The sequence below is a fragment of the Hemitrygon akajei genome, chromosome 16 (assembly GCF_048418815.1).
Source record: "Hemitrygon akajei chromosome 16, sHemAka1.3, whole genome shotgun sequence".
Classification (NCBI taxonomy): domain Eukaryota; kingdom Metazoa; phylum Chordata; class Chondrichthyes; order Myliobatiformes; family Dasyatidae; genus Hemitrygon; species Hemitrygon akajei.
The window spans coordinates 32,117,861-32,694,576 of record NC_133139.1 but is presented as its reverse complement, the minus strand read 5'-3'; the positions used below and the strand labels follow the sequence as shown (position 1 = coordinate 32,694,576).

The window sequence follows — 576,716 nt, the reverse complement described above, 5'->3', positions numbered from 1 at the left end:
AGTTATCCCCTCTGGATCAGGAGCCTGATTATTGAGGGGTAATAACCATTCCTGAATCTGATGACAAGGCTCCTGTACCTCTTTCCTGATGGCAACAGTGAGAAGAGAGCACAATGAGGATCCTTGATAATAGATACTGCTTTCTTGGTGACAGTACTCCTTGTCGATGTGCTCAGTGGTGGGGAGAGCTATCCTGTGATGGATTAGCCTGTGTCCACTCCCTTTTGTAGGCGTTTCAGTTCATAGACATTGGTGTTTCCATTACCGGCTATAATGCAAATTTAATTCTTTCAACATGGAATGTACACTCCACCCTCCATCAATAGAAGTTGGTCAAAGTTTTAGATGACATGTCTTACCTCTGCAAACTTCTAAGAAAGTTAAGGCACCTCCATGCCTTCTTTGTAATGGCACTATGTGCTAGACCCAGGATGTATCCTGTGAAATGATAATGCCGAGGAGTTTAAAGTCACCGATCCTCTCCACCTCTTATCCCTGATGAGAATTGGTTCATGGACTTCTGGTTTCCTCCTCTTGTAGTCTATATTAATTACCCTGGTCTTGCTGATGTTGACTGAGAGGTGGTTGTGGCACCATTCAGCCAGACTTTCAATCTCCCTCCTATATGCTGATTTGTACCACCTTTGTTTCAGCCAACAACAGTGATGTCGTCCGCAAACTTAAATATGGTATTGGAACTGTCCTTAACCTCCAGTCATAATTATAAAGCAGGAAGAGCAGGGGGCTAAGCACACAGTCTGTGGTGCACCTGTGTTGATGGAGATTGTGGAGATGTTGTTGCCAATCCAAAGTGTCTGAGGTCTGCATGTGAGGAAATGAAGAATCCAGTTGCACAAGGAGGTATTGAGGCCCAGGTCTTGGAGCTTATTGATGAGTTTTGAGGGGATGATGGAGTTGAATGTTGAGCTGTAGTCACTGAAGAGCATTCTGATGTGTGTACCTTCACTATCCAATGTTCCAGGGCTGAGTGAAGAGCTAAAGCAACGGCTTCTGCTGTTGTGACGGTAGGCAAACTGGAGCAGATCCAAGTTGTTCCTTAGGCAGGAGTTGATACGTTTCAATGCCAAGCTCTCAAAGCACTTGATCACAGTAGACGTAAGTGCTACTGGACAATAGTTATTGAGGCAGGTTACCATGTGCTTAGGCACTGGTATGATTGAACTTCAGACTGCAGAAGTGAGAGATTAAAGGTATCAGTAAACACTCCAAGAAGAAGGCACCAGAAAACAACGTAACGTGACGTCCTGCGGACAGTTCACGAAACTACTTCTTTCACGTCTCCTTTCCAATATGATTGTACCACTCAGCTGCAGGTGGATGGAACGTGTGACTCACATTTCGATGATGTGCTTTGGGGCCGACTGAGTGATCTTGCTCTGAGGGAGTTCGGTAAGGTTTGGAGCGGAGCGTGTGGCCTGGAGACGGGGGCGAGCCTATGATTGACTGCATTGCTTCTCTCTGATTGAGGCATCGAGCAAGTTTGAAGTTAGTGAGGACGGGTGATTGTTTGGCACTCTCTGCCTGCGTTTGACTGGTCTTCCCCTCCCTCCCGCTAGCAGCTGTTGGAGGAAAGTGCAAGAGTCTTGGGATCCATGTTACTAGGAGTGATTGGCAAGGCTATGGACTTGTTTTGGAGGACTTTGAGATTAATGTTGCATGTTTCCCTGGATTCTGGTTACTCTTCTTTTTGCTGCTTTTGAGTGGTTCGATCAGGGCGATCGCTGCGGACTGAGGTGCTTTGGTGAAGAATGAGCCTGCGGCCTGCATTGACCAGAGGTGTGGCGCTGAACTGAAATAAACTGAATACGACTGGTTTACTGTTTGATATTTTATGTGCTGTCCACTCGCTTTTTGCCATTTAGGCAACTTTTTTATCGTGTTTTGGGTGATTGATGTTTCCTTGAACGGGTCCCGCGGTGTTACTTTGTTTCGTGGCCGCTTGCAGGAGGACAAGTCTCAGAGTTGTATTTGGTGTACCTACTTTGATGATAAATTTATCCTGAATCTTTGAACGGGTTGATTAACAGAGGCCTTCAGTACTCGGCCAGGTACACTACCTGGGCCAGATGCCTTCTGTGGGTTCACCCTCCTGAAGGATGCGCTCACACCGGCCTCAGAGACTGAAATCACAGGGTCATTGGGGCCTGTGGGGGTTTGTGGAGTGCCTCCGTGTTTTGTTGGTCAAGGTGAACATAAAAGGCGTTGAGCTCTTCTGGGAGCGAAACCTGTCGTCACCCATGTTGCTTGGTTTACTTTGTAGGAGGTGATAGCATTCAAGCCCTGCCACAGCTGTCGAGCATCCATTAGTGACTCAAATTTGGTCCAGAATTGCCACCTCGCATGTGAGGTGGCCTTCCAGAGGCCATACCTGGACGTCTTGTACATACCTTGGTCGCCGGACCTGAATGTACCCAGTGTAGCCCTCAGCTGATTGTGGATCCTTTGGTTCATCCAGGGCTTCTGGTTGTGGAACACTCTGAACACACTATTTCACAACTGCCTTTATAAAGTCTGTGGTATTCACGTGCCTATCTAAACATCTCTTAATAGTCTCTAATATATCTGCCTCTGCCACTACCAATGGCAGAGTAGTCCAGGCACCCCTACTCTCTGCGTAAAAATCTTGTCTCACACAACATTCCTCCTCTCATTTTAAATGCAAGCTCTCTGGGAAGAAGATACTGTCTGTCTACTCTATCTAGACATAATCTGTTAAACCTCTATCAGAGTCCCCTCAGCCTCTGCCAGTCCAGAGGAAATAACCCAAGTTTGTCCAACCTTACGTTATAGCACATGCCCTCTGATCCAGGCAGCATCCTGGTAAACCTCTCCTGCACCCTCTCCAAAGATCCTTCTAATTTAGGGGCAACTAAAACTGTATGCAAAATCTAGTTGTAACCTAACTAGAGTTTTATAAATCTGCAACATGAATTCCTGACTTTTGAATTCAAGGCAAGCATGCCATATGCCTTCTTAACCGCCCTATCAACCTGTGTAGCTACGTTCATATTTCCAGATGATCTATATCGACTCTATTCTTTGCCCTTCAACGTTATCCACAACACCACCTTTGTATCATCTGCAAATTTACTAATCCATCCATCTACATTTTCATCCACGTCATTTACATTGCTGAGAAACAGCAGAAGTCCCAGTGCAGATCCCTGTGGAACACCACTAACCATAGACCTCCAGCTGGAGCAAGTCCTCTTGATCATTCTCCTCTATCTTCTCTGGGCAAGCCAGTTCTGAATCCAATTGGCCAATTAACCATGGATCCCATGCATCTTAATCTTCTGAATGAGCCTCGCAAGAAGAACTTTGTCAAGCGCCTCACTAAAATCCATGAAAGCAAAGCCCGTAGCTCTACCTTCATCAATCACCTTCATCATCTTGTCAAAAACTCCATTACGTTAGTAGGACATGACTTGCCCCACACAAAGCCATGCTGGTTCTCTCTAATTAAGCCATGGACTCCAAATGCTCATAAATCCTATCCCTAAGAATTCTCTCCGGTAACTTTCCTACCACTGATGTGAGACTCACCAGTCTTTAGTTTCCAGGATTATCTCAGATTACCATCAGGCCCTGGGGATTTACCCACATTAATGCTCTTTAAGAGGCATGACACTCTCTCTTCCTTTACCTAAAAATGCTGTAGCATTTTAATACATTCAGCACTGATCTCCCAATCCTCCATGTCTCTCTCCTTGGTAATTACTGATGTAAAGTACTTATTAAGGACCTCACCCACATTCTCCACATTCAAGCAAACGTTCCCACCTTTATCCTTCAGTTGTTCTACCCTCTCCCTTCTTATTCTCTTGCTCTTGATGTATGTATAGAATGCCTTGGGATTCTCTGTAACCCTACTTTCCAAGGACTTTACATAGCCTCTCCTGGTTTTCCTAATTCCCTTCTTGAGCTCTTATAAGAACATAACACAAAGGGGCAGAAGTCGGCCAGTCGGCCCATCAAGTCTGCTCTGCCATTTTATCATGAGCTGATCTATTCTCCCATTTAGTCCCACTCCCCCGCCTTCTCACCATAACCTTTGATGCCCTGGCTACTCAGATACCTATCAATCTCTGCCTTAAATACACCCAATGACTTGACCTCCACTGCCGCCCATGGCAACAAATTCCACAGATTCACCACCCTCTGGTTAAAAAATTTCTTCGCATCTCTGTTCTGAATGGGCGCCCTTCAATCCTTAAGTCATGCCTTCTCGTACTAGATTCCTCCACCATGGGAAACAACTTTGCCACATCCACTCTGTCCATGCCTTTCAATATTCGAAATGTTTCTATGAGGTCCTCCCTCATTCTTCTAAACTCCAAGGAGTACAGTCCAAGAGTGGTCAAACGTTCCTCATATGTTAACCCTCTCATTCCTGGAATCATTCTAGTGAATCTTCTCTGAACCCTCTCCAACGTCAGCACATCCTTTCTTAAATAAGGAGCCCAAAACTGCACACAGTATTCCAAGTGAGGTCTTACCAGTGCCTTATAGAGCCTCAACATCACATCCCTGCTCCTATACTCTATTCTTCTAGAAATGAATGCCAGTATTGCATTCACCTTCTTCACCACTGAATCAACCTGGAGGTTAACCTTAAGGGTACCCTGCACGAGGACTCCCAAGTCCTGTTGCATCCCAGAACTTTGTATTCTCTCCCCATTTAAATAACAGTCTGCCCGTTTATTTCTTCTACCGAAGTTCATGACCATACACTTTCCAACATTGTATTTAATTTGCCAATTCTTTGTCCATTCTCCCAATCTATCCAAGTCTCTCTGCAGACTCTCTGTTTCCTCAGCATTACTGGCCCCTCCACCTATCTTTGTATCCTCAGCAAACTTAGCCACAAAGCCATCTATTCCATAATCCAAATCGTTGATATGCAACGTAAAAAGAAGCAGCCCCAACACGGACCCCTGTGGAACACCACTGGTAACCGGCAGTCAACCAGAATGGGATCCCTTTATTCCCACTCTCTGTTTCCTGCCAATCAGCCAACGCTCTATCCACGTATGTAACTTTCCCCTAATTCCATGGGCTCTTATCTTGTTTAGCAGCCTCATGTGCGGCACCTTGTTAAAGGCCTTCTGAAAATCCAAATACACAACATCCACTGACTCTCCCTTGTCTAGCCTAACTTGTAATTTCCTCAAAAAATTGCAATATGTTTGTCAGGCAGGATTTTCCTTTAAGGAAACCATGCTGAGTTCTGCCTATCTTGTCATATGCCTCCAGGTACTCTGTAACCTCATCCTTGACAATCGACTCCAACAACTTCCCAACCACCAATGTCAAGCTAACAGGTCTATAATTTCCTTTTTGCTTCCTTGCCCCCTTCTTAAATAGCGGAGTGACATTTACAATCTTCCAGTCCTCCGGAACCATGCCAGAATATATTGACTTCTGAAAGATCATTGCTAATGCCTCCGCAATCTCCACAGCTACTTCCTTCAGAACACGAGGGAATCTGGTCCTCAAGGGCTCTGTTTGATTCTAGCTTCCTAAGTTTTACATACTTTTTGATTTTCTTCACCTCTCACACCATCTAAGGTTCTCTTACCTTACCACCCTTGTCCTTCCTTTTGACCTGAACTCTCTGCAGTTGGTCTTTAAACATACTCCACGTGTTGGATGTGGACTTGCCCAAAAATAGCTGATCCTAATTAACTCTCCCTAGTTCCTGTCTAATGCTCTCGAAATTTGCCCTGCTCCAATTTAATACTCTCCCAAACGGTCCATTCTTATCTTTATAGAGCCATAGAAAAGGGCAGCACAGAAACAGGACCTTCAGCCCATCTAGTCCATGACAAAACCATTTAAATTGCCTTCTCCCATTGACCTGCACTGGGACCACAGCCCTCCATACCCCTACCAGCCATGTACCTATCCAAACTTCTCTTAAAACGTTGAAATTGAATTTTAATGCACCACTTGTGCTGGCAGCTTGTTCCACACTCTCACAACCTTCTGAGTGAAGAAGTTTCCCTTCATGTTCCTCTTAAACCTTTTGCCTTTCACCCTTAACCCATGACCTCTAGTTGTAGTTCCACCCAACTTTAGTGGAAAAAAGCCTGCTTGCATTTATCCTATCTATACCCCACATAATTTTGTATACCTCTATCAAATCTCCTCTCAATCTTACATGTTCTAAGAAACAAAGTCCTAACTTATTCAATCTTTCCTTATAACTCAGATGTTCCAGTCCTGGCAACATCCTTGTAAATTTTCTTTGTACTCTTTCAACCTTACTCACATCTTTCCTGCAGGTGGGTGAGCAAAGCTGCACACAATACTCCAAATTAGACCACATCAATGTCTTATACAACTTCAACATAAGATCCCATCCCCCGTACTCAATATGATTTATGAAGGCCAATGTGACAGAAGCTTTCTTTACTACCCTAATGTATCTGTGATGCCGCTTTCAATGGATTATGTACTTGTATTCCTAGATCCCTTTGTTCTACAGTGCTCCTCAGTGCCCTACTGCTCACTGTGTAAGATCTACCCTGGTTGGTCCTACCGAAGTGTAACCCATCACACTTGTCTGCAATAAGTTCCATCTGCCATTTTTCAGCCAATTTTTCCAGCTGGTCAAGATCATTTACTGCCATTTCTGGTTTCTCCCACAGAGCCAGTGTCTAATCCAGTTTACTACCTCATCTTGAATGCTGAATGGCTGGACCTTCTTAACCAACGTCTCATGTGGGACTTTGTCAAATGCTTTGCTAAAGTCCATGTAGACAACATCCACTGCCTTGCCTTCATCAACTTTCCTGGTAACTTCCTCAAAAACTCCATAAGACTGGTTAGTCATGACCTGTCATGCACAAAGCCATGCTGATTATCCCTAGTCAATCCACATCTAGCCAAATACTCATATACGTGATTCCTTGGAATACCTTCCAATAACTTTACCACAACTGATGTCAGGTTTAGCAGCCTATAATTTCCTGGTTTATCTTTAGAGCCTTTCTCATTCCACACTTGCCAGATCCTTTCTGATACCATGAAAATTGGCCTTCTCTAATTTAGAATCTCAACCCAAGAGCCTATCTTTTTCCATATTTACTTTGAAACTAATAGCTATCTTAAAACTTAAGGAGTTGTGGTCACTGCTCACCGACTGAAAGGTCAGTCAGCTGGCTGGGCTCATTATCCAACACCAGGCCCAATATAGCCCTCCTCTTGTTGGACTATTTACATTTTGAATTAAGAAACCCTCTGGGATGCACCAAACAAGTTCTGCCCCATCTAAATCTTTCGCGTTAAAAAGTTCCCTGTTTACTTTAGGGAAGTTGAAGTCCCCCATGCCAACGACCCTATTGTTATTACACCTTTCCTTAATCCAGTTGCAAATCTACTCCTTTGAACCCTTCCAGGTTTTGAGTTCTATCCATATAGAGTCAGTGGACAAGCCTTTCATTCTGTCCCCTCTGAGTGCAGTTATGGTATTGTCCCTGATTAGTAGTGCAACTCCTCCCCCTCTTTTATCTCTCTCTATCTTTTCTAAAAGATTGAAATCATTGGACATTGAGTTCCCATTCCTGTCCCTGTCTTCAACCAAGTCTCTGTAACAGTCACAATATCATAGTTCCATGTACTGATCCACGCTCTAAGTTCATCACCTTTACCCATAATACTTCTAGCATTAAAACACACACGCTTCAAACTATCTGTCTCGTCGTATCTATTACTTTGCTCCTGCCTGTTCCTACTGGCTGTGATATCTACCTTCCTCTCCATCCCTCTGCTTTCTGACCTGATCCTCTCGTTTCTATTCCCCGCCAAACTAGTTTAAATCTTCCCAAGTAGAACCAGTGAACCTCTCCGCCAGGATATTGGTTTCCTTGATTGATGTCCAGTTAGTTCTGTGTTCTTAAACTCTGAAATCTGCCAAATGTCTTTATTGTACTTTTGGAGTAAAAATTATTATATACAGTACTGTGCAAATGTCTTAGGTATATATATATATATATATATATTTATCAGGTTATATATATTTATATTTATTAGGTATATATATATAGCCTAGGGAGCATAAGATGCCTGCACAATATTGTAGTAATTTTATGTATTGCACTGTACTGCTGCCACAGCAAAACAAGTAAGAAATTTTGTGACGTATGTGAGTGATGATAAACCTGATTCTGATATGGGTCTCTACTGTAGGCAGAGAGTGAGAAAGGGGCAGGGAGAGGGAAATCATGGTTGGGAAAAGGAGAAGGGAGAGGGGAGGGAGTGAGAGACATTCTCTAATGATCAATAAACCAATTGTTAGGAATCAAGCAACCTTGCCTGGTATTTCAGGACTAGGTGTGTCTGCACCTGGTCAAACCCTCCCCATCCCTGGTACTCCTTCTCTGCCACCTGTCACACACCCCTACCGCAGGGCTCCACCCTTACCATTCCCAACCTCCTTTGCTCCTGCCAGATTTACAAACGTGCTCTCTGCTTCACGTTGATAAATACAGTACTGCGACAGACGTAGAGTGAAAGTATCAGGACGTTGGAATCGTTGGCACCACAGTAGCCATCGACAGGATTCATTACATTCAGCACTGACAGCTGTACTCAAGGTAAAATGTTTAAGTGTTCTACAACCTGGGTTTTAATGTTCACAGGCAAGAGCCACTGATCTATTCCCTTCAGATGAATAAATATATGAAAGCCAGCACTTAGCAAGGTATGACAGCATGTTTTACAAACAGTGGACGAGAGGTTTAATGTCAAGCCCCTGTGGACTGGGAGCGTGCAGCAAAGAGTTTGCAATGCTTGCAGAAAGAACAGCATATCTTTGGCTAAGTTCAGGGGTGCATCCAGAACACGGGCAGAGAACAGGGCAAGTGTGCTCAGACTGCATTCAGAGGGTACGCGCAGTTTGATAACAGCAGGGGCAGAACGATGGCAGGCGGGGAAGAGGAAAGTTTAGAGATTTCAGGTCTGTAATCATTTGGAGTTTAGAAGAATGAGCAATAATTGTGCTGAAACATAAGATTGTTCACAGGTCTGCCAAAGAGGATGCTTCCCCTCTTTGAAGGGTGTAGATCTAGAGGGCACAGTCTCACAATGAGGAGGCACCCATTAAAGACGGAGATGAGGGAGAATTAATTCATCCTAATGGCTTATGAGTCTTTGGAATTCTTTGTCCCAGAAAACTGTGGAGACTGAATCTCCGACATCTGTCAGGAAATCCAGGGTGATAGGAAGGAGGGTGGGGGAAGAGAATGAGGAAAGCTGGATCTGCCATGCTTTATTAAACGGTGGGGCAGCTTCAGGGCCTCTTCTCCTAATTCTTATCGTCCTCTGATCGGAGCCCAGACTGGGACAGCACACAGGCCGAGTGTATTCAGGCAGTGTGTTCACTGTGTGCAGTGGGGGGGGGGGGGGGCGGGGGTGCGTTCAGAGCACAAGCGTGTGCGTTTAGCATACTGGTGCATTGCTCACCATTACGGCTGGCTTTAGGACAGCTGGAAGACTCACCTGACTACCTGGATGGTTTTGTGCTGCTGTCTGGGAAGCAAACTAAAGTACTGAATAATTATTTTCTGATTTATTTCTGCTCGTCAGTTTAATTTTTAATTCGGCTTAATTAACCCAATCTGATATTTGATTGCATATTAATCAGCAATTATTCGTCTCTTTCAATTATTAATAAATGACTCATTAAGGTATTGCAACATTCAGTGGGAAGATACTTAACTCATCATACAATCCTCCAGATTGTCCAAGCCGCTCAGCTTCTCTGACTGTAGCGGTTAATTTCGTCTCGTCAGTGTCTATCCTATTGTTTGTTTATTTTCAGTATATTCAAAGGAACTGTGCACCTGCTGTCGTGTGGTCTTCGCAAGATAAGAGCGAGCTGTTGTTCAGTCTGTGTCTGTGACCGGCAGGGCTGGGTCTTTCCAATTAACAACTTAAGGTCTGGCTGCGAGTTGTCCGTGTTGAATAGCCAGGGTCGAAACTGACACTGCAGCAGATAGCAAGCAACTTTTACATCTAAATATTTGGGATGGCAAATTTGAATTCTGTCCCACTTCCTGCCCTGCAGGAGCTCTGTGTTGCTAGGATACAGAAGTATTTCTTTGCATCTTTAATTAAGTACACTAAAATGATAATGTACTTAGGAACTTAGTGAAGAGGTGTAACCATAGGTTCAGGGTGGACTGATGACAAACATATTTTAATTAGCATTCTCTGATTTAATTAACATAATATGATTCATGATGCATAAATCAATGCAAGGACTGAGACCATTAAATGAATGTTGGCAATGATTTAATGTTTAAAAGAAAGGACTTTACGTTTTTGCACCTGGGATTCAGTTCACAAACCTCTAAACCAATTAATAGAGAAAATAAGATTTGGATCACTTTCCCAAAACGCACCATTAAATATAAATTGTAGACAGAAGCTAATGTTTGAGTTAACTCAATGAGCAGCTGTTTCTAGAGCTTTTTCATGCTGTTTTTCTCCAAAACTGTGTTGAAGATGAGTTAATATAGGCTTGTTTAAAACAGCTGGAGGAGGTCTAGTTTCCAAGGTTGTTCCTTTAAGGTTTTTCTCTCAGGCCCTGTACATTCTGCTGCTCGACTTTGGTGGGATGGGAGATAATCAGGATTAGCAGACATGTCGGTTAATAGAGTCACGGAGTTGCGCAGTACAGAAATGGGCCCTTCAGACCCTCGTCCAAAGTTCAAAGTACACATGCCATCATATACAACCGTGAGGTACATTTTCTTTTGGGCATACTCAATGAATCCATAACAAAATTACTACCACAATAGAATCAGTGAAAGACCACACTGACTGGGTGCGCAAAGGGCAACAAACTGCAAATACAAAAAAAAATTATTAAATAAGTAATAAATGTTGAAACCGTGAGATGAAGAGTCCTTGAAAGTGAGTCCATAGGTTGTGGGAATTTTTCAGTGATGGGGTAAGTAAAGTTCCATGAAGTTACCCCCTTTGGTTCAAGAGCCTGATGGCTGGGGGTAATAGCTTTCCTGAACTTGCTGCTGTGAGTCCTGAGGCTTCTGTAGCTTCTTCCTGATGGCAGCAGTGAGGAGAGAGCTTGGCCCAAATGGTGGGTGCTGCTTTCCTGCGACAACGCTCCATGTAGATGTGCTCAACGGTGGGGAGGTCTTTACCCGTGATGGACTGGACCATGTCCACTACTTTTTGTAGGATGTTCTGTTAAGGGCATTGGCGTTTCCATATTAGGTTGTGACGCAGCCAGTCAATATACTCTCCACAGCACATCTATAGAAATTTGTCAAAGTTTCAGACATCATGCCAAATCTTTGCAAACTTCTAAGGAAGTAGAGATGCTGCCATGCTTTCTTTACATCACACATGTGCTGGGCCCAGGACAGATCCTCTGAAGTGATAACACTGAGGAATTTAAAGTTGCTGACCCTCTCTATCTCTGTTCCCCCCGTGAGGATGGGCTGATTGTTCTCTGGTTTATTTCTCCTGAAGCCAGTAATCAGCTCCCTGGTCTTGCTGACGTTGAGTAAGAGGTTGTTGTTGTGGCACCACTTGGCCAGATTAACAGGACTCTCACTTGTTCCTCAATCACACTTTATATTCTGTGCACAAAGAGAGCAGCCCGGACCCTGTCGCCAAACTATTCTGAAGCTTGAACAAAGAAGTGCCATTTTTGTGCAGAAATCGACTTGATGGGTACAAATATTGATCCAGTAGAAACTCTGTGCACTTCTGAATTCCAGAATTTCAATCATACTATATATTACAAATATTAATAACCAATTAAATCTACTTGTTAAAGGCCAATAATACTTGAGAGTTAGTGACAATAACTGTCCAATAGTACTGTTGCTCCAGAATCCTTGTTTGCACCTTTATGTTGTCCTGGTATGCTTGGAGCCGTTGATTAAACAGAAAGGATGTACAAAGAGGAATTAGATTTCCAAGGGCCGTGATCAGCTAGATGACTGCACTGTTTCTGAACACCACCTCTGTCAACTTATCACCTTGACTCTTGTTTTTATTGAACTTGCACGCATAGTAAAGGCTATACAAAGTGTCTGCACTCCGTTCTACCAGCGCACCATTTGAGCCCTTGCCTTGCTGTAACTTCCACGCCCCCTCATGGACCCATAATGACTACTTTGTCCATTTACACTAATCTCATTTGTCTACAATAGGACTATATCCTCCAGTACAGTGTTTATTGAAGCATCTGAACAAATGCCTCTTAAACTTGATTGTATCTGAGTTAATCACCTCCCCGGTTCCAGATATCAACCTGAGCTCTCAGATCCTCTTTAAAATTCCAGCCCCTTCAACATGAAACATTGACTATTCATTTCCCTCCGGTGATGTCCTCTGATCTGTTGTGTTCCTCCAGATCTTGCTTCTTGCTCCAGAGTCTGGCACCTGCAGTTTTTGTGTCTCCATTTAATATTTCTTTCTTTTGTTTTTTGATAGCCATAACATTGTAAACAGATTTGGACTATCTACCCCATTTGTGCCTCTCATAATCGTATCTATTTCCATCAGGTATGTTCTCCTGCTCGGTGATCCTCGAAGCTTCTTCGCTGATAGCGCAGTAGAATGGGGGGAGTCAGCTGGAAGTTTTCCCCGCAGTGAATTAGGGAAGATCAGGCACAACTCCTGTGGCCAAAAGGTAACCCTGTCGATTGGGTTGTGGGTGGCAGAGTGGTGTGATTAGTAACCTGGCTTTAGGCATCAACTCTGGTGCTGAGTCTGTGAAGTTCCCTCTCACATCCCAAAGGTGAGTGGGCTGGTTGATTAACTTTTCCACTGTAAATTGCCCCTAATGTGTTGGTGCGTGGGCAGAATCTGGGGAAGTTGATGAGAATTTAAAAAATTGAGTCATTGTAGGATTAATGCAATTGGGTATGGACTCTAGGCTGAATAGTCCATGCACATTGGCAAGAACTATTGAACACAACAGTGAATCCCTTCACGGCTAAGTACCATGACAAGACACTATGGTCTTGAAATTCAATCACAATGTCGTGATGCCTCTGATGCTGTTTGCAAGGATTTACCTGTGGCCAATTCTGGCAAAGATTCTTATGTTTAAATAGTACCAAATGTACTCTTCCCTGCCTCCCCCTTACTTCAGGCCAAATGCGAATAGTCCCTGGAGTCAGGTGTCAGGCGTGCTAATTCACGTTGATCCTGTGCCTCGTGAAGTGGCTTACCATAGCCAGTGCTGGAAGCCGTTGTATGTCTGGTGAGGGTTGGGGCGCTGGTTTGGGAAACCCCAGCGGCTTTAGTTGCTGAACCAATGGGAGAAGGTAAACTTATGGCATGTTGCCTCCAGGACTTGGAAACTTACGGGACCTTTGGTCAGGAAATGTGGAAGAGACTGGACTCAAAAGCAGAGGAGCGGAGATTTAACAGTAAATCAACAGTTCAAAGCTTCATTTCATTATCAAAGTATGTACGCAGAGATTGCGTATGTAAAGCAGAGATTGACATGGTATCAAAGGTTATGGGGAGAAGGCCAGGGAGTGGGGCTGAGGAGGGGGGAAAAGGATCAGCCATGATTGAATGGTGGAGCAGACTCGATGGGCCAAATGTCCTAATTCTGCTCCTGTGACTTTTAGTCTTATGGAAATAGATTTCAAAAATACTCGAGGAGCAAAAACTGAGCTCTCATCCAACTGTCTCTCCAATATACTTGTAAGTAATTGATGGTGACTTTAAATAGCTCAGGTGCAGGGCTCTGCCTGCTGTTCACATTTGATCTCTTGTGTGTGCAACATGCTGTGGTAATTGCATACGTGAGAATCAGCCTGACAGGAGAGGCTTCAAACGCGCATTGCATGACGATCGATATCACCTCTGCTCTGGGGTTGTACGCCAGGCTCGGCCAAATCTTCCAGTGTGCTTAAGATGTGAGAATCAAACCTGAGGGCCACAGGGTGTGGTTAAGTATCCTTGAAAATATACCCCAGGAGTAAGGGAGTGAATATTGAAGGGTAATCAGTCTACATAGAAGGTGAAGAGAGGAACAAGGAGATGGAATAGAGGCAATGAGGAGTAGTAACAGAGATCAGGGATCAGGAATTATGAAGGTGGGTTGGGATGGGAAGTGATCTATTGTAGAGTAGTGGTGTATGGAGAGTTAAAATGAGTTGGGAGGTTTCAGAGGAAGAGAGTGTGAGGAGCAGTTTGTAAAGAGGGGTGTACTGTGTGATTACATAGAAAACATAGAAAATAGGTGCAGGAGTAGGCCATTCGGCCCTTCGAGCCTGCACCACCATTCAGTATGATCATGGCTGATCATCCAATTCAGAACCCTGTACCTGCTTTCTCTCCATACCCCCGATCCCTTTAGCCACAAGGGCCATATCTAACTTCCTCTTAAATATAGCCAATGATTTGCATTCCCTTTGTTGGTTATAGCATTCCTCTGTTTCCTGTGGCAGAGAATTCCACAGATTCACCACTCTCTGTGTGAAGAAGTATTTCCTCATCTCGGTCCTAAAAGGCTTCCCCTTTATCCTTAAACTGTGACCCCTCATTCTGGACTTCCCCAACATCGGAAACAATCTTCAAGTATCTAGCCTGTCCAATCCCTTTAGAATTTTATATGTTTCAATAAGATCCCCCCCCCCAATCTTCTAAATTCTAGTGAGTATAAGCCTAGTCGATCCAGTCTTTCTTCATATGAAAGTCCTGCCATCCCAGGAATCAACCTGGTGAACCTTCTTTGTACTCCCTCTATGGCAAGAATGTCTTTCCTCAGATTAGGGGACCAAAACTGCACACAATACTCTAGGTGCGGTCTCACCAAGGCCTTGTACAACTGCAGTAGAACCTCCCTGCTCCTGTACTCAAATTCTTTTGCTATGAATGCCAACATACCATTTGCCTTTTTCACCACCTGCTGTACCTGCATGCCCACCTTCAATGACTGGTGTACAATGACATCCAGGTCTCATTGCACCTCCCCTTTTCCTAATTGTCCACTATTCAGATAATAATCTGTTTTCCTGTTCTTGCAACCAAAGTGGATAACCTCACATTTATCCACATTAAATTGCATCTGCCATGAATTTGCCCACTCACCTAACCTATCCAAGTCACCCTGCATCCTCTTAGCATCCTCCTCACAGCTAACACCGCCACCCAGCTTCGTGTCATCCGCAAACTTGGAGATGCTGCATTTAATTCCCTCGTCTAAATCATTAATATATATTGTAAACAACTGGGGTCCCAGCACTGAGCCTTGCGGTACCCCACTAGTCACTGCCTGCCATTCTGAAAAGGTCCCGTTTACTCCCACTCTTTGCTTCCTGTCTGCCAACCAATTCTCTATCCACATCAATACCATACCCCCAATACCGTGTGCTTTAAGTTTGCACACTAATCTCCTGTGTGGGACCTTGTCAAAAGCCTTTTGAAAATCTAAATATACCACATCCACTGGCTCTCCCCTATCCACTCTACTAGTTACATCTTCAAAAAATTCTATAAGGTTCATCAGACATGATTTTCCTTTCACAAATCCATGCTGACTTTGTCTGATGATTTCACCTCTTTCCAAATGTGCTGTTATCACATCTTTGATAACCGACTCTAGCATTTTCCCCACCACCGATGTCAGACTCACCTGTCTATAATTCCCCGGTTTTTCTCTCCCTCCTTTTTTAAAAAGTGGGATTACATTAGCCGCCCTCCAATCCTCAGGAACTAATCCAGAATCTAAGGGGTTTTGAAAAATTATCACTAATGCATCCACTATTTCTTGGGCTACTTCCTTAAGCACTCTGGGATGCAGACCATCTGGCCCTGGGGATTTATCTGCCTTTAATCCCTTCAATTTACCTAACACCACTTCCCTACTAACATGTATTTCCCTCAGTTCCTCCATCTCACTAGACCCTTGGTCCCTTACTATTTCCGGAAGATTATTTATGTCCTCCTTAGTGAAGACAGAACCAAAGAAGGAGATGGCTTTTTGTGGGAGTGAAGGTCTCAGAGTGGGTCAATGTGGGGGGTAGAGGCTCAGTGTGGGAGAGAGGGTCTCAGTGTTGAAGTGAGGGATTGGGTGTGGGAGTGAGGGGGATGGACATGGAAGTGAGGAATTGGCTGTGTGATTGAGGGGGATGGATGAGGGAGTGAGGGATGGCTATGGGAGTAAGGGATCGGGCATGGGAGTGAGAGGGATGTATGTGGGAGTGTGTGAGGGATTGGGTTTGGGAGTGAAGAGGATGTGTGTGGGTGTGTGTGAGGGTATGAGTGGTGTGGTGCGTGGCCAAGCGGATAAGGCGTCGGTCTAGTGATCTGAAGGTCGCTAGTTCGAGTCTTGGCTGAGGCTACGTGTGTGTCCTTGAGCAAGTCACTTAACCACACATTGTCCTGCGATGACACCGGTGCCAAGCTGTATGGGTCCTAATGCCCTTCCCTTGGACAACATCGATGGCGTGGAGAGGGGAAACTTGCAGCTTGGGCAACTACCGGTCTTCAATAAACCTCTCCCAGGCCTCAGTCATCACTGAAAATCGATGGACAGTCGAAGAAGAAGAAGAAGAAGAAGAGAGGGTATGAGTGTGGGAGTGAGGGATTGGGTGTGGGAATGAGGAATAGCTGTGGGAGTAAGGAAGGGTTTGGAGTTGGGAGTGAGGGAACTTGGTGTGGGAATGAGGGATTGTGAGTGAGAATGAGGGATTGGGTATGAGAGTGAGGAATTGAGTGGGAGTGATGGAATCGGGTGTGAGGGATTGGTTGTGGGAGTGAGGGATTGGGTGTGGGAGTGAGAGATTGGATATGGGAGTGAAGAGGATAGGTGTGGGAGTGAATGGGATGGGTGAGGGAGAGTGGGATTGGGTGTGGGAGTGAGAGATTGGGTGTGGGACTGAGGGGATTGGGTGTGGGAGTCAGGGTCTGGGTGCGGGAGAGAGGGATTGGGCGTGGGAGAGAGGGATTGTGTGTGGGAGAGAGGGATTGGGTGTGGGGGAAAGAGGGGTTGGGTGTGGGAGTGAGAGATTGGGTGTGGGACTGAGGGGATTGGGTGTGGGAGTCAGGGTCTGGGTGCGGGAGAGAGGGATTGGGCGTGGGAGAGAGGGATTGTGTGTGGGAGAGAGGGATTGGGTGTGGGGGAAAGAGGGGTTGGGTGTGGGAGTGAGGGGTTGGGTGTGGGAGAGAAGGATTTTGTGTGGGTGTGAAGGATTGAGTGGTGGGGTGAGGCCGTTGGGTTGGGAGTGAGGGGTTGGGTCTTGGGTGAGGGTTTGGAATTGGGTGTGGGAGCTGAACTGACCCTAAGTTCCCGTCATTGGTGTGGGCTTGTGGAGGTTGGAGCCAGCCAGACTGATGTTGGTGGTGGTCTGGGGTTTTGTGTTTCTGGACTTTGATAGACTCCTTCAGATATTCACCTGCTGAAAATAAAATAAGCCTTGTGGCTGAGCTGCATGTTTGCTCCGTTTTAATTGGTTCAGCCTGCTTCACTCCCCAGAAGGCTGTGTCAGCCTGGTTCCTGTTGTGGAGTCTGTTTGTTGTATCCTGTGTGGCAGCGACAGATGGTGACACTCTGCCTTAAACTTTTTGCTCCCAGCAAGGATACCCCTTCTTAATCAGCTCCGGCATGCTGTTGGAATTTAAAAAATTCTCTGACACCATCTGGTCAGAAGGAAAACATGTTTTCCCAGCAGAAGTCCATTTTGACAATGCGTGCGTGTGTAGAGATGCCATGAGGGCTAATTTCTGCTGTTGGCCTCCTGCTGTTGAGGAAACAAGGTCCTGCAGCACACATTGCAGGGTTATGCATTTCAACTCTGTCAGCTCCTGACAGTGCTTACTGCTCTCTCCTGAGTTACTTCAGGCTCTTCTTTCTCTCAGCATCAACTTATCGCTCTCCCCATTAGGACAATCATGTCCCTCTCTCCTCGGACAGTCCTTTGTGGACACTGTGATGCACCATCAATAACTCTCCGCGACGTGAGGAGAGATATAGGTTTTTATTGGCTGGAAGAAAGAACAAGCAGCAAGTGACCACCACACTGCATCCTGGAGACTGAGACCGGGGCGGTGTCCCCAATCGCCTTTATACCGGGGTCCGTGGGAGGAGCCACAGGAGCAGTCAGCGGTGGGGGGGGGGGGGGGGGCTCGTGTCCAGACAGGTATATGTGGTTCACCACACACTGTTTTGAGGATTCCTGTCTGGTTTCTTACACCTCAATGCTGTCTTCCATGGACGGGCTGATGTCTGGTAAATGGATACTAGGTGGACAGATCAGAGATCTGTGCCCTTCAGAGCATAGGGGTAGAGAGCTATGACAAGGCACAAAGCTGAGAATATGAGTCATTATGTAGTCACTAGGAGTATGGAATTGTTATTGCTATGTGATGGAGTGGTCAGTGTGTGTCATACTGGTCAGTATATATCATCGTGGTCAGTGTGTCATAGTGATCAGTGTGTGTCATAGTGGTCAGTGTGACATAGTGGTCAGTGTGTGTCATCGTGGTCAGTGTGTGACATACTGGTCAGTATATATCATAGTGGTCAGTGTGTGACATAGTGGTCAGTGTGTCATAGTGATCAGTGTGTGTCATAGTGGTCAGTGTGACATAGTGGTCAGTGTGTGTCATAGTGGTCAGTATATATCATAGTGGTCAGTGTGTGACATACTGGTCAGTATATATCATAGTGGTCAGTGTGTGTCACAGTGGTCAGTGTGTGTCGTAGTGGTCAGTATATATCATAGTGGTCAGTGTGTGACATAGTGGTCAGTGTGTGACATAGTGGTCAGTGTGTGACATAGTGGTCAGTGTGTCATAGTGATCAGTGTGTGTCATAGTGGTCAGTGTGACATAGTGGTCAGTGTGTGTCATCATGGTCAGTGTGTGTCATACTGGTCAGTATATATCATAGTGGTCAGTGTGTCACAGTGGTCAGTGTGTGTCACAGTGGTCAGTGTGTGTCATAGTGGTCAGTATATATCATAGTGGTCAGTGTGTGTCACAGTGGTCAGTGTGTGTCGTAGTGGTCAGTATATATCATAGTGGTCAGTGTGTGACATACTGGTCAGTATATATCACAGTGGTCAGTGTGTGTCACAGTGGTCAGTGTGTGTCACAGTGGTCAGTGTGTCATAGTGGTCAGTGTGTGACATAGTGGTCAGTGTGTGTCATAGTGGTCAGTGTGTCATAGTGGTCAGTGTGTGACATAGTGGTCAGTGTGTCATAGTGATCAGTGTGTGTCATAGTGGTCAGTGTGTGTCATAGTGGTCAGTGTGTCACAGTGGTCAGTGTGTCACAGTGGTCAGTGTGTGACATAGGAATCACAGGGGTCTCCCTACCATCCATTGGAGACATTTATCAGGAGTGCTGCATACGCAGGACCTTGAGTGTTATCCAGCATCCTCTGATTCTCTCCCATCAGGAAGGTGACTCCGATGCATAAAAATAAGAACAGTCAGGATGAGAAAACAAGCTTCTTCCCTCAGGCCACTATGCTTCTGAACTCCCAGCTGCATCACGTTTAAAGTGTAACCCGATAAACTGTACTGTACCCTACAATATTTAATTTATTCACTTTAATTTTATTTATCTCTGCGTAATTCATTTGTAGATTTAATTCTTGCTTTCCTAAGTTATTGTGTGTTATGTGTACTACTGCGCTCTATGCCCTGGGTGGAGAAACGTCTCATTTGGCAGTATATATGTACATAGTTAAATAGCAATAAACTTGACTTGACTAGTGATCAGTGTGTGACGTAGTGATTGGTGGGTGATGTCGTGATCAGTATAACCCTCTGAATCAGAAACTTACACCACAGATGGATGTGACTTGGCTCATTCAAGTGTGCACCAGCAAAAACCTATCCAGCCAAAAGTAGTTTTCCCTCTCTTGCTTTCTGTCTTTGCTGCTTACAGCCCTCCAGACTCACATCTAAATGCTTATTAGCTGGGAGAAATGTTATTGTCTGCACTTTAAGACACTAAGTTCCAGTTTCTCACTAGCCTCTGGGAGAAAACGGTTCTCCTTAATTCCCCATTAATCATTCTACTAATTATTTTAAATTTATGTCTCTAGTCATTGACCCCTTTGCCAAGGAGAATAGCTTCTTCCAATCCACTCTATCTATTCCCTTTCTAATGCACACCAAATTTACAGTCTTACTCCATCTACCCTCTCCTCATTGTACATTTCCTGAATAGTGACAGCACCTTCTGAAATCTGCCATGTGCTCTTTATTAGTCACATCACATCCTCTCTGTAGTGTGGTGACCAGAATGATACACAGTTTTAGCCATGGCCTGACCATATACTTTGTAGGATTCTTGCATGATTTCCCCATTAGAGAGAGAGTGCCCATTGAGCCTGTGCCTACCATCTAACACCAGCTCTACATTAATCCTATCAATCCCACTTTTTGTTCTTTCAACATCATACAACAGCTTCCCCTCACTCTTACCTGCACATTAAATGACAATTTATGGCGATCAATTAACCTAATGACCTGCATGTTTGTGGGATGTAGGAAGAGACTGGAGCTTCCAGAGAAAAGACTCACATGGCCATGGGTCTAAACTCCACATGGACATCACCCAAGGTCAGGACTGAACTTAGGCCTCTTGTTCTGTGTGGCAGTGGCAATGCCAGCTGCAACTCTCGACCTTGTCCAAAAAAGGCAAGTAATTCAAAAGTCTTCTGGTACATTTTACCAATTTGTTCTGCACCCTTAAGGCTTCTGGGGATAGATGGTGCAAATCAGCCATGACAAAATGGTGGAAAGACTCAATGGGCCAAATGGCCTATTTCTGCTCCTGTATCTTATGGTCTTGTGGTCTTTGTTCTATGCTTGTTAGACTTGCTGTGTATTCTGTTGCCTTTTATCCCATCCCACACTTTTCCACTAATCCCACTAATTTCTGAATTGAAACCCATTGGCCACTTTTCTGTACACCTCACCTATCTATGTGCTCATAGAGTCTACAGCTTTCTTCCTCACTGTACTGTATAGCCTACAGTATATTAAGGGACTATCTTATGTTTTAGTAACACGTCGTTGAATGCGCTATTAGGCGCGTATTGATCTGTACATGCGTGCTAAAGTTTGGATTCTGCCAGTAAATAACTATGAAACTTAGCTCCCATCTCCAGCATTTTTATTAATAATATAGTTGTGTAAACAGGCCACATACACAACAAATTGATGACGAGGTTAATGAACCTACATCGTATTGGAACGTCGTGCTTTAATTGATAATGACACTCAGAGGAGGAGCACAAGGATTGAGCCAAGGAGCAGGAGAAGGAGGCAGAGCGAGACTACGAGTTTGAAAGGAAGCGAGAATGCAGCCAAGGTTGGGAACATCCGGAGACCAAGAGACACAGTTGGAGCTGCAGCACGTCCAGGCGAGACCACAGCTGGTGCTGACCCCCAGGGATGAGGGTCTGCCTGCCCCAGAAGAGAGATAAAAAGGAGCGACACGCACATCTAGACGGAGTGTGCTCGTGACGCTAGCAAAAAGGTCACATGAATCAAAAAGAAAACGAGGGGGAAATGGGGCCAAATTAACATAACAAAGATGGTGATGATTGGAACCATTACAGCATTTGATAGTGGCATTAAAGACTGGGCAACTTATATTGAGAGAGTGGAGTTATATTGTGATGCTAATGGTGTTATGATGAAAGGAAAGCCAGCGTCTCACTCAGTGTTATAGCAGCAAAAACATACGGGCTGCTACGGAGCTTGTTAACCCCTGAAAGGCCAGCTGACAAAACATTCAAGCAAATAGTAGACACCTTCCAACAGCATTTAAATCCCAAACCACTGGTCATTGCTGAAAGATTTAAATTTCACAAACAGAGTCAGAGCTAAAATGAAAGCATTTCTGAATATTGTGCTGAATTGCGCTAATTATCAGAGCATTGTCAATTTGGAGCTGGTCTATCGGACGCATTGAGGGACAGGTTAGTGTGTGGCATGCACTGTGAAACCACACAGAAGAAGCTCCTGGGTGAAATGACCTTACATCAGAGAAGGCACAGAACATTGCAATATCAACATTGCAAAACAACAGCACGGGGTGCTTCAGAGATACAACAAAAATCTCTGAGATATGCTACAAATAAAATGTTCCTGAGCAGAAATGAAGGAAAGAAATGTTACCGTTGTAGGAACATGTCACATGACCCTGATGACTGTTGGTTTAAAGGCAAAGAATGCAGAAACTGTGGCAAACAGGGTCACATTGGCAAAGTATGCAAAGCTAGTCAACAGCAGAAAAAGACAAAATACAGGGAAACAAGAAACCCCAGAAAGGAAAACACAACAATGTACACAAAATGGAAGAAAGCAGTTCTGATGAAAACGACTCAGATGAAAGTGAATTGTCTTGTCTGCAACTTCACAGTGTGAAAGAGACAGATGATCAAAGAGTAATATGGATCACTCCACAAATGGCTGGCGTGAGACTGAAAATGGAGTTGGACACAGGCTCAGCATTAACAGTGATCTCTGTACACGATTACAAACGACTGTTTTCTCACATACCTCCGAAATGAACTAAACTACTGCTAAAGATTTACACAAGACAGAAAGTACATCCCAAAGGTAAAATTAAAGTGACAGTGACCTACGGAGGCAAAACACAGCAGCTGAACCTCTATGTACTGAAAAATGGAGGACCACCGTTGCTGGGACGTGAATGGCTCAGGAAAATCCAGTTGGATTGGCACACTATCAAGGCACAAGATGTGTCAACAAAGGAGGGCAGCTCGGCAGGGAAGATGCCCGCAGCTCTCCTCTCACCCATTGTTGACTATTACAATGAGGAGGAGGAGCTAGACAGCATCGATGATGAGGACAAACACATTATCCGTGGCTGCGACTTGGATGAAGATACAGAGGATGCAAGGGAGACAGATATTGCCAATAAGCAGGATGACGAAGACTACCTGGAAGTAAAAGAGCAGATGTACCAGGAGAAATTGACATCTCTCAAGACAGCTACAGCAGTTACAGGAAGGCACTCTGCAGGAGTATCAGAAAAGGATGATGAAACTAGATCAACAATGCAAGGAAGGAATATGAAATACAGAGCTTGTTCTGCAACTGGAGACAGAACAAGTGGAAAGGAATTATATTAAATAGAAGAAAGCAGAAGTGAAGGAATTTGAAGATAAAAAGATTGAGTTAGAAGAAAAGAAAAGTATGATTGAGAATGAGAGGCTAACAATGGAACTCACAGGAGATTCTATGGAGGTAAAGCCAATAATGACTAGGAAACTAAGGAGGAGACCTAATGACCCTGTTCCAATTACAGACAAAAGATGAAAACCTGCACCTGTGCAGTTAAATTACTTGTTAACAGATGAACAGATAATGGAAGATCTGTGAACTCTCAATAAGCTCAAATCTCCAAAAAGACCAGCATCTCTGTCTTCTCCTGAGCATCTTCCCAGCACTCCTGCTGAATCGCCGGCACAAAGATATGAAGCACGAGTGGAAGATGGAAAGTTATATGACGATAAGAGATGGCATCATAAAGGTCAGGCTATCTATTTGGAATCTAAGGAGAATACGAAGATTGACTGTGAAATTAGCTCAGTTGGATCAAATGAGATATGGGTAAGGAAGACAAGTGATAGCTCAAAGATGTGTATATATCTAGGACAGTTGCACAGAGGAATCTTCATTATACGGAGGTGATCTGCTGCCTAGAACTCTTAGCAAGTTGGAGGCGCACATCTTCTTTACTCCTTATGCTCAGAGGTCAACTTTTCATAACTTTTATATGGAAATCTGTATTAAAACAAACAAGTTATTGACAGATGATACCCGGAGAGGCAGAGATGAACTCCCCCCCCCCCCCCAGACTTGAGTTATAAATTGGTCTTAGACCAAAAGTAAAAAAAAGAAGGGCTTGTTATAATTTGATATTGTTACGTTACTCTAGTAAACAAATGGTAGGTGTTTGTATGTTAAGGGTAAACATATTTGTTCAGCATAGTACCCCAGTAAAAAAACAGTTGATGCACTATTAAATTAAAAGGGGAGGAGTGTACCGTATGGCCTACAGTATAATAAGGGACTACCTTATGTTTTAGTAACACATCGTTGAATGCGCTATTAGGCGCATATTGAGCATGTGTATTAGGCGCGTAGTGATCTGTATGTGTGTGTTAAAGTTCGGATTCTGCTAGTAAAGAACCATGAAACTTAATTTCCGTCTCCAGCGTTGTTATTAATAATATAGTTGTGCAAGCAGACCACATACACAACACTCACAATCAGCCATACCACCTACCATCTACAGATAAGTCATAAGGAAGGTACATGTAGGCTTTCCATTTCTTGGTTTACTACGTTAGACTTTAGATTTAAGTTCCTTTAATATCTGAGCATGTACACAGTATGCAACGTGGAACTCGTACTCTTCACAGACATCCACAAAGCAAGAGACCCCATGGAACGAACGATAGAACATTGAAGCCCTGAAATCTCACTTCCCACCCTTCACAGAAGCATCAGCCCCCTTGTGCTAGTAAAAGCACTAACATGCCCCCCCGCCCACCATGCAAGCCACAGCAAAAGCCCCCAAAGAGATCTTGATCCAGAATCCATCAAAGCCACAGTCCATGACCAAGCACTTCAGTATCTCCATTGAGGGAGAGAGAGAGAGCGCTCTTTCAATAATGAGAACAGAGACCAACATCCCTGTTCCGATGTTACAATCCTCTGTGTCACTTCTGTTAAGTCTGTCATGAAAGATCCCACTTTGTCCTGTTATTCCCACAGCTTTTGTAATAAAAAACTTCAGTGTTATCTGTTGTGAATTCTGCCTCATTCATGCCTTTGCAATTCTTTCCACCTTTCCCAGTGTCTGAAATCCTTCATCTTGTTTCATATTACCCACCACTCCTGGTGTTGACAAAGGTTGCATCACTGCCAACGTCTGGTTGCAGAGAAATGGAGCGCATTCTCTCAGGATAAGGGATTGGGGATTCGGTACAGAATTGAGGAGAAACTTCTTGATGCACAGGCTGTGAATCGTTAAGATTATTACCTTGGGGGGGGGGGAGTCAGGAATATCAGCTGCAAGAACACAATGTGGGAGGAATTCAGCAGCTTTTACAGATGCTGCCTGGCCTACTGAGTTCCTGTCAGCTCCAGGCCACGGCTATTGACTCTTCTGTCTCCAGGATGACCAGCTATTGAATATGTTTTTGGCCAAGCAATTTGGGGATTAAGTGGGAGATAGATGTAGGGTTTGCTATGACCTTATTAAATGTCAGGGCAGGCTTGAGGAACAATTTAAAAGCATAAGGTGCTTGAAATACTCAGCAGGTGAGGTATCATCTGTGGAAAGAGAAACAGTTAACATTTCAGGCCGAACAAGGAGAAAACAAGTTGGTTTTAGGTTGCAGAGAGGGTGGGGAAGGAATAGACAGAACAAGGAGAATGCATCTACCACTCCCCCACAGTCTCTGCATGTTGCCCCCATTTTAATCATTCTACAACCAGCAGATACTGAATATTTTCAGTTAAAAACACTTTACACATTCTCCTTTCTGAGAATGCCCTTTGAAGCCTCCCACTTTATCCAGACTTTTGAATATCTGGCTGAATTTCCCCACATGTGGCTCAGTGGCGTGTTCTGCCTGATATTGATCTTTAAAGCATTATGGGATGTTTTTATTTTGTTAAATCTTCTGTGTGTCATTGGGGGTTGTATTTATTTTTATTGAGATGGTAATGCTTTCTTCCAATAGAACCTTTCATCGAGGGGTTCATATTCATAATAGTATCTAACAAGTCAGCCTCCAATATGTAAGGAAAGATTTAAGTATTTAATATTTATTTAAGTAAATATTTATTTTTGTAAAAGTTGTCTAACTTGAAGATATTGTAAAAAGTGTGAATATGAGAGAGAATACTTATTGACTAATTGTTCAAAAGACATCAATCTGCCTTCTTTAAATAAATCCAAAAAAGCATTAATACCTTTATTTTTTCAAAGTAAAAAAATTGGATCACTCCAAGAAGGTTTAAAAAAGTAGTTATGATAAATTATACTACAAAGTTTACATTTTTTAAGATTAAAAAAATTGTGGAACTGGAGCCAAATTTGTAAAGAGTGCTTAACCACAGGATATAGGTTTATATTAGCAACTTTAGCTAATTGTATAGGTAGAGCAACTCCTAATAACAAAGTTAAATAAAACTGTTTCACAGCTCTCAGCTCCAGGTCTACCCAGATTGGCCGATCATTCCTATCACCCCAATATAACCAAAAGGACATATATCGCAAATTAATAGCCCAATAATACATTCTTAGATTAGGCAAAGCGAGACCTCTGTCCTTTTTCAACTTTTGCAAATGACATTTACCAATTCTTGGTCTTTTATTATCCCAAATAAAAGATAGAATAATAGAATCGATCCGATCAAAAAACTTCTTAGTCAAAAAAACAGGAATATTCTGAAATAAATATAAAAATTTTGGTAAAATCATCATTTTAACTACATGAATACAACCAACAAGTGAAAATGTAAGTGAGCTCCACCTACTAAATAAATACTTCATAGAGTCCACTAAAGGAGGATAATTGGCTTTATAAAGATCCTTATATCTGTTAGTAATTATAACACCTAAATATCTAAAAGAATCCATAACTTTAAAAAGAATATTATCATATATACAGACAGCTTCATTTAAAGGAAATAATTTACTAAAATTTATTTTATACCCTGAAAAGTCTCCAAATTTGTCAAATAATTTTAGCAAAGCAGGAATAGATTCTTCAGGCTTAGATATATATACCAATAAATCATCAGCGTAAAGAGAGATCTTGTGCATGGTCTCATTCACAAATATCCCATGGATATTTTTGGCTTCACGAAGAGCAATAGCAAGAGGTTCTAATATTGTTAAATAACAAAGGACTTAATGGACAGCCTTGTCCTGTCCCTGAAAAAAGGAGACCTACAGTTATTAGTGACAACAGTAGCAATAGGAGCTTTATGTATCATTTTAATCCAATTATTAAAATTAATACCAAAACGTATTAAATGTTCTAAAATGTTCTAAAATGTTCGACTCTATCAAATGCTTTTTCAGCATCCAAAGATACAACGCGTTGTGGAGTTTTAAAAGAGGGCGAATATATAATGTTAAATAATCTCCGAACATTTGAAAAAGAGTAATGGCCCTTTATCAAGTCAAGTCAAGTCAAATCAACTTTTATTGTCATTTTGACCATAACTGCTGGTACAGTGCATAGTAAAAATGAGACAACGTTTTTCAGGACCATGGTGTTACATGACACAGTACAAAAAACTAGACTGAACTACGTAATAAAAAAAACACAGAGAAAGCTACACTAGAGTACAGACCTACACTGGACTACATAAAGTGCACAAAAACAGTGCAGGCATTACAATAAATAATAAACAGGACAGTAGGGCAAGGTGTCAGTCCAGGATTTGGGTATTGAGGAGTCTGAGAGCTTGGGGGAAGAAACTGTTACATAGTCTGGTTGTGAGAGCCTGAATGCTTCGGAGCCTTTTTCCAGATGGCAGGAGGGAGAAGAGATTGTATGAGGGGTGCATGGGGTCCTTCATAATGCTGTTTCCTTTGCGGATGCAGCGTGTAGTGTAAATGTCCGTGATGGCAGGAAGAGAGACCCCAATGATCTTCTCAGCTGACCTCACTATCCGCTGTAGGGTCTTGTGATCTGAGATGGTGCAATTTCCGAACCAGGCAGTGATGCAGTTACTCAGGATGCTCTCAATACAACCCCTGTAGAATGTGATGAGGATGGGGGGTGGGAGATGGACTTTCCTCAGCCTTCACAAAAAGTAGAGACGCTGCTGGGCTTTCTTTGCTATGGAGCTGGTGATGAGGGACCAGGTGAGATTCTCCATCAGGTGAACACCAAGAAATTTCATACTCTTTATGATCTCTACTGAGGAGCCATCGATGTTCAGCGGGGAGTGGTCGCTCCGTGCCCTCCTGAAGTCAATAACCATCTCTTTTATTTTGTTCACATTCAGAGACAGGCTGTTGGCTCTGCACCAGTTCGTTAGCCGCTGCGCCTCCACTCTGTAAGCTGACTCGTCGTTCTTGCTGATGAGACCCACCATGGTTGTGTCATCGGCGAACTTGATAATATGGTTCGTGCTGTGTGTTGCAGCACAGTCGTGGGTCAGCAGAGTGAACAGCAGCGGACTGAGCACACAACCCTGGGGAGCCCCCATGCTCAGTGTGATAAGGTCTGTTTGATGTTTAAAAATGATTTTACCCAAAGTACTCTCCAACCGATTGGCCGTTATCTTTGAGAGAATCTTAGCATCAACATTCAATAATAAAATAGGTCTGTATGAGGCACAATCAGTAGGATCTTTATCCTTTTTGAGAATTAAAGAAATAGAAGCCTCATAAAAAGTAGAAGGTAAATCACTTTTCACAAAAGAATCTTCAAATTTATTATTTATTATTACAATGGGATAAGCATCCTTTACTTAAGATTAAACAGGATTGGGAGAAGGAACTTAATTTGACTTTTATAGGGGAGGATTGGACATGGATTCTGAAGCTGGTTAACTCTTCTTCGATCTGTGCTAGCCACTCACTGATTCAATTTAAAATTGTACACCATTGCCAATTGTCTAAAATATTTCCCAATGTTGACAAGTATTGTGATAGATGTAAAACTGAGATAGCTACACTGACACATATGTTCTGGTCATGTTCTATATTTAAACAGTTTGGAAGTCAGTCTTTTCGACAATTTCTAAAGCACTCAGAATCAACTTACAACCTAATAAGTTGACTCTGCTTTTTGGAATAATTCCTCAAAATATCCATGGTATTTCTGTGTCTGACCAACATGTTATTGCGTTTGTTACATTGATAGCTAGGAGGGTCATCTTGTTGAAATGGAAGGATATATCTGCTCCTACTTTGTCACAATGGTTCTCTCAAGTGATGCTGTGTCTTAGCTTGGAGAAAATTAGAAGTTGAACCTTTGAACCTTTATTTGATTTTGAGAAGAGATGGGGCTCATTGCTTGTTATTCTCATTTCAGTTAACTGATAGATATCCTCCATGATCTAAATGTAAATTTTTTTTGATATATCTTTCTTTCTTGTTGGCGGTTTGACGTTTATTTTTAGAAGCTCTCTGTATGACGCATGGCTCCGGGGTTGTACCTCCAATGGGTTTCTTTTTTTTCTCACTTTTCTTGCTTAGTAGGGTTTTTTTTATTCACAAAAATTTTCAATCTTTAAGATAATTTCTTCCTTTTTGAGGCATTGTAAATGTTGTTACTTTGATGTACTTGTGCTATTTTTGAATAATTATAATAATAATAAAAAGATTTGAAAAGAAAGAGATGGTGATGCATGCATAAAACAGTGAATATTTCATAACACAACTAGTATTTCTAAAAGTTTTGGATAACTTACTGAAGCCTCCCCTTAAATCTGTCCTACAGTGGTGAGGATGCAGGACTGGGCAGATGATTTGATTCATGTACTGCAGATGAGGTATGCATGTGTGTGTGAGTGATTGAACATGAGTGTATGTGATGGCAAGTGTGCGTGTGTGTGAGAGAGAGGTTGCACTAATGTCTGTGTGTTTGAGGCATAAGTCATACCTGTTAGTGAGCAGCATGAGTATCTGTGTATGTGAGGTACTTTGTGTGTGAGATCCATCTGTGTATGAGGTCTTGTGCCTTGTGTGTGAAGTGTGTGTAAAGTATGTCCATGTGAGTGCGTGCGTGAAGTTCTGTGTCTGTGTGAGGTGTGTATGAATGTATGTCAGGTGTCTATGTGTGTTTGTATGTGAGGTGTGAACTTCTGTGTGTATGTATGATGTAGTATGTACCTGTGGATTAGAGTTTGCCTGTGATGCTCTGTGTGCAGTGTGTCTCTGCGAGAGGGTGGTGAGGTAGAGAGAGAGAGAGAGAGAGAGAGAGAGTGTGTGTGTGTGTGTGTGTGTGTGTGTGTGTGTGTGTGTGTGTGTGTGTGTGTGTGTGTGTGTGTGTGTGTGTGTGTGTGTGTGTGTGTGTGTGTGTGTGTGTGTGTGTAGATGCAATTTAGAAATGAGTGAACAGTGAAAAAAGAAGAAAATAGGAACTGCACCTGAAACAAGGGAAAACCGAAGCATCTGAGTTGCGAGGTTGGAGTCTGAGGCTGAGAAGCCAGAATTCCAGGGCCAGTGAGCAGAGAGGGAGGCAGTAGATTGTGCTACAAAGGGAGCTTAAACTGAGAAAATACAATCTTGTTTATTTTCCATGTTGTCCTTTCTCCTATGCAGACTGTATTGAATAAGGAGAGCTTGTAATCTGTCTGCTGGTGGGAGGAACAGAGAGCATGGGGGCCCTTTCATCTCCAAACCTCCAGTACCTGCTGCTGAGCCAACACTGCAGCTGTTTCAAGCCTTACTGAGTTTTGAGATCCACTAACCTTATGCAACCACAATAGCTTGCAATTATGTAGCATCTGTGCTGTGGTTACACCTCCCTGGGAAGATTCTTGGGAGCAAAAATTAACACTATCCAAGGGAGGTATGGAGTATTCCACAGTTGTCTGCTTGGTGTGCTGACTGTAATCAGGAGCCACTCCAATAGGACCATGTGACAGTGGAGTAGAATTAGGTCATTTGGCCTATCAAGTCTGCTCCACCGTTTGATCATGGCTGATCCATTTCCCTCTCAACCACATTCTCCTGCCTTCTCCCACTAAGCTTTCACGTACTGACTTATCAAGAATCTATCATCCTCTGCTTTAAATGTACTCAATAACTTGGCTTCCACAGCTGCTTGTGGCAACAAATTCCATAGACTCACCACCCTCTGGTCAAAGAAATTCCTCCTCCTCTCTGTACTAAATGGACATCCCTCGATTCTGAGGTTGCGTCCTCTGGTCTAGACTCCTCCACTATAAGAAACATCCTCTCCACATCCACTTTATCGAGGCCTTTCAACTTTCGATAGAATTCAATGAGATTCCCTCTCATTCTTCTAAATTCCAGCGAGTGCAGGCCCAGAGACATCAAACACTCCTCATATAAGCCTTTCAATCCCTGAATCATTGTTGTGAACCTCCTTCTCAACTTTCTCCAATATCAGCACATCTTTCTTAGAATAGGGGCCCAAAACTGCTCACAATACTCCAAGTGAAACCTCACCAGTGCCTTATAAAGCCTCAGCTTTACATCCTTGTTTTTATATTCTAGTCCTCTCAAAATGAATGCGAACATTGCATTTGCCTTCCTCATCGCCGACTCAACCTAGCAATAATAGATAGGTACATGGAGTTTAGTAAAATAGAGCACTATAGGTAAGACTAGTAACTTCTAAGGTAGGGACATGTTCGGCACAACTTTGTGGGCTGAAGGGCCTGTATCGTGCTGTATATTTTCTATGTTTCTAATAATTGTAACTAAGATTCACTCTAGTTAACTGTAACCAGTTACCGCACACTGAAATTTACTCCAGTTAACTGTAACTGAGGCTCACTCCAGCTAACTGTGACGGAAATCCACTCCTGTATATTCATTGCAGATAATTGTGGAATTTAGTACCACAGGCATCTGTGGAGGCCAGGTCGTTGGGTATATTTAAGACAGAGATTGAGAGGCTCTTGATTGGACACGACATCAAAGGTTCCGGGGAGAAGGCCGGGAGATGGGGCTGAGGAGGGGATAAAAGGATCAGCTATGATTGAATGGCAGAGCAGACTCAATGGATCAAATGGCCTAATTCTGCTCCTATGTCTTATGGTCCTATAATGTGACTGGGGCAACGCACAATACACTGGATGGTCAGGCGATGTCTATGGAGGGAAATGAACCGTTGACATTTCCAGTTGAGACCCTTCATCTGGATTGAAAGATAGAGGAAAGATAGGCAGTGTATAAAGTTAGAGAGAGGGGATGGAGCCAGAACTGGTAGGAGATACATGGAGCTCATGATCAAGGAGGAAGGGAGGGGGGGCAGCAGTGAACACTGAGGGGGAGTAATGAGAGCGGGCTTTCTCAGAAATCCCATTGAAGAGAGAAGAACTTCTTCAAAGACAGCAGACACTGAAGAGACGTCACAGTGGAGCATCCAACTGGAGACTGCAGATGTTGGAACCTGGGTCCATTAGACTATGAATGACTGACTGGAACAGGGTGGAGGTTATTTCCTTGTCAGCAACTCACTGAAGCAACCCCGGCCCAGCCTTGAGCACTTGGTTCTTTATCTCAGTCTATTGGCCCTGAGTTCCTTGGGTCTGAACTTAACTCGCCTGTCGAAAGCCTCTACCTCTGGCTGCACATTGGAAATGTTGGACACTGCATCCCCAAAGGAGCCCAAATTTGGAAATGTCTTCAACAGCAGGACCTGCTCTTCGTTGTTCCTTCCTCGATTGTCTCTTCAAGCCTGCTTTCCTTTGAAAGTGTGAGGAGTTTGACCAGAAATGGGATTAATGTAAGATTAGAATAAGTAGGTGGTTGAAGGTTGGATGGACTGAAGGAGCTCTCTCTGTGACTATTACCCAAAACTTCCGCCCATTTCCAGTCTCACAAACACCGGCAAGTTCCAGGTACTCAGATGATAGTACAAAGCAGGCGAGGTTGAATAAGGGACTTGTTATCCATCTCTCTCAAAGGAACCTTCAGGAGAGATAGCAGAGAGGTCTACTATACATTCAGAGAAAATCTGCAGATGCTGGAATCCCCGAGGGGTCTCAGCCCGAAACGTTGACTGTACTCTTTTCCATTGATGCTGCCGGATCTGCTGAGATGCTCCAGCATTTTGTTGATGAACTGAGTTGCTTTCTATTTTAGTCTCTCAAGCAAATATATGGCACAGTCCTCTGAGTTTACTCTGATCATGAGCCACCATTTGCACTAATTCTATGTTAATTCAAGAGATAAACTAGACAGGAAACACATTTGAATTGAAGAAAATGTACTTCCTTCTCCTCAGTCCTATTGATTTTTGTAGATTGGTCCTTTCTGGATGGAACACAAAAAGATGTGATGGATGGGGAGGAGTACACCGGCCGATTCTTCCACGTGCTTTCAGAGATGCATCCAAATAGCCTGATAACCTCTTGTCACTTTGTTGGCACAGAATCTCCTGTCTGTAACATTCTTAGCGTACTGGTTAGTATGCTGATTTCAAATGTGCTTCACTTGAGAAACATTGCTAACCTGCAGAGGTGTTAATGGCATCGGAAGATTGGCACGTCCAGGAACACATTAACAAGTGTGCTTGAAATAGAGCAGAGAAGGGGAAGAACATCATGGACAGCACAACATCGATGAAACAGTTAGAAAGTGAGGCAGAACTGTCCTTCCCTTCTGTTTATACCCAATGTTTGCATATAATAAATACAATAATTTATATGGTGGGAGAGTCTAAGACCAGGAGACACAGCCTCAGAATAGAGGGGCATCCTTTTAGAATGGAGAGGAGAAGGAATTTCTTTAGCCAGAGAGTGGTGAATCTGTGAAATTCTTTTCCACAGGCAGCTGAGAAGGCCAAGTCTTTATGTATATCTAAGGCAGAGGTTGTTAGATTCTTTATTGTCCAGGGCATGAAGGGAAACAGGGAGAAGGCAGGAAACTGGGTCTGAGAGGAAAGTGGCCTAATGGCCTAATTCTGCTCCTATACCTTATGATGCTATGACCTTATAATTTTGGTTCAATTTATAAATATACGTGGTAAATGACATGGAATGCTACTGGAATGGCAGGTCCGTCCTACAAGAAGGGATTGAATAGACCAGGCCTCTATCTTTTAAGAGTTAAGAAGAATGAAGTGATCTTGTTGAAATGTAGAGGTGTGACAGGCAGGTGCAGGGAGAATGTTTCCCCAGATGTTCACGTACAAGTTGTGTGTCAAAATAAGAGTAGACCAACCCAGGACTGGAATGAGCAGACACCTCTTCAGTTAACAAATGCGAACCTTTGAAATCCTCTTTTCCAGGGACTAGGCCAATGAACGCGTTCGAACGGACATTGAGGCTCTTTGTTGGTTGGAGTCAACCATGTATATTGTGTCCCAGATGTCTACATGCTATGCAAGCCAGAGCAGTACGATATGGAGAGCAAGCTGTTGACCGTGCGGTAGGCTCCCCCTCTCCATGCAGCTGATAAATCTGCGAGACCGATGCAGCTTGGTACCAGCGGCGTCACAGTCGCTACCAGTCAATGCTGAACTCAATGTGGGACTGCCTTAAGGACTCCAGCTCTGTAGAATCTCTCCTTGGAATTTACCCCCGAAACCTTCCTCATGAGTGGGCAAAGCCACAAGATAGTGGGGGTTTGAGATCGGAGATTTCCTTCTCCTAGATGAGCTGCCAACTGCTATTAATAGATATTAGTAGAAGCAGGCATTATGGAGATCGGGCGGGGAAATTTTGCTTGAGGTGCCGTGAAATTGCTGAATGGAGCTGCAGCCCCGAGGGGTCAGAAAACCTTCTCCTGGTCTCAATTTCACACCCAGAACTTTACACAGCACGTTGACTATAAATGGCAAGACTCGAGAGCTGTTTAATTGTTCAATAAATGCTTTCCTGTCTGAGTGATACTTTTTTTATTCCTCTGCTCTATTTTAAGCACACTTGTTAACACGTCCTTGTTAACACATCCAGTTCTTGGAAGTGCTAATCTACTGATGTCAAAGACCAGAGAAGAGGTATGATGATATCTTTAATAATAAAACAATTAACATGCTGATGAGTCAACAGGTAGCCTGCTTTATCGCTACCCTGCAGGAAACTGCTTCATTGTACGTTTGCTGGTTCCCGAGGGCTGGGCTGAAGGGTGACCCCGTCAGAGGGTCTGCTTCTGTATGGCTCAAGGACTCTAATTCTCCCCCAGTACATTAAACAAAGAAGCAATACGCACACAATGCTGGAGGAACTCAGCAGACCAGGCAGCACCTATGGAACAAACGCCGACTGTAATTTCCTCCATAGACGCTGCCTGGCCTGATGAGCTCCTCCAGCATTGTGTGTGTGTGTGTCGCTCGGATTTCCGGTGTCTGGAGGTTTTCTCTTGCTTGCGGCGTTAAAAAAGAGACTGTGGTGTCAGGGGCCTGCTGCTGTAACCCTGGGCGTTGGGAACCTGTCATGAACTCCTGGCAGCCCGGCGGGCAGAGGCTGCCTGTGAGGCCTGGTGGCGGTTAGGTGGGCAGCCAGTCACTGTTGCCATGTAAGGCTCAGTGCCATACCCCGGCGGGCATGTTGAACATGTGTGTGCCTTTGCTGGGATTCTTCAGATAAGTTGGAGTTTTCTGTACTACTCCCAGCCCAGAGATTTCACCATTGTAACAAACCCAGTGGGGGTGCCGCAGGGAAGTCTCTGAGGTGAAGACAGCCACACAGCTAAATACTGAGGAGAGAGGTGATGAGAGAGACCGTAGTGTCTGGCTGGCAGATTGGCACAGCTGGTAGAGCCCCTGTCCCACTACTCCAACGACCTGGGTTCGATCGTGACCTCCATTGCTGCCGGTGTGGGGTTGGCATGTTCTCACCGTGGCTGTGGGTGCCCCAGCTTCCGTCCACATCCCAAAGATGCGCTGGTCGGTAGGTGGATTGGTCACAGTGGGCTGCCCCTGGCTTGGGGATGTGCGGTAGAGCGGGACAGGTGGGAGGGGGTGGAGGCAGGAATTGGTGGGATGGGGAGCAGAGGAATACAATGGGTCAGTGGAGGAATAGTACCAGCAGGCGCTGGATGGTGAGCAGGAACCCAATGGGCCGAAGGGCCTGTGTGCGTGGAGCCGGTCCTGCAATGGTACACCCACTGATAGCACCACCAGGCTGTAGCCCTGACCTCGGCATCACAGTGCTAAATCTCGGCCCACCCAACCACAGGCAACCCCTCCACACAGGCACAGTAGCACTTCCAGTAGGCGACTCGTTGCATGTTATGTTTTAAGACCCATGATTCTGTTTGTGCTCCTGTCCTGTGGGAGGGTGACAAAGTCACTGCTTGCTGTTTAGAGTTTGCTTTGCATTCACAGGAGGCTGCAGGAGGTTGGACCTGGAGCAGCAAAGAAGATGCGTGAGGAACACAGCATGCCAGGCAGCATCCGTGGCAGAAGAATGCAGCATGGACGTTTCGGGTCAGGACTCCTTCCGTCACCTGCGCACTCCTTCCGCTCTTTCCCCTCCCCTCACGGTTTCCACCTCCCTCACTCGGTTCCGTGCTCCGTCTTCCTATCCTTTCGGATTCCATCATCCGCAGCCCTTTGCGGCTTCTGCCCCATTTCCACGTTCCCTTTCTCCATCGGCCTCTCACCCCTCCGCGCCTGGGTCACCCCATCACACGCCAGCTCTTGCTCCGCCTCTTAATCTCATCTCTTTTAAAAAATATATATTAATTTATTAAATTTTAGAAAATTACAAAGAATAAATGTGATAATAAAATAGTAAGAAAAATAATATTGACCCTCCCCCCTCCCCTTAACCCTCCCCCCCTTAACCCTTATCTAAAGAAAAAAAAAGAGAGAAAGATTACCTGGATATCGGAGGATCCCCACGTGCTCCATGGAGTTCAAAATAATTCAAATATTTATTTTTACTTTCCCCACTTACTTTATAATTTTATCTTCAAAGGACCTATGTATTTAATCCTATCTTTTGAAAGTATGGGAGCCAAATTTTCAAAAATATATTATATTCATTTAATCTCATCTCTTTACAATAGCTGTCTCCCCTGTATCACTCAGCCCGGATGAAGGTTCTCAACCTGAAACGTGGGGGGGCTTGTTTCCCTCCAGAGAAGCTGTCTGACCCACTGGGCCCAAATGGTCGACTGTTTATTCATTTCCATCGACGCTGCCTGACCTGCTGAGTTCCTCCAGCATTTTTGTCTGTGTTTTCGTGTTTGTTGTGTTTGCAGAGGCTGGCTGTGAATTGAAGTATCACCCAGACTTTCTTTCCCTCCCTTTACTCACAGACGTTCTTCATCTGGAAACAATCAAGGAATTCAGTAAAGCGAAGCACAATAACAAGCTGGTTAAACTCCAAGGGACGGGGGCAGAGAAGCGAGGGGTTGGTTCATGAGCTGAATTCACTTGGTTTTACTGCCCCGCTTACAGTTAAAAGAATGGAAGTAATATCAACCACGACATCATTAAAGTCAAAACAGAAAATATTGTGACATATGTGTCTGGATGGGAAAGGTCATGGGAGTCTGAGAAAGTTCCAGACCTTATTAGCACTTAATTTATAAAAGGATAAATAATATAACAGATGCAAGATGGAACTCTGCTGGGTGAGGTGATAGGTGGTCAGTGTTTTCGGTTGCTAGGCAGCCTAATAAGAAATCTGCTCTTTGCATGTCTACCACAAGTGTTGTCAGTCCTCAGAAGCAAGCAAGCCACATGGGACCTGGAGGCTAAAGACAGACCCGTCTGTGTTTTTTTAATGAATAGATTAACAGGGAGAAAAATATTTTCAGTATGCTTTGCATGGTCAGCAGGATAGAGTCATCTTATTGTTAGCCTCTCAAAATATTGCAATGTGAGGGAATCCACTTAATTTATCGTCGTATGCAAAGCATTCTGACAGCCGTTTCCCCTTCTGCAATAGAGAATATACAGTAAAAGTTTTAAAATTTCTTCCCATGTACATTATGATATTTTACAGGTACTCTATGTTACTATTATTGTGAAATAATGTAATATGTATGTGATAATCTGGATTGATGGGTTTAGTCCTATAGATATGTGGATATTATCGCTGTCATTCTGTGTAATATTTATATGTAAAATGTACAGGACAGCAGGGGATGATGGTTGCTCTGCGCACCACTTTTCTTTGTAGTGTTTAAAAGAGAATGTGCAGATAATTGTACTTTTATACAGTACATGCTGTGGGTGAAACTTGCAAAGTTTGGGACTGTATTATCATTATGCTCAATGACTGACAGTGGGTGGAAATCCACTAATGCGATTATGCTACCCCTCTCTGTGCCTTGTGGTGCACCAGGTGGCAACCTTGTCATTTTGTTAGCATTTTGTCTGTTTTATACGAGGCCAAGCCAAGGAAAGTTGTGCAAGGAGCCGGCTGGATTCGAACCCAGGACCACTCGCCTCGAAGTCCAGTGCTGATGCCGCTACTCCACCGGCTGGCTATAATGGGATTATTTATCCAACAATATGTATACATCTGATACCCATGTTTATTTACTAATAATGTTGATCCAAGTGATCAATTCGTTAAGATATTCTGATACCTAACGTCTCTCACCCCTGTATAAGCATTAACAGCTTCCTTCTTCACAGTCCCAGAATTAATGTTCTCCATCCCATCCTAGCACTAACATTCCAATCTCACCATACTCAGCCCAATACTTCCCAAACTTAAGGTAAAATTAAACTGACTGTGTAGAGCCACTTTACTTTTCCATTCTTCTTAAAATTTATAATGAAAATAAAGTCAAGCTCAACTGCATGTGACTGGGTACCTGTGGGTTGGAAATCTATAGCAACAGTTGGATCAAAGAGTGATGAGGAGCACCAGCTGGTGTAAACAAATTGATTGTCTCACTGGGTATCTCCCTGTTTAGCTAATCGAAGCAGTGGGACTCACTTTTAATTGGAGTATCACACACCACAGTAAGCAAGGCACTTGCAGAATGTTACACAATTAGAGCTGTCTGCTGTGAGCTGGTAACACTCTCAACTCTGTGTCACGAGATTGTGCGTTCAGCCTGCACTCCAATGTCTGAACTCAGGACTGACAGCACAGGAACGCTGCCTTGTTGCTATCTTTCAAAAGGACTTGAAATTATTTGATAATTGGTTTATTAGTGTCACATGTACTGAGCTACAATGAAACGTTTCGTTTGTATGCTATCCAAATTAATCATTCAATACACAAGTACCTTGAGGAAGTACGAAAAGAAAAAACAATACCAAAATGCAGACTATTCACTCGGTGGCCACTTTATTATGCACAGGAGTGGAACCTGGTGGTCTTCTGTTGCTGTAGGCCATCCAATTCAAAGGTTGAGGTGTTGTGCATACAGAGATGCTCTTTTGCACACCACTGTTGGAACACATGGTTATCTGAGTTACTGTTGCCTTCCTGTCAGCTTGGCCATTCTCCTCTGACCTCACTCATTAATGAGGTGTCTTCACCCACGGAACTGCTGCGCACTGGGTGTTTTTTCGTTTTTCTCACCGTTCTCTGTAAACTGTTGCGTGAAAATCCCCGGAGATCAGCAGTTTCTGAGATGTTTAAACCATTCCATCTTGCACCAACGTTCATTCCATGGTCAAGGTCACTTTGATCACATTTCTTCCCCATTCTGATGTTTGGTCTGAACAACAGCTGAACCTCTTGACCGTGGAGATTTACAAGGATGTTGTATGGATCGGAGGCATGCTTTATGAGAATAGGTTGAGTGAACTTGGTCTTTTCTCCTTGAAACGACGGAGGATAAGAGGTGACCTGATAGAGATGTATAAGATGTTGAGAGGCATTGATCGTGTGGATAGTCAGAGGATTTTCCCAGGGCTGAGATGGCTAGCACGAGAGGGCACAGTTTTAAGGTGCTTGAAAGTAGGTACAGAGGAGATGCCAGGGGTTAGTTTTTTACGCAGAGAGTGGTGAGTGTGTGAAATGGGCTGCTGGCGATGGTGGTAGAGGTGGATATGATAGGGTCTTTTAAGAAACTCCTGGATAGTTCCATGGAGCTTAGAAAAATAGAGGGCTATGGGTAACTCCGGGTAATTTCTAAGGTAAGGACATGAATGGCACAGCTTTGTGGGCTGAAGGGCGTGTACTGCGCTGTAAGTTTTCTATGTTTCTATGTCTGCATGCTTTTATGCATTGAGTTGCTGCCACACGATTGGCTGATTAGATACATGTATTAACAAGCAGGAGCTCAGGTGTATCAAATAAAGTGGCCACAGAGTGTAGTGTTATGGCTACCGGTAGCGTAGCTGTTAGCATGACACTATTACAGCTCGATGCATCAGAGTTTGGAGTTCAATCCTGATGTCATCCTGTAAGGAGTTTGTACGTTCCTCCCTGTGAACTGTGTGGGTTTCCTCCAGGTGCTCGGTTTCCTCTCACGTTCCAAAAACGTACCAGTCAGTAGGTTAATTGGTCATTGTAAATTTTCTTGTGATTAGGATAGGGTTAAATAAGTGGGTTGCTGGGCCGGAAGGTTCTATTCCACACTGTATCTTGAAGTGGCCAAGTGGTTAAGGCGTCGGTCTAGTGATCTGAAGGTCGCTAGTTCGAGCCCTAGCTGAGGCTACGTGTGTGATGCGCTATCAATAACTCTAGGAGACTGGAAGTAGAGTACAAAATGATAGGCTTTTATTAACAGCAAAAACAGGCACGACCATGTTGAAGACTGTGGGAGGAGCAGTGCCCCAATCACCTTTATACCGGGGTCTGTGGGAGGAGCCACAGGAGCAGTCAGCAGAGGGGCATGTCCAGACAGGTATACATGATTTACCACATTCACCCCTCCTTTTTTTTAAAAAGAGAATCCTCGGGGGCGAAGTTCCCGACATGTATATTTACAGGTCAAGCCTATCAGATGGTCGAGTCTGTCGCTGCGTAGTCTACGTAGCACCGGTGGTGATTGCACCGGTGACGGTGGTTGTGCTGGCTCCGGCCTGAGTTGAGGTGCCAGCCTGTTAGGCATTAGTAACCCCTCATGCGTGTGCGTGTGCGTATGCATGGTGCCCGGTACGGGAGTGTCGTGAGGTGTCCGTGTAGGGCTTGGAGTGCATGGTGTTACGTGGGTATATACATCGGTGGGTATGGGGTTCATACACTGACCGGACTCCAGTCACAAAAGCGTCTCGGACCAAGAGTTCCGTATGCTGTTCCGCTGTGAGCGCTTGGCAGTCACAAGTCCGCACGAGTGCCTGTAGAGCTCGGAGAAATTCAGCAGTCGACTCCGTAGGCCGCTGTTTTCGTGTTGCCAAGCGGTGCCGGGCATAAACTGCGTTTACCGGCCGCAGGTACTGTCTTTTGAGGGTGGCAAGCGCCCCCTCGTAGGTGGAGAGGTCCCTGATGAATGAATAAACTTTTGGGGCGACCCTCGAGAGGAGAAGTCTGAGCCGAACAGCTGAGTCGGTGGCACGAACCTCCTCCAAGTATGATTGGAAGCATACAAGCCAGTGTTCAAAGGCAAGAGCTGCTTCAGGGTCTTGGGGGTCCAAATCTAAGCGTTCTGGGCGTAAAACGGTTTCCATGTTGTAACTTCCAGTCAATAAAATTGCTGTTAATAAAATTGATGCGCTATCAATAACTCTAGGAGACTGGAAGTAGAGTACAAAATGATAGGCTTTTATTAACAGCAAAAATGGGCACGACCATGTTGAAGACTGTGGGAGGAGCAGTGCCCCAATCACCTTTATACCGGGGTCTGTGGGAGGAGCCACAGGAGCAGTCAGCAGAGGGGCATGTCCAGACAGGTATACATGATTTACCACAGCGTGTGTCCTTGAGCAAGGCACTTAACCACATATTGCTCAGCGACGATACCGGTGCCAAACTGTATGGGTCCTAATGCTGTTCCCTTGGACAACATCGGTGGTGTGGAGAGGGGAGACTTGCAGCTTGGGCAACTGCTGGTCTCCCATACAACCCTGCCCAGGCCTCAGTCATCATCAAAAGTCGATGGACAGCCAAAGAATGTATCTCAAAGTAAATAAATAAGTGTGATGCAGGCAGGCAAATAAAATGCAAGAACCGTGATGAGGTAGACCGAAAGAACACAAGTTCACCTTTTAGGAAGCCATGCTGACTTTGGTCTATTTTATCATGCCTCCACCTACCCTGAAATCTCATCCTTAATAATGGACTTTAAAACCTTACCTACTACTGGAGTCAGGTTAACTGGCCTACAATTTCCTGTCTCTTTTTCCTTTTTAAAGAGTGGAGTGCTTAAATAATGGAGACCATGGCCTTGTGGGGCATCAGAGTTGAGCATGGTCATGATGTTACTGCCTAAACTTACTGATTGCAATCTGTTGGTCGGGAAGTCAATGATCCACTGACAAAGGGAGGTGCTGGGGTATGCCCGTTAGTGTAACTTGCCAAGACATTATTTCCAAGCGAGAAAAAGACCCCCTTCCATTTTGGACAATATTTATTCCTCACCTTACAGCAATAAACATAGATGTCGGGATGTGGGGAAGTTGACAGTAGGATCGGTTTTGTGGTCATTAAAATAAATTTTCAGAAAATTGTCAGATTCTTCCTGTGTTGTTTGTGGGAGCTTACTCTGATCATTTTGTGTTTGTGAAAAATAGTATTCAAAAATTCTTATCTTCTCCTTTATCAGTCAGCTTCTGGCTGCAATCTGCTCAAATGTGTTTTCACTTTCTATTTTTAGCCGATGATGATTTCCACTGTATTTCCGAAAGCAAGGCCCGAGCTTGTGAGCAGGGCAAATATTTGCTCTACACCAATGACTGCACCTCCTCCAACCCCTATGTGAAGCTTTTGAAGTTTGCAGACGACACTACCGTCATCGGACTCATCCAGAATAGTGATGAGTCTGCATATCGACAGCAGGTGGACCAACTGGCGCTCTGGTGCAGTCGGAACAATCTGGAGCTGAACACGCTCAAGACAAAGGAGATGATAGTGGATTTCAGGAGACATCCCCCCGCTATGTCTCCCCTCACAGTCCTCAGCAGCCCTGTGTCCACCGTGGAGAACTTCAGGTTCCTGGGAACCACCATCTCTCAGGATCTGAAGTGGGAGCAGGACATCAGCTCCATCCTGAAGAAAGCCCAGCAGCGGATGTATTTCCTGCGTCTCTTGAGGAAATACGGTCTGCCTCAGGAATTGCTGCTGCAGTTCTACACTGCAGTCATTGAGTCTGTCCTGTGCACCTCCATCATTGTGTGGTTTGGAGCCGCCACCAAGCAGGATAGAACCAGACTACAGCGCACAGTGAGGACTGCCGAGCGCATTATTGGAGCCTCCCTGTCCTCTATTGTGGACCTGTACTCTTCCAGGTTGAAGAAGAGGGCGGGGAACATCATAAAGGACTCCTCCCATCCTGCACATGGACTGTTTGATCTGCTTCCGTCTGGTAGGCGCTTCAGATCCCTCCAGACTAAGACTAATAGGCACTGGAGAAGTTTTTTCCCTACTGCGGTCACTTTGCTGAACAGTTAACTGCCGGTTAACTGTCGGCTAACTATTACTTGGATTGCACTACCTGTATGTATAATCTATATTTTCATTTATATTTATCATTATTATTGTTATGAGCAGAGAGACAACATCTGCCGGAAGTAAATTCCTTGTATGTGCATAGGTACTTGGCGATTAAAGTCTGATTTTGATTCTGATTCTGATTAGTGGAGTGTGCATGAAATTCTTCTGGTGTCTAACGGTCCAGTTCGGCAACTGATGGGATTCAGCAGAACAGTAAATTTATCCCGAGAAACCCACAATAAATGCTGGAGGAACTCAGCAGGCCAGGCAGCATCTAAATAGGCATCTGTTAGTCTCGAGAGACCATGGATTTGCGCCTTGGAAAGTTTCCAGGGCGCAGGCCTGGGCAGGGTTGCCCAAGCTGCAAGTCTCCCCTCTCCACACCACCGATGTTGTCCAAGGGAAGGGCAAGGGCTGATACAGCTTGGCACCGGTGTCGTCACAGAGCAATGTGTGGTTAAGTGCCTTGCTCAAGGACACAACACGCAGCCTTAGCTGAACTAGTGACCTTCAGATCACTAAACCAACACCTTAACCACTTGGCCATGCACCAACACAGCAGCATCTATGGAAATGAATAAACAGTCTACATTTTGGACCAAGATCCTTCTCCAGTACCAGAAGGGAAGGGGGAAGAAGTCCCTCATTCCTCATTCGTCACACGTTCATTGAGTATCCAAACCAAGGAAATGACTGCCTCTAACAGAAATATTTTAGGCTTCATGATAGGGTGAATGAAGGTGAGTTAAATCACAGTCAATTTCACTTGGCAGCTATTGAATTTGTGCCCAAGCTAATGAAGGTTTTCAGCCCACTGTCAAGTTGCATCTGGATCTGCCTTCTACCATTTTATTTACTCCAGTCCTTCAAACGGGGAGTTAACCAACCTGGGGCGGGTTGATGACATCAACTAAAGGAATGTAGGAGTTCTTAAATGCTTCAGGTCGTTGAAGATCAGTGCGCTGCCCAGTGGTGGAGCTGGCTTCTCATGCTGGGCCAGAGGCGTGGGAGGACAAATCTTATTCTAGTGTCCCAGTTTTATAAAAGCATCTTTAGAAATTGCTCAGTTGTGAGGAGCTTACCAAGCTTAAATTCAGCACTAGCCATTCAAGATTCAAGCACATTTATTACCAAAGAGCGTATAAATTATACAACCTTGAGATTTGCTTGCTCACAGGTAGCCACAAAGCAAGAAACCCGAAAGAACCCAATTAAAAAAAAAGAATAAAATAAAAATAAAAGACTGACACTCGATGTGCAGGAGAAAACAAAATACAAGTCATGCAATCAATTGAAGTGAACAACAGCATTCCGAATCAAAGCTGAGTCCTCAGACCCGAACCCTCGAGCAAGTTCATCATGTTATCAGGCACGAAGCACAGCAGCCGGGGCAGACTTCATAGCATCAGGGCCATGGAGATGACAATCGCGGAGAATGAGCAAAATCAGCTCTCGTCCCAAACCTGTCTTTTCAGTCTATCTGTTTGGGAGAAAAGGCAGATTGTTTCCATGAGCAAAGAGTTACGAATAAAGGGGTATGGCTACAAAATAAGGGGCTGGTCATCTAAAAGTGAGGTGAGTGAAAATTTCTTCACCCGGAGGATGATGAATCTCTCGAATTCTCAGCCTCTGGGTTGGGTGGAAGTCAGGCCATTTGATATATTTTGAAAGATCAAGGAATTTAGGGCCTTGGGGAACCAGTACTGAAGAGAGATGAGACCAGCACAGATCACATTGAATGGTGGGGCAGGCTTGAGAGACCTGGAGGCCTTCTCCACTCCTATTTTCTGGTGTTCTTGTGATTTCTCCCTCCCTTTTAACCCTGCTCATGTAGCTATCTGATAAAGGCTCTTGTGTAAATGCAACAAGGATTTATTGTGAATTATTTACATTTTGTGAGGATTTTTTAATTGTGTTGCTATGCTTATTGTGTTTTTTTACGCTGCATCAGATCCGGAGTAACAATCATTTTGTTCTCCATTACACTCGTACTGATGAATAACAATAAGTAATCTTGAATCTTGAATTGGCATGCTCAATTCAGCAAATCTTGGTACAAAGATCACCGAGTCTAACAGCCTGATGAGGGATATATAGGCTAACTCCAACTAGCTCAGATCATTGCTGAGCTGGGGACAGCCTTCCTGAACCTGATGACCACCAAGAAGAATATAGGGAGTTCCGAAAGAAGCTGAGAAGCAGGACCTCAAGGGCCTGTGCCAAGCGAAAGAGAGGATAGGAATAGAATGAGGTGGCAGATAAATGTGTGGCTGAAGAATTGGAGCAGGGGGCAGGGATTCAGATTTCTGGATAATTGGGATCACTTCTGGGGCAGGTGGGACCTGTAGCAAAGGGATGGGTGGCACTTCAATCCGAGGGGGCCCAATATTCTTGCACAGATTTACTAGAGCTGTTGGGAGTGGTTTATTGTGTCAGGGGGATGGGAACCAAGATGATGGAGCTGAGGATGTGGCAGCAGGTTTACAAGTAGATGATGGGTGTAACATGAATGTAAGGAAGGACAAGCCAATGACTGGGTACAAATGCAGACAGAGCAAAGAGTTAAATTTTACCATAGAGGCAAAATTCAAAAGGGCAAAGAATGCAGGACTGAAGGTGCTGTATTTAAATGCGTGTAGCATTTGGACTAAGGTGGACAAAGTCATGGCGCAATTAGAGTATGACAGGTAGCAAAAAATGAATGGGAAGTTGGATTATTGGGAAACTTTTAAAATCCAACAAAAGGCAGCTAAAAAAGTTATAAGAAGGGAAAAGATGAAATATGAGGGCAAACTAGCCAATAACATAAAGCAGGATACTAAAAGTTTTTTCAGTTATATAAAGAGTAAAAGGGAGGTGAGAGTTGATATTGGACCACTGGAAAATAATGCTGGTGAGGTAGTAATGGAGGACAAAGAAATGGCAAATGAACTTAATGGGTACTTTGCATCAGTCTTCACTGTGGAAGACAGTAGCAGAATGCCAGAGGTCCATGAGTGTCAGGAAGCAGGAGTGAGTGTCATTACTATTACAAAGGAAAAAGTGCTGGGCAAACTCAAAGGTCTGAAGGTGGGTTGGGCCCATGTTAAAGTCAGCTGGGCCGGATGGACTTCATCCAGAGTTCTGAGAGAGGTTGCTGAAGAGAAAACGAATGCTTTGGTCATGATCTTTCAAGAATCACTATATTCTGGCATGGTCCCGGAGGACTGGAAATTGCAAATGTCATTCCATTCTATAAGAAGGGAGGAAGGCAAAAGAAAGGAAATTATAGGCCAGTTAGCCTAACCTCAGTGGCTGGGAAAGTGTTGGAGTCTATTATTAAGGATGAGGTTTTGGGGTACTTGGAGACTAATGATAAAATAAGTCAAAGTCAGCATAGTTTCTGTAAGGGGTTTCTGACAAATCTGTTAGAGTTCTTTGATGAAGTAACGAGCTGGGTGAACAAAGGAGAGGCAATGGTTGTCATTTACTTGGATTTTCAGAAGATGTTTGATAAGGTGCCACACATGAGGCTGCTTACCAAAATAAAATCCTATGACATTACAGGAAAGATACTGGCATGGATAGTGGAATGGCTGACAGGCAGGAGGCAGTGAGTGGGAATAAAAGGGGCCTTTTAATAAAAGGTTGGCTGCCATTGATTTGTGGTGTTCCTCAGAGGTCAGTATCGGGACTGCTGCTTTTTGCATTGTTTGTTAAAGAGTTAGATAATGGAATTGATGGCTTTGTGGCAAAGTTTGCGAATGATACGAAGATAGGTGGAGGAGTAGGTAGTGCTGAGGAAGCAATGCGATTGCAGCAGGCCTTAGACAAATTGGAAGAATGGGCAAATAAGTGGCAGATGGAATAGAGTGTTGGGAAATGTATGAAAATGCATTTCGGTGAAAGGAACATTAGTGTGGACTATTATCTGAATGGGGGGAAGGTGCAGACATCAGAAGTGTAGAGGGACTTAGGAATCCTTGTGCAAGACTCCCAGAAGGTTAATTTACAGGTTAAGTTTGTGGTAAAGAAGGCAAATGCAATGTTGGCATTTATTTCAAGGGGAATAGAATATAAAAGCAAGGAAATAATGTTGAACCCTTATAAGACACTAGTCAGGCCACACTTGGAGTATTGTCAACAGTTTTGGGCTCCATATCTCAGAATGGATGTGTTGTCATTGGAGAGAGTCCAGAGGAGGTTCACAAGGATGATTCTGGGAATAAAGGGGTTAACATATGAGCATTTAGTAGCTTTGGGTCTGTAAGGAGTAAGGAGGCATGGGATCCAAGGGGACATTGCTTTGTGGATCCAGAACTGGCTTGCCCACAGAAGGCAAAGAGTGGTTGTAGATGGGTCATATTCTGCATGGAGATCAGTGACCAGTGGAGTGCCTCAGGGATCTGTTCAAGGACCCCTACTCTTGGTGATTTTTATAAATGACCTGAATGAGGAAGTGGAGGGATGGATTAGTAAGTTTGCTGATGCCACAAAGGTTGGAGGTGTTGTGGATAGTGTGGAGAGCTGTCAGAGGTTACAGCGAGACATTGATAGGATGCAAAACTGGGCTAAGAAGTGGCAGATGGCGTTCAATCCAGATAAGTGTGAAGTGGTTCATTTTGGTAGGTCAAATATGATGGCAGAATATAGTATTAATGGTAAGACTCTTGGCAGTGTGGAGGATCAGAGGGATCTTGGGGTCTGAGTCCATAGGACGCTCAAAGCAGCTGCGCAGGTTGACTGTGGTTAAGAAGGCATATGATGCATTGGCCTTCATTAATTGTGGAATTACATTTAGGAGCTGAGAGATAATGTTGCAGCCATATAGGACCCTGGTCAGACCCCACTTGGATTCTGGTCGCCTCACTACAGGAAGGATGTGGAAACCATAAAAAGGGTGCAGAGGAGATTTACAAGGATGTTGTCTGGATTGGGGAGCATGCCTTATGAGAATGGATTGAGTGAACTCAGCCTTTTCTCCTTGGAGCAATGAAGAATGAGAGGTGACCTGATAGAGGTGTATAAGATGATGAGAGACATTGATCGTGTGGATAGTCAGAGGCTTTTTCCCGGGGCTGAAATGGTTGCCACAAGAGGACACAGGTTTAAGGTGCTGGGAAGTAGGTGCAAAGGTGATGTCAGGGCTAAGTTTTTTACTCAGAGAGTGGTGAGTGCGTGGAATGGGCTGCTGGCAATGGTGGTGGAGGCGGATATGATAGGGTCTTTTAAGAGACTTCTGGATAGGTACATGAGCTTAGAAAAATAGAGGGCTATGGGGAAGTCCAGTAATTTCTGAGGTAGGGACATGTTTGGCACAACTTTGTGGGCCGAAGGGCCTGTATTGCGCTGTAGGTTTTCTATGTTTCTATGTATTCACTGGAATTTAGAAGAATGCATGGGGATCTCATTGAAACCTACCACATGTGGAAAGGACTAGATAGGTGGATATGGAAAGGATGCTTCCTCTGGTGGGGGTATCCAGAACTAGAGGGCACAGCCTCAAAATTGAGGAGCGACCCTTTAGATCAGATGTAAGAAGGAATTTTTTTTAGCCAAAGAGTGGTGAATTTGTAGAATGCTGTGCCACAGAGTGCGGTGGAAGCCACGTCTGTGCGTATATTTAAGGCAGAAGTTGATGGTTTCCTGATCGGTCAGGGCATCAACGGATATGGCAAGAAGGCAAGAGCATGGGCTTGAGCAGGGTCTGGGATCAGTCATGATGGAATGGCAGAGCAGACTCGATGGGCTGAATGGCTTAATTCTGCCCCTATGTCTTCTGGTCTTATGGTCTTAACATGAAATAATTCAAATTTACTCTTTGGAGCATATTTGTAGGAATACTTCAGACACAGCTGTGATGTTGACTTCCCAGTGAATTAACACTCCAAATGTCTTTTACACCCGGAGTGATTACTGCATCACAGCTCAATGTCAGAATGGTTCTTTGTTCTCAATTCCCCATCCAGCAAAGAGTATTTGAGGAACCTGTTGCTTTAAATTCAGGAATTGTACTTGCATTCAAAATGATAACTAAACCCAAATAGATAAGGTTTGGGTCTGCTTGGAATGTTTCAGATATCAGACGGCTTGTGCTTTCATATAAATGTCAACCTTTGTTAAGAGGGAAGGTATTCTTGATGAATAAGACTCTGAATAGTGTCTACTAAATGAAAAATATAGCAGCCAGAGCAGGTAATTTGACACTGCTTCAAAGATAGGTGACTTCTTTCAAATCAAACTTTAGTCGAGTTTATTGTCATAAGCACAAGTAGATAGTTGCGGCACCTAGCATCGTATACGCAGTATTCACAAGAAAAACATAAACATTGCTTATGTACAATTTTTTACAAGAAAAAGCACAATTAGATAAAAAGTCAATTTTAGTGTTAATTAGTAATCTAATACTATTGATCATATTCATATATATCATATTCCTGATGAAGGGTCTCGGCCCGAAACGTTGGCTACTCTTTTCTCACGGATGCTGCCTGACCTGCTGAGTTCTTCCAGCATTGTGTACGTATTCTTTGATCCACAGCATCTGCAGTTGTATTTTTGTATTTTTGTGTTTTAATACTATTGATCTATTGGAGAAATGGAGATGGAATGTACTGAGGTGACTAGTGCACATCTGATTAGAAAGGGGTGTCCTTATTTGTGAATGATGCTTATTCAATCCCTGGTGAAGTACTGAGATATATTGGAGGAGGATATATGACTATCTTATCTGCTGGGTGCTCATTCAATCCACTAAACGAAAGCTTGCAAGAAAGAGGAAGTAGGTAGAACAGGCAAAACCAGGTAAACCCCCCACTAGCTAAATGATGAAAGAGTTGGACATCCTGACAGGGAGGGTGGAGGATTTTCTTTGGATGAGGAGAGATGTGTTGCTGGGCCTCCATCAACCATGTGCACCCTGTTGCTGATTTGTGTGGCATGTTTGGTAGATTAATCCAGGAACACAGATCTGAATCCTCTGCCAATCATACAATCCACCAGTCATTCAGCTCAAAGATAAAGATCTCATGCAATGTATGAAAAACACACAGAACAGTGAAATTGTTCAAAATAAGCTAATATCTGCAACCATTCCTAAGTATCAGTCACCCACCTCAAAAATTATATGCTGTCTATATATTTCAGGTATTATAAAATGCGCCATCTTATCACAACCCTCAGGTACATGGCAAAACACATTTCTTACAATGCATCAATGAAGTGCAGAAATAGATGACTAGGAATTGGAGAGGGTTCAGAAAAGGTCAACTAGACTGGCTCTAAGAGTACAGGATTATGATAATGTGGACAGGTTACAGCAGCTGGAGTTAAGGTTATAAAGTGGTAAATGATAAGACGAGGTTTTGTAGTACCTTTCACAATTGTGAAGGGCTTAGCTGGAGTAAAATAAAAAGAAGCTTCTTCCAGTGGCTGATGATTTGAATAATCAGAGGACAAAGGCTGAAGATGACTGAAAACAGAAGCAGAATGACATGAGGAAAACCTCCTTATGCAAGAAGCAGTTAGGACTCCAAGGGCACTGCTTAATTGGCTGGGAGCTATTGATTCAATGGTAGACTTCTCTGAAGAACTGCATAATTACATGATGGTTAAAAGTAACATAGGGAGATGTGAAAAGAACAGGGGCAGCGGGATCCACAAGATTAACCATTGAAAGCATCATTAACAGGACAAATGGCTTCTTTTTGTGGTAAACATTTATTTAACTCTCCAACTAATGTTATCTAGCCAAATTTATCTTTTTAACCCTATAACATTCCAATGTCTCCTACACACCTTGCACTATTCATCTTGTTTTGGTTACCTAAACTGATAAAAGTTTGGCAGTAGTTGATTGAAAATGTTCCTGTGAAGCACTTCGCAACATTTTACCATTTTTGAAGTTTCTGCACAACTAAAGCTTATTTTTGTTCCTGTCAAGCATCCCGTTTCCAGAGGGTTTGTGCTAATATTGTGTGAAAGTTAAAGTCGGAGAGCAAGAAATCCCTGCAGAAATTGAATACTGCTTCTATTTATACTGTTATATGTCACTTTGAGCGTCACAGTTCATATAATATTGTCAAGATCTGTTGTCTGATATTGACTTATTTTTAATAATGTGCATTCATGCCGCCTTGCATTGTGTAATATTCAATCAGTCCAAAAGATTGTGATCTGAGGAGTACCTTACAATAAGTCTGGCCTATAATTCAATATTTCTCTATTGATTTGGGTCAAGAATGTTGTATTTTTCAAGCAAGTACAGACCTTACATTTATAATTTAGGATTAAGAGAACAGGATGACAGTTGGATTCAAAAATGACTGATTGCATATCTACCTGGGCTGATCCACTTGTATTTAACCTAGGTTACACTCCAATGTGGTGCTGTGGGAATGTTGTACTGTTTGAAATGTTTCTTCCAACTAACTGCCACCTTGTTTGCTCTCTCTGATAACGTGGCACCTTGAAGTGTAGGTATCATGGCCAATATTTATCCTTTTGTCAGTAGCACCAAAATCAATCACTTAGCTATTATTAACTTACTGTGCATGGACACTTGCTATATCCCAATTGGCTGCTGATTTTCCTGCATGACCACAGTGGCTTATTACAATGTTGCCTCCACTCCAGAATCAAGGTCACCCAATCTTAATACTTGAACTTCAGAATGCAGAATACACTTGCATAAGACCACATTAATGGTGGAGATCCAAGATACTGTTCATTTGATGAGCCTCATTGGACATCCACAAAACAGAGGTCTTCTCCCAAGCTGCCTCCTATATACAACTCCATCCAATAAAAATCCATGAGTAGACCCTGGAGAACATGGACCGGACTGAAGGGCCGCTTCTCAGTCAAGGCAGGGATTGATGTCAAAATCCACTATAACCTCTAATGCACATGCAGAGTCTGTGGAAAAAGGAGGTTTGAAGATCTCAAATGCAGGATAAAGCTTGTGGTCTACTGAGTAACAGCGATCTCCTCCGCCCTATGCACTTCTGAGACATTGACTACCTACGGAAGGCATCTCAAACATTGGTGAGATACCATTGATGCTACCTTGACAACATCCTTCAAATTCACAGGCAGGATACATAAACTATGATCAGTATCCTCTCCCAGACGAATATCCTTAGCTCTGAGGCTCATTCAACTCTGATGGGCAAATCACATTGCTTGCATTCCCAACACCAGACTCTGGAAACACAGATTTGGAAACAAGATGCCTTTGATGCAAAGGGGCTGCTGTTGAAAAAGAGAAGGTAATTGTGACTACGCTTCAAAAGTTCTTCCTGGTCTCTAAAAATTTTGTAAAGTATTGATAGGTACTTGAAAGCTGCTACAGAAATGTGTGCATTTCTGTTGATCTACTGCAACATTATGAGCCCCATTTCCCCAATGTGCCACAATGCTTAAGACGAGATGTCAACTGTTTCTCAAGCAAGAACAGCACTGGGAAAAATGCCAGACTCTGCATAGAAGAACGTGGGCTTTGGCAATCACCATGGATACACTGGGGACTACGGATGCTGGAATCCGGAAAAGTAAAAGGGACCCAGTGCAGCATTTCAACACAAAACATCATTGATCTATGGAAGGGGTGGAGCAGTATTCTGGGCACACAAATTATTATTAAGCTCATCAGTAGCATCAAGGAATCTACAGCAGGGTCAGTTGTGCTGTGAGGATTACATTCCTTGACTTCTCTAGTGCCTTTAACACCATCCAGCCCAAGATCTTAAGGCACAAACTAACGGAGATGGGAGTAGACTCTCACATGGTGGATTGGATAGTGGACTACTTGACAGATAGACCTCAGTATGTGCGGTTGGGAGACTGTAGGTCTGACACGGTGGTCAGCAGCACAGGGGCGCCGCAGGGAACCGTACTCTCTCCGGTCCTGTTCACCCTGTACACATCAGACTTCCAATATAACTCGGAGTCCTGCCATGTGCAGAAGTTCGCTGATGACACGGCCATAGTGGGGTGTGTCAGGAATGGACAGGAGGAGGAATATAGGAAACTGATACAGGACTTTGTGATATGGTGCAACTCAAACTACCTGCGTCTCAAGCCAAGACCAAGGAGATGGTGGTGGACTTTAGGAGATCTAGGCCTCATATGGAGCCAGTGATCATTAATGGACAATGTGTGGAGCAGGTTAAGACCTACAAGTATCTGGGAGTACAGTTAGACGAGAAGCTAGACTGGACTGCCAACACAGATGCCTTGTGCAGGAAGGCGTGTTGGGGAGGAAGCATTAAGAAGAGGGACGCCTCACGTCTTAATAAGCTGGTAAGGAAGGCGGGCTCTGTCGTGGGCAAAGTACTGGAGAGTTTAACATCGGTAGCTGAGCGAAGGGTGCTGAGTAGGCTACAGTCAATTATGGATAACTCTGAACATCCTCTACATAGCACCATCCAGAGACAGAGAAGCAGTTTCAGCGACAGGTTACTATCGATGCAATGCTCCTCAGACAGGATGAAGAGGTCAATACTCCCCAATGCCATTAGGCTTTACAATTCTACCGCCAGGACTTAAGAACTTTTTAAAAGCTATTATTAATGCTTTTTGAGATAGTGATTTAGATGCATATCATATTTTTTACTGAGTTAAGTATTGTATGTAATTAGTTTTGCTACAACAAGTGTATGGGACATTGGAAAAAAGTTGAATTTCCCCATGGGGATGAATAAAGTATCTATCTATCTATCTATCTATCTATCTATCTATCTATCTATCTATCTATCTATCTATCTATCTATCTATCTATCTATCTATCTATCTATCTATCTATCTATCTATCTATCTATCTATCTATTTATCTATCAATGTTGAGGAAATGGTATTGATCAAACATGATTCACTTGAGTGGCTGGAGAAGCTGATCAATTCTTCAGTTTCTTTGAGGTGCAGGAAGGTAAGACACAGTATGATACTTCATCCCATGCCTCCACCTCCCAAATCTGGTGAAAATCTGAAGAGCTGCTGGGAAGTCCTGCCACCGATATAGGGACCTGTGGGCAGCTGGGTGATGTAATGGCTGGTGGTATGACGTGGCAGTATTACCACGCGGTAAATGCTAAATATCCACCCCTGTTAGTGTGCAGGTCAAATCTGATGAAATCTCAAGGCAAAAACTTGAGATTGTACTTGGTTTCCATCCATGAATGTCGTTCACACATTTCTCCAAAACATCAGAGAAAAGCTTAACATCCCACCCATCCATCGAGCAAGCTCTTTGACTCTTTGCCATCCGGCTGGAGACTTGGATGCATAAGGACAAGAGCGGTCAGGGTGGGGAGCAGTTTCTTTGCTCAGGCCATCAGGCTTCTGAACTCCCTGCCGCATCACATTCGAAGTGTCACTGGTTAACCTGTTCCGTACCTTACAGTGTTTAATTTATGCGGTCCAATTTGTTATTTATGTGCGGTTCATCTGTAGATTTTATTCTTACCTTCATAAGTTACCGTGTGCTATGAACACTACTGTGTTTTACGTTCTGGTTCCGAGAAACGTTGACTCGTTTCTATATCCATTTTCTATATGGTTATATACATTATATACACGTACATAGCTAAATGACAGTAAACTTGACTTGATGAAACATTATGGATATTGAAGTCTGAACATTACTTCCCCTCCACGGCTGCTGATTGACCTGCTGACTATTTTAACGCGAGAATAACTAACCGATTGTGGATAGTGTTTGCTGGCTAGATAATTGCTTAATGATCAATGACTTTCAATGCATTTTAGCACTTTATCTAACTGTGGCGTAAAGAAACTGACATCATTCAATGAGTAATAAACAATTCACAATTAATCCTTTGAACGCTATTTTTTCCCGATAAATAACTTCACTGTTCTTAGCAATCCGTTGTGTGAATATGTAACCGGGGTGCAAGTGTATTTTCCGTTCTTCGTTCCACAGCATCGAGACATTGTGATGCAAAAACTGACATGTTGGTAGGCTCGCCAGCCATCTCTCTTTGGTTGTCATGGTTCGCCCGCTTTCCCGGCACGGCGGTCCAATTTGGTTCGGATAGAGCGGAACCGGGACGTGGAGTGAAAGGCACAAAGAGGCCGGCGCAGGCGGACCGTGAGTGGAAGCGGCGCCGGACACAGAACCTGTAGAGTTCGCTCGGATGTGCGGGCGCTGCCGCTCCGGCTGCCGGAGCTGCCAACGCTTTGCGGATCTCCGTGTGTAAAAGCACGGAGCCGGAGCCGCGGGAATCAACAGTTCCCAGCATGGAACTACCAGGAACAAGCTGCCGGAATCCCATGCAATGACCGGGTTAAAACCAACAGCCTCGGGATCCGGCGGGACTGGAGTGTGGATGTAATCGCCTGTTTTTAAAAAAAAATGTATCTAGAACTGACTGGAGCTGTATTCGCTCAGGCTGTTGGTAGGCGGTGTCCTGTCTTCACACTGTTACCATCTGGTGATTCCTGGATTTCTCTTCTCATCAAACTTAGTGGCGAAGTATAAAGACGATTAAGGTGAGATTTTCATATCTAACTTCCTTTATGCGGATTATTTTCTAGTTCAGGAACAAACAATCCACGTTACCTTATACTTTAAACCTCTGCGAGAACGGTGACAGTCTCCAATCACCTAGCCTTTGTACAAAATCACTGTGGGGTTGGGTTCAGATGGGAACTGAGTAGGTTTGCTAATAGTAACCCGCTTCCCTACCAGGGAACTGCCAGATCTTTGCTGGGGCTGGTAGCTGAGTGAATACAGTTATTGAACTAATAGACCAGTGGGTGCTGGGGGTAGAATGGTGAATGTCACTCAGGAGTGTAATTGGCATCATAAGTGGTCAGTCTGAAGTCTGAGTGGGTGATCATTGTGGTCTGATGCCCAGGATTACTGCTTTCTCATCAGTGTCGTGTATCTGGTGTGTGTGTGTGTTTTTCTGAACACTACGCCTGAATTTATCAAACCTTTTTGCCCATACTGAGTGCCACAGTACAGACTGGGCAAGGCTCTGCTCACTGCCACTGAAGAAATAACGGCTGCGTTAAAACCAGGTGGGTTTAGGGAATAATACTCCCCGGTCCTTTATCATATTATCTTTCTTCATCGGCTTTAAGTGTAGAAAGCTTCAATCTGGATACTTCCAGCTCATAGGTTTTTATAATTTTAATTTGGGGGTAAAATCTTCTAATTTTCTGAAATGTGTTTACGTGAAAAGTGTGGGGGAAATTTAACCCCAATATCGTTCGGAGTGAATCCGGGAAAATAAGTGGCATCAGAATGATGTTTGCTGATTAAAAATAGTTCTGTGAACGGAATGTGTGCTTGCTTTGTGACCAGGAACTCAGGCAGTATCCGCTTGGCTCAAAATCTCAGGTGGGTTGATTTGCAGTCAACGGGTACTAACCTTCTGGCTGTTTCGTGCTCATTTTAAATCTGAAACAAAGTCCTGTGTTGTTAGCTAGAACCCATTTACTCATCGCATTGAATCTGCCTTTACAACTGGAATTAACCTCTTTATCGATAAGCAGCCGATGTCTAAAGAAAGTGGCAGACAATGTGGGCCAGCGAGGCTGGTCAGAGGGTGGGAGTAATTATCTACAAATTTAGGTGTCTTTGGTATTTTTGTAGGCATATTTCCTCCCACATCGAGAAGCCATTTGGTTGCCGTGATGTGTTGCTATAACACAGGAGTCGTTGTTTCTTATCTCCGTAAGTGGATGGTCCGATTGGAATGGTGTTGTTTAACCCTTGACCTCGCTATTACAGCTTGAATTTGAACTTGGTTGATATAAGCAAGTGGGGTGAGGTGTGGAGCATCATGATGGGCTTTTGTACATGAAAAGTCAGGGAGCTTGGGTCTAACTCACTGATTTTCCAAACTCAAACCTGTCGAATGACAGCTTTGTCAGAGGTACCCTTTGATGGTACCCCCAGAATATATTGAGTTAGCTAGTTCCTAGCAGAGCACTTGGGAATGACTTGATGGAAGGACTCTTGCTTCTGATTGCTACCCACCAGTGTGTTCCTGTGGAGCTCAACTGAGAAAAAGTGGTGGCTCTTCATGGCCAAATACCTTGAATATATTTACTGTTCAGATTCACATAGAGGAATGGATGCAGCACGGCAAGAAATAATTATAATAATTAACCTAAAAAGTACAAAAATACAAATGAAAGCAAACTCGCAGATGCGGGGAAATCTGGAATAAAATTATTCAGAGCTGGAAGATCTTCTGTGGAATGAGAAACTCTCTCAGATCTGAAATGTTAACTCTGTTTCTCTTTCCAGAGATGTTGCCGAGCCTGCTGAGTGTTTGCCACATTTCCTTTTTTTAAATCAGTAAAAATGTTGGGTAATAGCATTTTGGGCTTCTTAAAAATATGGAATGTTGACAAACTGAATCTGAAAGATACTTGGCTTGTGGGCCAGAATATCATGGTGTCCCTTACATTATTAATACTTAGCAAAATGATTCGCTCCCCCTCTTTTGACTTCAGATGGTATTTGTAGAGCTTATTCGTCATATGGGAAAAGTGCCGATATTTAATATCATTTTAAAGCTGGCAGGTCTGCTGAGATCAGCACAGCACATACTGTACCTGTGACTGCTGGCTGAGGTTATCCTTCTACTCGGTACTCTGAGATTTAAACATCTTGGAGTGATTGAAGATCCTGGACTTCCATTGCAGTGGGAGTGGACAGTGACGCTTAAATAAATGGCTTGGTCCAATAAAACCAATTACAAAAGCCAGCCTTCAAATGCCATCTGTTGCATCAACACATTGAGCAGTGATTTAATCTCCAGGTTTGATGCATGGGATTGTTAACTCTAATGTCAGTTGAGATAGGTGGAGAAGAATGTATTTACCATGGTGCTAACTCTGCTTGTAATTACAGATATAGTGTAATACAAAATTTTTCTATCAATTAGGCAGCATTGAATGAATATTGCAATATGTTTTCAAATCCTTTATCAGTGTTAGAATCAATTAAGTGCTTTGTAGGATTAGACCAGTTTTGAACTCATGTTAATAACTTTGTTATTTATACCATCTTCCACAAGGCTTCATCGTCCTCTCAAGTCCTGCCTGTGCTGTTGCATCCAGAAGCCCTGGGAGCTGGGCAGCGTGCGGTCTATTTCAGCAAGTTGTGGTGGTACCTACACTCCGCAGGCAAGTACCCAGATCTTGTACAGACTGAAACGCGAGATAAGTGGGTAGATTTGCAACCAATTACAAGTGAGTGACGTGCATACGCTGCTGTTCCAAACAAAATCTAGCACTTTCTGTTTTGGAGAGCATGTAGATTTTCTTTTTGTTTTGCTAGTAGCCTCTTGTCTCCAATTATGCAGTATTTGGTGAGAGGGTTGGCACTTCACCAAAGCTGCCTTGCAGTTGGCAAAGCAAAGTCATTATACAGTCTAAAAGACCAGTCTGATTTTAATGGGAAACACGGCACAACTTCATTCGGCAGATGAGGGTTTCGAACGAGTGCTCTTGTTCCGAAGCCAGCTGTTGACTCTAGAGAGCTGGAGTGCACACATAAAACTTCCAGGTGCAAGGTAGATGACCATATTAATAGAGAAATGTTTGGAATGCAGAACGCAGAGGTTAAGATGAAAAAGTAATTGGAAAGTTATGAAAAGTCACATGCGTGGGGACCTTCGACACTTTGATTTTGGCTCACTGAGTTAAGATATGAGGGAACAGTGTTGAAATTGACTGCTAATTCCAAATATGGGTGAAACTTTGTCATAAATTTTATTTTAAAATAAACTGAGGAGGCATTGACGGGCCAGCAAGTGACAGGTACAATTGTGATATGGTGGAATGAAATGACAAATAGTGTGCAAAAGTAGCTGTAATTGGAGACACAAGAGATTCTGCAGAAGCTCTTCTTTATCTACTGTAGCGTCCTCCAACCTGACAGGCCTTTGAGATATCCTTGCTCCTCCAAATTTGGCACCTTGTGCATTGCAGATTTTAATTGCTCCATCAGTTTTGCTGTATTTTCAGTGGCCCTGACTCTCTGCAATTTTCCCTGAACTTTTCAGCTCCTTTACTTCTCCTTCCGAATTGATAAAGCTTTGGTTACCACTTCTGATGTCACCTTCTGTGGCTTGATGTCAAATTCTGATCGATGAAACTCTTTAGAAATGGGCAGTTCTGCTATGGTAATGATGCTTTATAAGTACAATTTGTTTTCATATGTATAAATGGTGATGACTTCGGGATTAGAAGAAGGTTAATGAAATTTACTGCTCACTCCAAATTGAGGAGTTCAGCAGTTTTCAGAGGATTAAGAGGAAAACAAATACAATAGGGGCTGCATAGTGATGTAGCTGTTAAGCTGCTGCCTCATAGCTCCAGTGCCCAAGTAACCTGCGTTCGATCCTCCAATACTGTCCGTATGTGTGTGTGGAGTTTGCATATTCTCCCTGTGGCCGTGTAGATTGTCCTTAGAACTCCAGATTCCTCTTAAATCCCAGAAGGAATACAAATCGGTGGACTTGTAGCCTCTGTAAATTAGCCCTAGTATTCAGGTGTGAATCTAGAGGCAGATGGGAGCGTGTGGAAAACAAAGTGTGATTAGCGTAGGATCAGTGAAAATGGGCGTGTGAGGGTTGCCATGGTTACGCTCAGCCAGAGAACCTGTTTGAGTGCTGAATTACTCTAAGGCTCTATAAATGAAAATATTTTAAAATGGAGTGAAGGAGCACTGGGCTCGTGTTTTCTAGGTTCAGTGGCCAGTAGGGGATCATCCCAAGGAGATGGGGCCATTAAAGGCAAATTAAAAATTTGGTTTCAAGAAGGCAAATTGGAATTCCACTTGTGAATGTGGCAAAGTATTTGAGGAGCTTACAGTAATAAAACTTAAGAGGTGGTCAGCATCAAAGGAACTGGATGAAAATTGTATGGTCATTTATTTAGACAGATAGATACTTCATTGATTCCAAAGGAAATCACGGTGTCACGGTAGCATTACAAGTGCACAGATATACAAATATTAGAAGAGAAGTAAGAAAGAATAAAAACAAGTTACCTTAAAAATAAGGTGTACAAGATTTACAAGTCAAAGATTACAAGATCACTTCCTGGCAATAGGTTGACTCATTAAAGAGTCTGACAGCCAAGGGTAGGAATAACCTCATACAGTGTTCTTTGGAGCAGCGCAGTTGTCTTAGTCTATTACTGAACGTGCTCCTCTGTTCAGCCAAGGTGGCATGCAGAGGGTGAGGACCATTGTCCAGAACTGCCAGGATTTTCCAGAGGGTCCTTTGATTGATTTATTTATCAACTTGCCTTCAGTTTATATACATACAACTGAAATCCGTCCATTGGAAAACAAAACCAAACCTATTTTAAAGCTGAAAATGAAGTATTCTCTACTTAGCCCACACTGGGACAGGCCCACTTCCCAAACTGAAATAATTGCAGCCATTTGAGTTGCGCTGTCCTCATAGCTAGCTCCTTTTAATGCTGGCCTTCACAATAATTTATGAATTTAAATGCATTGGTCTGAAAATAATTATTCTAGCCTCCAAATGACTTTGTGGCTTTTTAAAAATGCTTTTTTTAAAGGTTAACTTTGTTTATCACATGTACATTGAAACATCAAAACATATAGTGAAATGTGTCAATTAGGTGAAATCAAATCAGCAGGGATTGTGTTGGGCAGCCCGCAAGGATCACTAGACTTCTGGCAGCAAACATAGCATGCCCACAACTCACTAAACCTAACTGTATGTCTTTGGAAAGTGGGAGGAAACCGGAGCGCCAGGAGGAAACCCACACCGTCACGGGGAGAACGTATAAGCTCCTTACAGATAGTGGCGGGAATCAAGCAGGCTCTGTAAAGCAATTGCGCTATCTGCTACGCTGCCCTCAGCATTTGACTTTCTGCATGAGGCACGGAAGAATATTTAACTTCAAAGGCGCCTTCTTTTTAGGCAGACCCTTGGGATTCACTCCAGTGGGCGTGAATACTTTCAATACGAGCCCTCCATCTCTCCATTGCTCTCCATCTAGCTCACAGAGACACCACACTGAACATGACTGCATATCACCTCACTCACATATACTTTCTGCAGGGAGTGACCAGCAGCTGGACATCTTGCTCAGCCAAGATGTTGAGGATAATTGTCAACTAAGCTCACCAAACTTAACACAAACTCCACCCTGAGCCAGACCTTCCACATATTGTTCTGGGCCACCGCTCTGCAAAGCTCTATTCTGCATTCCAAACTAAGGCGTTCTCCCTCCTCTATTTTCTTAATTCTCATTTCAGCAACTCCTCATTTTCAAACGACTTGTATTCTTGAAGCTCTTTTCCTGGGATTTGATCACAGTCTAGTTCCCATTCAATTTCATCCTTGATGGGAACTCCCTGAGCAGTGTTCAAGGATATCACTGGGCGTTCGAGTCTCAGGCAAGATCATCGCATGAAAGCATTTATAGAAGTGATCATCACACAGTTCTTGTGGAGAACAAAGTCCCGAGTTCACACCTAACACACGCTCCATTATGCAGTATGTCACCACCAGCTAGGCGTCAAGGTCAAAGTCAAAGTAAATTTGTAATCAATGTACCTATATGTTACTATAGGCTACTTTGAGATTCATTTGCTTGCAGGCATTTACCGGAAAATAAAGAATGCAATGGAATTTATGAAAACTATGCCTAAGTAAAGACTGACATACAACCAATGTGCAAAAGAACTCTGGCAGCTTGCAACAGAGATACTGTAGGACGTCAGCAGAAATGTACACCAGTGCAAACTGTCAGGTCATGGTCAGGCATATAGATCATTGTATCATTTCTGTCAAGCTAGGGAACCAACCTGGTTCAACGAGGAGTGCCTAAGGACTTGCCAGCCATACCCAGCATACGTTGTTGGACTACAGGATTACATCATGCTAAACAGCATGTATTAGTCAGAGCTAAGTAACACAACTAACACATCAGGGCAAAGCTCTGCAGTCCTGCCGCATCTTGTCGTGAAGGAGAATGAAACGGATTCCAAGAGCATTCCCCTCCTCAAAGGTGGGTGTGCCCAGCACGTGAGTCCTGAACGTTCCCAACTATGTTTAGTCAGAAGTCCGAAGCAGATGCAGCACCTCGGGTTCTTCCTGAGAACTTCACCATCACGCAACCTTTGGACAGTTCAGTCCATGTGATATCAAAACAGTCGATGAAAGCTGTGCATGAAGCAAGGCAACAAGAGAGCCCATGTTCCAGAATTTACTGTGTCTCTAAATGAGCTTTTTCAGTGCAATTATTACACTGGCATCCACCCAGCAATGTGGAAAAATGCCCAGGTGTTCACTGAAAAAAATTCTCAAGTGATAGAAGGTGAAAAAGGACCCAGAAGATGAATGGGTGCCTCCCGTTCCTGGACATACTACGGAAATGGGATGGTAGCCTTGTGCATGGTGTCCATCGGAAGCCCACTCACACTGACTTGTATCTCAACAACACCATTCACAAAGCCATAAGGAAGCACAAGTCATAGTTTATGTGGGTCAAAGATGACCTGGGACTCAGGACAGCTGGCATTTACAGGATTCCTTGTGAATGTGTAGCAGCATATGTTGTTTTTTTGTGACTAACTGTGCCACTTCTGATGTTGGTGATATTGTTGGTATTGTGTTTGGTGCTGGTGTTGATGTGAATGCATTTGGTGTTAGTGTTGGCACTGCTGCCCATTTGTGTTGGGGCTTTTGTTGGTGCAGAAGCTGGTATCTTTGCTGGTACTGGCAATGATTTCATTAGCCTCCCTAGTTACTTGCTGAATCTGCATGCTAACATTCTGTATTTCATGTACCTAGACTTCCAAATCCTTTTGTATCATAACATTTTGTACTTGGTTTAAATAATAATCTTCTCTTTCATTTGTTCTTTCTCAGAAAATAATCACATATTGTTCCCCATTATATTCTATTCAGCAGCTCACTGACTGCTCACTTGGTGATGGTGCTGGCACTGGTGAAGGTGTTGGTAGTGGTGTTGCTGGTGAAGGAGTTGGCATTGGTGTTGCTGGTGAAGGAGTTGGTGAAGGTGTTACTGATGAAGGTGTTAGTGCTTGTGAAGGTATGTGGCTGGTAGAGGTATTGGTTCTGGTGAAGGTGCTGGCACTAGTGCAAGTGTTAATATTGGTAAAGCTTGATCTGGTGTTGGTATGTGTTGACATTGGAGTTGGTGTTGGTGTTTCTGTGGGTGCTGGTATTGAGATTGGTACAGGTAATTTTTCAAGTGTTGCTGAATGTGTGAATGCCATTGTCTTGGTGCTGGTTTTGGTACAGGTGTAGGTGTTGCCACTGGTTTGAAAACAAAACGCAGTACAGTAAACACTCAGCGTGTCAAGCTGCATCTGTACAGGAGGAACAGAGTCACTGGAAATTCTACAGATGCTGGAAATCCAAAGCGGCATGCACAAAATGCTGGAGGAACACAGCAGGTTAAGCAGCATCCATGGAAATGAATGAACAGTTGACATTTGGGGCTGAGACTGTTCTTCAGGACTGCAAGGGAAAGCGGAAGATGCCAGAATAAAAAGGTGCAGGGAGGGGAGGAAGGAGAGGTGGAAGGTGATAGGAGAAGCCAGGTTTGTGGGAAAGGTAAAGGGCTGGAGATGAAGGAATCTGATAGGAGAGGAGAGTAGACCATAGGAGAAAGGAATGGAAAAGGGAAACTAGGGGGAGGTGATAGGCAGGTGAGAAGAAGTAAAGGGCCAGAGTGGGAAATAGAAGAAGAGGGGAAAGGGAGAGAAAATCTTCTTTACTGGAAGGAAAAATCGATATTCATGCTATCAGGTTGGAGAAGACCCAGACAGAGTATAAGGTGTTGCTTCTCCCCTCTGACTGGGACCTCATTGTGGCACACGAGGAAGCTCTGGACTGACATGTCGGAATGGGAATGGGAATTAAAATGTTGGCCAACCGGGTACTTCTGCTTTTGGCGGATGGAGCAGAGGTGCACGACGAATCGGTCTCCCAATTTACAACGGGTCAATATTTCCAGTTTGTGACCCTTCGTCAGAACTGGGAAAGAGAAAACACAAGTTAGTTGTTCCAGCCACACCCTAGCCCCACCAGCTACTGAAAACCAACTTTCTTCATCTCTTTCCTAGTTCTAATGAAGTATCTCAGACCGGAAATGTTAATTGTTTGTCTTTCTGCATTTGCTGCCTGACCTGCTGAGTGTTCTCGACATTTTCTTTAGTTTCTATTTCAGATTTCCAATATCTGCAGTGTACTTTTATTCTCATCTTGTGTTGATGCTGTGCTGAGTAAACAGATAATGATGAAAACTTGCTGCCTGAATTTGTAATATCTTTTTTTTAGTTACAGATACACCTGCTGTGCAGATCCTGCATTTGCATAAATTGCTTTATATGAAAAAAGACATTATAAGTTCCTGAGACAGAAACATTTTTGTTCAGGTTTGCCGGAAATCCCACGCCCATTCTGTTAACTGCAATGAGGAGATGAATGCGCACTTCCCTTACCAGCAATTTTGTCGTCAGAACCCCAACTCTAGTCACTCTGTGAGCTTAAGGCTCCATCAATAGTGTATGACACAGGCACGCAGTCTGCGGAGCTTTGGTGTGATTGCTGAAGCAGTATTCTTCTCTTGACATCAGTGTCTCAGTTACGCAGCATCACCACACCATGATAATGCATTTGACAGCTTGGTGTGGTTCTTGGCAAACAGCTGAAGGACAGACATGCATCCCTTGACCTCTTCCCAATGATGAAACCCCGTGGCTGGATTGTGAGTTTGGACCCTTTTCTCAACATTCCGTTTTATTTCTGTGATGATTCAGTTACTTCTCACATCTGTAATGGAATTAAAGTGTTCTCTTCCCCAGGTGCCCATCAACCATGCCAGGCCTTGGAAAGCTGTATGAATATTGCCAAATGGCAGCACTTACCCTATGCCCAGTACCCCTGCTGCCAGTGTGAATGGGGGAAACTAAGTCGAAAGGAATTAAGAACAAAAGATTGGCACCTCAGGGCTAAGCCAGCATTCTGTATGGTCATTGCTGATCTTCGATCTCGAGGTCAACTTCCTACCCTAATCCTTGATTCCTTAAAATCTATTCAACTTCTAGATGTCTAGCTGGTAAAATTCAGAACGGGAATCTGCCAGCAATGTGGCTATGATGTCCCTGGTCCTGTAGCAGCATCTGGCCAGAAGGAAGAGTGAGAAAGACAAGGAAGATGTTGACTGAGATCAGTAGCACAGCACAGCACTGTGGGAAGACTGGCTGAAGAGGAGAAAGCTCATAAGAACACAATGGTGCAGTTAAAAGATGTCTAACTTTACTCACGTCTTGTTCACAGGCAAAACACGTACAGTTTATCCAGTGCCAGCCTTTCAAAGGGTTATGCATCTATAATACAAATTCCTTCTCTCAGGGTGGAATTCTCTGTCCCAGAAGGCTGTGGGAGCTAAATAAATTCAAGTCAGTTACAGATTTTGTTTTAGCCTTAAGAGCAGTCAAAGATTATAGTGATGAGTTACTGTAGCTCATGATGCTGAAGCCTAGATCAACAGCGATTGTATTGATCGGCAGAGTAAGCTTAGTTCAAAGTTCAAAGTAAATTTTATTATCAAAGTACAAATATATGGCCATATACAACCCGGAGATTCATTTTACTGTGGGTTTACTCAGCAAATATAAAGAGTAGTAATGATAACAGGATCAATGAAAGATCAACCACAGTGCAGAAGACAACAAACTGTGCAGATGTAAAAATAAATAAGTAGCAATAAATAGCAAGAACACGAGATAATGAGATTAAAAAAATACTTGAAGTACGATTATTGGTTGTGGGAACATCTCAACAATGGGGGCAAGTGAGTGTAGTTATCCCCTTTTATTCAAGAGCTTGGTGGTTGAGGGGTAGTAACCGTTCTTGTTCGTTGTGGTGCGAGTCCTGGAGGTCTTGTACCTTCCTCCTGATAGCAGTCACAAGAAGAGGGTATGAGCTGGGTGGTGGGGACCTCTGATGATGAAGATAGGATAAGATAAAACTTTATTTAGCCCAAAGGAAATTGTTGCAAGGTTGTTCAGTAAGAAATATATACTTTAAAATGCAAAATGTAAGCATTGAGGTATGAAACAAAATGCAAAATGTGCATTAAAAAGTAATAGTGCAAAATACAGACGTGCAATGAAGCCATATACTTATGGAGGAGGAGTTGTAGAGTCTTATAGCCACAGAGAGAAAGGACGTCCTGTGGTGTTCAGTGGTACACCTCAGTGGCATCAGTCTGTTACTCTATTTATCCAGGGGGTGAGAGGGATTGTCTATAATGCAGCACCCTCCTCTCCGACACAACCACTAAGGAATCCAGTTCCACCCCCAGAATCGAATCAGCCTTCCTAACAAGCTTATCAATCTTCTTGGCGTCAGCTGCTCGCGCCCTGAGTGCTGCTTTCCTGCAACAACGTTTCATGTAGATGTGCTCAGTGGTGGGGAGGACTTTACCTGTGATGGACTGGGCCATATCCACTGCCTTTTGTAGGATTTTCCGTTCAAGGGCATTGGTGTTTCCATACCAGGCCGTGATGTAGCCAGCCAGTACACTCTTCACAACACATCTATACAAGTCTGTCAAAGTTCTCGATGTCCTGCCGAATCTCCGCAGACTACTAAGGAAGTAGAGGCACTTCCGTGCTTTCTTCACAATTGCATTTAGGTGCTGGGCTCCGGACAGATCCTCTGAAATAGTAACACCCAGGAATTTAAAGTTGCTGACCCTCTCCACCTCTGATCCTCCAGTGAGGACTGGCTCGTGGACCTCTGGCTTCCCTCTTTTGAAGTCTACAATCGGTTCTTTGGTCTTGCTGACATTGAGGGAGATGTTGTTATTATGACACCACTCAGCCAAATTTTCAATATCCCTGCTGTACGCTGATTCATCATCACCTTTGATTCTGCCCACGACGGTGGTGTCATCAGCAAACTTGATTATGGCATTGGAGCTGTGCTTAGCCACACTGTCGCAGGTGTGTCACACTTCTGCTGCTTTATCCTGTGATCTATATTCTCTGGCCTGCTGTCGATGGTCGTCACGGCTGCTTGTTCCCAATAGCTGACTGACACCCAGTCTGGGCTTTGCCAGGACCACTCTCTTGCAGAGTTCATCACAGCCTTGCTCCAACTATAAACATTGTGCTGCATTCTAGGGTGGCCTTTGACATCAAGTCAATAGTTCACCTGGCAAACCTGAACTTGTGGAAATTAGGAGAAATCTCGCCACTGTCACGTGGTACACCGAACAGGTTTGTGTGGAGGGAAGTCATCAGACAGCAAAAGGTAGATCATTTGGAAATCTGGACAGAGAAACAGCAGGTGGAGTTTAATCTGGACAAAGGTGAGGTGTTGCATTTTGAGAGCTCAGACATAAGAGGGAGGTATAAAGTAAGTGACAGGAACCCTAGGAAATTGATGTATAGAGGGACCTTGGGTCGCAAGTTCATAGCTCCCAAAAACAGGCTACACAAATTGATGAAGGTGTATGGCATAAATGTCAAAATCAGCTGGAGCATCAAATATAAAATATTGCAGCAGATTCCAACGTCTGCAGTCTCTTGTATCTTTTAGTCAAAATTTGGTTAGGCCATGTTAGGAACATAGCATGCATTTCTGGTCACCACAAGGTTGTAGAGGCTGTGGGGATGTTGTTGAAAAGGTTCAGCTTGGATCAGACAGTATTAGTATTAAGGAGAGACTGGAGAAACTTGGATTGTTTCATCTGGAGTGGGCAGAGATGAATGGGCAAGCTGATAGAAATATATTAAATTATCGGAGGCATTGATAGTGTAGATTGTCAGTCTTTTTCCAAGGGTGGGAGTGTCAAATACTGCAGAGCATAACTTTGAGGTGAAAGGGAGAATGTTTAAAGGTGGTCTGTGAGGCTGTTTTTTTTTAAACACAGACAGTGATAAGTGCCTGGAAGGTGATGCCAAGGGAGGTGGCAGATCCTGATGTGACAGCGACATTTAAGAGGCATTTAATAACCCGTGAGCAGATAGGAAATGGAGGATAGGGACCATGTGTAGGCGAATGAGATTGGTTTAGATCAGGGCTGGCACAGCCTTTGAGGGCTGAATGGCCTTTTCCTGTGCTGTTCTGTTCTGCGTTCTGTATTCTGTGTCACTTACAGAGCACAATGTGCAAGCCTGTCAGTGGAGCCGCTGATCATTTATGGAATGATCAGACTCACTGATGCACCTTTCTTTTCCCAATGCCCATTCCTTGCAGTTTGTCTGAACTTTATGTTAGGCTGTGATCTTGGCTTCCATGCAACATCTCCCTGTGGGTGCAGCTGCACTGACCTTGGCTGCAGATTTCACTTTACTTCAGCACACTGACTCAGAGAAGGCAATAAAGTACCACTTCACAAAACAAGCTAACTCTGGCATTTCCTCGTCTGTAAATCAGTTAGTTTTAAACATGAATGCAACTTTACTTTTATTATACCTCTTTTCTTCTCCATTTCTGAAAGTGAAAGAGCTGCGTGATTAAAAGTGATTTCCTAATTGACAATAATAAACAAAATCTACTTTTATGTTGTCTCAATAAGGTAGCAAAGTGCTGTCTCAAACTCATGCCACTAGAGTAGGAAATGGGTTTGGGATATATTTTTCTTTTAAGGTTGTTTTGTTAACTTGATTAACTTATTAACTTGTGGTAGGAAGTAACTGCAAATAACCTCATTTATGTCAATCGTGGAAAACCATGACGTGGCCTATATAGAATAATCAAGAGGGACTGATGGATTGAAGCTCTCTGTGAGTTTGGATTGCTTATTGACAGGTTGTTGAATACTGCCTGCTACAGTGTTTGAGAATGAATACAACACATTTTAAGTTTACCAATGACTAAATGTCAGAAGTGGAACTGGAAGATTTGTAAAAAGGGTTTAGTGTTTGCTCTTAACAACTTCATTGCTCAGTCAACTCTCTGTAATGTACAAACCAAAAATAAAATGTTGCGGATCCTGGAAGTCTGGAATAAAATAGCACGATGGATATCTGCAGCGGGTTAGACAGCATCTGCACAAAGAGAAACAGGTCTATAATGTTTTTAGATCTGTGACTTTTCATCAAAATGGTTGAACGTAGATAATTAAAGTATGAGTGTGGTTAGGCATGATAATTAAGAAGATGTGTGTTACCTGAAGTTGGAAAATTCACGGTTCATACTATTGCATTGTAAGCTGTCCAAGCAGAACATGAGATGTTGTTCTCCCAATTTGTGTTTGGCTTTGCCATGGCAACGGAATTTCAGTGCACTCCTCCCCCGCACCTAACCTGTTACCTAGCTTTCTTCTCCCTTTGTTCATTCCTCCTATCCACTCCGCATCTGACTCCACTTATCACCTTCCCGCCTCCCCAGCCTCTGTATCACCAACCCCCACCCCTCCACCCAAAGACATTCGACTCCTCCCTTTTTCCTTTCCAAGCTTCTCCAATCCATAGTCATCTACGCTCTGGCAGCTCCCCTGATTTGAAAGGGTTTTACCCCTTGCTCCAACCTGAAATGTGGAAGTTAGGAACAGCAGAGGCTGCTTGTCTCCTTGCATCTGCTCTGCCCTTCAGTCAGATCAAGCCTTACCTTTTACCTCTGCGCCACTTTCCTGTACCTGACCCATGTAACCTGATCCTCTTAATGTCAAAAAATGTAGTCATCACTGACCAAAGCAGCAATTACTTCCACTGTGAATGTGACCTTGCTAAGCTATTCCTCCTACCCCTCTCAATCAATCTTCAACCTTCCATCCACCCAAAGCTCCTTTTCCATCACCTAGCTGTGTCAGTCTGCCTTCACCGAATTCAATTCCATCACTCACAGCCAATCAATCACTCGACATATTTTCTCATTCTGTTTGTGTATGTCTCCTACTGGAATTTCCTCATCCTCCCTCTCTTATGCTAGTTCCTTATGTTATCTGAACACCCACCTAACCTCATCCAGCATCTCTCCTCAAACCTCCCTCCTCGTATTCCATCCTCAATCCAATGGCACAAACATTGAATTCTCTAATTTCAGATAACCTGCACCCCCACTGTCCCTTTCTCTCTCCTCCTGGTCTACTCAGTTCCTTCCATACACACACCACTGGCATCCGGCCACCATCTTCATTTCCCCTCTTCCACCTACTTCATCAGCACCACATATACACACTGCCCACTGGGTCTCCTCCCCACCACCCAGTGTAGCTATCTGCCCACTCCATGCCCCAGTCTTTGTTATTAGAATCTTTTGCTGCCCTTTGTTGCTTCTACATATCTCCTGTCGCTTTCCCCTCACCTATTTATATTGGTTATCTTCCCTCCTCTCCTTCAGTTAAGAAGAAGAATCTCACCTGGAACATTGACTGTCTGTATCCCTCTGCGGATGCTGCCTGATCTGCTGAATTCTTGAAGCATTTTGTTTTTGTTTGTTCTTTTCAGTGCATTGTGTTGCTTTTCCAGCATCCAGAACTGAATGAAAAGAACTTTCATCCAACAAAGTGTGAGGAAGGTCGGACGTAATTGTCCTTAGCCAGCAGCATCACCTCCATTGTCCATCTGCTGACTTCATCTCTCTTCCTGCCCATGGACCATAACTGAAACAGACCGCTCACAGTTTCATCCCAACCCATTTAACCATGAACTAGGTGATAGGGAATCAATGCAGTCAAAGAGAAAGGAAATATGTCCTTTAGCCTACAGAATCCAGGTCAACCATTAAGCCCCCATTTATCTATTCATGAGTAGCTATGAACCATTTAACCAATTACCATTACGGACCCCCATTACTCAGGACATGCTCTCTTCTTATTACTAGCATCAGGGAGGAGGTATGGGAGCTTGAAGACACACGCTCAAGGTTTTAGGAGCATTTCCTTCCTCTCTGCCATCAGACTTCTCAATGGACAATGAACCAACCCATGAACACCACCTCACTATTCAATCAATGCACACACAATGCTGGAGGAACTCAGCAGGTCAGGCAGCATCCATGGAAAAGAGTAAACAGTCAACATTTCGGGTCAAGAATTGAATTGACTTTATTACTTACATCCTTCATATAAATGAGGAGTAAAAATCTTTGTTACGTCTGTCAAAATTTGCAATGTACAATTTATAGTAAATGATAATTAATAGTATGTACAACAGAACAGTCAACATAACAGAGAAATACAATTGCGTCATCATGAATTAATCAGTCTGATGGCCTGATGGAATAAGCTGTCCCGGAGCCTGTTGGTCCTGACTTTTATGCTGTGGTACCGTTTCCCGGATGGTAGCAGCTGTAACAGTTTGTGGTTGGGGTGACTTGGGTCCCCAATGATCCTTTGGGCCCTTTCTACACACCTGTCTTTGTAAATGTCCTGAATAGTGCAGAGTTCACAACTACAGATATGCTGGGCTGTCCACACCACTCTCTGCAGAGTCCTGTGATTGAGGGAAGTACAGTCCCCGTACCAGGCAGTGATGCAGCCAGTCAGGATGCTCTCAATTGTGCCCCTGTTGTGCCTTTTTCAGCACACAGCTGATGTGTACAGACCATGTGAGGTCCTTGGTGATTTGTATGTCAAGGATCTTAAAGCTGTTCACCTTCTCAACCCTAGATCCATTGATGTCAATAGGGGTGAGCCATTCCTCTTGTAGTCCACAACCAGCTCCTTTGTTTTTGTGACATTGAGGGAGAGGTTGTTTCCTTGACACCACTGTGTCAAGACCCTTCATTCATGAGTCTTGAAGGGTCTCGGCCCGAAACATCGACTGTTTACCTGTTTCCATAGATGCTGCCTGGCCTGCTCAGTTCCTCCAGCATCTTGTGTGTCATGCTTGGATTTCCAGCATCTCCAGGTTTTCTCTTGTTTGTGCTACCCCTCTATTTCTGCACCACTTATTTAATTTAATTTTTGATTTTTTTTTGTAATGTAAAGCGCATTTTTTATGTATTGCACTGTGCTCTGCTACAAAACGACAAATCTCAGGACCTGTGTCAGTGATAATAAACCCAATTCTGATTGCGGTCTATTCCCACGCTAATTTCTGTTTATTCTCCCTACATTCTAATTAACTTCCCCCAGATTCTAGCAGTTAGCTACACATTCATGGCAATTTACAGTTGCCAATGAACTCATCTACCATGTTTCGGGTCCTATATTTGCTGTTATCAAAGCTAATATTTCCAGTTCTGCTCTGCTCCCTGACTACTGGTCATAGAGTTATAACACACGGCAACAGTCCTTTCAACTCAACTCACCCATGCTGACTAAGGTGCCATTTGCCTGAATTTGGCCCACATCACTTTAAACCTTTCCTATCCATGAACCTTTACACTTAGTAATTGTAACTGTCTCTACCTCTTCCTTTAGCAGCTCTCTCTACTTACCCACCACTCTTTATGTGAAAAACATCCCTCCCCCTCTTCCCCAGGTCCCCATTAAATCTTTCCCCTCAAAACCTGTGCCCTCTAATTTTAGACTCCCCTACCCTGAGAAAAAGACTGACCATCTACCTTCTATTTGCTGCTTTTACAAACCTCAGTAAGGACATCCCTCCCTGCTTACCTCATCGATGGCACACTGTGGATGCGTCTCTACCAAAGGAGCTGTAAGGCACTCCTTCCCTCCGCTAACCTGCAGCTCACCCTTGGGCAAGGTGTAGTCACAGGAAGTCACGAGAGCAGGCGGTGGGTGGGTGTATGAGCAGTTGGTGCATATCACAAATCCTGGTTATGTGACCGCTGATGCTAGACAGACCATCTCTGAAGAGTATTGATAATGGACGGGGTCACTCATCTTGTAAAGACTCTGCCCAGAATGGTAGACCACTTCTGTAGAAAAATTTGCCAAGATCATGGAAAGACCATGATTGCTATGTATGACACGGCACATAGTGAATGAAGGAACAATGACCCCCTCATTCATGTAATGTTAAATATAATTCCTGTGGTCATTGTTCAGTCTCCTGTATTCCACATTTCATATATTGGAATTTGCACTACACTTTGCTTTTCTGATACTAATGATGTTCACTTACAATCCCTGTGCTCACTGGTCAACGTCAATTGCCACACAATTTGCCTACTTCCAGCCATTCAGTAATGTGATGGAAGAAATTATTGCCAGTGCTAAGAGGTACCATTACCAGTAATGTACTCACCGATGGCCACTTTGGGATCTGCCAGCACCATTTTGTTCCAGCCTTGCTCCAACATTGGCGAAAGGACGAAGTTCTATAGATGAGGCTGACAATTAGATAGCCTGTAAATCTCTATTTTTTGATATACTGATCATTATGTTCAAGTCACCCCAGAGCTTAAAATATTCAAACTCTTCCTAAATTATCTCCCCAGTCTTAAACAATTCTTTTGGGTTATCATTCGCTTTAACAAAAAGTTTGAAAAGTTTCTCATTAAATCTCTCTGCTATCCATCCCTTTAAAATGTCCCTCTTCAGCTATGCTTTAGCACATCTCCCATTTTCTTTTTATGTGACAGGATGTCAGATTCTGCTTGTTAACATTCCTGTGAACATCTTGCTTTATTATATTAAAAGTGCTACTGTGACAACAGAAAGTTGGCTACAATATGCTTTGGGAGGTTTTTCGTTTTTAAAACATGTCATGTAAATTAAACTCTTTAAAAAAAAAATAATTAGATGCCTTGCTGCTTTGGTTTATTTATATTCAAGAGCTATAAATATCCCTTTAAATAAAAGGGGCCTGCAACAGCTAGAATAGAAAATTGCCTGACAAATAGAAGGCAGAGTGTAGTGGTGAAGGTTATTGGAAGTGTAGTCTGGAGTTCTCCAGGGGTTGATACTCGAACCATTGCCTTTCCTGATGCATATTAATGATTTGGACCTCGCCGTAGAGAACATAGTTTCAAAATTTTAACTTAATACAGAGCCTGGAGTCATAGTGAACTATGAAAAGGATAGTAACAGTCTTTAGGGCAGATATAGACAGGCTAGTGGAACCAGTGGATATATGTTGATATTTGGAAGATGAAGCTTAATAGTGAGTGATGTGAAGTGTTAGCTTTTTAAAGAAATACAAGAAGAGGCAATTTAAACTAGAGAGCAGAATTCTAAGAGGAGTACAGAAATAGAGATATCTTGAATTAAGTGTCACTAAAACTATCAAAGTAATTTGTGAAAGTGGCTAAAATGAATTGAGAACCTTGGGCTTCGTAAATAGAGTACAAAAGCAAAGAAGTTATAATGAACACAAGAGATCTGCAGATGCTGGAGATGCTGGAGGAAGTAGTAGCAGGAGATGGAAGTTATGGATGAACCTATCTAAATCACTGGTTCAATGACACCTTGTGCCCAGCTCTCAATACCATCCATTAAGAAAGATGGGAAGGCTTTGGAGAAGGTGCCACTACGTGGATATACTGGAGAAACCGGAGCTGTTCTTGGGACAGAGAAGTTTGCAAGGGGATCTGACAGAGACACGTAAAATCATGACAGATGTAGCATCTGCTGAGGTGAGACTGTTCCCATCGGAGGGATGATCAGGAACAACGGGAAAGAGAATGGAGGTGATTGGCAAAAGAAACAATTCCAAAATGCGAGTGTCTGAATTGCACAGCTTGGTGCAGTACAAGGCGATTCAGTAGGAGTGATGAAAAGGCGCTGGTAAGTGTCTGAAAGGAGTGAGTGTGTAGGTTGTGGTGGAAAGCAATAGCTGAATGACTTTACATAGAGCTACGAGGGGTGATTGATAAGTTCATGGCCTAAGGTAGAAGGAGATGAGTTATTAACTTTAAACGCTCTGCATAATCACTCAAAGAATTGACCTGCACGTGCATGTAGCGAGAGCTGTATAACATCTCCTTCTACCTTAGGCCACAAACTTATCAATCACCCCTGCTGTGAACACTTTCTGGAGGTCCAAGATCCGTATGCTCCACGACCGCTGGACTAAGTGTGTAAATGTAGGAGGGGACTATGTTGAAAAATAAATGTGCTAGGTTTTCTAAAACTGACTCCTTCTACCTTAGACCATGAACTTATCAATCACCCCTCGTTCCATGGACATGATGGGCCAAATGGACTTCTACCATGAAGGAAACAATCTGTGGTCCTTCAGTTCAGGTCGATACTGTTTTCCTTTCAGGACACAACAGTTTACCAATTTTTACAAGTAATTTCCAAAATATCCAGTTCAGTTCGGTAAAGGCAATATCCACAGCTTAGCAGTTCCCGCCATTGCCACATGCACACATGTTCTGTGTGCTCGGCATGAGATAACAGGAAGATCCCGGTGAAGGGGGGGCAGCTAACATTCGAACCTGGTCTCATTAGTGGCCCTCCTGCTGGGTTCCGGACGGACTGTATCACGGAGAGTGCTCCTCCAAGTGATCCCGTTTGTCTCATCCGTCCCAGTTTGATCCTGAAATCCCTGCCCCTGTCTCCCTTTATTCCTTGCTCTGGGAAACCAAGTGTATTACTTTGACGAAGGTCAGTTAATGTAGGCAGGCAGGCAATTAATGCGCTGTTTGATATATTGGTCTAGGTTCAGTTAATTGCTTTCCCCAAAGATTCCTTAGGAGGATTGGCAAGCTACACTGTGTCTTCTCATTCTTGGTAACAGTCGCCTCTGAGGGCGTTTTCCTGGCACGTAACCAATAAAGAAGCAACAGTGTGAATACAGATACAGTATATGGAACATACAACTGTCTCATACCATACAGGTCCTTTAGCCCACAATGTTGTGCCGACCTTTTAACCTACTCTAAGATTAACCAAGCCCTTTAATTCCCACCGCATAGCCATCCATTCTTCTTTCATGTGCCTATTTAAGAGTCTTAAATGCCCCTAATGTATCTTGCCTCTACCACCACCCCTGGCTGTGCATTCCATGCACCCATTAATCTATGTGTAAAACAAAACCTGCCTCTGACATCCCTGCTATACTTTTCTCCAGTCACCTTCAATTAAATGTAATTAATGAACTTTGACGGCACATTTTTTTCCCTTACACCTACCTGTTCCTGGCAAAGCTGAGCCCCACTGTTGGTCGGGGTCAACCATGAAAGCTGCATCCCAGCTGTCTACATGATACGCAAGCCAGGGCAGTACGATACGGAGGGCAGGCTGTTGCCCATGTAGCAGGCTCCTTCTCTCCATGCAGCTGATGAATCCAAAGGAACGGCAAAGACCGATACAGTTTGTGCACCAGCGGTGTCGCAGGAGTTCCTAGTCTGTGTTGAACTCAATACCTGACTGCTTTCAGGACTCCAGCTCTGGCTTTTTCCTTGGGTTTACTCCCAAAGCCTTCTCCATGAAAGGGTATAGCCGCAAGGCAGTGGAAGTTCGAGATCAGAATTTTCCTTCTCTGAGTTTGCGGGGCAGACTTGTTGGGCCGAATGGCGTACCTCTGCTCCTATATCTTATATCTTCTAGATGATCTGCCAACCATGGCTGACGAGCTCCATCTGCCTGAAGCAGCTGGTTTTAAGGCACCAATAACCCACCTTTGCCCCTTCTCCTGTCCATAGAACCAATTCCACCAGGCTTAATAGCTAAGGCACATGTGACGGCCGGGAGCTGGACTTAGTTGTCAGGAGTTATTTTAAGGCATACCTTTGGGAGTACTTAATAGGTAGTGGGAGCTTGTCCCCAATACCTCCCCTGGTTCTAACAACCTTAAGGAACCTGTAGTAACACTTTGACCACTTTAACCATGGTAGTCTTTGTTTTGTTCAAATTGTACTCATGATTCATCCCTAGCCTAATCATTGGGGCAATCTGCGATGATCAATTAACTCACCCGGTATGTCTTTGGACTGTGGGAGGAAACCGGAGCACCGGAGAAGACCCATGCACTCCATGGGGAGGATGTACAGAGACTCTTTACAGAGGGCACTGGGATTGTACTCCAAACTCTGTTGCCCCTAGCTGCAATAGTGTTCCGCTAACCACTATGGCACCTTGCGACTTATAATGAATATTGGATGGTATATACAGTAAATGTAGCTGCAATACAGACTAGACTATCCAGTCCATTGTGTTAGAAAGAAGAAAGTTTGTCAGATGACATTGACTAGAATTTTTTAAAAAAGTAATTTTAAAAATGGGATCAAAGTATCTTAGCTAGCCATTTGCAAACAGGATGAGTTGGGCTAAACTCCAGCTCTGAATCATGAATCAGGAAAAATTCCTTGACCCTTAATGCAAACTATACCCTTATGTTAGATTAAACAACATCCTGAGCATGTTTTTTTTAAACAAAAGTGACACCACATTCTTAGAATTTATCTACATTATTGACATTTATTAACTTTCCTACTAAGTAGTAAGAGTAGTAATTTAAATTCTTTCTTACTTGGCTCCCTCAAAGACAACTAATATTTAAAGGCTTTCATGTGCTGTTTGCACTGAGCAGCTGTCCTCACTCTAGCAAGAGTGATCATAACTTGATGAAATTAAAAATAAAACAAAGAAGGCTTCTACATATTTCCTTACAATCAGTGGCTGGAATCCTTCACTGTATTGCAAGACAAGAACATCACTGTAAGATATTGATCTTGTGATCACTTGCTTGATCAGAGAAATAGAGGATGATCATTCAATTGCTTTTCCCTTCAATCATGCCTAATTCGAGTACACAGTCTCAGTACTGTTAGTGCTTCAGAAAAGCGCAAGGGTGCAAATTTCCGCTCTGGACTGGCCAGGATGAAATGCGATGGCGCCCACATTCGAAGGTTGCTTGGTATCGTCTGGGTTCTTGACGGCGCTGTCGACATGTTTTTCAGCGTCAGTGCGCCAGCACCACGAAAGGAAAAGTATCTAAGAATGAAAGTCGATAGAATGAGTGTAGGCCTGCAGATAATTAAGAAGCAAGGTCATGTGCCAGAACTTAAAGTTGATGGCTTTTGATGGGCCTCTTGCATAGTCCTTAACATTATAGGGTGAAGGCATGTGTAAGTAGCAGGAAGTTATTGTGCTGACTTTGGAGGGGTTTCAAAGGAAGATGATTCCGGGATTGAAGGTCTTATCATAAGAGGAGTGTTTGATGGCTCTGGGCCTCAACTTACTGGAAGTCAGATGAATGAGTGGAGACCTGATTAAAAGCTATCGAAAGTTGAAAAGCTTCGACAGAGTGGCGTGCAGAGGATTGGAGAGGATGTTTCCAATGGTGGGGGAGTGTAACACCAGAGGACACAGCCTCTGAATAGAGGGGCATCCTTTTAGAACAGAGGTGAGGAGGAACTTCTTTAGCCAGAGAGTGGAGGATCTGTGGGATTCTTTGCCACAGGCAGCTGTGGAGGCCAAGTCATTGGGTATATTTAAGGCAGAGGTTAATAGATTCTTGATTAGTCAGGGCATGAAGGGATGCAGAGAGAAGGCAGGAAACTGGGGCGGAGAGAAAAAATGGATCAGCCATGATTAAATGGCAGAGCACAGTCGATGGGCCAAATGGCCTAATTCAGCAACTGTATCAAAATTCAAAATTCAAAGTAAAATTTATTACCAGAGTACATACAAACCACCACCTGCAACCCTGAGATTCTTTTTCCTGTGGGCACACTCAGCAGATCTATAGAACAGTAACTATAAACAGGATTGATGAAAGAGCAAATCGTGCATAAAAGACACCAATCTAATATAAATAACAAGAGCATGAAATAGCAAGCTGAAGAGTCCTTAAAGTGAGATCATTGGTTGTGGGAGCATCTCAATAGATGAGTGTAGTTGCCCTGTTTTGTTCAAGAGCTTGATGGTTGAGGGGGTATCTTATGGTCTTATAGTATATGCTTCTGTTTGCCCCACCATGCACACATTGACCTTGATCTTAGTAACAGAAGTTAATTTTATTTGACTGTGTTGCTACTTTCCTTTAACAGGAAGACTCATGGTTATAGGTGACAGTTTTTTTTGTAGTGCTCCATAATCTGATAATTTAGTGTCCGACTGTAAACTGCAAGTTAATTCAAAGCTTTCTTTGTCACAGGCACCGCAGCAAACCTGCGGTTGTTGCGTTTGAGTTAACTGTTTTGTTTGTTGTTTTGCAGAGGGTGTAACATCTTGATCGCTGGCGCGACCTTGGCAGTGTGATGAAAAGAACAGGATCTCCTCTTAACGTTTTGAAGAGCTAATTAGTAATCCAGCACCAAAAGACCAGGCGATGAATAATGCTGCCACAATGAATGACATGTCTACAGTAGATGATGAACTGTTGGCTTCTACATCCATGTACCTCAGTGGGGACTCCACTTACTCGGTTCCAATGGGGGCGGAACAAAAAACCGTATTTGCATTTGTAATTTTCTTATTGGTTTTCCTGATAATCCTGGTGGTCCGATGTTTTCGGATATTATTGGACCCCTATAGTAGGATGCCTGCTTCGTCGTGGTCTGATGGTAAAGATGGGCTGGAGAGGGGACAGTTTGACTATGCCCTGGTGTGAAGTCAAATGCCGCAAACTTTGCTCTGCTCTGCCGCTGATCTTCTTTTGTGTTTTATTTTAACGAATAACTTCCCTCCTTGTAATTTTAAGGGGTACCCTTCTAGGACGTACAGTCTCTGAGCTTGCTAACGGTGTCCAAAAACACTGTAGATGTGCTGCCTGCTATTCAGTGAGTTACATTGTTATATCAGCTTGTGACTTAACGGCGGAGTCACTGTCTCCCAGTTCCTAGTTGCGGAGCAAGGACTCCCGTGACCCCTTAATTAGCTGTAGTCCAAAATCTTGTCATTGTTTCCATTGCTCACGTCAGTCTCGATCGACTCTCCTGATCACAGCGGAGACTTGCGTGGACAAGGAGCAGGGCACAGCGTGTGGCAACTGAAAAGCCGGAATGGTGTTTCTGATTGTCAAAGGAACAGAGAGACAGAGAGGTACACTGGAAAGTGAGAGCGTGCAAGGGAGAGAGAGGGAGCCAGAAAGCGGCTTCATGTCAGGACCCAGCTCCAAGATCTGGACAATTATGGCAAGTTCCTTAAACACATGGGTGGTCTAAAAGGTTTACAAGAGCACCACTGGATTTCACAGTTAATGCAATTAGTGTTACTTGAACAGGCTGCTGCTTTTCCACCTTTTAAAAGCTCTTTTCATTTCTCAGTTGTGGCACATATTGGTTTCTCTATGTGCTACAAAACATGAACAGACTATCCTAGAATTTCCAGCCGGAGGGATTGAATTTCTATGGTTACCCAATCTTCCTGAGAAAATCTTGGTTGTTAATTGGGGACATTTCTAGTTAAACTGGCAAAAAACCTAGGATTAATATATGTACATACAACTAATCTTACTTAATTATACCCTTATGATTCTCAGTACTGACTTGAAGTATATTGCCCTTGTGTGAGCTGGGATGAATCACAAAGGCTTGTATAGGTCACCCGTTATAATAAAGCCTCAGAGACCAAAAGCAAACTACATCATGAGTGTATGCAACCTCTTTTAAAAAATAACTTGAATTTCATCAGATATTTTATTTACATCCCGAGCTTTAAAGAACAGAAATCAAATAAATTTTAAAAATTCACCAAGGCCATAACAAGGATCAATCACTCAGGCAAACCACGGCTTCCTTCAGATAGCCTTGAAGGGAATGTTTAAATGAACAAAATGAGTACTTGTGGCTGGAACGATTGTTCCTTACATGCTATTTGCAGTATGTTTGGTGCTAATTGATCCCAACATGATCTCCAATGTGTGGGTGAAGGTTTGTGATCTAAGAAACATCAAACGGGTCCAATTATCACAAAAGACAGCATATAAATGCATTTCTTTTGGTTGGCTGAGACTAAGTCTATAATTATGACACAAAATCCTCCACAATCCAATCTTTCTGAAGAATAGTTAGTCCCAATTCCAGATGTGAGACTAATCCCCTTGCTAAAGAGTAGGGTTTCTGTTCTTGATGCTGGGATACAGTCATTTAGTTATATAGCAAGGCCCTCAACCTAACTTGTCCTTGCTGACTAAGGTGCCTTCCTGAGCTAGTTTCATTTGCCTGCATTTGGCCCTTATTCCTTGAAACTTTTCTTATCTATGTACCTGGCCACCTCTGCTACTTCCTCCGGCAGTTTCTGGATCATGATATCAGTTAGAATGCAGTGTTGATCTGCAGGATCTTTCTTAAGCTGGGCTACAGCAAATCTCTGATACTCCAGCAGCCCCGGGACTTCGGCAGTGCCAGGCCACTAGATTTCTTATTAATACCCAAACACACTTTCCTTTCTCTTTTTTTTCAGAGGTTACGTGTAGTACGATATAATAAATTTCCCACTGAACCGTGGGAGAGGGCAGTATACAAACACTCCGGATGTAGCTCCCTACCTTCCCACCCCTGGTGTTCTAGACATTAGTCCTAGATCAGGCCCACATACCCCACTCCTGGCTCTCACCCCATACCCTGCTTGTACCCTGGAAACCCCAGCCCACGTGCCAGCTGAATTACTGATTCAGATGCGGGGCCTTCGGGAATTCCATAAACCTTAGCTGGAGAAGTGTTCAGCAGCGAGAATGTGCCACGTGTAATGTCAATCTATGGACAATAAATGTTGCTTTAATGCTGTTAGGCCTTTAAGGACCGTCTGGTGTAACTGATTGGTGTTTTGGTGTTGCTACAGTGTTAGTGTAGAAAGTTTTAGCAGCAGTCTGTTTCGAAGAAGGCCGACTGGCAATATATACATGCTGTCCAGCAATGATCGCTCCTTCGTTAATAAACGTACCTTCTTTGATATTTTAAATTGTTAACTGTTTGCATTGTCTCAGGGACTGAATAAGGGAGATACTGAGACATGGTACAGGAAGGGCTGGCTGGTAGAACTATGAGATTTATATGTGTGTTCAAATCGGAATATTGGATGAGCAGTATGTGCTTATATTGACCCCTCCCAGTTGAGATAGTGTTGGCACATACTGAAAGACAAAGTTGTATCACCAAATTGAGCTCTCTGAACCTCTGGATGAACAGGCATGTAATTTGTCTCAACGATGGAGATTGAAAGGAAGTGTTTACATCTATTGAATTGGCTGCAGTAAATAAACCAGGACTGACAAGAGCTGTTGTTGTTACTCAATGGTCATGTGCGGAGAAAATTGCACTGTATCATGAAGTCCACAGAATGCATTAGGAATGCTACAAGCACATTGCAAATTGCCTAGAAATGAAACTGTTGACTGTTACGAGATTTTGCATCCAGGAGCAGGGAGAAAGGTTTGGCATTTTCAACACGGAGGAAAGATAAATAGCAGATAATTGCTATTTTGCAGATTGGAAGGACTTGCTCTCAAGAGATAAGGTTATTTATGGAATCCAGGATTCATCCTTGAGGGAACAGCTGTTATATGCGATAGAGTTCACTTCGGAAAAGTATATGCAGATATCCAAAAGGGAGGCTAGAAATGCTGTTTGGGCAACAGCAGGGCATATACACAATTAATGGAGAGATGAAATCTGGAGGCACACCGTTGACTCAAGCCAAAAGCCTTGATATTGAGGTGCAGGGAAGAAACTAAATTTGAAAAGGCAAAAGTTGAGTTCATGATGGAAGAAGTCTTTTACTTAATGGATTATTTGTTCACCAGAGATGGTCTGAGGTTAGATCCAGCAAAAAGACAAGTGAAGGAGATGCTGAGCTCAACATATGGCTTTCTGAACAGGTTACCTCTGAGTAGATGTTAGAACCAAAAACAACCATCTTTTAATCATGGGTACAATCATGGGTAAATGATTGTAAATGATTTATATGGGTAAATCTACAATCTAATGGATACAATCAGAGGATATAACATGATATAGATCAGCTGGAAACTTGGATGGAGAAATAGCAGACACAGTTTAATCCAGTCAAGTGTAGATGATGCCTCTGGGGAGGGCAAATGCAAGAGAAAAGCCTACAGTAATGGTAGTACCATTAGAGGCATTGATGTCATCTTGGGGTGCAAGTCCATAACTCCCTGAAAAGGCAACATAGGGGTATGGCATGCTTGCTTTCAACAGTTGGGGCATTGGGTATAAAAGTTGGGAAATCATATTACAGCTCTATAAAACTTCAGTTATGTCACATTTGGAGTGTTGTGTGCTAATTTGGTTGCCGAATATAGAATGAGGAGGCTTTTGAGAGGGTTCCAAAGAAGTTTACCAGAGTGTTGCCTGGATTAGAGAGTGTTAAGCAGAGGTTAGCAAACTTGGATTGTACTTTCTGGAGCATCGGAGGCTGAGGGGTGACCTGATTGATGGAGGCATATAAAATTATGAGAGGCATAGGTAGGATAAGTAGTCAGAATCTTCTTTTTCCCTAAATATAAAATACTAAAGATGAGAGGGAGAAAGTTTAAAAGGGATGTTCTGGCAATTTTATTTTACACAGAGAATGTTCTGTGGAACACACTGGTGGAAGCAGGTACCACAGCAATGTTTAATACAAGTTTAGACAGATGCACGAACTGGCAGGAATAAAGGGATACAGATCATGTGACGGCAGCTGAGATTAGATAGACTGGCATTGTGACCAGCACAGACGTGATGGGTCGAAGAGCCCGTTCTTGTGTTGTTCTGTTCTATGATGCCCACATCAGACCAACTACAGATGCAGCAGAAAGCACGGTGACTTGACACCTGGTTCATATTACATCATAAAGGAGTTACCAAGTCTCCTACTGGGGAACAAGTGCCATCTTAAAGAGACCACGGAAGAAGTTTGTTGGACTAAAGCAGATAGGGAGACACAAGGATGCTCAGAGAGAGAACAGTAGCACAACCAGTTTGGACAGAAGTAGGTAGGATGCAGAACACCCATGCACTGCGGTAATGTCAGTTAGATGTCTTGATTCTTTTCCCTTTCTGTTGTTAAAGGAAGGGTGTAAACTATGTGAAATATGTGTAGTATGGTGCATGGAGTAAAAATGTAGCATTAATGCTGTCACCTTTTTAAGGATTATATCATGTGACCTGTTGCTCTGATGGTCCAGTAGTGTTCGGTGTAGAACGTTCCAGAGGTAGTATGTTAGATCATGTTGGATTTTCATTTATAAAGTACCTCTGTTCATGTTTTAAATGACCATTTTCCTGTATCTGAGAGACTGAGGGAAAAACAGAAGCAGGAGAAGCTCCACCGATCCTGACCCAGCCATCATAAACCACTTGCAGTTTGCTGTAATTCTGCAAGCGTTGGCTGCTTCCTGGAGTCTGTAAAGTTGTCAGTGTCTGCAGGACATGCCGATCAGTGAGGTAAAATTCTTTGCCAGCTCTGTGGGTACAGGTAGGCAGTCCCATTGGAGATGGCATGGCTGGGAGAATGAGGCGAGCAGGGCAAACAGCTGGGAAAGGCTGAAGGAACCTCCACTTCCCAGGGTGTTCAGGGAACAGTCCCAATAACCGATCCTCAATGAGGATTAGCATGCAAGATATCTTCACTGAAATCTTCCCCTGTTCCAGTCACAATTCCAATCTCAAATCTGGGCAAGGACTGTGGCTAGTACATTGACTATAATCCTTATGTTTGCAGGCTGGAACTGGAGCCATGAGACATAGGAGCAGAATTAGACCATTCGCCCATCGAGTCTGCTCTGCCATTCAATCATGGCTGATTTATTATCCCTCTCAACTCCATTCTCCTGCCTTCTCCCCTTAACTTTTGAAACCCTAGTTAATCAAGAACCTTTCAACCTTTGCCTTAAATATACCCAATATCTTGGCCATCTGAGGCAATGAATTCTACAGATTTACCACCATCTGGCTAAAGAAGTTTTTCCTCATCTCTGTTCTAAATGAACTTCCCTCTATTCTGAGGCTGTGGCCTTTGGTCATAGACTTTCCCACCAGAGGAAACATCCTCTCCACAGCCTCTCTGTCTAGGTCTTTCAACATTCGATAGGTTTCAATGAGATCTTCCCCCCACCCCAATGTACTCCAGCGAGTACATCATGTACTTCTCATATATTAACCCTTTCATTCCCAGAATAATTCTTGTGAACCTCCTCTGGTCCCTTGAATGCCAGCACATCTTTTCTGAGATAAAGGACCCAAACTGCTCCCAATACTCCAAGTGCAGTCTGACCAATGCCTAATAAAAGCCTCAGCATAACATCCTTGCTTTTGTATTCTAGTCCTCTTGAAATGAATGCTAACGTTGCATTGGCCTTCCTCACCACTGACTCAACCTGCAAGTTAACCTTTAGGGAACCCTGCATGAGGACATCTAAGCCATGGGCCAGGCCTCGCAGTTTGCTGTTGTCTGTCTCACAGGAAGGTCACCTATGCTCATTAGAGAAACATTCTTCTTCCTTTCCAGTGACCTGATACCTGTGTAGATTGTGGATTTCCCAGGTGCAGAAAGCATGGAGGTTGGTAAGCAAGGCCACCTGGCTGATGTTTGACCACAGAGATTAATCTTGGATGCCATTGCCCGTCATTGCCTTCAAATCCAACACTGGCCACTATAGCAACAACCTTCCATAACTACCTTTTTTTGTTCTTTAACATGACTTTCTTAATCCTGTGTTCTTTAATTTCATCATCAAGTTTCCTGTGGGGTAGGGAGATGGACTGAAAATGCTTCTGGGGGTGATGTTATGTGGAACAGAGGCAGGTTCCTCACTCTAGATCAATGTGGTCCATTGTTCAAAACACACAATTGCATGGAGAAAAATGACAGCAAGAACCTATTGATCTCTTTGGAATATCCCACATATTTGAGATCCCTTGAACATATCCTCCCTTCCAACTTGGAGTCACTGGGGAAGAGAACAGCTGGAAAAACAGCCAATGTCACTTTGGGGGAATATATCAGACATTTCGCTCATTGAAGAAGGATCTAGTGTTTTCCTGAAGTATATGACGATTAAACTCTTCTCGGGCTTCTAGCCGAGTCCAGGTACAGGTGCCCTCCCCTTTACAAAGGTAGAGCGTTCCTGCGAAACCTTTCTTAAGCCGAAATGGCGTAAAGCAAAGAACCATTAATTTATATGGGAAAATTTTCCGTAAAAGCAAAAATCCTATTTGTAATGCGAAAACAGGTTACTAATGTAGGTCTTTTGTAAAAGCGAAGTTGCGAAAGTGAACATTTGTAAAGCGGGGGACACCTGTATCGATTGTAACCGATGTTTCGATGACAAACTCTGCCATCTTCATCATGTCTAGTCCGGTGGTATTTATGCCCCTGTATTCCGTCCCTCCTGATTGGTTAGTCCTCATCCAATTAGGTTACCGCTGTCCCACCTTGTTTTATAATCGAATTCCAGTTCTTCGTTAGAGTGAGATCTTCATCTTTGTTAAAATTCTTTTTCTCTAGTTTTATTTCAATGGCTGCCTTCACCAGGCCGTCCCAAAAGCCAATGGCGTGGCACAGCAGTTTTGTGCTATCAAAGTCAATCACATGGCCATTGCAAGTGCAATGCTCTGCTACTCACGATTTCTCTGGGCAACCCAAACAGATACCCCACCTGTGCTCCTTGATGTGGGTTTCCATTGTGTATCCCGTTTGGCTGATATACGCTGCTCCGCATTCACAAGCAATCCTGTAAGCGCCAGCCATCCTGAGACCCAGGTCATTTCTGAATTTTAACAAAGATGAAGGCCTCACTCTAAGTAAGAACTGGAATTTGATTGTAAACAAGGGGGGGGGGGGGGAACAGCGGAACCCATGTTGGATGAGGACTAAACAACCAGGAGGGACAGAATACAGGGGTCTTAATATCACCGGACTGGACATGCACAGGCTTCATCCCTGATGAAGATGGCAGAGTTTGTCATCGAAACATCGGTAAAAATCGATATCTGCACCTGGCTGGAAGCCCTAGAATAGCTTATTCATCATTTTGCTCCTTGTTCCTCAGGCTGAATTCAGATTAGAATTCAGATTCCTCAGATTAGAATTAGGCTATTCAGCTCATTGAGTCTGCTCTGCCATTCTATCATGGCTGATAAATAATCCCATTCTCCTGCCTTCTCTCTGTAGCCTTTGACACCCGGACTAATCAAGAACCTATCAACCTCTACTTTACCCAATTTACTTGGCCTCCACAGCAGTCATGTCAATGAAGTCCATAGATTCACCACCCTCTGGCTAAAGAACTTCCTCCTCTTCTCTTTTGTAAAGGGACAACTTTCTGTTCTGAGACTATGCCTTCCAGTCCGAGACTCCCCCACTGCAGGAAACATCTTATCCTTATCCACATCCATTAACTGATAATCTCAGTGCCACTCGTTCTGTAAAGCTAAGATTCCAATGATCTCTAGGCTGGACTTGAGGATTGAGAACAGTATTAACTTAATGCGCAGTGTTGAATTGCTTCAGTCTACACTGGAACGTGCCTTGTAGCCATTAGTAAATGATTGAGCTTTCAAATTCATTTCTGGATTGAGTAGATTTATTAAAATACTGCTTGGGATCTGTTCTAGGCAGTTACTGTGCATTAATGTCTGTTTCTGGGCAATTGGATTCCTTGATTTGAATTTATTGATTTCATTTTGTACACCAAAGCAATTGAGATGCATGAGATCAATAAACATTAGGTGCTTCTGAAAAGGGAGATTGTTCACGTAGTTAAGCTAATTGAGAGCAGAAAGGAGAGTGTCCAGTTTCCCTTCCTCACAGGAAAATCCGTTCTGCAGGTGTGGTGGCAATGACGGGATTGTCAGCAAGGCTCAGGGATACTCTCTGATAATAGAGTCTGAGATTGACATGGGTCCCAGCTGAGACCTGACAGGATTCTTATCCAAGGTGCAATTTGCTCAAATCCCTTTTGCCTCATTAACATTGCTTGCAGACTGCCCTTTAAAGTTTTATGGGTTACGTTGGGCCACACTAAGCCTGCTTCAGGGCCTGCATCCAGCTCACAGCTTTGGTCCTCACTGCTGATTTTTGTGATCTGAAAGTTGAAGCTATTCATTGGATGCACGATTTGAAGAGCGGTGTGCATGGGCTCCCGTTCCATGCTATGTGCTGTATGTAGTGTACAGATGATGCAAGATGGCACAGGAAGAGCATACGTGTCCTTAGGCAGGGCAGTGGAGGTCTGGTGGAGGAGGCCCAGAAGAGCGGGAATATATTTCACCAACATTGGGGACTCTCTCCTCCTCCTCCTCTTGTCCATCTCTCTTCAAACAGTTGCTGTTGATCTGTATATCCTCATGCGCTTCATGGAGGAACTCAAGATGCTGATGATCTAGCATACCCATTTCTCCCAGTGACCAATAAGATGATGCAACACAATGCTTTCTGTTTTAGGGGAGTTCTCAGAGAATATTGCTTCAAGTATTGATGAGATGGCCAAGAAGGTCACCCAGTGAGTTTCATCTTCCCCTTCTGAACTTGTGAATGTGAAATGAGGAACATTAGGTCAATGATTAGGTTCCAAAACACTGTGTGTCCTTCTTAATGAATATTTTTGCAGATAATTTGAATGAGTCTCTTAGTGAGCCTTTGGGTTGCTCTTCCTTGTACATTATTCAATTGATTTCCCTTCTTGGGGTCTTGAGTTAAGTGTGGGATAAGCCAATTTGATGATTTGTTGATGTTCAGGCATCAACAGCCTTTTGATGCCTGAGCACACTGCCAAGTTGTCTGCTTGATATACGTTGCTGGAACAATCTACTAATCGTAAGCACGGATCGTTCAGAAAATGAATAATGCCATGGTAGTGCATGATGTTTGGTAAGAATAAAAGGTTATCGGTCAGAGACAATGTTAATTTGGTATTTAGCTGATGTAATAAATTTCTTCATCTTTAAAAGCCTGTGATTTGAAAGTGAACTTTCTTCTATAAAACCCCATACATAATACAACACCAACCCTACCATTAATTCTAATTCCAGCAACAGCCTAAGCTTTAGTCATAACCAAACTGTATGCTTGATCTCATGGCTGGCAGTAATGAAAACCTCATTGATAATCCCAACCACACACACACACACACACACACACACACACACACACACACACACACACACACACACACACACACACACACACACACACACACACACACACACACACACACACACACACACACACACACACACACACACACACACACTTTTGTTGCTTGGATTTCCAGCATCTACAGATTTTCTCATTTCTTGATCATTCCAATCGTGTTTCCAGTCTAACCTTATCTGTAGCGCAGCTCATATTCTCTCTCACCCTTTTAGCTTGCCTCAGCCTGAATGCAAACTTGATCTACATTTTTAACCTAAGTCCCAGGACCAAGACCAACTCTATGTTTAACTCTTCTAGACCTAATCCTGGCACTTACTCTTATCCTAATTCACCTGTTCATCAATATGCTTTGGTCAGCTGAACCTGTTTTGGCTTAAGCAAGTGCAAGGGCAGGTTCTAAATGAGATGTTGGGGCATCTATAGATACGCATTTGGATACTCTATGTTACAGTGTTGACAACTTATATTGAAGGCTGCATGGTTAAAATGAGTATGCTCTGCTCATGGTGGGAGATGATAAGACAATTTGAGATTTTTGCAGGTTAGAAAGAAGACGAGTTGGGTTTCTTCACCTGGCAAACTCCACATTCCTCTTCTTATCCTTCCTACCCACCGATCCACCAGTTTGAACTCTCTAAGCCTACCAGAACAAATCTCTCTCACTCACTGGCACCTGGACTTTGATTTTTGATGTTTTTTTTTGGTGCATTCATGTGTTAGGGAGTGCTGACCATGATAATCAAAACATCTGGCTCCTAGGAACAGTATGGCCTAGAAATGGCTTGTTAAATTCTAATTGTGTGTCTGGAATAAGCTGTTCCTGTTTGTAACGCCCATTATGATCTTGGAATTCCAAGTACCATGTTGTCCACTCTGCCTGGCTTTTTTCAAATACTGATACTGCAGCATAACATATCGTCTTGCCTCTAATGGTGCCTAAGGGATATGCTTATCTGACATGATGCAGACTTTGCCAGAGTCTATAATACATGTGAAATCTAGTAACAGGCTTTGGCAAGTAGTATAGCTGTACCCAATGTTTTCTTTATCTGCCGTGTGCGTTAGAGTAAGAAAGACAACATTGTATATTCCTCACACAGAGAACAAAATACATGTTTAAAATGAGCAGAGTATTGAATCGCATTTCCACCATTGGGTTAGATGTGTTAGATGTGCTAATGGAAAGCCCAACCTATCAGATATCTGAACCTACCCAGGTGGAACAGAAAAACGGGCTCGAGCAGGCCAGCGGCTGATTTCGATCTGTCTCATTATTTGGTGGATCAGAGGATGACCATCAAGTCTACTAATGCTGTGCTCCTTTATTCTGACAGGAGAAACTGAAGTGTGTATGAAATATTCCACATATTATTCCCAAACGGGTAACTGGGAAAGAATATAAATGCACATTTTGATCTCCAGCCTTGATATCATATTGAAGAGAATGGGTCAATACTTCCACAAAACTGAAAGAGAAATGTCACATTGTTAAATTCAAGGTCAACACACAATTGTACTATCTGTACAGTCCTGATTTTAAAAATCTGTGGCAAATGTAAACAGTGAAATTTAAGCTGAATGAATTCAACTGGAGATCACAATCTCATGTTATGAATACCAGACTCAGAAGAGAGAGTGACTTATATGAACTTAGTTTAATAAATATTGGACTCGTTGTGGAACATGTATAAGGTTTTCATTAATAACTTGGTAGTTTAGACAGTATCTAGCATTATATTCAGGTATTTAATAGCAAAGAGCTTCACAAGTTCTGCACATCATATTAGGGGAAAAGTTATTTTTCACTCTCCTCAAAACCAGGTAAAGCTTACTTTAAAATAAGCTGTAGGAATGGGTTTTCCCAAAAAATGACAAAGTTTCATTTTGAATTTATTGAATCTCCAGTTTGTATTTGATGTTCTGGGAGCTGCCTTTCAAGGTTCCTGTGATGGTGCTGCATGTGATATTTAATCATTTAGAGTGTCCCATTAAAAGTTCTTAAAATATCCTTATATCTTTCTAAATATTAGTCAGGGCAGTTCAACAAGGTATCCACTGGTATTTCAACAATAATATTTTTACAGAAGTGGCTGATTATAGGAAAGGTACATTATTTTTCTATTGTAAATGTTTTGTTATTGAACTGATGGAATAAAATTTCTTTATATTAACCAGATGTAGCCCAAGCCAGGGACTTTGCTTGGCTTGAATGAACTGTGAGCTCTGTTGTTACAGTGATTTCAATTTGAAATAAAAACAGAACATTCTTGAAAAACCCAGCATCAGCTGTCTGACATGCTGAGTTTTCCCAACATTTTCTGTTTTCATTTCAGATATCCAGCATCTGCAGTTTTATTGATTTTCAATGACCAATTGTACACGCCCATCTTCAAGCCATGTTGGAGAGAACTTGTTGCACACCACAGTGTGGCAGGGACACAGCGAGACACTCAGTGCAATCTCAGTCAGCAGAAGTCATCATCTCCTTCAGTCTTGGCTTCGTCCCACCAGTTACAAAGCTTAGCACCATCTAATTTCCACCTTTTGATTTGACGTGTCCTCTCTGCAAGCTCTTCCTGTCGATCACAATATTGTCAGATTAAAATGACAAATAATGCACATTTGCTAATTACATTTGCAAGTCTGAAGAGGGTCATTCAGGATAAGGAGCAAAATCGGGACAGGATGTGCGCGTCTGGTGGTCAGCCTCAGCCCGGCATAGTAGATATTTATCTAATCTCAGACACAACGCACCCAAGGTCAGACTCAGCCCATACACATGACACCTGGAAATCAGCTGGAGACCAGATACATCCCCAGCAACTGCATGCATCCAGTCTTAAATGAGCTGAATTATTTTGTCAATTAATTTGAGACGGTGATGCCATCTCACGCGTGGCAACAAGCAGCCTTGCTTAAGTTACTGTTGGTGATCCTATTTGTGATTTAATTCACTGAATAAATAACATCGGCTGAACCTAAATGACACTTATTGCAGTGTCTGTGTTGGGATCACAGCAGGAGAAGTAGTCAATATCCCAGAAATACCAGAGCGTTAATTTTTCCACACGTGCTGCATCAGCAATGGGCTGTTGTTATTTTTACAGGGAATGGAAGCGCAGTTCGAGAAGCGTTCACATGGCAACCCAAGCAGAAATAATTTAGAGTGTGGGTGGTTTGAAGTGGGCACGCATATAAAGAGATGATGTGTCTTAATGAACAATGAAATTAAAAGGTTCTCACTCCCATGTAGTCACCCCTGTGAAATCTCGGTAAAGTGGAGGATTCGTTACATATTGCTTTCTGATTCAAGGCCTCAGCAGTGTAACGCTGCGTTCTTCGCAAAGTTTCTGATATTGTGACATCAGAAGGTCATTGATGTTTAGCACTGGATGATCTTGTGATAATTATATGGTTAATAACCAATATGGTGAAAGTGAAAATGTGAATGTAAGTGTTGTATAGAGTTAAGTGTTTTTTACCTGGTTGATGTATGTGTGCACATGGGAAATGGTTGCTGTGTTGTATTTCTTAACCAAACATTAAATAAAGTTGTATATATTTAAATAAATATGTAACTGTTCATTAATGACATTTTACATGATTAATTAAATAAAATTGTCATTGTCAATTATGATAGGTGTTAATATAATATGATATATTATAATATAATTAATAATATAATCTGATATAATTAATATCAGAGAATGGGGGAATGCTGGCATGTTATTCCTGATCACACGGTTGATACTTATTCTTTAATCAGCATCATTAAAACAAATTATCTGATCATTACCATAACACAAAATGCTGGAGGAACTCAGCAGGCCAGGCAGCATCTATTGTAAAAAGTAGTCAACGTTTCGGGCTGAAACCTTTCAGCATGACTGGAGAAAAAAATACTGAAGGGTAGATTTAAAAGGTGTCTACTCCTCAGTTTATTTTTCTCCCGTCCTGCCAAAGGGATTTGTCCCAAAACATCAACTGTACTTTCTTCCATAGACGCTGCCTGGCCTGCTGAGTCCTCCAGCATTTTGTGTGTGTTGCTTGGACTTCCAGCATCTGCAGATTTCCTCTTGTTGGTCATTATCATTTTGCTTTTTTGTAGATTTTTGCCTGTTAACTTTTCTACATCATAGCAGTGTCAAAAATACTAAGCTTTAAAGTGTTTTGTTATGTCTCAAGGTCATAGAGTCATAGAAAAGTACAGCACAGAAACAGGCCCTTTGGCCCATCCAGTCCATGCCAAAGCCATTTAAACTGCCTACACTCATTGACCTGTTCTGGGACCATAGCCATCTATAACCCTACCATCCAAGTACCTATCCAAACTTCTCTTAGATGTTGAAATCAAGCTTGCATGCATCACTTGTGCTAGCAGCTCATTTCACACATGTAAAGCTTTTCTGGGACAGCCCTTCCCAAACCTGGACCTCATCTAGTGGATGGAAACACCAGGACTTACTGGTCACCAGCTTCCCTTCCCAATCACAAAATACTCATGTGAAAATATATAGCTCGTTTTTTTTGCTGTCAGGTCCAAATCCTGGCACTCTTTGTCCAATTGCACTTGGAAATACCTTCATCTGAAGGATTGCTGAGGCTCACCGCCTTTTCCTGAGGGCAATTAGACAATAGACAATAGACAATAGGTGCAGAAGTAGACCATTCGGCCCTTCGAGCCTGCACCGCCATTTTGAGATCATGGCTAATCAATTACTATCAATACTCGGTTCCTGCCTTGTCCCCATATCCCTTGATTCCCCTATCCATAAGATACCTATCTAGCTCCTTCTTGAAAGCATCCAGAGAATTGGCCTCCACTACCTTCCGAGGCAGTGCATTCCAGACCCCCACAACTCTCTGGGAGAAGAAGTTTTTCCTTAACTCTGTCCTAAATGACCTACCCCTTATTCTCAAACCATGCCCTCTGGTACTGGACTCTCTCAGCATCTGGAACATATTTCCTGCCTCTATCTTGTCCAATCCCTTAATAATCTTATATGTTTCAATCAGATCCCCTCTCAATCTCCTTAATTCCAGTGTGTACAAGCCCAGTCTCTCTAACCTCTCTACGTAAGACAGTCCAGACATCCCAGGAATTAACCTCGTGAATCTACGCTGCACTTCCTCTACAGCCAGGATGACCTTCCTTAACCCTGGAGACCAAAACTGTACACAATATTCCAGGTGTGGTCTCACCAGGGCTCTGTACAAATGCAAGAGGATTAGGGAAGGAAAATAAATGCTGGCTTTGTCAGCGATGTCCACTCCCTGAAAAAAAAATGACTAAAAAGAGTTTGCTTTAATGCTGATGTGTTATTGAGGCCGTACCTGGAGATGCGAAACTTAAGTGGGAATTGGAAAACAAATCTGGTAACACTGAAAATATAAAAATTTCTGCTGCAAGGAACAGCAGGAGGGTGCTGAGTGAAGCAAGGCAAAATGCTCATTCACACCTAAAGCACTTTTGAAATGTGATCTCTTATAATAAAAATATATGAAACGGGAGCTGGAGTATTTTCTGCCTTTCAACGAGATCATCACCAAGACACCCAACACAAATATGCAATTTTCAGTCAGCAATCCTCCTACAAAGAACTGTGATATGAAGATCAGTTGATTTGGTGATTTGAGCTTATGAATTTGAAGATATTTTCAATTACACTTTAAAATAAGAATTCTTTGCATGTTTACTTCAGGAAGGATGACAGGCAGAAGAACAATGAGGAGAAGGTGAGACAGAAGACCAAAGACTGAAAGAGAGAGACAGACAGCCTTAATCTCCACTACTGTAGCTATAGAGGCCTTTTATATCCCAGTTGATGGGATACAATTTGCAATGCATAGTGTTCATACTCCACCGCTCCCTCCAGGTAATGGCATCTCTTATGCTTCCAAAGCCTAGTACTGACAAACCTGGGTATCTCCCTTGGTTTATCACTGGAAAATAAATTATCCTCCAATTGACGTCAGGTTTGCCGGAAATTTGAAAACGACAGGAACGCCTTTGTTAATTTCAGTTTAGGGCCACTAGATGGCAGAGAGAACCAACATTTTGTGCAATTGTGTTTAAACCACTGTAATCTGAAAACACCATAAGAAAGCAATCAACGGAAGATCCTCATGTAAGGGAGTTTACTGGAGAGTGATTTACAACAAAATAGGAAATTGCTGGCTTGGTAGGTGTGTCAGGTGTGCTACACTTCTCCATTCCACGGAAGCATCAGCTTTGCCCGTGAGCAGCCTCATCCCACCTTTATATCAAATAGACTGGATTACTGCAATGCATTTTTTACTGGCCTGCCAAAGAGATATAATGACAGACTTTAGCTCATTTAGAGCACCGATGCTAGAAACAGAAGTACAATGAGGGAACATATCACCCTTTTCCTAGCTACTCGGCATTTGCTTCCTCTATCTTTTAGAATTGATTTTAAAGTTCTCTTACTTGTTTTTAAAGCTCTTAATGGTCTGGGATTGGAATACATCATAGAATAGTTTCCTTGTTATCATCCTTCCCAAGCTCTCAGGTCTTCTTCCCCCAGTCTCTTAAATTTAAACAATATCCCTGAAAAGATAATTGGCAGATCAGCTTTTTTGAACTACACTCCTATACTGTAGCTTTCAATACCTAAGACTATAAAGAACACAGACTCAGTTGACACTTGAACACCAGCTCAAAATTTATTTATTTAACCTTGTTTTTACCGTGAATCATTTTGTCTTTTATTTTCATGTTTTTTTTAAATTTTATTTTCATGCTTGTACTATCATTGTAAAGCACTTTGAACAACATCATCTGTATGAAAAGTGCTTTATAAATAAAGCTATTATTGCTATCCCTTACTTCAAAACCTCACCATCACCATTCCCCTCACAATCTCACCTACTACTTCCTTCCTTCCTACCTATGTGCTACAAAATGGTTACACCTCAGAAAGAGGGTGCTCAGTCCATGAGGTGCAGAATTGGGCCATTCTACCCATCACATCTGATCTGTCTCTTTCCCAGAACAATTCTTCAGCTCCACCCTCTGGCCCTTTCTCAGAAGCCTTGTTCATTCTTTTTCACCGATCATTCAGTGGAGCTTGCCTCATGTGCAGGCAAAATACTGCTGACTCCAACAGTGCTGCAGAAAAAAATCCTCAAGTCACGTACTTTTTTCCTCTTTTCTTCATACCTATAATCTCTTGTCCTCATCTCCAACAGGAGCACCATCGCATTATGCATTCTGTCCAGAGCCCTTTTCATTTCCTATCAAATCTCCCCTTAGCCTTCTATTGAAAGAAGACGTTCCCAATCTTCCTCATCTTCTCTTTAATCTGTAATCCCTTATCTCAGGAACCATTTTTATATATTTTTTCTGGACCTTGTCCAATGCCTTCACACTCTTCCACGGTTCAAAGTAAATTTATTATCAAAGTATCTATCTGTCACCACATAAGATTCATTTTCTTGCAGACATCCACAGTAAAAACAAAGAAACCCAGCAGAATCAATGAAAAACTCCACACAACAAAAACAGACTAACAGAAAACAGAAAAGAAAAATAAAACACAAAATCATAATCTGGACAGCATGGTAGCGCAGTGTGACGGTTTACAGCACCAGCGAACAGCGTTCGATTCCCATTGCTGTCTGGAAGGGGTTTGTATGTTCTCCCTGTGGCCACTTGGGTTTCCTTCAGATGATCTGGTTTCCTCCCAAATTTGAAAGACGTACGAGTTAGTAGGTTAATTGGTCACATGGTATGATTGGGCGGTGCAGACTCGTTTGACTGGAGAGGCCTGTTACCGTGCTGTATCTCTAAAGAAATAAGCAATAAATAAGTAAGTAATAAATGCTGAGAACGTGAGTTGTAGAGTTATTGAAAGTGAGTCCATAGGTTGTGGAATCAGTTCGGTGTCGAGGTGAGTGAAGTTACCCACTCTGGCTCAGGAGCCTGATGGTTGAAGGGTAATAACTGATTCTGAACCTGTTGGTGTGGGGCATGAGGCTCCTGCATCTCTTTCCTGATGGCAACAGCAAGCAGAGAGCACGGCCTGGATGGTGGTGGTCCTTGATAATGGATGCTGCTTTCCTGTGACAGCACGACTTGTGATGGAGTGGACTGGCTGAGTCCACTACTTCTTGTATGAGTTTTCATTCAATAGCATGTTTCCGTACAAAGCCATGATGCAAGCAGATAGTGTTGCTCCACCACATGTCTATAGATGCTTGTCAATGTTTCCTATCAGATGGCAACCAGAATTGAACATGGGGGGGTGGTTTTATGATGGGTAAGCATGACTTTCCTTTTATTCCTTGTCCCCCTATTGATTAAGCCCAAAATTGTGTATATATTATAACATAGTATTAACAACTTTCACAACTTGTCCCACCACTTTCAATAATTTGCCCCTCTGCTCCTGTGCTCTTTGTAAAACAGTATCCTTCTCTCCATTCTTCCTACGAGAATGCATCACCTCATATATTTCTGCATAAATCTTCATCTACCACGCACCTGCCCATTCCACCAGCCGGTTTATATGCTGCTGCAAGCTATCAATATCTGCTTCACAGTTTCATAATACTTTCATTTACAAATTTAGAAACTGTGGCTTGCATCATTACTGTATGTTATTAAAGTAAGTCAAAAAGGATTGGCCCTAACTCCAATTCTGGGCAATGTCTGTTCTTTCTTTTTCAATCTTTTTATTATTATTATTAATATCAACAAAATAAAATTGATACATAGATAATGGGATTACAAACATACACATTTCAACTGAACATGAAAAAATACATAAGCAATGATTACAGTATAAATGAGTATTCCCAAATCATGGACGATACAATTTACAAATAAACAAGGCAAACCTAAGTATATCATAATATATATTTAAAAAAACAGAAAAAAGAAAAAGACAAAAAATGCAAAAAAGCTAATCTAATAATCTAATAACTAATAAGGAAAAAAAAAACAAAAAAAAGAAAAAAGAGAAAAAAAAAATGGGGAAAAAAGGGCTGTTTATAATATCTCACAAAAATACAAAATCATCAGTGTCGTCAACTCCGATCCTCACAACATATATAAAATTGAAACTGGAAAAACAAATAGGCTTGGAACAGGGTCATATTACATCATATGAAAATATTGAATAAATGGTCTCCATATCTTTTCAAATTTAATAGAAGTATCAAATACAACACTTCTAATTTTTTTCTAAATTTAGACATAACATAGTTTGAGAAAACCAATGAAATACGGTAGGAGGATTAATTTCTTTCCAATTCAACAAAATAGATCTTCTAGCCATTAATGTAAGAAATGCAATCATTCGACAAGCAGAAGAGGATAAATGGAGTGAGTCCATCATTGGTAAACCAAAAATTGCAGTAATAGGATGAGGTTGTAAATCAATGTTCAATACCACAGAAATAATATCAAAAATGTCTTTCCAATATTTTTTCAAAAGCGGACACGACCAGAACATATGAGTTAAAGACGCTATCTCAGAGTGACATCTGTCACAAATAGGATTTATATAGGAATAAAAATGAGCCAATTTATCCTTGGACATATGAGCCCTATGCACAACCTTAAACTGTATTAATGAATGTTTAGCACATATAGATGATGTATTAACTAATTGAAGAATTTTATCCCAATTCTCAATAGGGATAGTAAGGTTAAGTTCTCTTTCCCAATCATTTTTAATCTTATAGAAGGGCTCTGAACGTATCTTCATAATTATATTGTAAAGTTTTGATATTAGCCCTTTCTGAGAAGGATTTAGTTCAAACAAATTCTCCAAAATACCTGAAGACACAAAATTTGGAAAAGTAGGAAGTACAGTATTTAAGAAATTCCTAATCTGTAAATATCTAAAAAAATGAAATCTAGGCAAATTATATTTATTAGATAATTGCTCAAAAGACATAAAACAATTATCCAAAAATAAATCAGAAAATCGTAGTAATCCCTTAGTCTTCCAAGCTGAATAAGCTTGGTCTATAATAGAAGGATAAAAAAAGCAATTGGATACAATAGGAATATTTAAAACAAACTGAGTCAACCCAAAAAATTTCCGAAATTGAAACCATATACATAAAGTATGTTTAACTATCGGGTTGTCAATTCGTTTCGGCAATTTAGAAAGAGCAAAGGGAAGAGAAGTCCCTAAAGTAGAACCCAATGCAAATCCTTGTACAGATTTAATTTCCAGGTTCACCCAATGTAAAGATGGCCTCCGCAGCCACCTGTGGCAATGAATTCCACAGATTCACCAGTCTCTGGATAAAGAAATGCCTTCTCATCTCCGTTTTAAAAGGATGCTCCTCTATTCTGGGGCTGTGTCCTTTGGTTCTAGACTCTTCCACTAAAGGAAACATTTATTCTTGATATACAGTATACTAGAACTTCTCTGTGCTTAATATTATTACTATCCTTCAAAATAACTACCCCACGGTTTTTAATATATTTTGCTCCAATCTTTCTCCATTTCTGATGCTTTATATTCTCTCATTCAATGGTTACATACAGAACACACCCAGTAGTGTAACGTTCCCTTTACTGTCCCTTGGTTTAAAATGAATTGATTCTTTGACTGCCACCCCGCCATTCAATAATGTAATGTTCATTTCTATCAATAATGCTACCTTTCCTCCTTTATTTCCTTCCTGAACATTTTTTTATACAGGAATATTTAGTGCCCAGTCCTATTATCACCACCACATCAAATTCCTGACTCTGCCCACCGTTCACCAACCTTTTCCCACACTCTGCACATTCACATAGACGGACGGTAAAATACAGTCACTTACTTTATTTCCATGTTCACTCATCTCAGTAAAGATTAAAGGTGAACATAATTTGTTGCATATACATCAATACATTCAGTGAAATGCATTGTTTTTTGCCAACGACTAACGCAGTCTGGAGATGTGCCGGGGCAGTCCACATGTGTCACCGGTTTAGCGTGCTCACAACCTACTACCTCTAAACTGTACATCTTTGGAATCTGGGAGGAAACCAGAGCACCTGGAGGAAACCCATACGGTCACAGGGAAAACAAACAAACTCCTTTCAGATAGCGGAGGGAATTGTAAACTAAACCGATTTTACAGTTGGTGCTGTAAAGTGTTGTGCTACCAGCTATGCTATAGTGTCACCAGCAAAATCCATATGCTGAGCTGAACAATGGTGAACTGTTTATTTTTTCTGGCTTGCTGTTAATCTTATATTTTTATTTTTCCTTACTCTGACTTTATTTGCTGGTGCACTTTTAATTCTGCATGCTCTGCTGCTTTCCGGTGCACACTGGCTATCTTTACCCCTGAAATCGCCTTTCTCCTTGCTTTTTCCTTTCCTAAATACCCTAACTTTCTATTTCCAGTTTGGCTTTCGCCCTTCCAATTTTTCCTTCAGGGTTCACCCTCTGCCCCACCTTGATTAACTCCTCCCCAACAGCAGTATTGCACCCTCTTGTCACAATGTTGGTCAAATCCCTGTTGAGGCGCAGTCCGCTTTGCTTTCTCCCCCAGAAATGGCTGGACTTGCTCATCTAACTACAACCCCACACCCTGCACCATCTTACGGGCACACAGTCATCTGTCTTTGCTTCCTATTTCTGTACTCGCTGGCAAGTGGGACTGTTAATAATCTGGAGATCGGCCTCTTATGAGGTTCTGCTATTTCATCTCTTTCCCAATCCTCCAAGCACTTCCTGCAGGAGTTCATCTATTGTTTACTCCTGTCATTGGTACCACTATTGCCTTTGACGTCTATTGGTTTACTCTACCCTATCAAGTCTCTGCAGCTGATCAGAAACATCCTTGATCTGTGCATCAGAGAGGCAACAAATCATCCTGAAGTCACTTCCTACACCCAGAGAAATACTGGACTGAACTCTTAACTACTGAATGCCACCGTCACTATTGCCCTCTCATTTTCCTTCCCTCTCTCCTGTGCAGCAGAGCCACTCACGAGTGCCACATTCCCGGCTCTGATGCACTCCCTTGGGAAATGTCAGCAATACCAGTACCGAAAAGGGAAAATCTGTTTCAGAGGGACATGGATTTACTGATCTCCTGCAACAACTCAATGGGCCAGGCAGCATCCATTGAGGGAAATGGACAGTCATGTTTTGAGTTGAGACCCAGGGTCATGCACTGACTGTGTCTCTCTGAGAACTGGGCATGGAAATTGTTTCCTGAACGCCCTGGCTGGGTGTTGCCTTCTGCTGAACTGGTAGTCCTCTCCAGCATTCCCTTTTCCCCGCCTCTTCCCTCCTCCATTACTTCTCATCCCTCTTTCTTTGCTCCCCTCTCCTCTTTTCCCCTCTCCCTCTCTCCCCCCCATTCCCCTCTCTTCCTTCTCCTTCCCCCTCTTCTTCGTCCCTTTTCCCTCTCCACCTGCCCTGCTCCTGCATGCTCTGCTGCCCCCACCCACTCCCTCGGTCTGTGACACTATGAGGCATTTACTCATGCCTCTTTAACTGGGAGAACTGATTTGTGCTGAATTCTTGAAGTTAGGTCCAAGTCCTTTAAGTGCATTTCTGTGGATTTAGTATCACAGAAGCAGATAGTTCAACTCATCCACAAAGACAATCAGGTAGCAATCTCCACTAATGCCATTTACTGGTACTTGGTCTGTACAAGGTTCAAAGTTTAAAATGCCTTTTATTATTAAAGTACATATGCAGTATGTCACCAGATACAACCCTGAGATTCATTTTCCCATGGGCATACTCAGCAAATCTATAGAATAGTAACAATCCTGTACAATGTTTCTAACCCTCTGCGTGCGAGCTTGGCTGAAGAGAGGAGCACTTTTAGTAACAGTCTAAGACAACGGCACTGCTCTAATGAGGTCATTCTTACCCTCGGCCATTAGGCTCTGTAACGTCACCTATAGCCACGGAGGTGATGACCCCTCCTGTTAGACTGGTTGAGATAACTTACTTTTTTTTTATTCTTTCTTACTTCTCTTCTAATATTTGTAAATTTGTATATCTGTGCACCCTACAATGCTACTCAGACACTGCAATTTCCTTTGGGATCAATAAAGTAACTGTCTATAACAGGATCAATAAAAGATGAACTCGAATGTCTAAGACAACAAACCGTGCAAATGCAAATATAAATAAATAGTAATAAATAAAGAGGACATGAGATAACAAGATAAAGAGTCCTTAAAGTGAGATAATTGGTTGTGGGAACATCTCAATGGATGGGCAAGTTATCCCCTTTGTTCAGGAGCCTGATGGTTAGAAACATAGAAAACCTACAGCACAAAACAGGCCCTTCGGCCCACAAAGTTGTGCTGAGCATGTCCCTACCTCAGAAATTACTAGGCTTACCTATAGCCCTCTATATTACTAAGCTCCATGTACCTATCTAAAAGCCTCTTAAAAGACCTTATCGTATCCGCCTCCACCACCGTTGCCGGCAGCCCATTCCACGCACTCACCACTCTCTGAGTAAAAAACTTACCCCTGACATCTCCTCTGTACCTACTCCCCAGCACCTTAAACCTGTGTCCTCTTGTGGCAACCCTTTCAGGGTTGTGGGGTGGCAACTATTCTTGAACCTGGTGGTGCCTAGTCTACCTTGGTAATTCAAATGCTCAGCTAATTACCTACTAAATGTTGGGAGAGTACAACTTTCACCACCTTCCCAGGCAGCATGTTACACATTGCTACTGCTCTCTTAGTGAGAAATATAATTTCTCAGATCCCCTTTAACCTTCTCACCTTAAATCTATGCCCTCGGGCTTTCGACGTCTCGTGTGTGGGAAAAACTTTTCTCACCACCCACCCTATCCATGAGCCTCATAATTTTGAATACTTTTGCCAGGTCACCCTCAGCTTCTCTGTTTCAAGCTGTTAAATAAACAGCTATGCACATGCTGGGCTGGAATTTAAATGAAACAACATTGTCATTGGCATATCACAGCAGTAATCTGCCCTGTGGGAGATTAGGGGCTGGTCATCTCCCAAGTTTAATGCAATCTCTTTACGCAATAAGATCAAGTGTGGAGGATTTGACCTGCAATTAGCTACGTACCCTGTCACTTAATACCAACTAACCAACAAGAATTTGGTTTGAGATTTATCCACTCCCTTTAGAACTAATTGAACCCATCTGGCGTTTAAGAACAGAAGAGATGGAGAGAGGAATTGTGTTAATGGTTTGTTTGAAATGCCATTCCGCAGGGAGCTTCGAAACCCTGCTGGTGCAGCTTGACATTAGTTACTGTGCACGGGTTGAGATCCATGGCGGAGACAGCAGGGAGGCCGGGCAGCTGAAACTCTGCGAGATGGAAACGGATCCCTTTGCTGGGGGCTTTTGATGCAGCGTGAGAGACTGGCTGATGTGTAAATTGGAGCAGAGATCAGTGGGAAAATGCTGAGCAGGTTCCAGGTAGACATGGTGAAGGAAACCGCTCTCTCCCAGGACTATCCTAATGCCTTCCCGAATGTGGGATCTAAGGATAGGTTTGGTGCAAATTTCCTGAGTTCGTGTGACCAGGGTCAGGATGGCATCTGGCCAAACAGAGACACCCTGCACAGTGATGGGAGCTTAGGGCACCTCAATACCCACTCCAGCACCTGCTACAGCAGGACCTTTGGTCACAACACTATCGACGTGGTGCCGAGGATAGACTTCTACTGCAATACGGTTACCGGCGTCGGCGAGAAGCTGCTTAGACCCAGCCTGGCCCAACTGCACGATGAACTGGAGAAGGTAAGCAGTTAGATTCACAAAAGAGATTTAGCACAGAAACAGGCCCTTAGAACCTCTGGCTCTACATCAATTATCAACAACACCTCTGAACTAATCCTGTGCTAATCCCACGTTTCATTCTCGCATATTCCCATCAACATTTCCAAGTTCTTCCACTCACCTGCATGCCAAGGTTAATTTATGGTAGCCAATTGATCTACCAGTCTCTGGGATGTGGGAGGAAATTGCAGCACCTGGAAGAAAACCCATGCAGTTACAGGAAGAATGTACAGACTTCACCCAGACATCCCCTGTGCTCAGGACTGAACCCGGGTCTCTGGCACTGTGAGCAGGAAACCAGTGCAGAGCAAGCTCCCACAGGCTGGGGCTTAGGGACTTGGCCTTCGACAGTCCTTTAGATCGGAGTCCGTCTTCCTTTGTTATATTGTCCTGCCCCAGCTCCTCATAGTCACCACTTGAGGAGCAATCGGTGTGAACTTTTCATACAAATGTGGTGCTCTGTGTTTGCTGAACACAAGCGAGCTGCTTAGCCTGTTTGAATGGAGGTGGCCAGTCGTACAAGTGTTCCAAACAGGAGGAGGAGATCAATTGTAATCCAAAGGACAACAGGTCTGGGGGGGGGGGTGGTGGGGGAGGAGAGGGAGGGAAAAAGGCATGGAGTCATACAGCACAGAAACAGGCCCTTTGGCCTAACTGGTCCATGCAAACCAAGGTGCCCATCCAAGCGAATCCAATTTGCCTGCATCTGGCCCATAACCTTCTGAACCTTTCGAACCCATGTATCTGTGGACTGTTTTCTGAAACTTGTTATTATACTTGCCTCAATCAGTTCTTCTGGCAGCTCATTCCACATAGATATCCCATTTGTGTTTTTAAAAAGACGTTGTCCCTTGACTAGAGCATTCTCCATTCTCCTCTCACCTGACGGAAAGAGAGCTAATTGAGCCACACAGGAGCCTAATCCCTGGTTTCACCACTGACCTTCATTGATTTGGTGATCTCGGCCAGAACACTTTAATTAGCTTCGTTTCTACTGGGTGGGAATAGGATGTTTTCACTCCTGGTCTCTTTGCAAGGATTCCTTGTGGGAGGTGTGTTGGTGTGGATAGGGAGAAGCTTAAGTGCGGGGTCCTGCTGTCCCCCTCCAGCCCCTTTCCCTTGTCAACCCCAGGGCAAGGGTGGTGAGATCAGGCAGGCACCTCGTCTGCATCACACCCTATCCCGGTGAAAGTCAACATCTGTAAAAGAAGAGAAAGTGTATTGGAATGGGGAGCTAGTCCTGCAAGGAAAAGTTAAATAGGCTGGGATCTAGGAGTTTAGAAGAATGAAGTAATCTCATTGAAACAGTTTTTATTGTTGTTGGCATCCGTCTTTCTCAAAGGATAATGGGTGATGATGACCATCATCACAAGCCTGATCGGAAGGTACAGAGATCCTGAGATGCCCCAGTCGTCAAGATCCCCCTCTCTGCCTCACCAGTACAGTTGAAAGGAAAGCTTATGAAGCAATATGTTTGGCATCAGTTTGGCTGAAGGTGCTGTCGGAAGGTTGTTCAATGATGTCCAGCCGCCTTAAGGGCTCCACGCCGGATTTGCTGTCTGGGTTTTACTCCCATAGCCTTCATCTTTCCTGAGGCTGCTTCAGGCAGTGTGGCTAGTTACCCATAGCTGGGGACCTGGTTCATGAGCACCAGGGCTTGTCCACACGCTGGTGGGCCTGTATGCAATGTGTGCAGGGGCCAGACCTCCTCCCCATCCTCTGTAGTTTGGCCTGATTCCAAGAAGAGTTCAGTTCCCATGTGGCGCCTTTGAGGAGGCAGTACATGAGGCTTGCTGTTGGAGAGGCTATGCACTGGCAAGGAGAGACTTGCACATTCAGCTCTCCCTTTCATAAGACTGCTAGCCAGCGGTGGGAGCTGAAAGTGAGAGTGACAAGCACTACCACAGTGGACGTGTCACAACAACCATTTTGACATCATTGAAACAATATATGTTCCCAAACTGTATGACTATGGAATTCTTGGTGGTTATTTTTTATGAATGACCCACAAATGGACACACTAAATCCCTACAGAATTTACAAACTCTTTTGGGTCTCCTTTCTTCATTGTGAGAGTTGGCCAACCAAGAACCAAGTCACAGATGTGGAGTGGAGTGGAAGACAAATTTGAGGAAAATAATTTTTACTTGGGGGCATTGAATCCTCTGTAGAAAGGATGGAAATAGAATCAATCAGCATCGTGGAAGGGGAAGTAGATGAGCACCCTCCTTCCTGAATATATTTCAGCCAAATGTGAGCAAATGGGACTAGATTAGTGAGCGGCACGGGTAACTTGGCCCGGTTCAGAATCAGGTTTATGATCACTGACGTATGTTGTGAAATTTGTTGTTCTGTGGCAGCAGTGTGGTGCAAGAGATCCAAAGTTACAATAAGCTACAATTAACAAGGGAGTAAATACTGCAAAAGAGAAATAGCGAGGGAGTGTTAGTGGACCGTTCAGACATTTGTTGCTGGTGAAGAATAAGCTTTTCCTTAAACATTGACTGTGGGCTTTCAGGCTCCAGTACCTCCTCCCTGATGGATTAGTGACAACAGAGAATGCCATGGATGCTGATGAACCTTCATAATGGATGCTGCCTTCTTGAGCATTGCCTCTTGAAGATGTTGTCAATGGTGATGGAACTGGCTAGGTCTACAAAAGGAGACCCTGCAGCCTCTTACAATCTGCTGTATTAGTCTATGACCTGGTGGGGTAGACACGGGAATATGTTTTATCTGGCTGGGGTACTTGGAACCATAAAGCACAATTTAAAAATAAGTCTTTGCCTATTCTGGGCAGAATGAGAAGGGCTTTTCACCCTATAGGCAGTGAATGTGTGGAGTTCTAGACCTGAGGGTGCTTTGAAGACCCAATTGGCCCTATATTCAAGACAGAAATTGGCAGATTTTTGGTTAACTTTATTTAATGGGAGAACAGGTATGATGGGCTGATGCACCATCAATAACTCACTCTGAGACGTAAGAAGCGAGATATCGGCTTTTATTGACCGGAAGAATGAACAACACTACATCCTGGAGAATGAGGCTGGGCTCAGGCCTCAATCGCCTTTATACAGGGGTCTGTGGGAGGAGCCACAGGAGCAGTCAGCAGGGGTCTGTGAGCAGTCCAGACAGGTATATGTAGTTCACCACATGGGCTGACTAGTCTAGTCCTTTTTTATGTTTTAAGAGCACTGGTCTACAATCTGAATTGAAACGTCACTGGCAAAGCCAGCATCTGTTGCCCATCCCCTGAGAAAGGGGAGAGCTTTCTTAAACTCGTTCTCATGAAGATGCTCCCACAGTGCTGTTGAGCGTGAAGCTTCAGGATTTACATCCACAGATGTTGAAAGAACACCTCTCTAAACATTCACTCTCTCTACCTCTAGCAGTTACAATGTGAAACCTACTGCAGCTATTCACCTGGGCCATTCTGACAGCACATCCCAAGCTCACAACCTCAAACATCAGGAACGCTGAGGAATCCGAGCATGGGAATGTGGCCATCTTCGGCCTCCCTCCAAATTGCCTACTATCTTGCGAATATTTCCCTGTTCCTCCATTGGCCTGTGTCTAAATTGTGGAACTCCTTTCCCAATAGCATTACGGGTGTACTGTCAGCTGGAGGACAGCCTTGATTCAAGAAAGCCAAAGTCATGTCAAATTTATTGTTATATGCACAAGTGCATGTCTGCACAGACACAACGTAAAATGTATGTTTATACCTGCAACAGCATCATAGACAGGGATGTAGCATCAGGCACATAATATTCACAACAAAACAACCATGTACAATTCTTACAAGAAAGAAAACGATTAGAACAGAATATAAACAAAGTCCACTGTAGTTCACAGTGGTCATAGAGCTGCTCTGCTGAGATAGTGATTAGAGTTGTGGAAGTTGGTTTTAGAATCGAATAGCTGAAATGAAGTAATTGTTCTTGAACCTGCTGGTGTCTGACTTGAGGTTTCTGTACCTCCTGCTCAATGGTAGCTGAGAGAAGATGCTATGCCCCAAATGGTGGGGAACTTTGATGGATATTGATGCCTAGGTGCAGCGCCTCATGTAGATACTTCTGATGGTGGAGAGGGATATGTCCGTGATGTACTGGGCTGAGTCTTCTACTTCTCACAGCTTCTTGCATTCCTGTGGTTCCAGATTTCCATACCACACCATGATGCAACCGTTCAATGGTACATCAAAGTAGTTAGTGTTCAGTGACATGACGGACCTCTTTAACCTTTTAGGAAAGTAAAGAGACTAGTGCCCTGTCCTTGTAATTGCATTTATGTGCAAGGTCCAGTTCAGGTCCTCACTACCTTCTTGAAGGGAGATAGAGATGGAGAGGACAAGTTTCAGGTGGTGATGTTCCTATGAGCCTGTTACTTTTGTCCTTGGTGGCATTCATGGGTTTTGTGGATGCTACCAGAGCATTCCATGGTAGTAACTGCAGTGTATGTAGTATGCTGGTAGTGGAGAGAATGAATGCTTAATCTGGTTGATGGGGGTATCAATTAAGTGAGCTTTGTTGTCCTGAATTATGTTAAACATCTCTTGTTATTCAAATTGCACATATCCAGAAAAATGTCGGCTCTTTTATTACATTTCTGACATGTGTCATGTAGATAGTGGCTAGGGAAGAACATGGTATTTACTGTATGTCAGTGATAATCTGATGGATATTGTTGGCAGAAACCTTGACAGTGATGATGCTGAGACCTTTTTGAATGCCAAGGCATGAGGTTAGATTCCTTCTCACTGGAGATAATAGTTGCTTGGCACATTTGATCTAAGAATGTTTCTGTAATGTTGAACCCGTGCTTCCCACGTTTAATGGAGCTGTATTCAGGCAAAGGCTGCTTGAAGTTAATTTCACCAGGACTCCTGGAAATCTCACTCCATCAAATTCTGGAATTCTACTCCTTTGTCCACATTTGGATCAAGAGTGAGATGAAATCTGGAGATGAGTGGCCTTAATGAAACTCGAATTGCTACACCAGTGCAGTTTGATATTACTGATGACGATGATGATGATGATGCTGATGCTGCTGATGATGATGGTGATGATGCTGATGCTGCTGCTGCTGATGATGATGATGATGCTGATGTTGATGCCTTCCATCACTTTGCTGATAGATAAGGTTAGACTGAGATGGGTGGTAATTATCCATAAAGGATGCATTCCTGCTTTATGTGACAAGGACATACATGGACAATTTTTCTTCTTTGTCAGTTAGATCCCACTGTTGTACCGTACAAGAACTGATTGCCAAAGCCTTGGCTGGTTGTGAAGAACATATCAATTGGAAGCACCAGAGCTGGGATGTAGCTGGGTCCTGTAGACTTTGCTGCATCTATTTCTTGTTTTGATATATTGCAGAGTGAATCAAAGTAATTGAATCCAGGTCTCTATGATGGCGAGTAACTCAGTAGCCAAACGAGAGTGATGACTGATTTGTCATAAATGGGAAATAGTTACAAGTCTTTCATCTTATTCTTTAGCATTCAAAGATCTGCTCAACACTAACCATGAGGGATGGGCTTGTTGTTAGAGCTGCATCTTCCTCTTAAATTATTCACAGTTGGATGAAAAGGATTGCAGAGCTTTGATCTAATCCATTGGTAGTGGGCTATAAAGAACACAAGAGATAGAAGTAGGTCTTGTGGTCCTCAAGTTTGCTCCACTACTCAGTAAGATAGTTGGTCTCAATTCCACATTTTTCATAGTTCTCATGACCTTTGATCCCTTCTCCCTCTGAACTGAATTTGTCTATTTTAGCTTTGAATCTATTCAATGGCTTATCCGCCACAGCTTTCAAGCTTCCATTATGATTTTCTCAACATTCTGCTAGTTCCCCTAGGGAACTTTGGGTGATCATAAGCAATGCATCCGTTATCCACGCAACCACTTCTTTTACGATCATAGAAAGTTGGCCTTTACTCCCATTAGTTTGCCTTGTACTGTTTAGATTCTTCAATTCTTCCTCTCCCCGTGGTTAGGATGCTCTTTGTGTTTTCTACTATGAAGGCAAATACAAAGTACTTGTTCAGACCTTCTTCCATTTCTCATTATTATTCCCTCCATTCCCTTTCTCCTAGAGCAGGGGTTTCTATCCTGGGTCCATGGACCCTTTGCTGAATGGTATTTGTCCATGGCATAAAAAATGTTGGGAACCCCTGCCCGAGAGACTATTGCTTGCTTTGGTTTCACTTTTTATATCTACTTGCTGAAGCTTTAAGGATCTGACTTGTATTTGTTGCTTGTTTCTATTGCCACAGTCTATCTTCCCTTTTTAAGTTCCCTTTTGTTGCCCATGTTTTAAATCTTCAGGATACGTAGATGATAAAACAAGAGATTCTGAAACTTTGGAGGTTGTGGATGATAAAGAATAAAAGAGGAGGAGGTTAATGAGAGAACAAATGGCGTGGATGTTATGGATCAATGGTTTAATCAGATGAGGATGGTCAGGAGGGTCTGAAAGAATTGGGGAGAGGTGATGGAGATAATGATGTGTGGGGGGGTTGGGGGGCTATAGAAAGTTTTAGCCCCAGATGCTTCAAGACTTTGCTATGCTTGTGAATAACATTACACTCCTTGCCACTGGATCAGAAGTTGGAATGTGTAGTGCCAAAGGAACTGTGGAAGAGGAATCGAAGAACTGACATAAGTAAGAAATAAAAGATCAGAATGTGAAACTATGGGTGTTGGGGCCTTAACACACATGTGCAAATGTGGCAAGGTCTGAAAGAGAAGAACAGCAAAGGCAGAGATGGAAGGGGGCTGTTCTGAATCTCTCTGGATCTTCAGAGTGCTGTAAATCTTTAGATTTTACTGTCATCTTGGTATCAGGTTTACTCTGACTGATATATGTCATGGAATTTGTTGTTTTTGTGTCATAGAGACCTACAACACCGAAAAGGCTATTTAGCCCATCTAGTCTGTGCCAAACCATTCTGCTTAGTCTGGACCATAGCCTTCCCTGCCCCTGCCCCTGGCATCAATGTGCTTTGCCAAGCTTCTCTCATCACGCATCCAGCGCTTCTGCTGGCATCTCATTCCACACTCATGCCACCCTCTGAGTGAAGAAGTTCTCCCTCAGGTTCCTCTGAACGCTTAACTTATAACCTCTAGTTTTAGTTTAACTCAACCTCAGTGGGAAAAGCCTGCTTGCATTTAGCCTATCTATATCCCTCATAATTTTGTATCCCTTCATCAAAACTCCCCTCATTTTTCTACACTCCAGGGAATGAAGTCCTAACCTACTCAACTTTTCTCTGTAGCTCAGTCCTCAAGTCCCAGCAATACCCTTGTAAATTTTCTCTGTGCTTTTTCAATCTTATTGATATCCTTCCTGCGGGTGAGTGACCAGAAATGCACACAGTATTCCACATTTGGCCTCACCAACATCTTGTACAAGCTCAACATATCATTCCAACTCCTGTATTCAATTCTTTGATTTATGAAGGCCAATGTGCCAAAAGCTGTCTATCTACCTGTGATGCTATCTTCATGAAATTATGGGTCAGTATTCCCAGATGTTCACTGTGTATGTCTTACCCTAGTTTGTCCTCCCAAAGTGTACACCTCACACTTGTCTGCATTAAATTCCATCTGCTAATTTCAGCCCATCTTTCCAGTGTCCAGATCATGTTGCAAGCTTTGATAGCCTTCCAGCAGTATAGCACAATGCATAAAATACACTATAAATTACAATTATATGTATACAAAAGAGAGTGCTAAAGAGAGAGAAAAAAATGAGGTAGTGTTCATGGACTGTTCAGAAATCTGATGGCGAAGGGAAAGAAGCTGTACTTAAAATGCTGTCTGTGCGTCTTTGGGCTTCTGTCCCTCCTCTTTGATGTGGTAATGAGAAGAGGGCATGTTCTGGGTGGTGAGGTCTTCAGTAATGCCCTCACTGCTGGAGAGGCTAGTATCCATGATGGAACTGGTTGAGCTTACAACCCTCTGTAGCTTTTTCCAGTCTTGTGCAGATGGTGATGCGACCAATTAGAATGCACTCCACAGTACATCTAGAGAAATTTGCAAGAGAAACCTCCTCAAACTCCTAATGAGATATAGCCACTGGCATGCCTTCTTCATAATTCCATCAGCACGTTGGGCCTAGGATAGATCTTCTGAGATGTTGACACTCAGGAACTCGAAACTGTTCACCATTTCTGCTGCTAACACCTTGATGAGCACTGGTGTGTGTTCCCTCGACTTCCCCCTTCCTGAAGTCTACAATCAATTCCTTAGTCTTACTGGCATCGAGTGCAAGGTATCGCACTCCACTGAGATCATTCATGGGCTGTTCTTCTCCAGTTCCAGTAGTAATCTGATATTCAATGTCCAGACTGTGTGTTAATCTTGTCACTCCTTGGTGATGAAGTTGGTAAAGAAAGTTGATTCTGTGCAAGGTAAGATTCACATAATAATTCTGACTCTAACTAAAACTAATTTCTTTCTTATAAAATTGCTCAGCAAAACCCTGATGTATTGCACAATGCAGGAAGAATGATCTGTGCACTTCCATGAATTCCTTCCTGTTTCCAGCCCATTCCTAATGCTGATCTCCACAAAAAGCTGGAAGCCAGTTTAAATGGAAGTTGTTGATGTGATTACCTTCTCCCTTGACGTTTGTTCATGTTATGAGCTGCAAGTTGTCCCATTCCCTCCCCCATCCCTCTTCATGGACTGTGCAGTCTCCAAGGCTGGTTTAATTCAGATGGATGGTTCCCTCGTTCCTCACTGATTAGCACGAAGCAGGATTAGTGCAGCATAAACGAAGTGCCTGCAGGTAATTAGATGCACTGGCACCACCAGCTGCTTTGGTCTAAATGTTTTAAGAAGAAAAATACATCTGAATATTAGGGCTGTCGAACACCAGGGCCCAGTGCCACTCACTACTACCAAGACTGTGATGCCAGTGAATGGGGATCTTCAATCTAAATTCAGAATCCATTTTGGAGAATTCTGATGACTTCACATTTACTGTTCTAAGAGGGAGAAACAAACCCTTATGAAGCATTTTGAAAATGAGAGGACTGTGTTTCAGGCAGATGGAGAATGATCCATTCTAGGACTGGAACAGTGAGTCAGGCACTTGCATTTGCAGGGGAATGTGCAGTGGGAGTGAGGAGCAGGAGGTATACTGGCTTGCTCAATAAGCATTGAACATGTATGTGTATAAAGTGCTTAATGTGTCCCTTCCAACAGTCAAGGTTTATCTTCTGTGCACACCTCTAAAAAAACGTTCAAAAGGTTCACTTATTATGATAGAATGTATGCAGTATACAACTCTGAGATCTGTCTTCTCCAGATAGCCATGAACAAAGGAAACCATCGAAGTTCAGAGAAAAAAGATCACCCTCTCATGCACAAAGAAGCACTTACAAATCAGCCCAATTGATGTCACACAACAAGAGCACCAACCACCACCCACCCCCCGCATGCAGAAAAACAAATTGGGTGAACTGTGAGACACCAAATTCCAACCCAAATCATGCCAAATTTAAACCTGCTCCTAAACTTCCCTTTAATTTGCTCTGTAGGAGGGGTGGTTGGCAAGCCTGATAAACATTTCAATGTCTGAGTTTAAACATTAAAAATGACTCGTAAAACCCCAATTCAGCTCCAGGACATTAAGACTGACTCTGAAACTATAGTTCATCACCAGGTTCATGTGGAATTTTAAAATCAACACATGTATGCACAAAATGATGCTTTTCTTGTGCTTCACAGGAACGGTTCAATGAAGGAGCTGCCAACAGAGGAGAAGGCGAAGGAAGTCCATCCACAGGGGAGCCAATTATTCCAGCAGCAGACGGCAGTGGGGCAGTGAAGTTTGACTGGATAAAGGGAGTCCTGGTAGGTGGCATAATAGAGAGTCTTCTGACAGCTGGGCCTGAACACAGTGATGTGTAACTGAGGGAGAAACATATGGGTAGTGGTGTTCCCCATATACTGAAAAAATATCTTTGTAATGTTGAATCAGGTTCATGGGTTCAGCAAGTGAGACAGGAAATGCACTGATTTCGAAAAGGTATATTAATCATTTACTTACAAGCAGTAAACATTCGACCAAACATTCATGTTCTCTGAAGTACAGACACTACAAAGCTGAATATTCAACAAATATATGTACCTTCAACAAACATACTTAGTTAAAAGTGTGTGCAGAGCATACCTTCCCAGTGGTATGTGCACCCTTGCCTTAAACAAAGGAAGAGTGGCAGAACCTCCCATGTGTGTTTCCAACATACCCAGGATATTTGAAACTGGACAGCAGGCAGCTCTCCAATGGAAAAAGCAGCTGCAGTTTCTAAACTAACCAATCAGAACAGAAAAGACTACCGACAATCAGAATAAGACATGCCTTCCACAGGACAATCTTGCTGTTAGATTTTCTTTGCTACTTTGCCCTCATAATTAATTTTCTCCTTTTTAATATATTTTCTGCTGGATTCTGAGATTGTCCCAATATTTGGGTCCACCACTAAGTTTGGTGGCGTAGTGGCATTAGCGCTGGACTTTGGGGCGAGAGGTCCCGAGTTTGAATCCAGCCGGCTCCCATGCACGCTCTGCATCCGTGCCCCGGTTGAGTGTCAAGCTAGCAACTCGACCTCATTTTAAAAAAACCTGGAGAGGGACGGGCTCCGCCAGGTTTCAGATGCCCAAGGCACGCCGTACGATGAGCAATCACCAAAAAGATCGGTGCAAAAAGCTTGTCATGATGGCGCCTCGACAACTCTACCAGGAGTTAAGGGCGCGCGTGCACGTGCGCGCACACACACACACACACACACACACACACACACACACACACACACACACACACACACACACACACACACACACACACACATTTAGCTACCTATGTATAGGTCACTTTCAACATAATGCCCTCTTTGACCTTCTTGGTTCAATATGATTGGTTCCATGCATTTCCACTTTTCCACAGAGTCTGTCTTCCTTATTGGAGTATGTTTTCACTGGGAGTTATGAATTATATCCCTAAGTGTTAGTCACTACTGGTCTATTATTTTAACCTCCAATCTAATTGCCTCGCCAAAGTTGTTGCAGATCCAAGGATTTTATTTTCACGTTGAATGATAAATGCTGCAATACTGTGACCTCTTCTGCTGAAGGCCTAGTTTTTCTCTGAGTTGGCACAACTCTAGGAAATCAAATTCAATTCGTTCTTGTGTCCACCATTCCCACTCTGGTTTATAGAAATATTAATGTCACATGTTGCCCTTCCCTTGGACAACATCGGTGTTGTGGAGAGGGGAGACTTGCTGCTTGGGCAACTGCCGGTCTTCCATACAACCCTGCCCAGGCCTACGCCCTGGAAACCATTCCAGGCACAGATCCATGGTCTCGTGAGACTAACGGATGTCACCAATGTCACACATAACAAATGGCTTGTTCCCCTTACATGAACCAGTGATGGCATGGAGCTGAGATGCCCAACTTCCAACAACAACGGCATGTTATTGTGCTAATAATGATTTCAGCCAATGGGGAATTTTCTCCTTCATCGTATGTCCCGCCTACCCTGTTGAGACCACGTGATTCACCATATCAGACTCCTCAAGCTCCTCAGAGCCCTCGAAACTAGAGTAGAAGCAGGATATCCACGGCATAAGGGAGATCCTGTGAAGGAAAACCATCCGCAGCATTGATGCTGTGGCTCACACTGAATGCAGAAGATAGGTCAGAGTCTCCTTGTTCACCTTGTTGTCAAATGAAAATTAATCTGGATGAAGAAAAACATCATTCAGTACATACAGTAACTGCCACTCTTTCTCATGGTTGCCCAGCAGTTGACCTTCTCCCACAGGCTGTGCGCTCTCAAACTCTCCTTCCACAATCCAGGCAGTGGCCAATTAACTGTTTACCACATCCCATCCCTTCATTCCCCGATTTAATCTCTTCCCCAGGCTATGCACATTCCAATCCTTTCAGTTAAATTCCTCCCCAATACTCGTGGTCTCTAACCCACCCATTTAACTTCTTTCCACAGCCTATGCACACTGTGAATTTTCCTTTAATTTGCTAATCAAGAATGAGATTAGAATGGAGCCTGTCAGAGGCTCCTGTCAGAGGCTCCCTATTGAACATGACTGATGCAGAGATAATGTGCATTTGTACAAACAGCTTAAATGGGGTGCATGTAAAGGTAGAAGGTGTACACTGAATTCAAGTGAACAGATGTGGGAGGACAATGCCCAAATGGGTATAGACAGTACCTGATGAAACAGAGTGTAAGTGTTGGGTTGGGTGTATGATCAGATGAGAGCTTGGCCCATGCTAGTCTGGCTTGCTACTATATTCTAGCCACTATGATTTTCTAAGTATTACCATTTGTATTTTCTGTTTTTGAACAATATTTGGTGTTTGTTATGCCAATAAAAATGCCGAGATACCCAAAAGGTGAGCGAGAACCAGCAAGTTAAACCCAAGCTGGGTCCACAGAAAGCCAGTCACCACTAAACTCGGTGATAGGGTGGAGTGATACTGAATCTCCAGTAAACACTGTCAATTTAACCCCTGCAATCCCAGGCATATAGATGCCAGGTAATGAGGTTTATAATATCATTACCCTCAGAATTACATGCCTCTCATTATCTTGGTCCATGGGATAAACACAAGCTGGGCCTGATCAACGCTGGCTGGGTCGCCTCGGAGAAGATACTTAATGATTAAAGGCCGGAAAGGTTGCCTTACTGATGATGTGTCCCAGTGCACACCCGGTTCATTAAGCCAAGTGGTGTCGGACCATGATAATGAAAGGCCTGGGCAGATTAAAGTTGCTCCATTATGCTACCCAATGTGCCATAGCACCTCATACCTCACCGCACAACCATATCTCTCCCAGGCCCACATATGCATCCACCAGTCCTACCGTCAAACCTAATCCTAAGGTCCAAGGGGGCACACACTCCTGCTAAGCCAAGGCACATCCTGATTAACCCTGGACACATCCCCACAAACCTGCAGCCACTGCACTACCCTATCCACCAGAGCCCCACATCCTCACCACACAAAACTCCACAACCTTAACTCTCCCAACCCCACACATACATCCACAGGCCCTACTCTCAAAGTCCAAGGGGGCACACCCACCCCCACTAACCCTAGGTACACCCCATTTAACCTGATGACTTGTGCAAGGATGAGCAAGATCCAATAAAGGCAAGTGTTGGAGCTGGTTAATGAAGACGTGGGTCAGGTCAAAGTGGCAGGGTTGCGTGACACTGAATCCCAAGTGACAAGATCAACAAGCACAAGAGGGATGATTCCTCCGCTGGCTGGAATCGCTTAGCACTTCAGTGCAAGGGTGTTTATTAGGTGTGTCAAAAATCAAACCTACAAAATTTAGCAAAAGTAATGGAAAGCAAACTGCCAATATTTACATTCAGCGCAATGACAGCAGTTTGTGTGTGTGTAAGGAGTTGCATCTCCAAGTGCTCTCTGTCACAGTGTTCTAAAGATCAATTGCAGGTTAATCATTGGCTTACTCTAATGGGTATGGAAGATATTGTTAGTGCTGGGCCTGGCTGGGTTCAAGTCTGATTATGTATTCAAGTAGGCACAAGCTCAGGGGCCTATGTCCATGTTTTCATGTCCATTTTTCCCCACATCATCTTGTTCTTTATCTCATGTGCAAGGTGTCTTTTATTCATTCAAAGCAATCCATTGGTCTGAGGACCATTCTACATTTATTCTAATTGATTTTCAAATAAAATTGTAATTAATTGCTCTATTTCATTCTGCGTACACCCATTGCCATCTCAATTTCACCAAGACAGTAACCAGCATTCCCAGATCCACAAGGTGGCGAGACAGCATAAGACTGAGGAGCAGGATTAGGTCATTTGGCCCATAGGGTCTGTTCCACCATTCAATCATGGCTGATCCTTTTTTTCCCCTCCTCAGCCCCACTCCCTGGCCTTCTCCTCATAACCTTTGATGTTGTGTCCAATCAAGAACCTGCCAATCTCTGCCTTAAATACACCCAATGACCTGGCCTCCACAGCTGCCTGAGGTAACAAATTCCTCAAGTTCACCACAGTCTGACTAAAGAAATTTCTCCGCAACTCTATTTTATATGGACGCCCTTCTATCCTGTGGCTGTGCCCTCTTGTCCTAGACTACCCCACCATGGGAAACATCCTTTCCACATCTATTCTATCTAGGCTGTTCAACATTTGAAAGGTTTCAATGAGATCCCCCATCATCCTTCTAAATTCTAGCGCATACAGACCCAGAGCCATCAAACGTTCCTCGTATGATAACTCTTACATTCCTTAAATCATCCTTGTGAACCACCTCTGGACTTTCTCCAATGCCAGCACATCTTTTCTTAGATGAGGAGCCCAAAACTGCTCACACTACTCAAGGTGAGACCTCACTAGTACCTTACAAAGCCTCAGCATCACAACCCTGTTCTTGTATTCAAGACCTCTTGAAATGAATGTTAACATTGCATTTGCCTCCCTCACCACTGACTCAACCTCCAAGTTAACCTTTAGGGTGATCTGCACAAGGACTCCCAAGTACCTTTGCATCTCAGAACTTTGGATTTTCTTTCCCCTTAGAAAATCTTCTGCACATTTATTTCTACTACCAAGGTGCATGGCCATGTATTTTCCAGCATTGTATTTTATTTGCCACTTTCTTGCCCATTCTTCTAATCTGTCTAAGCCCTTCTGCAGCCAGCCGGTTTCCTCAATACTACCTTCCTCTCCACCAATCTTTGTATCATCTGCAAACTTGGCAACAAAGCCATCTATTCCATCATCTAAATCATTGATAAACAGTATAAAAAGAAGCCGTCCAACACTGACCCCTGCGAAACACCACTGGTCGTTGGCAGCCAACCAGACAAGTATCCTTTTACTCCCACTCATTGCCTCCCACCAATCAGCCAGTGTTTTAACAACGTTAGTAACTTTCCTGCAATACCATGGGCTCTTAACTTGGTAAGCAGCCTCATGTGTGGCACCTTGTCAAATACCTTCTGAAAGTCCAAATATAAAACATCCACTACATCTCCTTTATCCATCCTACTTATAATCTCCTCAAAGAATTCCAACAGGTTTGTCAAGCAAGATTTACCCTTAAGGAAACCATGCTGACTTTGTCCTATCTTATCCTGTGTCATCAAGTACTCCATAGCCTCATCCTTAACAATTGACTCCAATATCTTCCCAACCACTGAGGTCAGGCTAACTGGTCTATAATTTCCTTTCTGCTACCTTCCCCCTTTCTTAAAGAGTGGAGTGACGTTTGCATGATAAAAATGATGAGAGCATGATGAAAAGCCATTTGGGCCATTGAGTTCATACTATCCGCCTGTAAGAGCAATTCATCTTGAACCATTTCCTTGTTCTATTCCCATCAACCAAGTTCTTTTTTTTCCCTTTCGGATGCTATAAGCTCCCTTCTGAACACAATTGGGCCTGCCTTGACAACAACCAGCATTAAGTTCTAGACTGCATGGAAGAGTTCTCTTCATCTTACTTTTGATTATTTTGCCATTTGGGACCTTGAATCTATGACCTCAATTCTTAACTGTTTTGCCAGTGGGAGTAGTTTCTCTCAGGACACTCTTGATAAAATTCATGATCTTAAATACCTTCACATCCCGTTGAAACCTTTACCAAAACATTCGATTAAATATAAAGAGGCAATTAATTATTTCAGGTTTCTCAATATGCAGAATAAAATAACATTCTCTCAACAGTCATTCAGGAAAATTCATTAATAACTGGTCTTGTTGACAACAGTACAGCCTATTCTTTGTTTCCCACAGGTCCGATGTCTCCTCAATATTTGGGGTGTGATGCTGTTCATGCGAATTACCTGGATAGTCGGACAAGCTGGCATAGGTGATGCGTCCTGGGGCTGCGGGGGTTCTGGACTGGCCTGTGTGTGGATCATCTGAATGAGGACTGCATCATGCGGTGGGATGTTAGTGACAGGGACTTAAAGTGATCCGCAGGGTGTTGCTATTAGGAGGTATCGTGGCTGACCTGCTGTGGAAGACAGTGGGCTTGTGATGTCTGATGCATGAAAAGAGAGGTATTGAAACTGGGCTTGGTGGAAAGTGGGGGAGTCCACACAAAACAAGCAGACACGCCGTGAACCGCACACGTTTGCAGTGCTGTGCGATCATCATCACAAGTGAGCCTACTCCTCTCCATTCATGAAAGAACAGTGGTCAAGGGTGGGGATTCTGGGCTGATTTTGTTCCTCTCCTGTCAGAAAACTCATCTACCACATGGACTAAGATCTTCTGTTTCAGGCTATGCACATACCTTCCTCTTGGTTAAATCCTCCCCCAGTACACGTGGTCCCTAACCCACATGTTTAACTTCTTTCCACAACCTATGAACAGTTTGATTAATGAAAGAATGGGATTAGAATAGAGAATAGGAGGACTGTTCTATTGAGTGGAAGCTTTCCTGGTTATGATTCCCATTTGAGCATGCTGAATTATTACACACATTTACCCTGTACATGCATTTGTGTATGAAGGTGTGTCTGTGTACTGGTTGCGTTTGCCTGTGTGGGCAGACAAATTCTCATCAGTAAATAAAGCTTATTGATCATCAACCAGATTGTCAGTTGTTAAACAGCTTTGGTGCTATTTTTTACCAATCTGATCAGAAATTCTAAGTTAAGATACTGAGGAGAATGTCTTTACTGATCTGACCATGCAGCAAATAGATTAATGAAGATTAAGAACAGTGTGCCTGATAGTGGGATGGCGATGTTTTTGAGGATAAGATGTAAGTTTTCTTTTGTAGCTGTGTGTGTGTGAATCTTGCGTCAAAGCTGGATGGAAAACATGACCTGGATTCTCACAATTTTGGAGGAGGATTTGTTTGCCCGTGGTGTTTCCACAATTAGCTTGCTGAGAAGTGGGCTGCTGAACGGCTGAGCACACACTCTAGAGTCTGCAGTAGAGGAAAGGGTGTGCGGTGGGGAGAGAAAATGCAAAGAGGGGATTAAAGAAGAGCGAGCATTTTAAGTTCCTGGGTGTCAAAGTCTCTGAGAACCTAACCTGGTCCCAACATATCGATGCAGTTATAAAGAAGGTAAGACAGCAACTATACTTCATTAGGATTTTAAAGGGATTTGGTATACAACAAAAACACTCAGAACTTCTAAAGATGTACTGTGGAGAGCATTCTGATAGGCGGCATCACTGTCTGGTATGGTGGGGCTACTGTACAGGACTGAAAGAAGCTGCAAAGGGTTGTAAATTTAGTCAGCTCCATCTTGGGTACAAGCTTACAAAGTATCTAGGACATCTTCAGGGAGCGGTGTCTCAGAAAGGCAGTGTCCATTATTAAGGATCTCCAGCACCCAGGGCATGCCCTTTTCTCACTGTTACCGCCAGGTAGGAGGTACAGAAGCCTGAAGGCACACACTCAGTGATTCAGGAACAGCTTATTCCTCTCTGCCATTCGGTTCCTAAATGGACATTGAACCCATGAACACTACCACACCTTCTTAATATATATTATTTCTGCTTTTTGCATGATTTTTAATCTATTCAATGTACGTATACTGTAATTGATACACTTATTTATTTATTTTCTTCTTCTATATTACGTATTGCTGCTGCTAAGTTAACAAGTTTCATGACACATGCCAGTGTCATGAAACCTGATTCTGACAACATACTGTCCCCATGTATTCTGGAAACAAGGTTGTATTGAAATTCAGACATGTTTAGTCCTATAGCCCCACAGCTTCAGGATGGCCCTCACCACATGGGACATGACAGTGGTTGGTTCCTAGTTTAACGTGTGTGCTTCTGTGCATTTCCCCAGGCCTGACCACACTAATTATCCTCATGGCCACTGTGGTGACCTTTGTTACTGCGTTATCCACATCTGCCATAGCAACCAATGGGTTTGTGCGAGGAGGTAAGCAAAATACAATTTAATGAGAATAATGTTTTTGAATTCTTTTTGTGTCAGAACTGTCGTGCATAATACTTTTCTGCTCTGTATACACCCATCATGATTTTAAACATCTTTATCAGAACTTCTGATAACCCCCTCTGTTCCATAGTGAACAGCCCTACTCTATTCAAACTATCCACTTAGCAAAAGCTCAACATCCCTGGAATCATTTTATTAAACTTCCCTTTATTACATCCCTAAAATATGACACTTTGATCTGGACATAATGACCCAATAGTGACAAAATCAGTGATTAACACTCAGTGGCCACTTTATTATGTACACTGAGTGTATGGTCCTGGTCTTCTGCTGCTGTACTTCAAGGTTTGTTGTGCTGTAACACATGATTAGTTGAATTACTGTCGTCTTCCTGACAGCTTGAACCATTGACCTCTGACCTCTCTCATTAACAAGGCATTTTCGCTCACAGAACTGCCACCCACTTGATTTTTTTTAATCACACCATTCTTTGTAAACTCTCGAGACTGCTGTGCTTAAAATTCCCAGGAGAGAAGCAGTTCCTGAGATACTCAAATCACACCATCTGACACCAACAATTGTTCCATGGTCAGGCCATTTAAATTATATTTCATTGCCATTCTGATGTTTAGTCTGAACAGCAACTGAATCACTTGACCATGTCTGCATACTTTTATGCATTGAGTTACTGCCACATGATTGACTGATTAAACATCTAAGAGATAAGTGCTGGAAATGGGATTAAATGCCATTATGATAAAATCACTGGAGTGCATCTACTTCCTCAGGAGTTTGCAAAGATTTGGCATGACATCTAAAACTTAGAAAACTTCTATTGAAGTGCGGTGGAGAGTACATTGACTGGTTGCATCATATCCTGGAATAGAAACTTTAATGCCCTTGAAAGGAAAATCATACAAAAACTTGTGGATATGGCCCAGTCCATCACATGTGAAACCCTCCCCACCATTAAACACATCTACATGAAGTGTTATCATAGGAAAGTTGTGTCCATTATCAAGAAACCTCACAACCCAGGCCATGCTCTCTTCTTGCTGCTGCCATCAGGGAGAAGGTACAGGAGCCTCAGGACCCACACCACCAGGTTCAGGAACCCTTCAAACATCAGGCTCTTGAACCAAAGGGAATAACTTTACTCACCCCATCCCTGAATAGTTCCCACAATCTATAGACTCACTTTGAAGGACTCTTCATCTTACGTTCTCAATATTTATTGTTCATTTATTTATTTATTCATTTTTGTATTTGCATAGTTTGTTCCCTTTGTACATTGGTTGTTTGTCCATCCTGTTGGATGTGGTCTTTTATTGATTCTATTGTGTTCTTGTATTTATTGTATTTGCCCGCAAGAAAATGAATCTCAGGGTTGTATATGGTGACATATATGTACTTTGATAATATGTTTACTTTGAACTTTTGAACTTTGTTTAGATATTTGCATTAATGTGCATGTGTACAGGTTTAGCTAATAAAGTGGCCACTGAAGGTATGAAGATTTGTTGTGACTTATTCCTCTTGTATACAATGATCCCATTATAAAATAATTTAGCCACTTTCTTAACCTCTTATACAACTTTCAATGAACTCCGCACTTATCCATGTAGCTCTCTCTACTTTTATACCCCACCTAGTTTAAAATGCCTCTTCTCGGTTTTTCCTATCCTAATGTGCCATAGAATCAATCATTCAGCGTAGAAACAGGCCATCTGGCCCATCATGTCTACAGTGAGCAGTGGGCACCCATCTCTATAAATCCCATATTCCAGCACTTGTCCCATCGCCTTCCAAACTTTGGCTAGACACTTCTTAAATGCTGTCGGTGAATCTGCCTCTAGCACACTCTCCGGCATTGTATTCCAGGTATTTGCAAGTCTCTGGGTGAAAAAGATTCCTTATCAAAGGTATTTTATCTGCCTCTGATGTGGGGAGAAGTTTCCTCCAGTCTACCCATTTGCACTCTTTGCATGCCTCAATCAGGACTCCTTGCAACTTCTGGTGCTGCAGGGAGTACAGTCCTGGCCGCTACAGTCACTCAGAACTGAAACACTCCATCCAGGCAGCACCCCAGTCCATCTTTTCTGCATCCTGTCCAGCACGACCACATCATTCCTATAGTGTAGTGACCAACTGACATCTGACCAATGTTTTATGAAATTGAAGCATAACCTCCCTGCTCATGTTTTCAATGCCCTACCTAATGAAGGGTGGTCTCTCATATGTCCTGCTAGCCAGATTATTGATGTATTTGACCTGTTCATCAAAGGTACCTCTGTTCCTCAAGAATACCTTGAACCCTACTTTTTGTTGTTTATGTCCTATTCTCAGTGAGTGAGTGAGGGTCTCCATCGGTCAGGGTTGACCATGGGTATTGCATCCTAGCTGTCTAGATACGCAGGCCTGGGCAGTACGTTATGGAGAGCAAGCTACTGTCCATGCAGCAAGCTCCCCCTCTCCACGCACCTGATAAACCCAAAGGAACGGCAGAGGCCGATACAGTTTGGCACCAGCTGCATCACAGGAGTTGCCAGTCAGCGTTGATCTCAATGTAGGACTGCCTTAGTGACTCCAGCTCCAGATTTTTCCCTCTGAGTTTACTCCCAACGCCTTCCTCATGAGTGGGTATAGCTGCAAGGCAGCGGAGATTTTCTTCTCCTAGATGAGCTGCCAACCATGGCTGAAGAGTCCCATCCACCTAAAGCAGCTGGTGTTAAGATGCCAGTAACCAGCCTTTGCCCTTTCTCTTGTCTGTAGAAACGGTTCCGCCAAGGTTAGTTGCTAAGCCACACGTGAAGGCCAGGAGCTGGACTTGGTTATCATAGGGTATTTGAGTCACATACCATTGGGAGCATTTAATAGATAGTGGGGACTTGTCCCTGTTACCACCCTGGGATATAACAACCTTAAGGAACTGTGAATTCTCAGTAGTATTCACAAAAATCCATCACCTCACATTTATAGGATTAAACCATCTCTCCTCTTTATTTCACCACCTCTGATGGCCCTGAATGATCCGATAGTCCAAGTCTCCCCTCCACACTTAGCACGATGCTTTTACAGCTTGGGGTGTCAGAGTTCAGAGTTCAATTCCCGTAAAGTGTTTGTATGTTCTCCCCATGACTGTGTGGGCTTCCTCTGGGCGCTCTGGTTTCCTCCCACAGTCCAAAGATGTACTGGTTAGTAGGTTAATTGTCGTGTGATTAGGCTAGGGTTTAATAGCTGGGTTGCTGCACTGAGCAGCTGGTTGGGCCGGAAGGGCCTGTTTCTCACTGTATTTCTAAATAAATAGAGAATCAATCCCATCAATTTATGTATCATCTGTGAACTTACTGACCATTCCTCATATAGCCACACCCAAATCATTCACATCTATTACAAAGAACAAGGTTCCCACCACCAATCCTTGTCGAACAAAACTAACCACAGGCACCAAACCACAAAAACAAATCCCTATCTTCACCCTCTGTCAAGCCAATTCTGGACCCAGTTTATAAACTTTCTCTGAGTCTTATCCTTTTGGACCAGTCTCCCCCATGGAATCTTGTCTAAGACCTTACTGAAGTCTTTGTAGACCACACCTATTGCTTGGACCTCATCAATAGACCTTGCTACATCTTCAGAAAGGATCTGGTGTTGTTAAATCATCTAATGATCGTTGATTAGGCCTTGCCTATCCACGTAGTCCTTATTATTGTCACTCAGAATATTTTCCAAAGTTAGGCTCACAGGTTTGTAATTACCAGACTTTTCCCTTCTGCTCCTTTTAACCACATAGCACTTCACCTGCCCCCTATGTCCCAGTTCCACAAGCCTCTGTGAAATGTATCGCCATTCTCCCCACACTTAACCATGCCTCCAAGTTTTGTGCCATCTGTAGATATGGCTTATACATCCAAGACAAAGTCATAGTAAGCAAAGTAATGGTTGTGGACTGATCCTAGGAAGATTTTGCTCTTTACCTCTTATTTGTCTGCTCTCTACCACTTCAAATACTCATGTCTAACTATGGTCTATCTATTTTATTGTGAGTTCTAAGTGATTTTGTATTTGGTATCTGAAATCTCTGCCAGATTAGTTCCATGTACTTCGTGTGTTTTCACCCTGTCTCACTTGTCCTGTAGGCGGTGCTTACTACTTGATCTCCCGCAGTTTAGGACCAGAGTTTGGTGGCTCCATTGGCCTCATCTTTGCATTTGCCAATGCAGTGGCAGTGGCGATGTACGTGGTGGGCTTTGCTGAAGCTCTTGAAGATCTGCTGTCAGTGAGTTTCAGCTTGCCATCTCCGTTTCTCCAATAGGAATGAACAACTACTGATCTCTTCAGTCGCTTTTATACATCGTGTTAAGGAAGCTTTACAGAATGGTGGGAGGGTACTGTAGTCTGCCTGGTCACTTGAAGTGGGAATGAAAGCATAAGCCAAAGACTACCTGCTCCTAGCCCCTTTCCAAGTTGTGTGTGAGTGCAGCTCAAGGCACATCAACTGTTGGAATGAAACCATCGTTGGCAGAAAGACCTGCTCGTACACACTTGGGTAGATTTGCAATTGGTTATTTGTGGAACCTAGATATTAATTAGTTTAAGACCATAAGACATAGGAGTAGAATTAGACCATTTGGCCCATCAAGTCTGATCCACCATTGGCTGATCCTTTTTTCCCTTCCTCAACCCCACTCCCCAGCCTTCTCCCCATAACCTTTGATGCCATGTCCAATCAAGAACCTATCAAGCTCTGCCTTAAATACACCCAACTGCCTGGCCTCCACAGCTGCCTGTGGTAACAATTTCCACAAATTTACTACCCTTTGGCTAAAGAAATTTCTCCACATCTCTATTTTAAATGGATACCCTTCTATTCTGAGGCTGTGCCCTCTTGACCTAGACTTCTCCCACCATGGGAAACATCCTTTCCACATCTACTCTGTCTAGGCCTTTCAACATTTGAAAGGTTTCAATGAGATCCCCCCTCATCCTTCCAAATTCCAGTGAGTACAGACCCAGAGCCTTCAGAAGTTCCTGTTTTGATTTCTACAGGTAGCAGTGGCTGCCTTTGTGCTGAGGGTTGGTAAAGCTCCCAGTACTGGGCTCTGTTAAAGGGCAAAGGGATTGGTGCTGAATTCCCATTGGCATTTCCTGTTTGCCAATATGATGGAAGTTCAGAGGAATGTTGGGGACGGGGGTGTAGAGAGTTGGCAACAAGCACAATAATTTAAGAAATATGAAAGGTTTGGTGAAGAAAAATTACTTTTATTGACATAAAGATTGATAACTAAATGATAAAGACTCAGATAATTGCTAAGTATTCTAATTTGATAGGGGAGAATTATTTTTATGCACCTATGCACAGATTGAAGGAACAGAGTGAGTAGGTTAGTTAATTACTTTGAAAAAGAATTATCTGTATATTTGTAAGGGTTAGATATGTAGGGTTATGAGGACAGAGCAGAGGAGATGGGACAGCCCTTTTAGGACCAGTGGACGGAATGGTCTCCCTGAATGTGGTTGATTCTATGATGTAATGTGTTCCTTCTGATTTGATCACTTCTGAAAGGAGCACGGAATAATCATGGTCGATAAAATTAACAATGTTCGCATTATCGGCACCATTACCGTGACCCTTCTCCTGGGGATTTCGGCAGCTGGAATGGAATGGGAGGCAAAGGTAAGTTTTTCAAAGGCAGCACTGCTTAATGTTAATGATCTGCTTCCTTTCCTGCTTCAGGCAGCCTCGCTGTCCTCATTCTTCAACACCCGGAGGGAGCTTGTTTATCTTTAAACACCTCAAACTTTTCTCTATTATATGTCCTATTATTTTTGATCAGTTCCACAAAGTTAAAGCAGCATATTCAGGCTTTTAAGCCAAATTATAATTTTAAATATTATCAGATAATTCATTAGGAAACGGCTGGCAAGTTTTTGACCTGGACAGGAGCTTATGATAGGATCCACTGCCAGAGTTTAGAGTCTCTGTTAGAAGGCATTTGATATTCCAGTAATGTGGATGTAATCATTTATTCAATGGAGTATCTGCTATCAATAGATGGTTATTGATATTCTCCTCACCAGTTCCTATCCTTTGGGTCAATGTTGAGCTCTTTGTTGGGGACACAGTCCTATCCAAACCCTTCCATAAGACCTCACTACTAAATATTGGTGGGTTAGTGGTGTGGACGCTGCTTTCAGGAGCTTCTTTATTAACGTCAAGGTTGCATTGGGTTGAGGGTTTTGTGTCTGTAGAGGTTTTTACACAAACACATGCCTTTATTTGGTCTGTTGGAGGTCACCACAGATCTAAGAGATGCAATGGACCACATTCATGTTTCAGCAGCTGCTAAGCAGTGTCGCTGATGCCCCCTCTAACCTCTTTGTGCCCTTTGCTGATTTGCTGCTGTATTCTCGTCCATCTGCAATCTCCTTATTCTCAGTAAACTGTGGAGTGTCCTTTCTTTTAGTCTTTTCTCTTCAGTTACCCTGTGATTATTGAAGAGTTGAATCCAAGCCTCAGACTGCTGTTTAAAGCCATGAAAATGTATGTAATCTGTTGCTTGCCTTCTGAATTTAGACCCAAGTTGTTCTTCTTGCAATCTTACTTGTTGCTATTGGCAACTTCGTTATTGGTACTTTCCTGCCAAGTGACCAGGAGAAAAACTCAAAAGGATTCTTCAATTACCGAGGTTGGTATATGTTGTAATTATCTCTATTTGTTAGATATGTGACTGTAGGTAAGGTGGAAGCGAGTTCACACTTTGGAACTTGATTGTATTTTGATGCTATGTACAAATACTCTTCCCTAAAACAAGCTCTGGGAATTGTATAGCCATTAAAATGCAGTAATCCAAATTGTTCCTGTATTACATTCACATATCTGGAGCTGGTGTAAAAACACAACATGTAAAGATATCCATTCAATATGCAGGACAGTCCTAAAATATTTTGGGAGTAAATTAAGGGCAAACTTATGTTCTGAGATCTTTCAGTAGGGTAGAACTAGAATACTTTGCAATTCACAGTTAGGACAGCTAACTCTAGTTGGATTTATTCCTGGAGGTTTCATTTATGAATGAATGTCCTGGCTTGCAATCTTCCCTCTGATGTCCATTGTTACAATGCTGTGCTTTCATACACCAGCTGGAAGACGATTAGGTTCTTTCATTGCCCAGTCAGATGATTATGCACTGTTGAACATCTTTATATAATCTTTTCTTTATAACCAATTAGTAAACTACTTCATTAGAAAAGGTCGCTAATTGCTCCTCAATCCTTTCCCCCGAATTACTCTTGGGAGATTAAACTCAAAGCTACGGAAATACCAAGAAAATATAAGGTCCACACAAAATACAATCAACCTAACAAAAGCACTGTAGATTTTACAAATACACTAAAACAGAAGCTTGGTGCATACAAACCCAGACCAAATAAATACATGAAATGTGCATGAGAACAGAATTATCGGTTCAGGAACAATGAAAAAGGTTTATACAGGACATTGAAACTAAGTTTGACACACTAAAATATTATCAACCCTAGCACAGAATTAGCAGCAAACACAGGGATAATGAACTTCTGGTTTAATATCTGGTTAAACAGGGCAACACACAATCAGGAAGCAAGCTGGATTAGGGAGGCAAATGAATGCACTCTCACAATTGAAGTTTTGCAAACACCTGAAGTTACAATGGATATGATCAAAGCAGTTATAAAAAAAACCCCACAAGTGGAAAAATACTGGCAGTGATAATATTCCAGAGCAACTCTCCTTTGGTTTTGTCTAGCTTTAAACCCACTCTCTACTGAATGGATTGAAAATAGGGCATCAAATCAGAAACAACCAAATGAATTATTCCTTGGCACACCTTCTATACATGGACAATTTGAAATTATATGCTCCTTCATCAGTAAAGCTAATGCAATTAATTCAAATAGTAGAACTATTTTCTAAAGCTATAAGCATGAACTAGATAAGTGCAGAACATTAAACATAAGGAAAGGTGCAGTAGAGCCAGTAGAACATAAACCAGAGCAGCAGGACACAATACAACCGATGGACGAATATGCAACATGTAACTATCTGAGATATCAACAAGGAAAGAAAATAGATGATGGTGTGATAAAGCAAAAACTTTCAACAGAATTTACTTCAAGGTTTAAGAATATCTGCCAAACAGAGCTCAATTATAAAAATATAACAAAGGCAATAAACACTTTCACTATACCCATATAAATGTGTTATTTTGACATAATATCTTGGTCTAAAACCAATTTGAAAAACTTAAAAAGAAAAATAAGTACTGAGATGAAAAATTTTGTGACAACATTATGTACACTTGAATGCTCTCAGATTAACACTACTTAGATAGGCAGTCATCGGTCCCAGAGGATCATGGGTTTGTGCCTCAGGTAGACTGTGTCCTCTCCAGGGCACAAGCCTGGGCAGGAAGACTTGAAGAACCGGCTGTTGCCCATGAAGCAGGATCCCCCTCCCAACATCACCAATGTAGTCCAAGGGAAGGGCAAGTGCCAATACAGCTTGGCACTCGTGTCGTCGTAGAGGTTGCCTGAGTGAAGTTGTAAACAACATCAAACTGCCTTGGGGACACTGGCTCTGGATTTCTTCCTTTGGGGTTTACTCCTGAAGCCTTTCCCATGGGTGGGTATGGCCACAGGGCAGCGGAGGTTTAAAATCAGAGTTTTCCTTCTCCAAGGCAGCCGAGCCCCACCTGCCCAAAACAACTGGTTTTGAGGTACCAGTTGCCCGCCTTTGCCTCTTCTCTTGTAAGTAGAAATAGTTCTGTAGCTAAGCCACACATGAAGGCCAAGAGCTGGTCTTGGTTGTCAGAGGCTGTTAGAGACACATGCCATTTGGAGCACTTTATAGGTAGTGGGAGCTTATCCCCACAACCACCCCCGGCTACGACAACCTTAGGAACCAAACTACCTAGGACAGAGGGAGGAAGAGGAATAACAGATGTAAAAACAATTGCACAACAGTCAGGTAAAACTTATAAAGATATATTTTCATCAAGGAAAATAGGACTCTGTACTCCATGCAAGCATGTGCAATTCTGATAAGGGGTACACACTACTAAACTTGAAAAATGAAGAAATTATCACTACAGAAGGAAAAGTTAACCAATGGAAGAGCATGACTCTCCATAGAAGACATCCCCACCATCTGAGCAGACTAGATGTTAACAAGGAAGCATCGAACTCCTGGCTCAGAGTTGGAGGACCCTTCCCAGAAACAGAGGGGTTCCTTGTGGCAATACAACACAAAAAGTTATCAAAAGTACATAGTAAAAGACCAACAAATTCAAGACGATAAATGCAGAAAATGCCACGAGTAACCAGAAACAATCCAACACATTACAGGGTCCTGTAGCAGTTTAACTCAATCTGATTACTTACACTGGCGCAATCAGTTGGCAAACATCATTCACCAAAATCTTGCTTTAAAATACAAGCTCATACAAGATACCATAACTTACTATAAATGCAGCCTAACTCAGTTTTAGAGTCAGAGTTCTTTAGATTATATTACGACTGATTGATTATTACTGATAGGACAATCCATAATAACTGTGCAGATATAACAGGATAAACAGGGCAAAACATTTTATCTAACAGAAATAACCATTCCAAACACATAATATACAGAAATCGATAGGTGAAAAACACCAGAAATATGCTGAATTAAAAGAGGAAATTGAAAGACTGTGCTGTCACGGGACGGCAACCAGCCAGGTTGCTCTCTGTTTTTGCAGGTTTTCTGAGCAACCTTGCAAAAATAATTTCCTTCGGGATAAATAAAGTTTTGTCTTATCTTATGAACAGTGTATACATCATCCTGATAGTAATATCTACAACTGGTACCATCCCAAAGTCACTACAAAATAGCATTAAACAGTTAGGCCTACACAGCAATATTTTTGTAACTCTGCAGAAAGCCACAATACTAAACACTAGAATGGTCCGAAAGTTCCTAGCAACTGACAAGTGAGCACGCTTGTCTATGTCTGTACCTCAGGACTTACCAGCTTGAGATGAGAAAAAAAAATAAAAGTAATACATAAATAAATCATTTAATATTGACATCATGAGTCGTGGAGTCCTTGAAAGGTGGTCAGTCCGTAGGTTGTGTGCAAAGTTGTGGTGAGTGAAATTTGTCCACGCTGGTTCAGGAATCTGATGGTCGTAGGGTAATAATTGTTCCTGAACCTGGTGGTATAGGATCTAAGTCTCCTGTGTCTCCTACCCAGAGGAGGCAGTGAGAAGAAAGCATGGCCTGGATGGTGGGGTTCCTTGTGATCTGGTTGCATCACAGACTGGTATGGAAACACCAATGTCCTAAAATGGACAAGCCTACAAAAAGTAGTGGATATGGCTCAGTCCATAATGGGTAAAGCCCTCCCCACTATTGAGCACATCTACATGGAGTGCTGTTGTAGGGAGGCAGCATCCATCCTCAAGGACCCCCCCACCCCACCCCACCACCTTGGCCGTGCTCTCTTCTCACCGCTGCTATCAGGAAGAAGGGCCTTAACCTATGGACACACTTTCAAAGGCTCTACAACTCATCTTCTTAGTATTTATTTCTTATTTTTATTATAATTGTATTTTTCCTGTTTTGTATTTGTGCAGTTTGTTGTCTTTTATGCACTGTTTGTCCATGCTGTGGGGGACACAGTCTGTCACTGATTACATCATGCTTTTTGGATTTATTGTGAATGCCCACAAGAAAATGAATCTCAGGGCTGTGTATGGTGACATACACTGTACGTACTTTAGTAATAAATTTAGTTTGAACTTTGATGACGATTGCTGCTTTCTCATTGCAATGCTCTTTGTAGATGTGCTCAGTGGCAGGGAGAGCTTTTCCTGTGATGAACTGGGCTGCATCCGCCAGTTTTTGTAGGATTTTCCAGACTTGGGAATTGGTGTTTCCATACCAGACCATGATGCAACCAGTCAGGGTACCCTCCACTGTGCAACTATAGAAGTTTGTCAAAGTTTTAGAAGGGCATGCCGAACCTGTACAAACTTCTAAGAAAGCAAAGGAGCTGCTGAGCTTTTTTTGAAACGGCCTTGCATGCTGGTCCCAGGACAGATCCTCTGATATATTAACGCCAAGGAATTTAAAGTCACTAACTCTCTCCACCTCTGATCCCCTAATGAGTCCGCCAATGTGTAGCCTAGTTTCAGGTCCTTCTTGGGGTGCAGTGACCATTACCATCTATCTTCAGTCCTAGTTTTGAAAAAAAAATTACAATTTCAAAAAGACTTCATATTGAATGGGTGTGACACCATGTCAGACCCTGAATCCAAAGTCTAAGAAAGCCCCCGTTTCCTCCTCTGTATTTGCTGAGTTGGCAGATCACTACAATTAGTTTTGATGTTACTGAACTAGAGAGGAAGATCGGTCTGTGATGACATATCATCTCCAGAATAAACTGACGATAGATCGGATTAGTTTATTGTCAAATATACCAGAGTGTAGCAAAATTCATTCCTTGCATCAAGATCACAGTACACTGCACATGGTAATAATAAATACAATAAATATATAACAATAAATACAAAGATTGTAGTACAATTTGAGTATTGCAAAAAGGCCAAAGGGACCATGGAATAACCAAGAGAACTAAGGTGCATCATCACTGGGAAGGAGCTAGGAAAGAGCTGATTGATTAGACTAGCTACAAATAAGCTACTGCCCAGAGTCATAAAGGGAGGGGAAAAAGCAACTAGGTTATTACAATATTCAATCACTCTTGGACTAGTGTTTGTTGCTTGTTCATTTCACTTCTGCGTCACTAAAACTTCTCCATTGTTTTTATATAGCTGAGATTTTTCTGGAGAACTTACGACCCAGTTTCCAGGCTGAGGAGAATTTCTTCTCCATTTTTTCCATCTTCTTCCCCGCAGCGACTGGTATCCTCGCAGGAGTCAACATTTCTGGAGATTTACAAGTAGGCATTTAATGAATGGAATGAGCTGACATAATTGGGATTTGTAAATGCAGGGAACTGTGAGATGAAACTCCCGCTCAATGCACTGGCACATCAACAGAGCCAACAGCCAGGAAGCTAGGAGAACAATTGAAATGGCTCTGGGGTCAGGAACCCTTCCAGCCTACACAGAAATGTTAAAGGTTTCCACGCTGTTGACTCTCCTCTCCTGTCTGACTGACTGGCAGGTGGTAGGGTTAATGGCCTGAGTCAAATCAGTCTTACCATTGTGGTAGGCGGGTTCCTCTTTGGGGGAAATTACTAATCCCTGAACTCTGGTTGGGATGTGTATCGAGAGGCTTCCTCCGCAGTTGTAGCTCTTTGTTGCCTGGGCACTGTATACAAGGGCAGAGAGATCCTACCAGAAATGGGGAAAACACTAGTTAGGCCACAGCAGGACTACTACCTACAGTTATGATCACCACGTTACAAGGAGGAGATGAAGGCATCAGGGAGGGTGTAGAGGAGATTTGCCAGGACTGGAGAATATTGATTGTGATGACACATTGGTTGGGATTTTAATCAATATGTATAAAATTATGAGAAGCTGAGGGTGAAACTGAAGGATTTATTTCCTTTACCAGCCAGCGAGATCTGTAAGTCAAGTCAAGTCAAGTCACTTTTTTTTGTCATTTCGACCATAACTGCTGGTATAGTACAAGTAAAACTGTTACATAGTCTGGTCGTGAGAGCCCGAATGCTTCAGTGCCTTTTCCCAGAAGGCAGGAGGGAGAAGTTATGGAAGAAGAGGCTAAGTGATGAAGAAAGTTTTTATTTCACTCAGAATAATGAGCAGACTCTCCCATCACTGTACTCACCACACTGGGTATTGGTGTGTAGAGTTCCTGTCTCTGTACTCACCACACTGGGTATTGGTGTGTAGAGTTCCTGTCTCTGTACTCACCACACTGGGTATTGGTGTGTAGAGTTCCTGTCTCTGTACACACCACACTGGGTATTGGTGTGTAGAGTTCCTGTCTCTGTACTCACCACACTGGGTATTGGTGTGTAGAGTTCCTGTCTCTGTACTCACCACACTGGGTATTGGTGTGTAGAGTTCCTGTCTCTGTACTCACCACACTGGGTATTGGTGTGTAGAGTTCCTGTCTCTGTACTCACCACACTGGGTATTGGTGTGTAGAGTTCCTGTCTCTGTACTCACCACACTGGGTATTGGTGTGTAGAGTTCCTGTCTCTGTACTCACCACACTGGGTATTGGTGTGTAGAGTTCCTGTCTCTGTACTCACCACACTGGGTATTGGTGTGTAGAGTTCCTGTCTCTGTACTCACCACACTGGGTATTGGTGTGTAGAGTTCCTGTCTCTGTACACACCACACTGGGTATTGGTGTGTAGAGTTCCTGTCTCTGTACTCACCACACTGGGTATTGGTGTGTAGAGTTCCTGTCTCTGTACTCACCACACTGGGTATTGGTGTGTAGAGTTCCTGTCTCTGTACTCACCACACTGGGTATTGGTGTGTAGAGTTCCTGTCTCTGTACACACCACACTGGGTATTGGTGTGTAGAGTTCCTGTCTCTGTACACACCACACTGGGTATTGGTGTGTAGAGTTCCTGTCTCTGTACACACCACACTGGGTATTGGTGTGTAGAGTTCCTGTCTCTGTACTCACCACACTGGGTATTGGTGTGTAGAGTTCCCGTCTCTGTACTCACCACACTGGGTATTGGTGTGTAGAGTTCCCGTCTCTGTACTCACCACACTGGGTATTGGTGTGTAGAGTTCCTGTCTCTGTACACACCACACTGGGTATTGGTGTGTAGAGTTCCTGTCTCTGTACTCACCACACTGGGTATTGGTGTGTAGAGTTCCCGTCTCTGTACTCACCACACTGGGTATTGGTGTGTAGAGTTCCTGTCTCTGTACACACCACACTGGGTATTGGTGTGTAGAGTTCCCGTCTCTGTACACACCACACTGGGTATTGGTGTGTAGAGTTCTTGTCTCTGTACACACCACACTGGGTATTGGTGTGTAGAGTTCCTGTCTCTGTACTCACCACACTGGGTATTGGTGTGTAGAGTTCCTGTCTCTGTACACACCACACTGGGTATTGGTGTGTAGAGTTCCTGTCTCTGTACTCACCACACTGGGTATTGGTGTGTAGAGTTCCTGTCTCTGTACTCACCACACTGGGTATTGGTGTGTAGAGTTCCTGTCTCTGTACACACCACACTGGGTATTTGTGTGTACAGTTTGCTCCCCCTATCTGAATTGAGGAGACTTTTATTACAATGTCGGTGTTGATCAGTGTTATGTTTTAAAAAGTTGCTGAAATGCAGTATGACTGAGAATAGCTGCCCCACGGGAACACTGCAGTTTCTTACAGGCTGGAGGGGAAGACAAGGCAGCTGGTGTCGAAATTGCCACGGCCAGTCATGGTGAACCTTCTGTCTGTCCTGATGCCAGGTGATACAGCTGCTGCAAAAGGATGTAATTTTACCACAGAATTCCAACAGGAATAAGTGCCTGATCAACTATAAGCAGTGCTCTGTACTGGCTTTCATCCCATTTTCTTTCCTTCTGCTCTTTGCTTCTAGGATCCACAAGATGCTATTCCGAAGGGGACGATCCTGGCAATTCTGATTACATCTTCTACGTACCTGGGAGTGGCCATTTCTGCAGGTGTGTTTTCCGTGCCCAACTCACCTACCCGTTTCTCCAACCCCTCTCGTAAGGACCTTCTGTGTGACTGTATCTTGCACCCCGTGTTTTACTGAGCATCACACACAATGCTGGAGGAACTCAGCAGGCCAGGCAACATCTGTGGAAAAGAGTAAACAGTCGACGTTTCAGGCCGAGACCCTTCATCAGGAGTGGGGGAGAAAAACAAGAGAAGTCAGTGCAAGAAGGTGTGGGGAGAGGAGGATGAGCATAAGGTGGTCGATGATTCTGGGAGAGGGGGAGAGGTGAAGAGCTGGGAAGTCGATTGGTGGAAAAGATAAAGGGCTGGAGAAGGGGGAATCTGTTAGGAGAGGGCAGAAGACCATGAGAGAAAGGAAGGAGGGAGGTGTTGGTGGCTGAGGGGATAAGGTGAGAGCAGGAAACAGGAATGGGGAATGGTGAAGGGGGAGGCATTACCAGAAGTTTGAGAAATCGATGTTCATGACATCAGGTTGGAGGCTACCCAGATGGAATATAAGGTGTTACTCCTCCAACCTGAGTGTGGCTTCATCATGGCGGTAGAGGAGGCCATGGACTGACATGATGGAATGGGAAAGGGAATTAAAATGGGTGGCCACCGGGAGATCCCGCATTTTATGGCAGACGGAATGTAGGTGCTTGGTGAAGCAGTCTCCCAATCTATGTTGGGTATCACTGACATACAGGAGGTCACACTGGCATCACCAGATACAGACCCTACCACTTACACTAGTCAACAGACCCACAGATGAAATGTCCCTTCACCTGGAAGGACTGTCTGGGGCCCTGAATGGCAGTGAAAAAGAGGAGGGGTAGGGGCAGGTGTGGCACTTGTTCCATTTGCAAGGATAAGTACCAGGAGGGAGATTACTGGGGAGGGATGAATAGACAAAGGAGTCGGCGTAGGGAGTGATCACTGCAGAAAGCAGAAAAGTAATGCCCCCCCTTCACTATTCCCCCACTTCTCTTACCTTATCTCCTTTCCACCCCATCACCTCACTGTGCTGCTCATCCCTTTCCCTTTCTTCCATGGCCCTCTACCCTCTCTTATCAGATTTCCCCTTCACTTTATCACTTTATCACTTTATCAGCCCTTTATCACTTTCACCAATCGACTTCACAGTTCTTGACTTCACCCCTCCCTCTCTCCTGGTTTCAACTATCACCTCCCACCTTATGCTTCTTCCTCCTCTCCCCCCACCTTCTATAACTTCTCATCTTTTTCTCCCCAGTCCTGATGAAGGGTCTCGGGCCGAAACGTCGACCGTTTACTCTTTTCCATAGACCCTGCCTGGCCTGCGGACTTCCTCCAGCATCTTGTGTGCGTTGCTTTGGATTTCCAGCACACGCAGTTTTTCTCAGCTGTGTTCTTTACCTAATTGAGTAGAATCTCAGGTGACAGAATTCACAAGAACCTTTGGTGGTGTCAGACCTGATGAACAGAAGAACCTGGGGTTTGCAGTGACTGGAGGACAAAACTCACCATCACTGACTTTCCAGTTAGTTGTAACTTCCCTTGGAACAAGAAAATGAACCATTGGAATCTTTCCTACAAAGTTAAGTAAAATCTGCCTCTAAGAAGCTTTCCTCACCACGTCTCTCTCACTCTTACACAGAAGACAAAGAATATGTTGGCCTTTATTGAAAGAGGATTTCAATATTAGAGCAGAGATGCACTGTTCCAATTAAATAGGGTCTTGATAGAATGTTAAATATCAGCCATTCAGAATGAATTGAGGAAAAACAGAAGGTAGAGGATTTCTGGAATTTTCTTCTTGAGGAAATGAAGGCCCAGTATTCAAAACAGAGATCAAAACTGATTGGTTCATAGAGGATCCAGGAATATGGGATTACTGCAGGAAAGGGGCTGTGAAGTGAAAGATTGACCACAGCCTCACTGAAAAGCAGAACAGGCAGAGGAGCTGATGGGCAGCTCCTGCTTCTAATTCATTTGTTATATTTATTTATTATTTACTCTTCTCTTTCACTTCTTGTTTTTTTTTTAAAACCAGCTTCCTGCATTGTACGCTTTGCTACAGGGAACTTGACTGACATGCTGACACGTGATGCAGTGACTAACTGTTCTACCACAGCCTGTACCCTGGGGTTTAACTTCTCTTCCTGCACAGAGAGGAGGTGTGAATATGGTCTGATGAACAACTTTCAGGTGAGTAAACAGACATTGCATCCTTTAAAAGATTAGAGGTGCCTGTATGTTTATGTGCCTGCAAAGGACCTGGGAGTTTGCAGTGACTGTTGGACACAACTCATCACCATTGACTTTCAAGTTAGTTCAAAACTTTTCTTGGAACAAGAATCTGAACCGCTGGACTCTTTTTCTACAAAGTTGTGTCTGTTTCCTAATTAATCTATGTGCCTCCCAAGCATTATAGACGATCTCTGTGCAACGAACAACCAATTGACAAGAAGGGCAAAGAAATAAGAACAACAAAAGCAAAAATTGTCAAGAATCCCACCTTATTCATACTTACCATCAATGATCCTATCTACACTCAGTGGCCCCTTTGTGGGGTGCCTCCTGTTTTTAATAACGTGGATGCAGGGTGTATGTTTGGGGTCTTCTGCTGGTAGCTCACCTACTTCTAGGCTTGATATTGTGCATTCAGAGATGCTCTTCTGCACACCACTGTTGTAACACATGGCTATTTGAGTTACTGTTGCCTTCCTGTCAGCTCATTCTCCTCTGACCTCTCATTAACAAGGCATTTTCCCCCACAGAACTGCTGCACCATTCTCTGCACCGAACCGTTGAGCTTGAAAATCCCAGGAGATCCGCAACTTCTGTGATACTCAAACCACCCTGTCTGGCACCAACAACCATTCCACAGTCAAAGTCACTAAGATCACATTTCTTCCCCATTCTGATGAACAACAATTAATCCTCTTGACCATGTCTGCATGCTTTTATGCAGAGTTGCTGCCGTTTGATTGGCTGATTAAATATTTGCATTAACAAGCAGGTGTATCTAATAAAGTGGCCACTGAGTGTATATTAATCCCATTTTCCAGCTCTTGGTCTGTAGCCTTAGTGTATTATCTATTCAAGTGTGTACCTAACTACTGCTTAAATGTTGTACTTGACCTCCCTCCCCCCTCAGTCATTCAGGCAGTGTTCCAGATTCCAGTCACCCTCTTGGTGGAATTTCATTTCACCTAACTTCATCTGAACTTCACGTGCCTTACCCTGTACCTAGATCCTCTATATCAGGTTACCTCTGCTATAGGTGGAAGTTTCCAACCATCTACACTATCTGTGCCCCTCATAAAATTGTATGGCTATCACTTTATCCCCCTCCTCCTCCTGTGTTCCCAGGAATATAAATCCGTTTTTTCCTTGTAACAGAAATGCTCCATCCCAAGCAACATCCTGGAAAATCTCCACTACTCACTCTTCAGTGCTTTCGTAACCTTTCTGGAGCGTGATGACCAGAACAGTACAGAGAATTCTTGCTGTGTCCTAATCAATGTTTATATAGTTTAGTATAACTTATCTGGTTTATATACTAGGTGCTCTTTTTCACCAACTTTATCCACTTGTACATTTGCCCTCAGGGATCATTGGGCTTGCATTCCAAGGTCTCTCTGTTCCCCACTACTCCTTGGTGACCTACCATTCATTGTGCTTACCCCACCCTTATTGGTCCTCCAAATGTGTATCACCTCAAACTCATCAGGGTTAAAGTTCATCTGCTATTGCCCTGCCTACCTTACCAACTGATCAACATCACCCAACAGCCTATAGTTATCCTATAACTATAAAATGTTGTACCTTTGGTAAATTTACTAATCATAGCCCCACCATTCATGTTCAAATTAGTCATGTGTATAACATACAGCAAGGGTCCAATATTGCTCCCTGTGGTATCACTGGTCACAAGCTTCCAATCACAAAACATCTCTGCACCTTTACCCTTTGTCTTCTACTACCCAAGACATTTTTGGACCCCATTGGCCCATTGGCCCTAGCCCTTCAGATCAATTTCCCATGAGGAATCTTTTTAAAAGTCTTAATGAAGTCTCTGTAGATTATATTAACCACACTTCCCTCAGTAATGCATTTTTGTACTTTTGAAAAGTTCATTCACATCATTCACCTAATTAAGTCAAGTTGATTATCTTCGATTAGTTCCTGTCTTTCCAAGTATGATTAATCCTATCTCAGAATTTTATTCCATTAATGTCCCTACCATCAACATCATAGCTGCAGGATTGTAACTGGTTTATTCCCGCTGCCCTTGAATAAAGTGACTGTATTTGCTGTCTTTTAGTAATCTGGTACTTTCCCTGTGCCCAGTGAGATTTTAAAATCTGTCAGGACCTCGATAATCTTATTCCTTATCTTTCATAGCAGCTTGAGAAATATCTCATCAATCAGCTTTAACTTTGATCAAACATCCAACATTCAAAGTATATTTATTATCAAACTACGTGTGTGTCACCAAATACTACCCTGAGATTCAATTCCTTGCAGGCATTCAGAGTAGAATAAAGGAGTACAATAGAATCAATTAAAAACTACACACAAAAGACTGTCAGATTGTGCAAATAGAAAATGAAGCAAGTTGTAATAGTAATAATAATAATAATACCATACTTGACTAAATACAAGCGTGATCTAGTTTTAGAGTCCAAATCCTACAAATTATATTATGACTGATCTATTATTACAGATAGGACAATCCATAATAATCATCCAAATACAATATTACAGGATAAACAAGTAAGAAAAACTTATTTAATAGATATAGCCATTCCAAACACATATAGCACAGAAATCAATAAGCGAAAAACACCAGTAATATGCTGAATTAAAAGAGGAAATTGAATATCTATGGAACATGAACAGGTTATATATTGTCCCTATACTAATATCTACAGACTGGTATCATCCCAAAATCACTACTCCATAGCATTAAACAATTAGCCCTACAATGCGATGTTTATGTAAACCTCCAGAAAGACACGATACTAAACACCATGAGAATAGTCTTTAAGTTCCTAACAATTGAGAAATGAGCGTGCTTGGCTATGCCCATACCTCAGGTTTTCCCAGCTTGAGCTGAGAAAAAATAAAAACAAAACAATAATAATAATAATAAATATGTAAATAAATAAAACTGAGAACTTGAGTTGTAGAGTCCTTGAAAATGAGTCCAAAGATTGTGTTCAATGATTAGTTTGGTGTTGTGGTGAGTGAAGATGTCCGAGCTGGTTAAGGAACATGACGGTTGAAGGGTAATAACTGTTCCTGAACCTGCAGATATGGGACCTAAGGCTCCTGATGGTAGCAGTGAGAAGAGAGCCTGGATGGTGGAGGTCCTTGATGGATGTTGGTTGCTTGTGACGATGAAGTGGGCGTATCCACCATTAGTTTTGGACTTCTCCATTCTTGGGTGTTAGTTTTTCCATACCACACTGTGATGCTAACAGTCAGGATACTTTTCATTGTGCCTCTATAGAAGATTGTCAGAGTTTTCGATGACATGTGTTATGAACGCCGTAACTGGGTTACTTACCAGCAAAGATAGAGACGTCCGTTGGAGTCTGATGATACTATTTTTAACAGTATTTATTAGTAAAAATATACAAAAATAATATCAATGCAAATATACAGATAATATACGTCGTCAATACTAAACCTAAAAGTGCGGGTATAGTAATAATCAATAAGAAATAAGCTCTATCGTTGTCTAGGGGATAATGAATTGTCCGATGGAAATCTAAAGTTCATTTCAGTTCATACAGGCTGCAGCCGTTTATTCGTCGCTGTGTTGCAATTGTTGGAGAGAGAGAGAAAAAAATAGAAGAATAACTTGCCGACTTTCCTTGGTACGGTCTTGATCCGTATCCGTCCTTTAGCTAGACCGTTCCGTGGAGGACTTGCCACCCAGGCAAGGATGGACACACACACAAGCCCCCCACCGGTCTCGTACGTTTCTCCTGGTGTGTCTGGGGGGTGTTCCCTAGACCCGTCTTTTATCCTCACTCACGGGGTCTCAGATGTCAATCAGGTTGGGATGATGCAATCCCTTAACCAGACCACTCTGGTTGTCCCCTGAGGGGTTTCAATGAATAGTACAGTACTCAATACACAATTCCTTCTCCAAGAGACAATAGCAGTAATCAGTGGTTCCGTTCCGCTTGTGTCAGGAGACATTCCAAACCTTGTGTATTCTGCGGTGTCTATAATATCTGCCTTTGCTGTTCCCGTGTCTCTCTCATTACTGACATGCGGTGTATCTCTCTCATTTCCTGGGTCTCAGACCCGAAATAATAGCGATCTTGTGATTCTCAAAAAGGAGGGGGCGACTTTGCACCCTTTGGCCCCTCAGAGTTGCTCCACATTCGTAACACATGCTAATCAGAAGGAACTTCTATGAGGGGCACTGGCGTGCTTTCTTTGAAATGGCATTTACATAACGATCCCACGACAGATCCTCTGACATGATAATGCCCAATAATTTAAAATTATTGACACTCCCTGCCCCTGATCCCATAATGAGCACTGGCTCATGTACCCCCAATTTCTTTGTCTTGTAGTCAATAATCAGTTCTTTGGTTTTGCTGACATTGAGTGAGAGCTTGTTGTTGTGGGCACCACTCAACCAAATTTTAAATCTCCCTCCTGTTTGTCAATTCGTCACCACCTTTGATTCAGCTAACAGTAGTGGGTTGTCAGTGAACTTGAACATGGCATTGAAGGTGTACTTAACTTCACAGACTTAAGTATAAAGCGAGTAGAGCAGGGGGCTAAGCACAGTTTTGTGGTGCACTTGTGCTGATGGTGATGTGGGGGAGATGTTGCTGCCAATCTGAACTGAGTGAGGTCTGCAAGTATTCAGTTGCATGAGGAGGTATTGAGGCCTAGGTCTTGGAGCTCATTGATTAGTTTTGTGGAGATGATGGTGTTGAATGACGAGCTGTAGTCAGTGAAGAGCGCTCTGATGTGTGTATGTTGGCTTTCCAGATATTCCACGGCTGAGTGAAAAGCCAATGAAATGGCATCTGCTGTTGACCTTTTGTGACGGTAGACAAATTGGAGTGGATCCAAGTTGCTCCTCAAGTGGGAGTCAATATGTTTCATCACCAACCTCTCAAAGCACTTCATCACAGTGGATGTCAGTGCTACTGAACGATAGTCATTGAGGCAGGTTACCATGTTCTGGGTACCAATATGATTGAAGCTTGAAGCAAGTGGTACTTTAGACTGCTGAACAGAAAGGTTAAACATGTCAGTGAACACTCCAGCCAGCTCATCAACACAGGTCTTTAGTACTTGGCTAGGTACGCTGTCTGAGTCAGATACTTTCTGTGCGTTCACCCTACTGAAGGATGGTCTTGTATCAACCTCAGAGACTGAAATCACAGTGTGACTGGGGACTTTGCAAGTTTGTGAAGGTACGTCCATGTTTTGTTGCTCAAAGTGAGCATAAAAGGCATTGAGTTTATCTGGGAGGGAAACCTTATGGTCACTTATGGGAAACCTTATGGTTTTGCTTTGTAGAAGGTGATGGCATTCAAGCCCAGCCACAGCTGTCAAGCATTGTTCTGAGTTTCAAGTTTGCATGTGAGATGGTGTCTCTGGAGATCATACCTGGAATTCTTGTACTTTCCTGGATCACCAGATTTGGATAACACTGTATAAGATCCTCAGCAGCTTGCAGATCTCTTGGTTCATTCAAGAACTTCTGGTTGGGGAAGACTCTGGGTGACTCTGGATGGTATGTTGGCATTCATAGCAAAAGGATTTGAGTACAGGAGCAGGGAGGTTCTACTGCAGTTGTACAAGGCCTTAGTGAGACCGCACCTAGAGTATTGTGTGCAGTTTTGGTCCCCTGATCTGAGGAAAGACATTCTTGCCATAGAGGGAGTACAAAGAAGGTTCTCCAGATTGATTCCTGGGATGGCAGGACTTTCATATGAAGAAAGACTGGATCGACTAGGCTTATACTCGCTGGAATTTAGACGATTGAAGGGAGATCTTATTGAAACGTATAAAATTCTAAAGGGATTGGACAGGCTAGATGCAGGAAGATTGTTTCCGATGTTGGGAAGTCCAGAACAAGGGGTCACAGTTTAAGGATAAAGGGGAAGCCTTTTAGGACTGAGATGAGGAAAAACTTCTTCACACAGAGAGTGGTGAATCTGTGGAATTCTCTGCCAAAGGAAACAGTTGAGGCTGTTTCATTGGCTATATTTAAGAGGAAGTTAGATATGACCCTTGTGGCTAAAGGGATCGGGGGGTATGCAGCGAAAGCAGGTACAAGGTTCTGAGTTGGATGATCAGCCATGATCATACTGAATGGTGGTGCAGGCTCGAAGGGCCGAATGGCCTACTCCTGCACCTATTTTCTATGTTTCTATGACTCTGTGGGTTCACAACTCATCAATAAATGCCTTGATGAAGTCCGTGATAACCATGAAGATGCTCCCAGACATCTGGTATCTCCTTTCTACCAAGCACATGCTCTAGAACTTCATGGAACCCTTGCCCGAATTCTCCAATTACAATTCACTTAAGACCTTTTTACATTCGTTAGCTCCATGCTGACTCTTTCCTTACCTCCACCCTCCTTGGTTACTTATAAAAAGCACTTATAAAATGCTTTGGGGATATGCCATACAAATGTTTCGATCTTCTGATTTCTAATAATGTGGTCAGGAAACCTCCATGCTGATTCTCCACAGGTTGAAGAAGTGAAGTTAACCAACTCATGTCTTCCTTGCCCAGTTCTTCTGGATCAAAGATGACTTATTGCATCATGAATTGAGTGTACTCAGGGGTATTGGATGATGAAATGAATTGTGCGGTGACATGCCATTTAGAAACAACTTCAAATTCAGGTCTGCCTGAAAGACCGAGTACAGTGCCAATGATATGGATCTACTGATGCAGAAGGGCTGCTGTGGGAAATCACAGCCAATGTTCTGATTATGGAGGGATGTCCTAGTCTCAGTTTAGAGCTAAGGCACACTGGGTAGAGTAGAGGCAGGTGTACATGGTAGCTTTCCCATGTTACATCTAATCTGGGACAATGTAAAAGGAGCTTTACTCTGCAACTATTGTATTTTATTTGATGTAGTATGTTCGACGTGAGTATTCTGTAGTACACGTAGCTTTCATCTGAGTGAGCATCAAATTCAGCAACAAAAAAAAAGATTGAAATCCCTCAGTTAAGTTGCTGCTGTGTTGTATCCTGAAGTTTTGTGCATGCATTTAATTAATATGTCAAATGTTGCTGTGGTTTGTGTTTCAGTTTTGACACAATCTTGGTGGACAGCGACAACTTCAGGTGCTGACATGTCACATACTCAAATTTTGTTTTCTCCCTTTTGTTCCACTTGAGGTTATGACCATGTTTTCAGCGTTTGGGCCCCTCATTACCGCAGGGATTTTCTCAGCCACCCTTTCATCGGCACTGGCCTCTCTTGTTAGTGCACCAAAGATTTTTCAGGTGAGCAAAATAGATGCTGGCTGATGGCTTTTTGCCAAATGTGCAGTGGCAGCACATAATAACATTCTTACAACCAACGATGTGCTCAGATTGAAGGAGATGGTCACAATGAATGCCAAGATGGTTTGCATTGGCAAATTGACTTGTGTTGCATGTCAAAAATGCAGATATTTTTATGAAGAAATATGTAATTTGATCTTTTTTTGAAACTATGGAAAGTAAACCATTCTTTTCAATTCACACTGCACTAAATCATTTAGTATCCATTGGGGTTGTACTCATGGGTAGCCTTTGTTGTCTTTCATCAAACAAAGTTAGAGAATACTGCCCTTCTCTCTGAAATTTCAGAAGGATTGATTGACAGTAGAAATTCACAAATGATTGTGGCCACTGAACCGTTGAGTGATCTCATATATGGCTATTGAAATGTAGAACTCAAGTAGATCTTGGGAAGTAAAACATTCATTAGGAGGCAAATCACTCTCCTCCACTGATTAAGACTCCTAAATGCAAGAAACTATCTAAGAGGGTAAGGAGCCCATTGTAGGTTGGTTGGTTCAGAAGGGAGCACACTAATAAATGTTTTTGAATGTTTGAAGGGCATTGTTTAAACTAGTACCTTCTTCTCCTAGGCGCTGTGTAAGGACAAGATTTACCCTGGACTCCACTTCTTTTCAGTTGGTTATGGGAAGAATAAGGAGCCTTTGAGAGGCTATATTCTAACATACTTTATTGCATTGGCATTCATCCTGATTGGTTAGTCAGCCTACATTTTTTATATTAATTGGACCTTACTACTGTGGGCACAAGGAGTTACCATGAATGTTAAATGGGTGTTGTACTGGAAGTGATATTACCTCTAATCCCATTCCTCCACTAGTTGTTGATAACAAACTGTTTTGGACAAGCTTCAGATTGATAATTTAGGGATGAGTCTATTTTAAAAAAAGGAGCAACATTAAGCTTCAGATCCATTTCTGGTTGACTCGATTTCTCAAAATATCTGATCAGGACCCTGGTGTCACAGGATTGTGATGATTAGATAATTTGGTTAGCCTAGAGATAATCCATGCCTACCAAAGTAATAAGAGGTGAATTCTACATTTCAGGGTCTGGGAGTATGGGGAACAAGTGATATGGAACAGATTTTGGAGAGAGAAGGAAAATACATGTTACATCATTTCCTGAAGCAAATTATAATCTACCTATAGTTTAGATTGCATGAAGAAAATTAATTGGTACAACAGGCTTGGATTGCTCATTAACTGATCATTCATTAACCTTTATCCGGTTTTTAATTACCACTGTGTTCTATGGGAGATTTGATCCTGCTTACTGACAAAAGGCGCTAACCATTTCTTTCCTTTGTTTTCAGCTGAACTGAACACAATCGCTCCCATAATTTCCAACTTTTTCCTGGCATCTTATGCTCTGATTAACTTCTCCTGTTTTCACGAGTCATTGGCTAAATCTCCAGGTATGGAATAGAGGATAAAGGTGTAGTAATTACTGTTTCTGCAGTTTGTCTACTTCTTGTGGATTCAGTAATAATGCATGATCATTGTAAAAAGTTCTTGGCAGACTTTTAGATACTTGTCCAGATTTATCCACGCTTGGGACAAGAGAGGGCAGGTCACCCGCAATCTATGTGTAAGGAGTGTATTGTACTCCATCTACTATGCAGAGGAGAGGTAATCATTGGGAGCCCCATCAGTCAAAGCTAGCTGGAATTGATTGAAAAATGCCCAGTTAAAGCCTTTATCAGCTTTTCCTTTATCAGCATCATGCCAATTCTGTGATTTATCTTGATGAAGCTTTTCCAGTTGAAGTGAGTATATTCTCTCGATGGCTCAGGGTTCTTCCTGTGCTGTGTCACGAGGTTTTGTGTTCAAATCTCAGGAGACAAATTAAAATTGAGAAGGTTAAGAGTGCAGAAGAACATCTGTCAAAAAGAACAAAATCTGAAACGAGGTGCCATCTATCAGTGTTGAGCCAGGCAGAAGAAGTGGTTTGAGATACAGTCAGTGCTTTGAGAGTAGAGTTTAAGGTACATGGTGCGAAGAATGCTTGATGGATCAGGAGTGAGGATATCAGCCTGTGATATCCAGCCAGCCTTCTCCTGCAGGTTATTCTAACTCTTCTTTGTGTTCTCATCTTTCCAGCATTCCAACTATCCCCTTGAAGAGCACCATCACCTCCCCAACCTTATATAACAGCCCACTTTAACAATGACATTTAAAAGACATTTCTGTGATTTCTTATGCTCCCTCTTTCCATACTAAACTGTGCAGTCTCCTTCATGTTGTTAATGCTGGACAGGGTCTATTTGATGTGTAGAATTTGCAGAATCTATGTTTATTCAGATTATGTGATTCAATACTGACATACTTTGCCTCACAAAACCCTCCTTCACCTCCTCCTGTTAAGCTCTTACCAGAATATCTTTCTACGTATCAATACATGCTTCATTAAAGAAACTGGTGCCCAGACCTATGGAACTTTACCAAAGCTGTTCACTATAATTAGGTGGTTATTTTGTCTCTTCGCTCTATTATACAGGCTGGCGCCCCGCGTTTAAATATTACAATCTGTGGGTATCCCTCTTTGGAGCGGGGCTGTGCTGTGGAGTGATGTTCCTCATTAACTGGCAGGCTGCACTGCTCACCTGCGGCCTCACCCTGAGCCTTTACATTTACGTCACCTACAAGAAGCCAGGTAAGAGGCTGTAAGGCAAGGCACACCAGAGGCATAGTATGTCCGGTATTTCTAAAGCTCTCCACTTGCTCAAAGGGGAGCCGCAGAAATACCACTGAAATAGAATCATAAATAGCATCCTCCTGGTTAAAGAGGAGAGTCCAATGAGTTGAATAACTTGGCTATAGTGTGCAACGCCCTCAGTAAATTACCTATACTCTGTCTCACTCCCTGTGTTTTCCTATTTCTCTGATGTTTAGAATCCCTGTTTGATGAATTTAATGAACTATCTATAGCTGATGCATTGTGTGCATAAGGCTTAACAATCTGTCTGTTACTGTTGAATGAACTTTTTCCTCAGTTGCATTATGGCAGCCCTGAGACTCATATCAGATCAACAGAATAATGGGGTCAATTAAGCCACCTCTCCACACCTTACCGCATTTCCACCAGTGTCCTAACTCTCCCACTGAAGGGTTTGTCACACTCTGGATCCCTCCTGGACTGCAAAGTTATCCCAAGTATATATTGGCCTGTCATTTAAATGAGCCATTTCACCGGATTGTTAGCTGTGATAACACTTCCCGTGTGATCTGTCTGAATGTATACTGTTACGATATGGATTTAGAGTGCAGAGCAGGTGAGAAAAATATTTGAGGTAAGGGAGGCTTGGGACTAGAGCTGGGAGGAATTACAAGTAACAAGATTTCAGAGCAGTCATTGGAAATTGATGTATGGGCAAGCACCAGAGGATAAACCTGTTCTTAACAAACTTGGTCACTGCATTTTAAAAAAAAGTAGTTCATTTAGCAAGCTACCCTTTGGAATAATTCTGAAAGCTGTGAGGAGCTGGAGCAACACGCACAACACGCTGGAGGAACTCAGCAGGTCGGGCAGCATCCGTGGAAACGAGCAGTCAATGTTTTGGGCCGAGACCCTTCGTCAGAACTGAAGAGGGAGGGGACAGGGGCCCTATAAAGAAGGTGGCGGGAGGGTGGGAAGGAGAAGGCTGGTAGGTGCCAGGTGAAAAACCAGTAAGGGGAACGATCAAGGGGTGGGTGAGGGGAAGCAGGGAGGGGATAGGCAGGAAAGGTGAAGAAGGAATGTAAGGGGAAAGCACTATGGGTAGTAGAAGGAGGTGGAACCATGAGGTAGGTGATAGGCAACTGGAGAAGGAGGCAGAGTGAAAGTGGAATGGGGGAAGGGAAGGGAGGGAATTACCGGAAGTTGGAGAATTCAATGTTCATACCAAGGGGCTGGAGACTACCCAGACGGTATATGAGGTGTTGTTCCTCCAACCTGAGTTTGGCCTCATCATGGCAGTAGAGGAGGCCATGTATGGACATACCTGAATGGGAAAGTGAAGCAGAGTTGAAGTGGGTGGCAACCGGGAGATCCTGTCGTGGCGGATGGAGTGGAGGTGCTCGATGAAGCGTTCCCCCAATCTGCGTCGGGTCTTACTGATGTAGAGGAGGCCGCACAGGGAGCACCGGATGCAATAGATTATCCCAACAGACTCACAACTGTAGTGTTGCCTCACCTGGAAGGACTGTTGGGGGCCCTGAATGGTGGTAAGAGAGGAGGTGTAGGGACAGGTGTAGCACTTACGCTTGCAGGGATAAGTGCCAGGTGGGAGATCTGTGGGGAGGGTGTTGTGCGTGTTGCTTTGACCCCAGCATCTGCAGAGTATTTTGTGTTTGAGAAGGTGCGAGAGATATGACGCTCCTCAAGTTCTCCACTGGAGTGTGCCTTCCATTTTGATTTGCTTTCTGTTGGTTTATTATTGTCACATATACCAAGGTACAGTGGAACATTTGCCTCGCATACTGTCTATACAGATCAAATCATTACACGGTGCTTTGAGCTAGAATAATGTAAAACAATAAGAATATAGAATAACGTGTCAAAGCCGGCACAGAAGTGCAGTGCAGGTAAATGAGAAAGTGTAAGATCATAATGAGGTAGATTGAGGCTAAGAGTCCATCTTATCATACGGGAGGTTCACTCAGGTGTGATAGAGGCTATTCTTGAGCCTGGTGGTATAGGCTTTCAGGCTTTTTGTATCTCCTGCCCAATGGGAGAGGGCAGAAGAGAGAATGTCTGGGGTGGGTGGGGTCTCTGTCTCTCCTTGTTGCTGTTTCATTAAAGCAACCAGCATAATCAGCGTCCATGGAGGGGAGGTTGGTTCCTGTGATGTGTTGAGCTGATCCCACAACTCTCTGCAGCTTCTTGTGGTCACGTGCAGAGCCGTGATGCATCCAGACTATACGCGTTTTGTGGTGCATCGATTAAAATCAGTACGGGTGGACGGGGAGAGGCCCAATGTCTTTATTTTTCTGAGGAAGCTGAGGGTTTGTGGGCCTTCTTGGCTCTGACCAGGTGGACTGGGAAAGGCTGTTGATGATGTTCACTCCTGGGAACTTGAAACTCTCAACCTCAGCACCTTTGATGTAGCCAGGAGCACGTCCGCTGCCCGTCACCTTTCTGAAGTCGATGACTGGCTCTTTTGATGATATTTAGGGAAAGGTTGTTGTCATGACACCATGACATTAAGCTCTCTATCTCCTTCCTGCACTCTGACTCACCGTTATTTGAGATACAGTCCTCTACAGCAGTATCATCTGCAAAGTTTTGGGTGGAATTAGAGCAGAATCCGGCCATGCGGTCACATGAGTGGGGCTGCGGACACAACCTTGAGGAGCATCATGGTGGAGGTGTTGCTGTCCATTCTTATTGAGTGCCATCTGTTGGTCAGAAGGTCAAGGATCCAGTTACAGAGCGAGGCATTGACTCCCAGGGTCTGGAGTTGGTGATGAGTTTGCTTGGAATAATAATATTGAAGGCAGAACTGCAGTCAATAAGCCATACTGCCGTATGATGTTCCAAATGCTCCAGAGCTGAGTGTAAGGCCAGGAAGATGGTGCCTGCCACAGTTCTGTTTCAGTGTGGATGAATTGCAGGGGTTGAGTTTGTCTGGAAAGCTGGAGTTGATGCGTGCTATGACCAGCCTCTGGAAGCACTTCCTGATGGTAGATTTTATAGCCATTGGGTGGGAGTCATTAAGGCATTCTATCTTATTTTCCTTGTGTACTGGGATGTTAGTTTCTAAAAGTTGGGGTGGGGGACCCACAGCCTGAATCAGGTAGATGTTAAAAATGGGACATAAGATAAAGGAGCAGAATTAAGCCATTCAGAGCATTGAGTCTGTTCCACAATTTGATAACTTATTTATCTTACCTCTCAATGCAGTTCTCATACCTTCTCCCGTAACCTTTGAGACCCTTATTAAACAAGTTTGGTGTCCTTGCTAATAAAACATGTCTGCAAATAGCCCCACCACAGGAACTAAGGACATGACAAGGGACACCATCCAGCCCAATGATTTCCAAAGGTTCACACTCCAAAAAGCTGATCCGATGTCCACAACAATAACTGTAGATTCTGGTGCACTTGGGACTGCCCAGGTGGGTGGTGACATCCCCGTTCCTTTCTGCTCAAACGTGCATAGAACGTGTCCAGCTCCTCGGGAAGGGGTATGCAGTTGTGGGTGATATTGCCTGGTGCTGTTTTGTGAACTGCTATGGTATGTAAGCCCTGCCACAGCTGTTGTCTGGATGGCTTGTTAAAACATACTGACTCCACACGTTCTCAGTCAGCTGCGTGTACCCGCACACATTAATTTCATAGACACACTGCATTGTATTGGCACAGCTATCAGGGCTGCTGTCTCGCAATGCCAGGGTCCCTGGTTCAGTCCGATCCTCCAGTACACTCTCCCCGTGACTGCTGAGTTTGCCCTGGGTTCTTTGTTTTCCTCCCCGATCCCAAAGACATGTAGGTGGGTAGTTTAGTTGGCCACTGTAAATTGCTCTTGTTGTGTGGTTGTGGGGGGGGGGGGGTGGAAGAATCTGGACGGTCTAGATGGGAATGTGTGGAGAATATAAAACAAAAGTGGGATTTGTGTAAATGGTTGGTGCTGACTGCGTGGCCCAAGGGCCTGTCTCCATGGTGTCTCTCTATGACCTGTACTCCGTCAGTCCAGCTGCGCTTTCTTGCAGTCAGTGGGGCACATCCTATACACCCCACTTCTCATATGAGAGTTGTGGGTCAGCAGGAGGTGGGTTGAGTGTTGGAATGATCGTTTCCGCAGTCAATTTTCCTGAAGATTTGAAGTTCGTTCAGTTCTGACACTCTGAGGAGGATCTCATACTGACTCTCTGATATATACAGATGTGAACTGGGGCTCATCCACACAGGCCATGACTTACCTGAAAGCCTTGCAGCACGCCCTGACCCTGTATGGAGTTGAAGATCACATAAAGAACTTCAGGTAAGCACATTTATTACGGGAGCATTCGGAATGCAATGAGCTCAGGTAATACCTTGTCACTGTGCTCATCGAAGTGCAGAATCGCCGGGGCTGCTGAACTTGGCCCCTCCTGCTTCCACTCTGCTTTAAATCTGGTTATAGTTCATCATTGAACTCACACAACTTTATGTTGCGCAGCCAGTGGAGCTGCTGCCTCACATCTCCAGGTTCATCCGGACCTCCAGTGATGCCGCTGTGAGTTTAGTCATTTCTACCCGTGATGTGCGTTTCCCCATGGTGCTCGTTTCCTCTCATATCCCAAAGATATGGTGCTGGGTCAGTTAATTTGATGCTGTAACTTACCGCTGGTGAGTACGTGAGTAGTAGAATCTGTTCATGTAAGACATGGGCTCCTGATGCTCAGCACAGACTCAATGGGCTGGAGGGCCCATTTTCATGCTGTCTAAAATAGAATAGCACCATTGGATATAATGTTAAGCAGGACTGCAAGAACTTACAGCCATGTTGTCTGTCAACTTTTACTGAGCTCTGCTTTCTTCCTGTAGATTTTGTACCTTTCCTCTTCAGGTCCTTTCCAGCTTTCCTTTGGTCTTGGCCTCATTCATCACATGGAAGGACCTTGCTTCCTCCAGTGTCCTGAAATTGCAAGAGGTCATTCCTCCTTCTCACAGTAAACCCCTACCACTGACTGCCCACCCAGAGAAAATTGTGTTTACTCTTCATCGAAGGTCTATCACCTTTTTTTCTTTTTTGCTCTGATGGGGATGGCATCTGCAGCTCAAATTTCTCCTTTGAAATGCAGTTTCCAACCCCGACGTTAGTCTGGGGAATCTCCTTTGGACACTCACTGGATTCCGCACTCCTTTCTAAAACAGGGCTTGAAATTGCAGACTAATTGCTGCAACTTCACTTTAACATACCATTCTCCTGTTCACTGAAGCAAACTTATTCACCTTCTGTGGTTTCATCTACCTTCACTTTATGTCCATGGAAAATATTTGAACCTTTAGGTCTCTGTTCGTCAACATCGTTTGTAATCCCTACATAATGCAATTACTAAAATAATTGTCTGTGTATGAAATGACCATGTGACCAACTCCATGAATATTTTACTTTTATGCAAAATATCTCTTTTTATTAAATTTATTCTCATCAATTTAAATTTGATTCTTTTCACCCACAAAATCAGTTGCTCCTTGTTGATAAGGTGCAGGCTGGTGAGTCATGAAGGCCATTCACCTCTCTGCAGGATTTCCTCTGCTTCCCTCCCCATAGATGCTGTCTGACCTGCTGAGGATTTAAAAACAAATTCCCCCTTCTTTTTTAAAACCATGCTTCCCACTCTTGAAGTATTGTGGAGAATTTTGGTTTTCTTTGCTAAGAAAGAATATATTTACCAGAGATGGGAATCAGCAAGGACACTACAGACTAATTCCTGGGATCGTGAAACTTGGAAGTTTGAGAGGGGTGTCTAATTGAAGCTCATAAAGTTCTGGCTGTGCTGAACAAACTAGAAGATGTTGACCTTGAGCAGATAAGGTACAGTGAGGTTAAAAAAGTTGATGATACAGGAGTGCTTCTTGGATGCTGTTTTCTGCCCCCACCTGGTTTCAGAGTATAGTAGACGTAGAATCTAAAGTTAAATGAATTGCTCTGAGATGGACATCTCCATGCCTTTTGCCAACCCAGGCCACAGTGTCTTGTCCTGAGCGGACCACCATCGTCACGGCCAGCCCTGGTGGACATCACGCACACTTTCACACGAAATGTTGGCCTCATGATCTGTGGACATGTTCATATGGTATGTGTAAACTTTCCTACCCCTCATTTACCCACAACACCCATTGAAAAGTTATGGCGTGCTGAAGCAAGGATTTGATACAGTTCTTTCACCCAGTAGGAATCCCAGAGGCAGGCACTGAAGGAAATACCTGGGAATCAGGTGAAATACCAGAGATGGTTGGCACAATACAAGAAGAAGGGATTTTATTCAGCAATCTATGCTGAAGACCTTCGGCGGGGTGCAAGGTGTCTACTCCAGGTAACCAACCTCTCCAACTCTTCATAAATAAAAGCAGAAAACGCTGGGATCTTCCAACTGCTCAAGAAGTATCTGAAAAGGGATCTTTGATCTGAAACTCTAATTCTGTACCTGCCTGCCCTTTTAAATATTTCAAGCATTTTCTTTTTATTTCAGATTTTTGCATTTAAAGTATTTTTGATTTTGGCACTTCCACTTTTCCATGTTAATATCCTCAGATGTTTTAGCTCCTTATTATGACTCTTACATCCTGCTTAAAACTTTCTACTCCCACCCTCAGCCATATTGCATACCTTTGTACGCAAACCTAACACACAATACCATCTCAAATTCTCCACTCTCCGCTCCTCACTGTAGATTTCCTACAAACCCCATTTCCAGGAAAGTTGGGATATTTTCCAAAATGCAATAAAAACAAAAATCTGTGCTATGTCAATTCACGTGAACCTTTATTTAACTGACAAAAGTACAAAGAAAAGATTTTCAATAGTTTTACTGACCAACTTAATTGTATTTTGTAAATATACACAAATTTAGAATTTGATGGCTGCAACACACTCAACAAAAGTTGGGACAGAGGCATGTTTACCATTGTGTTACATCACTTTTCCTTTTAATAACACTTATTAATAATTTTGGAACTGAGGATACTAATTGTAGTAGATTTGCAATAGGAAATTTTGTCCATTCTTGCTTGATATAAGACTTCAGCTGCTCAACAGTCCGTGGTCCCCGTTGTCTGATTCTCCTCTTCATGATGCACCATACATTTTCAATAGGAGATAGATCTGGACTGGCAGCAGGCCAGTCAAGCACATGCACTCTGTGTCTACAAAGCCACGCTGTTGTAGCCCGTGCAGAATGTGGTCTGGCATTGTCCTGCTGAAATAAGCATGGACGTCCCGGGAAGAGACGTCACCTTGATGACAACATATGTCTTTCTAAAATCCTAATATACGCCTCAGAGTCAATGGTACCTTCACATACATGCAACTCACCCATGCCGTGGGCACTGATGCACCCCCATACCATCACAGATGCTGGCTTTTGCACCTTTCGCTGATAACAATCAGGATGGTCGTTTTCATCTTTGGCACGGAGAACTCGACGCCCGTTTTTTCCGAAAACTAGCTGAAATGTAGACTCATCTGACCACAGCACACGGTTCCACAGTCTTTCAGTTCATCTGAGATGAGCTCGGGCCCAGAGAACTTGCCGGTGTTTCTGCATAGAGTTGATGTATGGCTTCCTCTTTGCGTAATACAGTTTCAAGTTGCATTTCTGGATGCAGTGACAGACTATGTTAAGTGACAATGGTTTTCCGAAGTACTCCCGAGCCCAGGTGGCTATAATTGTCACAGTAGCATGACGGTTTCTTAGGCAGTGCTGCCTGAGGGCTCAAAGATCACGCACATTCAACAGTGGTTTCCGACCTTGCCCTTTATGCACTGAGATGTCTCTGAATTCTCTGAATCTTTTCACAATATTATGTACTGTAGATGTTGAAAGACTTAAATTCTCTGCAATCTTGCGTTGGGAAATGTTCCTTTTGAACTGACTAACAATTTTCTCACAAATTTTGGCACAGAGGGATGAGCCACAACCCATCCTTGCTTGCAAAGACTGAGCCTTTGATGGACGCTACTTTTATACCCAGTCATGATATCTCACCTGCTACCAATTAGCCTGCTTAATGTGGAGTCTTCCAACCGGTGTTACTTGAATATTCTGTGCACTTTTCAATCTTATTTTAACTCTGTCCCAACTTTTGTTGAGTGTGTTGCAGCCATCAAATTCTAAATTTGTGTATATTTACAAAATACAATTAAGTTGGTCAGTAAAACTACTGAAAATCTTTTCTGTGTACTTTTATCAGTTAAATAAAGGTTCACGTGAATGAACATATCACAGATTTTTGTTTTTATTGCATTTTGGAAAATATCCCAACCTTTCTGGAAATGGGGTTTGTACTTTGAAGTGTAGGTTTCCTGAGAGCTTGCTGACCTTGGGCACGTCAACTTTGTATGTGCCCTGAGAATAGGCACTGGTAAGATGTACAACAGTAAAAGACATTACAGAAAGCCTGCTTCTGTCTTTCAGCAATCTTGTATGTCCCAAGGACACTTTCTAATAGCAGTCACTGGAAAACTGCATGATTTCCTGATACAAAGATACAGATGCTAATCACTAAAGTCCTTCCATAGTCTTGCTGTATCAAGAATGGACCGAACATGCTTTCTGGCTTAGCATTGGACTATGCGGAATTGTTTATCTGTAGAAGGTTGGGGCGCCCATGATAATTGTGTCTTCCATAGTTGGCAGTTGCAATGATTATGGGGACTGGAAGACAGGGACAAAATGACGTGGTTGTATCTCCCTGAAGCATCTGAGCTGGATCTATTCTCTGTTCCACAGGCCGTGGGCCTTGGCAGGATGAGACCTAATACTCTGGTCCTAGGCTTCAAGACAAATTGGACCTTGACCAGCATTGAAGAAGTGGACTGTTACATCAACATTATCCAGTGAGTACCGTCAGTCACTGAGTTTAATCTAAAATATTTGTCTCCTGTAACCCTTCCCAACAGAGAGATCCTAACAGAATATCAAACAGCTGCCCATTCAGTGAGTCTGATGAGTGAATGCAGAGTCGGCCAGTGAAACTGATGGATCACAGGGATGGGAAAATGCAAGAAGAGCAAATTAGAGTAACTTGTGTTCAGTGAGAAACCAATCAATGTTGGCAAACAGGTCTTCCTGGAGACCGGGTTCATTAGTCACAGAGAGGAAACGTGCAGCCACGGGGTGATGTTCACCAATTCCTGCTTTGAATTCTGAGTCATGCAGATTCTATAAACACAAGGAGATGGAGATTTGCACCCGGTTTGTCAGCCAACCGCCCAACTGCACACATGCATTTAATGCACTACACTGCCTTCTCACTTTTTAAAAAAAGAATAATTTACAACCAGACATTATTTTCAGATTTAACTATTCACAAATTCTGAGTCACTTCCATCTTCTTAGAAGAACTTCTGTCATTGGTGTTGTGAGCACCCCTTGACCTGCAGGTGATTAAAATCAACGACTCAGTTCAAAAGTGTTGTTGTGTTGTGTTGTTTCTGTAAATAAATTTTATGATAAAATGATTTCATTGAAATGGGGGAAGTGCTTTTATTTACCGTGTGGTACTGCTTGTAGTTTTAAGTGACATTATTCTCTTCCTCAGTGACGCCTTTGACTTTCAGTATGGAGTGGTGATTGTTAGGCTTCCAGGGGGACTGGACATCTCTCAGTCTCTGGAGCAAGGTAACATCAAAATACTGGATGCCGTGGGTGAACAATGTAGTCTTTGGGGTAACTGCAAGTCTGTGTCTTTGCTATGGCTTTGCTCACAATTGAGTGCAGGTAGCGGGTGCGCTTTATTTTTGCTGGTGGGGGGAGGGGGGATTGTTGCTCGCCGCCACTTACATGCGGGAGGGAGGGGCTGGGGTGAGACTTTGGGGTTCTAACGTTTAACTGTCGTTCATTCTTTCGGGGCGCTCCTCTGTTTTCGTGGATGTTTGCAAAGAAAAAGCATTTCAGGATGTATATTGTATACATTTCTCTGACATTAAATTGTACCTTTGAAGGTGGTGGTTCTTGTGAGCCAGAACAACAGGTACCCAGGGGCCAAAAGTCATACTGAAAATCTAGGGGAATAGAAAACCAGATGAGTAAGAAAGAGCGACAAAATGCAGGCAGAGGTAATCAGACAGACAGACATACTTTATTGATCCCGAGGGAAATTGGGTTTCGTTACAGCTGCACCAACCAAGAATAGTGTAGAAATATAGCAATATAAAACCATAAATAATTAAATAATAATAAGTTAATCATGCCAAGTGGAAAGAAGTCCAGGACCAGCCTATTGGCTCAGGGTGTCTGACATTCCGAGGGAGGAGTTGTAAAGTTTGATGGCCACAGGCAGGAATTACTTCCTATGACGCTCAGTGTTGCATCTCAGTGGAATGAGTCTCTGGCTGAATGTACTCCTGTGCCTAACCAGTACATTATGGAGTGGATGGGAGTCATTGTCCAAGATGGCATGCAACTTGGACAGCATCCTCTTTTCAGACACCACTGTCAGAGAGTCCAGTTCCACCCCCACATCATCACTGGCCTTACGAATGAGTTTGTTGATTCTGTTGGTGTCTGCTACCCTCAGCCTGCTGCCCCAGCACACAACAGGAAACATGATAGCACTGGCCATCACAGACTCGTAGAACATCCTCAGCATCATCCAGCAGATGTTAAAGGACCTCAGTCTCCTCAGGAAATAGAGATGGCTCTGACCCTTCTTGTAGACAGCCTCAGTGTTCTTTGACCAGTCCTGTTTATTGTAAATTCGTATCCCCATGTATTTGTAATCCTCCACCATGTGCACACTGACCCCTTGGATGGAAACAAGGGTCACTGGTGCCTTAGCCCTCCTCAGGTCCACCACCAGCTCCTTAGTCTTTTTTCACATTAAGCTGCAGATGATTCTGCTCACACCATGTGACAAAGTTTCCCACCGTAGCCCTGTACTCAGCCTCATCTCCCTTGCTGATGCATCCAACTATGGCAGAGTCATCAGAAAACTTCTGAAGATGGCAAGACTCTGTGCAGTAGTTGAAGTCTGAGGTGTAGATGGTGAAGAGAAAGGGAGACAGGACAGTCCCCTGTGGAGCCCCAGTGCTGCTCACCACTCTGTCTGACACACAGTGTTGCAAGCGCACGTACTGCGGTCTGCCAGTCAGGTAATCAATAATCCATGACACCAGGGAACCATCCACCTGCATCACTGTCAGCTCTTCACCCAGCAGAGCAGGGCGGATGGTGTTGAACACACTGGAGAAGTCAAAAAACATGACCCTCACAGTGCTCGCTGGCTTGTCCAGGTGGGCATAGACATGGATCAGCAGGTAGACGATGACATCCTCAACTCCTAGTTGGGGCTGATAGGTGAACTGGAGAGGGTCTAAGTGTGGCCTAACCATAGGCTGGAGCTGCTCTAGAACAAGTCTCTCCAGGGTCTTCATGATGTGGGAGGTCAATGCCACCGGTCTGTAGTCATTGGCGCCACTGGGGCGCGGTGTCTTCGGTACAGGGACGAGGCAGGACGTCTTCCACAGCACAGGAACCCTCTGGAGATTCAGGCTCAGATTGAAGACATGGTGAAGTACTCCACATAGCTGGGGGGCACAGGCTCTGAGCACCCTCAAGTTACATCCTGTTATATCCTAATCGCAGGATGTAACAGGATCTGTGACTGTTGTGCCAGGGTATTTGTGCCCGAGGCTCATGTGTATCATTGTAGAGAGGCATTTGTGGAGGAGTATTGATGGCACTTATTGTATGGGGGTATTTATGGGTGATGACTAGGCAGCTAGTCATAATGAAGACTTGGGAGCCAGAACAACTCATTATGTAGGGGTATTTGTGGGGGGTGCATATCTTCCTCTCATTCTTGGGGCCGGAGTGTGAGAAAGGTGAGGCGGAACAACTGATAAGGAGGACACATGTACAGAGAGATGGTCTGACGGAACATGGAGTTAAATGTGTTGAAAGAATAAGTAAATTTAGGAAGGACAACAAAATTCTAGGGGCATATAGCCCGATGGGAGTTCGGGGAGCTGGGTTAAGCACAATAGGCAGCGATTCAAACAGAGGAGAAATGGGCTAAAAATTCTATATCTGAATGCACGAAGTGTCAGAAATAAGGCGGATGAGCTTGAAGCCCAGGTGTGAATCGGTAACTATGATGTTGTTGGGATAACGGAGACATGGCTGCAGGGAGATCAGACCTGGGAAATGAATGTACAAGGGTATACGTGCTATCGTAGAGACAGAAATGTGGGCAGAGGGGGTGGGATGGCCCTGTTGGTGAGGAATGAGATTCAGTCCTTTGCAAGGGGGGACATAGGGTCAGGAGAAGTAGAGTCTGTGTGGATAGAACTGAGGAACAGTAAGGGCAAAAGGACCCAAATGGGTGTTGTCTACAGGCCACCAAATGGTAGCATGGATATTGGGTGCAAGTTGAATAGGGAGTTAACATTGGCATGTGGCAAAGGTAATGTCGCAGTAGTTATGGGGAATTTCAACATGCAGGTGAACTGGGAGAATCAGGTTGGTGCTGGACCACAGGATAGGGAGTTTGTGGAGTGCCTACGGGATGCATTCTTGGAACAGCTTGTACGAGAGCCGACCAGGGACAAGACTATTCTGGATTTAGTGTTATGTAATGAACAGGATTTGATAAGCGATCTTGCAGTAAAGGAGCCATTAGGAGGTAGTGATCATAATATGATAAGTTTTTATCTGCAATTTGAGAAGGATAAGGGCAGCTCGGAGGTGTCAGTGTTGCAGTTGAACAGGGGAAACTATGGAGCCATGAGCTGGCCAAAGTTGACTGGACGGATAGCCTAGCAGAAAAGACAGTGAAACAGCAATGACAGGTATTCTTGGGAATAATGCACAAGGTGCAAAATCAGTTCATCCCCCAGAGAAGGAAGGATTCAAAGGGGGGAAAGGGGCCACAGTGGTTGACAAAGGAAATCAAAGATTGCATAGCATTAAAAAAAAAAGGAAGTATGACAGAGCTAAGGTGAGTGTGAGGACAGATGATTGGGAAGTTTTTAAGGAACAACAGAACTTAACTAAAAAGGCAATACGGGGAGAAAAAATGAGGTACGAACGCAAGCTAGCCAGGAATATAAAGGAAGTGAGACAGAGAGAGAAGAGCACCCCTGTGGCCGTTTCCATCAAAAATAAGTATACCGTTTTGGATACTGTTGGTGGGGATGGCCTACCAGGAACAAGCTGCAGTGGTCCTGTCTCTGGCACTGAAGTTGTACCCTTGACTAGGAAGGGGAGGAGGGAAGAGAAGAGAGCGGTATTGATAGGGGATTCTATAGTCAGGGGGGCGGATAGGAGATTTTGTGGGGAAGATCGGGAGTCTCGGATGGTATGTTGCTTCCCTGGTGCCGGGGTCCGAGACATCTCAGATCGGGTGCAGGTTATTCTCGAGAGGGAGGGCAAGAATCCAGATGTTGTGGTCCATGTAGGGACCAATGACATGGGTAGGACGAGTGAGGGGGTCCTGCGTAGGGAGTTCAGGGAGTTAGGTGCGAAGCTGAAGAGCAGGACCTCCAGGGTAACAATCTCAGGATTGCTACCTGTGCCACATGCGAGTGAGGCAAGGAACAGAAAGATTATAAAGATTAATACGTGGCTGAGAGGATGGTGCAGGAGGGAGGGTTTCAGCTTTGTAGATAATTGGGCTTTGTTCCAGGGAAGGTGGGATCTGTTCCAAAGGGACGGTTTACACCTGAACTGGAGCGGTACTAGCAGGGAAGTTTGCTAGTGCTTCTTGGGGGGGGGGGGTTTAAACTAAATTTGCAGGGGGCGGGGATCCAGAATGTGAGAGAGGATAGCGAGTGGAAGAATAAAGGACAGGTGAGTGACTACATATTAGGAAGGAAACGGTGATGAGAAGACTGATGGGACTGAAGGCTGACAAATCCCCAGGTCCAGATGGTCTGCATCCTAGGGTACTAAAGGAGGTGGCCCTGGAAATTGCGGATGCATTGGTAATCATTTTCCAATGTTCCTTAGATTCAGGATCAGTTCCTGAGGATTGGAGAATGGCTAATGTTATCCCACTTTTTAAGAAAGGAGGGAGGGAGAAAACAGAGAACTATCGACCTGTCAGCCTGACATCGGTGGTGGGGAAGATGCTAGAGTCCATTATTAAGGATGAAATAGTGGCATATCTAGATAGCAGTGATAGGATTGGGCCGAGCCAGCATGGATTTACCAAGGGTAAATCATGCTTGACTAATCTGTTGGAGTTTTTCGAGAATGCAACCAGGAAGTTAGACGGGGGAGATCCAGTGGATGTAGTGTACCTCGATTTTCAGAAGGCATTTGATAAGGTCCCACATAGGAGATTGGTGGGTAAAATCAAAGGTCAGGGTATCGGGGGGAAGACATTGACATGGATAGAAAACTGGTTGGCAGATAGAAAGCAAAGGGTAGCGGTGAATGGGTGTTTCTCGGAATGGCAGGTGGTGACTAGTGGGGTGCCACAGGGCTCGGTATTGGGACCACAGCTGTTTACAATTTATGTCAACGATTTAGATGAAGGCATTGAGAATAACATCAGCAAATTTGCTGATGATACTAAGCTGGGTGGCAGTATGACATGTGATGAGGATGTTAGGAGAATTCAGGGTGACTTGGATAGGCTGGGTGAGTGGGCAGATACTTGGCAGATGACGTTTAATGTGAATAAGTGTGAGGTTATCCACTTTGGGAGTAAGAACAGGAAGACAGATTATTATCTGAACGGTGTAGAGTTAGGTAAGGGAGAAATACAAAGAGATCTAGGAGTCCTTGTTCATCAATCACTGAAGGTGAATGAGCAAGTGCAGCAGGCAGTGAAGAAGGCTAATGGAATGCTGGCCTTTATTACAAAGGGAATTGAGTACAAGAGCAAGGAAATCCTCTTGCATTTGTACAGAGCCCTGGTGAGACCACACCTGGAGTATTGTGTACAGTTTTGGTCTCCAGGGTTATGAAGGACATCCTGGCTGTAGAGGAAGTGCAGCGTAGATTCACGAGGTTAATTCCTTGGATGTCTGGAATGTCTTACGCAGACAGGTTAGAGAGACTGGGCTTGTACACACTGGAATTAAGGAGATTGAGAGGGGATCTGATTGAAACATATAAGATTATTAAGGGATTGGACAAAATAGAGGCAGGAAATATGTTCCAGATGCTGGGAGAGTCCAGTACCAGAGAGCATGGTTTGAGAATAAGGGGTAGGTCATTTAGGACAGAGTTAAGGAAAAACTTCTTCTCCCAGAGAGTTGTGGGGGTCTGGAATGCACTGCCTCGGAAGGTAGTGGAGGCCAATTCTCTGGATGCTTTCAAGAAGGAGCTAGATAGGTATCTTATGGATAGGGGAATCAAGGGATATGGGGACAAGGCAGGAACCAGGTATTGATAGTAGATGATCAGCCATGATCTCAAAATGGCGGTGCAGGCTCAAAGGGCCGAATGGTCTACTTATACACCTGTTGTCTATTGTCTGTTTGTGGGGGCAGGAGGGGGGTGAAGTGTTCTCTGTTGAGAGGTGTATTGGTGGAGACAGACTCTGTTCCTTTACTGAGCTGCACATTTGCTGAGTTAATCTCCATGTCGGATACAAGCAGAGGTTGGAACCCCCTAAAAACATTATCAGTGACATGATGAGTAAGTTCAGTTTATAACTGGAAGCTTCTTAACAAAGTATCAATGGATTTAAGATGAAGTAACCTTAGCAGCACACATTAAATGACAGAGGAACTCAGCAGGCCAGGCAACATTAATGAAAAGAGTAAGAAGTTGACATTTCAGTCTGAGACCTTTCACCAGGACTGGAGAGGAGGGGGAAATACTCCTTTCCAGTCCTGACAAGGGGACACGACCCAAAAATGTTGACTGTTTACTTTTTCCAGTAGATGCTGTCTAGCCTGCTGAGTTCCTCCAGCATTTGTGCGCATTGCTTTGGATTTCCAGCATCTGCAGATTTGTGAAACAACCTTAAGTTCTTTGTCTTTGGAGACATTTGTGTCTTTTGAGAAGGTGTTAATAAAAATAAACTTGGGTTTATTAAAAGAGCCACTAATTCCTCTATACCACATGTGGAAATTGGGTTTCAGACCTCCCTGTGTGGTAAAGGGAATTTCATGGTAGATCTAAATTTTTTTTCTCTTTCCATAGATGCTGTTTTCCCAGTGTTTTCTTTCATTCTCATACTCCTCAACTGCCCCTCTGTAAGATGGGGTTGGAGTGAAAGGAGGAATACGGTTAATTAAAGAGGAGACACTTTAAGTCCACATTTGCAATTCCAACACTAATTTTGCAATTACAGCGAATGAAATTGCAATACCTTACTATTTATTTTATGCTTGAGAGTGGGTTGTAAACTGTTAACATGAACTTTGCTACACGTTATCGTTTTGTTTTTCATTCTTAGAAAATCAGAAGGAAGCTGAATCTATGAATAGACCTCAGGCACAGTCACTCTTCAGCCCAGGTACCAAAGATCAAAAAATGATTTCCTGAAGTCATGTTGATATTCACAAATTCTTTCAACATATGTGAGTTAAGAGAAAATATAAGTAGTTTTAAAAGTTTATAAACCTAATAAGTGATGAGAAAACACTTCACTTTCTAATCGGAAAGGATTTCTGTTGGCTTTAACTGTCTCTTCCTGCTTCCTCTCCTGGGTATCATCACCATTGCTTTCTCATTCTCTTTAATCACTGTATCGAGAAGATATTGTGCTGTGTGTGCACCTTCAGGTACAAGCTGTATCTGGGAAATTTTCACTGTGAGTAGTGGCACGTGTTTAGAGTTTAAAGAAAGCCTCTGCCCTTGGAGAAAGGGTAGAGGTAGTCCACCATCAAGCCTGTTCATGCCTTTATGAAGATAATGATTAGTCCAGCATCTCCCTAATAGTTCCATGATTAGAAATGGACCAGGGAATGGGCGAGCTCATGGTGATTTAACTTGGACTTTATTTGATCTGGGGCTTGTTGATAGGGTAACTCAGCTTCTATTGAACCTTGGCTTCACTTGCATGAGGAAAATCTGCAGATGCTGTAAATTCCAAGGCAACACACACAAAAAGCTGGAAGAGCTCAGCAGGCTGGGCAGCATCTGTGGAAAAGAGTAAACAGTTGATGTTTCTGGCCGAGACCCTTCATCGGGACTAATGATGGATCTTGCCTGAAACATCAACTGTTTACTCTTTTCCATAGATGCTGCCTGGCCTGCTGAGTTCCTCCAGCATTTTGTGCGTGTTGCTTAGGCTTCACATGACCTGGGGAAACTTCCACTGGCTCTGATAATAGCAGTTCTCCCAAACAGCACTAAAGTGATTTCATCCAATTTAATTTTTCATTCTGTTTCAACCATTTTCAAAGCCAGATTTGAAAAAAAAAGATCAACCGTGTTTTAAAACAAATATTTTTGTGTATTTAACTTTCACACTCTCAACTCATTGAGATTGCTGTAGGATAGATTATTATATTAAACTAAACTCCAGGTTGACTGTACACATCGTTAGATTATGCCGAGTGTCAAATTGGCAGCAAGTAGGGAACTCACTGCAGGAAGCTGGGGGTTTGCTTGACTGCCTTTAGCTTAGCCGTGTATGTCAGTGTGAGTTGGCAGGACATTGGAAGTATGGTGTAATCTTTAGGGTAACCTTTACCTTCTCATGACAGAAACTGAATATCAGTACTTCAAAAGTCACCCTCAAACTTTACCAGGGATTGAATCAATATTTCAAAAGAAACAGGGCAAAGGAATCATTGACGTTTGGTGGCTTTTTGATGACGGAGGTAAGTTTAATGTTCACGTGATATCTTTTGATAAGTCCCTCTTAAATTCAATTTTTTTTTGCATGGATTTAGAAGGTTGTCACTTGTACAATGAAGCACGCAGTGAAACGCATTGTTTTGCGTCAGTGACCAATGCAGTCCAAGGACTGGGCTGGGTGGAGGCAGCCTGCAAGTGTCGCCACACTTTCAGCTCCAATATAGCATGCCCTTGACTCACTAACCCTAACCGTACATCTTTGGAATGTGGGAGAAAACCAGAGTACCCGCAGGAAGCCCACGCAGTCATGGGGAGAACATACAAACTCCTTACCGACAGCAGTGGGAAGAGACGCCGTAGATTGATTGCACTAGCCACTAGGCTACCGTGCCACGGTGCTGTGGTTTGGAGCTGACTGAAGCTCCTAGTGCAAAAAAGCCAAAATGGAGGGCACCGTTTAAGGGACTAAAACATAAGATGCTGGAGGAACTCAACACGTCAAGCAGCAGCAGTTGGAGAGGAATGGACAGTCAACTTTTTGGGTGGAAACCAGTGTGATTTGAGTTTAAAGAAAGGAGATGAACTGGGAGGATGGATATAGAGGTAATCCAGCACTAAACCTGTTGGCGCCAGTCCAGGGGAAGGGTCTTGACCAAAACAATGGCTGTCTATTTCCTTCCGCAGATGCTGCCTGACCTGCAGAGCTCCTCCAGCATCTTGCATGTTATTCCAGATTCTGCACTGTCTTGCTGTATGAGACTGATGGGGAGTTTTATTTTTTACTAGGTGAGAAGGAAAAAAAAACACTTAATAGTTATTCCAAGTAGTTTATTCATGTTAAAATCTCCTCACCACCATTGCTATTCCTATTCACACTTCAGAACTTCCCACACAATGGCCAAAATGAAATGCTGTTTCCATCATCACCATCTCTACTGACACGTGACACAGTCTCTGACTACTGGGTCTCCAGTCAGTTGACTCAGTACCTTCACTCTCAGAATATCAGGTCCTTCTCCACATGTGAGCCTGGGCAATTTGACCTTGGATGTACTGGAGAAATGGCCTGGGACTGCGATGGAAATGCTGAGGAAATGTTCGCGTGTACTTTGAGGCTTTGGTTCTTTTGTTAATATTGTTAACTTTATCACTAGGTCTGACCCTGCTTATCCCATACCTCATGAATATGAAGAAACAGTGGAACGACTGTAGAATCAGGGTACTTACAGCTGGCAATATCCACACCATTGATGATGACAAGAGAAGGTTAGAATCTGTGTGTAGTGCCTTTGCATTGTTTATTGGCTTCCCTCATAAACTGACTATTTTACAATTGACACCAATGTGTCAAATGGATGTAGCATGGAACTTTCAACTAAAAGACATAGAAGCAGAATTAGGACATTTGGCCCATCAGATCTGCTCCATCATGGCTGATTTATTTTCCCCCTCAACCCCATTCTCCTGCCTTTTCTCTGTAACCTTTGACACCCTTATTGATCAGGAAGCTATCAACCTCCACATTAAATATATCCAGTGGCTTAGCTTCCATAACTGTCTATGGCAATGAATTTCACAGATTCACCACCCTCTGGTTAAAGAAATTCCACCTCATTTCTGTTCTAAACGGTTGTCCTATTCTGAGGCTGTGCCCTTTGATTCTAGGCTCCCCCATTATCGGAAACATCCTTTCCACATCCACTCATGCCTTTCAATATTCACTAGGTTTCAATGATGTGCATCCTCATTCTTCTAAACTCCAGCGAGTACATTTAGAAAGTAACCTTAGCCTTTATTCCTTCAATGAACGTGCATGACCATACTCTTCCCTACACAATATTCCAGCTACCGCTTCCTTGCCCGTTCTCCTAATCTGTCGAAGTCCTTCTGTAGACTCACTGCTTTCTCAACACTACCTGCCCCTCCACCTGTAATTGTAGTATTCACAAGCTTAGCCAAAAGGTCTTCAATTATGCCATCCAGATCCTTACAATAGAACATGAAAATTAGTGACCCTGCAAACAGCACTAGCTACTGGCAGCCAATGACAAAAGCCCCTTTATTCCCACTCTTTGCCTTCTGGCAGTCAGCTAATCTTCTGTTCATGCTAACACACACAAAATGCTGGAGGAACTTAGTAAGTCATGCTTCCAAACTCTTTAGCTACCTCCGTCAGACCCTGTTATGTAGTCTCTGGGCCAGGTGAGTTATCTACCTTTGGTCCTTTCAGCTTTCCAAGCACTTTCTCCTTAGAAATAGCAACTGAACACATTGCTGCCCACTGATACGCTTGAATTTCTAGCCTGCTGCTGGAGTCTTTCACAGTGAGGACTGAGGCAAGACACTTAATGAATCTATTTGCTCCCATTGCTCTCTCTGCATTGTCATTTTGGTAGGAAGGATTGCATTCTGAGAACCAAGAGCAAAAGAAAGGTTAGGTAACCCCTGCTGGATTTGGAGTTAGATATACAATCATTACATCTTACACAGGTGTACAAAGGGTTAACATATGAGGAGCGTTGAATGACTCTGGACCTGACTTTGCTGGAGTTTAGAAGAATGAGGTGGGGCCGGGGGGAGGATCTCACTGAAACTTATCAAATATTGAAAGGCCCAGTGGATGTCTCCTACAGTGGGTGAGTCAGACCAGAGGGCACAGCCACAGAATAGAGGGATGTCCATTTAGAACAGAGGTGAAGAAGAATATTTTTTAAGAATGGTGAGTCTGTGGAATTCTATTACCTAGACTGCCGTGAAGTACAAGTCACTGAGTACAGTATATTTAAAGTGGAGGTTGAATAGTTCTAGATTAGTCAGACATCAAAGGTTATGGGGAGAAGGTAGGAGAATGGAGTTGAGAGGGATAATAAATGAGATCCAATGGGCAGAGTAGCCTAATTAAACATAAAATGTAAAGTAGTATAGCACAGGAACAGGCCCATTCCACCCACAACTTTGTGTTGAACCAGCTAAAAAGAGAAAATCAGAACGCCCAAACACTAATCCCTCCCACCTACACCATGTCTATATCCCTTCATCTTCCTTGCATCCCTGTGCCTATCCAAACATCTCTTAAAAGCCTCCAATGTATTTGCCACTACCACCATACCAGGCAGTGCATTCCAGGCATCCACAACTCTCTGAGTAAAAAACTCACGCCTCACATCCCACTTGAACCTACCCCCCTCACCTTCAATGCATACCCTCTGGTATTAGACATTTCAATCCTGAGAAACAGATACTCCTTGTCTACTCTATCTATGCCTCTCATAATCTAATAAACCTCTATCAGATCTCCCCTCAGCTCCCGGCGCTTCAGAGAAATCCACCCAAGTTTATCCAGACTGTCATGATAGCACATGTCCTCTAAACCAGGCAGCATCCTGGTAAACCTCTTCCGCACCCTCTCCAAAGCCTCAACACCCTTCATATAATGGGTGATCAGAACTCTATGCAATAATCCAGATGTGGCCTAACCAGAGTTTTATAAAGTTGCAACATAGCCTCCTGACTTTTGAATTCAATGCCTCGACTAACAAAAACAAGCATTCCGTAAGCCTTCTTAATCACTTTATCAATGTGTGTAGCCTCTTCCTGCTCCTACATCTTAGGGTCCTATCATTCCTCCAGATTTACCAGTCTGTGCCCCACCCAGGCAATGTTGGTCAAAGTTCAGTTATTATCAAAGTATCTATACTATATACAACCTTGAGATCAGTTGACACAAAACAAAGAAATGCAATTAGAACCCATTAAAAAAGAAAACCGTCTAACACCCAATGTGCAGAAAAAAACCCGAATCGTGCAAACAATAAAAGCAAGCAGATATATTCAGAACTTTTGCTTTACCAGCTTGATTGAGTTTTTTGACAAAGTGACAGGAGGGATTGATGAGGGTAGGGCAGTGGATGTTGACTACGTGGATTTTAGGAAGGTATTTGACAAGGTCCATCATGGGAGGCCAATCCAGAAGATTAAGATGTATGGGATCTGTGGCAAATGGCTGTTTGGATTCTGAACTGGCTTGTGCATAGAAGACAGAGGGCAGTGGTTGAAGGGACATATTCCTGCTGGACATGTGTAATTAGTGGAGTTCTGCAGGGATATGTGTTGGGACCTCTGCTGTTTGTAATGTATATAACTGACCTGGATGAAAATGCAGTTGGGTGGGTTAGTAAATATGAGGATGATACCAAGATTGATGGAGTTGTGGATGGTGTGGAAGACTGGCAAAGAATAGAGCATGATATAAATCAGTTGCCGCTGCGACCATTAGACATGGGAGCAGAATTAGGCCATCTGTCTACTCTGCCATTTCATCATGGCTGATCCATTTTCCTTTCAGCCCCAGTCTCCTGCCTTCTCCCTGTATTCCTTCATGCCCCTGACCAATTGAGAATCTATCAAACTCTGCCTTCAATATATGTAAAGGCTTGGCCTCCATAGCTGTCTGAGGCAACGAATTCCACAGATTTGCCACTCTCTGGCAAAAGAAATTCCTCCTCATCTCCATTCTTAAAAGGACACCCCTCTATTCTGAGGCTGTGTCCTCTGGTCTTAGACTCTCCCACCATAGGAAACATCCTCTCCACATCCACTCTATCAAGGTCTTTCACCATTTGATAGGTTTCAATAAGATCACCCCTCATTTTTGTGAACCTCCTTTGAATCCTCTCTAGTTTCAACACATCCTTTCTAAGGGACCCAAATCTGCCCACAATCCTTCAGGTGAGGTCTCACCATTAAAGTCTCAACCTTACATCCTTGCTTTTATATTCTAGTCTTCTTGAAATGAATGCCAACATTGCATTTGGCTTCCTCACCACAGACTCAACCTGCAAATTAACCTTTAGGGAATCCTACACAAGGACTTCCAGTCCCTTTGCACCTCAGTTTTTTTTGTATTTTTTCTCCATTTCAAAAATAGTCAACCTGTTCATTTCTTCCACTGAAGTGCATGACCATACACTTCCCAACACTGTATTCTATCTGCCACTTCTTTGCCCATTTTCCTAATCTGTCTTTTTGTAGCTTCTCTAGTTCCTCAAAACTACCTGCCCCTACTCCTATTTTGTATCTTCTGCAAAATTTGCAACAAAGCCATCAATTCCATCATTCAAATCATTAGCATATAATATAAACAGAATTGGTCCCAACATAGACCCTTGTACAACAACACTAGTCACCAGCAGCCAACCAGAAAAGGCTCCCTTTATTCTCACTCTTTGCCTCCTGCTTTATCCATGCTAGAATCTTCCCTATACCATAGACTCATGTCTTGTTAAACAGTCTCACATGTGGCACCTTGTCAAAGGCCTTCTGAGAGTCCAAATACACAACTTCAACAGATTCTCTTTTGTCTATCCTGCTTGTTATTTCTTCGAAGAATTCCAACAGATTTGTCAGGCAAGATTTTCCCTTCGAAGACACCTTGCTGACTGTGGCCTATTTTATCATGTGTCTCCAAGTACCCCAAAACTATATCCTTATCAATCGACTCTATCATCCTCCCAACCACTGAGGTTAGACTAACTGGCCTATAATTTCCTTTCTTCTGCCTCTCTCCCTTCTTAAAGAGTGCAGTGACATCTGTGATTTTCCAGTCTTGCGGAACCATTCCAGAATCTAGTGATTCTTGAAAAATCATTACTAATGCCTCCACAATCCTTTCAGCTACCTCTTTCAGAACCTTGGGGTGGGGTGGAATACACCAACTGGTCCAGGTGACTTATCTACCTTCAGACCTTTCAGTTTCCATGAATCTTTTCCTAGTAATGGTAACTTCACACACTTCATGACCCCTGACACCAGGAGCTTCCACCATTTCCTTGTGCCTCATTAATACCTCTCCAACATTGTTTTCCAGCAGTCTGATATCCACTCTCCCTTCTCTTTTGCACTTTATGTATCTGAAGAAACTTTTGGTATCCCCTTTAATATTATTGGCTAGTTTACTTTCATATTTCATCTTTACCTTCTCAATGACTGTTTTAGTTGCCTTCTGCTGGTTTCTGAAAGGTTTCCAATCCTCTAACTTCCCACTAATTTTTGCTCTATTGTACGCCCTCCCTTTGGCTTTGACTTCTTTTGTTAGCTACAGTTGTGTCATCTTACCTTTAGAATACTTCTTCCTCTTTGGACTGTATACGTATATCCTTTGCCTTCTGAATTGCTTTTAGAAATTTCAGCCATTGCTGTTTTATCATCATCCCTGCCAGAGATGTTTTCCAATCGATTCTGGCCAACCCCTCTGTCATTCCCTTTACTCCACTGATACATCTGACTTCAGCTTCTCCTTCTCTAAATTCAGGGTGAATTCACTCATTACTATGATCATTTTCCCCTAAAGGTTCTTTTACCTCAAGTTCTCTAATCATTCCGGTTCATTTTACAACACCCGATCCAGAATAGCTGATCGCTTAGTAAGCTCAGCCAAGAACTGCTCTCAAAAGCCATCTCATAGGCACTCTAGAAATCCGCCTCTTGGAATCCAGCACCAACTTGATTTTCCCCAATGTACTTGCATATTGATAGCCCCCATGACTATGCTAACATTGCCCTTTGGGAATGCATTTTCTATCTCCCATTGTAATTTATAAACCACATCCTTACCGCTGGTCGGGGGTCTGAAGATCCCTTCAGGATCTTTTTACTCTTGCAGTTCCTTAGCTCTATCCACAATGATTCAACACCTTCTGACCCTATGTCACCTCTTTCTAATGATTTGAATTCATATCATATGGACAGAGAAATGGCAAATGGAGTTCAAACCAGATAAATATGAGTACCCCAGTAGGGCAAGTGCAAAGGCAAGGTCCTTAACAGTGTTACTGAGCAGAGAGATCTTGGGATCAAAGTTCAGGGCTCCTTGAAAATGGCTATTAGGTCGATAAGGTGGTTAAGAAGGCTTATGGAATGCTTGCTTTTATTAGTTGAGGCATCGAGTTCAAAAGTCAGGAGGTTATGTTGCAACTTTATAAAATACCTGGAGTATTGCATACAATTCAGGTCACTACACTATAGAAAGGATGTTATGGCTTTGGAGAGGGTGTAGACGAGGTTTATCAGGGTGCTGCCTGGTTTAGAGGACATGTGCTATCACGACAAGCTCGATAAATTTGGCTTTTTTTTCCTTTGGAGTGTCAGAGGCTGAAAGGAAGTCTGATAGAGGTTTACAAGATTATGAGAGGCAAGGATAGGACAGGGAGTATCTGTTTCCCAGGGATGAAATGACTAGTACCAGAGGGCATGCATTGAAGCAGAGAGGGGGAGGTTCAAGTGAGATGTGAGTGATAAGTTTTTTTACTCAGTCGTGGATGCCTGGAATGCGTTGCCTAGTCTGATGGTAGTGGCAAATACATTAGAGGCTTTTAAGAGGCATTTAGATAGGCACATGAATGTGAAGAAGATGGAGGGATATGGAGATGGTGTAGGTAGGAGGGATTAGTGTTTGGGTGTATTTGATCTTTTTAGCTGATTCGACACGATGTTGTGGGCAGAATGACCTGTTCCTGTGCTGCACTCTTCAATGTTCACAAAAGTGAGTCCACAGCCATGAAGCCAGTCATCACTACAGCTGGCCCAGAAGCCTGTGAGTTGCAGGCCACAGCCGTGAGGTAAGCCTCATTCATTTCAATTGCTCCATTTTGAAAGAGCTAATGCTTTTTTAAAATGTGGGCATGTTTCTTTGATAATCCAACTTTGAGCTTGGACAATACATAATGTTTCAACATTCCTTGGTTTGGTCATCATTTGCAGATTTTGGGGTTCCATGGGCTTGGAATGATCTTCCCTTAGTGTGGTAACTGCATCCTGAAATTCAAACACCCCAGGATGTATTTATAACTTCAGATACATGAAGAATAAGGAAACTGAGAATGGAACTGTTTCCCCTGGGATGCAATGTTCTGATTATGTAACATTAACACGTACATGTGTTGCACTCTCTGCTCCTCACGTGCAATTCTGTATTTTTCCCAGTGTAGAATAGCAGATGTATACCACTCTTTCGTTTGTGATCTTTTGGGGAATTTCTAACTCTTTGTTTTAACATGCACTCAAAAAGCCATGATGGTGCCACTGACCTACAGAAACACTCAACCTGGAGGCAAATTCATTGACAAGGTCACTGCACCATTGAAACTCCTCACTGATTGTGGGTTGATCTCTCTAAATACCGTGGCAAGCAGAATTGGATTTTATACGTAACCCATAATAACACGTTATGGTGGCACTGTCTGAGTCTTTTTGTCAATGCCTGGAGATATTTGAGAGATGTGTCTTGAGCTACCTCTGATCAGCACTTTGTTACAGGATGGCAACGTTACTGAACAAATTCCGCATTGGCTTTTCGGACATTGTGATTGTTGCAAATATAAACAGTAAACCTGGTGCAGGGAGGTAAGTGAGCTGTGTGGTCAGGAGAGGGTAAGGGTTTGGGATAAAGGTCTGTGGAGGGAGGTAAAGGAATTGTGCAGTGGGAAGGTAATAAAGGGCAGATGGGCAATGGAAGGGTGAGTTATAAGTACTGCCAAAATGGGGGAGGGCAGTTGGGGTCAGGAAAGGTCAGTGGAGGGAGGCAAAGGTGTGTGAGGGAGTGAGGGGGAGAGAAGGGTGTGGTGCAGTATGGGTGGAGAATGGGGTGGTGCAGTGAGAAAGGGGCAGATTGCATGGAGTAAAGAATGTTGGTGGGGTTAGAGGGGATGCATATGTGTTAGGGAGGGACTCGATCTTCTCTGGCTTCCCTTTTGTTGGCCACTGCTCCCTTTCTCAGTCTCAAAGCCTTCGATGAGCTGATCAAGCCATACAGACTCCGTAATGAAGACTTGAAAGGGGAGACGGCAAGAAAGACAGGTGTGGCGTGGAAAATATTGGACCAGGACCTGGAAATGTTCATGGAGAAGGTCTGAGCTCTGATTGTCATGTGATGATTTATAATTTTTAAATGCTTCCTTTCTCCCAATCACGACCCCACTGCTGATTTTTGAATTCCAGACGCAGCGTCAGATACGACTGAATGAACTGCTGCAGGAACATTCCAGCTCTGCCAACCTCATAGTGATGTAAGTCCTGGGACCTCAGCTCCCTCACTCCTTTGACAAAATAGGAGAAAAGTGCTCTCTTTGAGAGAAGGTTTGAGGGGCCAGGTGCAGCTGAGATGTTATTCATACACAATTCATTTTCCTTCCCCGGTTCTGTGCAGCTGAGATTTTGTTTCTTGTACAAATTTTGTACCTGGGATGAAATGACTGAATGAGTGGGCAAATCAGCAGCTTTAGTGGTTAAAGGCAGGAACAAACTGGAGACTGGTCAGTCTAACATCAATGGTGGAGAATATGCCACTAGCTATTATCAAAGGTGAGATAACAGGATACTCGGAGAATATGGGATTAGATTAACATGGATTTCTAGAAAGAAATCATTTAGACAAGAAATACTTGATTTTCTTGCAACACACACAAAATGCTGGAAGAACTCATCAGGTTAGGCAACATCTATGGCAAGGAATAAAAAGTCAATGTTTTAGGCTGGTACTCTACATCAGGACTGATGTAGCATCTCAGCCTTCAGCATCGTCGCTTAGGGCCGATTGAAATTGGAAAGGTGGCAGGTTAGATTGACGGTTAGGCCTCGTTCATTGATTATTTGGGTGTAATATTTTGAAGTTTACCAATAACAATATAGTAGATGATTTCATGAGGAGGATGAAAACAGACTTGACTGGTGCTGACTGAGAGAATGTGTAAAAACATGGCATATGTACTATAACACGGATAGATGACAAGTTATCTTTTTGGTAGGAGTAGGCTACATGCTAATTAAATGGTGTTAGATGGGGAAGTATTGATGTAGAAAAACAAACCTGCAGATGCGAAAACAGTTAATACAGCAAATGGTATGTTGGTTGTCAGGCTAAGATTTGAATACACGATCTCAGCCCAAAGGTACAGGGTTCTAATGACACTACACTTGGAACATTGTGTGCAGTATTTTTCTTTGTTTATGGAAGTATACACTTGCTTTAGAACAAGTGTGTTTTCCATATGAGGGGAGATTAAGACAATTAGCTTTAATATTCATTTCAGTTTAGAAAAATGAGGAAGAATCTAATTGAAACAGGGATATTTGGAAGATGAATTTCTCTGGCTGGGATATCTAGAGTAAGCCGTCACAGCTTCAGGCTGCTTAAATTTGGGCCTGAGGTGAGGAAAAATGTTTCCATTCAAACAGCTGCAATCCTAAGGAACTTATCCCAAAGGCCAGTAAGATGATGTTTCTGAATGGTAAAGGTAGCAAGGGGTTTGAGGAAACCATGGTAGTACTAGATGGCAGCAACCATTAAAGGCCTGCTCCTTATCCTAATGTCTATGTCTCCTGCTTGTTATTAAAGTATGTACCTCATTAGGTTCAATACCACCCTGAACATCTTTCTCTTTTCCTCAGGAGCTTGCCCATTGCACGTAAAGGGTTGGTGTCCAATGCACTCTACATGGCCTGGCTCGAAATCCTTTCTCGGAATTTGCCCCCAGTGCTTCTCATCCGTGGTAACCACCAAAGTGTCCTCACCTTCTACTCCTAACGTGGTCTTGGCAGGGGCCTTTCTAGAGAGCCTGAATATCTTAGATAGCTCTGGCACAAGGCAATGCGATAGGAAAACCTCATGTAACAAAGGAGAACCAAATTACCACAGGAGCTTTGTAATCTAGCATGTCAGTACTGGGGTAGTGGAAATTTGCTGTGCTTGGTCGTTTGATGTTGTAGATTTATATTGATTCTTGTCTAGAGTATGAAAACCTATGCTATTGTTGTGAGAAAGGATGAAAAGATCCTGTTCTGATACTACTAAGGATGATGAAGACTGACTCAACTAGACTCATCAGAATAAGCCCAGCCTTCACACATTAGTACTTCATTATTAACTGTTTCTAGTTACTCTTCAAAAGTACTACCTGGTTTGAGGAGTATTCCACACACTCCATGGAAGGGCCAGTGTGATCTCTGAGTCTACACTGGTGACTTTTTGTTAGGTTGATGATACCTGTAATGGTCTTGTGAAGAGTTGTAACTGTCATTTAGAAACAAACAGGTTAATCAAAGCAAATCAGTGTGGATTTATAAGAGAAGTTGTGCCTGAAATTTTTCAGGAGATAACAAGTAAGTTCATAGAAGGTATCCACTGGATGTAATCTACATGGATTTCAGCAAAGCATTTGACAAAGTTCCACATGGCAGATGTGGTCAGAAAGATAAAAGCCCAAGGGATTCTTGATTCTTGAGAAAGACAAGTTGGAGTTAAAATTGATTCATTGGCAAAAAGCAAAGGGTAATTGTTGATGGTTGCTTTGATGATTGGCAGCCACCAACCAAATTGTGGCCCAGCTTCATCCACATGACCCAGTGCTCAGTCACCATCAAGTTGACCAGCCAAATGATCCAGTGCTACGTATCTTGTTTTGGGAATCTTGCATTTAATTATATATTGGGCTTTACTGAATGGCCAAGTTTAGATGATACAGAAATGACTGTATGCTTAACAGTAATGTACAAAAATAGATTGCAGGGAGATGATAACAAACTGGCCTGTTGGGACAGAGAGTGGAAAATACAATTCATTCTAGGTTGCATTAAAATATTTAAATAAGTAGTAGATATTAGAAACAAAGGAAATTGAGTGCATGGTTGTAGGTTCATGGAGATAACTGAATAGATGAAGGTAGATATAAAATGTAAGACATCACATCATGCCAGTTCCCTATAAAGCAATAGTTAGGCTCAAGCTGGAGTTCTATATACAGTTCAGGCCACCATATGACAGAAGGGCATAGGCAAGAGTTACAATATGAAAGACTTCAGTCAAGAACAATGATTCATTCAATTGGGATTGCTTTCTTTGGAATGGAGTGAATGGAAAAGAGTGAGTGGACTTTTGTCTGGCATGATCAGAAGAAGGAAATTAGCCTCCATTGTGCCTTAAATTTTCTGATTCTGTGATAAAATTAGAGGTGATTCCTATTATAAAACTATTTGCCCCTTAAGTGTGGAATGATTTTGTAAGTTTGACTGAACGGGAAAAAGTTATGCATAAACTCTCATCACTTTAAGAAAAACACTTGATGAATGAGTCTAGATGAATACAGGGATCTAGATCAAAAACTTTGCCGTGTCCTTGCACTAGAAATCGCTACTTCAGCTGCCATGGACCTGCTGTGTCATTAACCTCTGCTCTTTAATTGGCTTCAGTGCTTTGCAAAATCAGGCTAATCCAACATGACTTTTGTTACATCCACAAGCTGTGAGCCACATAAAACTTTCAGGACCTGGATGAATTAATTTTTCATTAATGGACGGACTGAGTGGCTGTTGATTCTCTTCAATTTGTTCCCTAATTTCTAGCTTCAGTTCAATGGTTCTTGGTCCGTGGCCATTTTGCAAGGAGATGAACAAACAACTTAGAAGACCTCCTCGTTACTTAGGAGAAAGTGGCCATTAGGGTCAGGTACAATGTTTTGGGAGTGATTACTCCACTCTCTTTCCCATGGCTGCGAACACACTTGGGGATTCCTAGATGGGAAGCCTAGGGGCCCACTTGAAGTTTTCTGTGACTAAGTTCAGTTTGGATTGGTATGATGTGCAAAATAACACATTGACTTATCCCACGAATAATTTAGGATTATTGTTGGTGAACTGTTAGAATTTACATGGGTAAATTGTATTCCACAACCCAACCTCCAAGGTTAAGCTGGTGAAACAAATCGTTTTTAAATTCTGTCTGCTCCCTGTGCTTTTATTTTAATTGAATATCTGTCTCAGCAGAAAAGAAACTTAAATTGATTCCAGAGGTGTTTGCACACCTCCTGCACCTGATGTGCTCCATTGTCTTCAGATTTTATTCACTTGCAGCTGATTTAAGGCAAACTTTCTGACAAATGGCTCCTAATTTTTGAAAATAAATGCTGACTGCAATTAATTCCTGTCAGCAATATTGGGAAATGCTTAACATGAGGCTCTTCCTATTTTAACCAGGAGGCACTAAATCTTAACAACAATTAGTGTTGGGTTTGAGGTACCGCAGATCATGATTGCTGTAGCATTGAATATTTTATTGCCTATATTATGCCCTAATTTTCACTAGATGAGCTTTATGACGAGCAAGTAAGCTCCTGTTATCATTTCTGATACTGGCTTTTAATTCCAAAAAAAAAGTAAGTCCTGGAGCTGAAGGAAAGATGTACCAGATGTTGATTCTTCTTCTAGTTGTGTTTCTTGCTGTACATTTATTCTATGATGACGAGCATAGTGAAGATGTTGACTTCAATAGAGAATAAAATTTGTATTCGATGATATTTGGCTGCTCCTTATTTTCTGAATGAGAGAGGGGTCTGGTGGAAGCTAAGTAAAATGCTGAAGTGGTTTGTGGTTTTCCACACAATCTCAATGTGCTTTATTCGTCCCTGCGCCCATAAGAAACTTGGTGTCAATAGCTTTCTGGTAATGGCATTAAAATTAGCTCAATGCCTCCAGCCTGGTCTGAGCTATCATTCTGATCATTATCCAATGATCCCCATGGATTATGTCTACTGAGTGAGGAAACAATCAGACTTAACTATTGAGGCCAAAAATTGTGCTGTAGAGGTTCAAAGAATATCATTCACTTGTGGAATAAAAAGTCATCAGTTTCCATAGGAAGGGAGAAAACTTGTTAAGTTTTTTGCAAAATCCTTCACTAGAAGTTGCAACACCACACGTTACAGTTACACAAATTAATTAAGTTGGCTGCCTTTGTTCAATCTCAGGTTAAACCTTTTAGCAGAATGGTGGAATAATTTAACCATCTTTTAAATATAAAGGAAAGGTCATATAAACCCTGCATTTAGATCTTTTGGTTTTTAAGATGTGGACCTGCTGTTATTTAATGCTCATCCATGAATTACCTGCCAACCAAGGTTTTCCAAGCTATTTCAAATGCAGTTACTCAATGGTAGTTAGCTAGGAAGGGTCTGATCCTGAGGAACCCATCACTAAAAGATAATCAGCTCCAGCTTCCTTGGACAAACTACCCATTTTCAATTTTGAATAGTATCTTTACATGTCTTAGATCTGGGGCAAATCACAGTAGAGGCAGAAAATGTAACCTAAAATAATCCATTTTATTGTTGAGCATGTTTCTTGATACAAATCTAATACCCCAGGTAGATTTGTTCTGCTCTGCTTGCTCCACAACCCTCCCTCCATCACTCCCCCAACCCCCAAAAGCACCCCTGTGCACCAAATGATGACACCAGAACACATAGAGGCTGACTTGGGCCTGTAGTGTAACAGTACTTCATTATTTGGCAGTCCAAGCTTCACATCGTTAATACAAAGTTCAGAATGGTCAACAGATGGCGAGGGTCCAGTGTTTAGGCAGAATTACTATATTCATAACCCTCTTTGCAGTAGAAAAATCTGTATACAGTATTACAAGTTTACAATAAAAATGTTGTTTTTCAAGTTTGTCACTAGATGATTACAGTATAAACACGTCCTCTATTTTACATGAAGTGGCTGTTTACAAAAAAAAGCTACAAGATATGAGCTCACAAAAAATATTTTGACAAACAGTACAAAATGTCGGTTATACATAAATATAAAATGGGATGGATAGTGCAGGAACCCTGAATTTCGATACTAGCACCATTGTAAGGTCAATTGCACTACTGAACAACAGGACTTCAGGTAGTCTGAGGTTGAATGTGTAATTCCTTAACATTAGCACCTTAATGAAACAGTAACTTGCCTGCACTGTGCCATATCCAAGTGGAGTCATTTAAAGAGTTTAAGATTAATTTGACTATTTAATCTCTATGAATGAGAAAGTGAAATGTTGTGGGGCTGGGGGTGGGTAGGGGTGAAGGATGAGTGGGTGATTTTCTGTCCACCATGTCAAAATGCTGCAAGTTTGAGGATGTCCTATACTTTAAACAGGAATACGTTCAAAATTATAAGTCATTTTCAAATCTGCGACCAGAAGAGTTACTCCTTTATAATCTAGCTGAACTCAAAATGAGAGGTGGAAGTTCAAGAAGCATAGTCCTTGTTGTGATTGCTGAATGACAGAGCTGGCTCAGGCACAGTGAGCTGGGGGACCAGCATCTGTGCTGTTAGATCATAGTAAAGCTGCCATATTTCAAACACAAAAGAACTATGTTACCAGTTACCTGAAATACCTTTGAGATATTTACTCCCAGATAGTGTCAATTTGGGTCACTGAAATGATACTACCTAGGAGTTTGCGTAAAGCACCCTACATAAACAAGCAGCCACGAAACAAGGCTGCAAGGACAATATCCACTGAGATTTGTATAGGCATCTATGAAGAAGAACTTTCAATTCCAGTACTCAATATTTTTGGTTTTGCTTACTGCTGTTTAGAAGCACAGGTGATAAAAGACTGTCTTGGACCCTGATTCTCTTCAGTGGAATGGTGGCTGTTGGTGAATTCCCCTTAGAAAGAACAAATCTGGAGTTGATGGATCATTTTCTCTGTTGCATGATGCCATCACAAAATTCCACAATCTCAGCCTTGCACTGTTTTACGTGAGAACTGACACACATTTTGTTCTCCTTCTGCTCCATGGCCAGGACAAAATTCCAAAGATGACAAGGCAGGGATAGTACTTTGGGGGAGTAGGCCAAGGCCACATCCATCACTGCTGGGAGGTAAAATAAAGAGACTAAACTTCCCATTGTAGGGCAATAGGAAAAGGAGGACACAAGAAGTCGAAGCATGAGTAGAAACAATGCCTCACATATCAGCTCTGGGATTTGAATAAGGTTATGACTGATCCTATGCCTCATTTGCTTTGCTGCACATCTCCCACGTCAGCCAGTCCTCTCTCCATTGGGCGACGAGATTAAGGGCCGATCCCTGAGGTGACAGGGGTTCAGCCTGATTGTGGTTGGGCAGAGAGAAGGTGCTCGTTTGATAGCCAGTCTTGCTAAAATCAACATCACACACATAATTTTAAATATATAAAGGAACCTCTTTCTCTCATGAATCCCCTAGAGCCGAAGTCTAAACATCTACAAAGAAGGTAAAATGGGAGCATTACACACTGGAATAAAAGGCCTTCTATTAGGGTCATGTCCAAGATTTTGCTGTAATAAAGACACTTCAATAGGGCAGGTAGAATGTCTGACAACCTGCTAGACACACCAGTCAAAGTTTCAAAATGTATAATGGATCAAAGTACCGAGGGATTCTCAGCTTTCTGACTTTTGGAATAATCACAGACCCACCAGAAGATAAAGTCATTGAGACATGCTAATCCTGAATCCATTGATTGTTAAGAAAATTAATTTTCTTTTTAATACTGATGCTGCTGCTGCGGTTGGTGGGATATGGTGCCATGCTTACTCAACAATGCTTCTGTGTTCCAGGCATTTGGATAAACTCCTGTGACAATGCACGTGATCACTCTTAATGTAAATTTTAGTTAATTCCAACTCTGTGAAGCATAATAAACACCCCGGCGGCCTTTACAAGGGGCCTGCAATTAATGAGCACATAACTTCGGAGAATAATAAACTTAAAGAAGATGATGCCTTTCATTGTGTTTTGTTTTAAAGTTACACAACATTCAGATGGAAATATTTCACCTCTTTCTGGTTCTCTGACTTCACTGGCTTGTTGTGCTCTGTAACTAGTGGGCTGACGGTTTATTCAAAAATTTTCCTGATGAACTGACAGCCTGTCCTCTGCTTCCTGTGGTCAACATTTTTGTAAATAATTTGCTATGGTCAGAGCTTTCTGGGTTAGATGTACAATCCCCAAAATGTGTTTGCCAAATTATATGAAATGGATTTGTCTACAGTTCTCATACTAAAACAGAGGCAGGGAGTTGCTGAGAATAGAACAGGCCAGAGGCTGGAGTAGAAAATATATATATTCCCTCTTTAGAAAATTATTTTCTCAAGGCAATCATAATGACATTAAATTGTATTACATTTTAGTAACATATTTATTGCTCTCTAAATAAAGAGCAAATCTCTAACTCCGACTCAATAGCACCTATTCTCCCAAATTTCATGACGTCTGATCTCCAATCGTCTTGTGTTTATTTTACTTCAATATAGTTGAATCCATCATTAAATACTCTCTAATTTAGATCACTATATTTCAAAACAAAAACTGGCTGAGCACAGGGATACTCCCAACCTTAACCTTAAATATTTATTGGCCCTTTTTGAAGAGAGTCCCATAATCCATGGCATGTATGAAATTGCGACAGTGCAGTTGTTGTTTAGGCTTGGTATGTTGGTATGAAGTATATGGTGTAGACTTTGTTGAGCTGACACAGCCCACTATCCCATCATAAAGTATCATGTTGACAGATTGGTGCTGAGGTGCTACTTAAAATGGGTTTTTACCCCCACCTAGAGACAAAATAAGAACATCAAAGAAGATGAATTTGAAGCTTCATTCGAAGGGCCTCACCAATATCACCCACGAGGTAGTCAATGTCATTCTCATCTTCTAGCTTCAGGAGTTCTTTCTTCCTGTAGAGAGGCATACTGGACACCTCCAATGTATACTTGCCTCGGATAGCCTTTTTGCGGCTTAGGTGCAGGTAACTGAGACCATTTTTCTGGTGGATTCGGAAGAAGCTGGCTTCGTTCCCTCCGGTAATGAAGTAACGCACGTGGTTTTCCAAGGGTTCGATGGCAGGCAGGAATTCCATGATGTGATCATGGACTCCCATTTCTGAGATATTCACATTCAATGGGATTGGCACATCGATGTCCAAGCTTGCGAGACTGATCTTGTGCTTCTGCTTTTTAAAAAGAAACCTTAATTAACCTGCTTTTATTGGATAGCTTTTGGAATTTACAGTAAATAATTAAGTAGAAGCAGTCAGGCCAGTGCAGCCTCTCACATTGTAACGTTATGTTCTGTAACAGCACCAACCATCCACCAATTTTACCACTTGCTCTACAGATTTTATCATCAAAAGGATAGCTGAGCATTTGTTGTTCCTATAGATATTGACTAGATCAATACTTTATCAATCTTCTATAAGTTTATTCCATTGCCTAATGACTATTTAAAATGCCTTGATTATTCTTACTCCATATTGTCTTGTTTAGAAGCTGGAATCCCAGGAATTTTAACTTTTCATGGCAGCCAGCCATAAATATTGTAAATTATATATCATATTGAAAACTTTCATTAAAGCATCTGGACATTTCCTTCTCAAATAAGAATGACTTCCTGTGTCCTTATTCTAATTATAGTCTCTGATATCCAAAATAATTGTGTCAATCGGCAGTAGTTTATCGATTCAGAAGACTCTTCATCTGGGAGTTTACACTACATTGAATGGGCCCACAAATCCGCCAGGATGCAAGTTAACATAAGGACCAGTCTGCAAATTCATGCCACTGGCTCCATTGAAGTAAAGTAGTTCTGCTGCCCAACCTACATTCCTTCTTCAAACCATGCCACCACAGACTTCATTCATGAGCCATTCACTTCTTCTGCCTTATGATCTACAATGCACAAAATGGCTCATACGCCTATAGCTGTAATTCACCGATGTACTGCCAAATACTTCTGGGATAAAGTACATAAACAACCACTACCATTCTCATGCTGTATATTTCTATAAATTACCTCAGGGGATTCAGTGCCGTTCGTGCTCCTCCGGTGCCTCCCTCTTTTGGGATAGCCATTGATCTTGCACTCATAACAGGTCTCAGGGGACAGCATGTTCTCTTCTGCCACCTCCTCCTCGTCCACAGGCAGATAGTGACCATTCCCGAATCCCATTCCAGATATACAATGTCTGAACAGGCAATTCAAAGACAGCACGCAAATAAAACACTGTAAGTACACATTCTCAACATACTAATTACAATTAAGCATATTTTAAACTTCCCTCCTAGAAATACTGACTGGGGTACCCTTCTTTACACAGATCACCGCTCATACATCAACCCTTACACTAAAACTCATTTCACTGAAAATGAGCATTCATTCACATCCTCACATTGAAACAGCTTTCTCCCGTACTGGAAATCTAACACTGAGGCCCATCCCTCTATTTCTATTGAAGGTCATCTCTGTAGTGCACACAGTCTACCATGATAAAATCAGGAGTTAAAATTGACACCCTCTGAATCTGTTAGAAATATTCTAGATTTTCCATCCATAAAGTCACAGTGGGGACTTCACTAATAACTGAAGAAAGAATTTCACAATATTTTGAGGTCATGTTATAAGCCAGATGGGTTCCTATGACAGGAGGTTGCATGCAAAGGAAGTTTGCCTTGCTCCCCAACAATGCCCAGCTCTTTGTGGCTCTGTGGTGAATCTATTTTGCAAATATCACTTTGGTATCTCCTATTACTAATACAATAGATGCTTCTGTGCGAGGAAGTGTTAGGTATATGCAAGAATGTGAAAGGCTGCTTCTGTAGCAAGTGTTAACTGTCCAAAGTATCCAACAGCTGTGGTTAATTTATTTTCAGTTTTTGAAAATCTTGTTCGTCTGTCTAATCTCCCCCACCCTCTCCAAATTTCTTCAAGCTTCAGGTTCAGAGGAAGGTCATTAGCTTGCTACTTACCCTTGGCCCACCCTGAAGTAGCCTCCTGGGCAACCACAGAGGTAGCCACCTTCTGTGTTGGAGCAGCCATAAGAGCAGGGGTTTCCTGAAGATGAGCATTCATTCACATCCTGACATCCCCCAACGTACTGGTCAAAATCAAACCCAGAAGGGCAGAGGCATTTGTAGCTGCCCAGTGTGTTGTAACAGGAGGCTGCACCACAGGCACTGGGATTACTGCATTCATTCTCATCTGAAAAATAAATTGAGATCACTGAGAAGCATCCACTTTGCTCCTCTCTGACACATGATGGGGTACGGTCCCACGAGTACCAAAACTAGAGGGGACAGACACAAAAGGGGAGAGGTAACCTTACACAGAGGGTAGTGGGTACCTGGAATGAGCTGCCAAAGGAAGAAGTTGAGGTGGGTAGAATTACAACATTTAATAGGCACTTGGACAAATACCTGGATAGGAGGGGTTTGGAGAGTCATGGGCCAAATTTGGGCAACTAAAACTAGCAGGGCAGGGAGGACTTTGTGGTTAGCATAGACCAGTTGGGCTGAAAAAACCATTTTCCTGCTGTATTACTCTACAGACAACAGCTGGGACTAGCCCTGTCATCCAGTTTCTAATAATGCCCTAATTCAGCTTGGAGATTATGACTCAAAATCAATTGTGCAATGTCCAGTCATATGAATTGTCAAGTAAGGGTTTTTTTTAAGACAGGAGAGAGCAGGAGTCATAGCAGAGCAGAAGTAGAGTGCCTCTATAACTGCCTCAGCTAAGGCCAGAGACAAGGGACTGATCAGAACTACAAGGGCAATTGGTCTTTACAGAAGCTAGAGACACCATCCTAGTCCTGGTTCAAAGGGTGAAAACTTGAACTTAATTCTAAATGATTTATTTTCAAATTACTTGCCTTCCCACCTCTCTTCTGACTCTGCCGTACAGCCCTCTGAGACTGAAGAGGTAAGAATATTTTTATTTCTGCTAACTGTTACTCACCTTGACTGATGACTCACTGTCTAGGCACCAGTGGAAATTAATCACAAAGTATCATTGTTTCTCAATGCTGTTTATCAATTGACACTTGGATTAAATCTACCTCTGCCAGATTTCCTGAGTTTATGGCAGGTTAAGATGAAGGGTCCCACTTCCCCAGTTTCAATCGCAATTGAGTCTTGAACACTTCAAACCAGAGAGTTTCAATACTTGCCCACACATTGGTTCCACTGGTAGTGCTGCATGTAACCTTGAGGGCAGCTGCATCTGTACCCACCCAACATGTTCTGGCAGCCGTGCTGGCAGCGGTGGTTTCCATCACATTCATCAACATCTGTGGGTCGGAGAGGAAGGGGTTTGTGAGATATCATGGAGAATGAAGCAGATCTGATCCGAATTGATGGTGGGAGGTGGGGGCTGACCAAAAATACAATCTGAAAACCATTAGAGGCTTAAATACAGGAGGACTTTAAGGACCTCCCATCAACATTCGTTGTGTCATTTGGACACCATTTTGTGAAAACCTGTAATTGTCATTGTTACTGTTTCAATAATCTCTTAAACAATAATATTTGAACATTTTGAAGTTCTGAACATCTTGCCACTAGAAAACTATGAGCAACTTTTGGGCTGTTTTTGTTTTGCAAGGACAAATAAGAGAGAAATTTGGAGGGGAAGCTTTTAATCACCAGGTTTCCACCTCCTACATGTGGTGAGTGGAAGAGTGGTGAAGCTGGCCTGCCTGGTGGGATGACACAGAAATGGGAATAGACTTCAGATGAGGATCGATCGATGGGAGTCCATGCAGAGGTTGCAATTCCAGGATTTTCAAGCCAATAATAAAAGTGAAGGCATAAGATCAGAAAAGATGCATTTTGGGAAATTCTCTATAAGTATGCTAGTTACCTTTAACCAACAAAAATGTTAGAAATATTCTACACAAGCAAAGCAGAGGTAGTTATTAAAAATGAAAATGTTTGACATCCAAAGGCGACTGTACACTGCATGGGTAATAATGATTCACTCCATTTACATATGGTTTTCATGGCTGAAATCAAGGCTATCAGGAAAATGGCCTGGGACCATTGTGTGAGGTTCATCTTAGCCGAGTAACATTTACCCAGTGTCAGCCACATGCCTATTGATGTCACGAGTTGCACGGAACACATTTCCTCCTCTGCCAGCAGATATCTTTGCCTCACATCCATGACACTCTTTTCCTTTACTGCCACAGGGCGAGTTTGTAAGTGTTGATTTATTTCCCAGCAGTCAAGTGTAGCAATGACACTGTGGCTTCAGATGGGAAATACACTGGTCCTTACCCCCCCCCCCCCCCGTCAACCTGTGCCAATCTATCACAAAGCATTTTTAACCAATTTTTGCCCATCTATGTGAACTTCTTCAGAGAGATCTGAGCAGGAACCAGCTCTGTAGGCAGCACGCGGTTAGCACACCAGAACAAAATTACACACATCCATACCTTCACAGTTTAAACCAGTTTCATCCAGTAAGAATCCTTTCTGGCAATCACAGCTGAAACTTCCGGGTGTATTCTGGCAAGTGCCCTTGGAACCACAGACCGGGGACTGAGACATGCATTCATTATTGTCTGACAACAAGAAAACAAGTTAATTGCCAGAATGTCTTGCTAGTTAACTAGTAAATCCTACATGGTGGGGTGGGGGTGGGGAATTGTGAGCTTTAAAGCCATAACTCATTCTGTCTGAACCATTGTTCAAACATACATTTGCACAACCTGTAACACTCAGTAAAGTGTGATATCGAGAAGACAGCAATGAGGCTAATTGTAGCCTTTCACTTTCTCCAGTTTGGGTCAATTAATTCAGTATCGTTCCTGATCTAGGTCTGCCTGTACCACACTGGTCAGCACAACGCCACCCAAACCACGCTAAACCGGGTATTCGTCAACCCATCCCTCACTGCTGGCAGGACATTTACCCATCTAATCCATACTGTACAGAGCATTTGTCCACTTAACATTCCCAGGTGGCAGAGAAAGTATTACTTACCAAATGAAGCTTCACTGTATTTATGAGATAGTTCATATTCCATATTGGAATTCCTCTGGATTAGAGAACATGTCTTATGAAGAAAGATTGCTCAGGCTAGGGTTTCCAATTTGGAGCGAAGGAGGATGAGACATGATAAAGATATATAAGATTACAAGTGGCATAGATAGAGTGGACAGCCTTTTTCACAGGGTGGCAATGGCCAATACCAAAGGGTATTATTTTAAGGTGAGTGGAAGAACATTTAGGGGAGATGTCAGAAATAAGCCTCTCTCTCTCTTTTTTTATACAGGGAGTGGTGGAGTGCACTGCCAGGGGTGGTGGTGGAAGCTAATCCAATAGGAACATTTAAGAAACCCTAATTTTTCTGCCTATGTAGAAGGGAAGGGCAATATTGATCACAGAATAGGTTTATATACTGTAAGTCAGTCTAACGTCATGGCTGATGGCTGTATATCTTTATGCTCTGTGATGTCATTTGCTAATTGGCACCAGTTTCCCATGCATTAATTAAGACCTGATCCATCTTAGCTAGTTCAAACGTACATTGATCCAGGTTGGGAAGTAACTCAGGAAATCTGACTGAAACCGTCGACGCGAGAAAATCTGCAGATACTGGAAATCCAAAGCAACACACACAAAATGCTGGGGGATCTTAGCAGGCCAGGCAGCAGCTACAGGAAAGAGTAAACAGTTGATGCTTCAGGCCAAGACCCTTCACCAGTCCTTTTGTGTTGTGTGTTGCTTTGAAATTGCTGAATTTTACTCACCAATGCATGAAGTGTGGTGCTGTGTGAAACCTGGTGGGCACTTGCACGTGAAGGATCCAATTGTGTTAACACACAGGAACTGACAATTATGCTGCTTGGTGGAACATTCATCAAGGTCTATGGAGGAAACAAGAAATAAATTTGGAATAATTCCAAGAGATATTAACTAGAATGTGCAGTGGGACAGAGGAGTACATAAGGCTAGGACATATTTTCTCAACTTCTTTTATGTAGGAAACGATTCCATCCATCAAATCCAGGCTGACTCTGACATTCCCCCAGTTGTCTTATGGTCATATGGTCTTGTTTCCCTGTAACTTATTCTCTATCAACTCTCTGCGATTCTCCTATGATCCATCAACATTAGGGTTAATTTATAGTTGCCAACTACCAACCAGCTTACCTGCCTTGACCTCATTTTATAAAGGAAAAGGCTTGAGGGGCCAATTGGCCTGCTCCAATTCCCATGTCCCCATAGTCATAACCACTTTAAAGGATTTTGCCAGAAATCTGATGAGAAACTGTTGTAATTCAGAGACATGTTAACAGTGGCATTTGGGTATTTTAGCTGGCAGCTTGAAGAACGTAATTGCAATTTCCCATAATTGAGGAGTACTTGGCAAGACCTGGGGAGAGTTTATAATGGGTAAAATTGTTTTAACATTGTAGCAATTCAAAACCCTAGTAAACATGCCTTAAAATGGCGTGTATGGCAGGAAGGGAAGGGAGGCAGGTGGCAGGAACATTCTGGTGCCTGACTATGTGGTTTATACACACATATCTCACCGAAAGACTTGAGCAATGTGCAAAGGAAAGGTGCAAACTACCTTCAGCAGTTCTGCAGAGCAATGAAACCAACTGCTCACTGATGTCACAGATGTACGCCAAATGGGAAGGAGGTAACACTAAACTCAGCCCCGACTTAGAGTCAGTGCTCAGTACGAGAAGCAATGGAAAGCAAGAGAACAGCAAAGAGCTGGGAGTTGGAGCCTGGTCCAGTTGCTGACCTGGATATACTAGTCAATGGTGGCCAGGGGTCTAGGAAGCGAACAAGAGGGAAAATGATGTGTTGGTTGGAGGAAAGACTGACTAAGGTGGGGTTGTTTTACTTTGGAACAAAGGAGTAAGAGAAGATTTAATCGAGGTGTATAAATTTATAATAGGCAGGAACAGGATGAATAAAAAGGAGTTTCCTCTATGAGAGGTCAATAACCAAGTGGTATTGTGTAATATAAATTAGTGGAAGCATTACCAGGTGTGATGAGGAGTCTACCTAAAGAGAAATGGGGCTTGGAACTCACTTGTTAAAAGGGTGGGGAGGCAGAAATCCACATCCTAATTAACAGAAACCTGAATGAGCTTCTCTAATGACTGATAACTGGGAGGTCTGAGTAATTAAATAGCTTCATTTTGGCTGAAATGGATATGATTAGCTGAATAGTCCTGTACGTGAATCTATGAATCGAGCAATCATTATGTGGCACGTGCACTTGAAGGATGCTAGAGGTTGAAATTTTACGTCGCCATTAAATCTGTAATGCCTTAAAACGGTAGTGTAGTGGTTAGTACAACTCTTTACAGTACAGGTGACCCGGGTTCAATTTCTGCTGCTGCCTGTAAGGAGTTTGTATGTTCTCACCATGCTCACGTGTGTTTGCTCTGGGTGCTCTGGTTTCCTCCCATGGTCCAAAGACATACCAGTTGGTAGGTTAATTGGTCGTTGTAAATTGTCCTGTGATTAGACTTGGGTTAAATTGGGGGTTGCTGGGTGGTGCAGCTCGAAGGGCTGGGAGGGCCTATTCCGTGCTGTATCTCCAAAATAAAAACAAGTGCCATGCCACTGAATTTCTAGGCCTGGGCCTCAGGATGGAGTAGGACTGGGATAGGATTCAGAGTTTGACATAAAATCAAGTCCATGGCTTGGAATGGAGGAGGGCCCAGTTCTAGGCATAACTTGGGGTGCAGTAGGATCTAGAATTGAGGAGGCAGAAGAGTCCAAAGCTTGGGTGCTATCTTGGGTCCTAAGCACCATTGTAACATAGGAGACACGGCAATCAATTGACGAGCATTGAAGTGCACCATGGTAATTTGATACAGATTCTGGGTTGAGGAGTAAACACTAGCTAGGATATCAAGGAGAGATCCCCCACTCCTCTTTGAAATAGTTTCATGGACCAATTATGTCCATTCCAGAGCAATCAAGGACTTAGGTTAACTGTATATCTACATGACAATACCTCTCTTGGTGTAGTACTCCCTCTGCAGTGCTGGAATGTCAACACGGATTCAGTGTTCAAGTGTCCAGCTGGGTCTTGAGCCCATTACAGTCTGATTCTGAAGTGCCGTCCAGGAAGCCGTAACTACATTTGCTGCTGTTGCAGTGGGTGCAGTGCCTCTGTCTCTTACCTCTACATGTCTTGCCATTTTCTTGCAGGATGTAGCCTCTTGGGCAGGAGCATTGGTAGCTGCCTTCTGTGTTCTTGCAGATGAAGTTGCATGGTTTGGGTGATTGGGCGCACTCATCGTGATCTGAAGGCAACAATGAGAAAGAAGACATTAAGTTTTGAAATACACCTGGAGTTCCCATGTACCTGGGTTTGCAGAGTCAGCATGGACATGGGGCACTAACCCAGCCCAGGTTCAATGCCAGTTCTGAAGGAATAAGAGTTCAGAGAACACTGATGAGATGAATGAAATGACTTTCCATTCATGATCTTTTTCCATTGAAAATATCAAAGAGGACATGTGTACCACTGATGGACCAACACCGAAACAGTGAGTGGTGGCAGGCAGTTTAACTCTGTGGGCATTAGAGCTGAGCTTGATCCTGCCTTGTGATGTCCAGGTGGGAAAGTCACTGGAGAACTATCCTCCTCTCCCCTCTACATGGGATACCAAGGCCAACTGCTCCTATAGTAAGGATTCATTAATACAGAATAGGTTGGCATGGTCCCAGGATCTTGTTACTAATGTCTGTTACATGCCAGGCAGTGCCCTTACCCACTGAGTAGGCACGTAGTGCTGAAGTTACGCTGCAGGATCACCAACTTACCTACTGAACATTGAAAAGCCTGGAATAGAGTGAATGTGGAGAGGATGCTTCCAATAATGGGGGTCTAGGATCAGTGAGCACAGACTCAGAATAAAAAGACGTCTGTTTAGAACCGAGATGAGGAGGGATTTCTTTAGTCAGAGGGTGGTAAATCTGTGAAATCCACTGCCACAGATGGTTGCTGAGGCCAAGTCATTGGGTATATTTTAAGCAAAGGTTGATTGGTTCTTGATTAGTAAGGTTAGGTGGAGAAGGCAGGAGAACATGATTGAGAAGGAAAAATGAATCAGCTATAATCAAGTGGGAGAGCAAACTCATGGGCTGAATGTCCTAATTTTGCTCCTAAGTCTATGGTTTAACTTGAAGAGCTCTCACGTCCAATTACAGCAACCTATTCTAACACAAACATAGAAAATAATGACTGGAAATGTCAGTCTCAGCCTGGCCAGTATGTTCCATGTGACCAACTAGTTTAATCTTAGGGTACAGCAATTTCAGTATTTGTTTTTTTTTTGGGAACATTGCTGTTTTAATTTCTACAGCTCCCTGTGTCTCTGTCTGCTGACACTTTAACAAACAAATCCCTGCTCATCCCCTGAGAGCTTGTTTCACTGAATGCCATTAACTCCACACGCTAGCTCCATTAAGATTTAGGCTTGAGTACTTCCTTAATCAAAGATGCTATGATTTTCTGCAGCAATTTTTAATCCTCAGTGGGAACCATCTCTCAGACATGGAAAATCTTCCAAAATCTTCGAAGTACACAAGAAAAGGTTTCTCATAAAATGGGAGACTTCATTAACATCTTTCTTTTTATCAGTTCTTCTCTTGATTTTATTGACACTATCCTAGTCAGTGTTTCTCAGAATTTCCACCTTTCAATTCTAAACTCTATCCCACTGCTCTCTTTCTCCATAATATATCCTTGTTCTGTGGAAATCAACACGTAAATGTCTATCTGTTCTATCCTAGCACTTGAAAGTTTTCAGTATTCCCTCCCCTCCTCACCCCCGAAGTCTGGGCTACCTGATCCCCGTTTCCTGACAAAGCCTTGATGATCATACCATATTTTCAACATTAGTCCAGGGTTTCGATTCTTGCCTCTTCACCTGATACATACTTTTCGCTAAACAGTAATATTCAGATATCCAGAGTGTAAGGCTAAGCCTGTAAGGCTGCTGAGCATCACTTGTTCTCTTAAAGGGATGATTTAAAAGTTTCTTACCAATGCAGGAGGTGGCTGTTAAATCAGTGGTGTATCCCTTAGTACAGAAACAGCGGAAGGAACCCATAGTATTTATGCACTGTCCATTTTTACACAAGTTCGGCATCACTCTGCATTCATCGATATCTGTAAAATATATCAGAAAGGTTTGTTTTGTATTCATAGGATGTGGGTGTCACTGGCAAGACCATTATGTACTGCCAGTTCCAAATGCCATCGTATTGGGTGGCATTTTGGGACATTTCAGAGAGCAGTTCAGAACCAACTAATGACATCTAAAAATAATAGTGAATTAAATGAGATCTTATGATAATCCGGCAGCTTTATCATCATCATTGCTAATGAACTATTCTGCCCTCTTCTACTTCTGATATTCAGTTCCATTTAAGTGGCAGAACAGCATCATTACATCCACTAGTGTGTTAAAGGGTCATTGAATTTCTACCACTGTCCTGATGCAGGGTCTTTACCCAAAGTATCGACAATCCCATTCCATCCTCCACAGATGCAGCTCGATCCACTGGCTTTCTCCAGCAGTTTTTTTTGCTCCAGTATTCAGCATCTGTAGTTGCTTGCATCTTTGAATTTATACCCCAGTGAATGTGATCACCAGTGGAATTCCTGACGAGATGTTCCAGAACACTTTATTATTACTAGTCCGACGAGGGTTCGACTAATACAAAATGTTGTTCAGTTTTTGACTGTACATCTGATCAGTTGGAGGTGAGGAGCTAAAGATGGTGCCAGAGGTTTCTGCGGACCTGGGTGACTTCTTCCAGTTCATCTGCAGAACAGTTTAATTTCTTCTTTACTTGGGTCTCTGTTTTCCTTTACAAGGTGGCTGGGGTCCTGTCGGAACCTGTGATCTACAACCGCACTCAAACTATGGTTGGTAGGTTCTCATCTAGGAACTGGCTGAGCTGGCATTTCAATATCTCCAGGTGTGGCCTGGATGATGTAGGCAACAAGGTTCCTCGCCAATGTCACTGACTGAAGCATAGCGGGAGGTTGAAAAATAGAGACACCAGCATACTCTGCTGTTGAAAGAAGGCTCCTGCACTTGAGCAATCTTTCCTCGATGGTGAGAGTCTGCTGGTCCTCAAATCAGAGGGAACTCAAATAAGCAATGCCGCAGATTGTAATGTCGAAACAGTGAGCTGTTGGTCTCTCCTCTTGTTTGTTATGGGAGTGATAGCTCTCTCTCCCTTGCTAGTGAGAGAGAACCTATCTGAGAGGTTGTAGTGTGGGGATGAACAGTAGTTTTTGATAGACTAGATCATAGTCTCTGGGGGCTTTGCTATTGCTTGCCTGGTGGGTGGTGGGCTTGATGCTTTTGCTGGAGCGAGAGAGGGGAGGGCGAGGGGTGATGCTTTTGCTGCTGCTTGTGCGTGGTACCATTGAAATACCAAAAATCTATCTTGGAAATTCTGCCATTAAATGGAATTTAATCACATTACATTTTGCAATTCCCAGTGTACCAGTCTTTCTTGTTCGATTGACACAAGAGGTACTGCAGATGCCAGAAATCTGGAGAAATACAGACAATGTACTGGAGGAGCTCAGCAGGTCAGCCCTGATGAAGGGTCTCGGCTCGAAACGTTGATTGTTTATTCCCATCCTGCCTGACCTGCCGAGCTCGTCCAGCACATTGTGCAATACTTGTTGGGTAAATACCCTAGGGACCCAATTATGACTAAATGAATCGATGTTTGCCATACCTCTACCATCTGTAGCATAGCCAGGTCCGTGTGGGCACATTTTCTTATACTGGGCTGTCCCTGGCAGGGGGCACAGCTCACACTGATTTCCCCAACCCCTGCCTCCATTACAGCAGCATTCAGACTTGGTGACTAGGTTACGGTTGGTGGATGACATCTGGCACATTGTCTGTAAAACTTCGATGAAACAGAAGCCCTGGCGATTATCTGAGATTAGAAGGATATGGTATAGAGTTAACAGGAGACATCAGTTCAGGTTTAAAGCAAGAAATGATTCATAATTGCAGAAACTAAGAAATGCGTGGACAAAAGATCCTTCCATTATCATTTATTTCATTTACCTGTTGGTTTATTTCTTTCTTTCATTAGCTGTTAAGTGCTTGGGGATGTCCTAACCTTAGAGACACATTTTATAAAAATAATCCTTTCTTTCTCTCTTCATCTTTCATTTACATTTTAATTTGTGCTCTAATGAGAATGTAAACACACTGTTTAGTGAGGGAGGGGAGGGGGGGGGGGAGAGAGGGGGAGAGAAAATGGCCAACTGAGTTACAGAATGAAGAATGTACTGAATTATACTAAAAGTATAAACTGCCTGATCTGGGACTGTGTTGTGTAACGGTATAATCTTTTTCCAAAAAGTTATAAAGAGGGCTGTCTGTACTGCGTGGTGTAGAATTAAACCATCATTGTGGGACCAGGAGATCTCCAGGCCACTTTATATATCTACAGTAAACTAGTAAATTAAGGGCCTGTGATACATAGAATCAATGGCCTCCATCACTGAGATGGGACAGGCACCTTCCGACCAACTGTTAGTACGATGGAAGGAATCGGTGCCCTGTGGTTCCATAGGCTAATGAAACCTGCTCAGTTCAGCACTAACCTCCGACTCAGCATTTAACCTAGCTGGGTAATATAATCGTGGTCATTTGACAGAGGATTAACAATCAAATGATTCAACCGCTGCACATTGTTGTCCTATTTGGAATGCTTCACTCTTACATCGAATGCTGGAATTGAACAGCATCAGACTGCAGAATAATCCAGATTACACTGAGTTTCTCTAGATACCGATTGTGAAACCTCTGCTAACTCTGGCAGCCAGAATGCTCATCACACAATAATTAATTTTACAGTTTTCTCACTATTATCAGTGTTGCCCTGTAATTCAAGACCTCCTGATATCTCATTGAATGTCATAAGTATTTCAGCAGATCCTGTGGACATGTTTAAATTTTCTACTCACCAAGGCACTCTGTCGCTGATGGATTTTCCAAGAACCCTTCATTACAGTCACACTGGTAGCTGCCCACCGTGTTGATACATCGTCCATTCTTACATATTCCTGGTTTAGTGCGGCACTCATTTTCATCTGGAAATATTCCAGTAGAATATTAACTTGCATGTCGAAATAAAGTCTTGGATTTATAAACAATGCTTTATCCTATCTCTCATTATTGTTTTACATAAAGATGAAAGAATTTAAATTTGTAGTTAGGTTATTTTCTACTCAACAGACAAGAACTGTCTAAATCTGTACTAAGACAAACCTTTGGCAATATTGTGCTCCATTTCAATGAGACTGAAGAGTCAGACTAGATTAAATGCTCAACTTGGGGGCAAAGGTTGAGCCCACGATGCTCTTACTCATACAGGAGAACTGGAATTGAGTAAAACTGACATCCAAAATTGTAAATACTATGCTTTTAACATTTTACCTGGCTGCAACTTTGCTCCATGATGAATTTAAGTGAAATAAACATAAGTAATTATTCTTTCAAACTTGGTCACTCAAAACTGCACTTGATCAAGTTTTTGGAAAAGTAAGTGGATACCAGAACTTGCTTTGTAAGAGGTGTTATTAACCCCAGGTTCACTGTTTTGTGAATGTCAAGGTACTTCAGAACCAAACACTAACTTCATTGATCAGTATCTCTTAATAAAGCTTATTACATCAGGAACAGACTCAATATTTATAATGCAATGGATGTTCACTGTCCAGGGCCCACGGGGTCTTTTTGCCAAACTCAGCTTTCTAACACAGCAGCTGACTCTTTCAGGGGTCAAAGAGTTGTTTTTGAGCAATTTAAACACCCAACCATTATTCCTTGTTCAGCTTCTTGTTATAAACAAGAACCAATCCTCAGTTCCTCATGTAAATTGCATTCAGTAATCAATCTGAAGTTAAAATGACAGCTCTGCAATCCAGCAGCCCCATCTATAATGTTAATTGGCCTTGCAACAAACCATACAACACTGTCTAAGTTATTTAGATAGATAGATAGATACTTTATTCATCCCCATGGGGAAATTCAACTTTTTTCCAATGTCCCATATACTTGTTGTAGCAAAACTAATTACATACAATACTTAACTCAGTAAAAAATATGATATGCATCTAAATCACTATCTCAAAAAGCATTAATAATAGCTTTTAAAAAGTTCTTAAGTCCTGGCGGTTGAATTGTAAAGCCTAATGGCATTGGGGAGTATTGACCTCTTCATCCTGTCTGAGGAGCATTGCATCGATAGTAACCTGTCGCTGAAACTGCTTCTCTGTCTCTGGATGGTGCTATGTAGAGGATGTTCAGAGTTTTCCATAATTGACCGTAGCCTACTCAGCACCCTTCGCTCAGCTACCGATGTTAAACTCTCCAGTACTTTGCCCACGACAGAGCCCGCCTTCCTTACCAGCTTATTAAGACGTGAGGCGTCCCTCTTCTTAATGCTTCCTCCCCAACACGCCACCACAAAGAAGAGGGCGCTCTCCACAACTGACCTATAGAACATCTTCAGCATCTCACTACAGACATTGAATGACGCCAACCTTCTAAGGAAGTACAGTCGACTCTGTGCCTTCCTGCACAAGGCATCTGTGTTGGCAGTCCAGTCTAGCTTCTCGTCTAACTGTACTCCCAGATACTTGTAGGTCTTAACCTGCTCCACACATTCTCCATTAATGATCACTGGCTCCATATGAGGCCTAGATCTCCTAAAGTCCACCACCATCTCCTTAGTCTTGGTGATATTGAGACGCAGGTAGTTTGAGTTGCACCATATCACAAAGTCCTGTATCAGTTTCCTATACTCCTCCTCCTGTCCATTCCTGACACACCCCACTATGGCCGTGTCATCAGCGAACTTCTGCACATGGCAGGACTCCGAGTTATATTGGAAGTCTGATGTGTACAGGGTGAACAGGACCGGAGAGAGTATGGTTCCCTGCGGCGCTCCTGTGCTGCTGACCACTGTGTCAGACCTACAGTCTCCCAACCGCACATACTGAGGTCTATCTGTCAAGTAGTCCACTATCCAATCCACCATGTGAGAGTCTACTCCCAACTCCGTTAGTTTGTGCCTTAAGATCTTGGGCTGGATGGTGTTAAAGGCACTAGAGAAGTCAAGGAATGTAATCCTCACAGCACAACTGACCCCATCTAGGTGAGAGAGTGATTTGTGCAGCAAATTAGTTCAAGAAAGCTTGCAGACCAGACCGATACTATCACTTAGCACATCAAATAGCTGATCTACTGATAGTTGGCAGATAACTGTACTCAAGAGGGTCAGTCCCCACAGCTTTAATTTTGGGTGTTTGGGATCTCCATTCCCAGAAGCTGCTAAGGCTGTCTGTGGGAATTTCTAAGCAAAGGTATCTGAAAAAAATATCACATCTTGTGAAGTTGCCAAGTACCAAAAAAAAAAGAATAAACGTAAGAGATCAGTCAGGTTTGTTGAGAATAGTCATAGAATGACAAGAAGAAAGATCTGTGATCTACTAAAATCTATGATGGATGACCTGTTCATCTGCAACTTGTTGGTACAGTGGCATGCAAAAGTTTGGGCACCCCTGGTCAAAACTTCTATTACTGTGAATAGTTAAGTGAGTAGAAGATTAACTGATCTCCAAAAGTCATAAAGTTAAAGATGAAACATTCTTTTCAACATTTTAAGCAAGATTAGTGTATTATTGTTGTTTTGTACGATTTTAGAGTGGAAAAAAAGAAAAGGAGCACCATGCAAAAGTTTGGGCACCCCAAGAGATTTGAGTTCTCAGATAACTTTTACCAAGGTCTCAGACCTTAATTAGCTTGTCAGGGCTATGGTTTGTTCACAGTCATCATTAGGAAAGGCCAGGTGAATCAAATTTCAAAGCTTTATAAATACTCTGACTCCTCAAACCTTGTCCCAACAATCAGCAGCCATGAGCTCCTCTAAGCAGCTGTCTAGCACTCTGAAAATTAAAATAAATGATGCCCTCAAAGCAGGAGAAGGATATAAGATAGCAAAGTGTTTTCAGGTAGTTGTTTCCTCAGTTCGTAATGTAATTAAGAAATGGCAGTTAACAGAAACATTGGAGGTCAAGTTGAGATCTGGAAGACCAAGAAAACTTTCTGAGAGAACTGCTTGTAGGATTGTTAGAAAGACAAATCAAAATCCCTGTTTGACTGCAAAAGACTTTCAGGAAGATTTAGCAGACTCTGGAGTGGTTGTGCACTGTTCTACTCTGCAGCAACACCTGCACAAATATGACCTTCATGGAAGAGTCATCAGAAGAAAATCTTTCCTGCATCCTCACCACAAAATTCAGCAACAGAAGTTTATAAAGGAACATCTAAACAAGCCTGATGCATTTTGGAAACAAGTCCTGTGGACTGATGAAGATAAAATAGAACTTCTTGGCCGCAACAAGCAAAGGTATGTTTGGAGGAAAAAGGATGAAGAATTTCATGAAAGTAACACCTCTCCAACTGTTAAGCATGGGGCGGGGGGAGGGGGGGGGAATTGATCATGCTTTGGGCTTGTGTTGCAGTCAGTGGCACGGGGAACATTTCACTGGTAGAGGGAAGAATGAATTCAATTAAATACCAGCAAATTCTGGAAGCAAACATCACACTGTCTGTAAAAAAGCTGAAGGTGAAAAGAGGTTTCTACAACAGGATAACGATCCTAAACACACCTCAAAATCCACAATGGGCTACCTCAAGAGGCGCAAGCTGAAGGTTTTGCCATGGCCCTCACAGTCCCCCAACCTAAACATCATCGAAAATCTGTGGATAGACTTCAAAAGAGCAGTGCATGCAAGACAGCCCAAGAATCTCACAGAACTAGAAGCCTTTTGCAAGGAAGAATGGGCAAAAATCCCCCAAGCAAGAATTGAAAGACTCTTAGCTGGCTACAGAAAGTGTTTACAAGCTGTGATACTTGCCAAAGGGGGTGTTACTAAGTACTGACCATGCAGGGTGCCCAAACTTTTGCTTCGGGCCCTTTTTTCCTTTTTTGTTATTTTGGTTTTTTTAAAAAAAAACACTTTATTGAACAAACACATATCTACAAACAAGCATTGGCTATCAGTTCACAGTTGACTACACAATGGTAAATACCTATATTAACAATACCAGGGGCAGAAGAGAGTTGGAGCAAGGGAAAAAAGAAACAAAGAGCACATACATACAATTACATACAAACACAAACATACACATGATCCACCTACTTTACATCACCCCTCAATGTAGATTTACATTTATTTTAAATAAAATCACAGTCCTCAGTAAGTCAACTCAAGTCCTACATTTTACCAGGTCCCTGTGTGGGCTTTTCACTGTGCCAGGTGCACTATAACACAGCTCCATCTTTCCAAGTAAGAGTCCATTTTCAGTTGTAAACTTGCAGTGATATTTTCCATATAGTTCATTTCTTTCAGTCTCTGTATCCATTGTTCCAAAGTGGGTGGGTGAGATTTAAACCAGTTGACAGTTATCATTTTACAAGCAATCAGAATCAAGACTCTTAACATGTATTGTTTATTCTTCTCTTAATGCAGATTGTGGGAGGTTGCCCAAAATTAAATGACTAGGTTCGAAGGGTATACTTATATCTAAAATCTTTCTTATTTCCTCAGTGACCTTGTAACAAAATTCCCTTAATTTGGGACAGTCCCAGAATATAAGTGCAATATCTCCCACTAGGACACAGCCTCTCCAGTAAAGTCTGCTGTTTTTTTCTGCATATAATGATATTACTAACGGGGTTTTAAAGTACCTCGTCCTTATTTTCCAAGCAAATTCCCTCCAATTGGGACTATTCAAGCATTTATGCCACAACTCCCAAGACCTCTCCCACTCTTCCTCTTCTATTACGGTATTTACCTCCAATTCTCACTTATGTTTAACATGTAACATGTTATCCATTGTATCCAGGGGTATTTTTTTTATACATACAAGATACAACTTTCTGGGATTGCGTCCTACCCACGATGATCTCTATCCAAAATTTTTCCAAGTTATTTGGCTGTATTTTAAGATTGCTCTATTCTTTGTGTGATGTAAGGTAATGTCTAATTTGGAGGAACCTATAAAAGTCATTTGATACAAGGTTGAACAACACACACAAAATGCTGGTGAAACAAAGCAGGACAGGCAGCATCTATAAGGAGAAGTACTGTCGATGTTTCGGGCCGAGACCCTTTGTCAGGACTAACTGAAAGGAAAGATAGTAAGAGATTTGAAAGTAGTGGGGGGAGGGGGAAATGCGAAATGATAGAAGACCGGAGGGGGTGGGATGAAGCCAAGAGCTGGAAAGGTGATTGGATAAAGGGATACAGAGCTGGAGAAGGGAAAGGATCATGGGACGGGAGGCCTCAGGAGAAAGAAAGGTGGGGGAAGCACCATAGGGAGATGGAGAACAGGCAGAGTGATGGGCAGAGAGAGAGAGAAAAAAACAACTAAGTATGTCAGGGATGCGGTAAGAAGGGGAGGAGGGGCATTAATGGAAGTTAGAGAAGTCAATGCTCATGCCATCAGGTTGGAGGCTACCCAGCTGGTATATAAGGTGTTGTTCCTCCAACCTGAGTTTGGATTCATTTTGACAGTAGAGGAGGCCATGGATAGACATATCAGAATGGGAATGGGATGTGGAATACAAGGTTGAATTCAATTTGGAGTTTGGAGAAAGATTTGAGCGCCTCCCCATCAAACCTATGGTCCACAAGAACCAGGCCTCTTTGCGCTCACCTGTTAAAACCAGAATCCAGTCTTGCTGGAATAAAATCTGAAATGAATGCAGTTCTGGTTGCCCTTGTTATAGTCCTTGGAAGAACTAATTTTTTCCTAACTCTATCCCATACTTTCAATGTATAGTTAACCCATTCATTCTGAGTCTCAACATTCTTCCACACGTTTGGATTTAAAAAGGGAAGAGCTGCTAAAGATAACTCGCCAATTGGATTTTGCTCTACGTGAACCCATCTTGAATCCACGTCTTCTCTGATCCATAACACAATTGCTCTTAACTGGGCAGCCCAAATGAGGTAAAGCTAAACCTCCCTGTTGTTTATTTGAGTGTAAAACTTCTAGTCTCACCCTGGGCCTCTTTCTCTGCCATATAAACCTACTGATGAGTCTATCCAACAATTTAAAAGTAGATGTAGGAACTATTATGGGTAGAGCACTGAAAAGAAAAAGAAACCTGGGCAAAATATTCATCCTTATCACGTCTACTCTACCTATCAGTGATAAAGGAAGCATCTCCCAATGTTCAAAATCTCTCCTCACTTGATTAATAAGTTTAACATAATTGGCTGCAAAGAGCTGGAAGGAACTATGAGTTAAACAAACCCCCAAATATCTAAAGCCCTGTTTTGGCCAACAAAAAGTCACTTCATCATCCAGCTGGCTTGGCCAGGTCCCTGTAATCATCATAGCTTCAGATTTCACTTTGTTAACTTTGTATCCAGAGACCTCTCCATAGCTTCTCAAACATTGCATAAGCGGGGGGAACCGATGAAAGAGGATTCTTTATAAAGAGAAGAATGTCATCTGCAAATAAAGCTATTTTATGGGTTATACCTCCTTTACCTGTTATACCCTCAATTTGTTCATTTTGTCTTATTAACTCAGCTGGTGGTTCAATGCTTGAGGCAAATAATATCAGGGATAGGGGACTCCCCTGTCAGGTTCCCCTTTTAAGCCTGAAGAAATAGGAACAGTATCCATTTACTCTAACCCTGGAAATTGGATCTTTATTCAGTGTCTTCATCCAACTTCAAAATGTTGCATTAAAACCCATTTTTTCCAAAGTATACTCTAAGTATATCCAATCCACCCTATCAAATGCCTTCTCAGCATCTAAGCTAAGAAACATTTTTGTTATTTTGAAACTGTAAAAGATGTAAATAAAAAAGTAATCTTGCTTAAAATATTAAAGAAATATGTCATCTTTAACTTTATGCCTTTGGAAATCAGGTAATCTTTTACTCACTTAGTTATTCCCAGTAACAGAAATTTTGACCAGGGGTGCCCAAACTTCTGCATGCCACTGTATGTCTTTTTAACTTATCAGAATTGAACATGTGTTTTGGAAATCCTTTGTGTTTTAGACATTACTTGTAATTTGGTAACTTTTAAAGTTAGAAATCCACTGAGTCTTAAATGTATTTTAAGAATTGTATCTAAACATAAACATGTATCACTAAAAATAAATGAACTGTATTCAAACTACTTTGTTAGCTGTAAGTATCCCCCTCCTTGATAGGGAGGGGGGACCTATGCTCAAATAGTAGGTACTGGCAGCTAAACTCGCCATGGAGGATAAACAGAAAAAATAATCTAGCCTTTGAAGAGTAGTGGCAACAGTACAATCTTCCTTTACTGACCATACCTGTAGCTATCTATATTGGATAAAGCTTAAGATCCTCATCTGAGTTCAGAACTTTGTGGACAGCAAACTCAATACCATCACAACCAACTGGGATGCATGCTAGATCACATATCTAAAATAATCAAATTCTGAATCCTTCGCCTGAATTCATCTACATTAAATCATCATAAAATAGAAGGCACAACATGAACACATCCTCAGCCAATAGTGCTATAGTGCTTTTGATGCCAGATAAATTACAGAGGGCAGATAAGATTGCACAGGACATCAGAGGAGAGGTAAAACAGCACAGAACACCTGTTTCCATTCCTGCTGACAGGGATAATCTCCCAAATCTAGAGATACAAGAAGAGGGGTAGCAATGGTCCTTTGGATATTGAACAAGGGCCCTGTAGTTTGTTATTTGGGGGGTGGACAGTGACTTCCTTCCTCTGTTTTAATCTGTGGAAGACATGGAGGCAAATCAATAAAAATACAGAGATTTTTGCTGCATTTTCAACTCCAACTCCATCTTCTGGTAGCGCTGTGTGTTTTCTCATCAGTAGTGATGAGCTCAAAACCTGGAGGAGACCCCAGCTTTATCACCCTCCTGAAGGAGGAGTAATGTCACTGATTAAGACGTGATTATAAACTTCTTGAGCCCATGTGGACTGACCATTGAAGATGTCAGCCAGAGAGACAAACAAACAGACAGACGTACCCATGCAGCCCTCTCCATCTGGTCTTCGCATCATTCCCGGCGGGCAGATACACATGAAGGTGCCAATCAGGTTCTTGCACATCATCCCTTGGGACTCACAGTCATGTAATCCTTCCAAGCATTCATCCAAATCTGCAATCAGGGATAAGCAGCAGTCAGCAATGCGAAGACAGTGCACTGCTATCTGCTTCTCTTCAAGCCACTTACCCACTGACGGTAGTACATACCACTGTGCATCTTTCTAGCATTTTATCAAAAATATAGGGGCAAATCTTACTCTAAGTATTAGCATACTTTGAAAGTGGAAATTCTTGTGTAGTCCCTTGTGTGAAGTTAAGGATTAAAGTTCAGTCATTGATGTAGCATCCACAGGCTAACAGGAATTCACCTTTCCTTTCATTCTGGCTCTCCATGTTTTACTTTATTTGATAACACTCCAATGAAGTATCTTGATATGTTTCTGAAGTTTATAAAATACTTCATAAATCGAGGTTCCTGTTATTAGGAGAACCTCATTATCCAGCTGTCACTTCTTTCACCTGGGTGTGTGATACGTTGTCAGGACTTAGACCAGCTTGTGGAATAGCTGATTTTTCTCTTTGGTTATTCGCGGCTGAATATGGATATGCCGCAGCAAATTCTGGTCATACTGCAGTTGTATTGTGTTCATTACATAGTAGGATCTGGTTACATTATAAATTGACCATATAGTTAGTCATTCACAAAGTGGAATTCATAACCTCATGTATGGAATTGGTAAAACAGCCATAGTTGGTATCCACCCAACCACTAACTGTTGCTTCGCATCTGAAACGTGAATTATTATTTGGTTCTGACATTAGTAATCACTAAAGGTGACTTAGCTGACTTTGCTGACACCCCATCTGGTTTGGGTATTTCCTCCTGTTTTCTTGGTTAATACTAATGCAACAGCTGAGAGGGGCATTTTGATTTAGTTGTTACAATACACAATCTATTAAGTCCCGAATCGATTAAAATAACCATCCATGTTTAAATGCAAGCTTTAATTATTGATTTTCTGGTGAATCTGCTAAATTGATAATATTATACTCTCATCATATATTTTTAATCAAATTATAAAGGTAATTCACAGAAAGCATCTGATTGGTTCTGCGTCACTCCAGGGCTCGGTGTAAATACTGCCATTCATTCATTACCTCTACACATCTTGCGGTCATCCCTCAGAGTATAACCTCCAGGACAGGTGCATTCATAGGAACCATAGGTGTTGATGCAGCGGAATGCACACAGCAGAGGATTGAGAGAACATTCGTTGATATCTGTAAAAAAAAATAAACAAAATGCTTGTTAGATAATTCCTCAGAAGCTTTCAATGATAGTTGATTAAACATTATTGTTGCTCACTCCAAGATACCCATTGGCAATCTTACCATGACAGATGTCCTGTTAAATTTGTAAAGTGGCTACCCTACCTTCACAAGTGGCCATTGGTCCAGGTTCAAATCCATCATCACATTCGCACTCAAACGCCCCAATGACATTAATGCAGGTACCATTACCACAGGGGTTACCGATGCTGCATTCGACAATATCTGGACACAAGCACAGACACCAGAATTAGTCTTGAGTAATATAGAGTAGCCAGCAGAGTGAGAAGTCTTGGAGGGAGATGAGAGCACGGGATCATTGGAGTAGCAATAAAATGAGAAAGAAGGGAAAGATCAGTAGAATGGGGAATCTGGGAGATGTCTGCAGCATGAAGGGAGAGACCCAATTATCCACATGAAAAAGTAAATGGCACCAATGTTCCCAACATCTCTGCTGCTATTCAAAATGGTGGAAGATTACACTATGCTTAAGGTACCAATAATCTGGCACCCTCAGGACCATGGTGGCATCACACTAGTAGATATTCTGGTCTATTGGACGTTATTCCAATTCCCCAATACACACTTACTTCAAGTTTTTAAACATGTTACACTGTATGATAATACATTTCCTAGTGAACCCATTAAATTTGAAGAGTGTGGTAAATAAAATGGTGAGTTTTAGCTTGTCAAAAGAAGTTAAAACTTATAAACTCTCAGGATGCCATCACCCATGTTCCTGACTCTGGCTGTATGCCTGGTTCCCTTCTCTAGACTAATGAGTGAGCGTCAAGCTGAACCAGTATTCCTGAATGATCGGACACTAGACAGTTGGAGTTTACTGATCTTCCACACGAAATGTTTGGGAGGGACGTTTTGCCCCATCTCTACTTTCCAAGGGAAAAATGAGTCTCAATGGGCTTTGAATTCCCAGGCTCTTTTCGTCAACTGTCTCACTCTCTCAAACTTTCTAGTCACTGCATACAGATCCCAAGCACATATACAATGGTCTTTCCCTACTTAACCCAGGGCCTAAAGGTCAACTGAAATATTGCATCTACTTCTCTAAATGTGTTTGGTGATTTGGAGCAACGTACGTAGAGCAATAGCTGGTCTATCGTACCCTTAAGCGACAGGAAACTGAAATCCTGTGTTTGAAATTAATACTAAGGTTAAGTAAAAGTTTCATTTTCTGCTTTTCAATTTCCCTGGGAGGATGCCTCCTCTGTTAATTTCCACAAGAAACTAAGACTGCAGACTCAATGTGACAGGTGATATTATCTGAGAGATTTCATTACCCCACACACCAGACTGTTACTTAGCAACCTCCTCAGGAGCTGATGGATAATAGACTCAAAGCATCAGACGGCCAGCTGTAATGGGCAGGCTGGGGATATTTTTGACACCCCTTGTGACCAGATGCTTCCAACAATTTCACTGCTGTTCAAGGCAGCGCGGTGTGTCATTATCTAAGAATCCTGACATTATTATTTATCACAGCATCATGCCAATTTCAGCACAGCAGAAGCCCATTATATCTGTGCCAAAGTTAGCTCCACATCAGAGATATCTACTCCCAGCCTATTTCATTGCTGCTTTCTCAGAGCCTTTAATATTTTCCTTCTTCAAGTGATTTTTTTCTCTTAAATTGTGTGATTGTCTTGGCTTCAGCAAGACGCTGTGGTAAGATTTTGTAATTTAATGATCTATTCAATGAAAAAAATTCTTTCAATATCACTCAAGATTTGAACTTGTGCTTCAAATCTCAACTCATGCTCCCTACTGATAAGTGATAGGATCACAGCAAAACTCAGAGGAGACACACTGGAGGGCTTATCCATAGAGGACATTTGGATGGAGAAAACCATTGAGAGGTGGAGGAGTAGATATATAGGCAAATTATGGAAAGATGCAGAAACAACAGGGCTGTCAGAGTCAGGGATTTTAACTTCCCCCAGTATTGATTAGAACGTCCTTAACACGTGAGGTTTAGATGGGGTGGGATTTCTTTAGTACATCCAAGAGGAGTTGCTGAAACAGTATGTAGGGAGACTTAATAGAGAAGAAAACGTAATGGGCCCAGTTTAGGGAAATGAACCAGGCTAGGTGGCAGACCTGTTAGTGGGTGAACATGTTGGGCATAGTGACCCCAGCTCATTATGTTTTAAGGTTAGAAGATGAGCTTTATTTGTCACATGTACATCAAAACACAGTGAAATTTGTCATATGCATCAAATCAAATCAGTGAGAATTGTACTGGGCAGCCCACAAGTGTTGCGATGCTTCCGGGGCCAACATAGCATGCCATTTCTCACTAATTCTAACTGTATGCCTTTGGAATCACTGAAAGTGGCTACGCAAGTGGGTGAGGTGGCAAAGAAGGCGTGGATGTCATGCTTGCCTCCATTGGTAGGGGTGTTGAATAGAAGAGTTAGAAAGTTATGCTGCAGATATAAAATCTTTAGTTGTACCACACGGGTATTGTGTGCAGTTCTAGTTGCCCCTCTACAGGGAAGGTATGATGACAGTGGAGAGGGTGCAGGAAAGGTTTACCGGGAAGCTGCCTGGATTAGAAGGTATGAGCTATAAAGTCGGACAAACTTGGGTTGGAGGTAGAGAGGAGACTGGGTAGAGGATTTTTTTAAAATTATGAGAGGCATAGGTAGGGTACACAATCAGAATCTTTTCCCCAGGGTAGAAATGTCGACCACCAGAGGACACACTTTTATGGCTTGAGGGGTGGGGGGGGGGGGGAGTTTAACGCAGAGAGTGGTAGGTGTCTGGAATATGCCACCAAGAGTGTGAGTGGAAGTATGCAGTTTGGTGGAGTTTAAGAGGCTTTTAGATAGATGTTATGAATGGAAGGGAGGGATATGGATGATACACAGGAGGAGGATAAGTAGTTTAACTTGGTATCAAGGTCAGCACAGTGTGGGCGAAACAACCTGACTAGTGTTGTACTGTACTATGTTCTTATCCAATTTTTATTCAAATAAAACACTTCAAATCAAGTAACTTACCAACACAGTTCACTCCGGTGAAATCCAGGTTATATCCTAGGGGACACTCACATCGGAAGGAACCATCGGTGTTTATACAATGTCCATTCACGCAGATACCAGGATTCTCTACACACTCATTCACATCTTAAAGAGATGATGAAAATGATTAGGCAGAACCCATGTTAAAACAGTCTGTGAGATACTGCATTCATTTCAGAGTGCCTAAAGAAATACTTTCCAGCTTTGGGAATTAACAATTCTAAGGATCACTGTAAACTAGATCACTGCAACTAATTTCTCCTTGCAAATACAGATGGAAGAACTAGGACAACTGGAGCCATGTGGGGCTGTGGTGGTATCAATGGAAGAGGTTCACAATCTCAAGAAAAATCTGACAAGCACTGTAAAAGGTCATTACAATAATGTGAAGGGCAGGAGGTGACCACTTATCCAGTTAGTCTAATTTTCCAACCCCTGTCTCATGTGTTTCCTTATTCTGGACTAAAATGCCCTGAAGTAGATTATCTAAGAGTTCTTGTTTCAGTTTACAATAAAAACCCTTAGTTTGTGGAGAGAGAGTTGGAGGAAATTGGCAGTGACATCCGGAAAGCAATTAACACTGAAATGCTGAAGATGCAGCCTGTGATTACTTGTTCCTCCAAAGGGTATACCGAATAACATTTAAAAAAAAATCAATTTATAGAAAGTTCAGCCACAGAATTTACAAACTATTTTAACTATGAAAATCCTGAAAGCCTACAATTTGCTACTTAAAGTATACAATCTTTTTAATGATTACTTTTTAGCCACTCTGACTCTGAAAAATTTAAATGTATGAAGAGTCAATCTTAATTATTTCAAAATTTTATACATTTTAATTTACTTATTGCAAGTTTTATTTAAAGTATTTCTTCTTCTACAATCTCATGCTTTTGTCCTTTTTCACCCTGCAGGAGTGTTAGAGCTTTTAACTTCCTAGTTTGTTTGTCTGTGAACATTCTTTAATATGACTGGCTCCTTAGCCTGCTACTTTGAACTTTGCTTGCCAATTTCACTGCCGCAGGGTAAGGGAGATACTCAGAAGCTGATGCCACAGGGATCAAGATCAGGACAGATAACATTTTAAGCTGCAGAGATTATTCAATTTTTGGGTTTACTGTTCTCTGAAATCAGTGACATGCACTAGTGACATTAAAATCCAAATATGACAGACTCCAATCAATTACCAGTTTCCATGTATTGAACTTGAAAAAAAATCAAAGACTGACGTAAATTTTTTAATATACTAAAAACACCAGAAAGAAAAATAAGATTCAATTTCAATTATTGATGTAATCTAATCTATATGAGAGTTTTTTGTAGAATTTACATTAAAGCAGATGTCTTTGTTTTAATAAATCCACTCTGAGTCATTTTACTGTTCTATAATTCTGCACAAAGTTACTGAACGTAGCCCAACCTTCGCGGGTATCCCCAATGCCTGGGATGGCACCATGACCATATGGGCACAGCTCCTGAAAAGCAACTGGAATAGAAAAGCAAAATTATTAAAAGCAGCAGACAGCAGCCTATCCTTACATTAACAGTAACAACATTAATCTGTTCAAAATGACTCATAAGGCATATCAAAATGTAACGGACCCACAAAGTACAGTTGTCGGTTAACAAGTTCTACAATCACCAAATGTGAATGGAAGAACAAGCAGGTTACTCTGTGGGATATTGAATCTCCATTATCCTCTTGATGTGTCTCTACTGAAAACTAATTCCTGCACACTAATGCAAATAGGCCTCTCTCCTCCAATAAATTAATCAAAAATTCTAAAATCTCTCTGTCAGCAATGAACTGATTATATAGACTTTTTTTCCCCATCTTTTCTTTCTTTTGTTTTAATAGTTATCCTGTGGCACTTCTGTTCAAAGGATACAGACTGGTATGCCTTCTTGATGTTTAGATTGTGGGTCCCAGAACTTCCTAGAGCTACATTCACTGAACTGGATTACTGTGGTGAGCCTGCAAGGCCAGAGGATCTTTGAGGAAATTCCTAGTTTGGGTTTTACATTTGAGATTCAAAATAATTCCTTCTATACATTAGGAATTGTATACATTGAGATTCAATATATATTCTTTCAATAAAATTAAGGCTTGCTTTGCATTTATCAAACCTCAAATGTCACTAACAATGTAATGAATGGAACAATTGTGACCCACCTTCTTCTTCCTGAGGACAAAGTTCACACGGGTCACCCCAGCCCTCTCCTGGCATCTTACTGCAGCAGCAGCGGGCTTTGGTCGTGTTGAATGCCTTGGGAACCGAACACTTGCCGTTATCAAACCTGGTGAAGCAGAAGCTCTGTCTGGTATCTAAAAAATATCAATAAGTACAAAGTTCAACAAGGTGTTAACTGTTTACAAGTTCCACTGAATGTATTACATTGTTGGGAGGTGGACTGAGTTTTACTTTAAATCTGCTCCTTAGAAAAGGTAATGCTGATTAAACTGGATGCATTTTCACATCACAGGGAAAAAGGAATATAGCTCAAAGAATCACTGCAAATGGTTGTTAAAATTAGCTATAGCTTTTAACACTTCCAGCTATCTACAACTGATGAAAAGAACTTCATAGCATAGCGTTTCTTTATGTTTCCATCAAATTGGTTCAGTGGAGAAGGATAAAGAAAATAAATAGAGCTAAAAAAAACTGCAATGTCTGAGAAAGTATATATTGTGGCACTGTTTCAGTTCCCTGTGAGGTCAAGCAATCTGTGCAGTAGGATAGACCTTGCATGTGAAACTGAAGCAAAGGCACTTCATCCACAATCTACCATCATCTTGGACACTGGAAATTGTGGAATGGGATCAGGAATGATGAATAGGAACAGAAGAATGGGAGAAAAGTTTGTACATGGAGTGGGTCAAACAAATACAGTATAAAGAGGTAAGAGCTGATTGTGTGGAGGGAAGGTAAAAAGGAGAGGTCACATTGAAGAGACAGAGGATAAGAGGATAATTAATGGTGAAACAGGAAGAGACAGGAGATTGGAGGGAGAGGATGGTGAAGAGAGGAGTTTGGAGAATGAAGATAGGGAAAGACAGGAGAGTGGAGGGAGGTGATTAAGGGAGATAGGGTGAAGATTAGGATGAGAGAAGAGTGTGGACAGTGAGGATCAGGGTGGAGAGAGAGTATGGAGGAAGATTATTTGGGAGAAAGGTGTATTCATGGAGAGGACTGAGGGAGAAGGAGCAGCATCAGAGTAAAGCCCGACTTCCTAACCCTAGACTGTTGGGGCCCATCCACATTTGTTGGGTTGAGGAGGGGTCTGGTGAAAAATTCAGGTTTGGGTCAGGTAAAGAAAACACTACAAGTTCTCGGATGCAGGTTAGGTTCAGCTCGGCTGTGTCATCTTAGGCTTTACTTTCATACCGAGTAGACCGCTACATCAGAGGTACTCTTGCAAATAAGGCATACGTTTCCGGGCAGCATTCAAAAGTAACCTGATGGAATAACCTGTGTTCTGATACATACACAATACGAGGAAACACAAAGCTGATGAGTGCTCTCTCCACCTGAATTGCATTCTGCCTGAAGAGGTACAATGAAGTATGGAGCTCCAGGTCTCCTGCACACTTACCAAAGCACCTCCTTCCATTCTCGGAGAGGACAAATCCATTTGCGCAGTTACACTGGAAGCTTCCAGGTGTATTGGTGCAGAAACCAAACAGGCAGATGTTGGGGTCCTCCTCACACTCGTTAATATCTGTGAGTGAGTAGTCAGAGGTCAGAAAGGGTCCATCTACACACCCTGAGAGATTTTCACAGCTTTTATTCTGAGTGAGAACTGCCTCAGAGGACCTGATAGAATGAAGCAGCCTAACAATTAACTCAGAGGGTCCTCATGAACACACAAAACATGCAACGTTTGGATCACAGGACAACAGTGAACCTAATCAATTAGCGTCACTTCTTGTAGTAAATAGTTCCTTCAGTAACTCTGCCATAAATCAGCACTCTATTCCAGAGAGGCCCCATGAACCCCATTTCACACTCAGACAGTGGGCCCCACATTAAAGAAAGGATTGGCTCTCAGTGAACGTGGTTCAGTGAAAGTCAGCATCCGGTGAACTGGGCTGTCAACATTCAGGTGAGAAATAGTACACAGGAACTGAAAAATCTTTAAAGTAAAATAATTTATTTTAATCTTTATTCATGAAGGTGGCTGGCTAATTTAAATATCACCATCTGTCTTTCAGATATCTTCCACTACAACCCACTGGAGATGAATGTGAAAGGTTTGCATTGATTAGCCTTGTCTTCTTTAATAAGAAGCTAGCTTAATATTTCTGAATGAACTGCATCACCAGCTGTCAAAGGAAGTAACAAGAAGGAGAATGGCTTTAGAAACATAGAAAATAGGTGCAGGAGTAGGCCCTTCGGCCCTTCGAGCCTGCACCGCCATTCAGTATGATCATGGCTGATCATCCAACTCAGAACCTTGTACCTGCTTTCTCTCCATACCCCCCCCGATCCCTTTAGCCACAAGGGCCATATCTAACTTCCTCTTAAATATAGCCAATGAACCGGCCTCAACTGTTTCCTGTGGCAGAGAATTTCACAGATTCACCACTCTGTGTGAAGAAGTTTTTCCTCATCTCGGTCCTAAAAGGCTTCCCCTTTATCCTTAAACTGTGACCCCTCGTTCTGAATTTCTCCAACATCGGAAACAATCTTCCTGCATCTAGCCTGTCCAATCCCTTTAGAATTTTATACGTTTCAATAAGATCCCCCCTCAATCTTCTAAATTCTAGTGAGTATAAGCCTAGTCGATCCAGTCTTTCTTCATATGAAAGTCCTGCCATCCCAGGAATCAATCTGGTGAACCTTCTTTGTACTCCCTCTATGGCAAGAAAGTCTTTCCTCAGATTAGGGGACCAAAACTGCACACAAAACTCTAGGTGTGGTCTCACCAAGGCCTTGTACAACTGCAGTAGAACCTACCTGCTCCTGTACTCAAATCCTTTTGCTATGAATGCCAACATACCATTTGCCTTTTTCACTGCCTGCTGTACCTGCATGCCCACCTTCAATGACTGGTGTACAATGACACCCAGGTCTTGTTGCACCTCCCCTTTTCCTAATCGGCCACCATTCAGATAATAATCTGTTTTCCTGTTCTTGCAACCAAAGTGGATAACCTCACATTTATCCACATTAGGATCTGCTGCTTTTTAAACTTAGTTTTCCATATTTGTCCAGTATACAAAGAGCTGGACAGTGCAGTAACTGCATGCCAGTGGACTTCAATGTCGTTCCATTTACCAATGCAGTGGTCATTCTGTACTTCATATCCAGGTGGGCAGATACACCGGAAGGAACCATCTAAATTCTGGCAGGTCCCAGGAGCACAGGTGCCGGGGTAACTGATACATTCATTGATATCTAAGTGAGATGAGACAAGAGTTAAAGAAAGTAAATGTGCAGCATTTCCGATTTTTGTCACATAAAATCAATACAAAGCAATTAAATTGTTTCATTGCCTATGATAATATTAGACTTCCTTTGCCGGACAAATAACGTTTCCATTACTTTCCCATCTTCACTATTTTATCTTGAATAATATTTTATATATTTATAACTGATGTTGCAATGCCTTAGCAGGACCAATAATCAGGGCCATTGAACAAAAACTTGATACAGCCCAGTTCTAAATTACCAAGGCTGAATATAACTGTGCAATTGCATTGGAATACTAGATAAACTCACAAAAGGACACTCAGTCTTCAAAGACCACTTCACCCATAACTACACCATTAATCAAGTTTAATTCATCTTTACTCCCCCCATACCTTTCATTAAATTTAATGTGTCTGCCACCTACACTGTTTCTCTGACTTAACAGCCCACAAATGGATACTTCATCAAAATTAATCACATTACAGTCAGGGCCTTCACCTACTGCGATTCGAAACAGAAGTTATCAGGCTTCATTCTTCTATTACTGATATTCTTTGTTAAAATTTATCCAGTAGGTACCCCAATTTCTATTGGAATATATTCTGTTGGTAGCCTCCCAGGAGAGTAAGTGCAGTGTCAGAGGGCAGCAGCAGCAGGGACTGATAGTTGGAACACACAAAATGGCATGAATGTACAAGATACATTCATTTACAGTGCTTTCTGAAGACATCATATCTGAATTCCTTTATACACCCTTGTTGCTTCCACTATACTGTTTAACCAGCACCTTATTACATTGAATAAGCTGATTAGTTTCACCATCACTTGTCAGTTAAACATATTTTTAGAGGGGTAAATATTAAAATATACAAATGATCAAAAGTAACAAGCGACCAAGTGTTATTTTACATGACACCCAGACAAGGAAATCCAGCCTGAAGCAGCAGGAATGATCAGTGGCAACTGTCCCCTGAACTGAGACCTCAGGCTGTGGTCACCTCTGGCCACATTAGACTTGCTCACGAGCAGCTCTGTGTGACCCAGCTATGGAATGGCTGAGGCAGTTCACAGTAAATTGTGCCTACCCTTCCTTCGGGAACCTTCCTGCATCTCCCTCACAGCCCACACTGTCACCCCACTTTGCATCGTCAGTTGATAGCCACATGCATATCTGCCAAATATAAACCTTGACTGAGGGCAAGGGCAAATTAAACCTTACTCACTCACCAACGCAATTCTTCCCATCGGGTGGCAGGTCATAGCCATCCTGACACAAGCACTGGAACGATCCAATGCTGTTTATGCACTGTCCATTTCTACAGACCTGGCCAATCAGAGTTGAGCACTCATCAATATCTAAACAGAGGAAATGCAATGTTATTAAAATAAATGAACAGAGAATATGATTAAAATGACATTTGAAAATAACTACATTTCACACGCTATTTGGGTCTGAAGCCCGTCTTCCCGCCTCTCACTCTTGCTGGCAACCTGAGATCCTATAGGTGACTAGGCCTTTCAGAGTGTAACTGGGTGTCACGACATCAGCAAGTTGCATAGCAAACAGAGGTGGGCAGATATTTATAACTTGCATCTGCTTCAAGTGCTTCTTCAAAGTGATTGCATTCAAGTTCACATTTTATGTAAGGAAAATCAAGTTCAAATATAACCTTCAGGTGATTAAGCAGGAATGGCTGGATGTATATTTAAATTTTCAGAAGGAATTCACTAATCTGCCATTCAAGAGATTGATGTACAAGATTAGCACTTATAAGGCTATGAGTCACTGCACTTATATAGGCTAGAAGGCATGAAACCTATGCCAGTGTTTATGCTCCATACGTACTCTTTTTGTCTGAATAACCCTCTATTCCTTTCTCCTTGCTTTCACTTATTAACTCCATGTGTATCATGGCTATTCACATCAACCGCTATTGTGGTAGATTTATCTGGAACTCATAGGATTTATTTGTAAATATCATATATTTATAACCACCAAATTTAGCAACCTCCATACATGTACTCTCATGTCTAGAGAGTGAGAGGGTATGAAAAACACAGGAAATTGTGGATCCATTAATTATAGTGGAGAGTGCAGCGGTTTGATTGAAATGGCACTAATTATACTAAAGAATCTGGCAGTAATTACAGAGTGTGGGATTCCTGATCTGAACTGAGAAGATTTGCTGTGTAAAGTTTTGCTTTATTGTTCCTCGATTATTGAATTTACAGCCCACAGCTAATTTCAATGTATGGTTATTTACATTTTAATATTAATTTTAAACTAAATAGCAAATTCACAGTACAAGGCATATTTAATATGTTTAGGCATTATCTTGATGGTGTTTTCCTTACCCATACAGTCATTGTTGTGAGTGAGGTCAAATCCAGGGAAGCAGAGGCAGTTGTAGGATCCAACTGTGTTCTTGCAGGTTCCATTTCCACAGGGCTGCCGATCACACTCGTCAATATCTATGCCACAACACATAATTAGGTCAGTCTGATCAATATTCGCAACATACTCACAATACATACAATTAGCACAGTCAGCCTCTATCTTTACGATACTTAGAATGTAAGTTACTCGGTATTTTGCACTTGGTCGATGTATCCATATGGCTCTATTGGAGAGTGGTGGAGTGTTGGGAGATTTCTTACCCATGCACATTGTCTGGTCAGCTGTTGCTTTGAAACCATTGTGGCAAAGACACCGATAACTTCCTTCAGTATCGATGCATTCTCCGTGGCTGCAGACATTTGGGATCTCCTGGCATTCATTACGATCTGTTGGTAAAAGATCATGGAGATGAAACTTGCAGTCCTATCCATAGGATACTGAATCATGTTTGCACCTTCTATATTGGCTATGGCTTTTCTGTAGACCATTGGGAGTCCTGCACCACACCCCGCCTCCCCAATGAGACGGGCTTATATTCACATCACCAGTAGGAAAGGGGCTCCTGCACACAGCCCTCAATCGACAAAGGTCCTACATACACTACTCTCATAGAACAGACCGCCCTGCATGCATTACCCGTTGCACAGGAGGGTGCTTAATTCCCATGTGACGGGTTCTGCATAGAGCACCCAATGGATGTGGTCCTACGTATACCACCTACTAAGTGGGCAGGGAGTGATGTATTGATATGGAATCTTTTCAAAGTACAACATAAGAATTAACATTTTTGATCTTGTCTGTGTCTCACCAATAAATCAGAGGTCAAATTTATAACCATAAGTCCTCCAAAGTTTTGTTCTGTCTCAGTAAAATTCCATGAGAAATGTTTCAGAACTTTAATTGCATTTCATCAGCTCTTGCTAGCATACATGGCTAATTTATATGATCGATTAACAGGAATTTTAATTTGATCTGATTTAGTTTCTCAGTTACCAACGTCTCCAGTCTGTAAACACTGATGCTCTATTGTCAGCAGTAACCATGGAGATAGATTTAAAACTGAATAATAAATGAATAAGAGTGCAACCTATTTCGATGCGTTTTTATCTGCTGAAAAATCTGCTTGTTAATCTTGAAATTTGGTGACATTCTGTATAAGAAACAAGCTTAGGGTTATGAAATAGGGGTTTCAGACCGGGAGAGGAGTCATCCTGAAGGGATACCATCAAATTTCAACTTGACATCCAATTCAGTTTATTATTCAAAGTACTAACTTGCGTTCAGAAATTCATTACAAAGTGATTTAGTTTGAAGATGATTCAATCCGAAAAGGGGTGGAATCATTATCAGTAGCACAAGTACAAAATTAATTAGATAAAATATCTGGACAGAACACACGATTTAATATGGAAATAGAAAGCCACAGGGTTAAATTATTAGATTAGCTTTCCTTAAACAGAGAAGGTTAAAGGACAATGTAACTGAGGAGTTTAAAAATAATTAATGGATTTGTTGGAGTTGTTCTTCAACAGTTGTAGTACTCCAGAATATGTAAGTAAAATCTTCAAATTAGTATTAGACAGCACAGGAGTGATATTGGAAGGCACTTCTTCACACAAACACTTTGGAAACATGGAATTGCCAAGCTCAGAATAACTGGTGATCAATTGCATAGGTAGATTAATGAATTTTTGCTGGCAGGAGTCTAAAGGTAATTGAGGTGAACAGCCGAGGACTGGTAAGGTCTTGCTGAGTGACTGAAAAAGTCATAGGGATGAGAAGCACCCTTGCTGTGTGAATATATCCAAACATAGAGGGAGCCCCAGGTAGAGCACAGGTAACCAAAACCTTGCACCAATTACAAAGGAAATTGTCTGCAGAATTTGCACTGGGTAAGTATGATAAAATGGGTTGAATGATAGTCCTTGCTCTCATGATTACATTGTGGCTTGCAATCAGCTGCTTGCTGTTTCTATAGTGATGCAATGTTCTTCTTCACCTTCTCTTTTAACTCACAACTTCAGACTAAATGACCAACGCATCCCGACTCTACTCACCCACACAGGCTCCACTAAGCGACAACTTAAAGCCTGGGGAGCATTCGCAGCGGTAACTGCCTGGGATGTTGATGCAGTCTGCATTCCTCTGGCATAGGTTATCCCCATTGGTGCACTCATCGATATCTACCCCAAAACAACAAGCAAAGAGGATTTTTATTGTTCATCATGAAAACGCCATGTCAAGATGCGACAGACAAAGGCTGCAGTGAGGTGACTGGTTACCTTCACAGATCAGGAACACGTTGTTGTAGCTAAATCCCATTGGGCACTCACAGCGGAAGTTTCCAATCTGGTTAATACAGACACCATTTGCACAAATGCCTGGTATTTCCCGACACTCATCAATATCTGCACATGGAAGAGAAACCGGGATTATTGTTGAAATTCATTTCCAGCATTGTTCAGTACACCTGCAATAATGTTACCCCAGACCCACATAGAGTCATACAGCATTGTTCTTTGTTTGGCCAATATCCTTTGGAATATTTACTGTCCAAAAGTCTTCTAGATGTTTTTGTTATCATTCTATATATTTACCACCTTCTGTAAGATAAAAGTTGCCTCTCAAGTTCCTATTAAATTCTTTTCACCCTTTCACCTTAAATGTATGCCCTCTAATTCTTGATTCCCCCAATTCTGGGAAAGTGCCTATCTCTGCACCTAATGATTTTATACACCTCATCGTACAAAAAGCCAGGAGACTGTATGTGCTTCAGTCCCAGCTGCATTGCTATTAAAGTTCCTGAAAAATTAATCAACATTAAAACAATTTATTTAAGAAAGCAGTTTTACATGATCATTTATCTGTTCAATTTTATGCTTAAATGTGGATTTAACAGTAAATAATTTGAGAGGTTTGCTAAGATCCTTCAGGGTTTAAGGAGAACATGGCAGGGTGATTGAAGTTTATTTTTGCTCAGGTCTATCTCTGTATTAAGATTTCACACTCAATATTCAGAAATTTTTTGTTGACTTTACTTGAGTTGGTTGGTTCAACGTTTTAGCTTCTTCCGTTACACCATTAAATTTCTGAACGGTCCATGAATGTTACTTTGTTCTTCCTATTTTGCTCCATTTATTTAATTTGTGACTTACAGTAATTTTTGTGTCTTGCACATCCTACTGCCACAAAACAACAAATTTCACAACATATGTTAGTGATAATATACCTGTTTCTGAATCTGAAGGATAATTTAAAGTTACTTTCAAAGGTAATTTCATCAGTACATGAATTAACCTAGACACTGAAGACTGAAGTACTCCCAACCAGCTTTAGAAAATAAATCCAGGGCAAAGCAACTTCATAAATATCTAACTAACACTGTCTTTCTACCACAGACATTGGTACAGGTCCCTAAACTGATGTCTGCATTTTCTGCATGCACTCTCCCTGCTCTGCAAACTATATGGTATAACAAGGCAGGGTTGCAATGTCTCTTTACATGCCAGAATTAGAATAAATGGTTTGGTTGTGCTTTAAACTGCTTAGATTGAACTGCACTGACCAGCCAATAAATAAAAATTCTCTTTAAACTTTTAGCACAGTTCCTTCAAGCTTCATGATGTGGTGCCAATTTAGGAATAGCTTTACTCTGAATTTTTCATGACCACCCAGCTGCAGTCATTGTAGAGAGTTGCCGGCACTCACCAACTGGCTTGCCGGTGTGAATGTCAATGATGAAACCTGGAGCCTGATTCCCACAAAGGAGCTGGTATTGAGCTGCAAGAGAAGATCAATTACTTCACCTCAGATGTGTTAACACTCACAGTCACCAATGCGTTGCTGATCCAATCCGCCAACAGTCATAATACTGGCACAACACTATCACCACCCATACATCGTCCATTACCACCCACATGCTGACCATCAGATTTCGCACATGTCCATCACCATCATCATCCAAGCCACTGACCACAAGTACGTACACTGTCCTTAGTACTGATCACCTGAATTCACACCACTGTCCAGAAGCATGCTCAGCATTATCCAAAACACTGTTGAAGCTTTTTTTTGGAGATATTTAATACATGCACTTCTTTTGCCCTCCCCATGACCCATATCTGACCCCCGACTCACATGTGGCTGGGGTGGGACAGGGTTCACAAGGTTTGTTCCAGCCTTTGCCCACATTGTAGGAACAGCAGCACATCTTCTTGGTCATGTTGAATGAGAGCTCGTTCTCACATGTGTCATTGAAGTTGCGGTAGCAGACACTCTTCCTCATATCTGGTACAATTCAGAACAGAAATGTAGTTACACCAGCCCAGGGAAAATGACACCCAGTTCTCAATCTGTAGCTGAGATTCTAAGGTTTATTTCACCTTAGAAATAAACCACAATACATAGCATACCCTGGTTTGTTACTTGGGTACCAGGACTAAGAAGGTGGCTATATTGATTTTCCCATAAATCATATGGAAGGCCTAAATCTCCTTGCCCCTCCAACACTGTTCTCTCCTTTAGAATCTGTAAAACAGACCCCAGATCTTTGGCTTGTTGCCAAACTTTGTCAGGTGATGTGCCTGAAAAACATTTGGTGCTGTTTGTGCTTTAATTGCATTGTTTCCCTCAACTCTCCATTCACTTTCTGAGGCCACACTGTGGTGGCAAAAGGTTGAGGTGGGAGCAGGTCTTGCACTATTTGCTGTCATGGAGTTATAGATTCACTGTGATAGAGAAGCAGGCTTTTCAAGTCCAACAAATCAAACTATCAAAAAACAGTTTACACTAATCCTATGCAAATCTTTTTTTATTCTCCCTACACACTCCCATCAACACCTTTCAGATGCTAACTCTCACTATACACTCCAGAAGCGATTTACAGTGGCTAATTAGCCAATCAAGCCTCATGGACTTGGGTGTGGGGGGAGAAAGTAGAGCAGTAAGAGGAAACTCACAGGAAGAATGTGCAAACTCACATAGATGTACAGGTTAGGATTGAACCAGAGTCAGTGGAACTGTGGGGGGGGGGGGGGGGTGGGCAGGGGTAGCAGCTAGACCTGATGCACCACTGTGTAGCAAAGTGCAGGCTGGTGCTCAAGCTTTGTTCCATTAAGTGGGGGAAGGAACTTTTATATGTTAAATCTCCTACCCTTACTGGAGTATTATGTACAATTTTAGGGAGATTTCGTATGGCAGGAATCTATTCTTGACTTGAGAAGAACGGGAAGTGACCTCATTGAAACACACAAAATCCTTTAGATGTCCTGGCATGGTAAATACTAGGAGGATATTCTTCCTGTTAAAGAGTCTAGAGCTAGGAGTCACAGTTTCAGAATAAGGGTGGGCATTTAGGACAGAAATAAGGAGAGTGTTGATTCTTTGCAGCTCTCCACTTGTGAAGGTTGTTATTGATTGTGTTGAAAAGGGACTGATGTATTTTTGGATATGAAAGGAATCAAAAGTTTTGGCTAAATGGTGCAGAAGCCCAGCTATGATCTTGTTGAATGGTGGAGGTGACTCCAGGGATAGTGTGGACCCTCTCGAATTTCTTATGTACCCTTGTACCATTTCATAACAATATTGTTAACAGAAAATTCTGGCTTAGCCATCCTCGCTTAAGTACAAAGGACGAGAATTAAGGCTTCTGACTTTTTGTGTCAGTTTATAATGTGTTTCCTTGTTGTGAGGGAGAACCCCTCACCAATATCTCAAATTTAGCAGCAGGTGAATTTCTGCTTGATATATGGGCTAAAATCATAGGACCATAAGACATAGGAACATCGAGTCTGCTCCGCCATTCAATCATGGCTGATACTTTTTTCCGCTCCTCAATCCCATTCCCTGGTCTTCCCCCCGGTAACCTCTGATGCCATGCCCAATCAAGAACCTATTCATCTCTGCCTTAAATACACCCAACAACCTGGCCTCCACAGCTGCCTGTGGTAATAAATTCCACAAATTCACTATCCTCTGTCTAAAGAAATTTCTCTGCATCTCTGTTTTAAATGGACACCTCTCTATCCCAAGGCTGTGCCCTCTTGTCCTAGACTACCCCCACCATGGGAAACACCCCTTCCACATCTACTCTGTCTAGCCCTTTCAACATTCGAAAATCCATCTACAACTGGTTAGAAAGAAATAAAGTTCTGACTTAGAATGTACTTTTGGCAAAAACTCACTATGCTATAAGCGGATGCAAACTAAAAAAAAGTTAGTACTGTTTTGACTTGATACTCTAGGTGAATGACAGACTACCATAGAGAAATCTTACTAATTGCTCATATCTTTCATATGTCCATCAACAGCTGAGCATTCATTTTTCACTTATCTACACTATGGATGATTTACAGAGGTTAATCAGCTTACTGGCATGTTAGGAATGTAGAAAAAAAAATCAGAGCACCTGCAAGAAACTCCATGGTCATGGAAACTACATAGAAACTCCACACAGACAGCACTGAAAGTCAAGATTGAACCCGGGACACTAGAGTTTTGAGTTCGCAGCTCTAACTGCTCAGCTACTATGCTTTCTGTTAATATCTGGATTTTAGTGATGGGTTTAAATGTGTGAGCAATATTTATAGCAACCCAACAAATATGAATCGCATCATACTAGTCTGAAGGATTATGTATGCGAATACTATGTTATCATGGCCTCTATAGAGCAGTGGAAGATATATGAATGAATACTATCATCAGATTCTACAATGGCATGCTATGATGCATTGAGAAGTATGGATGAGTGAAAACTATCATGAAAATACTCTCTACATAAAATTGAACTGTACAGGAGTGAGTACTACATACAAGTGAACTCTATACGCTATAAGTAAGTTAGAACAATAATAACAACATCTAGGTGGAAGCTAGATGGGAGTTTCAGCTATATACAAGTGATGGCTATGCAGTAAAGTATTCGTTACTCACAAATTATCTTTACCCAGCAAGTTAAAGTGTTCATCAAACACAAGGCCATGTCCAGTACAGGTATGTGTTACCTGTGGAAAATTACAGGCTGTCCTTTTTCTATTGATTTTCAGTAGATGCTAATTGTAAATAGTAGACTGATTTCTCTAGGGTAAAGAGAGATGGTCAGCTTATGTTTACAGTCTATAGCTGCTTTCATTGATCTGTTACATTTTAGAGGCTTCTGAAAATATTACAAAGATCTCTCATGAATTATGGAGATATTAATTTTACTATAAAATTTTAGGATGATATTCTTAACTGCATCGCTATTTCAAATTAAATTCTTAATGGACCATTAGTCCTGCAAATAAAACTGACTCCGGTTTTGATCAATGCTTGCCTTTGCGAATTTTTCTGAAAACATAGTCTTACCCATACAGTTATTTCCTCCATTGACCTGCATGTACTCTGGAGGGCAGACGCAGGTATAGTTGCCCAAGGTATTGTAGCATGTTCCAGGCCCACAGATCCCAATGTGGGTGGTGCACTCATCAATATCTAAATAACAATAACCCAGTTACAATTAATAATGTTCTGTTGACAAAAGGTCAAAGAGAGGATTAGAGGGTTGAGGAGGATGAGGGATATATGGATTTTTAAAGGGTATTTGACAGGATGCAACATAACAGAAGGGTAGTGGCCCAGTTGGATATGAGTTGATAGAGGGGCAGAAATTTTGTTGAACAAGTAGATTGCTACAGCTTATATAAAATGATTAGTTATTAGAGGTTGAAGTTCTAGGCATCATTGAAGTGTGCTTATTATAAAACATAACAGATGGCTGAATATTGCAAACATTTTTATTGAAAAAGATTGTAGGGGAATAGGTAAACTGACAATTTACTCATGAAGCAGCAAAGACTTCAGAAAATTTTAGTATCAAAAGAAGATGTCTGAAATGTCTCAAAATTTTAAATGGAGATCTGGAGGATAGGGTCCTTGATCTGCAGATACACAAGATGGTGGGGATGGGCAATAAAGGCTGGCCTTGTCAGTAATGCTCAGTTTCCAAAAATTAGCAACTAAAAAATATAATAAACAGCTAAAGGCATGATAACTGTAGCCCTCAGAATGTAAAATCAAGGTGTTTTGAACGTTGGAGCCTTTATTAGGATATAGTAGATAATCAAGATTCAGGATTGCTTATTGTCAATGGTCTGTACACAAGTGTAAAGGAGAATGAAATGATTGTCACTCCAGATCCAATGCAGCATTAAAAACACACACTGAGCATAAAGAACACAATAAATATAAATACCTAAGGTTAGCTTATACACATAGCCTGATTCAATGTCCATAATAAAAACAATGGGAAGAGTGCATGTGTTATTGGATTAATTTTCATCAGTATTGAGAAGGTTAAGAGCATTAGAAAGCTCTGACAAGATCATGAGTGACAGATTATTTCCACTGGTCATGAATACAATTAAGGTAAGCAAATAATATTAAGAAATATTAAACAAATCTTCATACAGAGCATGATTTCTTTACCATTTTAAAAAAAAAAATTAGATATACATTCATAAAGGAGAAATAAACCTGGCTTTAATTTGACAGACATAAAGGCTAATGAATAAGAACATCTGGGAATATTCAGCAACCTGGGCAGCATCTGTGAACAGGGAACGAAGTTAAACTTTAGGTTAATGTGCTATTACATTAGGTGACTCATATAGAGCAATTGGACAGGCCAAATGGTCTATTCCTGCTATAATTTCTACTGTACTATGAAAAAGAGAACTCGAGTTTCAAATTATACTGAAAAACAAACTAAGATAGAGATATTTGAAAATAAAGTAGATGGGAATGGGAAGAGAGAATCAGTCTAGAAAGGAAGGTGTGAGAAAGGTGTGAGGAATAGGACTCAGAAGTAGTAGGAAATGGGACTGGAATTGAAGTTTTGGGGATAAGGCAGGTAGGTGGAGCTGAGTCCACAGCCAGTTCAGCCATGATCTTAATGAACGGCAGAGTAAGCATAATGGGTCAATTGTTGCTCCTATTTCTAATGAATTAAAGTGCATAAAGTTTAGGCTTTGGTTAAATAGTGTATTTAATATTACAAACAAACGGAAAACAGACCAATCAGTCCCAGGAGTCAGAATTGCTGCTACTAATGAATTAATGTTATAGGCAGTTAAAACTACATTACAAAAAAAAGAGAGATTTTTATAATAATGCTGCCTTTTTCCTGATTCACGAATTGTGAAGTAGCAGTCCATTCTCACCTTCACAAATACGGGTATCCTCGTTCAGGTAGTAACCAGCTGGGCACTCACACTGGAAGCTTCCAAATGTGTTGACACAATTTCCACCTTGGCACAGGCCTGGTAGTTCCTGACACTCATCAATATCTGTAGAGAAAATCCAGTAATCATACTACAATCTACATCATGCCATTTTGTTAACAATGGAATTGCAATTAAAATGGCTGATTTACCCTCTAGGATGACAGTGATGGGGTTTGGTCTGAAACCTTCTCCGCCCGGACAGAGCGTCTTGTACTCAGCTGCAATAGAATATTTGTGATAAATATTTGTCCGAAATAAGTATGTCCATTAATAAGTTTAAATTCATATTTAATTATCATTCAGCCATGCATGAACATAGCCAAACAAAACTGTTTCAATCATACATGAATATAGCCAAACTAAAAAGCATACCTGCAAAACACATTACAAATAGCACGTAGCATGTAGCACAAATAGCACTTATGGTTATGGATTCTGGAAAACATGCAGTCACAAAGAACAAAAATGTAACCCAAGCCCCTGAACGACATGACTATAGATTTATTGTAGGTTATCCTGGTCCAGTTTGTTCTTCCACCGAACAAACACCAGTGGGGTTAGCCCCCAGCCACTTGGGATTCCAGTGCACCCCACAGAAGCTCTCCTGCACTGGCTTGGCATCTCCTCTCCTGGGTGGCTGCAACAGGCGACCCCACAGCCTTGGCCTAGGCCTCACCACAACGCAGTTCCCCCATCTTCGGTCTCGCCAGTGAACCAGTGAACTGGACTTGCAGTGTTTTACATTCCCCCAATGTCCAACAGGGTTGTGCGATCCCGATAAAAATGTTCAAGGTAATCACTTGCACCAGTTGTTGGACTGCGTACCTTCTCGGCACAGCGGCATGCAACTAGGTGACAACATAACAGCGGTACGCAAAGAAGTCCAGCTCCATCACTATGGAGCAACTCGCTGATGGGATAATCCTGCAGTATTCGATGTTCTGAGTATCCAGCTGTTACTTGCGATCATAAAACAGACATACAGAACGAACAAGTATACCTTTGATTGGACCCGGAGTGGCCACTACATCTGAGCGCACCACCATTTTACCAGGAAGCTATTAGGTGGCAGATTCCCCCTCATCTCTAATACTCAGTTTGCAATTTGTATGTCTATCACATATCTAACTTTCTACAGTATATTTCTTTCAGCTTTCATGTTCATTCCCCTGTTAATCTTTGATAATTCAATTGTATTGTTTCTTTGATCCTCACTCAGTTTTGAAATAGTGATCACAGTTTCATTTGAATAGCAATAAAATGGGTTCAGCCATTACACCAATGCTTTGTACTGCTTGTATCAGCAATTCACTCTAAAAGAACTGAGGTTCAAGAGGATGATTCTGCTCACCAGATGAAGCGTCATGCTGGTTACTGGCTGGTGAAGTACTGCGCAGTATATATTCAACTAAGTCTCTGGGATATTGAGGTTGGTTTTGCTCCACCTTATAGCAATCACTAACTCAGCAAGAGTCAAACATTATCTGACCAGATGGGAGGTTGTTGCTGCTTGATTTCACTCTAAAAATTTCTGCAATAACCATGGCTGACTGGAACACACAAAGGTAGTTAGTTTGTGCAGCACGTGGTAGTGATTACATCCCACTGTTCTTCCATGAAACACAAGACCATAAGACACAAGAGCAGCCCACCTACTTCCTCAGCACTACCTGCCCCTCCATCAATCTTCGTATCATCTGCAGACTTGGCAACAAAGCCATCTACTCCATCATCTAAATCATTGATATACAGCGCAAAAAGAAGCAGTCCCAACAAAGACCCCTGCGGAACACCATTAGTCACTGGCAGCCAACCAGACAAGGATCCTTTTATCCCCACATCTAGCAGGAGTCATTTGATATCAACTATCTAACGTCTCTGAGCTGGACTCACTAGGATGAAGTACCTGAAAGGTACTAGCTGCACTTACTCGAGTTGACAGGAGGGCAGAATTCACAGGGGTTTCCCCAAGCTCTTCCCAAGGAACAGCAACACGAGGCCCGAGTGACGCCAACACCAATCTCTGCACTGCATGAAATGCCACCGTCTCCCCTTGCCAATGTCTCCAGGAAGCAATTACCAACTCGCGTGTCTGAAATAAAGAAAAACACAGGCAGTAAATATGGCCTGTGGCCATTATATATACGGAAGAGACCTATGAATCACTGATTGCTCAGAATGCAGACATTCCCAAAAAGAATGAGATTCACCCAATATTTCTTGCAAGACAGCATCTGCAGTGTTTCACACTGTTGTCAGTGTGGTTCTCACTGTTCTAAGTAATAAATGAAGGAACCCTTCACATTCTAGCCTTCTAACTGCTCGCTTCTGATGAGGGATCTTTGAACTGAAATGTAAACTGTTTCCTTCTCCAGGGTTATCAACCTCATAAAAGAAACCGAGCCACCTGTTCCCACACTACCATTTCAATGCAGTGAAGGATTTTTGTTTATTTGAAACACCCTCTTATAAAGGGGAGCACTGGGGAACAGAAATCCTCAAACACCACTGTGTGATCTCAAACTTTGGCTGGGGAGAAGAACCTGACATGTGTGCAAGAAAAGCGGCTCAGGCATAAAGTGCTTCAATTAAAGTATTGTAGAACAATAAGGCTGGTTGTTACTAAGGCAAGACTTTACTCTCACAGATCGGACAATTACCAATGGACGTGAGGAGGTCAGAAATGAAACGTAGAGAAGCAGGGATGAGTGAATAGTAGGATATTTATTCACCAAGCATCGTTTGGCTGTTTTCCCTCAGAAGATTATAGTTGGACAGAGATGGTCAGAGGAACAGCACTAAAATGAGTAGGGTTGACTTCATGGTTCAATATTGTACTTGGTGAAGATGAAGTATTGTGCACCCCAGAAAGTAGGGGGTGAGTTCTGAATTGTGTCTGGTACCTTTTTATTTTTGAGATAGGTTATAAGGTTTAATACCCCCTCTCATCAAGCAGGAATAATATGTGGAGTAAGTTCCTAAGGTGCACAGTCTGAAAAATCAAGTGTGATTCAATCTAGGGACTACCGCGTTGCAGAATATTGACATGCTGTTCCTAAGGAAACTATGAATATAGTGGTTGGGTATCCCTAAGGACCCTCCTGAACACTCAGAGCTGCTGATTTCCTTGGGTCCTTTCCAGATTCTATAATTCGTGCCTTTGTTTTCATGGAACCTTCGAATGTTAAATAACCCAAAAGCTAAAGGGCTACTTACCCACACAACCAACCCCTGTGGGGTTCAGCTCGAAATCTGTGGGGCAGTTACACAGGTAGCCGCCGGGGGTGTTCACACAAAGGCCATTGATACAGTTGACTGGATCGGCACATTCATTGATATCTGTCAATGTAATCCAAACAAGCATCAATCAATGATTTATCCAGCTCATTAAATTATCAATAAACATTGATTTTTTTTATCCATCTATGTTCTAAAACACAACCCAACCTTTTAATGCATAGTCCCTTGTATGATTACTTAATCTCTGGATCATAGTACTGACCTGACAGATTATTTGACTTTTTTTATTATTCACTACAAAGTTCAGACAACATACAATCGGGTAACTTCATTAAGAAAATATGAGAACACACAAGTTTACAAGAAAGCTCATGAGACAGAACAATTCACCAGTTTTGGTTTAAAATGTATAGGATAGGACCAGCATGCTGCTAATACTACATTTGCTGAAAGAGATTATTGCTTAGTTCCAGTAATTAAACTTTGCCAGAACTACAGTTTGTCTTACAATTGCTCACTGGTTAATTGAAGGCCCGTGTTGCATTTTATTTGTTTACCTGCACTGAACTTTTTCTGCAGCTGCAGCACTTTTCTACATTCTTTTTTACTACCTTAACGTGCTTATGCACACCATGATTTGCCTGGAAGGCATGCAAGCAGTAGTTTTTCAGTGTCTTGGTATACATGACAATAGTAAATTCCTGCTCCTAAGCTTCAAGTTCCAGAATGTCAACATCCTTAGAGATCTATCCTAGGCCCAACATATTGAGGCAATTGCAAAGAAGGCATGCCAGTGGCTATATGTCATTAGGAGTTTGAAATGTACTATGTCACCAAAGACTCTAGCAAATTCTACAGGCGTATCATGGGGTTACATCACCATTTGGTGTGGAAGGACAAATGCACAGGATCGGAAAAAGCTGCAGAGGGTTGTAAGATCAGCCAACTCCATCATGGGTACTAGCCTCCACACCACCAAGGACATCCTCAATAGGCAATGCCTCAAGAAGGTAGCATCTATCATTAAGGACCCTCACCATCCAGGACATGCCTTTTTCTCATCGTCTGACACACTTAATGTTTTAGGAACAGCTTCATTCCCCCTGCCATTAGGTTTCTGAATGCACCATGAACACCACCTTAATCTTTGATCTCTTTTTGCACTACTTATTTATTATTTTATATTTTGTATTCTAACTTCCCTTTTTATGTATTGCACTGTACTGCTGCTGCAAAACAAAATATTTTAAAGTTCAAAGTAAATTTATTATCCAAGTACATATATGTCACCATATACAACCCTGAGATTCATTTTCTTGCGGGCATTCACAGGAAATAAAAGAAACACAATAAAATCATTAAAAACCTGCACCCAACAGGATGGACAACAACCAAGGTGCAAAAAAAAAACACAATTAACTGTGCAAATATAAAAGGAAAGAGAAAAAAAATAAAATTATAGTAAGTAATAAGCAATAAATACTGAAAACATGAGACGAAGAATCCTTGAAAGAGTGTCCATGGGTTATGGGAACAGTTCAGTGATGGGGCAAGTGAAGTTATCTGCTTTGATTCAATAACCCAATGGTTGTAGGGTAATAACTGTTTCTGAACCTGGTGGTGTGGGTTTTAAGGCTCCTGTACCTTCTTTCTAATGGCAGCAGTGAAAAGAGAGCATGGCTTGGATGATGGATGCTGCTTTCCTGCGATAGTGCTCCATGTGGGTGTGCTCAGTGGTGGGGAGAGGTTTACCCGTGATGGACTAGGCCGTATCCACTACTTTTAGTGAGCTTTTCTGTACAAGGGCAGTGGTGTATCCACAGCAGGCTGTGTCACAACATGTCAGTAATAAACCTGATTCTGATTCTAATAAACCAACAATAATAACCAATAAACCAATAACAAGGTTGAATGTCACATGTCTCCATTGTAAATATGAACTCACCTGTGCAATTGCCACCACTTCTGTCCAGCTCGTAGCCATCATCACAAACACAACGGAACATTCCAGGTAGGTTCTGGCAAGTGCCAAAAACACAAATGTTCTGAAAGGTGCATTCATCAATATCTGTAAACACATGGTAACATTAATGGAAATGTGAAAGATAAAATTCTGATAGACTCGCAGTCATTTCTGTGCTGTTGTATCAGAGATTAAAGGATTAATACTATCACTAATTCTATGGATCTTCAAGTAGATTGATATGATATTGCTATCCATTTGATTTAACTCCTCCAATCAGAGAATGGACAAAAGGAAGCCTACACTCGGGGAGGGAGTGGAGGGAGTGAAGGTGAGGTGGAAGATCCTGGATATCGGCAGGATGTGCTTCTCTATATTTATGCATCTATGCCTGTCAGACTGCAGCTATTCTTTAAACAATGTGACAGAACATTCAATGGAATGTGCCTGCCTTGGTACCTCAAGGTGAATCCTTTCTTCCAGCCTTACCTTGACAAGCCTTGCTGTCTTCTGTTGGCGTGAATCCCATTTCACATTCACAGCGGTATCCCCCAGGAGCATTCAGACATTGGCCGTTCTCGCATAGATTCACGTTTTCTGCACACTCGTCAACATCTACATAGAAACATAGTAATAGTGTGTACCATTTACTGGTGCAAAACATACTCTTGGAGATTTGTGTAGATAATGCCCCGATACAAGGATTCTTTGCATATATAGGCTACATCGTGCTTAGGGAAATTAAAAACAATATTCTGAACAGTATGCAGCAGATCAGGCAGCACCTAGAGAGAGAGAGAGAAACAGCCAACAGTTTAGGTCTGTTACATTTTGTCAGAACTGGGAAAGAGTGGTGAGATTTCCAGCATCTGAAGTTCTTTTGAATTTTTTGTGCATAGAGGAACCCTTGCATATATGGGATAATATCCAGAAATTACATTTAAGTCTCACCTGCCCTGCTTTCTGATAGTAATCTGATACACTCACTTGCTCATGCCCCCTAGCATGGTGGTACTAATAAGAAGTACCGGTATTTCCTTTTGTGGCCTGGAAGAAGCATTGATCAGCTTGAACATGGCATCAGAAGAATCTTCGAATGAATAAATTTAAAATTCTACACGTTTTAACTATTGGAAGCTTCAAATAAAAGTATGACACTGACTGCTGCCACACCACCAGCTTTAAAAATCATTGCCAATAGTCTATGACCTTATACCTTTAATACCAATAATAACTTTACCTGAAAAAACACTTAGGGAGTGACAGGACCTGGCACACTGTCAAGCTGTCACATGGCTGGAATCAAAACTCATCCCATCAATTGATTTTATGCCACACAGATGTAAATTGTTATCCTTGCATGTAAATGAGGAAGACTTCACACCATTGGAAGCCTGCTTGAATTCTTTCTCCCAAAAAATAAGTGATCCCTTAACATACACAAAATGCTGGTGGAACACAGCAGACCAGGCATTCTCCCTATAGATGCTACCTGGCCTGCTGTGTTCCACCAGCATTTTGTGTGTTGTTGTTGTTTGAATTTCCAGCATCTGCAGATTTCCTCGTGAGTGATCCTATAACCTGTCTTTCTTTAATTGGCACGTCTTATTTCAACTTTTAAAAACAATCCCCTGACTACCATGTGGAGAGGAAATCTTCACTGATAGCTTCCCAGAATCTATCGTGCTAGATTTCTGATGCCTTCTTTCATGTTTACAACCTATTCAAACAGAAGTTCATCCATTTAGTACTTCGGGGGTTCCAGTGATGGGGAAATCTTCACCATTTATATGCAAATTTAGAAGATATTGTTCAATTTCACGTGGTTTATTGGGGAAACAACTACAATTAGTTCCAAGTGTTGAAGGTCCTTCCCAATTATATGGCACGCCTGTATTGGGGAAACATTTATTTATGTTTGAAAATCTGATCCACTTATATGGCAGGGATCCCGGAAATGGGGATTTTCCCTATTTCAAGTGGTGGATGACCCCACTACCTTTATCCCCAGCTGTGAGGGAAACTTGGCTATTTATCTACTGTATTCCAGTGTTGGAAAATCTTCCCATTTATCCTTCCTGTGCATGACAGTGTCATAAAATCCAACCATTTATGTCCTACTGTTGAGAAATCCACCTCATTTTTACTGTAGTATATTTAAGTATAAAAATGCTCTGTGTTGCTGCTGTAGTGCTCAGTATTGGAGGAAACAGAAAACTATGTCTGAGGATATAAATTATTTCATTTTGACTGGACTGATTAGCTGTATATGAAGAATGGTACAGAAACCTGAGTAAAAGATGTTTAATTGCTTCCTGTAAATAAAGGTTTCCTCATTGTATTTTCCTGAATGACTCATTCCTTTTGGGATTTATGGCTGTGAGAAGCATTAAATGAGAATATTATCTGTTGAAACAATGGTACAGCCTAATCAGGAATGACTTAAATTGTATGAGATTTGTGTCTACATGCAGCTCTCTCTGAATGTAATGTGGTACTTAACTGCTCTTTGTCAAAGTGACTCAATTTTTCAGACTGATTTTGTTGGATAGAGTCTTTGGATACATCTGATGTTTACAGTAAAACTCTGCCCCTTAGGTAAACTACAAGCTGGGATGTAACCGTTAAGAAACGTTGAGATATACTCCTTTCCAAATCACTGATTGCACATCTGTAAAGAAGGCCAGCAGTATCTGAGCATTTCGTGGGATTGAGTTTAAGAGCCGAGAGGTAATGTTGCAGCTATGTAGGGCCCTGGTCAGACCCCACTTGGAATACTGTGCTCAATTCTGGTCTCCTCACTACAGGAAGGACATAGAAAGGGTGCAGAGGAGATTTACAAGGATGTTGCTTGGATTGGGGAGCATGCCTTATGAGAATAGGTTGAGTGAACTCAGCCTTTTCTCCTTGGAGTGACAGAGGATGAGAGGTGATCTGATAGAGGTGTACAAGATGATGAGAGGCATAATCATGTGGATAGTCAGAGGTTTTTTCCCAGGGCCGAAATGGCTAGCATGAGAGGGCATAGTTTTAAGGTGCTTGGAAGTAGGGACAGAGGAGATGTCAGGGGTAAGTTTTTTTTTCTCCAACAGAGAGAGTGGTGAGTGCATGGAATGGACTGCTGGCGGCGGCGGTGGTGGAGGTGGAAACGATAGGGTCTTTTAAGAGACTCCTGGATAGATACATGGAGCTTAGAAAAATAGAGGGCTATGGGTAAGCCTAGGTAATTTCTAAGGTAAGGTAAGGGCCTGTAATGTGCTGTCGGTTTTCTATGTTTCTATTTCTCATCAATTACATCCCAGCATGGAACATCAATGTGTTTTAATCCACGTTTTAAGTTAAAATGAAAAAAATTCATCTTGCTACAGAATAGAAAAATCTTGCAGCACATCTCGCCGCCATGAATGGGGATATTGAATGTAATGTTGGGAGGTGGGCATCATGAGAATCTGTTGATTCTGGAGACAGCACAGTACACTGCTGTGAGATTAGGGGTCACAAGGCTCTCAAGAAAGCAGAGACTCATCTCACCAGTCTAGAACCAGTCATATTCTCAGACGATGATGCAACAGCCCAATGATCTCTCTTTTCCCCCCTCTCTCCCTCTCTTTCTATCTACAGTACTGTGCAAAAGACTTACACGCATGTATTTAGCTAGGGTGCATACGACGTTTGCACAGTAATTGCACTGTACTGCTACCACAACAACAAAAAACAAATTTAATTACGTATGTGAGTGATGATAAACCTGATTCTGATATGGGTCTCTATTGTGAACTGAAGAGTGGGACGGGGGCAGGGAGAGGTTGGGAAAAGGGGAAGTGAGAGGGGAGTGAGCAGGAAGTACCAGAGAGACATTCTGTAATGATCAATAAACCAGATGTTTGGAATCAAGCGACTTTGCCTGGTGTCTCAGCAATGGGTGTGTCTGTATCTGCGCCACCCTCCACCTCTGGCACCCTTTCTTTGCCACCTGTCCCACACCACCCTCATGGCACTCCACTCTTGTCATTTCCAACATTCTTTGCTCCTGCTGGACTTACAAATTTGCTCTCCGCTCTACATTGACAAACACAGTACTGTGTGAAAGCCTTAGGCATCCTAGTTATAAATATGTGCCTAAGACTTTTCTCTCTCTCATATTTTCTCATCAGGATCTCATTACCTGAGCAGCTGAAGCCATCCCCACTGAAGCCATCTTTGCAGGCACAGCGGTATGAGCCTGGCGTGTTCATGCAGTTGGCGCTGGGGTTGCATTGGTGCTCTTCGGTCGCACACTCATCCAAATCTGCAACACAACAATCAAAGGTCACCAGCAGTCAAAACTCACAGTAAATACTTCACTGTGTTAGGCAGGGTTAGAATCTCCTTGACCTTCAGTACTTGACCGCAGCACAGTCTTAAACAGTGCCCAAGTTCCTGTCATGTCTTTCGATAACCCAACAACACTAAGGTACGGCAACTCAGCATTTTCCAGGTTATATTGTTACTATTTATACCTCGCTGTGAAATATATTGACAGGACACCTCTCTGGCTCAGGGGCAAATTGCCCAGCTTGTTAACTTGGCACAGAGATGGATTTTAACTGCAGGATGCCAGACTGCACCTGGTAGCAGGGAGGAATACATGGTGTGAAAAACCTGGGTTGTTAAGTGCAAGTTTCCAAGAGTAAGCATGAAAAACTCATCATGAGTCGGTGGGAGGTAGGTGAGTGGACAGAAAAGTTGTGATGGCTTTATTATCTCATCACCTTAAATAAGCAAATTGTGAAGTCTTGAATGCCCAAATGCTATTCAAGTTTTCTCTTTATTATTGCATATAAAGTGGATTTGCTAAATATAACTGAACAGAAACAAAATGCCAATCACTAACATACTCACCGATGCACTCAAGACCATCTCCGATCCATCCATCACGACATTTGCACTTGAAGCTCCCTGGCACGTTCACACAGGAGGCGTGCATGTCGCAGTTGTGAGCTCCAATTTCACATTCGTCAATATCTACGAAAAAGTTAGAAGGATCATGAGTTGCTCAAGAGCTTCTGAAATAACACAGCTACAAAATTACACAACATAGCAAATTTAGGTTAAAATTAGGACCAAGGAACCATACTTTGTGACATTTAATTTGATGAAATATATAGTATTCTAGAAATTCATTAGAATGTTGGAAGGAGTTCTGGATTGGTGGTATTAAGACAATATCTGGGTGATATCCTAATTCATTCCCTCTTCTGTTTTAAGTGATGGCTTCATCCTACCATTCCATAACTTCACTGAGCCATTAATGTTATCACAAGTTCTCAATATACTGCAAGTTAGTAGAGACAATGGCTGGAGATCTGAAGACAGTCCATAGTCGTGAAGTCTTCTGTTCGTCGGGGTTGACGATGGATGTTGCGTCCCTGCTGTCTGTGTGATATGCAAGCCAGGACAGTACAATATGGAGAGCAAGCCGTTGCACATCTAGCAGCTCCTGCTCTCCATGCAGCTGATGAATCCAAAGGAACAGCAGAGACCAATACAGATTGCAACTAGTGGCATCTCAGGAGTTGCCAGTCAGTGTTGAACTCAACATAGGACTGCCTTAGGGACTCCAGCTCTGAATTTTTCTTCAGGGTTTACGCAAAAGCCATGATTGGATATAGTGCAAGGTAGTGCAGGTTTGAGATCAGAGTTTCTTCTCCAAGATGAGCTGCCAATCACAGCTGATGAGCCCGATCTGCCCAAAGCAACTGGTTTTAAGGCACCAGTAACCTGCCTTTGTCTCTTCTTCTTTTAGTAGAAATGGTTCCAATAGGCTTAGTAGCTAAGCCACATGTGAAGGCCAGGAGCTGAACTTAGTTGTCAGAGGCCATTTGAGATGCACACTATTGGGAGCATTTAATAAGTAGTGGAAGCTGATCACCCCCAGCTATAACAACCTAAAAGAACCCAGACAGTAGTCCACAGAGGAGTTCAGGTGTATTAGTAGTTTAGAACAATAGAATTTTCTTGGCTTCCTAAGCCCTTAACCACAGCAATTCAATCTTTCTAATACCATAGTTCAACTTTATCCCTCCAGTTCTGCAGCTCCCTTGATTTCAATTAAACAAGGGATAGTCTCAGCCTTAAATAACCCTGGTGCCAAAGCACCATACTCCTAATACATCCAAAATATGGATATTTTTCTAATTACCTACTTAACAATTTAAACTTGATAAACCTGTTATTGGAATTAGTAACCAGAGGTAGTAGTAGTAGTATTTTGATAATAGAGCCATAAAACAGGAGAAGAATTAGGCCAATTGGCCCACTGAGTCTGTTCTGCCATTTCATCATGGCTGATCTATTTCCCTCTCAACCTCATTTGCCTGTCTTCTCTCTAACTTTTCACACCCTGACTAATCAAGAATATATCAACCTCCACTTTAAATGCACCCAGTGACTTGGTCTCCACAGCTGCCTTGTGGCAACACAGATTCACCACCCTTTGGCTAAAGAAATTCTTCCTAATCTCTATTCCAAATGGACATCCCTCTACTTTGAGGCTGTGGCCCCTGATCCTAGACTCCCCAAGCAAAGGAAATATCCTCTTCACATCCACTCCATCTAGGCCTTACAACATTTGATAAGTTTCAATGAGATCTTTCCCTCATTCTTCTAAATTCCAGTGAGTGCAGTCCCAGAGCCTTCAATCGCTGTTCATACGATAAGCCTTTCAATCCCAGAATCATTCTCGTGAACCTCCTCTGAACCCTCTCAATGTCAGCACATTCTTTCTTAAAAAGGGGTTCAAAACTGCTCACAATACTCTAAGCGAGGCCTGTACCAGTGCCTTATACAGCTTCAGCAATACTCACCATCCATTTATTATTTTTGAAACCACTGAGTCATAGAGGATGAAGGCAGCCCCTTCAGCCAACCATCAAGCACGCAATTTACACTAAGCCGACACAAATTCTATTATTAATTCTCTCCACACTCTCTTCAACTCCCTCAGATTTTTTCACTCACCTATTATTTATAATGATCAATTAACCTACTTGACCGGCACATCTTCAGGATATGGGAGGAAACCGGAGAACTCATAGGAAACCCACAGTCATAGGGAGATAGACCCAGTAGCTCAGAATGGTTGGTTTCAAGCTGCAGGCTCATTTTCAGGGATTTACATTGCTTAAGTATCACAGGTTTCAAAACTTTTCTATTTTGAGGGATTGGAAGGCAAAGGAAGAGGAAGGGGAGGATTGGTCTTGCAGTTAGAACCATAGGATATCCAACAGCTAAAGAGTAACCAAATGTCATTACTGTTGTGATGTAGGAAACACAGGCAGGGTTGGAGAAAGTAAGGCAACAGACTAGGAACAAGCTGACTCATTTGGCTGCTGATACCAGGCTGGCAACTTAAGAACTTTATTGTTTGAGTGATCTCTCTCTCTCCCTTTCGATGCTGTCAGCAGATGGTGCTGGGGCAAGGTTTAATCAATGCGGATTGGAGATTTGGACTCTAATTCAGGTTTATGGTCTGTTCTAGTTATAGTTCTGGTTGTTCTTTATTGTTACTATTTTTGGGCCATTTTGAATTGGGGTGGCCTGCAGATAATCAATACTGAGCTGAACTGTACTGATTTTGTCTTTTATATTCTGTTTTCACCTGTTTTGTTTTGTTGCATGACTTTTTTTTCCCCCCTGGGGGAGGGAAGGAGTTTGATGTTTTTGTTTGATTCCATGGTTCTCATTTGTTTCATGGCTGTTTGTGGGGAAGACAAACATCAGGGCTATATACTGCACACGTAATTTGATAGTAAATGTACTTTGAATCTCCGAAAAATCCAGAGCAACATGTTTGGATGTGGATTTGACTGAATATTTCCCAGGCAGAGCACAGAAGGATCTCTCCCTCAGTCCTCAACCCAACCTTTTAAGAGGTTTTGCCATAACTGATGTGGGAAATGGAAAATGTCACATTTTATCTTCTGAGCTGGGGACAGAGGGATATTGCCAAGGCATAAGCAAGTACATGGAAGCATCTGTAGAAAGAGTGTGGACTGCAGGATAAGGGAAGGAAAAGGGAAAAGGAAAAGGTCCAGGCTTCTGAGGCTGTGACGAAATGAAGTCAAGTAAGAGACGACAAGATATAAACATATAAACACAGTGAGGATGCCAGAAGGTGCAAGGCTATGTAAACCAGGACATCAGCAGCTTAAACACAAAATAAACTAGAAATACAGTATTTGTAATACTTGTTCAAGTTCTGATTTGATTTCAGTGTAGATTTTAATTTTTCACTTTAATGGGACAATTTAGATGAACAAAAACAAACCACTCAAAATGCTGGCGGAACTCAGCAGGTCAGGCAGCATCTATAGAGGGGAATAAACAGTCGACGTTTCGGGCCGAGGTGCTTCATTGAGACTGGAAACAAGTACAGCTCTGCTTCTAACCTGTGCATCCTGTAGTTCCTTTCTTCACAAAGTATCCCAGCTGGCAATGGCAGATGAAAGAGCCTTTGGTGTTCTCACAGTCACCATGGAGACAGATATTTGGATTCAGCTCACACTCATTAACATCTGGAAAGGAAGTTCAAAATGACAGATTTGTTTTCCCCCATATCATAGAATGGAATTAAACATCGCACAAATTGAAGTCACTGGTGCACAGGTCGAACCAGCACCCTGTTGTATTAAACTGAGGGTTCTGCAGCTTAAGTTGAAAGACTGTGCTGTGGAATTCCTTTGGTTGCAGATGAGAATCAGCACTGGCTTACAACCTGTTATGTGATAACAGAACAGCAAAACTCATTGATTATCCCTCCCACCACTCTAATCACAAACAACCTCCCACCTACCGCTGGATTTTTCCCTCTGGCAACAACTTCTCCAACTTAGTCACCACTTGGTTCCTTTCATCCTCCACACCTCACATACCTCTGGGCTCTTCCTCCCACCAACCCAACCTTCTTCACACAATCCATACACTTTGGACACTTCCCCTCACCCAACCTCAGCTCACCTGCTACCCGCTGACCACAGGGTCTTTGTCTCCCTCAACTCATTCACTACTGGGCCCCTTCCCTCTATACCCCACCCATACACTATTAGATTCTTCCTTTCAGCCGGACCCCTCCTCTTAATGCCTACTGCCCACTGCGTCCAGCCCTCGTAGTTGCACTTACCATCATCCACCCTCCTCTGAAGGATTATAGTTCATGTCCATCTCTCCAAGAGAAGGTAGGGACACTAAATATCATGAGTCAAAGCATACTATTGTAACAATACAATATATGTGAAAAAAAATCTTTGTTTCCCCTGCCCTCAGGGAAAATACAGGAAAAATAAAATTTGTTCTCCACACATACTATGTGACTTGTCCAGGAGTGGTGACACCAGGGAATTGAGCCTGAATCACAAATCCTGACATCCACATTAAACTCAGCGAATGGTATTTGAAAAGCGGTCAACTAGTTCAGAGTACTCTATCCCAAGAGTGATGAAATTAATTTACACGTGAAGTCTCCTTACACTATGAATAACATTTACAGGCTTTCGTACTTACCCAGACAAGTCCTCATGTCCATGGAAGCCATGAATCCGTCATAGCAGAGGCAGCGATATTCTCCAGGGATGTTGGTACATTGCCCACCTTCACAAATATCAGGATTCTCCTCACATTCATCAATATCTGAATAAATCAAAATCAGAATCATGTTTGATTTCACACCAATTTCACATACTAATTTTCTGCAGATTCCTCTGTTGCTGTGCACCCTCCATCCAGTTGGTAAGGATGAGTGTGCTGGAAGCAACAGATCATATCTCCTCCATAGTGTTCACCTCAGGATACACTATTAACGGGAGCAACCAAATTCCACCATAGCCAACTATAATAACTTGATGATGGCATGATGGCATTTAACACTTTAAACTTCTTTTACCATTGATAAAACCATGGTTAATATGTAGCCTAACTCGTTGCCCACATTCCTGAATAGCTTTAGTTCCCAATTGTAAGAAGGTTCAAAAGGACCAGTTGAATTCTTCAGAAACAACTGTAAAGTTTCATCCTTCAAGAGTAAGGACCAAGTCCATATTGTTTCAATGTGAATCTAAATCCTCAGTATATCAAGTTAATCGCATCAGTCTGACATAAATAGAAGTAACAGTCTACAGGGGATCATCTCCAACACGCAACATTGGTTGAAATTAGTCTGATGGTTGATAGGATATGGTCAGTGCTGTATGTGCTGTGCTGCTTACCTGCACACGTTCTCTTATCAGGCATCAGAGCGTAACCTTCGCTACAGCTGCACTCATAGCTTCCTTCTGAGTTTGTGCAATGTGTATCACATCCTCCGTTCATAATGGTGCATTCATCAATATCTGAAACAGGAAGAAGACATCCGATAGCTGATTCTCAGTATGACACAAACACATCTTCTGGTGACCAGAGGAATCATTTCAAACAAAATGCAGTTCCACCTCAGCACATGAATGTTATCAAACAAGGCTGTAAAGGATCTCAAAAGATTTAATGAAAGACAACCAAATTAATATGCAGCTTAAAGGGGTAATCTTCTGAGGAAAGAATCAGAAAGTTGGGACTGGTTTAGTTTGGAAAGGAAAGGATTTTATTTAGTCTTCTAATGTAAGAAATGGAGTGAATGTAAGAAATTTCATTAAGACATGTGGCTCAAAGGCTAGGGAACATCATACAAAAACACAAGATATTCTTTAGATGCTAGAAATCCGGAACAATACACACAAAATATTGGAGAAACTTGGCAGGTTGGGCTGCATCTATGGACAGAAATAAACAGTTGATGTTTTGGGCTGAGATAGGTTCTTGATCCTGAAACACCATACTTGGCTTAAAATGTCAACCATTTAATCCTCTCTATTGATGCTGGCTGACCTGCTGAGTTCCTCCAGCATTTTGTGAATATCATACGAAACTTAGAAGAGCAGTTGAGGAAGCTTGTTTCTTCAAAGTACAATTAGACTGTGGAGTAATTTACCATAGTCATCTCTTTGGACAAGTAGTTCATTGGAATAAGGTGACAATTTGAAATGTTCCTGGAATAAGAATGGAGTGTTGAATAAGCTAAACAGGTGGATGTAATGGTTGGTGACATTGGTGGGAGAGAAGAAGAAACTCATGGAAATGATGATAAGGAGGGTGTGTGGCTGTAGTAGAGTAGTACTGCACAACTGTAAATCTTCTTTCACCAAGTCTAACCTCAGACGTATTAGTGTTCCTGTGTGGCAAAGGCTGCATAGGCATCTAGTCGTTTAAATGGTATTTGTGGAAAATTAACATTTTCAAGGTTAGTCACTAGTTTGCACTTTACTTTATTGACTAAGGTTCGCCCACTCCACAGCTACAAGGGAGTTCATGCACTGCGAGTCTGACTATATGGAAAGTTTCTTACCCACACAGCCCTGTCTGTCACTGGTGGACTGATAACCTGAGTCACAGGCACATTGGTAGGTCCCAATCATGTTCACACAGCGCCCATTCTTGCACAGGTTGTCACTCAGAGAGCATTCATCGATATCTGTAATGTGGAATAGAGTGGTGAGTGTAAGATATTCACAGTACATTCCTCACAGAAAATAACAGTCAAAAAAGACACTCAGCCGGGATTATTTCTGAAGCCTTTGGGATCAACAATTGGTGGGATGGGAGGGGGTGGGGATAAGGAGTATTTACGTCAAGGGGCAAGCCTGCAGACACTGTCAGGTGGTAACCCTGAAGTCTGCAGGTTAGTACGAGGGATCAGATGACAAGACCTCCAACCTGAGTTGCCAATTCTTGGTTTGTCATGCTCCGGTGATAGGAAGCTAAGCCTTCCTTCCATAGGCGTAACTTCTCATAAGTGGCTTCAGGGTTCAAATATAAGCATCCATCAAATGTATTTTCAGGTAAATTTGTGAAGATGCTCACCCACACAGCCATCACCCTCAGAGGTCAACTCATGACCTGGGGGGCAGATGCATTCATAGCTGCCATCTGTGTTCACACAAGTTCCGCCCCGACACAGCAAAGGGTCTCTCTCACACTCGTCGATGTCTGTACCAAGAAACAGAAGAGTGGTATCAGCTTTGCAAATGGAAACTATACCCCGTCCCCCAACTCAACCTTACTGAGGTCATGGAATGACAATATGGTTTTACGATCCTTGACTGAAACGCACACATAGCAGACCCTCAGTGACCTAATTGTTCTTCATTCTGCAAATACATGGACAGAGTTTAATAAATCTAAATAATATGCAAAATAGTGTTTAAGAAAGTGACAAAGTATTCAAGCTTGAAAATAACTCCTCAATGCTGACAGTGTTTAGGAATGATTATAACGAGGAGGGTCTGTACAAGAGGATTGAGGAGAAGGGTTTGTATGGAGCGTGAGGAGGAAGGTTTAAACAGGGAATTATGAGGTGGAGGGTTTTTTGTGAGCTGGTATCAAGTGGAAGGGCCAGAGAATGGGTAGGATCATGTTGGTAAAGGTGCAAGTCGGGGAATGTTGGTGCAGGCATGCATACAAGTTACGCAATTGACTTGCAGGTCTCTTTATTTACAGAAAACTTAGCATCTAGAACAGCATTTGAATCACCAAGGCATAGTTGGCTAAGGACTGAGCTGGTACGTGGGATCAGTATGGAGAGGAATTTAAGGTCAGCAAAGACCTGTTGGGTTGGAGAGCCTGTTCCCATTGCTGCCAGCTCCTTTCCCTTCAGTTAACAACTTAAAACATCGTACAGTGTGGATTCAGTGGACCTGGAGCAGTATGTTTCTGCGCAGTGGGAGGAACTGAAGCTAGTGGTACATTTCTTCCACACTACTAATTGTGGATCTAACAATATAGCTTGGGAAACGTACTTTGACTCTCATTGTGTCCACAGCGTGGCATTTATTAAGTGTTCTACAGATTCTCCTAACTGCACAGATTGGCAAGTTCCAGCTCTTTTTTTTTGGCAGTTTCTCTCCCAAACCCATTCACAGTGACATGTGGAAACCATTTAGAGAGGCCACCAAGATGGGTGTCTGTGGCTGTCCAAGAGTGAGTGCTGGGCTTCAGTGTATTTCCAGTTCTGGCACCAGCTGTGGAAATACAAGGCCAGAAGTATATGAAGAAGTCTCTGCAGGGCTGGCATTCCCCATTTAGTCTGTGTCATGATGTGGTGCCAAGCCTGCTAAGGCATAGCATGTGTCCCATGGGCTTCAAGTTGTTCCAATCATCGGAACACAGGAATCTCTGGACACCACTGGGAACATCAGGAGGCAGTTAATATGTTCTGGGAACTGATGGGATCTAGAAGAGGTAAATTTGGCCAGTGGGAGTAATTGAAAACAGTGAAAGAAATAGGAGATGGTGTGGAAGTTAATGGGATCAAAGAGAGACCATGCAGACTATTGGGGATCATGGGAGATGTTGGGAGAAAATTCAGGGAGGCTGCCTCCACATAAAAGGATGAAAACATAACACAGTTCAGAAACTCTTACTTAAGTGACATGGAAAAAAATTACAATTCTTAACTACATTGCTTGAGAAACTATTTCTAACCCATTAAGTTTAAAAGGCATCTACAAAAATTTTAATTTGGTATATTAAAAGCCCACATAAGCACTTGCAGACATGTCATTAATGAGATATTGGTATAGGAGGGGTAGGGGCCATATCCCTGTTCCCTACTTGTTCCTGCCTCTGCACTCTCCCAAAAGGGTCTTGGTTGTTGGAAAATCAAAGATTCACATTAGACCTTAGTGGATGGCCAATGGGAGAATACTGGAAATACAGGTGAGAAAAGGTCAGGTACTCAGCCTGCACTGCTACTCATTGAGATTATAGTTGTTTCATGGTCTCAAGTTCCTTTTTCAGCTTGAACTCCATATCATCAGGTTCAAAATTCTCTCAGTCAGAACCTTGGATATATTTAATGTCTGAATACTGCAGCCTTTTAAAGCAGAGAGTTACAAAGCTTTACAACTCTCCATGTAATAAAATTTGTACTCTTCCCTACAAGGTCAGCCACTTGGCCTCAGTCTATGCCCTTAATTCTAGACTCCATAATTGGAGGAACCAATCTCTTGGCCATTCTGTCAGTGCTGGACAATTACAATTTACTTTTATTTGCTGTGAAACACGGCTGGCCAAGCAATAATTGGCCGGTGGTTGCCACTTACCCATACAGGTTTTCATCATCATAAAACCACTTTCATATCCATCAAAACACTCGCATTCGAAACTGCCTGGTGTGTTCACACAGGTACCATGCCCACAGAGATCTGGTGAAATGCGACATTCGTTGATATCTGCAGATAAAGTAAAAAAGACATAATGGGTGACAGAAAGAAAGAGACGAACTGGAAACGAGTAGAAGACTGAGATTCAAAAAAAGAGAGAGAGAAAAGAAACAAACAAAGGAAGATAAAACATAACTAAACGCCACAGGCAGATGAAGAAGAATGTAGCAGAATATATTCATCTCTTAAATATGAACTGTAGTTTGCCTTTCCTAATAATATCCCACCTGTACAATTCCTCTCCTCCATGTTTAGGGCAAAGCCATTCTCACAGCGACACTTAAAGCTGCCAATTGTGTTACGACATGTTCCATATGTGCACAGGCTGGAGAATACCTTACATTCGTTGATATCTGAAAAAAAAATAAGACATTTAATGTAGCCAGTGAATAACTTTGGACATCCTGTGAGGGGAGGACAGGTTTCTAGAGGATTTTCAGTCTCAAACTGTTTATTCCAGAAACATTCCCTGTAATAAAACAGGACAATCAATCTGAGTACAAGTCAAACTGAAAAAGTCAGACTGACCTACTTCCATTCATAGACCTCAAGAGATTAAATACAATTTAAATTGTGTCCACACTTTAGGGAAGATGGAGAAATTGGCCCTGTGACCATAGCTGGAAATGCAGATTGACTAGATTTAAACTGCGTTTACTTTCACAATAATCCCAGGGAACTGCAGTTTAGATTATCGAACTGTCAGAAACTAGCTGGCTGATCCCTAGCACTCCACACCAGGAGGCCAATTACTGGTGCTCACTCTGAAATCTACTCAGAAGCTTGCCTCTGAATTTGAGCCAAATTAAGAGATTGCCTGAAGTTGAGCCAAATCTGTATCCTGGAATTTTATATAAATGTTTTATCTTGGGATTTTCCTTCCTCTTTGCTGATAAAATCTTCTTCATATCTATGTCCCTCTTTCTTTTCTATTCCCTTAGTCTACTAGCTTGGAATGCAAATGAGTCATGAAAACAACTGAATCAGGTTTATTGAGCAGTTACCTTTATAGAATGGCCTCCCTGTCAAAACATCACCCCTGTTGGCAAAACCTGGTCCCCTAGGGCAAATGGCCTCATATTCCGGTGTGCCAGGCTGTGGGCACTCCTCACAGTCTGCTCCCCACGCATGGCCGATCGAGCAGCAGCAAGCATCAATGCGGAAGCGGCCACCCACTGGCTCTGTGCATTCGTCCTCTTCCCACTTCAGGTAGCAATGCTCCAAGCGAACATCTAGCAGAGGAAGACAGCACGAAAGGAATACATTAGCATTGCTCAGCCTGGGTAAACACAACATCAGCAAAACAAATTGACCAACTGCTCCTGACTCAGAATTGAATCCTGCAAGCATAAAACCAGAAGTTTCAGAAGCAGAATTAGGCCATTCAGTCCATCAAGTCTGCTCCACCATCAATCATGGCCAATTTATTTCCCCTCTTAACCCCATTCTCCTGCCTTCTCCCCATAATCAAGAACCTACCAACCTCCCCTTTAAATATACCCAATGACTTGTTCTCCACAGCTGTCTGTGATAATGAATTCCACAGATTCACCACATTCTGGCTGAAGTTGTTCCAGGGCTCTCCTGCAATTATGAGTCTGTGCCCTTTGGTCCTAGACTCTCCCACTGCTGGAAACAAAGTTTCCACATCCACTCTGTCTGGGCTTTAACAACTGCAAGCAACTTGATTCTTCTGACTGTATCAATCATCCATCTGTGATACTGGCTCAGCTCGTCTGTTGTTTTGCTCCTCTGGGAATGGGGGACCCTGCTCAGCCTGACCTGCTGGGTTTGTTCTCCACCTCTGCATTTTGTAACTTCTACACCCTCCTTCACCCTCTAACTGTTCCCATTCATTAATTGGCCAGATAACCTTGTTTATCGCTTATCCCCCAAGACCACTCTGATTTTACCCTATCAGAGCTATGTGGAAAGACCAAAGTAGTCCAAGAAACCAACTCATCACCTCCTTCGTAAGGGTGAATAGGGTTGGACAAAAATTGGTGGCATTGTGGAAATGCAGAAGGTCACCAAAGGATACAGCTGGATATAAATCAGTGGCTGTGATGGCAGATGAAATTTAATCAGGCCAAGTGCAAGATGATGCACTTTGGGAAATCAAATATAAAGGAACAATATACTGTTAATCACAAGACCCTTAACAATCTTGATGTACAGAGGGATCTAGTTATCCAAGTCCATTCTGCCTGAAAAGGGCTGCACAGGTTGAGAAATTCGTTGCACAGTTCATTGATCCTGTTTATAGTTACTGTACTATAGATTTGCTGAGAATGCCTGAAATGAAAAAGAATCTCAGGGTTGTATGTGGTGACATGCATGTACTCTGATAATAAATTTCACTTTGAACTTTGGGATGGTAAAGAGAGCATACGGCATGCTTGCCTTTCTTAGTCGAGACAGAAAGGTACATTGCAGTTTTTTTAAAGAATTGTTTGGTCACATTTGGAGTACTGCATTCAATTCTGGTTGCTCCATTACAGAAAATATGTGGTTACAAGGATGCTGCCTGGATTGAAGAGTATATACTAAAAAGAGAGGTTGGACAAACTTGGGTGGCTAAGGGAAGACCTGCTAGAACTTCATAAGATTATAAGAGGCATAAAGAGAGAAGTCAACTGGTATCTTCCCCACAGCTGGGATGCCTAATACTAGAGAGCAAGCATTTAAAGTGAGTGGGGCAAGTTCAAAGCAGATGTGCGGGGCAAGTTTTTTTAAAAAAACACTGTGGTGGGTGTCTGGAATACACTGCCAGGGGTGGGAGTGGATGCAAATTTGACATAGGTATTTAAGAGACACTTGAGATGGGCACAAGAATATGCAGAGTGGAGAAATATGGCCATTGTGTATGCAGAAGAGACTAGCTTAGGGATTTAATTAGTTTGGTACAATATTGTGGGCCAAAGGGCTTGTTCCTCTGATACACTATGCTCTACGTTTGACAATAAATATTGCCCTTGCCAGCAACCTCCCCACTCTAGCTGCAGCTTAACAAGCTTCTTTTGTTCCCTTTGCAGTTCTGGTGAAGGGACTTTGACCTGAAACATTAATTTTGGTTTTTCTTCCCACAAATGTACCATGACCTGCTGAGTAACAACCCCGTATATTATTTTTTGAAAAGCAGAGGGGTGAAAGATGCTAAAAAAAAAAAGTAAGTACATGTCTGGCTAAAAAATGAAATAGCAGCTCACTGGTTCCACTTCAGGTTAGCGTACTCCATCCTGAATACCTGGATATTCATGAGAGTTCAAAGCTGTCTGAAAGGACAGTTTCTGTCTTGGTTATTAGATTCTAACTGCAAGATTGAACAATCTCCACTTTAGTAGTTATCAAGTAGTTGGAGTTAACCTGAGTGGAGAGCCTGCTCTCTCCCCCTTCAGTGGGTGTGCTATATTCTTCATGCAGTATTAAGCTCACTCAGAGCAGATATCCACAGACGCCAAAAAGAATGGCTGGTAACAACTGAGGATCTTAGAATGATCAACTCTTACAGAACAGAACAGAGACGTGCAGATTGTTGGTTCGATGCCAGGTCTTGACACAAACTGTTCAGTTTAATCCTGCACTAAACCTTCTCCATAATCTTAAAGTACTTGTCCAATTATCTTCTGGAAGTTACTATGGAATCTATTTCTGCAGATCTTTCCTGCAGTATGTTCCAGATCTAACACTCCAAGTGAAAAATCTTTTCTTGCTCCCCATCTGGAAATCCGGATAACTATTTTAAACATTGAACTCTCATTACAAATCCTCTTCCCAGTGGAAAGGTTCTCCGTGTGGCTTTGGCAATACATTTCATGATTTTGAATACTTCTATTAGCTCAACATTGCTTCAGGAAGTATAACCCCAGCCACCCCGACTGTTTAATCATTTACTTTATGGGATTTGACCACTGCTGACAAGGCCAGCATTTATTGCCCATCCCTATTATTCTTTCTGAAGGCTGTTGGTGAGCTGCCTTCTTGGACTGCTTTGGTCTCCCAATATAATCAAATTCATCAGTCCTGGTATCAAATTGGTGAACCTTTTCTGTACTCTTTCCAGGGATATTCCTTCCTGAAGTGGGTAGAATTGTATCCAACTCTTCTGCGGAAATCTAAGTCGATTTATACAGATTTAGCTTGAGTATTTTTTGTGGTCACTACTTCACAAAACCAAGTACTCCATTAAGTTCTTTCACTGCCTTATCAATTTGTCCTGCCACTTTCAGGGATTGGTGATACCAGGATATTCTACTGCTGCTCTGTGTTACTTCTCCAGAGGTCGCACTACTTCACTCTTGTTAGTTCTTCAGTTCCTTTCTGTACCCCTTCAGTGGGGTGGATCCACTAAACAATTTCTTCTTCTTCTTCCTGCTCCTCCGTGACCCGTACTTACCGACACATGTTCTCCCAGTTCCATCTAGAGTCAGCCCTTCGGAACATTCACACTTGAAGGAGCCCTGTGTGTTTACACAACGTCCATTTGTGCAAACGCCAGGGAACACGTCACACTCGTTCACATCTGGTGAGAAAGAAACATGAGAAATCATCCATTCCCTTATTAATTGAAGCAAAACAGACCAATGTCATGGATCTGGGGTTATGCTGAAATGAAAGTTCTAAGAGAACTTTAAATTAAGATCATAATTTTGGTGGAGAAAGGAACTGGATAAGTTTGTCAATCCATCTTTGAATTCACCAAACTGGATGGATTCCATAGCTAGCTTACACTTGGCACCTACACAATAGTCTGCAAAGAAACATGTGAAATCGCATTAGGTATGTCTTTGTCTGTAACTTGTTTCCTGAAAAAGTTCTGGACAGCAGCCCACTAGATGTGGCAAAAATATCAGAAGTCACATTGAAACGTTTCTGCTAATTTGTAAGTCATCTGATCCAATGACATCTAATTCACACCTTTTCCTCCCTTGTGGAGGTTTCCCTAAACCTAGACTATCCTGCTTTAAGTTGATAAAACCACAAATATGCATCCCTATGGGATGCCTGGTTCCTCAGTCCTCTTCTGGACTGGAACCTACATCTCCCATTAGTGGACGAAGTGAGATGGTAATATAAAGAGCAGCTGGTCTGTTGTCACCCAATTTACACTAAATACCTCCTAATATGAAGAATTTTTTGACAACCACCCTAAATAAATGTTTGAACCAGTCTCCCCTTACTCTTGCCCAACCGTTTAAAGTAATACTTTATGGAGCAGATCAAGACATCAATGGGAATAAAAATGTAAACAATGTAAAACAAGAAAGCTGGCTCACTATCAGTCAAAACCATGTGTGATTATCCTTTGTCTGAGTCTGGCTGGATGATTTAATCTGTGCTATGGCTGGAGTAGTTGAATAGTCTGAACTCACCTTCACAAGTAACACCCTTCACTCTTGCATAGCCTCTGGGACAAGATGGATCTACAAAAGAAAAACAGTTGACTAAGATATCTAGTCTTGCCAAAGATCGATCCAAAAGAACATAATAAAAGACAGGGTAGTCCAGAGGATTTAAGCTTGCCTCACTGTTCCATAAGATCACAGCAGATGTGATTTGGCCTCAGCTACACTTGCTCCTTATTCCCAATTACCTGTGATTCCCCCTACAGACCAAAACTCTCCCTGTCTCATCCTTAAATATTCTCTGGGGTAGAAAATTCCAATGGTTCACTACCTTAGAGTCATAGAGAAGTAGAGCACAAAAATGGGCCCTTCAGCCCATCTAGTCCATGCCAAAACCATTTAAACTGCCTACTCTTATCGACATCTTTAGCTCTCCGTACTCCTACCATCCAATGTACCTATCTGAAGTTCTCCCTAAATATTGAAATTGAGCTCACATGCACCACTTGTGCTGGCAGCTTGTTCCACACTCCTATGATCCTCTGAGTGAAGAAAGTTCCCCTTAAATTTATCACCATTCACCCTAACGCATGACCTACGGTTGTAGAACCCCCAATCTCAGTGGAAAAAGCCTGCTTAATTTACCCTATCTATACCCCTTTTAATTTTGTATACCTCTATCAAATCTCCTCTCAATCTTCTACATTCTAAAGAATATAGACCTAGTCTATTCAATCTTTCCTTACAATGCAGGCCCTCCAGATCCGTTAAAATCCTTGTAAATTTTCTCTGTACTCTTTCTATCTTGTTTACATCTTTCCTGTAGGTAGGTGACCAAAACTGTACACAATTCTCTAAATCAGGCTTCACCAACGTCTTTTACAATTTCAACATAACATCCCATCTCCTGGACTCAGTACCTTGATTTATGAAGGCCAATGTGCCAAAAGCTTTCTTTACGACCTTATCTCCCTGTGATGCCACTTTCAATGAATTATGGACCTGTAGTCCCAGATCCCTTTGCTCTTCCACACTCCCCAGGGCCCTACTGTTCACCGTGTAAGAGCTACCCTGGTTGGTCCAACCGAAGTGAAAAACCTCACACTTGTCCGCATTAAGTTCCATTGCCCTTTTTTCCAGCTGATGCAGATCCCTCTGCAAATCATTATAGCCTTCCTTGCTGTCCTTCAGAGAGAAAAAACTCCTCCTCATTTCCAGCTGTTCCCTTAGTCACAGGATTGTTCATAACAAGGTCATCTTCAAGGCTTTAGTTAAGATGTTATTGGATCCAGTAACTGAGAACTCTGCATCATCTCATTTGAGGTGCTAAATTAAAATAAATAAAAAACAAACGACTGGTGTTGCAAATCTAAAATAGGAAATGTTGGAGATACTTCATAACTCAAGTGGCATCTATAGAGAGAGAAATATTATCATTTCAGGTCAATGATCTGATGAAAATTCAGTCAGCTATAACATCTACCTCATTTTTCTTTCCAGAGATGCTACCTGCCTTATTTTTAACATTTTCTGTTTGTTATCCAGAATCAACTAAACAGGTTAGTGCTGAAAATGCAAATTTCATTGGGTTATAATACGTGAGCAGTAATTTACCGAATTCACAATGGGTACACCAGCTTCGCCTCCCAAAACTGTACACTGTGAGTTGGTGTGCCTACCCTTACCATGTTACACTCATTAAAACTAGTGGCTCCACTGCTGTATTGGCTGCTCCTGTTTTTCACAATATCAGGTTTCCTTTAACCTTCATGGCTTTGCCTGTTGCTTTGTGACCATCTCTCAGCCCCCTGTGTATTGTTGGTAAGCTGATGTTAAATATGAGGCTTCTCCCAGCTCTGTAAACAGGACCAAAGCCTTTACATTCATTCCACTCGGAGAGAAGGTACCTCCACTTTTCACGTCTCAAAAAACCGAGTCGCAGACTGATCCATCTTCCTAAACCTGTAAGAATACTGAGTGAATGCTTAACCAGCACCTCATAAAGTTCTTTGCTTAATAGAGCTAAAGCCACATTATAAAACAGAGACTTTGATTGAGATGAGTGACCGTATATTCGCCTGTCATAAGGCTCTTGTACGAACCTCCTCTACGATAAGCTCTTGATCACTCAATCTTCCTTGTCGTAGCCCTTGCACCTTATTTGTCTAGCTGCCCTTCGTAGCTGCAACATTACATTCTGCATTCTATTACAGTTTTCCCTTTTGCACTACTTCGATGCCATGATGTTTGCAATGATCTGTCTGGATGGCTGCAAGACCACTGTATCTCAGTACACGTGAAGGTAATAAATCAAATAAATAAATGAACTGTTTGAAAGGCAGGCTCAGATAGAGCAGCATCGCGTCCACAGCCTCATCACCAGAACTCCCCCCACCGCCCCACTAGTTCCTCAGGCAGGGTTACCCAGCTCGCAGTGTTCACAGGGGCTGCCCCAGGCAGCTCCCAAGGTGGCACAGCACTGCGACTTCAGCGTGGCTCCGTTGATGTTCACTTCGCAGCGACCGCCCTGAATGTTCAGCCAACACGTCCCCTTCATGCTGTCTGTTAGGGGAGAAGCAGAGGACTTGTCAGGCAGGTTGCCGCTCCGCCCATCTCTCACTCACACGTGCGCGCGCACCCACACATACCCCCCCTCCCCCACCAACAGGCTGCCTCTCACCCCCCACAGACAGGTGTGAACCCATTCACTCTGATTAGACTACAGTACGTTGGGGAAGAAAGCAGTTGAGACTGGAGCTGTTCAGGGAACCCAAAGGGCATAACACACCAAACTAAATTCCAGCTCCCTTGAAGACCAACAGCAGCCCAGAAGAACTGAGAAGTTGCCAGCACAGTGTGGTTGTGCTCTGCACCACCAGCCAGTAGCAAGAAGTAGAGCTGGGAGGTCAGGCTCCTGGTCTGAGCTGTGTTGGAAGGGGGGGGGGGGTCAGCTCTCTGCTGTCTTTTGCAGTCAGTTTCGAGGGACAAAGAAGCTAAATGACAGAGAATTACACCAGAGTCAGTGATGAGTAGACCAGAGCTTAGCTTTTTAGCACAAATGGTTCCTTCCTCCTTAGCAGAGAATGGGATGTTCTCAAGCTGCCTCTTCCTCCCCAAGGCCTGGGAAAACTGACAAGGATGGTTTCCATAGAAGTTCTCAGGCTCTATGAGACTCACCAATACAGATGGTTCTGGTTGGGTCCAGTTTGCTGCCAAGTGAACATTCACAGATGAATGAGCCGGCCATGTTCCTGCAGTAACCATTCACACATGGGCTGGATTCACATTCGTTCACATCTGGAATACAAAGGAACACTCACTGAAACTGGAGGTACAGATGAAATGTTATTCTACCTGGGGTAATGAGCCACCCGCTGAACTCTCACATCAGTCTGACAGCTGTGACTGCTCATGACACCTTCTGAATTCAATGTGGGTTAGTTGACTTCGTGTCAACCCCAAAGGAGAATCTGAAGGAGACTTCCTGTGGTTATGGCAAGAGTGATTACTTTGTGGGGTGTCTACTTCCAGGATGACTGGCAAAACTCCCTTTTTGCTTCTCCAATGGGATTCAGCACAGTATTAGATCAGAAACGGAAGGAAATCTGCAGATGCTGGAGTACGTGGACACACACACACACACACACACACACACACACACACACACACACACACACAGAGTGCTGGAGGAACTCAGCAGGTCAGGCAGCATCAACAGAAAAGAGCAAACAGGTGACGTTTCAGGCCGAGACCCTTCATTGGAATTGGAAAGAAAGATGAAAAATCAGTAAGAAGGTGGGGAGAGGGAGGGAAGTACAAGCTGGTAAGTGATAGGTGAAACCAGGAGAGATGAAGGGGATGAAGTAAAGAGCTGGGAAGTTGATTAGTGGAAGAGCTTAAGGATTGGATGAAGGGAAATCTGGCAGAAGCCCATAGAAGGGGAGAGGGAGGAGCACCAGAAGGAGGTGATGGGCAAGTAAGGAGGTAAGATGAGAGAGGGAAACAGGAATGGGAATGGTGAAATGGGGGGCAATTACTGGAAGTTCGAGAAATTGATGTTCATGCCATCGAGTTGCAGGCTATCCAGACAGAATATAAGGTGTTGCTCCTCCAACCAGAGCGTGGCTTCATTGCGGCATGGGAATGGGAAGTAGAATTGAAATGGCTGGCCACGATGTGATTCTGGATTCTCACCTTCACAGGTTTCAGTATCAGGTTTAAAGATGTAACCAGTAGGGCAGGTGCACGTGTAACTGCCTGGAGTGTTACGGCACAGTCCATTGTCACACAGCAGCATGTTGACAGAACATTCATCAATGTCTGCAGAAAGGGAAAGATCATTTCAGGCAACATCGAGAACTACACAGCTCACGTTAATCAAACAATTAACCCAGCCATCATCTGCTCTAAATGACACATCTTACAGCAATTCCAAGATTCAAAGATTCCAGCACCCCCTCCATCTTCTCTAATTCACCTCATTCACCCTTTGTCCTCACCCTGTGCATATATTCAATCCTGTGTTTTCTTTTCCTTCTCAGCTTTCCAGCCTGTTGAGAAATTACATGACGTGATTCTGGCATTGTGTGAAGGAAGAGCTTCCTGGCCCAAAGAACTATTCAGGGAGCATACAGGAGGTGGGTGCTCTGCCAATGTTCATATTTTGATAGGGAGAGGCAGTGTTTAACATGATAGTCACACAGGAGAAAGAATTGAAATGTGCTTGACTTATTTCGGTGTTTTTCTGCTGGACATTTTCCTGAATTCAGCATTATTCTCTAAGAGTAAACCTCATGAACCTTATGATCCAGAATGCATCCTATTCTACTAAATAATAATGATGCACAGGAAATAATAATGAAACACAGGAACTGCAAGACTGAACACTTACTCTGTACTCCAGAATGTAATATATCCCTCTGTCTGATTCTATCCACTTGCACAATTGTACTGAAATATATATACTTTTTCCTCTAAAACTTCAGGCTTTAAAGCACATGACTAATTTAACTTGATTTATTTTGTGAAAGATAAATGAAGAGCATAAAAAAAAGAAAGGACATGTATAGAAATCACTGGATTCATAAAATAAATTTGCAGCCTTCCTTTCACAGACCAGTGTTTAACTTATGCAAAAAGACATTCAGAGAGGATTGGGATGTCTCTTGCTCATCCACACCAGAAAACATTTTTAATCAGACACTGCTTTCAGTCTGTAATTAAATGAATTCACACTCACCAACACAGTTCTTGCCACTGACGTCTGACTGATACCCGATATTACAAATACAGCGGTAACTGCCGCGCAGGTTCTCACAAATCCCATTGGCACAGATATCAGGATCAAGAGCACACTCATTGATATCTGGGGAAGAAACACAAATAATTATAACTAATCCTCAACTGGCTCCACTCTTCAATTTGTAAATCACGAAACATAGATGGCTGACTTACAGCAAGTCAGACAGACAAATTCCATCCATCAATGGAGAGGATTACAGATTATTCCTAAACTAGGCTTTTTCAGCACCAAATCTCTAAATCAGCTGGTTTATATATAAAAAAAAGTTTTCTTTTTACTTGGATCTTTTTTACAGTGTCTGCAGATGGTTAAAGAGATCATTACTTTCAAGTAATACATGCAAGTTTTGCATTATTCAAGTTAAATCTAGCTTTCACACATGCCCCACAAATAAAATCTGCTTCTGATGAGATTTTGTGAATGGTAAAATTAAATTTTATTATCTTAATAAGCGCACAGAGAAGTTTGAGCCCCTAGTTTAGTCCATAACATGTTGGTTGCTTTCCCTACCTCGTCCATCCGCTGTGATCCCAATGCCACTGCTACAAAGAGCCTGGAATTCAGCTGTGAAAACAACAGGAAGAACAAAGCAAATCAGATGTTAGGCACTTTGAACAATTGCCATCTGCCTCAAAAAATAATAAAAGGGGTTGGCTTGTTCAGCATGGCCAACAAGGAATGCTGCTTGCAAGGAATGCTGGTCAGTGGATTATGATCAGTAATCTCATATTTTTACACCTATTAATTTAAATGGATATGAAGGACATGGATGTTGGCCCAATGATGTTCCAGTTAATGCTACTTGCAAATAATCCATTGCAATGCCAATGAAAAAGTTTTTGAAGTGTGGTGAAAGAATTCTGCTGCCAATTTGAACATAAGAACATCTGATAGCCTAGTGGTAACATGTTTTACTGAGCGATCTGGGAAATATTTTGTGTCTGGCAAGCTACAGGGCATTAACTACATAGAAGGATTAACAATTCAAGATCTGACTTTGCTTGAAATTTTTTAATGTGCAAGCACTTATCGAAATAATCAAAATACTTGACATGCTTAATGTATTATAAGCATTAATTCCAAAATTGCCAAGTGGTTACTGCAAAGAGGTTATTGTATCCTATAGTTAAAACTGTAAGATTATTTTCCACTTAGAGAGTAAATCAATGTTCCCATTATTTTATATTCAAGTCTTTTAATTGTGTTGTCTAATAAGCTTTGTTGAATGAATTAAGAAATTCAGAAAAAGTTGACTCTAACATCCTTTTTGGGGTGATGAAAGTTCAAGTTTGAGTGTTATTCATCCATACAGGAATATCCATGAATACACCTAAATGAAACACCGTTCCTTCAAGGCCAGGGTGCAAAACATAGCATCAACAGTCAAACACAGCACAAAGCAAATATAAGATAGCAGTAAACATGCAGTCACACACAAAAAAATAATATAGTCCAAGTCCCTGAGTGTCCTGTCCTGTATAATGATGATGCATAGATGTTGTTGGCAAGAATAATCCCCCAGCAGCCCGCAGAAAAATGCTATGCAGCTTGTCTTCCACCAAGCAAACACTGAAGGGCAGCACTGATGGGAGGGGTGAGCATACAATCCAGCATGGATGCCATGCCACACTACGTCCAGCGTCTCTTCTCCTGGACAGTTGGTACCACACAGTCCCCGGTGTCTCCTCTCCTGGATGACTTCAACAGGCGTGAGGTCTAGACTGTGCTACAACTGAAGTCACGCAGCCCCCCCATTACCAGTCTCGCCAACAAACCAGTGAACTGGACTTGCGGTATTCTACATTACCAATGTCCAAAAGAGTCTTACGATGACAAGAGAAATGTCCAAGGCCATCGCTTGCTGTTAGCCTGCACACTGCCTTTGCTCACCGACTCAGAGGCCTTTCTGCAGAAGGCAGCCACACGGTCTGCACTGTCCAGCTCATCTGCTAACAAGCAACTCTCTGATGGGGTAGACCTGCAGTACTTTAAGTTCTCTATGTCCAGCTTTGTCTTGTGATTGTAAAAAAGATGTTGTAAAAAAAGACAATAGCACCTTTGGTTGGCCCTGTAGAGGCTGCTGTGTCTGAGTGAGCTGCCACCTTAATCAAATGAATCTCAGATAAATGAATCCGTGATTCATTTTCACAGCTGTCTACTCAGATATGAAAGCATTACAAAAGATCATCTGGAAACCATTCTTCATGCAAGTGGCACAAATCCACAGGGTTTGTCACTCAGTTGAATCACTTTTTCCGCATCGTGGCTGAAGACAATTTGCATCATCGGCCATCAGGGGGAGCCCACATCCTGCACTGCAGCCCCACACTCAGCTGGTTCTGTTTCCAGTTCCAGAGTGAATTAAAATCTGCATGGAGAATTTCCTTAAGAAGAAATTTCTCCACTTCAAACTATTGCTTAGATGTAACAAACAGTAAAACATTCTTTCAAAGGAAGAAGATAAATAAAGGCGACTGTTGTTTATTTGGAAGATACTGCTGCGTTTGGTCAATTTTCTGTCACGGTAATTAACGTTTAGTATAAACCTGATGAACCTACCAGAGGTCCTGGCTGGACAGGGCTGACAGGGCTCTCCAAAACCATGGTCTGGGCTGGCACAACAGCATTCCGATTTGGTAACAGCTCCAGGAAAGGGTCGGGCACAGGTTCCCTTCTTGATGGCTCCATAGCAAGTGCTGCGCATGTGAGTATCTGAAATGAATGTACTGGGGTCACTGTTGGCTGTGGAGCAACTTGGAGAAAATCCCATACCAATAGCACATTATACAACACATCAGAAAACATCCCAAAGTAAATCATAGTGGATCAAAAGAAAAATGTCCAAATTTCATGTTCAAAGAGGTGGTTTTCATTTTACTGATTAGTACTGTAACATACCCTTCTGGCTCAATGAGTCCATGCTGCCCAGTTATACCTATGTAACTACTTAACCTACAAACTCATATGTCCTTGGGAGATGGGGAAACTGGAGCACCCAGAAGAAACCCACATGGGGAGAACGTACAAACTTCTTACAGACAGCAGCAGAACCGAACACGGGGTGCTGACGCTTTAAACACTGCTGCACCAATTTTTTCTTGCGGGGATCTGGAAAGGAGAGGGCATGGTGGGTCAATGGTTGGGGAGAACATTGGGGGCTGGGAGCAGTAGGCATAACTTCTATGCAATGCTCATGGGGGAAACTGCACACGACAGGTCACAATCAGAGCAGCAGTGCCGGTTCAGGTAGTTTAAGGACAGCAGAACCCTGCAAGGACAGGAAAGGCCAAGTTCATGGAAGAATTTATACACAATAACTGAAGTTTAACAGCATACAAAGTAGAAGCAGTAGGAGGCCATTTGGCCCCACATTCCTGCTCCATCATTCTGTAATGTCATGGCTATCTTTACCAAACTCCTACACTGTTCTCCTATTTTGATTCCAAAAATCCAAGTCTGTGTTTGACATACTCAATAACTGAGCCTCTGCAGCCCTCTTGGGCAAAGAATTCCACCCAATGGACCTTCTGAAAGTCCTGATACATTCAATCCATTCTGCTAGCAACAACTTCAATCCATTGGTTCCTTTTTAATCTATTCTGCTAGCAACAACTTCAAAGACCTTTATCATATGTCACATTTTTCCTTTCGTAAATCCATGTTGACATTGCCCAATTCTGTTATTATTTCTAAGATTCTTGTTATGACTTCCTTAATAATAGATTGCAGCATTTTCCCAACTAATCTTGGCTGACTGGTCTATTATTCTCTCCACCTTTTAATGCAATGTCTTTGTCTACCACTGCCAAATCACTTCATACTTTTGTCATTTACATTGTTTAGATTTAACCTACTGGTTTCAAATTCAACTAAATAATTTTCAGTCATTTTAAAGAATTCATCATATCATGATTACTCTTCCCTAAAGGCCCTTTTGATTTATCCTTCCTCTTTGCAGAATACTAGATCTGAAATTCCCATTTTCTCTGTCAGTTCCACAACACAAGATATAGAAAGCCACCTCCTTAAACTCTATGAATTTGCTCTCCACGGTTCTTCTGGTGAACTGGTTTGCTCAGCCCATATGTATAGTGCAGTCCTCGTGATATTATACGCCCTAGTTACATGTGTTTCTAATTTCCTGATTTATGCAATGCCCTGCATTAACACTGCTTTTGGGGATCTATAGGCAACTCCCATCAATGTCTAATGTAAATCCTTTAATATCAAAGAATGCCTGACCCTCACAGAGTCATCATTTCAGTAAAATGAACAAAAGGAGATATGAAGCCAAACATCTGCTTAAAATTTGAAAGGCAGAGTGGGATCTACAGGGATTCTGATACTTAGGAAGAGTGACAGAAGACACAGCTGCCAAACATGGGGCAAAGTGGAGGTTGCACAAAGGTCTAACAGAGAAGCGAAGAATTTCCGCAAGAGAGGATTTGTTGCATCAGAAGGGATCACAGAAATGGAGAGCCGTGAGGCCAAATGTCAATAGTAGAATGGTACTTGGAAATTTGATATAGTTATATAACTACTCCAAAATTCTGAGTTGACATGCCATTTGGAGTTATATCTAAAGTATACACTATGGTTGAACATGGTGAGATGAAGCATTAAAACTGAAAGCAAAGAATAATATAAACCAAGCAAGATACAAAGGCAGTATAGTACCAACAGTCATAGACCTTGCTCTAGCAAGCATTTCACGGTCATTACTGAACATTAGCTTAGTTACTGGTTAAATTAACCTACCAACGCACACACGTCCATCCACTCCAATGGCTAAACCTGGAGGACATTCGCACCTGAATGAACCTTCTGAATTAATACAGCGCCCATTCATGCAGATACCAGGTGTCTGACATTCATCAATATCTGGGAATAATAAAGAGAACTATTAGTCAGTAAAGTACAGCCAGTGAAACACAGAACACAGAAACCAATTCAGATCTTGTGAAGATTTACAAATCCTCCTTGCTGATACAGACGCGCTCCAGAAGATCCTGTAATTCTCTAGTCTCCATGTCCCTCTCGCAGCTGAGTACCAATGAGAGTATTCAAGGTGTTGCTTATATTCTCTGGCTCCAGCGATAGATTGTCCATTTGGCACTTGAGGGGGCCTATTCCACCCTTAGTTTTTAATAGAGTTTTAGGGTTCTCCTTAATCCTACTTGTCAAGGTGATTTCATTGTCCCTTTTTGCCCACCTAAATTCTTTCCTTAAGTTTTCTCCTATTTTCCCTAACAACCTCAAGATAAATGTTTTCTATACCTGACATACACATCCTTCTTTACCCTGATCAAACCTCCACTATACTTTGTTAACTAGGGTTCCCTAAACTTAGCATTTTTGCCTGCCCTGCTCCATTTTGCCACGACTGCAAAAATATCACAATCTCATGCGTTGATCCATGATTTCAGCTCATCTGGCTTCCTGCGAGGCTCCTTGCTTTAAAGTTAGGTTAAAGTGAAGTTAAGCCTACAGACCTTCTGAAGCTTCCCTTCCTGTCTCTGCTTACTCTTCCCACAAAACTCGCCTGTTCTACTTTCTACAGCGTCAGCCTCTCTACCAGCTGCACTGTCATTTTGAGTCCAATTTTTCCTGAGATGACCTGGATCAGAAGGACCCATACAGCATTAAACTCTAATGGGCTCATGAAAGAGGAAAGAAAAATTCACTCAGAGATCCTGTGCCCAACCAGCGAGTCTATGATAAAGTCCCCGTGGAATGTGTGTGAGGAGAATCGGGCTTGGTTGTGATAACCTCTGTGGTTCAATGTTTGTCCCGAGATTCTACATGCACTACATGCTGTATCTATTAATCTGTGTAAAGCACACAAATCTATTTTTGTTGTTTCTGTATGTACAATGTATATTTTCGTCTCAGATGAACACGTGAACAATACCTTGCCCTGCATCTACAAATGTGCAGCAACACACACAGAATGCTGGACTCCATTTTGTCGGTTGAAGTGCCCATTAATCGCCGATTAAAACTTTGAGGAAGACTGAGAAATTGAGGTGAATGCAGAAGGTGAGCAAGAGTTCAGCGCCGACTACCTGCCTTTTGTATGCTGCTGGAGAAGGAATCTGTGAGCGGCCGATCACCGTGTGGCTCACTTTGGCAGGTGGGTAGGAGTCGGCATTGAGTGGTAACCCTCTCTTTCAATGATATTGTAGGATGGTATTGTGGTTGATTTTGCATTTATGGATTGGACTATTGAGTTATGGACTGTGAGCTTTTTCAGACTTATGGTTTTTTTTTAATTGCCTATTCCTTTTCTAATTTGTTGTGTGAGCGGAGTGTGTATGGGGTTTAATGTTCTGTTGTGATCTGTTAGCTTTTTTTGTGTGGTGGAGGGGTTGTCTTTTGGGGGTTGATGTCCCTGTTCCATTTTGTGTGAGGTGGAGTGTTTTGGGGTTGATGATTGGAATGCTGTTCTTTTTTGTGCGGGGGGTGGGGTTTGATGTTTCCCTCTGAACGACTTTCATGTTCTTTCTTGTTTTGTGACTATCCGGAGAAGACAAATTTCAGAGTTGTATATGGATGCATGCTTTGATAATAAATGAACCTTTTCAACTCAGAAGGTCAGGCATCATCTATGGATGGAAATAAACAGTTGATATTTCAGACTAAGATCTTTCATTTAGACTTGTCATTGATGTACACTCCATCCTGAGTCCAGATGAAGGGTCTCAGCCTGAAACATCAACTATTTATTTCCCTCCAGAGATGCTGCCTGACCTGCTGAGTTCCTCTAGCATTTTGTGTGTGTTGTTCTGGATTTCCAGCATCTGCAGAATCTCTCTTGTCTTTGTAAATGTGCAATATATTTTGTCTTGTTCACCCACACCCAACATCATTTTACACACATGCAGTTTATTTCTTTGTCCTTTGTTTCCACACCTGCAATATATTTTGTCCTACACCTACACATGTGCAATGTATTTCTGTCCTATGTTTGAACATTTGCTGCTTATTTTCAACAACGTTTGTTCATGTGCAGTAGATTATTATAGCGTGACAATGTATGTTTTCACATTGTAGATGTGAACTGTTGAATTTATACTTCACTGCAAGCTAATCATAACTTTAACAAACAAATTGGTGGTCCTGTACTAACAAGGGAAAAGCAGTACTGAAACAATTAGGACTTTGTCAGCTGGGACAAATGTGGGCAGGAAGTGGAAAATAGCTAACAACAAATACATCACCTTACACTTATCAGGTTGACTACCTATCTTTGTTAAGAGGTACTTATTATCTTTGCTATCCAACACCATTAGTTATATATAGTAATATAAGCATCTCTTTTGTTATTTGTGTTATCTTTTTAAGTGCAGCATTTTCTTACATGAAATTAGCCATACTCCTTGAAATAATTCTCAGACTCTTCAGGATGTTCTTAAATATGTTTAAGGTATTTAATCAATACAGAGCTAGTAATTTTATTTGTCCAAAGTAAATTAGGTGCAAATGCTTACCTACAGAGTAGTACCCATTAAAGAGTCTGCACAAAAGCATTACCGTAGATTCCGGATTTTAAGCCGCTACTTTTTTCCCACATTTTGAACAGCTTTGAACTTTGCGGCCAATAATCCGAAGCGGCTAATGCAAGGTTTTTTTTCATGCCGCCTCGTAAACATTTTGCCTCGTAACAGTAGACCAATAAAATTGATGAGTAGTTCACAGAGGTCCAATGAAATTGTACGATAAATCAAGCGCACTTTCACAATTAAATTATTGTAAATCAGTCATTTGTACTCACCCTCATCAACATGGAAAACACTCGAAGAAAAGCATTGTGCTGACTACTTAGTTTAAACTATATTTGTTTTCTGTACTACATCGCGGGATGCTATGACGTCACACCCGGTTTCGCCGCGTCTTGTGGGAAAATGCCGTTTGCGATGAAACGGAAAGGAGGGGGGAGCGCATTACGCGAGCGGCTTTGGATCCGAGCGAACGCTGCTTTTAAATGCCGTTTGCGATGAAACGGAAAGGAGGGGGGAGCGCATTACGCGAGCGGCTTTGGATCCGAGCGAACTCTGCTTTTAAGTTAAAGGTATCAATAACTTTTCCTGGTAGGCTGCAATATATATATTTTTTTACCAGTCGTTAGGAGATATTGGAATGTTGTTCAGTAAAGAAGTATACGCAACGTATATTTAAAAGTAGCCGCGTACGGGCACGGTTCGAAAAAAAGCATTTGCAATATGTATTTGTTTTTGTTACCATATGGATTTAATTAAAAGTTAAAAAAATCCTCACGTGTAATATCTTTCTGTGTAAATATCTCATATTACAACGTGGGACACCTGCGGCCGAAAATCCGGTGCGGCCTAAAATCCGGTGCGGCCTTTACAATTAAAAAAATGATTTTATTTCTAAAATTAGAGCCAGCGGCTAAAAATCAGGTGCGCTCTGTAGTCCGGAATCTACGGTAATTAATTTGAAAGTCCTTACCCACACAGTAACGCCCATTTGGAGCTAAGACAAAGCCATTCTTGCAGATACACTTGAAGCTACCATCTTCGTTGATACACATTCCATTCAGACACATGTTGGTAGTGGCACATTCATCGTGATCTGGGGATAAATTTGTTTTTTTTGTCAGCCTTGAGTTCTAACAGTTTACAAAACAGATACACAATCCTTGGACATCAGACATCAATATATTACAGAAGGGTCTTTGAAGAGCATAGCTTCCACTTGCATGGTAAATACTGCAACTATCTGGCAGACAGAGACAAGATGAGGATGTAATCAAAGGATGCAAGGGACACACGACAACTAAGGGACAATTACTTTAACTTCAAAGTGTCGTCGATTGTGAGCTTGTAGTTTCTATTGACTTTTAACCCGTGTTGTGAATGGCAATTGACCTTGCAAATAGGGAACTTGAACATACACAAGGTTACCAACTGGTCAAACTCATAACTGCAAGTCAATTCTGTATTAAAATGGTATTCCTGTTCACACTTCAGAACAGTGTGGGTTTCAAGGGGCCATGCTGTTCTCCTTGTGCATAAGTAAAACAAGTGTGAAACATAGAAAACCTACAGCACAATACAAGCCGTTCGGCCCACAATGCTGTGCCGAACATGTACTTACTTAGAAATTATCGAAGGTTACCCATAGCCCTCTATTTTTCTAAGCTCCATGTACCCATCTAGGAGTCTCTTAAAAGACCCTATTGTATCTGCCTCCACCACCATCGCTGGCATCCCATTCCACACACTCACCACTCTGTGTAAAAAAACTTACCCCTGACATCTCCTCTGTATCTACTTCCAAGCACCTTAAAACTGTGCCCTCTCATGTTAGCCATTTCAGCACTGGGGAAAAAGCCTCTGACTATCCACATGATTAATGCCTCTCATCATCTTATACACCTCTATCAGGTCACCTGTCATCCTCTGCCGCTCCAAGGAGAAAAAGGCTGAGTTCACTCAACCTATTCTCATAAGGCATGCTCCCCAATCCAGGCAACATCCTTGTAAATCTCCTCTGCACCCTTTTTATAGTTTCCACTTCCTTCCTGTAGTGAGGTGTCCAGAACTGAGCACAGGTGTGATTGAGGAAAGAATAAGAGTTTACAGAGTCCAGTTTATCGGTGATGACAAAAGCACCCTAGGGATTCCATTCAATCTCGCTCCTCCAGCATTCTCTAAAAGCAGTAACACTTTGGGTTTGATATCACAATACTATGGAATGAAAATGAAGATGCTAGAAAGTGCTCCACATGTCCAGCAGCATCTGTTACCACCACTTAAAATGATGTTTCATCATTTATGATACTGGATTTTGTACCACAGTCACACAGAGTACAACATGACAGTAGTATACTTTGTCATTGTTACCCCTTAATAGGATCCCAATAAGGGAACTACATTATATTCGTAGATTTTCTCATGTTCCCTTGTAGATAATCCATCGTACATCTGGTTTCTATTTAATTAATCAGACACAAAAAAGAGGCTATTCAGCCCATTGGGTACATGCCAGTTCCCAGTATAGCAATCCTGATCACTTTCCCTCATTCCTTACTTCTTTGGAATTTATCCTCCCCCCACATGTCCACTAATTCACCTCTGATTCTTTTGCTGCCTTACTTCGCATAAGGAACAATTTACAGCGGTTATTTAACACACCAGCACATCTTTGGGATGTGCGAGGAAAACACAATACCCAGCAGAATCCACATGGTTGCAGGGAGGATGTGAAGATTCTACACAGACAACCCCTGAGGTTAGGGTTTAACTCAGGTCACTAGAGCCACACCAGAATCCTGCCCCCTAGTTAATGAATGCAGAAGATTTTGGTATTATTAGTTGAAATGTGTGATTATTACCATTGCAATTTCATTCCCCCCTGTTCACTTCGAACTTCCCCTTTACTGTCACGGATGGGACATAGTGCTAACTTGGCTATGTCTTTCTTTCCTTAACTTCACATATAGACACCTTGTTATTTCCGTCAATCCATACTTTGGATGCTTTGGCAAAAAGAATAGTCGGGAAGGTTTGCAAACTGTGACATCAAATCAAAGAGTGGTGGTAAATAAAGATGTAATTAGACACTTCCATCTCCCTAGGGATGCGGAACCTATCAAAGACTAAACCGACACACAAAATGCTGGAAGAACTCAGTAGTTCAGGCAGCATCTAAGGAAGGAAATGGACAATCGACTCTTCAGGTTGAGACCCTTGATCTGGACTAACTGGACAGCACTGGATCTCAAATATCAATTGTCTTTTTCCCTCCACAGATGCTGCCTGACCCGATATTTCCTCCAGAGTCTTGTGTGTTGTTCCAGATTCAAACACCTGCAGCCTCTTGTGTCTCCAAAGACTGGACTGACATCCCCTCCTTTCCATCTACAAAGTAGTAAAGTAGATTGTAAAGGCTATGACCTTATTTGCTTGCTTGAGTCTTTGTACCTGAAGACTTCAGAAACAGTCTCTAGTTGGGTGAATTATACTTACCCATACAGTTCTTTCCATCTTCGGTGAGTTCAAACCCAGCATTGCAGATACATTGGAAACTTCCATCAGTGTTAACACATCGGGCGTTCCGACACAGAACTCCATTTTGGATACACTCGTCTATATCTAGGGAGCGAAGAAAAAGTTGGATGACACTCACTTTGACAGTGCACTTCAGTCACATGAACAGCTGGGGTGTGTGCTGCCTTTGCCCCCACTCTTCTGCACCTCTTTTTATGGCAAAGGAATACAGCAACAAAATATTGCTACAAATACAAACATTAAAACAAAGGTCTTAGATAATGAAGCCAGATGGCAGTTTTCTAGAGAAATCTGATGTGAATTGATTTGAGTTTCCTTTGAAACTGTATTCTGGTTAGGTATAATGTACAGGAAAGTTTGAACTTTGTGCTCAATAAAATACTTGAATAGGTCCATTTAATATCAGAGAATTGTGTGCACTATACATCCTGAAATCAGAATCAGGTTTATTATCACTGGCATGTGACGTGAAATTTGTAACTTAGCAGCAGCTGTTCAATGCAATAAATAATATAGAAGAAAAAACCAATAATAATAATAAACTAAATCAATTACAGTATACATATATTGAATAGATTAAAAATTGTGCAAAAACAGAAATACTATATATTTAAAAAGTGAGGTAGTGTCCAAGGGTTCAATGTGTATTTAGGAATCGGATGGCACAGGGGAAGAAGCTGTTCCTGAATCACTGAGTGTGTGCCTTCAGGCTTCTGTATCTCCTACCTGATGGTTACAGTGAGAAAAGGGCATGCCCTGGGTGCTGGAGGTCCTTAATAATGGATGCTGCCTTTCTGAGACACCGCTCCTTGAAGATGTCCGGGGTACTTTGTAGGCTAGTACCCAAGAGGGAGCCAACTAAATTTACAATCCTCTGCAGCTTCTTTTGGTCCTGTGCAGTAGCACCCCGTCCCCCCCATACCAGACAGTGATGCAGCCTGTCAGAATGCTCTCCATGGTTCATCTATAGAAGTTTTTGAGTGTATTTGTTGACATACGAAATCTCTTCAAATTCCTAATATAGTCGTTGACTTGCCTACTTTATGACTACGTCGATATGTTGGGACCAGGTTAGATCCTCAGAGATCTTGACACCCAGGAACTTGAAACTGCTCACTCTCTCCACTTCTGATCCCTCTACGAGGATTGGTATGTGTTTTTTGCGGAAGTCCACAATCAGCTCTTTCACCTTACTGACTGAGTGCCAGGTTGTTGCTGCGACACCACTCCACTAGTTGGCATATCTCACTCCTGTACACCCTCTTGTCACCACCTGAGATTCTACCAACAATGGTTGTATCATCAGAAAATTTATAGATGGTATTTGCCTAGCCACACAGTCATAGATATATAGAGAGTACAGCAGTGGGCTGAGGTGCACCAGTGTTGATCATCAGCGAGGAGGAGATGTTATCACCAATCCACACAGATTGTGGTCTTCTGGTTAGGAAGTCGAGGATCCAGTTGCAGAGGGAGGTACAGAGACCCAGGTTCTCCAACTTCTCAATCAGGATTGTGGGAATGATGGTATTAAATGCTGAGCTATAGTTGATGAACAGGATCCTGACCTAGGGTGTTTGTGTTGTCCAGATGGTCTACAGTGCAAGAAGAGCCATTGAGATTGCACCTGCGGTTGTGGCAATAGGCAATTGCAATGGGTCCAGGCTCTTCACAGACATCCACAAAAACAGACGAGTGCCCCAAAGAATGAGTGACAGTTAAAACCTTAAGACTCCAATGCCCTCCTACTCTGCCCTCCTACACACAAGCAGCAGCAAAACAATGACCCTCCCCTGCCTCAACCACTTCCACAAAAAAGCATCAACACCCTCCACCCACCAAGCAAGCAATAGCAAAGCCCCCATTAAAGCCCATTACCTGCAGTACAACAAAAACTCATTGTTCACCCAACAATTTGACACACCACAGGCTCGTTCTCTCCCTAATAAAGGGAAAAAGAGTTGGCCCCTTTCACAGCGAGAGGGGAGACATAACAAAACAACTTGCTGATTTAAAAATCTGTCGTGCCACTTTTTTCTGAGTTCTCAGCCCGGAGAACTGGTAACAGTCTTTCCTCCACCCATGAGAGAGAGAGAGAATGTAATTCAGCGAGTCCAGAGCCTCAAACAGCTGATCCGCTGTCCCCGGTATTCCATTTTCTCCCACGACGCTTCAGTCAGTATCACTGGCTTAGAATCAGATTCTATAATCTCTCCTTGCCTCAGAAGAAGGCACATCGTTCTTCACAAGTGTGCACTGTATCAAAATGTTAGATTTGTGATACCAAGGATCTGAAAGGCTGGGATTAACAGAGTTGTTGTTAAGGTCAAGAAAAGATGGTGAATCTGGCTGGTGTCTTATCTATTTACTGAACTTCCACGTTTGTGGCCATTTTGTGCTAGTACATAATGTTACTGTGCCAGCTGCCTTACCATGCCCTGTTATGGTGCTGGGCTTCAGTTCTTGCACTCCAGTTTCTGCTGGTTAATTCCTGGCTGATATTCACATGTAATTGACTCTCAGGATGTCTGTGAAAATATCATGGCTGACCGAAGGTTAGCCTGAGGTAAGTTTAAGGTGGACTTTTTAAAAAAAGTGAAATCTTTCAAAAAGTGGAGACTTCTTAATGTTCAAGTGGAATAAGGTAGAATGAAGTAATTATTGAGGGGTTGTGTTAATGGAAAACTGTCTACATCGAAATTTTCTGTAACATAAACCACATTTTCCCATTCAATTGCATGTTATAAGTGGAGATATGTTTCTAAGTTTCTCTGAAACTTAGCTTGTTTTTCGATGATAACAAGATGATCCAGCACTTTTAAATAACAGCTGAAGCTAACTTTAGACTTGGGCAATGGACAAAACTCATGTGAAAGAAACAATAAATTCTGACAACTTGAACTCTTAGACACTCAATACTGTGGTGCAATAAGATTTGATATGACACCAACACATCAATTAGGTTGGCAGTTACAGCCGAGTCACTCCTTTGGTACTCCTTCTCTTGTCTGAGGACATGTGATCATACGTCTCCAAGTGCAATGCTCCTACACTCTTTGTCTGCAAGGCCTTTTCTCTGACATGCAATGCTTATAGTTTTGGAACAGGGAAAAGGATCGGATTTGAGGATTCAGATTCATGGTGGTGTAGAATGAGTTTGGGAGATAATGAACTAAAATGTGGTGCAGTAAAATTCAAAGTTCGAAGTAGATTTATTATCAAAGAATGTATATGTTACCAAATACTACCTTGAGATTCATTTTCATGCAGGCATTACAGGAAAAAGGAAATACAATAGAATTTACATAAAACTATAAACAACAAAGATTCACAAAAAACCAATGTGTAAAAGAAGACAAATCATGCAAAAAGTAAATAAATAAAACTAAGTTGTAGTGCCCTTGAAAATGAGTCTTTAAGTTGTGGATTACCAAAGGCAAGGATTACTTTAATGAGGTGGCCTTGGGTATAGCAGCTGTCCTAAACAGTGTGTCAGAGAAAATGCAGTGACATCATATGCAAATCTTATTGCCCCATGGTATTGAGTGACTAAAAATACAAAGTGACAAAATTTATTGGTTTTTTTTGCATTTTTGTGTTGATTTATTTATATTTTTCTCTCCATCAATTCCATAAGAATTTTATTCTGTATCTCAAATCTTTGAGCAGCGATTTGTGAAGTGTGAACTTCCATTATCTGAACGGCTGTAATGTGGAGGTCACCTGTCCTAGCTTTTCTGGTTTAACAAGAGATATTGCTTTCAGAAATATTTACGCACGATGTTCAGTTTGCATGTCAATATCCATTCTTAAAATTACAGATTGGAAAAAGAACACTTTGTTTTCAGAATAAACAGGCTTTGATGACATTACTTCAGGCATGGTACTGTGATGTTATATATGCTCATTGTTAAATGGTGTCACAGCAGAGGAACATCCCCATGGGGGGACATTGGTAATGATCTTTTGACCCATCTCCAAGGTACACAAGATAACTTTTGTTTTCTGAGGGGTGACTGGAATGGACATAAAGATGCCAACAAGAAGACTCAGACTCCTCAAGGAAACTTCAGGATGGCCTGTTGTGATTTTACACTAAAACTGTGTGCCGAGAGAGTTTCCTACTGGAGCTGTCAGAGGCAGCATAAAGGACCTATAAAACTTACAATCCAACAGAGCCTTGAAACTAAGACCTGTGCTTCGGCATAATCTGACGGGAAGTGTGGGCAGCAGCAACGCTCACCAGTGGTGACTGTGTAACTCACAAAGCTCCAGAGCTTCCTATTATGCTAGAATTCTTTAGAGGACTCTTATTGGCAGCCAAGTTTCCATCTCAATCAAACCATAAAGGGAATAGTGAGGCTCCTATGGCATATGACAGAGTGCATTTAGGGAACTCTGTAGGCAACAGTGAAACTTGAATGGATATCGTGTCAGAGCTCTCCATTTTGCCTCCAGTCACTGGTAGCCTAGTTCAGGCAGATACTACAGACATTGCAGGCCAACCATCTGTTTAGATTTCTAACTCAAATGGAACAGCATTCGTGAAATTTATCTTCATGTAGGCAACACACACTGCAGTGGCAAGAAACTCAAAATGGTGAGAATCCTGAGCGAGTTTGCCACAATTAATATTTGATACATTGAATATCCTCTCTGAGCCAATTGGGAGGAGTCTGTTTAATTATTGGGCATCAATACAGGGTAGTTACAGTGAGCCTGTATTTTCTGTGCCTGCGTGATGAATGTCTGGCCATTCAGTCCTGCACTCTGGGATTTCATCCTAAACCTCTTCTGCTCTTTGTAAGTTATTCCTTTAATGCTAGTTTCTCTGACCAAGCTCTTATTTGCTGTCTAGATAGCTCCTTGTTTGGCTTGGTGTTGGATTTTCGTCTGATAACACTGCTGCAAAACGGAGAAAGGATTCCTGTTATGTAAACACAAGTTGTAAGTGAAATGGGACGCTCATTTTGTATGTGGCAGCAGAGATGTAGCCCAAAAAGTAATTTTAAAATTGTTCTGAGAATTATTATTGCTGAATAGTAAGGTATATTACTTTTCAGTTAATACCAAGACAGATAAGGAGTGACTGAGTAACAAGGGCAAACAGAATGCATTACTCAGTGGATTTACAGAGCAGGCAAAGAGGTTAAGATTCTGTCCTCCAGGGATACACTCACCAATGCAGGACTGCTTTGTAGCAGTACTCTGGAAACCCTCATGACACTTGCAGTGGTAGCCACCAGGAGTATTAAAACAGTCACTATTCACACACGGACTGCTGAAGCATTCATCGACATCTGAGGAGGAGGAAACACAAAATACTCAAATGTTGAAACTATCTGGTTGCCCCAGATGAGGGAACACAACGGAAAGAAAACCCAAGACTCTCTAATTCCTGAGACCAACTACACAATAATTAAGACAAGTTTCTGTACGGTGGTGACCCAGTTGATTAGAGGCTGAACAGACAATTCCCTCAGAGCTGGAGCCTCATGTGGTGAGCCACATATTGCTGTGGTTACAGTGCAACTTCTAACCATTATTCAGCCATTTTATCTAATTAGCTCAGAGTTCTCCACTTTCAGGTATGTGATCTGCAACATAATTATGCTGATTCCTTATTAACAAGCAGGGCTACTTCAATTGAAGTTTAGCAGTATAGATCATTTGGTTTAATGCTTTCACAATTCATACTGTTCACCTGCCTATTTTCTATCCCCTTAATTTAGGGGTCTTTAAGTTTGATTATAATACCGGGATGAGTGATCTCAGTGTTCTGATTAAGTACAAATCTACTTTTGGAAGAAGGAAAGAAGAAAGGGAAATGGGCAATAATCTTATTCTTCATTTTGTCCATATAATCGGCCCTTCTTATCCGGGAGGGATTGGTTCCGGGACCCCTCGTGGATCCCAAAATTTGCGGATGCTCAAGTCCTTCATTCAACCAGTCTCAATGCAGTGGACCTTAGGACTCAGCGGAACCCAAGACCTTATTTAACCTGTTTCAGTGCTGTGGACATTAGGGCCCAGCAGCAGAGATCTGAATCCGCAGTGTTTCTGTTCACGAAAATAATCACAATAACGATTGAAAATAAAGTGGAAATAATAAAGCGATCGGAAAGAGGTGAAATGCTATCGGTCATTGGAAAAGCATTAGGCTACCTCGGTCAATGATTGGAACAATTTTAAAGGATAAAGTGAGAAAGGCTCTGCCCTGATGAAAGCTACAATTATTACTAAGCAATGCAGTGGTTTAACTAAAAACACAAAATGCTGGCAGAACTCAGCAGGCCAGACAGCATCTATGGGAGGAGGTAGTGACAACGTTTCGGGCCAAAACCCTTCATCAGGAGTCCCGAAACGTCATCACTACCTTCTCCCACAGATGCTGTCTGGCCTGCCGAGTTCTGCCAGCATTTTGTGTTTTTAGTTATCTCCAGCATCTGCAGATTCACTCGTGTTGCAGTGGCTTAATTATTGGGTTTTGGATTTTTGATCCTCCACATCAATCCAGCACGGTGGAGAGCGCACTCGATAGCGATCTGTCACTAGATCGAACTCGGGAACTTCCGTTCCTGAGCCCGGTGCTGAAACATACGTTCTTAAGTGCTTTATATGCATAGAAAGGTAAAATATATACTATATAATAAGACAAACGTTTGACTAACTGACGCTAAATTATACCGGATGTACCTGTTCCGACTTACTTAGTAAGAGAACTTCCGATTTTTTTCGATCCCGATCCACGATAACCCATGCACATCCTCCCGTATACTTTAAATCATCTCCAGATTACTTATAATATCTAATACAATGTAAATGCTATGTAAAATAGTTGTTATATTGCATTGTTTAGGGAATAAAGACAAGAAAAAAAGTCTGTACATGCTCGAACATCAAGTACTGGAAGAGCACTTCTGGGTTTTCGCGATTGGTTGAATTCGCGGATGCGGAATTCGCAGATAAGGAGGGCCGACTACATATTGCCTCTCCTACCTTAGGTTCCACGACCGACAAATAATCTCGTCCACAGTCTATACAAGATGTCCTTTATCATATTCTCTAGTTTACTGCCTGTTTCTTCCTACTTTATGCACTCTACCAAATTGTGGATCCAAGTTCACCAACAGAATTATCTCCCAGAGATCTTAAGAACATAAGTAGCAATAACCTATCATCTCCAGGTGAGCTCAGTGCTGTCTTTACACTCTTTGACTGGGAGAACTATAACACACACTAAGCACCCACATCTCAGGATGACCCTATAATTTCAGTCTCAAGGCAAACTTCAAGAAGGTGGATACATGATCCAGACAGCCTATCTAGTCAAGTGCTAAAGATATGCATTGACCAACTGGCTGAAGTATTTACAGATATATTCAGCCTCTTACTTCTGCATCTAGGATTTACACCTGTTACAAAAGAGCACCTATTATAACAGTGCCCAAAGACAGCATGGTGAACTGCCTCACTGACTACTGTCAGGTGCACCTATATCGACCATAACAAAGTATTTCGAGAGATTGGCTGTGGTGTGAATCAAGCTTCAAGACCTGGGCCTCTGTACCTGCCTTTGCAACTGAATCATTGGCAGACCTCAGCCAGCGAGGAATGTTAACACCATCTTCTCCTTGTTGAACATCAACACAGGTGCACCTCAAGGCTCTGTGCTTAGTCCCCTCCTCTACTCCTTATAAACACATGATTGTGCCACACTCCAAAGCCATTACAATTTCTCCAATGAAGCCACTGTTTGACAAATCATAGGGTTGTAAGCATACAGGAGCGAGATGAGATGCCTGGTTGAGTAGCACTGCAACAGCAACCAATTGGTCAAGTTTAGTAAAACTGAAGAACTGATGGTTGAATTTCAAGAAGGGGAAGGAGGCTGGATCAATATGAAGAGAGTCAGTAGTTATTATTCCTGGATGTTAACCTGTCCTGGGCTCAGCATATTGATACAACCATAAGGAAAGCCTCCAATGTCTTTACTTTCTTAGCAGGTTAAGGAGGTTCAGCTTGTCATCAAGCACCCAACAAACTTCTGCAGATGAACTGTTTGAAGTATCCTGACTGGTTGCATCTTGGTCTGCTGGTAATTCAAATGCACAAGAACACAAGAAACTGCAGAGACTAGTAGTTCATCAGAGGCACATTGCTCCCTACCAGTGGTAGGACTTACAGGAGGCACTACCATCCATCAAAGATCCGCACCAGCCTAGCCATGCCATTTCTTTTTGCTCTACCATCAGGCAGGAGGTACAGAGGCCTGGAGTCCCAGACTACAAGGTATAAGAACAGCTAGTTCCCATTCAACAGGATGCTGGTGAGGCTACACTTTGAGCATTTTGCTCAGTTTTTGTCACCCTGCTATAGGAAAGATGTTATAAACTGGACAGAGTGTAGAGAAAATTTACAAGGATGCTGCTAGGACTTGTACAGTTGGACAGACAAAGACTTTATTCCTTAGAGCATATGAGACTAAGAGGTAAACACAAAGTACACTGCAGATGCTGTGTCCTAATGAAGGGTCTCAAGCCCAAAACATTGACTGCTTGTTTCCTCGGATGCTGCCCGACCTGCTGAGTTCCTCCATGTTTTTACATGTTGATGAGTATAGAAGTGTATAAAATCACTATGAAGGCCACAGATGGGTTAAATGCATTCAGCCTTTTCCCCAGAGGGAATAGGTTTAAAGTGAGAGGGAAAGATTTAAGAAGAACCTTAGGGCAACTTTTACTTTTACACAAAGGGTGATATCTGCTGTATGTCAAATCAGCTACCAGAGGATGTGGTTGAAGCAGGTACAGTAACAACTTTTGAAAGACAGTTGTACAGGTACCTGGACTGGAAAATCTTAGAAGGTTATGGGACAAACAGTGGTAAATGGGACTAATTCAAATGGGACATATTGGTTGCCATGGACCAGTCTGTCTGGCACTTCTTTGTCCACCAGTACTACCTCCCTGGAGTCATTCCATGCTGTATGACTATGACTAGCTATTCAGTTGTTGAACCAACCGGCAAACCCCTAATCACTACGGTTTAACAACACCATGAACACTTTAACCCCTCTGCACTACAATGGTATTTCTTTTTTTGTTCTAAGTGTGTTTTTATTGCAAAGATTCTGTATAATTTATATTTAATGTTTCCTTGTGAACTCTGCTTATATATTGCTAATGTGCCTGTGATGCTACTGTAAGTTTTGCAACTGTGAGCATAGGTACCTGTTTTTATGACAATAGACTGCTCTTTGACTTAATATGCTTTATGCCAATTCAACCTGGCTTCTAGCCTCATAGAGCAAGTATACTCTTCCCTATTACAGACTGCACCTCATCCAATTAGTTTCCTTATGCAATCTACAATCAATCCCAATTACCCAAATGTCTTATTTTCCACCAATGGCTTTTTGTTAAGTTCAGAACTTAGTCTATCACAGATTTCAACATCCTTGCTCCAGTGGAAGGTCTAGAAGGGGGGAAAAGTACTCACAGGGAGTAAAAGCAGAGAGAAATTACAGTCACTTGAAAAGTTTACCAGACAAACTGAATCTCTGGAGAGATAGTTCAACTTAAAGCTTTCTGCCCCTCGAAGGAATTCACACCATTCTCACATTTCTGGCAATCTGATATCTAGATAATATTGCTTTGTGAATGTTTTTGAATAGCTATATCTTACAGAAAACTTAGGGAGGAATTTATGTGTGTTGGTAAAATTTATAAACAGAGAACATGAGGGCTTCACAGTTTCCAGCCCCATTATGCATGCAATCCCCACACACTACACAGGCATGTCCATGAGCACACACACATTCTACAGTTCCCACAAACTCTTGGTGCATGTTACAGCCTCACACACATTGGCATCTATACATGTAATGGAGGCATGCAACCCCAGACTGAACATTATATCACTGCACTATCACTCACAGACGTGCCCTGCACAAGCATACCCTGACATATATAGGGAGAGGACCCAGTGGGAGGAACGTGTGGAATCAAATAAGGGAAGTGAGGTGGGCAGATTGGAACAGCAGGAGGGCCCCCTATTGTTTCCACCTACCTACCACTTCACCTCCCCTGGCAAAACACACAAAATACTGGAGGAACTCAGCAAGTCAGGCAGCACCTATGGAAATGAATAAACAGTCAACGTTTCGGGCCGAGACTCTGAGTTTGTGACCCCCATCTCCCTTATTTGGTTCCACGCACCACCTTCCTTTCCTATCAGATACCATCATCTACAGCCACTGGTTGCTTCTACCCATCTCCTGCCAAAATCTGTCACTATTTTCACATTTCCCTCCTCAATCTACAAATGACCCCTCCTCACTTGAATTGACCTTTCACTTGCCAACTCCTGCTCCACCTTTGCTCTCATTCCTCAATACGAACTGTCTGTCCGAAGTGTTGACTGTCCATTTCCCTCCACAGATGCTGCCTGACCCACTGAGTTCCTCCAGCAGTTTTTCCTTTTTGCTACAGATTCCAACAACTGCAGTCTTGTCTCCACTTATTTTTGCTATGATGTTTATAAGGGAGATTTAAAAGGATTATTTAATGCAGGTCCGATAGGATTCCTGGCTCACATTTGCACTATGCAAGCGCAGAACTTCTATAGTTTCATTTTTTAATTCACCATGTTTTCTCTATAAACCTTTTTGACTACAATCTGGCATAGCCAAAATAACAATCCACTCAGGGTAACAATCAACATAGGGAATGTTTAGCCCATTGTGACATTGCAGGTTCTTTGGCAAACTATTAAATCAACCCCAAGTCCTGCACTTTTCCAATAAGTCTGCAATTTTATCCTTTTCTGACTTGACCATTATCCTCAAGGGATCCTGCAGCCTAAAAACGTAGGTGGCTAGATCATTCTCAATGTTCACATTTGCAAAGTGGGCAGCCAATTATATTAATTATATAGCAATTAAAATCATTGGAAGTCAGATGGAACTTATAAAAATGTTTAAGTAAAAAAGATCTGAGTTCCTTTTGTTCATTGAAGAGTACAATCTCTATGCCATGCTCTTGACTACAGAACAGGAAATTCCAATCAGGCTGGTTTTGATTACGACTGTTGTCTGAAAGGATGAACAGATTAGCACGTGTTCTGGGGTTGGTAATTTAATATCACCCAGAATATGAACAGGATCAAGCTCGTCAGCAGTATAAACCCTGGGAGATTTCAACATCCTGGCCAGGCTAAGGCTAGCCTCTAAGGAAAGAAAGAATAAACAAAGAGAACAAAGTGAATTGAAATTACAGCCACTTCAGAGGTCCTAACAGACAGAGAGCATATTGCTGTGTGTTTGCACAATTGCCAAATGAGGTCATTATTCTGCATTTTCTTTGTGGCCTGTATTAGACACCACACTATAGATGGACATGACTTGTCCACAGATGAAGCATAGGCAACTGTACCCCGGCCAAGTCAGCATCAGGAACACTCCTCACCATCTTAAACCAATACTCGACCCCAAACACAGTCAAGACGGAGGATACTGTACCCTAATATCAGTCAATAGATGGGGTACTGTGTGCGAACAGACAGAGATAAGAAAATCTGTAGATGCTGGAAATCTAAGCAACACACACAAAATGCTGTAAGAACTCAGCAGGTCAGGCAGCATCTATGGAAAAGAGTAAACTGTCAACATTTCTGGCCAAGACCTTTCAGCAGGGCTGTTTTCTCAAACAATCAAACATGTCTTAGTTTGTGGAAACAGTGATAGTTTACTCTACCAACTACCACTCCTCTCATTGCACTTCCCCATGCAACCGCAGGAGATGCAATATTTGCCACTTTACCTCTTCCCTTCTTCTTGATCTGAAACATGACTGTTACAGATGCTGCCCAATTCTCTGGCTTCCTCTAACATCTTGCTTATTGCTCGAAACTCCAGCATCTGCAGTCACCTGTGCCCTCAAACATTCCTTCTAGGCGAAGCAACAACTCACTCCTACTTCCTCCAGTTTGGTATACTGCATTCAGTGCTTAACCCCAATGTTAACTCACTCTCTCTGCAGATGCTACCTGACACTGAGTTTCTTTTATTTCTGATTTTTAGTACTTGCATTTTTTTTTTGCCTTTGGCTCAGGACATTACATCCCAATTATAATTAATGGTTTAGATACCGAACCCCCAACTATCGTCAGAGCCTTGGATGCTGAATTCCAGCCATAGTCAGTTCCCCCAGATACTGAATTCCAGCTATAGTGACTTGAATACTGCATCCAACTCATGGTCTAAACTTCAGGTACTGAACCCCAGCCATAATCAGATTCTCAGATAATGAATCCCAGCCACAGTCCGAACCCTGGATATTGAATTCTTGCCATAGTCAGGGAGCTGTGCAGAATAATTAGAACCAAGTATCTTCATCTCCTTAGGAACATGTGAAAGAAATGGAGATGAAATAAAACACCACACTGCAAAACACCCTTCTCTAATATTGTGTTAATTAAGCAAATAGTGTCCAAACTCACCAATACACTCCCCACGTACATCCTGCTTGAAACCCATGTTACATTCGCAGCGGTAACTGGATGGAGTTGGAATACAACGTCCATTCAGGCACAGGTTGGTGTAGTGTTTACAGACATCAGTGGTCTGATTCAAGGTGGCCGTACCTGAAAAGAATAAAAACAGAATTTAAATTTTTGAGAGTTTGTTTGCATATTTCTACAAAATGGCCTTAAAGCTCCAATGACTAGGTAACAATGGAAATATTTAATATTCCCTGACAGTCCAAAAATTTAAACACATATAACCTTTCCAGGGGCCCAAGACTACCATGTACTATTTGGAGTCTTTACGCTATGTACACTGTTCTGGAGCCAATGTGATGTGACACATGGATGCACACTTCCAAAAATCATTTCAAATTCAACATTAGTCAAAGCTTAAATAAGAGTTCAGCTATCCTTGACTGTGGTTGAAGAACTATGTCCCATAAATAACTACATAAAAAAACTGAAGTTTTCATGCCAGTGGAAGCTGTCCATCACCATACAATACAATTAACATTGCCAACTTGGACTGCTTCATTGCTTAACCTCTCATATATGCACTGAGCGACTGGAAAGAAATCCATCAATGATATTTACAAAGGTCATCACTATGTACAGATTATTTACAAAGTTATTTCTACTGGCTGTAGGAGTCATTCTTCAAGTGTTTTCCTTTGCTGTTTAAAGCTGCAAAAGCCAACAGCTTTTGGTGTGGTAAAACTGACTATTTCAAGTCCACTGTGTATCATTACCAGTCATTGCCTTCATGGAGAAGATTCAAGATTGTCTAATTTTTTTCAAGATTTTTTTTTAAACATAGTACAGAGCATAGAACATAGAATAGTACAGCACATTACAGGCCCTTCGGCCCACAATGTTGTGCCAACCCTCAAAGCCTGCCTCCCATATAACCCCCCACCTTAAATTCCTCCATATACCTGTCTAGCAGTCTCTTAAACTTCACTAGTGTATCTGCCTCCACTACTAACTCACGCAGAGCATTCCATGCACCAACCACTCTGAGTAAAAACCTTCCTCTAATATCCCCCTTGAACTTCCCTCCCCTTACCTTAAATCCATGTCCTCTTGTACTGAGCAGTGGTGCCCTGGGGAAGAGGCACTGGCTGTCCACTCTATCTATTCCTCTTAATATCTTGTACACCTCTATCATGTCTCCTCTCATCCTCCTTCTCTCCAAAGAGTAAAGCCCTAGCTCCCTTAATCTCTGATCATAATCCATACTCTCTAAACCAGGCAGCATCCTGGTAAATCTCCTCTGTACCCTTTCCAATGCTTCCACATCCTTCCTATAGTGAGGAAACTAGAACTGGACACAGTACTCCAAGTGTGGCCTAACCAGAGTTTAATAGAGCTGCATCATTACATCGCGACTCTTAAACTCTATCCTTAGACTTATGAAAGCTAACACCCCATAAGGTTTCTTAACTACCCTATCTACCTGTGAGGCAACTTTCAGGGATCTGTGGACATATTCCCCTAGATCCCTGCTCCTCCACACTACCAAGTATCCTGCCATTTACTTTGTACTCTGCCTTGGAGTTTGTCCTTCCAAAGTGTACCACCTCACACTTCTCCGGGTTGAACTCTATCTGCCACTTTTCAGCCCACTTCTGCATCTTATCAATGTCTCTCTGCAATCTTCGACAATCCTCTACACTATCTACAACACCACCAACCTTTGTGTCATCTGCAAACTTGCCAAACCACCCTTCTACCCCCACATCCAGGTCATTAATAAAAATCATGAAAAGTAGAAGTCCCAGAACAGATCCTTGTGGGACACCACTAGTCACAACCCTTCAATCTGAATGTACTCCCTCCACCACAACCCTCTGCCTTCTGCAGGCAAGCCAATTCTGAATCCATCTGGCCAAACTTCCCTAGATCCCATGCGTTCTGACTTTCTGAATAAGACTACCGTATGGAACCTTGTCAAATGCCTTACTAAAATCCATGTAGATCACATCCACCACAATACCCTCATCTATATGCCTGGTCACCTCCTCAAAGAACTCTATCAGGCTTGTTAGACACGATCTGCCCTTCACAAAGCCATGCCGACTGTCCCTGATCAGACCATGATTTTCTAAATGCCCATAGATCCTATCTCTAAGAATCTTTTCCAACAGCTTTCCCACCACAGACGCAAGGCTCACTGGTCTATAATTACCTGGACTATCCTTACTACCTTTTTTGAACAAGGGGACAACATTTGCCTCCCTCCAATCCTCCGGTACCATTCCTGTGGACAACGAGGAAACGAGGATTCAAGAATGAGCAAAGGAGACAGGAGCTAGGGCAGCTACAAATAGGAAGAGCAGAGTATGAATTCTCAGAAGAAGACCTAATTATCCATGTTGCTCAGGAAGAAATTCTCCTACTTAACTTAAACTCTCAACTAGGAACAACAAGTGAGAAGTCAGTGATTCAATAGGGATGTCTTCACTAAAATCCAAAATTTGGTACAGAAACAAAGTTCCCTCAGAGCAGGGCAAGAATAACATTACTAGAGGATGGGGTTGGAGGTATTTGTAATATGTTAGGGTTCACCATCCTCTGTTACATATAAAGGTCACTAACTCCTACTGATTAAACAAAACCATATGCTTATCATAGACTCTCTATGGTATCTGCCTCCACCAACACCCTGGGAGCATATTCCAGACATCCAGCACATGTGTCCTGCATGGCTCCTTTGAACTTCCCACCTTTTTCCTAGCATACACTCGACATTTTGATCTGCATATATAAAATACCATTTTGTATACTCGATTTATGCCTCATATCTTTTATAAGCTTCTTTCAGGTCTCCTCTCAGCCCCTGCTGCTCCAGAGAAGACAACCCAAGTTTGTCCAACTTCACCTTATAGAACATGCCCTGTAATCCAGGCAGCGTCCTGGTAAACCTCTTCTGTAACCTCTCAAAAGCCTCCACATCCTTCCTATAATAGGTGGCCTGAACTGAAGACAAAACTCTGGATGCGGTCTATCCAGAACTTTATGAAGTCTGGCTTATGTATGACCTACATACATATAGGTAACATGCACACAATCTAAGACAGGTTATCACACTTCTACATGCTGGTAGTCTGGTCAGTTACACAAGAAGTAATGTTCCCTCTTCCTAGACCACTCCCTAGAAGCCTGATGGTACTTAACACAGAGACGGTCAAGTTTTAGTGGTAGACTACTGTCTACTGCATAGCCTCAGCTTCGTGAGGGGCAGTGCTTGTTACCTGCTGAGAAAAATGAAGAGAAGGAGGAAGAAAGCAATCTATACAATCCTTTCTAATTCTGGAATACCCATGAAGAACTACCTTAAGTATGATGCAGGTAACAAGTAAGGTCACTGTTACTCACCACAACCCAAAAATTAAAACAAACAAAATAAGCATTTTTATTAAGTTTGGGTGCAATAAAGTAGGAGGTTACTTTATTGGACTTGCAATTCTTCGGCCTGAATTTAATATTCTTGAGTCATACATTCTATTCCACAATTCTGGCTGGGGATTTAAATTACCGTAGATGTTGGATTATAAGCCGCTACTTTTTTCCCACATTTTGAACAGCTTTGAACTCTGCGGCCTTTAATACGGTGCGGCTAATGCATTATTTTTTTCATGCCGCCAAAAACATTTTGCCTCGTAACAGTAGACCAATAAAATTGATGAGTAGTTCACAGAGGTCCAATGAAATTGTACGATAAATCAAGCGCACTTTCACAATTAAATTATTGTAAATCAGTCATTTGTACTCACCCTCATCAACATGGAAAACACTCGAAGAAAAGCATTGTGCTGCCTTTATGGCAGTTATTTAGTTTATAATATTTTCGCTTAGTAATTCATTTGTTAGTTAAAGTTAGAAGTGTTTTAACTATATTTGTTTTCTGTACTACATCGCGGGATGCTATGACGTCACACCCGGTTTCGCCGTGTCTTGTGGGAAAAATGCCGGTTTGCGATAAATGGGACGGCGGGGGGGGAGCGGCATTACGCGAGCGGCTTTGGATCTGAGCGAACGCTGCTTTTAAGTTAAAGGCGATCAATAACTTTTCCTGGTAGGCTGCAGTATATATATTTTTTACCAGTCGTTAGGAGATATTGGAATGTTGTTCAGTAAAAAAGTATACGCAACGTATATTTAAAAGTAGCCGCGTTACAGGCACGGTTCGAAAAAAAGCATTTGCAATATGTATTTGTTTATGTTACCATATGGATTTAATTAAAAGTAAAAAAATCCTCACGTGTAATATCTTTCTGTGTAAATATCTCATATTACAACGTGGGACACCTGCGGCCGAAAATCCGGTGCGGCCTAAAATCCGGTGCGGCCTGTACAAGTAAAAAATTGATTTTCTTTCTAAAATTAGAGCCAGCGGCTTTTAATCAGGTGCGCTCTGTAGTCCGGAATCTACGGTATATGATTTGATTAAATTTTAAATTTGAAAATAAAAATCACTGGTATCAAAATGATTACTTTGAAAGACAGAACTGCAGCAAAAGCCCATCTGGTTAAATACTGTGCAAAAATGAAGGAAATCTCTGATCTTTATCTGATCTGACCTTCATATAACTGCTATTCAATTGTATGAAATCACCACATAAAAGTTTAAGAGTGAAACCACACAGACCACATAGGAGCAACCTCAAGCAGCAAGTGTCATCCAGCCCAAATGATTCTGCGATCTCCTTTTTGCTGAAGTCTGAAAAAGCTGCCAGAAGTAGGAGAGCTGAGCCACAGCCTTATGAAGTCAGACTTGTTAGCCAAGACCTAGAAGTCTATTTCATTATCACTTGGTTTGACCTTTCCTGTAGAACAGACTCAATGAGAGTAATGTATGTTCATGGCTAATTACTCCTTAGAAAGCTCAACATTGGTTATGAAATTTCCTGATCCACCTCTACAACTGCCTTCCATTTCAAGCGTCATTTCCACTGAGGCTGCTTCAACGTTCATCGTCTAGACTGCTGCATGATGATTAAGTTGAGCAAGTCTGAAGGAAAGTGCTGCAAGACCGTACCTGTGCCAAGTGAAAGAACCAACACGGGGAAAAAATCTACTCGACTTCTGCCTCACCAAAATATCTGGTGCTGATGTATCTGTCTGTGGTTTAACTGGCCAGAATGACTATTGCACAATCCCTGTGGAACCAAAATCATTTTCTTGCCCTTCCATCATGCGCTTGTTGGTTGAGGTCAATCCTATGTGGTCTGTGTGATTTCACTCTTAAACTGCGCTAAATGAAAAATTTCAGAACAGACATGGCAGTTCAAAACTGGACATACATGAGACTTGAGGAGTAGCCACAGAGCTGGTTTTCACCTCCTGGCCTGGCATATTCATTATTCTATCATCACCGTTAAACCAGAGGACTAACCCTTGCCTAATGAGTTGTGCAAAGAACAACAGACAGTGCAAAGGCTAGCAAAAAGTAAATAAATACCAGTGGATTTGGTGCATGCTTAGCTGTGGAAGCTTCTCACATCTCATGGGTTAGATTAAAACACTGCATTCTTGAATAATAGATGGAGCAGACTCCCTCAACGTGCCCATTCTTATTGAATATGAAAGAGAAGCCTAAAGCATTTGCAATCATCTTCAGCAAGAAATGATGAATAGATTATCCATATTGATTTCCACTTGAGGTCCCCAAATGTTTTTTCAATTTAATTCACTCCATGTGTTATCAAGAAATGAATGACAGCATGATACAGCAAAAGGTATAGGAACAGACAGCATCCCAGATGTGGTGCTGAAAACTTTGTCTCCAGAACTTGTAGGAGCTCTGTCCAAGCCATTCCAGTACAGCTACAGCAAAGGCACATACCTGCTAATGCCCATAAGAAGGCATTTCCAGTTGAATTGATTGCTATATCAGCAAACTACTATCACTCTTTAACAAAGTAATGAAGGGAGTCACTGGCATTGCTATTAAGGACTATGTATAACGTGCTCTGTTAAGATTATTTGCCTTCAGAACTAAGTGTAGTCTTGGTAACTGGTTCTACTACCCTTGAACCAGAATGGCATTAAAGAGCCTCAGTAAAAGTAAAACTAATGGAATCGCACTCTCCACTGGCTGAAGTCATGCTTGGTATCAAAATAGTTGTAGTTAGTGGAAACCCGTCGCCTTAAATCCAGGTTATTGCTGAGATTCTTCAAACTAGTGTCCAGCCTAGTCATATTCTGATTCTTGAGCAATGGCCATCATTCCGTCACTGTGATAAAATATTCTCAAACTGCGTTAAAAATACTGCCCGAAAATATTGGAGAAACTTTATAGCCTCCAGGAAAAGCTGGCACTTGATGAGCTGGCACTTTTATGAATGAGTTGGCACTTCTCACTGGCTTGCTGCTTGCAGGCACGATCACCTTCACTAACTGAAGATTTGTGAATGAAAGTGAAAGTTGTGCAGTCATCAGCAGGCAGTGCTATTTCTATCCTGCGATAAATAGAGGGTCATTGATGAAAGAGCTAAATATAGCGGGGTTTAAGACGCTATTCTGAGAAACTCCTGCAGTCATATCCTGGGGCTAGGATGAAAGATCTTCAACAATCACAGCCATTTCCCCTTGCTTGAGGTATGATTCCAGCCAACGGAGTGTTATCTGATTGTAGTCCACGTTAGCAAACTTGCCAAGGCTTCCTCTGCAGCACCTCCCAAATCATGAATCTCTCTAAAGGACAACTCACGATAGATTCAATGGAACACCACAATCTTCAAGTTCCCCAAAGATTACACACTGACACTCCCTTACTGACAGCACTCTGGAAGTACCTTCATCAGTGCTCTATGGCCAATAATGGACACTGAATATTGGCCTTTCTAGTGATGCTCACTTCCCATGCATTAGAAAAAAATGCACGGATTTTGAATGAGATCATGCTTTAATTCATAAAAAATGTAAATCAATCGCTGTTTTACTTCCCTATAACTAATGTTTTCCATGTGCCTTTGTCTCTCCAGTCCTCCAAATCAGTGCACACCCAGTGTTTGTAGCAATGGTTGTTGGAAGATTGTTGACTTTCACAGGAGGTGATGTCAGATTTCCTCAGAGGCCATCTCCACTGCTCTGGATTAAAGGCTACAGGGTGCACAACCTCAGTATTAGAAGCAGAACTTTGTGTTGGTTGGCTGAAAAGAGGGAACACACATGCAGTGACCCAAGGGAAAAGAAGTTTCTTGCATCCTGGATCCACCGCCTCTCCACATGCAGTGCTTCAGCACTTTCAGTAATCTAGTAAAGGACTGAAGGCTAGACAGCTGTATCAGCCTCTAAGCCCCTTTGTGCACTAAAATCTGCAGCTGTGACAGAGCAAGTTGGACTTCACATGCACCACTGAGCACTGACTGGGTCCACTCATGTACCAATACTGACAGTCGCCACAGGTTTTCTGCCTGTTCATTTTGTTGAGAATGCTCATCAGCTTTTCTTAAAGGCCTCATTTGAGTCCTCAGGCCAGGAGCCTGAATACCACCTCAACCTCCACTGATGAGCAGCTACTGTCATTACCCCAGTTGTTGGTTAATCCCTCTCAGTGATTCATCACGCCAAACGTGGGCAACCAGGTCCAGCAGAGAGAATGCTGTAGTTGGCATGGGCCAGTGGGCCATGGATCTGTTCCAAGCTGTATTACTCCATGATCATGTGCTGACCACAACTGCTATCCTCTAATTCACACCGTGTTAGGATCCAATCTGGCAGATGCATGTGAAATAATCTGACCACAGGCCTCCTTGCTCTTTCTTCTTTGCCAGAACAGGACCTAGTCTGGACTGCTCTGGTATTAGAGGATCAGAATCAGATTTATCAGGGTTCACAGGATTAAAGCAGTGCCAAGGGGAAGGGCAGGGAAAGTAAGAGGCGCATGCCTTGCAGCTTGTAAATCAGATGACCCGGATGCAATGTGGAGAACGTAGGATGTGGAAAAGGCAAGACAGCATTTGATCGAATGTAGCATTAAGGCATCCTGGTACAACTGAAGTTGACAGTCATGAATCAGATATCAATTCAGTGGCTAGAATTACACCACAGGGAAGGAAAAATGGTTGTGGTTGTTGAAGATCAGTCATCCTAGTCCGAGGATATCTTTGCTGGTGTTCCTCGGAATAATGTCTTAAGTCTAACAACCTTAAGCTGTTTCATTCACCACGGGAGAGATATAGGATTACTTACTGATGATTGCACTATGTTCGACTTTATTCACAAATCCTCAGCAAGTGATTCTATCTGCAAGCAATAGTAACCTAGGTAATATTCAGGCACTGGCTGACAAGTGACAGGTTGTACTCATGCCATGAGTGACCGAATGAGAATCTCCAGTGACAGAGTCCAACTACCTAGCCTTGACATCCACTGCTATTATCATCACCAAATTCTCCACTATCAACACCCTAAGGACTATTGACCAGATACTCTACAGGATTAGTCATAAATACTCTGGCTACAAGAGCAGGTCAGAGGCTGTTATCCTATTAATGTGCCAAGATCTTTATGTCAGCTACAGCTTGCAAATCAGAGGTATGATAGAATATTCCACTTGCCTGGATGAGTGCAGCTCCAACAACCTGAACACTATTAAGGATGAAGCAGCCCACATAACTAGTACCTATTTAGAACATAGACATCTACAGCACATTATAGGCCCTTTGGCCCACAATGTTGTGCCAACTACGTGACCTACTCCAGAAACTGCTCAGAATTTCCCTACTGCATAGCCTTCTATTTTTCTAAGCTTCAAGTACCTAAGAATCTCTTAAAAGGCCCTGTTGCATCCGCTTCCACCACCATCACTGACAGTGCATTCCACACACCCACCACTCTCTGTGTGAAAAATTTACCCCTGACATCCCCTCTGTACCTGCTTCCAAGCACCTTAAAACTATGCCCCCTCGTGTTAGCCATTTCAGCCCTGAGAAAAGGCCTTTGGCTATCCACACAATCAATGGTTCTCATCTTATCCACTTCTATCAGGTCACCTCTCATCCTCCGTCACTCCAAGGAGAAAAGGCCAAGTTCACTCAACCTATCCTCGTAAGGCACACTCTCCAATCCAGGCAACATTCTTGTAGATCTCCTCTGCACCCTTTCTATACTATCCACATCCTTCCTGTAGTGAGGTGACCAGAACAGAACGCAGTACTCCAAGTGGGGTCTGTCCAAGGTCTTATATAACTATAACATTACCTCATGGCTCTTGAACTCAATCCCATGTTTGATGAATGCCAACACACCACATGCCTTCTTAACCACACAGTCAACCTGCGCAGCAGCTTCGAGTGCCCTATTGACATGGATCCCAAGATCTCTCTAATCCTCCACACTGCCATTTATATTACCATTTATATGTACCTATTATGTCTTACCATTTATATTATATTCTGCCTATTTACTACCTTAATCATTCACTTCTACCATACCAGTGCACACCAGTTGCTTTGAGAGCCACGTACAAGATGCAGTGGTTTCTCACGTACTACCCCTCTTCAGAACCTCTGACCTCAATCACCAAGGAGGACAAGTACCTCACATATCAGGAAATAAACCCTTCTGCATGTTCTCTTCCAAGTCACACATCCTTGTGACCGGTCCTCCTTTGTAAATGGGTCTAAAATGTGCAACTCCCTCCTCAACAGCACCATTTGGAGTGCTGCAGTTCAATTATGTGACTCAGGAATGACAATAAATACCAGGTTTGTTGGTGATGCCAACATCCTGAGAAACTGGCGGGGGGGGGGGGGGGGCGGAATCAGCGGTGCAGCTTAACTCTAAGCAGGACAGGCAGTTTTAACTGGTGCTGGCAAGTTATGATCCTGTGCTCCCTGCTAAGTATGTAGCCTGTGAAGAGCATTACACAAAGGAATCATTATAGTGAGCAGGCAGCATGATGTTGCTCAGTCAGTTCACCTCCTGTGGAACCCCTAGTGCACTCAGCCCTCTCATGCTTACATAATTCCCAAGTTTACAAAAACTGCCTAATTACATTCCTTATTTCACCTTTGCTTTTCATCTCAAACTTGATGTCAGCTTTCATTTCTCCATCTGACTTGTCACTCCACCTTGTGACCTGCTGGATTTTGACTCTCATGGCCAAACCTTACCTCAACTTGAGTGTGTTACTAAATAACCCACAGGAATTGTGCTTGAGAAGATATTGACCATCTACCCTTCTGTTACTAAAACATTCAACTATTAATATACTTAAGTTATTGGATACCATATGAAAATGGTATGATAAATACAGAAACCCCACACCCCTGAATTATAGTCTCACTGTTCAACACGGGCTGAGATGGACCTGTAATTCTATTGCAATAATACTCCAGATGAGAGAGTAGCATTGCAGAATAAACCTCCTCCCTTCTTTGGCAACAACTATTTCCAAAAGTATTGTTTATTTTATCTTCTAAACTCTCATTGAAGTACCAGTGCTTGCAGCCTGTGAACCTGAACATTGCCAATAGGTCTATTTCCCCACAAACATGAAACTGTCTCAGGAAAAGGCAAACCATGCAGTAAATGGGCTCCTGATGTACATTTCCCAATACTGTGATACAAACTTTTCCACTCTTTGACCTTTGATTAAAATGTAATTTAAAAAAAACTAAGTCAAAACTCACCAATCGCTGGTCCAGTTCCAGGAAGGCCTGAAAAAGCTGGTCCAATTCCAATTGGCCCCATTCCACCAGGCCTGACCACACCAGGTCTAATTCCACCAGGATCGACTCCACCAGGGCCAAATACACCAGGGCCAATTCCACCAGGCCCGCTCACACCTGGTCCAACTGCAGCAGGAAAGCCTGGATATCCTAAGCCAGGGTAAGCAGGTCCGAAGGGAAGGCCTTCAATGCAGAGTCTCCGATACTCATCTGAAAGACATTTTGTTAGGTGAAAAGTGACTCATGCTGTGGGAAGCAGAGGAAGTTAACAAAATGTAAGTTATAACACAAAGCTTTTCATAGGAATCAATTCCTCTGGCCCCAAAACCCCTCCAGTCATTGAATTCCCAATGAGGGCTCCTGTTGCAAAGTTCTATGCGGGGTAGGGTTCTGAAAAACCTTGGCTGCGATGCACTCACTGAGATAGCTGCAAATTAATCATGTTGATTGTGCTGAATCAGTGATAGTTCTAGAGTAGGCAATGGTGAGCAAGGAAAGCAGATCAGGACTCAGTGCAGGGAATCTGGTGTTGCTTGTGGATGGGCAATTTACCTTAAATGAGCTAATACAATGATTGATAATTGCACTCCTCATTTCCCCTCATTAGCATCAGAACAGAGCAAGCCTTTGAGAGAGCTCCAACAACAGCAAATGCCTGAAATGGGAAGTAATGGAAGGTTTGGCTGAACCACCGGATTCTGTAACACGAGAAAATCTTAAAATGCTGGAAATCCAAAGCAACACACACAAAGTGCTGGAGGTACTCAGCAGGCCAGGCAGCATCCATGGAAAAGAGTAAACAGTCGACGGTTTGGGCCAAGACACTTCAGCAGGACTCCTGAAGAAGGGTCTCAGTCCAAAATGTCGACTGTTTACTCTTTTTCATTGGATTCTGTGCATTTTACCAAATACTGAGAACCTGATGTCACTAATTATGTAACTAAGTTCAAAGGAGATGTGTGGAGCCAATTTTTTTTAACACAGAGTGGTGGGTGCCTGGAATGTGCTAGGAAAATACATTGAAGGTGTTTAAAAGGCTCTTACATAGGTGCATGACTAGTGTGTTAGCTAAGGGATTAGGTTCATTAGGTGCTTAATTACTAGATTAATTAAAGCAGCACAACATTTTAGGTCAAAAGGCTTGTTCCAAGCAGTACTGTTCTACATTGTATGTAATTAATAACAATGGCTTTGGGGAAAGCCACAGCAACTAGGTCTCTGGCATTGAGTATAGCTCTGTGGCCAAGAAGGGAGGGGGGAGAAGAGCAGTGGTGATAGGGGATTCAATAGCTCATCTACATGAGAGGGTCTGTGGATATGACAGACTCCTGCATGGTATGTTGCCTCTTAGATACCACGAGCAGAAATGTCCACAGCATTCTAAAGAGGGAGGGTGACCAAAGTTCAAAGTGAATTTATTATCTAAGTACATATATGTCACCCTATACAGCCCTGAGGTTCATTTTCTTGTGGACATACACAATAAATCCATAATAGAATTAATGAAAGACTGCACCAACTTGGGTGTTCAACCAGCATGCAAAAGAGAACAAACTGAGCAAATACAAAAAGAAAGAAATAATAATAATAAACAAATAAGAAATAAATATCAAAAACATGAGATGAAGAGTCCTTGGAAGTGAGTCCATTGGTTGTGGGAGCAGTGCAATGCTGAGGCAAGTGAAGTTGAGTGATGTTATTGCCTGATGGTTGAGGGGTAATAATTGTGCCTGAACCCGAGTCCTGAGACTCCGTACCTTCTTCCCGATGGTAGCAGCGAGAAGAGAACATGTCCTGGGTGGTGGGGGTCTCTGATGATGGATGCTGTTTTCCTGCGACAAAGCTCTATGTGCTAAATGATGAGGAGGGCTTTACCTGTGATGGACTGGGCCGCATCCATTACTTCTCGTAGGATTTTCTGTTCAAGGGCATTGGTGTTTCCATAATAAACTGTGATGCAGCCAGTCAATATATTCTCCGCTACACATCTATAGAAGTATGTCCAAGTTTTAGATGTCATGCCAATCTTTGCAAACTCCCAAGGAAGTAGAGGCGCTATCGTACTTTCTTCATAATTGCCCTCACAAGCTGGTCCCAGGACAGGTCCTCCGAAATAATAACACAGAGGAATTTAAAGTTGCTGACTCTCGCCACCTCTGGTCCCCTGATGAGGACTGGCTCATGGACCTCTGGTTTCCTCCTCCTGAGGTCAATAATCAGTTCCTTGGTCCTGCTGACATTAAGTAAGAGGTTGTTGCCTTGGCACACTCAGCAAGATTTTCAATCTCCATCCTATATGCTGATTCGTCACCACCTTTGATTCAGCCAATGGCAGTGGTGTTATCAACAAACTTAAATATGGCATTGGAGCTGTGACAGCCATAAGTGTAAATCAAGTAGAGCAGGGGGCTATGCATACAGGCTTGTAGTGCACCTGTGCTGATGGAGATTGTGGAGACGTTGCTGCCAATCTGAACTGATTGGGGTCTGCAAGTGAGGAAATTGAGGATCCAATTACACAAGGAGGTAGTGAGGCCAAGTTCTTAGAGTTTATTGAGGGGATGATGGTATTGAATGCTGAGCTGTAGTCGAGAGAGAGCATCGTGATTTAGGTATACATCTTTGCTGTCCAGATGTTCCAGAGTTGAGTGAAGAGTCAATGAGATGGCATCTGTCATGGACCTGTTGCTCCTGTGGGCAAACTGGAGCAGATGCAAATTGCTTCTCATACAGGAGTTGATACGTTTCATCAGCAATCTCTCAAAACATTTCATTACTGTGAATGTAAGTGTTACTGGATGATAAGTCATTGAGACAGGTTACCACATTCTTCATAGGCACTGGTATAATTGAAGCCTGCCTGAAGCAGGTGGGTACTCCAGATACCCAGACTGCCGAAGCGAAAGGTTATAGAGAAGATTAGGACCCGTCAGAAATCGTGATACAATTTGGTATAAACAGCGTTGATAGGAAAAATGATGAGGTCCTGAAGAGTGAATGTAGGGTGCAAAGTGGGAAACTAAAAAGGAGGACTAGTAATATCTGGATAGCTGCCTCTGCCTGTGCCATGCACCAGTGAGGATTAGGGTAGGATGATATGGCAGTTAAATATGTGGCTGAAGAAATGTTCAGGAGGCAGTGTTTAATATATCTGTATCACTGGAATCTCTTTTGGGGAAGGTATAACACAGACAAAAGGGTTGTGAGGAGGACTGATATCCACGCAGGCTGCTTTGCTAGAGCTGTTGGAGACGGTTTAAAATAGGTCAGCAGGGGTTGGAAACCAGAGAGGTAGATCAGAGGATAGAGCATCTGGTGTACAGGTAGATGCAGCATGTAGAGAGACTGTGAGGAAGGACATAATTGCAGTCAGTTGGATGGGTTGACATCTATTTTAAGGCAAGATAAATCAGGAGCAAGGGAGATGAACTTAGAGCATGGATCAGTACATGAACTAATACGTTGTTGCCATTACAACAAGGGCAGGAATGGCTAGTGGATGTTCTGGGGTTTAAATGTTTCAAAAGGGACAGAGCGGGAAGGTAAAAAAGGTGGGGGACTGCACGACAGTTAGGGATATTATCGCAGCTGCAGAAAGGGAGGACAGCATGGAAGGATCGTCTAATAAGTCAGTATGGGCGGAGGTCAGAAACAGGAAGGGAGCAGTCACTATTGGGACTATTCTACAAACCCATCCCCAATGGCAACAGAGACCATAAGGAGCAGATCAGGAGACACATTTTGTAAAGGTACAGGCCTGTTCTCATGGGTGACTTCAACTTCCCTAATATTGACTGGCACCTCTTTAGTGCAAAATGTACGGATGAAGTAGAATTTGTTAAGTGTGTCCAGGAAGGATTCCTGATACAATATGTACACAGGCCAACTAGAGGAGAGTCCATATTGGATCTAGTACTACGCAGTGAACCTGATCAGGTGTCAGATCTCTCAGAGGATGAACATTTTAGGAGATAATGACCACAACTGTCATTTTATCTTTAAATAAATAAATTAACTCCCTGACCTTTACCATAGCCTTGGACAGGGAGAGGAGCAAACGGTATGGAAAAGTATTTAATTAGGGGAAGGTGAATTGTTTTCCTATTAAGCAGGAACTTGACAGTGAAAATTGCCATATGTACTCAAGGAAATGCACAACAGCAATGTGGGAGATTGTTTAGGGTGGACTTACATGTAATTCTGGATAGGTTTGTTCTATGACACAGGTAAAGAAATGTAGGGTGAAGGAACAATGGTTGACAAGAGACGCAAAGCATCTAGTCAAGAGGAAGGATAAAAGACATACTTAAGGATTGGCAAGCAAGAATCAGACAGGGCTCAATCAGGTAGCCAGGAAGAGGCTTAAGAAGGAATTTAGGAGAGCTGGAAGGGGACATGAGAAGATCTTGGTGAGCAGGGTTATGGAAAATCCAAGGCATTCTACATGTACATGAAGAACAGAATGATGACTAGAGTGAGGGTAGGACCGATCAGGGATAACAGGAAAGCGTGTGCCTGGAGTCAGAGGAAGTTCTTAATGAATACTTTGCTTCATTCAGTATTCACTAGTGAGAGGACAGCACAACTAATGTGCTGGAACATGTCAATGTTAAGAAAAAAATGTTAAAAAAAATAAAAAAAATGTGCTGGAATCTTTGAAGAATGTTAGGAAAGATAATTCCCAGCCTGAACGGGATATACCCCAAGTTACTATGGGAAGCAAGAGTAGACTGGCCACAGGTGGTTGCAGGAGGCAGAGGTGTGGCTAGAAATCAACCTCCTACCTCCTTACAGGCAGAGACCATAGAGCAAGGCTCCAGAAATAAGGATACTGAAGAGGCGGTTGAGAGAGGTAGAGGTGCAGCTACTGGGCCATGTTCAAGGACTTGTCTGTGGAGTTGATCTGAATGAATACACCACAGTTGTCACAGACCTTATAAAAAGAGTTGTAGATGAGCCTTCCTCAACCAGAGGCCTTGGATGAACCATGAGATCTGAGGTCTGCCGATGGCTAGATCAGTCGCATTAACAGATGTGGTGACCAAGTAAAATACAAGAAGTCCAGGTACAATCTCCGGAAAGCCATCTCACATGCCAAGTGGCAATTCTGGGCCAAACGCAAGTCACTGAAGGATGTCCGACAGTTGTGGCAGGGCTTGAATACTATCACCTCCTACAAAGTAAAACTAAGTGACATGGGTGACAACAAGGTTTCGCACCCGGTTGAGCTCAATTTGACTGTTATACATGGAGGCACCTTCACAAACTCCCACAGTCTCAGATGACCCTGTGATTTCAGTCTCTGAGGCCGATGTGAGAGCATCCTTCAGGAAGGTGAACCCACAGAAAGCATCTGGCCCAGATGAGTTACCAGGCTGAGTACTAAAGACCTGTGCTGATCAACTGCAATATCTTTAACTTCTTGTCTCGGCAGTCTGAGGTACCCACCTACTTCAAGCAGGCTTCAATTATATCAGTGCCTAAGAAGAATGTAGTAACTTGCCTATGGTCCAGTAGCACTTACATCCACTGTGATGAAGTACTTTGAGAGGTTGGTGATGAAACATATCAACTCCTGTTTCAGAAGTGACTTGGATCGGCTCCAATTTGTCTACCGTAATACCACGTCAACAGCAGATACCATTTCATTGTATCTTCAGCCCTGAAACATCTGGACAATGAAGATGAATCTTCGTTGATTATGTTCAATACTATCATCCCCTCAAAACTAATCAATAAACTTTAAGACCTGGGCTTCAATACCTCCTTCTACAACTGTATCCTCAATTTCCACACTTTCAAACCCTGGTCAGTTTGGATTGACAACGACATCTCCTCCACAATCACCATCAGCACAAGTGTACCACAAGGCTGTGTGCTTAGCCCCCTGTGTAATTATGACTATGAGGCTCAGCACAGCTCCAATGTCATATTTAAGTTTACTGATGACACTACTGTCGTCGGCCAAATCAGCATATAGGAGTAAGATTTAAAATCTGGCTGAATGGTGCCACAACAACAACCTCTCACTCAATGTCAGCAAATCCAAAGAGCTGATTATTCTGAGTCAGTCCTCATCGGGGGATTTGAGGTGGGAATGGTCAGTAACTTCAAATTCCTTGAGAGGGTTTGTCCTGGGTCCAGCGCATAAGTGCCGTAACCTCTACTTCCTTAGATGTTTGTGAAGATTTGTCGTGTCACCTAAAACTTTGACAAACTTCTATAGATGCGTGGTGGAGAGTATATTAACTGGACGCAGCATCATCATCAAGGACCCCCAGCACCAGGCCATGCTCTCTTCTTGCCGCTGCTATCAGGAAGATTGTATAGGAGCCTTAAGACCCACACTACCAGGTTCAGGAACAGTTATTACCCCTCAACCTTGAACCAAAGGAGATAACTTCACTCAACTTCACTCACCCCATTTTGCGAACTGTTCCCACAACCTATGGGTCACTTTTAAGGACTCTTCATCTCATGTACTTGATATTTAGTGCTTGCTTGTTTGTTTGTTTATTATTATTCTTTCTTTCTTTTTATATTTGCACAATTTGTTTACTTTGAACTTTTGAGTTTATGTAATAAATCCATTCCTGAACACTTCTAATGAGGAAGTTACAGGAAGGATAGAGAAAGAACTAGTTTTGCAACAAAATTACTTTGAACTGAAGCTGAGGTTCAAAAAATCACATCAAGACTTGGTTGCAGCAAGAAATCTCTGAACGCTATCCTGCACTTTGTAAAAAAGGTCAAGATACCCCTTACTGACGTTCCAACATCATATTTAGTTCAGCACAGTTTTCATGCAGTTGCTCAACTTTTTTCAAAGCAACGAAACAGACTGCAAACGTGGGGATCTGAGCCTCCTTCTTCTGAGCGACATTCAGCTCAGTGTTGAGAAGCTGATGTCACTGTACCAAGTCCATCTATCTCATTGAAAGGTGTAAAAGCAATTATTTGTCACTGCTTTGAATTTGCAGTTCCCATTTACTTTCACTGTTTATTGTAAATCAAAATTTTTATAGCTTTTATGCAATAATCGGAAAGGGAGAGGGGTTGCTGGGGATGTGGTCTGGAAGCCAAGGTGGGGGGGGGGGCGGTAACCCAAAAAGTTCGGGAACTACAGATCTATCCAATCAAAATTCCATATCTGCTTATCCCTCTTTTCTATAAAGTTCTCCAGCTTTGCAGTATTTCCAGATATGCACAGTCCCTTAGTCCTTTGCTCCTGAACCTCATGTAAATAAAACTGATGAATAACAGAAATTGCTGAAATGTCAAAAGATGAAGTTCTGAAATCGTAATATATAATTTCATTCTTTAGATTTCTTTCAATACCAGCAACTCCAGGCAACTCACCAGTGATACTGGACACGATGAGAGCAACCTACATTTGAGGCATACACAAAATAGGTTCCATGGTACCATAGCAGCTAGTGAGATGCTAATACAACTCGCGGCGTCAGAGTTTGGAGTTCAATTCTGACATCATCTGCAACAAGTTTGCATATTCTCTCCATGGAATGCATAAGTTTTCTCTGGGTGCTCCGGTATCCTCCCACAGTCCAAAGATGTACCAGTTGGTAGGTTAATTGTTTTTTGTAAATTGTCCCGTGATTAAGCTATGGTTGAATTTTGTGGGAGGGTTACTGGGACAGCACAGCTCGAAGGGCCAGAAGGGCCTACCTACTCTGTGCTGTATCTCTAAATAAACACCGATTGCAGGCCAGGGTTTTGGACACTGTTCTTTTCACATCAATAATATCATGACTGGGACCTCAGCACCGATTTAAAAATGAATGCAACTCCACTGTCCCTCGGAGCAGTGACAGTTAACTATTCATCCACCCACCCCAACCACTCCACACCCACCCTCAGCTGCTTAGTATAGGCAATTATACACGGGCTATTGAGAGCCTTCAGTAATTATTTTTATCTAATTGCTTGCTCTGTCACTCGATATAATATTGGAGCCAGTCCACATCCTAAACATTCTTCGTTAATTGTGATTTGAACTAAGAGGATAGGCAGAACAATATCCAGATGCTTGTACTTCCACAGTGCTGTTAACAGCAAGCAATTTTTGCTTTGATGCTACTTGTAAAAAATTCCTTTGCAGATACAAGGACTATGAGTAACATGAACCATTTAACACAGATGGAGGCCTTAACTGTACAGAACAAGCTGTTTCTATGTCTGCTAAAGTTAACTAGACATACCTAGTTGATAATAAGACCATAAGACATAGGAGCAGAATTATCCAATTTGGCCCATCGAGTTTGCTCCACATTGCAATCAAGGCCGATCCTTTTTTACCCTCCTCAGCTCCAATCCCCGGCCTTCTTCCTGTAACCTTTGAGGCTGTGTCCAATTATGAACCTATCAAGCTCTGCCTTAAATACACCCAATAACCTGGCCTCCTCAGCTGCCTGTGGTAATAAATTCCACAAATTCATCACTCACTGGCTGAAGCAATTCCTCCACTTCTCCGTTTTAAATGGATGCCACTCTATCCTGAGGCTGTGCCCTCTTGTCCTAGACTCCCCCACCATGGGAAGCATCCTTTCCACATCTACTCTGTCTAGACCTTTCAACATTCGAAAGGTTTCAATGAAATCTCCCTTCATCCTTCTAAATTCCAGCAAGTACAGACCCAGAGCTATCAAACATTCCTCATATGATAACCCTTTTATTCCTGGACTCATCCTTGCAAACTTCCTCAGAACCCTCTCCAATGCCAGCACATTTTCTAAGGTGGGGAGCCCAAAACTGTTCACAATTCTCAAGGTGAAGCCACACCAGTGCCTTAAAAAGTCTCAGCATCACATCCCTGCTCTTGAATGCATGACCTTGCAATGAATGCTAACATTGCATTTGCCTTTCTCACCACTGACTCTACCTACAAGTAAACCTTTAGGGCACAATGACACCCAAGTTCTGTTGCATCTACAGATTTTTGAATTTTCTCCCTATTTAGAAAATAATCTGCACATTTATTTCTTCTACCAAAGTGCATGACCATGCATTTTCCAACTTTGTATTTCATTTGCTACTTTCTTGCCCATTCTCCCAATCTGCCTAAGTCCTTCTGCAGCCTATCTGTTTCCTCAACACTATCTGTCCCCCTACCAATCTTCGTATCATCTACAAACTTGGCAACAAAGCCATCTATTTCATCATCTAAATCATTGATATACAGCATAAAAAGAAGCAGTCCCAACACCAACCCCTGAGGAATACTGGCAGCCAACCAGAGGAGGAACATCTTATTCCCACTTGCTGTCTCCTACCAATCAGCCAATGCTCTAACCATGGTAGTAATTGTTCTGTAATATCATGGGCTCTTAACTTGGTAAGCAGCCTCATGTGAGGCACCTTGTCAAAAGCTTTCTGAAAATCCAAATATACAATATCCACTGCATCTCCTTTATCTATCCTACTTGTAATCTCTTCAAATAATTCCAACAAGTTTGTCAGGCAGAATTTTCCCTTAAGGAAACCATGTTGAATCTATCATATCTGGTCCCGTGTCACCAAGTACTCCATAACCTCATCCTTACCAATTGACTTCAACATCTTCCCAACCACTGAGGCTAACTGGTCTATAATATCCTTTCTGCTGCCTTACTCCTTTCTTAAAGAGTCGTGACATTTGAAATTTTCCAGTCCTCCAGAACCATGCCAGAGTCCAATGATTTTTGAAACATCATTACAATGACTCCACAATCTCTACCACTACCTCTTTTAGAACCCTAGGGTGCAAATGATCTGGTCCGGGTTACTTATGTACTTTTACATTTTTCAGCTTTTTGAGCACCTTCTCCTGTGTAATAGTAACTGCACTCACTTCTCTTTGCTCACACTCTTCAACACCTGGCACACTGCTAGTGTCTTCCACAGTGAAGGTTGATGCAAAGTAGTCATTTAGTTCATCTGCCATCTCCTTGTCCCCTGTTATTATTTCTCTGGCCTCATTTTCTAGCTGTCCTATATCCACTCTCTTTTATGTTTTACATACTATCCACTTTGATATCGTTTGCTAGCATGCTTTCATATTTCATCTTTTCCCTCCTAATTAGGGTTTTGAGGCATCAATCTTCTGTCAGATGGGTCTCCTTCAAGAGGATTGCATACTGTTTTCACCATCCTCATTGCCAATGTTGTTTGGACCTAGAGTGGTATTTCTATCCACTCCCTTCATCACAACTGATTGAGTGCACTTCCATCTACTTCCCACCCTTGATGCCTAGTCACTACACTGACACCCTACAAATCGTCAAACCATGTCTAATTTTCAATGACATGTCTAATAATATCTCTAAGTACCGCAAACATGAGAAAATCTGCAGTTCCTGGAAATCCAGTTTCTACTCAATATAGAGTTACATAGATAGGTTTTATTTAACTGCTTCAATAAATGGTTGTTTCTAAATTTTAGTGAGCTTTTTGTTTATAAAATCATAGAATGATACAGCATAGTGGGATGCTAGACAGCCTATCATGGCTGTACCAATGTTTTGGAACAGATATTCAATCAGTCCTAGCAACACATAGGAAATGCTGGAGGAACTGCGCAGGCCAGGCAGCATCTATAGAAAAGAGTAAATCCTGATGAAGGGACTCAGCTGAAATGTCGACTGTTTACTCTTTTCCATAGCTGAATTCCTAGAGCATTTTGTGTTTATTGCTTCAAGCACTGCAACCCTGATTCCAGGCAGTCTCCAGACCAACTGACCCCCCCATCCCCCACAGGAATTTTAAATGTGATGGAACTGTGGCATATAGTTTAAGTCACTATTTTAGATACTGAAGGAAATCCAGATCTGCATGTTTTGCTTAGCAACAATTAATTATGATTTGTTTTTTTTTTGTATGTGAAAGAGGAGTCTGAGCCAATAATGATGTTATTGATTCCAAAGTTATTTCCAAGCCCTGTGGACCTATTGTGTTCTCCACAAAAAAAAAAACCAGACTAAAAACATTGAATGTAATACTTCATCAACCATCAGATTAGAGCATGCTTATGATCTACTCCAGGATATACTTCAAGTCAGTTAACAAAGATCTGACATTCAGAAAGGGCAAAATCTGACTCTTGCTTTGGTGCTCCCTGTCATGTCTTCAGCATGAGACTGACCGGTTGCCGAGTGTTTACTTACCAGAGCCCCTGACAGGACACATCTCTGGAGTGTGGCCTGCTGCCCAGCATCGCCCTGAGTCACAGCAGCACTGCATCTTGGTATAATGTCCGTGAAGTTCTCCTGCGCATCGACCACCCAGCAGGCTGTTGAAGCAGGTGCCAGATCTCTGGTCTGGAAAAGAATGAGGAGGGTTACAATAGGAGTGCATCTACAAGCTCCTTGTTGATTCAGAGGCTGCATTTTTCTGATGGATTATCATAAAACACCTCAAATTGTTGGAAAATACTGCTCACCAACACATTGCTCTGGATAAAGCACAGCTGTTCCTCGCCATGTCTGCTTAACCTCATTATCTATCTACAAACCATCACACAACTCAATCCTTGGAAATGACCCTGCATGTTGGGGTCCTGAGTTCAACTGATCCTGACAAATGACCCATTGTAAACTGTCTGGAAATAATTTACTCCAGATGGGAAAACAGGAAAATGCATCAATACTTGTGCTGCAATGTTTCACACATTTGATTGCCTCGGCAATATTCCCAAAGCCTGTCGAGCTTTCCTAACCCTAAGAACTTCCAGTAATATTCACAATTTACTTCATTCTTTATGGTCCTTTGAGGTCTCAACTAGCCTTTTTAATTCATAAATTATTAAGGATGGAATGGTGCCACTTTGAACTGGTGCCACTTTGAACTGGTGCCACTCCAGTTTGCAAACAAATAAGGGTATACAGTAAGAATTGGCAGGCCATCCATTGCTGCATCATCTCCTCAGCAAAGTGAAACACTGAGAGCATGAAGCAGGCTCAGGTTTCTCAGATTCCTTGAGATCGGATATGTTGATTCTAAAACTTCTGATAAAGGTCTAACTATATACTTGCTATAAAAAGTACTGTGAACTTAGAAACATGTTCAGGTGAAGTGTTGAAGATCCTAAGCTGACAAAAAAAAATATTCAGTGGGTCTTAATGGTCATCACTTAGTGTTATCAATGGATGCAGCTTACTGGAAGCAAAAACAGGCTCATAAAATTAAAGCTGAACATGAAAGGTGTGTTCAAAATCATGCTTGTGCATGTCAAGTTTGCCCAATAAAGCCTGTATAAATGTATAATATCTATGTACATGCTGACATGTACAGTGCAGTTAGACAACTAAGTAATCTCTTTTACCTGCATTAGGCCCATATCCTTCTAGACCTTTGCCCATTTGTGCCTTTCTAAAGGTCTTTTAATCATCATGATTGTATCTGATTCCACCTCCTCTGGCAGTACATTCCAGACATTGAAACGCTTTGCGTAAAAAATCTGTGCCCTCTGGATTGTGCTGCCCCTCCCATGGAAAAAGGGTATCATCTACCCTATCAGTGCTTCTCAGAATACACCTCCAATAAGTGATCAGTCAACCTGGAAAGGCAAGTCCAGAATATCTGATGTTTTCCCATAACTAAAATTCCTCCAAAACATTCGGGTGAAATTCCTCTGCATTCTCTCCAACACAATCATTTTTGTTCCCATAGTGAGGCATAGCACACAATACTCCAAGTTCAGCTACTGTTTTGCAAAGTTGTAACATAACGTCTGAATTTCTATGTTCTGCGCCCCAACTTACGAATGCCATTAGCCTTTTAAGGAATAGGGATTTGAACCCCAAGACCCCTCTACTCAATAACATACCACAGTACTCCATTGTTTACCCTACTCTGTACGCCCTGTCTGACTTCCCAAAATGTGTCATCTCACATTTATCAATCACGCCTGCATTGAAGCAATGGTATATTGGAGTGCCAAAAAGCTATTCTTTTGAAATGTATTCCAGAAAGTAGAGCTCTTCAATAAATCTTTTAAAGCCAAGAGCATTTTAAAAAAGTTTACAAAATCTTTTTAATCCTACACAATCAGGGGTTGTGGGAGACTACAAAATTTAGAATTGGAGGTCAGGAGAGCTTGGTCCCTGTAATTTCTCTTTGGGAGCTGTGCTTTTGAACGATCTGAACGACCTGGCGTTTTAGTGGTATCCTGAAGGATTTGGCAAACTGGACTCTCAAGAATGCAGGTACAACCATGACCATTGCTGGTGCAGATTGATGCTTTAGACTGGATTTAAGTGGTGATGCCCAGGCCTGAGAGTGTAAAACAAACCGATTTAAAGATTAAAAAGATTAAGGCATTGAGGGTGAGGGCTCACTACTCTGTGCCTTACTCAGCTCAGCACTGAACTGACTCTACAGCTGTAGCCTGCAGCCATCGGGGTCCCGGACTGGTTGCACTCACCTCAGCGCTGAACTGGCTCGGTGGTTGTGGACTCATTTTTGGTGACTCTGTGGTTCATGTTCTGTGTGTTATTTATTTACTTTTTAAATTGTTTGCATGATTTGTTCTTTTTTCCCACACATTGGGTGTTCAAATGTCTTTGTTGTGTGGGTTCTTTTCTGGAGTTTATTGTGTTTCTTTGTTTTGTGGCTGCCTGCAAGAAGACAAATCTTAAGGTTGTAATCAGTATACATACTTTGATAATAAAAGTACTTTGAACTTTGTTGACAATTATGATGTTGGCAGGGCCCATCTTGACTTTTCAACTTTGGTCTGTATACTAAGCACTAGGAAATATTTGTTTCTATTTTAATGAATGAATTTATTCAAAATTAATAAAGCCAAAGAATTCCACATTTGAAGGTGGTGCGAAATTGCAATCTGTGGAGGTAGACAAAGATAGCTCGAATGCAAAATAACTTCAAAAATGCTTCAAAAGCACACTTGAAAAGTAGGCAAAAACATACAAGGGTACCTACAGCGGCACTTCAGTCATATTGCTTATATCTGCAGGCAGATGCAAAGCTAATCAACCTATCTCATGTAGCCCCCTGGTAAGTCTCAGGCTCGCTCAGTTCGCTTCCGTCTAGGGGGAGCAGCCTTCGGCCCCGCCAAACTGGGTAGTCAGCTTGTGTGGATGCTTTGTGGTGTCCCCAACATGCCAAATAACAGACAGTACACCATTAGCGAGTTAAATGATTTCACTTTATAGATCTTCCTGGAACTATGTACTTAATAGAGATACAATATAAAAGGAAAAGTAAAGGTGCCAAACTTATCAAAGTCCAACCACTTTGTGCACAACCGTTGGAGCTCAGTTAACGAAGTCTTCTTGCCACCATTTGATCCCCTGCGACCTCCTCGACCCGCTGCCTGGGACCAACCACGGTGATTGACCAGACTCTCCACACAAATCTGTCCTCATCTCCTCTCCTTCTGAAAATCCTGGGTCTCGGACCCCCACTCTGGGTCCATTCCGTCGCCCAGCTTACAACATCGCGTCTTCTCCCTCTAACCCCCTCGTGCTGTCTCCCCAAAAGTTCGCACAACACTAGCTTACAGACCCACAAGAAAGAATAACATCTATCCCAATTGGTTAACAAATGAATACAATTCTCATTATCAGTAATTATAACCCAAACAAGCTGCGAGAGAAAGCACTCTCTCACCAGTTAACATAACAAAGAAGCATTTTTACTTTTAACATAACAAAGAAACCATTTTATTAGCCTTAGCAGTAACATAAAAGAAGAAACCCCTTACACTCATATGCACTGAATAACTTGGTGGAGGAGTAGATAATTAGATTAGAGTGGAGTAGAGTTCTGTCCAGTACAGGCAAAGCAGAGTGACTGGGCAGCAATTATATTAGTGGCTGAAGTGGGCAAGATTGTTCGACTTTTGATGTTTACAAGTAGCACTGCCTACAGGATTTGTATGGAGAGTAGGTAGGTGCCATTTTTTAACAATCCAGAACTATCACATCCACATGTTCAAGTGAATACAGATAATGCAAATCAGCAATAATTGATGATTAATATGCATAAGGCTTTTTATTTGTACACCAGTCTATTGTTTGTGGTAACACTATAAACAAAGATCTTCTAGCAGACATGAATCTACAAGTTACAGATCACTGTCTATGCAGTCAAGACAAAGTACGAAGAGCATACTGAATATCTTTAAATTATTTAATTAGTGTTCAGTGGAGTATAAGAGCACAAAGAAAAACTCAAAAGAATCAAGTGTGTATTCATACACAGAGAAGCAGTTAATCTTGGTCTGAAAGAAGATGCAAAAGAAATGTAAAACTATCAAAGAAAACAGTAAATAATGGTGACATAAAAATGTCACTCGAATAAATATTTAAAAATCTTCAAAAGGTTAGACGGAATCAGACAAATATCCAGACAGAGACATGAGATGGAACTATAATTGATGATATGAATTGTTAATTAGGTTATGTTAAATAAGGACATGGGAGTTGTTATACTAAATATATTGCAAAGACAAATTTTAGAACAGCTTTGCACTGAGCGTTCTGGTATTTTGAGCATGAGAACAATAGCCAACAGTTTCATTTTTTTGGCCAGGATTATAAAGATCTTGAACAGCCAATTGGTAATGTATTATCACTCAGGATTGCAGAGTCAAGCCAGCTAAAATACTTTCACAGAGTTGGAAAAATACAACACGATTCTCTCAAAGAATATACACTGAATATGAAAAAGAGATTGAAACAGTTTAGTGCCTACAGTCGTTTGAAATCAATCGAGGTGAAAGATGTTGGGATCAGCAAAGCAGACTTTTGAATAATTATGATCCATTTTCTCATATCAATAAATCTCAGATTACTGTCCATATTTCGTACTTAATTTCCATACGATAACTTTATGAAATAAAGTGGTGTTAAAGCAAACACTTACTTTACCATATCTTACAATTTCAAATGGGGCAGCTGAAAGATCAGTGAGAATTGACAATTATTTATTATCAGTGGTCAAGTTGAGCAACAATACACTGATTAGCAAAATTTTTACTGATGGCACATTTCATAACGTTCTATATACCAGAAGATGCAATTGAAATTAGTCAGACTTTGGGTGGAGTTTGGAAGGGAGGCAGTTGAGACTGAGAAATACAGTGAATGACTCATGTTAGAGAAGCAATCCAAAGTTTGTTAGTGAGAGCATACTAATACCACCTAATAAGACTGGCATATGGAAATGCAATGTTGAAGTATGTGTAACAAAGATATGCCTTGTAAAAAAGTAAATAAAATTGCAAGTGTATATCCTAGATTCATATATGCAATAAAATACTCAAGAGACATGTCATTATGAGTACGTATATTACAAGATTTGTCCCAAGAGACTGTGGAAGACCAAGTATAAGATCTTCACATAACTGACTCATGACTTGACACCATCTTCAATTAAGAAATGGATTCGACATGAAAGATGCAAATTCCTTTGGGAATATATATCTATATATATATATATAATTTTCAAAAACAGAAGAGCAGTATAATGTATTTAAGTGAATGATATATATGTATATAAACATATATATCACTTTGCTCTACTGCCAAAGAAGAGGCTGGAGAGCAAAGTGTTGGCCCGTGGAGGTTGGGTGTCGTGGCTTTGCAGGCCAGTCGCTCTGCAAAGTATACACTGCACTTGGAATCACGGGAGAGAGAAGGAGAGCCATTTCTAACATCACAGATGCAGCAGAGAAAGCGTCAAGATGGCTCTGGATAAAGAGGGCGGATCCGTGGGTTGCTGCTAGGGCACAGGCTGGGATCTGATCAACCCTGGTTGGGTCGCCTGGGTGAGGGTGTATGATGTTGAGAGACCCGAAACACCTGACGACCTCAGGTAACATCACTGATGATGTGCCCTAGCTTAGCATCATGCAGAAAAAAAAATTGGATGGGTATATGGACAGGAAAGGAATGGAGGGTTATGGGCTGAATGCGGGTCAGTGGGTCTTGGTGAGAGTAAGCGTTCAGCACGGACTAGAAGGGCCGAGATGGCCTGTTTCCGTGCTGTAATTGTTATATGGTTATATGTTTCTGTAAGAAGAAGAAGAAAATATATAAACAGGCACACACTACAGGGTAACTAGTTGTTGAAATGTGCCCATTCTAGCAGTTCTCTGTGTATCCCATACACTCTGCATTGTTGAGGTTCAAAGCAAGAAACACATGCACACACACATACGCAGATCAGATATACATGCACACTTAGCTACAAGTGCACAAAGTGGGAGTTACAGACACACTCCTACACGTGCAATACCACTTGAATGACACTTTACTCTGTTGTAGTAAAAGACTGCAGACTGAATTTCTCATGAAGTGGAATATTGTGCCCATTCTACCAAGTATGTAAGACCTGTGAGAACATCGAAGCAAGTTTTATTATTAGTTAAAGGACACAGAGTGATCGGGCAAATGTGAGACAGTTGGATGTACGAATGTTGCTCTACAGTTCTATCTTCTTTGACTTACCATTGTTAGATAATGTTTCCAGTCCCCTCAATGTCTCTACTGTTGCTATTCTGTTGCCACCAAGTTCACTGCTAACCCGTTCTCCAACTATTCATCCTAATCATCTCCCTCACACTCCATCAGACAGTCTGGCCCCACCCAACACTACTACTTCTTCTTGTAAAGTTTAACGGTGGTTGGGAGACCAACATAAGGTGCATTATCGCCACCTACTGAGTTGGAGTGTGGAGCAAAGAGACAGGAAGTATACCCACTAAATTCCCCACCAAAACAAAATTCAAATAATATTAAAAAGGCTAATGTTTGTGGCGCAGTGACATCAGCGCCGGACTCCAGAGCTAAGGTTCCTGAGTTTGAATCCAGTCGGGCCGCTCCCGGACATGCTTTCCATCCGTCCCGGGTTGAGTGTCAATCTTGCAACTCAGCCTCGTAAAAAAAAAACCACTGCACTGTGAGAAGGACGTGGGGGACCACTCACAGAATCTTTCCTCCAAGACAACCACTTGAAAAAAATAAGTGGTTGCCGAGGCTCTGGCAGAGTATGGCACACAAAAAAAATGCTTTCCAGAAAGTCAAATACTTATATACATTAAGATAGCAGTGATATTCTAACAAACTTTCCATGTTAAACTCTGTCTGTCCCAAAGATCTCAATTTAGTAATTAGATGTTTTCTTTGCACCTCATAGGAATTGTATTCAAACAATATATACTGCACCATTTCTTGATAAGTGCACTCCCTACAATTGCCCATATCATGCATATCAATTGCAAACAGGAACTTTTTCAACCTTTTATGTCTAATATGTAAACATGAAAGTATTACCTCTCTCCTTTGATACATATCTACCATGAGTTCCCATCATCCTCTGAATTTTATATAAATGTCATCCTTTCTTTTCCTTATCCAGACTTTGTTGCCTCAGTGATTGAATATATTTTTTAATTATGCCTTTCATCTGCCCCTTATGGAAAGACACCACTACATTTACTGTATGTCCTTAATTTTAAATGACTGCTTAGCAGGAATGTCTGCTACCTTGTTTCCTTCAGCTCTGACATAGGCAGGAACACATATGAAATGTACACATAGGCCTAGATCCTGCAGCCTCAGCAAATGTTGTCCAATCTCAAGAAGAATTTCTGGCCTACAATTTGAAGTACTTGTTTTAATAGTTGTCAAGACCAGGAACGAATCAGCACAGAAGTACATAATCAAGGCATATTTCTTCAACACAGTCCAAGGCTAAAATGATAGCAACCATCTCAGATCTGAATATTGATACCTTGTCTGATAATCTTTTCTTAATAGTCACCTAAAACTTTGGAACACAAAAACCTGTACGACCTGTAACTGATTCTTTTGAACCATCTGTGTAGATATGCAAAACTCTAATAACTGTCTTGTATATATTTCTGAACTTCCTGTACCACTGATAAACTATCACTCGTCATCTTGATCTTTCCCTGAAGGCTCAGATCAACCACAAGCAAACAGAAGAAAATGTGGAGAAGTGACAGAAAGGGGCACACTGGGGCCATAATCCACATTAAACAACCCAAGACTTTGTGTCCATTCATTTCCCATTCACCCAAAGCTGAAGACCTTACAAAAACAGTGCTCCCAACACTCTACTAATATTGCCAATATTGGATAACCAACTTTATGTCATCTTACATACACCCAATAAACCATTGCTAACTGTGACCTGTGTAGATGTAAAAGTACTTCACCCATTTCTACCAGTAGTCCTGAAATTGAGGATGATTTAATAGCATCACAACATAATCTCAATGCTTGAGCTTGAACTTTATCTAGGGGCTTTAAGACTTATGGTGAGGCTGACCTATATGCAACACATCCATAAACAAAGACAGATCTGATTAAAGCAATATACATTTGTTTAAGTGACATCTTACTTGCACCCCAATCACACACAACTAAGCACCTAAGCACATTAAGGGCATTTTCACACTTCTCTACCATTTTATTCACCTGCACCTTCCACGTTAGCCTTGCGTCCATCCACATACCTAGAAACTTTTCCACTGATTCTTGTTGAAGGGATTTACTGTATAACTTGAGATCAATAGTGGGTGTAATGTTCCTTTCAGAAAAACAAATCATTTGAGTCTTTGCAACAGAAAACTTAAAACCCCACCAACATCCCCATTCCTCTGCTTCATTAGTAGCTGCCTGAATTTTGCTAACCATATAGTTTATATTTCTGCCTCTCTTCTATGCTTTACTATCATCAGCATGTAATGATGTGGAAATGTCTGAGTTAACATTTAAGCAAATATCATTTATCATAATACTGAAAAGGAGTGGGTTACACATACTCCCCTGCGGAGTACCATTCTTTACCTCACACTCCTTAAAGAATGTTGTTCCCACTGTAACTTACCTTTCTATCACATAAAAAATCTTGAATCCAATTGAATATTCTACCAGCTATTCACATCTTTTCCAGTTTAAGCAGCAATCCTTGTGTCCATAACATATCATAAGCTTTCTCTACATCAAAGAAAACTGCTACCACTCATTCTTTATTAACTTGGGCCTTATAAATACCAGATTCCAAACTTAACACTGAGTCCATGGTCATTCTCCCTTTATGAAATCCAGATTGGTGTACAGCTACGTTTCCACTATTTTCCACAAATAAGATAGCCTTGCTATAACCATTCATTCCATTATCTTACATACATGTGAAGTTAGCAAAATAGTCTATAACTGGAAGGATCTTACGGATAACAAGCACTAATTTCCAGGAAGCAGGAAGTCACTCTTCAACTTATATTGCATTAAAGAATTTCAAAACCAACATCAGACTGTCAGGAAGGGTAGGTTGATGATTGGACAAAATTGCAACTAGCAGGGTGAGTATCAGTGCATTAGGGATCCAGAATCGAAGAGGGTAGCAAATACTGTATTCAAAGAGTTATATCTCAACGCATGGAGTATAAGAAATATACACTTGTTACACTTTTACAAATATCAGTTATGATGTTATAGCCATCAATGAATCATAGCTGAATGTCCAAGGTTACACATTCTATCAGAGGGATAGGAAGGCAGGCAGGCAGGGTGGCATGGCACTGCTACTAAAGACTGGCATCAAATCATTAGAAAGATGTGACATAGGATCTGAAGATGTTGAATCCTTGTGGGTCGAGTTAAAAAACTGCCAGCGTAAAAGGACCCTGAAGGCAGTATATACAGGCCTCCAAACAATAGCTGGGATGTGGACAACAGATTACAATAGAAAATGGTAAAGGCATGTCAAAAGGGCAATGTTATAATAGACATGGGAGATTTTAACATGCAAGTAGATTGGAAAATCAGGTTGGTAATGGAACTCAAGAGAGTGAAGTTGTTGAATGCCTATGAAATAGCTTTTTTAGAGCAGTTTGTCATTGAGCCTACTAGGGGATCAGCTATACTGGATTGGGTTTTATGTAATGAACTGAATAGCGAGTTTAAGGTAAAGGAAACTTTAGGAGACAGTTATCACAATATGATTGAATTCAACTTGAAACTTGATAGAGAGAAAGTAAAGTCTCATGTAGCAGTACTTCAGTGGAGTAAAGGAAATTACAGTGGTACAAGAGAAGAGATGGCCAAAGTAAATTGGAAAGAGATACTGGCAGGAATGACAGCAGAGCAGAAATGGCCTGAATTTCTGGGAGAAAAATGAGGAAAGTGCAGGATAGATGTATTCCAAAGACAAAGGAATACTCAAATGGCAAACAGTACAACTGTGGCTCACAAGGGAAGTCAAAGTAAATGTAAAAGCAAAAGAGAGGGCATATAACAAAGCAAAAGGTAGTGGGAAGATAAAGGATTGGTATGCTTTTTAAAACCTACAGAATACAATTAAAAGAATTATCAGAAGGAAAAAAATAAAGTATTAAAGCAAGCTAGCAAACAATATCAAAGTGGATAATAAAAGCTTTTTCAAGTTTATAAAAAGAGTTAAGAATGGATATAGGACCGCTAGAAAACGATGTCAGAAAAATAATAATGGAGGACAAAGAGATGGCAAATGAACTAAATGACTATTTTGCATCAATCTTCACTGTGGAACACACCAGCAGTGTTCCAGGTTTTTAAGGGTAGATGATGCACCCTAGGGTTCTGAAAGAGGTAACAGTAGAGACTGTGGAGGCATTAGTAATGATCTTTCAAGAATCATTGGATTCTGGCATGGCTCCAGAGGACTGGAAAATTGCAAATGTCACTCCACTCTTTGAGAAAAGAGGAAGACAGCAGAAAGGAAATTATAGGCCAGTTAGGCTGAATTCAGTGGTTGGGAAGATGTTGGAGTAATTGCTAAGGATGAGGCTATGAAGTACTTGGTGACACAGGACAAGATATGACAAAGTCAGCATAGTTTCCTTAAGGGAAAATCCTGCCTGACAAATTTGTTGGAATTCTTTGAGGAGATTACAAGTAGGATAGATAAAGGGGATGTAGTGGATGTTGTATATTTAGACTTTCAGAAAGCCTTTGACTAGGTGCCACACATGAGGCTGCTTACCAAGTTATGAGCCCATGTTATTACAGGAAAGTTAGTGGCATGGGAATAAATGGATCCTTGTCTGGCTGGCTGCCAGTGACTAGTGGTGTTCTACAGCGGTTGGTGTTGGGACCGCTTTTTTTAATGCTGTATATCAATGATTTAGATGATAGAAAAGATGGCTTTGTTGTCAAGTTTGTTGATAATATGAAGATTGGAGGAGGGGAAGGTAGTGTTGAGGAAACAGAAAGGCTGCAGAAGGACTTAGACAGACTGGGAGAATGGACAACAAAGTGGCAAATGAAATACAAAGTTGGAAAATGTATGGTCATGCTCTTTGGTAGTAGAAATAATTGTGCAGACTAAATGGGGAGAAAATCCAAAAATCTGAGATGCAAAGGGACTTGGGGGTCCTTGTGCAGAACAACCTAAAGGTTAACTTGCAGGTAGGGTCAGTGGTGAGGAAGTCAAATGCGATGTTAGCATTCATTTCAAGAGCAATACAAGAGCAAGGATGTGATGCCAAGGCTTTATAAGGCACTGGTGAGGTCTCAGCTTGAGTATTGTCAACAGTTTTGGGCTCCTTATCTAAGAAAAGGTGTGCTGGCATTGGAGGGGGTTCAGAGGAGGTTTGCAAGGATGATTCCGGGAATGAAAGGATTATCATACGAGGAACATTTGATGGCTCTGGGCCTGTACTCGCCAGAATTTAGAAGGATGAAGGGAGATCTCATTGAAACCTTCTGAATGTTGCAAGAAAGGTTTAGACAGAATAGATGTGGAAAAGATGCTTCCCATGGTGGGGGAGTCGAGGACAAGCGGGCACAGCCTCAGGTTAGAGTGGTGTCCATTTAAAACAGAGTTGCGGAGAAATTTCTTTAACCAGAGGGTGGTGAATTTGTGGAATTTGTTACCACAAGCAGCTGTGGAGGCCAGGTCGTTAGATGTACTTAAGGCGGTGATTGATAGGTTCTTTGGTGGCCACACCATCAAAGGTTATGAGAAGAAGGCTGGGGAGTGGAGGAGAGGAGGGGGGAAAAGAAAGGATCAGCCATGATTGAATGGTGGAACAGACTCAATGGGCTAAATAGCTTAATTCTGCTCCTATGTCTTATAAGTTTTGACATTGAAAACCAGGTAAACAAAATATAACAAATATCATTTTTCCCAGGTGATGAATAACCAGCATTAATGATAGTCCTTTTAAGTTCAAACAATGTAAATTTGACATCCAAGCAGGAACTGGAACATTTTTTCTCAGCAATCTGAGGATTGCTTGCCAAAACTGTTTCTCTGTAAGACCTCTTTTCTTTACTTAAATTGGCCGAACTATGTGCTCTGACATATGTTTTTGCTAATAACTCTGCTTTTTCAGAGTCAGTAACTGCAGCCTTCTCCCTATCATAAAAAACAGGTAATGCATCAAGTTTTCTAACTCCCCCAACCCCCCGTTTTCTGTATCACATCCCAAACTTCCCCTACCTGGATCTCTTTCCCAAAGCTATCACAATACGTTCTCCAATTTATTTTCTTTGCCCTTCTCACTACTTTTCTAACTATAGCTTGAGCTCTTTTATATTGTATGAAAGATGAATAGGAGTAACACTGCCTAACTTTCCTAAAGCTTTATTCACTCTTTCAAAGCTCTTCTACATTCATCTGCCCACCAGGAAACAGCTTTCGTTTTATTATCACCCAACAATCTGGGAATTGATCCCTGAGCTATTGAGTGAGTACAGAGCACAAGGTATTATTACACAACTCGATATCTTCCAAAACCATATGATCGGGAAATCTACTTTCACATAAATCATCAAATACGTCCCAATTTGCTGCTTTAAAATTCCATCTGGGGATATGAGATCTTTTCCTCTGATACACATCTATTTCTATTATACAGATAGTGGGGAAATGATCACTCCCCACTGTCGTATCATTATACACTTCCTAGTTACACACACTTGCTATATCCTCAGATACCAGTTTAAGATCTATCGCAGTCATAGTGTTGGTAAATAGATTTATCCTTGTACTATCACCATTCAACCACACCAAACACTTTTCTTCCACAAAGTTGTCTACCACTAAAGGCCGATTTATACTTGAGCATCACATCTATGCCATTGGTATCACGTACCCTACGCCGTACCTACGCTGCAGAGTGACGTGCACCTCCCCAAAAAACTCATTCACGCGTCGCGGTGATGCAGACCGTAACAACTGTGATTGGTCCGCTTGGTAGCATCACATTTCCGGTTGCTTCTTCTCCGCCATGTCTGTACACTGATGCAAAATAGATGAATCAAATCATCAAGTCTACCTGCCAACATGCGAAAATGTTTGAAATGTGTTTCCTTGTCCATATCTCACGAAGAAACTCAACACAGTGGCATAGAAACCTCACCGCCAACTAGCATTTTGGAGCACACCAATGCATGCACGCTACAGTGTAGAGCGGCGCAGAAGTGAAAATCAGGGCTACGGCGTAGGCTGTGGTGTAGCCCGTACACACAAATATAAATCAGCCTTAACCCATTCATATTTGTGTTACTGCAACCTCACATTATACTATGAGCATTAAAATACACACACCATACTGTATAACCTTACTTTTCCCATTTCAAAATATCATAAGACCATAAGATATAGGAGCAGAAGTAGGCCAATTGGCCCATCGAATCTGCTCCACCATTCAATAATGGGCCGATCCAATTCTTCCAGTCATCCCCACTCCACTGCTTTCACCCCATACCCTTTGATGCCCTGGCTAATCAAGAACCTATCTATCTCTGCATTAAATACACCCAATGACTTGGCCTCCACAGCTGCTCATGGCAACAAGTTCCATAGATTTACCACCCTCTGACTAAAGTAATTTCTCCACATCTCAGCTCTAAAAGGACGTCCTTCAATCCTGAAGTCGTGCCCTCTTGTTCTAGAATCCCCTATCATGGGAAATAACTTTGCCATATCTAATCTGTTCAGGCCTTTTAACATTCTGAATGTTTCTATGAGATCCCCCTTCATTCTCCTGAACTCCAGGGAATACAGCCCAAGAGCTGCCAGACGTTCCTCATAGGGTAACCCTTTCATTCCTGGAATCATTCTCGTGAATCTTCTCTGAACCCGTAACAGTATTAAAATGTACAAAAGAGACTTCAAAATTAATAAAAATAGACACTCCTCTATTTTTTGATATTGATGAAGAGTGATATTGAGAACCCTTCCAAAATTTAAAAAAACGATTTTCAACTTCCCTACAGATGTGGGTCTCTTGCGCAAAAATAATATTGGCTTGAAATGTTCTCAATTTCTTAAAGACCTTTCTACACTTAATAGGTTGATTCAAGCCATTCAAGTTCCAGGAAATTATATTAATTTTATTAACATCCATACTGAAGCTTTAATTTAGGGATTTATAAAATGAATTAGTGCGCCAAAACAAACCAAACCTGCAGGGAGGAACAGAATGGATTCGATCAGAAAGAAAAAAAACATGATTGACAAGTAAACCTCTCAGGACTGCCCAAACGAAAAAACCTAAACTAATAGCCCCACTCCCTGCCCCCAAAGCCAGAAAAAAAAACATCCAATAGACGGATAGCATGCTAAACTACACACCCTAATCCCTATGTCTCTAAAAGGCAGACTCTTTTTTTAAAAGAAGTTATATACTAACACCACTGACTCAAGACACAACATCAGATATGTAGGAAAAAAACTGAAAAATTCCAAATATTATAATATTATGTCTAGCAGAGGTTAAAACATAGTTAACAACGGCCATCTTAAATTCATTTAATAAACATTGATTATATATTCAAAAAAGAAAATTCTAACCAAGTAATAAGATACGACTGATATTAAACTCTTACAGAACCTAAAAGAAAGCAGAAGGAAAAAATAAAACCGCCAGATGATGTCTGGACCAACAAAAAACGTAAATTGGAAGATACTTAATTGTTACTGGTTTGTTATGTGGTCGAAAGGTGGCTTTGGTGTGTGTTTATGCACCTAATGTAGATAGCTCTGAATTTTATAAGAGTTTTCTGCACTGCCAAATTTAAATGAATATAAGTTAATTACGGGCGGTGATTTTAATTGCTGTCTCAATCCCTTGATTGATAGGTCATCAACTAATCTGTGCCTTCCTAAAAAGGCTACGTCCCGCATTAACTCCTTTTTACTAGAATACGGTGTGTTAGACATTTGGAGATTTTTCCATCCTAAAGATAAAGATTTTTCTTTTTTTTCACATGTACATCATAAATATTCAAGAATTGATTATTTTTTGTTAGAAACGTGATTGGTATCCTTTGTTGCTGATTGTGCGTATGACATTATTGCGCTGGTCCACACATGCTAGTAACTCCCCTGTAATTCCATGGGCTCTTATCTTGCTAAGCAGCCTCATGTGTGGCACCTTGTCAAAGGCCTTCTGCAAATCCAGGTACACCACGTCTACTACATCTCCTCTGTCTACCCTGCTTGTAATTTCCTCAAAAAATTGCAATAGGTTTGTCAGACAGTATTTTCCTTTCAGGAAACCATGCTGGCTTTAGCCTGTGCCTCCAGGTACTCCATAACCTCATCCCTAACAATCCATTCCAACAACTTCTCAACTACTGATGTCAGGCTAACAGGCCTATAGTTTCCTTTCTGCTGCCTCCCACCCTTCTTAAATAGCAGAGTAACATATGCAATTTTCCAGTCATCCAGTACAATGCCAGAAGCTATCGATTCTTGAAAGATCACCGTTAATGCCTCCACAATCACTCCAGCTACTTCCTTCAGAACCCGAGGGTGCATTCCATCAGGTTCAGGAGATTTATCCACCCTTAGAGCATTAAGCTTCCTGAGCACCTTCTCAGTCATTATTTTCACTGCACATACTTCACCTCCCTGAAACTCTTGAATGTCCGGTATACTTCAGACACCTTCCACTGGTGTTAACCTTTAACAAGGGTTATAAAATTATTATCTGCACTTCACTATTCTTTCTCCAAATTTCAATATATTTGTCTCATAAACAACCCTAATCTCCAAAACTCTGTGTGCTATCCCATTTTTTTGTCAAAGGTAACCATTCCTTTTCCATTGTCCATTTTCCAATTGCGTCTTATATGAATGTAACTTTGTATCTCAACACTTACTCAGGTTTCCTGTTCACATATAACATCAGGTTTATTTGGTAAATCTTCAATAAATTTCTAAACTCCTGACCATTAGCATTCCATTGTAAGATAAGCTAAACCATTAACAACCCTCCTTTGAAGTCTGAACATTATTTACTTCTCCTTGTAAGGCATCACTAGTAACTTCTTGAGTTAAGTCTTTTATCTCTAGATGTTCTTCTGCAGCTTTTAATATTATTTTACTTTCTTCTGTCCTGCTTTTAGTTTGTGCTGTTCAATTTACCACATCTGCCATGAAAGTGACAAACTTTAGTTTATCAACAATCAGAAAATCATTTGTTATACAATCATGCACTTTACACATTGTATTTAAACTGCCTGTATTCCTGATATTAATAGGTGTCATTGACACTGTATCCTGTATTTTCTGCAGAGCTTCTGCATATGTCCATTTTCACCCAAATATGCTGCACTTCCACAGCTTTCTTATGCACAGGGTACAATGCATAAGCAGAGCTATGTTCTCCCTCCATACTTGCTACAATTTAGTCTTATACCTTCACTACAATTGCCATAACCATGTTCTCTGCCACACCAACCACACCGATTTTTACCCTTACACAGCTGCTGCATGACCAAATTCTGGTATTGAAAACATATCAGCGGTTGTGGCACATAGACTCAAACCATATAACTCATATGATCTAAAGTAACCCTTTCCAGCAACTTTTTTCCAACAAATTTAATAAACACCGATAAGCTATCTGTTCTAACTCCACCATAAAACCCTTTTAAACGTTTAGTGTCACACAACTTTTCCCCCCGACTAATTTATTTTTAACTTGGCCCATGGATACATCTAAAGTAGGGGTTCCCAACCTTCTTTATCTATGGGCTCCTACCATTAACTGAGGGGTCCATGAACCCAAGGTTGAGAATTGATGATCTAGAGACACTCCAGAGATTACTTCCCAAAGCCACTGTCATTCAATGTATTTCTTGGTGCTACTTTAATTCCTCCTACAGCTTTTAACCCCAAAGCTTTCTCACGTTGCTTACTATCTTTACAAAATACTAAGAGTGCTCCATCTCTTAAGGGTTTTGCGCCCACAATATCTCCTAATGATTTTTTTTGAATCCTTAGTTAGTCTAATTGGATTGATAGCAGAAACAGGACCTCATTTAAAACTCAACAAAACCTTAAACTGTTCCTTGCTTCTTTTATTTATACCCTGTCTACTGCTTTCATCACTGGACACTAAGGTACTACAATCCTCAATTGGCCACTTATATTTTAATTTCCTGGAAACCTGCCACTTGCCTTCCTCCATACAACTCCTATCACCCAATACCACCTCATATTCACTAACACCATCTTCTCCATTGCTTCCTGCCACCTCTAACCCCCTTCCTCCCTGAGAGAAAACTCCCAACGGCATGCTCAGTCCTTTGCTCTAACCCCAATCAGTTTTGAGGAGACGAGGTAGGACTTGGGACTTGTGTATTTCCATCCCACTCCACAGCTCATAATGAGGATAAATTAACTACTACTGACCTTCTCAATTCTCCTATCCACTGACTTTGTGTGTGGTGCAATTCCTGATTCTCCTTGTCATGCATGCAAAAGAATCAGTGGCTAAGCTAAGAATCTCAAGGGGCTAACTTGATGAGGTATTCTTAGCATTCATATTGTAGATGAACACACCTATACGAGAACATTTTTGCAATGCCTGTGTGGAGGTTGTGGCAAAGCAAGGGTTAAAAGAATGCCCAGGCAAAAATAGTGTATGGATAGTGTGCAGTCAACACAGGCAAGAAGGATCCTTGAGAGATTAGCTTTCCTTTGCACAGCATGGGGCCGGAGCCATTCAGCATGCCAAGACAAGATAAGGTCAAACAAAGAATTCTAGAGTAACATTTACTATTAGCAATTCTGAGGAGTTATTGTCCTTTAACACTCAACTCCTATTGGTTATTAACACATATATTAGCATAGTCTGTTTGGTGATTGCTTATTCAGATAAGGAATTTGACCACACACAAGATAATCAGTTGGGCAATGATGATATCCAGCTCATCCATTTCTGTATAAAAATCTTGTTTATTTGTACTTTTGCTCAAACTTTAGAACAGTTTGGTGATGGGGCCAGGTTACTCTGCTTGAGCACAAGTAAATATAGTGTGATTGCAGAATGAGTGCAAGTTTTCAGGGTCCAGTTAATCAGCGATGACACCTGTACAGATGATGTTGCTGGGTATATACTTGTGAATGTATGTTTGCCACAGCTCTGTTTCTTATTAAGACTTATTACTGTGATTTACATCATTAATTTACAAACTACCGGTTCAGTAAGTACAAATAATTTGCATGACTTTAACAATATAGAATCCTATTAATTCTGTCAGCAAAATGACAGTGTTGTATACATCTCCCTGAAATAAAAGAAATGTTGGGTTTACAACCCCTGTGGTATTTTGCTTCTAAATAAAGATCTCATATATGTAATGTATCTGTGGCTATTTACCTGCCTATACACATATCTATACCTGGGAGTCCACATTTCGTACAACATGGTCTGAGAACACATCCAAGAGCACTCTCCAAGGCCTCTACTTTCTGAGGAGACTGAAGAGACCATAAGATATAGGAGCAGAATTAGGCCATTTGGCCCATTGAGACTGCTCTGCCACTTCATCATGGCTGATCCATTATTTTTCACAGCTCCAATCTCCTGCTTTCTCACCATATCCTTTCATACCAATCTAGAAAAGCTTGTACTGCAGCCTACCAGGGAGAAGGCAATTCTAGATTTAGTGTTGTGCAATGAACCGGATTTGATCAGGGACCTCGAGGTAAAGGAGCCATTAGGAGGTAGTGACCATAATATGATATGTTTTAACCTACAATTTGAGAAGGAGAAGGGAAAATCGGATGTGTCAGTATTACAGTTGAACAAAGGGAACTATGGAGCTATGAGGGAGGAGCTGGCCAAAGTTCAATGGAACAATACCCTAGCAGGGAAGACAGTGGAACAACAATGGCAGGTATTTCTGGGAATAATGCAGAAGGTGCAGGATCGGTTCATTCCAAAGAGGAAGAAAGATCCTAAGGGGAGTAAAGGGTGGCCGTGGCTGACGAGGGAAGTAAAGGGCAGTATAAAATTAAAAGAGAAGAAGTGTAACATAGCAAAGATGAGCGGGAAACTGGAGGACTGGGAAGCTTTTAAAGAGCAACAGAAGATAACAAAAAAGGCAATACGCCAAGAAAAAATGAGGTACGAAGGTAAACTAGCCAAGAATACAAAGGAGGATAGTAAAAGCTTCTTTAGGTATGTGAAAAGCAAAAAAATAGTTAAGACAAAAATTGGGCCATTGAAGACAGAAACGGGTGACTTTATTATGAGGAACAAGGAAATGGCAGATGAGTTGAACAGGTACTTTGGGTCTGTCTTCACTAGCGAAGACACAAACAATCTCCCAGATGTAATAGTGGCCAAAGGAACTAAGGTAATAGATGAACTGAAGGAAATTTATATTAGGCAAGAAACAGTGTTGGATAGACACGCTGATGACACGGCCATAGTGGGGTGTGTCAGGAATGGACAGGAGGAGGAGTATAGGAAACTGATACAGGACTTTGTGATATGGTGCAACTGAAACTACCTGCGTCTCAATGTCACCAAGACCAAGGAGATGGTGGTGGACTTTAGGAGATCTAGGCCTCATATGGAGCCAGTGATCATTAATGGAGAATGTGTGGAGCAGGTTAAGACCTACAAGTATCTGGGAGTACAGTTGGACGAGAAGCTAGACTGGACTGCCAACACAGATGCCTTGTGCAGGAAGGCACAGAGTCGACTGTACTTCCTTAGAAGGTTGGCGTCATTCAATGTCTGCAGTGAGATGCTGAAGATGTTCTATAGGTCAGTTGTTGAGAGCGCCCTCTTCTTTGTGGTGGCGTGTTGGGGAGGAAGCATTAAGAAGAAGGACGCCTCACGTCTTAATAAGCTGATAAGGAAGGCGGGCTCTGTCGTGGGCAAAGTACTGGAGAGTTTAACATCGGTAGCTGAGCGAAGGGCGCTGAGGAGGCTACGGTCAATTATGGAAAACCCTGAACATCCTCTACATAGCACCATCCAGAGACAGAGAAGCAGTTTCAGCGACAGGTTACTGTCGATGCAATGCTCCTCAGACAGGATGAAGAGGTCAATACTCCCCAATGCCATTAGGCTTTACAATTCAACTGCCAGGACTTAAGAACTTTTTTAAAGCTATTATTAATGCTTTTTGAGTTAGTGATTTAGATGCATATCATATTATTACTGAGTTAAGTATTGTATGTAATGAGTTTTTGCTACAACAAGTGTATGGGACATTGGAAAAAATGTTGAATTTCCCCATGGGGATGAATAAAGTATCTATCTATCTATCTAGACTGTTGGGTCTGAAGGCTGATAAGTCCCCGGGACCTGATGGTCTGCATCTCAGGGTACTTAAGGAGGTGGCTCTAGAAATCGTGGATGCATTGGTAATCATTTTCCAATGTTCTATAGATTTAGGATCAGTTCCTGCAGATTGGAGGGTGGCTAATGTTGTCCCACTTTTCGAGAAAGGAGGGAGAAGGAAAACAGGGAATTATAGCCTGACGTCAGTAGTGGGAAAGACGATGGAGTCAATTATAAAAGAGGAAATTACGACACATTTGGATAGCAGTAGAAGGATCAGTCCGAGCCAGCATGAATTTACGAACGGAAAATCATGCTTGACTAATCTTCTGGAGTTTTTTGAGGATGTCTGGAGTTTTTTGAGGATGTAACTATGAAAATGGACAAGGGAGAGCCAGTGGACATGGTGTACCTGGACATGCAGAAGGCTTTTGATAAAGTCCCACATAGGAGATTAGTGGGCAAAATTAGGGCACATGGTATTGGGGGCAGAGTACTGACATGGATTGAAAATTGGCTGGCTGACAGGAAACAAAGAGTAGCGATTAATGGGCCCCTTTCGGAATGGCAGACTGTGACTGGTAGGGTACGGCAAGGTTCTGTGCTGGGACCGCAGCTGTTTACAATATACATTAATGATTTAGATGAAGGGATTAAAAGTAACATTAGCAAATTTGCCGATGACACAAAGCTGGGTGGTAGTGTGAAATGTCAGGTGGATGTTATGAGAATGCAGAGTGACTTGGACAGGCTAGATGAGTGGGCAAATGTATGGCAGATGCAGTTTAATATGGATAAATGTGAGGTTATCCACTTTGGTGGCAAGAACAGGAAGGCAGATTACTATCTAAATGGAGTCAAGTTAGGAAAAAGGGAAGTACAACGAGATCTAGGAGTTCTTGTACATCAGTCAATGAAAGCAAGCAGCAGGCAGTGAAGAAAGCTAATGGCACGCTGGCCTTTATAACAAGAGGAATTGAGTATAGGAGTAAAGAGGTCCTTCTGCAGCTGTACAGGGCCCTGGTGAGACCCCACCTGGAGTATTGTGTGCAGGTTTGGTCTCCAAATTTGAGAAAGGACATTCTTACTATTGAGGGAGTGCAGCGTAGGTTCACAAGGTTAATTCCTGGAATGGCGGGACTGTCGTATGTTGAAAGATTGGAGTGACTGGGCTTGTATACACTGGAATTTAGAAGGATGAGAGGGGATCTGATTGAAACATATAAGATTATTAAGGGATTGGACATGCTGGAGGCAGGAAGCATGTTCCCGCTGATGTGTGAGTCCAGAACTAGAGGCCACAGTTTAAGAATAAGGGGTAGGCCATTTAGAACAGAGTTGAAAAAAGACTTTTTCACCCAGAGAGTGGTGGATATGTGGAATGCTCTGCCCCAGAAGGCAGTGGAGGCCAAGTCTCTGGATGCTTTCAAAAGAGAGTTAGATAGAGCTCTTATAGATAGCGGGGTCAAGGGATATGGGGAGAGGGCAGGAACGGGGTACTGACTGTCTATGATCAGCCATGATCACAGTGAATGGCGGTGCTGGCTAGAAGGGCCAAATGGCCTACTCCTGCATCTATTGTCCATTGTCTATTAGAAACTATCAACCTCTGCCTTAAATATACATAAAGACTTGGCCTCCACAGCAGCCTGTAGCAACGAATTCCACAGATACACCCCCTCTGGCTAATTTCTCCATATCTTCATTTTATAAGGACACCACTCTAGTCTAAAGCTGTGTCCTCTGGTCCTAGACTATCCCACCATAGAAAACATCCTCACCACATCCACTCTATCAAGGCCTTTCACCATTCGATTGGTTTCAATTAGGCTACCCCCTCATTCTTCTTAATTCTATTGAGTATAGGCCCAGAGCCATCAAACTCTTGTTATATGACAAGCCATTCAATCCAGGAATCATTTCCATGAACCTCCTTTGAACCATCTCCAGAGTCAGCACAACTTTCCTAAGATAAGGGGCCCAAAACTGCTCACAAAACTCCAAGTGAAGCCTCACCAGTGCTTTATAAAGCCTCAACATTACATCCTTACTTTTATATTCTGGTCCTCTTGAAATGGATACTAACATTGCATTTGCCTTCCTCACCACAGACTCAACCTGTAAATTAACCATTAGGGAACCCTGCACAAAGACTCCAAATCCTGTTGCACCTCAGATTTTGGAATTTTCTTTCCATTTAGTAGTTTACCCTTTTACTTCTTCTACAGAAATGTATAAGCATACTCTTCCCAATAATGTATTCCACCTGCCACTTTTTTGCCCATTCTCCTAATCTGTCTAAGCCCTTCTGTAGCTTCTCTACTTCGTCAAAACTACCTGCCCGCCCGCCTGCCTTCATATTGTCTGTAAACTTTTCAACAAAGCCATCAATTCTATCATCCAAGTCATTGACATATAATGTAAAAGGAAGCAGTCCCAACTCAGACACCTGTAGTCACCAGCAGCCAGTCAGGAAAGGCTCCCTTTATTCCCACTCTTTACCTCCTGCCAATCAGCCACTACTTTATCCATGCTAATATCTTTTCTGTAATTCCATGGGCTGTTAACTTGTTAAGCAGCTGCATGTGTGGCACCTTGTCAAAAGCTTATCAAAACCCAAGTATCTGGTAAATACTCACTATCTTCTATAGATGTGCAGTGGAGAGCATCCAAGTAAGCGGCATCCCTAGCTACAAGATCAGGTCAGACACTGAGTTTTCTGTGATGAGCTTACAACCCAAAGACACCAAGGCAAGGCAGGAACACTTTATTTACCTGAATAATCCCAATTCCAATGATACTCAAGTAATTTAACTTCTCCAAGGAATACCAACCACTCTATATCTATCCAGCATCTTGAACAATCGTTCCCTTTATCACTGGTGTGCCATTGCTGTGGTAAGCATTTCCTATAAAATGCATTTGTTTACTGGCTGGGGTATCCCTACTGTTCCTTCCAAAGCTACAATCTCAACATTACCCAGAACATGAGCAGCAGGTGCAGGGAAGGTCACCATCAGTGAGTTCACATCCAAGTCACACATCATCCTGACTTGAAAATTCTGTACACCACCGTTCCTTCACTTCTCAAGGCTAATTAGGCATGGCAAATAAACACTGATCCAACAAGCCAAAAATAAGTAAGATCTCTACCACTGAAAATGAAAAAAAAATTGCTCCAGCAAATTGTGACTGAAGTCACATTTTTAAACCTGCCCATTCTTAACATGTTGTTATGCTTGGGAAGATGGGCCTTCAGTACTGAATGTTATGCTTCGTATGTTAACTAAGCTTTTGGTAAAGAGTTTATTAAAGGTAACAAACAGTGCTTGCGTGTGGTGGGAAGAGAATGGATCGCTGGAGTCCCCAGCCACTTACATCACTTGTCCTTTACTGCCAAGATGTTTGTGGAAGTCAGGCTCAGCTCCAAACTTCCATTCCAATAGTGGGAAAATATTTGGAACAAGAACTTTGCAGCATTATCCAAACTCAAACCTGCAAAGCATTTGATTTTTGGCTAAGTTAGCATAAATGATGTCGGAAAGTTTCAAAACTTTCAATGGGCCAGTGTGGTTCTTCAGTGATGTTAGCAGTCACAGACTGAATTACCTAGAGCAGACTGAGAACACACTTTGGTCTCTACAGCCTATAGGGGTTAGCTTACAACTGTTGAACCTCATATTTAAGCTAGTGTAGGTTGTAAACAAATGGCACAGTGGGAAGATTGACAATTTCTCTGCGGTGATGCTCTCTTCACAGGTGGTGGGTTCCTTCTAGTGGTGCTCCTCATAGTTTCAAGCTCTGCATGTGGAACAGTTTACTTGCAAAGACGAACTCCTTGTAGTGATGGTCTCAATACAGATGACAAAGCTCTCACTGTGATGTTGTGATGATTTTTTTCAGTTGATGGGCTCCATACAGTTGATGTGCTCCTTACAATGACACTTCAGGTAACGGGATATCTACAGGTGATAGGGTCCTTCCAGTCAAGATGGCATTGAGCTGCGACATCTGTTGATGTCGTGGCTCCGTTATTCTTATTTAGATTCATAGGGAAGGTAATGGGGTAGCATGTGGAGTTAGGAATTAGGTTAGGGTTTAGGGACAGGGAGGAGAGAGAGTTAGAGGTCAGTGTCCAGAGTCCAGGTTAGAGCATGCCGCAGTTGAAGCCAGGGATCCTGGAGGTCGGGAGTTCAGGCACCGAGGAGACCATCAATCCCTAGGTCAGCGAGTCCCAGGTCGAAGGTCCACATGTGCAAGAGGCACAAAGACTAATGACCACCCAGATCACTGATTTCTGGGGTCAGAGATCACGAGGGCCAGTGATCCCGCCAGGTCATCTGGGTCAAAGGTCCGCACAAATCCAGAAGTTACACCCATGATTGACAAGTCCTGGGTTTGAGGCCAGAAGGTCAAATCTGTGATAGATGAGACCTGGGGTACATACCCAGAGGTCAGTGAAGTTCTGAGGTCAAAGTCCAGAGTTCAGCAAGTCCGAAGGTCAAAAGCTGAAGTTGATGAGTAGACAGCTAAAGTTGGAAGCCCAATGTCTGAGAGTTTGAGCTCAGTGACTGTTGGCTTGTCCTGGGCTTGCAGGTGTGTGTGTAGGTGGGAAAGGGGTTTGATTTGCTGTTGTACGTCTGCTTGAGTTGCTCTGTTGAACACTGTGGGAATGCCATGTTGGTGCCGGAAAGGGTGACAACATTAGTGGTCTGGCCTCAGCACATCCTAGGGTTGTTAACACAAATAATGCATTTCATTGTATGTTTCTATGTACATGCAATGAATAAATCTGATCTGAAAACTGGTAGTGCGTTCTCTGCATACAAAAGGATCTTTATGGTGAAGGGCTTTTATGGAGACAGTCTTTCTACAGGGGACAGGATCCGAACAGTGCAAGTTGCCCTAAACACAATGGCTCCTTACGCTGACAATCCTCCAACAGATGACAGGTTCCTTACAGTTTCTATCTACCTACAAGTGACTGGATCCTCAGAGAAACTGTCTCCATTTTACAGAACGATCTGTCAGACTTACCAATACACCTGGAGCCATCCAGGCTTGTGATAAATCCACGTGGGCAGTTACAGACGTAGCTCCCAACAGTATTTGAGCATTCACCGCCATCACACACTCCAGAAATTGTGCTGCATTCATCAATATCTGGAAAGAGAAAGAAACATGTATTTTTTAACAAAAATATAAAAATTCATCAGTTGAGGCCAATGTTAGAAAACATACATTAAGGACCATAAGACCTTAATATATAGGAGCAGAAGTAGGCCATTTGGCCCATCTAGTCTGCTCTGCACCATTGAACACTACTATGGAATTGCAGGTTATATCACACTTGTTGGTGTTTGTTTAAAATAAAGTCCAGAGCAAATGCTAAATTTCTGGTTATTGATGGATTACAGGTAAAAAGAGGAGAGCTGAAATCTGGCATTCACACCAACAGAAATCAGAAACTAAGTATCGCAGTGGCACAGCTAATAGAACTGCTGTCTAACAGAGCCAGTGAGCCAGAATTAATCTTAGGCGCTGATATTGTTTCTGTGTAGCTTATGCAACCATATGGGCATTCCTGTACGCTCCTGTTACCTCCTAATCACATAGATGCATTGGTTGGTAGGATAATTGGCCACTTTACGTTACACATAGTGTGTACTTGAATGGTAGAGTCTGGAAGCAGGTTGATGGGAATAGGGGGAGAATAGATTACATGAAAAATTGGGAATGAATTTGACAGGTCAAACTTGATGGACAGAATGGCTTGCTTCCATGCTGTAAAAAATACAGAAAAGTCTGTAATTAGGGCGTAATAATGTAAGATGGACAATTCTCCATTGGGATAGCAAGACCATGGACCAGCTTCTGTGATTGAGAGTCGCTTGCCACAAAATAACAGTAGCATAAATCCCTGAAGAGATGCTGTTTTGGCAAAGTATTCTCCAATGACAGGCAATGGTGGAAATAGAAAGCAAAGGTATTTTGAACTTTAAACAGGCAAACTATTTATAAACTCCCAGGACAGCATGACATCGTCAAGTGTTTAATGAAAGACATTTATCATAGAGTAACTCTTGAAGTTCAGATCACTTTTGTTGCTTGCAGGGATCATACCATCGCACTCCTAGAGCACTCACACTCAGTGCTCCCCCTCGCACTTATTCTAACATGCTTCCTCTCATTAAAACACTTAAATATATCGCTCTCAGTTTGACTCTGCCAGCGCACATTCACTCACTTGCCCACATCACCCTCATAAATACTACATGAAAGCCATTCCTGCAAAAAGGAATGTTTAAGACATCAAGGCTATATTGTACAGTTGAGGGGATAATATCTTTGTGAAGGATATTTAAACTTAATGTCAATTATCCTAATCATCATGTTTTGCGGTTTGCAAGGTCATTCATCAGTCATCAACAGAAAATCTATACTAAATGAATACCAAAAGCTGAATTGCAGATTGATTTCTCTTTTAAAAAAGTCCATAAAAACAAATCACCATCTAAAGCCAAAACACCACACACGAAATACTGGAAGAACTCAATATCTATGAAAAAGCGTAAACAGTTATCAATTTGGGCCAAGATCCTTCTTCAGGACTCCCCCTGCAACCTAGTTGATTGACGTTAGACATTTGTGGATTTATAGAAAATTTTGTCAGCTCAACAAACAGCTAGAAAGCACACTTACTATAGCTGATATGCTTGTAATTTGCTGGAACTATCTCAATCAGCAAGAAATGTTAACCCAAATATTCTGGTGGGTGCAGCCACTTCTGGACACCTTATCCAGTTGGTACTAAAACCTTAAGCTCGAATGGGGATGCTGAAGAGACCAGAACCAGAATCATAGTCAGATTTATTATAAGACCATCAGATATAGGAGCAGAAGTAAGCCATTTGGCCCATCGAGTCAGCTCCACCATTCAATCATGAGCTGATCCTATTCTTCCAGTCATCCCCACTCCCCCCCTGCCTTTACCCCATACCTTTGATGCCCTGGCTAATCAAGACTTAGCTATCTCTGCCTTAAATACACCCAGTGACTTGGCCTTCACAGCCGCTCGTGGCAACAAATTCCACTTGCTGACTAAAGTAATTTCTCCGTATCTCTGTTCTAAATGGACGTCCTTCAATCCTGAAGTTGTGCCCTCTTGTCCTAGAATCCCCTACCATGGGAAGTAACTTTGCCATGTCTAATCTGTTCAGGCCTTTTAACATTCAGAATGTTACTATGAGATTCTCCTGAACTGCAGGGAATACAGCCCAAGAGCAGCCAGATGTTCCTCATATGGTAAGCCTTTCATTCCTGGAATCATTCTTGTGAATCTTCTCTGAACCCTCTCCAATGTCAATATATCCTTTCTAAAATAAGGAGCCCAAAACTGCACACAATACTCCAAGTGTGGTCTCACGAGTGCCTTATAGAACCTCAACATCACATCCCTGCTCTTATGTTCTATACCTGTAGAAATGAATGCCAACATTGCAACCGCCTTCTTCATAACTGACTCAACCTGGAGGTTAACCTTTAGGGTATCCTGCACAAGAACTCCCAAGTCCCTTTGCATCTCTGCATTTTGAATTCTCTCCCTATCTAAATAATACTCTGCCCATCTATTTCTTCCACCAAAGTGCATCACCATACACTTTCCAAAATTGTATTTCATTTGCCACTTCTTTGCCCATTCCCCTAAACTATCTAAGTCTCTCTGCAGGCTCTCCGTTTCCTAAAAATGACCTGCTCATCTCCTGCCTATTTTTTCTATAATCTCTGTTGCATTCTATCTTTGATTTATTTCTGTTTTCCCCTTCCTCAACCCTATCACTCCGGTTCCCATTCCCCTACCAAATTAAATTAAACCCTCACTAACAGCTCTATTAAATGTGCCCACTAGGATATTGGACCCTTCTGGGTTCAGGTGTAACCCGTCCTTTTTGTACAGGTCGTACCTCCCCCAGAAGAGGCCCCAATGATCCAGCAATCTGAAGCCCTGCCCCTACACCAGTCTCTCGGCCATACATTAATACGCCTGATCATGCTATTCTTGCACTCGCCAGAACGTGGCACAGGCAGCAATCCTAAGGTTACTACCCTAGTGGTCCTGCTTTTCAGCTTCCTACCTCACTCCCTGAATTCTCTCTTCAGGACCTGACATACATTGCAAAAATTATCACTGACAAACATTGCAAAATTTGCTATTTTGTAGCAGTAGTACAGTGCAAGGTGTAGAAATTACTGTATATTACAAAATAAATTAATAGTGCAAAATGCGAGCAACAAGTAGAGTTCATGGGTTCACAGACTATTCAGAAATCTGATGACAGAGGGGAAGAAGCTGTCTCTGAACTATTGAGTTTGGGTATACACTTCCCTGATGGTAGTAATGTGAAGATGGACTGCTTTAATGAGTTGGTCCTAGGTTAGACCCTAAGATGTTGACACCCAGAAACTTGAAGCTGCTCACCCTTTCCACCCTGACCCTTCAATGAGTACTAGTGTGTTTTCCTAATTTATTCTCCCCAAAGTCTACAATCAATTCCTTGTCTTGCTGTTGTTGAGTGTGAGGTTATTGTTGTGACACCACTCAACCAATTGTTCTATCTCTCTTCTGTACACCTCCATATTGATATTTTGCCAAAAATAGTGGTGTCATCATCAGTGAATTTGTAGCTGGTATATGAGCTGTGCCTACCTTCAGTCATGAGTGCAGAGTCTGGACCTTTGGCATTTGGCATGTCATCTAAAACTCTGACAAACTTCTACAGATGCACGGTGGCGAGTATCCTGACTGATTGTACCATGTGTGGCCTGGTAAAGAAACACCACAGCCAAAGAAAGGAAAAGCCTACAAGAAGTGGAGGATGCAGCCAAATTCATCACAGGAAAAGCCCTCCCCACCATTGAGCATATCTACAAAGAGTACTGCCACGAGAAAGCAGCATCAACCATCAAGAACCCCCACCATCTAGGCCATGCTCTTTTCTTACTGCTACCATCAGGAATGAGGTAGATCCCACATTACTGGGTTCAGGAATAGTTACTACCCTTCAACCATCAGCCTCCTGAACCAGCATGGGCATCTTCATTCACCATGACACTGAAAAAAGTCATTGAACACAACCTATGGACTCACTTTCAAAGACTCTACATCTCATGTGCTCAGTATTATTTATGTATATCTGTAATTTTTTTTGTATTTACAGTTTGTCTTCTTTTGCGAATTGGTAGCTGTCAGTCTGTATGCACAGCTTGCTTTTCAGTGATTCTATTGTACTTCTGTGAATGCCTGCAAGAAACTGAATCCCAGGGTAGTATTTGGTGACATGTATGGACATCGGTAATATATTTACTTTGAACTTTAACCCATATCATCAAGATAAATTTCATGGTAGTCTCTCTGACAGGTTGGTGCTCCAACTTTCAGATAACATTGGTTTGAAAGGAGGTGGCTCTTGATGTCCATGATAAGATAGGAAGACTGAAAGCCTCATGAATGTTAACAATTCCAGTATTTTGAGGAATATATTGGGTCAGTCTTGAGGTGAGAGCCAAGAATGAAGGGAGAGAAATGGGAAATGGTGGTGTTTATAGTTAAATTACTTCCTTTAGTCTTTAGAGCTCAGTTCTCCTCGACACAATTGGCACAGGTACTGGTTACCTCAGCGCAAACCAGAGATATAACAAGGATCAAAAGCTGTTATCAAGTCCTGCTAATATCAGCTTCAGTCTTAACTTATAATGGATTTAGCAGAGGCTCCTTGAGCTCATTCCCAGATTGAGCAAGGTTATTTGATCCTATACAGCATCCACATTGTGTTCCCCATATCACCTGAATCTCCACACTCCTTTGATCTTGGTTTTGAATACATCTAATGACTGAGCACTCAGTGCATTCTAAGGTAGAGAGTTCCAAAGATATTCATCCCCTGTGTAATTTATCTTTCCCTCATTCATATGTAGAAAACATTTTATCCTGAGACTATCCAAAATTCACACCTCAAGGAGCAGCCTTCTCAATACTTCCCTGATAATCTCTCTCAGAATCTTGTATGTCTCAATGAGATTGCCTCTCGCTCTACTAAACATCGGGTGCTTTAGCTAATCTATTTGATCTTTGCTCACAGTACACTCTCGTTCCAGGAATCAGTCACAGGAATCTGCATTGCACACTAATGGAAGATGCAGCATTTGCTTTTTGCCAAGATAAGAATCAGCATGATTCACAGTAGATGTATGTGTTTGTACATTGGATACCTGTGACTAATGGATGGTACTGTTGTTAATTATTTGCCCTGGGTACAAATTCCAATGCTATAAAAGTGACTGGCATAATTCCTAAACTCATCTTGGTACCAAAAGACCTGGTGAGCCTGCATCTAGAACATTAGATACAGGGCTGGTCTCCCTACTAAAATAGAAACATTTAGGATGGAGGAAGTACTTTGAAACTTGATCAGGTTAACTCCTGGGAGGCTGAGATGGGTAATGATCTTGTTGGAAGAATGTGAACAAAGCTGCAATGTTCTTTACACATACTCTGAAGACTGAGAGGAGATCAGATTTAAGCATAATAAGTTCTTATGGGGCCTGTCTGGATAAATACTGTACAAGAATGATATCTCCATGGATGGAGTGATTTCAAGTGGGCCCAATCAAATCGAGAAAGGAGCTATACACAGGCCGGAGTGAGCAATTTAAAAAGGAGCGTTTGTAAGCTTTCAGATTTTTCCAGCAGCCCAATCATGATTCATTAGCAAGGGCAAATAAAAGTAAGGTAGGGACAAGTGGAGTGGCCATTGTTGGACTTACCATGGTGTGAGTGGGCCAGTGTTATAGTGGGGAGGCTTTGGCTAAAGAGGCTTGGGCAAGGTAAGTTTCTTCTTCTACATTCTTCATCAGTTAGTGCAGTGAGAATGGTTCCAGGGACTATGTTGTGTTCCTTGTGTGAGATGTGGGAATCCAGCCTCCTGGATAAACACATCTACACCAGATGTACTGAACTGCAGCTCCTCAGTGAACAGATTAAGAAACTGGAGCTGCAGCTCCATGATGCTTGGCTCATACAGGAAACTGAAGAGATCATAGGTAGGAGCTACAGGGAGCGAGTCACCCTTAAATTGCAGGAGGCAGGTAACTGAGTGATTGTCAGGAGAGGGAAAGGAAATGGGCAGCCAGGACTGAGTACCTCTGTGGCCTTTCCTCTCAATAATAAGTATATCGCTTTGGATACTGTTGAGGGGGATGACCTACCGGGGGGGGGGGGTAGACAACGCAACCGGTCTGGCTTGTCTGGCACTATGGCTCAGAAGGGAAGTGGGTCAAAGAGGAATGCAGTAGTAATAGGGCATTCCACAGTTAGGAGTAGACATAAGATTCTATGGATACGAAAGAGACACCCGGATGGTATATTGCCTCCTAGGTGCCAGGGTAAAGGACATTTTGGATTCTAAAGGGTGGAGGGGGGTGAACAGCCGGAAGTCTTGGTACATATTGGCATCAATGACATAGATAGAAAAGGGGAGGAGGTCCTGAAGAGAGAATACAGGGAGCTAGTTAGAAAGCTGAAAAGCAGGACCTCCAGGGTAATAATCTCTGGATTGCTGCCTGTGCCACATGTCAGAGAGAGTAAGAAAAGATGGATGTGTGGCTACGGAACTGGTGCAAGGAGCAGTGATTTAGATTTGCTGTAATTTGAGCTTCTTTACGGGTTTGTGGATGGTATTAATCCAGTATTTCTTCAGGATCCTAGCCACCCTTCCAGAAACTGTGGAAATATACCATCCACAAACCTATAAGGAAGTTCAAATTACAGCTTATGTGGGTCAAAAATGACCTGGGATTCAGGACGACTGGTGTTTACGGGATTTGTTGTGAATGAGTAGCAGCATATATATCGGCCAGATACGATGCAGAGTGGAAACCAGCATCAAAAGAGCACAGGAGGTTACCCAGAGAAAACAGCAGTAGCAGAACACTGTACAGTCGGCCCTCCTTATCCACGGAGGATTGGTTCCGGTACCCCATGCGGATACCAAAAAACGCTGATGTTCAATCGGTGGACTTTAGGACCCAGTGGAGCACCGGAGCTTATTTAACCTGTCTCAGTGCGGTGGACTTTAGGACCCAGCGGAGCACTGGAGCTTATTTAATCTGTCTCAGGGTGGTGGACCCGATGGAGTTTGGGACCCGCTGCCCGCAGTGCTTCTGTTTCAGAAAACAATCACAATTGAAAATGAAGTGGAAATAATAAAGCAATTGGAAACAGGTGAAACGCCATCGGTCATTGGAAAAGCGTTAGGCTACAATTGGTCAACAATCGGAACAATTTTAAAGGATAAAGTGAGGATAATGGAGCATGTGAAGGTCCTGCCCCGATGGAAGCTACAATTATTACTAAGCAACGCAGTGATTTAATTATTGAAATACATACATTTCTTAAGTGTTTTATATGCATAGAAAGGTAAAATATATACTATATACTAAGAAAAACGTTTCACTGACGCTAAATAGTACCAGATGTACCTGTTCCGACTTAGAGAACTTCCGTTATTTTTTCGATTCCCAATGTGATAACCTATGCACATCCTCCCATATACTTTAAATCATCTCTAGATTACATATAATACCCAATACAATGTAAATGCTATGTAAATAGTTGTTATACTGTATTGTTTAGGGAATAATGACAAGAAAAAAAAGTCTGTACATGCTCAAACAACAAGTGCTAAAGAGAGAACTTCCGGGTTTTCCTGATCCATAGTTGGTTGAATCTGCGCATGCGGAACTTGCGGATAAGGACGGCTGACTGTATTCACAAAGGCCGTAGGAATGACTTTGACGACACAAAAATACTGTGCCATGATAATGGCTTTTGGGACTGCCTGGTGAAGGAGGTCATTGAAATAAAACTAGAGAGAAAGAACTTTAACAAAGAAAAAGGTCTCACTCTAAGTAAGAACTGCAATTCAATTGTCAACAAGGTGAGAGAGTGGAAACCTGACTGGATGAGGACTAACCAATCAGGAGGAATGGACAACAGGGGCATAAATGCTACTGGACTAGACATGCCCAGGGATCATCCTTGATGAAGATGACAGAGTTTGTCATCGAAACATCAGTTAATATCAATACCTCTACCCGGCTAGACACCCGAGAAGAGTTTACCTGTATTGGTAATGATCTTTCAAGAATCACTATGTTGTGGCCTAGTTCTGGAGGACTGGAAAATTGCAAATGTTACTCCTTTCTTCAAGAAGGAAGGAAGGTAGAAGAGAGGAAATTACAGGCCAGTTAGCCTGACTTCAGTGCTTGGGAAGATGTTGCAAGTTGATAGTTAAGGATGAGGTCTCAGGGTATTTGGAAGCACATGAAAAAAATAGACCAAAGTCAGCATAGTTTCCTTAAGGGAAAATTTTGCCTGACAAATCTGTTGGAATTATTTGAGGAAATAACAAGCAGGATAGACAAAGGGGAATCGGTGGATGTTGTTTACTTGGATTTTCAGAAGGCCTTTGACAACATGAGGCTGCTTAACAAGCTATGAGCCCATGGTACTACAGGAAATATACAGTACTAACATGGCTAATGGAATGGCTGATTGGCAAGTGACAAAGTGTGGGAATAAAGGGAGCCTTTTTTGGTTGGCTGCTGGTGACTAGGGCTGTTCTACAGTTGTCGGTGTTGGGACCGATTCTTTTTGTTATATGTCTGGAGTGGGAGGAGCTAAAGATGACACCAGATGTTCCTGTGCAGCTGAGTGACTTCTTCCAGTTCATCCAAGAAACAGTTAAATTTCTTGTCTTTTTTTTGCTTTTTCAAGATGGTTGGGGTTCTGTCAGAGTCAGTGATCTACAGCTGCATTCAAACTGTGATTCTTCACGGTGCTGGGTTTTTGCTTTTGGAACTCGCCAAGTGGTCTACATTTCAGGATCTCCTGGTGTGGCTTGGATGACGTGTGGCTTTGGGGTGTGGCCCTGTCGACATCCCAATTCCTCGCCAGTGTCACCAACTGTAGCATCATGGGAGATTGTAACATTGAGACAGCAGTGTATGTGGCTATCAAAAGAAGGCACTCAAGGCAGGGGAACTTGAATAAGTGATGCTGCATATTGTAATACCTGAAATAGTAAGCTGTTGGTCTCCCTCTCATTTGTTGCAAGAGCAACACCTCTCTCTCCTTCGTTAGTGAGAGAACCTTTTTGATCTTCAACCAAGAGATATAGTTCAGTATAAATTTCAGCCATACAGGACTAAACTGAGGAGAAGTCATTTACTCATTAGCCAACTGAAACTTCCTTTCACCTTTCACCCATGTTTCCCTTGGCTATTTTGTGGCTGCTCCCTGCTCAGTGCTACCATTGCACGTCATGTTATCACGGTTTTTCCCAGGACTGCAGAATGCTGGGCACCATTTTACTTGTGTGCCTAATTCTTACTTGACTATCTCTCGCCCTTGCCCAAATATCAAGTCCATTTAATACTTTCACCTCCTACTCTCTGATGCCAATTCCTCTCAAATACAATACTAACGTCCTCTCTCTATCAACTTCCACTTTCTAGTCACATGTTATACTTCCTTTATCATTCCACCCACTCCTAATCAAAGAGCCTCAGCATTTAACACTTTTTAAACTGCTGGAGAAAACACAAGGGAAAGTGATTTTTTTCATTGTATTTCCTGACATGATCATATCTCTATTCCAATCCCATTTTCTGTCTTTTTGAGAGTTGTTTCAATTGATTGCTGAATTGCAAAGGATGGCAGCCAATTCTGACTGTTCAAGAGAAGCCTCAACCTGTATCACTGATGGAAGTCCTTGGATTGCCAAATGATCAGTGCATGACAAGTAAGGGAGGGTAAGTAAACTTGAGGTATATTCTTGTTAATAAAATAGTTGGGTCAACAGAATTAAAATACATGATACCTCACTGATCATGACATTACATTTAGTTGGAGATCCTACTTTCAATTTGTGAATGATGATTACCAGTTTTTGAGACAGTGTTGCATCCATGAGGTGGTGTCACAGACTCCTTTGTCAGGGCACAACCTGAATGGTTGTAAAAAAAATTAAATCCACTCTATCATATTTCCTAAAACTAAAAACTCAAGATTCACACCAATGGGCAAGGCAACAGGCTGAACAGCACTTCTGGCAATTGAGTAAAGAGAGGGTTAGGAGTTTTTCCTTTAGTATAACTCACTGGAACTTCTACATCCTCTTGAGAATACGATAAACCAGGGATTCCCAACCAGAGGTCCACAGACCCCTTGGTTAATGGTAGGGGTCCATGGAATTAAAATGGTTGGGAACCCCTGCTTTAAACCCTTCCCCACTGAAATTATAAAGGGACATATTCAACATATTAAAGGGGATAGAAATAAAAGTCAGTTATTTTCCCTCATGATCCTGTTCCATTTCTAGATCCTGGCTAGTGTGTACCACAAGTATATTTACCCTCCCCTTACTTCTCGAGCCATGCCTCATTACTTAAAAATCTACTCATCTTAGGTTTAAAGATTTTTATTTGATCAAGAGTCTGCAGCTTTTTGGGGATATAGTTCTTGGTTTGCACTGCTTTGGGAGGAAAAGGTCCTTCTTAAATTGACTACTAATTAGCATGGCTCTGAAATGAATACTGTTTTCCCTTGTACACTATTCCCCAGTGAAGGAAATTGGTCCTCCATATCTGCTCCATCAAATGCTTTTATAATTTTAAACATGTCGATTATATCACCTCTGAACCATCTAAACTTCAGGGAATACAAGTCAGAATCAGAATCAGATTTAATACAACTGGCATATGTCATGAAATTTGTTTTGCAGCAGCGATACATTGCAATACATAGTAATATAAACTATAAGTTACAATAATTATGGTATATATGAAAAAATATTAAATAAGTAGTGCAAAAAAAATTAGGGAAAATTACTGAGTAAGTGTTCATGGGTTCACTGTCCATTCGTAGCATCTGATGGCAGAGGGAAAGAAGCTGTTCCTGAAATATTGAGTGTGTGTCTTCAGGCTCCTGTACCTCCTCCGTGATGGAAGCAATGGGAAGAGGGCATATCCTGGAAGATGGGGGTCCTTAATGATGGATGCCTTTTTGAGGCATCGCCTTTTGAAAGTGCCCTGGATGCTGGGGAGGCTAGTGTCCATGATGGAGCCAGTTAAGTTTACAACTTTCTGCAGCTTCAGCGATTCAGGAACAGCTTCTTTCCCTCTGCCTTCCGATTCCTAAATGGGACATTGAACCCTTGAACACTACCTCACTTTTTTAAAATATGTATTATTTCTGTTTTTTGCACGATTTTTATCTATATACTGTAATCGATTTACTTATTTATTATTATATTTTATTTTCTTCCATATTATGTATTGCATTGAACTGCTGCTGCTAAATTAACAAATTTCACGACACATGCCGGTGATAATAAACCTGATTCTGATTCTGAGCCTTTCCCACCCTGTGCAGTGGCTCCTCCATACCAGATGGTGATGAAACCCATGAGAATGCTCTCCGTGGTACATGAGTAAAAATTTGCCAGTGTCTTTGGTGACAGACCAATTCTCCTCAAACTCCTAATGAAATATAGCCACTGTTGTGCCTTCTTTGTAAAGTATCAATATGTTGGGTACAGGATAAATCCTGAGATGTTGACACCCAGGAACTTGAAACTGCTCACCCTTCCAATTCTGATCCCTCTGTGAGGGCTGTGTTCTCTCAAATTACCCTTCTTGAAGTCCACAATCAATTCTTTAGCCTTACTGATGTTGTTGGTGTGACACTACTCAACCAGCTGATCGACCTCACTCCTGTACGTCTCCTTGTCACCATCTGAAATTCTGCTAACAATAGTTGTGTAGTCGGCAAATTTATAGATGGTGTTTGAACTGTGCCTAGCCACAGAGTTGTGGGTGTAGAGGAAGTAGAGCAGTGGGCTAAGCACACATCCTTAAGGTGTGCCAGTGTTCTCAGCGAAGAGGAGACGTTGTCTGCACAGACTGTGGTCTCCCAATGAGGTGGTCAAGGATCCAGTTGTAGAGGGAGGTATAGAGATGCACGTTTTGCAACTTTTTGCTTAGAACTGAGAGTTGAAAGCTGAATTGGATTCAATAAACAGCAACCTGACTTAAGTATTGCTATTGTCCAGGTGATCCAAGGCCGAGTGGAGAGCCAGATTGCATCCGCGGCAGACCTATTATGGAGACAGGCAAATTGCAATAGGTCCAAGTACTTGCTTAGGCAGGAGTTGATCTTGGGCACGACCAACTTCTCAAAGCACGTCAGCACAGTAAATGTGAATGCCACAGGACGATAGTCATTGAGGCAGCTCACCCTGCTCTTCTTGGCCACTGGCATGATTGTCACCCTTGTGAAGCAGGTGGGAACCTCCAACTGTAGCAGTGAGAGTTTAAAGATGTCCTCGAACTATCCCACCAATTGGTTGGCACAAGTTTTCGAAGCCCTACCAGCTACACTATCAGATCCTGGCGCCTTTCGAGGGTTCACCCTCTTGAGAGAAGTTCTGATGTTGGTCTCCAAGGCAGAGATCAGAGGGTCACCGGATACTGCATGGATTCACGTAGATGAAGTTTTATTCTTCATTTCAAAGGCATTGAGCTCATCTGGGAGTGAAGCATCACTGTTGTTCATGACATTAGGCTTTGCTTTGTAGGAAGTAACAAGTCAAAACGTCATTAGAAGTTAACCTTTCAAACCCTGGAATCATGCCGACTCGTCTGTTCAGTACCTCCTCCATGGCCAATATATCTTTTCAGATGTTTGGCATTAGAACTGATTACAACACACCAGATAGGTCTGACCACGACTCTTTATTTCTACAATTCTATTTATTTTAACATTCAGCTTTCCCATGAAAACATTTTACTCTTCATGCCTTTGACACAAAGACTTGAGGTGAACATGTAATGATGCAACTGTACCAAAGTTGCTTCTATATGTGTTTTAAGTGTTTGTGCATTTGAACATATTTTGAATATTGCTTTAACCTTGGAAAGAACAGTTGTGAATCATTCAAATCCAACTCTAAATGGTGAACACTAGATATAATTTGTAAAATTATACATATTTATTCCTCACAGTAATTGTGTTTCAATCAAGCATTTGCAATACAAACATTTCTGATCAGAGCTTTAAAAATATTTTGTTTCTCACAGTATGGCATGCCTGATTCATCTGTTCTTGGTTTTGACGTAATTCTTGATCAAATGCCAAAAATGCACAATTATTTTCCCTGATCATTTAGCTTCATTGGAACTGATTTCAATTATCTCTTTGCTTGCTTGCCAGAGCCTGGTCTATACAGATATCATCACTAATCCCAGCCAACACAAATATTATCACATTCCATCTATTGTCCCCTAACAGAATTTACTTAATGTGAAACCCCCCCCATCCTTTTCCATCCCCCACTCAACCAACATTATCCCTCACATTTTAAAAGCTGTTGGAAATTCTCAGCACTTTGGCTCCAGTCTATCAGCTTTAGTGGATGCTGTTTCTCACCCAGATTCATTTTTCACGTGTTAATCTGCTATTAATAATATTCATAAATAGCCCCATTTAACAGCTTGCTTTGTTTGTGCTCACACTGTCATGCTGAACTGAGCTGGGTTTCCCACATGCTGCTACTTGAAGTGACCTTGAGAAATATTCAAAGGACAGATTCATTTTGATCTAGTTTCAGAAACTACACAAGCTATCTGGTAAACTTCTCTGCTCTTGTCTAGCTTATGCCTTACCAACAACCAGTTGATAATTCACAACTGCTCTTTTGACTATGGAAACCAAATGAGAGAAATATATCATGCCTCAAAGTATTTCATACATAATAAATTATTATTGATGTGCTGGCAACATTACCTGAAGAAATGTGTCAGAACCGATCTGTGCACATCAAGGCATCTCGAACTTCATTGAGATGAATGGCCACATCAATGCAGCATAAAGGAGGGATCTTGGCCATGGCATGGTCTGAATTATGTGCTCGGCTCAGATAGGTGTTCAGCTTAATGTTCTGCAGAGATGTTACCAACTGAGCCATTCTCACATGTAACACGTGAAAGTTAAGTATGTGTGAATCATCGGTCCTGAAAATAACTGTTGCCACAATAAAGAAGTTGGCCATTCACTTGGCCAGGTGATTACATAATTTCTCCTAGTATTTTGGCACTGCTGTGATATTCACCAGAAAGCTAGTTACACACTTTCCTTTCTAATGGAACATGCCGATACAAAGAGAAAGAGAAACAGAACTCATATGCTGCAACAGATTTGTCAATAATACACATTCACAAAGCTTCATGTGCAATTAATCACTTTAAAACACATGGCAATGCATCACAGATGGACTGTAGTGATAAGTATAACAATAAACATACTGAAGGTATGTAAACTATCTTCTCAGCCTAGTTAGCGAACTAGATCTCCTTGAAGCTTAAGCCGAAACTGGATGGAACTAGGTGATTTTCTTTATTATTATGGACAAAATAATAATAGTTCAGGGCTCAGCCAAAAACTAAAATCACATTCAAATAGTATTAATATTCCCCTTAATGTTTGATCATTCTCCAGCAATGTCAACCCCTTCAAGCAAGCATCAAAAAGAGCAGGAGCAGCTGAGCTGTCAGTGTTAGTATGTAATACAATATTTGCCCTGGTCATTACTTTAGACACAAACAAAAGTGATATCTCTCTCCCATGCTCATTCACAATGTCTGTATCCTTACTGCACACATACAAGTAAAATCTCTGTACCTACAGCCTACAGAGAGGTTAACACCTTGACACAGTGGTGCCAAGATAACAACCTCTCCCTCAATGTCCAAAAAACAAAAGAACTGATTATGTTCAGGAGGAGTAGAGACAGGCTCACCCCAATCAACATCAGTGGGACTGCAGTGAGAGGGTGAGTAACATAGAAACATAGAAAACCTACAGCACAATACAGGCCCTTTGGTCCACAAAGTTGTGCCGAACATGTCCCTACCTTAGAAATTACTAGGTTTACCTACAGCCCTCTAATTTACTAAGCTCCATGTACCTACCTAAAAGCTTCTTAGAAGACCCTATCATACCTGCCTCCATCACCGTTGCCAGCAGCCCATTCCACGCACTCACCACTCTCTGAGTAAAAAAACTTACCCCTGACATCTCCTCCGTACCTACTCCCCAGCACCTTAAACCTGTGTCCTCTTGTGACAACCATTTCAGCCCTGGAAAAAAGCCTCTGGCTATCCACACGAGTAGTTTCAAGTTCCTCTGTATACACATCATCGAAGATTTCATCTGGGCTGTACACACTAACTTTGTGGCAAAAAAAAGTGCAACAGCATCTCTTCCACCTTAGGTGACTGAATACGTTCGGTGTGAGTCCCTAAATCCTCAAGATCTTCTACAGAGGCACCTGACTGGCTGTATCACTGCCTGGTATGGGAACTGTTTCATCAACTGGTAACCCTAGGTACTTTCTAAGGTAAGGACAGGTTCGGCACAGCTTCGCGGGCCGAAGGGCCTGTATTGTGCTGTAGGTTTTCTGTGTTTCTAACTGCACCAACTTTGATCGCTAGGCAATGCAGGTAGTGGTACGGACAGCCCAGCGCATCTGTGGATGTGAACTTCCCTCCACTGAAGACATTTACAGAAGCAGCAGCAGGTGTGTAAAGAAGGCCTGGAAGATCATCGGGGACACCAGTCACCCCCACCATTAACTGTTTCAGCTGCTGCCGTCTGGCAAACCCAATGATTTGGCCTCCATGGTCATCTGTGGCAATGAATGCCACAGATTCACCACATTCTGGCTACAGAAAATACACCTCATCTTCGTCTAAACGGGGCATCCTTGTACTCTGAGGCTGTGTCCTCTGGTCCTAGATTCCCCCACTACAGGAAACATCCTCTCCACGACAACACTATCTAGGACTTTCAGTATTCAATAGGTTTCAATGCAATCCTCCTTCATTCTTCTAAACTCAGCCCCAAAGCCTTCAAATGCTCCTCATACATTAACCCTTTCATTCTCATGAACCTCCTCTGGACCCTCTCCAATGCCAGCACATCCTCTCCTAGAGAGGGGTCCAAAATTGCTCACAATTCTCTGTGCAGCCTAACCAATGCCTTATCAAGCCCCAGCATTACATCCTTGCTTTTATATTCTTGTCCTCTCAAAATGAATGCTCACACTTGAATTTGCCTTCTTTACCATACGCAATGATTTGTCTGAGGAAGGTGAACTGAATGGGATTGATTGTGAGAATGCAAGTGTGTATGTCACCTTGTGTTGGTGGTGGTGGGGGGGGGGGGGGTAGAATTACTACAGAATCATGGGACATTGTTATGCAGCTGGAGTGGAGGGGGAATTACTGCACAAATGCCCTGTAACAATATGCAGCCGGGGTGGTGGTGGTGGGGGGATTACTGCACAAATGCCCCATAACAATATGCAGCCACCCTGTAAGCTCAGTTCACAACAGCGATTTGTGAATGGCTGAAAGTTGGGTGGAGGGCTGGCAGGCCAACTGGCCTCTAGTGGCCTCTTCACTTGAGCCAAAAGCTGCCCTCCTTGCCCTCTGGTTGTCCAGGACACATCGGCCAGTTGACAGTTACAAAACATTTCATCGTTGTTCTCAGTTTACCTCACCTATTCCCTTCCCCTCCTCTTCACTTGCGTAGGGGGAGGGAGGGATGAACCGTATCGGAGTGCTGGCAAGAATGTGGCATGCGGCTGTTTGATAGTGCGGTGAATCGACTGGGCCCCCTACGCCCATGTGGCAGTCTCTAGTTTAGTGGATTTCTGAGTGTGCAGGTTTTCTTTTGTCTCAGGTGGGTCCGGTTCAACACTCCTGCACTGCAAGTTGCTCAGTGTGTACCGTGATTAATAGTCCATTGTCATTCTTGTTCTGCACATATGTCACAAAGGCTAGAGGCAGGTTCAATAACAACATTTAAAAGATGCAGGAGAGGGACATGGGCCAAATGGTACTAGCTTAGATGAGCACCGTGGTCAGCATAAACCAGTTGGGCCAAAGGGCCTTTTCCATCCCGTATGGCTCTCTTGCTCTGTGCTACGATCAGAATTCTTTCATCACTGTTTTTTATGCTGCCTTTCAAGTCCTTTGCCAGAAACCAATATCTTAAGGGAATTCATTTTTAAAAGATGGTATTCTTGCTCTTTCTCCTTTCTCCCCCCATTTCCAAGACACATACAATTTTGTATTCTAACATGTGGTCCATTATTATTATTATTATCTCCAGGAATCTTCCCTTATTCTATTTAATTTTTAGTTTCCTGTACTGAGTGTCCAAAATGATGCTTTTTTTTGGGTTCTTCTCTCCTCCCCAACCGGTGGCCCTCCTTTCCCCAAATACAAATTTCCCGGCAGCCTACCATGCCCCTGAAGTTCCACAAATTTTTCCCTGGGTCTTAGATTTTTCACCCATCCCTCTTTGAAAGTGAATGCCAGTGAACCTGTGCAGGGTCAGACACTGGCAGTAAAGGTCTGAAATAGCAATGGGAGCCCAGGGACAGGGTGACAATGATGGTGGGCTTGTGAGGGATGAGCCAGCTTCAATAAGTGGTTTAAAAGGGCAAGCAGACGTCTACCTTTGCATGCTTTCACAGTGAAGGAGCTCACTGACATCAAATACAGACCTTTAATTTCAGTTAAAAAAAATCAAGTCAAGGACACCATCATTATGCTTGGTATGGGTATTAAAGTGGGTGGGATGCAAGCTATGCATCCTACCTCTTCCAGCTTGATAGCAATTAGCATCTAGTGTCTATCAGAATCTATTAAAGTCACATGGTTAAAATGGAGACCAATTGTTGTTTATCCTCTCTGTGCCTTGTGGCGTATGAGCAGCCTTGCTGATTCTTGTTTTTTCACAAGCGCATCACTCAACTCAGCATGGATGGAAAGCACACAAGGAGCTGGCTGGATTCAAACCCAGAGCTATTTGCCTTGAAGTGTCCAGAGCTGATGCACTACACCTCTGGCCAGCACAGTAATGGAGACCAAATAAAGAACATTATGTTCCTCATAATGAAGAGGAGCCAACGAGCCTCTGCCTCAGACCACCTTATTTATATCAATTGGGGATTCCTTGCCTTTGTAAAACTAACTAGACAAGACTATGTGTAAAATAAATCAACAATTCTTAAGCTCGATAAAAACATTGTTTTTCTAGCAACTTAAAAAATGCTGGGCCAGTAGCTGGAAGCCAGTTGTCGGCTGAACAGTTTGGAATTCAAACGTGATTCAAAGCTTTTTTTGTTACTGCAACCAAATTAAACCAGTTAAAAAGGGGAAAAAAATACAAGCGTGTTTCTCAATCATAAGCAGATGATAGACTATTTGTTCTGCTGTTCAGTCCCCAAAGAAAGGATTTAATTTCAGTTGAATAACGCAACCAATTTGAATAAATGTCTGTTGGCAGATTTTAGCCAGCAGTCAAGATTCTAGTCCACGTAATTATCCATTTAAATTATAAAGAGATACTAGATAATAATTGCTATCTAGCTGGAAGTGGTAGGAAGACAAATTAATATGTAAGGAGGGTATAACTTTAATCAACTGTCATTATGTCAGAGCCTTGGTTAAGTAACATTTTAAAGGCAATAATAATCAACATGGACCATGGATCCTGCATTGAATGACCAGGTCTGGAATCCCAAATTGACTGGACTAATAATAATTCTAATTCATAAAGTCACTATAAAAAGCCAATAATTATACACTTTATGAATCCCTTTGCAAATAAGCCAATAAATTCTTCATTAAATGACTAGATTCTTGTTTAGTTAGCACATCAAATGGAATAGTTCAGACATTGCATATGCACACAGCATACGTGAGTACATTTTTCCCTTGGTAAATGATCCTGAGGGGCATTTTCCCTTCATCATAAAGTAGGAGGGTGTGGGTGTTTCAATCAGGAACAGCAGGGTAAGGAAAATGCTCACTTATATTCCGAAATCCAATTGATGAGATACCCAAATGGATCCACAAACAAACTGCAAGTTGGTGGGAGGGAGGTGGGTAGCGGGTGGGGGAAAAGCCTCATTAAAAGCTGTCCTGTCTGTATAATTTAGCCAATTTCCATTCTCAATTGTGTTTCAATCTGACCCCAAGGGAATAAGAATTATCTTGCTGACATCTTTGGTTAGGTGAGTAACAAATTTTCATTGATGCATCACCAGTTCAGAGAAGAGGTCAGAGGTGGGGATGAAGACATTGACCAGATTGAGGGTGTAGATCAGTGAAGTGGGGCTGGAGAAGTTTTGGTGACAAAATCAGGGTCAAGTTATCCAAAAGGTGTGTGAAGACTGGGACCCCCACCACCCCCCCATCATGGGCCTTGGCTGATTGAAGAATAGGGATGGTAGGGATTGAGAGCTTTGGCTGATAAGAGTTCAGGAAGATTCAAGTGTCATGCAGAGGGAGATCAGAGTTCTGGGGTAAGATAGCAAATACAATCTATTTCTATGAGGAATAAAGGGAAAATATGGGACTTAATTTTAGAGGGTCCCAATGCAGCATTGTGCTGTGAAGACAAATTGTCTTGGGCTTGCTTGGTAACAGTTGCTGCCAAGATGCTGGGGCAAAGATAGTCTCCCCTGCATAATTAATAAAGAAGTTGTTCCACCGCACACAGGGGAATGAGGATTGGAGTCAAATTTCTGTAGTGGACCAAATCACCATGGAAATAGTCAAAAATCACATTCTACTCTGGAAGTAATCAAGAATAAAATGATTCTTGTAGGAGATAAAAGCTTTTGTTACAAGTTGGTGCCCTTAAAATGCTGTATCACACACCTTTCACATGCAGATAAGAAATGAAAAATATTCTAAACCAAAAATAAGTAGTAAAGAACCAAAATCTCAGGCACACATTTACAACTCACACAGTAAATGGTTATCACTTCTGCCAAAGAAAACAGTTCGGCTTCATGTCATTGTTCAAGCAGAAGAATGTCTGGGCTTCCCTTGCTGAACAAAAGCTGGAGAATTTCTAGATGTCAGTCATCTTTTCTCCACACTGATTTATAATTAATCTGTGTATACTGGCACTGTAATCACACTGCCTCTGATTGCAGATTTGTTCACACTTCTGAATGGAACTTCAATCCAAATACTCTTGTTTTCAAAACGGCTTTGTAACTTGACTAAGCCTGCATTAAGACTAGAGTATAAATGAATGGATAACACAAAAAATTTCTGATATAATGTGGTAGGGAATGGGAGCACCAAACAGATGTATGTCTTAACCACGTGTATCAGGGACAGGAATAATATCTGCATGGTGCTACTACAGACTGAAACGGCAGAAAGAACAGGTCTTATACAACATGTTTACCTTCACATTTCTGGTTGTTCTCATTCTGTTTGTGTCCAGCAGGACATTTGCATTCATAGGATCCCACCGTGTTGATGCAGTTTCCTCCCTGGCAGAGACCTGGGATTGCCTGACATTCATCCACATCTGCCAAAGAAAACATCAGTTTCATACCATTGCTCAACCAGAAGAACGCATGGGCTTCCCTTGCTGAATACAACCCGCAGACTCGCTGGATGATAGTCATTTTTCCCCATTTACTCTCATACACTAGCTTTGTATTCACTCTGCCTGTGGATCAAGCTGTAGAAAAGTTTCTGCCGGCATTAATTACATCAGTTAATTGGCTTGGCACCAGGCACTTAACCAAGGGAGACAGGGATGACACTGAAGAGGATAAGTGAGTTCACGCAAAGGCGGGATTGATGATAATCTGGGAGTTGGAAATTAAGTGCCACTGAGAGTAGACTGATGGATCATCAATGGATATGGATAATAGGCTTGAGCAGGAGGTTACTGAAGAGACTAGGAACTGAAGGGAGAATGGGATCTGGCTGCACAGAATTATAATTAAACTGTGGAACTCCATGGGAAATGAGAAACCAACATTTATAACACCCTTTAAGGACATTATCATTTGCTCTGAGACCACTAAGGATGAGGTAAGGGTCAAAATGACAGTCCCAACCCATAATCCTATACCCACTGCTATCTCCCATTGATATTTCAATAGGGAGGCAGGTAGCCAGTGGAGGAGTCAGTAGTGGATTAGTGTGGGGACAGTAAAGAGACAGACAGTGGGGGCAGAGGTTATAGGATCCATCATTCGCCCTGCTTCATCCTGAATACACCAACCCTCTTCAGTATGATCCCTGTATTCCTTGAGTATATCTGTGCTACAGCAGAAACTTTCCGTTTGCCTAACACATAGGGGCCCTTCAACACCAACACCTGGTCCCTGGCCATTTTGTATATTGAAGATCTGTTGACACCTAGCCAGCTTTAAACATCCTCACCAGAATGGTTTGAGAAAGAGACATTATATTTGCAGAAGTACAGTAGAAATTACTAGAACTTATGTGTGGCGTCACCTCAATCTTTCACAGCAAGAATCTCTGCATTGACAAGGCCTCTGTGTCATGAAACAATCACATGAGTGTGGCCAAAACATGTTTTCTCTACAAAAAATGACATAAGCATGTGTAGCATCTTATCATTTTGAAAAGGTGGCCTTCCTAGATCTTCTCAAGAACTGTATTGGTAATTTCAATAACTATTGCAACCACTCACCTTGACAGGCACCACTTCGAATATTGGGGATGAAACCACGGCGACAGGGATGAGGCTGTGCAGGGCACATCTCACAAGGATGGCCCCAAGCTCGACCAATGGTGGCACAGCAGAGAGTCTTGGTGCAGACAATGCCACTTAGCTGTCCTTGGCACATTTGGTTATTGACCTGTGTGAAGCATGGTCCAGTTCGGTAATCTGTGGAGAAGAACAAAACCAATGGAAATGCTGCCAAGTTTCAGACATGGGACACTGAACAGTGTGACAAGGCACTGACTCAGTCACTCATGGGTCCCCACCATGTTTATAACTCTCCTGTATAATACTGTGGCACTCATCTTGTAGGTTGTCATTAACCTTAACTTTAACATCCTCCACATCCATCAGGAAGTCATAAGTGTCCATTATGGACTTGCCTATTACAATGGCATATCATGATTTCCTGACATGCACAACTAGAGATGAAGCACCCGATAGAAATGTAGTCCTGATGAAGGGTCTCTGCCCTAAACGTCTCCATTGATGCTGCCTGATTTGCTGAGTTACAATATAAACTGATGTAATATAAGCTCAATAGGCTCTTCAAACTGCACCTTTCAAATATTCTGTACTGAGTGAGGCCTCTTTAATCAAGATCTGTGCTGGTAACGAGAATGACTTACTTCTCCCCATGCCGGCTGAGGAGTAAGAGGACGGGTGGAGCCAATACTTACATAGATTGTTAATGTGTTACAGAGACCCATAAATATGCCCTAATAACAGGACATCTTATGACAGAGAAACTTACAGACATTAAAAAACGAAATGCCCTGTGGCGGCCATCTGTATCTCTTCCCCTTGTACTGGAATGTTAGGATTAGGATAGTTTCAGCACTAACCACAAGCTGTCAGAGGAAGGATACAAACCTTCAAATTGGAGTTACCAGATGTAGATGGTCTCTGTGGCTTCTACAAACTGAGAGTAATATCAGAATACTAAGGCAAAAAGAAAGTTGCTTGCTCTACAAGAGCCAGAATCAGCTGATGATACAAGGACATATTTTATGACTTTCTCAAGAAGCTTAAACCCTGTAGAATAGCCTAAACAGACAGTTCTGTGATACCAGCAACTGAATGTTTGGCACATTTGCAGTGTACTAATCCATGTTAAAATATTAACATGACAGATATGATCAGTGTAACATTGGACAGTCACTTTTGGGTTCTAGCTCTGTTAATATCAAAAATATATTGGCATACTGACAGGGAAAATTGAATAAGTGTTACGAAGTGGTCTTGTTTCGCATTCTGATTGCTTCACAGACTCCATACCTGGAGAATATTTATCATAAAGGTTAGGTTCTAAATTGTTAATGTACCTCAGTGGAAATTTTATATATGAATGCGACATGGCAAACTCATCACTTACTTCAGGTGAGCTCTATAACCCAGACAGATCCACAATGAATTAACTGAACAAAACATTTCTTTGAGTATTCCCAGATAATCCCCTATACCTCATTGAAAGGTAATAACTGGGGGACAAAGCCTTGAACATGTCAATAGAAAGCACACAGAGGCAAACTCGGCATGCACACTCGGAGGCGCGTAGACCACCTTACTTTCTCACACCAGCACATTTTCACGTGCACTAAAAAATGTTACACATGCACAAACACATAATTGCATATACACATGTCTTGCACACACATGCTCACAGATACACAAACTTTGAAATCAGCGTTGCTTTCATTCAAACATATAGTTAACAGCAGGATGCCTGGACCTTCTTGTTTAATGGTCTGCTTTATAAAGCATTATCACCTCGTAAATAGAACAGAATCTCCACTTGCTGGATCTTGTTCTGCCTTTAGACAGGAGGATTATTTTCCTCAATAAAGTGCTCGAATCCTGTTTATACCCAGCTGACTTCACAGCCTCTGTACCAATTGACAGATGTCTGCACCTGAGCTGTAGTTTGACAGCCACAAATCTGTACTTCAGCTTCTGATTTAAAAAAAGGCAAACTTAGATTTTAGATTGACGAATGAAATCTACACTGCAGACCGCCAGAGAACAAAACTATCAGATACTGGCCGGGCTGCTGGAGCTGTGTTTACACAGAATTCCCTCCAGCCACCTAGTGAATGTGAATCTGGGATATGCTTCTTAGGCACTTGTGGAGCTGGACCCAACACACTTGGAACAGGGCTTGGGCACATGTGGAGCAGTCAGGTGTCAGTGCCAGACAGCGGATTGATGCTCTTGGGTTTGAGAAAGCAAGATCAAAACCAGCAGCCAGCTGATTCAACAGTGTCACCGCAGGGGAGCTGCTTATGTTGGAATTAGAAGTAGGTGAGGATGCAGCCACAAAGCTGGAGCACAGGAGGTGAATGAATAGAGTGGTCAGCCACTTCAAGAAGGTGTGGAATATGAACCCTAAGTGTGATCAGAGTTGAGGGTCTAATGGATATGAACACACTACATATGAAAGATGAGAATGCCTAATTGAAGAGGATAGGGAGGCAGGTTACTAGGGGATGTAAATCCTGGAATGAGGATTCAAAGTTATAGGGGATGAGGACACAACTGCGTTGGGATGAGGCCAAAGGTGGAGTTGAAATCTATCCTGCATTAACAAGATCTCTTTCACTGCATAATGATAGGGAATTGGGGAACTCTTTTGTACACCAACCTCCCCTCCCCACTTATGGTGAACTTCACACTTAGGAACCAAGCAGGAGAAAAGCCATATTAACACCTGTCAACAATTGAAAACTCCTTATTTGGAAAATTTCGGTCTTGGAATGCAATTCCCTGAAGTCTTGCTGCGCCTCTGTGTGGGATGTGGGACATCTGGAATGCATCAATAGTCTGGAATCCTAGAAGTTTGCTCCCCAGAGCTAGGGGCTACAACACACACAGATGTCTTACTCTTTCTCAGGAACAGCCACCTTGGACTGCAGATATTTATTTATTTTGCTTAAAGGGATCCTGACTCAAATTCCTACAGTGATTGAAAGAATTGGGGCACCAAATTTTATTAAAGCACATATGGGTTCTCTGCTTACCAAATGTCTTAAAACAACACAAATGTAGTAATCAGTGCTGATATGCTGACAGATTCTATTTCTGTTCTACCATTCACTTGTAGTTAAAAATGCCAAAACGAAGCAACAGTAACATCATCTGTATCTTTTTTGAGAATGGAGAATAGTTTTCCCAGTATCTGTCACATTTGTATACCTTTCCCACTAGCATATAACTTTGTACATAAATTCTCATCTCAATTTTCAATGTACAACATCCAAGCTCTCAAATTCTTTTCCCTGAGCCTCTCCCCTATTTCTCCCTTTTAAGTTACTCCTTGAAACCTATATGTTAGACAGATCTATTTGCCACCTTTACCAATATCTCTTTAACATACCCAGCATGAGACACAGACACTAAATAAATTTAACTTGTTATTGCTATGCTGTTGTGTAATTATAACTCCATGCCTCAAAGTTGATGTGACATCTAGCAGATTAGAACTAGCTGTTTTTGGTTAAGGATTCAGAGCAGTTTCGATGCTATTGTTCAGTTTCCACCCATACAGAGTGGAGTGATAGTCATGCATGATGAACAGTGCAGGTTTTGCTGAGCCCCTGAGCTCAAGCTTATCGGATGACAAGTCACATCATAAGCTCAAAGAAGTGTCAGTGCCCGAATGGAGACTCCATTTTATTAAACCTATAACATTAGATAGATCCTGACGAAGAAATCACAATGAAATCACGACATGAATACACTATTCAGCCTCTCATAAAGCAACGCATAAATTGTTTCTTCCAAACAAATCCATCCCACCCATACCCCTCCCTCCACCTCAATTCCTTTCTCTTCTATCAGATCCCATCATTTTCAGTGCTATCATCTTGAGTTCTCACTTCCCAGCTTTTGACATTATTCCCACTCTCTCGTCACCCTGTCAATTAAACTGCCATTGTTGGCATGGCGTACTTGACAACTGCAAAGAACACTCTGTTACTTTCATCTTCCAAAGTACTTCCAGTACAAACCATAGTAAAACTCTCATCTTTCACTGGCAGGAATAAGAGCATAAGACATAAGAGCAGAATTAGGCAATTTGGCCCATTGAGTCTGGTCCTTCATTCCATCATGCCTGATTTATTATTCTCCTGCCATCTCCCCATAATCTTTGACATCCTCACTAATTAAGAACCCATGAACCTCTGTTTTAAATATACCCTATGCCTTGGCCTCCACAGTCCTCTGTGGCAATGAATTCCACAGATTCACCACCCTTTAGCTAAAGAACTTCCTCCTCATCTCTGTCCTAAAAAGATATCTTTCTATACTAAGGCTGTGCTCTCTGGCCCTAAACTCCTCAAATATAGGAAACAATCTATCCACGTCCACTCTATCTAGGCCTTTCAATATTCAATAATTTCCCTCATACTTCCAAACTCCAGTGACTGCGTCTGTGCCTTTATTTCTTCTACCAAAGTGTATGATCATACATTTTCCTACACTATATTCTAGCTGACACTTTGCCCATTCTTCTAGAATACAGGTGCAAGTCTTAGGCGCATATATATAGCTAGGGTACCGAAGACTTTTGCATGGTACTGCAATTGTCAAAGTGGAGCAGAGAGTGAGTTTGTAAATCAGGCTTTTAGCAAAGGATATCAGGAATGGCAAGGGTGGAGCACCAGGGGGAGGGGTGTGGAATAAGTGGCAGAGGAGAGCCAGCAGCAGGGTTGGCACGCGTGCAGACAAACCCAGCCCTGAGACAGCAGGCAAGGCCATTTGGTTCCAAACAATTTGTTTATTGATCATTACAGAATTTCTCTCTGGTGCTTCCACTCCCTCGCTCTGCCTTCCCTTTTTACCAACCATAACTCTCCTCTCCCTGCCCCTTTCTCACTCTCAGTCTGCAACAGAGACCCATATCAGAATTAGGTTTAGCATCACTCATGTATGTCATGAAATTTGTGCTTTACTTTGTTGTGGTAGCAATACAGAGCCATACATAGAATGACTACAGTACTGTACAAAAGCCTTAGGCACCATAATTGTGTGTGTGTGTGTCTAAGGCTTTTGCACTGTAATCTAAGTCCTTCTGCAAATTCCTTGCTTTCTCAACACTATCTGCCCCTCCACCTATCTTTGTATCATCTGCAAACTTGGCCGCAAAGCTATCAATTCCATCATCCAAATCATTGACATATAAAATGAAAAGAAGTGTCCCAACACTGCCCTCTGCGAAACACCACTCGTCACTGGCAGCCAACCAGAAAAGGCCCCCTTTATTCTCACTCTTTGTCTCCTGCCAATCAGCTTCTATCCATGCTTTTCTGTAATATCATGGACTCATGCGTAGCACCTTGTCAAAGACCTTCTGAAAACCCAAATAAACAACATCCACTGACTCTATTTATTTATCCCACAAAGAATTCCAACAGATTTGTCAGGCAAGATTTCCTCTTAAGGAAACTATACTATCTTTGGCCTATTTTATCGTGTGCTTCTAAGTACTCCAAAACCTCATGCTTAATAATGGACTCCAACATCTTCCCCACTACTGAAGTCAGCCGAACTGGCTAATAATTTCCTGTCATTTTCCTCTTTCCCTTCTTAAAGAATGGAATTTCATTTGCAATTTGCCAGTACTCCAGAACCACGTGTGTCTTGAATGATCACTACCAATGCTTCCATAATCTCTTCAGCTATCTCTTTCAGAACCATGGGACATAGCTCATCTGGTCTCAGTACTTATCTACCTTCAGACCTTTCAACTTCCCAAGCACCTTCTCCTTTGTAATAGCAACTACACTCACTTCTGCCCCTAGACACTCTGATTTTCTGGCATACTGCTGGCATCTTCCACAGTGAAGGCCAACGCAAAATATTAAGTTTGTCTGTCATTTCTTCGTTCTCCAATTTACTACCACTCGAGCATCATTTTCCAGTGATCCAATATCCATTCTTGCCTAGTTTTTACTCTTTATATATCTGGGAAAACTTTTATTATCCTTTATATTATTGGCTATCTTACCTTCACATTTCATCTTTGTTCTCCTTAACGCTTTTTTCAGTTTTCTTCTCTCGATTTTTAGAAGTTTTTCAATCCTCTAGCTTCCTACTAATGTTGCTATATGGTGTGCCCTCTCTTTTGCTTTTATTGAAGATGTGGTAGCTATTGTCCTTTAGTTGATTATAACATTATTTAATTCTGACCTGATATTCATATGCAGGTATTTTGTCATAGGTAATCTTTGGATTAGGACTTGGAAACTTTGTCAGATCAGAAAGGATCAACATTGAGTCAAACACATTTAACTTTGTGATGCAAATCGGCACCAGTTTTAAGTACTTATTTCAGACCCCAGCGTTCACATGGTCACAGATTCATTTCAAGATTATTTCCAGTACATTGTAAATTGCAAAAGGCTCAGTTTAATTACACACAATTTTTCAACAATTTGTAATATATTTTTCACTAGTCTGAATTAACATCAGGACAGAGAGTTTGGAGTTCTGTAGATCAAAGATGATTTGACAATATTTGCAATAAACTGCAGTGTATCTGTCACCAGTTTCTACTCAATGCAGAGTTGCATAGATGGCTTTTATTTAACTGCTTCAATAAATGGCTATTTCTAAACTTTAGTGAGCTTTTTGCTTATGAAATCATAGAATGGTATATAGCACAGTGGGATGCTAGTAGCCTACCATGGCTGTACCAGCATTTTGGTTCAGATATTTAATCAGTCCTAGCAACACACATGAAATGCTGGAAGAACTCCAGATAGCATCTATGGAAAAGAGTACAGTTGATGTTTTGTGCCCAAACCCTTCAGTGGGACTGGAGATAAAAGGATATGGAGCAGGGTTAAAAGGTGGGGGGTGGGGGGAGAGGGAGATCTCAAGGTGATAGGTGAAACCAGGAGGGGGAGTGGTGCAGTAAAGAGCTGGGAAGCTGATTGGTGAAAGAGATACAAGGCTGGAGAAGGGGGAATCTGATAGGAGAGGACAGAAGGCCATGGAAGAAAGAAAAGGGGGAGGAGCACCAGAGGGAGGTGATGGGCAGGGAAGGAGATATGGTGAGAAAGGGAAAAGGGGATGAGGAATAGTGAAGCTGGGGCAGGGAGCATTACCAGAAGTTCGAGAAATTGATGTTCATGCCATCAGGTTGGAGGCTACCCAGATGGAATATAAGGAGTTGTTCCTCCAAACTGAGTATAGTCTCATTACGACAGTACAAGAGGCCATGGATAGACATATCAGAATGGGAATAGGACACATACTTACAAAATTTCCCCTTCATGCTTTTATGTCATGTAAGTTCTATTGAATTGGCCTTCCCCAACCTTTCAAGAAATGTTTTTAAAAACAGGACAGCCTGAACAAAAATGCATTTTGTCATTGTCATATGGTCCCACTGCTGATCACCTTAAACCTGAGTCCTCTGGTTATTGAACCTTCTGCCAGTGATTCTCCTTTGTTGATAAGAACACTTCAGGACATCAAATCTCCTTTGAACCTTATCTGCACTAAGGAAAATCCTAGTTTTTCTAATCTTTCCATCTAACTGGGGAACTGTATCCTGAGTCCCATTTCAATCATTGACTGCGAACCCTTGATATCCTGTCAGAAATGCACTGTTCTCCAACTGGAGCCTAACTAATGATTCATAAAAGTCTACCACAACTTGTTTGCTTATGTCTCTGATTATCTGGGAGCACAATTGGAGACGACTATTTGGTGAACACAAAAATATCCCTCAGCTGTGTCTGCTGATGGCTCTTTGCCAATTATAATGCTAATCTAAGAAGACAGATACAAGGTCGTTGGTTTCCTATGGTTGCTATTTTCCTGTGATGTACATTTAATCTGATCTGACAATAAATAATTACCCATTTTTGTTTTTGGTTAACAAAATATTGACTGAATAATAACCAACACCATTGACAGCCTGCTTTAATAACCTATAACTTATCTATTCTAACACTAACATTTACTTAATTGTATAAACGTTCATTTCTACCCTGTTCGATTCTCTTGTTCCGTTAGATGTTAGTTGGCTTAGTCTATTGACCCACGGTTACCTTGTTCATTGACCAATGGCCTAGTCTATTAATCTATGTTTGCATTTGTCTTACTCAGCACAGTTGTTCTGTTGCAGTGACCCATAATTACAGTTGCACATTGACCTTTGGTTAACTCTTTTTATACTTCTTTTACCAATGATTACTGACCCGTGGTATATTCAGTAATTATCTATTAATAACCACTTTATAAATCACTCACTCATTTGACAAGGTTAGTCTCTTGGAGTGAACTACAAAAACATATTCTAATACCTCACTTTGTAGTTCAGTTGTTTCATAAATGAATGAAAAGCAGTCATTAAAATATTACAGTAAGAAAAATCAGTCTTGCCATCTCCATATAAATGAAAAAGCAGACCAAAAATTGTTCCATAATATCATTTGATATAGCATACAAAATGAGGAATAAAAACAAAAAAAAGTTGAAATTGCTGATATGAAGAGAATAACAGAGTTAATATTTCAAGTCAATGGTCTCATTGGAATTGTGAAGGAAGATTCCATTCAGATGAATGGTTAAGAGATGGATAAATGAGGTACAAAATCCATTAAGAAAAATTGGATCAAACATTTGCTTCATGTTATGAAATATCTTTTTGTGATTCCCCATTTATTGCTAGCTTCATCCTAGCGTAACTGAGTAATCTAGGATTGTTCTGTATCCCACCTCCCTGTCAGGCATCTACTTTGTGCAAAGGAACAGCAGTCTTAGAAAAGCTGAGACTTAATGTATGGCCTCTTTGTTACTGTAAACATCAACCACCATCAGATGTTAGGAAGCAAATAGTACCCAACCTATTAACAAAGAAAGACAACCTTCAATATCCAAGATGAAGAGAATAAACAGTATTAGATGAAAATGGACAGTGTGCCAAACAGGCATTAGAAATTGCTAGCTAATTTCTGATCAACAGATATAAAGTGTTATAAATGTCACTCACTTGATCCATGCACAGTTTAACTTTTCTTTAGAGAGCAAAAGTTTTAGATTGATAACCTGGCATCAAAGCCTTTCATCCTCGCTCTGATGAAAGGACAAGGAAATATCTAACCTGCTGAGTATTTGCAACATTCGCTGTTTTCATTTCAGATTTTCAGCTTTTGTATTTTTTTCACCTTTTCTAGAAGAGGAGTAGTAGATAAATATTTTTGATATTTGTGCAATTTACTCTCCTGACTATTTTGAAAAGTTGTAAGTAACTCAAGTGAAAGTGTCAGATGTTGAATCATAAAAACACAGACAATATTCAGTGGAGTTACAAGGGATTGCAAATGCTGGAATCCGGAACAACCATCAACCTGTTGGAGGAACTCAGCAGGTCAAGCATGATCTGTGGGAGGAAGAAGAGCTGTCAACATTTTGATTCAAATCCCTGTATTCTGTGAAAACAGGAGTGGTCATGCCAATCGATTAAACTAAATGAGTGACAATATTGATCCAGTAGTTCAAAGCAAACACAGTGAATAACAAACTCTGCTTTTTACTATTATTATATCACCAAAATAAGTTACATATATACTCAATGGCCATGTTATTAGGTACACCTGCACACCTGCTCATTATTGCAAATATCTATTCAGCCAATCATGTGGCTGAACTCAATGCATAAAAGCATATAGACATGGTCAAGAATTGTAGTTGTTGTTCAGACCAAACATCATAAGGGGAAGAAATGTGATCTGAGTGACTTTGACTGTGGAATAATTGTTGGTGCCAGAAGGGGTGATTTGAGTATCTGAGAATCTGCTGATCTCCTGGGATTTTCATGTACGACAATCTCCAGAATTTAGAGAATGTTGTGAAAAACCAAAAAAAGATTCAGTGAGTGGTAGTTCTGTGAGTAAAAGTTAATGAGAGCGGTCAGAGGAGAAAGGCCAGACTGGTTCAAGCTGACAGGAAGGCAACAGTAATGCAGATAACACAACGGTGGTGTGTAGAAGAGAATCTCTGAATGCACAACATATTGAACCTTGAAGTGGATGGGCTACAGCAGCAGAAGACCATGAACATATGCTCAGTGGCCTCTTTATTAGACACAGTTGGTCACTGAGTGTAACTACCTGTGAATTCAAAATGTGATCATTTTCTGGTTATTTGCCACAGAACTGTCTTATGATAGATCTTAAACTGATTGTTCTACGTGTGTGTGTAATACTGTCATTAGCAGCGTCTGTTATGAGCTATAATAATACTTGCTTATTGTGCGACATCTGTTAGGAAACACCTGCCAATTCCTCATTTGTGCTACCGAGATGAACCTGCACAGACCACGTTAAAGCTGCATTGTAATCGATTGGGATTCAGGCTCTGAGAAATATTTCATGAACTGGGTAGCTCAGACTTGCCAAATGTCTGCACAGCCTGTTGACATCTTTCAGCTGTTTCTCATTAGATAATTTGTACATAGTTCAGCAAAGTATTAAATATCACATTTACACATCTTTTACTTCAGCATTGTGAAACAATTCACTTTTCTGTTTTTTTTTGTTGTTGGGAGGAGGCAAATAGTGCTGGAAAAGTACTTATCTGCTCCATCCTGACTTTCTCAGCACCATGCAGCTGAAGGAGTTTCCAAGCTTTGGGAAATACAATCCAGAGGCACTAAATCTAACTTCTGGTAATATTTTAGGCAAGCATTCCTTTAAAGTATCTAAAATATTCATGGACCTGTTTTATTAGCAAGCCAAATATTTGTCTGAAGTTGGAGGAATGTTTGGGTTGGGCTACGATTTTTGAAACTAACCAGCCTCAGCTCCCTCGTGTTCTCCCACCCATTCTGGTAATAAAATCATTGTGACGGATTGAATAATCTAACTTTTTAACGTGACCTAAAAATCTATTCAGAAAAACTTAGTTCAGAGAAAGTCACAGTAAAGGTAAGATTTTTTTTAATGCTTTAAATGAAATATTTAAAAGCAAAGTAAGGTAAAGTGTGAGTAAGCACAGAAAATCCACAGACATCTTTGTGGCACCAGCAACACATGGCGTACATGTCAAGATATACAAACCATAACCAATTACATTCCTATCCTGCGTGTCAACCACAGCGCCACCTCCCTTCCTGATAGGCATGAATGATGTGACATTGAGGAAAGCTCCATCTCTTCTTGAGGAACAGGCTCCTTGTCTGGTCGCAGCTGAGGTGATGAGGACCCTAGCCAGGGTAAACTTGTGCAAAGCTGCAGGACTGCAGGACTGGTCAGGTGCCAAGGGACTCTGGGGCCCAGCTAACAGAGGTCTTAACAGATAACTTTAAGGTACCAGCGTAGATCAGAGTTCAATTCCGGTATAAGGAGTCTCTCTATGTTATCCCCATGGAATGTGTGGACTTTCTCCAGGTCCTACAGTTTCCTCCCACAGTCCAAAGACATAGATTAATTGCTCATTGTAAGTTGTCCCGTGATTATGTTAGGGTTAATCGAGTGTTGTTGGTCCACTGTCCCTGCAGGCTTCAAAGCAGCCACCATCATTCTAGTGCCCAAGAGAGCGATGGTAACGGGCCTAAATGATTACCACCCAGTGGCACTGACTTCAACAGTCATGAAGCGCTTTGAGTGGCTGGTAATGGACCGTATAAGATTCCACTTTTCCAGCTACAATAGACCTTTTCCAGCTCGCCCATCGCTTAATCAGGTCCACCGATGATGCCATACCCTTGGCCCTCTACTCCATCCTTTCCCAATTAGAAAATAATGCCTCGTACATCAGGATGTTGTTCATCGATTTCAGTCTGGCATTTAACACAATCATCCCTCAGAGGCTGGTGAGTAAACTGTCCTCATTGGGACTCAGCAACCCTCCCTGTAAGTGGGTCTTGACAGAATGACCCCTGTCAGTCCAAATTGGTAGCAACATTTCAAGCTCCATCACACTCAGCATTGGTGCCCCCTCCTCCAAGGTTGTCTGCTCAATCCGCTGCTGTTCACATTGCACGGCCAGATACAGCGCAAACCACATCAGCAAGTACAGTGGCTGACCTCATCAGCAACAGTGATGAGTCAGCATAGTCAGGTACAGAGTTTCAACATGGACACGACAGGAGAGCAAATTATGGGCTTCAGGAAGGCACAGGTTGACCACTCTCCATTGTACACCAATGGCTCTGCTGTAGAGAGAGTGAAGAGCACGAAGTTCCTTGGTGTGCACATTACAGACCATCTAACCTAGACCCTCACATCTCCTCACTAGTCAAGAAGGCACAGTAGTGTGACTAAAAAAAACGTAGAAACATAGAACACCTACAGCACAATACAGGCCCTTAAGCCCAGAAAGCTGTGCCGACCATGTCCTTACCTTAGAAATTACCTAGGGTTATCCACAGCCCTCTATACTTTCTGAGGAGATTGAGGTGGGCATGGCTCCCCACCCCATTCTAACAAACTTTCTAGAGAAGCACCATCGAGATTGTCCTGCACCGCTGTACGGTATGGAGGATACAAGGCATTGGACTGCAAGATCGTACAGAGGATAGTAAAGACTGCTGAGAGGATCACTGGGTCTCCCTCTCCCCATTTGTGACATTTACCTGGAGCATTGCAGATCAAGGGCACAAAGCATTGTTGAGGATCCCTACCACCCATCCCACAGCCTCTTTGGAGGCACAGAAGCATCACGACTAGGACTGCCAGACTGGGTAACAGCTTCTTCCCTCAGGCTATGAGACTAATGAACACCCTGCCACTACCGAGGTCTCATCAGTACGACTGAGAGCTGTTTACTGTACTATTTACCTGTGCTGCACTTTGCTACAAGCATTTTGAATTATATGTTATTAACTTATTTATAGTATAATAGTTTAGTTTATGTGCTATTTGTGATATATGTTGTATGAATGCAATGTGGTCTGGAGGAACTTTGTTTTGTTTGTCTGTGTATATGATCAGTCAGATGGCAATAAACTTGAACTTAGCAAAGGAAAAGGGGGGATGGGGCCTACATTCTCTTAGAGATTATTTTGCAGCACAGTTGAGAGCTGTGATATGTTGGTGCAACCCATCATATGACGCTCAATGGAAAAACATTGAGGAGCGGGTACTTCCCATCCCCATACAAGCAATTTTGGCTGATAACAACCTGCAAAGGTACATAAATACTATTGATAACCCATGGGTGAAATTGACTCTTAAAATATGGAAAACTACTATAAAAGAATATAATCTAGAGGGAGATATTGCAATTCTTAAATGGTGTGCATATGATTCAGATTTTACACCAAATAAATTGGATGCTAAATTTAAGGACTGGACAGCTAAAGGAATAACAGTTCTTTGCAACATAATGAAAGAAGGAACACTGTTCAGTTTTGAAATGCTTAAAGAAAAACACCTATTAGAAGAACAAGATTTTTATCGATATTTACAGATGCGACAATATGTTAATAAGACGCTTAAAAACGTAACCAAGGCAAGTACATGCTTGATAGAGCTCTTTAGAAAAGCATATCATTCAGATAATGGTAGTAGAATCATTTCAAGCATGTATAAGGGGTTGTCAAATATTAAAACACATTCGACTTCATACATTAAAACAAAATGGGAGAAGGAAGGAGGGATAATTATATCTGAGGAAGAATGGACAACAATATGGAGGTATCAATGGAAGTGTACCAGTTCACAGAAATGGAGGGAGTTTGGATGGAAAAACTTGATAAGATATTTTATTACACCCTCTCAGAAATCCCATTATGATAGTAACCTCCCTGTTCGCTGGAGAAATTGTGGAAATCAAAATGCAAATCATTATCATATTTTTTAGGACTGCCCTGTTATCAAAAACTATTGGAGGGGGATACACAATGCCCTACAAGACATCTTTAAATGTGAAATACCCTTAGAGAGTAAGACCATATATTTTGGATATATACCTCAAGAATGGTTGAAAAGAGATAAATATTTATTGAATATACTGTTGGTGGCTGGTGAAAAGACTCTTACTAGGAAATGGTTATCACAGGAGAGCCCAAATTTAAATATATGGATGGAAATTACAATGGACATTTACAAAATGGAGAAGATAACAGCATCTGTTAATCATAAGCTGGAACAATTTGATTCATACTGGGAAAAATGGTTTAACTACATAATGCCTCATAGGCCTGATTTTATTCTCACAAATCAATGAACCTGTTGTAAAAAAAGATCACTCCCTACTTGTACATAGTTCTTTCCTTTTGCTTGTTTTTTCTTTCCACTCTTTTCTATAAGTGTATACCTCAGATAAATACTTTGTGGAGATTTATGATATATATGTACAATGTCTGAAATACATCTTATGGAAATGTTTGTTTGATGATGAACTTCAATAAAAAAATAAATTACAAAAAAACTTGATATTACAAAAGAAATATCATATTAGCTGCACTTGAAAATCTGGTAAAAATATGGAGATGCTTCCTAAGAATAGCAGTAGGGATTTAGAATTAAGGTGGGATTAGTCTGTTAGGAGATTTTATCAAAAGGCAAAATTGATCTGTAAGATTGGGGAAATATGGAGCATTTTAAATTTAGATGCATTTCTCACATCTGAAATTCTAAAGCCTCTAAGATACATAATTACCTTGGCTTCAGATTCTACATGCACACTTTCCAAATAATTTTGTACCACCTTCTTTGAATGCATTAATTCCTAATAAAGTCAGCAAAGGATTACATTCTTTGACTTCTCTAGTGCCTTTAACACCATCCAGCCCAAGATCTTAAGGCACAAACTAACGGAGATGGGAGTAGACTCTCACATGGTGGATTGGATAGTGGACTACTTGACAGATAGACCTCAGTATGTGCGGTTGGGAGACTGTAGGTCTGACACGGTGGTCAGCAGCACAGGAGCGCCGCAGGGAACCGTACTCTCTCCGGTCCTGTTCACCCTGTACACATCAGACTTCCAATATAACTCGGAGTCCTGCCATGTGCAGAAGTTCGCTGATGACACGGCCATAGTGGGGTGTGTCAGAAATGGGCAGGAGGAGGAGTATAGGAAACTGATACAGGACTTTGTGATATGGTGCGACTCAAACTACCTGCGTCTCAATATCACCAAGACTAAGGAGATGGTGGTGGACTTTAGGAGATCTAGGCCTCATATGGAGCCAGTGATCATTAATGGAGAATGTGTGGAGCAGGTTAAGACCTACAAGTATCTGGGAGTACAGTTAGACGAGAAGCTAGACTGGACTGCCAACACAGATGCCTTGTGCAGGAAGGCACAGAGTCGACTGTACTTCCTTAGAAGGTTGGCGTCATTCAATGTCTGTAGTGAGATGCTGAAGATGTTCTATAGGTCAGTTGTGGAGAGCGCCCTCTTCTTTGTGGTGGCGTGTTGGGGAGGAAGCATTAAGAAGAGGGACGCCTCACGTCTTAATAAGCTGGTAAGGAAGGCGGGCTCTGTCGTGGGCAAAGTACTGGAGAGTTTAACATCGGTAGCTGAGCGAAGGGCGCTGAGTAGGCTACGGTCAATTATGGAAAACTCTGAACATCCTCTACATAGCACAATCCAGAGGCAGAGAAGCAGTTTCAGCGACAGGTTACTATCGATGCAATGCTCCTCAGACAGGATGAAGCGGTCAATACTCCCCAATGCCATTAGGCTTTACAATTCAACCGCCAGGACTTAAGAACTTTTTAAAAGCTATTATAAATGCTTTTTGAGATATTGATTTAGATGCATATCATATTGTATGTAATTAGTTTTGCTACAACAAGTGTATGGGACATTGGAAAAAAAGTTGAATTTCCCCATGGGGATGAATAAAGTATCTATCTATCTATCTATCAAAGGCTCACTGAAGGTCCCTATATATCTCATCTATTCAATTTCCTCCATCCATCATATCTATTATCACTTCAAAAAGCTCTGTCAGTATCATAAAACATTAACTCCCTTTGTGAATGATGCTACACATTGTGGAGTGATATATTTGCTGCTATCAGAAGATTTGGTGAAGTCAATAATAATATCCAAACAAATTGAATTAAGTAATTGAAGAAAAACAAAACTCGTGGAAGGGACTGAAATCTGATGTAGAGACACCCTCTAAGATAGAAAAATATTCAGGTTAGTTCACAATCCAGAAATCTAACCAGATTGTGAGTTACAATACAGACCTCAAAACTTGATTCCTGGCTACTCTACTGTGGAATCTGCTGGAATTTAATAGTGATGCTTAATGCTTACAAATTAATTCTTTTTTCATTTTCCCTTTTGTCTTTCTTTCTTATTTGCATTGCAGGTTATGGTGAGACAAGTGGCTTTTAGAAGTTTGTAAAAATTCAGCACATCATCTAAAACTTTAACAAACTTCTATAGATGTGTGGTGGTGAGTACATTGATTGGTTGCATCATGGCCTGGTATGGAAATATTGATACACCCTTAAATGGAAAAATCCTATAAAAAGTAGTAGATATAACCTGTTGTAATGTGAACAAAGTCACTGGAAAGACTCTGAAGCTAATGGATAAAGAAGTATTTTATTCAGCAAAAATAAGCGGCAGGCATCATATTGAGACACTCTTGTAAGAAGATGCTCCCAACCTTAATATCACATGACAATTTTATATGCTAAAGATCAAAGGTAACAGCAGGACAATTCTATAGTTACAATGTATTTACAATGCTTCCTTTGAATTACATACTATAGTTTTTACACATCTCCTTCGCACCTACACTCCAGAAACCCAAAATGAATGTTAATGTCCACTGATTCTAGGCCGCATTAATGCATATGCAGGCGCCTGAGGTCTCATTGCTCTGAGCTGTGTTTTAGATTCAATTTGCAATCAACATTCAAATCTGAGGATTGGTTGCTAGTAAAATTAACATTCGCTATACAGGTTTCCCCTGCTATCTGAAGGTAGAGCATTCCTATGAAACGGTTTGTAAGCCAGAATGTTGTAAAGTGAATAAGCAATTACTATTTACTTATATGGGAAAAATTTGAGAGCATTCCCAGACCCAAAAGATAACCTACAAAATCATGGCAAATAGCACATAAAACCTAAAATAACAGTAACATATAGTAAAAGCAGGAATGATATGATAAATACACAGCCTATATAAAGTAGAAATACTCTGCAATCATTGCAGCACTGTCTAGTGTAGCGAAAATCTCACTAAGTAGCGTATAATCTCACTACGTAGTGCTACTAGTGTAGCGGAAGCAGTCTCTCCAGTAACCTTTAAACTATGAAGCTGCCAAATCATACCAAATAACACATAAAAATACACAGCCTATATAAAGTAGAAATAATATTATGTACAGTGTAGTTTCACTTACCGGAATCGAGACGACAGCAAGCACACTGATGATGGTGTGTTAAGCTGAGTCGTCAGAGGCTGGGGTGCTCGGCAACTTTTTCTAATAAATTGCAGTTTTCTCTCTCCAGTAAACGTTAAACTATGAAGCTGCCGAAAAGTTCCCAGCAGACTAAAAGAGACCACTTTGCTATGAGCAGAACCAATAGTCACATCGGCAGCTTTCAAGATTCCTTCTCTCTGCGTGTAAAAAGTGCGAATGGTTGTCGCAGGCAAATTCAATGCGTGGACAATGTCCTTACTTCGTTGACCACGATTGAAACACTTAATTACATCCAGTTTTACACTAAGCGTAACACTCTTACGAGCTCTCTTAGGCTTTTCCAATACCTTAGGACACATCTTGCTAACGGATGCACAAAATAAATCAAGATAAAGCACAGATGCTCACAGACATGTGTTTATGCTATTGTGGCTTTATGCTGAATGCAGTTCCGGGGGAGGAGCATGGCTGCTCGGGGTGCGCGCTGCCTTTTTTTATAGTAACGAAAACTCTGGTTAGCGAAAGCAGGTAACTAATGTAGGTCGTTCGTAAAAGCAAGGAGTCATAAAGCAAACGTTTGGAAAACGGGGGCCACTTGTATAGCCTAACTCCAGAATACACACTAACATAGCCCAGTCAATCATGGGTAAAGACCTCCCCTCATTGAACATATCTATACAGACCATTGTCACAGGAAAGCAGCACAATTCCACCACCCAGTCCATGCTCCCTTCTCGCTGCTGCCATTAGGAAGAGGGTACAGGAGCCTCAGGACTCACACCACCAGTTTCAGGAACAGTTATTACCCCTCAGCCATTTGGCTCTTGAACCAGAGGAGATCATTTCACTCAACTTCACTCACCCCATCACTGAACTGTTCCCCCAACTTATGTAATCACTTCCAATCATCCCATGTTCTCAATATTTATTGCTTATTTATTTATGTATTTTTCTTTTCATATTTGTACAGTTTGTTTTCTTGTGCACATTGGTTTCTTGCATTTACCATGAATGCCCACAAAAAATGAATCTCAGGGTTGTATAGGTGACACATATGTATTTTGATAATAAATTCACTTTGAACTTTCAACCTTTAAATTAGGTAATGCGCATAATCTTCGATGATCAAATCCTATTGAGATTGTCCAGAAAGACTGCCAAACTTTATCATGCTAGCTGCCAAAGCCATTAAGTCTTTTCCCGGTCATTTTATTAGTTAATATGAAAATTGTGTGGGAAAATAGAAAAATAATTTTCTTTTTGCACTGTAAGATGCCTATATATGAAGTCACTGGTAATTGAACAGCTGGGAAAATCCTGGAGGAGACTTATTGTTCCCATGTCAATGATTTGAGCAAATATTTTTGTTTTTCAAGGAGTGATTTTCCAGGTTGGGGTTAATGGGTTTGCTACAATGGATCAGCATTCCTGTTAGTCAGCACCATTCATGGTCAAATGCAATAATTATTTGAGAAAATATGGAACCCTTATGGATTAAAAGCCCAGAAGTTAGCAACTCTGTAAAGGAGTTGAGGATTGAGCAGTTGGGTGCATAGAAGGTGAAGCTACCTCATTAGGTGTTGAGGAGATTTAGTATATCCCAAAGAGACTCTTGCAAATTTCTATAGATATATTGCGGAAAACAATCTGATTGGTTGCATCATAGCACTGCAGAAGGTTACAGAGGGTTGTAGATTTGGTTAGCTCTATCACAGGCATCAAACCTGCCCACCATCAAAAAAGTTAGAAAGGAAGTACATTTTATTATCAGAGCACATATACGTCATCCTGAGGTTCTTTTTCCTGCAGGCATACTCAGCAAATCTATAGAATAATAACTGTAAACAGGATCAAGTGGAGCATAGAAGACAATAAACTGTACAAATGCAAATACTGTATAAATAGACAACAACAGATAACGAGAGCATGAAATAACAAGATAAAGTGCCCTTAAAGTGAGATCATTTGTTGTCGGAACATCTTCAATACATGAGTGTAGTTATCCTCTTTTGTTCAGGAGCCTGATGGCTGAGAGGTAGTAACTGTTCTTTAACCTGGTGGTGCAAGTCCTGAGGCTCTTGTACCATCTACCTGATTGCAGCAGTGAGGAAAGAACATGGCCTGGGTGGTGAGACTCTTCGATAATTTTTTAAAAATTTCTGTACAGTCCATGAACACTACCTCATTATTACTTTGTTTTGCACTGTTTATTTCATAATTTATATTATCTTGCCCTGGTATGGAAACGCAAATATCTTTGAATGGAAAATCCTACAAAAAGTAGTGGATATAACAATCTCTCACAGGTTATGCCCTCCCTACCATAGTGAACATTTATAAGGAGTACTGTTGCAGGAAAGCAGCATCCATCATCCTTAAACTCCACCATCCAGGCCATTCTCTCTTCTCACTGCTGCCATCAGGAAGGAGACACAGCAACCTTGGGTCCTACACTACCAGGTTCAAGAATAACTTCACTCACCTCAACACTGAATTGATTCCACAACCTATGAACTCACTTTCAAGGACTCTAAAACTCATGTTCTCAATACTTATTGTCTATTTATTTATTATTATTCTGTTTTTTTAACATTTGCACAATTTGTTGTCTTTTGGACACTGGTGTTTGTCTTTGTTGTGTGCAGTTTTTTTATTGATTCTATTGCATTTCCTTGTATTTATTGTGAATGGCCACAAGAAAATGAATTCTCAGGGTAGTATATGGTGATATATATGTACTTTGATAATAAATTTGCATTGAACTTCACATTTTTGCTCTGTACTGATGACACAAAACAACACATTTCACTTATAATAAAACCTGATTCTGATTCTAATTTGGAAAACCTAAAAGAACAAATTTGCTGGATGTCCAACAGAATTTAACTGCTGTTTTCCTGAATTTTGTCGGGTGATCCTGCCCAGAGGATACTGTGCAGGAATGGGAACCTGTCAGTGGGGAGAAATCTGCTGGGGACTGGACTAGTTTGTAGTTTATTGACTGTAGAAAGGACTTTTGTTCCTCATGATTCACATAAAGACTATAAAGTCTTTTCCCCATGGAACTGACCCATTTTGCTTCCTGCACAAAAATTGTGCTGTCTAATTCTTGAAATAAAGTTTCAAATTAAAGCAGACTAAATGCCCAGCCTAATTTGCATGAAGTGATTCATTGCTTCTCCACTATTTAACTGGGAAGAGAGCATGTTTGAGTTGGTTTTACTGTCAGTGGTAATCTTTTTGCATTTGAACCTCTGACAGTCCCCAACCGCCTGAAGTTTGGGAAGTTTAGATCTCCAAGCAGATATTTATGTGCTTTTGGACGTTTTCACAAGGAAAGTAAAGTTACACTTCCTATTCAGAAAGGGCTATGTTTTTCTTTGGCTGTCGCTCTTTTAGGGAGAAAAGGCTGCTCTTGTGGTTACTTGAGTATGCTTAAAAGTCAAATGAGCCAACGTCAACTATTGAACATATTTTCTCAGACCAAAAGGGAGAGTGTGAGTGTAAGAGAATTAGAAAGTAGGCAGTTATGTGGTGGATCTGAGGTGCCTGTAAGGCACTTATTTTCATCTGGGGTCTCTAATAATAATTGTATACAATACTATAATTCTAAATAATATGTAGTCTGTGATTGCTACATCAACTTCCAAGTTATTTTAATTGCTGCTAATTAATAACTTTAGGGGTCAGTAATTACACAAAATGCTGGAGGAACTCAGCAGGTCAGACAGCATCTATGGAAAAGAACAAACAGCTGAAACCCTTCTTCAGGAAATTAATTATATATTATTTCTCCATCCAATGCACCACACAGGTTGTCAAGTTACTCGGAAATCACTTAACCCTAAATAAAAACCTATTTGCCCACCATCTCTCCCTGCATCTCAGATCTCAGTTGAGAAAAAAATGGTATTAAATTTTCTGAGGGCTCAAACTTCAAATCTGCAATGGGCAGACTTTGGTGAATCTGCTTGCTTGCTAGCAAGCATATTAAATGATAGGCAAGCGGAACAGAAGTGTTATGTGTCACCAAGAGCGCTTCTGCGGTATATTTTCTTGCACCTTCATCTACTATGTTCTTGCATTACAATTGCATTCAAGTACTATTATTTCAGAGAGAGAAAAATGTTGGATAAACAGAAGCTTCTGTCATGCAGAGTCAGTACTCCATCTAGCTTGTGTTCTCTTTGGATCTCAGCTCTGACACTGAAGCACTACCTACATAGCTTCTTTCTTAAAATGTCATACGAGTGGATGTGTTCACTGTGCGAATGACCATTGCATTCATGAAAACCTCATGTCCCGTGGGTGTGAGCCTTCCTTCATTTATTCTAAACAGACATTATCAGAAAGAAAATAATCACTGATGGATAAGGGATAAATCTGTTTGATGTCATAATGCAGATTAGTATCCTTGGCTCTCATTCCCCATCAAGTTCAGCAAAAACATACTCTCTTACATAAAAAAAACATTTGAGGGAGTCTAACCAAGCTACACTGGGACCTTTTGATCAGGGATGGGGTGAAGAAACTCAGTGTGTGTGCACAAAATAACTCTAACATATTTTTGCACAGTGTGTAGAAATTCATGCCCCAGTAGCCTGGAAAGTTTGGCCACATTTTGAAACAATTACTTCTGATTACCAGCCCTCAATTTAAACCACATCTGCATCATTCTTCACTTAGTTTACCAGTTTAAATACAGCTACACATCAAAGTTTTTTCAGCGAAGTTGGAAATGTGAGGTGGGCTCCTGTACCTTGAAGGCATTCAATGCACTTTCAACATCCTTTCACTTCCTGCAGTACTGCCCAAGTACATACAGGGAAATGCAGTAGTACTTCAATCCTACATCACATTGCCTGATCTCTACACAAAAGATTTCTTTCTTTAAGAGTTCTACAATTTAAAGTTGGAAAGTGGCTAAGACACCCACCCTCACTGCGGTATGAGTTAGTGCTTTTGTGCTTAGTTCCCACCCTGTGAATTAACAGGTACCAGCCTGGACCATTCCTTAAATTTGAGGAGAGAAAAGGGAATGAGTTTCAATTTGATAATTATTCAGTGACTCTCATTGAAACTTTGGTGATGGTACAGCAATAATTCTCCAGGAAATTAAATCCCCTGCCCATCATTTACTATTCAGATCATACAATGAATTGCTGCTCTGTCCAGCCAGTGCTGTCTAAATAGCTAAAGCTCAGAAAGAGACCATGCCTAAAAGAAGTTGTATCCAAAAGTTTCACCTAGGCAACTGCACTATTAAAATAGCAACGGCTGTGAGAATTAAACTTTAATGTGGGCCAACACCAAGATACCTGTCCCAACACAAGTAATGGGTAGAGACCTGTTTCCACTCTTCAAGAAGGGAGAAAGGCAGAAGAAAGGAAACTATAGGCCAGTTGGAGTTGATTATTAAGGATGAGGACTCAGGGTTACTTGGAGGCACATGACAAAATAGGATGCAGTCAACAAGGTTTCTTCAAGGGAAAATCTTGCCTGACAAACCTGTTGGAATTCTTTGAAGAAGTAACAAGCAGAATAGGCAAAGGAGAATTGGTTGATGTCGCATACTTGGATATTCAGAAGGTCTTTGACAAGGTGCCACACATGAGGCTGCTTAACAAGCTATGAGCCCATGGTATTACAGGAAAGATTCTAGCATGGATAAAGCAGTGGCTGATTAGCAGGAGGCAAAGATTAGGAATAAAGGGAACCTTTTCTGACTGGTTGCAGGAGACTGCTGGTGTTCCGCAGGATTCTGTGTTGGGACTGATTCTTTTTGCGCTATATGTCAGTGATTTGGATGACGAAGGGGTAGATAATTTTGAGGAAGTAGAGAGTCTACAGAAGGACTTAAACAGATTAGGAGAATCGTTAAAGAAATGGCAAATTGAATACAGTGTCAGGAAGTGTATGGTCATGCACTTTGGTAGAAGAAATGAAAGGATTGACTATTTTCTAGATGGAGAGAAAATACTAAAAACTGAGACATAAAAGGACTGAGTCCTTGTGTAGGATTCCTCAAGAGTTAATTTGCAGGTTGAGTCTGTGGTGAGGAAGGCAAATGCAATGTTAGCATTAATTTCAAGAGGAGTAGAATATAAAACCAGGGATGGAATGTTGAAACTTCATAAAGCACTGGTGAGGCCTCACTTGTAGTATTGTGAGCTGGTTTGGGCTCATCTTAGAAAGGATGTGCTGAAACTGGAGAAGGTTCAAAGGAAGGTCACAAAAATGATTCCAGGATTGAATGGCTTGTCATATGAATTCACTAGAATTCAGAAGAATGATGAGTGACCTCATTGAAACCTATTGAATAGTGAAAGACCTTGATAGAGTGGGTACAGAGAGGATGTTTCCTATGCTAGGAGAGTCTAAGACCAAAGGACACGGCCTCAGATTAGAGGTGTGTCCTTCTAGAATGGAGATGAGGAGGAACTTCTTTAGCCAAAGGGTGGTGAATCTGAAGAATTCTTTGCTCCAGTTAGTGGTGGAGGCCAGGTTTTTATGTATATTTAAGGCAGAGGTTGATAGATTCTTGATTGGCCAGGGTACGAAGAGATATGGGAAGAACACAGGAGATTGGGGCTGAAAGGAAAATTGGAACAGCCACGGTGAAATGGTGGAGCACGCTCAGTGGGCCAAATGGCTTAATTCTGCTCATATACTTTATGGTCTTATGCTTGTTTCTCACTTAGATGTAGTACCTCAATAAGGATATACTTAATGATGTTCAATGCCTAGCGAACAGTACCCTAGAGCATACAAGCCTAGCCAACAGTATTCAAGTAAGAGTTGGTGCAGTGAGCTTCAGTACCTAAAGCACAGTATCTGGACAGCGAAGGTCAACACATGGACTGCAATTCCAAATAAGGGTCAGTATATGGGAGGAGTAATACTCCAATGAGGATCAGTGCATGGGTCAGCATTTACCTTAGTGAGGTTCAGCACATAGGGAACAGTACTCCAGTGATCAGTAACATCTTGGAGACCATCAACACCCAGGATGTGTGAAAATAACTTTTTTAGGAGAGTTGGGAAGAGCATAACTTAAGAAGTGGAAAGATAAATTAAAAGAAATTTATGGGAGTTACTTCTGTCAATAGCACCTAATTGAATAAGAACATTTGCAAGTTCCAACTAAACATCAGTTATTGCCCTGATGGTCAAATATAGCAGAAGCCCACAGTGAAGTTGTCACTTTTTTGAATATTTTCCATATTATTACATTCCAATCATTATCAAAGTAATCACAGAAAAATTACAGCACAACAGATGACCACTCAGACCTTTATGTTTGAGTCAGATAGATTAAGCTACCCAACTTTATCCTTAATTTGAGCACTAGATCTGTAGCTCCACAGTTCTCAAATCCATGAGATGAGGGTTGCTGTTTACAGACAGTGAGTTCCAAACTCCTATTCTGGCTCCCTTCCAATCTTGCTAACAATTATCTTAAACCTATGTCCTTTGCTTTCACCTCCTCTGCAAAGGGGAATAGGTTCTTCTTACCTATCCTGGTTCTTCACAACTCAACTTATCCTACCATATAATCCTGTCTTTTTACAGTGCTTATAAAATGTTTCACCCTCCCCCCCACCCCCCCGGATGTTTTCCTGTTTTATTTTTCACAACATTGAATCACAGTGGATTTACTTTGGCTTTTTTGACACTACTCAATAGAAAAAGACTCTTTCACGTCAAAGTGAAAACAGATCTCTACAAAGTAATCTAAATTAATTACAAATATAATACACAAAATAATTAATTGTAAAAATATTCACCTTCCTCCAAGTCAGTATTTAGTAGATGCATCTTTGGCAGCAATTAGACTTGAGTCCGTGTGGATAGGTCTCTATCAGTTTTGCACATTTGGACACTGTAATTTTTCCCCATCTTTCTTTACAAAACTGCTCAAGCTCTGTAAGATTGCATGGGTATCATGAGTGAATAGCCCCTTTCAATTCCAGCTATAAATTCTCAATTGGATTGAGGTCTAGATTCTGACTTACCCTCTCCAGGACATTAACTTTGTTGTTTATATGCTATTCCTGTATAGCTTTGGCTTTAAGCTTCTGGTCATTATCTTGCTGGAAAACAAATTTTCTCCCAATTCACAGTTTTCTTGCAGACTGCATCAGGTTTTCCTCAGGATTTCCCTGTATTTTGTTGCATTCATTTTGCCTTCTACCTTTACAAGCCTTCCAGGGTCTGCTGCAGTGAAGCATACCACAGCACGATGCAGCCACCACTATACTTCATGGTAGGGATGGTATATTTTTGATGATGTGCAGAGTTTGGCTTACGCCAAACATAATGTTTATTCCAATGGCCAGAAAGCTCAATTTTCATTTCATCAGAGCACAGAAACTTTTTCCAGCATCCGAGTCTCCCACAAGTCTTTTGGCAAACTCTAGCCGAGATTTCAAGTGAGTTTTTTTCAATAGTGGCTTTCTCTTTGCCATTCTCCCATAAAACTATGACTGGTAAAGCACCAGAGCAACAGTTGTTGTATGTGCAGTCTCTCTCATCTCAGGTACTGAAGTTCGTACTCCTCCTGAGTTGTCATAGGATAGGTCTCTTGGTGGCCTCCCTTACTAGTCCCCTATTGGCACAGTCACTCAGATCTTGAGGACTGCCTGTGCTCCATAGCTTTACAGCTGTGCCATATTCTTTCCATTTCTTGACAATTAATTTAACTGTACTCCAAGGTATATTCAATGACTTGGAAATTTCCTTGTATCCATCTCCTGACTTGTGCTTTTCAAAAACCTTTTGTGGAGTTGCTTGGAGTGTTCTTTAGTCTTCATGGTGTAGTTTTTGCCGGGATACTTACCACCAGCAGCTGGACCTTCCAGATACAGGTGTATTTTTACTACAATCAATTGAATGCCTTGACTGCACATGGTGACCTCCATTTAACTAATTATGTGACTTCTAAAACTTATTGGCTGCATCAGTGATGATTTGGTGTGTCATATTAAAGAGGGTGAATGCTTATGCAATCAATTATTTTGTGTTTTATATTTGTAATTAATTTAGATCACTTTGTAGAGATCTGTTTTCACTTTGACACGAAAATGTTTTTTTCTGTTGATTAGTGTCAAAAAAGCCAAATTAAATCCACTGTGGTTCAATATTGTAAAACAACAAATCATGAAAACTTCCAGGTGGGTGAATACTTTTTGTAGGCACTTTTTATGCTATAACTTTCCATTCTTGGCATCATCCTTGCAAATTTCCTTTCCACTCTCTCCAGTGAAAACACTTCTTTCCTATAATATAGTGACAAAAATGTATACAGTTCTCAAGCTGTGGATGTATCAAAACCTGTGGAAGGAATTGCATGCCCAATAGGCTTCTTCCTCCAAGTATCCAAAACAAATCCCAGTAAAATAAACTGGGATACTGAAAGGCAAGCCTTCAGAAACTGTAAGCAATGGGTTACTTAAGTGCACATACCATATGCATGTACTCAAATGTACACAAAGTTCAGTATTTTATTTAGTATGCATTTTATTCAGATTTTAAAACTGTTAGATAATTTAATACTTTTCAATAAGGTTTTATTCTTGTAGTTACACCAATTCCACAGGCTTAAGAGAAAGTTACTTTTTACTAGGTGTTAGAACAAAAATGTTGAACCACGGATACTTAGTGTGTTCTTCCTCAACAAGGCCTCTGGATCTGTAGTTTCAATCTATAATGACTTTATTATTTAAAGTAAGAGTTCGTTTTACCATTGTGTCAATCTGTGTCAATTGAGTAATGCAATTTTCAAATTACTTAAAATGAATTTTGGAAAATACACACATACCTGCTCTTTGCACTGAACATCTAATTTCTTTGGGTATTATAATAATAAATTACATTCAAAAAATTAAAGAAGGAAAATTAGCATCAAGTTTTAATATGTATTAATTTGATTTGTGGCCATAGAAGGGGGGGGGGGGGGGCGACTTCCAGAATAATAGGTTTTAAGACTGGTACAAAGCAAAACTACAGAAACTTGATCTATAGTTAACATAATCAATGCTTAAACTCATCCAGCTTTTTGTTGCTATTACCTCAATTTAAGATAAGGAGTTGAAGGAAACCAGTACTACCTAGTGGAAATTCAACCCTGCTGTTGCTTCTGACATCACATAGAAATAGCTTAACGTCTAATTAGATAAGCTGTACTCAGAAAGCTGGCTCATAGACAACAGGGTCTCTCTCCGACGATCTCCGACAAGGGGATATTTCTGTGTTTTTTGGCATAAAGCATCACAGTGCACAGAACTATCTTGTGTTTTGTCTGTCCCATGCAGAGATTAGTCAAAGAACAAAACAATGATGAAAAGGAAATGTCTTTTTCTGAAATGTTTGAAAAGAGTGCATGATGATTTTTAATAAACAGCTTTATTGGACACTTAATGGGTCAAAACTATCCTGCAATACAAATTTTCCATGATTCATCTTCCAGCTGGTTAATACTGTAGTACTCATGAGAACTGTTGCAACTTCAGTATAACTTACATTTTAATACATTTGATCCACAGTATATATTCCAACAGCCAAGGGAAGCAATTGCTGTGTGATTATTATTATTTTAATAGTTTTCATTAAATTATTTTAATGACCTCAAAAAAATGTGATTTGCTATGTCTTATATTGTATCCTATTTGTTTACCAAATCTTCTTTGCTAAATGGCACACATTTAATAATTATTAAATAATTTTTAATAAATTGCACTATTTCAATAATCTTTATTAAGTCACATGTAATAAATAAGGATGGACAATAAATGCTGGTCTCACCAGCAATGCCCACAACCTGAAAAATTAATTTCAAATTGTTCATCAATTCCATAAATAGATTCACTGTGTTATGCAATAAATTAGCTTCATTAAGTGGCATCTGCCACTGTCTCTTTTATTCCATGATTTTTGTGCTACTTTATGGAGTTTGAACCTTGGCTTCTAGTTGCTCTCAAACTGCACTTCCACTGGACCTCTCTGTATCTATCTCCTTAACTCCACTATATGACTCTTTTCTCTCTCCAATGGTGCCAGACCTGATGAGAACTTCTGGCACTTTCTGTCTTTATTTCTGATTTTGAACATCTTTCATTGTTGTAATTTCAATTTCAGCAAGTCTGTATTGACTCTTGCCAATTTTTATTAACGTTCCATAGAATGCATTCTGTCTGACTACATGATGGCTTGGTATGGCAACCGCTCTGCATTTGACCACAAGAAACTGGATAGAGTTGTGTACACAGCTCAGCTCATCAAAGGAACCAGCCTTCCCACTATGGACTCTGTCTTTACTTCTCACTGCCTCAGTAAAGCAGCCAGCATAATCATCAAAGCCCCATCAAACGAAGATACAAAAGCCTGAAAGCACATATCACCAGTTTGAGGGACAACTTCTATCCAACTGTTACCAGTCTTGGACCTCTTGCACAATGAGCTTTTACGCTTTATTCTGCAGTGTTATTGTTTTACATTATTCTAGCTCAACATACCATGTAATGATTTGATCTGTATAGACAGTATGCAAAGCAAATTTTTCACTGTATCTTGGTATATGTGACAATAGTAAACTAAACCAATTACTAGTCGTCACTGACACTTCTATGAATGCTCACTTTGACAAAACTCTGCACCTCTCTGTAATGGGTTTCTATTTGACACTTTTACCCCAAGAGGCTTCACTTTTTACTTTTGCATATGCAAAACACTACCTACAAAATCCTCATTGTTTCTCTCTGCTACTACATCCAAAAACTTAATCAAGTTAGTCAAACATATTTTTATACAAATCTTTGCTAATTATTCTTTATTATTCCATATTTGTCTAGTTGACTTATCACTGATCATGTTTTTTCAGCTTCCTGCTAATTGTGGTTTATGAGTTTATCTTTCCAATCATTTTTTGATGAAGTGTTGAATTTTCTGATACCACAGCAGAATACTGGAAACACATAACCAGTGCCAATTAATAAATGTCTACAAAAGTATTGCATTAAGGAGATTTCTGGGGAAACTGAATTGGTGCTGGGGAAACTGAACTGAAGAATTATCAGAACAAACAGTTCAGGTCTCACACCAACAACCTTGGTCCAAATATCATCACAAGGAAGTCTTTAAGTACTGTTGGGGTGAGCTTGATGGGCAAATGGGAACCTGAGCTTACAGTCAGAAGGAAGTGGGGCAAAGATGGAAATGAAAGGTAGGAGATTAGCAAACATGTTGGAAAGTAGAGGAAACAAAAATGTTGGGAAATAGACAATAAAGGAGCTTGGGAGTACTTTATTTATGGTATTTGCTTAAATGCAAGGAACATAGTGAATAAGACAGATGAGCTGAGGAAATGGTTGGACTGGAAAAGATATGATTTGCTAGCTATTAATAACAGGGCTTAACAGAAGACAGGAATGCCAGCTCAATGTTACTGATTTCAGATCATTCAGACAGGACAGAGGAAAATATAAAAGGTTGAGGAGGTAGGTGGGGGGATTTGTAACACTGGTTACAGAAACTATTATAGAAGAAAATTTTTAGTTGAAAGGGGATAATATGCTATCTAGACCTTCGAAATGAGCCAAGTGGGGTAAAGTCAAACACATTAAAAACAGAAACAGATTGCTGGGAGCAAATGACAGATCACCAATCAGAGTGAGATAAACGTGTTATCCAATCTCTGCAAAGCTCAAAAGCAGTACCGTAGTAATAGTAGGAATGTCAATGTTCCTAATCTCATCAGGGATAGGTATGAAAGGAATAGATGGCACAGTACTCTTAACTGCATTTTTCAACCAGTCTGTAGCAAGCCTAAGAAAAGAGGTGGCTGCTCCAGACTTCGCCTTCGTGAATGAAGGTGGGCAGAGGGAAGGTGTATCAGTGGGTGAGCATTTTGATTGCAATGATTTTTCAACCTCTTTATCATTTAAGAGATCCATTCAAGGGACAGATAACAGCAGCACAGAAGCTGTCCTTATGCACAGTGGTACATAATTTCAGGCTCTTGTATCCTCTGCCTGATGGAAGATTGGAGAAGAGAGAATGTTCGGTGTAGGTGGGCTGTTTGATTATGTTGGCTGCTTTCCCAAGACAAAAGAAAATGTAGACAGAATCAATGAAGGGGCGGCTGTTTTTCATTATGGACTGAGTTTTGTCCATAACTCTTTGCAATTTATTGCAATCTTGAGCAGAGCAGTTGCCATACCAAGCTGTGATGCATCTGGAATGGATGCTTTCTATGGGTTTCAGAAAGTGGAGTAATGAAATTAAAAAGGAAATTAGGAAGGGTAAGTTAAAAAAATGAAAATTGTCTAGTAAAATCAAGGAAAACAAATGTATTTTATAAATACATAAAGCGAAGAAGTATATGGGAGACCATAAAAGTAATTTCTATGTGAAGGACAAGACATCAGTATGGTTCTAAGTAAATAGTTTGCACTTGACATTATGAAAGAGTGGAATTATGCAAACTTTGTAGTTAAGGAGGAGGTGTATGAATTCTTCAATGTCCTAAAATTAGGGAGAGAAAAAATATGAGGAGTTTTAGATTTCTTAAAAGTACGTAAATCACCACTTCTGGTTGAAATACAGCCCCAGTTAAGGGAAACAAGGTTGGATATATTGGGAAGCTTAGACTTTAATTTTCCAATGTATAGTCCATCAGATTATATTGGAAATACTCAGCTGGTCAGACAACATCTTTGCAGCAAAATAATGCTTTAGATCGAGAACTATTTGACTATTTCCTGATAAGATAGCGGCAGCTTAAATGGGGTTTACCAAAGGTGTTATTATCTTTTTAAAACTTAGTTCTTACCATTGCAAGAGCCTTCTGGACATGAAGAACTTGAAGTATTGCAGGTCTATCCAATCAGTAAGTTACTTGTTGGTGAAGAAACAGAAGGAGCTGGGCTTGATGTGGACCATGATCATACATCCCACCTCTTCCGGAAGTTCCGGGAATCTCCCGCATATTGATAGCGGCTCCCTGACACCCACAAATTATATACAATATCCCAGAAATCTATGTGGTGTGGGATCTATGCTAGAGGCGGTACTGCTCCCCAAGTGTTCACTTGGCAGAAGCCAAGCTGTATTTTGTTCAATTGCAGACTGTTGCAACATTCATGGACTCAGGGACCTGAACTACATATAATTTTTGTATGATTGTACCTTACTGCTATCTTATATATGCTATGTGTGCATTGTGCTGTGTATGACTGTTGATACTGTCTTTTGTACCTTGGCCTGTAATCATGGTTTCACTTGGCTGTAATTGTGGTTATTCATGTATGGATAAATGGCAATTAAACTTGAACTTTAACTTTAGCCTGACCTGCTGAAAATTTCCAGCATTTTGTTTTTAAGATTTATAACATCTACCTTGTTCGGCTTTTGTATTGCTTGCTGATCCTTTCTTTACTGTTGACATGGTATCAGAGGAATGGAAAAACTCTAATCTGGTATTGCCGTTTTAAAAAAGGGGGATAAAGGTATGATTACATATGTCACACATTAGAAACAAGCAATATCAGTATTGGTTTGTTAATCCAAATAACTTGACAAAATGTCTTGATGAGTAAGAAGGAGGGTCAATGCGACAGTGTATTCCATGAACTTTAACTAGGCTTTTGATGAAGTCATATTAATCATAAACATAAAAGAACTTGAGTTCCAAGTGAAAGTAGCAAGTTGGATTCAAAATCGGGACTGTTGCAGAAAACTAAGAGTGATAATCGATAACTGCTTTGGTGATTGATCCATTTATTGAAGGACTCCTTAGAGTTTAGTTCTGTTTCTTGTACATTAAGAATTGAGACATATATACGGTGTAAAACTAAGTATTATTGCAAGTAATGGAAAAGTTGGCAGTGTGGTTTAATGCCAAGGAAGAAAGCAGATTTCAGAAAGTTATCAGTGGTCTTGGGCCAACATACAGAAAAAGGGAAAATGAATTCTATCTAGAGATGTGTGAGGTTATATGTTTGAGAAATGGGGATGAGCAGAATGAGCATGCCCACTGATCCCTGTTCAGGCAGGTGATGCAGTTAACATGCAGACAAATGTAGTGAGAGCAAGAATAAATCACTCCAACCCTCAAGCCTACTCCACTGCTGAATAATATGACTGATCTCAGTGTAATATTAACTTCACATTCCAATCTGCCCATAGTAATATTCCCTTCTGTCCTGCCCCCACTCATCAATAATTGATCTATCTCTACCTTAAACATGTTGCTTCCACTAATTTTGGCAAAAGAGATTTCCAAAGACAAAAAAAGTGTCACCTAATGAACATTTTAAAGGAGTAAACTCTTAGTTTTAAACAGTGATCCTTAGTTCCAGTTTTTCCCACAGCAGGAAACATCATATAACCATGCTCATTTGATTTAAGTAATGAACATTAAAGATAACATTAAATTGTGTTCAATACATTCTCATTCAAGAAATAATACCCACTGAATGGGGTCCATTATTCAATCTTTATTTAAATCTGATCATTAGATAACTTCTGATAAATTACCTGCAGTTAATAATATTTATTTGATAGCATCGTTAATCTTCCAATAGATGGCAATTTAAAAGATTTTATTCTGTAGCTTTCCCTCATTAAATTCAGATAATTAAATGACCTTTGATAAAGTGTGCATTAAGATGTTAAGTGGCTTTCTTTAAATCCTATTCACCAAATTCTATTAATTTTATAGGCATTATTGGATTTTATTAATCAAAATAAATGTCATTTGTTGGATAGGGCTCACAAAATCGCATTTATTATGTCAGTTCATGAGTATCTTTACATCATGTTCATGAAATGATAATCAGGAATATTGTTTGTTACAGCACTAATAATAATATCACATTAAATTGCATGTACAGTTGCATTTATGAAGAGCTATTCAATAATAGATGTATATTATTTTATATTGGAAGAAATTATTATAAAATGACGAAGATTGTTTTGAATCATTCATAGACAAATTTATTTAAAGTAATTCAATCAGTTACTGTTTCTGAAGTGTTGATGCTGTCAATTTGCAAACAGGATGCCTCAGAAGACAAGTGAGACCTATGTAAAACATTTAATGTGCTTTGGATCTTTTTAACAATAATGTTAATTGAAAGATAAATATTAGCTCCTCTACATAAATCATTGTTAAAGTGATAGAAGACATCATCAACAGTGCCATCAGGCATTAATTAAGCTGTGGTAATATGCTTACTGATGTCCAGTTTGATTTCACTCAGATCATTTGGTTCCAAACCTCATTCTATGCAAAAATGGACCTAAGAGTTGAATTCCAAGGGGTGAGGAAGAGCATGGCAGTATTTGATTGAGAATGGTATCAAGGAACGTTGGGCCAAAATTACCATCAAGCTTCAGGACCAAGCCTCTGTACCTCCCTTTGCAACTGGATTATCAACTTCCTCATTGGCAGACTTCAGTCAGTGAGGATTGGCATTAAGATCTCCTCCTTATTAACCATCATCACAGTGCAGCTCAAGGCTGTGTGCTTAGCCCCCGGTTATATTCCCTGTACACACATGACTGCATGGCTAAGCACAGCTCCAATGCCATGAAAAAATTTGCTAACAACACGACTGTTGTTGGTCAAATCACAGGTGACGAGTTAGCACACAGGAGCGAGATGGGACACCTGGCTGAGTGGTGCTAGAACAACAATCGCTCACTCATTCATCATCACTAAAACTAAAGAACTGATTCTTAATAGCAGGAAGGGACGAAGGCAAACATGCAGAAGTCTAAACTGGTGGATTAGTGGTAAAGAGGGTCAGTAGGTTTAAATTCCTGAGCACTAATATATCAGTCATGGGTTCAATCAAATCATTCAAAATGCTGGACAAACTCAGCAGGCAGGCGAGGCAGCATCTATGGAAAAAAGTACAGTCGATGTTTCAGGCTGAGACCCTTCATGGGTTTAATGTCCATTTAGAAATCAGATGGCAGAAGGGAAGAAGCTGTTCATGAACCATTGAGTGTATGTTTTCGGGCTTATGTACCTCCTTCTTGATGGTAACAATGAGAAGAGGGCATGTCCTCAGTGGTGGGGGTCCCTGATGATGGAAACCGCTTTTCTGGGGCACCACTCCTTGAAGCTATCTTGGATACCACGGAGGCTAGTAGCTCCCCCCCACCCCCCGCCGCATACCGGACAGTGATGCAGAATGGGTTGCATCATGATCAGGTTCTGACAATTCGAGTACACATGAACACAAGTAGATGTGAAGATGAATGGATTCAGTGCAATATATCACGGGCTCATCACTCCACATGAGCAAAAGTATCAACCTGAGGCACTGCCTCAGGAAGGCAATATCAAAGATCCCCACCATCTGGGTAATGCCATCTTCTAGTTGCTACCATCAGGCAGGCGGTTCAGAGGACTAAAGTCCCACATCACCAGACTCAAGGACAGCTTCTTCTGTTCTTGAACCAACCAGAACCACCCTAATAACTACCTTAGTACAGCAACACCATGACTACTTTGCATTACAATGAACTGGGTTTTCTTTTTCATTCCAATGGTGCTCTTTCTTGTACAACTTTGTATAATTTAAGTTTAGTATGTTTTTTAATGTTGTGTTTCTAATTCTATGTGCCTGTGATGCTGCTGCAAGAGAATTTTTCATTGTACCTGTGCATACATCCACTCGAATTTGAAAACTAAAGGTAAAACACTCAAATAATTGATTCATACATACCTCACATAATTGAAGATGGGTAAATTATGTTAGAAGTCAAACATCCAGGCCTTGCAATATCATTGCAGGTATATCTCAGGCCATCTTCAGCAGGTTTGTCAATAACCTGCCTTCCATCAGAGGTAGATGATGGTTGCTCAGTATTCAAATCAATTCCATTTGCAGATCCTTAGCAAATGAACTAGTCTACGTCTGTCTCTAGCAGGGTCCAGGCAACATTCAGACAAGAGGCATATAACATCTGCACCGCAAAAGTGCCAGACCATGTCTGTGTCCACTAGAAGAGATTCTAACCACCAAATCTTGACATCCAATGTCATTGCTATCATTAAAGTTCCCACTTTCAATTCCCTAGGGGTCACCATTAACCATATACTGATTTGGACTATCCATATAAAAACTAGGACTATGAGACCATGACAGCAGGTATCCTGTGGAGAATGACTCACCTTATGACACCCCAACATTTTTCCACCATTTTCATAGTAAATGGAATCTTTTCAGTTTCCTGACTGAGTGCAAGTCCAAGAAGTTTGACAGCACCTGGATTGAAGCAGCCCACTTCACTGGCAACCCTTTGACCACACAGTCATATTTTAAACCATTATCTTCTGTAAATTCCCATTTGCAAAACATGCTGCAATTACTTACTTGTTTGTGCTACTCTGAGAGCATCTTCCCATGTCATTTTATCAAGAAGTACAAGGCCAGCAGGGTCAGTCGAACACTAAAACTTCCAAGTTCCCTACCAAGTCACAAACCATTCTGATTTGGAATTATATTGTTGGTCCTTCATCATCATTGGATTTAAATCCTGGAACACCCTGTTCAATATCACTGCCATTAGAAGGACTGAAATGCTCACCACCGCATTTTCAAAGCTAATAAGTGTCAGGCAACAAATACTGGTGTTACCAGAAACATTCTGGCCCCAGGAAATGAATAAATGACTCAAAACAAACTGATATGAACTCCTCCTTCTCAAACAGAAAATAGAGTCCTGCAATTTTTATTACTACCTGAGAGGAGCAGGTAAATCCTCAGCTAAGAGAAAGCTCTGCTAATAGTGAAATGTTATCAGCTAGCAAAAGTTCAGGTGTCAATAGGGAGGCATTAACCATGCCCTCATACTCAGATACAATAATTATCAATTTTTAGCAATAAAATAAATTTAATCATCAAATTCTAACCAACAACAGCATGAAGACAAATGGTTTTCTATATGGCTCTTTATCACATCTAAGGAATGTTCCAAAGAATTGCATGTCCAAGGAGATGTGGTATATGGATTCTTGTTTTCTGAGTGCTCAAAGACATTATCAATGCTCCAACTGTGATGGCTATGATTCAGAGCTTGTAGATGTGATGTAAGCTGTTCTATGTAAAGTCTGTAAGTTTCATGGCCTCATACCAAAGGTCCCTTGCAGCTCTGAGCAGGATCTGCTATTTCTGCAGCATTAGCTCCTGCAGACACAGATGGTGCTCATTGCTTTTTGCATCTATTCAATTCAGGGAATTTACTAGGAGTTTTACACAAAATCTTATGCATATAGCATTAACTTTTCTAACTCCAGAAACACTTTGAATATAAAACCATGGTAGGTTTGAATTTCTTATGATAATTTTAAAAAATGAAAGTCTGCTTTTGTGTGAAAAGGGATGCCAATGTCCCTGTACCTTTACAAATCCTTTTACTGACATCTCAACCAGCATCACAAAATTTAGACCATTTGCAGTTCTGAATTGCTGTTTCTTACATTCAGAACTCTTAACAGTACTGCTGTTAACTGATTAAAAAACAATATCCAGTCAGGTGAAAACTTTGTTAAAACAATAGCTGGAGAAATGCCACATGAAAAACCTCAAGTATAAACAGAAATTGAAGAGCTCCCTTGTGTGTGAATATGACCACCCAGAACAAACCATGGAACTTATATTACGTATCTCTGAAGATGGTGAGGCCAAACATGTCAACCTTAAGTATAACACGCTGTAAGGTTTCACTGCTAACGTAATGGCTTCTCTGCAATGTTCCACTGCTGAGGTAATGGTTTCTCTGTAGTAGCAATGTTTGGATTATGACTAGAGATAACGGGGAGTGCTAGCCAATGAGCGGGATGTTGTTCTTTCTTTTGTGTCTGGGAGCTGGGAATTCACGGTTTTTTGCCGGGGAGAGATGAGGAATGGAGAGAGTTGGTAGACCTCGGATGAAGTGGACTTGGAGCGAGAATCCAAAGGTCGGTGACGATCGGAGGAGATCAATGGTGGACTAACGGCCTTATCAGTGAGCTCCAACATTGCACATTAAGCTGTTTCATGAGAATGGGCCCTTTTTCTTTTTTTGTTTTCTTTACTAACCATATAGTCAAATTAAGAATTATAAGGCTCAAACATTTAATCACATGTTGTGTACTGTTTGTTATTTTGTGGTACTGATTTGTAACAGGGAACACATCGCGCAGTATCCACCCAAACAAGATTTCTTAAGATTGGCCAGGTCAGGGGGCTATCATCCCCTATATTATCTGATAGTCGAAGCGAGCATTACATAAGAAAAGGCATTAGTATTCACAAAGACATTCAGTCAGGAATGCTGAATAAATAATCTCCACATCGTAGAAGCAAGTCTCCGGCCAATTCATTTCATCATATGTACTGTATAATCAAGAAACAGCTGAGAACACAGGATGAAGCAAAGCCTATGGGACCAGACAATACTTGGTAATACTATTACACACCTGTGCTCCAAAACTAGCTGTGCTTCTAGTCAAGCCATCTACAGTACACTGTGGAAAACTTTCAAGGTACATCCTGTTCACAAAAAGCATGACCAATCAAACCAGATAATTACTGTCCAAACTGTCTTCATTCAGTAGAGTGTTGGAAGATGGAATGATGTTCACAACTTTCATCCAGTACCATCCAGGACCAAGCAGCCAACTAGACAGGAACCCTATAATAGCCAACGTTCACTCCACCACTAGCACATTACACTGTGTGCCATCTGCAATATGCCATTCAATTGATTACCTACACTAATACAACAGAACCCTTCAACAATTCAGGAACAGCTTCTTCCCATCTGCCCTCAAATTGCTGAGCAGTCCATGAAGCCCATGAATAATAACTCTTTATTCATTTTTTGCACAATTATCTTTGTAATTTTCACAACATACAAGTGAGTGATAATAAATCTGATTCTGAAATTCACAAGATCTACTACCAAAGCCACACAACAATAGTCAACTCAAGGAAGTGTCACCTTTTCCAGTTCCTTGCCAAATCACACACCATCCTAATATGGAAATATATCACCCACTCTTCACCAATTCAGGATCTAAATCTTGGAATTCTCTATGTAACAGGACTGTAGATGTGCTTTCATCAGAAGGACCCAGCAATTCAAGGGGATGGCTCATTACCACCTTGTCGAGGGCAAATAGGGATAGAATATTAATGCTGAGCTTGTCAGTGATGCCCACATCATGAAGAATTGATAAATAATACACAAATAAGAAGGCATCAAAATGATACACTCCACAATCCAAAGACAACTATCTGATTTAGCAACCAGACTATGGCTACAGGAATCAGAGTGCATAAGTATAATTGTCACTCAAATTAACTTTTGGAACAACCTGAGGCCATAAATCACAATCGGTATAATCAGATCTCAAGCAGCATATAGGAACACATTTTCTGTCCTATCTTTAGCATCCAGCTTTCAATCTGATTTCAGCAACAGTACAGGTTGTTCTTTGCAGCCTACTGGGGGCACGTGAACTCTGTCAGTTGGCTTGACGTGAGATTAGATAGAGCCTGGTTCTATCACACTGACTGGCAGACTGCCAGAGATTGTGCTGCAAGTTCTCAGCCTGAAGCTGCAAGAGCTCTTTATCTGGCCAGACTCCACATTCCCAACATTTTTTTGGCATTACGAGTTAATCCTATTCTTTTGTTATCAGCATCTTCACTTCTGGATAACAGCCAATTGTTCAGGTACAATGAATGAAACCCCACTACCATCTCAATCATTGTCTCTGTGTAGCTCTGATTTATGAACATCTTGATAATGTCATAGAATCAGACAGCCTGGAGACAGGCCCTTCGGCCCAACTGGTCCATGCTGGCCAAGGTTCTCATCTAAGTTTGTACCATTTACCCGCATGTGGCCCATAGATTCTGAACTTTTCCTATCCATACACCTAACCAAGCATCTTTTAAATTTTGTTAATGTACCTGCCTCAAACACTTTCTTAGGCAGCTCAGTCCATATACTGACCACTTTCTGGATGCAAAAAATTACCCCTCAGGCTCCTATTAAATCTTTCACCTCTTACCTTTAACCTACATTCTCTAATTCTTGATCCTCAACGCTGGGAAACAGACTATGCTTATTCACCCAAGGTCCCTCAATAATTTTTGCACTGTTATAAATTCAGCCCTCATTCTTCTATTCCCTAATGAAAATATCTCCACCACCAACTTTCTTCATTACTCAGTCCCTTGAGTCCCAGTAACATCAATATCAATGGCTCCCGATGTGGCCATTTATACATTGGGAAGACCCGCCGCAGACTGGGAGACCATTTCGTCTAACCGGCGCTCAGTCCTCCAGCAGTGGCGGGATCTCCCTGTGGCCACACACTTCAATTCCACAGACCACTCCCACTCCGATATGTCTGTCCATGGCCTCCTCTACCGTCAAGATGAGGCCACATGCAGGTCAATGGAGCAATACCTTATCTCCCGCCTAGGTAGCCTCCTACCTGCAGGCATGAACATTCAACTCACTGACCTCCGTTGATATCCCTTACCCCATCCCTATCTATAATTTTAGTCTTGTTCTCTTTCTCTTCTCCACCTTCCCCCTAGCCCATTTCCCTCCAGCCTATCACTTCCCAGCTCTCTACTTCATCCCTCCCCCCACTTCTTATCCCCCCTCGACCATCCCATGTTACTTCACTCCTGATGAAGGATTTCGGCCCGAAACGTCGTCACTACCTCCTCCCGTAGATGCTGTCTGGCCTGCTGAGTTCTGCCAGCTTTTTGTGTTTTTATTTATTTCCAGCATCTGCAGATTCACTCGTGTTAACATCAATGTAAGTCTCATCTGCACTCTTTCCAGCATAATGGCATATTTCCCGTAGCGGGGTAACTAAAACTAATACAATATTCCAAATGCAGCCTCTCCAATGTCTTAAACAACTGCAAGATAATATCCTAACTTCTCTACTCAGTGCCCTGGCTGATGAAAGCCTTCTTCACCACCCTGTCTACCACCAACATCGCTTTCATGGAGCCATGTGTTTGTACTCCTACGTCCCTCTTTTCTACAGCACTCTCAAAGGCCCTACCATTCACTGTGAACACCTTACCCTGATTTTAGGATATCATCTGCAAAGCTACTTATCATGACCTGTACATTCTCATCCAAATTATTAATTTATATGGCAAATAGCAATTGGGCTGGTAGAGAGTCCCAGAGAACAGCACTAGTCACAGACTTCCAGTCTGAAAAGCAGCCTTCCGTGAACTCTCTCTGCTTCCTGCCATCAAGCCGATTCTGATCCAGTTAGCTTGCTCTCTCTGGATCCCATGCAATCTAACTTTCCATACCAGGCTGGAATATCTACTGCTCTTTCTTCATTGACTTCCAGGTTACTTCCTCAAAAAACTCAATCAAACTCATGAAGCACATAAACTTTATTCCAAACCTGTAGTTTAAAGTTAAGAATGCAATAATGTGACATGCTGGTGAATGGAAGCTGGGATCTGGCTCATTAAAACACTGATGACCACAAGCAAACAACTATACTAACTCCTCAGAAAACTTTGCTCTAACACATGTCCAGGCATTCTAACTTACAAAATATACCATTATATACCTTGTGTGCAGATCTGGAAACTTTTCTGCTGTTGGCTAAAACTTCCATTCTTGGTGCAATAAAGTGAGTAATGGCACTTCTCGGAAATTATTTATGCATCATACTTAATTTAATGTAGATAAATTGACTGGATCAGTGCCAGAAAATTAATTACATTGATATCCTGATTTCTTCAGTCCCTAAAGTAAAGGCCCTTGTATTAAGCCAAACCATAAACATAACAATTGAAATGAACTGCACAGGAGTGAGGTTGACAGGACCTGGAATGAAGCCCGGTGTATTACCTGGACCGAGATCCTGAAGGGAAAGGTAGGGAAATAAACCCTTTTGAGACCCAGACCCTAGAAGGAGACCAGGCTGACAGATCCTGGAGTGAAGCCTGTGATGCTGATTGAAAGATTCTGGAGTGAGGCTTAACATACTACACTCAGGAATGAGCTCCAGATTAGTGAACACTGGAATGGAAATAGTGGTAAACATTAGGGTAATAGATCCTAGAGTCAGGGTGAGATTAATAGATCCCTAGTGAATCCTAGGAGAGAGAACGAAAGTAACTGTAAGGTAAAAGCCAATGGTCCTTGAGTAATAGACTCTGGATTGAGCCTCGCTAACTACTGTACCACAAATTTACCCTACTGGAAAAGATTGAGAGAAATAAACAATGAAGTGAGATGCAGAACACTGCAGTAAAGCTTGGATAATCCACCATCACTCTATTCCAAAACCCCAATGCTTTGGTATCTAGTTCATGAGTGAAGATTCTAACCAACCCTTCCCCAAAACCAGCTAAATCTTAGTTAGTGTACACAATTTGAATTTACTGGGTTCACTGCAAAAATGTATTAAAATAATGTATAGTATCTAAAAAGTAAGTGCCTATAAAGTGTGTTGGGAAATCAATGGGGATAATATTCAATTGTGCTGAAAACCTATACATCTGGAACCACTAAAGTACTGAGCATAACAAATAACAGGTATCCCCCGCTTTACGAAAGTTCGCTTTACGCCACTTCACTTTTACGGAAGATCTACATTAGTACCTGTTTTCACTAACCGAAAGAAATCCGAAGAGGACTTTCGCTTTTACAGAAAATGGCGAAAAGCGAAAATAGCGTTCAGTGTTTGTTTTACTCTCAACAAAACAAACACTCAGCACCTCAGCATCAAGCCGCCATAGCTTTGAACTGTGTGAGATTTTCGCTACGATTGACGGTGCTGTAATGATTGCAGAAAAGTATGACTTTAATTTTGAAAGGGCACCCAGGTTTAGTGCAGGTTTGCAAGATGTTTTGACTGCTTACAAAGAAGTGTATGATAGAAAAATGCGTGAACCTCCCAGTGTGCTCACTGTCTTCCCAAGTCTGGTAAGTGAAGCTACACTGTACATACATTATTTCTACTTTATATAGGCTGTGTATTTATCATATCATTCCTCCTTTTACTATATGTTAGTGTTATTTTAGGTTTTATGTGCTATTTGGTATGATTTGGTAGGTTATTTTTTGGGTTTGAGAACACTCAAAAATTTTTCCCATATAAATTAATGGTAATTGCTTCTTCGCTTTACGCCATTTTAGCTTACAAAAGGTTTCATAGGAACGCTCTACTTTCGGATAGTGGGGGAAACCTGTACCAGAATTTTACTGCATATGGAATGGACAAAAGCAGGCGTTAACAAAATGAAGGTTAAAAAAAAGTCCCAGCATCTTGTTATTCTTTCTCATTAGTGGCATACTCTTCAATACTTTAAACCATTGGGCAGTTCAGCCATAACTGAGCATGGGATTTCTGTGTGGGATGAAATGCTGATGTCTCCCCCCACCAGCACATTGTGTTTCCAACCAATATATTAGCTAGCAGGCAGCTAATTCATTAAATAAAGATGAAATCAGCAGCCAATTACTCCAATGAATTTCCTTGCAGAATGTTAAATAGTAATGGGAATTACATTAAATGTTCTGAAACATAGTAACTAAATAACAGGAGTGAATTAATGTTAAGTCTCACCAGAATAATAATGGCAGAGTTGGTCTGAAGGGACAACATAAACAAGAACGATTTAAACAATTGCATCATTGCATTGTGCAGCTGTATTACTTGGTGGTAGAAGACATTACATACAACTGGACTGCAGAAACATACACATGAAATAAAAGATATGAAACTATTAAAATAATTATGCAGCAGACAAGAGTGGGCCATTTTAAAACAACTGAAAAAGCAGACAGAATGGACTGAGTTAACAGAAATATTTTTTAACTATACATTCTGCAGATGCCTAAGGGGATGGGAAGTGAGTATTTTTTACTTTTTGAATATTGCAAGCTGCAGCAGGAACAGAGATGTTTGTAAAAATTTTTCTTTATTCAAAGCAACATAGGGCAAACGGGCACATATGGGGATTTATATGGGGATTGTGCCCTGGGAGAGAAAATGAGATGGGAGATAACAGCCCAGGAGAGAGCTTGACCAGAAACACAGGAGTGGGGTTGAGCTCAGGGACTCAGCTGGTAAGCAGAGTCCAAGGAAAGGATTACAGGAAAGGTTACTGGATAAGAGAATTTAGGTCATGGCATCCAGCAAAAAACTACAACAACTAAAGCAAAACTCTGCTCCAAACTCTTCTTCTGTCTCTGCAGTCATTGGCTCACACTGATACTTACGTATCCTAATATTTCAGTAATATTTGAGTAATATTGTAAATATATTGTTTGATTAAGCATTTTTTGTTGTTTACATTATTCATTACAGGTTATTCGTAAAAGAATGTAAATAGCATATATCATTACCGCACCGCGTTATAAATGTGCGCCTCACATACGTTATCCCTGAGCTCCCGCATTTTTGGAGTTAGTTTTCAAATGAACCTGAGACAACTAACTACCTGTTGAAGTGCAGTGAGATGTTTGAGTTTTAAAAATGTGCATTACATTTTCTTCGCAAGAGGAGAGTAATGGCCAAGTGAACAAAAAAAGTGCAGCGTGTGGTTTCTTTGGAAAAGAAGAGAGTCGGTCGAGTTTTAAAAAAAAGCAAAAAATGAACGAAATTTACAGGTTCATGAACAGTGAGTATCAGGAGGTAATCCTGATACTCACTTTAAAAAATTTTAAAAAGCAGAAATGATTGACTACATTAGAAAGATAGGCATATTTGATTGCACAAGAGATAACTGGATATAGTATACTGAATGAATTGAGCAGTATTTTGAAGCAACTGAAATGGCCAGTGCACAGTGAATGTCAGTGTTACTGAGTATAATAGCTGGAAAGGCATACAGTTTGCTTAGAAGTTTGACTGCTCCAACCAATCCAGCCAAAATGAGCTGCACTGGTATTGTGAAAGTATTGCAGGAACATTTAGAACTGAAACCATTGTTGAATGCAGAACACTTTAGGTATCATAAGCAGAATCAAAAGGAAGGGGAGCCCATTTCAGTGTTTGTAACTGAATTGAAAAGATGGTCTGAGCATTGTCAGTCCGGTAATGGGTTTAATGATGCACTCATTTTGTGGAATCATACAAGAAAGCATTCAGAAACAGCTAACTGAAGCACAACTCATATTTAAAAGAGCAGTTGAAATCACTGTATCAATAGAAACAGCAGACGGAGACGCATTTGAGTTGTAGTCAGGAACGAAAGTGAACGTGAACAAAATTGCAACATTTAAACAGAAACTGGACTGGCCAAACAAATCGTGTTACTGTTGTGGCAGGAGTTCTCATATACCTGACCAATGCAGCTTTAAAGGTGAAACTTGCAGAAAATGCAACAAAGTAGGACACATGCCAAGAGCATGTCAGGCAGGGAAAAATAAATGGACATCTGGGAAGAGGAAAAGATAGAAAGTCAAGTTGCAGTTTCAGAAAGAACACTAATCTGAATCTGTTAATGAAAAATTTGATAATGATTAGAGTGACACAGGTCTGGGTAGCCATGAAATTTTCCATGTGAAAACTAACAGGACACAAGCAATACGGCTTACAGTAGAAGTGAGCAGCAAATTAATTAAAATGGAACCGAGTACTGGCTCAGCTGTTTCATTCATTCCACAAAATGAGTTTGAATGACATTTCAAAGATACTGAACTGAAACCAGCAAGTATCCAATTAAGAAACTACACTGGATAAAAGATAACTCCTGTGAGAATGACATTTGTAACAGTGAAATACAACAACTGACAAGCCAAATTGGGCTTGTATGTAGTAAAAACAGGAGGATCAGCAATGTAGTGATGTGACTGGCTGAGACAACTACATCTTGATTGGAGATCCATCCACTATTTGCATGACACATCCCTGCAATAAAGACAACTGAAAGTGAATTAAGAAAGGTACTGAATGATAACACAGCAGTATTCAAGGATGGCACTGAAAAACTCAAACATATCAAAGGTAGTGTTAAATGAAAATGCCACACCCACATTTTACAAAGCCTGCCTAGTTCATTATACCACCCATGATAAAGTAGTTAGTGAACTGGATCGCACGGAGGCTGAAGCAATTTTTCCCAAGGTTGATGGAACCCATGGCCAATGCCTGTGGTCCTAGTAGCCAAGAAGGATGGGTCTGTCAGGACCTGTGGTGATTTTAAAGTCACTTTCAACCCAGCACTGAAAGTAGATCAATACCCTCTGCCCACAATAGGGGATAGCTTTTCAAATATTTCTAGAAGGAAAGCACTTCGGGAAATGGGACTAGGCTGAGGCCTACCTACAGATGGTGGTGGATGAGCACAAAGTGTTTCTCACCATAAACACTCACAAAGGGCTTTATTGCAATTATGGATTTATTTATGGAATAGCATCTGCACCTGCACTCTGGCAGAAAATTATGGCACTGCAAGGCTGCACAGGCACTCAGTGTTACCGGGATAACGTCATTGTTACCAGTAAGGATGACAAGGAACACCTCCAAAATCTCAGGACATTGTGAAAAAGATTAGAAGATTATGGGCCAAGAGCACAATGCAAGAAGTGTAAATTCTTTAAACCAAGCATCACTTACTGTGGTTGCAACATTGATGCACAAGATGTACACAAGTGAGCTGAGGAAATTCAAGCAGTGGTAGATGATCCAAGACCAAGGGATAGGCCTCCGTAAAAGTAAAGCAAAGTACACACACGTTCTCTGCGAGCACCCATGTTTTTCTTTCGTTTAATTTTCAGAGTTATAAAACATATCAAAGCTAATCAGTTGTAACATAATGTTCTCTTCACCTCTCACGTGAGCTTCTTGTTCTATATGATCTATAGTTTAATTTTGCTGCTTAAACTTTCAACTATGTCTCTGTCCTTACGCTGGACTATTACGTTACTTTCTTTTTCTGAGTCAGTGGGAATAAATCAGGACTGAAGCAGCCATTTACTTTGCACCCTATTCAATTTTACTTTTAATCTCATCCTGAAGGCTTTTCACTACAATTCCTATTCTAAACCTTGCTCTGTCCTTCTAAATTCCACCTTAATTTACAAATTAATCCATTCATTTATTGAGATACAGTGCAGAAAAGGCCCTTCCTGTCCTTCAAGCCACAACCACCCAGCAATTCCCCAACATAATCCTAGCCTAATCACGGGACAATTTCCAACGACCAATTAACCTACCAACCAGTACGTTTTTGGACTGTGGGGGGGGGGGGGGGGGGGAACTGTAGCACCCAGAAGAAACCCATGTGGTCACAGGGAGAACTTACAAGCAGCAGCAGGAATTGAACCCAGGTCGCTGGTACTGCAAAATGGTGTGCTAACCACTACACTACCATACCATTCCAGTATGGTAGTATAGTATCTTATTTAGCACTATGCTTTATTCATATGATAATATCCAGTATCATTCAACTCTCAACACATCCATTCTGCTTGACAATGATCTCTTGATTTCTCCAGTTTAAACTTCATATTCATCCATTAGATTTCTCCATACCCTCAGCTACTCAAACTCCTTCAGTGCTACAAGCCTCAAATCCTTCTGATCCTGGCCTCTGATGCATTTCCTCAGCACTTCAACCCTCGAATGCTGGGCTTGCCTTCAATAGTGACGCTGTAGAAGTTAACCCATCTGCTTCTCCACCTCTCAGTTACGCTCTCTTGCCTAGCAATTAGAGGCATTTGCACAGAAAGGGTGCAGCAACAAACACTTCTGGTCACTGGACACCTATTAGAAGATCGGCATAGGTACTTCCATGTGGAACTGATTAGCCTGGTGGTTGGCCAGCATCAGTAGTTTAGATGATATTGTCATAAGACACGTAGTGCATGCTTTCTCCACTGCGTCAGAAATTGGAGACTTTGAAGGAACACCTTGCTCTGCATATGCAGAAACTAGGAGCATCTACAAGCTTCAGAGATGAATTGAGAATTAATGGCGCATTGCTTTGTTGATATTTTGCACGGAGCACATCTCAACTTCAGTTTCCAATAGTCGGTGCAATGGAGAGTTAACTAGTGAGACACCTTTCACTGACTAGTGCTCATGTAAAAGCATTAACTGTGAGATGTATGGTGGCACGGACATATGACCTCACAGTAGCTTGAGCCTGGTACCAGTTGCATGGTACCCAGATACAAAGGAGATCCTCTCTACCATTTTGCATCTACCAAAATGCATCTGGATGCATTGTCTCTCATCTCCATGGCAGTCTTTTGTACCACCAGGAAAAACTCCATCAGCTTGACCCTCCTCCTGCCAGCTTGGCATGCAGCTTTTAATGGGAACCAGAACAGTTCTGTTTTAGCCCATGATTCTGTATGCTAAATGCTATTTCACTGTTCTTAATATGCTTATGCTAGAGTGTGCAGGAGATCAAGCAAAGTGTTAAGAGCATAAGATTATTGCATCAAAAGAAGTGACTGGAACCAACTATTTGACCTCAGTCACTCATCCTACCATAATGTTCTTTGCCTTGTAACCCAATAAAGGAAAACAATAATTATCAATACAATTCCTAATGATGCCAGTTGCAGAGCACAGTGCAACATTTGAACATAAAGGCACTGCAGTTGTTATCCACTTCACCTTCAATCTCCCCAAACAATACAGATATTGAGTTTTTTTATAATACAGAAACTCCAACACTGCGTACTGTCAAGTGCAGCAACTGCTTCTTGTCAAGAAACTGTATGTATTTTGATTGTCACTAATACCGCTCCTGGCATAAACAAACATTAGCAAACTTTCCCACATAATGATGTGTGTCACTGACTCCATCCTTTATGATGCTGACCCAGCTCCTTCAGAGGACTGGCATCAGTCACTCATATAAGCCACAGTCCTTGTAATCAATTACCTGTTGTTCGTAATCCAGCCACTCTGGTATTTTAAAATTAATTTACTGCTCTCCAGCCTTGGCTGCTGTTAATGCAACTCTATCACAATGTTGATCTCAGTAATCCTTTTCAGCCAGCATTGAATTATTGACTTGATCTGAACTGATACTCCTGAGCTCAGTAACTTCTCTGGATTGATGCCTAGACTACATACAAACTCATACTATCAACACACACAAAAGGCTGGAGGAATTCAGCAGGCAGCATCTACAGAGGGAAATGAACAGTTGATGTCTTGGGCCGAGATCACTTCAGTAACTATGGCAGTCACTGGGTTTGTAAGGCAAATGTGGGAGTCTGTGAAAACTGTGGGATCAAGTCATACTAATTGCAGTATAGACCAAAGATACTTCTGCCAAATTGTAAAGCAGCGTTCACACCATCTTTTATGAAAGGAGATTTAATTCATTTCCCAGTTCTATGAAACAAAATGGCACTGGTATAATCAGTTGACAAATGACTGGCTTTCCCTACTTCAAAGAGTCCCTGACCAATTTAGCCTGCATAAGTCACAAAGCTATGTCATAATGGCTACACCTAAAGGCTTGTTTACATTGAGGTCACACCTTCCAATTTGTTGCAATTTAACAGTAAACTCCCAGAAAGCAATCAAAGTCTTAGGTGCAAAGGGAGTTACTGTGTTTACAGAAGCTGAAAACAGCCCCTCTGGAACTGCAGCTGGTCTGTGCTATAAATCAAAAGATTCCCATTTAGCCAACATATGCAATGGATGATGAATGTGAAAAAAAATCACATCGCTGTCATTGAAGTGCTTAAATTATTTAAATAAACCTAAGCCAGTGAGAAACCAATGGAACAGAGCCCAAGCTTCAACATTCAGAGGGAGAGGGGGGTACTGTCTGGGCTTCAATACACTGAACAAGGCTGGAGAACAGAGTCCAGACTTTAACATACAGAGAGAGCCTGAGGACAATGTGGCCTGGGGAACAGAGGCTAGGTTTCAACATATAGAATGAGCCTGCAGAACAATATGTAGAACTCAACATACAGCCAGAACCTGGGGAACACTTCGAGCTTTAAACCATTGAACTAGCCTGAGGAACAGATTCTGAGCCCCACATATGGGGTGAGAATGGGGGACAGTTTGTACTTCAGCACTCAGAGGGAGGTTAGAGAACAGAGGCTGTGTTTCAACACAAAAAGACTGCCTGGGAGCAGAGGCTGGTCTCAAGCTTAGTCTGGGAAACAGAGTTTGGACTTCAAAACCACAGCAGAAGGACACAGGCAACAATTCTGGGCTTGAACATACAGAGAAGGCTCGGCAAAGTGCCTGGAAAAGGGTTTCAGCACAGGGAGAAAACTGAGGAAACAGAACCCCAGAGTCAAGGCTTTAATATTCAGAGCCTGAATTACAGATTAAGACTGCAACACTGAGACAAAGTTCAAAGTTAATGTATTATCAAAAAATTTATGTTACCGTATACGCCGTATATGCAGCAATTTACAAGAAAAAGAAAATACAACAGAATTTACCAAAAAAACTGCACATAAACAAACACAATGAACGAATGGCAAAAGAAGGCTAACTGCAAATAAAAAACAACACTGAGAACATGAGTTGTAAAGAGTCCTTGAAAATGAATTGGCAGGTCATAGAATCCGTTCAGAGTAGTGGGATTGAAGTTATCCACAAAGATATTGGAGATCAGCTCCAACATGGGGGTGGGGGGGGGGGGGGAGTCAAACTGGGAAACAAGATTCCAGGTACGGAGCTGAGCTTAGACAGGGTCCCAAGAAAGGAGCCAATCTGTAAGTCCAGATCCCAGGAGAGAGGCTGAAATATTTAAATGCAATCAGAAGAAAGGAGTCAAGCTGGTTGATAGAATCAAGGAAAGCTTAGTGGGGAGGCAGGGATACAGAGGATGGGCTGAGAGACAGCAATACTGAGACCGGATATCCACACATCGTGATAATAAGGAAACCACATGGTCTATTCTTCAATGTAGTTTCCAATTGTGGTTGGACAGCTGGAGATGTTTTATACTTTATGTCAATAGGATTACTTTTGCTTTCATTCTGTTTTCTTTGCTTTATTACAGTGATGACTACACTTCCAAATTGGTTATCCAGAGCCTCAATACTGCAAATGCTTGTATGTGAGGACACTGACATTGGTTGGCTTGTCTTTCCAGTGAATTTGGAGGATATTATGAAGACAACATTGTAGTATGTTTCCTGTGTCTTTAGGTGGCAGGTCTCATAAGCATGTAAGAGGGCATGAATGCAGCCTGGTAGACCATGAGTTTTAAGCCAATTATGAGGTCTTGATCTTCGGATACTGCTTCCATTAAACATCCAAAGGCTGCATTAAAGGTGATGGTGAATTTCATCATTAATACAAGAGATTCTGTAGATACTGGAAATCCAGGGTAACATACACAAAATGCTGGAGCAACTCAACAGGCCAGGTAGCATCTATGGAGAGGAATAAAGAGTCGACACTTCAGGCCAAGACCCTTCATCAGAACACACACAAAATGCTAGTAGAATGCAGCAGGCCAGGCAGCATCTGTAGGAAGAAGTACTGACAAAGGGTCTCGGCCCGAAACATCAACTGTACTTCTTCCTAGAGATGCTGCCTGGCCTGCTGTATTTCACCAGCATTTTGTGTGTGTTGCTTGAATTTCCAGCATCTGCAGATTTCCTCATGTTTGCCCTTCATCAGAACACAGCTGCTGTCTAACCTGCTGAGTTCCTCCGACATTTTCTGTGTTTCAACAGTAATGTTTGCCTTTAGTGCCTCTGCTACACAGAGCATGCCTGTGGTTAGCTGCATGGTACCAGACTGCTAAACGACACTCTGTTCTGAGCTTTGTCAAGGAAAAGATTGAGCAGATAGATAGAGAAACAGATTCAAGAACGTGCTCAAAACTTCCTTGAGCAAATGCAACATCCCCACTGATTCCTAGGAACTTGATTAATTAGAGGAAAATATTCTGAGTGGCAATGGAATGACATGCGTCAGTAGACTGAGGCTCTGTGTAATTGTGGAAGGAATGCAACACCTCACAAAGTATCCTCCTGTCCACTCATAAGCTATCTTCCAATCCATCTGTCCCACATCAGCCTCAACAGCAACTTAACTCACAAAACCAGAGTGTAAGTAAGTCACCCTCAGGCACAAAGTACTTAATTGCCTTCATAGACTTTGGGTAGTCTTGCGATTATTCTGTAAATGTACATTCACACTTTTTTCTGCTGGCTTTACTTACATAATGTCAATCATGCTCACATTCTTACAACTTACACATCTGTGCATCACATTCATGCCTTGGCAGTAAATCTGAGCTCTGTCTTGCAAAGTCACCAGATGGACAGAAGAAAAAAAGGTTTCAGATGTGCTTAAAGCTTCCTTGAAGAAATGTAACCTCCCCACTGACTCTATGAACTTCTGTCTCGGGTCTGCTCCAAATGGAGAAGGAGTATTCAGGATGGTACTAAGAAGCTTGGGTCCATTTATCAGGAGCAAGTAGAAGTCCTGCTTAAGTGGTTGAGAAGTAAACTACCTCACTTAATTAAATCTCAGCATTAACTTCACAACCAAGTGGTAGCACTGATTTCTGGAAAAGAAAATTGCCATGAGAACTTAACAGTCCCTCAAAAGCACAAAGAGGCATGCCTACCTCGTTCACACTGTGGTCCAGTGAACCCATACACACACGCACAGCGACTTGGTCCAATGCAACGTCCTCCATTCTGGCAGCCATTTTTGCACACAGCTAATAGAGAAATGGGATAACATCCGTTAACAATATATTGTTTGAACAAAGCTGCCAAGCATGTGTGTTTCTTGCACCCATTTCAAAAACATTAAATAAGTTTTAGGTAAGTTTTAGTGGAAGTAATCATACATTTCTATAGTTTGTAGAAACACCAATCAATGTGAAGTTGTCTGAAACTTCAAGCAGTGCAAACTGGCTTCATGTGTAGATCATTACTTCCTGGAAAACAGGAAGCTTTCCAGCTGTTCTTTGAAGGATATGCCAACAGTGATGGATGTTGGTTGTCAGAAAAGTATCTTCATCAGAAATATATTGTTAAGTAACTGCCTAAATGGTTAGATTAATGCAAAGTGTAATAGGTCTGTCATGATGCATACTATTGTTACTATGTAAATGTTCCACTTATGTCTTTATTTTATCTTCTTGCCCTATTTTATGCTTGAAGTTACCAGTGAGTTCTGTGCACATTTCCTGCTGCAGTGAGACTGCCCCAGTGTCATAGTTCTCCAACTGGATCCTGGACAGCTAGAAACGATCTTCAGGTGCAGCAATGGGCAAGGATAGGCTTGACAAATTTCACTTCACACTATGTCTCCCCGCCAATAAGTCTTGGCTGCATTTGTGTTTGAGCAGAATCCTTTGCCAGTATGATTTGGCTATCGTCTTGTGTATGAATAAATGCTTCTTGCCACTAAAATTCTACTGTTTGCTTTATAAGTTGAGTTGATTCAGCTGCTTGGCACCCAGGATGGATTCAATATCCAATACCAGTGAGCACAAATGGTAATCTTATAACTACAATGTTTGTACATTTTGCAGAAAGTTTACTTGATTTTTAGCTGATGGCAATTTTTTCTAAAGCAGTTAGTGTGCCTGCTAAACATTAAAACAAATATTAAGTTTTAATATTAACTTTTTCTTTAATATAAAGGCAAATGGACTCCATGACTATCACTATGCCAGTAGGACACTGGGACAAAGCAAGTATTTGATGTAGGAAATGCACTGTAACTGCAGTCAGCCTCATTTTTTAATGATGAGGTTGATTGCAGGTTAGTTCTCATCTCACGATGCGGTGCAGATAACTTCTATTTTCTATCCAGGTTACTAATAAATAACAATTGAAATGATTTGCAGCTCTCCAGTTTCCATTTGCCCAGAAATTGATCTTCACGCTTCCCTCTGCCCTATGCATTTGGATCTCTTTACTGAAGTGCTCTGTTGATACTCACGCTGACCACAATGCGTTCCAGTATATCCTTTCTGGCAAACACAGCTGTCGTCTGAGCAAGAGCCACCATTCATGCACCTGACATTGCATTGCTGAACTGCAAAGAGAACAGAAGGAGTCAGATGTCTCCACACCTGCAGAATGATAAAAATCAACTTGGGTTTCTTCACATGTGGAATTTGTTAGTCGCATTCAAATACAATTCAATGGCTACAGCATCAATGAATTCAGTAAGGGCGAAAATTGCATTCACTTTATTGCTGGCTTTTCCAATTTAGGAAACAGGATTAACCAGCAGCTCAGCTCTCACGTCTGCTGTTACATTTCTATTATCTCACTGGACTCTGACTGCGTCTATCCAGACAATCTCATTATTCCTAATTGTTTCATTGTTTCTGACTTGCCTACTTATGCCCAACATCCTGACTGACTGTCTGGTTTGCTTCTAAACATTTCATTACTCGTCTCACTTGTGACAGACTATTTCATTTAAGCTTGACATCATGATATTTCACAATGTATCCACTTGTGTCCCTAAGTGATTGTCTTCTTAGTTTATTTTTCACTGTCTTCCTGCAGGACACTGTGGCTTGACTGTTTCCCAATGTCGCGCTTGTGCCTGACTTCGTCAGAACTCTCAACTTGTCCTGAGCATATCAATTGTCTTCTTCACATCTGCCTGGCAGTGCAACTGTCTCATAACTCTGTTCCTTGTATGTGATGTTGTGTCTGATGTTTTGCCTAATTCCCTCACATCTGCCTGTCTTCATGTCTCACCCTTTCACCTACGCCTGACTATGTGTCTGGTTTTCTTGCTTGTGTCTATGTGCCTTGCTCTTTCACTAATGCATGCTTCTCTTATTGCACCTGATTCTTCTTGTGTCAGACTAGCTTGCTTATGCCCGGTTGCACTCTTGCACCTGAACAAAATATCAAGGAAAAGCTGCATTTTTGAAAATCTGAAATAAAAACAGGAAATGCTAGAAGTGTTATGTTTTGTAACCTCAAAACATTGAACTAATTCAAAGGAAAACATGAGAATCTAGGAATACACTTCTAGTTTATCTTTACTTTAAGCAAAGTCCATACATATTGCATGGTAGCATGATGATGTATATACAATTAATGTATTTTTACATATAACCCATAATTAATTATTTAAACAGACAAGAATGCTTAATCAAACAATATATATACAAGATTACTCAAATGTAAGAACATAAGAAATAGAAACAGGAGTAGGCCATCTGGCCCATCAAGCCTGCTCCGCCATTCAATTAGGATGGCAATGGACTCATCTCCACCTACCTGCCTTTTCCCCGTAACCCTCAACTCCCCTATTATGCAAAAATCTATCCAACCTTGTCTTAAATATATTTACTGAGGTTGCCTCTACTGCTTCATTGGGCAGAGAATTCCAGATTCACAGCCCTTTGGGAAAAGCAGTTCCTCCTCATCTCCGTCGTAAATCTGCTGCCCTGAATATTGAGTCTATGTCCCCTAGTTCTAGCCTCCCCTATCAGTGGAAACAACTTTCCTGCCTGTATCCTATCCCTTTCATAATTTCATGTTTCTATAAGATATCCTCTCTTTCTTCTAAAATAACTGTAATATTTAATACACAACAAGAAGAACTCAGTAAGTCAGGCAGTATCTGTGGAAATTAATAAATAAACTTTGACTTTGAAACTGATTTTCTCATTTCTAGGAGATTAAAACCTCTGCCTAGTTCTTTCACTGTTCCTCATAGCATAAATGCATTCCTTAAGATTTCAATGTTTTCCCAAATCTGATGTGGTGTTACTGTCGAGTGCAATGTAATTTATAAGGACACAGATAGCGCCTAACAGCGACTCCTTTGCTTGCATCTTCGGAAACAGCTCTATTTCTATCTTTGATATCTTTTTTTCCCCTTTCAAGGTTCTTTTGAAGACCCTGATCTGGAGTTAAACGCTGACTTTGGTCCTTTGCGCAAATGGGACCTGCTCTAAGGGCCTCACAACCAGCCGTGATACGGCTTTTTGATATGTCAAGGACACAGCCTGGAAGACTAGTGTGCCTAAAGGGTGCCGGATTGTTGTGGCTCTAGAGACGGGTTGATTCAAGGCCAGTGCTGCCACCTGATGTGTCATGGGAGTACACGGAAGATCGAAAGCAGTGAGCTGGTTGCTGGCTGTGTGCCCAGGGACACGAGTTCTTTGGGCACAAAGCTCGGAAAAAGCGATGCAACAGACTTTTAACACCATAAACCAACAAGTTGTTTTGTTATGTCTCCCTTGTTTTGTTTGTTGTGTTTTGTTATGTTGCTGTGAAACGGGGACACCTCTTTTTCTCTTATTAGGGACAGAGAGAGCCTGCGGTATGTTGAATTGTTGAGTGAACAAGTAGTCTTTGAGATACTGCAAGTCTGTGTCTTTATTGAAGCTTTGCTGCATGCTTGAGTGCTCGGTGGAGGGTGTAGATGCTTTTTTGCTGGTGGGAGAGGCAGGGGGGTTGTTGCTTCGTTGCCGCTTATGCATGGGGGGCTTTGGGGTTCTAACAGTTAATTATCATTCATTCTTTGGGGCACTCCTCTGTTTTTGTGGATGTTTGCAAAGACAAAGAATTTCAGGATGTATATTGTATACATTTCTCTGACATTAAATGTACCTATTGAATAAATATGATTTAATACATATTTGCTGTTGGTCAAAATGTTGTATACATTGATATTAACTTCATAGAAATATTGTATGTGCTGACATTAAGACTGCTTGAGAATGTCAATGTGCCATTTTCAGTGACTCTGAAATGCACTTTCCACTCAGCACTCTCTTCAACATTTATTCAGCTTCTGGGTGGGACTGCATGCCGGTGACCAGAGGGGCTGATTCTTCCCTCTGTCCCTTGTGAGTGAACAAGATCAGAGAGACCATCCAGTTATATCACCATTTTTATTGCTGCTGAACCAACCATAAGGTTTATGGATCAGCTTAACTCTTGACAACATTTGTCCTCTAGATTAGAAAGCAGTGGAATAAACTTGCAATTTTACTGCCTGGAAAGAGTGCAGAGCAGAATAGGGAGCTTGGGGTAAGATTCTGTCTTCGCCAGTTGAACAAGACTCATTTCTCTTGGTGGAATGAATACAAGGAAAATTCCTTTTTTTTTGTCCTTAGCCATGTGTCAATGTATTATTGAAATTAGCAGAATAAAACTTAATCGATCTACTCCCTGAACAATTAAGAGCCAAGAAATGCAAATAATAAAAAAAAGGCAATGAAGATGTGATTCTAAGGCTGAGGTCTCTAGTAGATGACCCTGGGTTGAGCTAGAGGAAATGTCTAGCTGTGGGGATAGCCCCTCCTACCTGTGAGTTTAGGGCCCCCATTGTAGTATCTATAAAAGTGAGTGAACAAATCTATATCCATTACACAGAAAAGATTTCCCTGTTTATTCCTCCCATATATATATATTCTCATTTAGGTGGGGAAAAAGGAGTGAATGTAAGAATAAAAAAAGAATGATTGAGCAATATAAAATCCACATTATAAGAAGTATATCACCGTCTATTTTTGCTTCCGTTCAGCTTCTCAACACTTTTAAAAGTTAGCCGAACCTTATAGCTCTTCTGGAGGGGGTGAGGGCTGTCTTCGGAAAACTCACAATCTCTTCCTAATATATTTCTCTCACCACAAGGGCTGTGCAATCTATATTAATTTGCTAACTATCTATCTGTCTGTTGATTGATTGCGATACAACGTGAAACAGGCCCTTCCAGCCCTTTGAGCCTTGCTGCCTAGCAATCACAAACAAGAGAGAATCTGCAGATGCTGGAGATCCGAGCAACACACACAAAACGCTGGAAGAGCAGCATCTATGGAAAAAAAGTGAGTTGACAGAGTCTCGGCCAGAAACCCGGATACAACATGCTACTGCCTAGCACTCCCCAGATTTCATCCTAGCCTAATCACAGGGCAATTTACAATGACCTACCAACCATTATGTCTATGGGCTGTGGAAGGGGATTCTCATGGGGAGAACATACAAACTCATTACAGGCAGTAGCAACAATTGAACCCCCTTCATTGGTACTATAGCATCGTGCTAAACACTACACTCTTGTGCCAGATTTCAACCGTTGGAGGTTTAGTGTACATGCATAAAGAGAGATGCTCCCACTAATGCGTCCTCCAATACATGAGGGGAAATTGAAAGAAAGAAATGGTGTCATATAGAGTTGATGGCTTTGATTTGAATGTCCATGTGAAGTGACCATTTGATGGCAGTCACTAGTCTCTGTCCCGGCCACATTTTTGCATTTTTATCCAGCTTGGTAAATTGTGATTATTTAAACTAAAGATTAAAGTGGAGTTGTGAATGCCAGTGGCTTAGATGGGTGGGGAGCTGGAGGCCAGCAGATCAGGGAAACACTTAAATGCTTATAAAAACAGAGTGGTTTAACACAAGCTGTTATAACAGAAGATCAACTCCAGTAATTGACTTGCATACAACAAAGGAGTGAGGCAGTCCCCACCCATTCACATACAACTGAGAAGAGAATCAGTCTCTGATCACACATACGCAATATAGAGGAAAACAGTCAATGACCGCTCACACACAACAGATGAAACAGCATGTGCATACTCACATGAAACAGAATGTTGAGCCGCCACTAGTCGCTCAAATATAACAAAGGTGAACAGCAACCCATCATTACACACATACAACTGGGGAGAGAGGCTGTCTCTTGGCTGAGTCAGGCTACACACAAGAAGAAACAAGCAGCCTTATTCACTCAGAGAGCTGCAGCATCTGGCTTCATGCATACAACTTGGGACAAAACATGTCCTTTAAATATGACAATGGTAATAAACAGTCCGGAGATCCTCACAAAGGCAAGAAGCTAGTCCTAGTCACCTATGTACACCAAAGACAAAAACAGGTACAAGCAAGAGAGTAGAGACTGCCCCATTTTATACACAGGCAACACAAGAAGGAGGCAAAATGAACACTGACATACAACATGGAAGAGAACACTTTGGTCACCAAGATAAAATACAGAGAAACAGCTCCACATCATTAATATATAATAGGAAAGAATTTGTGTGCACATATATAACAGAGGATAAAACTTCCCTCATTTCTAATGCTGAGTAGAGCAGAGAAGGACCCTGTGAGAGAGAGAGAGAGAGAGAGAGAGAGAGAGAGAGACACACACACACACACACACACACACACACACACACACACACACACACACACACACACACACACACACACACACACACACACACACACACACACACACACACACACAGAGTCAAGTAGCCTGCCCTTACTCAGATACAACATGAAAAGCTGTCCCTAGTTACTCACATACACATAAAAGAGAAATAACACAAGATACAGAAAAAAAAATGCCCTTACACATTTCAGGAACAGAAAGAGTATGTGTTAAAGATTCAGAGTAATGCTCCTCAATATTACCCCACCATGCATTCTCAGATAAAAAGAAATAAAAAGCATGCTAGATACTGAATAAAGTTCACTCAGCACTTTCCTGTCAAACATTTCCAGGGCAGGGACAGCATGCATCCTGAATGCTGAGAACAATATTTGAAGTTTTAGAGTTTAGGGATTTAATAAAGTTATTTTTTTAAAAAAAGACATGTTGGATACAGAGCAAAGCTCTCACCACACTGCCTCATCAAGCATTCTCAGCCAGGAACAGCATTCCAACAAGTCGTGTGTGTCTTGGACCAGACAACATTCTAATTGAATTATTTTGTTTTAATCAAATAGAAAAGTGGGCTATGTACCCCCACCATCCCTTAGTCATTCACAACCAAGAAAGGGGAGAAATAGCCCCTGGTCCCACACATATAACAGAGGCAAGTCACTTAGATACTGTGAGGGTGGGAATCAGCCTATGTTCACATGGATGACAAAATAGAAAAACTTTTCCCTGCAACACACACAAAATGCTGGAGGAACTCAGCAGGCCAGGCAGCATCTATGAAAAAAAATACATAGATGCTGCCTGGCCTGCTGAGTTCCTCCAGCATTTTGTGTCAGTTGCTCAGATTTCCACCATCTGCATACTTTCTCTTGTTTAAGACTTTTCCCTGTTCACATACATTGAACAAAAGCATGAAGTGGTACAAAGCAAAAGTGAGATAATCCCTTGTCACTCCTAGTCAGTCAGGAGAGAATCAGACAAACACACATATAAAATACGAGGGTCGCGGCTCCAGATCATTTGCTCACAGTTGAAAGTGGAGGGAAGTATCCCATGACAACACACTTAAAGGGCCAAAAGAGACCCTAGTCACTCTCTGATACTAATGGATGGCCATTGCTGGTCACCTAGATATACCTTAGGGCAGGGGTGTCAAACTCATTTTAGGTCACGGGCCGGATTGAGCAAAATGCAGCTTCATGCGGGCCGGATCAGTCGGACGCGTGCGAATGCAGCTTTCGTTGCCTCCGTTTTTTCAGCCTGCTCTCATGTGTCTCAGTCTCTGCTATAACTACAAAGTGTTTCACTTTACAAATTCCGTTTCTTATGAAGAAGACTGCCGAGCAAGACTGCCGAATAAACACTAAAAACCCTGAAAACCTGGTACCTGAATAAACTCAGCATTAGCCATATCATACGCCATAGGCGCTTCGATTACTGGGGCCAGCTTTAATAATAATTAGATATTATCTCGCGGGCCAAAGATAATTCCACCACGGGCCTTGAGTTTGACATATAGGCCTTAGGGGAACTGCTCGTTCACTCATATAAAGTGGTGACAAACATCCAGAGGGAGCTCATATACAATGGAACAAAAGGTACCCATTGTTACATACATACAATAGAAAAGCAGCCTCCAGTTATTCACATTACTTGAGCAGACTGGCAGCTACAATAATGTTTACATATCAATATCAGTAATATTGACATTGCTCATCCCTCTACATTGCACATGGCTGTTGAGATTGGTACTGTTCCATCCTTTCTTCTTAAGCTCTCACTCCATTGAAACCTGAAGAGCGGTTGAGGAACTCGAGTTTGCTTCTTTAAGTTAAAGGACCAAATATCTGTCAGCTATCCTCACTAACCAAAATAGAACCATCTGGAGGGATTTCTCAATAGCAGTCTAGTTTCTAAATAGAGCTACAGTTGAAATTATCAGGAAATTATATAAATTGCTTGTGATTTCTCTAGTTTTCCCCAATCTTCTTTGGTAATTTATACTGAAATTCTGCCTCACAATATCTTATTTCCATATGTCTGTTTTAATAATATCTTTAAATGTTTGCATAGTTGATTTCAGAAATAATCACAAATGATTGCATCTTAATGACAAATGGTTATGTCTTAATGATCATCATCAAGAGCTGGCTATGCAACTCAGTAGTGAGCTTTCAAATCACTGATTCCTAAACCAGGTCAATGTATCTTAACCATGTCTTATTGCAGTCTCCACATTCACTGAGATTATCCTACTGGAGGCTGGTTACAGTCAGCACGTACTCATGAGACAATCAGAGCCTGTACCTGACTAGTGATTTTATGTAGGATGTAATCATTTTGAAACAGCTATCCTATATATGGCAAATTTACGTTTCCAGGAGGATCAGTTGGCTCAGTGGGCATCAGTCCCAAGAAAGTTCATAATACCCTTTGGAACATGAGAGATTCTGCAGATGCTAGAGATCTTGAGTAACACACCCAAAAGGCTGGAGGAACTCAGCAAGCCAAGCATCACCTATGGAGGGGAATATAGTCGATGTTTCAGAGACCTTTCATAAGTGTTACTCCAGAGTTTTGTAACTCCAGAAACTAATAGAAAGAAAAACACGGAGCCAGGGATAAACGTATTTACTTGGTTTTTACTTTAGTGAATACTACACTTATGACATGGTGTAATGACATATGCCATTCACTTACTTTTACATATAACCTGTAATGAATTATTTTAAAAAAGAATGCTTAATCAAACAATATATTTACAATATTACTCAAATATTAAAGACACAACACTCCTCCCTGTTTAGCTAAAAACTTCAATTCAATATAGAATGTACCTCAACTACACATACAGTATACTATATAGACATCCACAGCATAGTAAGTTTTAAATTATCCCATTCGGGCCTAAAGGTTTAATCACTGTAAAGAATTTCTTACTCCTATGGGATAATGTCTTTCCTGACCAGGGAGGTCACTCTGCTTGGCAGGTGAGACTTGTGGCTGTGAAACAGTCTCAGGCCCTGGGACTTTCTCCATGGTGGTTGTAAGAGTTGACTCCTGGACTGCTTGAAGTGGTTCTAACAGCTCAGGGCATCTTTCTTCACTAACAACTGACTCTGCTCTCCTCTACTGATTGAGGTGTCGTCTCCAGATGACATCAGATGCAATCTCCACTGTGTAGGAGAGTTCTCCATTTCTGCCCTTAATCCTTCCAAGTACCCACTTTTGATCACTTCTGTAGACACTCGCCAAGACTGCTTGTCCAAGAGTGAAACATCGAACCTCCTTGTTTAAGGAACCCTCAATTTGTCTCACCTGTTTGTACTGCATACTCTTTCTGACATTGGGTTTGAGGAGATCCAAGCGTGAGGACAAAGGACAACTCAAGAACAGCAAAGCTTTTGAGTTGTTGGTTGTGGAGTGTGCTCAATTGCAAAATGCAAGGAGGAAATTGGTGAGCTTCTGGTTCGGTGTCAGTGTAGTGTGTTTGGCTGACATTGAACACAGTGCGTTCTTTAAACTCTGGACAAACCTTTCCTTCAAGCCACTTGTAGTTAGGTGGTACAGCACAGATGTAATATGTCTTATTCCATTCTTTTTCGGGAATGACTGAAACTGTTCTATAACAAGCTATGGTCCATTGTCACTGACTAAATGTTCTAGAACACACGTCCTTAAGAAGAGGTGTATCAACACATCAGCAGTGTGCGAGGCTGTACTGGAGGTTATTGAGAACACTTCTGGCCACGTTGTAGCTGCATCCACTACTATCAAGAAATTTGTGCCCATAAATGGTCTGGCAAAATCTACATGAATCCTTTGCCAGGACAATGCAGGCCATTCCCAGGTAAGGACAGGCACTGCTCTTGGCATCTTCTGGATGTGTTGGCATCTTGAACAGTGCATGGCAAGCTGCTTGATCTGCTGATCTAACCAAGACCACCAGACAAAACATTCAGCCAACACTTCCATTGTGATCATGCCTAGATAACCAGCATGTAGCTCCTCCAATACTTTAGAGTTAACTCTCTCCCATTAAAGTATGATGTGGATCATAATGTGTGAATACAGTGTCTAACATTACCATTTCCTTCACCTTTTGGAAAGCCATCTCACAATGCTTTGTCCATTGCCACTTCTTCCTGCTCTGAAGTAATGAGTTCAATGGTTGGAGCAGAGTAGCCAAGATTGGCAGCAACCTGTAATAGTAATTGACAAATCCTAAAAAGGACTGCAGCCTTTGGCTTTGGGGCACCATCACTGCTTGAATTTTCTCAGCACACTTGTGTAATCCTTGTACATCAACAGTATGAACACAGTTAGTGATATTTGGTTTTAAAGAATTGTTGCATCTGGCTCTGCACCCATGATCTTTTAATCTTTGTAACACTGTCTTGAGATTTTGAAGATGTTCCTTGTCTTTCTTACCGGTAACAATGATGTCATCCAGGTAACACCAAGTGCCTGGCCGTCCTTGCAGCACCTGGTCCATAACTTACGGCCAAAGTGTAGGTACAGATGCTACTCCAAAAATAAGCTTATTATAGCTATAAAGCCTTTTGTGAGTGTTCATGGTGAGAAACACTTTGGACTCTTCCTTTATCTCCTTCTATAGGTAGGCTTCAACTGTCCATTTTGGTTTCCCTCCAGAAAGATTTACAAAGATATCCTCTATCCTGGGCAGAGGATATTGATCTACTTTCAGTACTGGGTTGATAGTGATCTTAAAATCATCACAGATCCTGACAGACCTATCCATCTTGGCTACTGGGACAACTGGCTTTGTCCATGGGCTCCACCAAACCTTGGAAAGAATTCTTTCAACCTCCATGTAATCTAGCTCACAGGCTACTTTGTCACAGATGGCATAATAAACCAAACGTGCTTTGTAAAACATGGATGTGGCAATTTCATTTAACTCTATTTTACCTTTGATATGTTTGAATTTTCTAATGCCATCATTGAAGACAGTCGTGGCATTATTTAATTCCTTTCTTAATTCACTTTCAGTTGTCTTTATTACAAGGGATGTGGCATGCAACTGGTGGATGGAACTCCAAACAAGATTTAGTTTTCTCTGTCACTCACGACCACCCCTCCCCCTAATGCTGGCCCTCCTGTTTTTAACCACATGCAAGTCCAATGTGGCTTGTTGGTTGTTGTATTTCACTATTATGAATGTCATTCCCATAGAAGTTATCTTTTCTCCAGTATAAGTTCTTAGTTGGATATCCGCAGGCTTCAGTTCAGTATCGTTGAAATGACATTCAAATTCATTTTGTGGAACAACTGAAACAGTCGAGCCAGTATCCAATTCCATTTTAATTAATTTGCCGTTCACTTCTGGTGTAAGCTATATTGCTTGTCTATTGTTAGTATTCACACTTTAAATCTCAAGGTTACCCATTCCTGTGTCACTCTCATCATTATCTGTCTTTTCATTAAAAGCACACTGATTAGTGCTCTTGTTGAAGCTGCAGCTCGACTTTTTCTCTTCCCTAAGCAGTCCATTTATTTTTGCCTGTTTGATATGCTCTGTCTGTGTCCTACATTGTTGCATCTTCTGCAAGATCTGCCTCTAAGTTTGCATTGGTCTCATGTATGTGAGCCCCTGCCACAATAGTGAAACAATTTATTTGGCCAGGACGATTTTTGTTCAGACGTTGCAACCTTGTTTATGCTCACCTTCATTACTGACTGCAAATCAATTGCGCCTCTGTCTGCTGTTTCCATTGTTCTTTTAAATGTAAGCTGTGCTTCAGTTAGGAGCTGTTTTTGAATGTTTTCTTGTAAGATTCCACAAACGTAATGATCTCTCAGGGCATAATTGAACTGGCAATACTCACACCATTTCTTCAATTTAGTGATATATGCTGAAATTGACTTCCCTGCTTTTTGAATCTGCTTATGAAATCTAAAACATTGGGCAAACAACAATAATTTTGGTTCTAAATGTTTCTTCATTACTTTCATGATATCAGCAAAGCTTATTTTGGCTGGTTTGGTTAGAGCAGTTAAACTTCTAAATAAACTGTATGCCTTTTCACCCAATGCACTTAGCAAAAATGGCACACACTTTTCATTGGCTATTTCATTTGCTTTAAAATACTGCTCAATTTGCTCAGTACACAATATTCAGTTATACCTTGTGCAATTGAATGCACATACCTTTCTCATGTAGGCAGCCATTTCTGCTTTTTTATAACTATTATTACCTGATACTCTTTATTTATGAACCCGTGAATTTCCTCCATCCTCTGCCTTTGTTTTTAACTTGAACGTCTTGCTGCATTTCCAAAGAAAAAAATGTTCTGTGCTTTTTTCTAACTCAAATGTGTGTGTCTCTCTCTCTCTCTCCCCATTTGCTAAGAAATAATGTGCAATGCTTCAACAGGTAGGTACCGGTAGTCATCTCAGGTTCGTTTAAAAACTTACTTGTTACTTTTATGTTTTGAAACTACAAAAACTAAACAAGCGTGAAACATGGATCCAGGGATAAACGTTTTTACTTTGGTTTTACTTTAGTGAGTTGTGCACTTATGTGGTGTAATGATGTATGCCAGTCACATATAACCCGTAATGAATTAATTAAACAAAGAATGGTTAACCAGACAATATATCTTATTCAAATATTACTGAAATATTAAATACACAACAATCAGGACCAGAAAGGAAGGGGGCAGAAGCCAGAATAAGGAGGTGAGGGGCAGAGAAGTAGTGCAAGCTGGTAGGTGATAGGTGAGACCAGATGAGGGGGAAGGTAGGTGATTGGGGAGGGTGATGAATTAAGAAGCTGGGAGGGGATACCTTGAAGAGGTAAAAGGCTGAAGAAGGAGGAATCTGATAGGAGAGAATAGTGGAATATGGAAAAAAGGGACTGTTCTTTCCAATTACATTCCTCCTTCTTCAGTCCTGATGAAGGATCTTGGCCAAGAATGTTGACTGTTTATTTTTCCTCTATAGATGCTGCCTAACTTGCTGATTTCCTCCAGCACTTTGTGTCTGTTGCTTAATACTCATTGTAGACTTGAATACAAAGTTCTAGACTAACATTCATCAATGCACTGAGTGCATGCCAACACTTACTTCGAAAATTGAATTCTGAGCGAAACTCAAGGATTACCAAACTTGCATGCATGAGTACTTTTCTTCAGAGGGTAACTAACAAACGGTACTAACTTCATTCATCATCGCCCTGTAGGTGAAATTTTTAAGTGCAGAGAAGGGCTAAACATAACTTCAGAATAAAAATTATAAATGGTTACTCAGTATGATTCTTATAAGTATTTTCCAGTGAGAACAAGTGACTACCAAACAAAAAAATCAGTGACCAAGGCTCTGGCAGCCAGTGATATGATAATGCCCTGCATAACTCTCTTGAGTACAGTTAGAATTTGATCTAGTTCCTGGGAGGATGAAACTGGAATATTCCAATGTTTTATAGCAATTGGATAATTGATGCATATGTCAGTCTCCCAGCTATTCATGTCCATGTATATTCTTCACCAACACTGCCCACAATTTCATATCCAGGAAAGGTTAATTATAACAGCCTATCCATCAGTGGCAGCATGGCACTCCAATGACAGTAGTATCTCAAGAGGCTGATAATTAGAGCTCAAAGAGTGACAGAGTCTATTGTCAGCTACATGCCTAAAATCAGTGTGCCTAGACTATTTTTCATCTTCCTTATTAGTCCATGGTTTAGGTATAGTGATTACACATTAATCACTAGATTTCAACTGAGCTCAGTATTGAAGGACGTGTTTTCCCTATCTGTTAGATGCAGTGACCCAATGCAGTGAACTTCAATTCTCTGTAAGTGAGCTTTACTCTGCATCCATTCCTGTTGTACCCAAGTAGGGAAAGCCCAATGGGACAATATAGTGAGCTCTTCTCCCTTAAAATAATTTGTACTGCATCTGATTTGACCATGATTAATGTGACTGTACAGAGTAAAATCTTTTTACAGATCAGGCCATTAATTTGATTGAATGAAGGGCGCTGGTGTCTGTACGTTGTCATATTCTCTGTAGCAAAGGCAATGTCACTTACCAGAGCCAGATCCACACCCTGGAGAGAGCTGCCCGTTGGAGCAAGTGCACATATTTGGTCTGGAGCAGAAACCATCACCGCAAGTGTTGCGACAAATGGCTGGTCAAAAGCAAAAGGATAAACACTTCAGAAAGTGGCAGTAGAGTGCAAAGCAATCAAAGAAATAATTAGCTGTTCTTTGGCTGCCTTTAACTCAGCTAAAGCCATTTTTTTTTCCAATTTATGGTAACTCTCACACTTAGTGATGTTACACCTATAGAGAAAGAATAGTTAAGTTGATCCTGAGGTTAGATTTACACTGACATTATGGTGTTATAAATTATACCAAGCAGTCACATGATGATTGACACATTTTATTTTTAACACAATTTTTCTGTTATCAAAGAGTGACTTGCTGTGTGTGGCCCTGCTGGACGGTGGCTATCTACCTTTGATCTTTTCACTGGCTTGTAATACTCATAGTTTTCTTGGACTGTTTCGGCTAATTAAAGTTGTGGATTGAATGAATGGGAGGTAGAGGAGATTCAGTTGGTTGGATAAGCAAGGGAACAAATTTTAATGGTGGAATGAAAGAATAGTGCTAGAGGGAAGAAAAAAAAATTAATCCCTAAATTTGAGAAGTTAAAAACAGGAATATTTACAATCTGAAATTCTAGCAAAAAATATACTTGAAACATATTGGCCTTTGGAGTATTTGGAGCTGGAGCCAACGGGGTTGCCCTCACAGCTGCGGGACGTTGTATCAGAGCGTCAAAGGTAATGTTAGAGGTTGGCAACTCTGACAGACTAGGCTAAGCGCCGATGTGTGCACACACACAAACTTAACACAATTTGGAAATTGTTAGGCTATCTTCAGAACTGGATGGCGGTGTGGAGATACGTCTCTACCAAATGAAGTGTAAGGCGCTCACTCCCTCCACTAGCCTGCAGGTTACCCTGGGCAAGGTGTAGCACCTGCTTAGCCCCCAGATCAGGGTCACATGAAGCCGTGGGAGCAGGTGGTGGATGGTCCTATGAGCAACTGGCGTGTATCACAAATCCTGGTTATGCAATGACTGACAGCAGACAGACAATCACTGAAGAGTATTGAAAATGACTGGGGTCATCCATCTTGTAAAGACACCACCCAGAAGAAGGCAAATCACTTCTGTAAAGTTTGCCAAGAACAATCATGGTCATGGAGACCATGATTATCCACGTCATACGACATGGCACATAATGATGATGATGGGCTTCAGGACTAAGAAGATGATCTTCAGAATATAAAATAAAGAGGCTCACTATTTCCACTAAATTGGCAATACTTACGCACAATACATTGGTTACCACCAGGTAATGTTTTCCATCCAGGACAGCAATAGGAGTGAAATCGAGATCCGCATACATTAGGTCTGAAAGAGAAGTAAATACAAAGATTACATGGACTTCTCTAATACCATTTCACCTTTGATCATAGCTGCTTGTTATGGTAGGGTGTAGGGTGGGACAGAGCTACAGCTTAACTCCTTCCTGTCACTGCCCGTGCCGTATTTGTAAAGGGAAGAGATAGGTTTACCTATGTAGTTTCCAATGCAGCTTTACTTTGCATGTCCTTCTTAAAAGTTCAATCTTTGTTTTGTTTCAAAGATGTGGAATATTGCTTGTCATAAGCAACTACAGGAAATGTTAAAAGTGTGCAATGGTACAATCTTCTCTAAATTTGCTTTCAGAGCAACTACATTAACCCCATAAGCAAAAACACAAAATGCTGGCAGAACTCAGCAGGCCAGACAGCATCTATGGGAGGAGGTAGTGATGACGTTTCAGGCTGAAACCCTTCATCAGATGGGTCCTGATGAAGGGTTTTGGCCCGAAATGTCGTTACTACCTCCTTCCATAGATGCTGTCTGGCCTGCTGAGTTCTGCCAGCATTTTGTGTTTTTATTTATTTCCAGCATCTGCAGATTCACTCGTGTAACCCCATAAACAAGGTAACTTTAGTTTTTATCCCTAAGTATGCATGCAGCTCACTTCCAGAACACACAGAGTCGTAATCACATTGAACTCAATCCCATTCCTTGACTTGTACAATAGGATGTGCCCTGAGCAATTCATCAGCATTCAACTCTCCTTCCAATACTTCAGCGTTTGCATACAAGATAACGTAACTACTTGGCATTATATTGAACGGGAGGAATTGTTCTCAGTGTTAATAGGTGTATTACTGTTCCTTCACTTGGTGGCACTTAAGTGCATCTGTCGACATTAAAAATAGAATTTTGTAGCTCTCACTTATCAGAATTCCCTTCTCAGGCAGAAGGTAAAATTGAAATGTTTCCTTATTGGGGCCCTGATCACATTAGCACTATGGTCATGTGAGAATGCAAGGAAGACTGCCATCTCACCTCCCCCCACCCCCTAGTTCACTCTCCTGCTGGTAAAAGAATGGAGAACATTCCTATAATGTCAGTAATTCCAGGCAATGTGATGGGTCATAAGGATTCCCAGGTTCAGTGAGCATTAGGGTGCACCGCTGAATCAGCCTTTCATTTGACAAAGCCCAGCTGTCCATACTACTTACCTGGCTTGAGTAAGCCAAATAAATGCTGAATTACTACAGCTCATTTCAACCAAGTATCAACATCACATAATTTATTACAATAAAACATTATGGTAGCACTTAATGATGTTGGAATGACCCAGGTGATTTCACGAAGGAATAGCAGAAAGTTAAACTGACTGCATGGAAAATGAAAGAGACATATTTAGACTGTGATGTTCAGGGAAATCTGGCATGCATTCCTCTCCAGCAAGGAACTGGCAAGTATTCCTCTTCTAGGAAATGATAGATAATTAGTTTAAAATATTTGTTGTATTAATTGGAAACTACACACTGGGAGAAATACCTAGAGGAAACATTCAAAGATCAAAATAAATTTATTATTCAAAGTACATATATGTTACCAAATACTATCCTGAAATTCATTTTCTTGCAGGCATTTACAGGAAAATAAAGAAATACAATAGGATTTCTGAAAAACTATACATAAAGGCTGACAAAACAACCAAATGCACAAAAGAAGACAAATTGAGAAAATGAAGAAAAAATATTAATACAGAGAGCTTGAGTTGTAAAGAGAACTTAAAAGTCCATCTTTAGGTTGTAGAATCAGTTCAGAGGTGTGGCGAGTGAAGTTATCCACGCCGGTTCAGGAGTCTGACGGTTGTAGGATAACAATTGTTTCTAAACCTGGTGGTGTGGACCTAAGGCTTCTGTACCTCCTGCCTGACGTTAGTAGTGAGAATAGAGCACAGCCCGGACGGACATTCTTAGATAATGCATACTGCTTACTTGGGGCAATGCTCCATGCAAATATGCTCAATGGTGGCGAGGGTTTTACCTGTAATGGACCAGGCAGTATCTGTAATTTGCAGAAGGTACCCAGCTGCAAATTGTCCAAAGATTCAAGAAGGCCTAATTTAGTATATATGTTAGGCATGAATCCAGCAGTTACAGGAACAATTGTTCCACTGTAACATCGCAGCTGTGCTTTGAGCTGGTAAAATATATTATTTTGGTAAATCCTGAAAGATTATGGCTTTGTAACATGAGTTTGCTGAGGTGCCAATTGCTTTTAGGTCTGTGGTTCTGGAATTCTTTTTGTTTTCCTATACCTCACCACTAGTGACCTTAAAGCCCACAAATTTATTCAAGGTTTGGGTCTTCTTTCCTAGAATCTTCCCATGCAGCTTGGCATTACTGCTATGATACTGTTTGAAACACTTTGCCAGATGCTATGGAAATTATTGCTGCTTCAAATTTTCCATTTCCAGCTTACATCAAATATATAACCAGTCAACTCAAGAGGAATAGGTAATTGATTGCTTATTGTTGTATGATAGTTTTCCAAGCATAATTCTTAATTACAAGTTTTAGATCTAAACATACTATGTTCTTTTTTTAATTGTAATCTTTAGTAGAAGTCTCTTGCTTTAAATCCACACATCTAGACATCAGGACAGTACTGTATCAAACAATCTTATAACTTTCTAGTTATATTTAACTTGAATTACTATATGGATGTCTTACATTGTATGAAATCAATTCATGATCAATAATCTGCAAAGAACAAAAGCAAGAACTAAAGGACAGCTTTCACCTTACATCAAAGATGGAATGAAAGGATGAGGTAAACCATTCTGTACTGATTCAAGTTTGGGGTTTAATAGCATCTTTTATTGCAGGGAGAAAGAAAAATATGAAAACAACAGCATTGAGATAGTTGATGTAAAGATATTTGGAATAGAAGGTAATCTGAATTTTGATCTCAAAAATATGAAACTACAGCAAAGCTAAGAAGCAATATCTTGCAGTACTATAAGTAAAAATGCATGAAGAACATAAGCAATGGTTAGCAGATCTCCTAGTGTATCATGAAATATAAAATCAGCTTGTATAATCATTGGTTCACACCAGAAAATTAAAGTAGGATCAGGAAAGAGCAGAAACTGGTGTCCCGTATTTGTTATTTCGAAAGTAATTCTAAATTAGATTTATGACTTATGCCTCGTATAAAATAAGCTATTTTAGCAAGAGCTCATAAATATTGGCAACCAAGTAGAACTATTATCAAGCAAAAAATAAACTGCTGGAAGAACTCAGCAGGTCAAGAAATGAGTGTTTGATGGCTCTGGGCTGTACTCAGTGGAGTTTAGAAGAATGAGGGAGGGAGGGATCTCATTGAATATTGAATTGCCTTGGTAAATTGGATGCTAAGAGAATGTCTCCAACAGCGGGGGAGTTTAGGACCAGAGGGCACAGTCTCAGAATACAAGGATATCCCTTTGGAACTGAGATGAGGAGAAATTTCTTTAGCTGGAGGCTGCTGAACCTGTGGAATTCATTGCTACAGACGGCTGTGCAGGCCATTAGGTATATTTAAAGGGGAGGATGCAAAGTTCTTGATTAGTAAGGGCATCAAAGGTTACAGGGAGAAGACGAGAGAATTAAGTTGAGAGGGGTAATAAATCAGCCATGATGGAATGGTCAAGCAGACTAGATAGGCCAAATGACCTAATTCTGTTCCTATATCTTATGTCAGTCTTACAGTCCTAAGGGTCATATGAGGAGACAAAGGGACCAATGCAAGAGACAAACAGACCAATATACATGACACACTAAGCTCTTTCAGCAGTTTATATTTTTGCTCCAGATTCCAGCATTTGTGGTTTCTTGCAGAACCATTGTCAAACCAAGTTTCTCTTAGCTTGGATTCAGTTCCAACATTATTAAAATATTTTAAATGTTGACATATATTGGCTTTATCTCTAAAGTAAACTTAGTGCTAATTTTCATCTCGATATTTTCACTAGTGGCATATTAAATTGAGTTATTGCCATGGGCTTTGTTTTGCAGGAACTCGTGTGAGTAGTTCTGATGTTTTATTGATCCATTGTAAGGTACGGATTGACCCCATTGTAACTCAGACTTTGAGTCTTTGGAGGACTCAAAATCTGAGGAACAGAAACATAAACACAAGAGATTCTGCAGATGCTGGAAATCCAGAGTAACAGACACACAATGCTGGAGGAACTCAGCAAGTCGGGCAGCATCTATGGAAATGAATAAACAGTCGATGTTTTGGGCCTGGACCTTTAATCAGCACTGGAAAGTAAGGAGGAAGATGCCAGAATAAAAAGCTGGGGGAAGGGGAAGAGGACAAGCCAGATGGCTAGAAACATAAATAGAGCATCATTGAAATGCAAACACCTGAGTATTTTATATCAGCAGAGTGTTGATAATTACAATTAGCCTCAAAGCAATGAATTAGGGAGTGCATTCATTGAACTAATGAACCTTTTTACCTGATCACTATCTAGTAATTCTGCTTGAAAGTGCATGCATTGGGTTTAGGATCAGATTCAATGACATAATCTCCAGCATGGAAGAACATATTAAGGATCAGAATACCTGATTCTTTTCCAGAAAGGGAATGTGTGCATGGTAGCAACCATTACTTTTTTAAAAACATTTAGCAGGAAAACCATGCCAGGGAATAGATGACTGAGACTCCTGAGGCTGAGACACCTCGCCGTTTCCCCAAGATTGTGTACCTTCATAATTATAGCAAAGCAAGCTTCTACCATTTGCATTTAAAAGTCAAAAGCATAGTTGCACTGTACAATAGAATCTCTAGCTCATACTTTTGTCAAGACAAATGATATAGTCTGGGCCAATGTGATTTTCAAAAACCTATGTACAGTTGGCCCTCCTTATCTGCAGGGGACTCGTTCCGGGACCCCCCGCGGATACCAAACCCAGATACTCAATCGGTGGACTTTAGGACCCGATGGAGCTCCGGACTTTATTTAACCTGTCTCAGTGCAGTGGACTTTAGGACCCAGCAGAGCTCCAGATCTGGCGCCCCCAGTGTTTCTGTTCCAGAAAACAGTCACGATTGAAAATAAAGTAGAAATAATAAAGCGATCGGAAAGAGGTGAAACGCCATCAGTCATTGGAAAAGTGTTAGGCTACAGTCGGTCAACGATCGGAACAATTTTAAAGGATAACAGATAAAGTGAGAATAATGGAGCATGTGAAAGCCCTGCCCCGATGAAAGCTACAATTATTACTAAGAAACGCAGAGATTTAATTATGGAAATACATACATTTCTTAAGTGTTTTATATACATAGAAAGATAAAATATATACTATATACTAAGAAAAACATTTGACTAACTGACACTAAATAATACTGGATGTACCTGTTCCGACTTAGAGAACTTCCGGTTTTTTTAAATTCCCAATCTGCAGTAACCTATGCACATCCTCCCGTATACTTTAAGTCATCTCTAGATTACTTATAATACCTAATACAATGTAAATGCCATGTAAATAGTTATACTGTATTCTTTAGGGAATAATGACAAGAAAAAAAGTCGGTACATGCTCAAGCAACAAGTGCTGGAGAGAGAACTTCTGGGTTTTCACGATCCACGGTTGGTTGACTTCGCACATGCAGAACCCGTGAATAAGGAGGGCTGACTGTATTTATAAACTGCAGCTCTCCAAGAGCTTCAGGTGACTGTGTTAGCAATACTGTTAGGAAGCGTGGGAAAGGTTTACTGGACTAATAACTACAAAGGTTGGGTCGCCTTTAAAGAAAAGTTTGGATCAGCTTTGGCTTTTATCTGCTGGAGTTTGGGAAAGTGAGAGGTAACATAGAAGATCCTGAGGGATCTTGACAGGATACATGTGATGTGGATATTTCTTGTTGAGAATCTAGCAGTCATCATTTAAAAATAAGGGATTGCCCATTTAACACAAAGGTGTAAGAAAATTGTTCTTCTAAGTGGTTATAATTTTGTTACCATGTATATTTCGACCCTTAAGTTACTGTTAAGCTTCCCTGTGAGTTACGTACTGAGCGTAATGTAAGAGAGGATTCTGTATAGATGACTTACAAGCCAACTAAACAACTGCATATTTGTTCCTCACTTCTCCGTCTCTCTCGTGTGTTATTATTGGTCATCCAGTGTCCCAGTACCACAAACATAACAAATGGCGACAAGGTGACAACTCCTCATGTCATATTTACTGTTTTGCTCCATTCTGCAAGAAAAGTCCATGTGCAACACTGACAGTGTACCACTGCATAGTGTGGGTGTGCATAAAGAAGGTATGGCATGCTGCAGGAAGTGTGGTGAGTGAAGATCCTGAGCAGAGAGAATGAGAACAGGACGATTAAATTAAACAAATAAGAGAGGGAGAGAGAGAGTGCGATAAGACTAGTTAACTTTTCTGGAATGAGATTGTGTTTGAAAATGGTGGCAATGTATGGAAGTACGGGCTATATGATGAAACAACAGAGCAATGGAGTTGATATACTGAAATATTTGAGTAGTTTGCACTGGAAAATCAAATTTCAGATGATATTTGTGTTCCAACCTTTCTAACTGTGATGGGTGCAAAAGCTTTAATTTACACAGTCTAATGCAACCTGCTAAGCCTGATGATAAGCTTCATGAGAACATAGCTAGTGTTAAAGGACCACTATTCACCTAAACCTTTGATTATTGTTGAGAGGTTTAGATTTCATAAAAGGAATCACGAGGAAGGTGAGTCTATTTCACAGTTTGTGGCGGTGCTGTAGCAACAATCTGAACACTATGATTTTGGGCAGCCACTGAATGACACGCTACGTGATAGACTCAGATGAGGTCTGCGTAATGAGGCAATTCAGAAACATTTGCTTACATAAGACTAACTAACATTACAGAAGGCAACTGAGATTAGTACATCTATGGAGATGGCAGCTAAAGAAGCACATCTTCCCAAGTTCATAAATTTTCTACTGACTTTTAAGAATAAGACACCTATTGGCAATCAATGTTACTGTTGTGGCAAAAATAATTATTTAGCAAAAGAATGTTGGAATAAGGATTTAGATTGCTGAAGCTGTGACAAAAAGGAACATATTGAGCCCACACACCTGTAAAAATAAAAAGACACAGTCAACCAAAAACACTGTAATAAAGAAAAATTACTTTTGGGAAAACAAAAAAGAAACATACAAACAAAATGGAACATACTGAGGACAGAGTGAATGTCCTTTATGTGTTTTATCTGTTTCAGGACACAAAGGTGGCTATTGGGTGACCCCACAGATGGATGGGATCACAGTGAGGATGAAGGTGTACACAGGTGCTGGTGTCAGAGATAGTTTACAAGGAGAAATTGCAGCATCTCACCCCAGAAGGGGCAAGGTTTACTTTAAAGATTGACATTGGTGAGGTTGTCTCAGTGAGGGGAGTAGTACATGTTACAGTGGAGATCAATGAACAGAGAAAGAAACTTCCACTGTACATTTTTAAAGGTAATTCTCCAGCATGTCTGGGCTGCTCGTGTCTGGAGCAGTTCAAATTCAACTGGCACAAAGTCTGCTTGATTGGTGGGAGCACTGGTCTACCAGAAGTAGTGAAGAAACATGCAGAAGTATTCAATGGAGAACTGGGCAGAAGGAAAGGAATCACTGTCAAATTGGCCATTAAGCCAGATGCGACACCCAGTGAAGGTTATACCTGTTCCATACATCCTCAAGTCAAAGGCAGAGGCTGAACTGGAAAAACTGATCAAGAGTAAGGTATTGGAACCAGTGTATGTAAGTAAATGGGCAATTCTACTGGTTCTGTCCTAAAAAAGGATGGGTCTTTAAGACTTTGCGAAGACTTCAAGGTAAAAATTAACCCAGTTCTTACGGCTGAGTAATACCCTCTTCCCCTCATTGATGACATTTTTGCAGGATTAGCTGGAGGACAGACTCGTGTCAGGTGTACTTGCAGATGCATGTGGAGTCAGAGTCTCAGGAACTGTTGAACATAGTGACTCAAAAAGAACGTTCAGGTACCAAAGACTTCCGTTTGCCATCACATCAGCTCCTGCATTTTTTTGGCCAGCAATGGACCAGATCCTGAGTGGATTGACAGGGGTGCAATACTATTTGGATGACTTACTTGTTACTGGGGAAAATTAGTGTGAGCACCTACAAAATTTGGAAGCTACACGACAAAGACTCAAGGAATATGGACTAAGGATCTGGAAGGACAAGTGTGAATTCTTTTGACCTTCGATTGAATATTTGGGCCATGTGATAGACAACTCAAGGCTTCACAAGGCACCAAGAGTTGAAGACAATCATTGAGGCTCCATCGCCACTGCATGTAAGACAATTAAGATCTTGCTTAGGACTTCAAACGTACTACGCAAAGTTTATTCCTAAACTAGCTAACATGCTGAAACCATTTCATGAGCTTTTAAATAAATTAACACACTGGCAGTGGACAATTCACTGTGAGGAGGCTTTTAAAAAGGCTAAAACAGATTTGTTACAATTTGAAGCACTCAGGCACTTCACCCTGTCATTGCCCATACAGTTGACCTGTGACACATCACACTAAGGTGTGGGGTCAATTATCTCACACATCATGCCATCAGGTGAAAAGAGTCAAACTGTTTTCGCATCAAGGGCACAAAGCAAGGTAGAAACCCAGTATGCTCAGATTGAGTGGGAAGCACATGCAATTGTCTTTGGAGTTAAGAAATTTCACCAATTCCTCTTAGGTCGACGATTTACAGTACTGACAGGTCATTGTCCCTTGATGTCAATTTTTGGTACAGATGCTGGCATTAGGGTCCTTCTCTGGCTGCTAGTCAAATACAATGTTTGGCTCTGTTACCATCTGCACGCCAGTACAGTATAAAGTACAGGAAGTCCAAGCAGCATCCGAACGCTGATGGACTACCCAGACTTTCCTTAGCTGTCACAGCTCCAGAGCCATCCCCGAAAGAGATCTTTTATGTCAAGGAAGTACCTACAGCTCTGATAACTGCAGAGAAGGTCTCAAAGCACACATGTACTGACCCTGTTTTATCTAAAGTGCTGGACAGGGTAACTCATGAATGGAAGGGAGAGCCAACCGTAGAATTGAAACCTTACCAGGCTCCATGGAAGGAGCTCACAGTCCAAGCAGAATGGTTACTATAGGCTACCATGTAAAAAAGCAAGTGCTTGACAAGCTACATGCAGTACTCTTCAACATAGTGCATATTAAAGACACCGCACACAGTTACTTCTGGTGGCCAGGATTCATATAGAAACATAAAAAATAGGTGCAGGAGTAGGCCATTCGGCCCTTCGAGCCTGCACTGCCATTCAGTATGATCATGGCTGATCATCCAACTCAGAACCCTGTACCTGCTTTCTCTCCATACCCCCTGATCTCTTTAGCCACAAGGGCCATATCTAACTTCCTCTTAAATATAGCCAATGAACCGGCCTCAACTGTTTCCTGTGGCAGAGAATTCCACAGATTCACCACTCTCTGTGTGAAGGAGTTTTTCCTCATCTCAGTCCTAAAAGGCTTCCCCTTTATCCTTAAACTGTGACCCCTCATTCTGGACTTCCCCAACATTGGAAACAATCTTCCTGCATCTAGCCTGTCCAATCCCTTTAGAATTTTATACGTTTCAATAAGATCCCCCCTCAATCTTCTAAATTCCAGTGAGTATAAGCCTAGTCGATCCAGTCTTTCTTCATATGAAAGTCCTGCCATCCCAGGAATCAATCTGGTGAACCTTCTCTGTACTCCCTCTATGGCAAGAATGTCTTTCCTCAGATTAGGGGACCAAAACTGCACACAATATTCTAGGTGCGGTCTCACCAAGGCCTTGTACAACTGCAGTAGAACCTCCCTGCTCCTGTACTCAAATATAACCATTGAAGAGAAGGTGAAAACATGCCCACATTGTCAGTGAGTAAGAAATGTTCCTCAACTTGCTCCTTTGCATCTGTGGGATTGGCCTGAAGAACCATGGCAGAGGATTCACATAGATTTTGCAGGACCTGCAGAAAGCCACATGCTCTTGGTTGTAGAGAATGCACACAGCAAATGGCCTGAGGTTGCCATCACAAAGAGCACTACATTTGAAAATTACATTGAGGAGTACGTGCCATCTTTAGCTGCTCTGGACTTACTCAACAGCTTGTAAGTGACAATGGCCCGCAACTCCTCTCTGAAGATTTTCAGGCACTTATTGAAGCTAACACAAGGAAATCTGCAGATGCTGGAAATTCAAGCAACACACACAAAATGCTGGCGGAACACAGCAGGCCAGGCAGCATCTTTAGGGAGAAGCGCTGTCGATGTTTTGGGCCGATACTCTTCGTCAGGATTTATTGAAGCAAACGGTATTCACCACATCAAGTCAGCATCATATCATCCAGCCACTAATATCTTACTGAATAACTCGTGTAAACAATGAAGCAAGCCCTCAAGACTTCAGTGGGAAGTGGATCCTTCAACTAGCATCTTAGCAGTTCTTGCTGACATACCATATCACAGGTCTTGCCACCACCAAAAAGGCTCTAGCCATTGCACTGATGAAAACACAGCTTCATACCAGTTAAGACCTGCTTAGACCGCCAAACACTAAACAGATTGTGCTAAATGAACAGAAAACCCAAGCAGGGAGATGTGCTAAAGCAAAGTACTGAAGTTTCACAGCAGGACAGAGAGTACTTGCCTAGAACTACATCCCTGGAACAAAGTGGATACCTGTGACAATGGTGGCACAATTTGGTCCTGTGTCATCCAGTGTGGAAACTAGTAACCACAACATCTGGAGAAGGCGTGTTGATCAATGGTTGTCCACTCTGAGGCTACTGACAACCAACACAAACTGACCAATCAGATCCAGTTGTAGAAATGGGACAGGATTCTGAGACAACCAGAGAACCTCCGTTAAGTTAAAATTACACAGCTAGTGCTCTCCCATCAGTGTTTCTAAGGTGACCCTTACTGACAATGTAGTACCCAAGCCAAGATCTATAGATACAGTCCATCACCAAGAGATAAAATGATGTTGGCATCAACCCCAGATCATTGGTACCCTCACAGGAACAGACGGCCTCCAGACGGATTGAATCTCTGGTTTAGTGACTAACCCTCAGCACATGAGGCAGAGTAATCCCCAGGGTTATGTCTGGGAATAGAGGCAGTCTACCTTCTTTCTCTAGTTTAGAAAAAAAAGTTTTTTGTTGCTGGTTGAATTTGATGATTATTCTATTGAACGCTAATAGTTCAGTAGCGAGTCTGTATATGGGAAGGGGGAGATACCTTTAAAATAAGGGGGGAGGGTTATGTTAGATATTCATGTGTATTTTGACCCTTACGGGTTGCTGTTAAGCTTCCCTGTGTGTTACGTACTGAACGGAATGTGAGGGCACATTCTGGGTAAATGATTTACAAGCAAAATAAACTGCATTGAGGTGACTCACCTCTCAGTCCCTTGTGTGTGTTATTCATGGACACCTGGCTTCCCTATACCACAGACACAATAAGTATTTTGAATTAGTCTTTTCATAGGCAGAGGATTCCAGTTAGTAGGGCCATTGGTTAATAGTGGCAGCCTCTTATTTGGGACAACTCTTAAAGAGCAAAAACTAATCAAGAAAGTAAATGGGATTCCTTCATTTACTTGGGACACTATACCACTTAACTGGGACAGGAGACTGTTAACAGTTTCTAGCTAGTATCAGTGATGTGTGTTAGCATGATTTTAGACTCTACAGCATGTACAGTTTTTAAGTAGCGTCGGTTGTGTGTGTTTGTGTTCAAAAAGCAGTGATTTTGCCACTGATAATTGGTGAAAAATAAGCAGCAATACAAAATAAATATATGAACTGTTTTAAGCAACACACACAAAATGTTGGTGTGGCCACTGGGAGATCCTGCATTCTCTGGCAGTCAGATCGTAGGTGTTCAGCAAAACAGTCTCCAAGTCTGCATCGGGTCTCACCAATATATAAAAGGCCGCACCAGAAGCACCAGGCGCAGTATACCACACCAGCCAACTCACAGGTGAAGTGTCACCTCACCTGGAAGGACTGTCTGGAGCCCTGAATGGTGGTGAGGGAGGAAGTGTAAGGGCAGGTGTAGCACTTGTTCCGCTTACAAGGATAAGTGCCAGGAGGGACTTTTTAATTCCACGTCATCTCCCAGTGACCACCCATTCCCATTCTGATATGTCTATCCATGGCCTCCTCTACTGTCAAGATGAAGCCACCCTCAGGTTGGAGGAACAACTCCGTCTGGGTAGCCTCCAACCTGATGGCATGAACATTGATTTCTCTAACTTCAGTTAATGCCTCCCCTTCTTACCCCATCCCTGATTTATTTATTTTCCCCCTCCTTTTCTTCTCTCTCTGCTCATCACTCTGCCTGTTCTCCATCTCCCTCTGGTGCTCCCCCCCACCTTTCTTTCTCACTAGGCCTCCCATCCCATGATCCTTTCCCTACTCCAGCAGTGTATCCCTTTTGCCAATCACCTTTCCAGCTCTCAGCTTCACCCCACCCTCTCCTGTCTTCTCCTGTCAATTGGGATTTCCCTTTCCCCTCCTACTTTCAAACTTCTTACTATCTTTTCTTTCAGTTAGTCCTGACGAAGGGTCTCGGTCCAAAACATCGACAGTGCTTCTTCCTATAGAAGCTGCCTGGCCTGCTGCGTTCCACCAGCATTTTGTGTGTGTTGCTTGAATTTCCAGCATCTGCAGATTTCCTCATGTTTGCGATATGAACTGTTTTGCTCACTGTGATTTTAAGCATTCTGGTTTGGAGATGCCAGAAACAGCTGGGAGTGAAAATGAAACAATTTCACTACGTCAAGTAGCTTGCAGTTTCTGGAGTAGGTTACATGGTTGGCACAACATTGTGGGCCAAAACACCTGTATGTGCTGTACATTTCTATGTTCAACAAGATATAAACTATATAAAAATTCCTTTTATGATGTATGACCTATCTTTAAATTTTTGATTACAAAGTGATATACCTTTATGTGTTATGCTATAACATTTGATCAATTTTATTACAATATATGAATGTACACAAGTTATGTTGAGATGTATCTATGTGTTGCACTCTGTAAATCTTGTTTTTTTCTTCTGAATAAAAATATTATAAAAAGAAAGAACAAGATATAAACTACGAATAATTTGAAGGTATTGACAATCATCTGGAGTGTTAAAATGAAAATGAAAATTTGAAGGATGCAACCATCAGAAGTTTTGTTAGAAGGCAATCCTTTGGAGTTTGTTCTGTTTTGTTCACTGACAGTCAATCAAAAGAACACAGCAGCATACACTGGATTAATTTCTTTGTTGATAACTATTAGGAACTAATACACAGTTTTATAGTACAGTAGTAGTGTCGGTAATGTTCTAATTTGACTCAGTTAAATTTGTTACTCAGTTAAACAGTAGTTTTTTTTAATACCTTATTAACTATTTCCATGAAACATCAGCTAATTGGGGCAGTTGCTTAATTAGGCCAAAGTGCACTAGTCTCAATGTGTGCCAATTAACTGGAATCCACTGTATTTAGGAAGGTAAATTCCAGATAAGCATGTAGGTGAAAGATATCCAGGGGTATAGGATTAGATAGGAATGTAAAATTGAAGTTACAATCAGATCAGATATGATCTTATTAAATAAAGTGTTGGCTTTGGGGAAATAACCTATCCATTCTTCTGGTTCATACCTATGTTAGTATGTATATAAGTATCCTAGGAAGTTGATTCCAGGAGGTGGACAGTGCATCATGGAAACTTTAGATCACTAAGACCAGGTAAAACTTCTGGCTGAGCTACTACTCCACAGGGAATGGATCTTGCAGAACTACAGTGTCCTAAATGAAGGCAGGGCTAGGCTGAATGCTGCAGATGAAGACACTGCTTGGCTGAAGTTCTCCAAGAGAGGGTCTGGCTAGACCACAAAGTCCCAGATGAGGACTCTGGCTGGTCTAAGTGACCCAAGTTTCTGATAGGTAGTTCTATGGAAGTGGCATTAGGTATTTTTGAATCCACTCACCCTTAACCCCAGCCCCACCGGCCTGGTATCTTTCAGATACAAACTTGGAAAATAGGTTTTAATATGAAGAACTCAACTGCAAGCAAGGCTTTAATAACTAGGCACAGACAGCCTCTGATCCACAAAGATCAACATTAATAGGCAAATATCTTCTGGACTGGGAACCCTGTTTGATTTGTCATTCATAATCCATGCTCAATTTAACTTCTCACCCAATTCTGCCTCATCAGTTACAGTCAGATCAGGAACTTCGGACCCTATCTGACCCAGATAAATCTACAAACAGCTTAATAGCTTTTACATATTATAGAATGGATGCAACACAGACTAGCTATTTGGCCCTTTTTGGAAATATTGGCTCGTTGCACTGAAAGACTATTTGGGCGATCACACCCAAACCATTTCTATGTGCTTTTTGGCCCATCGAATCTGTACTGGTTTTAGTAAGAACATTCTGGCTGCTCCCATCCCTCCTCCTGCTCCTCACTCCCTGCAAATTCTTTCTTTTCAGATACTTATGCAGTTGCTTCTTAAATAGTATAATTGAATCTACCTCCAAAACTAGCCTGGCAGTGCAGTTACCTTTGGTTTTTGAATGTCATAAAACATTCTAAGGCAGGGCTATCTGTCCCTCAAACACACTCTGAATTCAGTAACATCAGGTCAGATATTTTATCTCGCTAGCATATTCTTGCTCTCTCTACAAATCACCGATACATTTTGTGTCTAGAAATCCATCTGTCTTCTTCTTAAATATATTCAACAGCCCGGCCTCCACTATTTCCTGTGGGAGATAAATCTGCAGACTTATCATCGCAGTCCTAAATGTTTTATATTGTATCCTGAGAAGGAGACCACCAGTTCTTGTCCCACCGTCCCTCCTCCCTACCCCCAAACCACATCTAAGATAAACAGACTGCAAACAGACTGTCATCAGAATTGTGAACCTTTCTAAACTCAAGTAAATGAAGGCTTAGTACAGTCAAACTTTCTTTGTAAGAAAAATTCTACCATTCCAGAAATAATGGAGATAAAAGAGATACTGGAATCTGGAGCAGAGAAGCAAACATCCTGCTGGAGAAATTCAGCTGATTGAATCTGCTTGGGGAAGTGGGGGGGGGGGGGGGATGTGGAAGAAAATGTCAATGTTTTAGTTTGGGACTCAAGCTATTTTCCCTCTTCAATTGCAGTCCTGATGCAGGATCTTGTCAATAACCTCTTCTGGTCCAAAGAGCACAAACTCGGCTTCTCCAATCTACCCATCTCATTTAAGTCCCCCTTCTTACAATAATTTCGTAGTGTCATGGAATGGAAACAGGCCCTTTTAACCACTGAATCCATACTAATCATTCATTTACAGCTGAGTACCTAGAGGAAGCATGACGCAGGTTTAACGATCACATTGAAGGAAGGCAGATCCTCTCTTCTGATCTACAAATCCCTGTATGTTTAACAGTTCTGAAACATTGACATGCAACAAAACTAGACACAATGTTGAAACTACAGTACATAACCAATTAGAGCTACAGGAAGAGAATGTTCAAATCGAAGGACGACTGGGCACCCTCTCACATCCTGCCCGCATTCAGGATTTGACCTTTGCTATGTTGGAGGTAGTTCACCCCCAGGACATGATCTTTGTACTTGGTGGTATGTCGGGCGGGATCTTAATGAGGAGAAGAGCAGCCTGGAAATTTCTAAAAGGCAATTGGGAAGAACAATACAATTGCTATCAAGGAGGCTTTTTAATATCACGACTAATTGAGCTAACAGTGGAAGCTGATGTTAAGAGCTTCTTCGAGGAACTAATTTTATTTTTCTGCTTGGGTTAGAGGGCGTGTGCTATAACAAGAGGTTGGACAAACTTGGGTTGTTTTCTCTAGAGTGGTGGAGGCTGAGGGGAGACCTGACTGAGGCTTATAAGATTATGAGAGGGATAGATAGAGTCGACAGATAGTATCTTTTCCCAAGGGGTGAAATGTCTAATAACAGAGGGCATGCATTTAAGGTGAGAGGAGGTAATTTCAAAGGAGATATGACGGACAAGTTTTTTTACAAAGAGAGCAGTGGGTGTCTGGAGTGTGCTGACTGGAGTGGTGGTAGGGGCAGATATATTAGGGATTTTTAAGAGACGTTTAGATAGTCACATTAATGCGGGGAAAATGGAAGGATTTGGACATTGTGTAGGCAGTAGAGATTAATTTAGCTGCCCATTTGATTTCTAATTTAATTGGTTCAGCACAGCATTATGGGCCGAAGGGCCTGTTTCTATGCTGTACTGTTCTATGTTCTGTGTTCTTCAGTAATCCTCCTCAAATCCCATTTTATTCTCAAAAGTATTTCAAAGTTCAAAGTAAATTTATTATCAAAGTACATAGGCGTCACCATGTACAACCCTAAGATCCATTTTCTTATAGGCATACTCAATATATCCAAAGTAGAATAATAGATATAACAGAATCATAGAATCATCTACCCACAAACTACCACTCATCCACACACTAAGGACAATTTACAGTTGCCAGTTAACCTATCAATGCACACATCTTTGACGTGGGAGGAAACTGGAACACCCGGACAAAACCCGTGCATTCACAGGGAAACAGCACCAACTCTACAGCACAAAAATCACTGCGCTGTTCTTCTCATCAATCCTTATTGATACTTTTCAAAAGCTTGTTCTTCTTTCCTAATGTAAAGGCACCCAGATTCAGACATAACATTCCACGTGGCCACATCAGCATTTTATAAAGGTTCACTGTAACTTCCTTGCTCCTGTACTCTGTTTACACTTATCAAATCCAGGTTACTGTGTCCTTCCCTAACCACCTTCAAACTGCATAGTAACTTTCAATGCACATGTTATTACATATCTCCCTGCTCTTGTACCCATTTTAGAATTGTGCCTATAGCTTATATTGCCTCTTCACATTCTTCCTCCTAAATGTGACACATGGCATTTCTCAGCATTAAGCTGCGCCTACCACCTATTCACCCAGACAATTCATACTACCTGCAATACAATCCAGTTTTTGTGTCATCTGTAAATTTGGAACTTGTGCCTTGCACATTCAAATCTATATTAAGAAAAGCATGGTCACTGTACCCACCTTGGAGAAATACACTCTGCAAATCCCTCCAGTCCCCCAAACAACTATTACACCATTTCTTATTACTTTCTCTATCTTCTATTCGTGCTGCAGAACTGTAACTTTCAATCCTGATGTTAAGTGGATGAAGCAGAACTTCATCAAACACCTTTTGAACATCAATAAACACATGTCAATTGCATATCCCTCATCAAACTTTTCTGTTACCTTATCAAAAAGTGCACTGGACATGAATTGTTTTTAACAAATCCTTGCTGACTTTTTCCACGTAATCCACACATCCAAGTGGCTCTATCCCTGGTTATTATTTATCGAACTTCCTTATTACCGAGATGAAACTGACAGGTCTATTGTTGTTGCAATTTTCCTGACACAGTTTTCTAAACATGAGGTGCTACAATCTTTCGGTCCCAAGGCTCTACTCTAAATCATACAAGTTTGGAAGATTATAGCCAGTGCCTCTGCAATTTCCTCCTCTACTTTCCTCAGCATATTAGGATGCTTCACATCAAACAGTTAACCTTTCTGGTAACTTCATTATTAATTTTTAACCAAGCCAAGACTTCAACACCTTGATCTGCTGGGATTCCATCCCATTCTTCTTGGGTGAGACTGATAATGAGGAACTTATTTAGTGTCTCAGCCATTCCCTCTGCCTCCATGAATAAATTTCATTTTCAATTTATGATCAATCCTACTCTTTTAGTCCTTTTCCTGTTCACACACTCAAGCTGTACATCTTTTCTCATAGGTCTTTTTTCCTTGATCATTTTTCACTGCCTCTCCAAATAACGAGCCATCAGCCTGGCTCCTGCTTACAACCTGGCATCTGTTATATGCTTCCCCCACCTCAATCTGTTTTACTTTCTACCTATTTTGTCAGCCACAGAGCTCCACCTTTAATTTCTCTACCAGCTGCCCTTGTAAGAAAGCATTCAGTCTGAAGCTGAAACACATCCGCCTTAAAGTTTCACATTGTTCATTATGATTTTGCCTGCCAAACTTTTGAATCCTTTTAACCTGAACCAGGGATGGTCTCATCATTGGGGAACTTCCTCTTCTCCCATTAACCACTTTTATCTTGAATCTATGACTTTTATCACCTTTTTCATAGTTTGATTGCTGTTTCAAAAATGCTCCTACTTCATTTTTCCACTCAGAAGGTGGTGAGTGCTTGGAACAAGTTGTCAGCACAAGAAATAGATGTGAGCTCAATTTCAAAGTCCGAGAAAAGTTTAGTTAGGTGCACGGATGATACGGGTATGGTCCAGGTGAGGGTCGATGACAGTCGGCAGTTTAAATGGTTTGGCGTGGACTAGATGGGCTGAAGGCCCTGTTTCTGTGCTGTACTTTTCTATGACTCTATTTAGCCTGGCTCCATTTCCCAGAACTATGCTGCCTTTCTCCTTCGACTGGAAACATACAACAAACAAACAGCTCACATTAACAGTTCAGAAACTCCTCTAGCTTGATATGGTATTGTTATCAAAGATCCAATTAACTCTCCTCTGTGACTTCTGTGCAAATTTATTCAACATCGTTCCATGTGCTTGTGGCCTACAGAATAATCTGAGTGGTGGAAATATAACTGTATTGTTTCTTAATTCCATACAGATAGTTTCCTTCCTCAATCTGTCAGGAGATCTTTCTCTGGAACTGTAACATTCTTCCTAATTAGTATTCCTGCTTCCCTCCTTTTTTCCATTCAAAACCTTTCCTGAAACACCACACATTCTGTAATATTTATAGCCCTGTCCTTTTTTATAGCCAGGGATCAGTCACTGCCACACTGTAATCTGATGAGGTTAATAGCATCTGCAGTTCACCAACCTTGCTGAATACACTTCATGCATTCATGTGCATACATGCCTTAGATCTTTTTATCCTCCCTTCCTACTTTAAAAATATCAATTTTGTAGTGTCGTGTTATTTACCTCTCCCAATCCTTTTCTGTATCATTATTTTCCTTTTCAATGGTACCTTTCTTCTACAAGAAACCTCAGTGTAGCAATAAGTTAAATACGATTGGTGTTAGAGGATTCATGATCAGAAACACTTCCAGCTGCACAAAAATAATTTATGGAGCTAATTATAGTTTAAAATACCAATGCTTAATTTTGTTTCTTTCCACAGGATTCAGTTGAAAATCAGAATTGATACACAAAACAATGACAATACATTTCCTCAAAACGAGAGGCAAAATTTCAGTTGCAGATGGTAAACACCAGCAGCATCTGTTGTAAATGTACCTGGTATTTTAAAGATGGAGTTACTGCTTCAACTACACAGAATGATGGCAATAACTGTGCTACAAATCAAACAGTATGAACCCAGGGCACATTCAACACTTCAGCCTAACATATGTGAGCATCATGTTATATATCCAAAGAGGTAATGGGCTGTAAATGCTGGCCTCCCAATAACCCAAATTCTGCCCAACTCCAGATGGTCAAAATTTTAAATAAGACAAGGAATTAAAATGGTCTGAATTTATTTTAATTTAAACTGAGCAAACCCAGACATAATTCTACCCCAACAAATTAAACCATCCAGCCTTTGACTCATCTTGGAGATCAGACTAGCAATTAATCTGCCTCATTTTGTTGGTGTTGGTGGATGCCACTTTATCTGAGCATTGTGATCCAATAATGCTGAAAGCTGAGTGAAGAGATTGAGATAGAGAAAGAGAAAAATTTCCTCTTAGTTCTATGTGATAACATTGGCTTTGGACAGAAGTCCCAATGGAGGAAATGAAAGCAAAGTCCACGGAAAATTAAATTGCAGAAGGATTGCATAGGGAGTGGATCACTGGGTTGACTTTGAACTTACTTTGAACCTTGAAATTCACAGTGAATTTTGAATGTCTTTTGTACATAGCTATCTTTCTTCTATTATGGTAATTATATACAAAACAAATTAACTATATTTGTTTTTGCATTTGATTCTTGTATTCTGTTTATTGATTACAGCTCAGTGTTCAATTCCATTAATTACCAATCTCCAAAACCTGAGTCTCTGTATCTCCCTCTGCTACTGGATCCTTGACTTCCTCATTGGGAGACCATAGTCAGTGCGAATTGAAAATAACATCTCCTTCTCTCTGACAGTCAACACTAGCACACCTCAAGAAAGAAGCCCACTACTCTACTTTCTCAACACCAGAGTGTTCACCACCTTTTTTATGCCATGGACCCCTACCAATAGCTGAGGGGTCTATGGACTCCAGGTTGGGAACCCCTGCTCTACATCCTAACTGTGTAACCAGGCACAGCTCAAATGCCATCTATAAATTTGCTGATGACACAACTATTGTTGGCAGATTTTCCAATCATGATGAAGAGGCATATAGGAGTGAGACAGCTCAGCTGACAGATCAGTTGTGTCGCAACAACCACCTCCCACTCAACATCTGTAAGACCAAGGAATTGATCATGGGCTTCAGGAAAGGGAAGTCGAGGAGACACATACCAGTCCTCCTTGAGGGATCAGCAGTGGAAAGGGTGAGCAGTTTCAAGTTACAGGGTGTCAACATCTCTAAAGAATTATCCTTGGCCTAACATATTGATGCAACAACGAAGAAAGTACTACAGCAGCTATAATTCATTAGGAGTTTGAGCAGATTTGGTATGTCACAATAGATTCTAGTAAATACTAGAATTCTACTGTGTGCAGTTTTGGGCTCCTTATTTAAGAAAGGATGTGCTGACTTTGGAGAGGGTTCAGAGAAGATTCACTAGAATGATTCCGGGAATGAGAGAGTTAACATATGAGGAATGTTTGACCGCTCCTGGACTGTACTCCTTGGAGCTTAGAAAAATGAGGGGGGACCTCATACAAACATTTCGAATGTTGAAAGGCATGGACAGAGTGGATGTGGCAAGGTTGTTTCCCATGGTAGGGGAAGTCTAGTACGAGAAGGCATGACTTAAGGATTGAAGGGCGCCCATTCAGAACAGAGATGCGAAGAAATTTTTTTAGCCAGAAGGTGGTGAATCTGTGGAATTTGTTGCCATGGGCAGCAGTGGAGGTCAAGTCATTGGGTGTATTTAAGGCAGAGATTGATAGGTATCTGAGTAGCCAGGGCATCAAAGATTATGGTGAGAAGGTGGGGGAGGAGAGAATGGATCAGCTCATGATAAAATGGCGGAGCAGACTCGATGGGCCAAATGGCTGATTTCTGCTCCTTTGTCTTATGGTCTTATGGTCTAAATGCACAGATGTACCACAAAGAGCATTCAAGCTGGTTGCATCCCCATCTAGTTTGGAAGAGCCACTGCATAGGATCAGGCAAGGCTGCAGAAAATTGCAAACTAAGACTCACCCAGTTCCATCATGGGCAATAGTCTCCCCAGTATCAAGGGCATCTTCAAAAGGCAATGCCTCAAAGTGGTGACATCCATCATTAAGGACTTCCATCATCCACAACATGCCCGCTTCTCATTGGTACCAGCAACGAGGAGGCCAAGAAGTGTGATGACCCACACTCAGCATTTTAAGAACAGCTCCTTCCCCTCTGACATCAGATTTCTGAATGGACAATGAACCCATGTACACAATCTCCCTAATAGTTTCCCTCTCTTTTTGCACTACTTTGCTAATTTGGATTCCGGTTAATAGGACACATTGGGACCAGTATACTTTGGCCCAATTAGCCTAAGTTTCATGGAAATAATTAAAAGGTGTAAAAAAGACAAACTACCATTTAACTGAGTAGTGCTTTTTGTGTTGAAATGAAATGGAGAACAAATTAGAACACAACCAATACCTCTACAGTATTATGAAACTGTGTATTAATTCCTAAGAGCTATCATTAGGAATTCATTTACCATGTTCTTTGGATTGACTGTAAATGAACAACGTAAGTGCAGGCACTGAGTGCAAATAATGGACTGCCTTCATGCAATGCTTTTGGTGATTTCATCCATCTAATCTTCATTTTTATTGTAACGCTTAAGATGAATGTCAATACCTTAGAAATTGTTTGTAATTCCTAACTCACTAAAGTAGTGAAATCACTCCGGGCTGTTTCTAACATCTCTGAGCCTGAATGCATAGAACAGTTCTGAATTGTCTAACTGTAATTTATCGATTTTTCTATTATGTATTGCAGTGTACTGCTGCCACAAAACAACAAATTTCATGACATATGCCAGTGATATTAAACTTGATTCTGATTCTGAAGAAAAATTCAACAACATAGCTTTCTCATACAGCTGTTTATTATCAAAGTTTCCACCCCTCTTAAGCCATAGCTCTTGGACTACCTATATTCTTGAGTGTTAAAAATATTTGACTGTGACACATTACAGTTAATCTTAACTATGGCTTCTGATAGCTGGTTTACACACATGCACACAAAGCAGACCCCAGTCTACACCAGGTCGCACTGCGAACACTGGATACAATGAATGAATGAGTGATCTTTATTGTCATTATACATAGGTACAATGAAACTCTGTTTGGCTTCCTCTCAGGCAATCAAACAAAGCAGTAGATAAAAACAAGACAGTAATAGAAAAATAGTATTAAATAGATAAGTAGCAGAAAATAAGTTGCAGCAGCACCAGAATATCACAGTAATGCACAAAGTGCCGTTAGTGCATGTATTTGAGTCCTCTTGTGTGCATGTGTGTGCTCACAATTTCAGTCATTGTTCTGTGGGAGTGGTGTGATGGAGGCCACAGCTCTGGGGTAGAAGCTGTTCCTCAGTCTATTTGTTCTGGCTTTTAGTGTCCTGAACCTTTTGCTGGACGGCAGTGGGTCAAACAGGGAGTGGCCAGGGTGTCTCTGGTTATGCTGATTGCTTTCCTCCTGAGTCTGCTGGAATAGATGGTGTCCAGGGTCATCTACAATAGATGACCCTACCTGTCTTGTCCCTCCCTACTCATCTCCCTCCAAGCACTTTTCCCTGAAAGCATGACAAGTGCTCCACCTGCCCCTACAACTCCTCCCTTGCCACCATTTAGGGCCCCAAACAGTCCTTCCAGCTGAGGCGACACTTCATCTGCAAGTCTGTCAGGGCTATCTGTTGTATCTGTGCTCCCAGTGCAGCCTCCTCTACATCGGTGAGACCTGATGTCGTTTGGAAGACCATTTTGTCAAGCAATTTTGATCTGCCCGCCATAAAAGGCAGGATTTTCCATTGGCCACCAATTTCAATTTGACTTTCTATTCCCAGAGATGTTAGCCCATGTCCTCCTCTACTGCAATGATGAAGTCATTCTCAGATTGGAGGAGCAATACCTCACATTCTGTCTGGGTAGCTTCTAACCTGATAGCATGAAAATCAATTTCAAACTTTCAGTAATTTGTCCACTCTCCCTCTTCCCTATTTTTCCATTACCCATTCTGGTTCCACTCTCATACCTTCTCTTCTCCTATCTGTCACCTTCCTCAGGTACCCCTGATCTTTCCCTTTCTTCCATTGTCCACTCTCCTCCCCTATCAGATTCCTTCTTCTTCAACTCTTTTTCTCTTCCACCTATCATCACCACTCAGCTTCTTATCTCAATCCTCTCCCCTACCTCACCCACACACCTGGTTTCACCAATCACCTGCCAGCTTGTACTCCTTCCCTTCCCCTCCCCCCCCCACCTTCTTATTCTGGCTTCTGCCCCCTTTCTTTCCAGTCCTGATGAAGTGTCTCAGCCCAAAATCTAAACTGTTTAATTCCCTCCATAGATACTGCCTGACTTGCCGAGCTCCTCCTCCCTTTTGCACATGTTGAGTAATATTGAACATTTTGCTTCCTTGCTTCACTTTTCAAGCACAACCTACACCCAGGCAAAATAACTGAGCTAACTCCTGGTGATGCTTTTGGAGCTCTGAGTAAATGCAAAGGAAGTGTAATTGTGGGAGTGGCAACATTGGTGTCTCTCTGCAGGTCAGCATTTTACCTATTCCAAAAACTTCCTAACTCAGAGAAAATCTACCCTAAACAAATTGCTCAAGGGAAAGACCATATGACATAGAAGCCTTCGGCTAAAGAAATTTCTCCACATCTGTTTTGAAAGAGTGCCCTTCTATCCTGAGGCTGTACCCTCTTGTCCTAGATTCTCCCACCATGGGAAACATCCTTTCCACAACTACTCTGTCTAGGCCTTTCAACATTCGAAAGGTTTCAATGAGATCCCCCCCCCCCCCCCACCCTTCCGAATTCCAGTGAGTAACAGAAAATAGGATATGGATCTTTCTTCTCATGAGAGGAAGGATTCAGATTCCTGGGACCAGTTCTGTGGAAGGTGCCAATATGACAAATTGCACCTATCTATTTTACTTATAGAATAAATGAACCCTTTGACTAGGTCCCGCATGAAAGGTTGGGCAAGAAGATTCAGTTGCTTGCCATTCAGCGTGAAGTAGTAAATTGGATTAGACATTGGCTTCGCAGGAGAAGCCAACTGTGTTAGTAGATGGTTGACTCTGATTGGAGACCTGTGTGCAGCAGGGATCAGTGCTGGGCCTGCTTTTGTTTGCCATCTATATCAATGATCTGGATGATAATGTGGTAAATTGGATCAGCAAATTTGCAGATGACACCAAGACTGGGGATGTGTAAACAGCGAGGAAGGCTATCTAGGCTTACAGCAGAATCTGGACCAGCTGGAAAATGGATTGAAAAATGGCAGATGGCATTTAATGTAGACAAGCATGAGGTGTTACACTTTGGGAGGGTAGAACTTACATAGTGAGCTGTAGTATGGCACTGCCAAGTGCAGTTAGAACAGAGGGATCTGAGAATACAGGTCCATAATTACTTGAAAGTGGTGTCACAGGTAGATGTGATGACACACCAATGTTCCCTCTAAGGTGTGCACATGCACACATCTTTTGTTACTAGTGCACAAAGGAATTTAAACTGGGCACAAAAGGTGATCACCTCTGGCATGTTAAGTATTATTTCATGATTGTACACAATCACATTTCCTTTTTTGGTTTCTGATGTGGAGTTTGTGATGATTTGTCAGCAGTTTTTAGAATCGGCTTATTTATACTCTTCTTATTGAAGAAATTATTCAGTGCACACAAATTGTTGTCACTGGGCGAAAAAGTTGGAGAGCATGAGATTTTTGTGCAAACTGGTCATTACAAATTAGAGAGAACACTGCACCACACCAGGGTTGTAAAGAGAGCTTTAGGCACTTTGACCTTCATAAATCAGAGTACAGAGTACAGGAGTTGGGATGTTATGTTGAAGTTGCATAAGACATTGGTGAGGCCTAATTTGGAGTATTGTATGCAGTTCTAGTCACCTACCTACAGGAAAGATGTAAATAAGAGTGAAAAAGTACAGAATAAATTTACAAGGATGTTGCCAGTACTTGAGGACCTGAATAATATGGTAAGGTTGAACAGTTTAGGCTTTATTTCCTAGGGGAGATTTGAAAGAGGTATACAAAATTATGAGGGGTAAAGTTAGGGTAAATGCAAGTAAGCTTTTTCCACTGAGACAGAGTAGGACTAAAACTAAGGTCATAGGTTAAGGGTGAAGGTGAAATACAGTGCAATTAAGGGGAACCTGAGGGGAACTTCTTCTCAGAGGATGGTGCAAGTGTGCAACAATCTACCAACTCAACTAGCGAATGCAGGTTGGATTACAACGTTTAAGAGAAATTTGGATTGGTACATAGATGGGAGGGGTATAGAGGGCTATGGTCTGAGTGCAGGTCAATGGGACTAGGCAGAATAATAGTTCAGCATAGACAAGATGGGCCAAAGGGCCTGTTTCTGTGCCCTCATGTCCTATGATTCTATAACTCCACATTTGGGAATGACTGGTATGAGGTTCCTTGAAGAGATATTTAATATAGCAATCTGGAAGGATTTAAACTCCCAGGTTAGCAGAGATTGGAACTTCAGTGGGTAAACAGAGATGGGCATAAGAAGGAGTGAAATGGATGACAGAAAAGGAAGAAGCAAAAATAGAAGGTGGAGAAAATAAGAGGCAACTTGAGACATAGTGCAAAAGTTAAGCTAAAGGAGCTAGTTATGCTAAAAGAGACAAAATGAAAGTCATTGTCTTCATCATGCAGAACATTTAGCAATGAGGTACATGAATTAACACACAGCAGATAAAAGTTATACTATTGCCCTCACTGAGACATGGCTATAGGATAACCAAAGATTAAAACTGAACATCCAGAAGGTATTCAATATTTAAGGGGAAATAGAGAAAGACAGCAAATGTTAAAGGAGGAAAACAATGCGATGTTTAAATTGGGCATTTGCCTGGGAAGTTTTTTATTCTTTTATTTTATAGATACAGCTTGGTAATAGGCTCTTATGGCACGAGTCTGCACCACCCAATTATACCCATGTAACCAATTAACCTATTAACCCATACATCTTTGGAAAGTGGGTGGAAACCAGAGCGCCTGGAAGAAACCCATGCATCATGGGGAGAAGCGGCAGAATTGAACTTGGGTCACTGGCGTTCTAATAGTATTGCACTAAATGCTACACTACCACGCTGCCCCAGGTAATGAAGTAGAATCTGAATGGATGGATCTGAGAAACACCAATGGCAAAAAGTACCGGTGGGACTTCTCTATTGTCCTGCCCCCACCTCCACCTAAACAGCAGTAGCGATATCGGGGATGGATTTAAATGTGAATTAACAACACATGCAAGCAGAATATGACTGCAATCATGAGTAACTTAACATATATATTGTAGAAACCAAATTAGCAAAACATCAATTTTTAGAACAAAATGTTGAGGAACTGACAGATGACCCGATACCTCATGATGAAAAAGGAATGGGTAATAACCTTCCTGTGTTTGGTCTGTTAGAAAAGCACAACTATATCATGAAATAGAAGTCACTGAATCAAAAGAAATTAGGTGAGGTGAACTGGCAATGAAAGAGCAGGGACTTTTATAAATAGATTGACTGTAGAGAAGCTATGGTAATAACTAAAGGCATAAATTATTATTTTTATTCATTATTCATTCTCTTCAAACATAAAACTAAATCTAGGAAGAGGGTTCAACCCTGGTTTTAAAGGAAAGTAGGAATAGAAAGAGTCATAGAGTTGTATAGCACAGAAATGGGCTCTTCAGCCCAACTCACTCATGCCAATGTGATGCCCATTTAAACTACCGGTAATCCCTTTTACCCACAGTAGGGCTATCTCCCTCCTCTCTTTTCTTGTGCATGTACCTGTCCAAATTCCTTTTAAACATTGCAACTGTATCTGTCTGTACCACTTGCTCTGAATCGGAAGAGAAGGCATATAAAATTAACAGCAAAGACAGCTGGCCTGAGATTAGAAGCAATTTAGAAAAGAACAAAAAGATTGAAGTGAGTTAAATAGGGCATGAGAGCAAAATTCCTGTGAAAGCTTCAATACTATGGAAAAAAAGCTTAGTGAAAAAATGCATCTTCCATGCAGTCAAAAATTATGACCAGAAATAAAGAATTGGCAGAAGAACTAAACATATACTTTGGGTCTGTCTTTACAAAGAAGACAAAGAACTTCTCAGATATGTTGGGACGCCAAAGTTTTAGAGAGTGGGAGGAACGAAATGAGATCAGTAATAGTAAAGAAATAGTGCTACAAAAATTAATGGGGCTAAAGGCAGACAAATCCTCTGGGCATGATAATCTAAGGAAATGGCTCTGGAAACAGTAAATGCATTGGTGGTCAACTTCCAAAATTCTTTAGTCTCTGGTACACTTCCCACAGTTTGAAGGCTGGCAAATATAATTTCACTGTTCAAAAAAAGGAGGAAGGAAAACACTGGGAAATTACAGTATGCTTAATGTCAGCAGTAGGAAAACTGCTAGAATCTATTATACTGTAATAGATGATAGAATTATTTGGAATGAATTAAAGGAATTGGACAGGGTTAACATCGGTTTATAAAATGATTATGCAAATTAATTTACTGAAGCTTTGTGAATGTAATTCAAAGTGAGAACCAATGGATATGATTGATATTCTTCAACTTTCAAAGGCTTTTGATGTAAATCCCACCTAAAAGATTAGCATGCAAAGTTAAAGCAATGGGATTGAGAATTGTTTAATAAACAAGAAACAAGGGGAGGGTCTTTTTCTGGGTGGCAGACAATGACTAGTAAATTGCTGCATGGATCTCAGCTTCCACTCCAGCCAGTCACCATATGTATGCAAATGATTTAGATGAGAGAACCGAATTCAACAACTATTAAGTCTGTATATGACACAAAGGTAGAGTTGGGCTTACTAGACTTTATTCCTGAAATGTGAAGGACAATATTTACTGGAGTACCAGAAGAATGAAAGGGGATCTCATTGAAGCCTATGAAGTTCTTACATGACTGGGCAGATTAGGATCAAGAAGGGTGTTCACTGTGGATGGAGAGTCCAGAAACAAATGGCAGAACCTCAGAAAACTGAGAATAGAAATTAAAACCAAGACAAGAGAAATTTCTTCACCCAGAGGGTGGTGAACATGTGAAATCCTCTGCCACTGAAGGGAGTGGAGCTAAGTTATTAAATCTGATAAAGAATGATGTATGTTTCTTAATGCCAAAGGGATCAAGGGATGCAGAGACTTCAGGAACATAGTTCTTCTGAAGTTGGGTGATCAGTCTGATCACAAAGAATGGTGGAGCAGGGCCAAGGAGCAGAATGATATAACCCTACTCCTATATTTTACGTTTTGACTTTTCTAACTTCCCCATCCATATTGTGCACTAAAATAAGCCTACTCATTCAAAGGATTATTCTCCATAATGTCCACAGTTCCAATGCAATAGCATCACCAGACATGCTTTTCTCATTCACTTTTAGCATTTCAAAGAGACCAATGCCTCATTCATCTCCACCATCTTTCCTTCTCACAGCATTTTCCCATGCAGCTAGAGGAGATGAAACACCTATGCTTTATCCTCTGTACTCCCATCATCTAGAGGCCCAAACACATTTTCTACATCAAGCATTGATTTACTTCTGCTTTCTTGTATTTAATATACAGTTTTGCAGTCCAAAATATGGTTGCCTATACATCACAAAGACCAAATACAGACTGGGGAGTGCATTGCAGAACACCACCATCCAGTCCACAAGTAAGCCAAGTATCTCTGCCCCCTCTCTGAGATGTCTCTTTTTTTAATCTCTTACACTGTTCCAAAAGAGCTCAATGTAAACTTAAAGTCAATCAATCATCTTCTCATTTGGCACACTAGTCTTCTGCATTCAACAATGAGTTCAACTATTTCAGATAATCAGCATTCTTGGCATTTGAATTTTAGATTTCCATTATTTGTACCATATTCCCTCTGGCGACTTCAAATAATTATTCTGTATTTACATTTCATGCTCTATCTTTCACCTTGAAGCATCGCACTTTTGTTATTTAATTTCTTCTGCCTTCCACCTTCTACAGAAATATCCTTTTGTTTTCTCCTCCCCTCCCTTGTCTTTCTGTGCATCTTAAACTTGCTCCAGTTCTACCTATTCTCAGCTCTTAAAAGGTTATCAATTGAAAATGTTAATTCTGTTTTTCTCTCTACCAGTGTTATCTGAGTATTGCTAGCATTTTTTTTGTTTTTTATTTTGGATTTCCATCATCCCCAATATTTCTCTTTGCGGGAACAGAAAGCTTAAAGCATTGAATTTCTTCCCATTTATCAATCTGCATCTTCACTAACTCCCATTATCAATGATTACCTAAATCTGTGATGAATCATCACTTTGTGATGTACTGAACTCTGTAGTATTAGAAATGAAATAAAGTTGTAAGAAACAAGTTTCTCCCAGATATATTTTTGCTCATACCTTTGAACCATGAAGTAAGTACCTTTAAACTCCAACTACTTGTTTTCATTGCAATTATTACAATACAAGTTTGGAAACAGATTCAGCCCCAAATGGAGCAGAAACAGTACTTGACACCTCTAAGCACGATGGTTCCTCACCCTTTATGTTTGTAAGTGCATAGAATATAGTGCCATTGTGCCTTAGACTAGATTTTAAGTCTGCCTGAGTGGGATCAGATGGAGACAATTTCCACATAAGTATGTAAACTTTGACTGCATAAAGGTCTCCCCAGTGTGGGAAATTTGGATCTGAATTGGACAGTAATCAGTTGAGTCAAATAAGGTTCAAAAGATGTTTTGTCCTGGATTTAATTCATATATGAAGTACCACTCGAAACATAAAATAACTTAGCATTTCAAAAGCTGATTAAAATAATTATAATATACTATCAGAAAAACTCAAGTCGCTTTGCTTGGGTTAATTGATGACTTTTAGACACATTCACTACTATAATATTACAATAATGCATTCACACAGGGAATGACTGAACTGCAACAGCTCATTTCATGCCACACCTTAATTATTAAATCCAAAGAAAGTTTTTATTGGAAGAAACACTGGAAGAAATATTCAAAGAAAGCAATTCAAGTGATGGCTGAGAATTGTCGATCAAACGATAGACCTTCATAAGGTTTTCCTTTACAGATTAAATATAACTAGCACTTCCACTATTCCCATGGACTAATATCAATTATCCATTTAAAGTGCTGAATTTTTAAAATATTTAGTAATTTTGCAATAGCTATGCTTTAAATATTACAACTGAGAGTTTCCCCCAATGTCTGAAGGTTTCATATCAACCCATCAGTTACATTGTATAGACTTGCAAAGGGAAGAGAAGTTAGTCAAAACACCAAATATATAAATAAAATTAATGGTTATTGCATTAATTATCTCAAGAGAAATCAAATAAAAATGCTTAAGATCTACATACCAATCCCACTCTCACAGTGACTACTGAGCGTTAAAAAAACTGACAAACTTCTACAGAAGCACAGCATGGTCTTCAGGCTTCATCAAATATGTGACAATAATTGTGAGCTAGTTGTGAATGCACAGTACGTTACCGTTTTTAAAAACTCATAAAACGTTCCAAACTTTTGAAACTCTGTGAAAATTATGATTCCCCTGTATGCACTTTTGGTAAGACTCTCACTTCTTTTACAATGCTTTACTCTTGCATCAGACTGTAAATTACACTGCACGTGTAGCATTCAAAAGAACCCTGGGTTCAACTATTAAGCAGAAGAATGAATGGAGCTTTAATCTGAATTAAAGGTCTCAGTGACATATGCATTTCAACCCAACCGACACTTAAAGTTCATTGTAACTGAATTACAAAATGTTCATGGAAAATCAACTTGAAAAGCCACAGCAGGCTGGCCACCAGCAATACACCATGCTAATTGTTCCGTCACAGTCTAGTTTTGCAGCCTCTCCACTCTGCCAATGATAGCTAAAAACATAATGTCTCCATCCTTTAAAGTGAAAGACTTATGCAGCCAACTTAAATCCCGATCTCTGTGAAATCTGCACGTTAATTCAAATTGTACATATTTTCTGAAGTGACTGACTTAAAACTCATAATAACGAATAAGAAACCTTGGCTCAATTTAAATTGACTATTTATTTAGCAATAAACTAAAAAAAAAATAACATTACCAATAGTATCTAATCACTTTCACTGTCTTGGCCCTACTTAGACCCCATTTAACCCCGTTTGTAGTCAGCTCGTTTTATAGCGTTTCTCCCGGTTAAAACCCCACGGACTTGCAGTGGTCGCGCAGAACGTTCATTAATTAGACCTGTGCTTTGACAAACCACAGCCGTGGTTTTCATGGTAAAAATGATTAAACCACAGAAAGTGATCCAAAAACAATGATAAAAATCCTGAAGTGCCATGTAATATAAAATGGAATTTGACTTATTCAGTTACAATTAACCATCCGCCCCTCCCCCTTCTCCCTGGGTTTGAATGAATTTCCAGAGGGGTGTTCTGGCTACGTTTCATGTGCTGTCTTACTATTTGAGTATCTGAGTTCAACAAGGCTGCTAGTACATGGACGCAAATTCACACATATACTATGAAGTTCAAATCCATGTTCTTTTAAATACAGATGCTACAAGTGGGTCCTAAATCCCTTCGAGGAAGTTTTGAAAGTTTTCCTAAACCATAGTCTCTAAAATCTCCTCAAACCCCCACCCCCCACTCCCCAAGTCACATTCCAATCAAGACAAAAGAAGTGGACATCTTTCAAGTGTAAGCCCATAAACTCAGCCCGGCACGAATTAAAATCCTCCCCGTACTTGTGGTTATGCCGCCCTCCCGTTAAAACACTTGGCGCCCCCTTGCCCCATCCATCCGTTCGCAGCAAGCCAACCGCTGGCTCCTACTTTTGACTGCATTCCCTACACAAAAGCACCAAGTCTGAAGCAAACGGGAGCGAGTGGGGGTCGAGTTTGGGTGGAACTGATTGTGGATAGAGGCCAAACAGTGGAGAGGATCACAAATTACACAATGAATCCTTCCAATTTTCTCTTTATTAGACGGGGTCATTTCAAAGAGATCAAACTCCAGATGCCAAGCAAAGTTGCCGAGTAGCATTTGTTTTATGCAAATATATATATATATATATATATAAAATATAATGATTTGGGAACGCTGATTCGCTGTTGTGATGGGGGGGGTCGCACTTAGTACAAAATGAGTTGTGGACCCCATATCGATTAGATATTTGACTGTAATTTGTTCGGATATTTGTAATTGACTGAACTTTACCCTCTTAGGTTGTCTTGACCTCGTCTCCTGACCCGGGATTGTGAGTCTCTGTCCCCGGCTCCAGCGAATCTTGCCGCTCTAAAGTCGCCGCTTCGTTGGATCCGCGCCTCTTCCGTGGAGAGAGAGATGAGAACCGTACATCCCAGCACAAACTTGGCTATCCACCGTACCCTCATCCTACACAGCCTCCTGGAGAAAGCTTCAAACTGCTGCAGACTCTCAACCCCCCGAGCTGGAGCAGAGACAGAGAGAGAGAGAGAGAGAGAATTAGTGTTGTCTCAAACTCCCACTCCCCTCACATGAATTCTGACACAGCAGCAGACGACTCTCAGCAAAGAAGGGGTAAGCTCTGAGCACACAAGAGTTTTAAACAAAGCCAAAAGTTTACCATCAATGGGAGCGCACAGCGTAGCAGCGGGGAAACATCTGCTTTTAATCAATACCCAGCGAATTCCTTCAGGGTCGGGAGATTCTGATCAGCCTAGAGCTCTTTGTTTGGTGGGGGATCTGGGCCAGGGAGGGAATAAAATCCTAACCTGAGCAGGGCATGGAAGAGAGGGGGGGGCAAAAAGGAAGGGGTGGGGGGAGGTGGGATTGACAGCTGTAGCCAAACTGGGCAAGGAGGCGGTCCTTCGCCGACAGCAGCGAGAGGCTAATGGACAAACCAGCACATTCCTGAGACGGACCTTCCTCAACCTTTGCGGCTCTGAAATGAACAGGATTGATTGCACATTTTCAGTTATAAGATATTTTACCAAGGAACCCTCTTCAGACTCTCCCAACAAGATCAGAATTCTTAAGAAATCGGTCCCGGATACATATTCTTAAAGGAGAAATCAGTTAACTTTAGCGGACAACAGAAATGAGGAGAGTAAATGAAATCCACCTCAGAATCACGCCAAATTTACCTGGAGTGGAAGTCCATTGCCTGACACCGGCGCTTGAAACCAGATGCACATTTAACTTACCAACGCTAATAAAGCTCCTGATGGAAAGCGATAGATAATTCGGCAATTTCTTCATCTAATTTGTATGCTGCTCTTGCCTCTTATACATAATATAAAAATAGTACATTGTCCCATGGGTTGAAAAGCCAAACCCTACTTTTGACTTTATTTGAAAACTTCCGTTTCTAAATGATTTCTTCTGACTGGCTTTGTAATTAGTGGTTAGAAAATCTGTCAAAGATTGGTGAGTAACAAATTTAGGGTGAATCCTTGAGAAGTTCACTCTTCCAGAGATACTCAGATATGTAATGTTACCCGTCACCTGCCTCAGGCATATCCAAACAGATGTGCCACACAACACAGCTTGGCTCTGTTCTTTTCATTACATCTTCATCACCTCAACTATCTTCCCACCAACAGCCCCAACTTCACTCACGGAGATTCAACAAGACACATGTCCATGTGGCATCTTTGCTTCTGTGAAGACGGGCTTCAAGTTAACATCCTTCTGCCAACCTGCACCAGGTGTACAACATCACCCCCCAACAATAAAGGACCACAAGACCTTGGATAGGAATGGCAACATCAGCAACTATCTCTCAAAAGAGATCAACTCTATCAGGGTGGAAATAATCAGCCTTAACTCCAAGGGTCTGTCCGAAAGAAGAAAACAGTACCTTTTTTTTTTACATGCATCAGATCAGAAATAGTTTTAATGAGAATTCAGAGATTCAGAATGAGAAGCCAAATCAAAGAGAATATACTTGCATGAAGGATAATCCAAGGATGTAAGAATATTCAAGTGGCCAAGTGGAGATCAAGGTGTAGTGAGGTAAACTTTTGAGCAAAGAAGGAATTGAATGCTATGGTGAGAAGTTGGCCAGTGGATCTAGGGGTATATTCATCAAGAGGTGTGATTTTTCATTTCCAGAGTTAAGGGTGAAAATGAAAGGACTACTTCAATCTCAGGACTTTATTTGTGGTTAACTTTCTCTGTTCCAACTTTAATGTGGCCATTCGGCTTTACAATTCAACCGCCAGGAGTAAGATATGTTAAAGTGCCGGGGTTAGGACTCAATGTATTTAAGTAAACTACTTAAGAACTTTTTAAAAGCTATTATTAATGCTTTTTGAGAGGGTGATTTTAGATGCATATCATATTTTTACTGAGTTAAGTATTGTATGTAATTAGTTTTGCTACAATAAGTGTATGGGACATTGGAAAAAATGTTGAATTTCCCCATGGGGATGAATAAAGTATCTATCTATCTATCTATCTATCTATCTAAATGTTTTAAACTAACATACACAAAATGCTGAGCGAGCTCAGCAGGTCAGGCAGCATCTATGGAGTTTAATAAAAAGTTGTGGTTTAGGCTGAGACCCTTCATCAGGACTCATCAGTTGTTTTGGACAACTGGAGGAATGAAAGTTGCAGTACAGAAGAGCTGAGTTAAGTAGTCCATCAGCCCCTCCAGCAAAATTCCCTAAGAATCAAACCAGCATCCACCCACCTCAGTCATCATCAGCCAGAATCATTTCTGGATTCCCTATCAACATACCATTCTACTGATTTTTCTACTCAAAAAACCATACAGACCTTTTACCCCATTCCCACAATTCTTTCCTAGTATTATTGATTGTAATACAGTATATCCATAAAATCCCAACTATAGGGAGTAACTGGTATGTCCCCAAAACACTATTAATGGGAGAGCACTAAGTAATATGAATTCCATGTGACAATTAAGTACTGGAGAATACATCAGAGAAATAGACCCTTCAGCCCATCGTCCACTTTGACCTACAACCACACATTTTACGCTAATCCTAAATTAAACTTACTTTTTAAATTCTCATATTCTCTCTCACTCCTCCCAGGTTCTCCCACTTACTTACACACTATAGTGGCAATTTAGAGTGGCCAATCAACCAGTGGACTTTTGGGATTTGGGAGGAAACTTGAGTAATCAAGTCAAGTCAGGTCACTTTTATTGTCATTTTGACCATAACTGCTGGTACAGTACACAGTAAAAAGGAGACAATGTTTTTTTCAGGACTATGGTGTTACATGACACAGTACAAAAACTAGTCTGAACTACATAAAAAACACAGAAAAAAACTACGCTAGACTACAGACCTACCCAGGACTGCATAAAGTGCACAAAACAGTGCCGACATTACAATAAATAATAAACAAGACAATAGGGCAGTAAGATGTCAGTCCAGGCTCTGGGTATTGAGGAGTCTGATAGCTTGGGGGAAGAACTGTTACATAGTTTGGTCGTGAGAGCCCGAATGCTTTTGTGCCTTTTCCCACACAGCAGGAGTGAAAAGAGTTTGTATGAGGGGTGTGTGGGGTCCTTCATAATGCTGTTTGCTTCGCGGATGCAGCGTATAGTGTAAGTGTCTGTAACGGCGGGAAGACAGACCCCGATGATCTTCTCAGCTTACCTCACTATCCACTGCAGGGTCTATCACAGGGGAAGCATGCAAACTCCACACGGACAGCACCTGAGGTCAGCATTGAACACTGCTCACTGGTGCTGTGAATCAGTGGCTTTACTAGCTACATCAGGGTGCTGCCCCAATTAACATATTTATATCTTTCAGTCAGATTATTTACAAAGTTCAAATTAAAACATTTACCATTGTTATCCAGCATGCACTCCAGCCTGAGATGCCCACTGGTCATGGAAGGCCTTCAGAGAGCCAGATGATGCTGCATACTCCACCTCCAGAGACACCCTGGCCCAGACACATCCTCAGAAGAGATGGGCAGTCCACTCTGATGGCCCACTGCTAAGCCAAGAGCAGCCCAACAATGTCCCTGCCTAACTTTCCTCTTCAATTCCAGGTGTCCAAAGATCAGACGAGACATGCTGAAGCATAACTAAAACTTAATGAGCAGTTTCTTCAAATACTGAAAGAGGGGCTGTAACCTCTCACATTCTGTATATTCATGAAACATAGAAATGGCAGGTGGCCCCTGGAATTCATGAACAGTGTAAGAATCTGTTGCACTATACTGTTAGGTATAAAGTTCTCCAACCCTGGTCTTTGATGTCAAGGGGAAGGACTTCTCCATAGAGGGGCCTCCAGAGGGGACCCCCTTCATTGTCTCCTGAATCCCCGTTACAAAGGGTTTTGAGAGGGCTGACCTACACTCAGTCTGAACTGCTCACCGGACCAATATCCAAAATGTTTGTGATCTGGTGCCAGAGAATATCAGCTGTCCTCATCCAGAAGACAGGAGAGAACTGGGAAGTGAAAGGTGTGCAAGAGCAGCCCACACATGAAGCACCACTGCGTGGCATGGAGCAGCAGAGACAGCATTTGCAAGAGATGTTGTGTAGGACAGGATCCTCAGGGTTTTGGGGCCTGGGTCAGACAAGTGATTCAGACCTAGCAGAGGACAGCTTCGTCGGGACTGGGATGGAATTTCTGGAGGCTTTGGCCATTAACCCAGTTAGGGTGAAGTTCATCACTGTCCTTGTTCTGGCAGCCTGAGCACCTCCTTCAGCTAGGGAGCACTCCGACTGATTGCAACACAGTCTGGTACGGAAACACCATTGTCCTTGCATGAAAAATCCTACAAAAAATAATGGATACGGCCTGGCCCAGACCATCATGGGTAAAGGCCTCCCCACCATTGAGCACATCTACATGAAATTTTGCTGCAGAAGGCAACATCCATCATCAAGGACCCTCATCACTTAGGTATGTTCTGTTCTTGCTGCTGCCACCAGGAAGGCAGTACAGGAGCATAAGGACTCACACCACCAAGTTCAGGAACAGTTATACCCCTCAACCATCAAGGTCTTGAACCAAAGGGGATAATTTTACTCAACTTCACTTGCCCCACCACTGAAATGTTCCCACAACCTATGGACTCACTTTCAAGAACTCTTCATCTCATGTTCTCCATATTTATTGCTTATTTATTTATTATTATTATTTCTTTCTTCTTGTATTTGCACAGTTTGTTGTCTTTTGCACACTGATTGCAAGTTGTGGAGGTCTTTCATTGATTCCATCATGGTTATTATTCTATTATGCATTCTTTGAGTATGCCGCCAGAAAATGAATCTCAGAGTTGCATATGATGACATATACGTACTTTGATAATAACTGTGCTTCGAACTTTGACTGGAAGTTACTACACTCCAGACTCTGAAAGTGTCCCAGTAAAAGTGAGGGAATTTCCACAAAGCAACATGGCTGATGCTTGCCATGTGAAGACAGTGTTCCAGGTGGAAGAATTTTGCCAGCTACACGGGCTATCTGACACGATGCTCCATGTGAACGTCCTTATTTTGTTTTGTTACATATAATCAAATGGCATTAACAAGTGGGTGCAACTTTAGAAACTGTTTCTTGATAAAATGTCTACAATATTGTTTAAGGTAACATGATACCCTGGTCAGGTTCAGTTACTGCTTTTCAAGTTCTATAGATCAGACTGATCAGCAGCACAGATAGCAAACTCTAATTCTCTCTGGTTTTCTAGGCTCTCCATTTCTTCCCAGTCCATCTATTTCCTTTATACCTAAATAGATCTTCACATAAATAGATCTTTTTTGTCTCATTCTATTCTTCTTTCCCTCTGCCTATGTCACTTTCTCCATTTCTTATTCATCCTTGCTCTGCTTTCACATACTGTCCCCACTTACAGTCAACCCATTTTCTATCAGTATTTCTCCACTTGGTTCTCTCATATGGCTTTTTGCATCTCTCCACATGCTTCCGTTCTTTCACTTCCTTTTCTTTCTCTTCACCGTCTTTTTTGTTTCTCTATGCATTTACCTTATCTTGAGTCTCCCGTGCTACATGTAAAATAAGTAACATAAACCAGAATCTCGTAGAATATCTATACCAACTTATACAGTGATTTGGCGCTGCAAGGATTTTTTTTTAGCCCTTTTCTTCGGCTCAGACACAAAGAATGCAGCTGGTTCTCTGGAGTTACCTTGTGTAATTTTTCACAGATTGGAACTGCATTCCTACAAGTCACTAGACTAAAGAGGAAGTGAGCGCAGACCTATGGAGAAGGTGCAATTCTTACTGAGCTGTCAGCAAATGTTAAGTCAATGATCCCAGGCTGTTCCTGGAATCTCACAGAACAGATGATGTATTGCACTCACTTTCTGTTACACTCCTGCAGCAGCAAGGATGACTGTGCAACCTTGACTTCTGTCGCTCCTGACTTCTCAGAGTTCTACTCCGGCACCAAACAGCTGAGCGGCAGGGCCACCACAGGTCTGTGGGGCCTCACGACCCTTCTGCAGTTCCAGACCTTGAATATGCTGCTGCATTTCGAATTGAAAATAAAACACAGAATCTGAAGCATTGGGCGGACCGGTGACCAAACGCCCTGTAAATAACGAGTTAAACGATCGCACTGTGTGGGTGTTAGGTTACAGTGAGTACTGACTCACACCCAGCGAGACCGAGCGCGCGTCCCCACGAGAACCAGCCAGCACGTGCTTCCTTCCCGGTCCCGTCGGCCACGTGACCGGCTCTCAGCCGGGCTCCGCGCTCGTTCGTCAGTCCAAAGAAGCGCGCTCTCCCTGACCGGTGCCGATCACGTGCTCTGTACTCAGTCCGAATCACATGCTGAGTGTCTCGCCGGAGTCCCGCGGTCGGCCAGGTCACGTGCCTCACAACCCCGCCCCCGACCTGCTCTTTGCTCTTTTCTGGGTCTGTTCTTATGCTCCGTACCGCAGGCTGACCTTTGTGATCCATTGTTGGTCTGACCTTGTGCTCCATTCGCAGTCTGTGCATATCCTCCATTCACACGCTGATCAGTTCTTGGCGTAATCATATGTTCTCAGTCATGTGGAGAGCAGTCTAACTGGTTGCATCGGGTCTATTATGGAGGGGTTATTGCACTAGATTGGGAAAAGCTGCGGAGGGTAGTAAACTCAGCTAGCACCATCCAGGCCACTAGCATCCCCACTATCCAGGACATCTTCAGAAGATGATGCCTCAAAAAAGGCAGCATCCATCATTAGGGATCCCCACAGCCCAGGGCAATCCTTATTACTATCATTAGAGAGGAGGAAGATAAGCCCAAAGACTCTCAGCTCTTTCCCTTCTGCCATCAGATTTCTGAACAGAAAACAAACTGATGGATACTACCTTACTCTTTTTGTCACAAACAAGAGAAAATCTGCAGATTCTGGAAATCCGAGCAAAACAGACAAAATGCTGGAGGAACTCAGCAGGCCAGGCAGCAACTATGGAAAAAAGTACAGTCGACGTCTCGGGCCAAAACCCTTCGGCAGGACAGCTCTTTTTGTGCTTTTTTACACTACTGATTTAATTTTTATATATTTCTTATTATAAGTTATAGTATATTTTATGTATTGCACTGCGCTGCTGCCACAAAACCACAAAATGCCCAATGTATGTCAGTGATGATAAACCTGATTCTGATTCTTATACAGTCCAATTCTCAGACTTCTTCCTCGTTCAGACAGTATATGGGGTCTCAACTCAAAACACAAACTTCCATCTTTTGCCTCCTCACATGTTAACTGTTCTGCTAAGTTCTTTTGCTTTTGCGCACTAGCTCTTGGCTTACCCTTCTCACTCACCTCCTTACGCTGGCCACTTTGTCCCAACTCTTTCATTACAGATGAGGAGTTGCAACCCAAAACGCCGACTGTCCATTTCCTTCTCAAGATGCTGCTCGACCACTGAGTTTGCCCAGATTCCACCATCTTCAGTCACTTGTATTGTTCACCATTCTCCTGTTTTTCAACCACACAGCATACTTTCTCCATTTAAGCAGACACCTGTTCCTCACTCCTTGGCCGATACAACTTGTAAAAACATTTGCAGTAGATTTCTGTATATTTGGTCAAACACTTCTTAAAATAAAGTGCCTTTTCTTGCCTGGTCTTCTTGTAAAGGGTAAAGAACATGGCTTTTAGATGTGTTTGCTTTTGCAAGCGATATTCATATAAAAATGTGCATGGGGAAAGGGGAAAAGACAAGTTTAAACAACAGAAAGGGATAAGATCCCTGAAGGAGACCAGAACCCTAGACAGCCAAACAACATTCAGCAGAACCACTGTGAGCCCAAACACTGGGAATCCAACCACACTCCCCTCCAACACACAGAGAGCACAACCACGTTGAGCTCCAACTCTACAAATCCAACCAAAAAGAATGCAGTCACTACAAACCAAAACAGTTCATGTCCAGTCACTGCAAGCCCAAACAGTTCAGGTCCAGTGACGACAAGCTCAAACAGTTCATGTCCAGTGACGACAAGCTCAAACAGTTCATGTCCAGTCACTACAAATCCAAACATTTCATATCCAGTCACTACAAATCCAAACAGTTCATGTCCAGTCACTGCAAGTCCAAACAGTTCATGTCCAGTCACTGCAAGTCCAAAAAGTTCATGTCCAGTAACTACAAGCTCAAACAGTTCATGGCCAGTCATTGCAAGTCCAAACAGTTCATGTCCAGTCACTGGAAGTTCAAACAGTTCATGTCCAGTCAATACAAGCTCAAACAGTTCTTCTCCAGTCATTGCAAGCTCAAACAGTTCATGTCCAGTCACTACAAGCTCAAAACGTTCATGTCCAGTCGCGATAAGTCCAGTGAGTTCATGTCCAGTCACAACAAATCCAAACAGTTCATGTCCAGTTACTACAAATCCAAACAGTTCATGTCCAGTCACTGCAAGTTCAAACAGTTCATGTCCAGTCACTACAAGCTCAAAACGTTCATGTCCAGTCGCGATAAGTCCAGTGAGTTCATGTCCAGTCACAACAAATCCAAACAGTTCATGTCCAGTTACTAAAAGCTCAAACAGTTCATGTCCAGTCATACAAGCTCAAACAATTCATGTCCAGTCACCACAAATCCAAACAGTTCATGTCCAGTCACTACAAGCTCAAACAGTTCATGTCCAGTAAGTACAAATCCAAACAGTTCATATCCAGTCACTACAAGTCCAAACATTTCATGTCCAGTCACTACAAATCCAAACAGTTCATGTCCAGTCACTACAAGCTCAAACAGTTCAGTTCTAGTCTCGACAAGCCCAGTCAGTTCATGTCCAGTCATTGCAATACCAAACAGTTCATGTCCAGTCACTGCAAGTCCAAACATTTCATGTCCAGTCATGACAAGTCCAAACATATCATTTCCAGTCACTAAAAAGCAAAACAGTTCATGTCCAGTCACTACAATCTCTAACAGTTCATGTCCAGTCAGTACAAGTCCAAACAGTTCATGTCCAGTCACTACAAGCTCAAACAATTCATGTCCAGTCACTACAAGCTCAAACAGTTCATGTCCAGTCACTAAAAATCCAAACAGTTCATGTCCAGTCACTAAAAATCCAAACATTTCATGTCCAGACACTACAGATCCAAACAGTTCATGTCCAGTCACTGCAAGTCCAAACTGTTCATGTCCAGTCACTACAAGTCCGAACATTTCATGTCCAGTCACTAAAAATCCAAACAGTTCATATTCAGTCACTAAAAATCCAAACAGTTCATGCTCAGTCACTACAAGTCCAAACAGTTCATGTCCAGTCATTACAAGTCCAAACATTTCATGTCCAGTCACTACAAATCCAAATAGTTCATGTCCAGTCACTACAAGTACAAACAGTTCATGTCCAGTCACTGCAAGCTCAAACAGTTCATGTCTAGTCATGACAAGCCCAGTCAGTTCATGTCCAGTCATTGCAAGTCCAAACATTTCATGTCCAGTCACTGCAAGTCCAAACAGTTCATGTCCAGTCACTACAAGCTCAAACAGTTCATGTCCAGTCAGTACAAATCCAAACAGTTCATGTCCAGTCACTACAAGTACAAACAGTTCATGTCCAGTCACTGCAAGCTCAAACAGTTCATGTCTAGTCACGACAAGCCCAGTCAGTTCATGTCCAGTCATTGCAAGTCCAAACATTTCATGTCCAGTCACTGCAAGTCCAAACATTTTATGTCCAGTCACTAAAAATCCAAACAGTTCATGTCCTGTCACTAAAAATCCAAACAGTTCATGTCCAGTCACTAAAAAACCAAACAGTTCATGTCCAGTCACTACAATCTCTAACAGTTCATGTCCAGTCAGTACAAGTCCAAACAGTTCATGTCCAGTCACTACAAGTCCAAACATTTCATGTCCAGTCACCACAAGTCCAAACAGATCAGTTCCAGTCACTACAAGTCCAAACATTTCATGTCCAGTCACCACAAGTCCAAACAGTTCATGTCCAGTCACTACAAGTCCAAACATTTGATGTCCAGTCACTAAAAATCCAAACAGTTCATGTCCAGTCACTACAAGTCCAAACATTTCATGTCCAGTCACGACAAATCCAAACAGTTCATGTCCAGTCACTACAAGTACAAACAGTTCATGTCCAGTCACTGCAAGCTCAAACAGTTCATGTCTAGTCACGACAAGCCCAGTCAGTTCATGTCCAGTCATTGCAATTCCAAACAGTTCATGTCCAGTCACTGCAAGTCCAAACAGTTCATGTCCAGTCTCTACAAGTCCAAACATTTCATGTCCAGTCACTAAAAATCCAAACAGTTCATGTCCAGTCACTACAGAACCAAGCAGTTCATGTCCAGTCACTGCAAGTCCAAACTGTTCATGTCCAGTCACTACAAGATCAAACAGTTCATGTCCAGTCACTACAAATACAAACAGTTTATGTCCAGTCACTACAAATCCAAACATTTCATGTCCGGTCACTACAGATCCAAACAGTTAATGTCCAGTCACTGGAAGTCCAAACTGTTCATGTCCAGTCACTACAAGTCCGAACATTTCATGTCCAGTCACTAAAAATCGAAACAGTTCATATTCAGTCACTAAAAATCCAAACATTTCATGTCCAGTCACTACAGATCCAAACAGTTCATGTCCAGTCACTACAAATCCAAACAGTTCATGTCCAGTTACTACAAGCTCAAACAGTTCATGTCCAGTCACTACAAATCCAAACAGTTGATGTCCAGTCACTACAAGCTCAAACAGTTCATGTCCAGTCAGTAGAAATCCAAACATTTCATGTCCAGTCACGACAAGTCCAAACATTTCATGTCCAGTCACTAAAAATCCAAACAGTTCATATCCAGTCACTACAAATCCAAACAGTTCATGTCCAGTTACTACAAATCCAAACAGTTCATGTTAGGTCACTACAAGCTGAAACAGTTCATGTCCAGTCACTACAAGCTCAAAACGTTTATGTCCAGTCGCGATAAGTCCAGTGAGTTCATGTCCAGTCACAACAAATCCAAACAGTTCATGTCCAGTTACTAAAAGCTCAAACAGTTCATGTCCAGTCATACAAGCTCAAACAATTCATGTCCAGTCACCACAAATCCAAACAGTTCATGTCCAGTCACTACAAGCTCAAACAGTTCATGTCCAGTCAGTACAAATCCAAACAGTTCATATCCAGTCACTACAAGTCCAAACATTTCATGTCCAGTCACTACAAATCCAAACAGTTCATGTCCAGTCACTACAAGCTCAAACAGTTCAGTTCTAGTCACGACAAGCCCAGTCAGTTCATGTCCAGTCATTGCAATACCAAACAGTTCATGTCCAGTCACTGCAAGTCCAAACATTTCATGTCCAGTCATGACAAGTCCAAACATATCATTTCCAGTCACAAAAAAGCAAAACAGTTCATGTCCAGTCACTACAATCTCTAACAGTTCATGTCCAGTCAGTACAAGTCCAAACAGTTCATGTCCAGACACTACAAGCTCAAACAATTCATGTCCAGTCACTACAAGCTCAAACAGTTCATGTCCAGTCACTAAAAATCCAAACAGTTCATGTCCAGTCACTAAAAATCCAAACATTTCATGTCCAGTCACTACAGATCCTTAATAGTTCATGTCCAGTCACTGCAAGCTCAAACAATTCATGTCCAGTCACTACAAGATCAAACAGTTCATGTCCAGTCACTACAAATCCAAACATTTCATGTCCAGACACTACAGATCCAAACAGTTCATGTCCAGTCACTGCAAGTCCAAACTGTTCATGTCCAGTCACTACAAGTCCGAACATTTCATGTCCAGTCACTAAAAATCCAAACAGTTCATATTCAGTCACTAAAAATCCAAACAGTTCATGCTCAGTCACTACAAGTCCAAACAGTTCATGTCCAGTCATTACAAGTCCAAACATTTCATGTCCAGTCACTACAAATCCAAATAGTTCATGTCCAGTCACTACAAGTACAAACAGTTCATGTCCAGTCACTGCAAGCTCAAACAGTTCATGTCTAGTCATGACAAGCCCAGTCAGTTCATGTCCAGTCATTGCAAGTCCAAACATTTCATGTCCAGTCACTGCAAGTCCAAACAGTTCATGTCCAGTCTCTACAAGTCCAAACATTTTATGTCCAGTCACTAAAAATCCAAACAGTTCATGTCCTGTCACTAAAAATCCAAACAGTTCATGTCCAGTCACTAAAAAACCAAACAGTTCATGTCCAGTCACTACAATCTCTAACAGTTCATGTCCAGTCAGTACAAGTCCAAACAGTTCATGTCCAGTCACTACAAGTCCAAACATTTCATGTCCAGTCACCACAAGTCCAAACAGATCAGTTCCAGTCACTACAAGTCCAAACATTTGATGTCCAGTCACTAAAAATCCAAACAGTTCATGTCCAGTCACTACAAGTCCAAACATTTCATGTCCAGTCACGACAAATCCAAACAGTTCATGTCCAGTCACTACAAGTACAAACAGTTCATGTCCAGTCACTGCAAGCTCAAACAGTTCATGTCTAGTCACGACAAGCCCAGTCAGTTCATGTCCAGTCATTGCAATTCCAAACAGTTCATGTCCAGTCACTGCAATTCCAAACAGTTCATGTCCAGTCTCTACAAGTCCAAACATTTCATGTCCAGTCACTAAAAATCCAAACAGTTCATGTCCAGTCACTACAGATCCAAGCAGTTCATGTCCAGTCACTGCAAGTCCAAACTGTTCATGTCCAGTCACTACAAGATCAAACAGTTCATGTCCAGTCACTACAAATACAAACAGTTTATGTCCAGTCACTACAAATCCAAACATTTCATGTCCAGTCACTACAGATCCAAACAGTTAATGTCCAGTCACTGGAAGTCCAAACTGTTCATGTCCAGTCACTACAAGTCCGAACATTTCATGTCCAGTCACTAAAAATCGAAACAGTTCATATTCAGTCACTAAAAATCCAAACATTTCATGTCCAGTCACTACAGATCCAAACAGTTCATGTCCAGTCACTACAAATCCAAACAGTTCATGTCCAGTTACTACAAGCTCAAACAGTTCATGTCCAGTCACTACAAATCCAAACAGTTGATGTCCAGTCACTACAAGCTCAAACAGTTCATGTCCAGTCAGTAGAAATCCAAACATTTCATGTCCAGTCACTAAAAATCCAAACAGTTCATATCCAGTCACTACAAGTCCAAACATTTCATGTCCAGTCACTACAAATCCAAACAGTTCATGTTAGGTCACTACAAGTACAAACAGTTCATGTCCAGTCACTGCAAGCACAAACAGTTCATGTCCAGTCTCTACAAGTCCAAACAGTTCATGTCCAGTCACTGCAAGTCCAAACAGTTCATGTCCAGTCTCTACAAGTCCAAACATTTCATGTCCAGTCACTAAAAATCCAAACAGTTCATGTCCAGTCACTAAAAAACCAAACAGTTCATGTCCAGTCACTACAATCTCTAACAGTTCATGTCCAGTCAGTACAAGTCCAAACAGTTCATGTCCAGTCACTACAAGTCGAAACATTTCATGTCCAGTCACCACAAGTCCAAACAGATCAGTTCCAGTCACTACAAGTCCAAACATTTGATGTCCAGTCACTAAAAATCCAAACAGTTCATGTCCAGTCACTACAAGTCCAAACATTTCATGTCCAGTCACGACAAATCCAAACAGTTCATGTCCAGTCACTACAAGTACAAACAGTTCATGTCCAGTCACTACAAGTACAAACAGTTCATGTCCAGTCACTGCAAGCTCAAACAGTTCATGTCTGGTCACGACAAGCCCAGTCAGTTCATGTCCAGTCACTGCAATTCCAAACAGTTCATGTCCAGTCACTGCAAGTCCAAACAGTTCATGTCCAGTCTCTACAAGTCCAAACATTTCATGTCCAGACACTAAAAATCCAAACAGTTCATGTCCAGTCACTACAGATCCAAACAGTTCATGTCCAGTCACTGCAAGTCCAAACTGTTCATGTCCAGTCACTACAAGTCCGAACATTTCATGTCCAGTCACTACAAATCCAAACAGATTATGTCCAGTCACTACAAATCCAAACATTTCATGTCCAGTCACTACAGATCCAAACAGTTCATGTCCAGTCACTGCAAGTCTAAACTGTTCATGTCCAGTCACTACAAGTCCAAACATTTCATGTCCAGTCACTAAAAATCCAAACAGTTCATGTCCAGTCACTAAAAATCCAAACATTTCATGTCCAGACACTACAACCTCAAACAATTCATGTCCAGTCTCAACAAGCTCAAACAGTTCATGTCCTGTGACGACAAATCCAAACAGTTCCTGTCCAGTCACTACAAATCCAAACAGTTCATGTCCAGTCACTAAAAATCCAAACATTTCATGTCCAGTCACTACAGATCCTTAATAGTTCATGTCCAGTCACTGCAAGCTCAAACAATTCATGTCCAGTCACTACAAGATCAAACAGTTCATGTCCAGTCACTAAAAATCCAAACATTTCATGTCCAGACACTACAGATCCAAACAGTTCATGTCCAGTCACTGCAAGTCCAAACTGTTCATGTCCAGTCACTACAAGTCCGAACATTTCATGTCCAGTCACTAAAAATCCAAACAGTTCATATTCAGTCACTAAAAATCCAAACAGTTCATGCTCAGTCACTACAAGTCCAAACAGTTCATGTCCAGTCACTACAAATCCAAACAGTTCATGTCCAGTTACTACAAGCTCAAACAGTTCATGTCCAGTCACTACAAATCCAAACAGTTGATGTCCAGTCACTACAAGCTCAAACAGTTCATGTCCAGTCAGTAGAAATCCAAACATTTCATGTCCAGTCACGACAAGTCCAAACATTTCATGTCCAGTCACTAAAAATCCAAACAGTTCATATCCAGTCACTACAAATCCAAACAGTTCATGTCCAGTTACTACAAATCCAAACAGTTCATGTTAGGTCACTACAAGCTGAAACAGTTCATGTCCAGTCACTACAAGCTCAAAACGTTTATGTCCAGTCGCGATAAGTCCAGTGAGTTCATGTCCAGTCACAACAAATCCAAACAGTTCATGTCCAGTTACTAAAAGCTCAAACAGTTCATGTCCAGTCATACAAGCTCAAACAATTCATGTCCAGTCACCACAAATCCAAACAGTTCATGTCCAGTCACTACAAGCTCAAACAGTTCATGTCCAGTCAGTACAAATCCAAACAGTTCATATCCAGTCACTACAAGTCCAAACATTTCATGTCCAGTCACTACAAATCCAAACAGTTCATGTCCAGTCACTACAAGCTCAAACAGTTCAGTTCTAGTCACGACAAGCCCAGTCAGTTCATGTCAAGTCATTGCAATACCAAACAGTTCATGTCCAGTCACTGCAAGTCCAAACATTTCATGTCCAGTCATGACAAGTCCAAACATATCATTTCCAGTCACAAAAAAGCAAAACAGTTCATGTCCAGTCACTACAATCTCTAACAGTTCATGTCCAGTCAGTACAAGTCCAAACAGTTCATGTCCAGACACTACAAGCTCAAACAATTCATGTCCAGTCACTACAAGCTCAAACAGTTCATGTCCAGTCACTAAAAATCCAAACAGTTCATGTCCAGTCACTAAAAATCCAAACATTTCATGTCCAGTCACTACAGATCCTTAATAGTTCATGTCCAGTCACTGCAAGCTCAAACAATTCATGTCCAGTCACTACAAGATCAAACAGTTCATGTCCAGTCACTACAAATCCAAACATTTCATGTCCAGACACTACAGATCCAAACAGTTCATCTCCAATCACTGCAAGTCCAAACTGTTCATGTCCAGTCACTACAAGTCCGAACATTTCATGTCCAGTCACTAAAAATCCAAACAGTTCATATTCAGTCACTAAAAATCCAAACAGTTCATGCTCAGTCACTACAAGTCCAAACAGTTCATGTCCAGTCATTACAAGTCCAAACATTTCATGTCCAGTCACTACAAATCCAAATAGTTCATGTCCAGTCACTACAAGTACAAACAGTTCATGTCCAGTCACTGCAAGCTCAAACAGTTCATGTCTAGTCATGACAAGCCCAGTCAGTTCATGTCCAGTCATTGCAAGTCCAAACATTTCATGTCCAGTCACTGCAAGTCCAAACAGTTCATGTCCAGTCTCTACAAGTCCAAACATTTTATGTCCAGTCACTAAAAATCCAAACAGTTCATGTCCTGTCACTAAAAATCCAAACAGTTCATGTCCAGTCACTAAAAAACCAAACAGTTCATGTCCAGTCACTACAATCTCTAACAGTTCATGTCCAGTCAGTACAAGTCCAAACAGTTCATGTCCAGTCACTACAAGTCCAAACATTTCATGTCCAGTCACCACAAGTCCAAACAGATCAGTTCCAGTCACTACAAGTCCAAACATTTGATGTCCAGTCACTAAAAATCCAAACAGTTCATGTCCAGTCACTACAAGTCCAAACATTTCATGTCCAGTCACGACAAATCCAAACAGTTCATGTCCAGTCACTACAAGTACAAACAGTTCATGTCCAGTCACTGCAAGCTCAAACAGTTCATGTCTAGTCACGACAAGCCCAGTCAGTTCATGTCCAGTCATTGCAATTCCAAACAGTTCATGTCCAGTCACTGCAATTCCAAACAGTTCATGTCCAGTCTCTACAAGTCCAAACATTTCATGTCCAGTCACTAAAAATCCAAACAGTTCATGTCCAGTCACTACAGATCCAAGCAGTTCATGTCCAGTCACTGCAAGTCCAAACTGTTCATGTCCAGTCACTACAAGATCAAACAGTTCATGTCCAGTCACTACAAATACAAACAGTTTATGTCCAGTCACTACAAATCCAAACATTTCATGTCCAGTCACTACAGATCCAAACAGTTAATGTCCAGTCACTGGAAGTCCAAACTGTTCATGTCCAGTCACTACAAGTCCGAACATTTCATGTCCAGTCACTAAAAATCGAAACAGTTCATATTCAGTCACTAAAAATCCAAACATTTCATGTCCAGTCACTACAGATCCAAACAGTTCATGTCCAGTCACTACAAATCCAAACAGTTCATGTCCAGTTACTACAAGCTCAAACAGTTCATGTCCAGTCACTACAAATCCAAACAGTTGATGTCCAGTCACTACAAGCTCAAACAGTTCATGTCCAGTCAGTAGAAATCCAAACATTTCATGTCCAGTCACTAAAAATCCAAACAGTTCATATCCAGTCACTACAAGTCCAAACATTTCATGTCCAGTCACCACAAGTCCAAACAGATCAGTTCCAGTCACTACAAGTCCAAACATTTGATGTCCAGTCACTAAAAATCCAAACAGTTCATGTCCAGTCACTACAAGTCCAAACATTTCATGTCCAGTCACGACAAATCCAAACAGTTCATGTCCAGTCGCGATAAGTCCAGTGAGTTCATGTCCAGTCACTACAAGTACAAACAGTTCATGTCCAGTCACTGCAAGCTCAAACAGTTCATGTCTGGTCACGACAAGCCCAGTCAGTTCATGTCCAGTCACTGCAATTCCAAACAGTTCATGTCCAGTCACTGCAAGTCCAAACAGTTCATGTCCAGTCTCTACAAGTCCAAACATTTCATGTCCAGACACTAAAAATCCAAACAGTTCATGTCCAGTCACTACAGATCCAAACAGTTCATGTCCAGTCACTGCAAGTCCAAACTGTTCATGTCCAGTCACTACAAATCCAAACAGATTATGTCCAGTCACTACAAATCCAAACATTTCATGTCCAGTCACTACAGATCCAAACAGTTCATGTCCAGTCACTGCAAGTCTAAACTGTTCATGTCCAGTCACTACAAGTCCAAACATTTCATGTCCAGTCACTAAAAATCCAAACAGTTCATGTCCAGTCACTAAAAATCCAAACATTTCATGTCCAGACACTACAACCTCAAACAATTCATGTCCAGTCTCAACAAGCTCAAACAGTTCATGTCCTGTGACGACAAATCCAAACAGTTCCTGTCCAGTCACTACAAATCCAAACAGTTCATGTCCAGTCACTAAAAATCCAAACATTTCATGTCCAGTCACTACAGATCCTTAATAGTTCATGTCCAGTCACTGCAAGCTCAAACAATTCATGTCCAGTCACTACAAGATCAAACAGTTCATGTCCAGTCACTAAAAATCCAAACATTTCATGTCCAGACACTACAGATCCAAACAGTTCATGTCCAGTCACTGCAAGTCCAAACTGTTCATGTCCAGTCACTACAAGTCCGAACATTTCATGTCCAGTCACTAAAAATCCAAACAGTTCATATTCAGTCACTAAAAATCCAAACAGTTCATGCTCAGTCACTACAAGTCCAAACAGTTCATGTCCAGTCACTACAAATCCAAACAGTTCATGTCCAGTTACTACAAGCTCAAACAGTTCATGTCCAGTCACTACAAATCCAAACAGTTGATGTCCAGTCACTACAAGCTCAAACAGTTCATGTCCAGTCAGTAGAAATCCAAACATTTCATGTCCAGTCACGACAAGTCCAAACATTTCATGTCCAGTCACTAAAAATCCAAACAGTTCATATCCAGTCACTACAAATCCAAACAGTTCATGTTAGGTCACTACAAGCTGAAACAGTTCATGTCCAGTCACTACAAGCTCAAAACGTTTATGTCCAGTCGCGATAAGTCCAGTGAGTTCATGTCCAGTCACAACAAATCCAAACAGTTCATGTCCAGTTACTAAAAGCTCAAACAGTTCATGTCCAGTCATACAAGCTCAAACAATTCATGTCCAGTCACCACAAATCCAAACAGTTCATGTCCAGTCACTACAAGCTCAAACAGTTCATGTCCAGTCAGTACAAATCCAAACAGTTCATATCCAGTCACTACAAGTCCAAACATTTCATGTCCAGTCACTACAAATCCAAACAGTTCATGTCCAGTCACTACAAGCTCAAACAGTTCAGTTCTAGTCACGACAAGCCCAGTCAGTTCATGTCCAGTCATTGCAATACCAAACAGTTCATGTCCAGTCACTGCAAGTCCAAACATTTCATGTCCAGTCATGACAAGTCCAAACATATCATTTCCAGTCACAAAAAAGCAAAACAGTTCATGTCCAGTCACTACAATCTCTAACAGTTCATGTCCAGTCAGTACAAGTCCAAACAGTTCATGTCCAGACACTACAAGCTCAAACAATTCATGTCCAGTCACTACAAGCTCAAACAGTTCATGTCCAGTCACTAAAAATCCAAACAGTTCATGTCCAGTCACTAAAAATCCAAACATTTCATGTCCAGTCACTACAGATCCTTAATAGTTCATGTCCAGTCACTGCAAGCTCAAACAATTCATGTCCAGTCACTACAAGATCAAACAGTTCATGTCCAGTCACTACAAATCCAAACATTTCATGTCCAGACACTACAGATCCAAACAGTTCATGTCCAGTCACTGCAAGTCCAAACTGTTCATGTCCAGTCACTACAAGTCCGAACATTTCATGTCCAGTCACTAAAAATCCAAACAGTTCATATTCAGTCACTAAAAATCCAAACAGTTCATGCTCAGTCACTACAAGTCCAAACAGTTCATGTCCAGTCATTACAAGTCCAAACATTTCATGTCCAGTCACTACAAATCCAAATAGTTCATGTCCAGTCACTACAAGTACAAACAGTTCATGTCCAGTCACTGCAAGCTCAAACAGTTCATGTCTAGTCATGACAAGCCCAGTCAGTTCATGTCCAGTCATTGCAAGTCCAAACATTTCATGTCCAGTCACTGCAAGTCCAAACAGTTCATGTCCAGTCTCTACAAGTCCAAACATTTTATGTCCAGTCACTAAAAATCCAAACAGTTCATGTCCTGTCACTAAAAATCCAAACAGTTCATGTCCAGTCACTAAAAAACCAAACAGTTCATGTCCAGTCACTACAATCTCTAACAGTTCATGTCCAGTCAGTACAAGTCCAAACAGTTCATGTCCAGTCACTACAAGTCCAAACATTTCATGTCCAGTCACCACAAGTCCAAACAGATCAGTTCCAGTCACTACAAGTCCAAACATTTGATGTCCAGTCACTAAAAATCCAAACAGTTCATGTCCAGTCACTACAAGTCCAAACATTTCATGTCCAGTCACGACAAATCCAAACAGTGCATGTCCAGTCACTACAAGTACAAACAGTTCATGTCCAGTCACTGCAAGCTCAAACAGTTCATGTCTAGTCACGACAAGCCCAGTCAGTTCATGTCCAGTCATTGCAATTCCAAACAGTTCATGTCCAGTCACTGCAATTCCAAACAGTTCATGTCCAGTCTCTACAAGTCCAAACATTTCATGTCCAGTCACTAAAAATCCAAACAGTTCATGTCCAGTCACTACAGATCCAAGCAGTTCATGTCCAGTCACTGCAAGTCCAAACTGTTCATGTCCAGTCACTACAAGATCAAACAGTTCATGTCCAGTCACTACAAATACAAACAGTTTATGTCCAGTCACTACAAATCCAAACATTTCATGTCCAGTCACTACAGATCCAAACAGTTAATGTCCAGTCACTGGAAGTCCAAACTGTTCATGTCCAGTCACTACAAGTCCGAACATTTCATGTCCAGTCACTAAAAATCGAAACAGTTCATATTCAGTCACTAAAAATCCAAACATTTCATGTCCAGTCACTACAGATCCAAACAGTTCATGTCCAGTCACTACAAATCCAAACAGTTCATGTCCAGTTACTACAAGCTCAAACAGTTCATGTCCAGTCACTACAAATCCAAACAGTTGATGTCCAGTCACTACAAGCTCAAACAGTTCATGTCCAGTCAGTAGAAATCCAAACATTTCATGTCCAGTCACTAAAAATCCAAACAGTTCATATCCAGTCACTACAAGTCGAAACATTTCATGTCCAGTCACCACAAGTCCAAACAGATCAGTTCCAGTCACTACAAGTCCAAACATTTGATGTCCAGTCACTAAAAATCCAAACAGTTCATGTCCAGTCACTACAAGTCCAAACATTTCATGTCCAGTCACGACAAATCCAAACAGTTCATGTCCAGTCACTACAAGTACAAACAGTTCATGTCCAGTCACTACAAGTACAAACAGTTCATGTCCAGTCACTGCAAGCTCAAACAGTTCATGTCTGGTCACGACAAGCCCAGTCAGTTCATGTCCAGTCACTGCAATTCCAAACAGTTCATGTCCAGTCACTGCAAGTCCAAACAGTTCATGTCCAGTCTCTACAAGTCCAAACATTTCATGTCCAGACACTAAAAATCCAAACAGTTCATGTCCAGTCACTACAGATCCAAACAGTTCATGTCCAGTCACTGCAAGTCCAAACTGTTCATGTCCAGTCACTACAAGTCCGAACATTTCATGTCCAGTCACTACAAATCCAAACAGATTATGTCCAGTCACTACAAATCCAAACATTTCATGTCCAGTCACTACAGATCCAAACAGTTCATGTCCAGTCACTGCAAGTCTAAACTGTTCATGTCCAGTCACTACAAGTCCAAACATTTCATGTCCAGTCACTAAAAATCCAAACAGTTCATGTCCAGTCACTAAAAATCCAAACATTTCATGTCCAGACACTACAACCTCAAACAATTCATGTCCAGTCTCAACAAGCTCAAACAGTTCATGTCCTGTGACGACAAATCCAAACAGTTCCTGTCCAGTCACTACAAATCCAAACAGTTCATGTCCAGTCACTAAAAATCCAAACATTTCATGTCCAGTCACTACAGATCCTTAATAGTTCATGTCCAGTCACTGCAAGCTCAAACAATTCATGTCCAGTCACTACAAGATCAAACAGTTCATGTCCAGTCACTAAAAATCCAAACATTTCATGTCCAGACACTACAGATCCAAACAGTTCATGTCCAGTCACTGCAAGTCCAAACTGTTCATGTCCAGTCACTAAAAATCCAAACAGTTCATATTCAGTCACTAAAAATCCAAACAGTTCATGCTCAGTCACTACAAGTCCAAACAGTTCATGTCCAGTCACTACAAATCCAAACAGTTCATGTCCAGTTACTACAAGCTCAAACAGTTCATGTCCAGTCACTACAAATCCAAACAGTTGATGTCCAGTCACTACAAGCTCAAACAGTTCATGTCCAGTCAGTAGAAATCCAAACATTTCATGTCCAGTCACGACAAGTCCAAACATTTCATGTCCAGTCACTAAAAATCCAAACAGTTCATATCCAGTCACTACAAATCCAAACAGTTCATGTTAGGTCACTACAAGCTGAAACAGTTCATGTCCAGTCACTACAAGCTCAAAACGTTTATGTCCAGTCGCGATAAGTCCAGTGAGTTCATGTCCAGTCACAACAAATCCAAACAGTTCATGTCCAGTTACTAAAAGCTCAAACAGTTCATGTCCAGTCATACAAGCTCAAACAATTCATGTCCAGTCACCACAAATCCAAACAGTTCATGTCCAGTCACTACAAGCTCAAACAGTTCATGTCCAGTCAGTACAAATCCAAACAGTTCATATCCAGTCACTACAAGTCCAAACATTTCATGTCCAGTCACTACAAATCCAAACAGTTCATGTCCAGTCACTACAAGCTCAAACAGTTCAGTTCTAGTCACGACAAGCCCAGTCAGTTCATGTCCAGTCATTGCAATACCAAACAGTTCATGTCCAGTCACTGCAAGTCCAAACATTTCATGTCCAGTCATGACAAGTCCAAACATATCATTTCCAGTCACAAAAAAGCAAAACAGTTCATGTCCAGTCACTACAATCTCTAACAGTTCATGTCCAGTCAGTACAAGTCCAAACAGTTCATGTCCAGACACTACAAGCTCAAACAATTCATGTCCAGTCACTACAAGCTCAAACAGTTCATGTCCAGTCACTAAAAATCCAAACAGTTCATGTCCAGTCACTAAAAATCCAAACATTTCATGTCCAGTCACTACAGATCCTTAATAGTTCATGTCCAGTCACTGCAAGCTCAAACAATTCATGTCCAGTCACTACAAGATCAAACAGTTCATGTCCAGTCACTACAAATCCAAACATTTCATGTCCAGACACTACAGATCCAAACAGTTCATGTCCAGTCACTGCAAGTCCAAACTGTTCATGTCCAGTCACTACAAGTCCGAACATTTCATGTCCAGTCACTAAAAATCCAAACAGTTCATATTCAGTCACTAAAAATCCAAACAGTTCATGCTCAGTCACTACAAGTCCAAACAGTTCATGTCCAGTCATTACAAGTCCAAACATTTCATGTCCAGTCACTACAAATCCAAATAGTTCATGTCCAGTCACTACAAGTACAAACAGTTCATGTCCAGTCACTGCAAGCTCAAACAGTTCATGTCTAGTCATGACAAGCCCAGTCAGTTCATGTCCAGTCATTGCAAGTCCAAACATTTCATGTCCAGTCACTGCAAGTCCAAACAGTTCATGTCCAGTCTCTACAAGTCCAAACATTTTATGTCCAGTCACTAAAAATCCAAACAGTTCATGTCCTGTCACTAAAAATCCAAACAGTTCATGTCCAGTCACTAAAAAACCAAACAGTTCATGTCCAGTCACTACAATCTCTAACAGTTCATGTCCAGTCAGTACAAGTCCAAACAGTTCATGTCCAGTCACTACAAGTCCAAACATTTCATGTCCAGTCACCACAAGTCCAAACAGATCAGTTCCAGTCACTACAAGTCCAAACATTTGATGTCCAGTCACTAAAAATCCAAACAGTTCATGTCCAGTCACTACAAGTCCAAACATTTCATGTCCAGTCACGACAAATCCAAACAGTGCATGTCCAGTCACTACAAGTACAAACAGTTCATGTCCAGTCACTGCAAGCTCAAACAGTTCATGTCTAGTCACGACAAGCCCAGTCAGTTCATGTCCAGTCATTGCAATTCCAAACAGTTCATGTCCAGTCACTGCAATTCCAAACAGTTCATGTCCAGTCTCTACAAGTCCAAACATTTCATGTCCAGTCACTAAAAATCCAAACAGTTCATGTCCAGTCACTACAGATCCAAGCAGTTCATGTCCAGTCACTGCAAGTCCAAACTGTTCATGTCCAGTCACTACAAGATCAAACAGTTCATGTCCAGTCACTACAAATACAAACAGTTTATGTCCAGTCACTACAAATCCAAACATTTCATGTCCAGTCACTACAGATCCAAACAGTTAATGTCCAGTCACTGGAAGTCCAAACTGTTCATGTCCAGTCACTACAAGTCCGAACATTTCATGTCCAGTCACTAAAAATCGAAACAGTTCATATTCAGTCACTAAAAATCCAAACATTTCATGTCCAGTCACTACAGATCCAAACAGTTCATGTCCAGTCACTACAAATCCAAACAGTTCATGTCCAGTTACTACAAGCTCAAACAGTTCATGTCCAGTCACTACAAATCCAAACAGTTGATGTCCAGTCACTACAAGCTCAAACAGTTCATGTCCAGTCAGTAGAAATCCAAACATTTCATGTCCAGTCACTAAAAATCCAAACAGTTCATATCCAGTCACTACAAGTCCAAACATTTCATGTCCAGTCACTACAAATCCAAACAGTTCATGTTAGGTCACTACAAGTACAAACAGTTCATGTCCAGTCACTGCAAGCACAAACAGTTCATGTCCAGTCTCTACAAGTCCAAACAGTTCATGTCCAGTCACTGCAAGTCCAAACAGTTCATGTCCAGTCTCTACAAGTCCAAACATTTCATGTCCAGTCACTAAAAATCCAAACAGTTCATGTCCAGTCACTAAAAAACCAAACAGTTCATGTCCAGTCACTACAATCTCTAACAGTTCATGTCCAGTCAGTACAAGTCCAAACAGTTCATGTCCAGTCACTACAAGTCGAAACATTTCATGTCCAGTCACCACAAGTCCAAACAGATCAGTTCCAGTCACTACAAGTCCAAACATTTGATGTCCAGTCACTAAAAATCCAAACAGTTCATGTCCAGTCACTACAAGTCCAAACATTTCATGTCCAGTCACGACAAATCCAAACAGTTCATGTCCAGTCACTACAAGTACAAACAGTTCATGTCCAGTCACTACAAGTACAAACAGTTCATGTCCAGTCACTGCAAGCTCAAACAGTTCATGTCTGGTCACGACAAGCCCAGTCAGTTCATGTCCAGTCACTGCAATTCCAAACAGTTCATGTCCAGTCACTGCAAGTCCAAACAGTTCATGTCCAGACACTAAAAATCCAAACAGTTCATGTCCAGTCACTACAGATCCAAACAGTTCATGTCCAGTCACTGCAAGTCCAAACTGTTCATGTCCAGTCACTACAAGTCCGAACATTTCATGTCCAGTCACTACAAATCCAAACAGATTATGTCCAGTCACTACAAATCCAAACATTTCATGTCCAGTCACTACAGATCCAAACAGTTCATGTCCAGTCACTGCAAGTCTAAACTGTTCATGTCCAGTCACTACAAGTCCAAACATTTCATGTCCAGTCACTAAAAATCCAAACAGTTCATGTCCAGTCACTAAAAATCCAAACATTTCATGTCCAGAAACTACAACCTCAAACAATTCATGTCCAGTCTCAACAAGCTCAAACAGTTCATGTCCTGTGACGACAAATCCAAACAGTTCCTGTCCAGTCACTACAAATCCAAACAGTTCATGTCCAGTCACTACAAATACAAACAGTTTATGTCCAGTCACTACAAATCCAAACATTTCATGTCCAGTCACTACAGATCCAAACAGTTAATGTCCAGTCACTGGAAGTCCAAACTGTTCATGTCCAGTCACTACAAGTCCGAACATTTCATGTCCAGTCACTAAAAATCGAAACAGTTCATATTCAGTCACTAAAAATCCAAACATTTCATGTCCAGTCACTACAGATCCAAACAGTTCATGTCCAGTCACTACAAATCCAAACAGTTCATGTCCAGTTACTACAAGCTCAAACAGTTCATGTCCAGTCACTACAAATCCAAACAGTTGATGTCCAGTCACTACAAGCTCAAACAGTTCATGTCCAGTCAGTAGAAATCCAAACATTTCATGTCCAGTCACTAAAAATCCAAACAGTTCATATCCAGTCACTACAAGTCCAAACATTTCATGTCCAGTCACTACAAATCCAAACAGTTCATGTTAGGTCACTACAAGTACAAACAGTTCATGTCCAGTCACTGCAAGCACAAACAGTTCATGTCCAGTCTCTACAAGTCCAAACAGTTCATGTCCAGTCACTGCAAGTCCAAACAGTTCATGTCCAGTCTCTACAAGTCCAAACATTTCATGTCCAGTCACTAAAAATCCAAACAGTTCATGTCCAGTCACTAAAAAACCAAACAGTTCATGTCCAGTCACTACAATCTCTAACAGTTCATGTCCAGTCAGTACAAGTCCAAACAGTTCATGTCCAGTCACTACAAGTCGAAACATTTCATGTCCAGTCACCACAAGTCCAAACAGATCAGTTCCAGTCACTACAAGTCCAAACATTTGATGTCCAGTCACTAAAAATCCAAACAGTTCATGTCCAGTCACTACAAGTCCAAACATTTCATGTCCAGTCACGACAAATCCAAACAGTTCATGTCCAGTCACTACAAGTACAAACAGTTCATGTCCAGTCACTACAAGTACAAACAGTTCATGTCCAGTCACTGCAAGCTCAAACAGTTCATGTCTGGTCACGACAAGCCCAGTCAGTTCATGTCCAGTCACTGCAATTCCAAACAGTTCATGTCCAGTCACTGCAAGTCCAAACAGTTCATGTCCAGACACTAAAAATCCAAACAGTTCATGTCCAGTCACTACAGATCCAAACAGTTCATGTCCAGTCACTGCAAGTCCAAACTGTTCATGTCCAGTCACTACAAGTCCGAACATTTCATGTCCAGTCACTACAAATCCAAACAGATTATGTCCAGTCACTACAAATCCAAACATTTCATGTCCAGTCACTACAGATCCAAACAGTTCATGTCCAGTCACTGCAAGTCTAAACTGTTCATGTCCAGTCACTACAAGTCCAAACATTTCATGTCCAGTCACTAAAAATCCAAACAGTTCATGTCCAGTCACTAAAAATCCAAACATTTCATGTCCAGAAACTACAACCTCAAACAATTCATGTCCAGTCTCAACAAGCTCAAACAGTTCATGTCCTGTGACGACAAATCCAAACAGTTCCTGTCCAGTCACTACAAATCCAAACAGTTCATGTCCAGTCACTAAAAATCCAAACATTTCATGTCCAGTCACTACAGATCCTTAATAGTTCATGTCCAGTCACTGCAAGCTCAAACAATTCATGTCCAGTCACTACAAGATCAAACAGTTCATGTCCAGTCACTAAAAATCCAAACATTTCATGTCCAGACACTACAGATCCAAACAGTTCATGTCCAGTCACTGCAAGTCCAAACTGTTCATGTCCAGTCACTACAAGTCCGAACATTTCATGTCCAGTCACTAAAAATCCAAACAGTTCATATTCAGTCACTAAAAATCCAAACAGTTCATGCTCAGTCACTACAAGTCCAAACAGTTCATGTCCAGTCATTACAAGTCCAAACATTTCATGTCCAGTCACTACAAATCCAAATAGTTCATGTCCAGTCACTACAAGTACAAACAGTTCATGTCCAGTCACTGCAAGCTCAAACAGTTCATGTCTAGTCATGACAAGCCCAGTCAGTTCATGTCCAGTCATTGCAAGTCCAAACATTTCATGTCCAGTCACTGCAAGTCCAAACAGTTCATGTCCAGTCTCTACAAGTCCAAACATTTTATGTCCAGTCACTAAAAATCCAAACAGTTCATGTCCTGTCACTAAAAATCCAAACAGTTCATGTCCAGTCACTAAAAAACCAAACAGTTCATGTCCAGTCACTACAATCTCTAACAGTTCATGTCCAGTTAGTACAAGTCCAAACAGTTCATGTCCAGTCACTACAAGTCCAAACATTTCATGTCCAGTCACCACAAGTCCAAACAGATCAGTTCCAGTCACTACAAGTCCAAACATTTGATGTCCAGTCACTAAAAATCCAAACAGTTCATGTCCAGTCACTACAAGTCCAAACATTTCATGTCCAGTCACGACAAATCCAAACAGTTCATGTCCAGTCACTACAAGTACAAACAGTTCATGTCCAGTCACTGCAAGCTCAAACAGTTCATGTCTAGTCACGACAAGCCCAGTCAGTTCATGTCCAGTCATTGCAATTCCAAACAGTTCATGTCCAGTCACTGCAAGTCCAAACAGTTCATGTCCAGTCTCTACAAGTCCAAACATTTCATGTCCAGTCACTAAAAATCCAAACAGTTCATGTCCAGTCACTACAGAACCAAGCAGTTCATGTCCAGTCACTGCAAGTCCAAACTGTTCATGTCCAGTCACTACAAGATCAAACAGTTCATGTCCAGTCACTACAAATACAAACAGTTTATGTCCAGTCACTACAAATCCAAACATTTCATGTCCAGTCACTACAGATCCAAACAGTTAATGTCCAGTCACTGGAAGTCCAAACTGTTCATGTCCAGTCACTACAAGTCCGAACATTTCATGTCCAGTCACTAAAAATCGAAACAGTTCATATTCAGTCACTAAAAATCCAAACATTTCATGTCCAGTCACTACAGATCCAAACAGTTCATGTCCAGTCACTACAAATCCAAACAGTTCATGTCCAGTTACTACAAGCTCAAACAGTTCATGTACAGTCACTACAAATCCAAACAGTTCATGTTAGGTCACTACAAGTACAAACAGTTCATGTCCAGTCACTGCAAGCACAAACAGTTCATGTCTAGTCACGACAAGGCCAGTCAGTTCATGTCCAGTCGTTGCAATTCCAAACAGTTCATGTCCAGTCACTGCAAGTCCAAACAGTTCATGTCCAGTCTCTACAAGTCCAAACAGTTCATGTCCAGTCACTGCAAGTCCAAACAGTTCATGTCCAGTCTCTACAAGTCCAAACATTTCATGTCCAGTCACTAAAAATCCAAACAGTTCATGTCCAGTCACTAAAAAACCAAACAGTTCATGTCCAGTCACTACAATCTCTAACAGTTCATGTCCAGTCAGTACAAGTCCAAACAGTTCATGTCCAGTCACTACAACTCGAAACATTTCATGTCCAGTCACCACAAGTCCAAACAGATCAGTTCCAGTCACTACAAGTCCAAACATTTGATGTCCAGTCACTAAAAATCCAAACAGTTCATGTCCAGTCACTACAAGTCCAAACATTTCATGTCCAGTCACGACAAATCCAAACAGTTCATGTCCAGTCACTACAAGTACAAACAGTTCATGTCCAGTCACTACAAGTACAAACAGTTCATGTCCAGTCACTGCAAGTCCAAACTGTTCATGTCCAGTCACTACAAGTCCGAACATTTCATGTCCAGTCACTACAAATCCAAACAGATTATGTCCAGTCACTACAAATCCAAACATTTCATGTCCAGTCACTACAGATCCAAACAGTTCATGTCCAGTCACTGCAAGTCTAAACTGTTCATGTCCAGTCACTACAAGTCCAAACATTTCATGTCCAGTCACTAAAAATCCAAACAGTTCATGTCCAGTCACTAAAAATCCAAACATTTCATGTCCAGACACTACAACCTCAAACAATTCATGTCCAGTCTCAACAAGCTCAAACAGTTCATGTCCTGTGACGACAAATCCAAACAGTTCCTGTCCAGTCACTACAAGTCCAAACAGTTCATGCCCAGTCACTACAAGTCCAAACATTTCATATCCAGTCACTAAAAATCCAAACAGTTCATGTCCAGTCACTAAAAATCCAAACATTTCATGTCCAGTCACTACAGATCCAAACAGTTCATGTCCAGTCACTGCAAATCCAAACTGTTCATGTCCAGTCACTACAAGTCCAAACATTTCATGTCCAGTCACTAAAAATCCAAACAGTTCATATTCAGTCATTAAAAATCCAAACAGTTCATGCTCAGTCACTACAAGTCCAAACATTTCATGTCCAGTCACTAAAAATCCAAACAGTTCATGTCCAGTCACTAAAAATCCAAACATTTCATGTCCAGACACTACAACCTCAAACAATTCATGTCCAGTCTCAACAAGCTCAAACAGTTCATGTCCTGTGACGACAAATCCAAACAGTTCCTGTCCAGTCACTACAAATCCAAACAGTTCATGTCCAGTCACTAAAAATCCAAACATTTCATGTCCAGTCACTACAGATCCTTAATAGTTCATGTCCAGTCACTGCAAGCTCAAACAATTCATGTCCAGTCACTACAAGATCAAACAGTTCATGTCCAGTCACTACAAATCCAAACATTTCATGTCCAGACACTACAGATCCAAACAGTTCATGTCCAGTCACTGCAAGTCCAAACTGTTCATGTCCAGTCACTACAAGTCCGAACATTTCATGTCCAATCACTAAAAATCCAAACAGTTCATATTCAGTCACTAAAAATCCAAACAGTTCATGCTCAGTCACTACAAGTCCAAACAGTTCATGTCCAGTCATTACACGTCCAAACATTTCATGTCCAGTCACTACAAATCCAAATAGTTCATGTCCAGTCACTACAAGTACAAACAGTTCATGTCCAGTCACTGCAAGCTCAAACAGTTCATGTCTAGTCATGACAAGCCCAGTCAGTTCATGTCCAGTCATTGCAAGTCCAAACATTTCATGTCCAGTCACTGCAAGTCCAAACAGTTCATGTCCAGTCTCTACAAGTCCAAACATTTTATGTCCAGTCACTAAAAATCCAAACAGTTCATGTCCTGTCACTAAAAATCCAAACAGTTCATGTCCAGTCACTAAAAAACCAAACAGTTCATGTCCAGTCACTACAATCTCTAACAGTTCATGTCCAGTCAGTACAAGTCCAAACAGTTCATGTCCAGTCACTACAAGTCCAAACATTTCATGTCCAGTCACTAAAAATCCAAACAGTTCATGTCCAGTCACTACAAGTCCAAACATTTCATGTCCAGTCACGACAAATCCAAACAGTTCATGTCCAGTCACTACAAGTACAAACAGTTCATGTCCAGTCACTGCAAGCTCAAACAGTTCATGTCTAGTCACGACAAGCCCAGTCAGTTCATGTCCAGTCATTGCAATTCCAAACAGTTCATGTCTAGTGACTGCAAGTCCAAACAGTTCATGTCCAGTCTCTACAAGTCCAAACATTTCATGTCCAGTCACTAAAAATCCAAACAGTTCATGTCCAGTCACTACAGAACCAAGCAGTTCATGTCCAGTCACTGCAAGTCCAAACTGTTCATGTCCAGTCACTACAAGATCAAACAGTTCATGTCCAGTCACTACAAATACAAACAGTTTATGTCCAGTCACTACAAATCCAAACATTTCATGTCCAGTCACTACAGATCCAAACAGTTAATGTCCAGTCACTGGAAGTCCAAACTGTTCATGTCCAGTCACTACAAGTCCGAACATTTCATGTCCAGTCACTAAAAATCGAAACAGTTCATATTCAGTCACTAAAAATCCAAACATTTCATGTCCAGTCACTACAGATCCAAACAGTTCATGTCCAGTCACTACAAATCCAAACAGTTCTTGTCCAGTTACTACAAGCTCAAACAGTTCATGTCCAGTCACTACAAATCCAAACAGTTCATGTTAGGTCACTACAAGTACAAACAGTTCATGTCCAGTCACTGCAAGCACGAACAGTTCATGTCTAGTCACGACAAGGCCAGTCAGTTCATGTCCAGTCATTGCAATTCCAAACAGTTCATGTCCAGTCACTGCAAGTCCAAACAGTTCATGTCCAGTCTCTACAAGTCCAAACAGTTCATGTCCAGTCACTGCAAGTCCAAACAGTTCATGTCCAGTCTCTACAAGTCCAAACATTTCATGTCCAGTCACTAAAAATCCAAACAGTTCATGTCCAGTCACTACAATCTCTAACAGTTCATGTCCAGTCAGTACAAGTCCAAACAGTTCATGTCCAGTCACTACAACTCGAAACATTTCATGTCCAGTCACCACAAGTCCAAACAGATCAGTTCCAGTCACTACAAGTCCAAACATTTGATGTCCAGTCACTAAAAATCCAAACAGTTCATGTCCAGTCACTACAAGTCCAAACATTTCATGTCCAGTCACTAAACATCCAAACAGTTCATGTCCAGGCACAGCAAGTTCAAAACGTTCATGTCCAGACACTACAAGCTCAAACAATTCATGTCCAGTCACTACAAGCTCAAACAGTTCATGTCCAGTCACTACAAGTACAAACAGTTCATGTCCAGTCACTACAAGTACAAACAGTTCATGTCCAGTCACTGCAAGCTCAAACAGTTCATGTCTGGTCACGACAAGCCCAGTCAGTTCATGTCCAGTCACTGCAATTCCAAACAGTTCATGTCCAGTCACTGCAAGTCCAAACAGTTCATGTCCAGTCTCTACAAGTCCAAACATTTCATGTCCAGTCACTAAAAATCCAAACAGTTCATGTCCAGTCACTACAGGTCCAAACAGTTCATGTCCAGTCACTGCAAGTCCAAACTGTTCATGTCCAGTCACTACAAGTCCGAACATTTCATGTCCAGTCACTACAAATCCAAACAGATTATGTCCAGTCACTACAAATCCAAACATTTCATGTCCAGTCACTACAGATCCAAACAGTTCATGTCCAGTCACTGCAAGTCTAAACTGTTCATGTCCAGTCACTACAAGTCCAAACATTTCATGTCCAGTCACTAAAAATCCAAACAGTTCATGTCCAGTCACTAAAAATCCAAACATTTCATGTCCAGACACTACAACCTCAAACAATTCATGTCCAGTCTCAACAAGCTCAAACAGTTCATGTCCTGTGACGACAAATCCAAACAGTTCCTGTCCAGTCACTACAAATCCAAACAGTTCATGTCCAGTCACTAAAAATCCAAACATTTCATGTCCAGTCACTACAGATCCTTAATAGTTCATGTCCAGTCACTGCAAGCTCAAACAATTCATGTCCAGTCACTACAAGATCAAACAGTTCATGTCCAGTCACTACAAATCCAAACATTTCATGTCCAGACACTACAGATCCAAACAGTTCATGTCCAGTCACTGCAAGTCCAAACTGTTCATGTCCAGTCACTACAAGTCCGAACATTTCATGTCCAGTCACTAAAAATCCAAACAGTTCATATTCAGTCACTAAAAATCCAAACAGTTCATGCTCAGTCACTACAAGTCCAAACAGTTCATGTCCAGTCATTACAAGTCCAAACATTTCATGTCCAGTCACTACAAATCCAAATAGTTCATGTCCAGTCACTACAAGTACAAACAGTTCATGTCCAGTCACTGCAAGCTCAAACAGTTCATGTCTAGACATGACAAGCCCAGTCAGTTCATGTCCAGTCATTGCAAGTCCAAACATTTCATGTCCAGTCACTGCAAGTCCAAACAGTTCATGTCCAGTCTCTACAAGTCCAAACATTTTATGTCCAGTCACTAAAAATCCAAACAGTTCATGTCCTGTCACTAAAAATCCAAACAGTTCATGTCCAGTCACTAAAAAACCAAACAGTTCATGTCCAGTCACTACAATCTCTAACAGTTCATGTCCAGTCAGTACAAGTCCAAACAGTTCATGTCCAGTCACTACAAGTCCAAACATTTCATGTCCAGTCACCACAAGTCCAAACAGATCAGTTCCAGTCACTACAAGTCCAAACATTTGATGTCCAGTCACTAAAAATCCAAACAGTTCATGTCCAGTCACTACAGATCCAAGCAGTTCATGTCCAGTCACTGCAAGTCCAAACTGTTCATGTCCAGTCACTACAAGATCAAACAGTTCATGTCCAGTCACTACAAATACAACCAGTTTATGTCCAGTCACTACAAATCCAAACATTTCATGTCCAGTCACTACAGATCCAAACAGTTAATGTCCAGTCACTGGAAGTCCAAACTGTTCATGTCCAGTCACTACAAGTCCGAACATTTCATGTCCAGTCACTAAAAATCGAAACAGTTTATATTCAGTCACTAAAAATCCAAACATTTCATGTCCAGTCACTACAGATCCAAACAGTTCATGTCCAGTCACTACAAATCCAAACAGTTCATGTCCAGTTACTACAAGCTCAAACAGTTCATGTCCAGTCACTACAAATCCAAACAGTTGATGTCCAGTCACTACAAGCTCAAACAGTTCATGTCCAGTCAGTAGAAATCCAAACATTTCATGTCCAGTCATGACAAGTCCAAACATTTCATGTCCAGTCACTAAAAATCCAAACAGTTCATATCCAGTCACTACAAGTCCAAACATTTCATGTCCAGTCACTACAAATCCAAACAGTTCATGTTAGGTCACTACAAGTACAAACAGTTCATGTCCAGTCACTGCAAGCACAAACAGTTCATGTCTAGTCACGACAAGGCCAGTCAGTTCATGTCCAGTCATTGCAATTCCAAACAGTTCATGTCCAGTCACTGCAAGTCCTAACAGTTCATGTCCAGTCTCTACAAGTCCAAACAGTTCATGTCCAGTCACTGCAAGTCCAAACAGTTCATGTCCAGTCTCTACAAGTCCAAACATTTCATGTCCAGTCACTAAAAATCCAAACAGTTCATGTCCAGTCACTAAAAAACCAAACAGTTCATGTCCAGTCACTACAATCTCTAACAGTTCATGTCCAGTCAGTACAAGTCCAAACAGTTCATGTCCAGTCACTACAAGTCGAAACATTTCATGTCCAGTCACCACAAGTCCAAACAGATCAGTTCCAGTCACTACAAGTCCAAACATTTGATGTCCAGTCACTAAAAATCCAAACAGTTCATGTCCAGTCACTATAAGTCCAAACATTTCATGTCCAGTCACGACAAATCCAAACAGTTCATGTCCAGTCACTACAAGTACAAACAGTTCATGTCCAGTCACTACAAGTACAAACAGTTCATGTCCAGTCACTGCAAGCTCAAACAGTTCATGTCTAGTCACGACAAGCCCAGTCAGTTCATGTCCAGTCACTGCAATTCCAAACAGTTCATGTCCAGTCACTGCAAGTCCAAACAGTTCATGTCCAGTCTCTACAAGTCCAAACATTTCATGTCCAGTCACTAAAAATCCAAACAGTTCATGTCCAGTCACTACAGATCCAAACAGTTCATGTCCAGTCACTGCAAGTCTAAACTGTTCATGTCCAGTCACTACAAGTCCAAACATTTCATGTCCAGTCACTAAAAATCCAAACAGTTCATGTCCAGTCACTAAAAATCCAAACATTTCATGTCCAGACACTACAACCTCAAACAATTCATGTCCAGTCTCAACAAGCTCAAACAGTTCATGTCCTGTGACGAGAAATCCAAACAGTTCCTGTCCAGTCACTACAAGTCCAAACAGTTCATGCCCAGTCACTACAAGTCCAAACATTTCATATCCAGTCACTAAAAATCCAAACAGTTCATGTCCAGTCACTAAAAATCCAAACATTTCATGTCCAGTCACTACAGATCCAAACAGTTCATGTCCAGTCACTGCAAATCCAAACTGTTCATGTCCAGTCACTACAAGTCCAAACATTTCATGTCCAGTCACTAAAAATCCAAACAGTTCATATTCAGTCATTAAAAATCCAAACAGTTCATGCTCAGTCACTACAAGTCCAAACAGTTCATGTCCAGTCACTACAAGTCCAAACATTTCATGTCCAGTCATTACAAATCCAAACAGTTCATGTCCAGTCACTACAAGTACAAACAGTTCATGTCCAGTCACTGCATGCTCAAACAGTTCATGTCTAGTCACGACAAGCCCTGTCAGTTCATGTCCAGTCATTGCAAGTCCAAACATTTCATGTCCAGTCACTGCAAGTCCAAACAGTTCATGTCCAGTCTCTACAAGTCCAAACATTTCATGTCCAGTCACTAAAAATCCAAAGAGTTCATGTCCAGTCACTAAAAATCCAAACATTTCATATCCAGTCACTGCAAGTACAAACAGTTCATCTCCAGGCACTGCAAGCTAAAACAGTTCAGGTCTAGTCACGACAAGCCCAGTCAGTTCATGTCCAGTCATTGCAATTCCAAACAGTTCATGTCCAGTCACTGCAAGTCCAAACAGTTCATGTCCAGTCTCTACAAGTCCAAACATTTCATGTCCAGTCACGACAAGTCCAAACATTTCATGTCCAGTCACGAAAAAGACAAACAGTTCATGTCCAGACACTACAATCTCTAACAGTTCATATCCAGTCAGTACAAGTCCAAACAGTTCATGACCAGTCACTACAAGTCCAAACATTTCATGTCCAGTCACTGCAAGCTCAAACAGTTCATGTCCAGTCACGACATGCCCAGTCAGTTCATGTCCAGTCATTGCAAGTCCAAACAGTTCATGTCCAGACACGGCAAGTCCAAACAGTTCATGTCCAGTAACCACAAGTCCAAACAGTTCAAATCCAGTCACAACAAGTCCAAACAGTTCATGCCCAGTCACTACAAACCCAAACAGTTCATTTCCAGTCACTGCATGTCCAAACATTCATGTCCAGACACTACAAGCTCAAACAATTCATGTCCAGTCTCCACAAGCTCAAACAGTTCATGTCCAGTCACTACAAATCCAAACAGTTCATGTCCAGTCACTACAAGTCCAAACAGTTCATGTCCAGTCACTACAAGTCCAAACGTTTCATGCCCAGTCACTAAAAACCAAACATTTCATGTCCAGTCACTAAAGATCCAAACAGTTCATGTCCAGGCACAGCAAGTCCAAAATGTTCATGTCCAGTCACTACAAGTCCAAACAGTTCATGTCCAGTCACTACAAGTCCAAACATTTCATGCCCAGTCACTAAAAAACCAAACATTTCATGTCCAGTCACTAAAGATCCAAACAGTTCAAGTCCAGTCACTACAAGTCCAAACATTTCATGTCCAGTCACTGCAAGCTGAAACAGTTCATGTCCAGTCACGACATGCCCAGTCAGTTCATGTCCAGTCATTGCAAGCCCAAACAGTTCATGTCCAGACACTGCAAGTAGAAACAGTTCATGTCCAGTCACTACAAGCTCAAACAGTTCATGTCCATTCAGTACAAATGCAAACAGTTCATGTCCAGTCACTACTAACTCAAACAGTACATGTCAAGTCAACCACAAGTCCAGTGAGTTCATGTCCAGTCACTACAAGCTCAAACAGTTCATGTCCAGTCAGTACAAATCCAAACATTTCATGCCCAGTCACTAAAAATCCAAACAGTTCATGTCCAGTCACTACAAGCTCAAACAGTTCATGTCCAGTCAGTAGAAATCCAAACATTTCATGTCCAGTCATGACAAGTCCAAACATTTCATGTCCAGTCACTAAAAATCCAAACAGTTCATATCCAGTCACTACAATCTCTAACAGTTCATGTCCAGTCAGTACAAGTCCAAACAGTTCATGTCCAGTCACTACAAGTCGAAACATTTCATGTCCAGACACCACAAGTCCAAACAGATCAGTTCCAGTCACTACAAGTCCAAACATTTGATGTCCAGTCACTAAAAATCCAAACAAGTCATGTCCAGTCACAACAAGTCCAAACATTTCATGTCCAGTCACTACAAATCCAAACAGTTCATGTCCAGTCACTGCAAGCTCAAACAGTTCATGTCTAGTCACGCCAAGCCCAGTCAGTTCATGTCCAGTCATTGCAAGTCCAAACAGTTCATGTCCAGTCACTAAAAATCCAAACATTTCATGTCCAGTCACTACAGATCCAAACAGTTCATGTCCAGTCACTGCAAGTCCAAACTGTTCATGTCCAGTTACTACAAGCTCAAACAATTCATGTCCAGTCAGTACAAGCTCAAACAGTTCATGTCCAGTCAGTACAAATCCAAACATTTCATGCCCAGTCACTAAAAATCCAAACAGTTCATGTCCAGTCACTACAAGCTCAAACAGTTCATGTCCAGTCAGTAGAAATCCAAACATTTCATGTCCAGTAACCACAAGTCCAAACAGTTCAAATCCAGTCACTACAAGTCCAAACAGTTCATGCCCAGTCACTACAAACCCAAACAGTTCATTTCCAGTCACTGCAAGTCCAAACATTCATGTCCAGACACTACAAGCTCAAACAATTCATGTCCAGTCTCCACAAGCTCAAACAGTTCATGTCCAGTCACTACAAATCCAAACAGTTCATGTCCAGTCACTACAAGTCCAAACAGTTCATGTCCAGTCACTACAAGTCCAAACATTTCATGCCCAGTCACTAAAAACCAAACATTTCATGTCCAGTCACTAAAGATCCAAACAGTTCATGTCCAGGCACAGCAAGTCCAAAATGTTCATGTCCAGTCACTACAAGTCCAAACAGTTCATGTCCAGTCACTACAAGTCCAAACATTTCATGCCCAGTCACTAAAAAACCAAACATTTCATGTCCAGTCACTAAAGATCCAAACAGTTCATGTCCAGTCACTACAAACTCAAACAGTTCATGTCCAGTCAACCACAAGTCCAGTGAGTTCATGTCCAGTCACTTCAAGCTCAAACAGTTCATGTCCAGTCAGTACAAATCATAACATTTCATGTCCAGTCACTACAAGTCCAAACATTTCATGTCCAGTCACTGCAAGCTGAAACAGTTCATGTCCAGTCACGACATGCCCAGTCAGTTCATGTCCAGTCATTGCAAGCCCAAACAGTTCATGTCCAGACACTGCAAGTAGAAACAGTTCATGTCCAGTCACTACAAGCTCAAACAGTTCATGTCCATTCAGTACAAATGCAAACAGTTCATGTCCAGTCACTACTAACTCAAACAGTACATGTCAAGTCAACCACAAGTCCAGTGAGTTCATGTCCAGTCACTACAAGCTCAAACAGTTCATGTCCAGTCAGTACAAATCCAAACATTTCATGCCCAGTCACTAAAAATCCAAACAGTTCATGTCCAGTCACTACAAGCTCAAACAGTTCATGTCCAGTCAGTAGAAATCCAAACATTTCATGTCCAGTCACGACAAGTCCAAACATTTCATGTCCAGTCACTAAAAATCCAAACAGTTCATATCCAGTCACTACAATCTCTAACAGTTCATGTCCAGTCAGTACAAGTCCAAACAGTTCATGTCCAGTCACTACAAGTCGAAACATTTCATGTCCAGACACCACAAGTCCAAACAGATCAGTTCCAGTCACTACAAGTCCAAACATTTGATGTCCAGTCACTAAAAATCCAAACAAGTCATGTCCAGTCACAACAAGTCCAAACATTTCATGTCCAGTCACTACAAATCCAAACAGTTCATGTCCAGTCACTGCAAGCTCAAACAGTTCATGTCTAGTCACGACAAGCCCAGTCAGTTCATGTCCAGTCATTGCAAGTCCAAACAGTTCATGTCCAGTCACTAAAAATCCAAACATTTCATGTCCAGTCACTACAGATCCAAACAGTTCATGTCCAGTCACTGCAAGTCCAAACTGTTCATGTCCAGTTACTACAAGCTCAAACAATTCATGTCCAGTCAGTATAAGCTCAAACAGTTCATGTCCAGTCAGTACAAATCCAAACATTTCATGCCCAGTCACTAAAAATCCAAACAGTTCATGTCCAGTCACTACAAGCTCAAACAGTTCATGTCCAGTCAGTAGAAATCCAAACATTTCATGTCCAGTAACCACAAGTCCAAACAGTTCAAATCCAGTCACTACAAGTCCAAACAGTTCATGCCCAGTCACTACAAACCCAAACAGTTCATTTCCAGTCACTGCAAGTCCAAACATTCATGTCCAGACACTACAAGCTCAAACAATTCATGTCCAGTCTCCACAAGCTCAAACAGTTCATGTCCAGTCACTACAAATCCAAACAGTTCATGTCCAGTCACTAAAGATCCAAACAGTTCATGTCCAGTCACTACAAACTCAAACAGTTCATGTCCAGTCAACCACAAGTCCAGAGAGTTCATGTCCAGTCACTTCAAGCTCAAACAGTTCATGTCCAGTCAGTACAAATCATAACATTTCATGTCCAGTCACTACAAGTCCAAACATTTCATGTCCAGTCACTGCAAGCTGAAACAGTTCATGTCCAGTCACGACATGCCCAGTCAGTTCATGTCCAGTCATTGCAAGCCCAAACAGTTCATGTCCAGACACTGCAAGTAGAAACAGTTCCTGTCCAGTCACTACAAGCTCAAACAGTTCATGTCCATTCAGTACAAATGCAAACAGTTCATGTCCAGTCACTACTAACTCAAACAGTACATGTCAAGTCAACCACAAGTCCAGTGAGTTCATGTCCAGTCACTACAAGCTCAAACAGTTCATGTCCAGTCAGTACAAATCCAAACATTTCATGCCCAGTCACTAAAAATCCAAACAGTTCATGTCCAGTCACTACAAGCTCAAACAGTTCATGTCCAGTCAGTAGAAATCCAAACATTTCATGTCCAGTCACGACAAGTCCAAACATTTCATGTCCAGTCACTAAAAATCCAAACAGTTCATATCCAGTCACTACAATCTCTAACAGTTCATGTCCAGTCAGTACAAGTCCAAACAGTTCATGTCCAGTCACTACAAGTCGAAACATTTCATGTCCAGACACCACAAGTCCAAACAGATCAGTTCCAGCCACTACAAGTCCAAACATTTGATGTCCAGTCACTAAAAATCCAAACAAGTCATGTCCAGTCACAACAAGTCCAAACATTTCATGTCCAGACACCACAAGTCCAAACAGATCAGTTCCAGCCACTACAAGTCCAAACATTTCATGTCCAGTCACTACAAATCCAAACAGTTCATGTCCAGTCACTGCAAGCTCAAACAGTTCATGTCTAGTCACGACAAGCCCAGTCAGTTCATGTCCAGTCATTGCAAGTCCAAACAGTTCATGTCCAGTCACTAAAAATCCAAACATTTCATGTCCAGTCACTACAGATCCAAACAGTTCATGTCCAGTCACTGCAAGTCCAAACTGTTCATGTCCAGTTACTACAAGCTCAAACAATTCATGTCCAGTCAGTACAAGCTCAAACAGTTCATGTCCAGTCACTACAAATCCAAACAGATTATGTCCAGTCACTGCATGTCTAAACTGTTCATGTCCAGTCACTACAAGTCCAAACATTTCATGTCCAGTCACTAAAAATACAAACAGTTCAAATTCAATCACTAAAAATCCAAACATTACATGTCCAGTCACTACAGATCCAAACAATTCATGTCCAGTCACTCCAAGTCCAAACATTCATGTCCAGACACTACAAGCTCAAACAATTCATGTCCAGTCTCAACAAGCTCAAACAGTTCATGTCCTGTGATTGCAAATCCAAACAGTTCATGTCCAGTCACTCCAGGTCCAAACATTCATGTCCAGACACTACAAGCTCAAACAATTCATGTCCAGTCTCAACAAGCTCAAACAGTTCATGTCCTGTGATTGCAAATCCAAACAGTTCATGTCCAGACACTGCAAGTCCAAACAGTTCATGTCCAGTAACCACAAGTCCAAACAGTTCAAATCCAGTCACTACAAGTCCAAACAGTTCATGCCCAGTCACTACAAACCCAAACAGTTCATTTCCAGTCACTGCAAGTCCAAACAGTTCATGTCCAGTCACTACAAGTCCAAACATTTCATGCCCAGTCACTAAAAACCAAAGAATTTCATGTCCAGTCACTAAAGATCCATACAGTTCATGTCCAGGCACAGCAAGTCCAAAATGTTCATGTCCAGTCACTACAAGTCCAAACAGTTCATGTCCAGTCACTACAAGTCCAAACATTTCATGCCCAGTCACTAAAAAACCAAACATTTCATGTCCAGTCACTAAAGATCCAAACAGTTCATGTCCAGTCACTACAAACTCAAACAGTTCATGTCCAGTCAACCACAAGTCCAGTGAGTTCATGTCCAGTCACTTCAAGCTCAAACAGTTCATGTCCAGTCAGTACAAATCATAACATTTCATGTCCAGTCACTACAAGTCCAAACATTTCATGTCCAGTCACTGCAAGCTGAAACAGTTCATGTCCAGTCACGACATGCCCAGTCAGTTCATGTCCAGTCATTGCAAGCCCAAACAGTTCATGTCCAGACACTGCAAGTAGAAACAGTTCATGTCCAGTCACTACAAGCTCAAACAGTTCATGTCCATTCAGTACAAATGCAAACAGTTCATGTCCAGTCACTACAAGCTCAAACAGTTCATGTCCAGTCAGTACAAATCCAAACATTTCATGCCCAGTCACTAAAAATCCAAACAGTTCATGTCCAGTCACTACAAGCTCAAACAGTTCATGTCCAGTCAGTAGAAATCCAAACATTTCATGTCCAGTCACGACAAGTCCAAACATTTCATGTCCAGTCACTAAAAATCCAAACAGTTCATATCCAGTCACTACAATCTCTAACAGTTCATGTCCAGTCAGTACAAGTCCAAACAGTTCATGTCCAGTCACTACAAGTCGAAACATTTCATGTCCAGACACCACAAATCCAAACAGATCAGTTCCAGTCACTACAAGTCCAAACATTTGATGTCCAGTCACTAAAAATCCAAACAAGTCATGTCCAGTCACAACAAGTCCAAACATTTCATGTCCAGTCACTACAAATCCAAACAGTTCATGTACAGTCACGACAAGCCCAGTCAGTTCATGTCCAGTCATTGCAAGTCCAAACAGTTCATGTCTAGTCACGACAAGCCCAGTCAGTTCATGTCCAGTCATTGCAAGTCCAAACAGTTCATGTCCAGTCACTAAAAATCCAAACATTTCATGTCCAGTCACTACAGATCCAAACAGTTCATGTCCAGTCACTGCAAGTCCAAACTGTTCATGTCCAGTTACTACAAGCTCAAACAATTCATGTCCAGTCAGTACAAGCTCAAACAGTTCATGTCCAGTCACTACAAATCCAAACAGATTATGTCCAGTCACTGCATGTCTAAACTGTTCATGTCCAGTCACTACAAGTCCAAACATTTCATGTCCAGTCACTAAAAATACAAACAGTTCAAATTCAATCACTAAAAATCCAAACATTTCATGTCCAGTCACTGCAGATCCAAACAATTCATGTCCAGTCACTCCAAGTCCAAACATTCATGTCCAGACACTACAAGCTCAAACAATTCATGTCCAGTCTCAACAAGCTCAAACAGTTCATGTCCTGTGATTGCAAATCCAAACAGTTCATGTCCAGTCACTCCAGGTCCAAACATTCATGTCCAGACACTACAAGCTCAAACAATTCATGTCCAGTCTCAACAAGCTCAAACAGTTCATGTCCTGTGATTGCAAATCCAAACAGTTCATGTCCAGTCACTGCAAGTCCAAACAGTTCATGTCCAGTAACCACAAGTCCAAACAGTTCAAATCCAGTCACTACAAGTCCAAACAGTTCATGCCCAGTCACTACAAACCCAAACAGTTCATTTCCAGTCACTGCAAGTCCAAACAGTTCATGTCCAGTCACTACAAGTCCAAACATTTCATGCCCAGTCACTAAAAACCAAACATTTCATGTCCAGTCACTAAAGATCCATACAGTTCATGTCCAGGCACAGCAAGTCCAAAATGTTCATGTACAGTCACTACAAGTCCAAACAATTCATGTCCAGTCACTACAAGTCCAAACATTTCATGCCCAGTCACTAAAAAACCAAACATTTCATGTCCAGTCACTAAAGATCCAAACAGTTCATGTCCAGTCACTACAAACTCAAACAGTTCATGTCCAGTCAACCACAAGTCCAGTGAGTTCATGTCCAGTCACTTCAAGCTCAAACAGTTCATGTCCAGTCAGTACAAATCATAACATTTCATGTCCAGTCACTACAAGTCCAAACATTTCATGTCCAGTCACTGCAAGCTGAAACAGTTCATGTCCAGTCACGACATGCCCAGTCAGTTCATGTCCAGTCAGTACAAGTCCAAACAGTTCATGTCCAGTCACTACAAGTCGAAACATTTCATGTCCAGACACCACAAGTCCAAACAGATCAGTTCCAGTCACTACAAGTCCAAACATTTGATGTCCAGTCACTAAAAATCCAAACAAGTCATGTCCAGTCACAACAAGTCCAAACATTTCATGTCCAGTCACTACAAATCCAAACAGTTCATGTCCAGTCACTGCAAGCTCAAACAGTTCATGTCTAGTCACGCCAAGCCCAGTCAGTTCATGTCCAGTCATTGCAAGTCCAAACAGTTCATGTCCAGTCACTAAAAATCCAAACATTTCATGTCCAGTCACTACAGATCCAAACAGTTCATGTCCAGTCACTGCAAGTCCAAACTGTTCATGTCCAGTTACTACAAGCTCAAACAATTCATGTCCAGTCAGTACAAGCTCAAACAGTTCATGTCCAGTCAGTACAAATCCAAACATTTCATGCCCAGTCACTAAAAATCCAAACAGTTCATGTCCAGTCACTACAAGCTCAAACAGTTCATGTCCAGTCAGTAGAAATCCAAACATTTCATGTCCAGTAACCACAAGTCCAAACAGTTCAAATCCAGTCACTACAAGTCCAAACAGTTCATGCCCAGTCACTACAAACCCAAACAGTTCATTTCCAGTCACTGCAAGTCCAAACATTCATGTCCAGACACTACAAGCTCAAACAATTCATGTCCAGTCTCCACAAGCTCAAACAGTTCATGTCCAGTCACTACAAATCCAAACAGTTCATGTCCAGTCACTACAAGTCCAAACAGTTCATGTCCAGTCACTACAAGTCCAAACATTTCATGCCCAGTCACTAAAAACCAAACATTTCATGTCCAGTCACTAAAGATCCAAACAGTTCATGTCCAGGCACAGCAAGTCCAAAATGTTCATGTCCAGTCACTACAAGTCCAAACAGTTCATGTCCAGTCACTACAAGTCCAAACATTTCATGCCCAGTCACTAAAAAACCAAACATTTCATGTCCAGTCACTAAAGATCCAAACAGTTCATGTCCAGTCACTACAAACTCAAACAGTTCATGTCCAGTCAACCACAAGTCCAGTGAGTTCATGTCCAGTCACTTCAAGCTCAAACAGTTCATGTCCAGTCAGTACAAATCATAACATTTCATGTCCAGTCACTACAAGTCCAAACATTTCATGTCCAGTCACTGCAAGCTGAAACAGTTCATGTCCAGTCACGACATGCCCAGTCAGTTCATGTCCAGTCATTGCAAGCCCAAACAGTTCATGTCCAGACACTGCAAGTAGAAACAGTTCATGTCCAGTCACTACAAGCTCAAACAGTTCATGTCCATTCAGTACAAATGCAAACAGTTCATGTCCAGTCACTACTAACTCAAACAGTACATGTCAAGTCAACCACAAGTCCAGTGAGTTCATGTCCAGTCACTACAAGCTCAAACAGTTCATGTCCAGTCAGTACAAATCCAAACATTTCATGCCCAGTCACTAAAAATCCAAACAGTTCATGTCCAGTCACTACAAGCTCAAACAGTTCATGTCCAGTCAGTAGAAATCCAAACATTTCATGTCCAGTCACGACAAGTCCAAACATTTCATGTCCAGTCACTAAAAATCCAAACAGTTCATATCCAGTCACTACAATCTCTAACAGTTCATGTCCAGTCAGTACAAGTCCAAACAGTTCATGTCCAGTCACTACAAGTCGAAACATTTCATGTCCAGACACCACAAGTCCAAACAGATCAGTTCCAGTCACTACAAGTCCAAACATTTGATGTCCAGTCACTAAAAATCCAAACAAGTCATGTCCAGTCACAACAAGTCCAAACATTTCATGTCCAGTCACTACAAATCCAAACAGTTCATGTCCAGTCACTGCAAGCTCAAACAGTTCATGTCTAGTCACGACAAGCCCAGTCAGTTCATGTCCAGTCATTGCAAGTCCAAACAGTTCATGTCCAGTCACTAAAAATCCAAACATTTCATGTCCAGTCACTACAGATCCAAACAGTTCATGTCCAGTCACTGCAAGTCCAAACTGTTCATGTCCAGTTACTACAAGCTCAAACAATTCATGTCCAGTCAGTATAAGCTCAAACAGTTCATGTCCAGTCAGTACAAATCCAAACATTTCATGCCCAGTCACTAAAAATCCAAACAGTTCATGTCCAGTCACTACAAGCTCAAACAGTTCATGTCCAGTCAGTAGAAATCCAAACATTTCATGTCCAGTAACCACAAGTCCAAACAGTTCAAATCCAGTCACTACAAGTCCAAACAGTTCATGCCCAGTCACTACAAACCCAAACAGTTCATTTCCAGTCACTGCAAGTCCAAACATTCATGTCCAGACACTACAAGCTCAAACAATTCATGTCCAGTCTCCACAAGCTCAAACAGTTCATGTCCAGTCACTACAAATCCAAACAGTTCATGTCCAGTCACTAAAGATCCAAACAGTTCATGTCCAGTCACTACAAACTCAAACAGTTCATGTCCAGTCAACCACAAGTCCAGAGAGTTCATGTCCAGTCACTTCAAGCTCAAACATTTCATGTCCAGTCACTACAAGTCCAAACATTTCATGTCCAGTCACTGCAAGCTGAAACAGTTCATGTCCAGTCACGACATGCCCAGTCAGTTCATGTCCAGTCATTGCAAGCCCAAACAGTTCATGTCCAGACACTGCAAGTAGAAACAGTTCCTGTCCAGTCACTACAAGCTCAAACAGTTCATGTCCATTCAGTACAAATGCAAACAGTTCATGTCCAGTCACTACTAACTCAAACAGTACATGTCAAGTCAACCACAAGTCCAGTGAGTTCATGTCCAGTCACTACAAGCTCAAACAGTTCATGTCCAGTCAGTACAAATCCAAACATTTCATGCCCAGGCACTAAAAATCCAAACAGTTCATGTCCAGTCACTACAAGCTCAAACAGTTCATGTCCAGTCAGTAGAAATCCAAACATTTCATGTCCAGTCACGACAAGTCCAAACATTTCATGTCCAGTCACTAAAAATCCAAACAGTTCATATCCAGTCACTACAATCTCTAACAGTTCATGTCCAGTCAGTACAAGTCCAAACAGTTCATGTCCAGTCACTACAAGTCGAAACATTTCATGTCCAGACACCACAAGTCCAAACAGATCAGTTCCAGTCACTACAAGTCCAAACATTTGATGTCCAGTCACTAAAAATCCAAACAAGTCATGTCCAGTCACAACAAGTCCAAACATTTCATGTCCAGTCACTACAAATCCAAACAGTTCATGTCCAGTCACTGCAAGCTCAAACAGTTCATGTCTAGTCACGACAAGCCCAGTCAGTTCATGACCAGTCATTGCAAGTCCAAATAGTTCATGTCCAGTCACTAAAAATCCAAACATTTCATGTCCAGTCACTACAGATCCAAACAGTTCATGTACAGTCACTGCAAGTCCAAACTGTTCATGTCCAGTTACTACAAGCTCAAACAATTCATGTCCAGTCAGTATAAGCTCAAACAGTTCATGTCCAGTCAGTACAAATCCAAACATTTCATGCCCAGTCACTAAAAATCCAAACAGTTCATGTCCAGTCACTACAAGCTCAAACAGTTCATGTCCAGTCAGTAGAAATCCAAACATTTCATGTCCAGTAACCACAAGTCCAAACAGTTCAAATCCAGTCACTACAAGTCCAAACAGTTCATGCCCAGTCACTACAAACCCAAACAGTTCATTTCCAGTCACTGCAAGTCCAAACATTCATGTCCAGACACTACAAGCTCAAACAATTCATGTCCAGTCTCCACAAGCTCAAACAGTTCATGTCCAGTCACTACAAATCCAAACAGTTCATGTCCAGTCACTAAAGATCCAAACAGTTCATGTCCAGTCACTACAAACTCAAACAGTTCATGTCCAGTCAACCACAAGTCCAGAGAGTTCATGTCCAGTCACTTCAAGCTCAAACAGTTCATGTCCAGTCAGTACAAATCATAACATTTCATGTCCAGTCACTACAAGTCCAAACATTTCATGTCCAGTCACTGCAAGCTGAAACAGTTCATGTCCAGTCACGACATGCCCAGTCAGTTCATGTCCAGTCATTGCAAGCCCAAACAGTTCATGTCCAGACACTGCAAGTAGAAACAGTTCCTGTCCAGTCACTACAAGCTCAAACAGTTCATGTCCATTCAGTACAAATGCAAACAGTTCATGTCCAGTCACTACTAACTCAAACAGTACATGTCAAGTCAACCACAAGTCCAGTGAGTTCATGTCCAGTCACTACAAGCTCAAACAGTTCATGTCCAGTCAGTACAAATCCAAACATTTCATGCCCAGTCACTAAAAATCCAAACAGTTCATGTCCAGTCACTACAAGCTCAAACAGTTCATGTCCAGTCAGTAGAAATCCAAACATTTCATGTCCAGTCACGACAAGTCCAAACATTTCATGTCCAGTCACTAAAAATCCAAACAGTTCATATCCAGTCACTACAATCTCTAACAGTTCATGTCCAGTCAGTACAAGTCCAAACAGTTCATGTCCAGTCACTACAAGTCGAAACATTTCATGTCCAGACACCACAAGTCCAAACAGATCAGTTCCAGCCACTACAAGTCCAAACATTTGATGTCCAGTCACTAAAAATCCAAACAAGTCATGTCCAGTCACAACAAGTCCAAACATTTCATGTCCAGTCACTACAAATCCAAACAGTTCATGTCCAGTCACTGCAAGCTCAAACAGTTCATGTCTAGTCACGACAAGCCCAGTCAGTTCATGTCCAGTCATTGCAAGTCCAAACAGTTCATGTCCAGTCACTAAAAATCCAAACATTTCATGTCCAGTCACTACAGATCCAAACAGTTCATGTCCAGTCACTGCAAGTCCAAACTGTTCATGTCCAGTTACTACAAGCTCAAACAATTCATGTCCAGTCAGTACAAGCTCAAACAGTTCATGTCCAGTCACTACAAATCCAAACAGATTATGTCCAGTCACTGCATGTCTAAACTGTTCATGTCCAGTCACTACAAGTCCAAACATTTCATGTCCAGTCACTAAAAATACAAACAGTTCAAATTCAATCACTAAAAATCCAAACATTTCATGTCCAGTCACTGCAGATCCAAACAATTCATGTCCAGTCACTCCAAGTCCAAACATTCATGTCCAGACACTACAAGCTCAAACAATTCATGTCCAGTCTCAACAAGCTCAAACAGTTCATGTCCTGTGATTGCAAATCCAAACAGTTCATGTCCAGTCACTCCAGGTCCAAACATTCATGTCCAGACACTACAAGCTCAAACAATTCATGTCCAGTCTCAACAAGCTCAAACAGTTCATGTCCTGTGATTGCAAATCCAAACAGTTCATGTCCAGTCACTGCAAGTCCAAACAGTTCATGTCCAGTAACCACAAGTCCAAACAGTTCAAATCCAGTCACTACAAGTCCAAATAGTTCATGCCCAGTCACTACAAACCCAAACAGTTCATTTCCAGTCACTGCAAGTCCAAACAGTTCATGTCCAGTCACTACAAGTCCAAACATTTCATGCCCAGTCACTAAAAACCAAACATTTCATGTCCAGTCACTAAAGATCCATACAGTTCATGTCCAGGCACAGCAAGTCCAAAATGTTCATGTACAGTCACTACAAGTCCAAACAATTCATGTCCAGTCACTACAAGTCCAAACATTTCATGCCCAGTCACTAAAAAACCAAACATTTCATGTCCAGTCACTAAAGATCCAAACAGTTCATGTCCAGTCACTACAAACTCAAACAGTTCATGTCCAGTCAACCACAAGTCCAGTGAGTTCATGTCCAGTCACTTCAAGCTCAAACAGTTCATGTCCAGTCAGTACAAATCATAACATTTCATGTCCAGTCACTACAAGTCCAAACATTTCATGTCCAGTCACTGCAAGCTGAAACAGTTCATGTCCAGTCACGACATGCCCAGTCAGTTCATGTCCAGTCAGTACAAGTCCAAACAGTTCATGTCCAGTCACTACAAGTCGAAACATTTCATGTCCAGACACCACAAGTCCAAACAGATCAGTTCCAGTCACTACAAGTCCAAACATTTGATGTCCAGTCACTAAAAATCCAAACAAGTCATGTCCAGTCACAACAAGTCCAAACATTTCATGTCCAGTCACTACAAATCCAAACAGTTCATGTCCAGTCACTGCAAGCTCAAACAGTTCATGTCTAGTCATGCCAAGCCCAGTCAGTTCATGTCCAGTCATTGCAAGTCCAAACAGTTCATGTCCAGTCACTAAAAATCCAAACATTTCATGTCCAGTCACTACAGATCCAAACAGTTCATGTCCAGTTACTACAAGCTCAAACAATTCATGTCCAGTCAGTACAAGCTCAAACAGTTCATGTCCAGTCAGTACAAATCCAAACATTTCATGCCCAGTCACTAAAAATCCAAACAGTTCATGTCCAGTCACTACAAGCTCAAACAGTTCATGTCCAGTCAGTAGAAATCCAAACATTTCATGTCCAGTAACAAGTCCAAACAGTTCAAATGCAGTCACTACAAGTCCAAACAGTTCATGCCCAGTCACTACAAACCCAAACAGTTCATTTCCAGTCACTGCAAGTCCAAACATTCATGTCCAGACACTACAAGCTCAAACAATTCATGTCCAGTCTCCACAAGCTCAAACAGTTCATGCCCAGTCACTAAAAACCAAACATTTCATGTCCAGTCACTAAAGATCCAAACAGTTCATGTCCAGGCACAGCAAGTCCAAAATGTTCATGTCCAGTCACTACAAGTCCAAACAGTTCATGTCCAGTCACTACAAGTCCAAACATTTCATGCCCAGTCACTAAAAAACCAAACATTTCATGTCCAGTCACTAAAGATCCAAACAGTTCATGTCCAGTCACTACAAACTCAAACAGTTCATGTCCAGTCAACCACAAGTCCAGTGAGTTCATGTCCAGTCACTTCAAGCTCAAACAGTTCATGTCCAGTCAGTACAAATCATAACATTTCATGTCCAGTCACTACAAGTCCAAACATTTCATGTCCAGTCACTGCAAGCTGAAACAGTTCATGTCCAGTCACGACATGCCCAGTCAGTTCATGTCCAGTCATTGCAAGCCCAAACAGTTCATGTCCAGACACTGCAAGTAGAAACAGTTCATGTCCAGTCACTACAAGCTCAAACAGTTCATGTCCATTCAGTACAAATGCAAACAGTTCATGTCCAGTCACTACTAACTCAAACAGTACATGTCAAGTCAACCACAAGTCCAGTGAGTTCATGTCCAGTCACTACAAGCTCAAACAGTTCATGTCCAGTCAGTACAAATCCAAACATTTCATGCCCAGTCACTAAAAATCCAAACAGTTCATGTCCAGTCACTACAAGCTCAAACAGTTCATGTCCAGTCAGTAGAAATCCAAACATTTCATGTCCAGTCACGACAAGTCCAAACATTTCATGTCCAGTCACTAAAAATCCAAACAGTTCATATCCAGTCACTACAATCTCTAACAGTTCATGTCCAGTCAGTACAAGTCCAAACAGTTCATGTCCAGTCACTACAAGTCGAAACATTTCATGTCCAGACACCACAAGTCCAAACAGATCAGTTCCAGTCACTACAAGTCCAAACATTTGATGTCCAGTCACTAAAAATCCAAACAAGTCATGTCCAGTCACAACAAGTCCAAACATTTCATGTCCAGTCACTACAAATCCAAACAGTTCATGTCCAGTCCCTGCAAGCTCAAACAGTTCATGTCTAGTCACGACAAGCCCAGTCAGTTCATGTCCAGTCATTGCAAGTCCAAACAGTTCATGTCCAGTCACTAAAAATCCAAACATTTCATGTCCAGTCACTACAGATCCAAACAGTTCATGTCCAGTCACTGCAAGTCCAAACTGTTCATGTCCAGTTACTACAAGCTCAAACAATTCATGTCCAGTCAGTATAAGCTCAAACAGTTCATGTCCAGTCAGTACAAATCCAAACATTTCATGCCCAGTCACTAAAAATCCAAACAGTTCATGTCCAGTCACTACAAGCTCAAACAGTTCATGTCCAGTCAGTAGAAATCCAAACATTTCATGTCCAGTAACCACAAGTCCAAACAGTTCAAATCCAGTCACTACAAGTCCAAACAGTTCATGCCCAGTCACTACAAACCCAAACAGTTCATTTCCAGTCACTGCAAGTCCAAACATTCATGTCCAGACACTACAAGCTCAAACAATTCATGTCCAGTCTCCACAAGCTCAAACAGTTCATGTCCAGTCACTACAAATCCAAACAGTTCATGTCCAGTCACTAAAGATCCAAACAGTTCATGTCCAGTCACTACAAACTCAAACAGTTCATGTCCAGTCAACCACAAGTCCAGAGAGTTCATGTCCAGTCACTTCAAGCTCAAACAGTTCATGTCCAGTCAGTACAAATCATAACATTTCATGTCCAGTCACTACAAGTCCAAACATTTCATGTCCAGTCACTGCAAGCTGAAACAGTTCATGTCCAGTCACGACATGCCCAGTCAGTTCATGTCCAGTCATTGCAAGCCCAAACAGTTCATGTCCAGACACTGCAAGTAGAAACAGTTCCTGTCCAGTCACTACAAGCTCAAACAGTTCATGTCCATTCAGTACAAATGCAAACAGTTCATGTCCAGTCACTACTAACTCAAACAGTACATGTCAAGTCAACCACAAGTCCAGTGAGTTCATGTCCAGTCACTACAAGCTCAAACAGTTCATGTCCAGTCAGTACAAATCCAAACATTTCATGCCCAGTCACTAAAAATCCAAACAGTTCATGTCCAGTCACTACAAGCTCAAACAGTTCATGTCCAGTCAGTAGAAATCCAAACATTTCATGTCCAGTCACGACAAGTCCAAACATTTCATGTCCAGTCACTAAAAATCCAAACAGTTCATATCCAGTCACTACAATCTCTAACAGTTCATGTCCAGTCAGTACAAGTCCAAACAGTTCATGTCCAGTCACTACAAGTCGAAACATTTCATGTCCAGACACCACAAGTCCAAACAGATCAGTTCCAGCCACTACAAGTCCAAACATTTGATGTCCAGTCACTAAAAATCCAAACAAGTCATGTCCAGTCACAACAAATCCAAACAGTTCATGTCCAGTCACTGCAAGCTCAAACAGTTCATGTCTAGTCACGACAAGCCCAGTCAGTTCATGTCCAGTCATTGCAAGTCCAAACAGTTCATGTCCAGTCACTAAAAATCCAAACATTTCATGTCCAGTCACTACAGATCCAAACAGTTCATGTCCAGTCACTGCAAGTCCAAACTGTTCATGTCCAGTTACTACAAGCTCAAACAATTCATGTCCAGTCAGTACAAGCTCAAACAGTTCATGTCCAGTCACTACAAATCCAAACAGATTATGTCCAGTCACTGCATGTCTAAACTGTTCATGTCCAGTCACTACAAGTCCAAACATTTCATGTCCAGTCACTAAAAATACAAACAGTTCAAATTCAATCACTAAAAATCCAAACATTTCATGTCCAGTCACTACAGATCCAAACAATTCATGTCCAGTCACTCCAAGTCCAAACATTCATGTCCAGACACTACAAGCTCAAACAATTCATGTCCAGTCTCAACAAGCTCAAACAGTTCATGTCCTGTGATTGCAAATCCAAACAGTTCATGTCCAGTCACTCCAGGTCCAAACATTCATGTCCAGACACTACAAGCTCAAACAATTCATGTCCAGTCTCAACAAGCTCAAACAGTTCATGTCCTGTGATTGCAAATCCAAACAGTTCATGTCCAGACACTGCAAGTCCAAACAGTTCATGTCCAGTAACCACAAGTCCAAACAGTTCAAATCCAGTCACTACAAGTCCAAACAGTTCATGCCCAGTCACTACAAACCCAAACAGTTCATTTCCAGTCACTGCAAGTCCAAACAGTTCATGTCCAGTCACTACAAGTCCAAACATTTCATGCCCAGTCACTAAAAACCAAAGAATTTCATGTCCAGTCACTAAAGATCCATACAGTTCATGTCCAGGCACAGCAAGTCCAAAATGTTCATGTCCAGTCACTACAAGTCCAAACAGTTCATGTCCAGTCACTACAAGTCCAAACATTTCATGCCCAGTCACTAAAAAACCAAACATTTCATGTCCAGTCACTAAAGATCCAAACAGTTCATGTCCAGTCACTACAAACTCAAACAGTTCATGTCCAGTCAACCACAAGTCCAGTGAGTTCATGTCCAGTCACTTCAAGCTCAAACAGTTCATGTCCAGTCAGTACAAATCATAACATTTCATGTCCAGTCACTACAAGTCCAAACATTTCATGTCCAGTCACTGCAAGCTGAAACAGTTCATGTCCAGTCACGACATGCCCAGTCAGTTCATGTCCAGTCATTGCAAGCCCAAACAGTTCATGTCAGACACTGCAAGTAGAAACAGTTCATGTCCAGTCACTACAAGCTCAAACAGTTCATGTCCATTCAGTACAAATGCAAACAGTTCATGTCCAGTCACTACAAGCTCAAACAGTTCATGTCCAGTCAGTACAAATCCAAACATTTCATGCCCAGTCACTAAAAATCCAAACAGTTCATGTCCAGTCACTACAAGCTCAAACAGTTCATGTCCAGTCAGTAGAAATCCAAACATTTCATGTCCAGTCACGACAAGTCCAAACATTTCATGTCCAGTCACTAAAAATCCAAACAGTTCATATCCAGTCACTACAATCTCTAACAGTTCATGTCCAGTCAGTACAAGTCCAAACAGTTCATGTCCAGTCACTACAAGTCGAAACATTTCATGTCCAGACACCACAAGTCCAAACAGATCAGTTCCAGTCACTACAAGTCCAAACATTTGATGTCCAGTCACTAAAAATCCAAACAAGTCATGTCCAGTCACAACAAGTCCAAACATTTCATGTCCAGTCACTACAAATCCAAACAGTTCATGTCCAGTCACGACAAGCCCAGTCAGTTCATGTCCAGTCATTGCAAGTCCAAACAGTTCATGTCTAGTCACGACAAGCCCAGTCAGTTCATGTCCAGTCATTGCAAGTCCAAACAGTTCATGTCCAGTCACTAAAAATCCAAACATTTCATGTCCAGTCACTACAGATCCAAACAGTTCATGTCCAGTCACTGCAAGTCCAAACTGTTCATGTCCAGTTACTACAAGCTCAAACAATTCATGTCCAGTCAGTACAAGCTCAAACAGTTCATGTCCAGTCACTACAAATCCAAACAGATTATGTCCAGTCACTGCATGTCTAAACTGTTCATGTCCAGTCACTACAAGTCCAAACATTTCATGTCCAGTCACTAAAAATACAAGCAGTTCAAATTCAATCACTAAAAATCCAAACATTTCATGTCCAGTCACTACAGATCCAAACAATTCATGTCCAGTCACTCCAAGTCCAAACATTCATGCCCAGACACGACAAGCTCAAACAATTCATGTCCAGTCTCAACAAGCTCAAACAGTTCATGTCCTGTGATTGCAAATCCAAACAGTTCATGTCCAGTCACTCCAGGTCCAAACATTCATGTCCAGACACTACAAGCTCAAACAATTCATGTCCAGTCTCAACAAGCTCAAACAGTTCATGTCCTGTGATTGCAAATCCAAACAGTTCATGTCCAGTCACTCCAGGTCCAAACATTCATGTCCAGACACTACAAGCTCAAACAATTCATGTCCAGTCTCAACAAGCTCAAACAGTTCATGTCCTGTGATTGCAAATCCAAACAGTTCATGTCCAGACACTGCAAGTCCAAACAGTTCATGTCCAGTAACCACAAGTCCAAACAGTTCAAATCCAGTCACTACAAGTCCAAACAGTTCATGCCCAGTCACTACAAACCCAAACAGTTCATTTCCAGTCACTGCAAGTCCAAACAGTTCATGTCCCGTCACTACAAGTCCAAACATTTCATGCCCAGTCACTAAAAACCAAACATTTCATGTCCAGTCACTAAAGATCCAAACAGTTCATGTCCAGGCACAGCAAGTCCAAAATGTTCATGTCCAGTCACTACAAGTCCAAACAGTTCATGTCCAGTCACTACAAGTCCAAACATTTCATGCCCAGTCACTAAAGATCCAAACAGTTCATGTTCAGTCACTACAAACTCAAACAGTTCATGTCCAGTCAACCACAAGTCCAGTGAGTTCATGTCCAGTCACTTCAAGCTCAAACAGTTCATGTCCAGTCAGTACAAAACATAACATTTCATGTCCAGTCACTACAAGTCCAAACATTTCATGTCCAGTCACTGCAAGCTGAAACAGTTCATGTCCAGTCACGACATGCCCAGTCAGTTCATGTCCAGTCATTGCAAGCCCAAACAGTTCATGTCCAGACACTGCAAGTAGAAACAGTTCATGTCCAGTCACTACAAGCTCAAACAGTTCATGTCCATTCAGGACAAATGCAAACAGTTCATGTCCAGTCACTACAAGCTCAAACAGTTCATGTCCAGTCAGTACAAATCCAAACATTTCATGCCCAGTCACTAAAAATCCAAACAGTTCATGTCCAGTCACTACAAGCTCAAACAGTTCATGTCCAGTCAGTAGAAATCCAAACATTTCATGTCCAGTCACGACAAGTCCAAACATTTCATGTCCAGTCACTAAAAATCCAAACAGTTCATATCCAGTCACTACAATCTCTAACAGTTCATGTCCAGTCAGTACAAGTCCAAACAGTTCATGTCCAGTCACTACAAGTCGAAACATTTCATGTCCAGACACCACAAGTCCAAACAGATCAGTTCCAGTCACTACAAGTCCAAACATTTGATGTCCAGTCACTAAAAATCCAAACAAGTCATGTCCAGTCACAACAAGTCCAAACATTTCATGTCCAGTCACTACAAATCCAAACAGTTCATGTCCAGTCACTGCAAGCTCAAACAGTTCATGTCTAGTCACGACAAGCCCAGTCAGTTCATGTCCAGTCATTGCAAGTCCAAACAGTTCATGTCCAGTCACTAAAAATCCAAACATTTCATGTCCAGTCACTACAGATCCAAACAGTTCATGTCCAGTCACTGCAAGTCCAAACTGTTCATGTCCAGTTACTACAAGCTCAAACAATTCATGTCCAGTCAGTACAAGCTCAAACAGTTCATGTCCAGTCACTACAAATCCAAACAGATTATGTCCAGTCACTGCATGTCTAAACTGTTCATGTCCAGTCACTACAAGTCCAAACATTTCATGTCCAGTCACTAAAAATACAAACAGTTCAAATTCAATCACTAAAAATCCAAACATTTCATGTCCAGTCACTACAGATCCAAACAGTTCATGTCCAGTCACTCCAAGTCCAAACATTCATGTCCAGATACTACAAGCTCAAACAATTCATGTCCAGTCTCAACAAGCTCAAACAGTTCATGTCCTGTGATTGCAAATCCAAACAGTTCATGTCCAGTCACTGCAAGTCCAAACTGTTCATGTCCAGTTACTACAAGCTCAAACAATTCATGTCCAGTCAGTACAAGCTCAAACAGTTCATGTCCAGTCACTACAAATCCAAACAGATTATGTCCAGTCACTGCATGTCTAAACTGTTCATGTCCAGTCACTACAAGTCCAAACATTTCATGTCCAGTCACTAAAAATACAAGCAGTTCAAATTCAATCACTAAAAATCCAAACATTTCATGTCCAGTCACTACAGATCCAAACAATTCATGTCCAGTCACTCCAAGTCCAAACATTCATGTCCAGACACGACAAGCTCAAACAATTCATGTCCAGTCTCAACAAGCTCAAACAGTTCATGTCCTGTGATTGCAAATCCAAACAGTTCATGTCCAGTCACTCCAGGTCCAAACATTCATGTCCAGACACTACAAGCTCAAACAATTCATGTCCAGTCTCAACAAGCTCAAACAGTTCATGTCCTGTGATTGCAAATCCAAACAGTTCATGTCCAGTCACTCCAGGTCCAAACATTCATGTCCAGACACTACAAGCTCAAACAATTCATGTCCAGTCTCAACAAGCTCAAACAGTTCATGTCCTGTGATTGCAAATCCAAACAGTTCATGTCCAGACACTGCAAGTCCAAACAGTTCATGTCCAGTAACCACAAGTCCAAACAGTTCAAATCCAGTCACTACAAGTCGAAACAGTTCATGCCCAGTCACTACAAACCCAAACAGTTCATTTCCAGTCACTGCAAGTCCAAACAGTTCATGTCCAGTCACTGCAAGCTGAAACAGTTCATGTCCAGTCACGACATGCCCAGTCAGTTCATGTCCAGTCATTGCAAGCCCAAACAGTTCATGTCAGACACTGCAAGTAGAAACAGTTCATGTCCAGTCACTACAAGCTCAAACAGTTCATGTCCATTCAGTACAAATGCAAACAGTTCATGTCCAGTCACTACAAGCTCAAACAGTTCATGTCCAGTCAGTACAAATCCAAACATTTCATGCCCAGTCACTAAAAATCCAAACAGTTCATGTCCAGTCACTACAAGCTCAAACAGTTCATGTCCAGTCAGTAGAAATCCAAACATTTCATGTCCAGTCACGACAAGTCCAAACATTTCATGTCCAGTCACTAAAAATCCAAACAGTTCATATCCAGTCACTACAATCTCTAACAGTTCATGTCCAGTCAGTACAAGTCCAAACAGTTCATGTCCAGTCACTACAAGTCGAAACATTTCATGTCCAGACACCACAAGTCCAAACAGATCAGTTCCAGTCACTACAAGTCCAAACATTTGATGTCCAGTCACTAAAAATCCAAACAATTCATGTCCAGTCACAACAAGTCCAAACATTTCATGTCCAGTCACTACAAATCCAAACAGTTCATGTCCAGTCACGACAAGCCCAGTCAGTTCATGTCCAGTCATTGCAAGTCCAAACAGTTCATGTCTAGTCACGACAAGCCCAGTCAGTTCATGTCCAGTCATTGCAAGTCCAAACAGTTCATGTCCAGTCACTAAAAATCCAAACATTTCATGTCCAGTCACTACAGATCCAAACAGTTCATGTCCAGTCACTGCAAGTCCAAACTGTTCATGTCCAGTTACTACAAGCTCAAACAATTCATGTCCAGTCAGTACAAGCTCAAACAGTTCATGTCCAGTCACTACAAATCCAAACAGATTATGTCCAGTCACTGCATGTCTAAACTGTTCATGTCCAGTCACTACAAGTCCAAACATTTCATGTCCAGTCACTAAAAATACAAGCAGATCAAATTCAATCACTAAAAATCCAAACATTTCATGTCCAGTCACTACAGATCCAAACAATTCATGTCCAGTCACTCCAAGTCCAAACATTCATGCCCAGACACGACAAGCTCAAACAATTCATGTCCAGTCTCAACAAGCTCAAACAGTTCATGTCCTGTGATTGCAAATCCAAACAGTTCATGTCCAGTCACTCCAGGTCCAAACATTCATGTCCAGACACTACAAGCTCAAACAATTCATGTCCAGTCTCAACAAGCTCAAACAGTTCATGTCCTGTGATTGCAAATCCAAACAGTTCATGTCCAGTCACTCCAGGTCCAAACATTCATGTCCAGACACTACAAGCTCAAACAATTCATGTCCAGTCTCAACAAGCTCAAACAGTTCATGTCCTGTGATTGCAAATCCAAACAGTTCATGTCCAGACACTGCAAGTCCAAACAGTTCATGTCCAGTAACCACAAGTCCAAACAGTTCAAATCCAGTCACTACAAGTCCAAACAGTTCATGCCCAGTCACTACAAACCCAAACAGTTCATTTCCAGTCACTGCAAGTCCAAACAGTTCATGTCCAGTCACTACAAGTCCAAACATTTCATGCCCAGTCACTAAAAACCAAACATTTCATGTCCAGTCACTAAAGATCCAAACAGTTCATGTCCAGGCACAGCAAGTCCAAAATGTTCATGTCCAGTCACTACAAGTCCAAACAGTTCATGTCCAGTCACTACAAGTCCAAACATTTCATGCCCAGTCACTAAAGATCCAAACAGTTCATGTTCAGTCACTACAAACTCAAACAGTTCATGTCCAGTCAACCACAAGTCCAGTGAGTTCATGTCCAGTCACTTCAAGCTCAAACAGTTCATGTCCAGTCAGTACAAAACATAACATTTCATGTCCAGTCACTACAAGTCCAAACATTTCATGTCCAGTCACTGCAAGCTGAAACAGTTCATGTCCAGTCACGACATGCCCAGTCAGTTCATGTCCAGTCATTGCAAGCCCAAACAGTTCATGTCCAGACACTGCAAGTAGAAACAGTTCATGTCCAGTCACTACAAGCTCAAACAGTTCATGTCCATTCAGGACAAATGCAAACAGTTCATGTCCAGTCACTACAAGCTCAAACAGTTCATGTCCAGTCAGTACAAATCCAAACATTTCATGCCCAGTCACTAAAAATCCAAACAGTTCATGTCCAGTCACTACAAGCTCAAACAGTTCATGTCCAGTCAGTAGAAATCCAAACATTTCATGTCCAGTCACGACAAGTCCAAACATTTCATGTCCAGTCACTAAAAATCCAAACAGTTCATATCCAGTCACTACAATCTCTAACAGTTCATGTCCAGTCAGTACAAGTCCAAACAGTTCATGTCCAGTCACTACAAGTCGAAACATTTCATGTCCAGACACCACAAGTCCAAACAGATCAGTTCCAGTCACTACAAGTCCAAACATTTGATGTCCAGTCACTAAAAATCCAAACAAGTCATGTCCAGTCACAACAAGTCCAAACATTTCATGTCCAGTCACTACAAATCCAAACAGTTCATGTCCAGTCACTGCAAGCTCAAACAGTTCATGTCTAGTCACGACAAGCCCAGTCAGTTCATGTCCAGTCATTGCAAGTCCAAACAGTTCATGTCCAGTCACTAAAAATCCAAACATTTCATGTCCAGTCACTACAGATCCAAACAGTTCATGTCCAGTCACTGCAAGTCCAAACTGTTCATGTCCAGTTACTACAAGCTCAAACAATTCATGTCCAGTCAGTACAAGCTCAAACAGTTCATGTCCAGTCACTACAAATCCAAACAGATTATGTCCAGTCACTGCATGTCTAAACTGTTCATGTCCAGTCACTACAAGTCCAAACATTTCATGTCCAGTCACTAAAAATACAAACAGTTCAAATTCAATCACTAAAAATCCAAACATTTCATGTCCAGTCACTACAGATCCAAACAGTTCATGTCCAGTCACTCCAAGTCCAAACATTCATGTCCAGATACTACAAGCTCAAACAATTCATGTCCAGTCTCAACAAGCTCAAACAGTTCATGTCCTGTGATTGCAAATCCAAACAGTTCATGTCCAGTCACTGCAAGTCCAAACTGTTCATGTCCAGTTACTACAAGCTCAAACAATTCATGTCCAGTCAGTACAAGCTCAAACAGTTCATGTCCAGTCACTACAAATCCAAACAGATTATGTCCAGTCACTGCATGTCTAAACTGTTCATGTCCAGTCACTACAAGTCCAAACATTTCATGTCCAGTCACTAAAAATACAAGCAGTTCAAATTCAATCACTAAAAATCCAAACATTTCATGTCCAGTCACTACAGATCCAAACAATTCATGTCCAGTCACTCCAAGTCCAAACATTCATGTCCAGACACGACAAGCTCAAACAATTCATGTCCAGTCTCAACAAGCTCAAACAGTTCATGTCCTGTGATTGCAAATCCAAACAGTTCATGTCCAGTCACTCCAGGTCCAAACATTCATGTCCAGACACTACAAGCTCAAACAATTCATGTCCAGTCTCAACAAGCTCAAACAGTTCATGTCCTGTGATTGCAAATCCAAACAGTTCATGTCCAGTCACTCCAGGTCCAAACATTCATGTCCAGACACTACAAGCTCAAACAATTCATGTCCAGTCTCAACAAGCTCAAACAGTTCATGTCCTGTGATTGCAAATCCAAACAGTTCATGTCCAGACACTGCAAGTCCAAACAGTTCATGTCCAGTAACCACAAGTCCAAACAGTTCAAATCCAGTCACTACAAGTCCAAACAGTTCATGCCCAGTCACTACAAACCCAAACAGTTCATTTCCAGTCACTGCAAGTCCAAACAGTTCATGTCCAGTCACTACAAGTCCAAACATTTCATGCCCAGTCACTAAAAACCAAACATTTCATGTCCAGTCACTAAAGATCCAAACAGTTCATGTCCAGGCACAGCAAGTCCAAAATGTTCATGTCCAGTCACTACAAGTCCAAACAGTTCATGTCCAGTCACTACAAGTCCAAACATTTCATGCCCAGTCACTAAAAAACCAAACATTTCATGTCCAGTCACTAAAGATCCAAACAGTTCATGTCCAGTCACTACAAACTCAAACAGTTCATGTCCAGTCAACCACAAGTCCAGTGAGTTCATGTCCAGTCATTTCAAGCTCAAACAGTTCATGTCCAGTCAGTACAAAACATAACATTTCATGTCCAGTCACTACAAGTCCAAACATTTCATGTCCAGTCACTGCAAGCTGAAACAGTTCATGTCCAGTCACGACATGCCCAGTCAGTTCATGTCCAGTCATTGCAAGCCCAAACAGTTCATGTCCAGACACTGCAAGTAGAAACAGTTCATGTCCAGTCACTACAAGCTCAAACAGTTCATGTCCATTCAGGACAAATGCAAACAGTTCATGTCCAGTCACTACAAACCCAAACAGTTCATTTCCAGTCACTGCAAGTCCAAACAGTTCATGTCCAGTCACTACAAGTCCAAACATTTCATGCCCAGTCACTAAAAACCAAACATTTCATGTCCAGTCACTAAAGATCCAAACAGTTCATGTCCAGGCACAGCAAGTCCAAAATGTTCATGTCCAGTCACTACAAGTCCAAACATTTCATGCCCAGTCACTAAAAAACCAAACATTTCATGTCCAGTCACTAAAGATCCAAACAGTTCATGTCCAGTCACTACAAACTCAAACAGTTCATGTCCAGTCAACCACAAGTCCAGTGAGTTCATGTCCAGTCACTTCAAGCTCAAACAGTTCATGTCCAGTCAGTACAAAACATAACATTTCATGTCCAGTCACTACAAGTCCAAACATTTCATGTCCAGTCACTGCAAGCTGAAACAGTTCATGTCCAGTCACGACATGCCCAGTCAGTTCATGTCCAGTCATTGCAAGCCCAAACAGTTCATGTCCAGACACTGCAAGTAGAAACAGTTCATGTCCAGTCACTACAAGCTCAAACAGTTCATGTCCATTCAGGACAAATGCAAACAGTTCATGTCCAGTCACTACAAGCTCAAACAGTTCATGTCCAGTCAGTACAAATCCAAACATTTCATGCCCAGTCACTAAAAATCCAAACAGTTCATGTCCAGTCACTACAAGCTCAAACAGTTCATGTCCAGTCAGTAGAAATCCAAACATTTCATGTCCAGTCACGACAAGTCCAAACATTTCATGTCCAGTCACTAAAAATCCAAACAGTTCATATCCAGTCACTACAATCTCTAACAGTTCATGTCCAGTCAGTACAAGTCCAAACAGTTCATGTCCAGTCACTACAAGTCGAAACATTTCATGTCCAGACACCACAAGTCCAAACAGATCAGTTCCAGTCACTACAAGTCCAAACATTTGATGTCCAGTCACTAAAAATCCAAACAAGTCATGTCCAGTCACAACAAGTCCAAACATTTCATGTCCAGTCACTACAAATCCAAACAGTTCATGTCCAGTCACTGCAAGCTCAAACAGTTCATGTCTAGTCACGACAAGCCCAGTCAGTTCATGTCCAGTCATTGCAAGTCCAAACAGTTCATGTCCAGTCACTAAAAATCCAAACATTTCATGTCCAGTCACTACAGATCCAAACAGTTCATGTCCAGTCACTGCAAGTCCAAACTGTTCATGTCCAGTTACTACAAGCTCAAGCAATTCATGTCCAGTGAGTACAAGCTCAAACAGTTCATGTCCAGTCACTACAAATCCAAACTGATTATGTCCAGTCACTGCATGTCTAAACTGTTCATGTCCAGTCACTACAAGTCCAAACATTTCATGTCCAGTCACTAAAAATACAAACAGTTCAAATTCAATCACTAAAAATCCAAACATTTCATGTCCAGTCACTACAGATCCAAACAATTCATGTCCAGTCACTCCAAGTCCAAACATTCATGTCCAGATACTACAAGCTCAAACAATTCATGTCCAGTCTCAACAAGCTCAAACAGTTCATGTCCTGTGATTGCAAATCCAAACAGTTCATGTCCAGTCACTGCAAGTCCAAACTGTTCATGTCCAGTTACTACAAGCTCAAACAATTCATGTCCAGTCAGTACAAGCTCAAACAGTTCATGTCCAGTCACTACAAATCCAAACAGATTATGTCCAGTCACTGCATGTCTAAACTGTTCATGTCCAGTCACTACAAGTCCAAACATTTCATGTCCAGTCACTAAAAATACAAACAGTTCAAATTCAATCACTAAAAATCCAAACATTTCATGTCCAGTCACTACAGATCCAAACAATTCATGTCCAGTCACTCCAAGTCCAAACATTCATGTCCAGACACTGCAAGCTGAAACAGTTCATGTCCAGTCACGACATGCCCAGTCAGTTCATGTCCAGTCATTGCAAGCCCAAACAGTTCATGTCCAGACACTGCAAGTAGAAACAGTTCATGTCCAGTCACTACAAGCTCAAACAGTTCATGTCCATTCAGTACAAATGCAAACAGTTCATGTCCAGTCACTACAAGCTCAAACAGTTCATGTCCAGTCAGTACAAATCCAAACATTTCATGCCCAGTCACTAAAAATCCAAACAGTTCATGTCCAGTCACTACAAGCTCAAACAGTTCATGTCCAGTCAGTAGAAATCCAAACATTTCATGTCCAGTCACGACAAGTCCAAACATTTCATGTCCAGTCACTAAAAATCCAAACAGTTCATATCCAGTCACTACAATCTCTAACAGTTCATGTCCAGTCAGTACAAGTCCAAACAGTTCATGTCCAGTCACTACAAGTCGAAACATTTCATGTCCAGACACCACAAGTCCAAACAGATCAGTTCCAGTCACTACAATTCCAAACATTTGATGTCCAGTCACTAAAAATCCAAACAAGTCATGTCCAGTCACAACAAGTCCAAACATTTCATGTCCAGTCACTACAAATCCAAACAGTTCATGTCCAGTCACTGCAAGCTCAAACAGTTCATGTCTAGTCACGACAAGCCCAGTCAGTTCATGTCCAGTCATTGCAAGTCCAAACAGTTCATGTCCAGTCACTAAAAATCCAAACATTTCATGTCCAGTCACTACAGATCCAAACAGTTCATGTCCAGTCACTGCAAGTCCAAACTGTTCATGTCCAGTTACTACAAGCTCAAACAATTCATGTCCAGTCAGTACAAGCTCAAACAGTTCATGTCCAGTCACTACAAATCCAAACAGATTATGTCCAGTCACTGCATGTCTAAACTGTTCATGTCCAGTCACTACAAGTCCAAACATTTCATGTCCAGTCACTAAAAATACAAACAGTTCAAATTCAATCACTAAAAATCCAAACATTTCATGTCCAGTCACTACAGATCCAAACAATTCATGTCCAGTCACTCCAAGTCCAAACATTCATGTCCAGAAACTACAAGCTCAAACAATTCATGTCCAGTCTCAACAAGCTCAAACAGTTCATGTCCTGTGATTGCAAATCCAAACAGTTCATGTCCAGTCACTCCAGGTCCAAACATTCATGTCCAGACACTACAAGCTCAAACAATTCATGTCCAGTCTCAACAAGCTCAAACAGTTCATGTCCTGTGATTGCAAATCCAAACAGTTCATGTCCAGTCACTCCAGGTCCAAACATTCATGTCCAGACACTACAAGCTCAAACAATTCATGTCCAGTCTCAACAAGCTCAAACAGTTCATGTCCTGTGATTGCAAATCCAAACAGTTCATGTCCAGACACTGCAAGTCCAATCAGTTCATGTTCAGTAACCACAAGTCCAAACAGTTCAAATCCAGTCACTACAAGTCCAAACAGTTCATGCCCAGTCACTACAAACCCAAACAGTTCATTTCCAGTCACTGCAAGTCCAAACAGTTCATGTCCAGTCACTACAAGTCCAAACATTTCATGCCCAGTCACTAAAAACCAAACATTTCATGTCCAGTCACTAAAGATCCAAACAGTTCATGTCCAGGCACAGCAAGTCCAAAATGTTCATGTCCAGTCACTACAAACCCAAACAGTTCATTTCCAGTCACTGCAAGTCCAAACAGTTCATGTCCAGTCACTACAAGTCCAAACAGTTCATGTCCAGTCACTACAAGTCCAAACATTTCATGCCCAGTCACTAAAAAACCAAACATTTCATGTCCAGTCATTAAAGATCCAAACAGTTCATGTCCAGTCACTAAAAAACCAAACATTTCATGTCCAGTCACTTAAGATCCAAACAGTTTATGTCCAGGCACAGCAAGTTCAAAATGTTCAAGTCCAGTCACTAAAAGCTCAAACAATTCATGTCCAGTCACTACAAGCTCAAACAGTTCATGTCCATTCACTACAAATCCAAACAGTTCATGTCCTGTCACTACAAATCCAAACAGTTCATGTCCAGTCACTACAAACTCAAACAGTTCATGTCCTGTCAACCACAAGTCCAGTGAGTTCATGTCCAGTCACTTCAAGCTCAAACAGTTCATGTCCAGTCAGTACAAATCAAAAGATTTCATGTCCAGTCACTACAAGTCCAAACAGTTCATGTCCAGTCACTACAAGTCCAAACAGTTCATGCCCAGTCACTACAAGTCCAAACAGTTCATGCCCAGTCACTGCAAGTCTAAACTGTTCATGTCCAGTCACTACAAGTCCAAACATTTCATGTCCAGTCACCACAAGTCCAAACAGTTCATGTCCAGTCACTACAAGTCCAAACATTTCATGTCCAGTCACTAAAAATCCATACAGTTCATATTCAGTCACTAAAAATCCAAACATTTCATGTCCAGTCACTACAGATCCAAACAGTTCATGTCCAGTCACTGCAAGTCCAAACATTCATGTCCAGACACTACAAGCTCAAACCATTCATGTCCAGTCTCAACAAGCTCAAACAGTTCATGTCCTGTGACGACAAATCCAAACAGTTCCTGTCCAGTCACTACAAGTCCAAAGAGTTCATGCCCAGTCACTACATGTCCAAACATTTCATATCCAGTCACTAAAAATCCAAACAGTTCATGTCCAGTCACTAAAAATCCAAACAGTTCATATTCAGTCACTAAAAATCCAAACAGTTCATGCTCAGTCACTACAAGTCCAAACAGTTCATGTCCAGTCACAACAAGTCCAAACATTTCATGTCCAGTCACTACAAATCCAAACAGTTCATGTCCAGTCACTGCAAGCTCAAACAGTTCATGTCTAGTCACGACAAGCCCAGTCAGTTCATGTCCAGTCATTGCAAGTCCAAACAGTTCATGTCCAGTCACTAAAAACCCAAACATTTCATGTCCAGTCACTACAGATCCAAACAGTTCATGTCCATTCACTGCAAGTCCAAACAGTTCATGTCCAGTTACGACAAGCTCAAACAATTCATGTCCAGTCACTACAAGCTCAAACAGTTCATGTCCAGTCACTACAAATCCAAACAGAGTATGTCCAGTCACTGCAAGTCTAAACTGTTCATGTCCAGTCACTACAAGTCCAAACATTTCATGTCCTGTCACTAAAAATCCAAACAGTTCATATTCAATCACTAAAAATCCAAACATTTCATGTCCAGTCACTACAGATCCAAACAGTTCATGTCCAGTCACTGCAAGTCCAAACAGTTCATGCCCAGTCACTACAAGTCCAAACAGTTCATGCCCAGTCACTGCAAGTCTAAACTGTTCATGTCCAGTCACTAGAAGTCCAAACATTTCATGTCCAGTCACCACAAGTCCAAACAGTTCATGTCCAGTCACTACAAGTCCCAACATTTCATGTCCAGTCACTAAAAATCCAAACAGTTCATATTCAGACACTAAAAATTCAAACATTTCATGTCCAGTCACTACAGATCCAAACAGTTCATGTCCAGTCACTCCAAGTCCAAACATTCATGTCCAGACACTACAAGCTCAAACAATTCATGTCCAGTCTCAACAAGCTCAAACAGTTCATGTCCTGTGACGACAAATCCAAACAGTTCCTGTCCAGTCACTACAAGTCCAAACAGTTCATGCCCAGTCACTACAAGTCCAAACATTTCATATCCAGTCACTAAAAATCCAAACAGTTCATGTCCAGTCACTAAAAATCCAAACATTTCATGTGCAGTCTCTACAGATCCAAACAGTTCATGTCCAGTCACTGCAAATCCAAACTGTTCATGTCCAGTCACTACAAGTCCAAACATTTCATGTCCAGTCACTAAAAATCCAAACAGTTCATGTCCAGTCACTAAAAATCCAAACATTTCATGTCCAGCCTCTACAGATCCAAACAGTTCATGTCCAGTCACTGCAAATCCAAACTGTTCATGTCCAGTCACTACAAGTCCAAACATTTCATGTCCAGTCACTCAAAATCCAAACAGTTCATATTCAGTCATTAAAAATCCAAACAGTTCATGCTCAGTCACTACAAGTCCAAACAGTTCATGTCCAGTCTCTACAAGTCCAAACATTTCATGTCCAGTCACTAAAAATCCAAACAGTTCATGTCCAGTCACTAAAAATCCAAACATTTCATATCCAGTCACTGCAAGTCCAAACGTTCATGTCCAGACACTACAAGCTCAAACAATTCATGTCCAGTCTCCACAAGCTGAAACAGTTCATGTCCAGTCACTACAAATCCAAACAGTTCATGTCCAGTCACTACAAGTCCAAACAGTTCATGTCCAGTCTCTACAAGTCCAAACATTTCATGTCCAGTCACGAAAAAGACAAACAGTTCATGTCCAGACACTACAATCTCTAAAAGTTCAAGTCCAGTCAGTACAAGTCCAAACAGTTCATGTCCAGTCACTACAAGTCCAAACATTTGATGTCCAGTCACTGCAAGCTCAAACAGTTCATGTCCAGTCACGACATGCCCAGTCAGTTCATGTCCAGTCATTGCAAGTCCAAACAGTTCATGTCCAGACACTGCAAGTCCAAACAGTTCATGTCCAGTAACTACAAGTCCAAACAGTTCAAATCCAGTCACTACAAGTCCAAACAGTTCATGCCCAGTCACTACAAACCCAAACAGTTCATTTCCAGTCACTGCAAGTCCAAACGTTCATGTCCAGACACTACAAGCTCAAACAATTCATGTCCAGTCTCCACAAGCTCAAACAGTTCATGTCCAGTCACTACAAATCCAAGCAGTTCATGTCCAGTCACTACAAGTCCAAACAGTTCATGTCCAGTCACTACAAGTCCAAACATATCATGCCCAGTCACTAGAAAACCAAACATTTCATGTCCAGTCACTAAAGATCCAAACAGTTCATGTCCAGGCACAGTAAGTCCAAAATGTTCATGTCCAGTCACTACAAGCTCAAACAATTCATGTCCAGTCACTACAAGCTCAAACAGTTCATGTCCATTCACTACAAATCCAAACAGTTCATGTCCATTCACTTCAAGCTCAAACAGTTCATGTCCAGTCAGTACAAACCATAACATTTCATGTCCAGTAACTACAAGTCCAAATATTTCATGTCCAGTCACTGCAAGCTCAAACAGTTCATGTCCAGTCACGACATGCCCAGTCAGTTCATGTCCAGTCATTGCAAGTCCAAAGAGTTCATGTCCAGACACTGCAAGTAGAAACAGTTCATGTCCAGTCACTACAAGTCCAAACAGTTCATGCCCAGTCACTAAAAATCCAAACAGTTCATGTCCAGTCACTAAAAATCCAAACATTTCATGTCCAGTCACTAAAGATCCAAACAGTTCATGTCCAGGCACAGCAAGTCCAAACGGTTCATGTCCAGTCACTACAAGCTCAAACAGTTCATGTCCATTCACTACAAATCCAAACAGTTCATGTCCAGTCACTACTAACTCAAACAGTTCATGTCCAGTCAACCACATGTCCAGTGAGTTCATGTCCAGTCACTACAAGCTCAAACAGTTCATGTCCAGTCAGTACAAATCCAAACATTTCATGCCCAGTCACTAAAAATCCAAACAGTTCATGTCCAGTCACTACAAGCTCAAACAGTTCATGTCCAGTCAGTAGAAATCCAAACATTTCATGTCCAGTCACGACAAGTCCAAACATTTCATGTCCATTCACTAAAAATCCAAACAGTTCATATCCAGTCACTACAAGTCCAAACATTTCATGTCCAGTCACTACAAATCCAAATAGTTCATGTCCAGTCACTGCAAGCACAAACAGTTCATGTCTAGTCATGACAAGGCCAGTCAGTTCATGTCCAGTCACTGCAAGTCCAAACAGTTCATGTCCAGTCACTACAAGCTCAAACAGTTCATGTCCAGTCAGTACAAATCCAAACATTTCATGCCCAGTCACTAAAAATCCAAACAGTTCATGTACAGTCACTACAAGCTCAAACAGTTCATGTCCAGTCAGTAGAAATCCAAACATTTCATGTCCAGTCACGACAAGTCCAAACATTTCATGTCCAGTCACTAAAAATCCAAACAGTTCATATCCAGTCACTACAAGTCCAAACAGTTCAAATCCAGTCACTACAAGTCCAAACAGTTCATGCCCAGTCACTACAAACCCAAACAGTTCATTTCCAGTCACTGCAAGTCCAAACGTTCATGTCCAGACACTACAAGCTCAAACAATTCATGTCCAGTCTCCACAAGCTCAAACAGTTCATGTCCAGTCACTACAAATCCAAACAGTTCATGTCCAGTCACTACAAGTCCAAACAGATCATGTCCAGTCTCTACAAGTCCAAACATTTCATGTCCAGTCACGAAAAAGACAAACAGTTCATGTTCAGACACTACAATCTCTAACAGTTCAAGTCCAGTCAGTACAAGTCCAAACAGTTCATGTCCAGTCACTACAAGTCCAAACATTTGAAGTCCAGTCACTGCAAGCTCAAACAGTTCATGTCCAGTCACGACATGCCCAGTCAGTTCATGTCCAGTCATTGCAAGTCCAAACAGTTCATCTCGAGACACTGCAAGTCCAAACAGTTCATGTCCAGTAACTACAAGTCCAAACAGTTCAAATCCAGTCACTACAAGTCCAAACAGTTCATGCCCAGTCACTACAAACCCAAACAGTTCATTTCCAGTCACTGCAAGTCCAAAAGTTCATGTCCAGACACGACAAGCTCAAACAATTCATGTCCAGTCTCCACAAGCTCAAACAGTTCATGTCCAGTCACTACAAATCCAAGCAGTTCATGTCCAGTCACTACAAGTCCAAACAGTTCATGTCCAGTCACTACAAGTCCAAACATTTCATGCCCAGTCACTAAAAAACCAAACATTTCATGTCCAGTCACTAAAGATCCAAACAGTTCATGTCCAGGCACAGCAAGTCCAAAATGTTCATGTCCAGTCACTACAAGCTCAAACAATTCATGTCCGGTCACTACAAGCTCAAACAGTTCATGTTCATTCACTACAAATCCAAACAGTTCATGTCCTGTCTCTACAAATCCAAACAGTTCATGTCCAGTCACTACAAACTCAAACAGTTCATGTCCAGTCAACCACAAGTCCAGTGAGTTCATGTCCAGTCACTTCAAGCTCAAACAGTTCATGTCCAGTCAGTACAAACCATAACATTTCATGTCCAGTCACTACAAGTCCAAATATTTCATGTCCAGTCACTGCAAGCTCAAACAGTTCATGTCCAGTCACGACATGCCCAGTCAGTTCATGTCCAGTCATTGCAAGTCCAAAGAGTTCATGTCCAGACACTGCAAGTAGAAACAGTTCATGTCCAGTCACTACAAGTCCAAACAGTTCATGCCCAGTCACTAAAAATCCAAACAGTTCATGTCCAGTCACTAAAAATCCAAACATTTCATGTCCAGTCACTAAAGATCCAAACAGTTCATGTCCAGGCACAGCAAGTCCAAACGGTTCATGTCCAGTCACTACAAGCTCAAACAGTTCATGTCCATTCACTACAAATCCAAACAGTTCATGTCCAGTCACTACTAACTCAAGCAGTTCATGTCCATTCACTACAAATCCAAACAGTTCATGTCCAGTCACTACTAACTCAAGCAGTTCATGTCCAGTCAGTACAAATCCAAACATTTCATGCCCAGTCACTAAAAATCCAAACAGTTCATGTCCAGTCACTACAAGCTCAAACAGTTCATGTCCAGTCAGTAGAAATCCAAACATTTCATGTCCAGTCACGACAAGTCCAAACATTTCATGTCCAGTCACTAAAAATCCAAACAGTTCATATCCAGTCACTACAAGTCCAAACAGTTCAAATCCAGTCACTACAAGTCCAAACAGTTCATGCCCAGTCACTACAAACCCAAACAGTTCATTTCCAGTCACTGCAAGTCCAAACGTTCATGTCCAGACACTACAAGCTCAAACAATTCATGTCCAGTCTCCACAAGCTCAAACAGTTCATGTCCAGTCACTACAAATCCAAACAGTTCATGTCCAGTCACTACAAGTCCAAACAGATCATGTCCAGTCTCTACAAGTCCAAACATTTCATGTCCAGTCACGAAAAAGACAAACAGTTCATGTTCAGACACTACAATCTCTAACAGTTCAAGTCCAGTCAGTACAAGTCCAAACAGTTCATGTCCAGTCACTACAAGTCCAAACATTTGAAGTCCAGTCACTGCAAGCTCAAACAGTTCATGTCCAGTCACGACATGCCCAGTCAGTTCATGTCCAGTCATTGCAAGTCCAAACAGTTCATCTCCAGACACTGCAAGTCCAAACAGTTCATGTCCAGTAACTACAAGTCCAAACAGTTCAAATCCAGTCACTACAAGTCCAAACAGTTCATGCCCAGTCACTACAAACCCAAACAGTTCATTTCCAGTCACTGCAAGTCCAAAAGTTCATGTCCAGACACGACAAGCTCAAACAATTCATGTCCAGTCTCCACAAGCTCAAACAGTTCATGTCCAGTCACTACAAATCCAAGCAGTTCATGTCCAGTCACTACAAGTCCAAACAGTTCATGTCCAGTCACTACAAGTCCAAACATTTCATGCCCAGTCACTAAAAAACCAAACATTTCATGTCCAGTCACTAAAGATCCAAACAGTTCATGTCCAGGCACAGCAAGTCCAAAATGTTCATGTCCAGTCACTACAAGCTCAAACAATTCATGTCCGGTCACTACAAGCTCAAACAGTTCATGTTCATTCACTACAAATCCAAACAGTTCATGTCCTGTCTCTACAAATCCAAACAGTTCATGTCCAGTCACTACAAACTCAAACAGTTCATGTCCAGTCAACCACAAGTCCAGTGAGTTCATGTCCAGTCACTTCAAGCTCAAACAGTTCATGTCCAGTCAGTACAAACCATAACATTTCATGTCCAGTCACTACAAGTCCAAATATTTCATGTCCAGTCACTGCAAGCTCAAACAGTTCATGTCCAGTCACGACATGCCCAGTCAGTTCATGTCCAGTCATTGCAAGTCCAAAGAGTTCATGTCCAGACACTGCAAGTAGAAACAGTTCATGTCCAGTCACTACAAGTCCAAACAGTTCATGCCCAGTCACTAAAAATCCAAACAGTTCATGTCCAGTCACTAAAAATCCAAACATTTCATGTCCAGTCACTAAAGATCCAAACAGTTCATGTCCAGGCACAGCAAGTCCAAACGGTTCATGTCCAGTCACTACAAGCTCAAACAGTTCATGTCCATTGACTACAAATCCAAACAGTTCATGTCCAGTCACTACTAACTCAAGCAGTTCATGTCCATTCACTACAAATCCAAACAGTTCATGTCCAGTCACTACTAACTCAAGCAGTTCATGTCCAGTCAGTACAAATCCAAACATTTCATGCCCAGTCACTAAAAATCCAAACAGTTCATGTCCAGTCACTACAAGCTCAAACAGTTCATGTCCAGTCAGTAGAAATCCAAACATTTCATGTCCAGTCACGACAAGTCCAAACATTTCATGTCCAGTCACTAAAAATCCAAACAGTTCATATCCAGTCACTACAAGTCCAAACATTTCATGTCCAGTCACTACAAATCCAAACAGTTCATGTCCAGTCACTACAAGTACAAACAGTTCATGTCCAGTCACTGCAAGCACAAACAGTTCATGTCTAGTCATGACAAGGCCAGTCAGTTCATGTCCAGTCATTGCAATTCCAAACAGTTCATGTCCAGTCACTGCAAGTCCAAACAGTTCATGTCCAGTCTCTACAAGTCCAAACATTTCATGTCCAGTCACTAAAAATCCAAACAGTTCATGTCCAGTCACTACAGATCCAAACAGTTCATGTCCAGTCACTGCAAGTCCAAACTGTTCATGTCCAGTCACTACAGATCCAAACAGTTCATGTCCAGTCACTGCAAGTCCAAACTGTTCATGTCCAGTCACTACAAGTCCAAACATTTCATGTCCAGTCACTACAGATCCAAACAGTTCATGTCCAGTCACTACAAATCCAAACAGTTCATGTCCAGTTACTACAAGCTCAAACAGTTCATGTCCAGTCACTACAAATCCAAACAGTTGATGTCCAGTCACTACAAGCTCAAACAGTACATGTCCAGTCATTGCAAGTCCAAACAGTTCATGTCCAGACACTGCAAGTCCAAACAGTTCATGTCCAGTAACTACAAGTCCAAACAGTTCAAATCCAGTCACTACAAGTCCAAACAGTTCATGCCCAGTCACTACAAACCCAAACAGTTCATGCCCAGTCACTACAAGTCCAAACATTTCATATCCAGTCACTAAAAATCCATCAGTTCATGTCCAGTCACTAAAAATCCAAACATTTCATGTCCAGTCACTTCAGATCCTAGCAGTTCATGTCCTGTCACTGCAAGTCCAAACTGTTCATGTCCAGTCACTACAAGCTCAAACAGTTGATGTCCAGTCACTACAAGATCAAACAGTTCATGTCAAGTCACTACAAATCCAAACAGTTTATGTCCAGTCACTAGAAATCCAAACATTTCATGTCCAGTCACTACAGTTCCAAACAGTTCATGTCCAGTCACTGCAAATCCAAATTGTTCATGTCCAGTCACTACAAGTCCAAACATTTCATGTCCAGTCACTAAAAATCCAAACATTTCATGTCCAGTCACTACAAATCCAAACAGTTCATGTCCAGTTACTACAAGTACAAACAGTTCATGTCCAGTCACTGGAAGCTCAAACAGTTCATGTCTAGTCATGACAAGCCCAGTCAGTTCATGTCCAGACACTACAATCTCTAACAGTTCATGTCCAGTCAGTACAAGTCCAAACAGTTCATGTCCAGTCACTACAAGTCCAAACATTTCATGTCCAGTCACTGCAATCTCAAACAGTTCATGTCCAGTCACGACATGCCCAGTCAGTTCATGTCCAGTCATTGCAAGTCCAAACAGTTCATGTCCAGACACTGCAAGTCCAAACAGTTCATGTCCAGTCACTACAAGTCCAAACAGTTCAAATCCTGTCACTACAAGTCCAAACAGTTCATGCCCAGTCACTACAAACCCAAACAGTTCATTTCCAGTCACTGCAAGTCCAAATGTTCATGTCCAGACACTACAAGCTCAAACAATTCATGTCCAGTCTCCACAAGCTCAAACAGTTCAGGTCCATTCACTACAAATCCAAACAGTTCATGTCCAGTCACTACAAGTCCAAACATTTCATGCCCAGTCACTAAAAAACCAAACATTTCATGTCCAGTCACTAAAGATTTAAAACAGTTCATGTCCAGGCACAGCAAGTCCAAAATGTTCATGTCCAGTCACTACAAGCTCAAACAATTCATGTCCAGTCACTACAAGCTCAAACAGTTCATGTCCATTCACTACAAATCCGAACAGTTCATGTCCTGTCACTACAAATCCAAACAGTTCATGTCCAGTCACTACAAACACAAACAGTTCATGTCCAGTCAACCACAAGTCCAGTGAGTTCATGTCCAGTCACTTCAAGCTCAAACAGTTCATGTCCAGTCAGTACAAATCATAACATTTCATGTCCAGTCACTACAAGTCCAAACATTTCATGTCCAGTCACTGCAAGCTCAAACAGTTCATGTGCAGTCACGACATGCCCAGTCAGTTCATGTCCAGTCATTGCAAGTCAAAAGAGTTCATGTCCAGACACTGCAAGTAGAAACAGTTCATGTCCAGTCACTACAAGTCCAAACAGTTCATGCCCAGTCACTAAAAATCCAAACAGTTCATGTCCAGTCACTAAAAATCCAAACATTTCATGTCCAGTCACTAAAGATCCAAACAGTTCATGTCCAGGCACAGCAAGTCCAAACGGTTCATGTCCAGTCACTACAAGCTCAAACAGTTCATGTCCATTCACTACAAATCCAAACAGTTCATGTCCAGTCACTACTAACTCAAACAGTTCATGTCCAGTCAACCACAAGTCCAGTGAGTTCATGTCCAGTCACTACAAGCTCAAACAGTTCATGTCCAGTCAGTACAAATCTAAACATTTCATGCCCAGTCACTAAAAATCCAAACATTTCATGTCCAGTCACGACAAGTCCAAACATTTCATGTCCAGTCACTAAAAATCCAAACAGTTCATATTCAGTCATTAAAAATCCAAACAGTTCATGCTCAGTCACTACAAGTCCAAACAGTTCATGTCCAGTCACTACAAGTCCAAACATTTCATGTCCAGTCACTACAAATCCAAACAGTTCATGTCCAGTTACTACAAGTACAAACAGTTCATGTCCAGTCACTGCAAGCTCAAACAGTTCATGTCTAGTCACGACAAGCCCAGTCAGTTCATGTCCAGTCATTGCAAGTCCAAACATTTCATGTCCAGTCACTGCAAGTCCAAACAGTTCATGTCCAGTCTCTACAAGTCCAAACATTTCATGTCCAGTCACTAAAAATCCAAACAGTTCATGTCCAGTCACTAAAAATCCAAACATTTCATATCCAGTCACTGCAAGTACAAACAGTTCATCTCCAGTCACTGCAAGCTCAAACAGTTCAGGTCTAGTCACGACAAGACCAGTCAGTTCATGTCCAGTCATTGCAATTCCAAACAGTTCATGTCCAGTCACTGCAAGTCCAAACAGTTCATGTCCAGTCTCTACAAGTCCAAACATTTCATGTCCAGTCACGACAAGTCCAAACATTTCATGTCCAGTCACGAAAAAGACAAACAGTTCATGTCCAGACACTACAATCTCTAACAGTTCAAGTCCAGTCAGTAGAAGTCCAAACAGTTCATGTCCAGTCACTACAAGTCCAAACATTTGATGTCCAGTCACTGCAAGCTCAAACAGTTCATGTCCAGTCACGACATGCCCAGTCAGTTCATGTCCAGTCATTGCAAGTCCAAACAGTTCATGTCCAGACACTGCAAGTCCAAACAGTTCATGTCCAGTAACTACAAGTCCAAACAGTTCAAATCCAGTCACTACAAGTCCAAACAGTTCATGCCCAGTCACTACAAACCCAAACAGTTCATTTCCAGTCACTGCAAGTCCAAACGTTCATGTCCAGACACTACAAGCTCAAACAATTCATGTCCAGTCTCCACAAGCTCAAACATTTCATGTCCAGTCACTGCAATCTCAAACAGTTCATGTCCAGTCACGACATGCCCAGTCAGTTCATGTCCAGTCATTGCAAGTCCAAACAGTTCATGTCCAGACACTGCAAGTCCAAACAGTTCATGTCCAGTCACTACAAGTCCAAACAGTTCAAATCCAGTCACTACAAGCTCAAACAGTTCATGTCCAGTCAGTACAAATCCAAACATTTCATGCCCAGTCACTAAAAATCCAAACAGTTCATGTCCAGTCACTACAAGCTCAAACAGTTCATGTCCAGTCAGTAGAAATCCAAACAGTTCATGTCCAGTCACTACAAGCTCAAACAGTTCATGTCCAGTCAGTACAAATCCAAACATTTCATGCCCAGTCACTAAAAATCCAAACAGTTCATGTCCAGTCACTACAAGCTCAAACAGTTCATGTCCAGTCAGTAGAAATCCAAACAGTTCATGTCCAGTCACTACAAGCTCAAACAGTTCATGTCCAGTCAGTAGAAATCCAAACATTTCATGTCCAGTCACGACAAGTCCAAACATTTCATGTCCAGTCACTAAAAATCCAAACAGTTCATATCCAGTCACTACAAGTCCAAACATTTCATGTCCAGTCACTACAAATCCAAACAGTTCATGTCCAGTCACTACAAGTACAAACAGTTCATGTCCAGTCACTGCAAGCACAAACAGTTCATGTCTAGTCATGACAAGGCCAGTCAGTTCATGTCCAGTCATTGCAATTCCAAACAGTTCATGTCCAGTCACTGCAAGTCCAAACAGTTCATGTCCAGTCTCTACAAGTCCAAACATTTCATGTCCAGTCACTAAAAATCCAAACAGTTCATGTCCAGTCACTACAGATCCAAACAGTTCATGTCCAGTCACTGCAAGTCCAAACTGTTCATGTCCAGTCACTACAAGTCCAAACATTTCATGTCCAGTCACTACAAATCCAAACAGATTATGTCCAGTCACTACAAATCCAAACATTTCATGTCCAGTCACTACAGATCCAAACAGTTCATGTCCAGTCACTGCAAGTCTAAACTGTTCATCTCCAGTCACTACAAGTCCAAACATTTCATGTCCAGTCACTAAAAATCCAAACAGTTCATATTCAGTCACTAAAAATCCAAACATTTCATGTCCAGTCACTACAGATCCAAACAGTTCATGTCCAGTCACTACAAATCCAAACAGTTCATGTCCAGTTACTACAAGCTCAAACAGTTCATGTCCAGTCACTACAAATCCAAACAGTTGATGTCCAGTCACTATAAGCTCAAACAGTACATGTCCAGTCATTGCAAGTCCAAACAGTTCATGTCCAGACACTGCAAGTCCAAACAGTTCATGTCCAGTAACTACAAGTCCAAACAGTTCAAATCCAGTCACTACAAGTCCAAACAGTTCATGCCCAGTCACTACAAACCCAAACAGTTCATGCCCAGTCACTACGTCCAAACATTTCATATCCAGTCACTAAAAATCCATCAGTTCATGTCCAGTCACTAAAAATCCAAACATTTCATGTCCAGTCACTACAGATCCTAGCAGTTCATGTCCTGTCACTGCAAGTCCAAACTGTTCATGTCCAGTCACTACAAGCTCAAACAGTTGATGTCCAGTCTCTACAAGATCAAACAGTTCATGTCAAGTCACTACAAATCCAAACAGTTTATGTCCAGTCACTAGAAATCCAAACATTTCATGTCCAGTCACTACAGTTCCAAACAGTTCATGTCCAGTCACTGCAAATCCAAATTGTTCATGTCCAGTCAGTACAAGTCCAAACATTTCATGTCCAGTCACTAAAAATCCAAACATTTCATGTCCAGTCACTACAAATCCAAACAGTTCATGTCCAGTTACTACAAGTACAAACAGTTCATGTCCAGTCACTGGAAGCTCAAACAGTTCATGTCTAGTCATGACAAGCCCAGTCAGTTCATGTCCAGACACTACAATCTCTAACAGTTCATGTCCAGTCAGTACAAGTCCAAACAGTTCATGTCCAGTCACTACAAGTCCAAACATTTCATGTCCAGTCACTGCAATCTCAAACAGTTCATGTCCAGTCACGACATGCCCAGTCAGTTCATGTCCAGTCATTGCAAGTCCAAACAGTTCATGTCCAGACACTGCAAGTCCAAACAGTTCATGTCCAGTCACTACAAGTCCAAACAGTTCAAATCCAGTCACTACAAGTCCAAACAGTTCATGCCCAGTCACTACAAACCCAAACAGTTCATTTCCAGTCACTGCAAGTCCAAATGTTCATGTCCAGACACTACAAGCTCAAACAATTCATGTCCAGTCTCCACAAGCTCAAACAGTTCAGGTCCAGTCACTACAAATCCGAACAGTTCATGTCCTGTCACTACAAATCCAAACAGTTCATGTCCAGTCACTACAAACACAAACAGTTCATGTCCAGTCAACCACAAGTCCAGTGAGTTCATGTCCAGTCACTTCAAGCTCAAACAGTTCATGTCCAGTCAGTACAAATCATAACATTTCATGTCCAGTCACTACAAGTCCAAACATTTCATGTCCAGTCACTGCAAGCTCAAACAGTTCATGTCCAGTCACGACATGCCCAGTCAGTTCATGTCCAGTCATTGCAAGTCAAAAGAGTTCATGTCCAGACACTGCAAGTAGAAACAGTTCATGTCCAGTCACTACAAGTCCAAACAGTTCATGCCCAGTCACTAAAAATCCAAACAGTTCATGTCCAGTCACTAAAAATCCAAACATTTCATGTCCAGTCACTAAAGATCCAAACAGTTCATGTCCAGGCACAGCAAGTCCAAACGGTTCATGTCCAGTCACTACAAGCTCAAACAGTTCATGTCCATTCACTACAAATCCAAACAGTTCATGTCCAGTCACTACTAACTCAAACAGTTCATGTCCAGTCAACCACAAGTCCAGTGAGTTCATGTCCAGTCACTACAAGCTCAAACAGTTCATGTCCAGTCAGTACAAATCTAAACATTTCATGCCCAGTCACTAAAAATCCAAACAGTTCATGTCCAGTCACTACAAGCTCAAACAGTTCATGTCAAGTCAGTAGAAATCCAAACATTTCATGTCCAGTCACGACAAGTCCAAACATTTCATGTCCAGTCACTAAAAATCCAAACAGTTCATATTCAGTCATTAAAAATCCAAACAGTTCATGCTCAGTCACTACAAGTCCAAACAGTTCATGTCCAGTCACTACAAGTCCAAACATTTCATGTCCAGTCACTACAAATCCAAACAGTTCATGTCCAGTTACTACAAGTACAAACAGTTCATGTCCAGTCACTGCAAGCTCAAACAGTTCATGTCTAGTCACGACAAGCCCAGTCAGTTCATGTCCAGTCATTGCAAGTCCAAACATTTCATGTCCAGTCACTACAAGCTCAAACAGTTGATGTCCAGTCACTACAAGATCAAACAGTTAATGTCAAGTCACTACAAATCCAAACAGTTTATGTCCAGTCACTAGAAATCCAAACATTTCATGTCCAGTCACTACAGTTCCAAACAGTTCATGTCCAGTCACTGCAAATCCAAATTGTTCATGTCCAGTCACTACAAGTCCAAACATTTCATGTCCAGTCACTAAAAATCCAAACATTTCATGTCCAGTCACTACAAATCCAAACAGTTCATGTCCAGTTACTACAAGTACAAACAGTTCATGTCCAGTCACTGGAAGCTCAAACAGTTCATGTCTAGTCATGACAAGCCCAGTCAGTTCATGTCCAGACACTACAATCTCTAACAGTTCAAATCCAGTCACTACAAGTCCAAACAGTTCATGCCCAGTCACTGCAAGTCCAAACTGTTCATGTCCAGTCACTACAAGTCCAAACATTTCATGTCCAGTCACTACAAATCCAAACAGATTATGTCCAGTCACTACAAATCCAAACATTTCATGTCCAGTCACTACAGATCCAAACAGTTCATGTCCAGTCACTGCAAGTCTAAACTGTTCATCTCCAGTCACTACAAGTCCAAACATTTCATGTCCAGTCACTAAAAATCCAAACAGTTCATATTCAGTCACTAAAAATCCAAACATTTCATGTCCAGTCACTACAGATCCAAACAGTTCATGTCCAGTCACTACAAATCCAAACAGTTCATGTCCAGTTACTACAAGCTCAAACAGTTCATGTCCAGTCACTACAAATCCAAACAGTTGATGTCCAGTCACTACAAGCTCAAACAGTTCATGTCCAGTCAGTAGAAATCCAAACATTTCATGTCCAGTCACGACAAGTCCAAACAGTTGATGTCCAGTCACTATAAGCTCAAACAGTACATGTCCAGTCATTGCAAGTCCAAACAGTTCATGTCCAGACACTGCAAGTCCAAACAGTTCATGTCCAGTAACTACAAGTCCAAACAGTTCAAATCCAGTCACTACAAGTCCAAACAGTTCATGCCCAGTCACTACAAACCCAAACAGTTCATGCCCAGTCACTACGTCCAAACATTTCATGTCCAGTCACTACAGATCCTAGCAGTTCATGTCCTGTCACTGCAAGTCCAAACTGTTCATGTCCAGTCACTACAAGCTCAAACAGTTGATGTCCAGTCACTACAAGATCAAACAGTTCATGTCAAGTCACTACAAATCCAAACAGTTTATGTCCAGTCACTAGAAATCCAAACATTTCATGTCCAGTCACTACAGTTCCAAACAGTTCATGTCCAGTCACTGCAAATCCAAATTGTTCATGTCCAGTCAGTACAAGTCCAAACATTTCATGTCCAGTCACTAAAAATCCAAACATTTCATGTCCAGTCACTACAAATCCAAACAGTTCATGTCCAGTTACTACAAGTACAAACAGTTCATGTCCAGTCACTGGAAGCTCAAACAGTTCATGTCTAGTCATGACAAGCCCAGTCAGTTCATGTCCAGACACTACAATCTCTAACAGTTCATGTCCAGTCAGTACAAGTCCAAACAGTTCATGTCCAGTCACTACAAGTCCAAACATTTCATGTCCAGTCACTGCAATCTCAAACAGTTCATGTCCAGTCACGACATGCCCAGTCAGTTCATGTCCAGTCATTGCAAGTCCAAACAGTTCATGTCCAGACACTGCAAGTCCAAACAGTTCATGTCCAGTCACTACAAGTCCAAACAGTTCAAATCCAGTCACTACAAGTCCAAACAGTTCATGCCCAGTCACTACAAACCCAAACAGTTCATTTCCAGTCACTGCAAGTCCAAATGTTCATGTCCAGACACTACAAGCTCAAACAATTCATGTCCAGTCTCCACAAGCTCAAACAGTTCAGGTCCAGTCACTACAAATCCGAACAGTTCATGTCCTGTCACTACAAATCCAAACAGTTCATGTCCAGTCACTACAAACACAAACAGTTCATGTCCAGTCAACCACAAGTCCAGTGAGTTCATGTCCAGTCACTTCAAGCTCAAACAGTTCATGTCCAGTCAGTACAAATCATAACATTTCATGTCCAGTCACTACAAGTCCAAACATTTCATGTCCAGTCACTGCAAGCTCAAACAGTTCATGTCCAGTCACGACATGCCCAGTCAGTTCATGTCCAGTCATTGCAAGTCAAAAGAGTTCATGTCCAGACACTGCAAGTAGAAACAGTTCATGTCCAGTCACTACAAGTCCAAACAGTTCATGCCCAGTCACTAAAAATCCAAACAGTTCATGTCCAGTCACTAAAAATCCAAACATTTCATGTCCAGTCACTAAAGATCCAAACAGTTCATGTCCAGGCACAGCAAGTCCAAACGGTTCATGTCCAGTCACTACAAGCTCAAACAGTTCATGTCCATTCACTACAAATCCAAACAGTTCATGTCCAGTCACTACTAACTCAAACAGTTCATGTCCAGTCAACCACAAGTCCAGTGAGTTCATGTCCAGTCACTACAAGCTCAAACAGTTCATGTCCAGTCAGTACAAATCTAAACATTTCATGCCCAGTCACTAAAAATCCAAACAGTTCATGTCCAGTCACTACAAGCTCAAACAGTTCATGTCAAGTCAGTAGAAATCCAAACATTTCATGTCCAGTCACGACAAGTCCAAACATTTCATGTCCAGTCACTAAAAATCCAAACAGTTCATATCCAGTCACTACAAGTCCAAACATTTCATGTCCAGTCACTACAAATCCAAACAGTTCATGTCCAGTTACTACAAGTACAAACAGTTCATGTCCAGTCACTGCAAGCTCAAACAGTTCATGTCTAGTCACGACAAGCCCAGTCAGTTCATGTCCAGTCATTGCAAGTCCAAACATTTCATGTCCAGTCACTACAAGCTCAAACAGTTGATGTCCAGTCACTACAAGATCAAACAGTTAATGTCAAGTCACTACAAATCCAAACAGTTTATGTCCAGTCACTAGAAATCCAAACATTTCATGTCCAGTCACTACAGTTCCAAACAGTTCATGTCCAGTCACTGCAAATCCAAATTGTTCATGTCCAGTCACTACAAGTCCAAACATTTCATGTCCAGTCACTAAAAATCCAAACATTTCATGTCCAGTCACTACAAATCCAAACAGTTCATGTCCAGTTACTACAAGTACAAACAGTTCATGTCCAGTCACTGGAAGCTCAAACAGTTCATGTCTAGTCATGACAAGCCCAGTCAGTTCATGTCCAGACACTACAATCTCTAACAGTTCAAATCCAGTCACTACAAGTCCAAACAGTTCATGCCCAGTCACTGCAAGTCCAAACTGTTCATGTCCAGTCACTACAAGTCCAAACATTTCATGTCCAGTCACTACAAATCCAAACAGATTATGTCCAGTCACTACAAATCCAAACATTTCATGTCCAGTCACTACAGATCCAAACAGTTCATGTCCAGTCACTGCAAGTCTAAACTGTTCATCTCCAGTCACTACAAGTCCAAACATTTCATGTCCAGTCACTAAAAATCCAAACAGTTCATATTCAGTCACTAAAAATCCAAACATTTCATGTCCAGTCACTACAGATCCAAACAGTTCATGTCCAGTCACTACAAATCCAAACAGTTCATGTCCAGTTACTACAAGCTCAAACAGTTCATGTCCAGTCACTACAAATCCAAACAGTTGATGTCCAGTCACTATAAGCTCAAACAGTACATGTCCAGTCATTGCAAGTCCAAACAGTTCATGTCCAGACACTGCAAGTCCAAACAGTTCATGTCCAGTAACTACAAGTCCAAACAGTTCAAATCCAGTCACTACAAGTCCAAACAGTTCATGCCCAGTCACTACAAACCCAAACAGTTCATGCCCAGTCACTACGTCCAAACATTTCATGTCCAGTCACTACAGATCCTAGCAGTTCATGTCCTGTCACTGCAAGTCCAAACTGTTCATGTCCAGTCACTACAAGCTCAAACAGTTGATGTCCAGTCACTACAAGATCAAACAGTTCATGTCAAGTCACTACAAATCCAAACAGTTTATGTCCAGTCACTAGAAATCCAAACATTTCATGTCCAGTCACTACAGTTCCAAACAGTTCATGTCCAGTCACTGCAAATCCAAATTGTTCATGTCCAGTCAGTACAAGTCCAAACATTTCATGTCCAGTCACTAAAAATCCAAACATTTCATGTCCAGTCACTACAAATCCAAACAGTTCATGTCCAGTTACTACAAGTACAAACAGTTCATGTCCAGTCACTGGAAGCTCAAACAGTTCATGTCTAGTCATGACAAGCCCAGTCAGTTCATGTCCAGACACTACAATATCTAACAGTTCATGTCCAGTCAGTACAAGTCCAAACAGTTCATGTCCAGTCACTACAAGTCCAAACATTTCATGTCCAGTCACTGCAATCTCAAACAGTTCATGTCCAGTCACGACATGCCCAGTCAGTTCATGTCCAGTCATTGCAAGTCCAAACAGTTCATGTCCAGACACTGCAAGTCCAAACAGTTCATGTCCAGTCACTACAAGTCCAAACAGTTCAAATCCAGTCACTACAAGTCCAAACAGTTCATGCCCAGTCACTACAAACCCAAACAGTTCATTTCCAGTCACTGCAAGTCCAAATGTTCATGTCCAGACACTACAAGCTCAAACAATTCATGTCCAGTCTCCACAAGCTCAAACAGTTCAGGTCCAGTCACTACAAATCCGAACAGTTCATGTCCTGTCACTACAAATCCAAACAGTTCATGTCCAGTCACTACAAACACAAACAGTTCATGTCCAGTCAACCACAAGTCCAGTGAGTTCATGTCCAGTCACTTCAAGCTCAAACAGTTCATGTCCAGTCAGTACAAATCATAACATTTCATGTCCAGTCACTACAAGTCCAAACATTTCATGTCCAGTCACTGCAAGCTCAAACAGTTCATGTCCAGTCACGACATGCCCAGTCAGTTCATGTCCAGTCATTGCAAGTCAAAAGAGTTCATGTCCAGACACTGCAAGTAGAAACAGTTCATGTCCAGTCACTACAAGTCCAAACAGTTCATGCCCAGTCACTAAAAATCCAAACAGTTCATGTCCAGTCACTAAAAATCCAAACATTTCATGTCCAGTCACTAAAGATCCAAACAGTTCATGTCCAGGCACAGCAAGTCCAAACGGTTCATGTCCAGTCACTACAAGCTCAAACAGTTCATGTCCATTCACTACAAATCCAAACAGTTCATGTCCAGTCACTACTAACTCAAACAGTTCATGTCCAGTCAACCACAAGTCCAGTGAGTTCATGTCCAGTCACTACAAGCTCAAACAGTTCATGTCCAGTCAGTACAAATCTAAACATTTCATGCCCAGTCACTAAAAATCCAAACAGTTCATGTCCAGTCACTACAAGCTCAAACAGTTCATGTCAAGTCAGTAGAAATCCAAACATTTCATGTCCAGTCACGACAAGTCCAAACATTTCATGTCCAGTCACTAAAAATCCAAACAGTTCATATTCAGTCATTAAAAATCCAAACAGTTCATGCTCAGTCACTACAAGTCCAAACAGTTCATGTCCAGTCACTACAAGTCCAAACATTTCATGTCCAGTCACTACAAATCCAAACAGTTCATGTCCAGTTACTACAAGTACAAACAGTTCATGTCCAGTCACTGCAAGCTCAAACAGTTCATGTCTAGTCACGACAAGCCCAGTCAGTTCATGTCCAGTCATTGCAAGTCCAAACATTTCATGTCCAGTCACTACAAGCTCAAACAGTTGATGTCCAGTCACTACAAGATCAAACAGTTAATGTCAAGTCACTACAAATCCAAACAGTTTATGTCCAGTCACTAGAAATCCAAACATTTCATGTCCAGTCACTACAGTTCCAAACAGTTCATGTCCAGTCACTGCAAATCCAAATTGTTCATGTCCAGTCACTACAAGTCCAAACATTTCATGTCCAGTCACTAAAAATCCAAACATTTCATGTCCAGTCACTACAAATCCAAACAGTTCATATCCAGTCACTACAAGTCCAAACATTTCATGTCCAGTCACTACAAATCCAAACAGTTCATGTCCAGTCACTACAAGTCCAAACAGTTCATGTCCATTCACTACAAATCCAAACAGTTGATGTCCAGTCACTACTAACTCAAGCAGTTCATGTCCAGTCAGTACAAATCCAAACATTTCATGCCCAGTCACTAAAAATCCAAACAGTTCATGTCCAGTCACTACAAGCTCAAACAGTTCATGTCCAGTCAGTAGAAATCCAAACATTTCATGTCCAGTCACGACAAGTCCAAACATTTCATGTCCAGTCACTAAAAATCCAAACAGTTCATATCCAGTCACTACAAGTCCAAACAGTTCAAATCCAGTCACTACAAGTCCAAACAGTTCATGCCCAGTCACTACAAACCCAAACAGTTCATTTCCAGTCACTGCAAGTCCAAACGTTCATGTCCAGACACTACAAGCTCAAACAATTCATGTCCTGTCTCCACAAGCTCAAACAGTTCATGTCCAGTCACTACAAATCCAAACAGTTCATGTCCAGTCACTACAAGTCCAAACAGATCATGTCCAGTCTCTACAAGTCCAAACATTTCATGTCCAGTCACGAAAAAGACAAACAGTTCATGTTCAGACACTACAATCTCTAACAGTTCAAGTCCAGTCAGTACAAGTCCAAACAGTTCATGTCCAGTCACTACAAGTCCAAACATTTGAAGTCCAGTCACTGCAAGCTCAAACAGTTCATGTCCAGTCACGACATGCCCAGTCAGTTCATGTCCAGTCATTGCAAGTCCAAACAGTTCATCTCCAGACACTGCAAGTCCAAACAGTTCATGTCCAGTAACTACAAGTCCAAACAGTTCAAATCCAGTCACTACAAGTCCAAACAGTTCATGCCCAGTCACTACAAACCCAAACAGTTCATTTCCAGTCACTGCAAGTCCAAAAGTTCATGTCCAGACACGACAAGCTCAAACAATTCATGTCCAGTCTCCACAAGCTCAAACAGTTCATGTCCAGTCACTACAAATCCAAGCAGTTCATGTCCAGTCACTACAAGTCCAAACAGTTCATGTCCAGTCACTACAAGTCCAAACATTTCATGCCCAGTCACTAAAAAACCAAACATTTCATGTCCAGTCACTAAAGATCCAAACAGTTCATGTCCAGGCACAGCAAGTCCAAAATGTTCATGTCCAGTCACTACAAGCTCAAACAATTCATGTCCGGTCACTACAAGCTCAAACAGTTCATGTTCATTCACTACAAATCCAAACAGTTCATGTCCTGTCTCTACAAATCCAAACAGTTCATGTCCAGTCACTACAAACTCAAACAGTTCATGTCCAGTCAACCACAAGTCCAGTGAGTTCATGTCCAGTCACTTCAAGCTCAAACAGTTCATGTCCAGTCAGTACAAACCATAACATTTCATGTCCAGTCACTACAAGTCCAAATATTTCATGTCCAGTCACTGCAAGCTCAAACAGTTCATGTCCAGTCACGACATGCCCAGTCAGTTCATGTCCAGTCATTGCAAGTCCAAAGAGTTCATGTCCAGACACTGCAAGTAGAAACAGTTCATGTCCAGTCACTACAAGTCCAAACAGTTCATGCCCAGTCACTAAAAATCCAAACAGTTCATGTCCAGTCACTAAAAATCCAAACATTTCATGTCCAGTCACTAAAGATCCAAACAGTTCATGTCCAGGCACAGCAAGTCCAAACGGTTCATGTCCAGTCACTACAAGCTCAAACAGTTCATGTCCATTGACTACAAATCCAAACAGTTCATGTCCAGTCACTACTAACTCAAGCAGTTCATGTCCATTCACTACAAATCCAAACAGTTCATGTCCAGTCACTACTAACTCAAGCAGTTCATGTCCAGTCAGTACAAATCCAAACATTTCATGCCCAGTCACTAAAAATCCAAACAGTTCATGTCCAGTCACTACAAGCTCAAACAGTTCATGTCCAGTCAGTAGAAATCCAAACATTTCATGTCCAGTCACGACAAGTCCAAACATTTCATGTCCAGTCACTAAAAATCCAAACAGTTCATATCCAGTCACTACAAGTCCAAACATTTCATGTCCAGTCACTACAAATCCAAACAGTTCATGTCCAGTCACTACAAGTACAAACAGTTCATGTCCAGTCACTGCAAGCACAAACAGTTCATGTCTAGTCATGACAAGGCCAGTCAGTTCATGTCCAGTCATTGCAATTCCAAACAGTTCATGTCCAGTCACTGCAAGTCCAAACAGTTCATGTCCAGTCTCTACAAGTCCAAACATTTCATGTCCAGTCACTAAAAATCCAAACAGTTCATGTCCAGTCACTACAGATCCAAACAGTTCATGTCCAGTCACTGCAAGTCCAAACTGTTCATGTCCAGTCACTACAAGTCCAAACATTTCATGTCCAGTCACTACAAATCCAAACAGATTATGTCCAGTCACTACAAATCCAAACATTTCATGTCCAGTCACTACAGATCCAAACAGTTCATGTCCAGTCACTACAAATCCAAACAGTTCATGTCCAGTTACTACAAGCTCAAACAGTTCATGTCCAGTCACTACAAATCCAAACAGTTGATGTCCAGTCACTACAAGCTCAAACAGTACATGTCCAGTCATTGCAAGTCCAAACAGTTCATGTCCAGACACTGCAAGTCCAAACAGTTCATGTCCAGTAACTACAAGTCCAAACAGTTCAAATCCAGTCACTACAAGTCCAAACAGTTCATGCCCAGTCTCTACAAACCCAAACAGTTCATGCCCAGTCACTACAAGTCCAAACATTTCATATCCAGTCACTAAAAATCCATCAGTTCATGTCCAGTCACTAAAAATCCAAACATTTCATGTCCAGTCACTACAGATCCTAGCAGTTCATGTCCTGTCACTGCAAGTCCAAACTGTTCATGTCCAGTCACTACAAGCTCAAACAGTTGATGTCCAGTCACTACAAGATCAAACAGTTCATGTCAAGTCACTACAAATCCAAACAGTTTATGTCCAGTCACTAGAAATCCAAACATTTCATGTCCAGTCACTACAGTTCCAAACAGTTCATGTCCAGTCACTGCAAATCCAAATTGTTCATGTCCAGTCACTACAAGTCCAAACATTTCATGTCCAGTCACTAAAAATCCAAACATTTCATGTCCAGTCACTACAAATCCAAACAGTTCATGTCCAGTTACTAGAAGTACAAACAGTTCATGTCCAGTCACTGGAAGCTCAAACAGTTCATGTCTAGTCATGACAAGCCCAGTCAGTTCATGTCCAGACACTACAATCTCTAACAGTTCATGTCCAGTCAGTACAAGTCCAAACAGTTCATGTCCAGTCACTACAAGTCCAAACATTTCATGTCCAGTCACTGCAATCTCAAACAGTTCATGTCCAGTCACGACATGCCCAGTCAGTTCATGTCCAGTCATTGCAAGTCCAAACAGTTCATGTCCAGACACTGCAAGTCCAAACAGTTCATGTCCAGTCACTACAAGTCCAAACAGTTCAAATCCTGTCACTACAAGTCCAAACAGTTCATGCCCAGTCACTACAAACCCAAACAGTTCATTTCCAGTCACTGCAAGTCCAAATGTTCATGTCCAGACACTACAAGCTCAAACAATTCATGTCCAGTCTCCACAAGCTCAAACAGTTCAGGTCCATTCACTACAAATCCAAACAGTTCATGTCCAGTCACTACAAGTCCAAACATTTCATGCCCAGTCACTAAAAAACCAAACATTTCATGTCCAGTCACTAAAGATTTAAAACAGTTCATGTCCAGGCACAGCAAGTCCAAAATGTTCATGTCCAGTCACTACAAGCTCAAACAATTCATGTCCAGTCACTACAAGCTCAAACAGTTCATGTCCATTCACTACAAATCCGAACAGTTCATGTCCTGTCACTACAAATCCAAACAGTTCATGTCCAGTCACTACAAACACAAACAGTTCATGTCCAGTCAACCACAAGTCCAGTGAGTTCATGTCCAGTCACTTCAAGCTCAAACAGTTCATGTCCAGTCAGTACAAATCATAACATTTCATGTCCAGTCACTACAAGTCCAAACATTTCATGTCCAGTCACTGCAAGCTCAAACAGTTCATGTGCAGTCACGACATGCCCAGTCAGTTCATGTCCAGTCATTGCAAGTCAAAAGAGTTCATGTCCAGACACTGCAAGTAGAAACAGTTCATGTCCAGTCACTACAAGTCCAAACAGTTCATGCCCAGTCACTAAAAATCCAAACAGTTCATGTCCAGTCACTAAAAATCCAAACATTTCATGTCCAGTCACTAAAGATCCAAACAGTTCATGTCCAGGCACAGCAAGTCCAAACGGTTCATGTCCAGTCACTACAAGCTCAAACAGTTCATGTCCATTCACTACAAATCCAAACAGTTCATGTCCAGTCACTACTAACTCAAACAGTTCATGTCCAGTCAACCACAAGTCCAGTGAGTTCATGTCCAGTCACTACAAGCTCAAACAGTTCATGTCCAGTCAGTACAAATCTAAACATTTCATGCCCAGTCACTAAAAATCCAAACATTTCATGTCCAGTCACGACAAGTCCAAACATTTCATGTCCAGTCACTAAAAATCCAAACAGTTCATATTCAGTCATTAAAAATCCAAACAGTTCATGCTCAGTCACTACAAGTCCAAACAGTTCATGTCCAGTCACTACAAGTCCAAACATTTCATGTCCAGTCACTACAAATCCAAACAGTTCATGTCCAGTTACTACAAGTACAAACAGTTCATGTCCAGTCACTGCAAGCTCAAACAGTTCATGTCTAGTCACGACAAGCCCAGTCAGTTCATGTCCAGTCATTGCAAGTCCAAACATTTCATGTCCAGTCACTGCAAGTCCAAACAGTTCATGTCCAGTCTCTACAAGTCCAAACATTTCATGTCCAGTCACTAAAAATCCAAACAGTTCATGTCCAGTCACTAAAAATCCAAACATTTCATATCCAGTCACTGCAAGTACAAACAGTTCATCTCCAGTCACTGCAAGCTCAAACAGTTCAGGTCTAGTCACGACAAGACCAGTCAGTTCATGTCCAGTCATTGCAATTCCAAACAGTTCATGTCCAGTCACTGCAAGTCCAAACAGTTCATGTCCAGTCTCTACAAGTCCAAACATTTCATGTCCAGTCACGACAAGTCCAAACATTTCATGTCCAGTCACGAAAAAGACAAACAGTTCATGTCCAGACACTACAATCTCTAACAGTTCAAGTCCAGTCAGTAGAAGTCCAAACAGTTCATGTCCAGTCACTACAAGTCCAAACATTTGATGTCCAGTCACTGCAAGCTCAAACAGTTCATGTCCAGTCACGACATGCCCAGTCAGTTCATGTCCAGTCATTGCAAGTCCAAACAGTTCATGTCCAGACACTGCAAGTCCAAACAGTTCATGTCCAGTAACTACAAGTCCAAACAGTTCAAATCCAGTCACTACAAGTCCAAACAGTTCATGCCCAGTCACTACAAACCCAAACAGTTCATTTCCAGTCACTGCAAGTCCAAACGTTCATGTCCAGACACTACAAGCTCAAACAATTCATGTCCAGTCTCCACAAGCTCAAACATTTCATGTCCAGTCACTGCAATCTCAAACAGTTCATGTCCAGTCACGACATGCCCAGTCAGTTCATGTCCAGTCATTGCAAGTCCAAACAGTTCATGTCCAGACACTGCAAGTCCAAACAGTTCATGTCCAGTCACTACAAGTCCAAACAGTTCAAATCCAGTCACTACAAGCTCAAACAGTTCATGTCCAGTCAGTACAAATCCAAACATTTCATGCCCAGTCACTAAAAATCCAAACAGTTCATGTCCAGTCACTACAAGCTCAAACAGTTCATGTCCAGTCAGTAGAAATCCAAACAGTTCATGTCCAGTCACTACAAGCTCAAACAGTTCATGTCCAGTCAGTACAAATCCAAACATTTCATGCCCAGTCACTAAAAATCCAAACAGTTCATGTCCAGTCACTACAAGCTCAAACAGTTCATGTCCAGTCAGTAGAAATCCAAACAGTTCATGTCCAGTCACTACAAGCTCAAACAGTTCATGTCCAGTCAGTAGAAATCCAAACATTTCATGTCCAGTCACGACAAGTCCAAACATTTCATGTCCAGTCACTAAAAATCCAAACAGTTCATATCCAGTCACTACAAGTCCAAACATTTCATGTCCAGTCACTACAAATCCAAACAGTTCATGTCCAGTCACTACAAGTACAAACAGTTCATGTCCAGTCACTGCAAGCACAAACAGTTCATGTCTAGTCATGACAAGGCCAGTCAGTTCATGTCCAGTCATTGCAATTCCAAACAGTTCATGTCCAGTCACTGCAAGTCCAAACAGTTCATGTCCAGTCTCTACAAGTCCAAACATTTCATGTCCAGTCACTAAAAATCCAAACAGTTCATGTCCAGTCACTACAGATCCAAACAGTTCATGTCCAGTCACTGCAAGTCCAAACTGTTCATGTCCAGTCACTACAAGTCCAAACATTTCATGTCCAGTCACTACAAATCCAAACAGATTATGTCCAGTCACTACAAATCCAAACATTTCATGTCCAGTCACTACAGATCCAAACAGTTCATGTCCAGTCACTGCAAGTCTAAACTGTTCATCTCCAGTCACTACAAGTCCAAACATTTCATGTCCAGTCACTAAAAATCCAAACAGTTCATATTCAGTCACTAAAAATCCAAACATTTCATGTCCAGTCACTACAGATCCAAACAGTTCATGTCCAGTCACTACAAATCCAAACAGTTCATGTCCAGTTACTACAAGCTCAAACAGTTCATGTCCAGTCACTACAAATCCAAACAGTTGATGTCCAGTCACTATAAGCTCAAACAGTACATGTCCAGTCATTGCAAGTCCAAACAGTTCATGTCCAGACACTGCAAGTCCAAACAGTTCATGTCCAGTAACTACAAGTCCAAACAGTTCAAATCCAGTCACTACAAGTCCAAACAGTTCATGCCCAGTCACTACAAACCCAAACAGTTCATGCCCAGTCACTACGTCCAAACATTTCATATCCAGTCACTAAAAATCCATCAGTTCATGTCCAGTCACTAAAAATCCAAACATTTCATGTCCAGTCACTACAGATCCTAGCAGTTCATGTCCTGTCACTGCAAGTCCAAACTGTTCATGTCCAGTCACTACAAGCTCAAACAGTTGATGTCCAGTCTCTACAAGATCAAACAGTTCATGTCAAGTCACTACAAATCCAAACAGTTTATGTCCAGTCACTAGAAATCCAAACATTTCATGTCCAGTCACTACAGTTCCAAACAGTTCATGTCCAGTCACTGCAAATCCAAATTGTTCATGTCCAGTCAGTACAAGTCCAAACATTTCATGTCCAGTCACTAAAAATCCAAACATTTCATGTCCAGTCACTACAAATCCAAACAGTTCATGTCCAGTTACTACAAGTACAAACAGTTCATGTCCAGTCACTGGAAGCTCAAACAGTTCATGTCTAGTCATGACAAGCCCAGTCAGTTCATGTCCAGACACTACAATCTCTAACAGTTCATGTCCAGTCAGTACAAGTCCAAACAGTTCATGTCCAGTCACTACAAGTCCAAACATTTCATGTCCAGTCACTGCAATCTCAAACAGTTCATGTCCAGTCACGACATGCCCAGTCAGTTCATGTCCAGTCATTGCAAGTCCAAACAGTTCATGTCCAGACACTGCAAGTCCAAACAGTTCATGTCCAGTCACTACAAGTCCAAACAGTTCAAATCCAGTCACTACAAGTCCAAACAGTTCATGCCCAGTCACTACAAACCCAAACAGTTCATTTCCAGTCACTGCAAGTCCAAATGTTCATGTCCAGACACTACAAGCTCAAACAATTCATGTCCAGTCTCCACAAGCTCAAACAGTTCAGGTCCAGTCACTACAAATCCGAACAGTTCATGTCCTGTCACTACAAATCCAAACAGTTCATGTCCAGTCACTACAAACACAAACAGTTCATGTCCAGTCAACCACAAGTCCAGTGAGTTCATGTCCAGTCACTTCAAGCTCAAACAGTTCATGTCCAGTCAGTACAAATCATAACATTTCATGTCCAGTCACTACAAGTCCAAACATTTCATGTCCAGTCACTGCAAGCTCAAACAGTTCATGTCCAGTCACGACATGCCCAGTCAGTTCATGTCCAGTCATTGCAAGTCAAAAGAGTTCATGTCCAGACACTGCAAGTAGAAACAGTTCATGTCCAGTCACTACAAGTCCAAACAGTTCATGCCCAGTCACTAAAAATCCAAACAGTTCATGTCCAGTCACTAAAAATCCAAACATTTCATGTCCAGTCACTAAAGATCCAAACAGTTCATGTCCAGGCACAGCAAGTCCAAACGGTTCATGTCCAGTCACTACAAGCTCAAACAGTTCATGTCCATTCACTACAAATCCAAACAGTTCATGTCCAGTCACTACTAACTCAAACAGTTCATGTCCAGTCAACCACAAGTCCAGTAAGTTCATGTCCAGTCACTACAAGCTCAAACAGTTCATGTCCAGTCAGTACAAATCTAAACATTTCATGCCCAGTCACTAAAAATCCAAACAGTTCATGTCCAGTCACTACAAGCTCAAACAGTTCATGTCAAGTCAGTAGAAATCCAAACATTTCATGTCCAGTCACGACAAGTCCAAACATTTCATGTCCAGTCACTAAAAATCCAAACAGTTCATATTCAGTCATTAAAAATCCAAACAGTTCATGCTCAGTCACTACAAGTCCAAACAGTTCATGTCCAGTCACTACAAGTCCAAACATTTCATGTCCAGTCACTACAAATCCAAACAGTTCATGTCCAGTTACTACAAGTACAAACAGTTCATGTCCAGTCACTGCAAGCTCAAACAGTTCATGTCTAGTCACGACAAGCCCAGTCAGTTCATGTCCAGTCATTGCAAGTCCAAACATTTCATGTCCAGTCACTACAAGCTCAAACAGTTGATGTCCAGTCACTACAAGATCAAACAGTTAATGTCAAGTCACTACAAATCCAAACAGTTTATGTCCAGTCACTAGAAATCCAAACATTTCATGTCCAGTCACTACAGTTCCAAACAGTTCATGTCCAGTCACTGCAAATCCAAATTGTTCATGTCCAGTCACTACAAGTCCAAACATTTCATGTCCAGTCACTAAAAATCCAAACATTTCATGTCCAGTCACTACAAATCCAAACAGTTCATGTCCAGTTACTACAAGTACAAACAGTTCATGTCCAGTCACTGGAAGCTCAAACAGTTCATGTCTAGTCATGACAAGCCCAGTCAGTTCATGTCCAGACACTACAATCTCTAACAGTTCAAATCCAGTCACTACAAGTCCAAACAGTTCATGCCCAGTCACTGCAAGTCCAAACTGTTCATGTCCAGTCACTACAAGTCCAAACATTTCATGTCCAGTCACTACAAATCCAAACAGATTATGTCCAGTCACTACAAATCCAAACATTTCATGTCCAGTCACTACAGATCCAAACAGTTCATGTCCAGTCACTGCAAGTCTAAACTGTTCATCTCCAGTCACTACAAGTCCAAACATTTCATGTCCAGTCACTAAAAATCCAAACAGTTCATATTCAGTCACTAAAAATCCAAACATTTCATGTCCAGTCACTACAGATCCAAACAGTTCATGTCCAGTCACTACAAATCCAAACAGTTCATGTCCAGTTACTACAAGCTCAAACAGTTCATGTCCAGTCACTACAAATCCAAACAGTTGATGTCCAGTCACTATAAGCTCAAACAGTACATGTCCAGTCATTGCAAGTCCAAACAGTTCATGTCCAGACACTGCAAGTCCAAACAGTTCATGTCCAGTAACTACAAGTCCAAACAGTTCAAATCCAGTCACTACAAGTCCAAACAGTTCATGCCCAGTCACTACAAACCCAAACAGTTCATGCCCAGTCACTACGTCCAAACATTTCATGTCCAGTCACTACAGATCCTAGCAGTTCATGTCCTGTCACTGCAAGTCCAAACTGTTCATGTCCAGTCACTACAAGCTCAAACAGTTGATGTCCAGTCACTACAAGATCAAACAGTTCATGTCAAGTCACTACAAATCCAAACAGTTTATGTCCAGTCACTAGAAATCCAAACATTTCATGTCCAGTCACTACAGTTCCAAACAGTTCATGTCCAGTCACTGCAAATCCAAATTGTTCATGTCCAGTCAGTACAAGTCCAAACATTTCATGTCCAGTCACTAAAAATCCAAACATTTCATGTCCAGTCACTACAAATCCAAACAGTTCATGTCCAGTTACTACAAGTACAAACAGTTCATGTCCAGTCACTGGAAGCTCAAACAGTTCATGTCTAGTCATGACAAGCCCAGTCAGTTCATGTCCAGACACTACAATCTCTAACAGTTCATGTCCAGTCAGTACAAGTCCAAACAGTTCATGTCCAGTCACTACAAGTCCAAACATTTCATGTCCAGTCACTGCAATCTCAAACAGTTCATGTCCAGTCACGACATGCCCAGTCAGTTCATGTCCAGTCATTGCAAGTCCAAACAGTTCATGTCCAGACACTGCAAGTCCAAACAGTTCATGTCCAGTCACTACAAGTCCAAACAGTTCAAATCCAGTCACTACAAGTCCAAACAGTTCATGCCCAGTCACTACAAACCCAAACAGTTCATTTCCAGTCACTGCAAGTCCAAATGTTCATGTCCAGACACTACAAGCTCAAACAATTCATGTCCAGTCTCCACAAGCTCAAACAGTTCAGGTCCAGTCACTACAAATCCGAACAGTTCATGTCCTGTCACTACAAATCCAAACAGTTCATGTCCAGTCACTACAAACACAAACAGTTCATGTCCAGTCAACCACAAGTCCAGTGAGTTCATGTCCAGTCACTTCAAGCTCAAACAGTTCATGTCCAGTCAGTACAAATCATAACATTTCATGTCCAGTCACTACAAGTCCAAACATTTCATGTCCAGTCACTGCAAGCTCAAACAGTTCATGTCCAGTCACGACATGCCCAGTCAGTTCATGTCCAGTCATTGCAAGTCAAAAGAGTTCATGTCCAGACACTGCAAGTAGAAACAGTTCATGTCCAGTCACTACAAGTCCAAACAGTTCATGCCCAGTCACTAAAAATCCAAACAGTTCATGTCCAGTCACTAAAAATCCAAACATTTCATGTCCAGTCACTAAAGATCCAAACAGTTCATGTCCAGGCACAGCAAGTCCAAACGGTTCATGTCCAGTCACTACAAGCTCAAACAGTTCATGTCCATTCACTACAAATCCAAACAGTTCATGTCCAGTCACTACTAACTCAAACAGTTCATGTCCAGTCAACCACAAGTCCAGTGAGTTCATGTCCAGTCACTACAAGCTCAAACAGTTCATGTCCAGTCAGTACAAATCTAAACATTTCATGCCCAGTCACTAAAAATCCAAACAGTTCAAATCCAGTCACTACAAGTCCAAACAGTTCATGCCCAGTCACTACAAACCCAAACAGTTCATGCCCAGTCACTACGTCCAAACATTTCATATCCAGTCACTAAAAATCCATCAGTTCATGTCCAGTCACTAAAAATCCAAACATTTCATGTCCAGTCACTACAGATCCTAGCAGTTCATGTCCTGTCACTGCAAGTCCAAACTGTTCATGTCCAGTCACTACAAGCTCAAACAGTTGATGTCCAGTCTCTACAAGATCAAACAGTTCATGTCAAGTCACTACAAATCCAAACAGTTTATGTCCAGTCACTAGAAATCCAAACATTTCATGTCCAGTCACTACAGTTCCAAACAGTTCATGTCCAGTCACTGCAAATCCAAATTGTTCATGTCCAGTCAGTACAAGTCCAAACATTTCATGTCCAGTCACTAAAAATCCAAACATTTCATGTCCAGTCACTACAAATCCAAACAGTTCATGTCCAGTTACTACAAGTACAAACAGTTCATGTCCAGTCACTGGAAGCTCAAACAGTTCATGTCTAGTCATGACAAGCCCAGTCAGTTCATGTCCAGACACTACAATCTCTAACAGTTCATGTCCAGTCAGTACAAGTCCAAACAGTTCATGTCCAGTCACTACAAGTCCAAACATTTCATGTCCAGTCACTGCAATCTCAAACAGTTCATGTCCAGTCACGACATGCCCAGTCAGTTCATGTCCAGTCATTGCAAGTCCAAACAGTTCATGTCCAGACACTGCAAGTCCAAACAGTTCATGTCCAGTCACTACAAGTCCAAACAGTTCAAATCCAGTCACTACAAGTCCAAACAGTTCATGCCCAGTCACTACAAACCCAAACAGTTCATTTCCAGTCACTGCAAGTCCAAATGTTCATGTCCAGACACTACAAGCTCAAACAATTCATGTCCAGTCTCCACAAGCTCAAACAGTTCAGGTCCAGTCACTACAAATCCGAACAGTTCATGTCCTGTCACTACAAATCCAAACAGTTCATGTCCAGTCACTACAAACACAAACAGTTCATGTCCAGTCAACCACAAGTCCAGTGAGTTCATGTCCAGTCACTTCAAGCTCAAACAGTTCATGTCCAGTCAGTACAAATCATAACATTTCATGTCCAGTCACTACAAGTCCAAACATTTCATGTCCAGTCACTGCAAGCTCAAACAGTTCATGTCCAGTCACGACATGCCCAGTCAGTTCATGTCCAGTCATTGCAAGTCAAAAGAGTTCATGTCCAGACACTGCAAGTAGAAACAGTTCATGTCCAGTCACTACAAGTCCAAACAGTTCATGCCCAGTCACTAAAAATCCAAACAGTTCATGTCCAGTCACTAAAAATCCAAACATTTCATGTCCAGTCACTAAAGATCCAAACAGTTCATGTCCAGGCACAGCAAGTCCAAACGGTTCATGTCCAGTCACTACAAGCTCAAACAGTTCATGTCCATTCACTACAAATCCAAACAGTTCATGTCCAGTCACTACTAACTCAAACAGTTCATGTCCAGTCAACCACAAGTCCAGTGAGTTCATGTCCAGTCACTACAAGCTCAAACAGTTCATGTCCAGTCAGTACAAATCTAAACATTTCATGCCCAGTCACTAAAAATCCAAACAGTTCATGTCCAGTCACTACAAGCTCAAACAGTTCATGTCAAGTCAGTAGAAATCCAAACATTTCATGTCCAGTCACGACAAGTCCAAACATTTCATGTCCAGTCACTAAAAATCCAAACAGTTCATATTCAGTCATTAAAAATCCAAACAGTTCATGCTCAGTCACTACAAGTCCAAACAGTTCATGTCCAGTCACTACAAGTCCAAACATTTCATGTCCAGTCACTACAAATCCAAACAGTTCATGTCCAGTTACTACAAGTACAAACAGTTCATGTCCAGTCACTGCAAGCTCAAACAGTTCATGTCTAGTCACGACAAGCCCAGTCAGTTCATGTCCAGTCATTGCAAGTCCAAACATTTCATGTCCAGTCACTACAAGCTCAAACAGTTGATGTCCAGTCACTACAAGATCAAACAGTTAATGTCAAGTCACTACAAATCCAAACAGTTTATGTCCAGTCACTAGAAATCCAAACATTTCATGTCCAGTCACTACAGTTCCAAACAGTTCATGTCCAGTCACTGCAAATCCAAATTGTTCATGTCCAGTCACTACAAGTCCAAACATTTCATGTCCAGTCACTAAAAATCCAAACATTTCATGTCCAGTCACTACAAATCCAAACAGTTCATGTCCAGTTACTACAAGTACAAACAGTTCATGTCCAGTCACTGGAAGCTCAAACAGTTCATGTCTAGTCATGACAAGCCCAGTCAGTTCATGTCCAGACACTACAATCTCTAACAGTTCAAATCCAGTCACTACAAGTCCAAACAGTTCATGCCCAGTCACTGCAAGTCCAAACTGTTCATGTCCAGTCACTACAAGTCCAAACATTTCATGTCCAGTCACTACAAATCCAAACAGATTATGTCCAGTCACTACAAATCCAAACATTTCATGTCCAGTCACTACAGATCCAAACAGTTCATGTCCAGTCACTGCAAGTCTAAACTGTTCATCTCCAGTCACTACAAGTCCAAACATTTCATGTCCAGTCACTAAAAATCCAAACAGTTCATATTCAGTCACTAAAAATCCAAACATTTCATGTCCAGTCACTACAGATCCAAACAGTTCATGTCCAGTCACTACAAATCCAAACAGTTCATGTCCAGTTACTACAAGCTCAAACAGTTCATGTCCAGTCACTACAAATCCAAACAGTTGATGTCCAGTCACTATAAGCTCAAACAGTACATGTCCAGTCATTGCAAGTCCAAACAGTTCATGTCCAGACACTGCAAGTCCAAACAGTTCATGTCCAGTAACTACAAGTCCAAACAGTTCAAATCCAGTCACTACAAGTCCAAACAGTTCATGCCCAGTCACTACAAACCCAAACAGTTCATGCCCAGTCACTACGTCCAAACATTTCATGTCCAGTCACTACAGATCCTAGCAGTTCATGTCCTGTCACTGCAAGTCCAAACTGTTCATGTCCAGTCACTACAAGCTCAAACAGTTGATGTCCAGTCACTACAAGATCAAACAGTTCATGTCAAGTCACTACAAATCCAAACAGTTTATGTCCAGTCACTAGAAATCCAAACATTTCATGTCCAGTCACTACAGTTCCAAACAGTTCATGTCCAGTCACTGCAAATCCAAATTGTTCATGTCCAGTCAGTACAAGTCCAAACATTTCATGTCCAGTCACTAAAAATCCAAACATTTCATGTCCAGTCACTACAAATCCAAACAGTTCATGTCCAGTTACTACAAGTACAAACAGTTCATGTCCAGTCACTGGAAGCTCAAACAGTTCATGTCTAGTCATGACAAGCCCAGTCAGTTCATGTCCAGACACTACAATCTCTAACAGTTCATGTCCAGTCAGTACAAGTCCAAACAGTTCATGTCCAGTCACTACAAGTCCAAACATTTCATGTCCAGTCACTGCAATCTCAAACAGTTCATGTCCAGTCACGACATGCCCAGTCAGTTCATGTCCAGTCATTGCAAGTCCAAACAGTTCATGTCCAGACACTGCAAGTCCAAACAGTTCATGTCCAGTCACTACAAGTCCAAACAGTTCAAATCCAGTCACTACAAGTCCAAACAGTTCATGCCCAGTCACTACAAACCCAAACAGTTCATTTCCAGTCACTGCAAGTCCAAATGTTCATGTCCAGACACTACAAGCTCAAACAATTCATGTCCAGTCTCCACAAGCTCAAACAGTTCAGGTCCAGTCACTACAAATCCGAACAGTTCATGTCCTGTCACTACAAATCCAAACAGTTCATGTCCAGTCACTACAAACACAAACAGTTCATGTCCAGTCAACCACAAGTCCAGTGAGTTCATGTCCAGTCACTTCAAGCTCAAACAGTTCATGTCCAGTCAGTACAAATCATAACATTTCATGTCCAGTCACTACAAGTCCAAACATTTCATGTCCAGTCACTGCAAGCTCAAACAGTTCATGTCCAGTCACGACATGCCCAGTCAGTTCATGTCCAGTCATTGCAAGTCAAAAGAGTTCATGTCCAGACACTGCAAGTAGAAACAGTTCATGTCCAGTCACTACAAGTCCAAACAGTTCATGCCCAGTCACTAAAAATCCAAACAGTTCATGTCCAGTCACTAAAAATCCAAACATTTCATGTCCAGTCACTAAAGATCCAAACAGTTCATGTCCAGGCACAGCAAGTCCAAACGGTTCATGTCCAGTCACTACAAGCTCAAACAGTTCATGTCCATTCACTACAAATCCAAACAGTTCATGTCCAGTCACTACTAACTCAAACAGTTCATGTCCAGTCAACCACAAGTCCAGTGAGTTCATGTCCAGTCACTACAAGCTCAAACAGTTCATGTCCAGTCAGTACAAATCTAAACATTTCATGCCCAGTCACTAAAAATCCAAACAGTTCATGTCCAGTCACTACAAGCTCAAACAGTTCATGTCAAGTCAGTAGAAATCCAAACATTTCATGTCCAGTCACGACAAGTCCAAACATTTCATGTCCAGTCACTAAAAATCCAAACAGTTCATATTCAGTCATTAAAAATCCAAACAGTTCATGCTCAGTCACTACAAGTCCAAACAGTTCATGTCCAGTCACTACAAGTCCAAACATTTCATGTCCAGTCACTACAAATCCAAACAGTTCATGTCCAGTTACTACAAGTACAAACAGTTCATGTCCAGTCACTGCAAGCTCAAACAGTTCATGTCTAGTCACGACAAGCCCAGTCAGTTCATGTCCAGTCATTGCAAGTCCAAACATTTCATGTCCAGTCACTACAAGCTCAAACAGTTGATGTCCAGTCACTACAAGATCAAACAGTTAATGTCAAGTCACTACAAATCCAAACAGTTTATGTCCAGTCACTAGAAATCCAAACATTTCATGTCCAGTCACTACAGTTCCAAACAGTTCATGTCCAGTCACTGCAAATCCAAATTGTTCATGTCCAGTCACTACAAGTCCAAACATTTCATGTCCAGTCACTAAAAATCCAAACATTTCATGTCCAGTCACTACAAATCCAAACAGTTCATGTCCAGTTACTACAAGTACAAACAGTTCATGTCCAGTCACTGGAAGCTCAAACAGTTCATGTCTAGTCATGACAAGCCCAGTCAGTTCATGTCCAGACACTACAATCTCTAACAGTTCAAATCCAGTCACTACAAGTCCAAACAGTTCATGCCCAGTCACTACAAACCCAAACAGTTCATTTCCAGTCACTGCAAGTCCAAATGTTCATGTCCAGACACTACAAGCTCAAACAATTCATGTCCAGTCTCCACAAGCTCAAACAGTTCAGGTCCAGTCACTACAAATCCGAACAGTTCATGTCCTGTCACTACAAATCCAAACAGTTCATGTCCAGTCACAACAAACACAAACAGTTCATGTCCAGTCAACCACAAGTCCAGTGAGTTCATGTCCAGTCACTTCAAGCTCAAACAGTTCATGTCCAGTCAGTACAAATCATAACATTTCATGTCCAGTCACTACAAGTCCAAACATTTCATGTCCAGTCACTGCAAGCTCAAACAGTTCATGTCCAGTCACTACAAATCCGAACAGTTCATGTCCTGTCACTACAAATCCAAACAGTTCATGTCCAGTCACTACAAACACAAACAATTCATGTCCAGTCTCCACAAGCTCAAACAGTTCAGGTCCAGTCACTACAAATCCGAACAGTTCATGTCCTGTCACTACAAATCCAAACAGTTCATGTCCAGTCACTACAAATCCAAACAGTTGATGTCCAGTCACTACAAGCTCAAACAGTACATGTCCAGTCATTGCAAGTCCAAACAGTTCATGTCCAGACACTGCAAGTCCAAACAGTTCATGTCCAGTAACTACAAGTCCAAACAGTTCAAATCCAGTCACTACAAGTCCAAACAGTTCATGCCCAGTCACTACAAACCCAAACAGTTCATGCCCAGTCACTACAAGTCCAAACATTTCATATCCAGTCACTAAAAATCCATCAGTTCATGTCCAGTCACTAAAAATCCAAACATTTCATGTCCAGTCACTACAGATCCTAGCAGTTCATGTCCTGTCACTGCAAGTCCAAACTGTTCATGTCCAGTAACTACAAGCTCAAACAGTTGATGTCCAGTCACTACAAGATCAAACAGTTCATGTCAAGTCACTACAAATCCAAACAGTTTATGTCCAGTCACTAGAAATCCAAACATTTCATGTCCAGTCACTACAGTTCCAAACAGTTCATGTCCAGTCACTGCAAATCCAAATTGTTCATGTCCAGTCACTACAAGTCCAAACATTTCATGTCCAGTCACTAAAAATCCAAACATTTCATGTCCAGTCACTACAAATCCAAACAGTTCATGTCCAGTTACTACAAGTACAAACAGTTCATGTCCAGTCACTGGAAGCTCAAACAGTTCATGTCTAGTCATGACAAGCCCAGTCAGTTCATGTCCAGACACTACAATCTCTAACAGTTCATGTCCAGTCAGTACAAGTCCAAACAGTTCATGTCCAGTCACTACAAGTCCAAACATTTCATGTCCAGTCACTGCAATCTCAAACAGTTCATGTCCAGTCACGACATGCCCAGTCAGTTCATGTCCAGTCATTGCAAGTCCAAACAGTTCATGTCCAGACACTGCAAGTCCAAACAGTTCATGTCCAGTCACTACAAGTCCAAACAGTTCAAATCCAGTCACTACAAGTCCAAACAGTTCATGCCCAGTCACTACAAACCCAAACAGTTCATTTCCAGTCACTGCAAGTCCAAATGTTCATGTCCAGACACTACAAGCTCAAACAATTCATGTCCAGTCTCCACAAGCTCAAACAGTTCAGGTCCAGTCACTACAAATCCAAACAGTTCATGTCCAGTCACTACAAGTCCAAACATTTCATGCCCAGTCACTAAAAAAACCAAACATTTCATGTCCAGTCACTAAAGATTTAAAACAGTTCATGTCCAGGCACAGCAAGTCCAAAATGTTCATGTCCAGTCACTACAAGCTCAAACAATTCATGTCCAGTCACTACAAGCTCAAACAGTTCATGTCCATTCACTACAAATCCGAACAGTTCATGTCCTGTCACTACAAATCCAAACAGTTCATGTCCAGTCACTAGAAACACAAACAGTTCATGTCCAGTCAACCACAAGTCCAGTGAGTTCATGTCCAGTCACTTCAAGCTCAAACAGTTCATGTCCAGTCAGTACAAATCATAACATTTCATGTCCAGTCACTACAAGTCCAAACATTTCATGTCCAGTCACTGCAAGCTCAAACAGTTCATGTCCAGTCACGACATGCCCAGTCAGTTCATGTCCAGTCATTGCAAGTCAAAAGAGCTCATGTCCAGACACTGCAAGTAGAAACAGTTCATGTCCAGTCACTACAAGTCCAAACAGTTCATGCCCAGTCACTAAAAATCCAAACAGTTCATGTCCAGTCACTAAAAATCCAAACATTTCATGTCCAGTCACTAAAGATCCAAACAGTTCATGTCCAGGCACAGCAAGTCCAAACGGTTCATGTCCAGTCACTACAAGCTCAAACAGTTCATGTCCATTCACTACAAATCCAAACAGTTCATGTCCAGTCACTACTAACTCAAACAGTTCATGTCCAGTCAACCACAAGTCCAGTGAGTTCATGTCCAGTCACTACAAGCTCAAACAGTTCATGTCCAGTCAGTACAAATCTAAACATTTCATGCCCAGTCACTAAAAATCCAAACAGTTCATGTCCAGTCACTACAAGCTCAAACAGTTCATGTCAAGTCAGTAGAAATCCAAACATTTCATGTCCAGTCACGACAAGTCCAAACATTTCATGTCCAGTCACTAAAAATCCAAACAGTTCATATTCAGTCATTAAAAATCCAAACAGTTCATGCTCAGTCACTACAAGTCCAAACAGTTCATGTCCAGTCACTACAAGTCCAAACATTTCATGTCCAGTCACTACAAATCCAAACAGTTCATGTCCAGTTACTACAAGTACAAACAGTTCATGTCCAGTCACTGCAAGCTCAAACAGTTCATGTCTAGTCACGACAAGCCCAGTCAGTTCATGTCCAGTCATTGCAAGTCCAAACATTTCATGTCCAGTCACTGCAAGTCCAAACAGTTCATGTCCAGTCTCTACAAGTCCAAACATTTCATGTCCAGTCACTAAAAATCCAAACATTTCATATCCAGTCACTGCAAGTACAAACAGTTCATCTCCAGTCACTGCAAGCTCAAACAGTTCAGGTCTAGTCACGACAAGACCAGTCAGTTCATGTCCAGTCATTGCAATTCCAAACAGTTCATGTCCAGTCACTGCAAGTCCAAACAGTTCATGTCCAGTCTCTACAAGTCCAAACATTTCATGTCCAGTCACGACAAGTCCAAACATTTCATGTCCAGTCACGAAAAAGACAAACAGTTCATGTCCAGACACTACAATCTCTAACAGTTCAAGTCCAGTCAGTAGAAGTCCAAACAGTTCATGTCCAGTCACTACAAGTCCAAACATTTGATGTCCAGTCACTGCAAGTCCAAACAGTTCATGTCCAGTAACTACAAGTCCAAACAGTTCAAATCCAGTCACTACAAGTCCAAACAGTTCATGCCCAGTCACTACAAACCCAAACAGTTCATTTCCAGTCACTGCAAGTCCAAACGTTCATGTCCAGACACTACAAGCTCAAACAATTCATGTCCAGTCTCCACAAGCTCAAACATTTCATGTCCAGTCACTGCAATATCAAACAGTTCATGTCCAGTCACGACATGCCCAGTCAGTTCATGTCCAGTCATTGCAAGTCCAAACAGTTCATGTCCAGTCACGACATGCCCAGTCAGTTCATGTCCAGTCATTGCAAGTCCAAACAGTTCATGTCCAGACACTGCAAGTCCAAACATTTCATGTCCAGTCACTAAAAATCCAAACATTTCATGTCCAGTCACTAAAGATCCAAACAGTTCATGTCCAGGCACAGCAAGTCCAAACGGTTCATGTCCAGTCACTACAAGCTCAAACAGTTCATGTCCATTCACTACAAATCCAAACAGTTCATGTCCAGTCACTACTAACTCAAACAGTTCATGTCCAGTCAACCACAAGTCCAGTGAGTTCATGTCCAGTCACTACAAGCTCAAACAGTTCATGTCCAGTCAGTACAAATCTAAACATTTCATGCCCAGTCACTAAAAATCCAAACAGTTCATGTCCAGTCACTACAAGCTCAAACAGTTCATGTCAAGTCAGTAGAAATCCAAACATTTCATGTCCAGTCACGACAAGTCCAAACATTTCATGTCCAGTCACTAAAAATCCAAACAGTTCATATTCAGTCATTAAAAATCCAAACAGTTCATGCTCAGTCACTACAAGTCCAAACAGTTCATGTCCAGTCACTACAAGTCCAAACATTTCATGTCCAGTCACTACAAATCCAAACAGTTCATGTCCAGTCACTGCAAGCTCAAACAGTTCATGTCTAGTCACGACAAGCCCAGTCAGTTCATGTCCAGTCATTGCTAGTCCAAACATTTCATGTCCAGTCACTGCAAGTCCAAACAGTTCATGTCCAGTCTCTACAAGTCCAAACATTTCATGTCCAGTCACTAAAAATCCAAACAGTTCATGTCCAGTCACTAAAAATCCAAACATTTCATATCCAGTCACTGCAAGTACAAACAGTTCATCTCCAGTCACTGCAAGCTCAAACAGTTCAGGTCTAGTCACGACAAGACCAGTCAGTTCATGTCCAGTCATTGCAATTCCAAACAGTTCATGTCCAGTCACTGCAAGTCCAAACAGTTCATGTCCAGTCTCTACAAGTCCAAACATTTCATGTCCAGTCACGACAAGTCCAAACATTTCATGTCCAGTCACGAAAAAGACAAACAGTTCATGTCCAGACACTACAATCTCTAACAGTTCAAGTCCAGTCAGTAGAAGTCCAAACAGTTCATGTCCAGTCACTACAAGTCCAAACATTTGATGTCCAGTCACTGCAAGTCCAAACAGTTCATGTCCAGTAACTACAAGTCCAAACAGTTCAAATCCAGTCACTACAAGTCCAAACAGTTCATGCCCAGTCACTACAAACCCAAACAGTTCATTTCCAGTCACTGCAAGTCCAAACGTTCATGTCCAGACACTACAAGCTCAAACAATTCATGTCCAGTCTCCACAAGCTCAAACATTTCATGTCCAGTCACTGCAATCTCAAACAGTTCATGTCCAGTCACGACATGCCCAGTCAGTTCATGTCCAGTCATTGCAAGTCCAAACAGTTCATGTCCAGTCACGACATGCCCAGTCAGTTCATGTCCAGTCATTGCAAGTCCAAACAGTTCATGTCCAGACACTGCAAGTCCAAACATTTCATGTCCAGTCACTAAAAATCCAAACATTTCATGTCCAGTCACTAAAGATCCAAACAGTTCATGTCCAGGCACAGCAAGTCCAAACGGTTCATGTCCAGTCACTACAAGCTCAAACAGTTCATGTCCATTCACTACAAATCCAAACAGTTCATGTCCAGTCACTACTAACTCAAACAGTTCATGTCCAGTCAACCACAAGTCCAGTGAGTTCATGTCCAGTCACTACAAGCTCAAACAGTTCATGTCCAGTCAGTACAAATCTAAACATTTCATGCCCAGTCACTAAAAATCCAAACAGTTCATGTCCAGTCACTACAAGCTCAAACAGTTCATGTCAAGTCAGTAGAAATCCAAACATTTCATGTCCAGTCACGACAAGTCCAAACATTTCATGTCCAGTCACTAAAAATCCAAACAGTTCATATTCAGTCATTAAAAATCCAAACAGTTCATGCTCAGTCACTACAAGTCCAAACAGTTCATGTCCAGTCACTACAAGTCCAAACATTTCATGTCCAGTCACTACAAATCCAAACAGTTCATGTCCAGTTACTACAAGTACAAACAGTTCATGTCCAGTCACTGCAAGCTCAAACAGTTCATGTCTAGTCACGACAAGCCCAGTCAGTTCATGTCCAGTCATTGCAAGTCCAAACATTTCATGTCCAGTCACTGCAAGTCCAAACAGTTCATGTCCAGTCTCTACAAGTCCAAACATTTCATGTCCAGTCACTAAAAATCCAAACAGTTCATGTCCAGTCACTAAAAATCCAAACATTTCATATCCAGTCACTGCAAGTACAAACAGTTCATCTCCAGTCACTGCAAGCTCAAACAGTTCAGGTCTAGTCACGACAAGACCAGTCAGTTCATGTCCAGTCATTGCAATTCCAAACAGTTCATGTCCAGTCACTGCAAGTCCAAACAGTTCATGTCCAGTCTCTACAAGTCCAAACATTTCATGTCCAGTCACGACAAGTCCAAACATTTCATGTCCAGTCACGAAAAAGACAAACAGTTCATGTCCAGACACTACAATCTCTAACAGTTCAAGTCCAGTCAGTAGAAGTCCAAACAGTTCATGTCCAGTCACTACAAGTCCAAACATTTGATGTCCAGTCACTGCAAGTCCAAACAGTTCATGTCCAGTAACTACAAGTCCAAACAGTTCAAATCCAGTCACTACAAGTCCAAACAGTTCATGCCCAGTCACTACAAACCCAAACAGTTCATTTCCAGTCACTGCAAGTCCAAACGTTCATGTCCAGACACTACAAGCTCAAACAATTCATGTCCAGTCTCCACAAGCTCAAACATTTCATGTCCAGTCACTGCAATCTCAAACAGTTCATGTCCAGTCACGACATGCCCAGTCAGTTCATGTCCAGTCATTGCAAGTCCAAACAGTTCATGTCCAGTCACGACATGCCCAGTCAGTTCATGTCCAGTCATTGCAAGTCCAAACAGTTCATGTCCAGACACTGCAAGTCCAAACATTTCATGTCCAGTCACTAAAAATCCAAACAGTTCATATCCAGTCACTACAAGTCCAAACATTTCAAGTCCAGTCACTACAAATCCAAACAGTTCATGTCCAGTCACTACAAGTACAAACAGTTCATGTCCAGTCACTGCAAGCACAAACAGTTCATGTCTAGTCATGACAAGGCCAGTCAGTTCATGTCCAGTCATTGCAATTCCAAACAGTTCATGTCCAGTCACTGCAAGTCCAAACAGTTCATGTCCAGTCTCTACAAGTCCAAACATTTCATGTCCAGTCACTAAAAATCCAAACAGTTCATGTCCAGTCACTACAGATCCAAACAGTTCATGTCCAGTCACTGCAAGTCCAAACTGTTCATGTCCAGTCACTACAAGTCCAAACATTTCATGTCCAGTCACTACAAATCCAAACAGATTATGTCCAGTCACTACAAATCCAAACATTTCATGTCCAGTCACTACAGATCCAAACAGTTCATGTCCAGTCACTGCAAGTCTAAACTGTTCATCTCCAGTCACTACAAGTCCAAACATTTCATGTCCAGTCACTAAAAATCCAAACAGTTCATATTCAGTCACTAAAAATCCAAACATTTCATGTCCAGTCACTACAGATCCAAACAGTTCATGTCCAGTCACTACAAATCCAAACAGTTCATGTCCAGTTACTACAAGCTCAAACAGTTCATGTCCAGTCACTACAAATCCAAACAGTTGATGTCCAGTCACTACAAGCTCAAACAGTACATGTCCAGTCATTGCAAGTCCAAAGAGTTCATGTCCAGACACTGCAAATCCAAACAGTTCATGTCCAGTAACTACAAGTCCAAACAGTTCAAATCCAGTCACTACAAGTCTAAACAGTTCATGCCCAGTCACTACAAACCCAAACAGTTCATGCCCAGTCACTACAAGTCCAAACATTTCATATCCAGTCACTAAAAATCCATCAGTTCATGTCCAGTCACTAAAAATCCAAACATTTCATGTCCAGTCACTACAGATCCTAGCAGTTCATGTCCTGTCACTGCAAGTCCAAACTGTTCATGTCCAGTCACTACAAGCTCAAACAGTTGATGTCCAGTCACTACAAGATCAAACAGTTCATGTCAAGTCACTACAAATCCAAACAGTTTATGTCCAGTCACTAGAAATCCAAACATTTCATGTCCAGTCACTACAGTTCCAAACAGTTCATGTCCAGTCACTGCAAATCCAAATTGTTCATGTCCAGTCACTACAAGTCCAAACATTTCATGTCCAGTCACTAAAAATCCAAACATTTCATGTCCAGTCACTACAAATCCAAACAGTTCATGTCCAGTTACTACAAGTACAAACAGTTCATGTCCAGTCACTGGAAGCTCAAACAGTTCATGTCTAGTCATGACAAGCCCAGTCAGTTCATGTCCAGACACTACAATCTCTAACAGTTCATGTCCAGTCAGTACAAGTCCAAACAGTTCATGTCCAGTCACTACAAGTCCAAACATTTCATGTCCAGTCACTGCAATCTCAAACAGTTCATGTCCAGTCACGACATGCCCAGTCAGTTCATGTCCAGTCATTGCAAGTCCAAACAGTTCATGTCCAGACACTGCAAGTCCAAACAGTTCATGTCCAGTCACTACAAGTCCAAACAGTTCAAATCCAGTCACTACAAGTCCAAACAGTTCATGCCCAGTCACTACAAACCCAAACAGTTCATTTCCAGTCACTGCAAGTCCAAATGTTCATGTCCAGACACTACAAGCTCAAACAATTCATGTCCAGTCTCCACAAGCTCAAACAGTTCAGGTCCAGTCACTACAAATCCAAACAGTTCATGTCCAGTCACTACAAGTCCAAACATTTCATGCCCAGTCACTAAAAAACCAAACATTTCATGTCCAGTCACTAAAGATTTAAAACAGTTCATGTCCAGGCACAGCAAGTCCAAAATGTTCATGTCCAGTCACTACAAGCTCAAACAATTCATGTCCAGTCACTACAAGCTCAAACAGTTCATGTCCATTCACTACAAATCCGAACAGTTCATGTCCTGTCACTACAAATCCAAACAGTTCATGTCCAGTCACTAGAAACACAAACAGTTCATGTCCAGTCAACCACAAGTCCAGTGAGTTCATGTCCAGTCACTTCAAGCTCAAACAGTTCATGTCCAGTCAGTACAAATCATAACATTTCATGTCCAGTCACTACAAGTCCAAACATTTCATGTCCAGTCACTGCAAGCTCAAACAGTTCATGTCCAGTCACGACATGCCCAGTCAGTTCATGTCCAGTCATTGCAAGTCAAAAGAGTTCATGTCCAGACACTGCAAGTAGAAACAGTTCATGTCCAGTAACTACAAGTCCAAACAGTTCATGCCCAGTCACTAAAAATCCAAACAGTTCATGTCCAGTCACTAAAAATCCAAACATTTCATGTCCAGTCACTAAAGATCCAAACAGTTCATGTCCAGGCACAGCAAGTCCAAACGGTTCATGTCCAGTCACTACAAGCTCAAACAGTTCATGTCCATTCACTACAAATCCAAACAGTTCATGTCCAGTCACTACTAACTCAAACAGTTCATGTCCAGTCAACCACAAGTCCAGTGAGTTCATGTCCAGTCACTACAAGCTCAAACAGTTCATGTCCAGTCAGTACAAATCTAAACATTTCATGCCCAGTCACTAAAAATCCAAACAGTTCATGTCCAGTCACTACAAGCTCAAACAGTTCATGTCAAGTCAGTAGAAATCCAAACATTTCATGTCCAGTCACGACAAGTCCAAACTTTTCATGTCCAGTCACTAAAAATCCAAACAGTTCATATTCAGTCATTAAAAATCCAAACAGTTCATGCTCAGTCACTACAAGTCCAAACAATTCATGTCCAGTCACTACAAGTCCAAACATTTCATGTCCAGTCACTACAAATCCAAACAGTTCATGTCCAGTTACTACAAGTACAAACAGTTCATGTCCAGTCACTGCAAGCTCAAACAGTTCATGTCTAGTCACGACAAGCCCAGTCAGTTCATGTCCAGTCATTGCAAGTCCAAACATTTCATGTCCAGTCACTGCAAGTCCAAACAGTTCATGTGCAGTCTCTACAAGTCCAAACATTTCATGTCCAGTCACTAAAAATCCAAACAGTTCATGTCCAGTCACTAAAAATCCAAACATTTCATATCCAGTCACTGCAAGTACAAACAGTTCATCTCCAGTCACTGCAAGCTCAAACAGTTCAGGTCTAGTCACGACAAGACCAGTCAGTTCATGTCCAGTCATTGCAATTCGAAACAGTTCATGTCCAGTCACTGCAAGTCCAAACAGTTCATGTCCAGTCTCTACAAGTCCAAACATTTCATGTCCAGTCACGACAAGTCCAAACATTTCATGTCCAGTCACGAAAAAGACAAACAGTTCATGTCCAGACACTACAATCTCTAACAGTTCAAGTCCAGTCAGTAGAAGTCCAAACAGTTCATGTCCAGTCACTACAAGTCCAAACATTTGATGTCCAGTCACTGCAAGCTCAAACAGTTCATGTCCAGTTACGACATGCCCAGTCAGTTCATGTCCAGTCATTGCAAGTCCAAACAGTTCATGTCCAGACACTGCAAGTCCAAACAGTTCATGTGCAGTAACTACAAGTCCAAACAGTTCAAATCCAGTCACTACAAGTCCAAACAGTTCATGCCCAGTCACTACAAACCCAAACAGTTCATTTCCAGTCACTGCAAGTCCAAACGTTCATGTCCAGACACTACAAGCTCAAACAATTCATGTCCAGTCTCCACAAGCTCAAACAGTTCATGTCCAGTCACTACAAATCCAAACAGTTCATGTCCAGTCACTACAAGTCCAAACAGTTCATGTCCAGTCACTACATGTCCAAACATTTCATGCCCAGTCACTAAAAAACCAAACATTTCATGTCCAGTCACTAAAGATCCAAACAGTTCATGTCCAGGCACAGCAAGTCCAAAATGTTCATGTCCAGTCACTACAAGCTCAAACAATTCATGTCCAGTCACTACAAGCTCAAACAGTTCATGTCCATTCACTACAAATCCAAACAGTTCATGTCCTGTCACTACAAATCCAAACAGTTCATGTCCAGTCACTACAAGCTCAAACAGTTCATGTCCAGTCAGTACAAACCATAACATTTCATGTCCAGTCACTACAAGTCCAAATATTTCATGTCCAGTCACTGCAAGCTCAAACAGTTCATGTCCAGTCACGACATGCCCAGTCAGTTCATGTCCAGTCATTGCAAGTCCAAAGAGTTCATGTCCAGACACTGCAAGTAGAAACAGTACATGTCCAGTCACTACAAGTCCAAACAGTTCATGCCGAGTCACTAAAAATCCAAACAGTTCATGTCCAGTCACTAAAAATCCAAACATTTCATGTCCAGTCACTAAAGATCCAAACAGTTCATGTCCAGGCACAGCAAGTCCAAACAGTTCATGTCCAGTCACTACTAACACAAACAGTTCATGTCCAGTCAACCACAAGTCCAGTGAGTTCATGTCCAGTCACTACAAGCTCAAACAGTTCATGTCCAGTCAGTAGAAATCCAAACATTTCATGCCCAGTCACTAAAAATCCAAACAGTTCATGTCCAGTCACTACAAGCTCAAACAGTTCATGTCCAGTCAGTAGAAATCCAAACATTTCATGTCCAGTCACGACAAGTCCAAACATTTCATGTCCAGTCACTAAAAATCCAAACAGTTCATATCCAGTCACTACAAGTACAAACAGTTCATGTCCAGTCACTGCAAGCACAAACAGTTCATGTCTAGTCATGACAAGGCCAGTCAGTTCATGTCCAGTTATTGCAATTCCAAACAGTTCATGTCCAGTCACTGCAAGTCCAAACAGTTCATGTCCAGTCTCTACAAGTCCAAACATTTCATGTCCAGTCACGACAAGTCCAAACATTTCATTTCCAGTCACTAAAAAGCCAAACAGTTCATGTCCAGTCACTACAATCTCTAACAGTTCATGTCCAGTCACTACAAGTCAAAACATTTCATGTCCAGTCACCACAAGTCCAAACAGATCAGTTACAGTCACTACAAGTCCAAACAGTTCATGTCCAGTCACTACAAGTCGAAACATTTCATGTCCATTCACCACAAGTCCAAACAGATCAGTTCCAGTCACTAAAAATCCAAACAGGTCATGTCCAGTCACAACAAGTCGAAACATTTCATGTCCAGTCACTACAAATCCAAACAGTTCATGTCCAGTCACTAAAAATCCAAACAGTTCATGTCCAGTCACTACAAGCTCAAACAGTTCATGTCCAGTCAGTAGAAATCCAAACATTTCATGTCCAGTGACGACAAGTCCAAACATTTCATGTCCAGTCACTAAAAATCCAAACAGTTCATATCCAGTCACTACAAGTCCAAACATTTCATGTCCAGTCACTACAAATCCAAACAGTTCATGTCCAGTCACTACAAGCTCAAACAGTTCATGTCCAGTCAGTAGAAATCCAAACATTTCATGTCCAGTCACGACAAGTCCAAACAGTTCATGTCCAGTCACTAAAAATCCAAACAGTTCATATCCAGTCACTACAAGTCCAAACAATTCATGTCCAGTCACTACAAATCCAAACAGTTCATGTCCAGTCACTACAAGTACAAACAGTTCATGTCCAGTCACTGCAAGCACAAACAGTTCATGTCTAGTCATGACAAGGCCAGTCAGTTCATGTCCAGTCATTGCAATTCCAAACAGTTCATGTCCAGTCACTGCAGGTCCAAACAGTTCATGTCCAGTCTCTACAAGTCCAAACATTTCATGTCCAGTCACGACAAGTCGAAACATTTCATTTCCAGTCACTAAAAAGCCAAACAGTTCATGTCCATTCACTACAAATCCAAACAGTTCATGTCCTGTCACTACAAATCCAAACAGTTCATGTCCAGTCACTTCAAACTCAAACAGTTCATGTCCAGTCAACCACAAGTCCAGTGAGTTCATGTCCAGTCACTTCAAGCTCAAACAGTTCATGTCCAGTCAGTACAAATCAAAAGATTTCATGTCCAGTCACTACATGTCCAAACATTTCATGTCCAGTCACTGCAAGCTCAAACAGTTCATGTCCAGTCACGACATGCCCAGACAGTTCACGTCCAGTCATTGCAAGTCCAAACAGTTCATGTCCAGACACTGCAAGTAGAAACAGTTCATGTCCAGTCACTACAAGTCCAAACAGTTCATGCCCAGTCACTACAATTCCAAACAGTTCATGCCCAGTCACAACAAGTCCAAACAGTTCTTGCCCAGTCACTACAGATCCAAACAGTTCATGTCCAGTCACTGCAAGTCTAAACTGTTCATGTCCAGTCACTACAAGTCCAAACATTTCATGTCCAGTCACCACAAGTCCAAACATTTCATGTCCAGTCACGACAAGTCCAAACATTTCATGTCCAGTCACTAAAAATCCAAACAGTTCATATCCAGTCACTACAAGTCCAAACAGTTCAAATCCAGTCACTACAAGTCCAAACAGTTCATGCCCAGTCACTACAAACCCAAACAGTTCATTTCCAGTCACTGCAAGTCCAAACGTTCATGTCCAGACACTACAAGCTCAAACAATTCATGTCCAGTCTCCACAAGCTCAAACAGTTCATGTCCAGTCACTACAAATCCAAACAGTTCATGTCAAGTCACTACAAGTCCAAACAGTTCATGTCCAGTCTCTACAAGTCCAAACATTTCATGTCCAGTCACGAAAAAGACAAACAGTTCATGTCCAGACACTACAATCTCTAACAGTTCCAGTCAGTACAAGTCCAAACAGTTCATGTCCAGTCACTACAAGTCCAAACATTTGATGTCCAGTCACGACATGCCCAGTCAGTTCATGTCCAGTCATTGCAAGTCCAAACAGTTCATGTCCAGACACTGCAAGTCCAAACAGTTCATGTCCAGTAACTACAAGTCCAAACATTTCATGTCCAGTCACTACAAATCCAAACAGTTCATGTCCAGTCACTACAAGTACAAACAGTTCATGTCCAGTCACTGCAAGCACAAACATTTCATGTCTAGTCATGACAAGGCCAGTCATTTCTTGTCCAGTCATTGCAATTCCAAACAGTTCATGTCCAGTCACTGCAAGTCCAAACAGTTCATGTCCAGTCTCTACAAGTCCAAACATTTCATGTCCAGTCACAACAAGTCCAAACATTTCATTTCCAGTCACTAAAAAGCCAAACAGTTCATGTCCAGTCACTACAATCTCTAACAGTTCATGTCCAGTCAGTACAAGTCCAAACAGTTCATGTCCAGTCACTACAAGTCGAAACATTTCATGTCCAGTCACCACAAGTCCAAACAGATCAGTTCCAGTCACTACAAGTCCAAACATTTGATGTCCAGTCACTAAAAATCCAAACAGGTCATGTCCAGTCACAACAAGTCCAAACATTTCATGTCCAGTCACTACAAATCCAAACAGTTCATGTCCAGTCACTACAAGTACAAACAGTTCATGTCCAGTCACTGCAAGCTCAAACAGTTCATGTCTAGTCACGACAAGCCCAGTCAGTTCATGTCCAGTCATTGCAAGTCCAAACAGTTCATGTCCAGTCACTAAAAATCCAAACATTTCATGTCCAGTCACTACAGATCCAAACAGTTCATGTCCAGTCACTGCAAGTCCAAACTGTTCATGTCCAGTTACTACAAGCTCAAACAATTCATGTCCAGTCAGTACAAGCTCAAACAGATTATGTCCAGTCACTTCAAATCCAAACGTTTCATGTCCAGTCACTACAGATCCAAACAGTTCATGTCCAGTCACTGCAAGTCTAAACTGTTCATGTCCAGTCACTACAAGTCCAAACATTTCATGTCCAGTCACTAAAAATCCAAACTGTTCATATTCAGTCATTAAAAATCCAAACATTTCATGTCCAGTCACTACAGATCCAAACAGTTCATGTCCAGTCACTGCAAGTCCAAACATTAATGTCCAGACACTACAAGCTCAAACAATTCATGTCCAGTCTCAACAAGCTCAAACAGTTCATGTCCTGTGATTGCAAATCCAAACAGTTCATGTCCAGTCACTACAAGTCCAAACATTTCATGCCAAGTCACTAAAAAACCAAACATTTCATGTCCAGTCACTAAAGATCCAAACAGTTTATGTCCAGGCACAGCAAGTCCAAAATGTTCATGTCCAGTCACTACAAGCTCAAACAATTCATGTCCTGTCACTACAAATCCAAACAGTTCATGTCCAGACACTGCAAGTAGAAACAGTTCATGCCCAGTCACTACAATTCCAAACAGTTCATGCCCAGTCACAACAAGTCCAAACAGTTCTTGCCCAGTCACTACAGATCCAAACAGTTCATGTCCAGTCACTGCAAGTCTAAACTGTTCATGTCCAGTCACTACAAGTCCAAACATTTCATGTCCAGTCACTACAAGTCCAAACATTTGATGTCCAGTCACTAAAAATCCAAACAGTTCATATTCAGTCACTAATAATCCAAACATTTCATGTCCAGTCACTACAGATCCAAACAGTTCATGTCCAGTCACTGCAAGTCCAAACATTCATGTCCTGACACTACAAGCTCAAACAATTCATGTCGAGTCTCAACAAGCTCAAACAGTTCATGTCCTGTGACGACAAATCCAAACAGGTCCTGTCCAGTCACTACAAGTCCAAACAGTTCATGCCCAGTCACTACAAGTCCAAACATTTCATATCCAGTCACTAAAAATCCAAACAGTTCATGTCCAGTCACTAAAAATCCAAACAGGTCATGTCCAGTCACAACAAGTCCAAACATTTCATGTCCAGTCACTACAAATCCAAACAGTTCATGTCCAGTCACTACAAGTACAAACAGTTCATGTCCAGTCACTGCAAGCTCAAACAGTTCATGTCTAGTCACGACAAGCCCAGTCAGTTCATGTCCAGTCATTGCAAGTCCAAACAGTTCATGTCCAGTCACTAAAAATCCAAACATTTCATGTCCAGTCACTACAGATCCAAACAGTTCATGTCCAGTCACTGCAAGTCCAAACTGTTCATGTCCAGTTACTACAAGCTCAAACAATTCATGTCCAGTCAGTACAAGCTCAAACAGATTATGTCCAGTCACTTCAAATCCAAACGTTTCATGTCCAGTCACTACAGATCCAAACAGTTCATGTCCAGTCACTGCAAGTCTAAACTGTTCATGTCCAGTCACTACAAGTCCAAACATTTCATGTCCAGTCACTAAAAATCCAAACTGTTCATATTCAGTCATTAAAAATCCAAACATTTCATGTCCAGTCACTACAGATCCAAACAGTTCATGTCCAGTCACTGCAAGTCCAAACATTAATGTCCAGACACTACAAGCTCAAACAATTCATGTCCAGTCTCAACAAGCTCAAACAGTTCATGTCCTGTGATTGCAAATCCAAACAGTTCATGTCCAGTCACTACAAGTCCAAACATTTCATGCCAAGTCACTAAAAAACCAAACATTTCATGTCCAGTCACTAAAGATCCAAACAGTTTATGTCCAGGCACAGCAAGTCCAAAATGTTCATGTCCCGTCACTACAAGCTCAAACAATTCATGTCCTGTCACTACAAATCCAAACAGTTCATGTCCAGACACTGCAAGTAGAAACAGTTCATGCCCAGTCACTACAATTCCAAACAGTTCATGCCCAGTCACAACAAGTCCAAACAGTTCTTGCCCAGTCACTACAGATCCAAACAGTTCATGTCCAGTCACTGCAAGTCTAAACTGTTCATGTCCAGTCACTACAAGTCCAAACATTTCATGTCCAGTCACTACAAGTCCAAACATTTGATGTCCAGTCACTAAAAATCCAAACAGTTCATATTCAGTCACTAATAATCCAAACATTTCATGTCCAGTCACTACAGATCCAAACAGTTCATGTCCAGTCACTGCAAGTCCAAACATTCATGTCCTGACACTACAAGCTCAAACAATTCATGTCGAGTCTCAACAAGCTCAAACAGTTCATGTCCTGTGACGACAAATCCAAACAGGTCCTGTCCAGTCACTACAAGTCCAAACAGTTCATGCCCAGTCACTACAAGTCCAAACATTTCATATCCAGTCACTAAAAATCCAAACAGTTCATGTCCAGTCACTAAAAATCCAAACATTTCACGTCCAGTCACTACAAATCCAAACAGTTCATGTCCAGTTACTACAAGTACAAACAGTTCATGTCCAGTCACTGCAAGCTCAAACAGTTCATGTCTAGTCACGACAAGCCCAGTCAGTTCATGTCCAGTCATTGCAAGTCCAAACATTTCATGTCCAGTCACTGCAAGTCCAAACAGTTCATGTCCAGTCTCTACAAGTCCAAACATTTCAGGTCCAGTCACTAAAAATCCAAACAGTTCATGTCCAGTCACTAAAAATCCAAACATTTCATATCCAGTCACTGCAAGTACAAACAGTTCATCTCCAGTCACTGCAAGCTCAAACAGTTCAGGTCTAGTCACGACAAGACCAGTCAGTTCATGTCCAGTCATTGCAATTCCAAACAGTTCATGTCCAGTCACTGCAAGTCCAAACATTTCATGTCCAGTCACGACAAGTCCAAACATTTCATGTCCAGTCACGAAAAAGACAAACAGTTCATGTCCAGACACTACAATCTCTAACATTTCAAGTCCAGTCAGTACAAGTCCAAACAGTTCATGTCCAGTCACTACAAGTCCAAACATTTGATGTCCAGTCACTGCAAGCTCAAACAGTTCATGTCCAGTCACGACATGCCCAGTCAGTTCATGTCCAGTCATTGCAAGTCCAAACAGTTCATGTCCAGACACTGCAAGTCCAAACAGTTCATGTCCAGTAACTACAAGTCCAAACAGTTCAAATCCAGTCACTACAAGTCTAAACAGTTCATGCCCAGTCACTACCATCCCAAACAGTTCATTTCCAGTCACTGCAAGTCCAAACGTTCATGTCCAGACACTACAAGCTCAAACAATTCATGTCCAGTCTCCACAAGCTCAAACAGTTCATGTCCAGTCACTACAAATCCAAACAGTTCATGTCCAGTCACTACAAGTCCAAACAGTTCATGTCCAGTCACTACAAGTCCAAACATTTCATGCCCAGTCACTAAAAAACCAAACATTTCATGTCCAGTCACTAAAGATCCAAACAGTTCATGTCCAGGCACAGCAAGTCCAAAATGTTCATGTCCAGTCACTACAAGCTCAAACAATTCATGTCCAGTCACTACAAGCTTAAACAGTTCATGTCCATTCACTACAAATCCAAACAGTTCATGTCCTGTCACTACAAATCCAAACAGTTCATGTCCAGTCACTACAAACTCAAACAGTTCATGTCCAGTCAACCACAAGTCCAGTGAGTTCATGTCCAGTCACTTCAAGCTCAAACAGTTCATGTCCAGTCAGTACAAACCATAACATTTCATGTCCAGTCACTACAAGTCCAAATATTTCATGTCCAGTCACTGCAAGCTCAAACAGTTCATGTCCAGTCACGACATGCCCAGTCAGTTCATGTCCAGTCATTGCAAGTCCAAAGAGTTCATGTCCAGACACTGCAAGTAGAAACAGTTCATGTCCAGTCACTACAAGTCCAAACAGTTCATGCCCAGTCACTAAAAATCCAAACAGTTCATGTCCAGTCACTAAAAATCCAAACATTTCATGTCCAGTCACTAAAGATCCAAACAGTTCATGTCCAGGCACAGCAAGTCCAAACGGTTCATGTCCAATCACTACAAGCTCAAACAGTTCATGTCCATTCACTACTATCTCAAACAGTTCATGTCCAGTCAACCACAAGTCCAGTGAGTTCATGTCCAGTCACTACAAGCTCAAACAGTTCATGTCCAGTCAGTACAAATCCAAACATTTCATGCCCAGTCACTAAAAATCCAAACAGTTCATGTCCAGTCACTACAAGCTCAAACAGTTCATGTCCAGTCAGTAGAAATCCAAACATTTCATGTCCAGTCACGACAAGTCCAAACATTTCATGTCCAGTCACTAAAAATCCAAACAGTTCATATCCAGTCACTACAAGTCCAAACATTTCATGTCCAGTCACTACAAATCCAAACAGTTCATGTCCAGTCACTACAAGTACAAACAGTTCATGTCCAGTCACTGCAAGCACAAACAGTTCATGTCTAGTCATGACAAGGCCAGTCAGTTCATGTCCAGTCATTGCAATTCCAAACAGTTCATGTCCAGTCACTGCAAGTCCAAACAGTTCATGTCCAGTCTCTACAAGTCCAAACATTTCATGTCCAGTCACGACAAGTCCAAACATTTCATTTCCAGTCACTAAAAAGCCAAACAGTTCATGTCCAGTCACTACAATCTCTAACAGTTCATGTCCTGTCAGTACAAGTCCAAACAGTTCATGTCCAGTCACTACAAGTCGAAACATTTCATGTCCAGTCACCACAAGTCCAAACAGTTCATGTCCTGTCACTACAAGTACAAACAGTTCATGTCCAGTCACTGCAAGCTCAAACAGTTCATGTCTAGTCACGACAAGCCCAGTCAGTTCATGTCCAGTCATTGCAAGTCCAAACAGTTCATGTCCAGTCACTAAAAATCCAAACATTTCATGTCCAGTCACTACAGATCCAAACAGTTCATGTCCAGTCACTGCAAGTCCAAACTGTTCATGTCCAGTTACTACAAGCTCAAACAATTCATGTCCAGTCAGTACAAGCTCAAACAGATTATGTCCAGTCACTTCAAATCCAAACGTTTCATGTCCAGTCACTACAGATCCAAACAGTTCATGTCCAGTCACTGCAAGTCTAAACTGTTCATGTCCAGTCACTACAAGTCCAAACATTTCATGTCCAGTCACTAAAAATCCAAACAGTTCATATTCAGTCACTAAAAATCCAAACATTTCATGTCCAGTCACTACAGATCCAAACAGTTCATGTCCAGTCACTGCAAGTCCAAACATTCATGTCCAGACTACAAGCTCAAACAATTCATGTCCAGTCTCAACAAGCTCAAACAGTTCATGTCCTGTGATTGCAAATCCAAACAGTTCATGTCCAGTCACTACAAGTCCAAACATTTCATGCCAAGTCACTAAAAAACCAAACATTTCATGTCCAGTCACTAAAGATCCAAACAGTTTATGTCCAGGCACAGCAAGTCCAAAATGTTCATGTCCAGTCACTACAAGCTCAAACAATTCATGTCCTGTCACTACAAGCTCAAACAGTTCATGTCCATTCACTACAAATCCAAACAGTTCATGTCCTGTCACTACAAATCCAAACAGTTCATGTCCAGTCACTTCAAACTCAAACAGTTCATGTCCAGTCAACCACAAGTCCAGTGAGTTCATGTCCAGTCACTTCAAGCTCAAACAGTTCATGTCCAGTCAGTACAAATCAAAAGATTTCATGTCCAGTCACAACAAGTCGAAACATTTCATGTCCAGTCACTACAAATCCAAACAGTTCATGTCCAGTCACTAAAAATCCAAACAGTTCATGTCCAGTCACTACAAGCTCAAACAGTTCATGTCCAGTCAGTAGAAATCCAAACATTTCATGTCCAGTCACGACAAGTCCAAACATTTCATGTCCAGTCACTAAAAATCCAAACAGTTCATATCCAGTCACTACAAGTCCAAACATTTCATGTCCAGTCACTACAAATCCAAACAGTTCATGTCCAGTCACTACAAGCTCAAACAGTTCATGTCCAGTCAGTAGAAATCCAAACATTTCATGTCCAGTCACGACAAGTCCAAACATTTCATGTCCAGTCACTAAAAATCCAAACAGTTCATGTCCAGTCACTACAAGTACAAACAGTTCATGTCCAGTCACTGCAAGCACAAACAGTTCATGTCTAGTCATGACAAGGCCAGTCAGTTCATGTCCAGTCATTGCAATTCCAAACAGTTCATGTCCAGTCACTGCAGGTCCAAACAGTTCATGTCCAGTCTCTACAAGTCCAAACATTTCATGTCCAGTCACGACAAGTCCAAACATTTCATTTCCAGTCACTAAAAAGCCAAACAGTTCATGTCCATTCACTACAAATCCAAACAGTTCATGTCCTGTCACTACAAATCCAAACAGTTCATGTCCAGTCACTTCAAACTCAAACAGTTCATGTCCAGTCAACCACAAGTCCAGTGAGTTCATGTCCAGTCACTTCAAGCTCAAACAGTTCATGTCCAGTCAGTACAAATCAAAAGATTTCATGTCCAGTCACTACAAGTCCAAACATTTCATGTCCAGTCACTGCAAGCTCAAACAGTTCATGTCCAGTCACGACATGCCCAGACAGTTCACGTCCAGTCATTGCAAGTCCAAACAGTTCATGTCCAGACACTGCAAGTAGAAACAGTTCATGTCCAGTCACTACAAGTCCAAACAGTTCATGCCCAGTCACTACAATTCCAAACAGTTCATGCCCAGTCACAACAAGTCCAAACAGTTCTTGCCCAGTCACTACAGATCCAAACAGTTCATGTCCAGTCACTGCAAGTCTAAACTGTTCATGTCCAGTCACTACAAGTCCAAACATTTCATGTCCAGTCACCACAAGTCCAAACATTTCATGTCCAGTCACTAAAAATCCAAACAGTTCATATCCAGTCACTACAAGTCCAAACATTTCATGTCCAGTCACTACAAATCCAAACAGTTCATGTCCAGTCACTACAAGCTCAAACAGTTCATGTCCAGTCAGTAGAAATCCAAACATTTCATGTCCAGTCACGACAAGTCCAAACATTTCATATCCAGTCACTAAAAATCCAAACAGTTCATATCCAGTCACTACAAGTCCAAACATTTCATGTCCAGTCACTACAAATCCAAACAGTTCATGTCCAGTCACTACAAGTACAAACAGTTCATGTCCAGTCACTGCAAGCACAAACAGTTCATGTCTAGTCATGACAAGGCCAGTCAGTTCATGTCCAGTCATTACAATTCCAAACAGTTCATGTCCAGTCACTGCAGGTCCAAACAGTTCATGTCCAGTCTCTACAAGTCCAAACATTTCATGTCCAGTCACGACAAGTCCAAACATTTCATTTCCAGTCACTAAAAAGCCAAACAGTTCATGTCCATTCACTACAAATCCAAACAGTTCATGTCCTGTCACTACAAATCCAAACAGTTCATGTCCAGTCACTTCAAACTCAAACAGTTCATGTCCAGTCAACCACAAGTCCAGTGAGTTCATGTCCAGTCACTTCAAGCTCAAACAGTTCATGTCCAGTCAGTACAAATCAAAAGATTTCATGTCCAGTCACTACAAGTCCAAACATTTCATGTCCAGTCACTGCAAGCTCAAACAGTTCATGTCCAGTCACGACATGCCCAGACAGTTCACGTCCAGTCATTGCAAGTCCAAACAGTTCATGTCCAGACACTGCAAGTAGAAACAGTTCATGTCCAGTCACTACAAGTCCAAACAGTTCATGCCCAGTCACTACAATTCCAAACAGTTCATGCCCAGTCACAACAAGTCCAAACAGTTCTTGCCCAGTCACTACAGATCCAAACAGTTCATGTCCAGTCACTGCAAGTCTAAACTGTTCATGTCCAGTCACTAAAAGTCCAAACATTTCATGTCCAGTCACCACAAGTCCAAACATTTCATGTCCAGTCACGACAAGTCCAAACATTTCATGTCCAGTCACTAAAAATCCAAACAGTTCATATCCAGTCACTACAAGTCCAAACAGTTCAAATCCAGTCACTA

The 576,716-nt window shown here is 41.7% G+C and overlaps 3 protein-coding genes and 1 pseudogene across 9 annotated transcripts; 3 read left to right on the top strand and 1 right to left on the bottom strand.

Annotated features, from left to right (window-relative positions):
* The first annotated feature begins 22,786 nt into the window (after positions 1-22,786).
* LOC140740360 (sin3 histone deacetylase corepressor complex component SDS3 pseudogene) lies at positions 22,787-23,720 on the top strand (annotated as a pseudogene).
* A 31,227-nt stretch (positions 23,721-54,947) lies between these two features.
* On the top strand, positions 54,948-86,812 carry LOC140739942 (cortexin-1-like). Of its 3 annotated transcripts, none has more exons than XM_073068637.1 (3): positions 54,948-55,700; positions 58,247-58,355; positions 79,226-86,812. In XM_073068637.1, the coding sequence occupies exon 3, from the start codon at positions 79,339-79,341 to the stop codon at positions 79,618-79,620; it is 282 nt and encodes a 93-aa protein (XP_072924738.1). In that variant the 5' UTR covers positions 54,948-55,700; positions 58,247-58,355; positions 79,226-79,338; the 3' UTR covers positions 79,621-86,812. The 3 variants fall into 3 exon arrangements, with proteins under 3 accessions (XP_072924738.1, XP_072924739.1, XP_072924740.1); XM_073068638.1 differs by lacking the exon at positions 54,948-55,700 and adding an exon at positions 56,012-56,234; XM_073068639.1 differs by lacking the exon at positions 54,948-55,700 and adding an exon at positions 56,864-56,892.
* Positions 86,813-103,319: 16,507 nt separating this feature from the next.
* Positions 103,320-179,777, top strand: LOC140739940 (solute carrier family 12 member 2-like). 4 transcript variants are annotated; one of them, XM_073068634.1, is made up of 26 exons: positions 103,320-103,841; positions 113,624-113,749; positions 119,703-119,778; positions 121,732-121,827; positions 125,985-126,124; positions 127,412-127,522; positions 128,423-128,534; positions 133,699-133,826; positions 136,429-136,513; positions 138,571-138,698; positions 145,900-146,007; positions 146,640-146,763; positions 147,383-147,484; positions 148,567-148,722; positions 152,932-153,031; positions 154,721-154,832; positions 154,932-155,072; positions 157,488-157,594; positions 158,299-158,378; positions 165,115-165,174; positions 166,370-166,486; positions 167,618-167,729; positions 174,777-174,863; positions 175,237-175,366; positions 175,458-175,525; positions 176,907-179,777. In XM_073068634.1, exons 1-26 carry the CDS (start codon positions 103,500-103,502, stop codon positions 177,040-177,042), a joined length of 3,084 nt encoding a protein of 1,027 aa, XP_072924735.1. In that variant the 5' UTR covers positions 103,320-103,499; the 3' UTR covers positions 177,043-179,777. The 4 variants fall into 4 exon arrangements, with proteins under 4 accessions (XP_072924735.1, XP_072924734.1, XP_072924736.1 ...); XM_073068633.1 differs by having other exon boundaries at positions 138,544-138,698; XM_073068635.1 differs by lacking the exon at positions 103,320-103,841 and adding an exon at positions 112,888-112,972 and having other exon boundaries at positions 138,544-138,698.
* Positions 179,778-180,758: 981 nt separating this feature from the next.
* Positions 180,759-450,443, bottom strand: fbn2b (fibrillin 2b). Of its 2 annotated transcripts, none has more exons than XM_073068631.1 (66): positions 450,364-450,443; positions 449,976-450,207; positions 417,187-417,269; positions 415,879-415,977; positions 402,601-402,696; positions 401,270-401,365; positions 349,288-349,485; positions 348,019-348,144; positions 327,660-327,785; positions 302,212-302,364; positions 291,014-291,262; positions 280,344-280,487; positions 273,023-273,142; positions 267,801-267,926; positions 265,279-265,401; positions 261,565-261,687; positions 259,366-259,518; positions 257,317-257,370; positions 256,744-256,869; positions 255,699-255,824; positions 254,682-254,801; positions 253,929-254,066; positions 251,532-251,582; positions 250,556-250,681; positions 247,164-247,391; positions 246,387-246,512; positions 246,040-246,168; positions 243,800-243,925; positions 243,285-243,410; positions 242,113-242,235; positions 241,412-241,537; positions 240,301-240,426; positions 236,753-236,875; positions 236,037-236,159; positions 232,361-232,486; positions 231,854-231,976; positions 229,885-230,007; positions 228,599-228,760; positions 226,818-226,886; positions 226,606-226,731; positions 224,753-224,878; positions 221,546-221,695; positions 221,117-221,188; positions 219,691-219,816; positions 219,466-219,591; positions 217,669-217,794; positions 217,366-217,482; positions 216,238-216,366; positions 214,876-214,995; positions 213,191-213,316; positions 211,770-211,922; positions 211,017-211,082; positions 209,576-209,701; positions 206,661-206,780; positions 206,385-206,507; positions 205,207-205,338; positions 197,098-197,223; positions 195,849-196,055; positions 194,131-194,256; positions 192,260-192,382; positions 189,854-189,970; positions 188,534-188,662; positions 187,268-187,387; positions 186,069-186,300; positions 185,116-185,287; positions 180,759-184,276 (listed from the first exon to the last, which is right to left on the bottom strand). In XM_073068631.1, exons 2-66 carry the CDS (start codon positions 450,149-450,151, stop codon positions 183,899-183,901), a joined length of 8,685 nt encoding a protein of 2,894 aa, XP_072924732.1. In that variant the 5' UTR covers positions 450,152-450,207; positions 450,364-450,443; the 3' UTR covers positions 180,759-183,898. The 2 variants fall into 2 exon arrangements, with proteins under 2 accessions (XP_072924732.1, XP_072924733.1); XM_073068632.1 differs by having other exon boundaries at positions 180,759-184,273; positions 450,364-450,442.
* Between the last annotated feature and the right edge of the window lie 126,273 nt (positions 450,444-576,716).

Bases quoted from the DNA above. Each gene is read 5' to 3' on its own strand.
- LOC140739942 (XM_073068637.1), top strand. From the start codon at position 79,339: ATGAATAATGCTGCCACAATGAATGACATGTCTACAGTAGATGATGAA.
- LOC140739940 (XM_073068633.1), top strand. From the start codon at position 103,500: ATGCTGAGCAGGTTCCAGGTAGACATGGTGAAGGAAACCGCTCTCTCC. The intron at 103,842-113,623 runs GTAAGCAGTTAG...TGTGCTTCACAG, and splicing joins TGCACGATGAACTGGAGAAG to GAACGGTTCAATGAAGGAGC. The intron at 154,833-154,931 runs GTATGTGTAAAC...TTCACCCAGTAG, and splicing joins TCTGTGGACATGTTCATATG to GAATCCCAGAGGCAGGCACT.
- fbn2b (XM_073068631.1), bottom strand. From the start codon at position 450,151: ATGAGGGTACGGTGGATAGCCAAGTTTGTGCTGGGATGTACGGTTCTC. The intron at 255,825-256,743 runs GTGAGTGTGAAT...CCCTTTCTGCAG, and splicing joins CAGTGGCAAGAACTGTGTTG to ACATTGATGAATGTTCTGTC. The intron at 194,257-195,848 runs GTATGGCAAACA...TATATTTTACAG, and splicing joins CTATGCTACAGATGGTAGAG to ATATCGATGAATGCAGAGTG.